Raw genomic sequence first — 492,524 nt, forward strand, 5'->3', positions numbered from 1 at the left:
GACTGATGATATCACATGTGAGAATTCAGCATTCAAGTATTTAAATTTTTCTATTGTTACAACTTCTACATTACTGATTCCGACGAGTCTTTGATAGAAAATGTGAGTTGCATTCAAGGTTCTTTTTACAATTTTTATGGTGAAAAGAGTCGTGATTTTTAATAAAATAAATAAAAAGTTTAGCAATGGACATACTTCGTGCCTTTGCTAGACTATGTGAATCTAAATTAAGCTGTTGAATGATTAGCAATATTTAAAGAGCTTGAGAGTTTTTAGATCAATAAATCATATCTACTTTACACTCTAAAAGCATATTTAGCTAAACCGAACCTAAATCTACATAGTTTGACCATTGCAGACCCAATATCACCCAAACAGATCAAATGTATTCAAATCATATTGTTTATCATCCATTCAACCAGTCTGGACTATCATCAAGTTTCTTTAACCTTTTATTAAATGTCACTTGAAATGTCATGAACTTATCAAAACAATTTTGACAATCAATTAGTACCGGCATGTCATCGACTCAAACAAGCTAGTTAACTTGATAAACAATAATCTCCAAAAACAACAAAACATTCAAATCAGGTTTTTAGCTTCTTTAATCCACAAACATCTGTAAATTAAGTTTCTTCACTACACTAACACAATCAAACCTCGATCGTCTTTCTGTTATTATGAAAAAAAAATAACTTGATAACAATTTACGTTGAGACATTTTTCTCTCAATTTGTCATGTTTTCCATTCATTTAACATTTGTGACCCCGTGCAACTATGTTCATGCATGTTAAATCATCGTGTAATTGTATCTGTTTATTGTAAAGGTTTTCATTTATTCAATTAAGTTTTACTCACAAATATTTATTGTTATTACTTTACATTTTGTTTGTTGAGTGAATGAGGAATGTTAGATGATGAGTAAATGGGTGTGTTTAGAGTTATGTCGGAATGTCCAGATAGGTTGTGATTTGGAGTTAGGTTGATTGGAATTCAAATTGGGCTTGTTTAGGTCATGTTATGTCTGTTAGCGTCAAATTAAATCTTTTAGCGTCAAATTGAGTCAGTTAAGATCTAATTGAGTCCGCTTAGATGAATTTGGGTCTCTTAGGGTCAAATTGGGTCTGCTGGTGTCAAGTTGGCTCTGTTAAGATGAAACTGCATCTGTTAGAACATAGGTATTCATCTGGGTATCAAAATCATTCTCATCAGGTACAAATCAATTACAAATATTACATGATAAGCGCTCAAGTTTCCAAAAACTCGGCAAACTTTTCCATACTCACAGTCATATTAGTATGAGTGTTTTAAGTTTTAGTTGTGATGATGATGAGAGAAAAACAAAAAATATCATATTTAGTTCTCATTTGATTGCCAAAGTTATTAAACGTGATTGGAATTTTTGTTTTGAATTTTTTGTTATTAAGGAATAGAAAAGAAAAAAATCTTGGGTGTGGAATTAAAAAAAAAAAAAAGATTTTTCGATGAAAGTCAACAGAAATTTGTTGATAGTTGCAGCTATCAAGGTCAAAAATATGCGTCTGCACAAATGGATGTGGAGTGTGATGGGAGTCGCGTATGAAACACATGTAAAATTCAAAGATTTAGCATTGAAAACAGATGAGAATGGCCGGACGATGCTACAATTGGCTGTAATGTATAATAAACTTGAAATTATTCAGTGGATATGGAAGAAACTTGACAAGGAAGTTTTTAATGCAACGGAACTAAAAAATTTCTTTACAAAAATTGATTTGAGCGGCAAAAATATTTTACATCTGGCGGCTGAACACTGCAAAGATCCAAAAATTCACGATTGGCTTTGGCAAATAGCAAGTCAGAAATTTGGAAAGGAGACACTAAAGGAACTAACTGATCGTGTTGATAAGGATGAACGAAATTTCTTTCATCTTGCGGCTATTTTCAATTCCAATGCAGTATTTACAGGGAATTATAATTTAGCAAAGCAGCATCTTGGTGCTGTTGAGATGAGAAAACTATTAAGGAAGAAGGAACTTGTGTATGATGAGAATGTCTTTGATGTTGCTAAGCAACATGCAAAGGATCCAAATATTCATCAGTGGTTGAAGACGAAAAGACATAAATACTTTTAATGGATGTTATTTTATGTTTTTTTTTTGTGCTGTTGATGGTGAAATATGAACGATTGTGAAGGTACTCTTGGTTAACCAGGCCCTTACTCCTCAGGTATGTCACTCATTCTACCATAGGTTATATCAAACAACCGGCTTTAATGATCATCAACAGCATAGATTTTAAATTATCAATTATTGTTAAACTCTTGTGTCATAAAGGAATTTTATATTAATCTTAAGGTGCTAATAAGCAATGCTATGTAATATTTATAATCAAATAAAACGATCTAAAATTAACTGAATTTTAAAATTTAAATCTGAGCTTTAATGCTTTTTCAGCTTGATGTGTGAACTTTTGTATAGCTTATGTGATGAGGAGCTTTCTGCCTTATACTCTGTTGAGTTATAGTCATAGAGAATTAAGTTTGTTATAAATTTCTCATCCACTTAACATGTTCGATATATTTACTAAATATAGATAAAAAATTGTCACATGAATATGATAATTGACTATAGAAATAAATTGTCAAGGTAAGTAGACGAGATGACTGATACAATGTCTTGTGACAGTCGGAATTATAGTGCAAATGATCATAGATTCTAACGAGAATCAACTATGAAATGAGGAAGTGGGACGTGAAAGTAATCTGAGAATATGTTACACCAGGGCGGGTCAGGATTTTTGTTGTTACATTTACAATTTACAAGTTGATTTTTGGAGTGATTCGGTGTATATATTAAATGAACTCGTCTGTGTGACCTAGTATGGTCAGTAAATATGATTTTTTGGGATATCTTGAGAATTTTGCTTCTTAGTCATATGATCCAGCTAGTGAACAGCTTTTCTTACATAACAAGGAATATTAAATCACAAATCTTACTATTCTTTCATGGAATTTTCCACAATATTTTATTTTACACTTAAAAATAATTAATAAACATTGGAATATTTTTAACTAAATAATTTACACCAAAATCCACATTCTTCAGTTTTTGTTCCATTCTTTGATGCTTCTACAGTACCATTGGTGATTTTAATGGTAACTAATGAGGACTGTGTAGTTGTAGACTTTCCACTACCTGTAGATGTTGATGCGGAAGATGAAGCTGAAGCTGTTGTTGATTCAGCTACTTTTGATGTTGGTTCAGGTGTTGGTTCTGCTTTTGGTTCTGATGTTGGTTCAGCTTTTGGTTCTGACGATGGTTCTGCTTTTGGTTCTGATGTTGGCTCGGCTTTTGGTTCAATTGATGATGATGAGGGGCTTGATGTTGGAATTGATGGTGTGGTGTTAGCTGATGCTAGTGCTATATTGATGAAATTATAAGACAAATTTAATTTTTTTGGATAACTTCTTTCAATTTTTTCAAACTTTTAATTTTTTCTTTTCAACTTTTCACAATTCGTAAAATTTCCAAATTATCTAAAAATCACAAAAACTTACAGCAACAGCACAACAAAGCCAAAAATCCGACTACACAAATTGAGATTGTTCTTGTCATCTTGATAATTTTTTATCGACTGATTCTCCTTTACTGAATATCGAATTTATTTATAAAATGTAAACGACAGACACAAAAGGAGACGAAATACGTTACGAAGGTGATAAAACTGTATTTCGCGGCATCAAAGCACAGTTCATATGCTGCTCATGTGCTCGTCTAGAGCGGGATTTTCTGTTTTGTGTGAATTTTCATTAACATTTGTTATTGGTATATTGATTTTTTAACAGGTAAATAGCTAATGAGAGTTATGAGGTGTTGTTTGCTTTTGAGGAAATTAAATTATAACTTTTAGTGATGTTGATGATGATCAAGTGTGAAGATTCTTAACTGAAAATTAGAGTTGGGTGAATCATGAGTAAGTTGAACATATGAATCAATATTTCATTTAATCAGAATCAAATTACGCTAGAATACTTTCAAATTTAATCAAATTAAGTCCAGTCTCCTCTGTAATTGCATGAATCATGGGAATTTAAAGATATATAATACATTAAACAATAATATTTGTTTTTTCAATTATCAGTTGTGAAATATTGAGTCATTACGAGATTCTTCTTTTGCGCAATAGTTGCCAATACTGTAGCTTTATGCAACATTTTGGTACCACGACACAATTAGATCCTCACATAGAATTGTGTGGTTCATTGTTTTGCATCCAACCAGAGGTGTATCAGGGGAGGTGAGTCACATCTTGTTTTGGACAAAATTTACTAAAAAAAATGAATATTGACACTGACACTTTAAACTAATTCATATTATTTGCAATAATTTATACTCAAAAGCATCAATTTAAAATGCCCAATACAATTTTTTATCAAAATTTTACTTTATAAATTGAATTGATTAGTTCCAAACTAACTTAGTCTATGTAAACATTTCAACTTAGTATTTTAAATTAAACCAATCAAAAGTATGGAACTGTAAAAAAGGAAAAAAGTTTCGATTCTTAATTGAACGAATCCAGTGTCAAGCAAAACGTACTCTTCATGCTGCATATTCCTACTTGCATATGCAAATCAGAACAAGTCATTAAGAACAATTATAAAGTAATAAAAAATTCATGTTTTATTGTCACGCAACTTACATGAACATCTGTCTGGAATGAAAGTGACTTTTGTGTCTACTATCAAAGCGTGCTCATTTGACTGAAAGCTCAGCCACAACAATCAGTTGTCATAGAGTTTTTTGTGTTGAAAAAAGTGCAATAAATTCAGTTTTAAGTGAAAAATTGTGAAAAAATTCTAAAAATTCTAAAAAAAAGTTTCTAAAAATCCACAAAATATGAAAATTTCATCAACTATACGTCAATTTTCAATGTTGATGACTTGCTTCATTGTAAATTTCGATGAATCCATAGGACAGTCCAATGTTTGCTTCTGCACTACATCTGGATACTGCACATCAAACCCAACGGTTTCTCCAAACGATGGATCAAATCAAATTGACATTCGGATTGTAAATGTAAGCATTTTTTGTTGATTTATGTGTTAATTATTGTTTTTGTAAAATGTGAAATAGTTTGATTGAACGATTCAGTAAATTATGGATCTAAGATCTGTAATCATAATGCTTATGACCTTCATTAAGTTGTGAAATGTGTCACACAATTGATTTTATTTAATTTATTAACAGTCATGGAGTTCAACATTACCACCAACATCTAGTCCTTCATTCATAGTACCTGTATCTTCTGGAATCAGTCCATGTAAGTAGAATGAATGGATATAAGCCTGATTGTGTCCTTCATGTTTCTATTCATTTCCTAGCAATATCACAATACAGTTCGTGTCAAGCTGGCTTATCTGTTTGCTGTCTACCTTCATATCAATGTGGAATCAGATATCCACCTGTTGCCAATGCGCCATCACCAGCACAAGGGACCAATCAGGCTGCATTTGGTGCTTATCCATGGCAAGGTATGTGAAGTCTAAAAGATCTTTGAACAAATGTTTAATTCAGAGATTGAAATATTGCAGCTGTAATTTTGTTGGCGGCTGACAGCAGCTTCGTTGGATCTGGAGTTCTAATTGACAATTTTCACATCCTTACTGTAGCTCATAAAGTCAGTAATTACGCGTAAGTGCATCTTTATTTCCGCCAAAGCTTAAATTTCAAGAATTTTTTTATTTAAGCAACAATCCACAAATCCTGAAAGTCCGTCTTGGTGAATGGGATGCATCGTCGGTCATTGAACCAATTCAAGCTCAAGAATATCAAGTTCAACGAGTTTTTATCAATCCAGCATATAATTCAGCTAACTTGAGAAATAGTATTGCAATATTGCGACTTACAAATGCAGTTACACTTGGACAGACACCGACAATTACTTATGCTTGTTTACCGTCTGCACAGATTAGCGGACAGAGATGCTATGTGGCCGGGTAAGATGAATTTTTGAGGAAAATTTGGGGAAAACGTGAGGATTTCATTTTGATTGCACTTCTAGATGGGGAGTATCGAGCTTCAACACAGGAAGTTATCAGACAATTCAACGTGAAGTTGATCTTCCGTTGGTGGACCAGACTACATGTCAAAACCAATTGAGAGCTACACGACTCGGCTCGAGTTTTCAACTCGACTTTAATTCCTTCATTTGTGCTGGTGGGGAAGCTGGAAAAGGTTTGATTTTTGAGTGTGATTCTATAGTGGTTATTAAAAATTCAATTCATGAATTGTAGATGCATGCACTGGTGACGGAGGAAGTCCATTAGTCTGCAAAATCAATAACAACTGGTATGTCGCAGGACTAGTTGCATGGGTAAGTTATCTTGATTTATTTGTGACTGTTTCGAGTAATTTATTAAAATTATTTTAGGGTATTGGATGTGCCACACAGAATGTTCCTGGTGTGTACATTAACGTCGTTAATTACATCAACTGGATACAGCAGACAACTCGAACGCCTTAAATTTTTTGTTAATTTAGGCTTGCATCAAAATAAATATGTTTTAACCAAAGATCCATGCCAAAATATGTCCATTAACTTTGTTTCTTTCACGTCTACATTGTATGAATTTCAAATATTGAATAACATGCAAATATCAATTAAATGACTTCAATATTACGCAATTATAAGCTCGTTAAGTCTGTTTGGTTTTATGGCCTATGATGTTAATTTAATGCGGCATCTGGAGCTTGTTTTAAGTTTGAATGAAGATTTTTTTGCTCTGATATTTTATAATGCTCATAACTTTTTATGTCTTATTCCATGTTCTCTCATTCGAATGCATTCATGCTGCTTGTGAATTGGTTCATGTGTTGCGGTAATTTTGAGAGAATTTCTTGATTTTTTGCGAATTGAACTTGTTTCAAGAATTGCCTTAAATCATTCTAAATTGATCGGATCCTAAAATTCTGAACAAAATATCCACAAGGAACCTAGCCAGAAGCATCACTAGACAAGAAACAGCATCACAAGAAATAACTTCTATAATTTTTTATCTTCTTTCACTTTTCTTTCGAAATCGAAAGTTGTCACATTTGTCAGTTACATTTCTGTCATTTTCAAATAAGAAATTATCCATACTTGTTGCTTTATTGCTGACTATCTTTTTTTTTTTGCATTTCCGTCTCTGTCTTGCCAATTTGTTTTTGTGTCTTTTTTGCGATATTGCTTTTGTTTTTATCTTCATTTTCATGTTTTTTTTGCATCGCACCGGCATGGTTTTCTAAGAGAAAGAGAAAGATGTGTGAATGTTGGTTTGCTTAATTGTAGTCTAAGGTAGTCGAGAAAGAGATTTCAACGAGATCTGTTGTGCCTTATATTGCTGAAAAAATCAAAGTTTTGAATTTTTTAAGCTGTTTTTAAAATGACTGAGTGAGTAAGAAACTAGATTTATTCTAAATGTATTCAAAATTCTGACTATTCCACAGACTATCCACAACTTTACTTCTCAAAATAATCATCTTCAGTAACTTTATCATATCATCACACACAATAACCCTAAATTGCCTGTTTATAGACCTAGAATTCTGTTCATCATCAACATGTCTCCAACAATGCAAAGCAGTGAACTTAATAATCACAAAACCAAATCAAACAGTCACAAAAATATTCACAAATATCCCAAAAGTTGAGGAAATCAAAGTTCTAAAGATGCATGACCAAATTGTTCATCATTTACCGACGAGTTTGAATGAGTTCTTTCAAGACTTGAATGTTTTGCAAATTTGGTCGTGTGGCTTAAGATCACTGTCTCAAAATGATTTAAAAGTGTTTGAAAATTTGCATGAATTGAGTGTTTCTGGAAATGAAATTGAAATTCTTCCATCAAATCTGTTTTCTGCAAATTTAAAACTCACAAAAATCGACTTCAGCAGAAATAATTTAAAACATATTGGATTCAACCTGTTGATTCCACTTGACAACCTAATATTTGCTGATTTTTACCAAAATTTCTGTATCAGCGATGGAAGTCGAAGCCGTAAAGTTGATTTAATCAAAAATTTAAGGGTGAGTTGTAAACCAACACAAGAAATGCTGATCGATGACCTGACTACCCTCAATGAAGAAGTCAAAATGATGAAAAATGAACTCAAAGCATGCGAAAAAGTACACAGAAGTCGACGATGCGGTGATGATGATAGAGGCAGAATTGTTGGATTGGATTCACTTTTTCCATCGATTTTTGTTAGTGAGGAGAATAGGATTGATAGAAGCTTATAATTATAGCTGTGGTTACTTGTTAGATCATTATAAATAGTAATAAATCCGTTATTTTACTCATGGCTATTGCGTAATTTAGATAAACATGTCCAATAAAGTATTGATAAATTCAATTTGATACATTGTTCTTTTTTCAGATCAAATCCATGAATTTTTAATGATCTGATTGTAGAGATGTCTTACTATCTGCGCTTCTGAATCTCTATACAGTCATTAATTTTCAAATAAAATCTGTAATGTTGTTCGTAAACGACATCAGTTGGATTTTAATTGTTCATCCTAAAAAGTCCAAGCAATGAGATCAATTTTTCCATTTTTAGTCATTATTGGATCACTTTTAAGAGTGACTGCATTTAGTCCTGTAAGAAATTTAATTTTGATCAGTTTTATATATCAGTACTTCATCTTTTGATTAACATTTAGGCAGTTGTAACGTCATACTATGAAATCAACTTAGACAGATTCGAGCAAATCAGCGCCAATGAAAAATTCGAAGACTGGTCAACCGTAAAGATCAAAAAAGTTAACAAAACGCGTTCTTTAAATGGTGCAATTATATATATGCGAGATTTTGACGATTCAATACTTGTAAAAATGGAAATGTCACTCAAACGAGGTGGAGATTATCAAATTCTACCATACAGAATACCAGAAAAGCCATTTTGTAAATTCTTTCAGGAAGATGAATACTTTTACGATGATTTGGTCAAAAATTCTGATTTTCCAGCTGATGTCGAAAATAATTGTCCCTTTAAAGCTGTAAGTATTATTTAGAGGCATGAAATAGTCACATAAGACTTGCTAAAAGTCTCGATTTTAGGGATTATTGGTGATTTTTATATCTTTTATAGGGCAAATACGCTTTACGGGGAGTGACTTTTCCGCTTGATAAATTTCCCAGGTCTTTAATGATCTCTGGCGATTATTCTGTTGATTTGATTCATTTATATGAAGGAGAAGAAATTCTTCGTGTGCGAGTTTTTGGAAGCATTGTTGCAGGATGAAGATTGTGATTCTAAAATAGTTTTATTCTTCAATAAAGATTGATTTAAATTATGAGAAATCATTTTTATTTCATCGAATGTCTCTTTTTTCATCATTATGTCTCTTATACAGTCGTGCTAGTGGTGGAACAAAAAGATTCACATTAATCTCATTTACTGAACCTTTAACATAGATTTTGTGCATATTTTGCAACTTTGTCCAATATAAAATGTAACTAGTAACATATCCAACAATAAGAGTCAACAAAAAACCTAAAACTACAGCATACATGTATGAAAGTCTGTATAAATAAAAGTATGTCGGTTCCTCATCATCACTGGTTCCTATTGGAACAGTTGAGTTGTATTGAAATCCTTCAAATGCTGAACAATCTTCTATTGAAAAATCCAAAACTGGAGCTGGTGGTCGTGGCTTTCCGAATTGAGACCACATAGCTACTGCCATTCCGATGATATGTCCAGTAATGACTCCCCATTGATTAGCCACTTTTGTAAACATTCCGAGTGTGAAGACACCCAAAAGTGGACCACCAACAACACCAAAGATTGTTAAACTAGCTTGCAGCACTCCGCCTAGGTTTTGTGTTAAAAATGCGACTAAGATACAGATGACTCCGTAGCAAGTCGCTAACACTTTAGAGATCAATGCTGAGTCACGAACCGATGGTTCATATGGCTTCTTTTTAATAAACAAGTAAATATTTTTGAAATAATCCTCAAGAGTGATTGCTGATAATGAGTTTAAAGCTGTTGACACAGTCGATAGACAAGCTGAGAAGATTCCAGCCACAAAAAGTCCAGCAATACCTGGATAATCCTTTAATGCGTCCATAATATATCTTGGCATGTTTTGATCTCTTGAATTGATTCTTCCTGCTAATAATGGATCACATGTGCTATAATACCAATAAATAACGAGTCCTGAGAATGAGGTAGTCAAACTTAGCGATGATAGAATTGGCCACTGCCACCAAAGACTAAGTTGAGCATTTTTTAAGGTCTTGACTGAGACTAGACGCTGAATTTGAGCTTGACTGACACCATATAGTGAGAGGTATGTGCCCATACCTCCAATGACTAAAGTGAACCATGTATGCCGAACTGTGGGGTCAGGATCGAAGCTGAAATTAGGAAAATGTATAAATAGTGGGGTTTAAGGATGGTTTGAGAGATACTTAGATACTCACTTCCACAATTGAAGTCTTCCACCTTCATTAGCAACTCTGAAAATCTCTGACATACTTCCAGCATAAGCTATTCCACTAATTCCAACAATTAGCACAGCAGCAAACATCAAAATTGATTGAAACACATCAGTCAACAGAACAGCTTTGAGTCCACCAATGATGGAATAAAAGGAACAAACTCCACCGATCAATATGATTGCATAATTCATCTTAATTCCAGTAACAGTTTCCATCGCCAATGCTGGAGCAAAGAGTGCAATTCCCATGTATAAAACCATCTGAATTGTGTATGAAAGTGAAGCTACCAGTCTAGTCAGTAAACCAAATCTCTTCTCTAGATACTAAAAAAAGGCAATAAAAGTTTCAGACTTTACAACAATAAGCAATTAAAATTAAATTAATCAAACCTCATAAGCACTAGTTACTCCCATGTTATAAAATACAGGCAGAAACAGATAAGCACAGATTGGAGTTGCAAGGCCATATGAGATATTAATGACAACAAATTGAGTACCAAATTGATAATTTTCATTTGAAACTCCGAGTAGTGTAACGGCTGACATAAAGGATGCCATTAAGGAGAATGACACGGGCCTGAAAGTAAAATGAGGATTTTTGGTGGATATTTTGTATTTTCTTGTGAATCTCAACTCTGTTCAGTTGTGTACAAATACACTTAAAAGCGTTCCAGCTGATATAAAGCTATCACAGCTGATCCCTACCTCAACTAAAAATACGTTAAACATTATAAAGTCGTCACAGAAACACGTGCTTATGTTCAAAGCATGTTGAGTCATGTCATTCTCTTTTCTTATCGCAAAAGATAAGAGGAAGTACATTGTAAGGTAATCAGAATTATAAGTACTCTGTGGCTATAACAACAAAATTGCTCATTCAATATTTATTTTACAGTGTGAATTATTGTCATCTGTTGTAAATTTCACAAGCACAAGTAGAACGTAATTTGAATGACGTTTCATCAACTTACCATATTGGCATTGATCTATTAGCTAGCAAGTATTCCTGATTGGTCTTTTGTCTCCCGCCAGAAAATCTTGCATACCTGAAATTTCACAAATTATGATCAATTTTCACAGTATAGATCATTACACTACTATACACACACTCCAATTGCAGCAGATATGATCAGTGTTATACCAAACACAACATAATCCCAGACACCAAATGCCATTAACTAAATTTTAATTCAAATATTCAATTATCGAAAAAATTAAGCCACAACAATTCACATTTAATTCACGGATGCGACTGAAGTATCTCAAGTATCTCACTATATTACAGCCGTTATTAATGCCAACAATATAGATAAGGGAAATATTGTCTGATAAGAGATTAAAAACGAACTTTTGGTACTCTATAGAATGATTCAATTTTGTGGTTGTAGACATACTCGAGTGGTTGAGGATGATTATAGATAAAATTTTTAAAAGGTGCGTAAGTGTTGTACTGAGAAAGTAAATGATATCGAGCAGAACTCGAAGTCGATTCGAATTTCGTATGGTCGACTTCATTCTCCGATACTCGATATGACTTGTCATTGGTTTTCCATCAACTCAGTTGGACGCAACTCATTTTGTGGAAAACAATAACTGCACATTGATAAAAGTTTTTCGAACTTAAGTTCAAGAATTTGTCATAATGAACTAGTTCAGCAACTTTCTATGTTAATTACTTGATTACTTATTCTGCATATGACTTATTGCAATTTCTCGAAAGCTTGAACATTTTGGGTTTAAATTGAATTTTGTGGTCGATAAGTGTAGTCGTGTTTAAAGTTCTTCGTGAATATTTATAATAAAATTTTGGAAAATTTCGCAATGTTTTGTTCAAATTTTAAATTGTTGTTCTTATTTTGTAAGTCATATTTAGCATCAGATCAGGCACTACACTATAGTAGCATGCTTGATCTCTAACGATAAAACTGAAGTACTAGCTAATTTCATTTTCCTCAGCACTATTCCTTATAATTCATAAATCAGAATCAGTTCCTGTACCACAAGATAACATGGTTCATTATTATAATCCCTACTATCCGTATTATCAATGGTCATATCAATACTATCAGAATGACAGAAGATTTCCACAAAATATTGTGTTTTATCCAATTCCATTGAATATTGACAATAATAACAATAATAACAATATAGTCACTGATGATGATAGTAACAAAATCTTTGGGAACATATTTGAATCTTTTTTTAAACAAACAACTACTTCGCCTCCAACAACAACAACTACTACTCCAACAACAATAACTACTACTCCAACAACAATAACTACCACTCTAACGACAACTACAACTACCACTCCAACGACAACAACAACTGCTCCAACAACAACAAGGGCTCCAACAACAATGAGCTTTGCAGAGAGTATTATTCAGCAAGATTGCGTCGATAAATGTATTGAAAGACCACCATCTCAATACAATCCTGTCTGTGGCTCAAATGGTGAGACTTACTACAATGATGGCAGACTATTCTGTGCTAATGACTGTGGAGTTGGTAAGCTTATCGAATTTCTTTTTATAAATTCAATTTTGAATATAAATTGATGATTTTGTATAGATGTTACAATAGCACGTCGTGGTACCTGCACACCTATGACAACTATGATTGCTAGTGGCATGGCTCCACCATCATGATTATCATTGTATTTTTAATTGAAATTTTTAATAAATTATGCTTATAAGTTTAAGTATTTATTTAATTGTTCATGTTTCCATTGCATTTTAAATTCTTTACCATAACCAACATATTGAGTGTTGCTGAAGTTTTTTTGATGAGCATAGATGGTAGCTGGTGTATTCATTTATGTGATGTATATCCACCTTTTTCCCATGCTAAAAATTAATGAAATTTATGTCAATTTATCATCAATGTCCATAAATACCATAAATACCAATTCTGGTCCATAACATGAACCTACCTTTGAGTTTATCGCCTAAATTAACCATAAGATCATTCAAGACACTTCCATCAACATCATCACATGGAAGATCTCCGCCCAATGATTTTTTAAGATATTCTTTACCGATAAAATTACCTAATGCCTCCCAGTCTTTGCCAATAAAATGGATCTATGGATTTAAAATTGATTTATTAGTATAATCTTACAGCTGATTCAATTGGATACTATAGTTTGACTAAGATAACCTCAAGAAACTACACCATAAGATCAAAAATTCTAAGAAAACTCACTCGTTGCCTCAATTTAGCATTTATAAATGGTTTGAAGATCTTAAATGCAATATTGAAAATGTACGAATTATTAGTGATGTAGACACCCTTAATTCTCAAAGGAACGCAATCTTGTAGCCATTCCAGCAACATCGCAGCAAACATGGGTGTAAAATGAACTATCTGACCCAGAGAGAGATTTTCTACATCCAGAATTACGCTATTTATTTTTAAAAGTATTTTAAAATTTTGATCATTTGATTAATTAATGACTTTTGAGCTTACCTGACTCCATTTATCTGAAATGAGATGGAATTTTTGATATTAATACAAATTTTTGTAAATTACGCAGCTTGATTTGGGAAACTATTGAGAAATACTTGCGAAATATCAGCCGTATTCGCATATTTTTGTATGTCAAGTTGAGCAATAAAACCTATTGAACATTAAATGAATGAAACATTGTCAAAACAACCAAAACATCTACACAGTTAACTAGTGCTGATCATAATAAAGCATTCAGCAATGAATTTTTAAATTTTCAATGTTTTTCAAATATTTTTGTGGATATTATTCATCATTAATCTTTAAGAAAGTTAAGGACTTGAGTTGATTATTTCATGTAAGACCCGTAAGGATTTCAGGGTCAAATCTTCCATTTTCTGACAATATTGTTTAATTTGCAAGGGTTTTTGACAGAAGGATCCCAAAATTTAACACATGATATGTCTCACTGATAGTAAACCTCTTTGACTTTCCCCTAGCTACACCCCTGACCCATGACTTATCCAAAAACGTGACTTTTAAAGTGCTTATCCCATTTATAATTACTAAAATGACAAACATTGAATTAAAGTCGATTTATTGCTGTATAATTGCACGCACAATTGTTAACCGCAATGACCAGACAACAGTGCCTTATAATAACTCATGTAGTGATTTGACATTGGGAGAAAATATGCACAGCTACAGTAGGAACAGTAATTTAATATTAGCATAGATTTACCTGTGACATTGGTTCTAACATTGCTGCCTGTAGACTTAATTGTATCGTACGGAACAGATCATTAAGTGGTATTTTTGAGGCTTTCCAGAGTTCTATAAATTAAACATTGTATGCTTAGCTATAAACATCAATTAACAACTTTACTTACTTCCAGTATGAATAAAAATAGTCCGACATCCATTTTTATCTCTGAGTGGGAAATACTTGACTAAGTCGTCCTCATACACTGCTCTCAATGCCATCGGTGTCAAGTTTTCATGAATATTTTTGTGCTTAACTCTGAATTTATAGAATTTTTGCATTTTCTCAAATGCACTTTTTGGATAATATTTACATGGACGGAGGAAGCAAATGTGGTAGAAGTCGCCCTCGTGTGGGAATGTAAAGTCTTTTTCAGCTGTAAATTTAATTAGAATTTCGAATATAATTGAGTGTTTTTGTGATGTAATTTACTCATGATATTGACTGCCTTAAGTCAAAATAGGCAAGATAGTAATTATTGGGAATTACACAGTCTTATGTTCTTGACTGACTGAATTGTCTAATTAGGATTTATTTTGCAAATGTTAGATTAATCATGTGAAATAATCAAGAAACCCGATTGTTCTTGATTACGTATTCTGACTCTAAAATTGAGTTTTTGAGGAATATCCACGAATGAACCTTGAATCCTCATTAGGTCCATGTTGTACACTGCATAAAATTCAGCTCAGCCATTACTTAACAAACAGCAATTTAGTAAATGTTCGTAAATGTAAACTTTTTAATTGAGTTTTAATTACAGATAACTTAAGCTTGTGAGATAAGTGCGATTATGTTTGTAAGTCTGGCCTCAGAATGATTCGAGTACGTGAAATGAATCTGTTGCATATTTTACGGGAATTGCATACATTTTTGGAATTAATTGACTTAAGTTTATATAGCTTCAATTTTAAAATCCATTAATTATTGAAATTCTGTCAATTCTACAATGCTAAGGCATAACTGTCATGCCTAACTCTCTAATGTCATAACAAATGACCATTAGTAATACATGTGATTATGATAAACACATGCTATAGATCAAAGTATAAGCATATTCTAATGTCTACCAAACCAGAATTTCAAGTTTTTAAACTACACTTAATTAAATTCAATAAAAATATTCAAACAACTCCAAAATTCACCGAAGTACATATCTAAGTCAATGAACTGACATAATCCGTTATTTATCCATAAAACTATCATTTATGACTCACATTATGTATTCACAGTCATGCACTAAAGGTTTTATACGAGAAATGGGTCTATATCAGTGATTAGCAAACTGTGGGGGAGGGGAGGGGCAATCCCAGATCAACCCTGCTCCCCAAATTCTAAATTTATCACAGACTACTAAAATCAGTTCATTGCCAAGGTCGCTTCATAATATTTAATTAAATACGAGAAATACAGTAAAGAAAAAAATTGTAAGCATTTTCAACACTCAATGACCATGACACAGATTGAGTTTGCATACATCTCGCGGGTCTTTATGATATGCTTGTACGCTGCATGTCTACACTTTCGATTTCATTTCAATATTTATGTTGGATTTATGAAATGTTTAGGCGATTTTGTAATGGTTTGGAGCTGAATTTTGTGGATCTTTTAATCATTTTAAGTATCTTTTATACTTGATATCAATACACTGCAGCACCTGACTCACCTTTAATGAGCTCCCTCAACTCAAATAAGCTTTCATTTACAATTTCTGGATCTTCTCTAAGCTCAATTTTAGCCTTTTCCAAATATTTTGGATCTACAACTGGTTCCTCCTCCAATCGAATTTTATATCCATTACCCAAATCAGCGTACGGCTGATTGTTACTGTCAAATTTCAAAAGTGACATATTTTTCTTAGATGCGGACTTGAATAGACGAGATTTATATCAATTTATTCAAATTTAATATTCAACCGGGTCAGTGGACTACTTTGGATTATATAAAGTACCGAGTTAACCGAGTCAGCAGCTAAACTTCAACTGAATGTGATGTTGAGTCTGTAGAGTTTGAGATTGATTTTGTGAGCAGCATTTGCATTCAATGTTGATGAATGTTGCATGTCGACTTGATGTTTTTCAGATAATGCTTTATAGATTTTGATGGATTTTGCAAAATTGAAGGTCTAAAAAATACAAAAAAGTTCTGAAAGTCACTTAAAAAAAATTAAAAAAAAGTTTAAAATTTCTTTCAAATTTTTCATTTTTATTTTTAATTCAATAAATCATAACTATGATAAATAACAACATTTTTTCTCATTTTAAATTTTATTAACGATTTTATCAATTTTCGCTATGTTTTTAATTTTTTTCATCTTCACCTCTTTTTTTATCATTATTTTAGTTTTTTTTGGTAAAATCTATGTTTTTGTTTCATTTTTCCTTAATAGAGAATTTTTCATGTTTTTATGTTTTTTTTATTAAATAAAGATGAGATTTTTTTGTTAATTTTTTATTATTATTTTTATGTTTTTAAATTTCATGTTTTTTGGTTTTTTTTTTATTTAATTTTAATTTATTTTTACTTTTTTTTTCTTTACAAATTGTGAAATGTTTCTTTTGGTTTGTTTAATTTTTATTGATTTTTTGGTTTGAAAACTTTTAAAAATTTAACGGATTGTTAAAATTTGAATTATTTTCATGAGAAGTTAAGTACAATTTTGGTACCCAAAGTAGGTTTGTAGGTGGGAATGAAGTTTGTGGACAATGAGAAGATTTCCTAATTTCTAATTATATTTCCAGATTTTGTTAACTTTTGAATTTGAAATTTCCTAAATAAATTTCAAAAAGTTGAACACTTTTAATGGCGAGTTTTGGGCCAGAAATTAGAATTTATTAGGGTTCATAAAATGAGATTAGAATGCAAAGGGTAGAACTCAAAGTTCAAAAGTTGATCTTCAAGTTCAAAATTTCAAATTCTAAAAAACCGTCAAATTTTCAAAATTTACCAAACTCGTAAAAATCGTCCCTATAAATAATTTCATATTTTGTTCATTCACCTTATGTTCATGAAAATTTTTACCTTTAATGTTTTGTGTTCTTTTCTTCATTCTCAATAGTTTCAATTCAAAAAAGCTATAATAAATTAAATAATACGATAGAAAAAGTAGAATTTTTTTTAGATATTTTTGGTTTCTTATTTTAAATATTTTTAGAAGAGATTTTTTATTTTTTTTTAACTTAACACGTTTCATTCTCATTTTTGCTTTATTTTGTCCTTAACTAAGTTAAATTTCTTTTTAAGTATATGCATGGGATAGATTGCCAAAAAGATTTTTTTCATTAAAATTTTGAAAAATTAATTTTAAGAGGATTTTTTTCCGATCGATTTAAAGAAATAATTGTGAAATTTTTTTAAGATAGGTTTTTTAAGGGTTTTAGTTTCAATATAAAACTGTCCAATTAACGAGGTAAATATATCGTTTTAGAAATTTTTTTACATAATTTTTCAATATTTTTTTATTATTTTGAACAAGTTGTTCAATTTAAAGTTCAAATTTTGAACTTGAAGATCAAATTTTGAACTTGAGGATCAAATTTTGAACTTGATGATCAATTTTTGAACTTAAAGACCAACTTTAAACTTTATAATCAATATTTCTCAATATAAATTGGGAGATTTTGAAACAAAAAAATAAGAAAAAATTTCAATAACCTAAAAAACGTCAAAAATTTTGTCCATTTTGTTCAAAAAATTTAATTTTTTTTTCTCATTTTTTATCGGTTTTTGTTCATTTTTGTGTAATAAGCAGGGGAATCGATAAGGCAACACAGAGAAGCTTCCATTTTTATTAAAAATTTATTTTCTCTCTTTTTATACATAATAACTTTTTTTACTTCTTTTTTTTTATTTATTTGTTTAACAGAAACAAGATTCACTCCCTTATTAATCTCGCATAAATAGTCTTAAATTCTTAAACGCAACAAAATGAACTTTAGTTAATTTTTTGTGAATTTTTGGATTTTTCTTATTTTTTTCGACACTTTTTAAGGTTAATTGTAGGTTAAAGTTTCCACTTTTTTTTGTAAAAAAAATTTTGAATATCTTTTTTTGGAGGATTTTGTGAGACTTTTTGAAGATTTTTGAGGTTAAGTTCTAGTTTAAATTTTTGAACTTGATTATCCTAACCTCAAAATTCTAAAAGCAACTCAACACCCCAACAATAAATGAACTTAGTCATAACTTTACACAGAGAAGAAACTTCATAATATTTTTTTTGTTAAATTTAGTTTATTTTTATAAAAATTTTCATCTTTTTGGTTTTTTTTTTGTTCCTTAATAAAATCGCAAAACGAAGCACAGAAATGTTATCGAGTTGTTTATTATTTTTTCATTATCATTACTCTTACTTTGTTTTATGTTCATTGAAATCTAAGTCGAGGCGAAATAAATGAAATTTTTTCCTCTATTTAAACTTTTTCTTATAATTTTTAACAGTATTTAATGTTTTTTTTATCATTATAGCAGTTGAAAATGGCGGTTTTTGATGTCTCGATTTTCAGATAACTTGATGCGTAGATTTTGGAAATTATCGAGAAAAATTTGACATTTTAAGATAACATAGTGACTCATGACAATTTGAATCTATGAAAATTTGAATTTTAAGCGTATTTTTTTACTATATTATTCCTATAAAATGAATTTTTTTCAACATAAAACATCGCATTTTTATTGATCTTGAACACAAATCATTTTAAATCGATAATTTCCAATAAAATGCGCTTTCGTCATCCACCTAAGGTGACTTTCCTACTTGATTTTTTTTTTCTCTTATAATAAAATTTTTTATTTTTAAATTTCTCAATTTTTTCACTTTTCATATATTTTTTATATAATTTTCTACCTATTAGGATGTGAATACACATGTCATTTTCTGTACTATTTGTGTGTCCTCATCATTTGAAAGTGGAACAGGAAGTGGATGTAGGGTGAACTTTTTTTTTTAATTATTTAAATGGAAATTATTTAGTTGTTTTCTTCTTTTGATTCTGCGTTGAGTTTATAGATTTTTTTTAGAAAAATTTATAGTTTAATACACAAAAATTGTTGAATTTTTCGGGAATTTTGAGGTTAGGTTTGGTGGTTTAAGTGGCTTTAATCCCGTCTTTTTAGACTAGTATTGATGAATTTTTTGAGGTTATGTTAGAATTTTCAGTCAGAGTCAGATGCCTAATAGACACTTATAGGGATCTTAATCTCTTTTGATTGGAATCTTAGTCAAAATTTGTGGAAAATGATGTTGTACATGACCCTGCAGGTATGTGTATCATGTGTCATAACCTCAAAGTCAGCAAAGGAAGGTAGCATATCTACCCTGAAATGGTCAGAACAGATTTCTGTAGATTGGAATTGTTAGAAGAGTTAGGACTACCCCAAGGCGATCTAAGCTAATCACCAGAGCCCAGACTATGCTTTCTTGACTCATAACCTCAAAACCCATCCAATCTACACCTCAAAACTCCTTCAATTCAAATCAAATAATACCAACATTCAAACGAAAATCAAATGAAATTTTCCATCTTTCTTATTTATTCATTTTAGTTAATATTATTAAACTTTTATTATCTGTTTAGTTTTTTTTTTTTGGTTTGTTTTCTCATAAATCTAGTAAAAGGTGGGATAGACAACAATTTTTTTTTTCATTCTTTAACTTCCACGCGAGTGTATGTGGGGGGAGATGGTTGACCTATTTTTTAAACTTCCACACGTGAATATGGGTCTTGATGTATTTTTTTTTGGTTTTTGGGGAGAAATGAATTGAATCTTTAATAACTAACTTAACTTAAATGTAAATTGCTAGAAAAATGTTTGTTGTTTTTTTAAGGACTCTTAAGTTATAGAAAGCTTTTAAGATGACAAAATTTCGTTTGATGTATTTTACAGACATAAAATGTTGATGACTTGAATCTGAATCAGATTTTATGTTTTATGTTTGTAAAATTAATGAATTATGGATTTTTAGGGGTTGAATTTTGAGGTTATGTGAGTATTTTGACTGCTCTTTTGGTTCAATGTGTAGTCTTTAAGTGGTGGATGTTATTTTTGGTTTTAAAAGCCTCTGATTGAGTTTTCTGTCCAATTCTCTTTTCAATTTGATTAATTTGTCACCCAAAAGTCCATAATAGTGTCACAAAACCCACATAACCTCAAAATTCCACACCAAACCCACTCCACCCTCAATTTTCATTATTTAAAAATTTTAAATACGTTAATAAATTAATGAACACAAACTTAAATTTTAAAAAAGATGCAAAAACAACATAATTCCAACTTTTGACTTTCTCAGCTATTTTAAATTATTTTTCATTAACCCCCGCATCAGCGCGGAAGTTTCCACTTTTTTTAAAATGTTTAATTATAGCTGTGTGTCATCTCATTTTCTTTATTTTAGCGCGTTTTTCACAATTTTTTATTTATTTTTTATTTATGTTTAATCTCATCTGTTCAACTTGTGTTTTTTTCTTTTTGAACTTCCACGCGGAAGAAGCATGGAATTATCATTATTTATTTAAATTTCACTTAATTTAATTAAATTTTTTGTTTCTATCAATAAATTTCCTTATTTTCATCATCATCATGTTTTTTTAAAAATCTAACTGTATAAGTGTGTGTTGTTGTTGTGTGTGTTGTGAGACTTTAAACTTCCACGCGCGTATGGCGCCAAATTTGGAAGCTAAATTTTTTTTTTATTAATTTCATTATATTCAATATTAAATATTTATAATGTCATCATCTTATTAAATGTTAATAGTAACTCCGGCTAGTCAGCAGCAGCAGCAGTATTAGCAGCATGCCATCACTTATTATAATGATTCGGTAATAAATATTAAACAGCAGTTTCTGTGTGACTATGCGATGATAAGCGTTCGATATCGACTTCAGGTATTGTTAGCTCATCCTGTATGTTGTCAGCATACTCGATTGATGATGCCTGCGATAGGCGCTTGCTTAGTGACGTCTGCTTTCGTAATACTTCAGCTAATGTTGTCGTACTATGCTCACCGTAGCGTGAGTCGAGTCCTTGACGGAAGGCATTCACCACACGAATCTGCTTCGAGTTCCATTTTCAGTTCCCGATTTTGTCAGTTAAAAATTATTTCACAAGTTTTAATTTTTTTTTTTTTTGTGAAATTGAAACAAAAAATGAGAAAAAAAATAAAAAAACGAGAATAAGAAAAAAGAAATTTAATTTTTTTTCACTTTTTCTAATGAATTTGTTATTGGTTAAAAAATTTTCAGCGTATTTTTGCAATATTTTTTTGACATCGAGTTGCATAACACATCCAGAGAGCACAAAACACAACATCACGTTGATCATTTGCTTGTTTGCTGTTTAACATTTGATTTTTTTACAGATAGACCTTGCCAATACAGAAATGAAGTTGGTTACTTTTTATCCTTCATTTTTGTAATGGCTGGATCTGAAGCCTGGCTATTTTGACTAATTTCAACGGATTGCAATTCTTTTGATGAGAGGAAAATCGGGTTTTTTGGTTTACTTGTTCCAAAATGTATTCTTGAGCAAGTACACGAAAGGTATACACAAAGTAGTATACTCAAAGTTGAATACTCAATTTAGTATACTCAATGTGGTATACTCAATGTGGTATACTCAATTTAGTACACCCCTATATTTCAAGTAAACCAACCCTATTGATGGACCTCATAGTACCTAAATTGAAGATTTCTTAACCTGGAGTATTTGTAGAAAGTTTAAAGGTTGAAAATAATTTAACCATAGTAAAATTTTGAAGACAATTCTACTTAAATATTTCAAAATTTAGAATAAAGTCTGAAGTTGTCTATATTTTAATTAAAATATACGATAAAGGACTAATAGATCTACAAAGATAGAAGATAGATTTTAGAAACTGTTTACTATTGATTGTCTATTAAGTACAGCAACAATGAATATGAGAATAGATTAATAATCATTATAACCAGGTTCTAATAGGGACATAAAGGGTCTATAACAATATGCAATACATAGTTAGGCAGTCAATGGCTCTACAAGAACCCACCCGCCCGAAGGGCGTCAGTATGGGACCCACTATAAATATCAAATTTTCCTCTCATAAAAACATTGCAAATTTTTGTAGAGAATATTCAGGATGACTAAGTTAAGCTAAGAAAAACTGGACATAAATTACACAACATCTACTAAAATTGAATTGTTCTACATAAAACACGGAAGGAATTGACAGCAAACATTTCAAAATTGTTTTACTCATTTGATGCACATTCTGTGAGGAATTATTCAATATCGTGTGGAAATCCACAAAAAAACATTGTGAAAAAGTTGTTAGAGTTAGACAAAAATCGGCACTTCCATGCGCGGAAGGACAAATTTCAATTATTTTTGAAGGTCTTTTTGGATATTTTTGGAGAGACTTGATGAAGTTGTTGGTTAGGACGTTTGACATGGATCGGAATGAACGTGAATGAATGGTGAGGTATGAAAAACCAATAATGTTTGTTTTTTAGATTAGGCAACTGATCAATGAAGATTTTGGAGGTTATGATAGCAAATTTTGTGGTTAGGAATGGAAATTATGATGTTAAAATTGACAATTTTGAGGTTAAGATCCAAAATCTTCATTGCAATTGCTCATTGTTTTTAATTATTTAATTTATCATTGAACTTTCATTCTCGGTCTCGTTCAATTTATTATTTTTAAAAACCATGTGCATAAATTGTGTGCTAAAAGTGGGAAACTGTAACGAAAGCAGTTGGATTTGTGTGCACAAATGCGCCTTCAATATGTTCGTCATTTGAAAGGTTTGTAACTTAGTAGCTGATTGTTTCGCATTTTCGAGCATGTTTGTGTTGAAGCTTATTTACTACCATTTACCAGCTAAGTGCAACTTTTAACATTCAGTGCGTGATTTTCAGGCAATTAATTTAAATGTGTGATCTACCTACTTGTTACTAATTGGACTATGTCATGCAAATATTAGGAATAAGTATTATTAAAAATATAAATCATTTTGAGCTTGTTTAAAATTAATTTTTGTTATATTTTTAATTCAAAATTTTTCAAAATTCAAACAAGCACAAAAAATTAAAAAATAAATCTTATAATCATCATCATAAATGTGAAGTTTGTCAGGAGTGACGAACGAGTGGACACCAAAAAGTAACAGCAACACAAAGGGAAGTAGAAACAGAATTTCAGGAAGTAGAGAGAGAGAAAGAGATAACAGCGATAGCGACAGAAAGTAGAAGACTTGCACTCTTACTTTTGTTAAATGATTTAAATTTTGGTTTTTGAATTTATTTAAAATTTTCTGATTATTTGAAATTGAAGAAACGAGTTTAAGTCAAAAAGAATTTAACTTTTTTCGATGCACTAAAAAGTTTATTTTAACAATTTAAAAGGAAAATTTTTAAGAGTCAAAAATTGCAAAAAGAGAGAAAAAAGAAGAAAAGTTGAGTCAAAAATACTTTTTGCATGCAAGACAAATTTAAATATTTTCAGAAATTCATTAAAAATTAATCAAAATTGAGGGAATAAATCAAATAAAAATAAATAAAAATTTTTAGCAAAAATTTAAAAGTCATTTTTAAAAGCGATGAATTTTCAACTTTTTTTTTATTGCATCTGGTCACGTGGAAAAGCAGTTAAAAATTTTTTTTTCATGTATCACAACGAAATTTTCTGATTATCTTTGTTATTGTTATTATGACATCGAAAAACGAACAACAACAAGAAGCAATTGAAGAAAGTGAAGAATAAAGTCAAACAAAAATTAAGAGAAAAGGGATCAAAAGTAGCAAAAACTCATAAAATTTTGTTGTTGTAGTATTTTTTGTGTATATTTAGGAGGAAGAAAAGGAGAAAAATTTTCAGTGTCAAACTTTGCTTTCTTAATTTTAGACATAAAATCTTGTTTTTAAGACTTTGAATCCCTTTAAGACTGCAATCATAAAAAGGGGATCCTAATCTTATAACTACTCTTAATTACTACTGATTTTGCCTGTTTTTTGTATGTAAAATCACCTGAATTGTTATCATGACTTCAAACTTGACAAAAGAGGGCATTTGACCCCTTACCAACCCACCGAATCTTAATAAAACCAAGTAAGCTAAACTAAGTCATTATAGTTGAATAAAATTTAAATATTTCCTAATATATCAGCCTAAACACACTACCAAGTATATATCCATATGCTTTCCAGAGAATTCCCTTCTATATCCTAACTTTCATCTCTTATCTAACCCCTACGACCCGTTAACCATTCCCAATTTACTTTTGTATCATGTTTTGTATAGATGACTTAAAAAATATACACATCAGGATATAAAGATAGATTTCAAACAATAAAAGATGTTACACAGGAAAATAGAGAAAATATTTTGTATCTGTAATTTTGATCACAATGTGACACGACTCACACAATGAGATGATTAAAGTCCAACATTTTTTTTTTTTTTTTGAGGTTATGATAGTGAGTTAAAGTAAAACATGAAGATGAGGATGAATTTTGAAATAAAGACAACACAAAAAGTCACACTGATTGGTTAAAATATAAAATACTTTTGATAATAATACATTTTGATATGATATCTATGATATATAATAGTTCTTATCAATATTGATTATATTGCAGCATTAGTAAATTAGCACAACATAACATTGAGGTTGTTTTGGATAAATTCTGTGAAAATCTGAATCTGATACAAAATCCTATATTGGAATTGTAATATGAAAATGTTATTCTGAGTATGCTAATTGAAGTATACTATTCTAAGTATACTTGTATGAGTATAGCTTAGTACTCCATGCTATATTTAGAAACCTTAACTAGACATTAAATCTCTTATTCACAGAATTTAAATCAACTTAATCCTCAATTACTCAACAAAATGTTTTAAAATTGAAGGAAATTTGAAAACTTCCACGCGGCAGAAAGCATGAAAGCAAACTCAAAGCAGCATATTGTTCTTAATTCCTTCTATACTTATCAATATATAATATTATATATACAAATATCAAAAATAATTTCATAGACAGCAAGTAGTCATATCCATATCTTATGCTTATTTTTAGCACACCACAAAAACAAAAAACAACTAAAAAAAAAGAGATGCCGAAAGCCATAAAAACAGAAAATGTTTTTTTTTTTTTTTTTGATTCTTTTCAAACTTGTCTAATTCTTCTGGTACAAAAACAATAATTAGCGATATTAGGTGTTTTAGGGGTTAGGGTTGGGGTGTTGTTTTGTCAGATTTGATTGAATTTTGTAGCTATTTATGTTAGTTATTGGCAGGATGTGATCATATGTTATTGAATTAGATTCTAAAAAGATTCAATAGAATAAGTTGATACCAAACTAGGGTAAATGAGACCTCATGGAATAAAATAGAACTATGTTTGATAGATCTAAGACCCCTGACTGTTGTTGACCAAATAAAATCTCAGATAGGACCTCTAGTAACATCCCTAAGATCTGGAAGGACGATATTGAGCCCCAATTGAATAGAAATACTCTAAGAGGTTCAAAGCAGATCCTGTATGACTAGATAAGACTTCATTGTTCTAAATAAACCCCAGCTTGACCAGATGACACTTGATGTGACCATCCGGTGCCATTAACATAAGCAAAAATGATTATATAGTATAAAAAAGGAACCTTAGTCCTTATATTCTAAATGTTAAAAATCATCTAGCATAACAACACGAACTATTGAATAAAAAATCTACCATAACCTAGAAAAAAGTCTCTAATCAAGTCTAATTATCTATAAACTAACAAAATCTGACAAAAGCATTTCCCACCCACACCCCATACTGGACATAAAAAGGCATAGTAAGGAATAAATAGTGTTAAAAAGTCAAACACAAAAAACGGTTAGAAAAAAAATATAAAAAATACAGAAAAAGGACACAAGGAAAAGCAGCTTACAGCCTGGTCTGTGGAACTCTTGCTGTACGGAACTGGAATCAAGCGCTCTTGCAATTCACCGCCTATCACCTATATATATATTTTTTCATATAATTTATCATTTCAATATTCATTTTGTACACATCGCCCCGCATCAGCATCGTTTTTTTTTTGGTAAAAAATTGGGAATTTTTTGAGGGATTTTAAAAAATTTGATGTGAAAAATAATGAGAGAGAGAGAAAATGATGTTTAATGTGTGTTGGTGGAGAGAGAGAGAGAAAGAGAGAAGGGAAGAAAAAAGAGAGAGAAATATTAAAAATTTGTCTTTTTTAAAATTTAAAAAAAATTTTTGTTCTTTTTTTACTTAAACATTTATTTAAAAAAATTAGTCAAAAAAATAAAGGTCAAAATAAAAAAAAATTTAAGGATTTTATTGGATTTAAAAAAAATTAAATTCCATTTAAAAGGAAAAATACAAAGAGGAAGAGAGATAGAGAGAGACAAGGGTACAGTAAAGTGAAAAAATAGTTGGCAATTATTGCTTTTTGTTGTTTTTCATTTATTTATTAGGTTTTCAATATATTTGTAAGTTGTTTCGCCAGGGTAGAGGGTATAGGGTTAGCCATTGAAGGGTTCAGAACCCCATCGAGAGATTTTTACATTTTTGGCTATTCCCCTCGATATACATTAGGGTATGCACTACGACATGCTGTACTTTAGTACATATCTAATGATATACCAAGTGACCTGGTCCATGCTGGATTATAGGAAGTGCAGTGTTTGGATTTTTATGGTAAAATTTCTTTCAAAACAAATTCAACGATTTCATATTAAGAAACTAAAAGTGACCAAATTTTATTATTTAAATATTTGTAAATTGAACTAAATTAAAAAATAATCAATTAAAATTAAATTTTCAAAGTTCAGAGAGTAGAAATTCAGGATTTGTGTCATCCTGGGAAATTTAAGTAAATTTAGAGAATAGGAGAAAAATTTTAAAAAATTTAAATTAGAGGAAATTTTGAAAATATTTTACAGATTTTACAATAAATTGAAATTTTAGTAAGAAAAATTCAAAAAAATTGAAAAAAATGGAAATTTTATAAAAAATTTAAAAAAATATTAAATTTTGAAATTTAAATCAGAAAGTCAGGAAATTTGAAAAATATCGAATAAAGTAGAAAGAAAATAAATTTTGAAATTTGACCAAATTTGTTTGGATGCCAGAAGTGTTGGTGTCGTTTGTGGGAAGTAAAAATTGAAATAAAAAAAATATAAAAAAATAATATTATTAAATTTTCTTTATTTTATTGTTCAGAAGGGTATAAATGTAAATAATCTGAAATTTCGTGGAGTACAGGGACCATGGATCACAGGTGATCAGCATGCTTAGCGATGTAGGAAATTAAGTTGGGTACAGGGACTACAAAGTGTCAGATCAAGGTCAATATGACCCTAAATCTAGCACTAAGTTGATTCCATTCCAGATTATTCACATCTACACCATTCTGAGTTATGTTAGTACTGAGAAGATGGATCAATAAGTAATATATTCGATGGAAGTTAGTTAATCTTCGATATAGAACTGAATAGATGCATTTATCTTATAAAGTAAATATTCTTTTCGTGCATTGTCCATTATTTGTTATTATTATCTTAATATTGAATCTATCTGATGATATTGTCATTCATTTTTAATGCATTATGACTTATAGTCGATGATATTTTGTTCCCAAATTGTTAAAATTATTTACAAAATAGGAATGTTCAAGATTATAATACCATGACCTCAAAATTCTGCCAATTATTTATCTATAAATACACATATCCATCAATATGCCCCTTATAAACTATTCAGTCACATTCACATGCATTATTTACATATACAAAATTCAAAAAAAAATTCATTTTCGATTATTTAAATTTTTTGAAACGCATTTTTATTTTTTCAATTTTTAATTATTTTAGTTAATTTAGCAACATTTATTTATAATTAATATATGAATTATTAACTTTTTAGCAAGGAAATTTACAAACTTAAATTTAAGCAATTTTTATACTTTTTTGCATTTTAGAAAAATATTAAATTTTTTATTTCAAAGATATCTGAACTATATTTTTTAAATATATTTGGGTTTATACAACAACAATTGATATAATGGGGGTTTGCATGTACATTTGGGGTTGGATTGGATGCTTGGGGTAAATGCCTCTTGATTCTAAAATTCTTAATAGCATGCCCCTTGAATCTAGGACTCTTAGTTGCATGCTTCTGGAATATTAAATTCTTAGTTGTATACCCCTTGAATCTATGATTTTGTATATGGATTGGTCTCGTTACTTGAAGCTCGTTTGGGTTATGAGGACAATTTTTAATTAGAATTTGATTAGAATAAAATAAATAATTTGATCTACGTGGGCCTAAGGCGCTGTGAATTCAACCAAATGTTTCAAAATTTCAAAGCTTTTCGTGCATTTTTATCCAATTTTCAATTGGAAATTTTACAACCCAAATGGAAATAAATTTTGGAATGAATGAAAAAATTCAAGAATGGATGAATTTCAGTCATTAAATTTCATTTTATGGTCAAGAATGTTGGTGATTAATGTAAGAATGTAGAAAATTATGGAATATGGGGTTCTTAAATGCAGTTTTGACCATCATTAAATGGAATGGATTTATCAATTTTTCGAATGTTCAGATTTCATTTTAGTCGAAAAAATTTGAAATTTATATTTTAAAATCCAAAATTTTTCGACTTAATTAACATCAATTTTTTAACATTTTATAAGCAGTTTATAGTTACAAATTTTTATATCACTAATACATGAAATTTTTAAACAATAATTTAAGAAGAAGTAAAGGCATAGATTTTTAGAATTTTGGACATTTTGCTTTATAAAAATTACTAGTTTTTTTAAATTTTTTAATAATTTTGTATCCTGCCCTAGTTCAAAATAGTTGCAAAGTTATTGAATTTTTTGAGGTTAGGAAGTTGAAAATGCACAAAATTGAGAATGTTTAGTTTTTTTTTTATGCGATTTTAAATAATATTATTAAAATTCAGACAGGATACCTTAATATGAGTTGTTTGTTCTGTTTTTATTTATTTCACAGTTGAAATATATCGAACATGACTAAGATGGCAGGCATATACATAGCTTTATGATGGAGGATGGGGTCCAAGATTACCTTGAGGATCTAGATACTTAAAAAAGTTGGAGTAGGTCAAGGTACACGACCAAGACCTTCAAACTAACCCTATCCATGCCTATTCATGTCCATACTATTCAACTGATTTTTTTATTAGCTAATCATCTTTCAATGTTGATTTTTAGTTTTTTTTTTAATTTTTTATTTTATTTTCTACTATTATATCCGTTAATTTAATTGTGAATAATATTTTTTAACTTTTTTTTTTCAATTTATATGTGTATGTGCGAAAATGTTTAGTTTTTATTAACATATCAAAAATAGTAAAGAAATAAAATTTAAAAACTTATTTCTAAACAGTTAATAAAATTAATTATTTAATTAATTCTGATGTATTTGGAAAACTTCCACGCTGGAAGCAATTTTTCAACTTCTTAGCGATTTATTTTTCATAAATTATTAATTAAAAAATGTGATTGAGATAGTTGAAATCTTCAAAATTCACTTTTGTGCAAAGTAAGTACATTTATTGGTTTATTGATTGTTCATTCACTTTGGACTTCCACGTGAGGGCGAGCATGGAAGTTTTGATACGTAAGTAAAGATGTGACGCGATGAAATTGAATTTAAAAGTGATGAAATTTTTTCTTTAAGTTTTTAAAAGTTTTCAATTTTTTGTGACCTTTTGGCATGGACTGTAAACTTCCATGGTGTTTGGAGTTTGGAATATTAAATTTGAGATTTTTTGGAGAAAAAACTGTGAAAACTTTAAATTTTTAGAATATACTATACTTGCAGGTGAAATGGTATTAATGGAACTTCCAGGTGGATGACCTAAAAGCTTTTATGTGAAGGATCACAAAAAATTGAAAACTTTTAATATTAATTATTTAATAGTATTATTCGTATGGTTTACATATTACTACTCTCCATTAAGTTAAAGTTGCATGTTACAATATTTATAAATATTTTTTTCGTATTTCTATAATAAAATTTCATAAATTTTACCTTCAACTTCCTCTCTAAATTTTCATCATAATTCGTCTTATGCTCACTCATGGACAATTTAATTTAGAACTAGATTCGTAGCTTTTGTATCTAAATTTTGAGAATTTTAACAAATATTGGTCAATTGGTCGTAGATTTCGGGAACTGATGTCTTTCGATTCTGAATTTTTGAGCATTTAGAGCTAGAGTAAAACTCAAATCAGGTCCGAAAGACCAAAAAGCTAATGAAAGTTAGTCAAAAATTTCTCAAAATTTAAACACATAAGCATTTCTCCACATGGAATTTCAAACTTCCACGTGGAATCTGGCAGCTTTAGTCTAGAATACTTTTAATCTAGTAACAAAAATGAGCATGTATTGTTGAGGATTCATGAAATGAACAATTTTAATGATTTTTTTGAGTTTATTATTTCTTTTTATAATTTTGTGGTAACTTAAAACCCTCAAAAGTTGAATTATTTATTTATTTAAATTCGTGTCTCTCGTGACTTATCGTTTCCGTTTCGGTCATCGACTGCGTCATCATCAATATAATTAAATGTCTCATGATGACCCATGACTGGTACAGGAATAACAATATCGCCTGGTGGAGATGTCTCGCGACTTGAATGCTTGAAGAATGGCTGCTTATTGAACAAGTATGCGCCGGGTGTGTTTGGCGTGATTGGAATTCCTCGATAGCTTCTCAAACTGTGAATTGAACGGCGATCCTCCAAATCTTCCAGGTTCGACTTGAATGCACGAACGACGCGCAACTGCAATCAAAACAGTTTTTTTGTGTTTTTTTTTCGAAGTTTTTTTTTTGCAAATTTTTATGTTTTTTTCTTAAATTTCAGTTTGAAAGTTTTTGTAAGTCTTAACTTCGCGGTTTGGTTCATTTTATGAGCGGACAAGAAATTATAAAAATGAGGGCAAAAATGTTGGATTTTGTGAATTTGTTTTTTAAATGAAAATTATGAAAATTGTGACAAAATTTGAGAAATTTTGGCTGTTTTGTGCAGTTTTAGTCACATTTTGGACAAACACAAGGACAAATTTTTCAAATTGAGGTCATAAATTTTCAATTTTCACAAAAAATTTCATCAAAATTCAACAATTTTTAGTCAAATGATCCAAAAAAATAGTTTAATTATTCAAAGCGGGGGTTCAACATGCAAATTATAAAAATAATTAATCAAAAAATTTTAACAATGAGCCAAAAAACATAAAAAGAAGCAAAAAATTATGATTTGGATGACGAATTGCACATCTGGAATTGTTTTTTAAATTGATGTTCCGGATGTGCAATTCGAGGTTCAGGTTTGGTTTTTGTATTATCAAAAATATATTTTAATTGGGGTGATGATTTGTTGAAGTTGGGTTGGGCTGCAATTTTGAACAAAAACCAGCAAAATTTCGTTTCAAAATCCACAAGTTTTGACCACAATCTTCAACAAATCATCCAAAAAATACTTCATATTTAAAAAATTTCAAAAATCAAATTAAAATTTTCATAAAATGTGAGTAAAAAAATAAAATAAAATAAAAAATAACAAAAAATTTAAAACAAAACAAAAAATGGTTGTGAAAAAAGAAGGGTGAAAAAAATTAGAAATTTTGAGATAGAGTTGCATAAGTGTAGGCAACAGGAGGGAGTATGAAACTCCCAAACCCAATCTGACTACACCAATGCAGAAATAAAATAGAGATGAGGTTTTGGATGGGCGGTAAAGGTGTGATTCAAAGCGATAGTTATTTAAAAGTGGATTTTTTGGGTGATTTAAAAAGAATTTTTGTGAGTAAATTCACTAAAGCTTGAAAATAAATCAAAAAGAAGCAAATTTTTGAGTCAAATTTATTGTAAAAATTTTTTGCAATGCATTAAGGCTCTTAAGGCTGATTGTATTAATACAGCATACCCTAAAGCAATGCATGACTCAAAAACTACTTTGATTGTTTAAGCACATCTATGGACCAGAAATTGGCCATTAAAAATCAAAAATCTGCAAATTGAATTTCAAAAATCAACAAAAAAGTGCAAAATTCATAAAAAAATAAGAAGCTGTAGGGTTCAAATAAATCGGAAGCTATGGCGATAAAATCAAAATTTTAAAATTCAGAGTAGCATTAGGAACTTAAAATTCAGGCATAAATCAATTTTGAAACTCAAGCAAAAATTTTTATGATGAAATTTTGAATTTAGTTCATAAAAAATGAAATTAACTTTAGTTGCTTATATGTTGCCAGGAGGGTCCTTTGGATTCAGGATTTCCTCAGTCGTTTGGTTTCTGGCATTGTTCATTACTAGCAAGCTAAAAATTACTTTTCAATCTAAATTATTTTTTTAATGAATAAAAAACACAAAATTTTAAACTCTTTTTCATTAAAATGAACCAACTAAATTGACTGAAGACTAAAATATTTGCAAATTCGTAGCTTTAAAGCTTCAAAATTCTAAAAAAACTGTTTTGTACAAGAGCGTAGCCAGAGGGAATTTAAAGAAGTCTGTTGGTACCCTGTATAAAGGGATTCATCCCCTTTTCTGGTTACGTCTCTATTTTCACATCTAGATATCAAATTGCAATTACAGCTTGTATTGTGTATGTAAAGCAAGTGTATTGTAACAATATAAAATATTTTATCATCTTTTCAAAGTTTTTTGTATGGGGCATGTTGAGATAGAGTTCAATTTCGATAGATTTCGATTGATAATATCACTAGAATCATATCGGACCCTGTGATGCCTTGATTAATTTGGGATATAGTTGATTTTGATTTATATAACAAGACTTTCTATGATTAATGCATCTTAACATAATTGTTTGTATTGACATTAGGACAATTTTCGTGAAGAAACTAATCAGACAACTAGATTCACTATAGAGATGTTTAAGGTTTTTAATGGAGCAGTTTTACTGGGCTACTTTAGGACAGAGTTGGTCCGAACTCAACAATTCCAAAAGAAGCACTTCGATTATGGAATCCTGACCACTCTGTCCTTGGATATATTCTAAAATACACCTTAAAAGTGCACCTTAGAGTATATTTTAGTTTATACCAAGAAAACAAATTCCACATATTTTCAATGATGCCTCAAAATTCAAAGTATCCAATTCTGAACACATTTTAAGAACAAACACTTTTTTTAAGAAATTGTGAAAAAGTAAATTTATCTTTAACATAAACATAGGAAACATAAAAAGTATGCTAAAAAAGTTCATTTCCGTTTAACAAAACTTACAGAAAAAGTTCACAGAGAGATTTAGGGATGGAGAATCGTAGATTTTTGGGGATGTCTTCTACAATCTCAAATAAGTTTTGGTAGAGTTTAGGTTACGGGATGAGCTTGGATTGAGTTATTATCAGGATAAGAACAAAAGTTGGCAATATATCGCAAAATATCAAAAAAATAAAATTTACCTTAAAATTCATTCAAATCGGGATAGGAATCAGGGGTACAAAAGAATTGACAATCATACACACAATAATATAGCGAAGGAGGACGTCAATAGGGTAGACAGACACAAAAGAGACAGAGAAAATAGCGAAAAATAAGTTTTTTTGTGAATTTACATCTACACATACTGAAAGGATTTCATCTTCATTTCTTCTTGCCACACATCTAAAATATATAAAAATATTAAAATTTTTTCTCATCTAAATTCAGCCGGACGAACACAAAATTTAAAAAAAAGAGTTAAATTTATCACAGTTAAATTAAAGGGATCTGAAAAGACAACAAGAAGTGTCAAAAAAAAGTTTGTTGCATGACAAAAAGAACTAAAAAGTTTTGGTTGTGAATTTAAAAAAAATTGTGAAATTAAAAAATTAATTTTTGAGGATTATTGGATCTACAGCTTGTCAAGATGCTTGCATGTTCCAAGAAAATTTCTTGCAATAAAGTTGCAGACTATCTAAGGTCAATTGCATTCCGAATCTAAATTTGTTCATTATTATGTGGATATTTAGAGCTTCATTCCTCACAGGAACTAAGTATGCAATTGTATGTGTTGGAATGAAGGGTGTCTTCGATTTTATGAGTCGAAGTGATTTTATGAGTCAATGAAGGAGATCTAAGCTTATAATTAAGGCTTAAAATCCAATAAGGTCCAATGATTTTAAAGCTTTAAAGTTCAAACTACCTTATCCAAGGTTTACAAGAGCATCTTAGGACTAAGTGGTAGAGTACCTTGGGGCATGCTTTAATTACTTTACGGCATATTTATCCAAGAGCATCTTAAATGTGAAATTAGGCTAATGTAAATACTGGTTATGGAACTTGTTATAGAAATTCAGGAACTTTAGTCCAAGACACCCAAACATAATTACAGACCTCAATAACACGTAATATTATTGATCATTGCCTTCAATCTTATTAGTTTTTCAATAAATTTGCATCAAATCGCTACTTTTTTATTTCATCACATTCGCTACTAAAACTTGCATCAAGTTACAAACGTACAAATATTAAAACTGGACAGAAGAAAGTTGTAGGATAATTTTTAATGGGGTTCAAGCAAGGAAGATGCAGTCAAATTTTTATATACAAGTACACATGTCCGATACATGACAGAAAGAGTTAAAAATTAGAATTTCTAAACTAGTTAATTTATAAAATAAAATTGTCTCATGAATGTGTGGGGTACAGTGGTTGGTTTCTTGGATGTAACATGAAGTATCTAAAGAGTGAGAAACTTTAAGGCATTTAGAACCTGAGGAAGGAGCCTAGAATACTATATGGCTATAACGTTAAGTTTCTTGCAGTGTATCATTGCATGCCTGAAAGGTCAATCCTAGTCTACATATGAATTAGTCCTATTGAGGAAAATTAGAGTATCTAGGAAGTACATACTTGTAGTTTGAGGAATCTTAGAATAACTTTAGGGTGTATTAAAGTGTCAAGATGTATTGCACACTAGGGTGCATCCAAATGCATCTAGTATATAGATATATAGAGATTAATACCACATGTTACATAGAAGAAACCATCCCAAGGGGTTAAGGGTAAAAAGGGACAAGTGAATTATAGTAAAAAAAAAACTTTCAACTATCAGCAATCCGGAAATATCAAAATTTGCAAAATTTTATTTTAAAAAAATTACTTTAAGATTTTTTACGTACTTGTAAATATTTTCGGAATTTTTCTTACAAAATGGCGGAAAAATTGAGATTTTTATTCAGATCCTAGTTAGTGATTTGCAGAGATTTATGGTCGACGTACTGCCGGTAATGATTTTTTGAGCGACGAATTTGATGAATTTTTTCTGACGAATTTCAATTATTTTTGACGCAGATTCGAGCAATTTTTGTACTAATTTTATGGATTTGTTTACTAATCGTTACTCAATTTTTAAACTAAACTAAATTTTAAGTAATTTTAATTATCTAAATTTGAAGACTTTATGCTAATTTCTAGTGAAGTCACAGTCATGGATCAGATTTTATATTTAAAATTAGTATTTTACATCCAATTAACTAGAATTTTTTTGAAAATATTTTTATACAATTTATTAGAAATATTTTTGATTGATTCGTAAATTTTTCTATATACGATATATTATAACTGAACTAGATTCTATCAATTAGATGAATCTTAATTAAATATACAGCTTTTGGTATTAAATTAGTCTTTAGAGTAGGATTTATAGTTTCTAGTTGGATTTTACGATGACTACATATGAAGAATTTACAATTCGATATTCGGAATCCCTTATAAGAGCCTATTTTATAGGTCATGAAAAATTCTTGAACCTCTAATAATGACCAAAAGTTAATTAAGATAATTAAAATTGACTAAATGTCATCAAAAAGACATTAAGAAAGCCAAACCAACCAAAACTAACCCAAACGCAACCCGAATCAACTTTAAAAGACCTGAGCTATACCGAAGATGTCCGAACTATTTCGAAACAACCCGAATATACCAAAAGTGATCCAAATAATCTATAAAACTAAAATGAAATGGGTCTAAAGCTGTGCATATAGGGGATCCATGTATATCTAAGGAGATCTCAGCATCCTTTCAGGATATCCATTATCATAAACTGAAAAACTAGTTGCTAGTCATTCAGACATCCATAAACTAAGTCAAGTAGTCTCACATAAGTTTATTATTAGCCTCATCTACAACTTTATATTGCTCATATAATTTTCAAATTTTAACGAACTTTCTCATAAGTCTTTTATTAATAACTAACACTTTTTTATTTACGATTCTATATTCATCTATGATTAATTTTCATCATTTATTTTTTTTTGATGCGTGTGATTGAATTAATTAGTGTTGAGCGATGTTGATTGAAAAATTATCTAAAATTTTTCGCATTTTTTTTATACATTTAATCGTCAGGCACGGGTTGAGATCCAACAATTAATTTTAATGACATTTTTTTGTCTTTTCATTTATTCTTTTATTTTTTTGTTAAAGTCAACAGATTTTTCTAAATTTCTTAAATTTATTCTTATACTTCAGTTTCTCTCATTGGCGCTTCCGGCTGTTGATGGATAAGAACATACAAAAGTAAAAAAATAACGCAATTTTTATGGTTATTTTTTGTGTGTGTGTGTCGGAATGCAGAAAAGAGAGAGAGAGAAAGAGAGAGAGAGAGAGAAAGAAAGAAATTTTGTTACGAAATTATAAAAAAATTTAACATTAATTTTTGAGATTTTAATTAATTTTTAAATATAGATGTCATTAGGGGGTCATGTGAGGGGGGTCTAGTGTTTAAATTTTCACATTTTCTCAAAGTGAGGTTAAGATTTTACTTTTTTCAATTTTACAAAGTATTATAATTTTAAAAATCCAAATCAACCTTAACCTCAATTTAATATTTTTGAAAATATAAGAAATAATTTTAAAAACTTGATTATTTTGCTTGTGAAATAAATTTTTAAAAATTGTTATAAATATTGCAATTTGTGAAAATTATCATAATAAATATTTATTTATTGTTGACATAAAAAAATTTAATTTGCATAATTTTATTCTTATTGCTCGGTATTTTATCCATTATTAAAGCGATGATTATAAAAAAATAAATTATTTTTAGGTTATGTTTTCATTAAATTGTTCAATGAATTTTTAAACAGTTTTATATATTTTTGCATATATGTCACATATTATGTGCGAGTGAAGGAAGATAAATGAACAAAAGAATTAAAAAATGAAAAATATTTTGTAGGATGGTGGCGTAGAAGTGAAAAGAAATTGAAAGACAGCAGACAGAACAGCAGATATGGTAGAGTGGACAACATGGTTGAGTATAGACAGCGAAACTTAAAAGCTAAGGATGAAATTATTCAAATTATAAGCTTCACTAAGGTGGAAAAAATGGAGGAAGTTTTATAATTTAATGGTTTTTTTTTTTTTTGAAATATTTGAATTTTTTTTCAACTTTTTTTCAAATATTTCAAAATTTTAAAAATTAAAAATTTGTTTATTTTAAGCTAAAAATTTATTTTTTCACAGTTTCTTAAAAAATTAGTTTTTCTATTTATGTTCAAATTGAAATAATAAATAATAAATTTGAGAACTATTAAAATATTTAAATATTTTAGGCTCTAAAGGTAGAATTAAAGTTTCACTTGGGTAATGAAAAGTTTGAAGTGTTTTTAGATTATTTGTATTAGTTTTATATGAAGATCATTAATTGAATATATTTGGCAACTTGTTTGATTATTTTAGAATATTTTAAAAATAAAAAATTTAAATAAAATAATATTTGCCAATTTGAATTCATTTCGAATTTCATTAAAAATATCTAATTGTATAAAATTAAAATTTCAAGAAAATTGGAAGGTTTTAAATTTATTTGTTAAGTTTTAGGAATTTTAGTTTATTTTATTAAAAATAATAATTCAACTAAAGCTAATGACTTGAAAATGAGATCAGTAAGTGAATAACTTGGATGGGAGCTAGTCAAGGATATGGAACAATTGATCAGTTCCACATCCTTAATATAAGTGTAGACATTTCATCTAAATTCGTGAAATCTAAAGGGTGTGAAACTATGAAGATTAAATTTAATGGAAATCGTTTAGAAAATGTTTTTTAATGATGTAAAATTGTCAACTTTTGTGAATCATGTCCAAAAAAATTGAGATTTAATAAATTCTAACCTCAAAATTTTCATTTTCAATCCACATCAGTTCATCAATTTAATGATTTTTTAATCTATATTCATAAGTGTTTTAGTCTCATTTTCATGAGTCAACTAAAGTGGGGAGGTGGGAGTACAAAATAATAAAAGTTATATTTTGGAAGTTACAGACATCCAGAGGAAAATAAAAACAAAAACAGTAAAAAAAATCTTGTTTTTGTTGATTTAACATCTGTAACAAAAAATCATTTTGTCTTTTTTTGAACGAAGAAAAAAAAGCTCAACATAGACGTGAGTATAAAAATAATGACGAATAAAGGTTGTTGAGGAGGTGGGAGAGGGGATTAGAGTTGGATGTTGTAAATCTGATAAAGTTTTAGGATAGAGGAAGAACTGATTTCACTTGAAAAAGTAACTAGAAATTGAAAGTTAACTCTTTGAATAAGGAGCCTTAGTAATCAACTAAAGCAGAGAGCTCGAAGTCGATTCCTGAGAATTCAGTGAAATCAATTCAAGGACCAAAGAATAAATTGTTTGGAAAATAATAAAAACAGATCCTTTTTTCAGGATTTGAGGAATATGAGTTTTTGGTCAAAACATTTAACTCAAATGGAAACAATGATAGAGCTAGATAGACACAGCTATAGTGCCAAGGAATAGATAGTAGAATAGATATAGGATAGAATTTAGGATTTAAAAAGATTTAAGTGAAATTAAAGTAAAAAAAATTATTTAAAAAAATGAAATAAAATGAATTTCATTTATTCATCGTCATCGGAATGAGATTTGGAGTTTTGGGGGGACTTGGAAGTAAGAAATTGGGAGTTAAAGTAATGCACTTTTTTGTTTAATTTATCATTATTTTGTGCAATAAATTTTCAGAAATTTGTTAAATTTATCGCATTTTTTTTTTTTTTGGTTTTTGAAGTAAATTTTTTGTCATAGTAAATTTATATATTTTTAAAATAGAGAAAAAAGGAATTTTAAATTTATTTATACGTATTTTTTTCGTTCCAACAAGAGAAAGTAAAATTTCTCGTTGAGGATAGAAAAAAGTAGAAAATTTTTAAGAATAGAAAAAAAAAGATTTTTTTGGAAGGGATTTTAAGGATTTAAATAAAAAAGTAATAAAATTTAAAAATCAAACTAAAAAAAGGAATTAAAAGTAAGTAGTGATTAGGCACAGGTCACAAGTCTGTTTGTGCCATCGACACTCACCTGAGTTTGGAGCCGTGTAAGTCCGCGAATCCAAAGAATTTGACCGGCACGTGGTTTCTTGTCATCCAATGGATCGTAGCGGGAGTCGTCGCCGCCAATATTGATTGCCTCCGTGTATTCTTCTGGGTGTCCGCGACCCCACCTACGAGTGTAATAAAACCATTTTTAGTTTTGAACCCCAACTTAAGCTCAAAATTAATACTCACGATAAAATTTTCGGTAATTTTCTTGTTGGAACTGTTGTTACAAGTTGACCCCAAACTAGTGTGCCACAACCGAAGAATAAGCACCAGAGCCATTGTTCGAAAGTTAAAGCTTTTGTTGAGAATGCCATCTTGCCATATTGAATGATGACAATCTGAAAATTATCAAGAATATTCCATTAAATATTCAATAAAAATCCGAATTTTTACAGCCAATCCTTACCTGCGACACCCACGTGATGACCCAAATGGAATAGAAAATTGGATTTGTGAAAATTCCTTGGAAAATATTTCTCTGTCCATGAATTTTTCGTGCATTGAGTTCATTAAATAACGTCATTAACACAAATGTATTGAATATAATGGTAAAATGTTGCGATGGTGCATCGCCATGTTTTGCACCCCATCCGGGTTCAATGTCGAGTATTTTATCACCGATAAACAATAAGCCAAATATAATTATGAGCTGATACACTGCCTGTCCCAAAATGTTCTTCATCATCGTTCTTGATATAAGTGGCTTTGTACGACCGTATGGTTTGCGTAAAAGTAAATCTGGTGTTGGCATTTCCGTGGCTAAGGCTAATGACGCAAGCGTATCCATAATAAGATTCACCCATAACATTTGTACGGCTTTAAGTGGTGAATCCTGAACGGCACATGCACCGATGAATGCAACAATGACAGCGACAACATTAACAGTCAATTGGAACTGTAAGAACTTGGCTATGGAATCGTATACGTTACGACCCCACATAACGGCTTTTACAATTGATGAGAAATTATCATCGGTGAGAATGATATCGGAGGCCTCTTTGGCAACATCTGTACCGGCTATACCCATTGCGAAACCAACGTCGGCTTTCTTCAATGCTGGACCGTCATTTGTACCGTCACCGGTTACCGCCACTACCTCACGACTTTCATTTACTTTACTGTCAATTATACCTAAAATGAAATATTGGATTTAGCAGACATTTATATTGATTTTTGGTGATAATATAGCTACCTTTGACTAAATTATATTTATCTGTTGGCGACGAACGAGCCAACACACGCAATTTAGGCCAAACTTTATCCAATAAGTGTTGTTGGATCTGAAAGGAAATAAGAGATTAGAAACCATTCCAAATTCAAATGAGCATATACTTACATCTCCATTGCTATCGCGAATTCTACGATTAAATTCCTTTCCTTCAAGAATTAAAAAGTCATCTTGTGGCCTAAGAATGCCACATTTTGTTGCAATTGAACGTGCTGTATTGATATTATCACCAGTAACCATACGAACAGTAATACCGGCTTTCTGACACTTGCGAATAGCGTCAGGCACTTCAGGTCGTACTGGATCCTCAATGCCCACTACACACAAACATGTTAAATTGTTAACAGTATTGGCTTCATCTTCCCAATTTGGCTCGTCATTGGGACCGAGATGAACCTCATTAATGTTTGCTTTACCGCGAACAAAGTCACGATAAGCGATGGAAATGGTACGAAGACCATCGCATGCCATTGGCTCAATTACTTGGTGCAATAAGCGTTCTTGCATGTCACGTGTGAATTTTTCTAGACGACCTTCGTGGCCGTAGATGAATGCGCATCTAAAATAATACAAGAATGTTGATTAATTTTGGATTATGAGCTATAAGAATTGAGTTACTTTTTCAAGATGATTTCTGATGCACCCTTGGTGTATAACCGATATCCACGATCGGGTAGATTGATAACTGTACTCATCGATTTACGATCAGAATTGAATGTATAAACACGAACAAATGCTTTTTCGGGAATTTCTTCGCGGATTCTTTGATAGCTTTTGCCGAGTCCCTCAACAAATCCGAGGAGGGCGCATTCTGTCTTATTACCGACTTGTTGTGCAAGATCACCTGGATTATGGCCAGGCTGAAATTGAACAAAAAAATTAACGTTTAAAAATTATCCAAAAGAAATCAAAGTCAATTCAAACTCACCAGTAACTGTGACGTATAGGCCGAATTGACACTAATGCCTTCGACAACTTTCGTTCCAACCTCACTTGGGATGTCCGAAAATCTCGGTGTGACCTTCATCAATTTCTCGCAGATATATGATTGTACGACCGTCATGCGGTTTGTAGTTAATGTACCAGTCTTATCGCTACAAATGGCAGTGGCGTTACCCATTGTTTCACATGCGTCCAAATGACGCACTAAATTGTTGTCCTTCATCATTTTCTGGTGAATAGAAAGAGTAATTTTGAGGTTAAGTTGGGAATTTTGAGGTTATGTTGGGATTTTGTTAAACTTACCTTTACTGAATAAGCGAGAGAAAGTGTAACAGCTAATGGTAAGCCTTCGGGCACTGCGACAACAAGTACAGTGACACCAATAATAAAATGTTTGACTAAATTATTGAAGTAAGAACTCTTCCATGAATGTCCTTCTATGACGAATGTTTTAACGCAAAACTGTATAACTAAAATAGCAACCGTTAACACAGCAATTGTGGAGCCAGCATATCCAATCTGAATGGCGAGTTTTGTTAGCTTTGCTTGCAATACACTCTTTTCCTTTTTGTGTCCACCGCCACCGCCACCACCTCCTTCTTCTCGTGTCGGGGTTCCAGCACGTTCGGCTTGTGGTTCTGATGCTTTTGCATTATATTGAAAGGCTTCATGATCATGACCAGTTCCGTTGCCATCATGACTAATGTGGCTATTTGATGTGACTGCTGCTGGATCTAAATTAAGAATTTAATAAAAAAATGATTTATTTTAGAGGTTAGGTTGAGTTTTAAATTAGAAGTTATGAGACTTTTTTTATTGTTGTATGAAAATTTCTGAATGAATTAAAAATTAACTAAAATTTTATAGCAAAACATGCTTAAAATTTATGAAAAATGCAAAATTTTTTGGAATTAATTTTAGTTTTTGTATAAAATATATTTTTAAGATGACCTGTTGAAGATTATTTAGAATATTAAGACTCTTTTGTCACAGGAGTTGGTATGTCGGGTATATACTTGCATCATACACATGTATAGGGAGCCAACAGACCCTGATGTGAGCCAATAGGCTTTCTTAAGAGCCAACAGACTCTGTCGTGAGCCAAAAGATCCTCGTGTGACCTAATAGGCCTTCATGTGAGCCAAGAGACACACTGTAAATCAAGCAGACTCTATGCATTAGTAGTTGCAAGTGTAATTGCAAGTATAAAGCGTTCTCTAATTCCAAATATCCTTCAACAGATCATTATAATTTAAAAAATTAAATCAAAATTCATTCCAAATGTTTTACTTTATATAAAATTTTTAAAAATATTATAATTGAATTTTCAAATTCGTAAAAGCAAAATAAAAATAAAATTCTATGATCAGAAATGAAGCCTAAAAAAGTTTTCATTTTTCGTTCATTTAATATTCATTTCATTATTTTTAAACAAGTTCGTATTTATGTACATTTTTAAGTAGGGAAGTCGCAACATAACAATAAAAATCTTTTTCTTCGTATCCTTTTTATGTAAATTTAAAGTGTGAAGATATTTAATTGGTTTAGAATTTAGAATGCAAATTCAAAGAATGCAACTAAATAATTCAGTTCAGAATTCGCATTTAATATCATGTGGATATGTTTTGGGGATGAAATTTAAGAACATTTTTTGGATTAAGCCAGTTGAAATGTTTTGTTCTGAATTTTTGGTTCATTTATGAAGAAAATTTCAACATTTTTGTGCGATTGTTGGCCATAAACATTGTAAAGGTTCAGTGACGGAGCATAAACCCTATGATTCATGGTCTACCTGATTAATAGATCCTGAAATACCTAGTGTCAGGTTACACTATCCAAAATAGGACAATTTAAGTTAAACAATAACCAAAATTTGCTTAAATTACTCAAGCTATTGCCATAAAAAGCTAGATCAAAGCCCTTTTGGCAACCTTCACATCCTGTATCTACCCTAAAATTCAGTCTTCAATATAATAAAATTCAATAATTTTTAAATATTAAATATCAAAATAGATTTTTAATTTCGTGCAATATATTTTAAATGTTGAATAAAAAGGGAGAATCGAGCAAAACATTTACTGGCAAAATACCAAAATAAGGACTAGATAAGATATATAAAAAAAAGTTGGAATGAGAGGCGTGTTGAGAAAAAAAAGTTCATTTCACATTTCAATGAAGTAGAAAAGAGAGACAGAGAAAAAAATTATAAAATTTTTATGATACATTTTTAATATTTTCTTTAATATCATCTGCGAAATGCGGAAAAAACCGGAAAATGCAAGAATGAAAATCTCGCATGAGAGAAAAAAATGAGGAAAAATCATAAAGAGATGTCGATAAAAATGTAAAAATGTAGGTCATGTATTTCACTTTGTATATTTGTTATGGAACAAAATGGAAAGAAAGAAATTAAGGAAAAGTCTTCTAAATGTTATTTGCATTGAGCTTGTCATAGGGCGCATTAAATGGGTCATTGTAGGATCTATGGCTCAACCCTACGATTTTTCTGGACGCAATTAGACTTCATTAAACTCAATCCGATTCCATTTGACCATTTTGAACCGTATCCGATACTATTTGAACTTCTTCAAATCCTAATGAGCGTTCCTATCTACTATGAAGGACATTCTCCGCATCATATGAATCAAATTTCAATTGCTTTAAATTAATGATGCGATTTTTATGTAAAAAATGAGATAAAAATTCCTTTTTAGGTTAGGGACGACTAGAATTTATGTGAATGACCTTACAAAGGCAGCCTAAATACCTCCCGTAACCTAAAATTTCTCATCACCAAAAGAAAAAAAATCTATTTTTTTTCCTCAACAATTCACAATGGAAGCTTCCAAAACGAGCCCAACCCCTTAGACAATAATGCATTTTGTATGTACAGTATCGAAAAATGGGAATCTTTCTATGTCAAGTATAGAACTTTTAATATTCATGTGTATGTCTGTATGCTTCTGTGTACATAAGTATGATATGGAGGATTTATGGAAGCCACAAAGTGAGACAGAATGATTAATGAGCAATTTTAGTTCCACTTCGTATTTTTTGCCTTTTTATTCGAATTTAGCTTCATGAATGAAGGCTGTAGGAGGAATAAGAATAAGAATGGATGATCCTTGTGAGGATATTGCGGGAAAAATTGAAGCCATAGGTTCAGGTTTACTATAAGCTCAGGATTCTCAAGTCCAGGTGTCTGTACATTAGGATTCTAAAGGACAGAAGCATTACCATATGGATTCTATAGTTTAGTCATCCTCACAATTCTACACCTTACCTCCAATTCTAACAAACTTGCAATCTAACATCTAAAGTAGCGCAAGGATCTATGCACGAGCAGTCTTATCTTGATTGCCGTGTTAATTAATGGGACCCGCTAACTTTTCTTCCAGAAAGCGGAATTAAATGAATTTTTTACCTTCGTAATTTTCACTTTTACGTGCGATTTTTCTCGCTTGAATTTGAAAATGTAATTTTTAGACAGAAAATTGGAATAATGGAATTAAAACATTTATGAAAATGAATAAAGAATGGGTCAGAATTGGGCGGGATTTCGTGTAATTTAATGAGTTTTGAAGAAGTAAATGCAATTGGGTGTGGATTGGTAGGAGCTGTTGCTGGATAAATTGTGATGTTTGGATACACTAAGGACGATTGTGTCAAAAGTCTTTTGCCTGCACGTAAGACACATGTTCAGGCACGTCTACAACCCAAACTAATCCTAATGAATCGACGAAGGTTAATAAATAATCATTGTCCATAGTCACACATAGGCAATTATACCAAATTAATAACCAGCAATGCTCGAAATAGCAAATGACAATTAGAAATGTCACTGTCGAGTAAAAAAGTCATTAATTAGTTTTTTTCGTTCCTTTAAGCGGACACACAGAAGGTAGAAAATTGTTCATATTTAAGTAACACATGACATAGTCCATAAATCCACCCACATATGCTTTACCGTATGAAAATCTTCAATGAAAATAACAATGGCAATTTAAAAATGAAAAATAATTTTACGAGTGTCTGGGGGATTTTCTTTGGCTGTTTTGTGCTATTGATTAATCGACAAGTGGGATATGGCTGGGTATGTTATGTACAATTTGAATGGATTGGGTGTCTTCACACTAGGAATTTAGAGTAAAGGTGCCTTCACACTAGGATTCTAGAATAAAGGTGCCTTCACACTAGGTTTCTAGGGTTCAGCAGTCTTCACACTAGGATTCTAGAATTCTAGTGCCATTAGACTAAGTTCCCAAATAGTATATTTGTGTAAGTGTCTTAAAATATTTGATTTGTTAGTAAACTGTGTGTAAAAATACACCGAAAAAAAAACTTCCAAATAAATTTTGCAGAATTGAAAAATTACAATTTTCTGATCATTTTCATCACAATAAAAATTAAAAATTTTGTTATATATTTTTTTTTTTAAAAAATTTGTTTTGTGTGTAATTTTTTGTATTTTTTTTTTTTTTTCAATAATCACCTGTTAAACTCTTTTTCTTCTTCAGCTTTTTAGCTTCTGCCAAATTTAAATTGCAATTTGTCCCAGTCCGGGTTGGGTTAGAAAATTTTTTTGTTCAATTTTTTTTTATTTTTTGAATAATTTTTTTGTGATATATTTTGTGTGTTGGATTATGAGTAAATAGACGGACACAGTAATTGACGTGTGGATGGTGGTTTAATTGATGATTGGCACGTGTGATTTATTTTTTATTTTCATTTTAGGTAATTTTTATAGTTAATGGATTTTTTTATATATATATTTTTTATATATGGTGAAATTAAATACAACATGCAAAAAAAGAAAAAAAAAATTAATGATTAGATTTTTCAGTCATAATTTTTTTTTTTGATATTCAAATATTAATTTTGGGGGTGGATCTGAAATAATTTATTGGGGAATTTTTCTACAGACATTCAAAAAATTTCGTGGCGAGGGTGGAATGGGGGGGAGGCATGGGTCATGGACAACTGAAAATTACCAAATTTAATACAATCAATATCAAATAAAAAGACAAATTTTTTAAAAATAATATTGAAAATCGATTTGATGTTGAATAATTTTGGGTTTCAATCGTTCTGAAAAATTCTCGCATGAATAATTTATTTGAATTTTTGATCGAGCTTGCAATGGAAATGGTTGGAATGAGTTCTCACAAACATAACCTCAATATTTGGATACTTTACTTAACCTTTCGGTACCTAAACATACTTATTTGGTAGCATAACCTTAAAATTCTGTGACTAGACCTACTTTTTGGTAACATAACCTCAAAATATTGTCTCTAACCTCACTTTTTGATAAAAACTTCTCAAAACTCTTTAGTCTGGCCTCATTTTTTATTTAAATACCCTCAAAACTTTTCACTTTTATTCTACTTAACCCCATAAATGTGCAAAAAATCAATAAAATTCCCATCCGACTTGAATAAAACTTCAATTTAGTTTCCATCTTAATTCAGAAAAAAAGCTCTTAAAACACCAAGTTTTCCATTTTATTATGAAAATAGTTTTTCATCTCATAATGCAATTGTTATTCAAGCTGAAATCACAACAGCAGAAATAATCTCCAATTTAAATTCATTATTTCTATTTTTAACTAGATCCAAAGATCAAAATCTCGGTCAAATGAAGAGAAAAACTCGAGCCATAAAAGAAAGAAAAAAATGATGAAAAATTCATTTCCATTTCCATTGCAAGTTCTTTACTCCGTTTCAATTTCGTTTAATTCTTTAACATAAAAAAAAGAAAATTTATGAAAATAAAGACGACAAGATAAGGAAATTATGGATGGGATAGATGAATGGGTGTGGAAGAGAAGTCACATGTAACACAAATAAAAAGACGGAGGATGAAAATGTTGACAATTAAGGAGAGAAATTTTGTCAAAAATTTAAGAGTTCATGACGACTGAGCAATGGTGGAGGTAATTTTGGGGTTATATGCAGTTTAGTCTCAAACCTATCCTAACTTTTGTTAACTAAACCTCAAAATTTTGCAATCTAACCAAACTTTTGGTAACCTAATTTCAAATTCTAATGACCTAACCTCAAAACCTTTTCTAACCTTAACTTTTTTGTAATTTAACCTAAAAATTAACAATCTAACCTCACTTTCGATGACTTAGCATCAAAAATGCAGGCATATACCCTGATTATTCCCAAATGCTTCACAACATAACCTCCAAAATCACCCCACCTTGCACCATTATCAAAACATAATGAGGACATTGAAGAGATAAACAAGAAGATGTACGGAAAGATGTTGAGAAAAAAAGAAAATGTTTAAAAATTTAAAACAGAAAAGAAGAAAGAAAAGTAAAAAATTTAAGGAAGAATTGATGACAAACATGTTGACACAAAATTATCAAAATAAAATAAGATGGAAAATAAACAAAAAAAAAAGGCACAAGAATGTAAAAATTTATGGAAATGAGGTGGAAGAAAATGAAAATTTTTTAATGGAACATAAAAAAAAATTTAAAATACACGCGACGTTGACGTTGAATATTCAGAATTATGCATGACTTGCGTTATTATCATCATCATCATCATTCATCATTATTCAAAATACAAAAATTATCACTAAGATGTAACAATAAATAATGAGAAGGAAATAAAGAGACAAGAAATGATAATGGGGGATGGAGAAATAAGAAGCTTTACTGAGGGGGGGTTGAATGACTCAATTGAGATGGTTATTTACAAAAGTTTTGGAAATTGTGAAGGATTTTGGGTAGTAAAAATGATATGGATGGTTATTGTTCAGGTTTGTGTCATATTTCGTCCCTAACTGCCCTTAATCTGGTCTATATAGTCTCAAAAGTCCACTATCTGAGCTACATAACCTCAAAAGTCCTTAATCTAGTCTACATAACCTCAAAAGTCTCAAATCTAGTCTACATAAACTTAAAAGTCTTAAATATAATCAACACAATAACCATCCAATAACCATGTGCTACCAAATCCACCACTAAGTTCAGGATCTAAATATTGGAGGATGGGGGTATATTTGTATATATGCAATTATATTCATCTATCGCCCATGCACATTTCCAAAAAAAAACTAAAAATATTCTCAATTTTTAAAGAATTTGTTCGTATTCAAAACAAGAAGAAGAAGAAGAAGAACTTAAGGAAAAGAGCATAGATAGTCATAGATATAGAGAGAGATAGAGAGATAGAGAGAGAGACAGTGGACATTCTCTGAGACAAAACAAAAAGATTGATCATCATCGTATGATAGAATTGAGATATAAATTGGTACAAAAGGAATCTCTTACCCTTTTTCATTTTCTTTATTGCCTGTTCCTGCTCATCAACGGCAGCACCAAGAAGTGTAAAGATGATACCAGCTTGTGAATTGACACCGACAGCTGTGACAATCATCTTGCCACTGCCTTCCATCACATGTGTACCCGACAAGACCATCGGATCGTAGTTTTCACCTTTCTTTACATGATCTGACTCGCCCGTAAGTGACGACTCGTCAATCTAAAAGGATTTTTGTACATTTAGTACACTTAGTATGAGTACTAAACAGCTTTAGTACAAAAGGTTGACACCCACCTTCAAGTCATTGCTTTGAATTATAATACCATCCGCAGGCAGCAGATCACCGTATTTGATTTGACAAATATCACCAACAACAATATCACCAACCAGGATCTGCATCGCTTCGCCATTTCGTATGACGGCAAATTTATGTTCACCTTCAATTCGCGACTGCAGACCACGAAACTGACGCTCCTTTGAGTAGTCATTAAATGCTGTAACAATAACAACAACGATAACTGATACTAAAATTGCGAGACCTTCAATCCAGCTGTAATGCTCGTCCTCTTCTACGATGACTGTAAATTAAGGATTATTTTTAATTAGATTTTGTGAATTAAATTTGGTAAAAACGTAACAAATTTTTTTCTAAAAATGTAATAGAATTTTCCGAAATGTACTAGATTTTTTGAATATTTCGCAGAATCTTTAGAATTGAGGTAGATTTTTTTATAGAAAAATGTACTAGATTTAGGTAAAATATTGTACCAGATTTTCATAAATGTACTAGATTTATGAAAATTCTACTAGAATTAGCTAAATATTGTACTAGATTTTCTATAAAAGTCACCAGATTCTCAAAGACTGTACTAGATTAATTCAAAAAAGTACCAGATTATTGGGAATTATATATCAAATTTTTTCTTAAAAAATGTACTAAATTTTCCCAAATGTCGTCAAACTTTCGATAATTTTTACCATCCTCACCTGCGTCCTCGTCTTCAGGTTTATAAAATGACAGGCCGAGTGAAATTAATGCAGAAACAATAAGAATGATGAGCGTAATATCTTGCACAGCTTCACAAACAAGTTGAAAAAATGTCTTTGGTGGTTTCGGTGGAATTACATTCGATCCAAATGTCTCCCGACGATGCTCAATATCCTGTCGATTGCCACTAAGACCTTTATCCTCAGACGTATACAGCCTCTCCATAACACCCGTCACACCACCATATTCTTGTATTTTCTGTATGCCTTCACGTCCACGATTTTCCATCAATTCACGCAGCTCCTTTAACGTGATGCGATATTTCGCAGGTCGTCCATTTATCGTTGCCATTTCTGCTTGATTTCTTGACTTATTTACTTCCGAAAATGAATAATTTTGTTAATGTACTAAATGTGCGCCGCGTTTATTTTTTTTTACTACAATTGTAATTTTAATTATTTTTTATGTATAATTTACTTCACGAGAGCACCCGCCGAATATAATATTATTATTGATTATTTTATGAATATTTCCAACTTTTGTGTGTGAGTGGAATTTATTTTGAGGTTATTAAATCTCAAAATGTCTTCAAATTATGCAAATTCCGGATTAATTTGTTGGATAATTTAACTAATTTCTTTTGTTCCTTAATATATGCTAGGTTATTTTATGATTGGGTTTATGACTTGTTTACCTAAATTCCGCAGCAACTTGGAAACTTTTTTTTGCTCAAATTTGAGGTTATCTGCTCAAAAATTCAGTTCTTGATGAGAATTTTGAGGTTATATCGATGACTTTTGAGGTTAAACTCCAAAATCTTTCTTATTTCAAGCTTGAATCTTTAAAATTCACTTGTTTACAAATAAAAACTTTGAGGTTAGGTTGCTACGATCAAAATGAAATTTGGTGGGATTTTTATGTAGAAATTTCAACTTTTTAACAGATTTTTGTAGAAAAATTCAAATTTTACCACGTGGATTTAATTTTTAACGACTTTTACTTTTTTAAAAAATTTCACTTTTTGTTCACAATCTGTGCTGCATTTCACGTTGCTGTTGCGAATTTTTAACTTTTTTTTTCTTATCAAAAATTTACAAACTTAAAAAACTTTTGCAAATTTGCAGTTTTAGGGTCTCTACTGTTTGTTCCTTTATTGCTTTTCACTTTTATTTTTTATTTTTTTGTAAGGGTTTTCGGGTGCTTTTTAACCACTTTTTTACATTCACACACTCTCACTTTATTTATTTGTCAACAAAAATTTATAAAACTTTTTTTTTAAAATCGACGAAGTTCTTCCTGGTTCCGTCGACTTTTCTGCTTCCTTTTTTGATGAATTTATTATTAATTTAATTACTATATATTAAATAATTATTATATTATTTAGTAGATTACTATAAACATCAAGTTTCTTTTAGCAGTTCCATGATTTCTTTCTCTGCCTTCTGAACTTTTCCTCCTTCCTTTTCGCTCGTTTTGCCTTTTTATCCGTTTTTGTAGAATTTTTAATTTTGACAATTTTTTGAAGCTCCTCGCTTATTCTCGATGCCGCTTTAATGTTGACTGACACACTAAAATTATAAAAAGAGAAAAAAAAAGAGATAATTGAGTATGAGTTTGCATAATTTAATGACATATTGAGAATTGATTTTGAGTCAACAGATTTTTCTCGGAAGTAATATAATTCATAGATGTTTAAAATGTAAACATGGCCAGATAAAAATGTAAAAATCATATAATGCGCGCGTTATACCATAAACATTATAAAGAGTACTGCGTATTATTCATTGTTTCATGCAAACTACGCGATAGTACGCGCATTATATGGACGAATTTGAGCGCACTATGTACATACATAAAATCAATTTCTTAAAAGTTTTAATAAAATTCTTCAAAATGTTAAATGACGAAACTTCTAAAAATGAAATCATCTAATAAAAATTCAAAAAATTTACTCATAACTCCGCATCCTAAATCTTCTTAATACCAGACTATTTCCACATGTACTACGATTAGTCCACTTATAATGTCTAAAAATTTATGTCCACTCATATTTTCATAGCAGACATATAAATTAGAGCACCATTCATCAGCTCTCATTCATCTAATTTCTCACAAAATTTATTAATTCATTTTGAGAGAAAAAAATACAGTTTTCAGTCGCAAAATGACAAATTTTCAGCGACAAAAACGATTTCACGTGTCAGCATCAAAAATTTACGATTATTCATGTTATTAGTAATTTTTTAATGAATATTCGAATGAGTTTTTGAGGTTGATTTGTGTGCGTGATAATCTTATTCTCATGCATGAGTCACGAGTTTATTTTGTTTATTTTTTGATAATTTTTTGTTTCTTTCTAGTCGATGATTTGTTTCGTTTTTTGCAAGACTTTCTTTTTTTTCCTTTTGCTTTTGTCGGTGGCAATTCTTCTTGATAAACTGCACGTTTACATTTTTTTTGTCAGAAGGTTAAAGAGTAAAACGGACTTTAATTTATTTTTATCGCAACAAAATGAAGAACTTTTTGTTTTTTGTTTGGGAGCAGTTCAAGGTTTTTCAATGTTAACTTGAGTATTTTTTTAGTATAGCGCGCAATGCGCATATATTATTATCATTTCATAATGCGCGCACATACTCAAAAGTAAATATTGTAACGTTAGTCTACTGATGTATTAATCACACTTAACCTTTAAACTTTCAAATTCCAAAAGTCCATTACCATGTCCACCTATCAAAAACAACTTCATTACTAACCCATACATCATCTCTAAATATGACTAATCTCCCCCAACGTCAACATCAATTAAAAACCTCACAATATACATTATTTTTAATTGACAAGCAACTCCACAATTCAGTCACAATATCATCTCATTTCCATTTAAATTCCATTCACCGAAAACAAGCGAGTTTTTGCTCTTTTTTTTCTCCATTTTAATTAATCGCACAAAAGAGATGACAAGAGAATATCGTCATAGCATTGACGTCATTAAATTCATTGAGTCATTCGAATGTGAAGCATGCGATAATTTTATTTGCGACTATATGGGCATGATGGAGGGGGATGTGTTGGATATGGATTTTTGCACGATTTTGTATTAGAATATGACTTTGTAAGGCTACACTAGAGCTTTAATCCGTACTTAACATTCATATATACAAATATCTATCAAGTCTACCGGATCTATCAAATTTTCACCTTCATTACCCAGCCTAACCCAAGTCATCTCATCACATTACAAGCATGATCATTCATTAAATAAGAATGATTAATTGTCGTGCATTAAAGATTATAAATAAGGCATGAAAATACAAAAATTGAAATAAAATGTGAATATTTTTATTAGATCATTAAGGAATATTTTAAATATGAAGCAGTAAGAATCACTTAATGTACAGGAAGTTAATGTGATAATAAATTCATCCAAATATTCACTTCAAGGCGATAAAGAGCTTGATTTATGAGGTGGGGGGAGAGTTGATGATAATTTGATGAAAAAGCTTAGAGTAGGGTGGATGTGGTTGTGTATGGGAGAAGGGGATTGTTGCTAGGAGTGTTCAGCATTGCTGTCTATATTTGAAAACACTTTGGAATACTTAAAGTATCAATTTTAATACAGATACACAGCAGTGAACAACGATGGACTTCAATAGTGTAGAATGGGCTGCCCCAGAGTAGATTAAACTGCCCCAGGGTAGATTGAACTGCATTAAGGTAAGCTAAACTGTCCTTTGCTAAATTGTATTCCAGAGATATATCCACAATCAACGCTACATCATCGAACCTTGACCTATCCAATCTATCTAATCAAACATCACAACCCATATAGCTAATCTCACAAAATAATTTAATACAATCGTCATGTCTTGCATAAACAAAACATCCAAAATGACAATAAAACAAATTGTACAAATATTGCATTGCATGCATCTCAATTCCATCAAACCGTGACATACATCATCATCATCATCATCATAGTCAGCTTTTATTCAATTTCAATTCTACAAAATTCATTTGATAAGATCAGATGTCAATTGAAATTAATTGTCTAGAAAAGTAAATTGCTTAATTGTAATGTAATTTTATAGATTGTGTTTTTGTTTTGGAAGTGCCTTTTTGGGATATCTGATATTGAGACTTTGATGATATGTTTGATTGTTCTGAGAAAATTATGATATTTTTAATGAATTTATGATGATTGATTGAGGATATAGACTAAAATATCATAGAATGTGAATGGGTTGGGTAGTTTATGGCATTCTAGGTTGCCTAACGGGGTACATAGATTCCAATTGAGGATACACAGCATCACATTAAGGAGTAAACAGCTTCAAACTGAGTAATACACAGCCTCGATAAAAAAGGATAAACATCTTTAAAATAATCATTAAAAAATCACTCGACTGATTCAATTACACAAGAAGAATCAAGTCAGTAAGTCAGGAGCCACGAACAGCACACCCCATACTCTTGACATCAATTCCTCATCTTAATCTTCATGTTCATTTTCATTTCACAGCAACCGTAAGTCAATTTCTTTCCGGATTTTTTACATTTAATTTAACGTATCGTCAGCAGCTGTGCGCTCAAGTGCTTTTAATGTGCCGAACACACAGTTCTGTAGTGCTGCAAAAGTGTATATATATACATCGAAAAATAATAAACATGCACATCTACAGCAGTCGAGTCGGGCTTTGAGACTATAAAGATTTTTTGGCACGATGGATTCTAAAAATAGATACATAGCCGGTCCCGTAAATGAGATGTGAATATGAAAAATTTTCCTCGCATGATTGAAAAATTGGCTTCGACTTGAGCACAGCCAATACATACAAATGATAATTCTTGTGGTTGTATGAGGGTGTCTGTGGATTTGTGGCTGTATATTTAGTTTAGTTAATGAAAATATTTGGCGGCTGACTTGTTATTTAATAATGATGAAATTATTGTTCAATAAATAGATGAGGGGAAAGTAAGGAAGACATGGGGTGGTAGGGAAAGAGGCGCATTTAGGGATTATTGAGTCTGTATTTCTTATGAAGACTTTGAGAATCAAAAAAGGTCTCTGTAGACCTGGGAATAACCCTCTGAACCTGAATATGAGTCTATGATCCTGAATATGAGTCTGTGATTCTGAGTATGAGCCTATGATCCTGAATATGATCTTGTAAACCTCAACATAACTCTATGCACATCATACGACCCTTCAACACCTCAAACCAATCATCAGAATCTCTCATCTCGTCAAATTAGTCTTGCTGTCATCATCAAGCCATTCTGCCAACAATTCCCGCCCATCATCATTGCAAGATTTCAGTTTAGATAGGTATTTGTGAATCGATGCATTGCAGACACGCTCATACAAAAGTTTTCTTCTTATTATTAGTTTTATTGTGAGACTAGTCAAGGTTGAAGGAAGTAACGAAAATTTTTTAGGGAATTTTCTAGATAACTTTGAGTATGCGGAACTGATTTTAGAATCCCCGGATGGCTATTTTGAATATTTAACGGAACATTGATAATAAATTTAATAATTCCCTGCCTATTGATCCCTAAATCATCAAAATATTCTGCATACTCATCACCAATTAATGTAAATTGATATGCTAATGACTTAAACTTTACTACATTCATCCCACAACATACAAATCCTATTCCCTGAGCCATAATAAATTGAATATTACTAGTTGTACATAAAATTTAATATCGATCAATGCATTTTCATTATTTTGAATGCTGTCTATCTCTGAATTGCAATAAATTATTCACATTTTTTTATGAATGAATGTTTCAGACATTATGGAATATGAACATTTTAATGCGGAACTGTCGATCGTAAAGCTGGAGACATTGAGACTGACTAATTTAATTATTGAAATGCTTTTGGTGTTGTATTCGGATGGATAGAGTATGATTCTCATAGAATTCTTAAGGTTCAGGTGCCTTCACACTATATTCTCGATATTCAGGCGCCTTCACATTAGATGTTTACTTTAAAGAAAATTATTAACTTTAAATCTCACTTAACCTCAATGAATAATTAAAAATATGTACATAAAACTTCAAAAAAAGTATAAATCATACTTGAAATTGAAGGATTATAATTAAAACAGAAAATAACAATTTTCATTCCCCTTCCGTATCTCATTTTACAAACATAAAATATTCACATTTTCTTTTATATTATATCTTTCCATGTAATCTGAATATCAAATTCAAGTAATTCTTTTTAATTTTTCAAGAGGTTAAAATTACACACGATTTTGATTTTCGCCTTCTTTTTCATTAGCGAGTGACGATCGTGATTTTAAGCCGATGACGCAACTGGCATTTGTGATGAGGGAATCGAAACATGTGTCAGACACTCGGCGAACAAGCTGACTATCCGATTTTTTATTTTTTTCAACTCGAGACTTTTCTTTTCTTTTATTTTCATTTTCTTCTTTCATTTTTGTTTATTTTGTGATTATTTGAAGAATGTGAAGATTTCAGGCACCTTCACATTAGAGTTATGAGGTTCAGGTGCCTTCACACTAGATTTTTCAGGTTCAGATGCCTTCACTGAGCTACAAAACCATTCAAAATTACTACATAGCCATCAATAATGCAGAAAACTATTCTATATAGTCACTGAACCCAAAAAAAAAAACACGGCAATAATTACAAATGTTGGCGACATGCACGCAATTATGACGTTGCTTATTCACTTTTTACATTATTTATGCATAATCTTGAGGGAAAAAAGCGACAACTGTCTATACTTTGTTTGTCCTTTCGTCTATGAAGGCTGTGTAGCATTGAATTTCATGCTAAATTGGCCGACTATTCATGAAAGTTTCTTATTTTGTCGCATGTTTTGGCGATTAGTAAGTCCATTGACGCCATTTACGTGTAAAATTTATGATATTTTTCATCAAAAATATTTCTAATCTCAGCCATTTTCCGGAACAATTGGGGTTGTTGTTTCAATGTGGCACGCCAGGGACTTATATTTTTGTATTTTTTAATGACTTTATAATCTTTCATGTTTATTTACCATAAAAATGGTGGTCTCATAAGGAAGAAATGAGCATTGACCTTGTAGAAATTACAAAATATTTACCATAATGTAGAAAGTTCAAGAGCCTTTTCTGATTTTTCCGCTTAATAATGAAGTAAAATGAGGTAATGGGTGGTTTGGGTGATATAATAACACGCTATTAATCACGTACACTGAAATTCACGCTTTTTGATTACAACCGACAATTTTACATCGATTGGTGTGAGGTTACAAGGAGGTTAAAGAGGGTGAAAATGTTCTTCAAGTGCCATCATTGTCGATGTGTGCCTTGACATTTAGAGTTTGAGAGGATTCACTCTGATTGTTCAGGTGTCTTCACACATTGTGTTCAGGTTCCTTTACAATAATTGTGCAGGTGCCTTCACGTAAATCGAAAGCTAGTCCTTTCAAGCTCAAATATATCACAATATTCCACTCCCTATTTTGTAGATACGATATAAGCTATGTATTCCTACAAATTTGACATTAAGGAGTGGAAACAACATATTTTTAGAAGGATAGAAGGTTTGGTATAAATCTGGTGATAGTTAGCTTCCAAATTGGAAATTATACACGTATAATGTACAGGTAATAAACCTAATTTTGAATGTTGATGTAATTCTATCCCCGCTAAGTCAACAACATCACAAGAACTTTTCATTAAATTTAAAACCCCATTTTTATTTTAATTAAAAAATTCTTCAAATTGCTGCTTTTATTACAATTTTCCCCCCTTTTTTCAAGTTGAATATTGCTGAAAATCCACTGTTGAATTTCCATTTCGACCTTGCATCCTTTCATGTCATTCATGTCAACATATCACTTCAATTCCATCCATCCGTCTATTTTCACAATCCCTCCATCGTGTTTTTTAAATAATTTTTCATGATTTTTTATACACAGCTTTACCGTAGACTATGGAAGATGCTATAAATACATTCAGCACGTACGTATACGTATGGGGAAAATCCCTGTGATTCAAGATGAAAAGTCGGGAAAAGTGAATGTTGAATGATGGAAACGATGAGCAATATTCGTACGAGATTGTTGAGGTTCTGGTTAAAGCTTTGAGCTTTAGGTGTCTTCACACTGAAATCTTGAATTTTTGGTGCCTTCACAATAAATTTCTGGTGCCTGCACTAATGCTTTAGAATTCAGCCTCGTTCCGCAAACCACAATGATCCAATCTAACCAAATCCAGTCACACATACCCGAATTCCTCGACAATATCTCCTCACCCCACTTCACTTTCAACTTTTTTTCCCCTCTGGATATAAGAATAAATTTAAAATCCGCACAGAATGAGGATATATACAAAATAGGAATATAGAGCACAGAGCGAGCATAGAGAATGAATGGATGAATAGCCTAAACCTTACGGATATAAAACATTTGGAATATTCAATTAAAGAAGGAATTAATTTTTATTTTTTGTGAAACTCAGCTGCTTCAAAATAAAATTTTCCTTTTTTTCGTCCGAAACTTTTTCATGAGCTTTAATCGCTTTGTTAGGAATGGCAGGGATTGCGTCAGTTTTGGACTGAGTGTTTGGGAATTTTATATAACATTGTAGCAATCTACGAATGTTTACGGGTACCTTTAGGTATCTACAAGTAAGAAAACCACCAAAAATGCGCTTTATCCATCTAAACTTGCTGTTAATCCCCTCAAACCATAGAAAAAATACTACACGGAAATTAAACCTTCCACGAATCTCAACAAGAATTGAAATAAAAATCCATTAAAATGTAGTATGAGATCTTTTGGCTGTGTTAAAATTCAATAACAGATGTCAGATTTTCCATATTTAAAAAAGGATTGTAAGTGAGAATGAGAGGAAATTAAATGGTGAATGTAATGTCAAGGACGAAAGCTCCAAAAAAAGTTCATTTTACTCTCATCTTATGCACAAGCTTTTGAAGCTCTTTACGCTCAACTTCATTCCGATCATTGAATTGGGATCATTGAATCGAGAAAATTTTGAGCGAGTGAGGCATGATAATTGACCTTTGACATTTTCTGGAGTACCCCCTACCTCCAATACTGACAACAAAATCCATTAAAATTAATTTTTTCTTGAACTTTTCACAATCAATTTATAATAATGGCAGTGATTTGAATGAAAAATTGAATACACTTACTCAAAACCCACACAAGAAATAATAAAAAAAAGTTGACGACACAATTTTATGACGCCCGGTACAACCCACGTTTGTGCTTCTTTAATCCTCTCAACACAAATTCAAGTTGACAAAATTCAATTTTGTCTAAATTTAAATTAAAAGGTTAATGATGGTTTGATTGCTGTGGATTTAATCAGATTCTGGTGTCTTCACTCTAGAGTATTGAGGTTCAGGTGCCTTCACACTAGCTCCCCAAACATCAAAAAATCCATAATTTCCTCAAAAACAGCAAATCAAAATGAAAGCGATTCAAAATCAATTATTTTCCATGATTAGCATGATGCGAAAAGGTGTGCGACTAATGGACGTCACAAAAAAATTTTTTCGAACTCTCTTTTGTGTGCCGAAATGACCTTGAACGCAAAAGTCTACAGCGATGCTAGAACAAATGTTTGTGTTCATCCATAAACTTTACATACACATATAAAGTCCGAATATACAAATGTAAACGCTTTGATGGCTTAATGGATGGACTTGGATTGTTTTGATGTTAATTTGGTGTGAATTTTGTTTACTTGCGTGAGGTAAAGGCACCAAAAAAATATAATTTTGTTTTAGAGTCTTGAAATGTCTTATGACAGAATGAATGTCCTTATTTTTCTTGGTTAAATAGTTTTGATCGTTTATGGGTGGAAGTTTTCTTTTATGTTGATGGGGTATTTATGGATGTTTTAGATGCTTTTTGGATATAAATAGTTGGAAAAAATAGAAGAAATGGACGACAATTTAAGGTATTTAGTTGGAATTTTTATGTCTGATGTTTAGACTTGGTGACTGTTGGTGGATGTTGAAGTGCTTTTGGATGTTTTTCGGAAATTTAAAGGAGTTCTGTCTTGTGCTTGCTGTGTCTATACCCAGTACGATATCTATGTATAATCGGTAGATCCGTATAGAGCTTGTAAGCCCCCAAATTGACACAACTTCTATCAAAAATCTGTTGAACTCAAATTCCTCGTGAGTATTTTCACAATTCTTTAGCGAATAAGACCTAAAATATGACAGAAGTTTCTGATTCTTACCGATTTGACTTTGTATGATGAAAAATTCGATAATATTTTTATTGACTTATTAGATAATCAACCTCGATATTTCTGCAAATATATAGAAAAGAAATTGGTGTGATTAGTTAAAAGCTTATCAAATTTGTATTTAGGATTCATATTTAGTATATAGAACAGTAGCATAATATTTCAATATCTCCAATAACCATCCCCCCAACTCAATATCAATACCCGCTTTAATCAGCATCAAACAGTCTTCAAACCCACCACAAATTCAGCCTCATTCTCTTCATATCTACTATACCGCAATTGATTACTCAAATTTTCCTCATTTTCAATCTTCTTCTTGCTTCGTCAAAGTCAGAAGAGAAAACAAACAATGAGAATCGTCAGAAAACTGATGAAACAGTCAAAGACAAACAACAGCAAATGGTTAATGTCGATCAAAGAGAATAAAACTCTTAGGAAATAAGTTGGGAAATTTTAAGGCCCAGTGAGAAGGCATCATAACTTCAAATTTTGAGTGTAAGGGAAGTAAAATCTCAAAATTCTAATGGAAAGGCTCCTGAACTTCAGAAATTGAGTTTAAAGGCACCTGAATCTCAAAACAAACCAGAACAGAAGTTCTCCAACTCTCCACGCATTCATGTTTGTTGTGTACATGTCCAAGTGGAGCAAACACAGCACACACAAGGAAAAAAAAACGAGAGAATTATATTTTTTGGCACGCGTCCAAAGTGAAATTGAACGAGAGCATTTTTCGATAGCAAATGGGGCGACTGAATTGAACTAAAAAGCAGCAATAGCATGAAATGTATTCACATAATAATAGGCGAGGAAAGATGAAAATTCACTTTTTTTTCTGCTGCTATGTACTAATGTTGCTTGTTGTTTCTGCTCCGAGCAAAAAGAAGAAAATTTTTCATCGATATTTTTTTTTTCTCTCAAGTTTCGGAGAAGAAAACGAAGGAAAAATTTTACGAGCATCGTTCACTATTAACTTATTGATTAAGTTTCAGAGGAAGCAAATAATTTCTTTTAAATCTATAATCGAGTGAATGAGAGATTTTAGACAAGTAAGAAAGGCATTTTTTGGGTTGTACATATAAAGCGTATTTTGAAAGGATTGATACTTTTTGTAATTAAATTTCAAGTTTGATCAGTCATATTCTACAAAACAATGAATACTGCCTAATATACCACCCAAAACACCCCAAACCGACTAGTCACTAATCAATCAATATTCAAGTCAGTCATGACAAATTAATAATTTCCGCTGAATATCCTCATCATACAACATGCTTATGTACACAATTTCGCCATATTCTATGTATTCATCCACAAAAAAACTAACTAAATCAGATCATATAATCAGTCAAATGATGAATCGCATAACAATAAACATTCATGTGATGAAAGTCAGTCGTCTATAAAGTAACAATATTTTTTTTTTCATCTTTGGAAAATCTCTTGGATATTTATTTTTAATACTTTTTATGTTCATTTTTTAATGTCTTTCATTAACTAATTGATGACGAATGAGAAATTTTTCAATTTTTTTATTGACTTTTTATGATGAACAATTTTTAAAGGCTTTCATCAAAAGGATTATTGCTCTGTTTGTGTTATGATGAGTGTTTAGAAGAGTTATGGATAAAGTCAGTTAGTCTAGGGCACAAAAGCTCAATATTTGGCCTAAAATCTCAAAATTGAACAACTAAAACAAATTCCCATCCCAAAACTATTTTAAAAACATTAACAAGCACTTCCAAACGGCCATAAAACTGACACACTTGTGACAACCTCACGTCATTTTGTGATGCAAAAAGCCACACAACATGTTTGACTATTAAAATTGCGGTCAGAGAACAAATTAAATTCTAATTGTTTCGGATTGTTATCTAATAAGTGCCATTAGGAAATGAGCAAATGGAAAATTTTCCAGGTCGATTTTATGGGAAATATTTATAATTGAATATTGTGGAGATGAGTACGTGCTGAAATTGCATCAACAGGATGACATCAGTTTGTAATATAAATGTCATTGTAGAGGCTTAAGACAGAATAAGCAAATCAAGTTGAGTTAAGGCAGAGATGTGTAGAATTTAAATTATTTTGAGGGAGCAATGAGGGTTGGGTAGGAGAAGAAGTACTTTAAAGCTTACATAGCAGTCCTGAATGGTTGAATCTACCTTATATTCTATCTAACATCAGGTTCAAATTGGGTGATTCAAATGAGTCGAATATAGGACGGACTTGCCCCGTTGGGTCACCTTCAATATCCTCCTAACTACACCACTGCATGCCATATTGAAAAAATATTCACAGATTTATAATTTAAATGATTAGCGAGGCGGTCAAAGTATTGAAAATATATAAATAAAATTTGCAAAAATCAAGATGGTAATGAAGGTCATTAGTAAATGTGACTTAACAATTTTTAATACTAACTATCATGTCTTTTTGATTGTATTGGTAAATTTTCATGTACATGTATGTGTGAGTGTTCTTACTCATTTCCCATAATTCTCAAATATTTTTTCATTCTCATATTCTCTCATTACTCATTGATTAATTTTGCTTACTGAAAAAAGAATTGTGACATAAATTTATGAATCACAGTAAATACGAAAGTGCTGTAATATTGAATTTGAAAGGCTACAACTAGGCGATTCTCGTGATTCAGAAATTAAATATTATATTATGAATTGTTGGAAGCCTTATTAGGAATTTTTTAATAATGAATCGATTGGAGTTGTTATGTAATAATAGTGAAGTCATTTGATGATCAAACAGACTTGACCTAAGTCAATAAATATTTTGGAGTCTAAGAGAAATTGGAGGAATTTTTGGGGAGTCGATGACTTCAAATTTAGTGGATTTTTGACAAATTTAGAATTTTTTCTCAAAATTGCAAAGCAAAACATCAAAACTTTGCAGTCTTACCTCAAATTCGGCTATATAACCTCAAAATCTTGCATTCAAACATGACATTTGACTACATAACCTCAAAAGTCAATCTCTTAATGGAGAAACTTAAATGCCAGCTTTAAGTTCCTTCCAACTCAATAACATCTTCAATTAAAATAATTAAGAAACAGACTTTTAATTGCAAAAATAAATTAACTTGAAACAAAAATTATCGAATTTATTATGAACAAAAACAAGAACATTTTAAGAAATAATTAAGCTGTTGATGCATTTCAATTTAATTCTCATTGAGGTTGTTGACCATGTTTCGATAATGAACGTAAAAGGTTTTAGCTCATGTTTTATGCATTGTGAATTTTTTATGATTAAATAGATTGTTTACTTAGTAGTGTCTGGTTATAGATTTGAAGGTTATGTTTTGGGGGTTGAAGTATGGATGGCCCGTGGATGAGTAACTCCACCTGAAGCCATCAAGAATCAAATTTAATTTGAATTTTCATCAACAAAATAATCTCAAATGTAAATAAAAACAAACAAATTTGAATTTCTGAATTAATTTTTTGCAGGATTTCCTTTTGAGGAAAATTTCCGAGAATTTTTTGATGTCTTAAATGAAATTCACTGGTTTCTATGGGCTTGTTTGTCCAAAAAAGAAATTTTCTTAAAGTCTAAGAAAAATCAACAAATTTCATTTGAATTTTTTATGAAGGAAGAAGACTAAAATATGCACTTGTTTACTATTTACACGTAAAATTCAGAGAAACAATTAACATCAATATTTATATTTGTGCATTCAGACTTGTTGCCAAGATATAAATTGTCTTCGAGGAACTCATTTAGTCGTGAAATTATTGTGAAAATTGGTGACGTAAATTTGCAGAGGATGGGGTTAAGGTCAATTGAAAGTTTGACAAGTATACGGATTCTAACCTCAAAATTTGTCAAATTTCAAAGTCTAACATGCAAATTTGACAAATTTTTAAGTAATTGCCAACAATCCACACACTACAGTCCTTTTTACGGTAACATCAAGGTCTAATTACAGTTTTAAATCATTTTCTCACAAGATTTATTGCCATTTTGATCCCTTTTTATCGCACATCAGACAAGGACATTCGGTAAAGTGTAATGAGGTTAATTTCATGGGCATTTAGTCATTCATTGTGATTAATAATTTATTGTTTTGTGCAACTTTTACTTGTTGTCGAGGCTTGATATGAATGCAAAGTACTGCACTGGTAGGTTTCGTGGGCTCTGTTGACGTTAGAGAATTACAGTGTCTGACAAAGTAACTGATCAGAATATGATTCTGATTTAATGAATTTGTCATAATTATGTGAATGGCTTCAAATCAAATTATTCATCTGCATGTGATTATTGCTCATTATAGTAAGGATGAGATAATTAAAGAGTATTTGAAGGTGATGAAACGGGAATCTCATGGGATATGATACATATGCTTATTAGAGTCAGATATGAATAGTCTGGTTAGTAATTCGGGAATTTTAGTATCAACATAGACAATTCCTTACAATTTTAACTTCAAATATACCTAATTTAGTATTATAACCTTGAAATCTTGTCACATTTGAATTCTAACCTAACCAATTCCAAACTTATAGATTTTAAATTCCAAGCACACTTCCCAATAATAATAAACAATTAGTAGCCTTTAAATTAAACTAACATTGAACTCTACGTCAACATGACGGCATTTGATTATTCTTGTAGAATCATCAAGTCTTTGTTTTCTTTATCAATGATTGTGTGACGATCTATATATAGGTCTATGCATACAGATATGAATATTTATGGTTTGTGCATTTCCGTCACAAATTTGATAAGTAAGTCAATTGTATATTTTCAGGGTTATGAGTAATTTGAGTTAGATAATCTGGGTGAATCGAGCTAGTTTGATGATTTTTCTGGAATTTTTAGAATTTGTGGATTTTTCTAGAATTTTTGGATAGAACTTTGAAGTTAGAATAGTGAAAATAATTATATTTTGAGGTTTAAATGCCAGAAAGGACAAAAGTTTGAGGTTAGAATTAATCATAGAGTCACTAGACTTTATACTGAATAAGGCAATAGCATTAGTCACATCGTTTCTGTTATCTCAAGTGCTTACATACACGTATTTCACATAAAGTCTGTAATTAAATACATCATAGTCTTCAAGCCTTTCAATTCCTATAGTGTAAAAAATTATCAATATTGGGCGTTAATTCATGAGTCAGCTTGTTATGTAGCTTGATACTAAAACTTTGAGGTAAGAAATTTCATTGAAAAATGTACTGTTCATGTTAGGAATTGTGAGGAGATAAAGGGAAACTTCATCTTCAAAGGGTCCCGAACCCCATCACCCCCTAACTACATTCCTGCCAAACTAAACGTCTCAAGTGTAGAAGAAAATCATATCAAATAAGTAAACACTCATTAACCGCTAAAAATACCCCGAAAAACCATATCAAAATTGCCCATATCAAAACAATTTTTCACATAATATTATCGTCGAGTCAGCATTTGCGTCAATTCAGATTTTAAAGCACACAATTAATTTCACTTGAAAAATCCACACATTTGGTATCAAAAACAAAAAAAAAAACTTTGTGAAGTAATAAGAAGACGTTAAAATGAGCTTAAGAACGTCAATCAATATGATAATGATAAATTTTAAGCTTCTCGTTCACATGAAGATGAAAGGATTAAAGAACTCGGAGATGGGTATCACTAGACAATTCAATGCAGGGGTGTGACTAGGAGGAGTTATGAAGAAATTGATGAAAATTGTATGAGGAGCTTTGGAATTGCTTTGGGGTCCTAAAAGACTCTATGAGTATTTTGAGGAATATTGATCCAATGTTCCTGGGGATGAATATGCGCTAAAAGGGCTCAAAGGGTCAAAACCCTCTTCTAAGGATTAGATCACACACAGTTCACTATGTCCTTCTTCACAAATATTATTCTTTAATTCAAATTCCAATTTCGAGTACAGCAGGTCATCCCCTGAATACACCCGTGTCACTACACATCACATTCTCGTACGCACATGTTCATTGAAATAAAATATTGAGAAAGTTTTTCACATTTTCAAAGTTTTTTTCTTTACATTTTTTTTTTTATCAAGGCACAAACACAAACGTGAGCAGTAGCAGTAAAAAAATTCCATAAATAACTCAAAGTCAAAAAAAAAAAAATTTCTTTCGATTTTGTTTCTGCTCTTTCGGTTTCACATAACTGGGCTTAATGTACAGCTCAATGTGCAATAGCAATTGCACCGATTGTAAATTTGTAATTACCCTCATTAGACACCACGTGACTAATGTTTTGCATACTTTCACTTAATTCCATTTATTTTCATGAGGAACTGACATTATTTTGTTGTTGCTCTATATTGAGTCGGGAAGATTCGTAGACACACACTTATTGAATGTGTGTAAGTTTACACTGTGTAGTCGAGAATTTTCATGCTTTATATTAATAGTGAAAATTGTAAATAAAGGAACAAGTTGGAATCATTTTCGTGTCTGATGACTTGAATTAAGACTAGCTAGTTGAGACTTGAAGTGTATTTTGAGTGTCTATCCCTGATCAAGATTTAAATTCTTAAGTGTCATATTCGACACTACCGGCATTTCCAAAAGAATTATGGATTTAATAACAAGAATGTAAAGTAGTAAACATTCTAGAAAGGAACTCGATATTCAACCCTTTTTTAATGTCTATCACTCATAAGTCATGTGTTCCTAAAGACATCAAGAAGAACAAGAAATTCCTATAAACTGGTATTGACAAACCATTTGGATAACAGATGTTATTCTGTATGAGAAAGATCTCTATGAGGTGTGTTATTTTTAACACATGAGACATTTGTTTTGATGATTCTTTGGGTATTTTTTATGTATAAATGTATAGGAACTAGCATAGTAATTATCGTAAGCAGTGATGTAGTAAGGGGGTTAGAAGTGAATGACACAAAGTCCTGTCATAATTGTGACATGATCCAAGATTTGACTACAGAAGTTGATTGATCTAAAGGTCAATCTTGGGTTTGGATTATGAGGTTCACCCTGAAGATTAGATTAGGATTCCGATTTAGATAAAGACATGGTATCTTAAATTAGAAGAACTGTCTAGTTCGAACTAGATAAAGAAGAACTGATACTAGATAAGAACTGAAATACTAATATCCTTCATCACATCACTGACTTGAACATCGAGTTTTAATTTAAATACGAGGAAATCCATCAACATTCCATGATCAATTCTCACAAAAAATTAACACATCGTTGTCTTTTTGTTCCTCCCGGCGACCGCAAAAACACATTCCAAGTCTCAATCACTAAGATGCCGACAAAATGTCTAAATTATCGCGTCTTTCATCTCGGAAAAATACGCTAATTCTTTTTAATATTTTTCCTAAGTCTCGACACGAAAATGATTTTTTTTTTATTTTCCTTATGTCTGTTACTAACCACAATTATTTTCCTTAAATATCTCTCACTTTTTTTGACAATTTTTCCTGCTTCACAAAACACAAAAAAAGAACCGACCAAAAGTTCAGCGAACTTTTTTCGCGAAATTTTGTTTCTTTCTTATCGATTTCGAAAGCCAAAAAAAAAGAAAGAATTTCCGAGAAATTAAAGAAAAAAAAGGTGAAAAAAATTAAAAGAAAATTTCTAAAAATTTTCGGTCCGTCGCGTTAGAAAGAAAAACAGATCCACATTGCGCTAAATCACGACGAGTACTGATCGAGTACAGCGACTATTGTGAGTGTTAGTACTCTCGACTTCCATCATCATCATCTATTTACATTTCAGACTGTTTGTGTATTGACACAAATACATTAAACATGTCTCTATGTGTGCATATTTGTCTCTCATTTCTTGTGTTCTCTGCGGTGCTCATTCGATGCGAGAAAACCGAGAAGATAAAAAAAAAAGAATTTATTTGCAGTATTTCGTTCTCTCTTATGAGTTATGTCATTGCAGGTAATCAGGTTGTGTATTTTTGTATTTCTGATATGATTTGTTATCTCTTATTACTGCAACTTTATCAAATGTTGACAAAGTATTGTGATAGCAACAAAAGTGACGGATGATAATGAAGTAGATTGTAAATTCTCTTGATTTTTTTTTCTTTTTGTCGGATAACATAGCCTTAAAACTTTAAAATGTAAGTTAGAAAATTCGAGAACTAATCCTTCAAACTTCTGGCTCATTTTCTCCAGATTCCGACTGATAATCGCTAGATTCTGGCTAATATTCATCCAAATTATGGCTGAAAATCTCAAAATTCTCTTCAAAATCATCTCATACATCTTCATCAAAGTGACCTATAACTTGCCACAACATCAATAATATAAAATTGTTTATTTTTATTTTCAACATTCCTTCTCACTTCTTAAGCAACATTCAAAACATTCGCGTCATCTATACCGATCAGTTCCTTTAGTTTCGTATGATTTTCGGTTCCTATTTTATTACCGCCATGAATTAGCATCACAAGACCATCGGCATTATTTATACCGTAGTAAAACACGAAAAAATTTGAATCTACGTCATGAATATTAAAAAAAATTCTACAGAAAAGGTCATAAAAGTATTTGAATGTTGGGGAAATCTTGATTGCTAATTTAGTTCTTGATAGTTGGTGTGGATTACTATGTTTTATAGCCATTTGAGATGGTTTTTGTAGCCTTTTATGTCTTATTATATCCCATGTTTTTGGATAAATTAGAATGCCAGTATTAACTGGTTCTAATGTCTTCTTTTCGGCATTCATAGATCTCTATTTTCCCAAATTTGAGCATTCATAAGAAACAAAACTGGTTTTAAAGATGCAGCATGCTAAATTTAGAAGACACCGGCTTATTCGACTAAGAAAAGCTAACACAAGTCACTGATGACCAAAATAAACAATTTTTTTTACAGAAGATGCCAACAAACTATTTGTATTGTTATAACTTCTGACGTCATGTAAGTGGGATGAAGATTGTTTCCAGATTTTGAACATCAATGGCCATCTATATTAAGATTGTTCATTAATAGTCATTTACAATGTGATTGGCTCTTGCTGTCATCGGTTCAATTAACAGTAAATTAGTTGCCACATCGTAAGCGTCGACTTAAACTGCACACCAGCACATTAGTGTGCCGCGATACGCAGGTTACCCACATCTATCATAAACTACCAAAATTTCCTCTATACAAAGGCTCGCTTAACATCAATTTACAATATTTGTAAATAAAATTAACATTTAAATATTTTCATTTCTAAATAAGAAGTCTTCAAGGTCTGCCTATGTTATTATTTATGTGCACGAAAGACTTTTTTTGATGGGAAATGACGATAAGCATTTTAAATTGGTAAGTGACATGCTCGATGACGAAGATTGCTGATGACTGATAGTGGAATTAAGGTTTGCATCTACAGGTTGAGTGCTGTTGAATGAATGGTTTTGAGGAGGTTTATTGGATATATTGCCAAAGTTGAAGAGTATTAGTGGGTGACTAAGGGATCTGGTGATGCTATCGACTGGGTTTTGAGTACTTGATTCTAAATTCTAAGGTCACAAGTTCAAAACTTGACAAAACTTGGAAATTTTCATAATTGCATCTCCAAAACTGCACCAAAAGTCACAAATTCTCATTAAATTGCAACTGTCACTTCCAATAAAACTGTTTATCTACAAAATCACATTCCATCCGCTCATCAAATCACGTTTTCATAATTTTTTTTGCAACTTAAATCATTCGAAAATAAATTCAAATAAAAAAATAAAAAAGTTGAAATGAAATTCAAATAAACGTGAATGTGAACACATTGTTTATGAATGAATCAAGTGTCAAGTTTTCTTATTTTCATAAATTTTATACACAAAGAAGAGCGAAAGAGAGAGAAAATAAAAGTATTTTTTCCATACAATTTATTTTACAAATGTCAGATAAGATAACATAATAATACAGAAGAAAGAAAACTGTGCTGGAATTTTGCCGCAATGTTGATTTTAGTGTGCAAAAGAGAAGAAATGTTAGCGGGGAGTGAATGGGGTTTATGCGAGTCAGAATTGCTGAATGGGATGGAGCGCTTGTGGCAGAGTTTAGCCACTTAACCTCAATATTGAGCAACATAACCTTAAAAATGAGCAAAATAGTCTCAAAAGTCAGCAACTTAGTCTCAAAAGTGAGCAACCTAACTTGAAAAGTGAGCAACTTTACTTAAAAGTGAACAACTTAACATAAAAAATGAGCAACATAACCTAAAAAGTGAGCAACATAACCTCAAAATCTATCACTATGTCACAAATCCGACTCTACAACTCAAAATTTCCACCAAAACAGTTTCATTATTCTCAACCATTCAAGTGTCATAATTTCGATTAGCGAAATCGTTTTGTATCTTATCTCCATGTACGTGCAAGTGTTCTTTCATGCGGTGTACTACGAATAATATTGAGTAATCAATGAGGTATCTGACCTTTATAGGGGCGGCTTTATGTGAGTTTCTCAATTCTTTTTCTCGCTGTTTAATAAAAAAAAAAAAAAGTTTTTTTGGGGAGCAAAGAGAGAAAAAATGATTTTGAGAGGAAAAAAAAGAAGAGAAAATCGATCGATTTTCAAATAAGTTTTTATTTGGGGAGAATATTTTTCAACATTTTTGTGTCTACAGAAGGAAGAAAAAATTCTTTTAAGCTTTGGCTCGCCTGACTCAGCAATTGGATTAGAAAAATTAAGTTATGTTGCTCAATTTTGAAGTTAGAGTGCCTAATTTAGAGGTTATGTTATAAATATTTCAAAAAATCAATGCCAAACTTCATCAATCTGTGCTTCAACCAACCCCTAAATCCAACTTCAGCTCCAAATTCACCCCAAATCATCAATTTTCATACGACATCCATGAATATATTTTTATAATATATTTCAATATGAAAATTTCTGTCGACTATTATGCATATCTGTGTCCAAATATCCTAAATTATCTAAATTATTCGATCTATAAAAATATCCAAATTATTTCACGTGAATGAACTGGAAATGAGACATCCAATACGAGTATATGAATAAAATTGAGAATAAGCATGGAATATATTCAGCATAAATATATGCAAATTTTGGAGAATTTCTGTATGAATAAATATGTTTGTGATTTTTTTTTCGTGCCTTGTGACTGGATATATTATAATTATGTCATTATATATTCAGTCTATGTGGTGAAAATTGATGGAAAATTTTTGACAATTTTTGAATTTTTAAAAATCGTTAAAATTTTTGAATTTTTGAAAACCGTTAAAAATTCATCAAAATTAAATTTCAATAAATTTTTTCAAACATCTTCGATCCAATATATATTTATATCAGCAATCTTACATACTTCACAGTATAAATTTAAATATTTATAGAGTCAGATGTCGATGAGATTTTCATTTTTTTTTATAAAATAATATTAAAATAATCCGCCTTCAATTTTAATTTCACCATCCATGCACTATGAATTTTTCATTTCTGGTTTTGTAAAACAAGTCGGCTCGTTTTTATATTTTGCTTGAATCGGCAGCGTGTTGGACGTTTATTAATGTTTTAATAAAAAATTTATATTAAATTGTAATTGGCACTTGGTTTTTTGGGTTTTGAGATTGAAATTTTAATTTTTGATTCGATGGTTTTTGTGGATTGATGGCGCAAGGGTTGTAAAGTTGTGGATTTTTGAAAGTTGATTGGAATATTTTGAGGTTAGGTTTTGATAATTGGAGGCTATATCTCCAACTTTAAGTTAAGAATCAAATTTTTTGAGGTTAATCCTGGATTTTAGAGGTTAGAATCTTATTTTTTAAGGTTAGACCCAAAATAATGAAGTTATATCCAAAACTTTACAAGACAATCCTCTCCAAAACCACTCAACATAAATACCAAGCCACAAGACAATCATAAAATTTTCATCATTCCATTAAGGCTCCATCTACAAATTCACTATTTATTCAAAACCCAATTAACAAAATTAGTGAACATAAAATTAATTTTTCCATATTATTCTCTCACTCAGTGTGCTGTAATTTCATTAAATATGCGAAACATTTTGCTACTTTAGCTTGTAGCTGGATACATTTAAACAGATACTGAAAGTTTATTTTTCTCGTAATGGATGGATAAAATATTTCATTAGATAAATAAATTAATTTACTCAGTACTACTGTGTCATTGCTTAGTCACGGTGCATATTGTGTACATGCTGTCATGAATTGAATAGTTTTTGATGGGATTTGAAGAGTTGTTTGAGGTTATGATCCTATATTTTGAGGTTATGTCTCAAAAATTACAAGAATAAGCCTTATTGCTCTCAAAATTCACCAAACAAAGCACGAATATTAGCAACAATTCCTCGACAACTGACAGAATCCATAAAAATAATGAAAATGAGTATCAAAATTGGGAGGAGATCACAAGTTCTAAACTGAAATGAGTCACATAAGAGCAATAAATTTAATGCGACATGACCGAAAAAAGAGAAAATTCTCAAGACTTTAATTCTGTTTGTGGATGGGAAAAAATCTTTACAAAAATTTAATCTCAATGAAAATTCTTGAAAGTTTTCTTTGAAAACAAAAGGAACAAAGTTTCGTTTTTTTTTCGTGCAGATTTACTCAGTGCCATAAAAACAAGTCAGAAATGTCAAGAATAATTTTTTTCTACTTATGAAAAAAAAATTCCCATAAGAAGATTTGCTTCATGTTGAGCCGCCCTTTTTCCCTTTTTTTTTGCTGCCTTCAATGGGGGATGATTTTCATTCATTTTCCCCATAAATCTCTCCCTTTTATTCCCATGGATTAGAATATTTAATGAAATTCTGCTCTTCACTCTTTCAAAAAAATAAGCACAAGAAGCCTTAAATGTGCCATTTCTGATTGCTCTATTCCCAACATCTCAATTCATTGCTTTCATTTCCATCTCAATTCTCACAACAATGACATGTAATTAACAAGCATAAGAATGGATGGAATTGAAATGTTTCTCGATTGTTTGATTTCCTTGTGGGAATTTTTAGGGGGATTTGCATGATTTTACTTGGTATTTGGTAAAAATAAGCCTACAATTCAAAGCAATCACTCAAAATTAAGTCGTAGCTTCAAAGTGACGACTCAAAATTAAGTCAATGCTTCAAAGCAATGATTCAAATTTAAGTCAAAGCTTCAAATCAATGACTCAACTTTAAGTCGCAGCTTCAAGGCAACGACTCGAAATTAAGTCATCACTTTAAATCTAATATATAATTTCGAAATAATCTAATTTAAACAAAATCACATCCTAAATCCACATAAGGACTATCAAGATCCAATTCTAAACTCAAAACGATTCAAAACAGCCACAAAGTTCATCTCAAAATGTGATGAACAATAAATTTCTTTGGCTGTGTGAAATAGAAAGACAGAGGATGGAAATGAAAATGAAAGAAAATTCTTCAGAGTGTAATTAAAACTTTATGGATCTTGTTAACAAATACACACACACACACACATACACACTTATACACAGGGAACAATTTTTCATGTGCGCTCTCTCAAATGTTGCTAAAAATAGCAAACAAAAAAAAAAATATTGAGAAGAAAAGAAGCTCCATTGCGGCTGCCTGACGATGTTTACTACTCGACATACACACATAGTCAGATATTACATTGAATGAGGACTTTTTTTCCTTCCTTTCATTCTATTTAGTCACGTTTCTTGATTCCAATGAAGGTTATGTCCTTTTAATTTCACGATGCTTTTGACATACCAAATGGCACTGCTGCTTGTCTATGAAAATTATGGCAATTATTTTGAATTGAGATGGAATTTAGATGAGAATAATGGGCATGTTTTTGAAGATTTTTTGGCTCTAGACAGTCTTTTAGGCTGTAATGTTTGATAAATACTGTCTGAGAGAGGCGGAGTGTACCACAGATTGATCTGAGTTTGTGTATTGGAGTGGGTAAGGGTAGGGTCTGGTATTCAGTTAGTTCAGATATTAGATAGAAGTTTAAGCTATTGCATGGGATATGGGTTGGGTGTGTAAGGCTCAAACCTAAAAGTATCAAAAATCAGTCAAAATTGACGCTTACCTTCGCTAGTATTTGCTCTAAAATGACTCGAATGACTACTTTGCTGCATTAAAAATCATATTTTGGATGCTAGAAATAAACAAAAAATAGAAATTGCCATTAGTAACAAGCCATATGACAACACAATTTCATAAGTTCCCAAAAATTAATAAAAAATCCATTCACATCATTCCAAGAAAATGAAGAACATTCACAATCAGCAACAAATTTTATTCATTTGTTATCTCGAGGCCATCAAAAAAATAAGAACAAAAATCATTTTAAAGACGAAAAACTTTTTTTATGCTGAATGTCTAATAGAGTCATTTGGGAGAACTTAATTTAATAGGATTGGAAAATTTTTGAGCAGCAGCTTCAACCCTTGAACATTCTACTTAACCTCTTTATAGTCCCTATTATCAAAGTTTTCTTGTTAAATATATTTTTTTTTGAAATATAACCTCAAAATTTTCATTATCTTATGTAAGAAATTCTTTAACTAGGATTAGCCATATACTTTACTGAGGACATTTTCATTCGGATTGAGTTACGATGAGAAAGCATGAGAAGAACTAACGAGAAAAAATCTCAATTTGTGGATGTATGAAGATAAGCTTGATGAAGTTGTATGAGAAATTATTATTATAGTGAGCGCGATTTTCGCTTGATGGGAATTGGTGGATTTACTTGAGGATTCATTTCAGTAGTTTAACACCCTTTCTGGTTGTTGAGTACCCTTTTGGATAGTTTAATACCCTTTCTAGTAGTGTAGTATCCTTTTGGTACTCTTTTGGGTAGTTTGGTACCCCCTTAAATAGTTGGTTATCACTCTAAGCAGCTAATTCCTCATTTAAATTCAGTTAGATGCCTAAGAATTAGTCATTTCCTCTCAGGACCCTTTCTAATACCTCAGTACCTCTTTATTGTATCATCTCTCCTAAATTTTTATGAACCATTTCACAAAACATTCATTTTTCATCACAAAACTCAAAGCTTTTTTTCCAATCACACAAAAAAAACTTTTTCCAATTCTTTAAGCATAAAAAGAAAGCTTCAGCAAATATTAAAAAGCTTTTCTGAGAAAACCACAAAAACAAATATGAACATTTGAGAAATAAATCAATAAATATTATTTTCATCCGAATGAAGCATTTCATCCGTGCAGTTAGATGGCAAAGAACGCTTGAAAGATCACCAGTCGTTGCTGTGGCATCTAATGTCGTATTTCAAATGTCTAAAACCACATCCATAAATTCATTGATATAAATTATCATTCTTAGCTTGCATATTATCCCACAATAAATATATATTTTTTTTGCTGCTATGCTACTCCATACTCTATTCTCTTCTTCATTGTCGAAAAATGAACGGTTTATTCGAAGAAACAAAGTGTGCTGGTTATTTCATATTTTATCTTATTTCATGAGGGATCCTTGTGGTTAATTTTGATCAGATTTTGGAGATGTTGTATGTCCCTTGCCATAATAGTTGTGTACCCCTTCTAGGGGAGGGTTTGTACTATTTCCTATAGAAGTTATGAAAGGTGTGGACCCTTTCTGTTGTTAGCTAAATACTCTCAATACCAAAAACTACAAAACTATCCGAGAATTCTGACAAAAATCTCATAACACAAACAAGAAAAGCTCCATGAAACCATAAACATGTAGAAATGATGTCCTTATTTAACCCCTCATACAGCATCAGCAGGGCATTATTACTGTGCATTGCTCTCAATTTATGTCAATTTACTGAATATGTCTTTATACATTTCACAAAGCGACGAGTTTATAAGAAGAAGGAGATGAAGGAAAAATAAGAGCATAGTTCATGGATCTAAAAATGAAGCAATTCTTTTTGAAGCGAATTTTTCTTTCTTTTTTGAATAGAAAATGAAGTTAAGTGGTCATTTTGAATGGTTGTACGATGAATATAAAGATAAAAATTGTAATGGAAAATTTTATTTTATTTTTGGTAATTTAAAGAGTTTGTTGAGTTTAATGAGATTTCTGTAAGGATGAACTGTTATTTAAGTAATCATGGATCGTTTTTGAGGAATGTCAAGGATTTAGAAGGGTTCTTGCAGATTACATGGGCTATAGAAGGGGTAAACAGCTTCTCGAAGGGGAGTACTTGCTCCAAAACAGACTCACAGCAACAAAATCATCCGAAAATCCTCAAAACAGCTCCCATTCCAACACAATCATCATCCACTCCACCGTAAATCCCCAATCCACCCCGATATCTTCTTCGTTTTACTTTACTTTATCTACCATGAAAAATTTACACTACACATAACACAGAAGGACATCTGGTTACATCATCGTATTCCAAAATTCATTTCATAATACCACGTTTACGTTAAACTCATAGTATGACAGAGAATAAGGAAGACAAAGTCATTGGAGCAGAAGAGAAACTCACTAAACCTTAACCGAAAAAAGGGCAAATTACACAAGTGACAAAATTATTTATGAGAATGACGTAAATTGGAGTTTTTTACTCTAAAGTTGTAGTTTGTAGCTTTTTCTTCATCCATTTGCGTCATTAATTAGAGTTTGTCGTAGAGTTATGCAGTGTATATAATTATTGTGATAAGACTCAAATGTCAAAAAGTAATTATAAAGTTTTGAATCGAACGAGTCAGCTAGACTAAAATTAGAATTTCAAATAATTTTAATTTCATTAACAAATGGTTAGATGCTTTGTTGATCTAGAGGGTTACCCTAAAGTACCAACTAGTATCAGCAATAAAGGGCACATCAAAAATCTAATCTTAAACTTGAAGTAAAATCTGATGTATCAACAAACAAATCTCATCAAAATGAGAATTTATATCATCTGCATGGACCTTTACATCTAAAATTCATATGAGTATGAGAATTTATGGCACATAGACGAGCAAATAAAGATACACAGACGAGGAAGTTTGACGATGTTCTTTATCATTGTGCCAACAATCTTGAAGAATTTTCTGATTTTATTGCCACTGCATTACAGCACAATTGCTACTGTAAACTATATTACTCAATGTATTAGGTACAGTTATCATTATGACTATTATCGAATGACGAAGACGTCCGTATGATGGAAATCTTATGTTTACTCAGCACAAAATGTTTAATACGAGTGAGACATAGCATTTAATGGATAAATAAATAAGAAGTGACCGGTTCTGTGTATAGTGATGAGTTGCCTGCGAGATATATACAACTTTGTAATGTAATACGTGATTTAATCGACTGTGACTAGCGATTTCATGAATATTTGTTAGCTTTTTATCGTCTTGGTGGCAAATTTAGTCATTTTGGTAGAACGTTTGGTGTTCATGTTGTTCATCTTGAGTCATTTTGGCAAAAATTTAGTCCTTTAAGCAAAAAATTCTATCTTCTCAGTAGAAATTCGATCATCTCGGTAAACAAGATACAATTTTCACTCAAACATGTCTCACAACATTCCTCAAATAAATTGAATTGAACGTAAATACTAAGTAAAATCCTTCAACGACTTTCAATCATCTCCTTCTCACCATTCCACTATACACAATCACGAGAGCTTTCTTATTGTCCCATTCAAGGTCAGCAATTCCTTACGCTACACAATCGCACTTATTTCTCGTCCTTGAATTTGAATAAGTGACTAGATAAACGACACTTAAGCATTTTCACGCCATCTTTTCTCCATACTCATCCCCTTTGATGAGCTTGCTTTTATCTACTTTGTTGTGATTATGTCTTTTCTATTTGGGTCAGAGAAATTTGAAGCTTTTACTGGATTTTAATGGACATATTCTAATCCAAAATGCTAATGTTTAGTCATACATGCCCAGTACTCAAATAATGTTTCCCATAATCATCAACATCCCTCTTTATAAATACTCGCCACCCTCTTAAAACACCCACAAGAAGAATTCATCATCCATCAATCACATCCTATACCTTGATTTATTTTTGATAGTAAATAACATTCTCCATTTCTCAATTCATCATTTTGATTGATATTTTACATTCCATTCTTATTTCAGTTCTTTCAATTCTTTTACATCCTACACTCGGACAAATTAGCATGCATAGCAACATTAAAGCCACAATTCAGTTGTTCTATGCTATTTTATGTAGAATAGATTTATTGTACAAATATGTATTTATACCAGGAAAAACATTCTTTTTTTTGTGGATGTTTAACTCAATTGTCTGCAATTTGTGGGTGCTATATGTATATAGAATGTGGTTAGTGGCTAATAGGGATGTGGGTATGCAGTGATTATTCCATATTTTAGGTGTCATACATAGTGTTCAATTCTATTAGGATTTCTCAGTAATAAAACTAGCATATTCATCATACAGCTTTAACATACCCCAAAATCTAGTAAAGACCAACCCCAGCTACCTTAAAAAACATAAAACGATAACATATTGTCATAAATTGGGAGCATCTGTGTCACAAAAAATAAAATAAACAATATAAAACGATAACCAGAAATAACTTTTTTTGTTCTGGATTTCTCTTGTGCTTAAATGGTAAAAATGAAATTTATTGGGACTGAGGATGTTACCGAGGAGAGAAAAAAATATGTATGATTGGCAAAAAAAAGGAATAGAATTTTGCTGTATTTTAGTAAAGTTGATGATAAATCGAGTTGAGTGGTTTGGGGGAGATTTGGAAATTCTGGCTCATATATGCAAGATTCTGGCTCATATCTGCCATATTCTGGTTGATATCCGTATAATTATACCACACAAATGCAAAATGAGCAACTACAGTCTCATCAGTCCAACTTTTCCACATAAACTTAACCAAATTATTATCCATCTTGACATTACATCTTCAATCTACATCCATTCAGCCAACATCATGACAAACTTTTAAACGAAAACTCTCAAAAATCGGATTTACTTTTACCAACTCAATCAACAACTTTCAACTTGAAAAACCTTCAAACTTTACCCAACCACAAACTCAAAAAACTAATATTTTTTCACGGAAATTTTAATTTTATTTGGAAAAAATAAACTTCAGCATGATAATAAAAATATTAAATTACAGCTCTCATAAATTTAATTAGAATGTATGGTGGGGTATTGTTATCAAATTAGTTGAGTTGATGTTGCATAAATTACTACGGTGCTATAAATGTGAGCAATAAATTGTAGCGAAATATTACATCGTGAAAGTTTTCAGCGTATTTTTATATTAAATAATTTTGTTTTATTGTTCTATAAAAAAAATTGCTACTATTTTAGAGTAATTGATTGATGGGTTTGAATGTCGATAGGGAGTTCTTGATGTTAATATGCTGAGTGATGTCAATTGAGCAGTAGAATTGGATAATGTATGAACTTTTCTATTAGAATATGGTAAATAACTCATTTTTTTCATAGAATATTCTCAATAAGAGGCTGCTAGTTTGACAGTTTGGCTAGTCATATGTTCAGGAGTCTATCAAGTGAGGATCTGCCTATTCAGAGTCTATCAAATTGGGACCAGCCTGGTAATAACTACTAAACCAAAATCAATGCTCTACATAACCAGCTTAAGTCTATTTCAATTCGGTTGACTCAAAATATTCATGGTCAAGGCTTGTCCAGTACCAATTTAGATATTTCTATTAAATTTTCATAAATTTTTCATAATAAAAAGGCATTGACATTTATGAACATAAACTATTATTCATTTTTAACCACAATTCTCACAACAGACCCTCCTTCCTCGTCCATATAATTCATAAATAAATGTTTAATGATTTCTGAGCTTTCCATTATGTGGAAACGAAGCAGCCTCACCCCCATTTGATGCTAGTTTCGCTCCCATTTCATGATGAAAAAAAAAAAACTGAATATTAATTTTCCAATTTTGTATATTCTTTGTCTGTCCTAGAATAAAAAAGAGCTAAAGTACTAAATTTTTAATTCCAATCTGTCCAATATCTCACACTAATTGATAAAACATGACATGCCAAATGTCTTGAGTCATACGAAAGTGTCTACAAATTATGATGATTATTATCATTCAAAATGTCGTCATAGTCGTAACTTTATGTTCACGTAAAGTTTTTTTTTTGTGTGTCTCATAATTATGAAGGAGATAAAAAAGGCGACGAAGAAGAAAACGAAGACGTAAAAAAAACTCTGCATTATGACAAATGTCTCTGTTTTATCAGACTCGTGCATTATCTTTTATCGGAAAACTGTTTTGTTGACGCATTTTCATCTTGGTCTGAGAATTTTTTTGGGGCTGGAATTTTATGAGTTAGATGTTAAAAGTGACTCTGGAAGGAGATTTGTTTGGATTGAGGGTGAACAGTTTTGTGAAAATGGAATTGTAATTAGACTTAATTTCTTTATTAGTGAAAGTTACTGGATATTTTAATGCATTTTGAATGAAAAATGTGATAATTGTGTAATTATGGGTGAGTATCAAGTTGTTAAGATCATAATTTAGTGAATTTGGGTCATATTTTTTTGAATTACTTGGTAATGCCAGCTAAAGACTCCAGAGTGTATATTACAATTAATCTACATCCCCAGAAAAGAACATAGCAAATCATAAGTAAATCTAATTAGCTTAGCATAGACTTCAACTAAAATTCCATGAAAATAGACAAAAACCACCCAAAATGCGCACTTTTCTTATCATCCACATCATTCTTACTCAGCAAACTAAAATAAGCCAGAAAAAAGTTCATCCGAATCGTCTAATTATCTTTTCTTATCTATTCTCGTTTCTAAGCTCTCTTTTTTGGATTTGTTATGCTGTCGGCGTCTTCATTTTGTTATCTTGCATTCATAGACATATCTCCTCTAGCTTTAATTTATATCTATCATGTCTGTCTATAAAGAGACCTTCAGGGGTTGTAACTTGTGAAATTGAGATTTAGTATCAGTTATTTGGAATAATTAGCCCTAAACTCGAATTTTTACCTTAACTGATGGGACATATAATCAAAGTTATGGATTCTAACCTCAAAATTGAGAATAATGACCTCAAAATCCATATACATCACCCTCTACAAAACAACCTTAAACACAAACATTGTCTGTAAAAATTCAAGGAATGTTTGTCTACGCATTAAAAATTTATCACCAACCCCTAAATCACTCGAAATTAAGCAATTATGTGTAGATATTTAGTACACAAAAAGTTTCAATACAGGAACGTAACAAACACGTCCAATGTCACTACAAAATACTTCTAATTACCTTCAACAATTCTCAAATAGTTTGGCCATTGCTTCAAAAGTGCCATGAATATTCCAAACATATACAAAAAAATTACTCTAATTTTGCCAAATTGCTACATGCTGAACGCAGAAAGGACGTGAATGAAAGAGAGAGAAAAGTCGCACAGCTCTTTCAGGTCATTAATCAAATTAGCGCCTTAATTATCACAGAAAAAAATGAGAAAATTCGAGGCTGCATTTTTAAGCTCATGGCCGAACCGCACACTATGGTGAGGCATATTAATGAAGTCTAGTGGATGAAAATAAAAAGAAGAAAATAAAACACAAATTTGGGTCAGCATACAGCAACAACAAAAAAGTGCCTGACCAGGATAAAGAAATGAAAAATTGCGGGAATTTTTAAAGCTATGCGATGTCAATCAATTTGGAGCAGCATGCATACGTGAGGTGCATAATTTTCATTTGTTAATTTCTTTTGTGCACCGTTGGAGATTGTCCCTGTTGTATTCTGTTCGTGAAGAGTAAGAAAGTGCCAGTTTGACGATGTCCTGAATTTATAGCCTCAAACTAAGCAACATTACCTAAAAATACAGCACCACAACTTCAAAAAGTTGCAAAAATTCAATTAAATTGAATCAAATATTCCCAACTCAAACCACCCGGAAGTTGATATCCATTTCCTCGTCCCCCCATCCGCCAGCATTTAAATTGATATTTAAACCCTTTTATTATATTTATTACAATATCGATTTTCTATAAGTACAAATACACACAAAGCTACTCAATTTTTCATTCAATCATAAAGTACATAAAAGTCTCCATCCTATTTTATATATGATATATACGACACCATTCAATCAAATGGACACCCTGTTGTGAAAGAGCTCGATCACTCACACCATCTATGCTCGTCTCTTCCATACAACACATTTATGCAATCATCGAAAGTAGGATGGAGACATGTTCACATTGCGAGCCTTTGTTGGTTGCTATGATGATTGCATTTAAATGCAATTTAATAGCTGATTATGGAGTTCTTTTTTTTATAAGTGGGGGGTTCAATTGCATTAAAATTGAGATGAGTTAATTGATTTTCTGCTTTACAGCAATTATTAGGTGTTTAATATCAAGTTTTTATGAAGAAATAAGGAAGTTCTTGCAGAATTTTGAGGTAATGTTGTCAAATTTGAGGGTTGTTGGCAAAATATTCAGCTAAAGTTGTGAAACTTCAACCCCACACTTAATTAATTTCCTGCATATTAAATCCAAACTGCAAATAATCACTAGAAACTCCCCTAAAAGCCTTAAAAATATTCACCCCATAAAACTCATGAAAATTAAAACTTTGACTGCGTGTCGTTAATCACTAGTATTACCAACCAATTTACCACCGATAACTGTGTTCATGATTCTTATCAGTCAGAGTAAATTATTTTTAGTTACCCTACCGAAAAAAAAAGCAAGTTCGGGAAGTCTCTTTATTTTCTAACAAAGTTTTTCTTTTCACTTGACGTGTTATTTTAGTTTCGTTGTCTTGAGTTAAGTTGTGTTGGATATAATGGCAAAATAATTGACTACGTAGGAGTTTTCCTGAAAAGTTTAACGACTTTTAGGTGAAGTAGAAAATTGTGAGAAGAATTTGAAATGGAATTCTGGCAAGTTGAGCAAGTGTGGGGCAGAATTGGGGATAATGGAGTAATGTGAAGACACCTGAGCCTGGAAACTCTATTGTGAAGGCACCTGAACCTGAAAACTCACATGTGAAGGCACTAGAGCCTAGAAACTCAAATGTGAAGGCACTTGAACCCAGAAACTGATATGTGAAGACACCTGAATCTCAATAGTCAAATGTGAAGGCACCTGAAACTTAAAATTCACCAGGAGTCCAAGCCCTTCATGTCTAAACTCAACATACAGCAATTTCTGCAACAAAATAATATTTAAAAACTTATAATTTTCTATAATCATCCAATCATAATCAACAAAAGCAGCAGCAACTACATTCAGCTTTCAAAAATAGTTTTTAAAATTGTTTATAGGAATAAAAAAAGAAATTGTTGAGTCTTTCTCTTGCACTCCCCTCAATTATTTTATCATCCACAGTTTCTCTCCTCATTTTTCCTCTACCTTTATTTTTTTTCGTTGTGTATATTTATTTTTATATTATTTGCGAAAATATTTTCTTTCTCATTCTTAAAATAAATATAAATAAATTTTATAACAAGGCAAGTGGGGGAGACTCAGTGGGTGTGGGTGTAAAGCGCATTTTTGGGTGGAATGTGTAAGCAATAATTTTTTGTGTTTTGAGGTTAGAATCTGAATTTTAAAGTTATAATTCAAATTTTGAGGTTAGAATCCAAATTTTAAAGTCAAATATCCAAGTTTTAAGGTTAAACTAATGCACAGACAGTCAAAACAAACCCAACTCCAACACAATTTACTTTTTGCATCCCACGGACATACCAGAAGCATCACAAAAACTCGTGTCTGCTCTTCAATTATCGAATTCAATTATCATTCCATTCTGTGCAATTTTTTTTCCCTCTGAATATTCTCTTTTTTTTTCTTCACTATCTCCACTCCTCGTAAGTCACAAAACTCGCTCGAGAATGAATGTGCCCGCCAAACTATCGATTGAATTGCATGGCCCCGGATTGCCGGACTAATTAATGTTATCGATTTTCTCATCCAATAAACTTTTTTTTTTCCTCTTCCTCTTTCCTCTTCTTTATTTCGATTTATTTTTCTGTGCCTTTTTTTGTATGATGGAGGAAGGAGGAGCTGCTAGAGCTTTTATAGACGTGTAGGTAGGTAGACAAGAACATTGATTGAATTCACAATTTTTTTGTGTTGCTTTTTGTTGTTGTTGTTGCTTTGAGTGAGTAAGAATGAGGAATGAGTCCATTTGGACATGACATGATGTATATAAATAACGTGAATAGAGTTGAAGAAAATTTTCTTTTATTTTTTTCAATATGGATTAGATTTTGGAATTTGCAATGCTAGCGTGAAGGCATATGAATATCAATACTCAGTTGTGAAGGCACCTGAACCTCAAAACTATTGTGTAAATGCACCTGAACCTTGAATACTCTTGTATGAAGGTACCTGAACCTTAAAATCTAGTGTGAAGACACCTGAACATCAAAACCTCTCATGTGAAGACACCTGAACCTCAGTTAATCTCTATAAAGCTTAAAAAACACCAAAATCTAACCACAAAAATTGAATTCAAGGATTTTTTTACTGTCAACTTTAATATCGCATCTTAGAAAATCAAAAGAAAATTAAATGAAAACACACATTAAGCGCTGCGAGAGGAGAAGAAAAAAAAATTGTTCACGGAAAAAGGAAAAGCAGAAAAAATTAAAAGCTTTTATTTCCCACACAAACACTTTTATGGAAGTAAAAAAATGGAAAAAAGGAAATTTAAGACGAGAGTAAAAAAGTTTATTGTTTGAATGTGTTGAAGCTTACTAATACTAATGTATATCTGAACATTATTCTTGTTCCTTCTTTTTGTTTATTTCAAAAAAAGGCATTTTATAAAGCAAGATTTCGTGGAAAAAGTAATAATTTTGAGAATTTTTTATCACTTTAGTTGTTTATGGTACATGAAATTATGATTATGGCTCGATTACTTTATTAAGGTTAGGTTTATTTTGACTGGATTTCTTGAAAAATCATGTTGAATGGATGGACTTTGTATGGATGGAAATTTTTTACTGTTTTACTTATAAAATGGGGGGAATACTGTGTGAATTTGAAGGTTTTATTTGGGGTGTGTTGAGAAGGTCTGGAGTTTATAGATTGTTGAACATTTGAGGTAAATTATCCCTACACATAGGTAAGGATATTAGATAGGGCATCTACTCCTAAGATAGAAGAACCTATTTTGCCTCGGTTTCTATATGGAATAGAAGATAGGGTTTCTATATTTGGGAAGGATCCATAGGGCTGAGGACATGTTGAAGAACAGCTCTTACAATATGAAAAATCAATTTTTCACCTACATTTCCCAACTATGAAAATCAGTTTATGTTAATTTGAAAATTGTACACTTTTGTCAGTTTTGTATGAAAAAATGGAAATTTCCCAATTTTCACAATTTCGCAATTTTTGTATGAAAAAATTATAAAAATTGTAAAAAATTACAATTTTGATTGAGTGTCTGAGCCTTGACTTTAGTTGTTTATGGTACATGAAATTATGATTATGGCTCGATTACTTTATTAAGGTTAGGGAATATGGATGGAAGTGGGGGGAATACTGTGTGAATTTGAAGGTTTTATTTGGGGTGTGTTGAGAAGGTCTGGAGTTTATAGATTGTTGAACAGCTATATCTACACATAGGTAAGGATATTAGATAGGGCATCTACCCTAAGATAGAAGAACCTATTATGGAATAGAAGATAGGGTTGGGAAGGATTCATAGGGCTTAGGACATGTTATAACAACTCTTACAATATTTAAAATGGAAATTTCCCAACTTTAATTCCTACAACAGCACTTAGTTCAATTTCTTCAAAGCAGGTCCCCAACATTCACCACCATACCTACTCCGACCCCCTCCAACTTCATGAATCACTACAAAAAAATCACAATTGATTCAACTGGCATCTGTTGTGGTTTACTTGAGGAATTTTTCACTCTGTGTCTGTTCTTATCTGTTTATAATTAAATGAAAAAATTTTAATAGTTTTTTTTTTTTTTTTTTTTGTGAAGAAATTATAGCCACGAATATATATATTTTAAGGTTAAAGTTTCTTCTTTTTTTCAGCCAGGTAAAATTAGATTTTTTCTTGCTTTTGTTTAAATTTAGAACAATTTTTTTCTTTCTTTCTCTCGGTTTCATTGATGGAAATGGAGCTGGATTTTTTTGTTTAGATGAGAATTTATTGTTATGTAAGGTATTTTTTTTTAGGATGAAAGATTTTGTACTGATGAGAATGAGGTGGAAGGAAATGACTTTTCTGGTTGTTAGGCGGTAAATTTTTATGAATGTTTAGACGATTTTAATATTTCTTGACCTCATTTGGGGGTATTTTTGGATTTTTTGGGTCTGGTCGATGGATGAGGAAATTTATGGACAATTCTTAGCTTAACAGTGCCTTTTAAGATACCTAGGAGTTCTTATGGACTGATTCAAAACCCATTTGGCTTCCTCAGACCTTCTAAAAGCTCATGAGCATAACTACATAATTATTTAATCCTTTATAGACTCCCTAAACCTTCTAAATACACTTCACATCCTCAAACTCATCTCAAGAACCATCAAAACCAGTAAAATGGCCTTGAATCAAGCATTTCGAATATTTTACTTCATCTCATACCCAAAAAAGAAATGAAAAGTTCTCAGCGAGTAAATTTTGTTTTCTGTTGCTTGATTTCTTTTATAGATTTCGTGTCTCATTGATGAATAATTCATGATCCGTTTACAATTCACAGTTTCATTCGACTCACAATCTGTATGTGACGTTTGGATTTTGAATATTTTAAGGATGAAAGTTTGCTATTTTTATGACTTTTTTCTTTCTTTTGAGAAGCATATGTGGCTGAAGATTTAATGGCTTTTTTGGGGGGATTGGACTAGAATCAACACTAGCTTTGAAGTTCAAAAGCATCTCAAATTAGACTCGTTAAAGTAATAATCTTGAAAAATATCGCAATTCAAGCAAACCTTCATTGAGTAAAGCACTTCCATTCACAAAAGAAATTCAGCCTCGAGGCTCAGAATTTTCTCATTAACCTCAACCATTCAAGTGACTCCAAATAAATTAAATTAGAAATTCTCAGAAGTTCATTCAAACTTACACACAATTAGGTTTAAATGAACTGTATTTATAGAGTCGAAGTAGCCAAAATGTCGAATTTGAAGGATATAGCTAGTAATCGATGCCAATTAGCAGAGTTATTGGATTATGTCAGAAATATTGAAGCAAATATAAGAATTAAATCTAAATTGACCATTGTGAGGTATGAATGCCAAGTATAGGGTGCGAGCGGCTATGTATAGGTAGACATGGGTAGATATAGAGTTGGACTATAACATCCTTAGTCGAAATTCGATAAATTTTCCCTAATTTTCCTCAATATTCAGAGGTATCCTTGAAGATTTTCCTCAAATCAATCCCAAATTTTCACAAATTTTACTCACATTTTCTCAATAATCCTACAATATGAACAAAGTTTTTCCTAAAAAGTAATAATTTTCACAGAATTTTCATCACGTTAATTTCACATTTTGAAAGAAAATTTTCCTCAAAATTTCCATTAGTCTTCAAATTTTTCCTCAACTGTCTTGCTAAATTTTCCTCATTTTTCATTGACTTTTAATCGGATTTTTCCTAACATTCATCGAATTTTCCCATTTATACCCTAAATTTTATCACTTTTTCCTTTTCACAAAAACTCAAATTTTTTCCTCCAACAAAGAATTTTCTTTTTTCCTTTTTTTCTGAAAATGGAGAAAATTTTTTCCTCGTCCGTCACATTTTTAAAAATTTTCCCATCCTCAACTTGAACTTAATTCTCACACAGGCATTTTCCACAAATTTTTCACACACTTTTAATCCTTAAATTGGCAGTGAAAAAAAAAATTGTCAAATTTTCCTTCACTTTTGGACTTTTTTTTTGTTCTTTCTTTTTATTTTCTACGACACAGAGCAGCGCGGAGCAATAAGCGAGAAGGCATAAAGTGGAAAACTCGGAATGAGCGCGAGTTTTCCTCTGATTTTTCCCTTTTGGGTTGGATTTTTTGGGAAAGCTGAGGACTTTATGGAACTGGAAGTTGAGAGCTTTTTGTATGAATTCGCTCAAATTCTCTCCGAGATGTGCCGTACGGAGAGGAAAAATTGGAAATGGATGAAAATCATTATGGGGTCTTGTATGGCTTCGAAAAATCCTTCAATAATTTGAATTTTCAACTTTTTTTCAATATAACCTCAAAATTTTCACAATTTTTTAACTTAATAATTCACAAAAATTTCAAAAAAATTCACAAAATTTATGAAAATTCCACACAAAAAAGAAACTTTTTACATTAACAATTGAAAATTTTTTGCAAACGCTTGCGCATGAAATTTGATTCTTGCGCAACTATAAATACATCCACACACATCACCTGCTTCTGTTCAGTGCTTTTTTCATTGGAAAACTTGGAAAAGTTTCCAAGAAAATTTTACATTTTATTTTTATGTGTGTTATGGAACTATCTATATGCATGAAGATGGAAAATATGTGTATAAAGTAGATTGTGGATTATGGCAACGTGCATAAATTTTTAGTACATCGTTTTATTGATATTGAAATGATTTTTTTTTCTTTCTTTTCTTATTATTTTTATTATTGCATCATTTTTTTCTTGCTGAATGCTGAAGAGCTTTGGATTCTTTGTGCTTATCGGAAACGGCTACTTTTATGGATTCTGAAAAAGGGTTGTGAGATGTTTGTGCGAGGAATATTTAAATGCTTATTTTAACACTTTTTGAGATGGAATATACAGAATTTGAGGTTGTTACTGTTGGAGAATATACAATCAATCATTAGAAAAACAATTCAAACCTAGAATTGATTCAGAAGTGACTCAGAGCCAACCCAGAATGATTCTAGCTTCAGAAGATCAAACCTAACTTAGATAAGCTATCAGAAGACCTAAGCTAACCTATTTAAGCTATCAGCAACCAACCCTAACCTTGATCAGCTATTTCAAGACTAAATTGAATATAATATCATCAAAAATTAAGCAATAGATATTAAATTATCTTAGAAAATGCTCCAAATCAACCACTAATTCAATCAATTTTGTCCCATTACTCCCGAACCAAATCATTGCAATCCAAACATTGATCAAATAATCACGAACAAATGATATCTCAATAATAAGTTGAAATGTTGATTGATATTAAATTATCATTTTTTTTTCTCTTGTTTCTTCGTCTAAGAATATCCATAAATACACACACATAAGGCATTGGAAATGGCCTTGGCATTTTTACTATCATCGTGTGAATCATGCAAAATTCAATAGGAAGGAAAAATGAAATGAAAATGTAAGAAGCTTGGAAGGAGAGGAAAAAAAATTCTTGTTTTGGGAAATTTTCTTGACTAAGGATGGAGGATTTGAGCGCATTATTGCCATCTAGATGTCTTCGGGGGATCGTTAGATTCGGGAAAATCTGATTTTAATATTATTTGGGGCTGATAGTCTTTGGTTTGTCTCGGATTTTGTGTACTTTAGGTAAATTTAATGCTGATCGGTTTATTTATTGGTAAAATATTTTGTGAGGGCACCTGAACATTCATATTCTTGTGTAAAGGCTCCTGAACTTTGAAATTCTAGTGTGAATGCGCTTCAATTGTTCAAATCTAGTACAAAGCTTAATGAATCAGATAGATAATACTTTAAAGCAAGAATGTATCAACCGATATCCCACATAAAGTCATCATCACAACATGCAACAAAGAAGCTTGTCTCCTCCCACTTGATCCTTTCATAAAATCTCCCAGCTTTTGTTCGAAAATAAGAAAAAAAGTTTATCAATCAATTTCTATAAACAAGAAAGGGCGTCCTTCAAACTTTTCAAGTTGTCTCAATTTTATTCCACAATGTGACAATTTATGGCAGTTTATGTTATACCTTCAACAACCCACAGTTACTTTTCATTTTATCAGATATTAACTTGAACCCAAAAAATGCGGAATCTAAAAATATTTTTTGAAAATGTTGAAATAATTGCATGGTTTGTAGATATTTTGTCTGTTTGTCATCTTAAGGAACTTGTAATTTAGCAGGGACTTGTGACTTAGCAGAGTATTTTGACTTCGAGGGGACTGTGACTACTTAAACTTAAATATAAAATATGCGCTAAAGTATCTGTGAACATTTTAACCATATTATATTTAACTTTTCACTGCTGCCTACTCACATTTTAGTTACTGTTTGGTTTTAATGTTGACCGAAAGTTTTGTGAATGAAAAAAGGACAAAAGTCATAAATTTTAAATTTTAAGCACTTTAATTCTCGTGTCAGTTTTGTATTTTTAAGTCACAATTTAAAGACGATTCAAGGTGAAGCGTTTGAATTTTTAGGTTCGACTAATTAGCTTCATTCCTTAATCACTTGACCTTCTTGATGATTACAAATTTCCATCACAATCAACCCCTTTGAATATCGCAGATCATTATCATGATATATACTCAATATCAGGCAATAAAATCGCCATAATTCTTCCTTATTTCAAATAAAATCTCAATAGATTTTACATTTTAAGCTATTTATATTCAATACATACTATTTATATTAACATGAAGTCACGTAGTTGTAGAAGAAATTTAAAAGAAAAAAAGAATATTTCCAATATTAAAGGGCAGAGATTGAAGAAAGCCAATAAAATTGCAAATAATGAATGAATTCTCGAAAATTAGGAGCACAAATACAATCGAGTCGAGTAATCGCATTAAATCGAGTAATATATCACAAATGTGGAGAAGCATTTAATTGCATTTCCCATTTTGCCCCATAAATTCATCGTCCTTCACTTTTGATATGTTCACATTACTGTATATATGGATGTCCATGAGGCGATTTCGCGAGGATTTCTTTTGACTGTCTCGATAAATTCAAATTTTGTTACGGCTTTCAAAAATTCAAAATACTAAAGAATTTTCAAAAATTCACAAAAATCTCATGGAATGATCAAAGAATTCCTTACGAAATCCCTACAAGGAACCTTGACCACATCAGCTACACATGCTTACAGACACATATAGACAGTATATTTTAGTCTCAATATCTCACAATCACGTTTTATTTGCCATTGAAGATTTCCTTCTAATTTTTCCATTTCCATTCTTTTAGCTTTTTTATGCTTTTCGACGGTTATTTGTCTTCTTTAAGACACAAATTGGCACGTCACGAAAAAAATTTTAATGGATATAGTAGCAATAATGATGAAGAGTTTAATGATGACTTTTAATGGGCTACTTTGACGATAATGTTTGTAGTTTATGGATTACTTGATGGAGATTTTAATGGTAAGTTGATCTATTTTGAGGGAAATGAGTGAGATTTGAGATGATGTTTATAATTTTAGTATAGAGTAGCTTTAAAGAAAGCTTTTATTTCAAAAATTTTGAAAATTTTCTCCACATCAAAAAGTTTTTGACTCCGTAAATCCTCAAGTTTTGATATAATTAGAATGTTAAGGCTACTTATATGAGAAAAAAGTGGCAAACGTTAGGTAAAACTAAAATAAAATAGTTTAACTCAACCTGGTTTGAGATCTGAAATTCAAATTTTAAAAAAACCGTTAAAAATTAAATTTTAATATTAAAAGCCATAATGACTAGTTTATTTTGATCCCATCTAAAAATAATTTCATTTTCTTGCCGCATTTAAAAAATTTCTCATAAAAAAAATTCAATTTCATTCCCTTTTGTTAATAGAATTACCCCACCTTATATGACTCAACGTTATTTCATAAAATAATTTTCCTGTCTATTCATAAGAACAGCAAGCACAAAGTTTGAAAAGAAACGAAAATAATGAAAAATTCTTATCCAAAAACCGAGCAGTTTAGACCCTCTTACTGATCCAATTATCCAACATAATAAATCTTTAATTTCACACTTAGTTGTAAATATTTATAGTAAAAGTCGAACAAAACTTTCAAATTCAACATTTTCATGTTTATTGAGTACAAAAAAATATATATTCAAAGTGAAAAAAACTCGTAATTGAAGTAAAAAATCCTTGAAAAGATCAAAGGGAAGCTTTTAATGCACTTACGGATTTTTTTTCCATATTGTGTGAAGGTAAAGTTATGTTCGTTATGTAAATTGAAAATGTGGAATGAAAGAAACAAGAAAATAAATGAAAAAAAAAATTGTAAAGAAAATTACACTGAATTTTTTCGCCATATTTTTTATTCACAGTTGTGGATTTTTTACAGTTTTGCAATTCAAATTTTATGTTAAAGATTTTTATTAAGATTGTAGATTATTTTTGAATTTACTAGAATGAAATGAGTAAATTATTATATTGTTGGTACGAAGGATTCATTTTGAGGGGTATGAAGGCCTTACACAAAGACATCCAAGCCTAACATTAGCTTCAATAAATTATTCAAAACACAAAAAACAAGTTTTTTCAACTATAAAATCTCAGTAAAACTTTTCATCAGCATCTAAAGCTCAGCATCCCGCAAATCCCAAAAGTCATCTCTAAACTCTAAAATTCAACATCCGTACACATATATCACAACATAATACACCTACCATGCATGACATTCTGATTACAGGAAAGCTAGATTCATACATCTTATCATCCGTGCATGAAAAAAAGAGTAAGTTATGCTCTACGTGACAAAAGAAGCACCAAAAATATTTTATTTTATTTTAATGCACACAATTTACAATACAACTCACGCTCAATTGCTCATTTTTTTCATTTTTTACGTTTTACAATTTTTATTCTATTTTTTTGTTCCAGTTGAAACAATTCGAGGAAAAGTTTACACTTTTTAGAACAAAACAGAACGTGGAGAAAAGAATGTGTAATTTAATAAAGAAATTTTTAAATAGTTTCCTTCCCTTTTTGCATCATAGACCATTTGTATCGTCTAGTAGATGCTATAAAGTTATGTAATTTATAGTTTTTGTTTGCGAGACTAAAAAAAATCTTTAGAAATAAATCAATAAGTTTTTGAACTAGATCTATATTGAGATTGTGTTGTGGAATGGGAACATGTGGGAATATGTTGGGTATCTAATGGAAGTTTCAAAGATTGTAGATTAAGTGATTCTGATTTGAGTAGGATGTGGTCCGAGTAGCATTCCTATCTTCATCTTCATTAATCTAAAATCAATGAAAATTAATGGAAATTTTCATTAAAAATAACGGTTTTTTTTAATTTGAATTTCAAATTTCATACCCTGATAAGATTCATAATTCAAATTTAATTTTGTCAAACTTCTGCCACTTTTTTCAATCACATAACAGTTAAAGCTTTACATTTTACTTCAATTTGAGCTTTTCCGAAGCAAAAAGCTTTTCGAGGTGAAGAAAATATAAAGAAAATTCTAAAATTCAACTCAAATATAACCAATACTACCCAATTTGTCCTAAATTCACAATCGTACACAGGCCATACTGCATTTATCCACTCTCAACAGCACACATTTAACCCGTGCCAAGAAATACTACCAACATAATTAATTTCACAGTCAATTTGTACAAATGTGTCAAATTCATTCCAGCTTTTCACTCTATTTGTTCTCAATAACAAAAAAAAAAAGTCACAAAAGAAATTTTCCATGTCCTTTTTTCTTATTTTCTTTATTGTTACTGCCTCACCCACACCCAACCACACCACAATCTTACTTAATTTAATATCAAAAGCAAGAAAAAAAAGCAGCAATTGCTATGAGGTCAATTAAATTGTTCTTCTTATTCTTATTCTCTTCCACTTATTTGAAGAAGGTCAGGAAGAGGAAGGAGAAACTCGAATACAAAAGATGTTTACGCGATGACTTGATAAGCGCATTGTCGGTGTCGTTTGATTGTGGAATTGAATTGTGCGAAATGTGGGAAGCGATTGAGGGGATTAGTGATGCTGGGCGTATTTTATGAGAAATTATGGGCATTTTGTAAGAATTTTGGGGAATAAAGGAAGTCTTTTGGAGGATGTGGGAGTTAAATGGCAATGGCTGAGGTTGAATATGGGTTGAATAATGAAACCAAGTATGTCCTCTAATATTCAATTAGATAGCCAACCTGTATCTTCAGATACTCCATGTACACCCTTCTAATCAATTACCAAAAAGCCAGCACTCCTCCCAAAATTAACAGAAAAACCTCCGCTTTTGTTTCAAATAAAAATTTCAATTAGATTCAGCTACATTCTCAAATATCGTTCACAGCATTCATTTAGCTTTCATTCTAAACATTCTCTGCATGCATTGGCAGTTCTATTCGTTTATTTAGTCTACCTTAAAATGAACAGAGATGAAAGAATGAGCACGAAATTAAAAAGAAGCAAATAAAAAAGTTCTTGGAAAATGAAAAAAAAGGCATTGCATAATGGAGGTAAATTTTCATTACATTTTGAGTGAATAAATTGTGTTTAATTACAACTCACAGTATGTGGATATGGAAATGAGCATTATTCAATTGTAATGACCTGGGATTCAGTGCTATTATTAGGGAAAGTGCCTGTTTTATGTGCAACAAAGGAATAAGCAAGTTAGCTTATCCAGCTATCCAGTCACCATTCCAATTTTAATCAACACCGCCATCCCTCAAACTTTCAATTCCATCCTAGCTCACTGTCACCAGCATTTGTCAACATTTCGTTCATCCACACCTTAATTTGCATTCAGAAACGTGTTCACATAGTTTTCGTATCAAATACAGCTCAATTCAGCACCGAGCGAATAAAAGGGAGAAAAAAAAAGTTCACAGAACGACAAAATGCAAATAAAAGGAAGGAAAACAAAAATTCAATAGACGCTCAAGTTGACATGAAATTCAGTGAAGCATTGTTATAAAGTGGATGTAATTTTGTTCTAAAGATAGTAAGAGATAAGGAGAAATGTTGAAGGAGATGCTGTATAGGTTTGAAGAATACTAGAGTTTGATGAACTATAAGGAATTAGGTGAAAATTTCTTCCACTTCGAAAAGTTTTTTTTGTATAAAATGGAAAATTTTAAGGTTTTGATAATTATTTTGATACAGTTTAGTAGAAAAAAGTGGCAAGCATTGATTGTCTTTATAAATCTATCATCGATTGCTTTTGAGGTTAAGTTACAAAATTTAAATTTCAAAAAACCGTTAGATCTAATAAATTTTAGAAGCGCACACAGCACCCAAACCATAAACAATACATTTCCTACTTCTCCCTTTATCACAAAATGCATACATAAATGAAACTATTTATGCAATTGCTTATCAAAAACACACCAGAAAGAAAGAAAAAAAAGCTGTTCTCATTTCTTTAACTGTATTTGAAAGTGCAATGCACATTTTATTTCTGTTTATCCCAAAAAACAAGAAGAAGAGAATAATAGAATCAGCTAATCTGTATTTGTATAGCTTACAGAACTGCACACCATTCTCGTCTACAGTTGTGTATGAAAATTTTATATATCTCGTCTCTCACTTTGACGTCATCAAGAATATACTTGAGAATATCTATACCGAAAAAAAAAATATTTGAGAGAGTGAGAGAGAAAGAGAGGAAAGAGAAGCACTAAGGAACGGAAATGGAATGTATGTCAACTGAACTTGATGATGATTACAAAACATATTTCTGTTTCGGAGATAAAAGAAACATTTTTTCGATTTTTTTTTTTTATGATTTTAAAACATAAGTCCACGCTATAAATATCAATGACGTCATTCATGTGCTAATTTCGACAGGATCATGGCTATATGGATGTATTTTGCTGTTGATATAGACGCATTTCAGACATAATGGACTAGAATGGACTAAGTTGGATTAAAGAGGACTAGATTGAATAAGAATAGACTAGATTGGACTAGATTATACTAAATTGGACTAGAATAGACTTAATTATACATTACTAGACTAAACTAGATAAGACAAAATGAAGCAAATTGTATCCAAAAACCATTCCTATTCAGGAAAATTTGCTATCAAAATCTGAGCATGAGAGTGAGAGAAAAATTGAGAAGCAGAAAAAAAATTCCAATAAGAACGAAAATCGATTTGCATTTTTTTTCCTCCTCCGTTCCGAAGGTTGTGCAACTAATTATTAATCATCGATTTGTGTCTCTCGGAATGAAAAATTTATAAATAAAGAAGTGAAGGAGAAAGAAATTGAGGAAGGAAGGAGGTCAAAATGTGCAAAAAAACCGCGTGGAATGAGTGACATAAAAAAATTCCAATTTACATTCTTTTTCTTGCAGTGATGGTGTGTGTCTGTGGCATGATTATGGACTTCTGATTGTATGGATGGGTCTGGACTGTCTGTGGTGCTTAGAATTGTGGAATTGATGTGGATCTAATATTAGGCATGTCATAAATTATTAAAGCTAGAAGTCTAGCTTAATGTACTATGCATTTAAGTTTGAGGGTTGCTTAATCAATCGGATTTTTATTTAAGATAGGACTTTATTAGAATTATCATATTCGATTATCATAGGGGGCTCACCGACTTATAATATATTGATATGAGTCCAATTTGGAGACCATAAAGCATTTTTTGATAGGCTGTGTCTTTGAAATGCCTCAGATTAGATTAAATGTCAGTGTAAATTTTGAAGTAGGCTGGCCAGAATTTTTTGTGTAATTTGAGTAAAACTGTATTTGAAAGGAATACAGACTGTCACAGTAAAAATGGGCAGCCTTAAAAATTTCTACAATTTAATCAAATCCCTTCCAAGAAAATTCAATAAAATTAAACAGATAACTTCAAGTGCCTGACACTTCTATTGCAAAAAATGCCCAAATTATCCCGTCATACTAATTCAATCACTCAATAAATCAACATGTGTTTAAGCTGTTCAATTTGTATTTCAAAAATTTGTGAACATCAAAATACAATTTCACTTCCTTGTGGTCATTTGTTCCATAAAAAGTGTGCAATGGACTGGTACCGAAGTGGATTGCACAACAATTGTGCATACTGTCGTCAAAGCTTTGATATTAGAGATGTTAGGGAACATACTCTAACGTTTGTTGAATGCTCAAAGACGAGGAATCTTCAGGAAAAGATTAATAAGCTAAAGATGGAGAAGCGGTCAAAGACAAGCCAGACTCAACAGAACCAATTGAATGAACAGTTAACGCAAGACAATTTCAGGATTCGCACGGCATTAAATGATTCTCAGGATGTAAGTAGATTGTGGAATTGCAAAAGTGAGTCCGATATTGACCAAAACTTTTGCCAAAAATGGGGATATGATGTCCCAGACCTGCACTGCAAATTACTTTCTTAACAATTTTCTTCTAGTTAAATTTTGGACTTCTAGTTCTTGCAAGTGAGATGCTAGACTTTACAGTTGATGAGCTCAAAAGCTTACAAGGATATACTGACAGTCATGCGGAAGTCTACAAGTCATTTTTGACCCAAATAACTCAATATATCGACACTTATAATCAAATGTAATTAAACTTCTTATTATTTTTAATATTCATATTAAATTTAACTTAATTACAGTCAATAAGGTTTGATCGTATGGAGTCAGGGGCTAGATATGTTCCTTTCTCTAATATACCATACAGAGTGGCTACAACATGCCCCCAAGAACTGTTTATTTGCAGAAAATCTTTGATCTACCTCAAAATGTATTAAAATTCTCTACACATTGACACAATCACTCACACCATTAACAACTCATGTCCATCATATCTTTCACCAACACAATCAAACACGTAAAAAATTTTTCACACAACCACAACTTTAATTTGAAAATTTTTTTTATCTCATTGTGTAAAAAAATATTTCAATTTTAATTTTCATGAATAAAAAGGATTTTCAACTCACAATTTTGATCGTTCGGCGTAGATTGATAATCCAACAAGATGAATCGGTGGGGCAGGATAGCTGTTGTTGTTGATTTTCAATATAATTTTACACAAAAAAAATTATTAAAATTTACTTCAAGTTTTCTTATTGTTTCGGGGCGATAAAAATCCACTGTCTTGCCACTTTTGCCTTTATATCAACAAAATATTGAAGCGATGAAGAGTCTGAAGACACAAAAGATAAAGAAATTGTTCAGCACGATTGGGTATGAGAGCCTGTCAACTCTTAAAATCGACAATTTAATATTTTTTGGATAATTTTTCAGAGCTTATCAACTTAGCACTTGATGATCAGGACTGTTCAGCTTGATTCAATGCAAGAACCTGTCAACTATTACACTTTCAAAAATATTCTAATGGGTCTCTTAGGTCTCTTATATCCCAAACATAAAATCACAATGTTCAGCCCGATCGGGTGCAATAACCTCTCAGCCCGTTTCACAAGGGTCTGTCCATACACAAATGAACTTCACTATCGATCGCACTTTTTTCTCTCCATCCACAGAGAGGAATTTTTTCTTTTCACAATTTTTGAGTTTCTATGAAAAAATAACAAAAAAAAATTTTTTTTTCACTTTGCACAGCAAAAAAAAAAGTCCAAAAAATCCACAAAATTTAAAAGAAATTTTTTAATTGTGAGGAGAACTAGATATATAGATATACATATATAATTTGTATGTGTGTTATTATTATGTGACCTTTTTCCGGCTTACAAACTACTCGCATACGCACACGATGCGTTCACATCATTCATTGATGACGGATAGATCACTAAGATGGTGAAATTGTTCACTTTAAATCGCTTTTAATGCATTAAATTTGACTAATTTTTTGCACTTTTTTATTTCTTTTCGTGTGGCAGCGACAGGGAAAAAATTTTCAGTAGAAAACGTTCAGTCCTCCTGACGTTTTTTTCATGATTTTATGTGGGGCGATGGACATTTGGACTGATGGAATTTGAATTTTTGCGTACTTGTTGAGGATGGATTCGCTGTGTGATGGAATGTTTTGGGATGATTTGGAATTTTTCGGAAGAATTTTAATAAGTCTATGGGGTATTTTAGGAGTTTATGGGGATTGTAATCTCAAAATTACATTCTTTTTAGTTGACATAGAGAATTTTGATGGTAAATCTTAAAATAAAATTGCACAAAAGAAATGTCATATTTGGCAATCCATAAAGATGCCACTAGTATGAACTAAATTTGAATTTTCAAAACTCGTTAATTTTTGTATGAACATTTAAGACATAACAATGAAATTTTGAGGATACGGGAACTTCCTACCCATCTTCCCCATATGTATCTACAACAATCTACAACCATCAATACTCACAAGAACATTTAAATTGCCATTATGCTCCAAATAGCTAAACTTCTCCTTCAATTTACAGAAAACCTCTCTAAAATCAAATAACGGTCAAAAAATAAATTCAAATTTTTTTTTACCAGGTTGCTACTTTGTTTTTGTTTACAAAAATATTATTGTAAAATCTCTGAGAGAAGTTTATTACAAAATTTTAGTAAATAGACGGTTTAGTGGCGTTTAAGTGTTATAAACAAACAGCTGTGATAGTAAATTAGTAAGTTGAAGTGAAAATCAACGAGAATTCATCAAAATAGATGAAAATTTTTGTGAAAAATCAAAATATTAAAAAAAATTGTGCAAATAATAATTTGTGGTCGATTTATCTCAATTATAGAGCAATATTGTTGTGGATTGAACATTAAGGACGCAAAATGGGTGAACGAAAAGGTAAGAAAGTGATTAAAATGTGTTAAAATTAATTTTCTAAACTTGATGATCCAGGAGTAATTATTTATGGATTATGTGGCAGATTTGTTAGTTTCTGTTGTGTTATGTAGCTTAATATGCTTTCATTTGAGCATTATTAAAACATATTTGATGATCCAGTCATGAAAACTCAAGAAAATATTACTTACACTCTTCTCATTTCGATTCATTCTAGGTCAGAACAAGTACTATCCGCCAGACTACTTCAACAATCCAAAAGTCATGGCAAAAGGTCTAGATGCATATCATGGACATCATCGACTTCGTGAGCGAGGCAAGAAAGCTCATATTGGAATTTTGGTCATTCGTTTTGAGATGCCATACAACATTTGGTGTGAAGGATGCAAGAATCATATTGGAATGGGTGTCCGTTACAATGCTGAGAAGCAAAAGGTCGGAAATTATTATTCTACGCCGATTTATGAGTTCAAGATGAAGTGTCATTTGTGAGTATTTGAATTTCTTAACTGAATATTCATTTAAATATCAAATTTAATGCACAATCCTTAATAACTTACTCATTTATGCTCCACAGATGTGAAAACTACTTCGTCATCAAGACAGACCCCGCTAATCTCGACTACACAATCATTTCCGGTGCTCGACGGCAAGAGAATCGATGGGATCCAACACAGAATGAGCAAATTGTACCAGAAACGAAGGAAACACAGCGCAGACTCTTCGATGATGCCATGTATAAGCTTGAACATGGCCTTAAAGACCAAAAGGCTTCAGCAGATGCCAAACCAGCCATTTGCCGGTTATACCAAAGGAATGATGACGTCTGGAAAGACAATTTTGAGGCTAATTTAAAGTTACGAGCGCAATTTAGGAAGTCAAAGAAGGAGGCTAAGGCTGCTGAGGATGCAGACAATAAAATTTTGTCACGTACTAGTCTGGTTGGATTAAGTTTACTGCCTGAGAACGAAGAAGATCGGCAATTGGCAAGTTTGTTGAAACTGCACAGCACAAAAAGCATTCAGGACAAGTCACGAGAGAAATTTAAGGAAATTATGGAAAAGCCAGCCCTGCCTAGTGCCACGATTGTGAGTAGCTTTTATGGAATGAAGAAGGAGAAGCTTTTGAGTCAAAAACCTGCAATATTGGGGATAGTGAAAAAGAAGGAAGTGGATCAAGAGCCAGTTGAGAAGAAGCAGAAGATTGAGCCTGTGACGTCATTAGTTGCTGCTTATAGTTCAAGCTCTGAGGAAGAAAACTGAATAAAATTTGAATTTTTTGTACATTTTAATTTATTTTTATGGATTTAAAAGTTTTCAGAACTGCTTACTAATTAAATATAGGCTGAGTAAAATATGTCGAACGTATTTTAACGATTAGTAAACAACAACAAGCACTTATTATGGAATTAATTTAAATTTGTTATTATTTAATGTCATAATTGAAGTTCTTACCCCTCCTTAATATGTTTTATCTGTTCATTACGTCCATATAGTCTTTCCGTCTTGCAATGGCTAAATTTATGTAAAATTCCGATAAATGGAAATCCATTGTTACCATGAAATGTCACAGCTAATTCATAAAGCCTTCGTCGATGCCATCGGAACTTGATCACATAAAATATTAAAATTATGCATAGATCAAGCAACATTGACTGAAAATCAAACATTTTTATTTTTCACTTCCACTTGCTTACTGTTCTCAGTCTGAAAATTGACTAAGTTGGCAGCATGTGATTCCCACAGATATTTATAAGTGTTAAGTAAGTTACAGATCCCTTCATTATGTGATCAGTAAAAGTTCAGAGATCTTTTGAGTTTACTCATTAGCATTACTTCCAGTTACTGGTTTTAAAGTCCTAATTTGATGTCACTTGTAGCTAGATATTAAGTTATAATTAAATAAACGCGTGTAAAAACCAGTTATTGATGTCGATTAAGATAAGTTAGAAGTATGAATATAATTGGACGCTGGGATTTTGTGAAGCTATTGGAGTTAGCTAAAGATTAAGAGACCTATGTAGGTAGAAATTGAGACGAGAACACTAAACAAATGAGCAATTAGTCAACACGCATAGCTGTCAACACTAAATTTTATAATATTCGTCAGTATATATAACTGACAGTGAGCATACCCAAATGATCATAAGTATCAATCAATATAATTGAGTAAGATCAATAGTTAATCAATACATCGAATTATATTGAAATAACATTTAGTGAATAAAGTTAAGCTTGTAATTATTAACTCATTTCTTAATTAAAATTTGCACAATTAAGATTTCGTGTTAATAAGGGTGGAATAATTATTTTAAATTTTGCAAGATTTATCCGGATTTATCTATAACAGAATACAACTTACTGTCCAGAACATAATAACAAAATAATTCAAATTCAAATTATTTTCCCATACAAAACACTAAAATTAATATCAAAAGGTAATAAAAAAGTTCATTCAGAAATCGTAAACTTACATTAAGTCATGTAAATTGGCAATAAACGCAATCAAATGATCGGTCTGTTAATTATTGCACAAATAATTGCATGTTATTGCTATCTTGTGCTAATATAATTTATAGGAAATGCTTTTAAATTTTTGTGAGTGCAAACTTGTGCGAGGTTGGAAGTGTGATGATGTTCAGGGATGTAGTTAGATGCTCAGAGGCGCCAAGAATTCAGGAAATATTAAAAGGTTTGGAACAGCCTCTACGGGTACTTTATCTAAACCAAATCTGATTTACTAGTGATTGGTGCTCTGAGGGTACTTTACGCCACCTTGTATTCGATCCCTTTCCAGCCTTCAAGATTGACTCCCCTTGCAACACCCTTGCCATGTCGAAAACTCAATAAAGCTGAGCATTAAAGCTCACCGCTGGAAATGAGTCAAATTAAATCTCTCAAAACAGTGACGACAGCTGGAAAATAATCATGATTCAATTACTCATAACCAGTTACACAGATTTGCACCTATAAATATCAGTGAAAATTGTTAGAATTCTGTTTAGTCAATTTTCAGAGCGAGAACAAAAAGCAAGTGGAAGTGAAATAAAAATGTTTGTGTTTCAATCACTGTTGCTGTTTCTATTTACAAGTATAGTATTCTATGTGATCAAATTTCGATGGAGTCGACGAAGGCTTTATGAATTAGCAGCAAAACTTCCTGGTGACAATGGAGTTCCATTTCTCGGAATTTTACCTAGATTAGCTGTAGCAAAAAGAGAGGACTATTTGGATATAGTATTGGGGATTATTAGGGAAGATACAGTACTTACGAAAGCATGGTTAGGTCCATTTTTGGTAGCTGTATCTAAAAACCCTGAAGTCTTGCACGCCGTTTTTAATGCCCCGCAGTGCTATAACAAACCAGATATATTTTATAAATCATTATTTTTCGAAGAAGGATTGTTGTCGTTAAGTGGAAAAATGCATGAAAGGCATAGAAAAATCTTCAATAAAGCTTTTGCACCAAAGAGACTCCAGCAATTGCATGGAGTTATTAAAGAGCATTCGGAAATTTGTGTGAAAAAATTGGAACCAAAAGTTGATCAAAAGGAGTTTGATGTTTATTTTTACATCGGTGCTTGCTCACTTGGGTCATTTGGATCTGCAAATTTAGACTATTATGAAGATTTGTATGGGCATGAATTGCTTCCATATGCTGATGCGTGAGTCAATTTACTTAAATTTAAAATTTTGAAACTAATTATCGTTTATTAATAGCGCATTTACCATTGCAATGGAGAGGATTCAACAGCCATGGCTTAGTAATGACTTCATGTTCAAACATTCAAAACTTTCCAAGGATTTTGACCGACTGATGGTGTTAGTTACAGAATATATCGAAAAAGTGATCAACCATAATAAAAAATTGACAATTGAAACAAATGGAGCTAATAAGAATGACAAAGTCGTTGACTTGTTATTGGATCCTAAATATGAATTAACAGATAAAGAAATTTTGCATGAGATGGTCATTTTTTCAGTGACTGTAAGAATTCAAAACTCAAAATATGGCAATATTCAAACTTTAAAATCAAATACTTAATTTCAGTCTTTCGACTCAACAGCCAAGACCCTCTCATCAGGCCTCCTTATGCTTGCAATGCATCAAGATGTTCAACAAAAACTCATCAATGAAATCGATTCCATTTGTGGATCTGAAAAAGATCTGACATTTGACAATGAATTTCTTCAAAAATTCACATACTTGGACCTAATTGTGAAGGAAACAATTCGTCTATTTCCAGCTGGTCCAATAGTTGCGCGTGAAACGAGTGACGAAATTAACATTTGTGGCTATACAATTCCAAAGAAGACCATTATGGTGTTGTCGATATTCGCGATGCAAAGGGATCCGAAATATTGGGGAGATGATGCTCATTTGTACAAACCCGAGAGGTTTGAGCATTTGGAGAATCCAAAGGCTTATTTACCGTTTACAGGAGGGAAACGAATGTGCATTGGTGAGTTGAATTTCAATATTATGGAAAGATTCATTGATATAACTGAAAATTGTGAAAGTTCCGAGAATAATTGCACAATACTTCAATAATTGTTCTGTAACTGTGCATTTATGAATTGATAATCAATGATAATTAATGTTTATCATTTGTGAGAATTTTTAGAACAATAATTTGAGGTTTCCGAGGAAATTTGCATAATATTTCAACTGCGTGTGCTAATGACTTGCTAGGAAGTTACAAATAGACAGTTTTGATTTAATTTTAATTTTTTTTTATTTGATTAATTATTTGTAGGCTATAGATATGCGATGATTGTGATGAAAACCTTCTTGATCACTTTCTTCCGAAATTATACTATCGATACATCGCTTAAGTATGAAGACTTAAAGCTAGAAATGTCAATAGTGCTAACAATATTGAACAGATACATGATTAGTATTAAAAAACGATAGAAAGGTGAGTCATATCCAATTTTCATTCCTCAATCTCCATTTTACTTCCTCTTTAGGTCTCATATGGCATTTCTACCTCAACGGTTGACAAGCTCCAACTCTTCGGAATTGAACATCTAATTAGAAAAACGAGAAAATAATTTAACATTTGTATAGTTCATAGAATTTATTTAATAATATGCTGTATGTAAAATGGTGCCTGTTTAACTGTTAAAAATCGTGAATTTCATCGAATCAAGTTTCTTAGTATTAATAAAGTTTTATTGACGTATAATCTGATCAAAAAATTTCAATGAGGAAGTTATGGAATAATTAATGTGCTATGATGTAGGTGCAAGTAGATTAATTAGAAATTTACATTACAATTAGTTTTAATGATAAAAATCTAGTTATAATTAAATTTTGAGCTTATGCAAATACTCAGCTGGTAGCAGAGACATATTTGGATTTATTTGGAGTTAGTATGCATCCTTTCGAACTCTTCTGAGCTCATTTAAACATTCCTAGACTACCTTCAACTCTTTTGGCCCCATTCTGAATTTTCTCTGCCCTTCTAGGACCAATTGACCACTGCATTCTCTAAAAACATCTCTCAAATTCCATCCCAATCTAATATACGTCACAAAAGTTCTCGCACGACTCGAGAAATACTTTCAATTTCAATGAAAATCTATCAAAATTCTCACATGTACAATCATGCGATTAACTCAAAAAACGTCATCAATTATAGCGTAAAAAATCGCACATCTCCTTATAGTCTCGACAACAATAACAATTTGAAGCGAGAAAATGAGCAAGATTGAGAATAATCAGCAGGCAATTAGAACAGTCACATTGAAATAAATGATAATTGATACTTACTTAGACCGCAATCTGATGCACAGTTGAGTTTATTTTGATTGTCATAAGTTTGCTGATTTGTTCCACAGACTGGATTGTATTCTGAGGTTGTTCGTCTTGGACATTCGTCAATACATTCTGGATAGCAATGAATTATGTGTCACTTTATAGTATTTCTAATGTTATTTGCATACCTTGAATATGTTGCGGAATTTCATTTAGATTCGTAGCTGGAGTCGTTGTACTTGTTGAAGGTCGTGTTGGCCTAGCTGGTCTAGGTCTTCTTGTTCGACCCCAACTCGGCCCCCAAAATCTTTCGTCGACATTTTCATCAGATCCTGAATTATTATTATCATTTGGAAATACTACTTGTCTTTTAATTCCATGGCAATCGACAGCAATCACCAAAATGACAGCAGCTAAAATTACTGTTAACATTTGCATCTTACTATATTCAAAGATAATTCAATACTGAATCGCAGTTGAGATTTTGATCAACTTTTTATTGCGACTATCATTTGATTGTGTGAATTACTTTCAACTGATATTTTGTAGTTAATGTATTGTTTTGTATTAGATTTATACAGATGGATTTTCTTGGGAATAAGGGAAGTTCATGGAAGCCATGAGCTAGATTTGATGCCTAATAGATTAGTACGAAGCTATAGTAACTCAAAACGCTAGTGTAGAGACACCTGAGCCTCAAACTTCAAGTGCAAAGCCATATGAACCTTAAACACTACTAGTATGTAAAGTAATGCTGAACATTTCCGATGTGAGTTACGGGGAACTCCCAATAATAAATGATGCAGGAGAAATTGTCAATATAATACAAGTTTTTAGAATTCCTTGGAAAATACGGTCATTGATTAATACAAAATAATGAAATTTAAAATCATGTTTGCATTGTGATACATTGTAATGTAGCCTACAAAAATAATCCATAAAAGTTGTATGACTTCACAAATATATTAATACATTTAATATAATTTGCATCCAAGAAATGATTGAAAACCTCATCAATCAAGATTCTATTGATCAATAAAAATTTATCGCTGTAAAATTGCATCTTAATCTCAGCAATAATTGGAATCGCAGTTTAATTACGTCGTGCTGTGAATTAATTATAATCAATTTTATATTACATCCAATTTTAATTTTTATCTAAAATCAAAAGCTTTATTAATCACACTCGAATGATGCTAATCAACACAAATATTAATGATATGTATATATTGCCAGGATAGTAAGTTCAATATGACACAGACGATCCTATATGTAAGGAGTTGTAGACTTTCTTGAGTTCAAAAAGAACCGATCTATCTACCTAAATAATTTCTTAAACCTAATGCAGTGTTGTAGCTTTCGTAAATGCTCAAATTATCAATATCAATTATGTTGGTCGGACTGTAGTTGCATTACGTGATGGACATGCTCCGTTTTGTGTTTTTCTCAAGTCTGAAATTTATAAGATTATTTTTTAATACTGAAACTAGATCAATATTGAATAGTTAACTTACTAGCTCCACATTCATTAGCGCAGTCAAATCTCTCTTGATTATGATAAGTTTGATTGTCACTTCCGCAGACTGGATTGTAATTTGACAAAGTTGTATCAATGCATCGCTCAATGCAGCCTGAAATTGGAAATAAATAAATTTTTGAAATGGTTTGTTTAGTATAGGAATTTCCTTTGAATATACAGGAACATCAGCAAGCAAATACACTCATACTGATAAGCATATCTTAGTAAAAACCCGATTTGAGTCATTTTTACTGCCACTGACCTCTCATTCTTACTTATGCAGTTCTTTCTCATACTACTTAACTAACTAAGCAAGTTTTATCATTTTAAGTTTCACTTACTCAGTACTTGTGGTGCTAATGTTGTTGATTGTTGTTGGACTTGACCCTGCTGTCCTTGTTGATTTTGGAATTGTCCTTGTTGGCCTTGTTGTGGGAATTGTCCTTGTTGACCTTGTTGTGGGAACTGTACTTGCTGACCTTGTTGTGGGAATTGTCCTTGTTGACCTTGTTGTGGGAATTGTCCTTGTTGACCTTGTTGTGGACGTCCTTGCCATTGTTGATTCGGGAATTGCCCTTGTCCTTGAAATTGTCCTGGAAATTGCCCCGGGAAGAATACATTTTGACCTTGAGGTTGTCCGAATCCAAATCCAGGCTGTCCAAATCCGAAATTTGGCTGTCCTATTTGCCTTTTAGAAATAACGCGAGCATCACTTGATGCAGCAAAAATTGTAAGAATTATCGCAAAAATAAACTGTTTCATCTTTTTATTAATAAATAAAATTTCCGTAGATTATTGAGAGTCTAAAAAACAATCTTTAACAGCCGACGATCGAGTGAGAACTGATCAGCGACAAATAGTAAAATAAAAGTTTAGCACAGAATTTATATACCTGTTTATGTCTTCTTTATTTTGTTTTTGTTTTGTGCCACTTTTTGGGTTTTTTTGTGTTTTTGTTTATAGTAATGAGGATTTGAGAGAGTAACCGAGAGAATTATAATATTGATAAGCAGCATGTCTAGAAAATTTAAGTATGTAATTTACAGAGTTGTTGCTAGAAATGCCCCTGATAAGGTTGGTTTCGAATTTAAGACTGAAAATTGAGATTTTTTCCATAATCAAGGCACAATTAGCAATAATATTCCTTTATATTTATATAAGAGATTAAATTTAATACATTAAGGTACAACAAAAAATCGATCGCAGTCTGTAGTTTTATAATAAATTATAAGTATATGTGGTTGAAATGTCTCATCATTGCTGCCTTTGCCATGGTGGTAATGTTGGTCGAGCACATGCACCAAGATATGAAACTTGAAGACCTGAAAGACAAAAAAATTAAATTTAAGTCATTAATGAGTTTAAGTTGCAAATGGTAAGTGCTGAGTCACTTCAAAACAAAGCCAGAAGTTCCCATGATTTACATTTGATTTGGCATGAACTTTGTACGTATTTAATTAAATGTTAATGATCTGTCGAATTTTAAACTCTTTTATGGATTTTGAAGATCTAATTAATAAGACTAATGGCATTCATAGCCAGGTAGATGGGCACAGACAGGTAGAGACGTACATTGACGTACATAGACAAAACCTAAATTATTGATCAGACCAGAAAGGTTAACATAATAATTGACGGACACTTTGCTAGTAAGAATCAACATTACACCACACTTAAGGTCTCTTCCACGTTTTTTCCTACAACCTTAAACACATTGCAGTAAAATTCTACACATTACTCACGCTGTCCACATTCGAGAGCACAGTTAAATCTCTCTTGGTTGTGATATGTTTGATTATCGCTTCCGCATACTGGGTTATATTGACCGGCTGTACTTTCGATACACGAGTCGATGCATGCTGTATAATTATTGGAGAGAAAATGAGCAAAAAATGGGATTTTTTGAGATTTTTAAGCTCTTTACCTTGAACTTGCGGAGAGACTGTTGTTGACACTATCTGTTGTTGCTGTTGATTCTGTTGGGGTCGGTTTTGTTGAGTCTGGGGTTGGATTTGTTGATTTTGAGGTCTATTCTGCTGAATTTGGGGTCTGTTTTGTTGATTTTGTGGTCGGTTTGTTTGAAGTTGCTGTTTTGGCTGATTTTGAGGCTGAAATTGTTGGATTTGAGGCTGAAATTGCTGATTTTGAAGGGGGGCCTGACTGATGAAGTTGTTACTTGGTGACGAAAATGGATTTGTAGGATAAAACTGATTAAAAAATGGAATTGAGCCAAAAATATTGTTACCAAAGCCGTTTGGATTAAATGGTTGATTAAATAACCCCGGAGAGGAGCCACCCAGGAAGCCATATCTGTCACTGACTGTTGGTCGAGTGTCTGGATTGTCATCTACTTGTCTTTTGACTGGCAATGATTGCATTGTAGTGAGAGTCGTCGTAAAAATCAATAAATAATTTACAATATTCATTTTTCACCAAATAAAAAAGTAAGTTTTTGCCGTAAACAATTTCAAAGTCCGGAATGAAAAATCTTAAAGCACAACACTACACTTGTCAGCATCCAAATGAGAACTAAGCAGATTTTATTTTACCAAAATTTATTTTAGTTCTTTAAATTTGTCACGTCGTCTCGCATGTGATTTTTTTGTTGATTCAACAGTCTTTTTTTTTTGTGGATGAATATAGCCTTAGAGCATAGAGTGCAGAAATGAGAGAAATGCGACTAATATGCGTCAATATTATTCACAGAATGAAATAAGATTGGATCAATTCGATGACTCAGTAATGTGTGATTTTGAGTTAGAGTCTGGGGCGGAGTTTGGATTTTAAGGGAGTCAAAGTATCCGAGGGTGGGTCCGAGTTTTCAAGGGTGGGTCCAAAATATCCAAGGGTATGACTTCTCGAAGGTAATTTAAAAATTAGGATCCGTAAGGTTCATTATTTCCCAAGACCGATCATAATCTCATGACCACGTTTTGTACCCAATAGAACCTCTTAATACACTCTAGTTCCATGCAAAGAATCAAAACAAAAAATCACCGAATGACAACAAAAACTTCACATGAGAAAAAATTCACACATTTATTCATTAAAAAAATTCCGTCATGTCTCGCTTTGGATTTTTCCGGTTTTATATCTAATGACGTTACAGGTGATTTTTGCCTTTCGTTTCTGGTAAGATTAATATGCTGAAAATCGCGCCGAATAGACAAACTCCTGCGTAAATGAACATGCAATTTGAAAGGTCAATAGTCTCTACAAGGATGGGGAAAACTTTTAAGTTTACAAATGTTAGAGTTATAACGACTGCTAAGTAAACGTTGATTGTTGTCTTACGAATCTAAAAATATTAAAAAGGAGCTTATTAAATGATCTGCAGCAATTTAAAATTAAATTCTTACCTTTTGAGGAACCACCTCAGTAACAATCACATTAGATATGGTCGAAATTCCAATCGCATATGATAATAAAGCACATGACAAGCTGGCAACTGGTATCCACTTATAGAATATTGATAGTTGATTAACTGAGTCAAAATATGAATAAGATGCGAGAATCAGAAGTGAAAATCCGGAACCAACACAGGAAATGCTCATTAAAACCTGAAGGATTTAGAAAGGAAATGTCAGAACTGCTCAATCTTGACTATTTGAAGTCACAAATTACCTTCCTTCCTAATTTATTAATGCTATAACTTGATATGTAAACTCCAATAATATGACTAAAAGCTACAATAATTGAAGACTCATTTGCACTAAGCGACGAACCCGATGACTTAAAGATGTCTCCTGTATAGGTCAAAATTGTCATATATCCAGAGCATGAGACAATTATTGCAAGAATTAAAGTCATCGTGAGTCCATAAATTGATGATTTTGTAACTAAAAATGAAAATTTATAATAAAATTTCCTAAATTTTGATACCAAAACTCACAATAATCCTTCATTGTCACCTCATCTTTATGGATATTAAGCCTCATGACTTCTAGTTCATTTTTAACTGCTTCGACTTTCTGAAAGTTTTTCTCATTGCAGTTCCTGTAAAACTTTAACGATTTTAAAGCATCCTCATCTTTTGATTTTTTTAGTAAGTATTGTGGAGTTTCAGGCATGAACAACATCAATATAAAGTGTAGGATCAAAATTGGTCCAATAATAAGTGGAATAATGAAGTAATTGATGTAGGTTCCAATGACAAAAATTATTAAAATTCCAAAGCTCAGTGAAAATTGAGAGTAAGCTTCAAGTTGTCGTCGAATTTGACTGTCTGCAATTTCCTCAATAAATATTGGAACTGCTCTTAGAAGGGCACCTCCAGTCAGACCTGCAACAGTCCTTGCTACATAAAAGTCATAGACACTTGTTGACACAGCAGTTCTTATCCAAAATATTAAACTAGGAAAAGTCAGTACAACTAAACATTTCTTAACTCCAATTGTGTCGACAGTAATTCCAACCGAAAAAATTCCTATTAGGTATCCAAAGAACATTAAAGATCCTAAAAGGATAAGAATAACATCCACATTATTGATGAATGGCTGGCAATGAAAATTCCAAAACTCACCAATCCACGATGCATCTTCAGTCGACAATGTGCCCGTCTCCAAATGTGTTTCATTTGACTTAAGATAAGGAATCATTGGTGATGTCCATCCTAAAGCACATCCATGAATCAAGGTCAATATATTGGCTTAAAAAGAAGAAAAAAGCTATTTTAAATTTGAAAACAAAAATGTTTCAAAGTCTAATTTGACAATATTTCTTTTGTTCCATAAAGATGATTTACCAATAAAAATGGCCATGTGTTGGTTTCTCATGGTGAAATTAGTCCACGGAAGTTTAAATTTGATGAACATTTTTAATTGTTTGATAATTTTTTGAGTTTTCCTATCTAAATTTTTGATATTTTTTTCTAAATTTGTTGAATTTTTCACAAATTCTTTTGTTTGATGGTTTTGATATGAATATTAAGCTTTAAACATCTGCGTTGTCGAGCAGACCTATCAAAACTGGCATAAAGAAACATTTGTATTCAAACAAAAATGATAATCCTCAAAATTTTTCGAGAGATCTGCGAGAGCGACAATAGATTTCTGGTTGTGCATTCTTCACAGAAGCTGAAATTTTATCAATCATAAAGTTACAAACCTGTATTTTTTCTCAAGAATTTGTCATAAGCTGAAATGACCTACACAATATTTATTCAATAGCTAATGGTCAATTTACTAATGATCCTGATATGCTAAACAAAGCCTCACTTTTATTTGGATCTATATACATTAAATTTCAAATTTACAATCTATTGAGTTTGAAATAAATTCTTCCCCTTAGTTTCTGGCATAATGAAGACTGTCACAAAAGTTCCCATGATACAGAATCCAGCATAGATGAACATACAGCCATAGAGGTTAATGATCTCAACGAGTGGAGGATAAACCTGTAAAAATCATTAATCAATACATAAGAACCAGTTTATTTAAATATGTAATGCCAACCTTAAGATTGACGAATGCGAATGTTGTGATTAGTGCCATACAAATCATCACAGTAGCTTCTCGTATCTGAAACATAGTTGAATCAAAGTTACATTTACGTATTACACCATAGTTCTGTTTATATACCAAAAAACAATAAAGTATTTCACCATACATACCTTTTGTGGAACCAATTCAGTCACAATCATAAACGGCAGTGATGAAATTCCAATAGAGTTTAGAAAGATCGTAAATGACAGGCTGACTATCGGTATCCAGTTCAAGCTACTAGAAACATCATAGTTAGTATCAACATAAGAATAAGATGCAAGAACCAGCAATGACAATCCTGATCCAAGACATGAAATACTCATGAGAATCTTCCTTCCAAATTTATCAACAAATAGACTCGCGATGTATATTCCAATAAACTGAATTGATGCAACAATCATTGAGGATTCATTAGCACTGAGTGACGATCCAGATGATTTAAAGATGTCTGCTGTGTATGACAGGATTATCATGTTTCCAGAAAATGAGTTGATGAAGATCAGAAAGAAGCTCATGATGAGACCTCGACGTGATGATCGTTCGACTAGAAATTGGTAAAGTTAAGGATTTGATCCTAGAGACACAGACACACAATGACTCACCAAAGTCTTTCAACTTCACATCCTGCTTATGAACATTCAAAATATTCGTTCTCAAAGCTTCGAATTCAGCTGTAATACTTTCAACATTTCGAGTATCTTTCTCATCACAATTCCTGTAAAATTTCAGTGACTTCAATGCCTTTTCATCCTTTTTATTTCTCAGTAAGTGCTGAGGTGTGACAGGCAGTAGAAACATTAAGAAGAAGTACAGAACCAAAATTGAAATCATCACAAGTGGAATCGTAAAATAGTTCAGATAAGTTCCAAGGACAAACATGAAGAAGATTCCAATGTACATTGCGAGTGGAAAATAAGCACCAAGTTTGCCTCGAATGTGACTTTCTGCGATTTCACCGATGTAAAGTGGAATGATTCTGAGGAGACCGCCATTTGTGATGCCTGGAAAATATTAATCAATTGAATGATGACATCTTGGATAAACGATATGTATTAAGTCACATACCAGCGATTCCTCGTGCTATATAAAGATGAACAACATCAGTTGACAGATAAGTTATGACCCAAAATGTCAAATTTGGCAGACATAAGAATATCAAACACTTTTTCTTTCCAAAATATTCAGCAAGTTGTCCGAAAATCAAGATGCTGACTAATGCACCAGCGGACATCAAAGAACCTGCAATGTCATAAGTTTAGGCACATAGATATGATAATATCAATAATTCATACCAATCCATGAAGCTTCCGTGGCACTGATCGGTCCTGACTTCAAATGTGTTTCATCAGATTTGAGGTATGGAATCATAGGGGATGTCCATCCGACAGTAGATCCATGAATAATTGCAAGTATATTAACTGTAAAATTGAGGAAAATGTGATCAAACTTTTTAGAGAATATTTTGCGAGCTCTTACCTATAAATGTAGCCACATACTGATTAGTAGCACTTTGTGCAATCAGTGGACATTTAATTATCATATTCAGCCTTGAACTCTTTGATTCTCACTTAAATAATTTATATAATCAAAATATAGATCTCTAATTTCACTAGCATTAATCTTTATCAAGCAAATATCAAGCTGTATATTCCATAAATATCACCGACAGCTCTATACCTCAATTTCAAGCTTCTTCTAAGTTATTAGCAATAATTTCCTCAAATTTATATTCCTAAAATTTCACAGCATTAAGTTTTTGAACACATTGCACATCAGATTCTCTATTGAAACTGAGGCTAGATTAGAGTTTATTGGGTACTTAGAAAGATAAGACTATAAATTATATTTTTGAGCAAATACTATAAAATTTTGAGATAGCAAATTGATAATAAAGTTAGAGTTTAAGCTTTTCTCTCTCATTTGCTAGGAACTGTATGATTAAGTTTAGTGAGACAAAAGCTTGTTGCTCTGTGTATAGTCATGAATGTCCTTAAGGTAGCTCCGGTAATGCTATTTAAAATTAAATACAACTTTTCATATTAAAATCAAGCTTTATATTTTTTTTATTCATCTTCATGACTCTTGGGTTTGGAACAAGTTCTTTCCTTTAGTCTCTGGCATCACAAAAACAGTCACAAATGTTGCAAGTAGACAGAATCCACCATAAATGTACATACAACTGTAAAAGCTTATGACTTCAACTAGCGGTGGATATACTTTAAGATTTATGAACGCAAATATAGTAATCAGCATCATGCAAAGCATGACAGTAACTTCTCTGATTTTCTGTGGTACTAGTTCAGTCACAATCATGAAAGGAAGTGAGCAGATTCCAAAAGCATTCATCAGGATTGTCATTGATAAACTGAAGATTGGAATCCAGCCTAGGTAGGATTTTAATTCATAATATGTATCGAAAAAGGAGTATGTGGCTAAAAGCATCAGGAACAGTCCTGATCCAACACAGGATATACTCATAAGAACCTAAAATTAAAGGTAAGATGATTTGAATTTACTGTATCCTGGAGATGAAAGGGTGCCCTGCTTACCTTTCTGCCAAATTTATCAACAAATAAACTAGTTATGTAGATTCCAATGAATTGTACCCCTGCAATTATCATAGCTGCTTCATTTGGCTTGAATGTTGAGCCTGATGACTTGACCATGTCTGCTGTGTACGTTAAAATTGTGAAATTTCCAGAAAATGCGCCCATAAATACTAGAAATATGCTGATGAACAGACCTCGTCGTGACTTCTTTTCGACTAAAATTTGAGAATCCAAAATTATTCAAGTATTTCCAATAAATACCGAAAACTCACCAAAGTCCTTCATATTAAATTGAATTTTCTTTTGACCTTGAACGTTTTTCTTAAGATCTTCAAGTTCATTCTGAACAGTCTCAATATTCTTTGAATCTTTTTCATTACAACTTCTGTAAAACTTTAATGACTTCAAAGCATCCGCATCATTTTGCTTCCTCAAATAATACTGCGGTGTTTCAGGTAAAAACAGCATAAGTATAAAGTACAAAACAATGAATGGAAATATCACAAATGGAATCACAAAGAAGTCAATGTAAGTTCCCATGACAAATATAATGAAAATTCCAAAATTTAGTCCGAGTGGGAAAAAGGCACCGAGCTTGCCACGGATGTTACTTTCAGCTAATTCTCCGATGAATAATGGGACGATTCTTAGCTGACCACCGCCGCAGAAGCCTTTGAATTGAGGATTGTAGGAAGGAAGATTTTAAGGATTGTTAAATTAGGAAATGAGGCATTCTACATACCTGCCACAGTTCTAGCTGCATACAAATGAAAGACATTAGTAGATAGATAAGTTAATGTCCAAAACAGCGCAGCTGGAATGCTTAAAGCAATCAAACATTTCTTTTTTCCAAAATAATCGGCAGCTATTCCTGTTATCACAATACTAAACACAGCGCCAAGTGATAAACACGCGCCTAATAGTTATAATTAAATAGTTTTGTTATCTCACGTGTGTTCCTTATCAGTTTAGTTTATGTTATAAATAAATTACCGATCCATGACGCCTGTTCAGGTGTTATTGGACCCGCATTTAAGTGCGTATCGTCTGATTTAAGATATGGAATGATAGGTGACGTCCATCCAATAGCACATCCATGTATTACAGCTAATGAGCTAACTAATGTTGATTATTAGTCAATTATAGATAAATTTAGAAGTATTTATATCGCATGCGTACCTAATATAGATGCTAAATACTGATTTTGAGTACTTGGAGCAATCCATGGAATTTTAGCAATCATTTTTTAATCAATATTGAATTTTCTCCAAGCTTTTTTCACTAGTCAAATGCCAAAACAAGATCAATGCCGTGATAACTTTTTGACAGTCCACTCAATCATAAATCCACTTGAACTTGAGCTGTTATGACTCGTTTTGGATAGAAAACAATCACAGTTGAGTCACTAAATTGCAAATATTGCAATACCAGTCTAGATTGGTAGATTTTTAGATTATATTCTAGATTAGTTCTGTAGATGTTAATCTAGTTCTGTAAACTTTAGTCTAGTTTTGTTGATTTTAGTCTAATTAGGTCTATTGAATCTAGATTCTAGAAACTATATATTAGATATTTCAATGCACATTTTCAAATTTTCAACACTTTTCCACCAAAAATTCAGGCACCTCAAAATCAGTTTTTACCACTCGAATCCTCAATTGAAACTGAAAATTAACTTTATTTTCTTTGCTTTGCACCTTAATGTTTTGAAGTCAAGTACCTGAAACAATAATGCTACAAATTCTCTCTCACATGTAGATTAAAGTCATGATTTATAAAAATAAAATTAATCTTTATTTACATTAAGTATTTTGAAATAAATTTTTTCCCTTCGTTTCTGGCATGATGAAGATTGTGACGATCGATACAACTATGCAAAATCCAGCATAAAAGAACATACATCCATAGAGGTCAATGATCTCAACGAGAGGCGGGTACACCTGTTAAATTTATTATCAAGAGAGAAAATAAACGTGAAAATGAAAGTTGGTGTAAAGTGGATTTATGGGCTATACGGAGAATGTATGGGTAATCTGTTCCATCTGATACTGAGGGAGCATATTATAACATATTATAACTATCCCCATGTAGCCCCCTACTCACCTTAAGGTTGGTAAAAACAAAACAAGTCATACAAGCCATCAAAATTGTGACGGAAGTTTCTCTAATCTGTAATGACATCAATTAAGTCATTATTCAGCAACAAAGTATCAAGACTTACCTTCTGTGGCACCAACTCAGTCACAATCATAAACGGAAGCGATGAAATTCCAATGGAATTCAAAAGAATTGTCAACGATAAACTGACAATTGGAATCCAACCTAAGCTTGTTGAAAATTCATGAACTGATGTGACGTATGAATATGAAGCAATAAGTAGAAGTGATAAACCTGAGCCAAGGCATGATATGCTCATTAGAATCTTTCGACCGAATTTATCAACAAATAGACTTGCTATGTAGATTCCAATAAATTGGATACAACCAATGACTATTGAAGATTCATTGGCACCTAGCGATGAACCAGATGACTTGAAGATGTCGGCTGTGTATGACAAAATTGTCATGTTGCCCGAAAATGGAGCTATAGCCATTAGGAACACGCCGATGAGAAGTCCACGAATTGAAGCTTTCTCAGCTGGAATTGCAATTGAAAATTCAGAAAAACTCCGAAAACCTTCCACAAAACTTACTAAAATCCTTTAACTTGATCTCTGCTTTATGATGATTAAGCACATTTTTCTGCAGACTTTCCAATTCTTTCTTAATCATATCCACATTTTGAGTATTTCCTTTATTACAGTTTCTATAAAACTTAAGTGACTCAAATGCATCCTCATCTCGATGCTTTCTTATCAAAAATTGTGGAGTATCAGGAAGAAACATCATTAAAGCTGCATACAAAATCACAAATGGAACCATTACAAATGAAATTGTGTGGTAGTCCAAATAAGTTCCAAGAACGTACATCAAAAAGATACCAAAATTCATTCCAAGTGGAAAATAAGCACCAAGCTTGCCTCGAACATGACTTTCAGCTATTTCGCCGATAAAAAGTGGAACGATCCGAAGTAGGCCACCTCCAGTGAAACCAGCAACAGCTCGTGCAACATAAAGATGATTGACATTTGAGGCAATGTATGTTATGATGTAGAATGCAAGATTTGGTAGACAAAGGAGGATTAAGCACTTCTTTTTTCCAATAAAGTCTGCTACTTTTCCAATTATGAAGATGTTGACTAAGGCACCGAGTGTGATTGCTGATCCTGGAAGGCATTTAAAGTCATTAAACAAAGGAACTGCACTTCAGTAATAAAATGACTTGACAGACAAATTAATAATCAAGTTTATGGCCAATCTAGTGATAAGCTTCAAAGGGTCGGTAAAAATTTTCCATTGTGCATTCGATATCTTATAAGATAACAGAATCATGGTAGACACAGTGACATGACAAATTTTCATCAAAACAAAGTAAAATCACGTGTATTTCTAAATTAATTAGCAATTAATGATGTCGAGATTAAGCTTGCCCTACTCAAGGCTCGCCTTACACTCAAAAATCACTTGAGACTACTTACCTATCCAAGACGCTTCTGTTGCATTAATTGGTCCACTTTTCAGATGTGTGTCTTCAGATTTGAGGTATGGAATCATGGGTGATGACCATCCTATTGCACAGCCATGAGTTATTGAGAGAATGTTGACTATAATTGGAATTAAGATAACAATATAGATAGTGTTCTATATCAACGAAAGCTGTATCTTTGTTAATAAGCGAATCTGACCTTGTGAGGACACTAAACTGATTATTTAGGGTTTTGCCCAAAGAAATACTTAAAAACAGTGCTGACCAACTTTTTGCTAGTCATTGACATATTTTGAATCTAGATTGAACTTCTTAGTGCATTTGCAACATCCTATAGGAAACACTAGAGTACCACAGCACACAAGTTGGACACCACTGCCAACAGAATGTTTATACAAACCAGCAAAAGTAGTCAGATATTGATTTGTTGTGCTTGAATGGATCCACGGAAGTTTTATTAATAATTTCATCTTTAACTTTGTTGATTTTGATACACAAATGACAATTTTATTAGCACTTGCTTAATTACTAATGCAGTTTCCAATATTTGATACTGCATAATAATCAACTATTGCTTAATCTTCAATGTGGTTTAGTGCAAATATTAATTTCATAATTCACAATTTAAGATCTTTTTTGAGAATATTTCAATCACTTTAGTGCTAATAGCTGCACAAGCTCGAATGTTTATGAATCGACTGCGATACTATCAACAACTGCACTGCTCGATATATTAAATTTCTTTTAAAAACCACTTTAAACTGCTTTCTTCTCTCCTAGCTTAAATGTTCAGCTCAGATTCTCACCTCAAACTAACGAAAAATAAAAGTGAAGTTTAAAAGGCACTCGAAAATAAAGAAAAAAAGATAAGATTGACTCTCATTTGAGTAAATAAAGATATGAAGCACTAAAGCATGATAATTAAAGAATTAATAGCTTCATTCTCTGTTTATTGATGAATTTTATGATGAAAATATTTGGTGGGAATAAATAAGCGTGTAGAAAAAGTGATATGAATATCTAGACTTAATCGGATACTGGTTTTGATGAACTTGAAGGTTGAGATTAAATTATTGGATTCTGATGATTCTTCGATTTTTGAAGAATTTTAAATTTTTCAAATTTTTCAACTTTTTCCAATTTTCAAATTTTTTCAAATTTAAATCATCATAGTAGACCATGCATATACTTTCAAAACATCTCATTTCAGAACACTTAACGGCATCTGTTGCTGAAACTTTTAACTACAATTTTGGCGATTCAGAAACTTTTGGGCATTTATATCAGGTACCACAAGTGACATTATCATCAATTTATTCCTATCTTCAAATCATCTGAGAACTTCATCAACAAAACATCAAAATAATTTCTCGAAAATACTAAAATAAAAGCTAAGAAAACAAAGAATTAATCATGATGAGCTTAAGGATTGTAGCCAGAAATGCTGTCAAATTTAGAAACGGAATCACGACAGTCGGTAAAAAGTGGAATTATCGAGGTAAATATGAACAAAATTTGATGAGTGGTTGACATAACCAAAATAAGGAGAAAATTTCTTAAAAATCCCCACCGGCATTAAATTTTAATTCACATCCCTAACAATTCCAATTATTTACAGCACCATCATCAGTAACTCCAGTCCTCACATCCCGCCTTTACCATTCAATCATCCGCGAATCAGAAAAGGTCAAGGGAACTCCAGAAAATCATGAATTCAAGGCTGAAACTCGAATGCTCTTGGACATTGTCGCCAAGTCATTGTACTCAGAAAATGAAGTCTTTGTCCGTGAATTGATCTCAAATGCTAGTGATGCTATCGAAAAGTTCCGCTACATTTCCAGCACAAATCCAGATGGTGTTACTGGATTAGACCGAAAATTGGAGATTCATATTGAAACCAATAAGCAAAATAGGACATTAATCATTCAGGACACTGGAGTTGGTATGACTAAGGATGAAATGATTGATGCTCTTGGTACTATTGCTAGATCTGGATCGAAGAACTTTTTGAAACAACTTGAAGATTCACAACAAGGTGCTGCTGCCAATATTATTGGACAGTTTGGTGTTGGTTTCTACTCTGCATTTATGTGTGCTACTAAGGTCGATGTCTATTCCAGAGGATCACATCCTGATGACATTGGCTACATGTGGACCAGCGACGGTACTGGATCATTCGAAATTCAAGAATGTGAAGACGTCGCAGTCGGAACAAAAATTGTCATTCATCTTAAAGCTGAATGTCGTGAATATGCTGAAGAGGACAGAATTCGTGACGTCATCAAAAAGTACAGCAACTTTGTTGGTTCTCCAATATACCTCAATGGTAATCAAATGAACTTAGTTCAGCCATTGTGGCTTATGGATCCCAAAGAAGTCACTGATGAGCAACACACTGAATTCTTCAGATATATTGGAAATTCATTTGACATGCCAAGATACAAGTTGCATTTTAAGACTGACGTTCCATTGTCATTGAGAACAGTCCTGTATTTCCCAGAAGGCAAACCAGGACTCTTTGAAATGTCACGTGATTCCGATACTGGAATTGCACTTTATACAAGAAAAATTCTAATTCAATCCAAGACTGACTTGATGCTTCCAAAATGGCTTAGATTCATTAAAGGTGTCGTTGACAGTGAAGACATTCCATTGAATTTGAGTCGTGAGCTTCTCCAAAACAGCAACTTGATCAGAAGACTCAGAAATGTCCTTACATCAAGAGTCCTTAAGTTCCTGTATGACAAGTCAGTCAAGGACCCAGAAAGTTACGAAAAATTCTACAAAGATTATGGCTTGTTCCTTAAAGAAGGTATTGTGACAACACAAGAACAGCCACAAAAGGAAGAAATTGCCAAACTTTTGAGATTCGAGACAAACAAAACTGAAGATGGAAATAGAATTGGTCTTGAGGAATATATTAAGCAACTTAAAGAGGATCAAAAGGAAATTTATTACTTGGCAGCTCCATCAAGAGCTTTGGCACTCAATTCACCATACTTTGAGAGCTTGCAGAAGAGAGACTATCCAGTTCTATTCTGCTATGAGCCATATGATGAGCTTGTGTTGATGCAATTGATAAGCTATAAGGGTAAAAGCCTCGTCAGTGTAGAAAAAGAGATGCGCCGAGAAACAGCTAACGAAGAAGTCGACAAGTTCTTCGAGCAACATGCCACAGATTCCCTTTCACAACGTGATACAGATGACCTTGTAAGATTCTTAAAGACAGAACTCGGAAATAAGGTTGCAAATGTCAAATACACAAGCAAGCTTGATCATCATCCATGTATTGTGACTGTTGAGGATATGGCAGCAGCTAGACATTTTATTAAAACACAGAGTCATCAATTGACAGAAGATAATCGATATGCCTTGTTGCAATCACACTTGGAGATTAATCCAAGGTAAGAAGATTACTTTGATTTTTAATTCTGAGATAATTCAAATTTTTTTATTAATTTTTAGACATCCAATCATCAAGAAGCTTCACAAATTGACCACAACAGATGAGAAACTTGCATCACTTTTAGCACAACAACTGTTCTCTAATGCCATGACTGTTGCTGGACTTGGTAAGTTGATTAGTAATTTAAAGGATGTCCTTTGTTGAGGATATGATCCTTGAATGATAAATTTTATGAATGAACGAGCTTTTGACCAAAGTACTGGAAAAATTCTAAAAAAAATAATATTTTAATCAATTTAGAATTTTCGCTAATTTTGACATTAATTTTTAATTCACAGTTGATGATCCACGCCTGCTACTTACCCAAATGAACGAGCTTTTGACCAAAGTACTGGAAAAATTCTAAAAAAAATCATATTTTAATCAATTTAGATTTCAAATCAATAAACTGTTATGTGCTTTAAGGTCTGTAAATAAGATATAGTCAGAATAAAACAATTATAAATTACACATTTAAATGATAAGCTTTACTTACTTGTGTTATAAATTAATAACTCGATGTATGAACGATGAAAATGATTTAGTAATCTTGATTTTCATAAAATGTTCGGTACTATTTCGAGTGCAATCTAAGACATATGATTCACCTCAGCTGGTGACCTCCAGACTACCCGAGAACTGAGTTGCCAATCCTCTCAGAATAATTCAAAACTTCAAAAATTAAAAATAACAGAAAATCAAAATATAAATTTAAAGCTTCAATTTCACTTGTTATCCATCGACATGAGTCAAAAATCAAAGCCGATAAAATGATAAAATAGATAACAATCTTAAGACAAGACAACTGCAGTACAGTATAGTTGGGAAAGTTTTTATCAAAAATAAAGTTCATGGCTGATAAAGCTGAAGAAATTGAAAATTTTGCCGAAGTTGTTGCTGAAGCCTATAGAGATGTAGATGAGGAAGACGATCTTCTTGTGCTGGTTATTGTGTTCTCGATTATTATTGTTATACTGTTTATTTACTACTTGTATGTCCTGAAGTGCCAAAAACCAAGGGAGCAGCAACAAAATGATGAAACTTTGAGATTGAACCAAATTTAGTGATATATAAATCCTTAAAATTAAGTCTGAAACTAGTCACATAAGGCACCGGAATGAATTATTATTGTCCATAACCAGTGTTGAACTTCAAATAAATTTTTAACTTTTCACAAAAAAAAATGTCAATATTTTATTCAAAATTTTCACAGCAATAAGCTTCCATCCGATGTCCCCAAATATCCAATCGAGATCAATATTGAGTCCACGATGACCCAAACCCCTAAACCCCCAAAACTAAATAACTTTCCGATTCCTTCCTGCCAGTGTCCAAGATAGAATCGATCAACACCAAATCCACCCAATGTTATGCTGAGCACCAAGGCTGTAAAGTATTTTGATCCTCTCGTCCAATTGCATTTTGCATTTTTCGGGAACTGACGTGATCCGAGACACAAAACAGTCGATTTTACAGTACAATTTGTCTTGTATGTTCCATATGCTGAATTACAGTTTGTGTTTTGTTTACAGTCATGCTCCCAAAGTTCTGTTAAGAAGCAGTAACGGCAGATAAAGTCTCTATTAAATGTTCGCTTCTCTTTGCCATTTTCTACTTCTCCGATGCATTGAACTTGAGATCGTGGCTCACATGTAGCTGTTGATGTTTCACCATAGATGCAACTGAGATTGTAGGAACATCGAATACATGGAAATTGAAGATCGGAACATCTTGTTGTGTTTCGTCCGCATTGGGATGGATTGAAGTTACGTTCCTGGAAATATTGAGAGAATTGGAAGTTCCGGTTAGTGGATTGTTTAATATTTGGTGCTGTATTAGGAGGATGATTGAGATGGGAACCCAAATGAGATAATTGATGTACTGACAAATATACTTACGTCATCCTGACTCAACGAATATTGACTATCAGAATGAGATGAATTTTGCCTCAGTGCCTTCATGCTTTGGTCATTTCTATCGTCGATTGCTAAAATTTGGACACGATTAAAACTATATTCATTCTCGAAGCAATTAGACTTCTTACCAGTTTCAGTATATTTGATGTAATTTGCCGCTAATGATATGAACATGAATGCGACAAATTTAAGGTCGACCACAACTCTTCTAGGCATCTTTTGTTGAATTATATGTGCTACTTTACTACTTATAATATGTTGAACTACTAGCTAGACTTAATAGAATTGAACAATTTTCAATTGTAATTTGAAGGAATATCAGATTCAATTTTTGGTTCTTTAATGCATTTTATGGATGAACTTAAAGCACCTAATAAGCTTTGGATGTATTTTAATGCATACTTAAATTAATTGAACTATAATTTTAATTGTATTTTTGTATTTTTGCTGTTTTTTATCCCCAAATATTCTATTTACCAAAACAATAACAAACAAGCAGTTCGGAACTAATATGAGACAATTTGATGCCAGATTTAAAAGATTTTTGTCCGTTATGATGAATTTTGTACCGAAATAGCACTGAAATTATTGAGAGAAGTGATAGCAACAGGACATATTTATCTACTTCTTATTTAATAGATTCAAAACTTTCAAACTCAAAATGACCGTTATTTTTCTGAAAATTTTTGAATTTTTAAAAACGATGAGAAATTAATAATTTTCAATTTTGTCAATTTATTTTTATTCAATATTTAAATTTTTAATTTTTTTAGTTATTTTAATTAAAAAATTTTTTTCAGACTTTTTTCTAAAATGAAATTTTAAATTTGAAAAAAAAATTAAATTTAAAATTTAAATTTTCTATTTTTAAAAATAATTTTAAATATAAATATAAACTTAGTTTATATATAAACTAAAAAAACTTCTCATTTTTGTCTTCTTACTCTCAAATCCTCTCCGAAAATATACTAATTAAATGCCAATGTTATTTTGATACAAGTGTATATGGAACAATAATAACCAAAATATATTTCAAATACATATAACAAATACTAATATAAAATGTAAAAAGAGATTTCTGTGTTTATATTTCATTTTGAGAAAATTTTTAAAATTTACTTTCGTTTCTCCGGCGGAGTTTTACGGAAGTTTTTCGAGTTTATCTGCATTTTTAGAGACTTTTTGTGATAAATAAAGTGAAGATAAGTTTGAATTTATAAAAGTATACTTGAATTTGACATTTTGACCGACTCATAGAAGAATTTTAAGGTGAGAATTGGAAAATTTATTTTTAGTTTAATTTTTATGTTGAAAATGTTTATAGTTTCACACTTTAATGCTATGTACAGTTAGGTAATGTAAAGCTATTGTTGAAAATTAAAGTAAAATAACCTTAAAATGAATTAACAAGAAATAAAAGTGGATTCAAATATAATTGCGAATCTTTTATATAGTTATACATGTTTGTATGTATATATAAATATATATCTATTAATATAATAATAAGAACGAAATGAGTTTATTGATCCAAGTTCGCAGTTGTTCGAATGTTATTTATAATATATGTAAATTTAAAAAATGTCAGCAAAATACGAGTTCTAATGTAAATTAGATCAAAATTGTCTATTTTATAATTTATATAAATCACTTTTTAAAATATTGGTTTAGAATTTTATTTGAATTTTTAATTTTTTTGACATTTTTTAATTCTTTTTTCAAAAAGTTTATTTTTTAAATTTTCTAAATTTTTTGAATTTTTCAAAAAAAAATTTTTACTTTGAATTTTAAAATATTTAAGAATTTAGCAATCTTTAAAATTTAATGTTTATTTTATCCCTTTAAAAATTTAATAATTTTTGGTATTTTTAACAGTTTTTTCATATTTTGCGTAGCATTATCAGCAATATCAGATTTTTATACCTGCTTGAAGCGAATACCTTCTAGTTTGAAAACTATTAAAATACAAAAATTAAACATTATTCATAGTTTCTTGTATGTGTACCAACAAGTATATAGCTACAATTTATACATTTAAAATAAACAAACATAAATAGATTGTAAAGTAAACTTTGAAGTTTCAGTTCACATTATTTGTGAAAGAATAAAAAAAAGTAATTTAGTGATTCATTTTGTGACTGTCTGTGGACTAGCTTAACGATTTTTTGGTAAAAGTTAACAACATTTTCGTATCGATTTTTTGAACCTTTTTTTTTGCGAACTTTTTCATGTTTTAAATTTATGTAAATTTTTAATGAGATTTAAAAGTTTGTTTTTGTTTGAAACTTATTTGAATGGAGTATTTTTATGCAACCGTACTGATACTAGAGCTGTGATTCGTTAAGATAGTCAAAGAAATCTCAAAGTTTGCACAATTTAACCTCAAAATTTTGATACCTAACCTCAAATTGCCAAACATAACCTAAACTGTTGTCTACCAGAAACTCTTTAATTATAACCTTAAAATTTCTTTCAATTTTTCCATTACAGACCCAACACTAAACCACAATGGAACGCAAACCCCTCGATCTCATCAGAGAACTTCAACGAAAAAACACAGAACTAGAAAAGACCAAAAATCGTCTCGAATATCAAATTCAAGAGATGATTATTAAGTCATCCCAAAGAAGTGCAGAAACGGACCAAAAAATCACGGAACTGGAAATAAAAATCAGAGATTTAGAATATGAGAATCGTGAGCTTAAAAAGGAAAAACGAGATATGAAGCAAAAAATAATCGAATTGGCACCGACCACAACACATAGTGGCGATGTCATAGACCTAGACAGTAATGATGAGCAGGAGATGGACGAGGATGATCATGAAGATGCAGCATCAAATCTCCTTGAGCCACTTCCAAGTCAAACAAACACAAGCTATGGTGAACAACGATCACTCCCGTTTTCATGCAATTTGTGCAGCAAGTCGTATCTTTATCAAAAGCGACTCGAGACACACATGAAAATTCATCAGAATGTCACTAAAACAGCTGCAACAAAGTTTCCGACGCCAAAATCAGAACCACCGAAACAAAAAGCTGATAAAAAGAAAACCTTTGTCTGTAATGTTAAGGATTGTGGATATTCCACAACATTCTATCCAGTCATGGTTAGGCACAAGAAGGCACACACATCTGAGCTACTTAGTTGTGACTTTTATATGTGCGACTACAAGACTCCATATCGCAAGCGTTACTACAATCACATGGCCAACAAGCATGGAGCAAATTTGCCTAATGCTGACATGGGAAATGAAAATTCACAGGATGAGGATGATGATGTTGAGCAGTTCAGTAGTGTTTTTACGGATTTGAATAGTCATTTGATATCATCGTCAATGCAGGATATGGATATGGGTGGAAATGGAAATGTAAAGTCTAGAATGAGTTATTAAGGATTTAATTCTTGAGGGATGAAGCTAAGTGGGTTGATAAAGTTCAGGTGTGTCTAATGAGTTGCAGCTAGGTCTTATGTGATCCATAACAGGAAATCGGGGTCCAGTAGAGTCAGTGAACCTTTAAGTACTTAAATATTTCGTATCTATTAAATTGTCACGTATAACAGAAGCAAGGTGTGTAGTCAGAGATCGATCTCCCTCTTAAACCATCAATGGCTACATCCATATGAAGAACAAACTATATGTGTAACAAAGTTTTGTTAATTTTTAGTATTATGACTAGTTAAATAATTTAAATTTTTATATGACATACGATTATAAACCAAAAATACATTTGAACTTGAAATTTTTCTATTTAAATTGAGTTATTTTTAAAAAATTTACTTAATAATTATGAAAACTTTAAGATGAATAAAATAAAATTCTTAAATCTTAAAAAGATGATTTTTTTTCTTGAATTAATATTTCAGTTTGGAACATTAAGGCGAGGAAGTGATAAATAAGTGAAATATATAATAGTACAAATAAAAATTTGATAACACAACCGGAAAATCAATATAATGAAGAATCAGCTGCAATGTGTTTCTGCCAAGTCATCCAAATGCACATCAGTTTGCCTGCAATCTATGCAACAGGTTTTACATACACAATATAGTCTTGAAACACACACAAAAGAGTTATGTACATTGCAAATTCAGGTATGGTCAAGGACAATAACTCTTTTGTCTCACAATGTTGATCTGTTGGCTCACAATAAGGTTCTATTGGCTCACACCTCAATTCTGCAACTAAGTATATCCATCAACTTGTCTTAATTTTATGACCAAATTCCATTAGCCGCTGCACTTCCGAATTGCACAAATATCCAGTTTTCCTTCAAAGTCACCGGCCAACTACATCTGTCAAGCATGCCATTATCTATTTATTGCTATATTGATCTAATTCAATCACATTGCTATTATTTTAAGCCGCAATGCACAGCTTGTTCACCATCAAAAAATAAAAAATACAACAACAACTTCTATATGCGTGTGTAAGTTATGCCTGTGGTGGGTGAAAATTTATTCCATTCCAACTGACTTCCAGTTCCAACTTCATCAACTATATTTCAACTTGAACCATCAGTCGATCAGTGCAGTTCGTTCCGTTCAGTAATGAAATTAAATCTTTTAATAATTTTAACAGTTTTCGCGTTCTCGCGGGCACATTCGCCGTTTAATAAGCATTATGTGGGTCAGCAACAAAATAGAAACACAAATCTACCATGGACATTACAGTCTCAGCAAACGATACCACAGAGCTTTCCGCCCGAACGTCGCAATGGCACATTGCAAGGTGGATTTGGTACGAATGTCTTTGATGTTATGTTTCAATGGAATATAATGGATTTTGAGTATCCGTCACCACAAGCGCGTGCTAATGCAATTGCAACAAGACAGTTTATACCACAGAATGTTATTCCATTAGGCATTGCTGTTAATGTAGATCGAGTTTTTGTATCGACACCAAGGTGGAATGAGGGTGAGTTAGAATTGCTATGGAATTCAGCCACATAACCTCAAAATTTGATCCAAAATTTATTTTCTTTAACAGGCATTCCAGCATCACTCTCAGCTATCGACATACCAGCTTTCTCCCAGTCACCAGCCCTTCCTCCATATCCTAACTGGCAGTCACACACATCAACCACAAATCCCGATTGTAATCGTCTCCTTTCTGTCTACCGAATGGTCATAGATGAGTGTAATCGATTATGGGTAATAGATTCAGGCATTGTTAATGCTCTAACAAATCTTCAACAGCTTTGTCCACCAAAACTCGTTGCATTTGACCTTACAACAGATCAACAGATTCTTACATATCCATTCCCGCCTGAACAAGTTCTTCAAGGTTCTCTTCACACGAATCTTGTCGTGGATATTCGTAATAACGAATGTAATCGAGCTTTTGTTTACGTCATGGATGTATGGAGGAATGGATTGTTGGTATTTGATATGGCTCGCGGAATTTCTTGGAGAACTACAAACTACTTGTACAATCCGGATCCATTTGCTAGTGATTATAGTTACAAGGGACTTAATTTCCAATGGACTGATGGTATTTTTGGAAGTACTTTGAGTCCGTTGAATAAGCCAGCTGGAGACAGAGTGTTGTTCTATCATCCAATGAGCAGTTTTAATGTGAGTAACATAACCTCAAAATTCAGGAACATAATCCTAACCTTATAATATTTTCCAGGAATTCATGGTCAGAACATCAATTCTTCGCAATCAAACTGCCTGGACTACAAACTCAGCCCCAGCAACAGCATTTCAATCTATCGGATCTCGTGGTCGTCGTGGCCAATCATCAACAGCTGATATGACCCCATCCGGCATCTATTTTGCTGCCCAAGTACAACTCGAAGGTGTCAGCTGTTGGGATACTCGAAAACCATTCAATCAGAACAATGTAGGAATGGTTCAGCGTGATCCCATCCTCCTAGGTTTTCCTAATGACCTCAAACTCGATGCCGATCGTGATAACGTGTGGGTCGTAAGCAATAATCTTCCAATTTACCTTTACGGTCAGTTGGATTTCAATCAAATTAATTTCCGTCTATTGCGTGCAAATGTAGCTCGAGCAGTTCGTGGAACAATTTGCGATCCACAAGTGCCTGCCAATCAGGAACTTGTCGACGTTTGTCCAATTAACTAAACTTTTCTTTAATAATTAATGAATTGTGTAATGAATGGACGCGATAATGATACTTAGTGAGTAGTAGAGATTTGTAGAAGTCGATGTTATGATATAGAGTAGTTTAATAATGATTACATGTGGTTTATGTGGTTGCTGGTTAAGACATCTTTGAGAATTAGTTGTGTTACTCATTTGATTGTAGTGATTGAAGGGTATGTAGTATCCAAATATTGTTTAGATGTTATATATATGGAATATATTGCTTACAAAGATAGATAGTTTAAAATTCAGCTTACTAAAGTTCTTATACTTTGCAATACTCACCAAATACAGCTTCATATCACTCAAAGATCAAGCCACAACTACTATACCATGTCTGCATGACATACCATTAGAATTAACAGAATTATCGCATCAAAGTTCATTAATCATACCTTCATATACAAAAATTAAACAATTTATTGTGACTTTTTTTAATCTAGACTGTAAAATCGATTAATAAAATTAAATTAATTATACTCAGAATTTTTTATACAAAAATAAATTGAATTTGTTCTTATTTCCGTATGTAAAGCTGAATGTTTCAGGTTTTATGGTTATTGATGGATGATCAAGTGTTGAAATTTGAATGAATTGACTAGATTGCAACCATGGAACAGGTTTATGGGTGTGCCCTGGATATGAGGATGGTGTGAAGGCGCCTGAACTTGTACTAAATGTGCAGACACCTACATTGTACATAAGAATCGTTCCCAATCCTACCTAAATTGCTCACTTAAGCACAGACCACAAAACTACATCTTAAAATTCATTTATTCATTCAATAAACATTTACTCTACTCAAAATCAACTAAATTTCACACAATTTCAATTAACCTGAACTTCACGGTTGGGAATTAATTGATTGTTTGGCTAATAAATTCATTAGCGAAGTTTAAGGTTAGATATGCTGAGAATTTTTCATCAAAGCATTACAAAAAGTGAATTGAAAAACAATAAAAAATGTATTTTTATTACAAGATGATGCAAAGAATCCATAAATTTGTGGTGTACATGATGTTTTGAATATTTTCAATGTCCATAGTTGTCTAGATTTTGGATGTACGTGAGAAGATGAGTGTAGGAGTTGAAATTGAAACTTAGAATTGATGTGGAGATGATATGAGTTTAGGTCACTCTCAAATTGATCCTAACAAAGCCATACTTTTCGATATTATGCTGCGGATCCACTTCCTCACCCTCCTAGTCTCACTTAATCACTCATACAAACACTCAAAAATTTTCATTTTTTATATCCTTTCATTTTTAGCTTTTGCATCACGAAATGCACACAATGACAAAAAATTAGACCATAAACAATTAAAATACCTAAAATTTTTTGTTATTATCCGGTTTTTAACAATAAATGTGTTGATAATTTCATTTTCATTACTTTCATTTTTAGCTTTTGCATCACGAAATGCACACAATACAAGCTATTAAATCCACAAAATAACATACAAAAACAATGTTAAAGAAGAAATGCATTCAAAATGCTATAGACCATAAACAGTAAGAAAATTGAGAGTGAATTGTAAAAGATTTTTTAATGATATCAATGCATTTATGGTCGCGTGCTAAAATTATTTATGTTATTATCCGGTTTTTAACAATAAATGTGTTGATAATTTCATTGCAATTGATATTGATGCATAATGAATGTCATTTAATGTTGAGTAATACATTAAGTGAAATAATTATGATGTTAGTTATGTTGATGATAATTGGAGTTTTTATTGATTTTATGTTGTAATTAGTTGGTTTTTAGCTATAGTATGAGGAATGTGTATCTCAAACTCTAGTGTGAAGGCGCCTGAACCTCATAACATGCCAATATTCACAACATTCCAGCATATCAATAACTTAATGACTTAATAATATACTTTCTACTGCATTCACTCACAAATATCCACAAACTCATCCATCACAACCTCATTAATGTCCAATTTTGCCTCCCTGAAAACTAATAGATCACTAATTCCACAACAGCATCATTTATCATCAAAGAATCTACGCAAATAGGCAATTCAATAATCAAAGAGTGAAATTATGTGTAATTTACATGTCTACAGTTTCAATTCCTGCATTTCTTAAATTACACGCCGTAAAGTACAACAAAATTGCATAATTTTTTTGTTAGTCGATCTCATTTTGTGACAATTAATTGTGCTGTATGTTATTTCACATAAATTAGACTTTAACATGATAGAAATTATGAGTTAAATGCATACTTTGTTGTTAATTAATAGGAACAAGAATGCTATTTGATGCAATTAAGATTGTTCCTCGTTGTGAGGGTAGGAATCTTGATGAATTAGATTTATATGTTTTAGGATCAGATCTCAAGGATAATTAAGCTGGAATGAGATCAATTTCTAACAGATAAATGTGCTGCAAAGTGTTTTTCAACAGCATGCCACAATACTTCGCATGCATACGAATTCCAGTTAATAAATTAAAACTAAACGCCTTAAATTTATACAATATTACAAATATTTATTTTTTCATCTCAAAATTCAACTTAATTATTATATTCACTGAATCTTTGTTGTCATCTCTATGTAGCTCAAGTTTACAGCAATATTTTAACTACACACATTTAAGTACAATTTAAATTTAATATTTTTTTAATTTGACAATTTCAAACTTTATTACAAATTTTATAGAGTTAAGCTACGATAAATTGACTTATACACCTCCGTATTGATATTGTGGATTCATTGTTGATGCTGATGCAAATGATGCGTAGATTCCTCTCGAAAAGTTCTCATCACTAAGCTGCATATAATCACTAAAATTGAAAGAAAATCAAATTAAAATTTTGGATTTTGACTTATGAGTTCCAAAAACAAAACTAATCATCCATAAAATTCAAATTTAATTTAAATGCCACCAAAGTTTCCATCCAGAACAAAAGACAAACCCCAATAAACATATTTCATTATTGGGATCATCCGGTTTATGGCCAACAATTTCAGGCACTTGAGAAATTCACAAAATTCACCCAAAAAAAGATAGAAATGTTATAAAATGTGTAGCACTTAAGGGATAAGACAGGCTTACACAACAAAAAACTATTACATCAAATTAGACTAAAAATATTGTGCATTGACATGCTGCATTTACAATAAATATCCCAAAACAAAGACGACTGCAAAACATGTGAGTGACAAAAGGCAGGCAGCAAAAGGAGCACCAACAATGGATTATTGTGAATGGAAAAACATAGAGAGAGAAAAAGGATGACAGAACAAAATGGGAACAAAAGGCTCATCTTTCCATGTAATTTCTTATGGATTATCGCCCAACAATTATTCAGGATGAACGAGAATTGCATAAAAAAATTTGATACTTTTTTGCTTGATGGGAGATTTATTGGGAAATTTAAATGTCAAATGGCATTGTTGGTGACAAATTTATTGTTGGGATCTGGTAAGAAGGATGCAATTACTTAACGACTTTTTGTAAGCTTGACTAATGCTCAGCTTGAGTAACGCTCAGTTTAACTGACGCTTAATTTGACTGAATCACATCATTGAATAGTGAAACTCACCTTCTAGCTTGCGGTGTCCTATCTCTCTGACGTCTATTTTTAAACCAATTACTGACTTGAGTCAACGTCAATCCAGTCTTTTTTGCCAATATTTTCTTCTCATCTGGTGTTGGATATCGGTTCCTCTCATAACAATCTTTCAATGCATTTCGACTCTTTTCTTTGAAACAATAGACAGTCTCCTCACCGTCCCAGATTGTTTTTGGCAGTGGATATTTCTTCCTCAGTCTATATTTATCGACAGCACCAAGTGCTCGTCCGCGGACTTTTTCAGCTTCTCTATAGTGTGCCTTGAACCAAAGTGCTTGTAAATCTGTATGGAACTTGATTGAAAAGCAATGACTTTCGAGAATTCCATAAAGTTCATGAAAGGAACCGCGATGATAAGCTACGATGGCTCTTGCACGAAGGATGCTTTCACTATTGCTAAGCAGCTCGTCAGCAGGTAAACTGAATAAAAATGTTGTCAACTTTTCGATGTCATTTTTCTGCTGTAAAGCCTCACACATGCACTGAACCTGCTCTGATGTGAATGAGAAATATTTTTTGTTAATTTCGAGGCTGATTTCCATAGACGGTGGCATGTAATTTTCATTATTTTCATGATGTGACTTGTAGGATTGTCCATATGCTTCATTCTTCATCTTTGACATGCCGTTGTTGTTGTTGTTATTATGGGTATGATTATTGTTGTTGTTATTTAATTGAATATTTAATTTATTTAATTTTAGTGGATAATTGTCAGTCACATCTGAAGTGTCGGGGATCGAGTACATGTTAAGGTTTTGTAGATTAGATGAGGTTGGGACTTGTTGTAAGTTCATGTAGTTTTGCATAACTGACTTTGTAGATTCTGTCATTTGTGAGTCGATTGAGTGGAGTGGAAGGTTCATTGGTGAAATAGCAAGTGCGGCTGCTGAGATTAGGGATGATGGAACTGATGATGTATCCATTATTTGAATTTTTTTGGGGTATTTAAACTGATTTTTTGTAGATTTTAACTTATTTTTTTAAGTTTTTTTGTCAATTTTTCACTTTTTTTTATTTTAATATTTTATATAATTTTTCTCAAATTTTAACTTTTACTAATTTTCCATTTTTCACTTCAATTTTAAAACTTTTTAAATTTTCTTCAAAATTTCTCTCACTTAAATCACAATTTAGTGTATCCAGTTTATTCCATATTAATCCAATTTTTCACATTATTTAAATTTTCTGAATTTTCCACTTTTTCCAACTTATACATCCGTTTACCCCAAAGTTTCACAACCGTTTGACTCGCATCGCCTGCTCATCTAATTAAACAAATATTTTCATTCTTGACGCACACCATTAAGCCACAAGCAGCACATCCTCAAATCTGATTATGTATTTGTGTATTATTTATGTTTTTATTATGCTGTGCAGTGATTTTACTCAACTGAGGATCAAATTTCAAGAATTTCTTTATGTTGTGACTGTATTGGTGAGTGTAAGCAGTTTTCGATGGGTTTGAGCGAAGAACTGAGCATTAAATGTGGCGTGTTAGAGTCCAATTGATTGGAAAATTTATGGAAATTTTTGGAAAATTCAAATTTTGAGTGGATTTAGATGCATGATTAGCTTTTGATGATTCTGAGGTTGTTTTTGGGTAATTTGATTGTCCATTTTATAGTAGCTTAGGATGCGAGTTGGGTATCTATGATATAGGGCTAGGTAACTTCTTATTGCTTCAATTAAGCTTATGTCAGACTATACACCAGAATACATTTATTAATTGTGCAATATAGGCTCCTAAAATACAAACTAGTCACTCATAACACATCCATTCAATACATCGACTCATCATTTCAATGAATCATCTCCAAAAAATTGCTGTTCAGCATAAAACAATGCTCATTTATTGTAATTCGAGTTTCGTGACATAACTCAACATTTTTTGTACTTTTATTGATTTTTAAACACATTTTAGCGAAACCAAAAGTTATTAATAAGTCTACATCTTCAAAAGAGCAATTAAATGAGTGCTGAAATATTTTTGTTTTTGAAACTCAATCAAGTAAATCGACTGATTTTTTGGGGGTTCATCGAGTCATTCAACAAATTTTCATATTCCACATAAACATCCGGTCAGTCCAACACCGCGTGATTCTCGACTTTCACAAAGTACACAAACAATAAGAACTGCTAAAAAATGCAGCATAGTCAAAACAAGCTAAAGAAATTCTCAATTCTGCAGAAGTCAGCGTTTTACTGTAAAGATATCAAATTATTAAAAACAAAAAGGCAAACAAAGTAGCGAGGTAGCAGTGCTGATCATATGAATGCATTTTAATGCTTATAATGATGACTGCTGTGATGATTGAAATAAAAGATGGAAAATGAAGCGGGGAGGTTAGAATTTCTGAGTTTAGATGATGAATTGCTATAGTGTTATTGAACTTGATGAAAATTTTTCTAGTCTGATTAAGTTTTGAAGTTCAAAGGAGTCAATTTGAGGTCTGAATATTATTTTCGATTTTTTGAGGAGCTGGGACCTCTGTAGGACTCATTTTTTGAGTTTCTGACGTCTCTTCATGACCTTTAATCAGTTGAACCACCTTAACTTCCAAAACCCTCTTTGAATCCATTACACTAGAAAACTCCATTTCATCTTATCTCCGTACACAAAAAATTCAGTTTGAATTCAATTTTAAATTTCATTTTAAATCCCTTTGACTCATATTTCAAGACTTGTATTGTTATTCAGCATAATTTAGATTGAAATTCTTCTTCTTTTTTGTCATTTATTTATTTCAATTTTCAGCAGTAACGAGTAATAGAATTAAATAGTTTTTACGTGTCATATTTGTCATTTGACACCTTATTGAGTTACATAGTTCGTACGTTTAAATGATTAAAGTAGCTTTAAAGATAGTTAAACAATTTTGAGGGGATTTTTGAGTAAATTTGAGGAAAATTGTATAGTTTTTCACAACTAAAGCTCATTACGTTCCATCTTTCACAACTTAATGACAGTCATGAGGCTCGAAATAAAAAATTGAGGATCAAATGACAGAATTATTACTTTTACCCTGTACATTCCATTCTTTCTTCTTTCCGCTCTTTCCAATGAAATTTTTGCTTCTTTTTTATTCATTTTAAATGCAATTTGACACTCTGCGCCATTGTTAGCTTGCATAGTTGCTGTTAGATTGGATTATTGTAGATTTTTTGATAGAATGATGAATTTTTTTGAATTCAACAACCAGTTTTAGGTCTTATAAATGGATGTTGGTCTTGAAAATATGGTCAACCTCAGATGAGAACCCAAAAAATTTGACCAAGAAAAATTTGAGATTTGGAGATTTGACCAATTTTTGGGTATATAAACCCCATCACACCCCACCCTCTATGCTTCATCTCAATTACAACCCCAAAATAAAAATTTACATACTCAACACATCATGTTAAAATCATTATTTTCCACAATTTTTGATGATTCTCTTCACATTTAATTAAAAAAGACAGCAAACAGCTCTGATTGGCTAAAAATGTCAAATGTTTGTATTTGTGAGACCAACTGCGCATGTCTTTGTGTTGAATCAGTGACAAAGACACAAAAGAATGAACGTGTTTAGTTTTATGAGCAAAATTTGATGATGTATCAGATGGAATGGGTCAGATGGGATCTAGGAGTAGAAAGAGGAGATTTTGGGTCCAATGTGATGAAGTAGGAAGCCGATCAAAACCAAAACCAAAGGAAAGTTCATCAAATTTGAGATTAACTTCTCAACAGTTCAGATTTCCTGCCATTCAAAGGTCATTTTTGCAGTAATTACTCCGAATTTCATTTCACTTTGTCCCTAAATACTCAAAATCTACAATCTCATTATTAGCAATCTCATGTTTATTTACAAAAAGACACACAAATCCCTTTCACTTAAACATTGCAAATTCAATCTTGATAAGAATTTTTAATCTTATTCTTGTCCTTTTTCTCTCTTCTATTTTTGACAATATTGAATGCATTTGGGAACTTTGAATGCTCAATTGATCTAAATACTTGAGAAGTAAGTACAAAATGAGATAATAAACTAGATTTGTATATAAATCTTTTGATTCTTGAGGAGTGATTTCATTTAGGGCAATTGAAAAAAATATTGAATTTTTGATATTTTGGATGAGATTTCGAGGAAATTTTTGAACATTTTTTTGGATGGAATTGAAATTGTTTGGGTCTTGAGATTTTTAAGATTTGATAAAAGTGAATATAGGTGTTGACTAGTAGGAAGTAGTAGGGTATAGTTGATGTATGAAGAATCAGTCAATATGGGGCAAATCCGTTATGCTGAGATCAATTTTCATAAAATCCTGAATTTGTCATCCTGACGTAAATTCCGTACTTAACTCCCTCGTGAGATTTTCAACATTAATTTAAAATCCCGTTTAAGAATTCTTCAATCCACTCAACATTTGTACAATAAATCCCTAAAATCACCTTAACATCAAATCCTTCACACCTTTTCATCCCTTCAAGTCCCCTAAACAACACACAAAAAAATCTCAAAAATTTTTCAATAAAATGTGCAACATTAAAGAGAACAAACAGCGAAGCAGCAGCAACTTGACACCCTTAAATCCTCTCGACTCTCTCATTTCATTTTCTGAGATTAACAAAAAAAAGCAGAGAAAATTAAAACAAATTTTGAAAGTGAGCAGCTCAAGTTTCATGCATGATTGTGATTTATTGCCTGTTATGTTGCTAAAGTCACTTAATGAGACGTGTTTACACTAATTGGCTACATGCTTTGATGATTGTTGTTTTAAGGGGTTGTTGAGGATAGAAAGGGTTGAATGGGGGTGTATGGAGGGTTTGATAGCTCGTGCGGGTGAGCGAGTTTGGCTTGGATCATCTTATGAGTTCATATTTTGTATTAAATCTCACCAAAAATTCACAAACCTATTCTAATGCCTACACAGACTTCAACCAGCTCAAATCCTTCCAAGAAATCCACCCAATTAGTAAATTGAGTCACAAAATTTTCTCTCAAAAGGTGACAAAACTAAACATATGGCTCGATTTAAATGAGCCATGAGCCATTCATCTATGCGACTACAAAAAGGGGTTGAAATGTATGTTTTTCTTTCTGTTATGCTTCATACAGCCAAGGACCCTTCCCACAATGTTTTCTCTTATTTTGCGGCTAATTTGAAAGCAGATCGTAAATCAAATATTTTTTTGATCATTAAAACTTAATTAGTGTATCAATTTACACATCGCAAAATTAGTTGTAATTGGATTGAATGCAGTATAAAGTGAATCTGATGAATTTATGGATTAGATTGTAGTAGACTTTACTGTATTGGACTATATTCTATTATATGGATTAGATTCAACTTTATTGTACTAGATTGAATTAAATTAGACTAGATTAGACTAGAATGAAGCAAAGTATCTACATAATTACCAAAATTATGTAGCAACAAATATTGAAAATAAATTACCGGCCATGGAATTTTCAAACCATAAAATCTAAAAATCCATTCCAATTGGAACATTCAGAACTCCTCAATTCCTCACATATACATGCATAACTTCATCCAACAGCTGAACATCTCATTTTTCCCTGGCGCAGTAGACGAAAAGAGAAGAAAAAAAATTTTCGAAGGCAGTAAAGAACTTATTTTTATTTCATTTCGTCGCGGATAAAAAATTTTGCTAATTAAGGTAAATAATCGGTAAAATTTAATTAAACTTAGTGAATCATCAACCAAAAATCTTTGTGTGGAATGAATTAATGGTCATAATAGTGTGAAAAACAATAAAAAAATGAGAAAATTTTGAAATTTATGAAAAAGTTGAAAAAATTGTGATTTTTTGTGTAAATTTGTGAAACTTTCATTGGACAAGTTTTGTGGTCGAGTGGACTAGTTGGTGCCTAGTTGAAATTACCAAAATATCGTCAGAAAATCCCAAAAATATCTTCAAATTTGTCGAGACAATTTTTTTTTCTCATCTCACACCACTTTTGCTCCCATTTCAATTTTTTTTTTATTTTTTTTCTCATCTCAATTTTTTTTTTCATTCATTCAAGTCGCAACATTTTTTTGCCGGTGTCAACTGATTCCGCTGACTAATTTAGTTTATATTGTGACTAATCTTGTTGATGCTTGTTTTATATAATGCACGTATGCTAAATTTCGGAACAATTTGTATAATTTTTTAAGTTGTTTTGTCACAAGACAGTTTTTATCTTGAAGACTTTGCTGAATTCTGCTGTCTAGTCTTACTGGACAGTAGGTTCTTGAATCAGATTCTCAATCCTAACTCCCACTCCCATTTTGTTTACTTTTGGGTTTTTACCAAATTATCTCCTGATAAAATCAATTTAAATCCGTACTCAAGGGCGTGATGCGATCGCTTCCCATTGCAACTTGATAAGAAGTAATACAAAAACAAAAATTTTTTATTAGCAACAGATAAGATTAAAAAGTGTGAAAACAACAAGAGCCAAATTTGGAGACTACTGATTAGTGGATAAATGTGATTAGAGTCAATGTGCTGATAAAAAGTAATTCGATTGAAAAAATATATATATTTTGACTGGTGACATGTGGAAGATTATGTTGTGCTGAGGTTTTAAGTTGATTGATTTTTTTCGTGGTTTTCGGACGAGATGGGTCAATTTGATGGGTTTGTAGATTGTGAATAAGACTGTACTGAGGGCACATTTTGTATTATACTATGCAATCACATTTTTGTCATTTTTTGGTCATTTTTTTAAATTTTTGCTAAATTCTGGACTCAGTCATCTTATTCTCCGAGCGCTGCTACAAATATGACAAGAAACAAGATTCCTGAACGTTTAATTGAGAACATATTCTGTATTCCAACTAGAAATCGATGAAGAAATTCATTTTAAGCTCAAAGTTTACTCACCAAATGTTCATGATGTATCCGCGATGCTCTGTATTAAGTTATAATTGGATCAAAATATTATTTCGCCATAGAATGTGATAAAAACCATTGTTTTTGGAATATTTCATACTCAGTGTGATTTTAGCCAGTGCAAGTGATAGAATTCATTAAAATTTGCTAATTTGAAATATTTTTGAACAACATTGAGTTAATTAGTGAGTCATAGTCAACTTAATTTGCTAGTCATTCATTCAGCAGTGTAAATATTCCCTAAAAGTACACAAAACATCCTCAGTGCCCTTCCGAAAATACCCCAAATTTCTTAATTACAAATCAATCACCCATCCACCTCATTTTCAGCACTTAAATCTCAATTTTCCTACCAATCAACAAGACATAATCATCATAACATGATATCTTAATTATGTCGCTTATGTTGTCTGTCACAATCAGCCTCCAAACGGCGTTTAAATGTTCATTAATAATAATTATGCTGTAAGAAAAATTATTAATCATATCCATTCATCTGTGAGTGGAGGTTGAAGTGTTTTGAATATAGTGCGAACATTTTCGCGACCTTTTGCGTCCTCAATATAATGAATGGCTTCTTTTTTTTGTCAATTTTCATTGAATTTATTGGGTTGGAATGATGGAAAATTAAGGAAAATTGAAAGTTTGACGGTTATCAGCTGACATTTGGATGATTATGAGTCAGAACTTGGATAGTTGTGAGCTAAAATTAAAGACGATTTTGTTCCAGAACTTGGATGACTTTGAACAAGAATTTGGTCATTTGTGAGTCGGAATATACGATTATTTGCCAAAATTTCTCAATTACAACCCACAATTTTGAGGTTTAAATTGACATTTTGAGGTTATATTGCCAAACTAGCTCAGAACAGCTCTTGCAAGAATTCTCAAATCATCAACAAAATAATAAATTTTATTTTAAAATCATAATAAAAATGTGAATACAATTTATCAAATGTGGTCGCGCAGAAAACTGAGCTAATGGCTATTTTTATCAAATATTTATGTCGTTGGATGTATTGGATATTAAGTGACAGTTGGCAAAACTTTTATTCAAATATTAATATTATAATTTAGAAATTATTCAATTTAGTCTAGAAAAATCACGTTCTGTAGTATCTGACATAAATTTCAATATTGCTATCCATCCCAACAATCTTAGACAATTTGACACCCTCAACCCTTCTTATTCTTTAATAATCAACAAGAAAAATCCATTCAGAGACAAATTGTCAACAAAACTAACAAAGTAAGAACTCCCATTGATTCAATTCGCATTCTTTCACTAACCACACACAAAAAAAGTCATTTAAAAGTGCTATTGACATAACATTGTCGCATATAGTAACACATAGTGATATCCAATTTGTTGATTGTAGCTTTAATTTACTATGGTAGCAAATGTGGCGAAAAACAAATTGAATTTAGCAATATTGTAAGACGTTTCAACAGATTATGAGGGGGATGTATGGGTCATATCAAGGGGAAGTGAATTTTAGGGTCACTCATCACATCACCAAATGATGTCATAAGCATACTCAATTCGAAACAAGTTCAAAGTTCCAAAATATATTCAATAACATTTCCATTATTTCCACTCAATTTGATTTAATTAAATTTATTTTTATTCACAATCAGCTGTGCTTTCGTTTCGATGCTTTGACCTTTACGATGCGGTCTGTTGTATTGTAAATAAGATGAAACTAAGCATGTGAAACTAAAATTGATGAGAAATGTCGATGATTATACCAGTTATTTGGGTATCAACTTATCAATTGTGACATATGGCTTCCCTTAGAAGTTGAATCAGCTGTGATTGTAGTCAGCTCACTATTTCCCAGTCCACAAATCAAAAAGCTCAATTTTTATTGAACCAGTCAATAATTCCAATATTATTGAATCATCCTCAAAGCTGTTCAGTGACTCACTCTAAATCCGAATCAATTTCTATGACAAATCATCAAGACACTGACTTCATTCTTCCTGCATTTCTTTTTATTAATCACAAAATGCGATAAGAAGTGAATAAAAATAGCTAATAAAAGTTCCTTTTTGCTACTTTTTGAAGCAACAATGGAAATAACTAGAAGGTTAAAACTGTGCCAGTGCACGCTTATCATATTACTTTAGCACACCCAAAATGTGTGTTCTTAAGTCTTTTATGACTATTTGCTTTTTATAAATTTATTGCTTTAGTGGCCTGGAATTAATTTCTTTGTTTTTGTGGTTTTTGAGGTGAACTAATTTTAGAAATTTAGTTGAACACCCTTTGAATCTCAGCTCCTTAGTTTCACACCCTTCAAAAGTCACCAAAATCCTCACACTATCCAAGCACTTTTCATTGCTGTCATGTCAGGTGTTCAAATGTTAATGCGAATAAGCAATATTATAAGGATGTCTGAGCATCAAGTCACGCTTGACTGGATGAAGTGTTCAAAGAACAATGTCGGAAAAGAATGAAAATTGAGAAGGAAAAGTGAACGCGTGATGTTAACGTGATAAAAATATTTAATCAATTTTCGTTTTGAAAAGCTTAGAATTGGAATGGGATGGGCAAAATTGTGAAGTTTTGAATGTTTTCCATGATTTTCCCCGACCTTACACAAAGACTTACTCAACATGAAAACTAATATCAAATATTCATCAACCCACCCCGACCAGATCTAACATCGTTTATATTTATTCAGCCCTATACACACTCTATTGTGCATCAAATATTTGTAGAATGATATTAACACTTACTCGATGTGTTTTCCATAATGAAAGCACAAACATGACATTGTAGTGCGCCTTTTGAGTACTTTTTTTTCTGTAATAATAGTCCGTAAAAGTTGATGGGAAGCAGTACGAGCTTGAATTACATATAAATATTGGATATGAAAAAAGGTGAAGTTTTGTAAATGTGAGGATTATGAAATGGGATTAGAGTTGGGATATCGATTTACTTGTGGAGATTCGGGAGTGGTTTAAGGGGTGAAGTACTAGACATTGTCGCAATTGGGCCAGATCATGCAGAAAATTATAGAACGAAATCTAATAAAGATTATCAGAACTTATAAAACGCAATAAAGTCCACTTTAACCTCAATCAAGCGTAAAATTACTGACAGCATGCCACAATAACTAATGACATTTCACTACAAATTAATGATTGTGATGAATTATTAATTTCTCTTGGGTAATTTCAATTGAATTTTTCATTCCTTTGCGAAGGTGGCACTTAAGTTGCCATGTGTATATTCTATTAAGATTGGGACAACAACAACAATATCTTTCAAGTTCAAAAGCATGAACAGTCAAGCAATTCAATAAAAATCCACACAATTCACTATTATCACAAAAAAGACTCAAACAAACGGCGACCACAAGTCTACAATAGATGCTCAACATCAACAAATAAGTCACAAAGACGCTGAATAAGAAATTTTATACGTCTTTTATGAAAATTACACTTAATTCTCATAAAAAAAGTCCCATAAAAATTCTCCTCCGTTTATCGAAACATGACACAAAAGGGAACACAAAATTCTATGCTCTGTGACAAAGGAATGAAAAAGGCCGCACAATTGTCGCATTGAGAAACACGCAATGTCAATGTCACGTTCTGTAAAAAAATATTTTTTGATTCAAATGGAAGTGAAAGAATTTTTGACTTTTATGTGAATTGCTTTGTGCTTCTTATTGTTGTAAATAGTATTGGAATATTGTGGATTGATCTTGAACTGAATTGATCGAAATTTAATCCAATTCTGATAAAATCAAGTCCAACTCTGATAAATAAAGAGGATACTCAATTACATTAATTATATTTGCACATCACGTGGGCGTGGGGCAAGAACCAATCCATAATCCATTAACTGAAGTCTCTCTCTTTTTAATTTCCATTAATAGGAAGTTCATAAAATTTGATTAAATAATAAAAAAAGAATTAATCGCTATTATTTTTGCGTAGCAAGTGTGTTGGCTGTGAATAAATTAATTAAGAAGACTGTAAAGTGATTATAAGCTCGGATTTATTATTGAAATAAAGATCAAAGTTATGGAATAAACTTAAATTCAGATAATGTAAACGAATTTTGGATGATGCTGGTTTATTGGATATATTTTGAGTGAATTAAAGTCTCAATTACTCGTCAGCAACATAAAACTTTCAAGACTCATCAATATTTAAGCCCCAAAAATGTAAACAACTAGACAGCACCGCAGGCAGCTCATAATTACGTCATAATCACTGCCATAAACCGTATTAAAACTATTACTTTCATGCTGTCTGTTCGTCTTTCATTCATCAAGTCAACGTCGACCGTTGAATAAAAAAAAAACATATTCTGTTCACACAAAACTTTTTCATTGATCAAAACAGCTCGTGTGTATGTTTTCGTCTTTTCTGTTTACTCCGTCAGTTCCGCACATTCTCAAAATTGTAATTTATGTAAATTAACGATAATTTGACCTAAAATTGCTTGCGTAATGTCACTTGAATCTCAATAAACTTGAACCTGGTATTCCTAGTGTGAAGGCACCTGAACCTGCAAAATTCCCACAAAGATTTCAAATGTCTACTCGAAAATCATTCCTTAACCATAAATTGAACTTAAATTCCAGGTCAGAAGTCGAAGGAGACAGACCGACAAACGAGAATCAAATCGGTTGTAAAATCGATTAAGATTTCTACTCGTGTAGACTCTTTCGTCTATCCGCATCGAGTGAGAAGCAAAAGAAGAAACCAGAAATAATTTTCACACAATCCACAGGCAAAAGTCGATAAGGAGCGGAAATTCTTTCGTCTCCATTCTCATCGCCTACTTTATCCTCACTCATATTGTGTTATAAGAAGCAGCCGTGAGCTGTACGTGAAGATTATTCACACATCTATCTAAAATAGTCGATAATGACAACGCCAGCAGCAAGAATTCTCAAGAAGAAGCACTTTCGTGTGAAACATCAGAAAGTGAAGCTATTTAGGGCAAATGAACCACTACTCAGTGTATTTATGTGGGGAGTCAATCACACAATTAATGAATTGTCACATGTCAACATTCCGGGACTACTTTTGCCCGATCATTTCCGAGCACATTCAAAAATAAAAGTCGATTATCATCTGTTTAATAAGTAAGTATCTAGTGTGTTGGCACCTGAACCTGAAATTAAACCAGTTCTTCCCATATTTTCCAGAGAAAACATGCCATCACACTTTAAATTCAAAGAATATTGTCCACTTGTGTTCAAATATCTTCGTGAACGCTTCGGTGTTGACGACATCGAGTACCGTGAGTCACTCACAAGGTCACAGCCAATAGCAACAGATGCACGCGGTAAATCTGGTGCACGATTTTATTTGAGCTATGACAAAATGTTTATCATTAAAACATTGACGAGTGAGGAGGTTGAGAAGATGCACTCGTTCCTTAAACATTATCATCCATATGTTGTTGAGAAGCATGGAAATACGTTATTACCACAGTATTTGGGAATGTATAGGTTAACATTGGATGGTGTGCAGTATTACTTTAAAGTTATGAGAAATGTCTTTAGTCCACATTTGAGAATTCATCAGTAAGTAGTTTAAATTTCAAAAATCCGTTAAAAATTCTAATCTTCAATTTATTTTTTAGAAAATTCGACCTCAAGGGTTCAACCGTTGATCGCGATGCATCCGACAAGGAACTTGACAAATCGTTACCGACATTGAAAGACAATGACTTCCTTAAACAAGGAATCAAAATTCGTATTGGCCAGGAGGCAAAAGAGAAACTAATTCAGACGCTTAATAGTGATGTAGATGTAAGTTGTGTCCATACCTGATCCATAACATATTCTCATATTTATTTGACTCTTGCAGTTCCTTACAAAACTCCATTTAATGGATTATTCAATGCTAATTGGAATTCATGACTGTAGACAGGCTGCAGAGGATGCAGAAGCGCGTGATGCTAATCCAGAAGCACATCATGACAGTGACAGTGAGAATGACTACGACAGTGGTGAACGGTAAGCTTACCAGTAATTTTACGATAGATTTGATGGATAATTAAGTCTTAATGACATTCTAGATGGGAAAACACACCGCCAGACTCACCCAGGCAACTCGACGCACACATAATAAATCCAGATGTAGATGTATATGCTATTCCAAGTCAAGAAGGTGAGAATTAATTAAATAGTAAGGTTGTGTGAAATTATTGAAATATTTTATTTAATTTTACAGAGAATCAGTTCATCTACTTCATGGCATTAATTGATCCGCTTACAAATTATGGTTTAAAGAAACAAGTAAGTAAATTTATCATATGTGATATAGATTCTTGTTAATAGCTGGATAATAATAGTGCTAAACTAGTGTTATTAGCATATGAATCCAACTATGAAGTATTCTTTTCAGACAAGTTTGGAACTGAAGTTCTTTGTAGAATTTTAGCTAGAATGGTCGCTATGTCCATGCCAAGATTATGCTTTGATGCTCTCACAAGAGTTCGAATGCTTTCTAAATAGGCTGAAATTAGAGGAGTTAGGTTCAGTTTCTTGGATAAGTTCAGTTTTTTGGGATAATGTTCAGTCTAGATTTTTTTAAGCTACTCACATTCCGACTTGAATCTCCTAAACGAGTCTACCTCAAAATCATCCACAAATTTCCTACTTTTGTTGTCATCCGTCAAGTTAGTTCCTTGAGTCTTCCAATCGCTCACAATCTTCCGCTGAACATGAATCTTGTTTGGTTGGTCCTTACTTTCCCATTTCCTAAATGCTTGCACGACACCTTTGTGGTGACACATGCGATTATTTGATAAAACTCTAATAGACAATGAAGTATTCTTGAACACATTAGATTCTGGAATGACTAGACAGTATTTTCGTCTACAATTCTTAATTATGCAGCTCAGAGTGATGGTCAAACTTCCACAAATTGTAGATTCACTCTCAAATGTGACTAGTAAATCGTAATTTTTACTGAATTTTTCACATAAAATATTTTTAAATGGTCCCAATTTAAAGGAATTGTCGTCATCAGTTATGAAGATGTCTGTGACTTCCTTTGAGGATAGATGGAGATTTATGAATTGTAATTTGAATTCTGACATTGCTAAAATGTCTGAATTTAGTGAAACCAGTGCTAAAAAATTTCGATTATTGCAATTATCACGTCTGAATTTATGTCTTTGTAGACTATTGTATGGTATTTGACAAAATTAAGGAAGTAGTCAGCGACTGACGTCTAATATTTGTCATATGTTCCTATGCTAGACATTCCAATCTAAATTCAAATTTATTCTTCAAAATCAAATTTTAAATCCAAAATTTATTAGAAAAATATTTAAATTTTCAATGTTTCACTCTCGATTTTCTCGCGACAACTGCTGCGATTTACAAAATGTTCAGCTATGATTCTCAATGAGTAGCTTTAACATTAGTGCGTAACATTAATTAGCGAATTTCTGTTAATTTAATTTTTTTATGGGTTTTTGTCACGTTTTTTGTGGATTTAAAAATACTTTGGGTTCTTACGCACAATTGTTGTTGTAGGGGATTGAGTATGTGAAGTTTAGGTAGGGTCATGTGGAAGTTCATTGGAATCAAATTTAAAATAAATAAAAAAAAATTTCAATCAGTTTTTAATGAAATTTTCCAACTTTTCCTCCATTTTAGGCCGCCAAAGCAGCCAAGACAGTGAAATATGGAAGCAATGTTGACGGTATAAGCACCTGTGATCCAGAACAGTACGCCAAGCGATTCCTCGAGTTCATTAACGATAAAGTCATTGAATAAATATAAATTATTTAAAGAAAATAAAAATTAATAATCAATGAAGGTTGAAAGGAAGATGAAAGGTGGATGAAGGATGGAAAAATGTTAAATATTAAGGAACTAAGCATAATAAAACAAAATATTAGAAATTGTTTTGTGTGTCATGTGTAAATTATGGAATATGCTTAAACATACAAAAACATAAAAAATATGAAAAATTGATCTTAATAAACTTTTTGTGGTATTATTGGTGGGAAATTGAGGGGACTAGGGTCGGTTACGTGTGGGTATACCCTAGAGCATAGCTGGGGTTGAACCCCATTTCTTGAAATTTTTCAATTTCAATTTTCCACTTAATTATACAAAAACCAAAAAAAATGTTTTTTTAAAAATATTTGAGTCAATTTATTGTTCTGATAAATTCATTAAAAAATATATTCAAAATGTTTTGAAAAAGTTGGAATTTAAAATTTTATATTTAAAATTAATTCTAATATTTATTAATTTATACTATTTTTTGTTTGTTTTTTACTCTACTGAATTATTTTAAATTTTCTAATTTTAATGCGTTCTCTTTTGATTTTTGAATTTCATGAATTTTGAGTTTTTTGAATATTTTGTTAATTTTGATTTATCTTTCATTTTTTATTTTTATTTTTGTGAATTTTTAAAAATTATATTTTAAAATTTTAAAATCCAACTTTTTCAAAATTATTCAAAAATATCTCAAAAACCAAAATTTTGTTCAATATTTCTAATATAAAATCTTTGTTAAAATCTATTAAAAATTCAATTTAAATCCGCTTTTTGTAGATAAAAAAAAAACATAAAAAATTACTCGTTCATCAGTTTAAAAATTACATAATTTTTACTATAATTGCTATTATTATTACATCTACTATTGTCAGTGATATCAATTATGAATGAAAAAGAAAAAAGTAAAATAAATTGAAAATTATGGATCATTGTACTAAGCTTACACGAATAATATAAAGAAATCTATAAATTATTAATTATACTATCATTGTAAAATAAAATCAAACAGAAAATGGAAATTATTATTATAAATTTAAAATTAGAATCAAAATTTTTTTCCATTTTTTTTTTCATTTCAGCCGATTTGTGAATTTTTTTTAAAAAAAATATTTAACTAAAATAACAGTTGTGTCTACCTCTAGCTCACAATAAAGTAAATTATAGAAAATAATATGGAAATGGCGGGGCTTGATGTCGTTCCTTTGGAACCTGACCTTCAATTTTTAGGTTATGTTGTCAAATAATCCTAAAATTTGAAGTTAAGTTGCCAAATTATCCTAAATTTTGAGGGTAAATTGTCATTTTTGACAAAATTTTGAGGTTAGTATTGCACCCACCATGCCCAGCGACCCCAAACTCCATTATTTCTATATTAAAATTTAAAATCTTTCTTATAATAAATACAACAAAATCTTACAAATGTATTGTCATATTATACCAATTAATTAAAGGAATAAGAATGAATTTTCTATATGCAAACTATGATAATAAGTAGCATAGCTATCTATGTAGCTTTCTTATCAGTCAAATTTCTCAAACAAAACTTTTTAAATTTTTCATTCTGAACTTTTTTGTAAAGACTAATTTGACACAAAAAAAAGCTACAATCGTGCTAGACATGTAAGAATATATGGAAAAAAAATACAATAAAATTGAAGATTGAAGTAAAAAAAATGCTAAAATTTTATTAAAAATGTACAATTAGAATAGAATATAGACCCAGAATCCTAGTTTATCATAGCAGTAAACCGTGTAACAGCTGATGGAACATCAAAAATCTTCCAAATAACCCACAAAAAGAAGAACATTGTCAACAGCTTCATAGTTTCATGCAAGATCTTTAGCTTAAACATTCTCTTTTTGCAGCTTTCAATCGTCTTTGGATCTTCTTTAAAAATAAACTTCCTGACTCCCAACACATAGGTCCGAATATATTCAGGCCAGTCAATATCATTTGCATCAAATGGAAAGACCTTCTTGTCCTCATCATTCATTGTTGATATGAGCTTCTCAACATTATTGCCATGGAACACAAATTGAGTGAATTTGAAAAATTCGACGACTTCCATCGATTTGTAGAACTTTTCTTGGATTTTGACCAGGCTGAAAAGGAAACAAACCAAAGGATTAAGCTTCTGATCCATCAAAACTCATATCAATATCAACTCACAATGGCTTCCGTCCACTAAGTTTAAAGAGAAAATCAACAATATGTGCCGGAATGTTATGAGCTAATGTGACATAGATGTTGTAGATAAACTTGTTTTCTCCAAAATGCTTAGTCGGGTACCACAGCATGTTTTCTAAAATTAGAATCAGTTTTGTTATGTAAATCATATTTTAATTTAAATTTCTTACCGAATGGATATCGCTTAATCATCTCATTGCCTAACATAACTACCGACCTCCATGAAAGTGGATTCTTGTTGCTGGTCGTTACATTATAGATCAAATGTTCCTTAGGTTTTGAGATTGCTGATCGCCAACCAGCTGCTATGACTGCATTTACGACCTAAATAAATCAGTTTTGTATGCTAAAAAGTCTGAAAAAATAAGCTTAAGCAAGTACATACCAAGTCAGCAGGCATGGTGTCAATTGGAATATCTAATCTGCATAAAAATGTGTGAACAATTCCTTTACCATGCGTAGCTATTAAAGCAGTTGGTCCAAGAAGATTATCGACCCATCCTGCAAATGGTTCTTTGTAGCATGCCGGAACTGGAAGGGATTTATAATTAGTAAGGGAGATTTTGGCATTTCTACTGATTGATTTTAGCATCTGCTGACTCTACAGAGTCAATACCAGACTAATCTAGAACTCACCAACTGAAGGACGCAGCACAACAACTGGAAATTCTTGAATATTCTTAAGACTAACTTCAGCCATTGCTTTTGAAAATGTGTACGTGTTTGGATGCTTCCCAATCAAAAATTTTGAGCACTAAAATGAAACTTGATTTGATAAATTTGAATTATTTAGAATAAGTATAAAGTCCACCTTGCTAATCACATCATCCGGAAACTTTTCAATAAAGTCTTTCAAAACTTGAATATCAAATGGAAATTCATAGAATTTTTCGTGAATGTCCTGGTGCGTGCAGTTTGAGAATGCTGTCGAGATGTACACAAATACCTCAATTTTAGACATTTTTTGACTAAGGTTGACTAATTTTTGAGTTCCTTTAACATTTATCTCAAAAGCTTCCTTTAATTCTTCATCAAATCTAACTGTTGCTGCAGAATGAATGACCACATTAACTTCCTGACACAAAACTTGTTGATCCTCGGACGAAATTCCAAGTTCGTCAGCCTTTATGTCACCAAATATTGGAACTACTTTTGAAAATGCATCGGGATTGTGTTCACGAACTAGATCAAAAAGTGGAACATTAAAGAGCTGGGAGAGTCGATTTTGGATGCTGACGCCTTTCTTGGGACGTATAAGGATGTAAATTGTCTTGATGTCGGGGCATGATCGGAGAAATTTTTCTATAAGGATTTTTCCGATGGATCCGGTTGCTAGAATTATTTGAAAAATGTCAAATAATTGACAGTTGATTCCAAAGAGTCATATACAAACCTCCAGTAACAAGAAGAGTCTTCCCACTATAAAACTCCGGGATTGACATATACGCTCCTTCAGAATACACACGATTAAACGGCTCCGCAAGTTTAAACATCTCCAATAATTTATTCTCGTCTAGAAAACGTCTGAAAAGTTAAAACCATGTAAAATACATTAGTATATCATTGAAAGTTATCAGCAAAGATGCACGTCCACATTGCTCGCAAAATGCCGCATAATTAAATTTGCAAAACAAAAACATTTTTCAGGTTTTTTTAAATTTATTCCACATTTTCGCAGCATTTAGGAAATGATGTGAAGATCAAATTACCAAATCCACTAACTGGTTTGTTTGTCTTACTTTCTTATGCTTTACAACTTTTTTGGCATCTGTTAGACAATAATTTGGTGTCTTTGAACCAGAAATGCCATTTTCCTTGAGATAGGTTATTTGCGGAATGTAAAAAGCTTTGGATTGTGTAATATGGATGTAAAATCATAACAAGAAGAAAGTGTTTGATTTTAGGCGGAACTGAAGCGCGATATCAATCAGATAACGAACGGAACTGAAGATGTAGTTCATAATGTTGATAAAATCTGGGGTGTTGTCAGATGGCCACCTCCTCTACTCCTTTGGGTTGATTTTAATTTTCGTAGAATTTTTTTTTGAAATTTATTCACAAATAGCCTTAGAAAATTGAAGATTTGGTTGGGAGGACTGAGTACGTCCTTGCTTAGAATGCTCAGAAGTCATCACTTAACAAAAAATAAATTTCCTCATTTTCTAAGTATTATTGTTTAACACTTTTAATTATTTAACAGTCAATTTACGAAACCAAGAAACTAAATCAGCCGAAGGAAAATTTAACGACGTCGCAAAAAATGCAAAACATTTTTAAAATCATCTGTTGCTGTTATTGTGGCCAAGGCTGTGCTTTACAATCTTTTTTTATTCATGAAAAACCGGAATATACAATATTTTATTATATCTCATAAGCTTGCGATTTGTTGCGATATTAAATTATTCAAATTAAATTAGTTGAAATTAGTTGATGTCTGATGAGTCCAAGGAGATGCTGTTAGGTAAGCGAAAAAGTCATCAAATCGAAAAATATCAATCAATGGCATTGGGCAGAAAATGAAGGGTGAGAGTAAAAGGACTGATTTTTTTTTCTTTCAAGGTTCGATTGGTGTAAAATAGTAAAAGTTCTGGATGATGATATACAGTGTATGTTAAGGTTGAACTGATATTTTTGACTTTTTATGTGTTTTTGAGGCAATTTTACAGTGTCATCGCCCGTAAATATGCCCTCGTTGTTCACTAAGAAGTCCTTAGGATAATCAAAGATGCAAAGAATTGCTTAACAAGCAAAAATGTCCCTGATGATCCTCAAGGAAAATATCAAACTATTTCGCAAATTTTAGCACGTGCTTGTCTATTTTTTAATTAGTTTCACACTTCTAAGTTAAATTAATCTGTGCAGAAATTCAGCAAAATTTTTAAACGTACCACAAATTTTTATTTATAATTTTTTATTATTTTGACTTAATGAACACACTTTGTAATTTTAATTTTGTCCACACGAAGACTTAAAGAGAAATTAACTTGATCCTTCAGATGTCCGATATCAACTGAGATGTTGAGAAGTTTGCAATTTTTTTGTTTGTGATAATAAAAGCAAATCGAATCGGAACGAGTTGAAAACTGAATCAACAAGTCCATCGTACATCTTCGTGTATTTTTTTTCCTTGAAATGTGGTTTCATTGTTGAGGTTGTGCGAAAATTTATGCAGCATATTGTTATGCTTAACGATCGTATTTTGAAAATTTTTATTGTCTGAAAATATCCACAACAACACGAATCACAAAAAAGTAGATAATTTCAACGACCGAAAGCATGGAAATGCCAGCAAAAAGTCCCAAAAGTCCACCGACATAAGAAACGACATCAGATGCTGTAAATTGTTGATATCTGCGATATAAAATGATGTCGTCGGTGTTGATTTGAATTGTAATTGATGTTTCAAGACTATCATTGTGATATTCTGGATAATATTGGATCCGATAAGTCAATGAGTCACATGTTGGCAGGCAGACGCAATTTTGTTCCCTAGAAAAATTCTCCAGACCAAAAAGTGCTCTTAATTTTTGATAACAAATGACTTGCATGTGTGAACTACAAAATTCACGGTTTGGTATGTCATCGTATGGTTGGATGTAGTGTGAACAGTTGCAGTTATGGTTCATGTATCTAGTTAGGCATTCAAGTTCACAATTTTCTTTCGAATACTTTTTGAAAAATTTCAATTTTTGTTCTCCATCAAAAAAGCATTCTCGAATTTCAGGATTGACTTTTTTCAGTTCTATGTCCGTTTCTATAATTTCTGGTACAATTACTACATTAACATGTGTACCGTGCTTAATATCCATAAAATCTGGATTGTCATAAAATGTTGGAATGAAATGTGAATGATGAATTTTGAATGCTGGTGGGTAGCATTCTATCTGATCTATTCCATCGGGTGGTTCCGTGATGAACTTTAATGTGAATTTGTTTCTGTCATCTTTGGACATTAAGATAGGGTTTTCTTGGAATGGATATGGTCGAAGATGTTCTGAGTTATTCGTTGACATGTTTGACAAATAGTTGAGGTCATTGCTGACACTGGAAGGAAATCAAAAGGTTAAAAAATTGTAGGGAAACTCCAGGATATCAAGAATCAATCACCTTTCAAAATGAAAAACGTCATCGCCATCCATCAAATTAAATGAAAATCCCATTCCACGTGCTGTTCGAACCTCAGCGAATTTAGCTTCAAAATTGTTATTCCATGTTGCAAACTGTTGCTTAAACCATTCAACTTGTGATGCATTCTTTGCAGCTCTTACTATATATGGACCAAGGTCAAATTTTTGTAAAAAATAATTGTAGTAATACACATTTGAGCAGAATTCAAATTTGGTGATTGTTCTAAGGAAATAATATGCAAGATTACGTATGAAAAAATAGACAGATAAGCTTTACATGTGAATTTCATCCTTAAAATTATCATCTTCCATTGCCTTAGCGTACTTGTCAAATTTTGCAAAATATTCACTCTCCAAAGAGTTTTTGTACTTTAAATCCAACTTTAAAGCTGGTAAAAATGTGATTGCTGGAAATTCAAACTGAAAATGTCATTTATTATCAATCGGGTACGACCTTCCAAATATTAAGATTCTCTTACCTTTCCAGTGTAGGCAAACTCATCATTCACTGCAATTACACGACTGTCTGGCAATTTTTCATTTACTTTTGCAACGTTGAATATGCAAATTGTTATGGATATGAAAAATGCAATAATCCAGAAGAATCTGAACAAGATTACCATGTATTAGAATGAATTTTACTCTAAGTATCCCTCCCTAGCAATGTCTACTTCCATCTCCAAAAATAAATTTTCACTTACCTTTCAATTACTTGCTTATTCAAAAAGTACTGCAGACCATGAACAGATGAGCTTTCGAAAAACACTTGCAAGACCCTTGGCATTCGTGCCACATTTTCAGGCTCGGAATTAAAAGTATGAACTCTATTTTGAGCATCACACAAATTAATGCAAATCTTCACACAAAACCAATGAAAAAGTTCGACAAAAGACAAAACAGAAAATCCAGCAAAAAGTCCCAAAATTCCACCAACAAAGGATAGAAAGTCCACTTCATTGAACTGCTTCTTGCGTACGTATCGACTGAATGTGCTGGACTTGAAGTGAACTGTTATTTTTGAGATAAAATCTAAAATACTTTCATCGGGAGACAGGTCAGCAATTGGTTTGGATACTCTTCGGCTGAAAAGCATTTTGGAAATTAGTAATGTCAATATGAAGAAGTTAATCACCTCATACCCCATCAACATTGTCTCCTCAACCTCCAGATTGTACTTCACATATTCACATGGCTGTAGACATCCACAAGCACTACGGTTTTCTTCAAATTCAGCTCTTATCATGTCAATACATTTCTTTTCACTTGACGGACAAACTGGAGTTGTTGAGTTCCGGATCATGAAATATTCTACGCAGTTACACTTGCTGAACATCAAATTGGACAGGCACTCCTGTTCGCAGTTGACTTTGGTGTAGACTTTGAAGAACTTTAGTTCGTGTTCATTTTCAAGGTAGCAATTACGACTGAAAAGGATGAAAATGAGCTGGCTGTCGATTGGGATCAAATTGAGGCAGTGGTTGATCCCACAAATCAACCTTACAACTTACTCAATCGGATCAAAATCATCCAAAGACTCATCAATTGTGTTATATTGAGGTTCAATTTTCATATTCAATGTCTGATAACAATTTAAAGGAACTTGAGTAGCATATTTTGTTGGCAACTCATATGGATCATGCATAAATAAAATAGCACCATCAATATTTAGATTTAAAACATTTTTGATAGCTCTATAGCTATTCATTGATTTGATAATAAGACCCTCAGTCGGTGCCGCCGTTCTTCTTGGTATCATAGCTGCTACAAATGTCCTTTGTGATCTATAAAAAGGAAGAAATTGCTCATAATGAAAATCATTTGATGTGTTATTTAAATATAGGACATCCTGGCTGTTTGCAACATTAAAGGAATAACAAATTCCATATTCTGTTAGAATCTCTGATCGATGTTCTCTTGGTGACATGATCCATGTATATATTGGATTTATTTCATATTCTGAACGTTTTTCAAATTGATTGAGAATGTCCAGGATGTCATTTGTTGGCATTGGATGGTTCAGTTTGTGAAATACTCCAGATCCTCGTATGAGGTCGATAGCATGAAGACGTTTGAGGCTGTAATGGAAATATCAATATGCAGCACTGAATGAAGAACATAAAAAATGACTTACAGCTTATTTCCAATCTCATGAACACTCAAGCTTCCATTTTCCAACCTTTCCAATAGTTCAACATAAAGATTCCTAACTCCTCTATCGATATATTCCCTAAATGTATCTCGAGCAGTTGCACGAAACATAAATTCTGAATAATTTCGTTCATTTTCTTCAAATTCTTGGATAAACTCTTCAGGTTCATAGTAAATTTCATCGGCTGAATGTCTCATATAGTAGCCATAGTTCCTGCCATCATCATATATGTAGTTCTTGTGAATATGACCCAAAAATCCAGGACAGACCGTAATTGCTGGAAAGTCGATCTATAAATAATTTACTGTACAGCAAGGTTCAATATACATTTTATCGTAACTTACAGTAGAAATCGAGTCTGACTGATCAGATAGATAGAAAACGATAGGAAAATTTCTAATTTTAATCACTAATTGAGTTATCAAGATGACTGTACAAATAATTGAAGCCAGAAGTGACAGTATCCATAGGAACCTAAAATGTCGAATTGTCTAGAAAGCTATGATATCCAAAAATCATCACCAAACCTCTCAGATAAATGAAATTTCGTCGACAAATATTTAACTCCGTGGATTGTTGATGCTTCAAAAAATTGCTCAAATTTAATTTTCATTTTTACTTATATGATTAAAAGCTGCTTTTAAACTGAACGATTTGGTGATGAAACATTGACTGATGATCTAGTTGGATAGCAAGTAACATGCAATACCAATGTCGATTGTCATAGATGCACGCAAGTGCTTTCAATATTTTATTCATAACCATAATTTATAGAGAATCATGGTACAAATGGGTGACATAGCGAGAAAAAGAGTCAAGTCCGACCATCCATCACCACAAGTCCTAAATAAGCTGACATTGAACTTATATAGTTCCAAAAATTGATCTTCACCAAAAAATTCCCAGAAAATCTATAATACACACACTCAAATATGTAAATGCATACAAGTGTCACTAATTATCAATTATTCCGCGTACTGATCTTCTTCATGCCTAAACAGAATCTCAACAATTCGAGAATGTCAACAAAAAAATCATCTTTAAAGTCTCACATTACTCAAAAATCTTTTCAGTCTTTTCTCATCTTTTAGTGCGGAATGAACAAAATTATTTTGATCCTTCTGATAACCGTGTGCCTTGTGGCCACGGCTCAGTGCAAAAAGAACAAAAAGCATCATCGTCATAATCATTCAGAAAGTGCTGAAAGTGACGAAGACACTTGCGATGAGTTTTGTGAAAGACGCGAACGACAAAAAGAAAGAGAAAGTGAACGTAGACAAGAGTGCTCGGGTCGTCGAAAAAAGAAGGGTTGCAGACATGACAGGAGTAGAGAGCGTAAAGGCAGTAAGGAGAGAGATCGCGAGAGGAATGAACAGCGACGAGAACGTGATTGTGAATGTGAAAGGCGTAGAATGGTGAGTGTTTTTAATGGTCCTTCCTTTACGAAGAATTAATTACGATATATTATTTTTAAAGAGTACAACAGCAGCTACAACAACGACCATGTCAACTACAACCTCTAGTTCAAGTGTGCCAACGACAACCACAACTTCTGCTACCTCTACGACTCCCCCAACGACGACTACCACTTCATCAGTATTAGGTACAACTACAACTTCTACGACCCCTACTACAACGACTTCGACTGTCTCAACGACTCCAACTACAACTATTACTCAGTCAACAACAACTAGTCCAACAACAACACAAAGAACAACAACAACTACACCTACCCAAACAACGACAACTAGTCGTAGGAGAAGAACTAGATCAACTACGGCTGCTGCCGATGATGATTATGATGAATAATTGTACGTCTTACGGCCTAAGTTTGGTGGTGGATCTGCTCTTCCTTATTCAAATTTTAAAGATTCTTCACAGCATAAGATGGATACTGAATTGTCTTCGATAAAAAAATGAACAAATTCCTTGTGTGCCTAATTAAGTGAAGATGTGAATAAATATTAAAAAATCTTGAATTTGTTCGACAATATTGTCATTAGTAAATATTTATTATAGTCATAAGATCGAGTATAATGAGTATTTTTTAACATTCTCAAGATTTCTTCTGATTTAACCATATTGACCAATTAATTCAGTGCTTCTCAAACAGTTTAGTGTCATGACTATACTGAAGGTCTGTTTTTCCTTAGGATTTAACCTTAGAATACAATTACAAAAGGTGTGTCATGGACTAAAATTTGAAAAGCACTGATTAAATCTCTCTAGGGATTGATATGAGGTTCATTAGGCTTGTGGATAATAAAATCAAAAAGGTTACAAAGTTTCTTTAGGAAAAACGGCAGTGTGTTCGACTAAAACATCAAAATCACGATAACTAATTTCCTTGTCATGCCATCCGAAATAGAAAATTGGCCCGTCATAGTAATTATAAGCATATCCGATGACTACATTGTTGCCGTGTCTGAAACAATCAAAATTAAAATTTATTCATGATTCAGGCTAGATTGATTACCTTCTTCGTGCAATATACTGAGTAAAACAGTTGCCAAATTCACGATAAATACCAGCAGCAACAGCATTAGTTGGCCATGGACGTCCTTTACCAACTGAGACCCATTCAACTGTCAAAAATTCAAAATTATCAAACAGTCACTTTTTTACATCCTAGATACTTACCACTAGATCTATAATTAGACACTGGCTGTGGCTGCAAGATCTGCACCAAAACATCATATTCCTTGTAGCTTATCTCATTACCAAATGGGATATAAATACACTTCGATCTTCTGCAAATCTTTCCAGGAGTATTTTGACCATTGTGCATAGTTCTTCCAATATACACAGTCTCACCGCTCATTGATTGTCCACCGACTACAGCATTTTCAGGAACATATCCATTAGATTCTGATATCCATTTAAATCCGGTGTTGATTAGAACTTCAAATTGATCTTTAATGATCTCTTGACCACCGTAGGCAATGTGACAGAAGTTACCGGCTGGGTTGTTGGAGACATACTTTCCAGGGATTAGGTCACCGGCGTGATGTGCTCTGTAAATTACACAGTTCTGAATAAAGCTATGTTTTGATAAGCCAATCCTACCTTGCAATAAACAAACTTCCAGTTGGATGATCACCAGCATGTACTAAGTCAGACTCATCAATCTCCGGTGAGAACCAAACCCATTTTAGAGCTGTAATGTAAAATCTTGTGAATTTAAATCAAATTTTTCCATTGCTTTAACTTACAATCACCAATCGGAGCAACCATAGTCTCAGTTTTCTTGACCAAAACTTCGTAAGATGTATATGAAAATTCCTTCCATCCAAATGGCAAAAACATGCATTTTGAGAGTTTATGAACTCTACCAGGTGTCAAAATACCACAATGTGATGCACCTAGAAGACGAATTTAATGGAATTATTCTAACTAAAGTGAGTTGAGGTAACATCCTTACGTCCAATATACAATGACTCGCCACTTGATGTTCTACCTCCAACGACGGCATGATGGGGAACATTTCCGTCACTTGCTGGAATCTGGGTAAGAAAATTTATGAAGCAGAGTCATCAGTTAAGCTATCAGTCTAACTGGCAGCTTTCTAGTGAATTTACAGAAAGCATGCAAACATACCCAACTAAAGCCAGTGTTGATGAGAACTTCAAATGAATTTTTGGAAAATTCTTGTCCGTTATATGAAATATGACAGTGATTAGAGTATTGGGATCCAGTAAGCAGCTTTCCTGGTATCAAATCATCACAATGGTGAGCTCTGTTAATAAAAATTGTTAAAATTTACTGGAACTATAGACTTCGCTAAGATATGAGTCGTTAAGTCCTCGAATCTACTCTAAACTCAAGAAATCCCTTCAAACCTTCTATGCTTAGCTTACTTCTCTACAACAACAATCTTGTTTATCTCACAGACAATAACAATCCGAAAATCCCAATAATATCATCTGATGAATAAGTGTAAAGGAACAGAAAAAAAATTATTTTTATGCCAACGCACATGACATCAATTGAATATAATTGAAAATAATGCGACAGACTTCATCATCTTATCACATCACTCTGCATTCAGAACATTATAAGAGAAAGGGGCACGATTTGCGGTGAATTAAGTGATTTAGATTAGTTATGATGTCATAAAGTGATCTCTAATCTGCTTATGCAGATGACGAGGATTACGTAAGAGATTAAAATGATTTCTAAGATTTTGAAATTGAAAGTAAAATTGCTTTTTGTTTGTCATTGGTAATTGAGTAAGCATGTGAAGTTCTAGGGCAATTTTGATTTTTAATGGGATATGAATTGATTAAAATGTTTTTGTTTTTTGTGGATTAGTGAACTTTGGATTGATGGGATTAGAGAGAGGATGGGTGTTAGGTCGATCACCCTCTCTCCACCTAGATACGCTTTCCATAGCTCTAACAGGATATCGTTCAGTTCCAATACTCACCTTGCAATATACATTGGAGCTCCATCACCGTCATTCCCTACCTCAACTAGAATTGACTTGTCGATTTCACTTGAAAATGGTACCCAATAAATGCCTGAAAAATATGTCACAATAATCGTGAGTTAGCTCATGTTATTCACTTATTTTCTCCTTAAATTGGATGAAATTGATATATTTCACTTGTGTGGTGATTATGTGTTGTGAAATGATCTCGAAGATGATCGAAATTGTATAAAACTTCACATTTTTATGAGTTTTTGGATAATATTTTAAAGGATTTTAGCTTGACATTGAAATAGATTGTGCTTTTGGAACATGAATTAGTCATACTGTGTCATTGAGGTCTATTAATGACAAAAAGTGTTCAATTTCGGACTCTAGTCCATCAAAAGTATTCCCAAAATCACTAATTATGCCTTTATATAGCATCAAAAGAACCTTAAATCCTCAAAAACATCCTAAAACTTTCCACAATCTACCTTCCATTTTGAATTATTTGTTTCTTCTTCCTCAGCTACTTAATACAAAAATATCACGACTGATTTTCTATACGTGTTTCAACAGCTTAACGACTTCCAAGCAAGTGATGAGATGCTGCCAAAAAACTTTTTATTGAATTAAATTATCCAGAGTGAAAAGTACGCGTGAGATAAAATGAGATTTAAGAATGAAATGAGATTAAGATGATAAAAGTAGGGAATGACTGGAAGGAAGGCTGAGATTGTATTTTGAGAGCTTTATTCGATGAAGTCTAGACCCCAAAGAATTACAATTTTAATTTTTAACACTTTTTATTCAAATTATCATTAAAAAATTATTTAAAATCCATCATGTGGGAACACATTTCCATTCTGTACGAGAACCTCAAAGTCCCCAGAGCTGATTTCCTTTCCATGGAATCCTCCATAAAATGGACCATTCTGATAAGCATATCCAACAATAACACTTGACATATGAGTCTTTCTGGCAACATATTGATGCTTACGTTGACCACCTTCTCTATAAACTCCGCCGATAACTGCATTGCCTGGCCATGGTGCTCCTGGGTAGTAATGAACCCATTGTGCTAAAAATAATAAAAACTTTGAGATTGACTGACTTTATTAGATCACAAACTTTCTCTTACCACTTGAAGGTCCACCAATTGGTGGGTGAATTGGAGGATGAATTGGTGGATGAATTGGTGGATGAATTGGTGGATGTACTGGTGGTCCAGTTGGTGGAACCCATCCAGATGATCCTTGCCTCACAAGTACTTCATAAGTTGGCTTGGAATGTTCTCTGTTATCACATCCAATATATGCGCATTTATGTGATGGATGAATCTTTCCGGGAATCGTTAAATGTAAGTGCTTAGCACGTCCAACATAGAGAGTTTCGCCATTTGCTGCACGACCACCAACTACGGCTTGTGGTGGGACACTTCCATTGGATGATGTGACCCATGTGAAACCACCAGTATTGAGAAGAACTTCAAAATTTGATGTGCGATGTTCTTGTCCATTGTGGGTAAAATGAAGGGTCGAATGACGAATGAGAGCTTTACCAGGGATTAGCTCGCCTGAGAAGTTGGCTCTGTAAGTAGATTATGAGGTTAGTAATGAAAAAACTTATCTAAGCATAATAATATATTTACCTTCCAATACACACAGCACCGCCATCACTATCAGTTCCAGACACAACTAATTGAGCTTGAGAGAGACCTGAGTTGAATGGGATCCACGTACAACCTGTAATGAATAAATAAATTTTGAAATTTTATCTTGAAAAACATTTATGATGGTTATAAATTATTTTGGAGTTGAGGTATGTGGATATGTCTTAGCGGTGAAATGTGAGAATTTTAGGAATTTTTATGATCAACACAATGTTCGACATGTCGACTCAGCTAAAGGCTTATTAAACACATCAATTGAACCTGATGAGACCACACGCTAAGTAAATGATTTTTTTTTTCTATTTAAACTTATCATCTCATTAAGTCCACACTTGTTTCTTATCAATTTGTATTAAGCGACACAAAACAAATAACAGGAATTATATCATCATCCAATTACTAATAATTCTTATCTTATCGATATTCAGTGTTGAAAGTTGCACTTGATTATGAGTATGAAATTCACTGTTGCAATATTAGATGGCAGATATAGTAATAAATGCAATGATTGAAGCTGAAATTTGCTTTGAAGACTCATAGGGAAACTCAAAAGGTTCAATCATACCCTTCACTAAACCCTAGTCCCCCAAGATTCCTTAGATCCATCAAAAATTAAAGTTGAATGTAAATTTAGTTTAAATTGTACCTGAGTCATCATATACTTTATGAGCCTGATTGAACATCTTTTCTTTATTTAAGAAATCTAAAAGAAGAAGTAGCAATGAGCCCCTAAATGCATGTGTATTGTATCCAAACGTTAATCATGATTCACTAAGTCTTAAACTTACCGTCCATAATTTTTGTATTATTTTAATTTTCAACAATAAAATTTAATAAATTTTTTTTTTTCTGTACCGCTTAGCGATCAGCTTTGAACTGAATGTGAATTTTTTACAAACATTTTTTATATCAATTGTTTTCTGCGTGTGCAATCGTATGATACTCTTATTGATAAGACAAGGAATAAGAATTGATAAGTAAATCCAGTTGTGTATCCAGAGCTGGGAAGGGGGTCATTGGAGGTGAAGAACCTGAATCAAAAATTAATATTACTGAAAAAGTAAACAATTCATTTTCAGATCTTCATCAATCAGCAACCCCTAACCGGTACACCCCTCTCCCCCATGTTACACCTGTGTGCAATACCGATAAGCTTAATGACTTCATAATAATGTTGAAGTATGAAATAAAACAAAGGTAAATTGCCATTTATGAGGTCATTGAAGTATTGTTGGTGGATGTAATGGATGAATCAGCCCAATGTTTGGGTTTGTTTTTGTAGTGTTATCAAATGTTTTTGAGGAAATAATTTTTTATATCATTATGAAGTGGATTGTGGGTGAAAAATCGAATGGAATTTTGTTGCCGGTTATCAATAGGAATTTGATCGAAATAGGAAATGACTTGCAAGAGCTGGTTTGTTATTAACAATATTTTCACAAACTATTCAGGTATGGAAAATGAGAAAAATCTTAAAATTTTCTAAACAAACACAAACTCTTTATCTTAAATCTCAATTTCGCAACCAAATTGTGCAATATAAGCCACCGCAATTTATAAGTTTTAATCATAAAGTATCTCAACTTTGAATTAAACTGTTTAAACAATCACAAAAATTTACTAAACATTTCTACAATTATGGACAGCTTCAAGACAGCAAACAACATGTCATTAGCATCAAAAGACTTCAACGACACAATTTTAACTGAATTTTCGGATGAATCCTTCATCAAAATGGAACAAGATTGCAGAGATGAAACAGAATTTGAAGATCTGCTTGGATCACAAGAAGTTCCAGACTTCAACGACACCCTTGATGAGATAAATTTCATCCTTGAGTTTGGTAATAAATTGAACATCGAAGGCAGACTAAGAACACCAAACAATAAGCAAGAAAACAAGTCATATGACAGTACAAACAGATCTGACAGTTCCGTCCAGAATGTTGATAATTTATCTGACACCATTGAAGACATGTCAATTCACATTGATGAATCTGAAATTTTAGAACTGCAAAGATTCAAAAGATCACCAATAAACTTCAACAGTACAACAATATTGGAAGACATCTCAGGATTTAAATTATTTGAGGATGTGTCTACAATTCCCAACGATACAGTCTTAATGGATGAAAGTTGGACCCTTGATGACACTGAACAAACTGAAAATGAAAGTTACTTCAACTCCTTTATGTCTGAGCATGGATCAGAGGATGAACTGAGTGCTGACACTACAATTGAGGATGACGACTGTTGTGAGGTGACCTTGGAAAATCCAGCTGAGATTTCTGAAATTGACTTGATTGATGACTCAGTTATTGAGATTTTGGATGATTAGTTTGAGGTTAAGGTACTCAGCTTAGAAGACGAAGGAGCTCTACTTCTAGGCTACAATATTATTTATTTTTAAGTAACAATAAAGTAATTATTTAACAAAAATGTTTATTTTTCTTGCACATTTCGTGGAACCACTCGATATAGAATTTATTTACAGGTGTTATATCTTCCCACAAACTCTCGTCAATGTGTTCCTTATCAACTGGAAAGACCCTTGTAAAATGTCCTCGATTCATTTGTTCGTGAAGTGCTTGAATCATTTCATACTTTTTACTCGTATGCAGACAGTCCCAACAAAATTTGCAGGCATCATCTATGCAATTTTCATCACAAAGTGAAGTCAAACATATTTCAGGTTTCACAGTCATCGCATCATGATAAGCGACCATTGATTCTACATCATATTCAGGAAAGGCAAAAATGTTCTTTTTGTAAACAGTTCCAACACCGATCATGTTGAATAGATTGTATAAAACATTCTCGAACATGAATTTGTTGTGGATCTTATCACGGACAGCGAGAAGGTTCGGACTCATGTTGACTTCTATGAGATAGAGCTTTAGATTCTTGTCGAAGATCATGTCGAAGCGATAAAGTTCAAAGAATGAATACTTTGAAGCTTTTACGCGATTTATCTAAAAGGAAAATTGAGGTTAAGTTCTAAATTTTGAGGTTAAGTCACCAACTGAACTCACCCCTTTAATCATATACTCCTCTTTAGTCAGCACAGTACTCCTTATCACATTCTCAACCTGCTGCCAAACATGATCAAGATCACCACCAATTTCCCTTATGTAATTCTCAAATGCGTCTTTGTTAGTGTATCCAGCATCAATATACTTCTTTACGTATGGAAATACTTGACTAGATGTGTGATTAGTTCCTATTACATAAGCATCGACATCACTGATGTTTTCTGTGCTGTATGGTTTCAAGCAGAACCTAAGATTAACATTTTTGTTGTAGTAATAGAACCTTAGTGGATTTACTGATGTAATGACCACAAATATTGAGAAGTCGAACTTATATCCGTTCCACAAAAGTGGATCTTCAAGATATTCTTGTGCAAAATAATCTTCAAGTGATGATGTGTCAGTAAAATTCATTTCCGATGGACTGACAAGCTTGACACCTCTATTGGATTTCAATTTAAGTACAAATCTCTTTTCTGGGTGTTGTGCTGCATATTCTCGGACATCTTCGGATGTGAGGAAGCCTCTTGGTATGAAATCAAAGTCATCTTGTGTCGTGAGGTAACTTTTGGATACCAGCATGTAATTTCCTGGAAAATGATTGATTTTTTGGTGATACTTAATTTCTGACCAGTTGATGTAGTCTTTCAGTGTCTCTTGGTGCTTAAAAGACCACAGAAGGTTCCAATTTTTAGGGAAATTTGACGGATCCTTGACTTGAATCTTCTCAAGTCCCATCCGTCTTAAAACTCTATCTACAGCTCCCAATATATCAGTTCTGTTGATGCCATCGTAGACAATGTACTTTGGACTTGTAGATTCTGATTCCTCAGCATCAAATTCAGGGCATTCATTACAATTTCTATTAAAAATGTTGGAATAAAATGGAATCAAAGCTACACTAATGACAGCAATTAACACCGGCACTGAACAAATAGTCCATCGACGATTACTTGACTGAATCACAACTTCAGGTCTATCCTCTGACATTTTACTGAAAATACTGAAAATTCGTGATTTCATTTTTATACTCTAAATTATGAAATTTTTCAACATGAAAAAAAAAGTTGTAAATTTACTTTTATAGTTTTGTTAATTTTTCAATGAATATTTAGGTGTAGAACTGTGGTTTTTGTGGCAAACATTTTCTATCGCCTGACTTTTTCGGGAAATGTCGAACAAGATTTGTAATAATGCAATTTAAGTGTGTAGGACAATAACAGTCATTTGGCATATTATGAATCAACTTATTTTGATTTAATTGAGTATTTTTGAATTTGTAGACTAAGTTACAGGGGCTGAATGAAGCCGGTCTGACCAAACCATCACCTCGTACGGGATTCTAAATTCACTAGTGTCCAATTGAGGATTTGTTCAATGTTTGTAAACGACTTCTAATTTAAATTGAACAAGCGTGACTTTATATATTTAATGAGCTCACGAATTCTTCAATTTTAGTCGTATTGAAAAAAAATTTCAATTATTATCAAAAACAAAACCTTAGTTCCATCCAATATTTTAACAGACAGCTCATATATCACTAGATACTTACTATAGTATTTAAAATCGACTTAATTAGAATCTGGTCAGATTCAACGTTTAATTTCCAATTAGTTCTGCAATTCTCTTATCAAGAAATACTAAAATTAAGTGGAAAATCTACAAGTTCATGCTATACTTAGACGTGGACTGATAAAATTGCACTTAAGTATACTATTACAAGTTTACCTTCATATACCGGCTTATTGCACATAACTAGTCTATATTCACCTGATTATACAGTAGTAGAAATGACACAATGGCAAAAAATATTTATAATTTCAATGACAATAGCCATTATATCACTAGTCTTTGCTTACATCAACAGAAACGACTGTTATTGTCCGACAAATGAGAAAATTACGCAATTTGACAGTCCTAACAATCAACCTCAAGCCGATGAAGACGTCTCAGAATGGACGATTGAATCGGAAATGGAAAAACATCCACAAATCTTTAAGGATTACTTAAAGACTAAGCCAAAGTATTGGTTCCATCATGCAAAAGGTCCGGAATATCACTACATCTTTGAAATTGTCGAGACAATCCTCAATCGACTTTCATTTCAAAAAATAGAAATGGAAATGACAACATTTCATTATAATTGGGACATTCTGTGGTCATACCAAACTCATGATGTCCTGCAACTTCCAGTAGACTGGAGTAAGCTTCAGGTTCATCAAAAAATCAATCACATACCTGGAAATCATGTGTTGGTCTCAAAAAGCATCTTTGGAACGACAACAGACTCAAAATATGTCCCAAAAGCATTTATAGATGTTGAAAAATTGAAAGAGTATGCAGCAGCACATCCTGAAAAGAAGTTTGTCCTTAAAAGTAAATCAAATCGAGGAGTTAGGCTAGAAAAAGTTTCGGAAATGAATTTTAAAGAGCATTACTTAGATGACTTTGCACAGGAATTTATTGACAATCCACTTTTGTTTGATGGACATAAATTTGATTTTGCAGTATATGCTGTCATTACATCTTTTCAGCCACTCAGAACTTATTACTATACCAATAACATGTTATTGAGGTTCTGTCCAAAGCCATACAACATCTCAGATCCAACTGATACAGACAGTTACGTCGTTAGTGACACAAAGACACCAGTTTGGGAGTTTAATGGAACTAAAAAATATTTTGATCATGGATATAGCACCAAGGATGCTTTTGAAGGATTTCTGAAGGGAATTGGTGTTGATGTTGGTAAAATTTGGAAGAATATTGAGGACTGCATCAGGTCTGTAATAATGATGAAGGAAAAAGATTTTATACATTGGGTAAGTTGAGGCTATATAAGCAGATAGATGCAGATGGACATAAACGACAGAACATTTCTCTTTGCAGACCAAAGTAACTGGCACTACAAAACATAATCACTTTGAACTCGTCAGATTCGACATGATCCTAGATGCCAACATGGACCTTCATCTCATCGAAGTCAATCAACATCCGAATTTATATCCATCAGCCAACTTTATCAAGAACAGATTTCTCTACGAGAATCTGATCTTCAATTTATTTAATCTAATTGGAGTAGGAACAACTTATAATAAGGAAAATCTAAAAATTCCCTCGATGGATGTCGAGCAAATGATTGCTGATGGACATTCACTTAATGTCAGTCCAGAAACATGCTTGAGTAGCTTATGTGAAAATAGTTGTGATGGAGACTGCATGTTTTGTAGGAAATGCCTCTCGGATGATGATATTTATGATCAGTTACAAGCATATCGTGAGCAGATGAATTTAGGGCATTTTAAGAGAGTCTTTCCGGCTGAACAGGAAGATGCTGAGACTATTGGACTGGATTTGTGGGGTAAAGTGTCCAAAGAAAGTGTCAGACATGCTCAATGGTTTGATGAAATGTGTGAAAAGAATAGAAATTTTTGTTAATTTTTTGGGGATGATCCCCGAGGAACCGAAGGGAAATTGAAAACTGAAAAATAAAATCAAATAATCTGAATTTTATTCACTTTTTGAATTTTTTACAATTTCAAACAATTTAACTCAGAAATTACTATTAACTTCAGAAATTTGTTGAGAAATCGCATTCTTGTTAACACCATCCTTATTGCACATCTGTTGATTTTCTGCCTCAATTTTACTAACTCTTAACTCCAAACTTTTGATTTTTTCCAAAGCTTCGCTCAAGTTTTTCTCCAATTTCTGATTCCTTTCAGTAAGATCTTCAGTGGTTTTAGTCATAGCCGCAAATCCACTGTCATGAGCATTCTTCAGATCATTAAAAAGATATTTCAGTTCCTGAACTTCATTTTTTGATCCACTGTCACATTCAGAATTTGAACAGTTCAAAGCATTGCAATTTTCTGAGATTTTCTCAATCATGTTCAGTACACCATTTCTATTGTTCTCTACTCTCATGTCAAGGCATGGATTATCATCAAAATACAGCCAAGTCAACTTTGTCAATGGATTAAATACAGTTGGACCGACTTGAATGATTCGATTATTCCAAAATGAGACCAATTCAAGATTCAAATTGTAGTCAAAAAGTCCATTTTCAAGTACTTGAATTTCATTGTCCTTAAATCCACAATAGACCAACTTTGGGAATGGCTTGAGATCATTTTGATGAATTTTTTTGACTCTACTGTTGACAATGTCTATCAACTTGATATTTGGAAAGGTATTCTCAACATTTTTTGGGATAAATTTCATATTTTTTCCATATGCACAGAATCCGGTCACGTTATTGTTACCAACATAGGCCCAATGCTGTCCTCTTATTGTACGAACGATTGCATCGTCTGGTGTAGCCATTTGCAAGTCATTTTCGACCTCACAGCGATAAACTTTACCCACAATTGAATAATCAAAGTTCGTGTTGTATGCGCATTCCAAATCAATTGATGATGAGGATTTTAGAAGGGTAATAAGGCACAGAATCAGACTGTGAATAAAGAAAATTGGGAATTTTGGTTTACTGCTCCTTAAAAGTATGCAACATGATATTATGAATGATTTACTGATTGTGGAACAATCGGCATAGTTCAAAAGTGTAGAATTAATAAAAGATTACCAAAAAATTATCAACAGGTCAGTTTCGGACTTTTAGCAATGTGAAAACAATCGTAATACAAGTCAAGTGCTCAAGCAAGTCATGTTAAGTAGGATTCACCAAATTAATTTTGTGTTCAAAACCAATCACTGATTAAATTGGGTCTTTCCTTTATGTAATCTGGAATTTCCATTATAATGAGATAGAGTCTTACAAGACTTTCATTTATTCTGATCACATATTGTTTTGTGATTATCAAGTCTTGCAACTAAGTATTAAAAAAAACTTCCTGGATCAGTTAAGATTAATCAATAATTTGCTGTTGATCAGCATAAAAACTGCAATTTATGTCATGTGTTATAAAACGTACATTTCAACCTTGTGCCCATTTGATGAAAAAGACCAACTAAAGTATAGCCTTTCCGAAGTAAACTAATAGGATGATTACTTAATACATTTATTTTGGGATTCACCGGAGAAGAGAGTTGGCTTAGGAGCCGTAGTAAGCGAATGACACCCGATTTACCTTTAAGTTGCATGCCAAGTATAGGACAAAGCTACTTACCAATATTTAGACATTTTATTTCTTGAATTAACTTTAAATTCAATTTTAAAATGCTTTAATTAATTTAAAAAAAATCTATAATTTATAAATCTCTAATTTATTCTAGTAAACGAACTGTTTGGTTCTTTCAACAACAACTGAATGATTGTACATTTCAGTAAAGCTCAGTTTTGAAATTAAATCTCTTACATTTTATATTTTTCTCTCATGACTTTGAGACGATCTTAAAAAGAAATTGTGATCATAAATTTTGCAAGTGATGCGAAAAATCTGTTCAAAAACAATTGCAATCACAACCGTCGCAATTGCCGCAATCGCCGCAATCACCACAATCACCACAATCACCACAATCACCGCAATCGTCGCAATCGCCACAATCTCCACTATCCCCACAATCACAACATGGGAAGCACCCAGTTGATTCAACACCAACAGGTGCTACTATGATCGGTGGAGAAGGTATGTCCGAGTCAACGTAAGCTCTGTTGTCTTTAGTTCCAATTAAGGCATTACATTCCGAGCAATAATGATTTACTGTCTGTTCCTAAAATTTAATAAGGTCAATTAAGATAAGATATAAAACTATTAATTGACTAATTGACGATTACTCACATTTAAACAGTATGGAAGCCAAGCTAATGGGAAGAAGATTATGCACATCGCACATGCAGAAAAGTGAACCGAAGACCCAAATTCTTTTTCAATTTTTGTCATCATTTCTGCACTACAATGTGGACATGTCATGGTTTGAGGGCTTGTATCGAACATGATAACTTAATTTAAATTTTTATAAATGTAAATTGGATTTAAGGTACTTTATTGTGAATTATTTTATAGTATTTTAGCTCAGTTCGATAGTTTGATGCTTAATATTAAGACTAGATTGCAAATAACACTCAAGTATGTGCACTAAATCATAATTTGATCGTGAAATATCACAAAGAAAATAATAAAACGTCCAAAATGTTGAGTACAAAAAGTTAGACTGTATAAGAATGTAAATAAATCTAATTGAGAAGTTTAAAGAGATACAAGAGAGTAAGCGATTAAGTTAAGAGCATAAAAAAATGAGAGAACTTATTGATTGCTTCAAGCGATTTTATAAATTTATTTTATTGGCAGTTAGATGTTGAGGTAGTGACTTGGATTTAATAATTTATTTGAGGTAAATTTGTCATTTATCTATTAACGTAAAATCTGATTGCTTAGTCGTCTTCACCCCCGAAGTCTCCAATACTAAAAGCCTCGAAAGCTCCACCATCATATCCGTCGTCTCCACCATCATCCCCACCGTATCCACCATCATCCCCGTCATTTCCACCATCATCCCCGTCATCTCCACCAACATCCCCGTCATCTTTATCATCATCGCCACTATCCAATTTGTCATTGTCATTATCGTCATCTGATTCATCATCTTCCGAGCTACTGTCGTCGTCATCACTTACTGATTTTAAGCATTCAGCATGGGTTTGCAGTGTTTTCTGGGTTATGACATTGGCAGCTCCATTAGTGATGAAACCCATAGGAGATCCACCGGCCAGATCTAGGGATCTGTGAAGAAATTGAAAAATTATAAAAATTTGTCACAATGTACAGGTTCTGGGCTAATATCTCATAAAATATAGAAAATTGCAAAAAAAGGCCAATCAAGTTTCAAAATCCTAAAACTATCTGATACTTACAGATCATATAACCCAACAATCGCATCACATAATGGACATTGATGCGTTATTATATCCTATGTAGAAAATAAGGAACAAAAAAATATTATACTGAATCAACAATTCAACAATCATGTATAAAGCCTGACTTACATTTCTTTCATAACATAAATTGAGGCAAGCATTGAAGAATGAATCGAAAGGAGGTCCAAATGTGTCAAATTCATTAGTTTCTGTGTAAGTTCTTGTCGTCATTGTCATACAACATTCAGAACACATCATGTCAATCGGATCTGGTCCGAATTTAACGACAGTTGTTGCTGGTAATTCGACAGTTTCTAGATCGCAAGTATCTATAGCTTCTACACGGTTTGAGTTGCAAACTTTTGGTGGCTCATTTGTCTCAGATATAAGTGAATCTGGCAGATCATCTGGAGATTCGATTGTTTTTGACATTATACAGTTTTGTGTCGTTTAACCTACAATGGAATAAAACAATAAGTATGGTGAAATTCTTTGGAGAAAGATTGTCTAGACTTTATGGCGCCAAAATTGAAAGTTTGATGATTTTTGTAGTTTTATGAGTTGGGTGGGGATGTGTTGTTACTGCTGTGGGGTAGACTCATATAGAGGTCCTGATAAATAATTGACAACAATAATTTATTTCATAATATTTCCTATAAAACTTAACTTACAATATTTAAAACTAATTTTAGATCTTGTAAAACAATTTCCGGCTTTTCCTGAAACAACCACTCAACTGAGAATCATGATGGGAAATGAAAATATCAAGAATATTGCGAATCGCAATACTTAAGGAAAAGAGAGCTAGATTGTGCATTTATAGCGAATATTGAAGAGAGTGAAGTTTAATATTGAGAGAGCTGAAAATGTGTCTGAAATAAATGAAAATTCTCTTAATTCAATCATTGTTTTTACATGATATTTAGTTATACATTTTATTCGTAAAAAAATAAACAAATTTATTTCGATATTTGGGTAATCACTTTCTATGAAAACCTAGCTATGTCGCCATTAGCCTGGTATCAAGATGAGCTTCCAAAATCTCCACCTCCACAATCACCACCAAAATCACCGGAATGATTAAGAAATGCACAAAATATAGTCGAACAACATGCGAAAATACCAGTGTCATAGCTGAAATGAGTAATGTCATTAGTAGATTGAGAGATTCCAGAAATTTTGCTTGATTGATTTGTAAATGAAATTATAAGACAAGTGTTAATTAAAGTTCACGTGTTTAGTCAGGTGTTAAGCATTACTTTAGATTCGGAGCAGCAGGATGAGTATGTCAAGGAATAAACATAATTCTCGAAAGGAGCAAAGGCATTTTCTGCCTTGCTAGTGTAACTAATTATAAATCTTACGGTGTATGACAAACTCCGATGATGTTTTTGCATGCTGAACATCTGTGTTTTATAATAGAATCCTATATATGATAAAGATAATTAAAATACTTTACTTTGAAAGTTGAATCTTGCTAGAAGGGTAGTTATAAATGCAATATAAACTTACACTAAAACAGTAAGGAACCCAAGCTAATGGAAAGAAAATGAAACACATTTTACGGGCACAACGATGAGTTGAATTTGCAATTTTCGTAGATATTTTCGTAACTATTGTTGCACGACAATTCGGACACTTTATCTTTATTGGGCTTGATCCAAAAACTGTTGTCATTTTGATTAATTTTTTTTAATATTCAAAATGTTATAAAATAGAAAACTTTAAAAAAAATATGAATTCGCAATATTTGTGTTAAGGAATTATTCTAAGAAGAACTGTGTTGATGTTCTGCACACAATGTTTACAACTGAGATCAAAATCTTCATCGTGTGACTTTTTAAACCGTGCAAATTTGAGAATATTGGGAGAATGTGTAAAATAGAAAAAAAAGTAAGCAAATAAAAATGACAAAAATACTTTTATTAATTATTAAGTCCATCTAATTGCAGGGGTGTAGCCAGTCTGGAACAGTTATAATTAATTTAAAGCCCTCTTTAGAAATAGAAATAAATTTTGTTCAAATAAGATTTTTTGACCTACTCTAACTTGAGGGGTCCAGCGTCTCTTCAAGATATGATGTCTCGCCCAAAATAATCATAATTTGATTTTTTTTTATAAAAGGTCAAAATTCTACGATGTACATCTCTCGCACTACCCGATTCATTAATACACCCCTTTTGTCAAATGTGCTAATTAATATTTTGAACCGAGCCCCCACTTGGAATTGATTAAACAATCGCTAATGAATCTAATTATTTCAATATGATCAATTTCATTTGCGTTTGTTATTTTCGGCATTAATAATAGTTTGATGATTCATGTGCGCTTCTTGGTACGCAAGATATGTGTTGTGAATATGAGAGTAATCTGAGGCTTGACGTGATCTGTGAATTAATAAATAATCTTTCCATACACAGGTCCCGCTCAGGTCTTCATGTCCATACTCACAATCGATTAGAAACATATTTCCCTAAATTAGCATCACATTCTGAATATTTACGGCGTATTTCTATAAAGTTGGTAAAAGCTATCAAACCTTATCAGTAAGACTCAACATCAATTACTTCTAAAAATATCACATAAGATTGTTATCATGTAAGTGAGAAAAAAAGTATGTTAGTGGATCTCAGTCTATTATCTAACTGCGATGTAAAATATTTGCATGGATGCTGATAAGATCAAATTTATCCGGAAAGTGTGCTTACAATCTTGTCAAGATTGTCAAGATATACAAGTTCCTGGTAATGGTATGGACGTATTTTTGTGGGAACTTCCCATTCCCCCTCCCCCAAATTCTTTAAACCAAGCAGAAAAGGCAGATAATATTGACTAGATTATCAGCATATCTAGACCTGGTCCTGATTTTCATTTTAGCATATAGACTACCTAGCCTGAACCAATTATACAAATTCACCTCTTTTGTCGCTCGTCATTACTTAATGATAAGCAAGATTTACATTATTTACATTATGTACTTGAACTTGGTACAGCTGTAATTGTGCGTAAGCTGTTACACAATTGAAGAAAAATTTGATATAAAAGATTCAGATCAGCTGGGTCGCATCATTAGTTTGTTGGACATTTGGAAGCTAAAAGGACCAGAAAAGTGTGATACTTTTAAATTAGTGATATTAAAAAGTTGGTGAAAATGATGTTAAAATTGTGAGTTTTGAATATTTTAAAGTTCTAGCTTATTGCTGAGCATCTAAAACTTTTCCATTGTTCCCATAATCCACAGAAATTTAGCAGCAATACTGCTCATCTCCATCATCGCAACCATCAATGCTGCCAGTCCTACAGATAATGTGAACATTTCAATGGAATGTACCATTGGAAACGTCAATTACATCTACTTTGGCATCCAACAATCATGTACAGCCAAAGGAAAGCTAAATATTGTCAACATTAATACCACAGTTACATCAATTGACGGTGGATGCAGTCGTTCCAATCCAAACCCAAGTGTAAAGGTATTCTACGTCTTCGCAAAAGTCGCAAAGTATGTTCCAAGTGGATTGGATGTCTTATTCCCAAATTTAATGGGATTCCGATTCGAAAGTACCCAGTTGAAGCTTGTAACCAAGGAAAATTTGAAGCCATTCCCAAATCTCTTGATGTTTGCTAGTGTCGGCAATCAAATTGAGTTCCTTGAACAAGATTTGTTCATGTATAATACCAAAATTGAGTACATCAGCTTCCGTGCCAATAGAATTTCATATATCGATCCAAGTGTCTTTGCTGTTATAGGCAGTAGCTTGCAACAATTGTATATGGATGGTCAGGCAATCGCTTGTGGACTTGGCAATACAATCACACCAAATACAGTCAAGAACGCTTTAGCTAAATTGGGCAAATCCATCTGCGCTGACATCACAAATGCTCCACCATTATACCTACTTTTATTGCAGCTTAAGGAGCAACTTGCAAGCGGTGGAAATGATACATCATCATGCGAAGAGGAATTAACAGCTTGCAATGGAAACTTGACTGAAATTCAGACCAACTTGACTGCCTTAAATGATGAGTTGACTCAAGTTACTGGTGATTTAGAGACATTGAATGCGACATTGTTAGCTGTAAATGAGGAACTGACATCATGCAATGCTACAGCTGAAACATGCGCTACTGATCTTGCATCATGCCAAGGCGGAACCTGTGCAACTGATTTGACAGACTGTCAAAATTCATTACAAACAGAAACAGATGCAAAAACTGCATGCGAAACTGATAAAGCTACGTGCGATAGTGACCTGCTTACATGTCAAGGAACAAGTGGTACCTGTGCAACTGATTTGGGAGCTTGCAATGATGCTAAAACCTTCTGTGAAGGTTGCAGAGCTGATATAAATTATGACCCTACATGCTAAGCCTGAAATTCAGCAATTTCGAATTAAATATGTAAAGGAACTGATTTATTTTTTTGTAGAGAATCAGTTAATTTTAGATGGCAATAAAGAGCATACTAACTAAAATCTAGATCTTGAAAAATTCATATAAACATCTTTTATTGAAGATAACCTTTAAATTTTAGGAAGTTATAAACAGTGTATGTCAGTTTATCATATCAAACTTAAATCACGTTGTGCTTACTATCTTCATGATTTATGACTTTTTCTTCAGATGATAGCTCCAAGAATAGCGTTGATAAGATTGTGTTAATTTGCTACAGATCAACAAGGTCATCTACGTAATTTTGGCAAGCTTATCAAAATCAAATGCGAAATAATAAAAGCAGAAATCACAGCAATTTTAGGTTCCATTAAGAGTTCTCTCGGGGTGCTGAACATATTGGAAGCTATAATTGGTTAATATTCAAAATGTCCACAGAAATGTAAGAAATTATTCCGTGCTTCATATTTTGGAATAACTATAGTTCTTTTACAGTCTAACAGCTCTATTCTTCATCATCTGCATCATATCGACCATCCATGCTGCCGATGAGGAGATCACAATTGATTGCAAAATCGGCAAAGTCAACTACATTTTCTTCAATCAACTACTGTCATGCACAGTGTACTCAAAACCGAATATTGTAAAAAGAGAGACAAAAGTGACTTCAATATGCAGTGGTTCCACTACCGGAATTAGAGTATTCTATGCCTTGTCCAAAATCATTCGATATATTCCTAAAAATTTGGATCAAGTCTTTCCGGATCTTACTGGATTTAGGTTGGAGAATACGCAGCTGAAAATGGTGACCAAAGAAGACCTTCAGCCATTCCCAGAGCTAACCATGTTCGCTAGTGTAAGCAATCACATTGAATTTTTGGACGAAGATCTCTTCATGTACAATGAGAAACTTCAATATGTCAGCTTCCGTGCCAATAAAATTAGTTTTATTCATCCAGATGTCTTTAATGTCGTTAGAGGATCTTTAAAGCAGCTGTATATGGACGCACAGGCAATCAACTGTGGAATCGGAAATCCAACGACTGTAACTGCAATTGGCAATGCTTTGGATAAGCTAGCATCTTCTGAATGTACTGACATTATCAATGCACCTGCTTTATATACGTTGTGGCTTGAATTAAAAGGTCAAGTGTCTGGAGGAGGTGAAGATCTCCAGCAATGTCAAACTCAATTGGCGGAAGCAACCGCAGCATTAACATCAGCTAGTGACAATTTATTGGCAGTTCAAACTGATTTAGATAGCTGTACTTCTAATTTAGAGGCAATAACAGCTCAATATGATGAATGCATGACAAATACAACAACTGTAGAAGATGAATTAGCTGCATTGGAAACAACTCTCGGAGAAGTTAGTCTAACAGCAGCAAATTGTTGTTCTGCACATCCAGAAAGCTGTGCTTAGTAATTAAATTAAAATTTAATTGTTTTCCTTAAAATTTTATTTCAATCTTTTGTAATTCAGTGCAAATAAAAGATTTAGGCTTGAATAGTTTAGAGCATAATCAATAAGAAGCTGTGATTTTTAGATAAAAAGCAGTGAAAAATTTTGTTTACAGAATGAAGTTGATTCCACTCCCCAACCACACCTCTAATCCATATCATTGTTATTCTTCCATTTTGCGGCAGTGATGACAGATTTTACTCTTTGTAAGTCCCCAAAAGAGCTTTACATGATGGGCAGTAGTGATTTGATGCTTTGAAGCACTAAAAAAGGACAATAAACCGTATTTAATGTATGTAAATCTGATACATAATAAATAAAGTCAATAATTAGCATTTAAATGATGGAAATTAGAATATTAATTATATATAGCAAGCCTTAGCAAGGTGTGACAGTTGTTGACAATTAATCATTCTTAAATTGAGCTTGGCATGTCACATGGTGACCCAAATTATATTCTGTACCAAAAAAGCTCAACATATATGTATGTAGATGTAACCAAGCATCCAACCGGAGAGATTTACAAACTGTAATCCCCAGCACATCCAACATTACACTCTAAATACTCACATTCATAAGATATGGACAGCAAACAAGTGGACAAAAGCAGATGCACAGTAAAAGGGCAACAAGATGAGTTGTGTTTGTTGATTCCTGTTCAACTGCTGTATTGACTGATGAATTGCAATTTGGACATGTTGTCGCAATGCTTGCTTTTCCAAAATTTGACATTTCTTCTTATTGTAATCAAGTTTTCAGTTAATTAAGTTGATTTATCCTTTAAAATTAAATTTGAGTCCACAAAGCTATCCAACTGACCTATTCAAACACCAATACTCGACTAATTATTTTTTGCGTGTCTAAAAAGTTCCTTTTTTATTTCCACTGTTGTATGTCGAGCTAGCATAAAAGCACTGAACACATCATGAATATTTGAAAAGATTCTCAACTAGGTAAAATGACAATTTTGATGAAGCAAACATTGAGTTTGAGGAGCGGTCATGGTAGGTGTGAGATAGGAGCAAACTATGCGTGCTTGATGGTTATAGATGTGGATGAAGACTCAGGGTTGGTTCAAGTGGTTCATTGAAGAACATTCCGCTTTAAGGCGACAGACCGACTATGATTCTCACTTTAACCCTGTATACGACAATGTAAATTGACATGTCAGAGGAAAAATCGATACGATTTGCTGTAAAAAACACGGAAAAGTCAGAAAATTGTTGCATGTCGTGTAAATTCGCATTAAATTTTTTTTCCGATTTTAATCTCAAATTGAAATTTTTTAAAGTTTAATTACAATTTTCTTGCATATTCTGTCAATTTGTATTGATATTTTATAAATGTATGTCACCCTTTATGCTCATGTCCTTGAATGAGACTGAAAAAAGTATCAAATTTCTAATATCCAAACATCAATTCCTCATAAGCTGGCTTTTCATAAAGTCTTGATGGACAGGCGGAATTTGGAATGCACTTAGTTGTCCCATTAATTCGAATTGTTCCTTCAGGACATCCACAATAGTAGCCGTATTTACAGCTGAAGAAGTTAAGCTCACAAAGTGGATCGGGTGCCATGTCACATGTCTTTTCACATAATTGCATTCCACAAACGATGACTTCAGTTCTGTTGCATTTTACTGGATATAGGTAAGAGCATTAATAAGTTGTTGAATGTTAAAAGGAAACTAAGACTTACATCCATGATCTTCAATGAGAATGCATCCCTTTCTGTTGGTTCTGATATATCCTGGCTTGCAGACACATTCTAAAATTGTGATATATAAGATTAAATAGTAAATTGTGTTCAATCATAATGATTCTTACCAGTATCACATCCTTGATGACAGTAGTTAGTGACACCTGGAATATGAAGGGTCTCGTTGACGCCGCAATCTGATTCTGAAAATGAAAAATTTTTGCAATTTAGTCTTTTTGTGATTAGATTGAACTTAATGATGTCTATGCTGGGATTAAGATAGAGTGGGTCATCAACATACCTTCAGGAGGTGAATCCTCTCTTCTTTTGTAAATCTGAGATGCTAAGAACTGAGAAGTTTCTTGATCACAAGTAAAAAGATCATTTCCACTGAATGCTGTAGCACTTAAAATGTACCTAAAAGTAAGGATTGTAAGTATAAAGTGTCATGAGGGTTAACTATATAGCAAGGGGTAAAATAATGAATTAAATTGAAATCATTTAACTTTCCACGTGTTGGATCTAAATTATTAGTTGATCATCCATCTAATCTTTACAACAGGAGTGTTTTTTGGACAAAAATGGAAAGTAGTAGGAGGGTGCTCCTCCCTTTTGTAGGGTGTATGATTAAGGAAAGTCAATGATTGAAGAATTCGGTCCAAAAAAGACTGGATTCCCATGGATGCACCCTCAAATTGCTACACTAATTTTACTAGTAAATACCCAAACTCATACTTACCATGCAGCAAATAGAACAAACATTGACACTAAAAAGACTAAATTTTGTGCTCTCATCTTGATGCTTAAATTAAGACTACAGCACCTTATGTCTATTTTCTCTGAGATGACTTAAATTTTATCAATTTTATTACGAAATTCAGGTTTTTACAGTCATTTTGTCTCAATTTTTTGTACTATTTCCCAACTTGATTAGGTTCAGCTGATTAAATAATGAAAATTATCGATGTGTTGTTGGTATTGGTTAGGGGACCAGCATATCATGAGGTTTGGTTCCAACTACTACTCTGCTTCACATAATCAGACTGCAAATCACATTTGTGAGATTAACATGATACTATAATGAACCAATAAAAAGGTGAACAAATATGAGATAAGATCCCAATTAAGTCTAAATTGGAAGCTATAAATATTGTTAATTTGAAAAATTCCCATGAATTGGTATTGTGATTTTTAAGAGAATTAAAGTTAAAATTCAAAACAGATTTTTTTAAACATGTTTAAAATTTTGTTAATTTTTGTTGCTATTCTGAATGTTCAAGTATTTGTTGTACGTAATTATGACAGTGACCTTCCTAGGTGCAATTTTTAAATTGTTTTTGACTAATTCCAACAGAAATCATCGAAGCCATACTTTGATGTTCTTATTGACAGATTCGAAGATCTTACTGAAGGAATAATAGATTTTTCCGATTTAAAAATTCGTAAAATTAATAGAACACGTGCATTTGTTGGCAACCTAAACCTCAAAAGTCCGTTGGGTGATGACTCAATTATTGAAATCACATCATACATTAAACATGGCGGTGATTATAAATTGATGCCATATCGAATTAGTCCAATTCCATTTTGTACATTTTGTGCTAATGACACCTATGTGTATCGAGATCTGGTAAAGAATTCAGACTTTCCTGAGGATATAGCAGCAGAATGTCCACTACAGCCGGTAAAAGTCATCCAAATAATGAGAAAAAAATTTAATTTTATCTTAATTTTTCTTCAGAAATCTTACAACTTTAAAGGAGTTGCTTATAAACTTGAAAATCTTCCCAAAGCTATAGCTCACTCGGGTGACTATGCTGCAGAAGTAGTGATAAAAAAGGACAGAAACACTGTCAGCAAATTTCGAATTTACGCGACTATTATTCAAATTTAAAGTACATTTGTATTGAAATATTTTACAATAATAAAGTATACAATTTTATTTGGACAGCTGTGTTGTGCCTTTATGCCTTTTTATTGAATGTTTTTACGCACGGGTATCAGTCTTAAATTTATTGAATGGAAGAAAGGAAAATGAAGCAATATTTGGTATTTTTGTGTATTTTTCATGTAAGTTATCGAACTTTACTGCCTTTACGTAACTGAAATGTCTTGATAATCCTTAAAATTCCAGGTAGCTTACTGCATAACAACCTCAGATATCAACGAGCTTAATGCTGCTTTTTCAGGCACCAGACTTGATAGCTCAATGCTACAAAACTATGCAAAATACATAATACAGCACAACTCATCCACAAGCACTAACGTTGACTCAATGACTTTTAACACCTTCTCAGAAATTTCTGATCTTTTGAAGAAATACAGCACAGGAGATGGAGTAATTCAAGTACAAAACTTATTGCAGGATGTCATGATTCAGATTAAAGCTATGATTGATATTTTAAAGGCACAAGGTGAATTGATTAAATTATTTTAAGACAAATTTGTTACAAATTTTTCATTATTTCAGGAATTAGTGAGGAAAAAATGATGGCAGTGGCATTTCCAGTTGCTTACAATGACTTGATTCACATGTTGTCACTAAATGCTCACAAGTTGAGTTTGAATATTCACGTAATTAACTTGAAAAAGGTAAGGATCTGAATGATATGTTAAGCCAGATGTAAATTAGAAGTTCTAAGTCAAAAGTGAATATATAACAATTTCAGCCAGAAAATCCAAAGTTCAAAGTTGCAAAGCCACACAAGACAATCAGGAAAACTTACAGAAAAGCCTTTAAAAAAGCTTTTAAGGAAGCAAAGAGGCTAAAAGGTAAATTTTTAAATTAATCAATTCAAAAGCTAGTAAAATAATAAAAAAAACCCATATTTCAGTTTTAACACCAAGAATAATGAGAAGCATGCCACTTCAAACCTCAATTGTAAGTGATTTCCAATCAATTGTGACAAATTTGGCATATACCGTAGAAAAAGCTTTTTCATCATCGCCAGCTCATGCAGCTGGTGCTAAGGATATTATTTTGAATCTTGTAAACCAAAGTGATAAAGTGTTGAAGATACTTGATGGAAATAGTAAGTTTGTATCTGATCATGACTCATCATGACTAAGCAACATTGAAATTTTATTTCAGACATCAAAAGTGGCCCTGTTGTATTCGAAATAGCAACAACAATTTTTGTAGACATGGTTGCGGAATTGAAGCACTTTATCTTTGCAATTTGATTGAAATTTAATAAGGCATTCCATGTAATATTTGAGATAATTCATGTAAAATGTGTAATAAAGCTTAATTCAAAACCACCGTAATCAACTAGTTGATCATTTTTCTTAAATATTTCATAATCCACGCCAACTTCATAGCAGTTTAAAGCTCTCAAATCACACAACTCTTCTCTTTTAACTTTAAACTCACCTGTTGATCACCTCATATTCTCAATTGAGAGCATACCTGTCAGTGAGACTTAAAAAATTTAATTTTGAGTATTTCAGTTAGCCGCGAACTGTTGCTGCATGAAGTTGTAATTTAACTATTCAAAAATATTACAAAATTGTGTAAATATTACAAAAGTTCAATTTACGTTTGGTTCATTGTTGAGGATTAAAGAAAAAAATATAAAATTTAAGTAAGTAGTTGCAAATTGGTTGAATAAGTTTAAGTACAAAAGAGTGGATTTATACTTTGTTGCGTATTCAAACATCAAATGGTCATATTGTGCAAATTATGCAGCTTTAAAGACAATTTAAGTTCATATGACTCAGACTTAATGACTATTAAACGAGATATACCGTTTAAAGTTCATTAGAAAGGTCTTGCAAATTCTTTGGTTTTCTAAAAATGTTAAATCCGGTTTTTAACATTTAAGACATTTTTGAATACTGATTCTGTATGTCACAGTGACTAAATTGATGATAACACTTTGTTATTTTAAAGAATCCAGTGATAAACGAGTTAGAACTGTCCTTAATTTTGACATTTTAGTTTCCATAATTCATAAATATATATCTTAAATGTATTCAAATTAAATTATTAATACAGGTCTAGATTAGAGTTTGAGCCCTTATTCGGGTAACTGGTATTAACCTTGTAATGAGCGGCAATGGTCTGAGAAGCTTTTTGTTTATTTATCTGAATAGTTTAACATTTATTTAACAGCTTCTTAGTTGTTAATTAGTAAAATAATTGTTTAAAGAATAATTAAGCTTAATATTAAAAAGACACACTTATTTTTGACAAATACAAATTGTTGCTTAATGATGTCCAATGGTTACAGACGGTTGTTCAGTGTCTTGTAGGATATTGATTACTTTAAGCACTTTCTAAAGTTACATTGATGACTTCATGACCCCTGATTTTCTGTACTCTTCCAAAATCAACGACTTTAACCAAAAAAAAGTTATAAAACCTAACAATAATTACACATCACATGCCAACATTACTTAATAAATTTCTTAATTTTTCATTTCAATTCCAGCACCACCAAAAAATCATCAAACGTAATCACAGAAAGCGGCAACAAGAAATAATATATTGCATAATTAAATTGACTTTCAAATTCGGCAAAATAAATCGAGAGAAAGAGAAATTTACCCAAAAAAAAATTGAGAGTTTTGGACACAAAAGGCGAAGATATACGAAGGAATTTAACATCTGATATGCAATTAGTGTAGCTGTATTGGTTGATATAAATTAAATATTTTAGTTGCATTCGGAATTAGTGTCAAGGTGCTTATTGTTGACAAGTTGTGGTCAGTTGATGAAACATTTTATTAATCAAGCATATGAAGAAGTTAAAGAAAATTCAAAAATTCAAAACAAAACAAGTCTTGCCGGAATGCTGCATTGTTATTATACTTGAATTTGTCTTTAATAAAATGCTGACGTTAGTTATAGTCTCACCATTGAGTCGTAAAGAATCGACTCAAGGTCAATTGATGTTAACGTAAAAAATAATTGAATGGGGTAAAGACGTCTTTAATTCTAAAATTATGTGCCGTTAGTTTTATGTTTTTTGTCAGCTGTTAAGACTTAGATTTGAATTTTCTTGATTTTTTTAAACATTTTGACCATCAACTTCTAATTTTTAACATTTTTTAAACAGCAAAATCTTAATCACAAATCCCCTTCAAAAATGGTCAATCAACGAGAACCAGTTCTAGTCGAGGAACTTCTCCACGAAGTCGAAGATGAACTTTGTGACGATGACGTTGCAGAACAGTCACGTGGGTCAAAAGTCGCCGCAATCTTTCAAAAACCATTCGACTTTATCCAAATGATGGTTGAATTTATAATTTATTTTATGGTTCGAATGGCTACCGAGGGATGTATGCTGCCTATACCAGAGCTTGAGGATGACGAAAATGAGAATGAGGAGAACGAAGAAGAGAATGAAGATGGTATTGGTGATTTTGGACTTAATGATGATAAGAAGAAAAAATGAGGATGTAAAATTAGTTTTTAATGGTATTTATAAGGTGACTGGGCAATATTATAGTGTGAATGGGTGAACATGGGTTCCTTGGGGAGTACTAGGGTTTTCAACTGAAGGACCTGAAGTGTTCATGGAGGTCCCTAAAGTACATTGTTCGATATATAGTTTAACGGATGTACCATGGAGCAAATGTAGGTTTCTGGGGCCTCTTAAGTCCACGAGCAGATACCTAAAGTACCCAAATAGCTCCCTAAAGTACCCAAGACCGCTACTATAATTTAGTTATTAATTTCCAACTCCATTTGCTCATTTGTGATCCAATTAAGTGAAAAAAGCTTGTTAATTATTGTTATATAAATCACAAAAAATCATGCAGCATTCAGCTGCTAATCATGCAACCATTTTAGAGGAAAATATCGCAATTGACCTCTAAATTTGATGCAATTGCTAGTTATCACTGAATATTTTTTTTACATTTAAATTTGAAATAATAAAAAAGACTTAAAAATATTTAATTATTTAAGCACTAATTGCAATAAGGAAGAATTGAATAAAATTGTTATGCATAAATTCTGGCATTTTTATTAATTCCTAAAGAAAATCCATCAATTTCAGCGGCAGTCATCAAATCCGTTAACTTATTCTGTCTTATTAGGCTGTAGTAATCCAACTGCTGAAACCACCAAGTTGGGTAATGACCGTATTATGACCATCAAGACATGGAGCATTGGGTCGTGCATTTGGGAAATTGGAAACGACACCAACTAATGACCAGGTTGTGCCCATTTGTACAAACACCGGTGAACCTTCATCTCCATGGCAGGCATTTGCGTCATCTAGGTTTTGTGTGCAAATTATTGGACCTAGAATGAATATAGTTTGAAATAGATTAACGTGTTTGGAGAGAAGTGGAGGGTCCAACCCCCCAGGGCGGAAGTTGGATATAAATGGTATAATTAAACCTACCAGCTGGCACAGGTGTTGTTGTAGTTGTAGCTGCTGCTGTTGCTAAAAATATGAATCAGTTTGATTAAAAATATAAAAAATTTGACCACAAAGGATACTTACTTGTTGGAGCTGCAGTAGCTGTGTTAAATAAAATTAATATAGTAAAAAAATTTGAAATTTGAAAATTTGAAAAAACGTAAAATTTACTAACCGGCTCCTGCGGCTGTAGTTGCTGCAGTTGTTGTTGTTGTTGTTGTAGTTGTTGTTGTGGCTGCTGCTGTTGCTATAATACACAAATATCATGAAAAAATTTAATAATTAAAAACAAAACAATCTTACTGGTTGGTCCAACAGTTGTGAATGCTGGATTACAGTTACTTCCAGCTACACCAGTCAAGTAAGCACATTGAAGTAAATTTGGACGTTTTTGGTCATTGTCGACGTATCCGTATCCACAAGTGAGTAGTGTCTGATCAACAAATGCATCTTGAGTACTGTTATAGTAAGGAGTAGCTGCATGAATCAATGTATTGAGTGTGACAGTCCTGTTGAGTGTCAAAACAGCCAAGTCATTTGTTGAGTTCCTTACTAAGTAGTTGTAGCCAGGTGCAAGTGAAATTTTAGTAACTCCGAACCCAGGCTGACCGTTTGGAAGGTTTGCACCACCAATAGTAAGCCTGATATTTGTTGCCTTTCCATCTTGAGGTGTTGTAACACAATTTCCAGATGTTACGACCTTATTGCCTGAAATCAGACATCCACCACACCTTCTACTCACATCAGATCCTAAGAATGTGATGAAAAGTGTTGTGTAGCACTTTGGAGTCATTTGTAAGGCATTGAAGCCACCGCCAATGCGTCCAAATTTGTCTGACAGAGTGCTCGCCTGAGTTAAGGCACAGATAGTCACTGACAAAATTATAAACTTGAACATTTTCGAACTTTGAATTTCACTTGTTCCCTGAGGTAATTGATACTGACTTGAGTAGAAAATTTTGCGACTTTTATATGAATAAAATTGCTGGAAAATTATTTACGACTCTTTGTTCCATAAAAGAATTAGAACAGACATTTGATAAGCTTGATATACAACTCTGGATTTCTAATTTTTTTATGATTTAAGTGCTTATTTTTTGGGCTGATTTGAATACAATTTCTTAGGTTGATAGCTCATTTTTGAGGTTAATGAACCACATATGAAAGATTTGACTAGAATATTGCCAATTATACTGAAAGTTAGACAAGTAATGACTGAAAATTAAGCAACAACTTAACTGACTTAGTAAATTGAACAACAACCTGACTGAAAACTGAGAAACAACTTGACTAGAAATTGAGCAACAACTTGATTAGAGATTAAGCAATTACTCGACTAAAAGTATCACTTGACTAGAAATGAGCAACAACTTGACATAAAAGTGAGCAACACTTGACTTTAAAAAGCCCTAATTATCTCCGTTATTTAGAAAATTTCAATTAATCAAAGCTCACAATGCCTTATAATAAATCAAAAAGAGCTTGAATAATAACCCATTATAAATTAATGTTATCAACTCAATTTTATTGCCAAAAAATATCAAAACAAGCTTAGAAATATTCTAAGTTCAATTAATTTCCTATAAAATGCGAAGTTCCTGATTCAGAAGTTCCACAGTTATTTTCTAACTGTTCAGACATGCTTAAATATGTAATTTTGTTCTTTGTTGTTGCTAATGTCAAACCATTTACAATCAACAATGAGATTGGCAGAATTGGTGGTGGATTCAATGCTGGCCGATTGGCACCAAAATGTTACGTGTCACTTTACATCACGTTTCCAAATAGTGACGTTTATAGGCAGTGTGGTGGATGCTTGATCGCTAAAAATAAAGTTTTGACTGCTGCCAGCTGTGTTACAAATCCTGAAGATGGAAAGGCTACACACATCAAGTTCTCATTTGGAACTGTCACGAATAAAAATGGAGTTCGAGGAATTGGAATCAGAAAGGTGGCAGTGGCACCTGGATACAATTATTTGGCAAGAAAGTCAACAAATGACTTGGCTGTTGTGACACTCAACAAGACAGTAACACTTAATGGATTGATTCAAACCTCACAACCTTATTCCGATGCAACATTAAACTCCTTGGTTGGACAGAATCTACTCGTATGTGGTTTTGGTCAAGTTGATAATACTGGAAAGAAGTCAAATACTATGAAATGCACTTATTTGAACTCCGTTCCTGCTTCGAACTGTAATTCTGCTTTTGCTAGGTACAAACGACAAGTAACAGACTCGTCAACTGTTTCTGATACAACAACCAGCGATACAACTACTGGAACGACTGCCAGCGATACATCAACTGCAACGACTGCCAGCGATACAACTACTGGAACGACTGCCAGCGATACATCAACTGCAACGACTGCCAGTGATACAACTACTGGAACGACTGCCAGCGATACATCAACTGCAACGACTGCCAGCGATACAACTACTGGAACGACTGCCAGCGATACAACTACTGGAACGACTGCCAGCGATACATCAACTGCAACGGCTGCAAGTGATACAACTACTGGAACGACTGCCAGCGATACATCAACTGCCACGACTGCCAGCGATACAGCTACTGGAACGACTGCCAGCGATACATCAACTGCAACGACTACCAGTGATACAACTACTGGAACGACGGCCAGCGATACATCAACTGCAACGACTACCAGTGATACAACTACTGGAACGACGGCCAGCGATACATCAACTGCAACGACAGTAAGTGACACATCAACTGCAACGACTGCCAGCGATACATCCACTGCAACGACTGCCAGCGATACAACTACTGGAACGACTGCCAGCGATACATCAACTGCAACGACTGCCAGTGATACAACTACTGGAACGACTGCCAGCGATACATCAACTGCAACGACAGTAAGTGATACAACTACTGGAACGACTGCCAGCGATACATCAACTGCAACGACAGTAAGTGATACAACTACTGGAACGACTGCCAGCGATACATCAACTGCAACGACTGCCAGCGATACAACTACTGGAACGACTGCCAGCGATACATCAACTGCAACGACTGCCAGTGATACAACTACTGGAACGACTGCCAGCGATACATCAACTGCAACGACTGCCAGCGATACATCAACTGCAACGACTGCCAGCGATACAACTACTGGAACGACTGCCAGCGATACATCAACTACAACGACTGCCAGCGATACAACTACTGGAACGACTGCCAGCGATACATCAACTGCAACGACTGCCAGCGATACAACGACTGGAACGACTGCCAGCGATACATCAACTGCAACGACTGCCAGCGATACAACTACTGGAACGACTGCCAGCGATACATCAACTGCAACGACTGCCAGCGATACAACTACTGGAACGACTGCCAGCGATACATCAACTGCAACGACTGCCAGTGATACAACTACTGGAACGACTGCCAGCGATACATCAACTGCAACGACAGTAAGTGATACAACTACTGGAACGATATCAACTGCAACGACTGGCAACGACTGCCAGCGATACATCAACTGCAACGACTGCCAGCGATACAACTACTGGAACGACTGCCAGCGATACATCAACTGCAACGACTGCCAGCGATACAACAACTGCAGCGATACAACTACTGATACATCAACTGCAACGACTGCAACTAGCGATACATCAACTGCAACGACTGCCAGCGATACACAACTGCAACGACTGGATACAACAAACGACTGCCAGCGATACATCAACTGCAACGACTGCCAGTGATACAACTACTGGAACGACTGCCAGCGATACATCAACTGCAACGACTGCCAGCGATACATCAACTGCAACGACTGCCAGTGATACAACTACTGGAACGACTGCCAGCGATACTTCAACTGCAACGACAGTAAGTGATACATCAACTGCAACGACTGCCAGCGATACATCAACTGCAACGACTGCCAGCGATACATCAACTGCAACGACTGCCAGCGATACAACTACTGGAACGACTGCCAGTGATACTTCAATTGCAACGACAGTAAGTGATACATCAACTGCAACGACTGCCAGCGATGCATCAACTGCAACGACAGTAAGTGACACATCAACTGTAACGACTGTCAGCGATACATCAACTGCAACAACTGCCAGCGATACAACGACTGTGAGTGACACAACAACTTCAACAACGACGACACCAACAACAGTCACAACTACACCAACAACAGTTATAACGACATCAACAACAGGCACAATGACATCAACAACAATCACAACAACTACACCTACAACAACTACAACAGGTCCAACGACAGTAAAACCTGGTAAGTCATGAAATAAATATTCACAACTTTTTGACTAAATTTTGAAAATTTTCTATTTAGGTCCAATCATGTGCACCCAAAATATTGGTGTCAACAATGTCTGTCACGGAGATGAAGGATCTCCAGTATTTGCTCAAATTGGCGGTTCATGGCAACTTGTTGGAATCGTTTCAAATTTCCCAGATGCCCAAACGAAAAACGGATGTTTGGATAGTCATTCAGTTCAGATCACGCAAGTCGGTGGCTTCATTAATTTCATAGCCGCATCTTAAGGATATGTTAAGGCATTGTTAAGATCACAAAATCACAATTTGGACCCAAAAATTGAATTAAAATAAAAAATAAATTTTTTTGAAATTTTTACAAGGGTTTTATGTCTAATTCTCTCATTTTGTGACTCTCATCTCTCGTATGCAGTTCCATACTCTCACTCTCATACACAGCGGGGCTGCTACACTGTTACAAAAACATAAACAAACCATTTCGCGTCAATTGACGCAAATAATTTTGTTATTGTTCTTGAAACCAATTGATGAACAGGAAGTGAGGAAGTTTTAATGAAATGAACGGCAGTGCCTTAAATTCTAGTGAATTTGATGAGGATTGTGAGGATAATGACGTCCTTGTCTTTCATATTATGATCACAGATCCATTAAAAAAGTTGAAGTAAGCTTTAAAAATTGAGAATTATTTATTGGAACTAATAAAGTGAAATTTTTTACACTTTTTAAGGCACTTAGTTGAGCAACACATCGGAAGTAAATTGAAGGATTTCCAATTTTACTTGCAGGACTCACAAATGGTAAGAAATTAGTCCAGTAGTGGTCAAGCTTTCTAGTAGCCACGACACCCAAGACCATCCTGTGACTTACTGCATTATGTGTCGTGGCTCAAACGGTTGACCACAACTTTATATGACCCAAATACTATTTTCAGCTTCAAGAAGAACAAAACCTCACCGAGCAGTGCCTCAGCTCAGACACAGGCCTCGTTCAAATCAATCTACAAATTCAGTATGACAAGCAGCGACTGAATATCATCGACGTACTAAAGCCAACTGACGAGGAAGTGACTAAATATTACCGAAAAGTTGACATGGAATCGACACAAAATTCAGAACATTCATGGAATGAAAATGAGTCATCGAGTGACAACAAGTCACCTAATAAAGTGGGGATGAACAGTAAATGGACTGTGGATTATGCATTTAAGGCAGAGCTTGTGAAGATGGGTGCAACTGAAGATCCACAGGACTGGGGTGTGCAGCATGTGCAATTTTGGGTGAGGTTTGTGTTCAATTTATGAGCTATATCTTTCTAAATTTCATATTTTTAGATCTCTTGGGCAATAATCAAGTTCAATCTACAAAATGTGAAGTTAGAGGATTGGAACATTAACGGAAGTGAGCTATGTCAGCTAACCCATAAGCAAGTTCGAGAGAAAATCAGTTCAGAAAATTTTGAGACATTTTATACACATTTAGAGATGTTAAGGAAGCACAGATATATTGCCGTACTAGATGAGAATGAGAGGGAGGAAGCTAATGGGTCATTGAAGAGGAACCAGAAACCTAGTGAGTGTCAAGTTTAGAATTGAAACAATATTTTGAAATTTATTAACTTCTTTAATCTATTTCTAGTCATGCACATCGGCTCAGACAACAGAAATGGCAACAACGGACAAATTCAGCTCTGGCAGTTCCTTCTTGAGATCCTCACCGACAAGGACTATGTCTCAGTCATCGAATGGGTCGGTATATCGGGTGAATTCAAGCTCAACGATCCTGAATATGTTGCTCAATTGTGGGGCGAAAGGAAGAACAAGCCTGCAATGAATTATGAGAAGCTGTCGAGAGCTTTGCGGTATTATTATGATGGTGATATGATTTCGAAGGTGCAAGGGAAAAGGTGAGTGATGATGAGGGTCAGAGGATAGCTTGCAGTAGTCACAAATGTTGATGCCTTAGCCTACATTGTGTCACTAAAGTGTGTACCCAAAATTTTGAACATTTTCTTTAATTAACTTTCAGATTCGTCTACAAATTCGTTTGCAACCTGAAGGAACTGATCGGGTACGATGCAGAAGAGCTGTCCAGGCTTGTCCGAGAAGCATCGCTCGTAAAAGACACAAATCATATCCTGAAATCCATGTGAAATAAAATTTATTTTTTGACAATTTTTAAAATATTTTTAAATAAAATTTCAATTATTTTTGTAATTAACTTTTTTTTATTATTTTTTTGTTCATCAAGTTTCAACTTTTTCAGTCAATTGGAATCAAAGTTTATATCATGAGAAGCCTTACTGTGGCTGTTAAGTCTTGTGGAGGACAACTAATTAATTTTGAAATGCTCAGGATTAAGAAGCTAAAATTTGAGGGATTAAAAATGAATCTTTGGCTTATTTAGTGACGGCAAATCCAACACGATCGTTGCCAAAGTCAAATTCTGTGTAGTATCGACCGATAAAAACATCACCAAGAATCCATAATGGACCATTTGGTGGTGGAATGTCAATTCCCATAAATCCACTCAAACAAATTGTTTTGCCCATTTGAGCAATTCTCAAGATGTAGTCAGCACCGCTCAAACTAAAGTCCTTTCCACCCAAAGTGAATGTAATTGTTGGCAATTTTGGAATTAAGCTACAATCAACCATATATTGTCCATTCAAAATTGGAGTTCCACCAATAGCCTTGTTAATCTCAGTAACTTCCTTGGTTGGTCCAGCAATAAGTGAGGTTCCTGTATCAGCAATAGCTTGACATCCACCGCTACAGAATGGCTTGTCACCGACTTTACCGCCGTCCATTTTGAATTGCCAGTAGGCTTTACGGTTTACTGGAAGGTATGTGAATTCACCTTCATAATGGTCTGGGTCACTTCCGCCGAAGATGATTTCTAGAAAAAATAGTCAGATAAGGTTCATGAAAATTGATAGAAATGCCGGACTTACCTCCACCCTCCTTGCCATTTGGATCACGATTCAAGTAGAATGAGAATACTGGCTGTGGGATGAGACCCTGATTGAACATATTGTAGAAAGGAGGCTCAACTCCATCAACTGAGATTGACTTGTATCCGAGTCCCAAAATTCCATCAAACTTTGCTGCCACAAATACCAAACCAGGTTCAGAAATTGCTTCAGCAAATGTCTGCTTTTGAATGTTCAATCCACCAATCTACATGAATTTTAATTAAATTATACAAAAAAAAAAATTGTCTATAAATCAATAAATTGTTATGAAGTCAGCAGAATTAAGTTTTTGCATTTTCAGAACTTTATCAGTCATTGAGTCATTACTCACTTGACCCAATAGACGATGAAATTTATTTTAAGTGATAACGACTTACATTTACTGTATCTGTTGACAAATAACCACTTAATGAGCCACTGCCATATTCGATGTGGAATGCGGTACCATTTTTCTGGAATGTTGAACTCTTCTTGGCATCATACTTGTTGTGCATTAAGCAGGCAATGTTCATGAGTGAGCATTGCTTGGATGGGATCCATAAGTTGGAACTGCCAGTGTCGAAAACGACTGTTTAAGGGAGAAATTTTTATTAATTTTTTGGGAAAGGTTGCAAGACCACCCATTTGAGACCCACCAAAAGTACACAACCAGTAAAATTATCGAAGATTGTGAAATATTATCAAAATTCCCAAAAGTCCATAATTTTCAAACCATAGACCCCCAATGTATTATCAACAAAGAAACCAAAAATCAACAAAAAATCCAATCGGTCACTCACCCTTGAATGATTGAGGCGGAGTTCCAATAGAAATTGGTCCATAATATTGAGCATCAAGATAGTTGGACAATGGTTCGGGCGTTGGTCCTTCAACATTATTATAATTTGACAATCGTACCTGCGACAATTCAGTTCCAACGCTCATAAAATGGCGACGAGCTGAGTCAAACTTATACAAAGGAATTCTAGATTTTCAGAATAGATTAAAAGAATTTTTTTGAGTCGTAAATAAAAATTTTCCATTGAAAAACACAAAAAATAACAATTTTTTTACCTGAACAGTTCCCCATTGGCAATAACTAGGCACTGAGCCACAAACAGCAACGAAATAATTTCCTTGAACATCCTTAATCGATGAACTTCAATCACAGAATGTCTTAGTCACTGCCTATACAAATGATCGGCAAAACAAAAGCAAAAACAATCCGAATCGGTTCTGTTTTGGATGTAAATGGAATTAGAGGATGTCCCCCTGGATTGTTGGATGTTCAGAAAAATTTAGTCAACAAAAATTTCTTTATTTTTATAATTTTTAATAAAATTTTTATAATAAACACAATAATTGCGGAGTTATGGATGGATTCGATGAAACAGATGTGATGCTCGAAGATCACATCAACAAGTGCCGGTGCTGCTTTCGGATGTTAATTGATGATCAAAAATCCATTCGTATATCAAAATCAATTGAGCAGAAGTTTTTTGAATTGACACAAATTGAGGTAGGATATTGAATGAAATTATAAAGAACATCCTGGTGGAAAAAGGAGGAACTTAAGGAACTAGTTGTGTATCATATCTAGAGGATCAACCTTCTCATCTTTGATTGACAATTTTCTTCTTATTCATCTCTAAATTAACACTTTTTCCTTAACTTCCAAAGCATTTCCACCCACCGGTACAGAGCTCATGTCACTAACTCATTTCCCTTTACCATTCCAGCTCATCGATGCCGAAATCTTTTCCTCAAAAATCTGCCAACTCTGCCACAATGATCTCGAAGTGTTTCACAACTTCCGCAAGGATCTCGTTCAAAAACAAAGGAAATTATACAGTGCGATAGTACAATCAACAGACCAGATTCTCAAATCAGAAGATACTAATGAATTTATAGAGTGTAGTGGAGGAACTGAGGATGAAGAATATTTAGGAACTGAATTTCAAATCAAAACAGAAGCTAGTGATAATTTAGGGATGTGTGTTGAGAACTACATCGAAGATGATGAGAAAATGTAAGTGAATTTTGAGGCTTTATGGTTAATGACTGCCATTAATTTGATTCCAGGCTCTCTAATTATACAAAGAAGTCACTCAAATCTAACATGGATCGAGTTCATATTGGTGAGGAAATTTATACTTGTGATAGGTCAGTGTCACATCTTCATACTATTGTTGTGCTGTTCCCTTTGAGAATTTTTGTCAGAATTTTTATTTATTTTTTGATCAAATTTCAGATGCAACAACAAGTCACAGTCTAAAGTGGATCTGGAGGATCACATGAAGTCACACATATCGAAGCAGACTAGGACATACTTTTGTGAAATTTGTGGATTAGATTTCGATAAGAGACATTTACTGAATCGTCATGTAAAGATTAAGCATACTGTTAAGGAGAGGAGACATAAGTGCTCGCATCAGAATTGTGATAAAGGTAAACATCAGGGACTTGGTAAAAATACTAATTTATCAAATTTAATAATCCTTTCAGCCTTTTTTACCGTGTCAGCATTGAAGAAGCACGTTGAATCTCATTCAGAAAAAGGTACACAATCCCATGTCCAATATAGATACCATAATATATCTCTGTCTTAATATCCCCTCAGAAATGCCATGCGAATACTGCGGAAAGCTCTTCTCCTGCCTCAATAATCTTAGAACTCATCTATATTACCATTCGGAACCAAAATTTGTCTGTGAATTTGAAGGATGTGGAAAGAAGTTCTTCATGAGGAAACTACTTAAGGCACACATCAATGTTCATCGAGGACAAAAAGACTACGAATGTGAATACTGTGAAAAGTCGTACTTTTTTCAAGCTCATCTAAAAAGGCATGTTCTATCGATGCATATGGTGAATGAATTATTATCTCAAGTGAATATCTAAAGGAACTAACTAAACATTTAATTTACAGAGACTAAAAATCGACTGTGAATTGTGTTCAAGTACGTTCGCAAGGAAAGAAACCTACAGAAATCATGTCATCAACCAACATCAAAACCTCAGCTCAGAAGCCTTAGAAAAATTATTGACAAAAATACGTAATATGAAAGTTGAGGATTATCGGTCGACGTCGACTACGTAACAAAGAGTTACTTTAGTATCTGTTAAATGAGAGAGTCAGGGGCTTAAAGTGTTTGAGTTACTGAATTATAACAAAAACGAATCAAAATGTTTAAAACATAACAAAATAAAATATTTTTTTATCTAACGGTCAAAAAGTTTTTGAATTTCCAACTTAACTTAGTTGATTGTTGACAAGTCAAATCAAAACATTAAACAAAAATATTCACAAAAATTAAATAAAAGTCACAAAAAATGGAAATTTACGATGCATCGGAGATCCTAAAATTGGAAGCTAGCAAGCACAAAACAGTTATTCACATAGAAAATCCAGACAAATGTCGGTTGTGCCTTAAAGCCATTAAAAATCGAATAATCATAACAAATGCAATCAGAAGAAATTTTTTGGATGTAACACAAACGGAACTGCTGACATCTGATAAACTTTCCAAATTTATATGCTCGAAATGTGATAAGGACCTAAAGGATGCACATCTGTACCGAGAAAAATTGATTGAAACTCAGCGGAAGCTATGTGAGGAAGTTGGAGAAACTCCAATGTTTTTTATGCCAGAAGTTGTGCATTTAAAGCAAGAAAAAGTTGATATACTGAATGAAGAAGACTATGACAATGATGATTTTGGAGGTGGAGATGACTACTCAGACTGTGGTGACAGTTTTGAGGCACAAAGTTACAACTTCAATGATGTTACAGACGACAAGTCAGAAAACGAAAAAGAGGTGAAAGAATTAAAAGACAACAAAAAAGAAAATAACAAAAAAATTCAGCATAAGCCAAGAACTAGGTCAAAAAAATCAGAGGAAGATATCAAACAAGAAAGTGACGAAGAATTCAAACCAGATAGTGGAGATAAGAGGAAGTCAAAGAAAGGGAATGGTCGCAGGAAAAGGCTGTATGATTACTATGATCCCGAATTGGATAAGGAAGTTCAAGAGAGAAAAGTAACTGAAGAAAATGGACGGACTTATTACCTTTGTAGCTATTGTGGTAAGTAATGGCTTGATTTTGGGATACTGGATCAGGTTTGGGTGTCTCAGTCTAGGATTAAAATTCTTAACAACTATTCCATATTGTCGTCCCTACCAGGCAAGAACATGAAATCAGCATTCTCACTTAAAGAGCACATCCTAACCCAGCACAGAGATCTTGAGAAGAAGTTCCATTGTAATTATGAAGGTTGCGGTCGTTCATATGTGACAGAAAACAGACTGATGATTCATAAGCAGTTCCATAAGTACACCAAGCAAGTTATTTGTCCTACATGTGGTAAAGTGCAATCATCAAAGAATCGCCTTAGGGAGCATATACAAAGTGTTCATGAAAAAGTCCAAAAATATTTCTGTGATATGTGCAGCTTTTCCGGGCTGTTGAAGAGTCGGCTCAGAGCTCACGTTAGGACTCACATCCAAAAAGAAAACAGACGAAATCATCCTTGTCACATTTGTGACTTTGTATCAGTTTGTCCCAAGTATCTCAAGTAAGTAATCAATGTCCACTTGATGTCTGGGTGCTTACTAAACATTTCGTTCCAGACGTCACATATTAGATCATGAGTTAGCAGAACAAGGTATCAAGAAAGAATCACATATAAAGCTGGAACCGTTCATTTGTCATTGTGGAAAGGTTTTCAGTTATAAGGTAGAATACAGAATATCAAATTGTGTAACAAAATAATAACATTCGATTTCTCCAAATAGGCTGCCCTACAAATGCACGTCAGATGTGTCCACGATAAAGTTAAGAAAAATATTTGCAGCATTTGCAATCACGCGTTCTTCCACAAAGTTGATCTTCAGAATCATATGTAAGTTGACCTGAAAATTATTTAAGCTTTATGCATAATTTTTAACATTTTATTCCGTTAAATTCACAGACTAGTAAAGCACAATCGAGAGAAGCTAGTTAAAAACATGCCATGCGACATATGCGGTAAGCTCTTTGGCATAGAGAAACAACTTGCCAGACACAGATTATATCATTTTATTAGACATGAGTGCAAAGTTCCAGGATGCGATGAATATTTTAACACGGCAAAGAGACTCGAAAGACACATTAAGAAGGTGCATTAACCGTGCAAATGCAAATGACCTACTAATTATTTAAAGCTTACGAGTGCTTTACCTTGCTAAATGTTTAGCAACAGATTAACGTGTGAATTAATTATAAAAGCTGAAAAAACTGTTTAAATAATTTAATTAATGGCTTGAATGCTGTATGATGCAAGAAGGTGATTCTTGGTATAATAAGGTGCAGTTACACCTATGCTAGACTCAAAATGTATTTCCATGCCGAGACAACAACTTTCTCTATGTCCAGAAGGGATGGATTTGAAGTCCCCACTCCCCTACATGATGAATTTCAACCAACACCGCTTTGATGACCTTGAATCATTAAGATATTCTATTAGAAGAAGCAAGAAATAAAAATCAAAATTCAAATTTAATTGTTTTTGATTCATTCCAAAATTAACGGTCAAATTAATTTCAAATTGACAAACTCACCCAAAATATACTTTAAAAACAAACCAAAACAAGTCAAATCAAAACATTAAACAAAAAAATTCACAAAAATTAAATAAAAGTCACAAAAAATGGAGATTTACGATGCATCGGAGATCTTAAAATTGGAAGCTGACAAACTAAAACCAGTCATTCACATAGAAAATCCAGACAAATGTCGGTTGTGTCTGAAAGTCATTAAAAATCGAATAATAATAACAAATGCGATCAGAAGAAAGTTTTTGGAAGTAACACAAACAGAACTGCCGACATCCGATAAATTTTCTAAATTTGTGTGCTCGAAATGTGACAAAGACTTGAGGGATGCACACCTGTACCGAGAGAAATTGATAGAAACTCAAAGGAAGCTATGTGAGGAAGTCGGAGAAACTCCAATGATATTTCTACCTGAAGTTGTGCATTTAAAGCAGGAAAAAGAGTACACAGTAATTGAGGAAGAGTACTTGGAAGATGATTTCGTTGCTCAAGATGATTTTTCAGATGGCGGGAATGCTGATGATGACTATTTTGGTGATCAAATTGACAGTAAGAGTAACATTGTTGAAAACAAAACAAAGACAGTAACAAGAAGAAGAAGACGAAGGAACAATGATGATGAAGACGGTCCTCAATTGGAAATTGAAATTCATGAAAAGAAAATTGAGGATGAAAATGGACGGACATACTTTGTGTGTGATTATTGCGGTAAGTTAACTAGCAACTTATAAAGAAATTACAAGATTTGACCAAATTTCCACCAATTACAGGCAAGCACATCACCACAGCATTCTCACTTAAGGAACATATCCTAACTCAGCATACAGAACTCGAACGTAAATTCGCATGTGATCATGAAGGATGTGGTCGTTCATATGTTACACAAAGTAGGCTGCGGATACATCAATTGACTCATAAGGATGACAAGAAAGCTGTATGTCCTGTTTGTGGAGCATTGCTTTACTCAAAGAAAGGATTAAGGGAGCATATAGCAAGGTAAGCAATGAACAAAAGTGTAATAAGTCAGTCTGCATCAATTATTCCTTTCAGTGTCCATACAAAAATCAAGAAATATTTCTGTGACAAATGTGAATACAGTGGAACATTGAAGAGTCGAATCAGAAGTCATGTGAAGGTTCATATCGAGAAAGAAAACAGACGGAATCATGCATGCCATCTTTGTGGATTTGTGTCAATTTGTCCGAAATCTCTAAAGTATGTTACAATTTTGACCTTTTTATCATTCAATTGACTTATTCATGATTACCTTTCCAGACGACATCTCTTTGAACATCAAGGTGTAGAGTTTACCTGTCACTGTGGGAAGACATTCAACTACAAGGTAAGGAATTCACACAGGTTGACCATTACTGGAATAATTGAAGTTTTTCTTTAAACTAACCAGGGTGCCCTACAAATGCACATCAGATGCGTCCACAAGAAAGTCAAAAAGCATGTCTGCACCATTTGTAATAAGCCATTCTTCAACAAAATCGATCTAGTTAATCATAAGTAAGTTGTTACTACTATTTTATTTTGAATATATTCCTCATTGTCCATCAAATTCACAGCCTAGTTAAACACAACCCAGAGAAATTAGTCAAAAACATGCCATGTGAAATCTGCGGTAAACTCTATGGCATAGAGAAGCAGTTAGCCAGACACAGACTTTACCACCATATTAGATACGAGTGCAACTATGAAGGATGTGATGAATACTTCAATACGGAGAAGAGACTCGAAAGACACATGAAAAAACATCAGATGGAATATGGGAATTGAAAACCTTGATACTAATGAACTACTTGTTACTGCACTAATTTATATTTGTTAACTTCGAATGCAACTAATAATTAAGTTTAACTAAGTTTAACACGGAAAAAATAAAAATTTAAATTATTTCTTTAAAAATTGTCAACTTTTTTTGTATCCAAGAGGGGTATCCAGGGGCGGAAGGGTTGCTAAACAGTTGACTCCCCCCCATTTTGGACAGAATTCCTCAATTTTCTAATGTTGTTAATTTATCATTCAGATAACTCATCTAGTCAACTTCAACAAACTCATGAATGACCCTTAGTACACCTTACAAGCCTATCCATGTGAACCTAATCCAATCCAATGAACTGAAACATAAAAATTTTCAACAAATAATAACAAAAACATTTCTTTTTTCTAAACGATATTCGTATATTTTTTATAATCTTATAGCCTAGTCACCATTAAAATCTATTCTAATTTATTAAGATCCATCATAATCATCAGAATAAATAGTTATTAAATATGATACTTTAACGTATTTCCAGATACTGATATTAAATATTCCATTGATTCTCCCTCAAGTTAAGCTATTTACCTTGATATCTTACAATGATTATTTTTTCATAATATTAAGTTAAGTTTTCTGCGATTATTTTTGATTTTTTTCTTTTTTAATTTACAAATTTGCACAAATTGCTTCTGTTTATAGACTAGACTCTGTATTGTTGATAATTTTGACAACTTGTTTTTCCTCGTCACACACTGTCTCATCCTGCCAACCCCATATGTGCTCATTTGTCTGATATGTCCTACTATCTTCATAATTATTGTTGAGGTAGATTCTACTGCTTATATGACTTCCATCACCTGTGCGAAGTGCACGTTTACTGACTAAATTTGGATCAATCATTTTAAGATCTGTGGCCCAACCTGTGTATAGAAAATTAAGATGTTATTTATTAAAATGCATAATTTAAATTAATTGATTTCGTAAGAATTTTGAATAATTTGTTGATAATTTAGAAGCTACTGCAAGATGTTAATCGACAAATATAGTCAAATTATCATTTATTCACCAAAACTTCAAGAGATTAATGGGTATGTCATTTCGGAGACTGTGCTCATATTTTAATTTATAGACTGTCTCGTCTGAAAACGTGTTTTATAAATTATTCTCTTTGTTTTTCGTTATTTACTGGTCTATGGTTTTGAGTCAATGACTTCATTCATCGATCTATTTACTGTCATTGGTCATTTTGAACGAGTTTTGGTCAAAGGGTCTTTCAAGATGAGCTCCAGTCAGTCCATGTATTATTTAAGCTAAATGTCAGTAAAGACATGAGTCATTAGAGCTGAGCCTGGCTCAGTCCATCCGTCACTAAAGCTGAGCGTCACTCAGTCCCTATGTCACTCGTATTGAACATCAGTCAAGGTTAACATCAACTCCCTTTTCAATGTTTACTCTATGCTATTTTCAAATGCGTCATCAAAACTTACCAATAACTTGGTCAATGTCAACAATTTTAAATGTCAATAAGCCACTTAACACAAATTAGATCAACAAAATTCCCAATAGCATTTATACCCAGAATCAAAATCAACAACATACCTATCCAGGCCATGAAATCGAGAATTCCAGTGGTAAAGTTGCACCAATATTTATTATGATCAGATGTTTTGTAGTCATATGGAAACACGTGATGATAGTTATGCCATCCTATACCAAAAAAAAAATCAACAGCATTAATAACACAAAATTCAGTATGTAAATTTTATTCCGTGCGTTTACCTTCGCCAAAAGCAAGCAATGCCACAGTATAAGAATCAGTCGGCTTAATATTTTTATCAAACGGCTTTGTTCCATAGAAATGAGCATATGAGTTCACCAACCATGTAGAATGAAGCCTGTTAAGGTAGATTGAATCATTAAATATAAAAAAAATTTATTTCATTAATGATCCTCTCCAACTTACGATGTTCCATATCGCCATGCATTAAGGTAGAATGCGGTCGAAAAACTAACACCAAAGAAGTACATCGAGATGGAAATTGGAATGACTAAATTACAAATTGGCATCAAATACCAATAGTACTTCCTTTGGAATGCACAAACTGGATCACGTTCCAAGTCACTCATGTCAATCTTCTTGCCAAACTTCTTAACATCGGGATGCTTCTTGCACATCAGCCATCCCATATGAGCAAAGAAGAATCCTCTTGATGCACTGTGTGGATCTGCATTTGTGTCTGTAAATTTGTGATGTGATCGATGATCTCTTGACCATTCGTAGATGCTGTTTTGGAATGCAATTGTTTGGAAGAACGCAAGGAGGATTTTAAGTGCTAAATTAGCTTTGAAAGCACCATGTGCCCAAAGTCGATGTGCACCGGCTGTGATTCCGAAGCCACTCAACATTCCATATAAGTAATCTGTTGAAAATAAGAGAGAGAGAGAGTTAGAAAATTGTTGAATGTATACGGAAGTATAAGATATGAGGTATAGGTAGGGATAAAGTGGACATAGGTTATAGGGTAAGTATAGTGTAGGCATAAGAAAGGCAAATGTAGACTCAACTTACTAAATAATGATACTTTATTAAATCCCAATTCCAAAGTTCCTTTGAAAAACCAATAATGAAGCACGATGAATCCAAAAATATTGATCCAAACCAACTCGACCTTAAATTCCTCCTCAACCTCCTCGACCTTCTTCTCTTCTACTGCTGCAACAGGTTGAACTTTCTCAATGATCTCCATTCGCTTCATCTTCTCATTCGCATTCAATACATTTTTGCTTTTTCTCTGTTTAAAAAATGCAGTAAACAAATTTATTGTGATTAGTATTTTTGTGATACAAACGCACGTAAACATTTAGGATATTATTAAGTTCCATTTTCAGGTTTGATTTCTCAAGAAAATGTTGAATATCTGGTTCTTGAATGTGAAAGGAAATTCGTTTGAAATCTCTAGATTGTTGTCATTTATTCTAGTTTTTGGACTGCTGTGTCATGTTAGAAATCAATTGGGTGACTTACTGAACTGTATATACGTATCTAATAATTGAATGCACATTGGTATGCGAATTTTGCGATATTGAATGTAAGTTTATGATTATGAATCATATTCAAATCCAAAAATCAAAGCATCATCAATTAACCCACATTAGCACCTTATCTACGCATAATTTGATCATTCTGAACGGATTTCAGCATCTAATCAGCATAAACAAACGTGAGATTAAATAAGAAACCTTAACCAGGCGTAAAAAAATCACGTTCGCATTTATGACAGAACAATGAAGAAAGCGAAAGAGAAGAAAATGTCCAAAAAATTTGCAAATTCTCACAGAATTCTCAAAAAAGTCTACACGTGTTGTCTATTAATCGGACGACATGGAATACTTCTGTCCATATGAATTATTAATGACAATAAAAATTCAAAGTAAATGATTTCCTTGAAAGATGAGTATAGACGAAGCATGGTATGGGAAGAATGGACTGATAATGAGCGAGATTGATTGGATGGATAGTTTTCCAAAGAATTCGGATCTTGAGAGTAGTTAGGGTATTTTTGGACTCTAAGGGATGGTCTTTAGCTGTTTTAGATTCTCTTGGAACCTTTTAGAACCTTATCATCCCTTTCAGAACCGCTTTGATCCTACCCAGTTCTTTCGGATCCCCTTCTGCTTTCTTGGAATCCTCTCACCATTTCGACCCCCTCAAATCCTTAAAAATCCTTTCAAACCAAGTCAATTCCATTCAAATCCTTCCTCATTGCTAATCAAACCAGTGATTGACATCCGAAATACGAAGAAAAACAAAAGTTTATTGACTCACATTTAGTAAGCGTGTGTTGACTTCATGCGTTTGTTCATCATTCGAACTTCCACCATCGTCCGTTGTCTTTGCCGTTGACGCAGGTACCAAAAAGTTGTTTGGCGGCATTGCTAATTTTCTGGAATGAATAAAATGAGAAGAAAAAGATTAAATATAAGAAAAAATTTATTGATTAGTTACGATCGACATAAAAATGGCATAAATTGGAATGCAAATGAAAGAATGGAACTGTTGGAATAAAATAAATTTAACAAACGGATTCAAAATTAAGATCAGGTTCTGAAATGTTGAGCAAGGTGCTAGATGAAATTTAGAATGAACTCGGATTTCGCACGTAGCCCAATAAGCTATAACTTATCATGTTCTTAGATTGGAAAACTAGTATGTAAATTTGTAACATGTGTGTTCTTAATGGAAACTGCTATTGGATAGGCTATGTAAATTTTTTTAGAGGTTTTTGATTTTTTAATTGGAAAATTATTCAATTTATTAGGAAATCGTTGTAAGTCTGTAGCGCGTGATGTTGTCATAGTCGTTTTAAGCTGTTTAACCAGCAACAAGGCAGGTTCTTACTAAAAATTCTTAATAGATTTTCTTGATTTAAGATTAAGTCGATGACATTTGATGTTTTTAATGCCTCACCACTCCCTGAAGATATTGCATCCTCAGGATCCAGCATCCTATACTCTTAGCGATCTGCATCTGACTTTTCAATATTCAATTGATGACCTTTACTGTTCTTGGTATCCCAGCACACCTCAAATTGTCAAACACCCATACCATACCTCTATCTAGTCATATGTCATTACAGTACGTGTGAAAAATAACTTTCATAACCAAATACTCCGAATTCAAAACCCCAAAGCGCCAATATCAATTACCACCTCGAGATCATCATGCATTCTTAATTTAATAACCTTTTCAAAATTTAATCATCTAAATTGACTACACGAGGATGACTCCGAGATCAAATCAACACTAAAATTCATAACATTTCACTAAGAAGAAACTACTCAGAACGCAAAAATATCTAATCCCGATATATTAGCACCTTCTGGTTATCAGCTATTAATTCTCTTATTAGCGGAGGATTCATAATGACAGAAAAATGTTAAAAAGAAAAAAAGAATTCGTGTGTTTGAATTTTTAAGTAGTTTTGAGAGATGATCGCATGCATTTCGATCAATGAACAGTTTTGCAGTTTTATGATTGTTTTATTGACTAGCTGAAGCCGGATTTATTGGTCGTGCTGAGAGTGAATGTAGAGGAACTGGTTAATTTTTTGACTATTCAATATGGACAAGGCTTAATATAAGGTTTAGAACTCATCTAAGGGATATCGGATACCCTGCCAAAGACATCAATTGATGTGGATGACCATAATAGTCATCAGTAGACCAAATAAGCAACAAAAAAACTAAACTCAAATAGCAACTCACTATTCACGACCTTTACACCTTAAATCATTCACATCAAGTTATTTCCACCGAAACTCATGATCAAACAACATGCATAACTCACTCAACACAACATTGAGTAAGGGAATAGTCAAAACTAGATCTGATACCGCAACACATAACAAGTTTCATTCACAATCTATTGACAATGCCCATAAAATAACGAAACCGTCTAATCTTCAGCTCGTAAAACGAAACTTCTGACCACTGTTAACGAAAATTTATTAAACACCTGTGTTGCTGCGTCTGGTCCGTAACATGTGAAAAAAGAAAAAAAATATCTTGTTTTAAGCCAAACCCACAATTTTCTCATAAGCCCTTTTTGAATCATGTTTGATTGAAATTTGCATATTCGTTTTGTGAAAAATCCGAGTTGTCTAATGGAACTGATCCATCAATTAACATAAATATCGCATTCTATGTCTTAACCAAATCTCTGATTCATTATTATCTATCGACACGAGAAAGAACAACGAAGAAGGTCGTGAACATCATAATTGGATGCATAGATTGATAAAAAAGATTCTCATACGTGACAAGTTCCACTCACATTAATTTATGCAAACAAAAAAAAGTCTTTTATTATGGATTAAAATTCTGGTTTTCTTAATTTATACCACGTGCTTTGTAGCTCATCCAGCTACGAGTTGAGGAAATTAACAGGTCTCATTTTGATTCTGACTTTTTTTTTTTGCTTTATTGCGGATTTTCATATCAAGGATGTGATGAATCTATCTGAATAATTTAGTTGTGGATTCAATTTCATAGATAAATTATGGAAAAATCTTTATTGCACAGTTGACTTGTCGTGAGTTAATTAATGCAAGTTTTTTTATATGTTATAGACCGTTTGGCACGTTTTGAGACATTTTATGGATGGATATTGATCGGAAAATTGGACTGTGGACTAAAATGTTGGACTTTAGAGTGGAATATTGGACAATTGACTGAAATATTGAAATTTTAGGCTACAATATGGAACTTTGGACAAGAATACTAGACATTAAGATGCAATATTGAACTTAAGACAATAATATAGGATTTAAAACTGGAATACTTGAACTAAAGATCAAATAATCGAGCTATAAACTTAAATTTTGAAACTAGAAATCAAAATATCACCACAATCACAAGAACAAACCACAAATCATATATCCACTGGAGAATAAGGCGGAGTATTGCAATATAGACAAGTTTATTATACTTAAGACTGAAATATTGCAACTATAGATTAAAAAGTTAAACAATAAATGAAAATATCTCCAATTTTGAATCAAATTCTCAAGAATAAACAACAAAACAACTATCCAGAACTATCCCCTTCTGACATTTCTACACATTAGTCAAATTAATTTAATATAAATAAATTATTATTCCTACAAACTACTTAATATTAAAATGTCAACTCTTAAGTTGTTCCCCCAAAACAATTTATTACCCATTTAAAAAGCTCAATTTATAAGCAAATAAAATGAACCACAAAAAAGTCAATGATGAGTCTGCCAAGAGGACAGACTTGCAGAATTGTTGTGCTTTGCGAGGCTAATGCAAGGTATACAACAAAAAAGTAGCTCAAACTTTTTTTTCGGTTTGTTATGTTTATTGTTTGAACCGGAATATACAAAGTTATGTTATGATTCGATTTAAGATTAAAACTTTAATTATTCAAAAAAAAAGCTACTAATTTATGGGTGATGATCTCATGATTCCAAGGGAATCTGTGCAAATATTGGCAAATGTTTTGGAAAAAATTGAAAGTTAAATCAACAAAAATCAACATGTTGATCAAAACAGATCTGATGAGACACTTCATGAGTAATCTGGTATATCCAATTGCGTCGCAGTCACGATGGTTCTTTGAATTGTATGAAAATAATGAAAATCACGAGGACCTTTCATTATTGTTATGATTATTATGAATCCGAATAGCAGAACTGACTGCGACTTGGTGTAAATCTAGCACCATGACAAAATAACGTGTGACTGCGACTTGGTGCTGAATTCCGATTAAATCAGAAACCATGTTAGAGTCAGTCAGCAGGCCGGATTTTCGATCAGGAATTTGATTTATTTTTGACCACTTTAACCAGTTTTATCAACTGCTTTTACTCAATTTATCTTTTGAAAAATTTATTTTAATGCTCGGATTTGAGTTCAGTGAACGATTTGTGAGGTTTATAGAAATTAATGAATTTCAAAAAGACAGTCTAATATGCCTTACACAATTAGCAGATTATTTTTACTTAATCTTATTAATGTAATCTACTTAATAATAAGATACATTAACTGGCAAAGAGTATGGTACAGAAAGACCATGCTTCTTTGTCTGTTAGAGATATCTTGCATAAAACCACAAATAGCATCAATTTTTCAATTAACTAGGATAATTCATGACTACAACTTGAATTCTTAACTAAAATCAGGAATATATCACCAATAGCTTCAATTTTCTAAGTCTTTTTTGCAGTTTTATCAACTTTAGAACGGAAAATATGAAGCTATACTCAATAAATCATCAATATTCCTTTACATTACCACTTAAACTTCAAAACTTATCACTAAATTCACAACTTATGACAGTAAATAATTCACAAAATAAAAATCAAAGCCTACTCACCAAAAAAAAGTTCCACTTTAAATTTGAGAAATTAATTTCCAAGTTTTTTAATTTGTATATATCAGTCCCTAGACTCCTTTAACACTAAACTTAATCCTTCAGATGTCTGATATCAACTGAAATGTTAAAGACTTTTCGTCGCGATAATAAAAGAAGATCGAATGGAACGTGCTTGAAAGAGAATATCAGGTTTTCCGTCGTGAATCTTCGTCGGAAAAGTTGATGCCGAAACGAGAAATATTCTTTAACGTCACCGACACTTGTTGCTGTATAAAAATTTTCGTTTTAATGCAAATTTTTTTCTGGTCTACGTTTGATCCTTCAAATATTTTTCAAGGCATGGGCATTGATATTCATATATTTTTTTTTGTGTGACTGTATTTTATTGAAACACTATGAATTAATGCGAAATTTATTTTATGAGTTATTTATTGGATGCTTAGCATAACCGGGATGTTTCTGCAAGGTTGTGTGTAGGATGTGATACGTGTGGATTGTTACGTTTTTGTGTTTCTTTGTGGTATGTGCATTGTTTTGTGTGGAGATGATGGACTTTTACTCTGATGAATATGATGAATTGTGATAAATGGAAATGTGCATCGGTTGATTACTATTAATTGACGCTCGTCATGCATGACAAAAACATATAATTCGATCGATTAAAACAGATGCCTAAGAAATGATAGCTAAGTGACATATGACACAAAATTTGTGGTGTGTGTCATGTGGTATGTGACAAGAAGACGGAAATTGAAAATTATATTTTTTTGCATCATACAGAAGTGCCAATTTTATTGCGTATTTAAGAATCATAAAAATGCAATAAAAAATCAAGAAGTCAATATATTTTATTACTTAATTCCAAGTCTGCTATTCATCACCTTCTCTAGCTTCTCTTCCAGAATTTTCCCCAAATTTTCCTGAAGCAATTCCTCAAATTTTTTCATCATTTTCTTTTCAATTCCCTTGACTTTCTCATCAAAATTTGTTGACATTTTATGTCCAACATTAAACATGATATTTTCAATTTTATCAAACCTTTCTACAGCTACAGCCTCAAAATTTGCCAACTTTTCCTCAAAATTTTCCGAATTTTCTCTGCAATTTTCATTCGTCATCACCAAAGCTTTCAAGTCATTCATCGAAACTTTCATATCATTTTGTATTGTCTTTAATTTGCTTAATGTGGCCTGAATATCAATTTGATTGGTCTTGACATCACTAATTGCTGCAACTGTGTCACTAACGGTTGATGTGACTTCATTTTTTAATAGTTTTATAGATTCTTGAGTTGTTTTGAGTTCAAGGCTTATTGTGCCGATGAAAGCTGTTGTTAAGTCTTGGACTATTTTATTTTGGACTATTTCAAGATTATTTACAGTATTTTTGATTCCAGTGAGTTTATCGTCCACAGTTTTAATAGATTTGGTCTTTTCTGAGCTAAAATTATCGCTAAAGTTACTAAATTTTGCATCTAGAACTGCAAATTGATCTGTTTGGAAGCAATTTTCACTACTTTTTGTAGTCATTGGATCAGATTTGATTGTTGAATGCTCTGGTTCCGCAGATGTCTTGTTACTAAGGCTCCTTAGTTTTTCAAGTTTATAGCTGATTGGACGAAAATTGGCGAATGTTTTTAACTCTTTTTCTAACTTTTGAATCTTAATTTTAAGCTCTTCAGTACTCAGTGTTAAGGCTTGGTCTTCCAGCTTCCTGACTCCAGCAACAAGATCTAAAAATTCCAAACTTACACAATTGTCTTTAACAACTTTAATAGCTTTTTTGACTTTATCTACGGAGCCATAGATAGTCCATGCAACACATGGAACTCCATTGAACAAAAAGTCACTAAATTGAGTCAAATGATCAAAGACATTTGGATCTATATGAACAAGATTATTCTGAGCGAATCCAATGAGTTTAAGATTCGGATTATAAGCAAACAGATCCTCTTCTAAGACCTGAATCAAGTTGCCTTCCATGTAAATTAAAGTCAAATCAGCAAATGGCTTTAAATCTGTCTGATGAATCTCCTTCAACTGACAATTCAAGATCTGAATTGACTTTAGGTCTGAGAACTTTTGCAGCCCATTTGGAAAGTATTGGATTGTCTTACGTGAAGCATAAAATCCAACAACATCATTGTCTTCCTTGTTTCTTTGATGAAGTCCATTAAATGTATCAATTTGAGCTGACTGTTGAGTTGTAATGTTGGGATCGTTGTCTACTGCACATTGATAGATTCTACCAAGAACTATTAAGGTAGCATCACGATATTTGCAGTCAATTGTAGATGATAATGATAAGGAACAGTGCAATATAAGACACAGTACAGTTCTGGAATATAAGAACATTATTAATTGGATATTGATTCAGTCTTAATGCTTACAATCTTATTGATTTCATTTTAATTGCTCAAATTTGTCGGAGCAATCTTGAAATTTATTGAATTTGAATAAATTAAACGTGATAATTAATCACAAAAATTCCCCGATTTTTTCAAGAGAGTAAGACTCAATTATTGAATAATTTTGAGTATCTGTGTCTTGTGCGAGAGGATTGAGTATAGATTTATGAATTCCTTATCATCTTACGTGGGTAAAAAATCTCATTCGAGCTTAAGCTACGCATCGCGACATCGATGAATAAGTTAGAAAATTTGAAGAGTCAAGTGCGAAAAACTGATAAAAATTTTAGTTTTCCAATCAAAATTTTATTTCTATCCAGCCAGTAAATAACGGTAAAAAATTCAAATTTTCAAATTTTTCCAATTTCTAAGCACACTCCGATCATCAAAAGAAAAGTTTTTCAATCAAAAGTAAACAAAAACAAACCAAAAATACAATTTTTACAGTTATGAGCAAAAATTATTAAATTTTAAAGGAAATTCTGAGAAAAAATCAGTTCCATAAAATGGAATTGCCAAAAAATGACACACAAACCAGACCAAATCGTGAAAATGAGTGCAGATTCTGCCTCAAGTCCACAAAAACTCGAATAAATCTCACAAAAATATGGAAGAAAAAATTTCTGGAACTGACACAAGTGGAACTGCAAATATGTGACAAGCTCTCAAACTTTATCTGCCCGAAATGTTCAAAGCAGCTCAAAAGTGCTCATTCGTACCGCGATAAGTTGATCCAAACACAAAATAATTTATTAAAGGAAGTTGCACAAAATTTCATGCCAGAGCTGATAAATGTAAAGCAGGAAAAAATTGAATATGATGACTTTGAGGAAGTTGATGGACTTGACAGCAAATCTAAAATCAAAGAGGAACTTGAAGACACAAAAGACTTTGAATTGGATGATCATTTATTTGAGGATTACGAAGCATTGAGTTTTGATGACTCGATGACTGTTGAGGATGAAGTGAAGATAGAAATTCAGGAGATGAATATTAGTGACTTTAAGTGTGAACATGAAGGATGTGATGAAGTATTTCCAAATAAAACAAAGCTGAAGAATCATTCAAGACAGCACAAGTCACCAAGAAAGAAGGACAAGTCGGCTATGTGCTCGTATTGTGGAGTCAAACTATGTTCCAAGTGGAGTCTGCAGAAGCATGTAGACAGGTGAGGAATCCAAATGCTTCCATTTTTTACAAATTTTCAATTTTCCATCAACTTCCAGTGTGCACCTTAAAGCTCAAAAATACTTCTGTGACATTTGTGGATATGCAGCAGCTCACCGTTGCCTTATCCGAAGTCATATTAGGACACATTTGGATATCAGTGAGAGAAAGTAAGTCACATGACTTTATGGCACCAGTCTTGATCATAAATCACTTAACTCTTGGATATTTCAGACTTTATTCATGTGATACCTGCGAGTTCCAGTCAATGTCATTAGCATCTTTAAAGTGAGTAGTCGTTAGAGGTTTTTGAGCATAACTTTACTCTAATCATTCAATTTCAGACGGCATGAACTCAATGAACATAAAGGCTTGACATTTGCATGTCATTGTGGCAAAATATTTCGGTATCAGGCTGCATTGCAAGCTCACGTTAAGGTTGTTCATTTGAAGCTCAAAAATCATGCCTGTGATTGTGGGAAGAAGTTTTACAGTCGAGTAGACTTGAATGATCATCAGTAAGTATCTCTAACTTCTTTCCTTAATTCTTTCACTTCCAATGAACTTTTATATCCACAGAATCGTGTCCCATGGCAAAAGTACTACCCTAGAATATGCCTGTGATCAATGCGGCAAGCAATTCCCAACAAGAAAGCAACTAATGAGGCACAAACCCTACCACACGGACATAAAGTTCATCTGTACCTACCATGGATGTGATAAATCGTACATAACAGAACAAAAGTTAGCAAGACATGTGAAGACACATGTTGGTCAGAGGGATCTGCAGTGTCATTTGTGCGACAAGGCTTACTTCTTTACTAAGGATCTGCAAAGGCATCTGGATGTGGCTCATAAACAGGTTTGTGGATCATTAAGGCTAACTTTTTGGAATCTTTATTTTAAAATATTGAAATTTTGTACAGACGACATTCTTTTGTGAGCTGTGTGCCTTCACCAATAACCGCAAAGACTACCTCAGCAATCACATCAAGTCATCCCACGGTCATATTAGTCAACAAGAACGCAACAAAATGGTTGCACGAGCCAAATTTGTTAGAAATTCTGTATAAAATTTTTTGGAGGTCTAGATGTAGATCCATACCATCCTGACTACATTTATGTCTACAAAGCCATCAAACTTTCATCTCAAAACATTATTATTGCTATGAGTCAACAGGTGCTTCTTTAAATGAGATCGATGGAAGTACTTCTTTTCACACAGCTGACAGGCATAGTCACGTTGATTATTGTGGACCTTATAATGTGAATTGAGTTGTGTTAAAGTAAAGAACGCATTGCTGCAGTTCTCGTATTGACAGATGAAGGATGCTGGCTTGTGGTACTTAAGGTGAGCTGTTAAGTGCTTCTGAGTTGAAAATTGCTTTCCTGAAATTTATGAAAGAAATTGTAAATAAAATTTTAAGATGTAAATTTGAGCTTTTTGAGGAACTTACCGCATTGACTGCAGGGTATATCGCGTTTTTTCAGCTAGAGATTAAGTTAAAAATTATTAAATTGGAAGTGGTATGAGTGCAATAAACTTACATGTTGAGATTTAATATGGTTCTTAAGTTGAGATTTCTCTGAGAAGGTCTTTGTACATTCGGTGTATGGACAGGCATGATTTTTAATTTTCTGATGAACAACTTTGACATGAGTGTAATATGAGCTGAATAAAAAGAACTAAGTTAGTGATTCGTATGAAAAATGAAACGTTAAGTAATGTCTAACCTGCTCTGAGTGAACTTCTTCCCACAATGACACAAGTAGGACTTCTTTTGACCCATGTGTTCCATTCTCTTATGCGTTCGAAGTGACATTTTGGATATTGACTCAAATTGGCACTCATCACAGTAGAATCTCTCTCGCTCGCTCTTGTCAAGGTGCTTTTTCATCTAAATACAGGAATATCAACAAAAATTCAATTTCAATCCTCCAATACTCACATGCTGATCAATATTAAATTTAAAGAATCCTTTATAGTCACACAAATCACAATAAAAATTGTAAATCTTAAGATGCAATCTCTTAATATGTTTCGTCAAGTTATGCTTATTGCCAACAACAAGTCCACATTCCGGACAAATCTGCTTATCCTCATTATGAGTCTTTAAGTGCTGCGTCAATTGCTTCTTTGTCCTACATTTCTTTTCACAATTTACAACTGGACATGGAAGTTCAATGCTGGATGTTGAGTGATAAATTGCGATGTGATTTGTGAGGCTTGAACCACTTGAGAATGATTTGTTGCATTCATGGCAGGTCCATTTTGAGAAATTTGGTGATTTTTGAATGTGCTGTTGATAATTTGAGATATTTTTTAGTTCTTCAGATTTTTGGAAAGTTTCTTGGATTTGTAAGCTTGGTGGGACATGGGTTGTCATGTGAACATCAAAGTCTGATGTATTGTCAAAGATTATGCTGCATATATCACATTTAAGTGTCGAATTTGAAGAATTTTGTACTATTTGGTATGAAACTTCATGAAAATGCTCATCATCTATCAAGTGCTCCTCAATTATCTCCTCTTCCTTGACTTCCTCATCAACATCAAGCACCTGATTTACTTCTATATTCCTAGGTGATTCAACGTTTTGAAATTTTATTATGATCGTGTCATTTGTCGGTGGATTTTTCACATTTTCTGAATTTTTGGATTTTTGTGATGAATTTAGGAATTTAATTAGGGCTTTCTGAGCCTTAATCATGTTGACTTTGGCATGACAGAATGTTGTCAGCTGGAAATTGCAGACGACACATATTTTTTTCGAGTACTGATTTGTCATTTTGAGCTGTGAATTAAGATTGAATTAGAGACAATAAGAATTAGATTCATATCTAGTCAGGAAGGGAAGAAGGGTATTCGAACATCCCACCCTTAGCTTTAATCACACAATAAACAACTCACACTAGTTTGTGTAACTTGAAGAAATTTCCTCTCAATACTTTTGTTGATGTCAATCCATTGCTCATCCGGTGCGAATGATTTGAAGCATATCCGACATTTACTGATGTGATTCTCGTAACTGACTTCGTCGATTCTGAATCCTTCCATTTTTACCTGACTTTATGTTTCTTTAAAAATGGTAAATTTCACAAATTCTTGAACATTTTGTTGCTTAAAGTTTGAATTTTATAAAGATTTTGCGACTTTGGACATTGCTGATTGACTCGTCAACAGATTAACATAATTTTTTCTAGAATGTTCTCAAAATTCACTTTAAAATTGCTTAAAAATTAAAAAATAAATTACAACATTTATTGTTTTGATAAAAATTTATTCACATTTGATGCGTACGTTCAGTAAACTCATTTTGTTATTGCTTCCAGTCACCTATTTGCTGAAGTTTACCAAAACATGTAAATAAAAGTCATCTGATTGTTGCTATTAGTCGGCACGAATCAGAAAATTGCGTGAATTGATTTAAATTAAAGATTTTTTTGCATAATTTAACTAAAGTTAGGTTGTCTAGTCAAGGACGAGTATTAAGTTTTGATTCTTGGGATTCAAAAATCCAGTGAATTTATTTTCAAGAATATTGTGCAATAAATCGATAAATATTGATTTGAATCTACCAATAATTTGAAGAAATTCAATCAATTCCGATCAAATACCTCAAAGAAGCATCATAACATTGTTATAGGCAAGTTACCGACTACAACAACAACGCAACATCAATTTCTTGTACTTAAACAAAAGTAAAACTTGTTTTGTGCGATCTTTAACTTAAACATTGAGTACAGACAGACAAGAAAACATTCAAAAAAGGTAAATGACTTCTTATAAAACATTAGCATGTAAATGTTATGAACATTAAGATCGGTGGTCATCTGTATGATGAATTTTGGGGGTAAATCTGAGTTCAAGGTTATCGAGAAAGTTGTGCGATTTTCTAAGTATGCGAATCTGATAAAATGGGTATTTTTCTTCATATTGGGGTGCTAAGCATCACTTGGAAGTGTTTTAAAATATTATGTGTGATCACTTAACTTGGAATGTCCAATTCGTCTCTATAAATCCTGATAAAAATTGGATCTGGTTTATATGATCTTTTTTGTGTATTTTTCAAATTTCTCTTCTAAATTTTCCAAATTCTGTTTACATCTGTTTACCACATATTCTAGAATAATATTCAAATGAACAAGATAATATGAGAAGTGATATTCTAGCAATAACAATGGAAAATGTTTTATCATTGTAAAATGATTATAAGTAGCTAAAAATACGAATTTTTAAATTAGAATCAAAAAGGAAAGAAGTTCAAATATTTACATCATGAATAATAAATTCTTTATATATAGTTTACAATTACAGATAATAACGTATTCATGATAATTCATTTCTATTGTTATCTTAGTTCGTGACAGGTCATTGTCATTATATTTATAGAGATATTCTTGTTAGAAGCAAAAGGGTCCGAATGGGGGTTGAATTAACATACAAAATTTGAGTCGACGTCGTGCTCTGTTCAGGAGACTAACCCTTATGAATGTATAAAGATGAAGCTCTAAAATGTGCACAAGTATTCAAGAGAGCGTGTATGATGGTCAAAGGTTGCTAAGATACTTCTCAACCTAGATTAGATTTAAGTATCAAAATCACCTTCAAAAGTATCAAAATTACCCTAAAACCCAGTCACAAGCAGCAATTCCAGTTCATATGCGTTAAAATTGATAAAAAAAAAATCAATTTTGCCGCTCTCTGTTTATTTACATTTCAATTAAACAAAATTCATTTCCTCTCATAAGTCAACCAACACATGCTGCCCTCACACTCACTGAAAATGAGAGTAAAGAACAACAATATAAAAAAAGTCGAGTAAAATATGAGTTTTATTTTCAGTTAATTGAAAATTTTTCGAGTGGCAGTTTTCGTTTGGTGCTCACAGAAGTTAGTAAAATTATTTTTATTTTTGGGTTCATTTCTATTTCATTTTGTTGTTGTTTTATTGCGTTTGACTTTTTGGAGTGTCTGATTAGGAGAAAATTTTTGTATAAATTTTTTTTTTTTGGATTTGGTAGGGATTAGAGGATTTCTGGCGGATTTAGGGTAGCCATCAATGTGACTTGTCATTTGATGTGGAGTATAATAGCTATACATACCAATTGTGGTTCATTATAGCCTTTGGACAATGCTTAAATCTGAATATATGACAAACTATCGTTCGATAAATTAAAATTCTAAATTTTCATGATTAATTCTTAAAATTTGTACATTTTTGGAGTGAAAAAACTTATAAACAATTCCAAAATATGATCATCTGTGTTTTTTATAGCTCGTGTCAATATCCGCATTATTAGAAACAATTCTAATTAAATTAAAACAAATTAAAGTGCATTAATCGAATAATTCAACTAGCACATAATAATGTGAAATGGTCAATGATCGTCATTTCACGAAAAATCGTCATGACTTCATGACAAATGTACATCAATGTGATGATATGTCTTTCGATTTAGATGGAAGGGCATTTACTGCTAAAATGTCTTAATTTTATAGAATTTTAATCAATTCATAGAAAATATTAGAAAAAATTTAATAATAACAGAACCGGCATGACTAGCAACAATCTCATCAAAATGAGCAATTTATATAGTAATAATTCGTCTGTAATAACATGTAACCGCATACGGCTGTAATTTGTAATAAATTTGTAATAATTAAATGGTTAACTTGACCTTGTGGTTTGTTTGGAGTTTAGAATAAGGAAGTGTGGACTTAAAAGAAGCATTGCTGGGTGTGACAGGGAATTTCTAGTTAATTTTACTAATAACTGTGTAATAAATCAGCATTTGAGACCCAATTGCACCCTTCGACGCTTCACCCTACCTCTATATTCAAAATTACTCACAGATAATCTCAACTCAATCAACATTTATAACTGAAGTGAAATTTGCATATAATTACGTGCTATAACTTGCACTTTTTACCGTAATAATATTCATATGTGATCTTGATGCACTGTAAATGCCTAGAATTAAATGATTTTAATTTTGATAAATTTTGAATTTAGACTTTGAGCACGTTGAGTTAATTATAGCAACTGAATTAAGTGTTATCAGTAGATGAATGGAATGAACAGTTGGAAAAATAAAGAAAAAGTTTAAAATTTGTTGGGATTTGAGGTGGTTGGAGCGCAGTAAGGATTTTTGTGATACTAAAGGTTCCCAAGAGGGATGGAAGGCATACGATTGTCCAATAAGGTTTATATGCCTTCAAAATTGCCAAAAATTGATTTATGAGTTTATTAGCCTTAGATAAGTCATATCATAAGAAATATTGCCAAGCAACAACTTTCTAGTTACATCCATGTCTTTCGAATCCCACTCAAAATGATACAATAAAAAAATAATCTCAATTTTTCCTTATCAGAGATTATTCTGCCTTTTGAAGTTCACAAACACATTCACATGCAGTCCTAAGCTCACTCAATTCAAGAAAGAGTAAAAAATAACAAATTCTGGCATTTATAATGTATAAAGTTCAAATTAAAGTCCACCTGAATAAATACATTGGAATGAAAAATTATCCAGAAATATTGCATTTTTGAATCGTTTATCTCTAGACTTATTTTGTCTTATCTGAACATGTAGATATGACGTCAATTGGCAATTTTTCTTTTGTTTACTTCTTTGTCGTGTAAAATGCGTGATTATTTAGAATAAACAATGCATTTTAAATAGAATATTTAAAAATAGAGCACAGATTTGATTTTTGGATTTAGACCCGTTCACATCCGTTTGGACTCGTTGAGATCTGTATAGAACCGTTCCCATTTAAGAAAATTATTTATTACTAATTGAAATCTAAATTATTTATGAAATGAATCGGTCCGTAAATAACGAACTTTTGATATTTGAAATTCAACCGTCATTGAAAATTTAAATTTTAAAACCGTACAAATGTTTTTGTAGAACCGTATAAAAGTAAATTGTAAGGTTCTCATTTGTAAAAAATATACGTAAGATCGCGACCGTGAAATATTAAGAAATTAATTAAATAGCCGGAAATAAAGGTTAAGCTTAGATGAAATTATAACAGGGAAACATAAATAATTTAATTAACAGGATTAAAAGAACAAAATAAATATAAATTCACTAAACTTTACAAGTGACAACCAAAAAACTAAAATTAATCAAAGTTTAGTGAATTTGTGTATATTGCATAGTTCTTTATTTATTTAACGACGCCACAATTATCAATTAAACAGCTGATCACATTCTCCTTACACAATTCAATGTCAATATTAACACTTCTCATTTTCCCATTCATTCACAGACTCTTTTGTTCACCAAGAAACAAATACAAAGCTTTTTTGGCGGTAAAAAAATCAGTAAATCATGTACGAAGACTTGATGAACCGTGCCACAGCGGCATTTCAAAGTGGCAAGACAAAAGATGTTGCTTTTAGGAAGCGACAATTGCAGGCACTGTTGAAAATGTACGAGGAAAATAAGGAACCAATGGCAAGAGCACTCGCTGCTGATTTGAGGTAATTGACATGCAAAATGCGACCGGAATTGAAAATTTTGAATTTTTAATGACCATTTTTTTTTTTGTTGGACATAGAAAACCAAAGCAAGAGTCATACGTGTGTGAAATTGAATTTCTCATAAATGACCTTAAAAATATGTTAAATGTTGTGGATGACTGGGTCAAGCCTGAATTGGTGAGTTTTCGGTAAACTATTGAAGACTTTTTTTGACTAAATTTGAATATTTTTGCAGCCCAAAAAAGGTCTTGTCAACATTATGGATCAAGTTCTAGTCTATCCAGATCCATTGGGTGTTGTACTCATCATGGGTGCCTGGAACTATCCAATTCAATTGCCATTGCTACCACTTGCTGCTGCCATTGCTGCTGGTAATGTTGCCATTGTTAAACCAAGTGAAATTGCTGTGAATTGTGCAAAAATTATTATGGAAATGTTGCCTAAGTATTTGGATAATGTGAGTCTTTAGGAGGGGATTGCCTTCTATTGGGATTGGATCCTAATTTTGCGTATTTGTTATATTTAGGATTGTTATCACGTTGTCTGTGGTGGAATTCCAGAAACCACAGAGCTTCTTAAACACAAATTCGACTACATCTTCTACACGGGATCTGGTCGTGTTGGAAAAATTATTTATGAGGCAGCTGCAAAGCATTTAACTCCAGTCACATTGGAATTGGGTGGAAAGTCACCATGCTATGTTGGTATGTTGGAAATATGAATCTGAAGACATCAACCTAACATTTTCAATCCTTTTTTTAGACAACAGCGTCGACATTTCAATTGCAGCAAGAAGAATCATGTGGGGAAAATTCATGAATGCCGGTCAGACATGTGTTGCACCTGATTATATTTTATGTACCAAAGAAGTTCAAGAAAAGTTTGTAAATGAAGCGAAAATTATTGTTAAAGAATGGTATGGAGATGATATCCAGAGGAGTCCTGACTTTTGTAGAATCATCAATCAGGCTAACTTCCAGTAAGTATTAAATTGTATCCAAAATTAGACACAAGGCAGTCAATAATCTTTCTTTCATTACTATCTAGACGCATCGCAAAGCTCATCGATGGCGGTAAAGTAGCTCTAGGAGGTAATACTGATCCCGAAGATAGATTCATCGAGCCAACAATCCTTGTAGATGTAAAAGGCGACGACTTAGTCATGCAAGATGAAATCTTTGGACCAATCTTGCCAATCATTAATGTCAGCAATGCATTTGAGGCTATTAAGTTCATCAATTCCAAGTAAGTTATTGGATATGCTTGAATTATTTGAAAATCATGCTCTATTATGATTACAGAGACAAGCCACTCGCCTTATACATATTTTCAAATCGTACAGCAGATCGAGATGCTATCATCAGCAACACATCGTCCGGTGGTGTTTGTGTGAATGATACAATCATGCATATGGCTATAGATACGTATGTGATGGACATTTTTATGGTATTTTCGGATAATTTAGAATTTTTGAAATTTTAGGGTACCATTTGGAGGTGTTGGACCTAGTGGTATGGGCGGATATCATGGAAAGTTCTCTTTTGATACATTTGCACACAAGAAGCCTTGCCTGGTCAAGAAGATTGACAAGCTTGGAGAGAAATTGGCTGAGTACGTTAAGAAAATTTACTCAAAAATTCATAAAAATAACAAAAATTTCTCATTTTAGTGCCCGATACCCACCATACACAGATGGAAAGATCAAGTACCTTAGCTTCCTTACAAAGAACCGCAAAATACCATCAATTCCATACTTTTCCCACGTGCTCCTCTTCGGTCTTGGAATCGCATCCGCAATTCTTGTCCAACAAGCAATGCCTGAAGTATTTAAATTCAAAAAAATTAAACTTTTCAGTTTTAAATAACATTTTTTCATTTTTTTTTTTCTTGGATATTTTGCTGTTCCGTGTGTGACCAATAGATGTAGATGTGAATTAGTCATTTGTTGTACGAAAAAAATGTTATTTTATATTGAAAGTTGGATGCAAATTGAATTTAATTTTATGAGGTAAAGTTTAATACATTTTAATGTTTTTTTTTTTTTTTTCTTTTTGATCAGTTCAATAGCTTTGATTGTAAAAGAATACAGAATAAATCATGAAACTTGTTCCGTACTTGAAGATAAAAGTTGTGTTTTGATTTGCCAATTTGGCTACAACCTCCCACCCCTGATACATTCCTTCTTACTGGTTCCAGACATCAAAAACCCATTAAAAAAATGTAAACTGCTTAAAATTTCTTCCTCAAAAATGATTATTTAAGAATAAAATTTCTGTCTCAAAAATTAACGGTCATAAAAAATTCAAATTTCCAAGTTTACTTGACAGTTTCCCGCAAACTTCTTATTCAGTCGTCTTCACATTGTTGTGATTCTAAATAATTTTAAAGCAAACAATTGCTACAAATATCGTTCATTATTTAAATTTTAAGGCTTAAAACAGCACAAATTATTCATGAAAATGACGGCAAAGTCAGCGACCAACAACAGCGTCATGGACTGTCGTAAGGAACTGTCTGAATTGATAAAGAGAAAGGCAGAAATTTCGGTAAATTTAGAAACTTTTTATTGGGAATTTATGTTTGTATTGTTTTGGGAATTTTGAGGATGTTTTTGTGGATTTTTAGGAACTATTGGAAATATTGACAAAATTTTACAGTAAGCAAAACATCTATTAATTTTTTGCAATTTCAGGCAGACCTAGAGTCACTGGAGCGGCAGATTTTCGCATTTGAGGGTTCATACCTGGAAGATACACAGTTGTACGGTAACATAATCCGTGGATGGGATCGATACTTGACTACAAATAAAGGAACAAACTCAAAAGCTGACAAAAGAAACAGAAAATTTAAGGACAATGAGAGACTGTTCAGTAAATCTTCAGTTACATCCTCGGTAAGATCTGAAAAACTTTTGCATTTGTGTTGGATTTTTTGAAGTTTCACAAAAATTTTCAATAAATTTCCATCAATGTCCCATTTTTCCTGAATTTCTTACAATTCTAATCCACCATTCCCCAATTTCCAGGCCGCCGTCAGTGGAACCCTCACGAACGACACCAAAACTAACGACTCAAGTGAGGAAGAAGACAACATAATGCCAGGAATTGGCAACAGTAGTGTCCATGAGACAACAATTAAGATGGACAATAAGTACATGTTATCACATGATAGCGGTGACTCACTTTACCTTCAAAATTTCAAGCAAAAAGATTCTAAAAGATCTTTTTCAGATTCCGCAAGTCGTCAATCGTCGGCTAATCTGAAATCGAACAAAATGAATCCGAATAAGAAGGCGAGACATAAGTAGAAGATGGGGAAGTGAATGGACTCATTTCTGAATTTTATATTTGATTTGTAAATTTTCATTAATCATCGTTTTAATAAATAATCAACTCAACTACTATTAAGGACATAAAACTGCCTAATTTTAAATTTTCTTAATTTTTTATTCTTAAAATCCAAGTTATTTAATAAAATCTTCATCAAATCTATCATTTCTTTTCAAAATTCTTTTACTTCCACAAGGTGTATTGTCGTCCTCAAAACTCATCTCATTTGACGATCCAACCTGATTCTTTGGCTTATCATCGTCCTGCGATCGCTTCTTATTCTTAAACCGTTTCTTATTCTTTTCCTCTTTTTTGACATTAAATTTCTCAATATATTCAATATAATTTGTATAGTTGTCAGGTTTGAAGCTGTTGTAGTCTTTATGGACTCTAAACATAGTCAGAACTTCATCAACCATGAATGGAAACAGCCACAATACCAAAGGTGATTCACCAGGTGTATATGAACAATCTTTATGATAAAACAAGTATCCATCTAGTTCCGCAAAATCCTCAAAGTAAGGCATACGTTGGAAACAGTGATGAACTCGATGTGGCTGTTTGAAATCATATCCTTCAAGAAAGTCAAGTTTCAGTTCATTTTTTGGTACCCGAATGTCAGTAATACCAAGTCTACATTCATAGAATTTACTTCCAATCCAATATCGTCTGAATGCTGTGTCACAATTTGTCATGTCCCGTCCATCATATTTCATGCAGTCAAGGATATAAATTGTTTTAATTTTCTTGACATAGATGCAGTCAATGATCGTATCGGGTGGAATGTTGGTTCTCACTTCCAATAATTTATGACCCGTCTTGGCATAAAGTTTCGCCAAATGTGGCTTCTTTTCCATGAATTTTGGACGTCGCAGAAATCCCACAGGTTCCTCCGGTGGCAAATCAAAGATTAAAGTTGATCGTGTTCCTTTAGGACATGGAACAAGTAAAAAATCCTCAAGATCCTCTGGTTCCTCCATCATCCACTCAGACATCATTAGATTCTTTGAAAATTCCCATCGGAACTGATCGTCAACAGAATCTTGAGTAATGTCGATATGTGGAACGATTCTCTTTAGATCTTTAAGGTATGACCATTCTTCCTCACGTTTCTGACGCTGATCTTCAAGCACTTGAAGTCGACGACATACTTGAAGTTCATTTAGCTGAGCAATTGCATGCTGACTCTTGTGGAAGGTATTCTGGTCATTTGGGTCGATTACATCGTCCATTCTTGTGAATTTTGAGATGATTGATGTCTTATCAATTGATATTCAAATCAATATTGCTGTTGCTGCTTACTATATCCACTAATCTTTCCGACTCAACCTCAATCTTCAATTTAAAGTCAAATTTTCATCAACTTTTCTTCATTAATTCAAAATAAATACAAATATTTAAGAGAAAATTTTTTTATCACATTGTAAATACGTCTGACTAAATCTTCATATATTGTGACACCACCTCAATGCACCCGAATCGGTTATAAACAACTTCTTGTTTTTATTTTGATTTGCAAAATTGAAGAATTTTTTTTTCAAATTTTTCTCGCAAAAAATGAGTAAATTTGAGATTAATGACATCGACAACTGCTTTGTGTGTGGGGAATACATGGGACCGTTTAAGAATGAGCTGACTGTGGCGACTGGATACTCGGAGAAGACAGTGTTGCAGATAATTGGTGAGAAATATTCTAGAATATTAATTTGCGTATTCGGAGCTAGTTCCTTGATATGTGTTAGATAGGCGTGTTGTTAGGAACCAAACTAGAGTTCATGACTATACTTAAGACTTGTATTGCACAAGTACATGATAATAATTTCACTACACTCTTCAACATCATCTTTCACATATTTTCCAAATTATTATCCAATTTTTTGAATTTCAGAGAACTTCCTAGAGTCCAAAATATCCGACATGATTATCGAAAAAGGAGGAATCTGTCAGAACTGCTTTATAAAATTCAATGAATACGACGAGCACCAAACCATTGCCAATCAAATCCTTTCCGAACTAAACTCAATGCTTACAATCAGAGAATCATATGTAGCACCAAAACAGGAAAAAGACAAAGAATTTGAGATAATTTATAATGCACCTGAAGAGGCGATGATTCAACTTCCAGGAGAATATGAACTAAATCCAGTGCTCGAGGATGACATGCTGACTGAGGAAATAAAACCAATTTTGTATGATGAAATTTCAGACACAAAACCAGTGATTGAGAGGAAACGATCAAGTTATGTGAAAAAGGATAAGGATGTAGGCTTAATAGTGACAATGATCAACAATCAGAAATTCTATAGCTGTGAATTTTGCCAAAAGAACTTCCAAAGTCGATCGCGTCTTCGAACACACCGACAAACTCACTCAACGGAGCGTAACTTTATGTGCCAAGAGTGCGGATCTAAATTTAAGACCTTAAATTGCCTTAAAAATCACTCCAGACTTCATTCGAATGTTTACTTCCATTGTGACTTGTGCAATAACAGATTTAAGGGGAAGCATGAGCTACGATGTCATATGGAAGCTATACATTTAGGCAAAAAGGAACACATATGTCAAATATGTGGGAAGGCATTCTCAAGGGACAAAACATTGAGGCAGCATCTATTGTATCATTATAATGTTAGAAATATCGTTTGTGAAATTTGTGGATTTAAGACTATCAATAGGCCAAAGATGACGAGGCACTTAAAATCGCATAGCGGAGTGAGGAACTATGCATGCAAGTGAGTATGAAAGGGAAATTTGTTGGGGATGTTATCTTTATCAAACCTAATAATTATTCCTAATTTGTAGCATCTGTGGGAAGAGATTCTTGTACTCATACAACGTGACTGCTCATATCAAACACGTTCATTATCATGAAAAAAGGCCGACGACTTCGGAGGATAAGGTAAGAAATAGACCACGATGGTGACGTCTGGACCTTGATATCACTAATTATTAATCTCCTTGCAGCTTCTTTGTACTATCTGTGGCAAAAAGTTCCAGAAAATATGGAAAGTGAAAGAGCATATGAAGGAATTCCACAAAATTATAGAAGAATCAATTGAAATAGTCGATGACAAAAGTATCGAAATTATCGCTGAAAATCAGGAATAGATAGTCAAACTCTTAAATTTCATAGTACTAAGTTAATTAGAAAATAAAGGAAAATGTACAGGAAATTAGAAGTAGAGTATACTTACTTGCCTACTAGAACTATGCTCCGATGTGGACTACATAAGATATCCATATTATATAGCATAACTAAGTATGTGATTCAAAACATAACAGACACAAAAATTCAAATTTCTGAACAAACAAATTCAGTTAAATAATCAGAAATTCTCTCACGTTCTCACTGAGCTGCTAATTTCTATGAATATATTTAGTTCATTATCTCATCCCACAAGTTCAAGTTCGTAAATCATCTCGAAGATGATTTTTAAGTAAACAAAATTTATTTATTTTTTCCATATTTCAGTCAATTAATATTAATTAATTTTCTAGAATATTTCTAATCATCAATGCCCTTGCTGTGGGCACCTTTGCTGGCACATCATATGGAATCACAGCAAGTTGTGACTATGGAACACATGTTGGCACAATGGGACCTCTAACTCGTCCTTATCGCTGCACAATTGCTGATCAACCGGTCAGAGGTGATGTGGTCATCGATAATGTAATCGGAAAGCACGAAGCTGGAAAATCGGACGCTAGTGTTGTTGTTGCAAATGTCAAGAACATCAAATGTGATCGAATTCCTTCAGGACTTGCTAATTTCTTCCCGAATTTGGAGGGAATTTTCGCATTTGCAAGTTTAAAGACAATTTTATTGAATGAAGATTTAAGGCCATTCCCAAAATTAAAGTATATTGACATCAGTCAGAACAGAATCACAAGCTTGCCATCTGATGTATTTGAGGATAATCCTCAAATGGAATGGATTGATATTTCAGATAATCGAATTAAACTTGTCGGATTGGATATCCTTAAGAATCTCAAGAAGCTTCATTATGCCAATTTTGGAACTAACTACTGTATTGATGAGCTTGCTAGAGATAAGACAGACATTGAGAGAACCTTGAAGCCACGATTAGTATCTATGTGTCAATCTCATGATGCACCATATTTTGGAACTACCATTCCTCCAGGTGGTAAGATCAGAACTACAAGTTCTTATGTTATTGATTCATCAGCTGATACAACAACTGTCAAGCCTGGATTTTGGAAGAAGATCTTTGGATAAAGTTTGGATTTAGTAGGGTGTACTGTGTATACTGTATTGGGTATACTAGATGTACTATATTGGGTATACTAAGTTGAGTATACTTGATATAGTAAATTGGATCTGATGTATTCACTGAGGATCCATAAAAAATATTTAATCAAATCCCATAAATCAGCCCTAAAATCTTTTAATACCCCAAATTCTGTAATAACTAACTCAAATTATCTAAAATTAAATAAACAACTTTGAAAAACCAAAAATTTTTTTCTATCCAAATCAATTTTTTGGTCCTGAAAAGGACCGTTTTAAATTTCCACCAACTCCTAATGTCTCAACATATCCATCTTAAGCACGTTCACCACGGATTCTTCTTGCAAGTTGGATATCCTTTGGCATGATTGTGACACGCTTGGCATGAATAGCGCACAAGTTTGTGTCTTCAAACAATCCAACGAGATAAGCCTCAGATGCTTCTTGCAATGCCATAACAGCCGATGACTGGAATCTCAAGTCGGTCTTGAAATCTTGAGCAATTTCACGAACAAGACGTTGGAATGGCAATTTACGGATCAACAATTCAGTTGACTTTTGGTAACGACGAATTTCACGAAGTGCAACTGTACCTGGACGGTAACGATGTGGCTTCTTAACTCCACCGGTTGCTGGTGCTGATTTACGTGCTGCTTTGGTTGCGAGTTGTTTTCTTGGTGCCTTTCCACCAGTTGATTTACGAGCGGTTTGCTTGGTACGAGCCATTATTTGTATAGTTTGATGTGTCTTGAATGAAGTACAAAAGTATACTAATGATATCTGAAGAAAAACGGACGACTTTTATACAGAATTTTTGGCGGGAAAAATTTTTTTGGCACCTGAAGGGGAAGGTGAAGATTTAAAAAGGAGGAGAAGTGGGAATTTTTAGGTAGAATTTAGTAAAATTGACACTTTTTCATCAATTTCATCATAAAAGTTCATAAATTCTTAATTATATTTACAATAAACTCAAGAAATTCACAAATTTCCCCTCGTATGCATGCAACTATAAATACAATCCACTCATCCCCACCCCTTCCATAATTCCTATATAAAGACATCGAATTTCTTCACTCGACATCATTCAAGTTTCTTCGTTCATCAACAAAACAAGTACATAACTGAATAAAAATGACTGGCCGTGGCAAAGGAGGCAAAGGTTTAGGAAAAGGAGGCGCAAAGCGTCATCGTAAAGTTCTTCGTGATAACATCCAAGGAATCACAAAGCCAGCAATTCGTCGTTTAGCTCGTCGTGGTGGTGTCAAGCGTATTTCTGGACTTATTTATGAGGAAACTCGTGGAGTCTTGAAAGTTTTCTTGGAAAATGTCATTCGTGATGCAGTCACATATACTGAACATGCTAAGAGAAAGACTGTAACAGCTATGGATGTTGTATATGCATTGAAGAGACAAGGAAGAACACTTTATGGATTTGGCGGTTAAAATGTTTGCATTTTGGATGTGAATATTGATGTAAAAAGGTCTTTTTAAAGGCCAACAAAAAAATTTGAAAGGAAAAAATTATTTTTATGACTTTTTCAGGATGTGTAATTTTGAGTTGATATGAAGAAGACAGTTGGTATTCGATTTTAAATAGGTGTAGATTGTAGAATGATTCACAATATTTAAGATCTCATAGGATATGAATGGTGCATCGTTGATATTGCTGACCAAATATAGATAATGTTCTACCGAAGGCTATGACTTGATGATGATGATAATGATCAGTACTTCTTGAATCCATTTGTCTGTATATTTGAATTAACTATATTTGAATACAAACTCAACTTAATAAAGAATCAGAATTGTGATTTTAACTAGATTGAAGCTTCTAACTGCTAAAGATTCAATGACTAAAGCGAAAATTGACCCAAATTTGACAAAAATTAATCCAAATTCGACAAAATCACCAGAATTGATTGAAGTTTGTTCTTAGAATTGAATAAAAATTGACCAAAGAGAACGAAGCTTAATCGATATTGATCAGTATAGGCCTAAATTGACCAATTAGCAATTAATACACTCAATAATTTCAGCTTCCTAGATTCTAAGAGCACCATGTGACACAGTCAATGTATAAAGCAAAAGATTCATAATCATATCAATAAATCATTTCATATTATATCAAATAAACCTAAAATTCTTATCTATTCCTACAAAAATAAATCTTTTTCTTTACAGAAGCCTTAATTTTCATTTTCAGCATAACTTAACTAAATTTTCCAAAAATATTTCGTACAAAATTCCTAACTAATGCATCTTAGGTTCCATAATTTCACACTTTCGAGTCGCTTACATTCCATCATTGCAACGGTAAATCTTCAAATTCCTTCGCCTTTTTTGTTTGCTCTCTTGCAATTCTCTGCGTTTATTTGATTCTGACTTTGAAGTGAATTTTAGTATAATTAATCGAATTTTTGGACGAACTTTGTTCATGAATCTTATAGATTGATGAATTTTCTTTAAAATTTGATACCAAAATTTCCATGATAATCATCTGTTCTTGAATTAATCAATTTTTCATGAAAAATTCCAGCCGAAAATCATAAAAAATCCATTTTAAATTAAAAATTTTCAATTAAATCCAAAATTTTCCACAACCAGCCCCAAACATTCTAATTCTACCTTGAATTTCCTATCCAAATTGATAAAAGTTTCAAAAATCCACCCACAAATTATCAAAATAATTAAACTTTTTCATCATTTACTACCTAAAATTTTTGGCGCCAAAAAAATTCTCATGAGGCTTCGTTTCCATCAACATATAACGTTCAAGTAACCCCGACAAATTTCATCAAATATCAACAAAACAATTCTTAATTTCATTTATCCAGTGAATATTAAATCAAAAAAACCCAAAAAACTTAATCATGTCTGACCCAGCACCAGAAGTCGAAGCACCAGTTGAAGCTGCACCAGTTGCATCACCACCAAAAGGCAAGAAGGAAAAGGCACCAAAATCACCAAAGGCACCAAAAGCCGAAAAGCCGAAGTCTGATAAGCCAAAGAAACCAAAAGTAGCACCAACTCATCCACCAGTCAGTGAAATGGTTGTCAATGCCATCACAACATTGAAGGAACGAGGTGGATCATCACTTATTGCCATCAAGAAGTTCGTTGCTGCTCAATACAAGGTTGATGTTGAGAAATTGGTTCCATTCATCAAGAAATTCTTAAAGGCATCCGTTGCTAAAGGAACATTGTTGCAAGCCAAGGGTAAGGGAGCATCAGGATCCTTCAAACTTCCACCAGTCGCCAAGAAAGTGGACAAGAAGCCAAAGAAGGTCCCAGCAACACCAAAACCAAAAACAACAAAACCAAAACGTGTAACTGGTGAGAAAAAGGTTGCCAAGAAGCCAGCAGCCAAGAAACCAGAAGCAAAGAAAGCCACAAAGGCAGCCAAGCCAGCTGCAAAGAAACCAGCAGCTAAGCCAGCCGCCAAAAAGGCAGCAGCACCAAAACCAAAAGCAGCAAAGCCAGCAGCAAAGAAACCAGCTGCCAAGAAGGATGCTAAACCAAAAAAGGCAGCAGCAGCCAAGCCAGCAAAGAAACCAGCAGCTAAGCCAGCCAAGAAGCCAGCAGCAAAGAAAGCAAAGTAAATTCTTAACGAAAGCATCTTAAAACCCCAAAAAAATCAGTCCTTTTCAGGGCTACCAAATTAATTTTGAAGAAGAAAAATTTAAAAAAAATGATGAATTTTAGGGGTTGAGGTATTTTTAGGGTTGATTATGAAGCATATGGGTTGTAAGGAACAAAAATTCAGGTAAGACTGCATCTAAGAATCAAGATTATTTAGGGTTCAAATCAAGATGCAGACATTTAGTTGTGTTAGTAGAGTGACGCTTCATTTTTAACGACTTTTTGGATTGCAGTAATAATTTAGTCATGCATCATGCTGAATGTCTTGCACTTCCTGTTTTCATAGCCAAAGAGATCAATGGCTTGTCTTCTGGGGATTTAAAATGCTGTTCATAATTGTAGCAACAATGATTTTCAAATGACTTCCTAGAATATTTTTAGCTTCTATTCCTGATTCAGAGACTTGTCAATAAATTAATGTCTAGACAGACTACAGAATCAATTTCAGTTAACCATGTCTAGACAAAAGTGGTTTTTAAGCTAGACTAGGTTTTGATGAAGACTAGACAAATGCAAATGCTATCATGTTAGCTTTGATGGAGTTGTATATCCTAGTAAGCCTTGGGTACATCAACCAAAAGGCTAATGTGAAGCTGAATATAGATTAATGGCGTTTCCAAGCATTGACATTGTCACGATTTATCTACAGCCATTAGCATAACGTCATAATCCTTTTTAGTCAGTAAAGCCAGAAGATCTTTACTCATTTGTAAAAAAAACAGGTGGGATCATGGATTCTTAGTAATTAAATTAATTTATTATTTTATGGAGTATTATTTAGGACATATGTAAATAAATCATAGGAATCACTACCAGGTACCATTATTATGGTTGATCACATTAATTCCAATTCTAGGCTCAGGTAGTACATTTTAAATTACTATTAATTGATTAATAGCATTTTAAGTGTGGGAAATTTTCATAGCAGGTACAAAAAGTACTTCCAGAATGATCTAGATTAATGATTAGAAATTTGGACTAACTATGGTATGACACTTAATCTTGTCATTCAAAAAATCAGTAAATACATCAAAAGTTAAATTTTGTGGCCAATAATTTTCTAAGTTCCTCAAAAAAACTCATTATAACAGCTTTAATCTACCTAAAAAGGCACAAGTTTCTCATCCAATATCCAAAACAAAAATAACAAACTCTTCATAAACTTCTCCTCCTTTTATAACTTCTCATACAGCCGTTTAGCATTAAGCCACGCCTCCCAACTTCTCCGTACTCAATTTTTAGTATAAATACTCAAATATTCCACATTCATCAACACATATCAAGTTTTGGTTTTCAAGCATCAACAACACAAAAAAAAATAATAAAAAATGTCTGGATGAGGAAAAGGCGGCAAAGTTAAGGCAAAGGCAAAGTCACGTTCAAGTCGTGCTGGTCTTCAGTTCCCAGTTGGACGTATCCATCGATTACTCCGTAAAGGACACTATGCAGAACGTATCGGTGCTGGAGCTCCAGTATATCTTGCAGCTGTTATGGAATATTTGGGCGCTGAAATTCTCGAATTGGCTGGAAATGCAGCTCGTGACAACAAAAAGACAAGAATCATTCCAAGACATTTACAATTGGCAATCAGGAACGACGAGGAATTGAACAAATTATTGTCGGGTGTGACTATCGCTCAAGGTGGTGTCTTGCCAAACATTCAAGCTGTATTGCTGCCAAAGAAGACTGAATCCAAGAAAGCATAAGCATTTTCGAGGCTAAGTGAAAATTCTGATGACGACTGATTTTTTGATGAATTTTATGGACAATGGGAAAGACTTTTTTTTGTATTGACTGTGATGTTTTGAAGGAATAAGAATAAATAAAGAATTTTAAAAATGAATTTCTCGAATTTTTTCTTGTTTTACTTTCTAGATAGGTCATTTATAAGACAGTTTCGTGGATTCATGAATTAAGTCTGTTGGCTCACAAGTAGAGTCTGTTGGCTCCCAAGTAGAGTCTGTTGGCTCGCAAGTTGAGTCTGTTGTATCACAATTGAGTCCCAAATTTAGTCTGTTTCTCACAAATTTGAGTCTATTGGCTCACAAAATGGTACATTGTTGCACAAAAGGATCTATTAGTTCACAAATGAGTCAGTTGACTCAAAAACCTTTTTACTGGTACACAAATCAGATCTTAAGATCCCAAATGGCAATATTAGCTCAGAAAAGGATAGAACAGAATAGTCCATGATACTAAAACTTCTGATTCTGTGATACTTCTGATCACTAATGCAACGTAATATTCACAAAATCATATCAAATCACAAACAAAGCTTCCGTATATTTCCACGTTTTCGGTTCTACGCAAAACAATCAACAACATCGTTCATTCACATTTTCTTAATTTGCATGTCACACTTTAAACTTTGCAATATTCCTGTTTTGCTTATCGTCACGCACATTTTTTCACAGTTATTGCTTCTAGTTCTCTTTGTTGCAACACATGATCATGATTGAGTATAAAAGCTTATTGCATATTGTCAAATTATCATCAGTTCAAAATCTAATCTACAATGGCATCAATCAAGTTTATTGCATTTGCTTTCTTCATCGTTTTGATTGCAGTATTGTGCAATTTTGGAGTTACAGCAGCACCAGTTAGTATCGCAGATCTTTTCCCAAATTTCGTTAAGGGAATTCGTGATGCATTGATTGGAATCATCAGAATTATTCAAAGACGATTGGGATTGATTCAGAACTAAAAGGAGAAGGAGTGGGAGATGAGGACTTGGTTGACAGGTTGAGGTTCGCTGAAGGATGTGAGGATTCAACTGAAGTGCCAAGAAAGACAATTGAACAAGTTGTAAAGTTAATAAATTTAATAAAATATTGAGCATTGAAAATTAAAAAAAAAAATCATAAATTATTTTAATGGTCTATTAAGTCATAGTCTTTTGAGCTACACATCAGAGTCCGTTACAGTTCATACTGACTTTTCAAACTTTATCAATGTTTACATCAAAAAAAAAGTTTCTCAAATTTTTGGTAGTTTTAAATCCTAAGTTTCAAAAGTTTTTGAGACATTCATTAATCTTTGCTCTATTTGTAAGGAGTTCCATACAAAATTATTAAATTTGTTCTTAGTATTAAATTATTAAGGATATCAAATCATCTCCAACTTGTATAATTAATCCTAATTACAAGAACTCATAAAAACTACTGAGATTCAGAACTAATAACCCAAAGATCTCCCCTTACCATCAACAATCTCAGTAACTCAAACTAAAATGAGTCGACTACGCAAAAAACGGGACCTTCGTGTGTCCCTACTCAAGAGAAAGTACCTCAAACTCAAATCAGAAGCTGAAAAGAGAGAAAGACATCAACAAGCCCAAAACACTGAAGAAGAGACAATCAGAGAAGAACCACGAACTAGGCGAACGAAACCAAGAGACTATCCAGCAGTCACGAGAACAATCGCAAAAAAAAGTGTCTCAACTTACACAAAAATTGCAATCAGATTTGTGAGGAGACTGCAGAGACTTTGTCATGGAATCAAAAGTTTTGTTGGATTGACACCAAAACCACTAGTATGGCGAAATGATGACGAAGAGGATGAAGCTCAACAAACTCAAATTAATTAACAAACTTAAATTTTTTTATTCAAATAAAATCAAATTTTTCATAAATTTTGTTCAGCTTTAATATCACTAACTATTCGATGTCTCGCCCTTTTCCTTGTACTCGATGATTCCTTTCTCAATCAAATCTGGAATCTCAACAGCCAACCATGGAGCTAGACCGAGAGCCATGGCATGAGCGATTCCAAATTTTGGTACATTTCTTGACCAAAGTGGTTTGAAATGCTCTGTCAGACAGATTTTACCTCCTCTATACATTTTTGCTGTCTTTCCGTCGAGTTCTGGGAGAGCGATTTCAGGTGCTGTTGTTGGGTATGTCACGGGGATCTGGAAAGAGATTTCAGATGCATTTAAAAACCATTCCTACACATCAAGCACACAAAAAACTCAATACTTACATCAAATTCCACATCAAACTCGTACTTTAGAAGATTATGGACGTACCAGCACTTGCCAAACCATCTTGTTCCTTCCTTGTTGCTCTCTAATCTGAACCAGTCTGAGTCAGATGTTTTATTGTTTTGGACATACTGCAAAATGAGATCAATTATTAAATTCTTGTGGATTTATTAAGAAACTTTTATAGCAAATTGAAGAACTTCAATGAAATTTGTGGATTTTCAAGCTTGAAAACCATGAATCTTAACAAAATTGATCAACAAACCAAAAACTTTTCACAAATTCATACCTTAATCAATGCCTGATATTCCTCCTTTAATCTCTGAACCCACAAGTCCTTATCACGGGGTGATGCTCGCGTCTGCAATAACGGAATGTTCTGGAGAGTCTTCTTGGTACTTGCATCAACCATAATTAGCTAAAATATTGAAATTTTTTAAAATTGAACTAAGTGAGAGCTGCTGTGAAAGTATTGTTTTTATGAAAAAGTTGTCGACGTGAAACGACTGACGAGGGGAAGGAAAGTAGCCAAATATGTAAAATTGCTTCCCCTTGTTGGCCAAATAATGTTTTGGAAATTCTGTGTCAACATTAACAGCTGACTGTGTATGTATTAGTCAATTTATCGTAGTAAATTCCGTAAATCCCTCAAAAATACACACAAAGTTGTAGCTTTTCACTGAAATTGTGAATTTTTTCTGAACATTCTTGAATTTTTCAATAATTTTTTATCAAAATTTAATTCAGTAAGCAATAAAAAAATTAAATTTTAATAAATTTTAACACAAACACAACTGAGTTGGGCACATTTTGCATCTTATGTAACTCAACATTTACCAAACATCAAATTTAATTTCAAGAAAATAAGAATATTGAAAAAGTAATTAAGAATCACGCCCAAAAATGTTCCTGGTGGCAGTAACAGGTGGAATAGCATGTGGAAAGACAAAAGTTTGTGAAGTTTTTCAAAAATATTACGATGTTCCAGTCGTAAATGCTGATGCCATCTCAAGAGAAAGTAAATTGCTCAACATTTGAATTTTTCTGGAAATTTACAATTTTTTTTAAAATTTTAGTCGTCGAGCCTGGAAAACCAGCATGGAAGAAAATCAAGGATAGCTTCGGCGATGAAGTCTTTAACGAGGACCAAACTTTAAATCGTGAAAAATTAGGCCAAATAATCTTTGATGATGTCGAAAAGCGAAGAATTCTCAATCGTATCACACATCCAGTCATTCATTTTGAGATTTATAGGCAAATTTTCAAGTATTTTATTCGCGGAAAGAACTTTGTTGTGCTGGAACTGCCACTACTCTTTGAAGTCAATAGCAATTTAATTAATTACATTTATAAAATCATTTGTGTCGTGACTGAGGAGGACATCCAGATCTCGCGACTAATTGATCGCAATAGTTTATCACTAACGGAAGCTAAAAAGAGAATTAAGGCTCAAATGTCGCTCGATGAGAAGGCAAAGATGTCACATTATGTCATTGAGAATTCTGGATCTCAACAAGACATGGAGGATCAAGCTTTAAGTATTATTAAGATTCTTATGGAAAGCAATCATCATTGGAAGTTGAGAGGAATTTTACTGGCTTCTGCCTTTTCAATCATTGCGGGTGTTGCGTGGCTGCTTAATAAGAAATACAAGTTCCTCACATAACTTATGAGCTGGAAATTTCATGTTCAAATATGTTAGTTCTGTTGTGGTTCATTAGTGATGTAAAAATGTTGTTTGGTTTTGATGAATTGAGGTGATTTAAGTAATAAAGCATTAAGCAACGACTCGACTATGAATCTATGGATTATAGTCTGAATTTTCTTTGAATCTTTACTATTCTGTCAGTTGGAATTGTGATTCTTTAGACTTCTTAAAGGTAATCAACAAGAATTTCAGTCGAAATTTGACTAGTCTTAGATGTCTATGCTTGTGATTACTCCATGCCTTAGGATCTTTCTTTTTATTCTTGTCTCAACTTTCTGCAATACATGGTTCAGTATTCTCAAGTTAAGAACAATCAATTATCGTTTCTTTGGTAGTTTTATCATTAAACTGATCGACAGTTCATCAGCTGAACAGTTTTACATCACTTACGGTTTTAGGCATTAATAGTTTAATTGTTATAAATTTAGTAATTTTTAATATTCTCTCTGGGATTCTTTGAGGCTTGAATTGCTTTTTGTTGCATACATTTTGGGATTCGTAGAGTAATAATTTGCAGTCTTGGTTACATCAACCAGAATTGCCAAGATTAGACATGTCAAAATAGTCTATTTAATAATGGAATCTACCCAACTCTGGTGTCAACTTCAAGTCAACCTAAAACACAATTCCAAAGTAAGCAACAAAAGGAAATGACAAGTCTTTATAAGAATAGCTTTGTGTTACATGCAAATCGTCTTTTTGTGGTTCAATATATTATTGTGGTAATGGCTGAGAAATGAAAAATAAAAAGTAAATTCTTTAGATTATCAAAATGATTATTTTTTTATTATTAAAGGGAATTCAACGCTACTTACAATAATTATCATCTTCAAAAACCCAGTTTTTAATTATTAGCAAATAAATATGAACAAACAAAGTACACCTGCCGCACTGTTTTGAAAAACAAAATGTTCACGTTTATTGTTCTAACACGTTTACTGCGTAGCTCCTTGCTTATTATCTATCTCAAAATTTTCCTATGTAGATATTCGACATGATACAATCGAATCTGCAAAGGACCATCCTTTAAGAATTTCTTTCGGCATTATATCAGTAACAATCAGTATGTTCGATATGCAGCAATGAAATTTTCAATGTTTTAAAGACGAGAACTTATTTAACACTTGAAGCTTATTCCACACATTGTGAACATAAAAATTGTTCCTTTATATGTATTTAAATCAGTGATGGACAACCCAATATTTTTCACGACACAACTTGGTGGTAATGCCAATACCGAAACTGCACACAACATTCGATTCATGGCATTTCACTGCATTTCCAAAAAACTTTAAAGACACCATTATGTGCTGTGAAAAACAGGTTGCCCATCACTGGTTTAAATTATAAAAAATGATATGTATCGATAAGTATGATAATTTTTGTATAAAAAGAATCAATTGTGGCCACAAGGAATTAAATTGTAACAAGAGTTTCATCATTACATACTCAAACCGATTAAATCGATCCTTGAGAAGAAAACATGATTAAATTCACATCGTGTTGCTTTTTAAGCCTCATCATTATTAACTGTAAGTAATTGATTTTAGTACTATTTTTAAACTATGCTGAATTAAGTCAGGAGAGCTGTTTTGTTCTCCATCGTGATCGGAATTTCAAAAAACCATGGTTGTGCGGTAGGGTATAGGTACACCACTGGTACAGTAGAATTATACACTAGTTATGGTAAAGTGGTATGTCTATCCCTTACCAATGGTACCAAATATTCCATGTCGTTCCACCGGAGAAATTGTACTCAGTCAGAATCCATGTCGGATTATTTAGCTTGATTGGATTTTAATATTAAGACTAGATTTGGATTTGGGTACGTTAAAACATGATAAAGGGAACTGAAATTTTTTGAAGGTTTCGCCCTTTACACTGTAAGCACACGTGTTAAAAGCAAACCACCTGTACCGTGCTATCGTGTGCTATCGTGTTGTAATATTGACTTAATACCTCATCTCCTGTACACTTCTAAATACTTATATTTTTTCACAGTAATGGTACGTAATCGCGTAAATGGTGACCCAAATCTAAGTGTTTGCAGCAATACCGTAGATATTAAAAATGCCACAACATCTGAGTATATAGAACTTGCATGCTTCATAAATCAAACAATGACTACACCAAATGCCATCAATTTTTGCAAACAAAATGGAATGTCATTTTTTGAATATAAATTCACTGATAATGATGGAACCTATGATGCACCATTCTATTTATTTGCTTCTATTAAAACAAACGTCTATTTGAATTTTAATTCAGTTTTCAATAGTAGCATTTGGATGATATATACAAATCCTACTGAAAAATCTTCATTAATTTCTGGAACTATCGAAACAAATGGAATGTGTGCCTTTGTAGCGTCAACTACTAATATGATCGTGAGAGACTGTTTAACATATGCAGATAGTTACTTTTTCTGTCAATATAAAAATCAGACTGCTCCTGAGACAACTACAGTGACAACTACAGAGACAACTACAGTGACAACTACAGAGACAACTGTTAAGACAACACCAGTGACAATTGCTGAGACAACAGCTGCTCCTCCTCAAGGGACTAAAATTCCTAAAAAGAAAAAATGCTTTAAAATTTAATAAGCACTAAGCTCTTCAAAATAGCTCTGATTCTACTGAAAATCAAAGTATGACATTTGAGTCTATAAAAAATAAGATTCGTCCAAATTTGCAGACCTGCAACCTTGGATGAACTATAAAAATAATAAATATATTCAGCAATTTCATTTTTATTTTATGCAACATGAATCTTTACAGCATGCTTCCAATTTCCAGTTCTTGTAATTTTAACAACTTTTTCATTAATCACATAGACACTGCCTTTCTGTCCACATAGAATCTGACTGAGATCATCAGTTGTTTGATAAATAACTTCATGCCATTCAGCGGTAAGTGGAGTTCTTGGATCCCACATGACAACTGTTGAGAATTTAGGGATGATGTACAGCACAACTCCATCTGAATTTGATGTTAATGACTTTGCTGGTCCTAACAGAGCTCCAATATAGGTTAATGGACTTCTGATTGACATTTTTTTAGATTCAACGATTGAAAAATTAAGATATCTGATTGGTGTAAGGTTCATGGAATACAGGTTGCCTGTAGATGAGTCTGTTATATACATTTGGTCTTTTTGTTGTGTTATAAGCATTTCGGTGAATGAGAGAGACTTTGATGGCTGAATATACTCATTGCTGAAAGTATTTTATTAAATATTTAAATTTATTTATGTAAATTTTGTTATATTTGTGGGATTTGAGTGGAGTACTAGGTTGATGGGGGTCTCGAAGGGTCCAAAAGAGCCATAGAGAGTCAAAGAGTATCTTAAAGAATAAAAGAGAGCCAAAAAGAGCCCAAGATACTTACGTAAACTTTAGTTTTCCAATTTTTCTCTCATTCATCGAGTAAACTAGCAAATAATCCTGTCCATAGAGGCTAATATAAGCTCTTGTGTCACCGTTTTCACACTGAACAGGGTCAACTACTATTTTGGAGAATTTCTTGCCTAGTAAGAGATCAAATGCCATAAAATGGACCTAAAAGTATTTCATATATAGCAAATTACATCATATGTCACTAAACTGTGTCCCTAACTGCACATCATTAACAAATGACCAACTTACTTCTTCATTAAAATACAGTAAATCATAGACAAAAATTTTCGGTGCACATTTGTCAGTTCCTTCATCAATCAGCCACAATCTACCTTTTTCATCAATATCTGTGGCTTTACCCTGCTGTATACCTCGACACTTTCCACTTCTCTTTTTAAACTGCGACTCACTTGGAAAAATTTTCGGTTTTACACCAATCAAATTTTCAGGCCATGTAGCTTCAATAAATGTTGGCTTTTGTGTGTCATTTTGATGTTGTAGACATAAAAATGCTCGATTGTAGTAAACAGACACGTGAAGGATTGATGTGTCATTTGTGGTCATGTCTAGGGATGACAATGTCCATGACATTGAGCTGCAGATGAAGTTGAGGCACAAACAGAAAATGAAGAGAAATTTTGACATTTTTTTGAACTGAATATGTGGAATGGCACTTGATGACTGAATTGAACGAGGAAGCTTGAATGAAAAGAATGTGATGGAACTGCTGAGGTAAGGCTAAATTGTTGCTTGATATACAAAATTATTGTTGGTAAACAGAGCGAAATGTACAGACATTTCACTGGTTTTGATGCATTTTTGGTATTTTATGTATGTGAAGTGTCTAAAGTCGTGTTCTACACACGATTCCTGGTTGAAAATTTGAAATTTGATTAAACTAAATTTTTATTTAAATTTTCTGAAACTTTTTTTATTGCTTCAATTTTTGATGAATAATTTTTCATAAATTTTCAATGTGCTTTGCTCATTTCAGTGAGACTAATGCTCGACTGTCTTATACTTATTCCTAAACCATCCATAAATGTATTTTTGATTTCATTGTCGTACACATACATATTGTTCCTTTTAAAGGAAGTACCATTAAGGGTCTGAGAGGATCTGGAACTGGTTGGATGGGTGCACCTTAGGGTAAATTTAGGGTACATCCAAGCAACCAGCTTTGGTGCTGTTTTTTGAGTACCTGAACTATTATTTTGGTGTTATTCTAGAAATTATTCTTGGTGACTTATAAGAGGAATCAAACGCTGTTGAACCTCCTTGGTTGACCCCTACCCTCTCCATAATATTTCTTTTGATTAATTAACAGACCCTATATCATCATCAAATATCCATTATCATTAAAATTATTGATTTCATCTCAAATATAATTAAGAAAATATATTTTTTTTTTACTTTAAGTAACAAAAAAATATCAACAAAATTTTCACATTTTATACAAATTTTATAATTTTAATTTTCTACATTATTCAAGTTTATAATATTTTCTAGAGTTTTGGAAGAAAGGAAAATATTTTTTTTTTTGTTTTTCAATATGTTAACGCAATTAATCAGTCAATTAAATGGGAACTTTTGAAAAAAAGTTGATGCGATTTAAGTTCCCATTGAACGGGGGGAGTTATTGGGGTGGTCTGTTGGAATTGGGGTATTTTTAAGTCTTAAAAATGAAATTTTAGTAAAATAAAAATTCTGAAAAATCTAAAAATTAAAAATTAGAAGAAAATTTGAAAATTTTAAAAAATTGAAAAAGAAAAAATTGAAAATTTAAAAGAAAAAATTGAAAATTTTAAAAAAAATAGAAACTTTAATAAAAAAATCCCCATCGACACATCCCCCAAGACCCCCCTCCTTTTAGTAATATTTAAATATTTTCAGCATCGCTAGTTTAAAGTTTTAAGCATGACATTTTAAATGTTTTTGTTTTTCTATCAATTCCTACACATCAATTATCATATTTCTAAATTTTATAGTTTTTAACATTTTTAAGCGATATTTTTTTTACTTTTATTTTTTTATGATTAAAATTTTCATCAAAATCCTCAAAAAAATTCCTTAAAAAATAAACTAAATTCTTAAACAAGCTCCAAAATTTTAATGATGCCCTTAGAATTACCCGCAATTATAACATTTGATTGTTGGGCTGGTGAGTGTGACTTTTTCCAGCATACGGCAGAGACGAACTCGTTGTCTGATGAACCGACTTTTGTGTCAATGTCGTAGCCGCTGTAACGTTGCTGTTGCTGTAGATCAAATCGGAGGTTGAAGAGCTGCTTGCTGAGACCCTATAATTGAGAATTTAGTTTATTATCTAGGATTTAAGAAGCTAGTGATCATCCATACCTTATAGTAAATACATAACGAATTGTCTTCACTTCCACATGCTATATAGTCACCATTTGTAGCTAATCCAACAAAATTCTTCTCATTAATGTGACCTCCAACGAATGATCTTACACAGTATGGTTGTTTATTGATGTCCCATAACTTTAACTGTCCATCAGTTCCAGCAGAAATTATTTCATTTGTATTCAAGAACTTCACGTATGAGACGGCTTTTTTGTGACCCTAAAATTAGAAACTTGATGTAACATTATTAATTTTTTGATAAGGTTTGAGTTACTTACCTTCAAAATCAACAGTGGCTCCTTCAGATTTCTTAGATCATAATAATGAACACAGTGATCAGCCTGAAAAACATGATTTATTAAATTTTGAGCTCACATCCACATATGTCCATTTCCCATCCTACATAAAATAATTCCCAATACTCACCGATCCAAAAGCCAAATGACAGGAACTCTTTGGATTAAACTTGACACAACAGACATTTGCTGTCTTTACTTCCAATGTTGCAACTGAATTCTCACAATCAATTGACCATAACTTTACTCTCGCGTCATCACTTCCAGATGCTAACAATTTTGTATCAATTTCATTAAAGTCGACCGACCAGCACCTCTTATCATGTTCCTGGAAGATCCTCTTCCTCACTCTCGTCTCAACATCATAGACAGTCACAAGTCCTTCATAGTCGGACGCTGCTAAGATCTCCTTAAAGTACGAATTCCAACATATGGATGAGATCTTACTGGTACAAATCATCTCATTGATTGGATGCTTTATGTCCACAACAGCATCACGAATACTTGCATAGTAGTCAAAAATTTTAATCCGCTTAGTCACGCCAGCAATGGCGAAAAACTCCGAATCCTTGTCAAACTCAATGGAACTGACAATTGTGGATGGAAGCATTGTATTCTCATTCGAGTAATTGAGTGTTGACAATGTCCGTAGCTGATTGTATTTGCTAAATTTTACCAGATTATCTCTAAACACATCTAATGTTTTACTGGTTTTTGGAACATCCGGTACTGTTGTTGGCTGTGCTGGAACTGCCTGCTCATTTGTCTCCATAATCATCAGCTCCTCCTCACTCTGAAAATGCAAATCTTCGGCACGATTTGTAAAGTAGCACTTGACAAAGTCATCAAAATGCTGAAACATTCGCTGCTTCCGGATCTTATAAGTTGCTGACTGTGATAACGGAAGTGCTGTTTGTTGATCATTATTTGGCATCGATGAGTCAATGTCTGTAATTAATTGCTTCATTTCATTCTTAATTGCATCAAGTTCTTGACCGGCGGAGCTAGATCCACTAGGATCTGATGCGGAACTTGCTGTACTTTTCTCGAACTGCTTCTCGACATCCTCAATTTTTGGACATGAATTTTGGACATTTTTGAGGATATTTTCGACCACTTTAATGTCATTCTTAATTAAACGAATTTTCTTCTCAAGCTCACGCTGTTGCTGCTCAGTCTGCTTCATCAAATGCTGCAGGAACTCATGAAGTAACTTGTTCTGTGCTGTAATTGATTCCGCTTCCAACAGGATCTTTCGTTGGGTAAAAATATCCAAAACTATATTAATATCCGGTAGTGACAATTTCTCAATTGATTCTGTTGTCAGGAATGACTTGAGATTATCCAGTGCACCATCCTCATCCTCAATACCTTGTGTGCCTGGAAACATTCGTTCCATTTCCTGCTGCTCCATTAAATGTTTTGATATCAATTCATTGAGGAGAAAATTTGGAAATATTTGATCAGTCGTAAGTGTGCTGTTACATTTTGGACATGACTTGTTGATGTCTATAGACTTTTGGATGCACTTGTTACAGAACGTATGTCCACATCTCGTGATTGTTGCCTCACAAATTGTACTGAAACATATTGGACACAAAAATTGTGATAAATTTGTTGTTGTTGTTGACTTTTTTATGTCTTTTTCCTTATTCATCTTCTTTCGTGGATTTAAGTCACTCGAATTGCTTGGATTCCGTTCTAAACTTTGCCTTCTTGGCATCTTTAATGCTATTCGATCATTCAGAATCTTTTAAGTCAAGTTAATTTAAATGCGAAAATTTTTATTTTTAGCTACCTACTTATTCGATTTTTACTAAGAGAAATTGAAGCTTTGAGAGTGTAGAATACATCAAAATAATGATAATGATTGATATGAGTCGTGAACTTCCGTGCTGAGAAGTTTTTTCATTATTTTTAAGATGTATTCGAGTTAAAACTTCAGATCCTTCCTGAAAAATTGTCTGATTATGTCCTATTTTGGGAAACATGACGTAGAAGAAACATAACCTGCAAAAGAATTTATTCATTTAAATTAAATATGAATACATCAATCCTATATACACGTGGAAGTTCAGATTCATTCTAGCTCGATTCCTATTGGTGGAGCTTACTTAATGTTTTTACACGCTTTTGATTTATTTTGCATTTTCAAATTTTTTTCCTATCTCACGTGTTTCAAAATTCGTTGATGTGCAATATGAATTAGATGACTTGTTGGCGTAGATGACATGATTACCAATAGATGCCGGTTGTAGCACTACTTAGTTCTTTAACTTATTTATACATTAATAAATAAAAATTAAAATATTTTTAAAAAAATTTTATTCAGTCATAATGATTGGATTGACTTAAACTTAATCAACCTTAGACTCAACATGAATAGCAATCATCGGCACTTCCTTTTCCCATGAAATAAAAATTTCAACTTTTCCATCTTCATCAACGACAATTTCATCTCCAACACATGTGCTGTTTACTTTACCGCCAGTCATGATGTCACAATACTTCCCAGGTGGTACACAGGCCTTGACTGTTGTCTTCAAATTCAGTGACAATTCATTGTTAAATGCTATAAATCCAAGCTTTCCTCTGCAGAATGCAACCTGATTCTGTCCATTGTCTGCCCAATTTGTGAGCGATGAGTTTCCGACGACATTTCTGAACTTTACCATTTCGACAATTTGTGGCCACCGGTGCTCGCAGATCCACGGCTGCTCACACTGTCCGTCCTCAGTAATTGTCTGTGATGTGATTTGGTTCTCTTGATCCATCGGTGGTCCGTCGAAGGCATTCTCAAAATAAAATGAACTCATAATCTTAGGAACTCCATATTGAGTAGCAAGCATGAAGGCATTTGCTAAAATGTAACGTCTTTTGTCCTTGAAATTGAGAATTTCTGTGAATCCTTTGACAAACAGCCTCTGATTGTCGTGGTTGTCAATGAAGACTATGGCGTCATTGGATGGAACAAAGCCACGTTCTGGTCCCCATTTCAGTAAGCCATGCATTGGCTTCTTGCCTTGAAAGACGAGACCAAGTACATTTGAGCAAAGGTATTCGGTGACGAGACCCAGACCAATGTACTCGGTTTTTGAGATTGCTTCACCTCCTAGATCTGAAATGATTATGATTTAGGCTAATAAGGATTTTAAGTCAATATGAACCTCATACCTATGACTTCCTGATAAATGAATGGCTTTGAATCTGCTGGAAAGTCAAATTCTGTCTTTAAATTATTTATTCGTTTGTAAATGACTGCCAAGTCAGTTGGCCACATGTTTTTAACCTAAAGCAAAATTTGAATTTTTAAAAACCGTTAATTATTTAAAATACTCTAATTGTTATTTACCGAGTCCATTCTGAACCCTGCAGCTCCATTGTCAATCAGTAAGTTCATCAATTCAATAATTTTTTCACGAACATTTTCATTCGCTTGATTCAAGTCAGGCAATCCATCAACACGACAATTCCTTATCTGAAATGCGTTACTGAAATCTTTCAATTCACAATTTTCATTAAAATCAGCATGAGTGTATGGAACTTCTGGATATTTAAGTTCTTTCGGATATCCCATACTTTTATTGTATCCATAAACATCTCCGTCGCCATTTGCCATGTGATTAGCTACAACATCGACATAAATTCTTATTTTATGTTTTTGACACTCTTTTACCATCTCGCGGAAGCTATCGATATTGCCTGATGGACTAATGACTTTATATGACACTGGAGAGTATCTATAGTACCAACTATATGAATCAGTAACTTTTGGTTCTGTCACGGGTGACACTTGAACAGCTCCATAACCTACTTGACCTAAAAATTCACATTCTCTTGCAATGTCACTGAATTTCCATTCGAAAAGTTGTACGATTCCAGTCCGACCTTCATGAATGTAGGAATTTTTGTTACATGTGATGGAAGTGATGAATATTGTGAAGATTATGGCTTTTGTTGGCATTTTGAGGAGAATTTTGGAGTTTCGATGTTGGGAATAATTGATATTGAGGTGAAAATGCAGAATTGATTGGAATTCACCACACTTATGCTCGACTAAATTCACCACTTAATATACAAATTCATATATTTTTTCAAACTTTTGCCTTAACTTTATCCAAATTCACTAATTCAACTAAACTTCATATGCACTTTTCAGGCCTAATTTATAGCATATGCACTAACAAGATCATGCTGTGATTAAAAGTCATTAAAAGTATATCAGATCATATAGCATTGATAATGAAATTATGACATTCAAATGAGTCACGGTCAATGGCAATGAAATCGGATTAGACGATTTTCTGGAAATTGTAAATAAAAAACAAGAGTGATGCGTCAAAAGTGTTGGCGATGATAATTATTGATAAGGTTAGATGAATTACGTATGCAACATTGACAATATTCAAATGAATTTGACCTAGAAATTGTAAGGCTTAAAACTGATCACATAACCTCAAAAGTTACCAACATAACCTCAAAATTATTCTTTTAAACCTGAAAAATAAACATAATAACTTCAAATATTTCAAAATATCTCAAACTTTATTCCTCAAATCATCAATCATGTCAGCTCACTTGATCTGTGAGACTTCATACAAGTAAGCACCGAGTAATTTTGATCCCTCAATATAATTACGAATATCAATCTTCTCATTTTGTGAGTGAGCACCATCATCACCACATCCAACTGGTAACAACAAGACATTCTTACCAGTTACTTCCTGGAAAGTTAAAGTGACAGGAATTGAACCACCCTCACGTGTCATGTCTGGTTCGACCTTATAGACATGCTTTGTGGCACGTGAAGCAGCTTGATAATGTTCATGATTTGGATTTTCAGTCCATGGACGTCCACCATGTGCCATATAGCACTTCATATTGTTTGGTGACTCAAGTTCTGCGAATTTTTTGGTCAAATAGTCAACGACGAGTTTCTCGACCTTGGCTGGATCTTGATTTGGTACAGCACGAATACTAAACTTTCCAATGACTTTTCTTGGAATTACAGTCTTTTGTCCAGGTTCACTGAAGGCACCTTCGATACCATGAAGTGACAATGATGGGAATCTCCAACGATGTTGAAGCAATTTTGCCTTTGATGGATGTAAGAGCTTGCCTGGTGCACCAAGATCCTTACGGAATTGCTCAACATCAAATGTAATTTTCTCATACATCTCATTCTCATTTGGCAACATTGGTGCTACATCCTTGTAGATACCAGGAATTAAAATTCTTCCTGTATTATCAACAAGTTGTCCCATCAAGTAAATCAAATCAGTCATAGCCTCATGTACAGCACCACCAAAGACACCCGAATGTAAATCCTTTGATGCACACTCAACTTCAAGTCCAAAGTAGCAAATTCCACGAAGACCATAAGTAATACATGGATGTTGGCTTCCGAGCCAGTAGTTGTCACTAATACAGACATAGTCGACATCTTTGAACCAGTCTTTACGAGCGTAGAGGAGATCATCGAGTCCCTCACTACCACTTTCTTCCATTCCTTCAAAGACGAATTTAATGTTGACTGGAACTTCCATGTTTTGCTTTTGGTAGGCTTCGATGGCATTGAACCAGCCGAGAATTGGTCCTGAAAATTGAAGAAAATTAATGATTAGTGAGTATTTGAGGCTATTTTAGGGTTAGCTAAAGACATAAGGAGTGATTGGGACTCAAGGCCCGATAAAGACTGATTCCTCACCTTTGTCATCAGATGCACCTCGTCCAAACAACTTTCCATTACGTTCAGTCAAAACAAATGGTTCAGTATCCCATCCATCTTCTTTCAGTGCTGGTTGAACATCAAGATGTCCATAAATTACAACAGTCTTTTTAGCAGGATCCTAAAATGAGAACATGTAATAAAATTGTTAATAAGTTATTGATAAAACTGAGCAGCATGCAGTCTTATCAGAAAATAAATCATTAAGACCTAATTTTTTGAATCAAATATTAATATTCCATAAATCCAATATTATTGATTGTTTGGATAAATTGTTGCTGATAAGATGATAGCCTATTACTTAATTGTTGTTAATGCCCCCATAAAGCAACAGTTATTCTGCTGAGCATTATCAAAGTGCAACTGATATTCTTCATCCCACATACACAATATCAACATTATTATCGTTGTTTACATGCCAGACATTCCTTATCGAAATCTCATATTGTTGCTCATGTCCAGCATAAAAGAGAATTTGATCCTTCATCAAGCTCAAATTAAAAGCAAATTATTGCCGACTAAACGCTAGAGTATCAAAAAGTGATTTTTCACAATTTTCACATTGATTGATGAACATTTAATCTTGAATTATTGAGATTATTTTGGCACTTATCGCATGATCCAGGGATTTGGTCTGGACATTTGATACTCAATTAGCTACATTGTAACATGCATCATGCTTTCCTATGGATATTAGGAACATCCTTAGTTATGCTTCATGAGGACAATCGTTATCTTAGTGCCAATCATTAACAAATGACCCTGATTTAGGTTCCAACCAGATATTTTTCGAGTGTTTTGCCTAGAAAAACTCTTGAAAATTGAAGAATTTCGTCCGAAAAGGACACCAAACCCCCTAGATTCACCCTCAATCGGTTCCCAATCATCAAGATCTTCTAAAATATCCATCAAATCCCATAATAACTACAAAGCAATCAACCATTATTCTCACCCAACAATTGTGTATTATTGTCATCAAAAAAACATGTAATCACACCCGATAAGATAAAAAAGGCAAGCAACTTGGTCTCATAAATCTCAAATTATCAATAAATACTAGGCAACAAGGTTCATTACATCAATGAGTGAGTGAGTAAGAGAGAAAATTATTAAATAACAAGCAATACATCAAAATGTAATAAAATAATATTAAATTCCAAGTGCAAAATTTAATTGAAAGACGTACTAGGAAATATGAGAACTAAATGGAATGATTTAGTGAGTCATTTGTGGGAATGATTTTATTTATCGCGTGATATATTGAACATAGTAGGAAAAATTCGATTTTTGAGATGATTTTTGGATATTCAGAGGTTAGGATACAAAGACAAGTTTAAATCTCTTCCAGAGACACTAGCTTCAGTGCATATAACCCGATATTATCAGCTTTATATTAATTTTTATCTCAATTATTATTTACATGCCATAAAAATTTCTTCTTGACTGATAAGAGTCGCTTTTTGCAGCATGAATTGTGGATTGTATTTACAGGAACTACTAAAACCACAGGAAAATTCTACTTCAGACTCTCAGCATTAATCCCGAGAAGCAAAACTGGTTTATTTATGTTATAGTGAAGTTCTGATAAAATTGAGGCTTTGTGATGACTTGGGGACTAAATAAGTTGTGCTGATCGGGACAGATATTTTAATTTCTAGGAAAGATCATTGAACTTTGGAGTCGGTTTGGTCAGTTTTGTGGGTAATGTAGATTTTTTTGGGAAAAATTTACTTGAAAGGTTCGCTGAATTTTTTAGAGTTTTATGAACTTATTGTCCACCTTCTTGGATGATCCTTTAGATCCATATCCTAACCTATTCCTGGACATTATTCATACACCTCTTAATAATCATAAATTCTACTCACATTTCCATATGTTCCCATCACAACATTCGGTAATTTCAATTGACTACCATCCGGCAATGTCTGCATGCCAATATCAACCTGTTCACAGGTGACTCCAAGTGCTTCCATTTTCTTCTGAGCCCAATCAATCATCTGTTGACATTCGGGACGTGCGTGTGGCCATGCTGATACAGATTTTATGGCAACAGCTTCTGTCAATGTCTCAATGTACTTTGACTTATTCTGATCGATGTAACTGCATAAAGAGAAAATGTTTATTTTTTTTGCATTGTCATCAACTTTTCTAAATTTTATAAGTTATGGACTTACGTGAATAATTTAACTAATGTATCCGGCAAGCTCATGATTTTATTTGATGATTTGATGCTTCTACTTCGACTAATCAACAACAACTGATAAAATTTTACTAAAAATATTTGAGTTTATTTTTATGTTTAACTTGCTCGGTGTCGATAACAAAAATAAATGCTTTGTAAGCTTTTTGGAGTGTAGAAGTTTTTCGAATTTTTTGTGAACGTTGAGAAATTTTTGCGCACTATGATCGTGAAAATTACATTTGGTTGTTGATCGTAATTTATGATCGATGGAACTCTTTAGTTTACGACTGAGTTGGGTCTTAGGCTTAATACTGCTTTTGATTAGTTAAAATTAAAAGCAATCAGTAGACCTTCCAAGTAATATTTAATAATGTATTACTAAAAGCAGTGCTTCTCAAACTTGATTTTTAATCCTAGAAAGTGTTCCAAACCTAGGAACCTTGGTGTAGCTGAACAAAGACTGTTCACTCTGGTTGAAGATTTTGATAGTAAATTAATAACAAAAACAATTACATAAAGAGCAAAACTTTATTAAATCTTCAATTTTTAACACTCAATATATCATATTTCAATGAAGTTGATCATCGGGCATATCCATCATGACCAAACCGGTCTGAAAGTAAAAATATTATTAACACTCATACTTATTTGATCAGCAAATTTGTATTGAAAGCTTAATCTCAGACCAACCTTACTTAAAGTCAATAGAATACTTACAAGTCTCCATATAAAGAATGAATTGGTTTTTTTGGTGACCATGGTTTGATGAAATATCCTCTGGTTGATATTGGATTGGGTTCAATGCTTTCAATCCATTGTATAAACATTGTGACATTTGTGTACAGAGAATAAGCATTTACATTACATCCTAAAACTGTATGAGTTAATGATGACGAGACTAGACCGAGAAGATAGTAGACATTGTTATAAGCCACAAATAGTCCATTTCCACTGTCTCCGGTGCATGCTCCAGTGCCATTTCCATGTCCACCACAAAATGTGGTCGTGGATGCAATCGGACGAATGGCTTTATACTTATTGAAACAGTAATGGGATTTATGAATTGGGGCTTCAGCTTGTTTTGGCATTTCTGAATATTTCGATAATTTACCAGTCTTTCCATAACCAATGACAGTTCCTATTTGCACCATTAATGCCGGTGAATAAGGATATGTTAAACATATTGGAGCAATTTTGAGTTCCGGATAAATCTCATCCATAAGCACAACAACAGCAATATCGGAATCAAATTTTGTTCTTGTAGGGTTCCAATTTTTATGAACTTCAATAGTTTCAATCTCAACAGAAATCCTATTTATTTCATGTAATGCTGTCAAATTGTGACCTCCCAGGACGACTATTAGATCATCTTTAGTGTATACCTTCTTTGATTTGTCAATAATACAGTGACCAGCTATAATATGTGAATATAATAAAATACAGTGGTGGACAACCTTTGTGTCGTGATACAAAACAGTTTGCCAAATCATGAGTTGATTTAATTTAAAATTAAATTACCTGTCAGAACCTTTCTATCTGATATAAGAACTCCACCACAATGAACTTCGTCGTTTTGATTTATCAGAACTGCCATCCTTAAAGATTAATGAAATTATTAAATTTGACATACTTCTAAAAGCTAAAATTAATACCATGGATACGATCCAGGAGCAAAGTTTTCGCCTCGAACTATCAATGCTTGCCCATTGTTAGGAATTCCACATGCCGTCTGTAAATGAATTAATATTTCTTGGATTATATAGATTTGTGAGCAACAGACTCACTTTGTGAGCTAACAGACTAGCTTTTAAGATAGTAAACCATTTGATGAGCCAATAGACTCATTTTGAATTTAAATTACCTTAGAACTTGATGATTCTGTAGTAGTGGTTGTGGTTGCTTGTGTTGTAGATGTCCTTGTTGTAGTCGTAGATTCTGTTGTGCTTTGAGTTGTCGTCGTAGAGGTAGTTGTTGTTCTTGGTGTTCTAGGTGGTCTAGTTGTTTTAGGTGTCGTTGTCTCTATCTCAATGTCATGTTCTAAAAAGTATTACTTTTTAAATGAATTTGAATGAATATTATCAATTTAAGTTAATAGCTTACTTTGTAATAAATAATTCTCAAAACAACTTTGCAGTTTGACACTCATCTCATGTCTTGCTATAGATTCATCATTACTGCATGTGTTCTTTTTCATAGTTAGCTTTTTGATCGGAATTTTATTAATAAATTGTTCGTCGATTCCAAAAATTTGATTTTTATGCAATGTTATTTCACGTAATCTTGGATGACGATCAAATGAATTAGATCTGATAAATGCTAAATTATTGGAATGTAACTTTAAGATTTCGAGTCTTTCTAAAGGATTAAAAACATTTTCTTCCAAATCTTCAATTTTATTTTCAGATAAATCAAGTTCCCTTAAATTGTGCATTCTTTTAAACCAATTTGGATTCAATACTTTAAAATTATTAACGTCGAGCATTAGAACTTGTAGCAATTGTTGTGATTCGAATATTCCATCAGGAAGTGATTTTATGGAGTTTCCAGATAATTTTAAAATTTTGAGTTTCTTTTGCTTCACAAACAGCTTTTCAGGCAACGATTTGATTTTATTATAGATTAAATTCACTTCCGTCAGGTTTGGATTGTTGGTTAGCAAATCTTCATTAATGATTTCAATTTCGTTCCTGTAAAACGTTAATAATAACAGTTCCTCACAATTATTTAGAGAATCGGAATTCACAGTCATAATTTCAATTTCATTCACGTATATAAATCTCAATCTTTTTAATTTGTCACAGTAAATTGATGTAAAAATATCAATCCATAGTTTTGCTTTATTTGCAAATGATAAGACAGCCACATCCTTATTACTATGAGGCGAATCTTGTTCATGTGTTGTATATAATTCATTAAAGACTGTAATTTTACCATCAATTACAACATTGCATGTATAAAGTGGGAATGTCTCGCGTTCGTCACTTATTTCAGTATAATCAAATTCACAGTAAGGTGTATAGGACACAACTTGATCCAGAAAGGTCATCAAAAATATTACAATTATCAATTTCATCTCAAATTTTTAATTTTGTTATTTTATTTATTTTGCGATAGATGTGCAGTTGATGCGTAGCTTTAAAAATGTATTATAAAAAATATCGACGACAATCAATCAGTGTGCACAATGGCGGTGGGGTTAAATTGGCTTCGACAGAAATATTTCTCCTACTTTCTAGGAAATAATTTAAAATTTGTTCCAAAAAGTTAAAATATATCGGCCTTGGCACTGCAAAAATTAATTTTCATTTATTCACAGTTTTATGTCCACTCACTTCAAATTCTACCATCGACTGAAATGAAATTTAAAAGTCTCAGACATTGATGCTTATCATATGCTGCAAAAATTGAGATTTATGAAATTGAGTAGAGAAATTGAAGAGAAATAAATTGAAATTTAAAAATAGAGCATGTTGGTCACTAGATTTCTGTCATATACTAAATACCGGTTTTTTTGCCTTTTAGGGATGAAATTTGAATATTTTTAAGTTTATTTCTTGAATTAAATTTTGATTTTTTGAATCAATTCCACACAGGTCTGAAATCGAAAAAAATATTGTTGCTTTATTAGCCATCAGACCCGCAGTCTTGGACATTATTAGTCATTCTATCAAAAACTTCATCCCAATAAGTCCTTTCAAATTTCACATACCTATTATCATGAATTCGATGAATTTCACCAGTTCTTTGTGTAGTCGTTAACCACGGTGGTACAAATTCTACTGGACTTCCTCCATCAGACCTTATAGATACATCATTAACTCCAATGTTATATATCCAAGGAATAAATTGACTAATGTCCGTAAACAATGAATAGGAATCAACATCACATCCATATTCACCACCACGTAATGATGAAGACACGATTCCTCGAAGATAAAATATCTTACCGATCCTAACGAACAATCCACCACCACTGTCTCCTGTGCACGCACCCGTGCCATTTGCAAGTCCACCACAAAATGTCGTGCTATGTGAAATTTGTTGAATTCTTGGAAATTTACGAATGCATGATAATGTGTCATGTATTGGTGCCTGTGCTTGCCTTGGAACATTTGAATATTCTCGAGATTTGTCTTCTGTCTTTCCATATCCAACAATTGTCCCATCCGATACTCTAGTTGCTTCTGTATTTGGATGTGCTACACAAATCGGATGAATATGGTCATTGTACGTCACATCCTCTCTCAAAATTAGCACAGCAATGTCAGAATCATATCTATTTTCGAATTGATTCCAATTGGAATGGACATGAACTTCCCTCACGCCAAATGCAAATCTACCGATTTCATGGAGTAAGTTGAGGTTATGACCACCAAGGACGACTGTTATTTCCTTTGCATCAACAGTTCTTAAAGTTTTCGTTTTGATACAATGTCCGGCTGAAATTGTTTAAGCACATAATGAATGTATTATTCCTGAGCAGTACAATGTAGTCGCTATGACTTTATACCGGTAATGATTTTAGCTTTAGATATGAGAACACCTCCGCAATGGACATTAGTGTCAACAATTAGTACAGCCATCCTATACAAAATAATAAATTTAATGAAATTTGTAAAGAATTTAAAATATTAAAATATTTACCATGGATACGATCCTGGCTCGGGCTCAATCCCTTTGATAATCAAAGGTAAACCTGTTGGACGCAATCCACATTCATCCTTAAAATAGTTAGTTAATTGAATTTCAATTGATAGAAATAATTTTATTAAAATCAAACCTCATCAATCTCAAATGTTCTTGAATGACTTGTTGCAATCATTTGAGCTTGAAATAAATTATTAAGACAGTAATAAGTTTAATTTGTTTAAATTAGAGATTAATCATCTAAGGATAAATTCTGTTTCTAAGGATAAGTTTACTTTCTAAGGATAAGCTCAGAATTTAAGGATAAGCTCAGTTCCTGAGAATATGTTCAATTTCAAAGGATAAGTTTAGTTTTTCAGAATAAGGTCACTTTTGTAAGGATGAATTTACCTATAGACATAGTAACTAACTTGTTGTTTGAGAACTCCTTGGCGTCGTTGTTTGTATGGTTGTACTTTTAGTTGTTGTTGTAGTTCTTCTTGTTGGTTTTGTCGTAGGCGCAGTTGTAGTAGTTGTGGTTGTTGTCGTAGCAGTTGTCGTCGGTTTAGTCCGCCTTCTTCTTGTTGTGGTTGTTGTTGTCGTTGTTGTGGTTGTTTCTTCATTGAATAACTTGTAGTTTGTAAAGCATTGACTTAATTTTCTTTTAATGTCTCTTCCAGTTATTTTTGAATCATCAATGCATATGTTGCCTTTCATATTTAATGTCTTTATTTTAGTATTGTCAATGAATCTTTGATCAATTGCATTTATACTATTTTTATAAAACCCGACAGCTTCTAGTTGTGGATGTGGATCAAATGAACGTGAAGAAATAGTTTGAAGATTGTTGTGATCTAAGTTTAATGACTTTAAACTGTACAAAGAGCTGAATACGTTATCTGGAAGTTCATCAATTTCATTGCTAGATAGATCTAAAGTCTCAAGGCTTTCGAGTTTTTTGAACCAGTCTGGATTAAGAATTGCCAATTTATTGATGTCAAGTTTCAGTGTCTTGAGATTCTTTAAGGATTCAAAAATGTTGTAAGGAAGATCATCGAGAAGATTTGCCGATAAGTCTAAAATTTGCAGATCTTCTTGATTTCTGAATAAATTTTCAGGAATTGTTGTAAATTTATTATAATTTAGATAAATTTCTTTCAATCTTCGATTAGTCGACAGGAAATTTTCATCTAGTTCCGATATTTTATTATTGTAAAACTGAGCAACTTCAAGATTCCGACAATTTTTTAAAGAATTTATCTTCACTTCCTCAATTTCAGCCTCACTCATGTCAATAACTTCAATATTTGGATAATGATCACAGAAAATTGATGGAAAAACAGTCATTAAGATTCTCGATTTTATCATGACTGTCAAAATTTTCACATCAGCATCATTTTTTTGATCATAAGGATCGTGATATCCCCAAATTGTATTCAATACATCAAGCTGACCATCGATTTCAATTTGACATGTATAGTCTTCATAAACATTTAGAAATGTGGCTTTTGTGGTGCCATAGATACAGTAAGGTGCACTGGCTGTGGATGTAGCAACGACTGTCAGAAGAATTGTAATGAATTTCAGGTTCATCTTTGTTTTAATAAATTTTCTTAATCATGAATCACAGCGATATGTTATTGATTAATTGCTGACCTTTCGCACTATAATTTTATTGTTACACAGATTAGATTTAACTAGAATTTTAGTTAAGTGTCATTAAATGATAACATAATCACTGATCCATACCGGTTTTTATTACTGGTTTTTTACTACGATTAATAAAATTTATAATTTAAATGACACAAAATCGATCTTAAATTAAAATTTAAAACATTTATCGCGGAGAACTAGCAAGCAACTGAGAAGATGAAACATTGAGAGAAATATCAAATTAGTTGTATGAATAAAATATCAATAAGAGTAAGGAAATTGAGCATGTCGATTAAGCCTTGTGAGAGAAGACATCAACAATTCTGTTTTGAATTTTTCTCTTTGATTTATTTACGATTTTACTCAGTTTACTATCTCGTTTGTTTGGATAAATCCCATGCTTTATCTCACAATGTAGGAATCACAATAATTTAATCATGTTTTTATTTCATGTATTTTTAGTTAATGGAATCGTGTATTTATAATTTTTGGTACTTAATATAAAACAGTGCTGCTCAAACTTTTCTGTGCCATGACACATCTTGGTGGTAAGCCACGACCGAGATCACACACGATATGCCTGATTGACACACTAGTACAATGATGGGCAGCCTATGTCCCACCAAAATGTAGTAAGAAGAGAAAGACGACGTCGATCTCTGAAAAAATGCGATGAGATTGAGATGAATACTCTCCTCAGACTGATTTCGCTCAAAAGCTTATCAATATTGTATTTAAATACAAAAAAGTAAATCAGATGTGAAACCGGCTTTTGTGAGCTATGATCATAATAGCTTAGATTAAAGTGATTTAATGACTTATTAAAATAAAATTAAGTCAATATATTATTCTATTGAAATAAGAAATTCACGTGCAGCTGCATGTCTACAAAAATTGATCCAAAAATGAAGCTACAAGTGTCAAGGATTATTCAAGCCTTAATTATTATTAACTTAGCCTCAAAGATATCTACAACAACAATAAATTGTTCATTCGACAACATCAGCATCTCAATTGGTCACTATAATACCATTCAAGGCTATGGATGTGAAATTCAAAATTTGACATCAGAGGGTCAAGTAAAAATCATCGGAACTCATGATAATGGAAAAACAAACGATGACGTCACACTCATAAAGTATCAAATCAATGATGAATATCAGCTTCCACAGCTTCCACAATTTGATTCATCGTTTTGTGAGAAATTCACAAATATTGAGACAGTATTCGTAAGTCAACTTAGGATTCTCTCATTTCGTGAAAATTCTCTATGGAACTGCCAAAATTTAAGTAAATTGTATTTTTATGAAAACAAAATTCGAGAACTTCCTGAAAACTTTCTAGCCAAAAGTACAAAATTGACGGTTTTAAATCTCGACTTCAACTATCTGACTGAATTACCGGATAATTTTCTCAAGAATCAGACAGCTTTGGAGGAACTAAGCTTAACAAATAATCAATTTATCACCTTTTCCAGCAACTTTTTTGACTCATTGTCGAATCTTTACATTTTGGGACTTGGATCAAACAAAATTACAGCAATTGACTCAAAATGGTTTGAAAAATTGGAAAATTTAGTGTGTTTGGGTTTGGAGCGGAATGAAATCATTGAAGTGCCTAGCAATAGCTTTGCATCCATTCGATATCTTGTCGAACTTAATCTCAGCAACAACAGGATTAAAATGTTAAATTCAAACTCTTTTGATGGCCTAAGAAGTTTAAAAACTTTGAAATTAGATCACAATAAAATTATGGAATTGCCAGACAATATTTTTTTGGATACCGAGAACCTCCAGGAGCTGAACATAGGACACAATAAATTGACAGTAATCAACTCGATTTCATTTGGCAAATTAATTAATTTTACAACTTTATATTGTCATTTTAATGAAATTGAAGGATTTGATGAAAAATTGATTGATAAAACAGCCATATCTGATTTGGATATGACTGGAAATTTATGTGCTGATGGATGGAACTTGAATTGGAATCAAATAAGAAGAAATTTAACTAAATGTTTCAGGAAGTATTCGTTGGAATATGAATCAAATGAGGGTAAATTTTCTTATTATTTGTCAACGTGGGCGTATCCAATTTCAAGACAAAACTTAGGTTTTGGGCATATTTATTTATTTATATAGAGTCATTCCTCAAGAATAAATCTTATTAGCTATACCTGATGATCAATCAGAAAATACCAATCGAAATTCCTTCGATAAACCAAATTCTTTTATATTCTTCTAACAGATACAGCAAAAACAATTGATACTGAAGTTGTAACACCTTCAACTCACTCTATAATAACTACAACCACTACACACAGAACTACGGAAAATTTAGATTCAATTATAATAACAACGGAATCAGCTCATATACCAAAAATTCACGATTTTGAAAAAAGGGTAAATATGATATTCTATGCAGGAATCTAAAAGGAATCATTCATTCAATACCTCTTAATATTACTCCTTGATTAACTTGATTATTGACTTTTTCATTTCATTAAAACAGGCCCGTCCATCTTGTGGTAGACCTCGATCTGGACTTCAGACGATAATGAGGGGAACTGCAGTTCCAAGAGGAAAATATCCTTGGTAATATTAATTGAAGTAAAAATTATCTAACAGCCAACGAGAATTATCAATTAAAAAATTTCAGGAATGTTGCTTTATATTCGATAGACAATGTATCCAATAAAAAGGAATATATCTGTGGTGGAAGTATTGTATCCAATAAAACAATTGTTACAGGTATAAAATTTAGATGTTAATTTTGATCATAAATAATATAATTTTTCATCTGTAGCTGCTCACTGTTTCAGAGGAAAAAGTAGCTCTCATTTATACAATGCCGGTAACATAATTGTCTTAGTTGGAGCACATAACTTGTCAGAAACAATTGAAATTGGAAGGCTAACGGTTGCTGTTAGGAAAATTATAATTCATCCTGATTGGAATATAAATATTAAATCATTTGATGCTGATATTGCATTAGTGGAACTAGATGAGTACCTTAACTTTTCTAATTATATTCAACCAATCTGTCTGATGAATCCTGGATCAGATATGGAATCAATAAAAAAAGGAATCGTTGCTGGATATGGAAAAAGTGAATTCAAAGATGTAGAAGATGTTGCAAGGATCATTAACATGCCAATAATTAACTATACTGAATGTGTCAAAAGCTCAGATCATGAATCACTTTTGAGTAACCGAATGTTTTGCGCTGGATATGCCAATGGTACTGGAGTATGCATTGGTGATAGCGGAAGTGGATTGCATGTCGTGTACAAAAATACGTATTACCTTCGTGGAATTGTCTCAGCATCACTTCATGGTGAAATTAATGGATGTGATGTTAATGCGTATGCGGTATTTACTGATGTGATGAAGCATAAAGACTTTGTTGAGTCTAAGTAATAAATAACTAATGATTTTTTTGAAGAATAATAACTGAAAATGATTTCTTGTGAGTAATTCAACAATAAAGTTTATTCAAAAATTACACGCGTGCTTTTTATTAATAGACAATTTTAGGAATTTCAATCCCTGGATCAAGTTTAATTTGAATTCAGGAATTAAAAACCTTTGTATGCAAAATAATTGAATTTTATTAATTTCCAGTGATAGGGTCGGTTCCATTAAGTATCCAACTATAAAACCAGACCGCATCGGTAAACAAAGAGTAGCTATTGACATTACATTCATTGAGAATTGAATGTCGATTATGACCAGTTATTTCTGCTTTTTAATTGATAACCATAAACAAAATAAGCTTTATGCTTCATCTTAGTGTTTAAATTTCAATTTTTTATTACAATTTTCTCATAATTTATGGGTTGATCACTATTGAAGTCCATTAATGTACATCCCTATCAATCAACTTTCTTTACAATTTTTGATGTATATTTTATAACCTAGCATCAGCATGAATAGCAATAAATCCATCAGTTGCACCAGCTGCAATGGAAAATGATGCAACACCACTTGAATTGACTGTGATTGTAGCTCCAGTACAACTTGATCCTGATTTACTTCCAGCTGCAATATTGCAGTAAGTTCCAGCTGGCATTCCAGTTTGAAGTGATTGATTAAGGTCAAAGTTCTCATTGTTGAAGACGATGAATGCACGATTTCCACGTGAGAATGCAATTTGCTTGCCTCCGCTATTTTCCCACCAATTTGCAACTGCTGCAGATCCAGCGGCATTTCTGAATTTGATCATATTGTAGATTTGACGCCATCTGTGTTCACAGACCCATCCACCACTGCATGATCCATCGGCATTAATTGTTGGTGATCTCAAGCTACCATCGGCATTAGCTGGTGGACCTTGATCACCATTACTGAACTCAAATGAACTCATCACACGTGGAATACCGTATGGCCATGCCAAATGGAAAGCTGTTGCCATTTTGTATTGTTTTGAGACTTTGTAGGTAAGGACATTGGCACCTCCTGCACCATGGCCTCTTTGACTGAATAAAAATAATAATTAGATACGTTTATATTTAGTTTGGGGATTAGCACTTACTTATCGTGATTATCAACGAATGTCAATGCACTGGCTGATGCCATAAAGCCCCAACCTTCACCAAAGTTTCTGAAAAAAACCGAAAATTCAAAATTGTTGGCATTAATTAAGTTAAGTTAATATTCAAACCTTAAATATTTCAACAAATCATGTCCACGGAAGACACGACCGATTTCAGCACTATATCTGAATTCAGTGACTGTACCAAGATGCAAATATTCATCCTTTGTGATTCCTTCACCACCCAAGTCAATAACCTCTTGTGTGATAAATGGACGTGCACCAGAAGCAAAACCATGAGCTGTATTCAAGTTGTTGAGACGTCCGAAGATGTTTTGGAGATCACCAGGCCTGAAATTGGGTATTAATATAATTTTATGATATGAAATCAAGTTCACAACCGTCAAACTTACCACATGTGTTTGACTGCATCAACTCTGAAGCCAGCTACACCAAGGCTGATCAAGTCATTCATATAAGCCACAACTTTACCTCTTACATATTCAGTACCCAATCTCAAATCGGACAAGCCAACCAACCAACAATTTCTGACTTGATTTGGATCATTATAGTTGTCGATTGAGCCTGAATGAGCATGAAATTCTCAAATAGTAAATCATATTAGAATCAATATAAAGCATACTTACATCGTGGATTAAAGTCGCCAGATCCGTATGGAACAGCTGGGAAACTAAGAGATGAAACACTTACACTTGATCCACCAGTTCCAACACCTAGAATTTCAAGTAATAAAGAGTGGTCCACACATGAAGGATCGTGAAGCTTTGACAAAAATTTATTACATACCATCTCCAGCAGCCATGTGATTGATGACAGCATCAACATAGATTCTTATACCAACAGCGTTACATCTGCGGACCATGTCAGAGAATGCAGCTCGGTTACCTAAAATTTAATGGAATTTCAATCAGAAATGGTCATTGTACTAGATGTAATTGATCAATGGACACTGTCGATCTCTGATCTACAGTGAGTTTTGGACCTAAAATTACCTGATCTTGTTGTTAATATGTAACTTGCTATAAATAGAATTAAATATAGTTACTAAAACAAATTTAGAACCAAAATGCAGCTTTCTTTACCAGGTTGATATCTGAAAGAGATTAAAACAAATTGAAATATTGTTAATTTTAATCATGGGCTAATGATGTGGAACTGACTAGTCAGGTAATGGCAATTTTCACTTATTCGATTCTATCAGTTTCACAGCCGCTGACTGCCAACAAAACTAAATTTACTAACCTTTCCCACCATGGACGGGCACCAATGACTAAATTCTCATTTGGAGGAGAAACTTGAACACCAGCATATCCATTTGGTGCTAAAAATGTCTCACATTCATTTGCAATATCAGTCCACTTCCATTCAAAAAGATGTACAATGCCTGATCGACCTGCCCACCTGAATAAATTAATTGATTCAGTTATTAAATTAGCAAGGTTCGGTGCCCTAATAGGTAAGTAATCTGGCAAGTCTCATGAGTGCTAATCAATTCATTGAATTAATACTTCAGTACAAGTGCTTGGTTCTCAGCTGCACACATGGTATGTATATTCTTATCAGCACCGAACAAATCATCGATTAGATTAAAAGCAATCAATTAAGTTTTTTTCTATAAACAGAAGTTAAATCAAGTTGCTCTTATCGTTAAGATTACATGCGCTGCTGGGAATTTTATTTTTGGGAAAAAATGGCAAGGAATATTTTGAAAACAAGCACTCGAAGCTGAAGGAAAGCCTGATAAGGTTATCAATTGCAGACAGATTAACTTGATACGACTAAAATTGGAGAACTATGCGTCATTCTGTTCAGATGTAGGATCAAAGAATTGTCGGTACTAAGCAGGATCTTTTGTGAGGTATTTTAAAAAACCAGAACAAAATGAATAATTTTGTTCTAAAAGGATCCTCAGGGTTTACCTTCTGGTACACCCCCTGCTAATAAGTAGCTATGCTCCAACTATGCTCTACACATGAATGTTCCAAAAATGTAATATCTGCACTTAAATTCAGTATTTTCGAGACAACTCTTAAACTTTCATAAGAAACTTCACAAATTCATCACTTATAATTAGGGTTGGGCAAATATTCGAATATATTCGAATATATTCGCATATGAACAAAAAAATATTCGAATATATTCGAATACATATTCGAATATGCATTATTCAAAAAAATTCCGTTGCAATTGGTTTTTTCAAAGAGTAATTTCTAATCGCATTTGTGAAGTATGTAATTTCATACAAAAGTTGATCAAAATTCCTTTTTTTGCTCATTTTTGGAAAAAAATGATAAAATCTTAGTTAATTTGTGTTAAAACATGTATCTTTGACTCGGAATAATGTTCTTACGAAAAAATGATGATGCATTAATGCAATTTTATTGAGAATTTCTAATTTTTTGCCTTAAATAAGCAAAAAAAGGATTTTTGATCAACTTTTGTATGAAATTACATACTTCACAAATGTGATTAGAAATTACTCTTTGAAAAAACCAATTGCAACGGAATTTTTTTGAATAATGCATATTCGAATATGTATTCGAATATATTCGCATAAAATATTCGAATATTTGTATTCGAATATATTCGAATACGATTTTGCCCAACCCTACTTATAATTAATTACCAATGAGTGTTCCATTGTCCATTAACAGCAACAAATGCACAAGCCAACAGTAAAATAACCTTCATCGTGAGTTCCTAGTATTCCTGGTGAAAACTCAAACTCAACTGAGTTCTACAATAAATAAAATTCTCTTTTAAAGAAGAAAATTTGAGCTTTTTTTGAGAGGGAAAAATGATAAAACAATTTTTAATCATTGCCTGAACTTTACGATAACAGCGGGAATTAAAAGCTTTAAAAAAATTCTAAGTTCAAGATTAAAAGCTCGTTTTAGGCTTTTGTTTAAGTTGAGTTTTTGAGTAGAATCACGTGAAGGTAGACAGAAGAAGCTTTAATCTAGTATACAAGCCCTAAAGGTCGCTTTTTTCATATTAGCCGTGTCCTATACTCAAATATGGATAATATTAAACTCAAAAACTAGACTCAGATCTTAGAATTGGATCACAGTACTTCTGGCTAACCAAAAATTATCATCGATCGCTTCAATTAGAATCCTTACGATCCACAAAGCTTCAATAGAGATATTGCTTAATATCAATTAATTTAAAAGTCTTTTTTTATCAATTATTAAATTTTATTTAATCTTTTTTTTTATCAAATCAATTTTGAATATCAGTCCATAGTCAACTACCCCCGAAAAAATTATTTACAATTTAGCATCAGCATGGATGGCAATAAATCCATCACTTGCACCAGCAGCAATAGAAAAGTGAGCATTTCCACTTCCATCGACATTAATTGTTAATCCTGTACAGCTGTTGCCTGATTTGTTTCCTGATGCAATGTCGCAGTAGCTACCGGATGGAAGTCCAGTGTAAATTGACTGATTAAGATCATATCCTTCATTGTTGAAGACAATGAATGCACGATTTCCACGTGAGAATGCAATTTGCTTGCCTCCGCTATTTTCCCACCAATTTGCAACTGCTGCAGATCCAGCGGCATTTCTGAATTTAACCATATTGTAGATTTGACGCCATCTGTGTTCACAGACCCATCCACCACTGCATGATCCATCAGCATTGAATGTTGGTGATCTCAAGCTGCCATCACCGTTAGCTGGTGGACCTTGATCTCCATTACTGAACTCAAATGAACTCATGATACGTGGAATACCGTATGGCCATGCCAAATGGAAAGCTGTTGCCATTTTGTATTGTTTTGAGACTTTGTAGGTAAGGACATTGGCACCTCCTGCACCATGGCCTCTTTGGCTGTTAAGCGAATCAAATATTAGTAATCTTTCGGTATAAAAGATTAAGAATACTTACTTATCGTGATTGTCAACGAATGTCAATGCACTGGCTGATGCCATGAATCCCCAACCTTCACCGAAGTTCCTGCGAAACAAATTTAGTCAAAAATAGTCAAAGCTATAAATTCAAATGTCTTACTTTAAGTATTTCAACAAGTCATATCCACGGAATACACGACCGATTTCAGCACTATATCTGAATTCAGTGACTGTACCAAGATGAAGATATTGATCTCTACTGATAGCCTCACCACCCAAGTCAATAACCTCTTGTGTAATGAATGGACGTGCGCCATTAGGAAATCCATGAGCTGTATTCAAGTTGTTGAGACGTCCGAAAATGTATTCCAAGTCACCGGGCCTGATTTTGGATTAAAGATTATTGAATCAGATCTTAAATTCAAGTTGAAAGCTTTAATACTTACCACATGTGTTTGACTGCGTCAACTCTGAAACCAGCAACACCAAGACTGATGAGATCATTCATATAAGCAATGACTTTGCCTCTAACATAGTCAGATCCAAGTTTCAAGTCTGGTAATCCGACAAGCCAGCAGTTTCTGACTTGGTTTGCATCATTGTAGTTGTTAATGTCACCTAGAATTTTTCAATAGTATTTTACGTCAAGTAAGACAAAATTAGGAAAACAATTGCGATTTTACGTACATCTTGGATTAAAGTCATTTGATCCAAATGGAACAGCTGGGAAGCTCAATGATCCAGCATCTGTCCATGATCCACCAGTTCCTGAGCCTGTTCCAGCAGCCATATGATTGATAACTGCATCTGGATAAATTCTAATACCAACAGCATTACATCTACGGATCATATCAGCTAAAGCATTACGGTCTCCTGAACGTGTTGTTAATATGTAGCTAGCTGTAAGGATATGACTTGTGATAATGGTATATACACCATTGAGCTAATTTAACTTACATGGTTGATATCTTTCCCACCATGGTCGAGCACCAATGACTAAATTCTCTGATGGTGGTGAAATTTGTACTCCTGCAAATCCATTTGGTGCCAAGAATGTCTCACATTCATTTGCAATATCATTCCATTTCCATTCGAAGAGATGGACCATGCCAGATCGGCCACTCCACCTGTTAATTTTAATATAGTATCACTGTTAAAATTCTACTCTGGTATTTTGTAGTAAAGTCGGATCTAAATGGAATTCTAGCTCTGATTTAAAATTTTAAAGGAAGTAAAAATTGTAAAAAAAAAGATTGAACAGGGCTCAACCGGGATTTGAACCCGGGGCCTCTCACACCCAAAGCGAGAATCATACCACTAGACCATTGAGCCGTTCCAACTAACTTTTGTATGTTTTGTAGGTTGTTTTCAATATAATTTATGTGTTTGAATGATATGCAAAGCCAGGTGCCGTATATGAAAACAGGTGAATGAGCAACATCCCTGCTGCTATTTTCACTAATAACTATTATTAAACACTTCTCATATTTCAGAACGGAAATCAGATGTTAATCATATCTATAGTAAATTCTCAATTTTCTAGCTCATTCTAACAAGTAACGAATAAAAACACGTAGTATAAATCTTATCATATTATCAAGTAACAATAGGTGGCTGCGATAAGATAAATTGGACAATTCAATCAGTCAATTTAAGAGGGATTTTAAAAAAAAATCTGCTGATTATGGGTTTGGACCCCTCCTCACTCTCGCCTGAGTATGTTCTGGTATATCAAGGTCACTTTTAAATGTATAAAGTGCAACCTAGTCTAAATAAGTATAAAACAAGTTCTCAAGTTTATTTGTTCCTAAAACTAGCTTTAAGTTTCACAATTTTCAAGTCTATTGAACAATCATTCTCATTATTGATCCATCATTTTCATCAGATTTTCCACAAAATTCTCAAAAATTCTCACCAGTGAGGATTCCATTGAGCATTGACAGCAACAAGTGCTGACAATAAAATCACAAACAATTTCATCGTAATTTTTGCCTTTCTACTTTGCAACAGAAAATAAAAACTAGACTGAATTTTTCAAGCCTTTGATGTCGCCTTTTATAGGAGAATATCTCCAACTGTGTACATAAACAGTTATTAATTAGACACAGCTTATCATCTTGTTCTCACACTTCCAAATGTTTTGTGTATATGTTGATCAAAATCCAATCCAAAGGTACACAATCATTCATCATATTGATGTTTTATTGATGGTCTATTGACGTAAAAGACGCCGATTCACTAGTTAATCATAGCATAAATCACAGCTACATATCAAGTATGATAGAATAACGAAAAACTACTAAAATACACTAAAACTAGTCCAAAATGATCATAAATTGTCCAAAAGTTGACAAAAAAGTCCAAAAATTGCTCAAAAGTTGACCTAAGTTAGCCAAAAGGCGACTAACACTCAAAAATTGTGACCACAAAATTCCAAATATGATTACAAATTGCTCAATGATTGCCAAAAATTCACAAAATCATTTCCACACCCTCGACATCATATCAAGTTCAAACCACAAGTAGAATTCACGGTGGTCGTTGTATTAATTTCAAGTACTGCGCGGAATTCATTGTTTATCAAAAAATGAACCCAAGAGCAATAATAACAATTAATTACGATAAGAAGCTGCTACCTACTTTAGTTCGGTTGCTCTGTGACTAATTACTAATGCATGTGATTAAGACATGATTGATGTTATTGTATCTTGAGTGTGCCACAAGTGAGATAAATGAATGTTCTAGAGTAGAATTGTAAGATTATGGTTTATGATTGGTAAATCCGGACTTTTCACGCTTTATTGCCGAATATTTTCGTGATATGCCATTATCAATCCCACAAGTCGTGGGAAATAACTGCTTTTTTTTTGGATTAGATTGACTTAATAATAAATATAGATTTGCAGTAAAATTGTTGATGACATTCAGGAATGAGTGCTTGCAATCTGGACATGTGAATCAAGAGAAATTGGTCATGGCTACATGTTGACAGTACTGACTGTCCAGTTGCCTCATCTCATCAATCTTTGCTTACTAATTCATTTCAAATCCTTGACTAGTACGTCCATAGTAATGTAAGTAGGGAAATGGAGTACACTCATTATACAATCAAACGCCACAATACGTAAAGGAGTAATACATAAAATTAAATAACAACATTTTGTTATTACAAACTGAGTTCATGACTTTAAGTAGCAATAAAATTTAGTAGTTCCACAACCACAAACTTAGAGTCGTGATTCAAAATTTAAAGAAAATTCTACAAAACTTATTTTAGTTTCTTTTCTGATTTTTAAGTCAAAGTAGCAACACGTATTGGATATTTTGCTGGAACTTTCAATGTCACCAAGTTTTTGAATATCAAAAATTTAAGAATCTGATCATTAGAATCTCCAAAAATGTCTGTGAGACGTCTTTTTGTGAAAATTAATTTTGTTTTTCGACAGGTAAGTTGAGGTTTAACTTGGATTTTTTTAAGGTGCATTGCATGTGTCGGTGTTCTTGGTGAATTCGATTAGTTTTTGAGATTTCCGATCATTTTTGGAGAATTTCCATGTGAACGAAGAGAGGATGGAGGATAAAACACAATAATAACGGCCTTTAACTACCAATTTAACCACAAATCGAAACATTTTATTCCTCCTTACTTCCAGGCACTCAAGCACAAACGCCCAGCATTCCAATTCCTCTTCTGCCTACTCGTTCTGACCATAGTCTCAACCACCATCCTAATCAAGCTCAACAATGATCCACTAGCAATCCAAAAACCTTACATATACATCGAACCATTGACCTCATATTATCGCTTTAAACATGCACCAATGACCAAAGACTGGCACGACTATAATTTCATAGAATATGAAGGCACACGAATTGGACCAGGTGAAAATGGAACTCCTGTCTTTTTGCCACCTGATGAACAAGAGTTGGCAACAAAAATATTTTTAGAAAATAAGCATAATGGACTTGTTAGTGATAAAATTGCTAGGGATAGGTCACTGCCTGACACAAGACCACCGGAATGTAAAACCAAGCAATACTTAACGGATCTTCCTCAAGTTTCTGTAATCATTCCATTTCATAATGAAATTTTGAGTACTTTAACTAGGACAATTCACAGTGTCTTTAATCGATCACCTCCAGAACTGCTGAAGGAAGTGATCCTCGTCAATGATCACAGCGACAAAGACTACTGCTATGAACCACTTGAGACTTATATTGCTGAACATTTTGATGTCAATAAAATTAGAATTTTAGTTCTTGGAACTCGATCTGGTCTCATGTGGGCACGTCTTGCTGGCGCACGTGCTGCATCTGGAGATGTCTTAATATTCATGGATTGTCATACAGAAGCAAACATCAACTGGCTGCCGCCATTAATTGAACCAATTGCTAAAGATTATAGGACATGTGTGTGTCCATATATCGATGTGATTAATGCTAAGGATTATCATTATTCTGCTATTTTTGAAGGAACTAGAGGTGTCTTTAACTGGCATTTCTTTTATCAATTTTTGCCATTAAGACCTCAGGATAAGTTGGATCCAGCTGAGCCTTTTGAGACGCCGGTAATGATGGGATGTGTTTTTGCTATTTCTGCTAAGTTTTTTTGGGAACTTGGTGGATATGATTCGGGTAAGTCCGCATGCTCATTAGTGACTATGACTTTTTTATGCTTATTTCATTGCAGCACTCGAAATTTGGGGCGGTGAGCAGTATGAACTGAGCTTTAAGGTACAATTTGCTCTTATATCTGTATTGTCATAGTCAAATTGACATAAATAAATCCGTTTTAGGTCTGGCTGTGTCACGGAAAACAACTTGATGCACCATGTTCCAGAGTTGGGCATCTTTATCGACCCAGGCCATTCACAAATGCTGGAAATCATTCAAATTATGTCCATTAGTAAGTCCTATGCATAGCATACCTCCGCAAATTAATCATAATCCTTTACTTTCAGCAATTACAAACGCGTAGCTGAAATCTGGATGGATGAATATGCCAATTATCTTTACAAAAGAGATCCAGAACTGTGGAATAGCATTGATGTTGGTGATACATCCTACATGAAAGGAATTAAAAAGAAATTGAAGTGCAAGAATTTTAGTTACTTTTTACATCATGTCGCACCTGATATGCTGCATAGATTTCCATACATTGAACCACCTGAATTTGCTAGTGGAGCTGTAAGTGCTGTTTATTGTCTAACCTCAAAATTTTCTAAATTTTAAAAATCTCTTTAGATTATCAGCGTTGCCAATCCGAAGTACTGTGTAGATGCACTTAGTGATGAACGTGAAATGCAAGTCGGCATCTATCCATGCAAAGAGAATCTCCAAAAACCTGGATATAGACAGAATTTCAAGCTTAGAAACCATCGAGACATATCAATTGAAGGATCAAACAGCAACTGCCTGGATTTTAATCTCAACAAGATTCTCATTTATTCTTGTAAATTCAAACAAGACAATCAATATTTTAGGTACGATATGAAGACACAACAAATTTATTGTGGATCAAAATGGAAAAATTGGTGCATGGAAGTTGACATGAGGACTAAGATGTTGATTTATGCAACATGTAATAGTGAAAAAGCTACACAAAAGTGGAATTGGGGATTTGTTAATGAGACGATGTTGAATGACTGGATTAACAATGGAGAACCGATTATGGATGAGCAGGAGATACTGGATCTGAAGAAGGAATATGAAAAGTTGTAAAGAAAAAGTTTTTAATGTTTTGAGGATTGTAAGTCATTTATTGAAAAAATAAAATAAAATTTATAGTAAATACGTTGAGTATTAATTCTTAATATTACTGCAAGATGTCATCAATCAGCATGAATGTGTTTTGCTTAAACTTCCTTCTCTGCCGTTCATCCATCTTAGTTAAGTCATGCATGAGTGACCTAAAGAACAAGTTCCATTCATTTGGATGCTCATTTTCACTGCTAAACAGTGAGTCATGATTCGATGAAGTTTCTACATTTTGATCATTGCTTGGGATTTCAATCGGTTCCACTTTGATGTCTTTCATCACATTATTTTGTTTGACTTCTGATACCGTTGAATTTGACCAATTCGACTCACTTGTCGCTGGATTTGATGTCATATTAGATTTTGCAATTGTTGTCGATGAGCTTGAGCTAGATATAGCCACAGAAATGTGTGGATTTGAGAAAATTGCTGAGATACGTGGATCAGAAAGTGCTGGAATGTCTGCAACTTGTGATATGGGACTTGAAGTCACTTGATTAATGAACTTTGTGGGTGGAATAATGTTGAATTGCACTGAGGATTCAGTTCCATTTGTTGAGTGTTTGCCAGAAATTGAGTTTCTTGTATTTCTGAGTTTGCTGCCTTGTACACCTAGAATTGGTCGGATTTGTAAGGACGGGGGTAATTCGATGTTGCCGAGTGAAAATTTTGTAGTTCCAGTATTGGAGTTGTGGGTATTATTGGGGATGACTGAGATTTGAGGAAACAGATCTGAGAAGTTAGATGGTGAAGTGTTGAACATTTGGTCTGGATTGGGCGATGTTGAGTTGGATTCTGATGAATTATTTTGCGAATCCTGTTGATTCTTCTGGATCAAACTAAAATTATGCTTCACTTTTGTCAATTTTTGCTGAATATTATTGTCATATCCCAAAGATTCACGTCTGATGCTCGATGAATTTGGATTTGTCTTGATCAAACTACGCTTAGCTCCTAATGAGATTCTGTTCTGAATTCTTACTGAGTTCCTTACTGCTTGTGGTGAATTTTGAAGTGAGGGTGATAGACCTGATGGAGTTGGTGCTGAATGTTGTAGTATTTCCGGTAATTTGTCTGAAGTTTGTTGTAAATTGGTGTCGATTTGAGGGATATTGAACTGATTCTGAGGTTTAGAATTCTGAACAACCAATGACTTTCTGGGACGTCCTCTGGATTTTTTCACAATTTCTGTTGGGTTGTTAGAACTTTCCTGACTTTTTGTTGAATTTTCCAGCTTTTGCTGCTTCTTCTTTGACAATTTTTTGAGTTTTGCTGATTTATTTTGTTTTCGCTTAGAGGTTATGCTGAATGTTGCTGCTATTTTTGAGGTTATGTTAGACGCTGCTGCCATTATTGAGTTTATATTGGATGATCCAGAAGAATTTGAGGTTGAATTAGAAGAATCTGTTGATTTCGAGCTGATGGATTCAATGTCCACTTGATTTGATGTAACTTCTGCTGAATTAGGGATAATGTCGGGCATGACTGACAATTCTGATTTTGTCTCCACTTTACTTTCAATATTCGATGTATTTTCTACCATTTTCTGATCATGAACCTTAATATCTTTTATTTCAATCCCCAAATCACCAGAACTAGCCTCAAAGTTCTCAACATCACCATTTAACTCGATTCCTTCCTTATTCTTCCTATTGATATGCATCATCAAATGAGCCTTCAAGCTTGGTTTAGTGACGAATATCTTCTCACAGAAATCGCAGTTGTACTTCTTCCTCTTACTATGGATGATCTGATGCATTTTCATTAATCTACGATACTTAAAGTCCTTACCACAGATTTCACACTTAAATGGTTTTTCAACGTTGTGGGTCATCAAATGCAATGACAAGTTCTTCTTGGATTTGAATTTTTTCTCACACGTTTGACATGGAAAGTCAGCATTGTCACTATGAACAGACATGTGACGTTGTAGATCGGATTTTTGGACAAATCCAAAGCTACAGATTGCGCATTTATGTGGACGTTCACCAGAGTGAATTAATTTGTGACGATTAAGACTGAACATCTGTGCAAATGTTCTATTACAAATCTGACATGTTATTTTTGCAGCTTTTTCCTTATTTTTTTGCTTGCCTGTCAGACGATTTGATTTTCTTTTGATTCTCAACATTTCTTCAGTCTTAAGCTTCATAATTTGTGCTTTATTGATAACTCCTGTCTTGTCTAATTCTTCTGCTTTAGTGAAATTTTCGTAGCTTTTCTCCAAATTTGATTCTTTTAGGAATGCCATACCTTTGCCATAGTATGCTAAGCCATTTTCAGGATCATGTTCGAGAATTTTGTCCAAAATTTGATGAGCTTCACCGGATCGTCCATCAATGTTGACAAAACATGATGCTTGAAGGATTTTCATGTCTGTTTGTGATGATATTTCTGTTGGAGATGTTTCGAGTAGTGTCAGGCACTTGGTGTATTCGTGGGTTGAGTAGGCGTCGAGTATTGTCTCACGAGGATCCATTTTGATGGATAATTGAGGTTATGTTGATTTGTCTTTTGGTTTTTGAGGTAATATTGCTGATTATCGATGAGTTTTATCACAGAATATGATAATTCTTAAAAATTACAACAAAAATATTTATTGATATCAATTGCTGTATATTATTATATATTTTATAATATTTTAGAAACTTTCTTAACTGTTTTGTTTAAAGAAGAATCACTGAATGATGCTGAGGTAGAGAAAAATTCTGGTTTATATTTGGAAATTTTTGAGAATTGGGAGAGAATTGGTATGAAAGTTTAAGGAATATTGAGATAATTTTAGATAACATGAGAGTAAATAAGACTTTTAATGAAAGAAACTTAAAAATTTTACCTGAACATGTTTATTTGTTGACATAGCTGTTTATGTTTATTATGAAAATAAAACATATTTTGAATGTATGGAATAATTTTGTGTGCAGTATATGAATTAATTCCTAAACAGCGTAAAACCACCTGAAAAATGCAGGATTGAACAGGTTTCAGCATTGGTCACTTTTCAGCACTGCATTCTCAATTTTCTATGATTTTTGAGTTAAAAAGCTCAAAAAATTATTAAATTCAAATAAAACGAATTTCAAGCTACAAAACATATAAAAATTCATTGGAATGGCTCAATGGTCTAGTGGTATGATTCTCGCTTTGGGTGTGAGAGGCCCCTGGTTCAAATCCCGGTTGAGCCCTGTTCAGTGAATTTGTGGATTATTTTTTTAAATTATTAAAATATTTTTTTAAATTCTTTCAGAATTTTCTGATTTTTAGCTTTAAAACAGTCACAAAAGGTAGTTCTAACTGTCAAACTGAATTTGAATTGAAGTTATGCTGAAAAAGCTTCAAATTTTATAATTTTTTGTGGTTCCAAGTTGTGAGCTTTAAGCTTGATCGAACTTGATATGCTGAATTTTTAACAATTTACTAAAAACTTTCAGGAAAAAAAATCCAATATTGAGCAGACTAGCTACTCAGATGACTCTAAACTTTTAGCGATAACTAAGTCAGTCCATTGATCACAAATGAGCTGTACGGAAAGTAATAATAATTTAATATGACTGCATAGCATCACCTAGTATCAAAATTGCATCATTTATTTTATCTTTATTTACATTATAAACCAGACTGTAATTAAAACTAGAGCTGATATGAATCATAATATTACAGGTTTTTTCCACAACTTCCTGCCTTAATTCATTAAAATGTCATCAATTTTGTTTACATAAATTTTACGATGACTTTGTAAATAAATATTCAAAAATTAAAATTATGCCATAAATCCACTGCTTGATGTCTCATAAAACCAAAGTCACGAAGTGCAACTCATCATCCATTCTCATTTAAATTGACGCAAGAGAAATACCTGATTGTCTTATCATTATGGATTTCCCACTTGTCAAAACAGAAGATCCACTTCAGGTGAATCAATTCCAAGTACTGTAAAATGATAATAGATATTCTAATGCAAATAACTGACTCAAGTGGAGATTTTTAGTATAAATTGACAGATATTTTCATTGCATTTCCATCATTCAACTGACTTTCGAGTTATACAGTTCAGTAATTAAAAAAAAATATGTCAAAACTTTCAATAATTTTCCTAGCCTTGGCATTTGCCTGCATCGTTGTGGCCTACCCACAACCCCCACCGGACTCAAATGTTGCAGATCATGAACCTCATGGTTTGAAGCATCACAGACCAGGTCATAAAGGTAGTTCAAGTGAGGAATCTGATGAATCTGATGAGAATAGGCCACATCGTCCACCTCATCATCCACATAAGCCACCACATAGACCATCCAGACCACCACATCCACCAACTGATGAACCGGAAAATGAAAAACCTGATACTGATGCTCCAGAAACTGACGATTCGGAAACTGATGCTCCAGAAACTGACGATTCGGAAACTGATGCTCCTGATACTGATGCACCTGATGCAGAGGAACCTGGTACAGAGGCACCAGATACAGAAGCACCTGATGCAGAAGAACCTGATACAGAGGCACCTGATGCAGAGGAACCTGATACAGAGGCACCATGAATAGGAACAGATTATCCGTATTGATAAAACAAAACAGCCAATAAGTTGACTATTTTAATGACAAAAAAATGTTTCTGTAATTTGAATTTTGAATAAATTTTGATTTTGCATGGAAATTTTGGATTTATTTTTGTTCATTTCCTAAACTTTGTGTTCACTTAACCTCAAAATTAGAGATTTTTACTTTGAATGTCATTGATTAATTAATTTGAGTTGCTTAAATTGATCTACTGTGAATTATATGGCCTTAATAATGCTAACCATGGTCACTCGTGTTCTTGTCCAGAGGATGTAAGTCGTCACCGTTAAATCCCATCCATTATTATTCATTAATGTATCCGTTGTTAGTATATCACATACTCTTAGACTCCCTCATATCTTTGTGGTCTTCAAAAATAAATGAATCGATTAGTCATCTCATAAAAAATGAACTGAAATTTCAGACGCGTTTACTTAAAAACCTGATTACCATGTAGGAATACAGCAACCCTGTCCAACCAGGAACTCATGAAATTGTCTGCTTTATTGAACCTATTTCGACTCTTTTCATCAATATTTTATATTGTTTACACAGATGCTGGAGAATTATAATTTAGTTCCAACACAATATTTTATACGTATGTGCCACGATCATTTGAATAATTCGAATTTCAAGCTACAAAACATATGAAAATTCATTCGAATGGCTCAATGGTCTAGTGGTATGATTCTCGCTTTGGGTGTGAGAGGCCCCGGGTTCAAATCCCGGTTGAGCCCCGTTCAATGGATTTGTGGATTAATTCTTTTTTGCTGGATTTTGTTAAATATTTCCTGATGACATTGATTTGACACTTGTTTAAACACAGTTGAGTCAATAATACGTTGTAAGACAAACTTATGTAAACTTGAGTCGAAAGTATAAATTCCAAGATTTTCATCAGATGTCCATCAGTTGACCAAGTTTCAAGTTTCAATTAAAATCAAAAGTAAATCCAGGAAAATCTAAAAAATAAGGATGTCAAAACTTTCAATAATTTTCATCGCATTGGTTTTTGCCTGTGTTGTTATGGCACAGCTTCCACCATCAAGACCCTTGCCTCCATCCGGTTTTCAAGATGGACAGCCTCCAAGTGGATTTCCTGGTAGACCTCATGGTCGTCCACATCATCATCCACATCCTCCATCAAATAGCACGAGACCAACTAGAACACCACGTCAATCAACAACTACTGCTGCTCCTTAAACTGAGAATATTTTGAAAATCTAATATTGAAAAATGTTTTATGAAATTTTACCGAAAATATACCTAATAAAATTAATTAATCAATATACTGCATACGACATCTTTTTTGAGTTTTTATTGAAAGTTTAGTTCCGAGGAGTTGACCCAAAAACCTCCTCCCTGGATGCATATCTGGTATGGTTCACTAACAACAAGATTATTAACTCAATCTTCGCAAAAAATGCAGCTTGAGTCATATCTTTTTTTAAACTAATAACAAAGTCAATGAAATTGACGTCAGAACTTCCTATACTGGTTTTGTTATCATTGCGGATTATTTTTTTTATCAAACATCATCAATCATTTCACTTTTGGCATGTTCTATGAGTAAAATAATTAGCAAAATATTGATATATTTGCTAACATTGACTCCAAACCTCATTTGACTTATGGAATCACCCGATTCTTAAAATAATAAGATTGATATTCGCTTAAAAGAAACTAATCGAAAACAAATCAATTTTGCGATTTTTGTGATATAAAATCTTGAAAACATTTCTAACAAATTTCACTTTTATACCGAATTTCAAAGTGTTAACTACAGTAATAATCACTAAAAATGTCAAAAATTTCAATAATTTTCGTCGCATTGGCTTTTGTGTGCATTGCAGCAGCGTATCCACAAGGACCTCCAAGTCTTGATATTGCAGATAATAACCAGCCAGAGGCAATTCAACCTGTTATTCTTCGTCGACCAGGCCACGACAGCAGTTCAAGTGAATCAAGTGAATCCAGTGAGTCAAGTGAATCTGTTGAACATAGACGACCAAGATCAGTCAATTTTCCTAATGATCTACCAATTAATGGGGTATTAGACGGAATTTTTTAAATTTTTTCTAAAATGTTCGAGTCATATGAACCTGCAATTGATGCACTAATGGACATGAAAATTAATTTAATAATTTTTTTAATAAAAAGTTTTAAATGTAATTTTTAAAATTGCTAATAAAAATGAACAATTTATCCAGCATAAATATGAACCTGTTCTTTTGACGTACAGATCAATTGTGATCTATAAAAATCCACAGATTTGCTTACCATGGATCTCAACAATTCAAATTTGAATAATACCAAAGTTGTCAAAATGATGCATTTTTTACAGATTTTTTGATAGATTTTTAGGGCTCAAGAGCATCCAGGAACAACAAAATCTAGAAAATTATCAATTATTCCAGCAAATCATCGTCTTTTCTCATTTAAATTAACGTCTTATCATTGTGGATTTCCCACTTGTCAAAACAGAAGATCCACTTCAGGTAAATCAATTCCAAGTATTGTTTAATGACAATATAAATTTTAATGCAAATAACCGACTCAAGTGTAGATTTTCAGTATAAATTGTCGAACATTTTCATTGCATTTCCATCATTCAACTGACTTTCGAGTTATACAGTTAACGAATAAAAACAATTAATATAAAAAAATGACAAAACTTTCAATCATCTTCGTTGCATTGGCATTTGCCTGTATTGTCCAAGCTCAACAAGAGCATCCACCACCGCCACCCGATGGATATCCAACAGTACATCGTCATCCAGGACATCCCCACAATTCGACTGATGCATCTGATGAACGTCATGCACACAGACCACATCATCCAAAGCATAAGCCACCACATCTACCACCATGGTGGCCAACTAGACCATCTCGTCCATCACGTCCTCCAACAACTGAATCTCCAGAAACTGAAGCACCAGATACTGAAGCACCAGACACTGAAGCACCAGACACTGAAGCACCAGATACGGAAGCACCAGATACTGAAACCCCATAGACAGAATCTCCAGGCAACTAAATTCAGATGAATTTGCAACTTCGATAAATACTTAATTTTATTTTTTTAAATAAAAATTATTTTTTGCATCCAAAACTATATCTTATAAACTTTACATAGATATTTTACATGTGCTTAACAAGCTTAACAAGCTTTTTCGGAAACTTTTGATTCATCTTACATATTCTTGGACGTTATAAGACGCTGGCATATTTCTTATCATATGTCCGAATAAACATAGTACCTCATTTAATCTATGGAATCGCCCAATTCTTCAAATAATTAGATTGATAAACATTCAAAAAAGTTAATTAAAAACTAATCAATTTTACAATTTTGTGGTATAAAATATAAAAATTTTCAAATAATTTTCATTTGTCAAGCAATTTTTGAAGCGTACAGTTCAATTCAGAAACACCAAAAATGTCAAGATTTTTAATAATTTTCATCGCATTGGCATTTGTGTGCATTGCAGCGGCTCATCCAAAGCCACATTCTAGTCTTGGTGTTGCAACTAAACCAGAAGATGTTCAATCAGCGGTGCTCAGTCAAATAGCTAGTGACTTTGGTTCAAGTGCAGAATCCAGTGAACCTTATAAAGCTAGACGACCACGACCGATCGGTTTTCCAATTAATGCGGTTTTGGATAGAATTTTTTAATTTTTTCCTTAAAAAATTTTAGCCATATGAACCTGGATTGAATGCGATAATAGACATGATTATCATCAATTTAAAAATTATCCAATTTTTGTAAAATAGCTAATAAAATCAGCAAATAATTCTACATATCATAATGAGTTCTCAATTCCAATCTGATTGGTATTAAAGATGCTAAATTGATACTTTACTTGTGAGGTTTCTTACAGCTTTTCAGAAACTGAAGCACCAGACACAATTCTTAATTCTATTTTATTAAATAAAAATTATTTTTCTGCATCCAAAACTATATCTTATAAACTTTACATAGATATCTTACATGTGCTTAACAACTGACCTTAACTTAATAATCTACCATGCACTAATGTATACTTAAATGTAAATTGTGCTCCTGTTCAATCTTCTTTAGACAAATGTTTGAATCTGAACTTTTACATTTAGCTGTAAATTCTCCAATAAGCTTCTTAGCTCGTGTTATAAGTGGGAAGTATACTTTACAGTCTTCATTAAAATTGTCGCCATTTAAAGTATAGAACATAACACCTCCGAGGTTCTTTTTGAGTGCATAAAGAGTCTGAAATATTCAAATTGGTCAATATGTCTTAAGATAAGCAAGTGGGTCTTCTAGCGTACCCTCAGTGTCTGAGGCATGTAGACCTACTACTCATACTTAACAGACAATTTACCTTAATCTCAACAGCTTCATGGTCATCGTATGACACCCATGTCCTGTCATGAAATGCATATTTGGAGTGACTTTTTGGCAGTAGTTTTGTGGTCCATTTTACAGTTTTGTCATTGTGATTGCCTGATATCGATAAATTCTTTCTTAAGGCTGTGCAAATCTATAAAGAGATGAATTTGAGTTGAATCAGAGTATTATGCAAAATATTAGTTTAACACTAGGGACATACAAGGGTAAAGTTAGGCAAGTTATCATTCTAGCCATTAAACAGGATATTAAGGAAAGCACTTCCTTTTTGCATCCAAAAATTACCTTATTGTACTCAACAAATTGTCCATTCACATCAACATCCTCATCACTCAAATCAGCACCAATTCCCGTTCTGGACGACCTTTTCAGCTCATATACTTTTCCATAAGTTGAAATTCCAAAAATTAATTTTTCAGCTTTGCAATTTTCCAATAATATTCTTTGAATATTTTCAGCCACAGTTTCCTTGTAGATGTGATGATCATCATTAACTAATGGAGCACCAATTGATGTTTTTGTTCGATCATAGTAATCATATGTCATGAGAATTGCATAGTCTAGGGAGCTGGTAATTGAAATAGTCAATAAATATGTTAAATTGAGCTTTGAGTGTCAATACTTACTCGCAAAGCTCCTTCATCGGAGAGTAAGATTCAGTTATGTGAGAAATTTTCGTTCCAATTGCCGCAACAACAAGTTTGTTTCGTTTTGAGAGCTTTGACTTGAGAGCTTTTATGAGATTTACGAAGTTTTTGCGATCGTCTTTGATTCCACCACGCTAGAATTTAGGATGTTGAATTTTAGAGACTTAGTTAGTATTTTTTAAGAGACTTACTTACCATTGTGGGATACATCCAATGGATATCAATCTGCAAAACAGTTAAATATGCTTAGTTGAAGATTGTCCAAAATATCTGAGCCTGAGCTTCAAACTTACCCCATCAAAGCCATAGAATATCAAAAATTTCAATGCCTTCTCTGCAAAATTTTCAATTGAATTCTCGGTTTCGACCAAACTTGAGAATTTTTCACTTCCTTCGTTCCAACCTGTATGATAAATGAGCATTAAACCCTTGCCTGACCACAAATCTGTAACTCAAACTGACCTCCAACTGAAATAAGAATCTTCAAGCATGGATCCTTCTCTTTTAGTCTCATTAAGTCATGAAGATCATGGCTGACTCTTTTATGTGGCAACACAATATTCCCATCCATGTCTAGTCCAGCAAATGCATATATTATATGACTACAAGGTGGCTTGTTGTGATGGAAAATTGAAGATGGATTTACTTCATTTGATTCTTGGCCAGTAACTTTGTAGTAACAAAATATTTTCTTGTCACTTCCTGGAATTTTATATTTATGAGTAAACTGTGGATTGACTTAGATGTATAAGGTTTACCTTCAGGACATTTAAACTCATTACATTTCACACTTAGTGATAAAATTACTAAAATTTCAAGACAAATTGTCAAAATTTCAAGCTTTTTTGTGCCCATTTTATTGACTTCCTTTAAAGGATCACTTTGAACTCAATTAAATTTAATAGAATTTGACTTAAAGTCTATCAAGATTCACAAAAAGAAACAATCACCAAAATGTGTCCCACAGACCCACTTTTAATATTGCTTCACGCACTTTTTCTATTCGGCTACTCAAAGGCGACTAAATCAACGGCATTGAATCTATTCGCATAGGAAAACTTTTTATGCCTTTTCGCAATAAATAAATTGTTTTAACACACACTGACCTTAAATCAATTAGGAGCCATTCCATTGATCTATTATTCATGATATGAGAACTATATGTTGTGGTCTGTGATATCATAAGTTGATTGGAAGTTCAGTTCTGTCCAGTTTGATATTAGGTCATCGTAGAGATGGATTTTCCGATGTTATAGGCTTCGGTGTTGTATGTTAGGGGTTGAGAAGTTTGAGGATCATTTTCCAAGGCTCCATCAAGCATGCCTCTACCCTCCTGAAATCAGGACTCAATGTCCGAGTCTTTAATGCAAACCGTAAAAATCAACAATTCCAAAAAATGCGCCTTAAGCATCTAAAATAATTCCCTTACTTACTTATAACATCTCTATTCCCCTCCACATGTCACAATTATTATTTCATTTTCGGGAATCTGTACGAACATTTTTTTTATTGTGTTTTTCTATCAATTTAAAATTTCGCATTCTATTCCAAACTAAAATGTATTGAAGTCAATGACTTACATATTAGATATTCAATGTCAATGGCAAATTGATGATTGCTGTTCTGATTTCTTATTTATTTTGTGTTTTATATTTGCATTTCTTGATCGAAATTTGATTCACATAATCTTACTAGAAGCATGATTGGAGTATATACAGGCCTGAAATTTCAATTTGAAGCACTTTTAGCTCTCAAATTATGAATAAAAGTCAAATTTTTAAACAATTAATTGCATTTATTTTGAAATAAAATTAAATAATCATTTTTATATTAAGTATCTAGATTATTTAGGTCAGTAACTCAAACCTTTACATTAAAATTCACCCGAAATCCATAACCTAACCCAACACCTTAAATAAACCCAAATTTTAATTTCCAATTCTCAATGCCCTCAAGATGCTATCCAACTTTTTATCCAAGGAATCAAATTTTTCTTTAACTTGATTTTCAATTGCCTTAATCTTGTCATCAATTGACTCTACATGTGACTTTGTATCAAGTTGTGCTGCTTTTAGTTCCTTAATTGATTCATCCGTGGCATCTTGAATCATTTTCAGGTTGTTTACATTATCCAAAGTGTCAGTCAGTAAATCACTAATTTCTTGGGGCAATTTAATGTCTGCTGGAGGTTCCTGATCATTTTTTGGGTCGTCTGTAGGTTCTGTTGTAGTGGACGTTGTAGCTTCAGTTGTTGACGTTGTAGCTTCTGTTGTCGTTGATGTTGTAGCTTCAGTAGACGTTGGAGCTTCTGTTGTGGACGTTGTATCTTCTTTAGACGTTGTTGCTTCCGTTGTAGATGTTGTAGCTTCAGTCGTCGACGTTGTAGCTTCAGTAGACGTTGGAGCTTCTGTCGTGGACGATGTATCTTCTTTAGACGTTGTTGCTTCCGTCGTAGACGTTGTTGCTTCCGTCGTTGATGTTGTAGCTTCAGTCGTTGAAGTTGCAGATTCAGTCGTTGACGTAGGAGCTTCAGTCGTTGAAGTTGTAGCTTCAGTAGACGTTGTTGCTTCTGTAGTTTCAGTCGTTGACGTTATAGCTTCAGTTGTGGACGTTGTTGTATCTGCTGTTGATGTTGTAGCTTCAGTCGTTGACGTTGTTGCTTCTGTTGTTGATGTTGCTGCTTCAGTCGTTGACGTTGTTGTTTCTGTTGTCGATGTTGCTGCTTCAGTTGTTGATGTTGCTGCCTGAGTCGTTGATGTTGTATCTTCTAGATTGGATATTGGATCTTCATAGATATTTTCACTTGTTTCTGTATCTGGAATATCCATTTTTAGACTTCTAAGGTCCTTAATACTATCACATAGTGGACGGAAATTTGAAAATTCATAGTCTGACACATATTTGTCCATTTTCTCCACTTTATCATTAAGTTCCTCAGGACTCAAAATTTCAGCTTCACTTATAAGATTTTTGACTTGTTTATCTTTATCCAAAAATTCAGCATCAATGCATTGTGTCCTCATAATATTTATAGTATTTAAAGTTTCTTCTCTAGTTTCAGTATTTTTGTCAATACATGGAACTCCTTCAAAGTACATATCAGTCATTTTATTTAAATTATCGAAAATATTAGGATGAATGTGGACGAGTCGATTGCCATGAAATCCAACAACCTCTAAATTTGGATTGTAATCCATTAGACCTTCCTCAAGGATTTGTAGTCGATTATCATACATGTTGAGGCTACGCAAACCTGGAAACGGCCTCAAGTCTGATTGATGAATCTCCTTCATTCCACATCTCCAAATAGCAATAGACTGAAGATTTGGAAAGAAGTCATTTAGTCCCTGTGGGAAGTAATTAATGACCTGTCGATTTGCATGAAATCCGTCAACAACATCATTCGACTTGAGACCTTCGTGTGTTCCTATCATTCTATTAATTCTAGCTGACTCTGGGTTAAACAAATTGATACCGGAACTTACACAGATGTAGACTCGCCCTATGACTGCATATCCGTTTGTAGATTCAAATCTACAATTCAAATCGAAGGATGACGAGATTGTGGATAGAACAAGTAAGATGAATGTGATGATGCTGGCGTATTTAAAAGGGAATTAAGTATTATTAGTTGGTTATCAACTTTAAAAGTGCCCGAAGTTAGAATTAAGACAGTCTGAAGCCAAATTTACAGCAATTCATATGAGCTATGTCTTCCGGGTAGAATATACCCTAGAATCCAATCACTTAAGTATCATAAAGCACAAAATTGATCAAAAATTCTCAATTCAACCTCTTCAATGACAATCAAAGTCATCCAAATTCAGTCTTACAATGTTCATAAATACTTACAAGTTAGTTCTTGCCATTTTTTGATTGATGGATGACAAAGTTCAATGTTGAGGTCTCGCAATAAATATTAATACACTCAAAATTACACAGTCTAATTCCAATGCTAGCTATTAGACGAATGAAAAGAATTCTGTAAATCTCAAAGAAGATTCTTTTAGATTTTATCTGAGAGGATTTGATGAGAATAGAACGAGAATTCTCTTTTATTCGGGGATTTTTTAAAAAATACTAATGAAAAAGTCTGTTTGAATGTAAAGCTTTATTTAGACATTTCTAGGATATTTCTAGGATCTGCTCATCAACAAACATTCAGAATATCAACTCCTGTTTTTATTTTAAACTAAAGTTACCATTGGTAACTTACCAATCTAAATTTAATGTCAACTTACCTTGTACCAATTATTCATAACTAATCTTTTACTTAAAGCTTGAAAATCCTCATTATCGTCTCAAGTACCGTAATCATTAAACATCAAGTACCGTAAACATTTTCAATCATTTCTTTTTTATCACTTAATTGATAAAAATGAAATTTTTGATTTTTGCTACTTTAATTTTCTACACAACAGCCTCAATCGAGCAAACCATTGACAGAAATCCGAGAATTTTTGGCGGTGAAGATGGACAAATTGAGGAATTTCCAGCACTTGTGGCTATAATTAATATTCCACGTCAGAGGAGATCATGTGCTGGAACTTTGATCAGTGATGAATGGATTCTTACTGCGGCTCATTGTTATACACATCCTGTAAATTTTACAATTGAGTATGCAACATCATATCTGCAACCAACTAGTCCTGATGCTAAACTTGCAGCACCAGAACTATTTTTGAGACATGAAAAATATAATGGAAGTTCAATTACTTTTGATATTGGTTTAATCAAGTTATTGGAGCCTTTATTGACTGGACTTCATTCACCATTCTCAAGACTTGCAATGCCAGGCAGTTATTATCCAACTGGAACACCAGCAACTGTTGCTGGATGGGGAATTTGGAGTTATCAGAACGATACATTAGCACATCTGCAAAAGGCTGAACTTCAAGTTTGGCACTATCGTGATTGTCAAGAAGCTCATGTTGGTAATAATAGTACTTTGAGAATTCATTCACATCAAATTTGTGCTGGTCTTCCTGACTTTTCAAAAGCTGAATGCAATGGGTGAGTTTTAAAAAATTTTTGTGAATTTGAATTCAGAATTTTATATGATTTTTTCAATCTAGTGATTCTGGGGGACCACTCTATGTCCATGGAGTCCAAGTTGGTATTGTGTCATGGTCAATCAAGCCTTGTACAGAAGCTCAATTTCCAGGAGTCTATACAGATGTGGCTTTCTTCATTCCATGGATCCAAGAAAAAACCGGACTTAAATTTGAAAGGCAGAGCTTCTTAATTTGGAAAAAGTAATCAATGCGTCATTACGAATATGACATTTTGATGTATTGTTTATTTTTTCAGAAAAACTGAAATAAATAAAAAATGTACATGATTAATTTTAGCTTTTTATTGTGATTTATTAGGTAAGCCTAACATATCTGCAATCAGTATCACAATCACTATTCTCAAATTAGTTACACAGTTCAGTTGAGTAATAATGTGATACATTATATGAGACTATGAGCAGTGAATTAAAACTGGCATCCGAGCGACTAGGGATTCTAAGGTTTCCAGCCGACCATTTCCGAAATAAACTTGTACTAAGACAGTGCAAATAATAGTGAGGTTGTGAAGTCGTTTATAATATGTTATTCACCCCCTATAAACCCCTTCCTGAATTCACTTATTACTTTATAATCAATTGTATTAGACATAATATCAAATGAATTTGTACATAATCTCTGAAAAAGAATTCATACTAGATTAGTTCAATGACTGATATGACTCAGAATAGCCTAATATCATTCCATGTCATTTCAAATCACCAACACAACCACTAATAAAACCCCAAAAATACAGTTCAATGCACACCATCCGCAAATTCATCGCTAAAATACATCGACATAAAGCCACTCAAGGTCAGTGCAGAGCGAATCCAACAAAAAAAAATATGAGAGAACGAAAAAAACGAGCAAAAAATGACCTTAGCAGCAGAATGCCTTTGTGTACGGCACGAATGTATAAAAAAACATTAAAGTCATAAAGACACACATGTGCTGCACATACACAGAACTTGCACAAAAAAAACCGATCGCAAATTTTTTTTTTGTCTTCTTTTTAGCTCCAAAATATTGTTTTTTTGGTCTACAGTCTGACGATGACGACGAATGTATTTGAGTGTGGCTGTATGTACAAAATAAAAAAAAAATACATCGGAAGACCTTGCAGTTGTACAAAAAAATTAACGCGAGTCGCACTCATTTAGTTGGTCGATGCGATAACGTTGGAATAAAGTGACAATATTTTTGGAATTATTGGAAATATTTAAAATTTTGAAAATTAAATTCACTCAATTCCATCCAAAATAGAAACAAAAGTCACGAAAAAAATTCAATTCATTTCCTCTTAATCTGCACAAAGAACAGGAACAGCAACAACAATAGAACCTCATTCAAAATCACCTCTATGTGTGCTTTTGTGACTGTATTGTAAGTGATAAGACGCATTAGACACAGACATTGCACACATCACACATTAAAGACTGTCTAATAAGTTGCACAACTGAAAAAAAATATTAAAAATTTTGTGGAATGAAAATAAAATAAAAAAACGAGTAAATTGGATAAGAGGTGAATGAAATTTGTTTATAATGTGCTGCGGATGATACGTTGAAGGTTTAGTTGTGGATATTGTAACTGAAAGAAATTGAAAGTTGATAGAAATTTGGAAATATTTTTGAATTAAGAATTGATAAAATTATAAAAATAAATTAAGAAAATTGTGAGCATAAAATCCTAGACAACTGAGCTGAATTTGAATTTTAATGAACTAATTGGTAAGTATATGATGTAAACTATTCGATCCAAAATCCAAGTCGACTTCAAGTTCTGTAATTGGCTCTAGAATCTTGCTAGTAAGAATCTGACCTTATCTAGGCCAACAATAGAACCACCTCAAATTTACATCCATTAAAAATTCAAAAATTCAGCAACAATCCCAAATTATCTAATTATTCTACCTCTAATCCACACATTATTATCCAAAACAGCTTCACAGAAGGTCGAATAAGTAACAACAAAAACATTATTAAGTTCCGTATGCATTAATATTAGTCATGTTTTATTATTCAGTAATAAAACAACACAAGTTTTATTTGTATTCCAAATTTTATTCATTTTTGACTCGAAACTTTATTGCATAAGACATTTCATTTCATACCCAAATGATCGCATCGTGTCTCAATAAAAAAAACTGACATTCCATTTTAATATTCGGGTAGAATGGATGAATTCAATGCAAACTAGATAATATAGAATGAGTTTTTTTTAAATGTATAAAAAGAGATTCTACAGAATTTTTTAAAATTTATTAAATTGCCAGTTTGGAATGTCAGAATGCAAATAAAGTGACTGGATTGAAGATTCTAGTTTGATATTCTGATGAGATTAGTTATTGATTAGTAAATTGAGAAGATAAGAAAATGTATGGATTAATGTGAATGCATGACTGTTGATATGCGGAGATTGTTGAAGATTTTCTTGATTTTTGGGTTAATGACTTGTCAGATGACTCACACTCGTCGGTCATTGGAAGAGAACTTTCGCGGATTAGTGTGGAGTTTAGGAGGGTCATACTATTCTATTTGACGGGTGGATGGGTTATCTGTGGTGGTCTAGGAGGAACTTAAGGAGTCCTAAACCCGAAATGGGTGACAGGCGTTGTAGGGTTTGGCCACCTTAATCTAAGAAATTCGTCTAATCTCTTCGACCTCAATACCATACCCACGCATCACCTCATCCCCCCAAAATTTAAACTTCCTCATCATTCAAAACAGGCACACAAAAAAAAGTATCAAAAAAATATTCACAATCTTTCATAAACTCAACGAAAAAAAAAAAAATTTCTTCAATATTCAATGCGATATTCTAATTATAGAGATCGTCAAGGCAAAACGAATATATAAAAAAAAAATATTTTTTTCTGCAAAGTACGACTACACAAAATAAAATACACATTGTTGCACACACCAATCCCCACCCGGACTTGAATGTATTCATCCCGATGCCATCAGTTGCACGTTTTCTTCTTGTTGTCGTAAACACATTTGCACATTTTTTATTTCTCATTTCCTTCGTGCTTCTCTCATGCACGCATCTCATCTCATGATGACGAATATTTTGGTGCGAACATGTGCGAATTGGGAACAATGAACGCGCTTTTTTTTTTGTTGTTATTGGGATGTCGCATAATGTGTAGACACAACAAATATTGCCTTTTTTGTGTTGTTTATCTTTTTTGACGCGTTTTATGCCGGCATGTGATCATCGTTGTGTGTTATGATGTTTGATTGTAGATGGGAAATTGAGAGAAGTGCTGAGAGAATTTTTGAGTGATTCTCAATGAGAATTTTTCAAAGCATAGACTCCCCTTTTTTAATTCCCAATACTCTCTTTAGGATTTTTATTCCAAAATATAAATTTATATAAATATGCCGAAAAAAATCCCGAACTTAATGGTGCAATCCAGTAAATCCAATGTCCATTCCACTGTCCATTCCAAATGGCAGGTCCAAATGTTCTTGCTGGATTCATTGAAGCACCTGTTAGGTGACCACCTGTAATGCCAAGTCCAGCAACTGTGAGACCCATTCTAAGTGGTATTGAGTCACTATTGTGATGATTTAGAGGATCCCAGTGGCTGCAACTTATGAGAATCAGTGCTGATGTGAGGAAAAATTCGATTAGAAAGGCTTGAACTGATGAGATTGTGTCTAAGGGTTGAGTGATGCAATGATCGGAAGGGATGTATTTCAGTGGGATTATGAGCTTTAGGAGTCCATATCCAATAGTTGCACCTGCTAGTTGAGTTAAGATGTAAATGATTCCTAGCTGAAATTTGGATTGTTTAGTGATTTTTTATATGCTTGTTGGATAAGAGCCTAAAGTTACCTTCAGATCAATAATTCTACAAATTGTAGCTGCAATTGTCACTGATGGATTGAATACAGCATATGTAAAGTGTCCGAAAATTTGTGTGAGGAACATGACTACTAGTCCAAAGTTTAAGGGTGCTGTGATGCCTGTAAAATGTGACTTATTATTGATTTCATAAGCATAGATTGAGTAATACTCACTAGACAGATTTTCCCAATCAATACATCCAATGCAACCAAAGAACACAAGCATTGCTGTTCCTATAAATTCCCCAATTACCATAATCAACTTATTATGAAACACTGATTTTGGATTCTTTTGTAATCCATTGATGTTGAACTCTATTTCGTTCATTTCAAAGGATTCTGGATTTTTTGAATTTTTCATTTTAAGAATATGGTTCAGTTCAGATCTAGTTTGTCAAATTTTTTGGATATAAACGAACTATAGTTTTATACAGTTTAAGATTCCGACCTTAAAAGATCGAAAGGAATACGTTAACTAATTGGAAACAGAGCATTGTGTTTTTAATATGATAAGAAATATTTATTTGCAAATCTGTCACGATAAAAGAATCTGGAATTTACATTTTCAAGAGCTTCATATATTTTTCAAAATAAAAATTATGACGCAAAGTAGTGAAGAGCTTCCAATTTAAATTAAAGCGTATTTTTTTTGAAGTATTTAATTATTCACCGGAACTATTATTAGAATAGTGTCACTTGACCTTCAAGCGAAGACTGATTATGATCCTTAATTTGAGGTTTAAACAACAAATTTGCATTTATTTGACCATCGAGTCCTCCTTTATTAAGAAAAGTTAACATGTCTTTCTGTTCTATTTATTTTCAGATTTATACGCAAATAATTCATCTGTCACACTTACTTGAGTTTACATAACTGCAATAATTCATCAACATAATACAACTAGTGACTTGACTGGCTAACCAATCTATACCTAGAAGTCCTTCATATTAAGTTCTATACAATTAAGCTACATCACCCAAAGAACATGTAAATCACCTCAAAAATCACCTCAATAAACCAATAATGACATCATTAAAGTCAATAAACCGAAACTTCATCTACACCATCACTTACTCTCAATCGGAATCAGTATCATGTCTCATCGGATCAACCTACAAAGCAGTTACAATCTCAGGGCCTGACAACCTCAGTCATCCATCAATACGCGAAGCCATCGATCTCATTTCAAGTGAAAAATTCTCACAAAATTTCCTCAAAGCAGGTCGAGCATTTGTGATAAATGTGCAATGTCGTGGATCAATGCTTCCATTGGATCCACAGCAATTGGCAGTGCTGGTTAATAGCTATAAGGACAGACCAATGATATTTTACTTTGAGAGTCAGGAGAGTGGGTTTTGCGTCTACTACAAGGACAATTCAGCCATCAAATGTGCCACAAATATTTCAACAATTTCAATTGATGAATTTTACAATTCCGAATTTTCTTTTGAGCTGCTTTTGAGGGCAATGAGGTCAAAATTTGGTGGAAATTTTAGCGAAACATTTGCAGATCTTCAATTGAATGTGATGCCACTTGTGGATGAATGGAGACTCATTGACTTGGCTGTACTAGGCAATAATCAGCTATGCATTCGTTTCCTTCAATTATTTGAAAATTCACTCGAAAGTGTTGACAACTTCAGCATCAGACTCTTGCAAAATGCAGCCAGAATGTGCAATTTTGAATCAATGTTGGCCATTTTTGATGTCAATTTTGAGCAGAAAGATTTTGGACTGAAAATAAATCGTGACTTGTTGAATGTCAAAGATTCCAGTGCATTTAATCTCTTAATGATCTCCGTCGAGTGTGGAAATGTCAGTGCGACGATCTTCTGGTTAAATTTAAACTTTTTTGACGTCAATTATGAAACAAATGGAATTAAAGCTGCAGATTTAGCATGCAAACTCAAAAATTCAGAGATTCTTCTCATGCTGCTCCAAAATGACTCAAAATATCCAAAAAATTATCACAAAATTGACAAGTCTGTGGAGCTTCAAATGTTCAGCAACAAAATTAATGAAATCCATGAAGCTATCAAGCTCAGTGACATCAAAAATGCCAAGGAAGTCCTTTATAATCTCAAACTTCGATATTATTTCAATGAATCCAATAAGTCAGCCGCATATGCAGCATTAGAGAATCGAGAATTTGAGATTTACAAGCTACTGATGATGAATAATTCGACAATAGGCAGTCATGAGGATCTAGTGACTCTTAATCTAGACGAAGAAGCCAAAGTGATCATCAAATTCATTCACGACAGATACAAAAGTGCTTTATACGAAAAATGCGTTCTGGATGTTGAAAAACGAATCAAATGTCTGAACATCCTTGAAATCCACAGACAAAAATATCAGTTTGAGGTTCGAAACTCCTTGAATCTTTTATTTGACGTCGAATCATTCCGACCAATTTTGAGGATTATTGCAGTTTCCGATGTAGATTTTATTCTTGATTTTGAAAGGGATTCTGTGAATTATTTGGATCCATCGGAAGGTCCCGGAACACGTGGATATTTCTCAAACTCCTCAATCTTTATTGCCTGCAAAAATTTACTGACTGATGATCAGAAAAATTTATTTTTAGCGACTTTAATCCACGAAATGACGCACTTTGTAGTGAATTTTTTGTATGGAAATTGCTGCCGGCCGTTCCACAGCAGTGATGCAAAAAGAGCTAAGGACTTCCATGAAGTCTATGAAGCATGTAAGAGGAATTCAAAAAATGAGAAAATCATCGACGCTGTTTATGGATATGAAGAGAAATTGAGATATTCAGAGTTGATTGTTAGGCCGAATCACTTGATTGCTCATTATTTGGACAATGAAGAGATGAGGAAGGAATGCGAGACAAACTTCCCTGAATTATTTAAATTTTATAGAGAACGAATCCATCCGGACATGCTGAGTGCACTTGGGTGGCTTGACGGACATGAAGAAATCGACAATTCACCAAAAAGGAAGAGAAAAGTGTCAAAAATTCATAAAGACTGCAATTTTGATGTTGAAGCTCAAAATTTGCTGGAAAGACCAAAAAAGTTGGAAAAATTTTCAAAATGTCAATTTTTGAGGAAAAATTTAAAATTTTTTGGAACATCTTTTGCAGCATTTGTTGTGATTATTTTGATTTTATGCACTTTGATCTGGAAATTTTCACATTCTGAAGGCAATAACCTGCCAAAGGCACTAAAGCTCATCACTCCACAGTGTAGCAACATCACAAATCCTTTAACTGACTTAATTACTTCCAAAAATCTCACAGAAATTGAAAATTACATAGAAAATATTAAAAATTCAGCACAAAGTCCAAGTGATGAATTTAATAAAATATTCAGCGTCAACAGCACGTGCAATCCAATCACAATATCCATCGAAACTCACCCAGATGATCTTAATTTTGCTAAAGACATGATTGATGTAGTTGAAGATGCATTTGAGGACTGTAAGAGTAGCTTTAAGCAGGTTTTAGTCCAAAGTTATAAATATTTGAAGGAAAATTGTGATGAAATTAAAGAAATTTTCAATTTTGTGAATTCTAAATTGAATAAATTGTTGGACTTTAAGGAACATAGGAGCTTCATTGCTGGAAGATTTGAAGAAATTGGCGGAAAATGTTAGATTTTTAGTGTTAAGCAAAATTAATGTGATCATAAAACGGGTAATCTACTAATAAAATTAAGTTAAAGTAATAAAAAATCAAAATTGTAATTTAAATGAACATAAAAGTTCCTATTATGTTGTGCTTGATTTGATATAAGAAGACTAATAAGACAAAGGTATAGCTGCGCAATGTAGAGATTCAAATAGATGAAGTGTTACTTATGGTAGCCATGTGCTTGTCTATATTGTAAGATCAAACAACATCACATCAATTTGAATGAAAATGACTAAAAAAATTCAGGAATTAAAATTTATGAGCATCCAAAATTTATTGTTAAATTGTAATTTGTAATCAATAAGTTAATAAATATGATCAATAATAAAATGAACTTTAAATTTGAATTTTGTGGTTTGTTGACTTTTTGAGTTACAGAGAATTGTAGCAATTGTATTTATTCATGAAAGTTGTCTACCCTACAGCTTACTCTAACAGACAAAGAGTCCGCTTTTAGATACTGTAGCGTCATTTCTGTACCATACTGTCTGTTAGGATTTGTTAGGGGACTATTGAACTCCCTCAAACCCCAAATACACCTATCGACCAAATTCAGCATCAAGCGCCATCTAAGTTCCTCAATCACAATTGATCTTTACAACCATTCATGTAAGTAATTAATGTGCATCATAATTAAGATTTCAGATTATGAAGTTGACAAATAAGTTTTCCAGTAATTACCAAAACTAGATCAAAATTCATTCACAAATCTAAATCTAGCAATATAATAAAATAATTGCAGAATCATGTGGCATCGCGTCAACTTGCTGATCAAATTGATAACAATTTTAAATTGACAAATTGCATGATCAGCTCAGAATTTGCTAGTTATGATCTAAAACTAAAGATATTGTGAGTTTTTCAGTATAAAAGCACCGAAAATTTCAACAGAAATCATCATTCAGCTTCAAGCAGTTTAACTAAAAGTATCAAAACAAAATCTAAACGAAATTTAAAAATGTTGACTAAAATTTTCCTTTTGTGCTTCATTGCATTGGCAATCATCAACTTTGCTGTCGCTCAAGGTGAGAAAGTTAATCAAATTTTAATAATACCTGGTATATCATAGTCATATACTCAATTATGACTGGGATATCCACCACAACACACTCAAGAGACCAGTTCCTGATGACAGAAGTTGTATGCGATATTATATCCAATTTTATACACATATTAGACTTTCCAGGTGCAGGAGGTAACGGAGGAGGAAATGCAGGTGCTGGAGGTGGATTCGGAGGTGGATTCTCATTTGGAGGTGGAGGTAATGCATGGCTTTATGCAATTAGTTAATAATAATTGATTCCTGTTTATTTACAGCTGGTGGCAAAGCTGGTGGTGGTGGTAATGCTGGTGGACAATAAACATCTAAATATCTGACAATTGTTATCAAATCTTTCAAGGTTTCACCTGGAAAATGTACTATGATGATTCAAATCAGCCACAATTTAATTTTGAACAATTTTCAAATTGAAGAACTTTTTTTCCAAAATTTAATTAGAATTTTCAACTAATTGGCGATTTAACTTGTTTTTAAAGCACTTTCTGAATTATTTTGACAATTAATAAAAGCACTCAGCATCCAAAAATAATTGATTTTTACTCCTAATTCAAGCTTAAAATTTTCAGAATATTTTCCCAAAAATTCTAAATTTTGAACCAAGTAAGCATTGAAAATAAAAAGTTTTCAAACTCACATGTTTATCAAGTTTCCGCCAATTTTCAGTTCCAAACTTTTCTCTCTTGAATCTCAAATTCTCAGCAAATGTTGCTGTTTCTCTCACATTTCTCCTTATTTCATTCATCAGTCTACGATCAGAGTTCATTCACGAAACAGTCGAAAAAAAATTGTCAATTATGTCGAGAGGAAAAGGAATGGAATTGCTGAAAAATGTTGGAATGTTCTTGAGGAATTCTGACGGCTTTGATCAAATATTAAAGAGGGTAAGTCATGATTTATTAGAATATTTATCGAGGTTTACGTAAATCTGGAGTTGAATTGTGAACTTCATTCGATGTAAATATTGTGGAACTGTTGCTATCTCTTTCTTGGACAATATTTGAATAATTTTGGACCGTTATGGAACTTTACGATGATAAAGAATGGAATTTTATATTTCTAGGTAACATTTGTTGATGGAGGTGATGGCAAAGCAACAGCTGAACTTAAGCTCGGTAAGGAGCATCTCAACAAAATGGGTGGAATGCATGGCGGATTCAGCTCAACATTAGGTATGTCTAGATCAGGAGTTCTCAATCCAGCTTTAACAATTGAATATTTCATATCCTTTTTTCAGTCGATTCCATCACAACATTCGCTCTTATGACCCACGACATGGAGGATATCAAAACTGGAGTTTCTGTTGATCTTCACATCACTTTCCTTAAAGGAGCCAAAGAGAATGATGAGATTGTTGTTCAAGCTAATACTCTCAGATGTGGACGAACCCTTGCATTCCTCGAATGTGAAATTAGGAACAAAAAGGACAACAGTTTGCTTGTTAAAGGTGCTCATACTAAGTTTATTGGACAGGGTTAGGCCAACATTAATGTATTAGTGAAAATTGATTAAATAAATTTATTGAAATTTTAATAGAGTTTTTTATGTATCGGAACTAAATAGCTCCAAATCCGACAATCACAAAAATATTTGACAAAATGATTGAAACGATCTGTAAATGTCAAAATAGGAAGCTTAATATCCCACATGGATTTAAATTATCAGAATTATATTACAATGTCCAACTTACACTAGCAAACGCAAACAGGTTCAATGCAAATGATCCAAAGACAAGAAATTCAATAGGCTGGATGTAAATCTGATCACTAAATGACCTCATCAAGGATACAATCTGTGGATTACTAATTCTGCACGATATTTTTGATAATTTTTGAGTTATTGATTTAATCTGTAAGTTAAAAAGTGTCAGGCTTAGTCTTGGCAGGCTTATGTTCATACTTACCAGAAGTTTTGTCTCCTCGCAGCAAGTGCAGTGGAAGTAAATACTGAAAATCTCCAAAAACAGTCCAACAATCGTGACTGGAATTGTATGAAAGACTCAATATTGTATATGCAAGATGATATTAAGGGTTGACAGGATCTAGGAAGAGACTTCCTAGTATTGACTCAAAGACATACTTACAAACTAGCACATTAGAGTCTAATGCACCTTGAATAATCGAGTACCATCTATACAGTCTTCTTACACACGTGACAATCTCCAATAAGATGCATAAAGTCGTCGTTATCCACGCTGCAGACATAAAATTCTTCATCATATTCAACAGTAAGGCATAGCAAGTTCTAATTGCATTGATTCTTTTTGAACATTCAAAATTAGTTTTGGAAAATTCTAGGAAATTTTCATTTAGAATTTTCAAAATGGCTTCCAAATGGACATTGATGAAGTTGATGTAGAATCGGAACCGAATAGTCTCAAAAGTAAGAATAAATGTTCTTAGAATACGAATTAATGTCAGCAATGTTATGTATGGTTTTGAGTAGTTCCGATAAAAATATGTTCCTTCTAAAACTGTCGAAATTATTGCGCCAAAAATTGCATCGCGAATAAAATTTTGCTTTAAAATTTGAAAATTGATTTTGTGAAGAAAATTTTTAGATAAAATTTGTTGGATTTTGATTGAATTTTTGAATATTTTTTTCAATTTTTTAGTTCTTAAAAATCCTTCAAATAAATAAATAACAGATAAAGTTACACGTCCACCAGCAATCAGAAATTTCATAACATAATGAAGAATATTTTGAGCACTTGAGATATCCGGAGATAAGCTAAGAACAGCTAAGTTGCAGTAATAAGACAATGCGGTTATTGTAATGAGTTTGACTAAAAATTCAAAATTCTTCAAAATTGAAATTCTCGAAAATTTTAAAATTTTGACATTTCTGTAAATTTCTTCAATTAAAAAATTTTGATAAGCAAATAAATTAAAGAATTTTAGAGGAAAATTTAAAATTTTGAGGTTTTCCATGACTGAGTTGATTGATTACTGGATCCTTAGTAATGATTTGTGACAGCAATAAAGTAATTGAAAGAAATTATAGCTCACAAATTTAATGAAATGAAATTGTTTTTAATTTAAAAGTTCTCGTAAATTGCAATTTAATCAATTAAAACAAATCAGGCAATTTGACTAATACTGGAAAAAATAAGGTGACGCTTCAAATATCAAGTAGTGCTTTAAAGTAACGCTTTACAATTGAGACAACGCTTTACATATTTGAGGCGACGTCTAATACGAATTTATAATTGCATCAATGCTCCAAAAATTAGGCAACGCTTTAAATCCATGCTTCAAGAATGAGGTGGTGCTTCGAAGCAACGCTTCAATGCGAGGTAACGCTTCAAAGCAATGCTTCAATTTTGGTGTAATGCTTTAAAGCATCTAAATCATTTTCAATTTATTTCTACACATGCACTTACTATTGCATGACGACTTATCTGTGATTTGAAAAATATGATTTGTACATTAAATATTCAGCACACTTATTCCGGAAGTGCTTGCTTCTCATTTCCATTTAGTAATAGTTTTATAATTCAAAGTGTAAATCTAATCAATATTTTAATGAAGCTTAACAAAAAGATTTTAAAAATTCTCAAAAACTTTTGTGAAAATACAAATCTTCATGGCTTTGCTTACATTTCACAGTCATCTAGGTCGAAATATGAGCAGTAAGTTTCTATAAATTGTCCATAATAATATGAATTAAAATCAATTTTTCAGAATATTTTGGATCATGTCCATCACAACATCTCTCATACTAACAGGCACATTCATCCAAAAGTTGATTATCGAGAACCAAAAGACACCAATTGTAATTTATACAGATGAGAGTATCATTCCTGTAACTGACATCAACTTCCCATCGGTGACATTCTGTCCTAATATTGTGTTAAGGAAGACTGAATTTGGAAAAGTACGCAGAGCATTAGTGCTGAATTATTTGGAATACAAGGATAAAATTGACAGGGGAGCCCTTAAGTTCAAGAATTTGAAGAAAAGTTTGTAAGTTGAAAAATTAAGGCTGATTAAGCTCTAGAAATAATATATTCATGATTTTTTCCAGACAAAAACACTTCCAGATTCTGAATCTGCTCATCCATGAACCATTCAAAGTTGATCTTAACCTATCAATTCCGCTGACTAATTTTATGTCTCAATTAGAAGAGACTCTGCTTGAATACACTGGAGAGAGATTCCCAAAATATGGATGTGGCATATTAGGACATTGGCTGGAAAATACTTTTATTTCTTTTTGGAAAGTTCTTGGTCCAAATGGATATTGCTTTACTTTTAACTATCCAAACTCATCGGAGATTTATCAAATGGATAGGTGAGCAAGTTTAAGACTTATAAACTAAATGTCTCGACTATTTGAATTTCAGAATCTCAAGTGACTTTAACTACACAACTTACTTGATTGCTGCGAATGGTGGCAATCCTAAAGGCAATAAAATTTCATATATTGCACCCTTAAAAGGTCATGAAAGTGGACAAGGTCTTAATATGGACATATCAGATTATTGCAACAATGGAGCATATGAAAAGTATACAATTCCTTGGTCACCATTCGGAGGTCACAAGTTGATAGTACATGATCCATATGAAGTCATTTCGAGTAATTCTTATCAACTTCGGACGAAGCAAAATCATCGAATGGAAGTGCTTATTACACCTGTTATTTATGGATATGATGATTCATTTAAGGATTATGGAATTGAGACGTGAGCTTACTTTTGTAACTCTTAAATCACATAACTTCCAAAAGTCTTTTTTAGTCGACAATGTTACTTACCAGATGAGAATCCATTAGAATTCTTCAAAGTCTACAACAAAGTCAACTGCGAACATGAATGTCTGGCAAGAATGACACGTGATGTCTGCAATTGTACTCAATTCTTCATGGTTAGAAGTCAAGATACTCGAGTTTGTGGTCTAGAAGACGAAAAATGTTTTTATGCTGTTGAAAAAGGATTTGATGATGCAAAAGACAATTGCAGGTGCTTTGATTCATGTGAAAGAATGAAGTATGATGTGCAGGTTTTGACTAAAGTTGATGATACTATGTGAGTTGATGCTTATTTAGATTTATTGTGATTAATTTCTATTTTTTTAGCACATCATCTCCTGTGGAAGTGAGATTCAAAGTCGAGTACACAAACATTCTTAGGAAACGTCAGCAATATACAATATTTGAGCTCATGTCACTAATTGGTGGATTTTTGGGACTTTTTGCTGGTCTTTCAGTCTTGTCGACTGTTGAGCTTTTGTACTTTTTCATAATTCATCCAATAGCTGTTTATAGACATGGAAGAAATACGAAAGTCTATCCATATGATGGGAAACCCTCATTTAGGAGTCAAGTGAATGAAAGACTGAGGAAATGTGGGATGATGTTCAGGATGCTAAGGAAAATTTGGGTATTTCTAACGGAATATTCAGAAAATACAACAATTCATGGATTCAGTCACATTATGGACTGTAAAAAGTCAATTTTTAATAGGTAACCTTTTCACCACTGATGAAGTTGCTTGCAATTGCTATGTCATGTCTCAAATTATTGTTTTTAGATTCTTATGGCTAATATCCGTTACATCAAGCTTAATCCTGTCATATTACATAACCAATGAAGTTTATCAAAAACTCAAATCAAATGAGATTCTCGTCACAATGGAAGGATCTAGCACTAGTGTAGACCAAATTCCATTCCCAGCTGTAACATTGACCCGGAATTTGTTTAAGGAATACGAATATAGCAACTTTATGACTGCAAACGGAATGCCATCTGATGAACAAATTGAGAAACTTAATAATGTCAAGTAATACTGAATTAATTTTGTAGCTTTTCAGGAATTTAGTAAATTTTTCTCTCAGGAACCAAATCTTCTTCACACTCTGCAATAAAGACTATTTAGAGACACACGACAACATCCTTTCATTTGTAGATTTTCAATACGAAAAGCCAACAGATTTTGTGGACTATTTAAGGCACTATACTAATAAGTACTCATTCGTATTTGGGGATTATACAGCAAAATGGAATGAACAATTCGACCCAACTTTTGTTGAGACATTGACTTCAAAGGGAATGGGATTCAGCTTCAACATAGCTGATAAAGAGACAATTTTAAATGTTGATGAGTAAGTTATGGACTCCTTAGTAATATGTCTATAAATACCTTTGACCACATTTTACAGGGTCATCAGGGGCTTCTACAACTCACCATACACCAATTCCTCTACACAGCTCCTAAATTCTCCAAAAAATCATAATAATGGACTTAAATTTGAATTCTACATCCCAGACATCTATCGAGTATGCACTCGAAGCTCATTTGCTGTACATTCACCATATGAGCTGCCAATTCAGCTTGACATGACAGAATTTCGGAAAAATATCGACTATGAAATTTTAATTACACCAGATATTTACAAATCTGAGGATGACTTGAGGGATGTGGATTTGAAAATTCGAAAATGTTACTTTGATGGTGAAATGAAGTTGAAATATTTCAAAATGTATACACAAAGGAACTGCGAGTTGGAGTGTTTGACTTTTAGTAGTAAGTATTTTTGGATGTATACAGTAGCATAGCTGTAGTAACAACTCTACCTTCTAAGCTGGGATCATTGCAAATGTGTACCATTTGATCACATTAGGAACTCAACTATGACTGTTTGTGATTATGCTCAAACATATCACATGAATTGTAAATTGTCAGCTATGCGATACTTATTGGGATTGAATAGTAAATGCAAGTGCCTGCCAGCGTGTGATTTTGTAACATATTCATATGAAATAAGGCAGACAAAACGGAAGGAAAGGTAATCAACGTTTTTTATGCTTGGAATGTCATCAAATGACTTTTCTTTTCAGAACACAAAACGCAACTTTGCTATTTCATTTTAAGGATAATGAATACTTTGCTCAGTTCCGGTACAGACCATTCAAAATCATCGATTTTTTGTCCTATGTTGGTGGAATTTTTGGACTTTTTGCTGGCATTTCTGTCTTGTCGATTGTTGAAGTTTTCTATTATTTTACACTAAGACTAGCTTTTGACTGTGTTAGATATTTTAGACGTTAAGCTATAAACTCAATGCTTACTCTACTATTAAGAGCATGCTCTCTGCCTGCTATGATAGATTGAGAATAACTATGATTATTAAGGCAAAAACAAAAAAGTCTCAAAAATAAAAATGTTAAAATTATTTATTAAATATTAAAATTATTAACAATAACATCATGAAAATCGTTAGGTTCCTCAGCACGATTTCTTAATTCTAAGACCTGTTTCTCTTCATATTTCAATCTCATTTTCCATTTTTTAAACTGTACTGCATGATTATGCATCATATGATTTTTAACATTTTCCCAACTTTTTTTCGTAAAGTTTAAATTACAAAATTTACAAGATTCAAGCACATTTAGATGTCGTTCCTTCATATGCTGATAATGTCCTTTTTCCAGTGGCTCATGACATATCGGACATAATTTCTGTCTACAATTTCCAAATTGATTTATTCTTTTTTGATGAAGTTTCAGGACTGGATAAGTCACAGTTGTTTTACAGCACGGACATGTATGGACGGACTTTTTTGCATTTTTAATTTGAGTAAAATATGTTATCTTTTTTCTATGTGACATATTTTTATGCTGCTTAATTGATGAGTATGATGAAAATGTTCGGTGGCATATATTGCATTCGAAGACTGTCGATTCCTCATACTTTATTGGGTCAATTTTTATTGTGACTTTTTCTGGTGATGTAAAGGATTTTTGTGGCGAAATTGGTTCTAATTTGATTGAGGAATGTTGGATGTTAGAGGTCACTTTGTGTAGTTTTGAGGATGGACTTTGCAAATGTTGTGAATTTTCATTCCAATTTTCCATTTGTTTACCAAAATATTGACCGTTAGTTGCTGAATTTTGAACATTTTCATTCGAATTGGAAGCCAAATTTGCAGAAGTTTGAGCAAAAGAATCCAAAAATGGTGAAAATTCACTAAAATTATTCAGAATTCCTGACCGTCTCGAAGCTTTATCGTAATTTTCATAATTTCTCATGTTTACATCTCTCGATCTTCTCACTGACTGTTCACTGATTCCATTGAATTCTTCATTCTGATTGAAAATATTAGTCATTAATTTAGATGTTGTCATTGCCTTCCTCCTTGTCTCTCTTTCTTTAGGTAGCTGATCGATATCGGTGAAATAATTTGATGTGCGCCCATGGATCTGGAGTTCGTTTAGTAAACTTCGTTTTCTTCTTTGCTTTTTGGCAGGAGCAATGCTGTCTTGTGTGGATGAATGGTTGTTGGGGTTATTGGATACTGGAGTAGCTTCAATGTTGTTGCTATAGACTTGTGACACTTGTTGGCCTTCTAACATTGTTTTGAAATTTTTATCAGCAATGCAGTCTTTTGGTCCTATTTCAGGTACAGAATTTGGATAATTTTCAGGATCTGTTGAAGATTTGTCGCAATTTTCTAATTTTGTGGTCTTTGATATTTTTCGTCTCTTCCTTCCAGCTTGTTGAGCACTTTTGGTATTATGAAGACCTGCATGAGGACCAACTTCTATTCCATTTTCATTGATGTCATTTGTCGATGCTTGTTCTAAGTTCTCAGATTCAATAACTTCAAATTGAGGTGTATAGTCGTCATCCTGTGGTTCAATCAATGTGATGTCAAAATTATCAGGTATTTCAATTTTCACGCTCAGGAACTCGTCCATTGTGGATCACTTTGTAGGTATTTATTAATTAATTTTCTAAATTTCTCGAATTTTCAGCTGTTTAATCGTGATTTTGATGACTTTTCTTGATGGAACTCAAATTTATCGATAAAATTTAATTGATTCCGACCTTCTTGCTGTATTTCCTTTTACTTTTTAACTAACAATCTTAATGACATAGCAAAATATTGATGAAAGTTTCCTAAAAAATAAATGAGAATGTTTAAGAGCCTCAATTCGTCGAATTATAAGTTTCGCAATATGAATTGAATCAACTCTACCTGAATTGCATGCCTATATTATTCAACAATCCTTATTTGTGTGAAAAAACTTAAAAATAAGAAATTTAAAAAACTAACTGTTTATACATTGTATTTATTTGTTTAGAATTGAACTTTTGTGGTTCAAATTTAAATTATTTTTGACCGTTAATTTTTGGTCATAAATTTTTGAAATATTTTTTTTATTTCTGGGAATTATTTAAGGATTTGAGGACGAGAGGGGTAAGTTTGGGGTAACACCCTGCTGAGTCTCAAGTTCATTTTTGAGTCTAAGTTCCGGAAAACTTCGAAAGCTCCCAAAAGCTCAATTCTCTCTCTTTTTACTTAAATTTACAATCTCTCATGCTTTTCTCAGTTCTCTTCCTTCATATGCTCAGCAATCAAAATCTGATCATGCTTTTTTGCCTTCTTACTGTTACTTTCTTTCGATTCTTCACTTTACTTTTTCTTGAGTGCAATTTAGTTTATGTTTAGCATCGGTTTTGTGATGATGATTTTTTGTTTGAAGTCGGTTGACTTTTGTTTTGTTCATCTGGTTTGGATTTAACAGATTAAGTTGGATTACATCGTATTGAAAACTGAACGATTTAAAGTGAATTTAAAGGTTTAAATGTGATTTGGTTGATTTTGAAAAAAAAAAACAATTTTTGAAAAATTTAAAAGAATTTTAAATAATTTTTAAATTTTTCTAGAATTTTGAAATTTTAAAAAATCAAATAAAGTGAAAAACAATTTAAAAAAATTAAATTTTCAACTTTTTTAAATTTCAAACAAGAAAAAAACTGTAAATTGATATAAAAAAATTCCAATAACATTTGAATATCATCATCGGAATCAGCATCAACAACATCATAGTGCGACAGTGTCTACAAAGTTTTATCATCGTCAAGAAATCTGTTAACAGCACTGCACTAAGTAAGCATGAAAAAAGAAGAAAATTACATATTTCAACGTGCTAGAAAAATTTATAAACTGTGAATTATAATAAAAAAATAAATTAATATTAAAAACTATCAAAATTTAAATTCAATTTAAAATAAAAATATTGAAATGAATGTAAAATATTTTTAAATTTTAATAAATTGAATTGAAAAAGTCTCAAAACAATTAATTTAAAAAAACACTCAAATTTTTCAAAATAAAACTAAATTAAACTCCAAGTTTTAATCCAAGCAACCACGAAAAAATCCAATCAAAAATAATAATTTAAAAAAAAATAAATAAAAAGCTCGCTGAAGTGAAAAATTCAGAACAGCGACAAGAAAAAAGAAACAAAATTAAAATAATTTATTTGACAAAAAAATTCAGTGAAATGAAAAACACAAAAAACCAAAAATTAGAAAGTGCGAAAAAATTGTAAATTTTTAAAACAATTTATAAAAATTTAGAAAATTGTTCAAAAGAATCTTCAATTTTGGAATTCAGGAATAAAATCAAATTGAGTAAGTTGAATTTAAATTCTTATTTTTAATGTAAATCAGTCGTCAGCATACTTCAACCCTTAAAATATTTGACGGTTCAATTTTCAGCATCTTTCACCTGCCAGGGCACACTGGCTGGAGGGTTAGGGGTATAAATAGCAAAAATTTTGGGGGATTTTTGGATTTTTCTCACGGAAAATCCTAGAAAATTTAAGGATTTTTAAAATTTTTAGAATTTAAGAAAGGGGCGTTGTGGGGTCCTAACCCCTTCCCTTTTTGAACACGCCTCTGACCTGTTCACAAAAGTTCCAAACCTCTGAGCATTTAACAGACTAAACTATACAGTAATAGACTACATGCTATTTCCATTGACATTCTTTATTGTCATCTAAAGTCTTAATTTAAACAACTTGTTCCAACCAATAGGATCATCAGATGCTGGTGGATCTACAGGTTCAGGTGGTTCTTCAGGATAAGTTGAACTTGGTGGATCTACAGGTTCAGGTGGTTCTTCAGGATAAGTCGAACTTGGTGGATCTACAGGATCTGGTGGTTCTGTAGGATCTTCGCAATATGTATTCGAACACACATATGATTTAACCGAGCACATTGATGTGCATGGATCAAAATACATCGCACTTGGTGGACATTTTGCAATTGTTATGTGTCCAGCGACACAGACAATAAATTGATTGCAATCGTAGGCTACTGGGAATGTTGTGCCTGATGGGTAGAGCTGGAATTTTTAATAATCAATTCTGGGTTCTTTTTACGGTAAGGAATAGCTTACCGCACAAATGTTCCTTGGAATTCGCCCTGGAACTTCAAATATTTCAATTTTTAAGCAGTTCACTGAACAAACTAGCAAGGAAGCTAAAATTAGTAGCTTCATCCTTAAGTTGACTGTTTATTGTGGATGGTCTGACTATAATGCATTAATTTCGAAAGCTAAATTGACTTTTTGTTGTCTGTCGTCCAAATTATTATCAAAATCCGATAAGATTTATCTCAAAAATCCTTAAATTACTTGTGCTCGTTATCTTCCCCGACTGTCTACCTTAATCCACCACATGCAAAAAAAAATATCCATCAAAACACAATCAATCCCTAACCATACTCAACATACATTTTAAATCCATCACAAACAATTACGTGCAGCATACGCTCGCATAGCCACAATCAAGCATTATGTTTTTCTAGTCAGAACGAGAACCTAAATCGACTTGGAATGGAGAAAAAAAAAATGAGGCAATCAAGTCATCATGTGGCAATAACTGTAACCTCATTTTCGAGTCACAATTTCTTTCGAGTTCTTTTTTATTATTATGCATTAAAAAGAATCTTGGCGTACTTGATATGAATAGAATTGTTTGGTATGTTGATGTTGTTGATGTTTTAGTCATTAGGCAGATGCCGTGATGCATGGAATTTCGCTGAGATTCATTTGGTTTTGAATATGAGCATCAATATAGTTTTGAAGCTGTGCGTCATGTATATTTGAAGCTGACCGTAATATAGCTTTGAAGCTGAGCGTCATATACTTTGAAGCTGAGCGTCAATATTGCTTTGAAGCGGAGACTCAATAAACCTTGAAGCTGAGCGTCAATATTGCTTTGAAGCGGAGACTCAATAAACCTTGAAGCTGAGCGTCATATAGCCTTGAAGCTGAGCGTCAATTTGGTCATATAAGCCTTGAAGAAGCTGAACGTCAATATGACACTGAAGCTGAGCGTCAATATTGCTTTGAAGCTGAGCGTCAATAAGGCAATGAAGCTGAGCAATATAGCTTGAAGCTGAGCGTCAAGATTCAAACTTTAGAGCTGAGCGTCAATAAAAATCAAAATTACAGCATAATTTTAAAAATCAACATTCCACAGCACCAAATCACATCAAATCCAGTTCACAATATTATCATCATTCAATCAATCTTACCCAGACCTTCTATCCTCTCAACTTCTTTCTCTTCATCCACATATTATTTAATTCTCATTCTCTCCAATCATCTCCATCGTCTCGAGTTCCAGATTTTGTTCTAAAATCTCGCGCGAGAGAAAAAAAATTTATTTACAGTAACACGAAAAAAAAAAAAAAACTGTTTATGTAGAAAAAGAAAAGTAAGAATTGGAGCTAAGACGCGAGATACTTACGCCAAAAAGCGGTAACGCAAGTCTTGTGCATTTTTATTTATTTTAAATTTGCATTTTTTGGTGTCAATTTGGGATTATTTGCTGTGGTTGCTGTGATTGAGGTTATTGAGGATGCTTTAGGGAGGATGGATTGGAATAATGGGTAAATGTCTGATTTATTGGTTTAGGGTTCGAATCCCAGTTAGGTCAATTTACTCTTTTTTGATGAATTCCACAGCTTTAAGCAGCCAAAATGTTCAAAATTTGACTCTAAAATTCCCAAAAATTCCCAAAAATTCTAAAAAAGTCTCAAAAAATCTACAAATTTGAAAAAGTCACAAAAAATTCAAATCCAGTTCCAAATCTTCAACTCTAATTCCTTTTTATTCCCGAAACTTCTTCTTTGCATTCTCATCCATATTCATTGACCTCCACGCACGTAAAAAAAGACTTAAAATTTGCTCTTATTGCCACATTAAATGAATTTTTTGGTGCTCGGTCTCGTACAAACAAGTGCCAATAATTCCATTTTGTGCTGTCTTTTCCATCCTTTCTCTTTGCCTTATTTTTATATTTTTTTGCATTAAATTCTTGTTCTTGTTGTTGCTGTTTGCCTCAAAACTCTTTCGATGTCGAACATTGTTGCGGTTTTCATTTTTTATCGAAGTCCAAAAAGCATTTTTTTTTTTGGAATTAAATTCTAAATGGATATATCTTGCAGCATGGCTGGTTCCTGTACGTGTCGATTCAAAGACCACCAAAAAAGATAATTTTTAATAATGCATAAAGAAATGAACGGAAATGTTTGCGATGCTGTGAGCATATAGACAGTGGATTTAAATGAGTGGAGAGGAAAGGAACTTGAAGATTCTTTTGGAATTTGAAGACTTTTGGGGATTTTATGGAATATTTTTCAATTTTTAATTTTTTAAATTTTTATTTTTTTTAATTTTAAATTTTTTTTTTAAATTTTTAATCTTTTTAAATATTTTTTTTTACCTTTTTGAATTTTGTTTAAAATTTTTAAATTTTTTTAAATTCTTTTAAAATTTTTTAAAATTTTCTTAAATTTTTTTAAGATTTTTTTAACTTTTTTTTATATATTTTTTTAAAAAATTTAAATTTGTTTTAAGTTTTTTCTTTTTTTTACAATTTTTTACCATAAATTTCAAGATTTTATAATTTTTATTGAATTTTCAATAATTTTAACGTCAACTTTTACCAATTTTCGATCAACATTTTCACTTGAGTTTCACTTATTTCCAATAAATTAGCATTACATTCCCTTTATCGACTAATTATCTTGTCAAACTTAACAAAATCTCTCCAAAAGACAACTTTTTAATCCAGCTATAAAAATCATCTTTAAGTCTTTAAAATTACAAAAAAATTAAAAAATTTACTTAAATTATGTGACAGAAAAAGTTATAAAAGCAATTTCAAGATCAGTGATTTCTTTTAATTCAATTATAAAGCACTTTTGTGTGTGAAATATGAAATAATTAATTAATTTTAAATATTGAAAAACCTTTAATTAATCAGAATTTTGTAATAATTTTTTATTGAATTTTTGATGAAATATTTTGGAATTTTTATTGATTTTTTTTTGTTATTTGATGTGTGAAAATGTTATGAAATTTTGTGAATTTTTAAATGAATTTTAAGGTTTGCTGATTTTGATTTTTAATTAAATTGAATTAAATTTGGATCGAAAATGAGCAGAAATGTTTAAAAGTTGATCAAAAAGCAATCATTCACATTATTTTGATTCAATTTTCAAATTTTGACAATTTTTTAACAAAATTGAGAAAATTTGATTAATTTTGAGCAAAACTGAGCAAAACTTGAGTAAAACTGAGCAAAACTGGGAAAAATTTGAGCAAATTTTTTGATTAATTTTGACAAACTGAGCAAAAACTGAGACAAACTGAGCAAAAATTGAGACAAATTGAGCAACACAAGAGGCTAATTGAGCAACATTGAGCAAAACTGAGCAACCAATTTGAAACATTTATCAAAACTTCAACATAAATTGATGAAAATTCTTAGAAAAATCCAAAAAAATTCAATTTTCGAAAAAAAAAAGAAAATGCCCAGCACGAACTACGCAGCCAGAAAAGCATAAATTTTCTCTTAATCAAGCATGCAAATCTAACTTTAATAAATAAATAAAGAGTAAAAAAAATAGATAAATTCCAAATAAACAGCGCAAATCAATTCGCCAAACATTGACTGAGTTGAGTTGAAAGAAAATAAAGAAAAAAAAAAAAAAATTTCTCTCGATTTTAGTTTTGCGAGCCACATGCAAAGCAGCATGAAGCTTTAAAGTGAAAATCTGTTGTGATAATTCGCAGAATTTGAGTCAAGATTTAATGAAGATGTAATTTGAGGTTAGTTGACAGGTCAATTTGTTTGTGGATTTTAAGTTGTTTTGTGAGCAGGGATGAAGTCAGAAGGGGTTGTTTGGGGTTAAACATGAACCCATTCACAAAAATTGCTCACTTTTGTCAAGTGTTGCTCAGTTTTGCTCAGTGTTGCTCAATTTTGCTCAGTTTTATACGATATCGCTCATTTTTTTGCTCAGTTTTGTTAACTTTTTGTCAAGTGTTGCTCACTTTTGCTCAGTTATTTAATCCAAATTTTTGTCAATTTTTGCTCAATTTTCTCCAAACTTCAATACAAAAAATCATCCATAACTGACTAAAATACCTTCAATTCCAAGTTCCATCCAACAGAAAATAGCAATAAAAAAGTGAAAAAAAAAAGATAAGAAAATAATTTTCAAATCAAAAGCTTATCAGAGCTTAAAATGAGATGAATCGCAAAGTTGCATGTCTGCAAGTGAATCAAGGCATGCATGAATGTTTTTCATTCAAGTAAGCAACAGTTTTCACAAACTTTATTTTATTTTATATTTTTTTTTGATGCCGTTTACGCCTTCATTTGGAGAAATTCTTAAGATGCTCATTTCTAGGTATTTTTATGGCTGGTTGTGGGCTAATTACTGTTATGAGATGAAAATTAACTGATCATTATGGGATGCTAGGTGGTAATTATTGGAAGTGCTTTGTTTTGGCTTAGAAATTGTATGTTTAAGAAGCAAGTAAGAAAGTCATGAATACTCAATTTTAGGTTGGTGCATAGTGCGCATTTCGGGGCGAATTTGGCGAATTGGAGGGCAAATTGAACCTTTCAAAAATTACTTTAATTTGAAAATTGCCATTTTGCTCAATTTTGAGTCTCAATTCTCGTTGCTGCCTGAATAGCACTTAAGCTTGCTATGAGAACAAGCAGGTGTATAAAGCATTTTATTTGGAACTTTACAGTTGCTTTCGACAGAATAAGATGTTGTCTATAGTCAGATAATTATAAGTCTAACAGAAACAAATAAGCAATAAAAAGTGGAAGTTCTTGCCTATGTAATTATGTGGAATATAGACTGCAATTAGCTTAAAGTAATCAAAATTTATTGGCGTTGTTGCTGAATAAATCTTAGAATGTTGGCTTAATTGAGATTTATTAACATGTTTATGACTTTATGGACGGCTTGAAGGGTTCTTGTGCAGTTTAAAACAATTTGAAAAAAAAAAATTGAACTTTTAAATGAATTCGTCTTGGTTTCGATTAAATTCGCTTTATTTAAAAGTAATTCGCTCATCGCTTCCGATGAATTTGCTCATTCCAACGAATTTGCTCTGTACTTTCCAACGAATTTGCCGAATTTCCAATAAATTCGCCTTGGTTTAAAATTAATTTGCCTTAGTTTAAATGAATTTGCCTTGGTTTAAAATGAATTTGCCTTGGTTTAAAATTAATTTGCCTTAGTTTAAATGAATTTGCCTTGGTTTAAAATGAATTTGCCTTAAATTTTTCCCATGAATTTGTTTTGAACTTGCTTTACCTTCCAATGAATTTGCTTTATTCAAAAAATTTGCTCATCAGTTTCCAATGAATTTGCCGCCTTAGTTTATTTGAAGATTGCAGGAAAGAATTCCAAAATCAGTTCCAAATGAATTTGCTTTATTAAAAAGGAATTTGCTCATCAGTTTCCAATGAATTTGCCAGACAAATTTTGAGATTATTTTAATATTCAAGAAAGAATTCCGAAATCAGTTCCACATATGCAGACATAAACATCAATATGATTGATTATGCAGTCAATTTGCTCAAAATAAGACTTTCCATAAAATTATAACATATCATTAACTTCATATAGTTCAAAAACATAACAAATTAGTCAATCAGTCTGACTTTACCCCAACATACTTACAACAAAAAATCAAAATATTATGAAACTTGTGAAATTCGGAAGTTGTCAATTTTGGAGACACGATTGGATTGAAAAAGACAAAACAGTCTTGATAAAATTAGATGTGTTTAGACATATAACATGTCAAAGACGAAATATTTTAAATTGAGGCCCGTCTACAACACTTTAATGGACATAAGCAATTTATGGACGGTGTCTAAAAACTTTTAGTTGATTTGAAATCCTGATGAAATTTAGATAGTGATTTGATGGGTGGATGAGCTGCTAATTGTGATATTGTGTGATGTTTAATGCCAACAAGTGTCGTGGGTAATTTAAATAATTTGATTGTTTTTGAGCTTATGTGGTGAATATCTGAATTCGCTTCCAACATTCACCACATAAGTAATTCATTCCTAGAACAGTCATTAAATTTACGTCAGCTGCAGAATCCATTAAGATAAATATAAATTAAAAGTGATGCAATTTGCAATCCAATTATTAGAGCAGGCTTCGTTTATTGTCTTCATAGAACATGTTAAGTGCCTCAGTAATTGATCCATATGTCATTAATTCAATTGGATTATTAAATGGTTAATTTCTTAGTGATTACATTGTTATGTGCTGTATGTGACTTAAGGGTGTTGAAGGATTGTATTCATATTGGGATTAATATGGTTAATTGGGTGTTATTGAGAAAGTTGGTGAAAATGGGCATTAATGGGCTTTATGGTGAATATGGGTATTGATAGGCATTATGGTGAACATGGGTATTATTGGGTGTTGTGGTGAACATGGGAATTATTGGGTTTTGTGGTGAACTTGGGTGTTATTTGGTCAATGTGTTGAAATTGGATATTACTTGGGTGTTGTGGTGAAGTTGGGCATTATTTGGGTGTTTCAGTGAAAATGGGCTTTTGTGGTTAGTAAGGGCATTAATCTTGGCTTCAAGGCTCGACATAAAATACATTTCAAAAGTCTTTCTGTGTATCATATCGACTTCATATAGAGCAACTGCATCTCATCAATTTAAAGTTCCAAAAAAACTTCCTCAATTTAAAATAATTCACCAAAAATGCCCTCAAAACTTGATCGCAATTCAACCTGTCAAAAATATAATATTGGCATCACTTAACGATTATTACTCAATATTATCGAAATTATTACCATACTTCAGCCACATGGCATAATGATCTTCTTTTTATTACCCACAATTTATGAGAAATATTTTGAAAATTGCACCTTAAGTTGTGAAAATTTTTTGGGCATTAATTGACTCATAAATTTGGTTTATGATGATGATAATTGCTGGGTGATTTTGATGCTGTTGTGGTGAAATTTGAGGGAATTTTGAGGTTATGATCACTAACTTTTGGCGGGAAAAATTCAAATTTTGACAAAAAAGGAGGGAAAAATCCATTTTTCGCAGGAAAAGTAACTCGTGCAAATTGCATCCTCAGGCGATCCATAAGCAGCCATGAAAAATTATAATTTTTTGTAAAAAATGAACTTAAATCTCAAACTCAACGCCAATTTGTTCTTGTTTGCTCTGCTTTGTTCCACTAATATCCATAATTTTCTCATTCTTTCCATTCTGCTTCAAAAAATTATAACACTAATGTATAATGATGCTGCTTACATGCATTCTTAAGACTCAATTTTTTTAAGTTGCTCGTTTGTGTGCCTCGAAGGTATGAAAAAATATTTTTTTTTTGTTCAACAAATTGCATAATTCGCATTAATTTTCACTTCAGAAAGTGCAGGGAGTGATGGATGGGGAGGAGGGGACTTGAATGGGGTTGTTGGTGATATTTTGAGGTTATGTGGGGATTATTTTCCCGCCAAATTTTGAATTTTTCCATCCAAAAAACCCAAAAAAGAATTTTTCAATTTTTGAGATTTTCCCGCAAAATTTGAGATTTTCCCGCCAAAAACGTGTCCATCCAAACGAGTTTGTGAAACACTATATATTTGTGCCACAACTTTTAAAAATTTTGTGAAGGTTCCTGCTCCGAGATATGAGCATTTAAAATGCACTTTTTGTTCTGGAAGTCAAAATTTCCCGCCAAAAAATTTGAAACTTTGCTGTTATTTTGTGCAACCCATACCCAGTAAAATAAGCCAAAAAAATTTTTTCTTGAATTTTTTGAAAAACCTCCTTTTTAATCTGAAAAAAACCCCCAAAATGATGCAATTGTGTGGTAAATGCAACCTAAACTCAAAAAATTCAACATTTTGCATGCCAAAAAACTACAAGAAAATTGCCAGAAAATCATCAATCTTAATTTAATCTCACGTTGCTTCTTATCCAATTCTTCTTTGTGGCTTAAAAATGCTCATTTTTTAATATTAAATTTGTTTTAATTTACAAAGAAATTTTTGGCTTGATTTATTGGTTGTGGTTACTGTTACTGATGTTGTTTGCATTTTGGCAGGTGCTTTGACTGCTGTGAGTCATTTTGTGATGGTAATTAGACGTGCTGTGTGATTTAATTGTTGAGTGTTGGGTGCTGGGATGTGTTTTGTAAGATTTTAATTAAATGTTATTTAATTTTGAGGTGAATTTGAATTCAACATCCAAAAATACAAGTAAAATGGGGATTTGTGGCTTAAAAATGCTCATTTTTTAATATTAAATTTGTTTTAATTTACAAAGAAATTTTTGGCTTGATTTTTGGTTGTGGTTAATTTGATTCGAAAATTTTGGAGGTGCTTTGACTGATTCATTTTGTGAAATTAGACGTGCTGTGAGGTTTAATTGGAGCGTTGGGTGCTGAAGTATTTTGTAAGATTTTAATTAAATGTTGTTAATTTTGAGGTGAATTTGAATTACAAGTGGGTATTTGTGGGTGATTATGGGGATTTTTGGTGAATTTTTCAAAAATTTGATAATTTTACAAAATTTCATTATTTTTAATAAATCTAAAGTAAACAGCAATTTTCCCACAAAATCATAACCTCAAAATTTTCCTTCTAACCACATAAATCTCATTGTGCACCAAAGCGCATCATGCATTCGCAGATAGAAATTTGATCAAAAACAAGTAAATTTCTCTTCTAATGAAAAACACAAAAAAAAATGAAAAGAAATTTCTCAAAAAAAAAAAAAAAACAAACATGAAAATTAGAAAGAAAAAGTCTTAATGCTGTACAATAATTGTTATCAGCTCCAATTGTTAACAACAAAAAAAGTAGTTGTCGATTGCCGACAGTAAAAGATGAGAATTGTGAGTAGAAATGCGTGTGGGAAAATGTAAGCCCGAGATGGATATGACGGGTTTTATGTATGCTGAAAATTGAACAAAAATTATTCGAATTTGAATTTGAAAATTTATTAGGATGCTGTCAGAATTTGACAGCATTTTAGTACAATCGACAGCATTTAGAACACTTTACAGCATTTTATAACTTGACAAAATTTTAACATTTGACAGCATTTTAGTACATCTTTGACAGCATTTAGCATAACTGACAGCATTTTAGCATCTTTGACAGCATTTTAGCACATTTGACAGCATTTCAGACTCTTCAATAACTTCAATCTATTTTCCAATGCATTCCAATTCAGTCTAATTAATAATCCACCCAATGGCCACCTAACAAATGTCCATACATCCCCCGGGGCGGATAACACAATGCATCGCATCACTAGCAAAGATTTATTTGAGAGAATTTCTATCGACAAAATAAAAGAAATTTAATTAATCAAGTTGCATGTAATGTGCACGAGCATACACGAGAGCAGAACATGAGAAGTGCGTGCTTAGCTGAAATTTATTATTCAACAAGAAATTAATTTTTTCTTACCTTGCGGCTCACATATTTTGTATTTAGAACAGTTATGGACAACCTGTGTGCTGCGGCACTCTAGTGTGTCATGAATCGTATGTTGTATGCGGTTTGGGGTGAGGCTTGCTGCTAAAGTATATCTAGGCATGAAAAAAGGTTGTCCAGCACTGCATTAAAGCCACACATAAATATGAGAAATTATTATGAAATTGGAAATGCAATTAGAGCTGATCGGAAGTTTAATTTAGTTTTTGTTCATTTCTTCTCAAATTTACTTTATGTAAGGCACAATATTTTGTTATTTTTTATTGTTAGAGGAACAATTGATCAGTGGTGGATATAGGAAAGAAATTAATGATCTCTTAATTATTGATTTAATTAAAGAACGTCTGAGCAGGCCATGAGTCAGATTTTGAATAAAGTGACATTTTTGAAAAATTGACAGCATTTTCAAAAATTGACAGTATTTTTAGAAAAATTGACAGCATTTTCAAAAATTGACAGCTTTTTCAAAAATTGACAGCATTTTAAAATTCACAGCATATTCAAAATTCACAACATTTTCAAAAACTGACAGCATTTCTCAAAACTGATCATAACCCCAAATTTACACTGCATACCACACCATACCCCATGTCAATAAAATTCAACCAGCAACTTCAACTCTTCACTTTTCCTATATTATGTCTAAAGGAAGTGTATGCGGTCTCTGTTATGTGTGAAAATTTGTGGATTATATTTAGTTTGGCTTGTTGTAAAATTTAATTAACTATTATTTGTTATGTGAATATGATATGCTGTAAATTCATTCAATCGGAAACGGACTGTTTGATGTTAAAATTAGCCGATGGTGTGAATGGTAATGAGTAGGTGGAAGTTGTAATGGATGTTACTTTGTTGTGCATTAATTGCTGTTGTTGTTGGGAAGTAATAAATATTAAAATAGACAGATTGAGCATATTTGTAAAACTTAATAATTATGAAGTACTAGATTATTCCACTAAATGTTCAATTTTGCACTAGATTTAAATAAAAAAAAAATATTAGATTATTTAGAAAAAAGTACTAGATTTGACAGAATGAGGTATTAGATTTTCCGAAAATACAATAGATTTACTATAAAAGAAGTACTAGATTTTCTAGAAAAGCACTAAAATCATCTAAAATATATCAAAATTTAAATTTCATCTTCATCACAAAGATCCCCTCAAAGAGACCGCCAAAACCCAGCATTCCACTCAACCGCTCATCCATAAAATTCATGTCCACAAAAAACAATTCAATCTCTGCAAAAATTGCCACAAAAAGCCATAAAAAAGTGAAATAAATTAGCAAAAAGAGATAAAAATCGTGTGGACATTGTAGACATAAATATGAAGCTAATGTGACAACATTTACTTGATGTGAATTACTTGAGACAGCACAAAAGACGATTTAATGCACTGAAGCGGCAATTTTTATTATTTATTGGATATCCAAGACGATTGCGACACAAAAGAAGACTGTAGACGAAGACGAAATTGAAGATAATGAAGATTGAGGAAAGAAAAAAGAATTGAAAAATTTAATGAAAAGTGAAAAAAAGTTTGGTGCAATAATCATAATAAATGGTTGTTGGCTGTGCGTCTGTGCATCTAAATTTCTTCATTAAAATTGTGAATGCTTCGTGGGATTTGAATTTGAGAACTTGAAATATTAGAAATATTCTAGTACATTTGGATAAAATCTAGTACTAAATGTGAATTCTAGGTTATTTTTCTACTAAATCTAGTACAACTTTGAATAGTTTATGATCATATTAGTAAAAATCTAGGACTTATTTCGGAAAATCTAGTCCAATTTCCATAAATCAACTTTCAAATCTCATTTAATCAATTCATTCCATTTCCCAGCAGTAAGTCCCCCCAATCCACATACTCATTAATTTATCATCATAATCACATGCCATAAGACATTTTCCCACATTCAGTAATTACAAAATGAACCAAAAAATGAGAAAAATTTGACATTAAATGAGCAAAAAAAATTCACTTGTGACAAATTTTGCATGCAAAAAAAAAAAGACTTTCCTTCACATTTGACTGAGTTTAATTTGACACTCATTGTTGTGCGCTGTGAATGCTTGCGGGTCTTTGATCATTGTTGTCATAAACTTCTTTTTTTCGTGAGTCTATGCCACACGCGGTATGTAATGAAAATATCATTAAAAGTTACTGTAAACTTCTAAAAAAATTTCTGAGTCTTTTTCGGCATAGACACGTGAATTGGATGGTGTGAGGTATTACGGGGTCTTGTTAATGGATGTTGATGTTGATGAGGATGACTATGAAGATTTATGGATGATAAATTGTTGAATGAGTTGATAAAATTGATGTAAGGTGCTTGAATGATGCTTGATTATGATATTTTAGGCTAGAATAATTTGAGAGGTACTAGATTATTTGCTAAATGGAGTAGATTGTTTGAATTTTGTACTAGAATATTTCATTGAATTGCTTGATTTTTTATATATTTTTGCTAGATTGTTCAAAAACAGTACTAGATTTTGACAGTTAAGTATTAGATTCTGATAATATAGTACCAAATTCTAACAGGGAAGTACTAGATTTTCATAAAATTCTTGATTTATTCAAAAAATATAATTAATTATCTTCAGCATCCAACAACCTAACCTCAAAAATCTCACAAATTCTCAAACAAACGACAAACTTTCATACCCAACAGCGAATCGACCTTAAAAAGCATCTAAAAATGCTTTTCTAATCGACGTTAAGTAAATCTTAATAAAATTGTGATGATTTCTAATTAACGCAGCAATCATTGATTATGAAAAATATTTTTTTAATTAAATTGCGCTAATTTTTCACAGCTTTTACAAATTGCTTTATTTTGTTCTAATTTTCTCGACGATTATTCACAGTTTCATGTGTTTTTAGAGATTGATTGAGTTGTATTTACGGTGTTTTTGCATCTGATTTGTGGTCTTGATTTACTGTTGGATGAAGATGAGGCTACGGAATTTAATTGCGTGGTCTGTTATGTGTTGAACTGCAGGACGGACACTACATTGGGGTATGAAGCCCCAAAAATTCACAAAAAAATCCAATCAACCACAACAAATCACCAGAAAATCATCTCGATTCACTCAGCTCTCGATTTCATTCACCTTCAATTTAAAGTGTAAATAAAAAGCTATAAAAATCACTTTCATCTTTCCATCTCATTGTTTAATAAGAAGTTTCAATTTACTCATGATATTTTTGATCATAATTATTAGCACGTGAATATTTTTATGGTAAATTGAGGGCAGTTTTGAGCTCATTTTGGCTGAATGTCTAAGAACATCATAAAGGGGTATGTTGCTTACATTAGAGGGGGTATATGGCTTCATCAAGGAGAAGTAAACAGCTTACTTAAGTAGGGTGATACAGCTTACCTGAATGGCGATTACAGCATGGGTGCACACGTTTCTAAAAGGGGGTTCACAGCTTACTTAAGTAGAAGGGTACACAGCTTCAAGTCAATAAACGCAGCTTCTAGAGAATGCAGCTTGTTCAAGCTGGGGTACGCAGCTCATATTACTCATGGGTACACAGCTTACTCAAGTGGAGGTACAAAGCTTCCTCAAATAGGGGTAATTAGCTCATTCTAGCAAGGAACGAAACCTTACTTAAACGAAAATGGGTAGCTGCTGCAAGAAGGTTAAAGATTAAAGATAGTCTTTTGAAGTTCCAAAGAATGCGCCTTATTCTCCAAAATCCCAAAATAAATTTCCAACTTGCAAAGATTTTTCCACAATTTCTTTTTGTCTTAAAAAAAAACATTAAAAACACAGAAAAATTAATAATTTTTTATTGTCTTCTTTTTCATTCGCAGATTAACGAGTCGCAAGCACAGCCAAAACATTCATAATTATCTCAAGAGACGCGAGAAAATAAAAGTTTCATTTTGGACAATGAAGCAGAAATTAGATGTGAGATAATAGTAAATGAATGTAGCTACTGTGTTGTATTGTTGGACAATCAAGACGAGCTGAATTTGAAAGTGAAAATAGAAGACGAGACACAAAAGAATTCTTTTTTTTTTGCTTGTAAATTAATTAACATATTTTTTTTCATGAATGAAGATCGACGAATAATATTAAGAAGAGGTAGAGGTAGACATAGAGTGGAGAAAAATCAACAGAAATAAGTGAAAATAACAAGAAAAGAAGGTGAGGAATAAAGAATTGAATTGTAGATTAATATTCCCTTTATTTACTAAATGAGATAATTTGTTGTGGAATTTGTTAAGTCGATGAGAATTTTTTATTAAGTTTGTATTTGTTGGAATGGTCGACTCAAGGCTGATGTACTTCCGGTTACTCATTTCGATGGAATTTCATGTGAATTACTTACAATTTCTTCACTTAAGTAACTATTCTCAATGTGTGCTTCTCAATTTAATAGATGTGTACCCCTTAATACAGTCGTTGTGTACCCCTCAGTTTGTTGGCTGTGTACCCATCAATTTGGTAGCAAAATACTCCTCAATTTGGTGGATATTGACCCCCTTAATTCGGTAGTTGTATACCCCTCAATATTATAGATGTGTATCCCTTAATTTGGTAGCTGAATACTCCTAAATTTGATATCTGTGAACCCCTAAATTTGAAAGCTATGTACCCCTTAATTTTAGTAGCTGTGCACCTCTCAATTTGATAGAAGTGTACCCCTAATTTTGATAGCTGTGTACCCCTCATATTAGCTCTTTACGACTTACATGTCCCAACTTGATTACTTAATTTTCGACCTGCAATGTCAATCCACGATTCACTCAACCAAGTTAATACCTTTTTAACAAAAAAATGAGGTAAAGATCCCATAAAATCACATCCAAAAAATTACATCAAAATCATAATCCCAAAATAGCATCAAATGTAATCCATCTTAATCCACAATACACACGAAAATTGTATCAGAAAAATGAAAGAAAATTAAAAGCACATAAAATGAAGCGAAAAATGATTAATAACAGCGATTGAATAATCTCTTTTGAATTTGAAAATAATTGTCGAGCATCGAGCACGGAGAGTGGATTGAAATAGATTGATTAACAAGATTAACAACCACAAAATCTAATCAATTTAAATGTTGAGTAAGAAAAGCTTAAAGCAGCAAAAAAAATGAAAAAGTTTTTCTGTAATTCATAACGGAAGAGCTGATTAAGTGAAAGAAAAATGAATAGAAATTCTATTTTAAGTTCTGGAATGGATTTTTGATTGGCTTTAAATTTGATTAATTTGTTCTTGAATTATTGGAGTAATATTTCATGGGATTTTGAATTTGGATTGAATTGGAATTGGAATTTATTGAAATTAAGACCTCAATTTTGTGAAATGTTGCTAAATCTTGACCTGTAATCTATCAAATTTCAAATTTAAAGAGCAATAACATAACTCAACTTTGCAGGCGTGCTCTCAAGAGCTGAGTAAACCGAAATCGGCGCTCCCGAGCATGTTCATCTAGTATGCTTAAGATGAGCAAGCTTTCTAGATGCATGCTCTTTGTATGTTAGGGTCATACTTCTCCAACGTAAGGTTCGATACCTAAAACTCAGGTTAAATATGAACAGATGGAATTCTAAAGTTCCAAAATGCTGCATGCTTCAAAATATCATATCCTCATAACAAGCTGCGTACCCCTGGTCTTCAAACATCTAACAATTTCATCTTAAAATCTGACATAAACTCAATTCCACAAAACTAAATGTTCATTCCACAAAATATGTTTATTATCTCACATCTTGCATAAATTTCCAAATAAAATACATAAAAAGTCACTGACTAACTCACTAAAATTCTCAATTTTCTTCAACCAATTCCACAGAAATTTCATATCGACACACAAAAATCGCCTTCAAAAAAAAAAAAAAAAAAAGCCAGCAACAACAAAAATTCTGAGAAGAATCATAAAGAAGCATCACGAGAAAGAGAATATAAAAAAAAGAACCGACAAAACAGCACATAAACAAGAGTCGGGCGGTGTATTTAGAAATAAGAAGAAGATCAAGACGAAGACATTCCAGACAGTAAGGTATTATTACTACAAAAAAAAAAGAGTAAAGAAATTGCGCAACAAAAGAACAACAAAATCGCACCTCATTCACATCGCTGTCGTTGATCTGTCAAGAGACTCTCTCTCTCTCTCACTCACTGACTGTGTTGTTGTAGAAGAAGAAGTAACGGTAAACCGACAAGTGAAACAAATGACGATCACATCCGGCAAATGGAGATTGCAGCATCGATGCAATGTTAGCTGATAAAATTGCATAATTGAGAGTAAAAAAAAATATCAACGGATATCCTTCAAATTAAGAATTAAAAATAGAATATTAGAACAAAATTTAAATTTTAAAAAACCGTTAGAAAATAAAATATGAAATTGTTAATAATCTTTATCCTTACGACGACGTCGGTGGCATCTCAAAGTGCAGCACCAAAATTTGGTGATCGAATTGGAAAGCTGAAAAGGAATTTTCAGAGTACATCGACATCGTCCACAACGCCACTGCCAGTATCGACAATCGATGATCTCATAAGTGACGAACTTGATGATGATTTTCATGAGAATGACATAAATAGGTCAGATGAATATTATTCGATGGATGAGCATGAAAATAATAAGAAATTTATGGTCATTAAGGAACTGCCTAAAAATATTACACAAAATGACAATCGAACGTATCAAGTCAATTCGCCATCGTCGTCGCTTGTTCAAGCGCGACTTGAAATGTTGACAGACTTTTTTGACATACCGCCATCGCCATTGTCGTCTGTATACTCAACATTGCCTGCTAAGACTCCAAATTTTACCAAAACTGGAGTTATTTTAGCTGCTAGAACGCCAATCCATCCAACAAATACAACAAAACTTCGAGGGGAACATAAGACACTTGAAATTCAGTATGGATTAAGAAGGGAGCCATGGGTCATACCTATGTTAATCCTTGCTATAATATCCATGGTCATGATGGCTGCATTTGAAATTTTCGTCCTTTGTAAGACCAGGAAAACATCACCAAATCGACGACATCTGTTCCTAGGTCAAATGCTGTTACTTGGTCTTTTTACATGTGTTGGACTTGCGGCACTTCTCACTACTCGTCCATCATCATTATCATGTGCAACAATAAGATTTGGTGCTGGTGTAGGCTTCGCAATCATCTTTGCATCCTTACTTGTCAAATGTATATTCTTAATAAGTCTAAATAGTGGAGTGTACTTGCCAGCTCCATATCAAGCCTTACTTCTGTTCTTTGCTGTCCTCATACAAATCACAATTGATGTTCAATGGCTGATCACATCACCACCAGCGGTCCATTTTCTATCAATTACTGAAACTACACAATCAAATCGATTAATTTTTACAGCTGATTCCATGAGATTCTCAATTCAAGTCTGTAAAACATCATTTTCGGAATTACGAATGTCAATGATCTATGTGGACCTGCTGATCATTATTGTCTCAATTTTGGCAATCAAGTCACGTGGAATTCGTGATAATTACAGAGAAGCAACATACATTGGACTTGCTATAGCCTTAATAATTCCAATATGGATTGGATGGTCATTAATTGGTATGGCGGTGCATGAAAGACATAAGGATGCATGTCTGGCATTTGCATTACTCGCAACATCCACAATCATTTTTCTTGTCATGTTTATGCCAAAGGGAAGACAATTGGCTGCCATGGGACGGGAAGATATGTTTGTTGAGGATCGTGACGAAAGATTTAGTGCATCATCGAGAGCTGGTTCAGGTTATTCACCGTCATTCTTTCATTTTAAGCCTATTAAGTATGGAGTTATGAATGGAAAAGGAAATATTGGAAATGAGATAAGTAGTAAGCATCAGCAAGCTGTAACGACACTTGGAGGTGGTAAGTTCAAGATTTTTTATAATTATTTTGGATGGGTATGGGGTGGATGGTAATTTTTGAGGTTATGGACACTTACATCTCAACTAATTGTGTACAATGTCCACAAACTTCCTCACACTCTTCATAAAATTCATAAATTTTTGTATAAAAAAATCACAATCATTCATCAAACTCTTCCAGATTATGCACTAGTTGTACCAATGTCATATTATACGCCACCATTGCACCATTATTCGCACCATCATCACATGTCACCATTATATTATTATACACATAAGCAGCCGCCACCTAATTATACAGGTTTCAGTTGCTGTCATTCGAGATTCTTGGAATTTTTGAGGTTATATTTTCTTATTTTCAGGTTTGTTCATGCAAGATGATCCAAATGTATACACGACACTGGAACAGACAATGAGCAGTAATCCGAATGTCTATTTTCAACGGCAAGTTCATCCTGGAATGATTTATTGATGACAATATTTTTGTTCTTATTTGTAAATAAAATAAATTAATTAAAAAATTTGATGTAAAATTGTGGAAAATAAAAATTAAATTTCAGAAAACAATTTTTGTTAATTTTAATTAATTAAGTGCTATGAAACCTTACATTTTGAAAGCTACTTGTGCTTTTGTAACGGAATTTTTAGTAAATAGCTTGGAGAGCTTTTGATTCGTAGATTTTGAAGCTTACCCCTTAAAATATGCAACATGCTACACAAAGTGACAGGAATCTGCTCATTTCATTACTTCTGCTATCATTTAATGCCATAAAATTGATCTGAAAATCCTAGAATTTGAACTCAATTCAATAATTCAACAGTTTAACATTAAAAATCACCAGATATATTTATTTCATAATTTATAGTATGAATAATAATTACAATAAAATAATTTTGAGTCGGACTCACTTAAAAACTATTAAATAAATTTAATTCTACATCACTTTTTGCAACTTTAAAGCTATTCAAAAATTACTTGTAAAATCTTTTCCTCAAGCTCAAATAAAACAGCGCTCTAAACAGCAACATGAGACCAATAAGAACTGAAACTTCTGTAAAAAGTGAAACATTTTCAATTCTTAAATATCTAAGCAGCACTTTTGGGTCATCAAAGTGACAATAAAGGTCCTTGCAATCCAATCTAGGTCTGTTGAATCCGAAAACTGTAAGAACTAGTGACACAACTCCACCACGAATGAATGAGAACTTCATTGCTGCATACATAAGCATTGGAACGTCGGCTGCAAAGTCAAAACCATAGATTGCGAGACCAAGGAAGGGAGCCATGAGTGCTGGTCCAATTGCACAGCCGTTCTGTAAATTTTTAAATTAAATATTGATTTTTTTGAATATTTTTAAGTTTTCCTACCGTAACATTAAAAGTAGCTCCAATAGCCAATCCAAGTCCTTCAGCCACAATTGACACAATGACACTAATCAGTGCAAACATTAGGAATCTCCATGGTTCCAGTGGCAATCCAGACAAGAAGTAAACACAGCAAGTAAATATCAAATTGAAAATTATTTGTAGCGGCAATCTTGAGAATGTTAAGGCAAGGTAGTAAGGCGTTAGTCCATACCAACGATTGAAGCATTCCTTTTTGACAATTCGAAGCTCTTGTGGATCTAAATCAGGAGATTTTTGAGGTTAGACATTAAAATTTAAGTCCAAAGGAGCTACTTACAGCTCAAAATTGGCACCATAATCTGCGTATATACCGAAAAGAACACACATCCCATACAAAACTTTAAATGATCAAACATCCTCGCTCCATCATTCGCAACATTAAAAAAGATCAGTCCAATGCACAGTCCACATCCCAAATGATGTAAAAACTGAATCCAAAGTACAATTTTATTTCTAAAAATTTTCGTCATCATCATTTGGAACAAAACACTGAATTGCTGTAGACTTGATAATGCATATTCACTCTTGAAGAACTTGGTCAATTGTTTCATTTTCTGTATTAATGTGCTCTCTTTAGGTCTTAGTATTTCCATTTGTAGACTGTTAATTGATTGTTTCATTTGAAATTCACTAATTGTTGAGTCATTTGTAAGGTTGTTGATGGGAAGGCATTGTTGTTTACCGTTGCTAAAGTATTCTGAGAATTGTGGTATAACTGTGTCGGGTTCAAGGTCGCATAGCTCAATGACTGTTGGAAAATAAAAGAAAAATTGTTAGTACTTTGAGGTTAGGTTCCAAAATGTTGAGGTTACAGATACTCACTATAGTCGGCAGGATTATTATACTTTGGACATGTGTAATTTCTGCTTAATAAAAATGGAATGAGAACCTTTGGTGATCCAGAATAGACACATTGTCCTTGTGCTAATAAATAAATATTGTCAAACAGATCAAACATAGCAGCTGATGGCTGATGAATCGTACAAATGATTGTTCTGTCTTTATGTGCTAAATCTCTTAATAATCTGATACATGCTGATGCTGTGACTTCATCTAATCCACTTGTTGGCTCGTCAAGACAGATAATTTCTGGATTTGTTACAAGTTCCAGTGCGATTGAAAGTCGCTTCTTTTCACCGCCACTGAGTGTCTTTGATGTTGAATCTTTTCTATGTGCGAGATTCAGACTTGCCAGAATTTCATCGATTCTTGCCCTATAGTCATCACGAACATGTTCAATTGATGAATGTTTAAGTTTAAGTCGACAAGCCATCATCATCATTTCATAGACTGTGATGAGTGTGTGATGATGATCTTCTTGCTGGATATAACATGATGTCTTGCGATTAATGAGGATGGTGCCATTGACACCTTCCGTTCTGAAAATTGTTAGAAAATTTGTTAATAAAATTTGAATTTCAAAAAGCCGTTAATAAATTGAATAATTTAAATTAGTTCCCCGATCAATCACTCAAATGGCAGTATGTACATCAGAATAATTATCGGAAATATCTCATCTTAAAAAACGAAAACAAATCGATTAAGTAGCAAAATTAAAATAGATAATGAATTAATAAAGGATAAAATTAAATGAAATGTGCGTTTTGCATGCAATTGAGCTATTAATTAGATATTCTATAGCCATTAATTAAGTCAATTAATTCTCTAAATTCACAGATTTGTATGATTTATATTTTAATAGATCTGACATTTTTGAGGAAGTAGGGAATTATTGTGATGAAGGTGGGTGACTTAATGGATGATTTTTTAGATCGACCTAGGATCAAACCTTAGTCTCTAACCTTTAAAAAGCAATCGCTCAATTAAGCTCATAAATACTACAATGTAGTTACATAACAGATCTCGTGACGTCAGCTATCGATGTAAATGCTCGCTTCAAAGATTTATTAATTCACGACAGATTGTAATAAATTCAGCTATTCTTGCGACTTGATTTACTATGAACTTCATACTTGTTAATATACACAAATCGAGATTAATTCTCCTGATTGTTGTTACTATTTTGATAAAATTGTTTGCTTAACGTGAAACCGTTAAGGTTGACTCATTATGGGAATGAAACAGGAAATGAGCAAGATTCAGGATGGATGAGAATGAATCATGGAAAGTCCACAATTCGCCCAAAACTAATGTTGAATTAAGCACTTATAATTCAGGTTAATTTAAACCATCGCGTACATTCGCGATGACGTCAAATGAAAAAGCTATGAGGGAAGCAACAGAAGTGTTCAAAATAACAACAAGTACAGTCGCCGAAAATGAAGTAAATGGCTAAACACAATTCAGGTTTTTAAGAATTTAAAGATTGAATTCCTTAATTGAGACAGTCGAATTGGGATGTCTGAAAATGACGTCCATAGAATAATTGGTTAATTCTATTACTAAGTCTGTTGTGGTTAATGAACTAATGATAAAGACAATGGAGAGATAACGTTACTGGAAGATTTAAATCTGCTCCAGCATTCAATTTCAAGTGACAACTTTAAGATGTCCTTCATAACAAGTGAATGACACTTTAGGTAGAATTCATATTAAGCAGAGTTAAAATTGACTTTTTGGTATATTTTTACCAAATAATACACATTGTTCAGTCATGACTGTGCAATTTAACATTAATAGCTTCTGAATATTGATGGATAGAAAAGTAAGAAGAAGCAAATGAGGAACAGAAATTACTCGTTCAAGTTGACTAAAATGAGACTACAGAAGCTGTAATATCTGTCGAATACGCAGCAGTATAAAGTTTGACACTTAAAAATGCCATTTAGCTTTACTTCTTGTTTCACAAGTCTTCCCATTATACCAAGGTCATATCAAAGATTTTAATTCATTCTTTTGCTCAAATTCGCAATTTTGCACAGAATAAAAAAATTCTTCACGCTTCAAATTCGCCAAAAATGATTTTTTTAATGAATTAACACATTTTATAGTGCTTTTGGTAAATTAATTAAGTCTGATTCTTACCTGTATCCAGACAGAGCATTAAGTAAACTACTTTTTCCGGCTCCTGATGGACCCATAATGACTGATAGTTGTCCATGTCTAAACACTCCGGATACACCTCTGAGGAGTTTGATTTTTGTGGATTTTGTGTTGCTGGCTGGAAGTGAAAATAGTAAAATTTAGTTAAAATTGTTTTCAAGAACTCAATTCCGAAGGAATCAAATCGCGTGTAGCAATTGAAAAACTTTACAAATTGCATTTAAATTTGCATATGAACATTAAACTTGTAATTAATAAATTGTTTCACACTGCAATTGAAAATCATATCAAGATTAACATAACGAATGTCTATAATTATATCAATCAAGACTTTGTTCGAGCATGTGAAGTTGAGCATGTGAAGCTGTTTTGATGAGAATTTTCTGAGCATTTTTCAATTATTTTTCCAAGTTTTCATATCTTCTAAATTTTCCCAAAAATCCCCAATAATCTCCCGTATTCCCAACTACAGTCACGAAATCTCGCAAATCTAAACAACATCAAATGACCTTGCACCTGTCGCAACAGATTCTGCTTCCTGAATTGCATAAACATGTATTCAACTGCAATTTATCATCACTGGAGTGAATTAATTCAATTTTATTTCATTAAATTTCAATATTTTGTATAAATTAAATTTGAGCTAAAAAAATGTAAAATTAATGCACGAGGGAAAGTGGGTAGGCTGAAATGTAGACAAGGTGGCGTTTCCTGTATTTTTGATGACTCAGGACTTAACTATTTTGTTCATTGTTCGAGGCATTATTAGATAAGCAATTTACTGTTGATGCTGATTAGAAGCTTAATAGTTAATCTGTCGTGCAAAAATTCCCGGAAAGTTAATTTTCATTTACAATCTCGTGACTGTATAAACAGCCAACAATCACAAACACCTCAGTCTCTATAATCAGAAGCACATGATCCGCAAATTAATTTCAAGAATCGTTTTAATTATTGACGTCGAAATTAAATTATTTTTCGAATTCATTCACACTAAACTATCAATTTTGAACTAATTTGTAGGTTGCAGCTGTTATTAAAAATTAATCGTAATATTTTCCAGACAATTGCATCTAGTTGGCAATGATTTATTGCATTTGATCAATACAATTGGAAGATTCAGACTAATCGGCGAAATGTCGATTTTAAGTGCCAAAGATCATCTGCATCGATTCATCAGATCCGCCTAGTCATTTACTGAAATTTAGTTAGGCTATAGCTATGGAACGCTTTTAATTACTACAATAATAAGTGTAAGCAATTCAGTAAACAGGAACTCAAATGAACCCATGAAAAAGAAAGTCAAATTTTGCCAAAATTAAATTCAATTGTTCTAAAAAACGTGATCAAAGCAAGCATGTTGCCCTCAATTCAATCAAACATAAGTATTGACACTTCCATTGTGTTTTCGGTTTGAATGACCATAAGTATTTACGCGAAAAATGTATGCATTTATTTCATGTAAGTCTACTTCCATTTTGGAATGAATTATTAGGTTATTAGTTGATTTGGGGTAATTATGTAGGTAATTAATGTTGCTGTATTTAGTGCAGGATGTCCATTTTTACATCAATTTTGGGATTTTTTAGGATTTTTCATTTTTATTTCTATGACAATTTTACAAGATTTTTGGTTTTTAGAACAGGAAATTGACAAATTTATGAAGAGCTTTTGACTAAGTCGCTTCCTCAGGAATTGACTTGCAAGATTGATTTTCAATCTAAATAAATAAATAAATAAATAAATAATTTAACAATTAATGGTGGCGGTGCATCCAGGAACTTCAGAACTTCATCTCTACATGCTGTTTTGGTCCATCTGATTACCAGATTGGAACTGGACTAGAGTAAGCGATTGGTGATGCAGCAGGCAAACTTCTTGCTATCAATTGACCAATGGTCAGGACTAGAAGAACGACCTGGAAGGAAATTTTTGGGTATTTTTTTCATGTTTTGCTGATTTTTGACCTTTTTCGGTCGGAATTTTCACAAAATCAACTTACACCAACTCCCAAACTCTTCATGGACACAACAGTCAATGCACCCAAAAGAGTTGTAATGACACCAACAACAAATGCAGCAGGAATGATTGCGAAGCTAATTCTCTTCAGGAAATGATGTCCAAATGTTCTGGCTTCTGTGATTTTTGATCAAATTTAATTAAAATTGAGTGAAAATTTTGATAATTTTGATGAAATTTTTCAGGGATTATCCTTCAAATTGACCATACTTAATGGCTCTAGCCTCAAAATTATCAAAACCCAAATTTTCATCACTACCTTCAACATTTGTTTCATCATCACACATCACGGCACTAACAAAGCACAAAACGATGATTCCAGCACACAAAATTTGATTAACTTTTGCCATTTTATTTTCAATATTGATTTTCAGCACAATTAGCAACAAAGCTTGTTGATCAATCACGGTCAATTACTCAAATTAAACTAAGTAAAAATTCGTCAATTGATTTTGTTTTTAAAACAGTCAACAAAATTGAGTTGTGTATGGACGGGAAAGAGATGGTATATAGAAGGTGGAGGAAGAAGAAAGGCCAACGTGACGGACGTGTCTAGCATAATTAGGCAGCAAAAGTATTTCAATAAAATAATTCGCAACACAAAGAATTTCTTTCACTTTCTTTTGAGCATTTTTGTGAACATTGCATGACTTAATTATGGTCATATGCACTCAAAAAATGAAGACATTTGCAGCACACTTGCACATAAGTAGCAGAATTTGATTGTTGGTGAAACTTCCAATCGAGGTTTGATATGCAGACAAGGGTTAATGGTGTAGGTAGGGAATTTGATGATTTAGATGCTGTCGAGCCAAGAAGGCTAGTATTTAGGATGTGTCCTTACAGAATGCTCAAATGTGGGTAGAATTTGCCTACTAAAGCCTCCCAAAACTGCCAGTGTACTGTCAGTTCCGGGTTTCAGTTCTCTGCTTGTCCAGAAGAATCCTACAGAATCGCTTAAATCACTATAAATCATTCAACGTCATCAAACTCAACTTCCTACCTCAATCAACGACAATCCCAGCTGTCATGACTTCGTATATTACAGCATGATAACAACTTATTAACTATTATTTAATACCTCAAAGTGAATACAACATTCATTCATATTTATCAGCATAATTTACTATATAGCTTTAGAAGCGCTCGTGTAGTTCTCACGACAATCCAACCTGTTCTATTAAGGCTTATTTATTGCATTCCAAATGACATTTTCTACTGTCAATCTGTTAGGGCTTTAATTGAAAAATTGCATTAAAGTTAATAAGGAATTGAATTTAGAAATGGAATAAATTGTTGTGAGCCAACGGACTTCATTTGCGAGCTTTTGTTTGCAATGATAGGCCAATTTGTTGAGCCAACAGACCACAATGTGTACCAAAAATTGTTTTTTGGGTCAATAAACCACATTTTGAGCCAAAAGAACAATTATTTTAGCTTGATGAAGAACCAATAGACCTTGAAGTCGAACTAGAGTCTTCAATCAAGCCCCAGACAAACAAAATGACTTAAATAACCCCCAAAACATTATCCCAACCCAAAAATAGCAGTCAATACTCATCATTCTTCCGTAACAACAGACTTATTATCATCATTATTATTTCATGTTCAAATTTGCTCATCAAACACCAGAAAAGATGCCAAGTGCAAAGAGTTGACCACGAAAAAAATACTGTTGGAACGTTCCAAACAATCTGAATAAATATTGACAATTTAAGAATTTGAAGAATAAAGCTTCTTTGTTGACTAAATTGTTTGGATATTAAGTCATGTGATCAATGTTTTATCCAATGTTTGATGTTTGGATTGATTAGGTGAGTCATCATTTTTCTGAGTGGTTGATGGACATTGAGGAAATGTTTGAGGTGAGCTTAATGGTAGTAAGGAACTGTTTTTGAGATTTTGCTTTAATTTGCTTTAGATTTAATTGAATTTTTCAAAATAATTCTTTGAATTTTCACAATTTTTTGCTAAATTTTCCCCAAAAAGCCTCCCTCATATGCACCCCTAACCCATTATATAAAGTAATGTAAAACTTACCGAAATTCCTCTTTGGTTGAACTTCATACACAACATCTTCAAAGCTGACTGTCTTGGTCGTCATTTTTGTAGCCTTATTTTGATATCATTCAGGTACTTTTATCACTAAATTATCAAAAATTTCCGATTTTTGTGCTGAGATTTCAATTGCTCACTTGTCTACAATTCCAGACGTTTTTAGGATATCAGGTAAATTCTGCAAATAAATGAAGAAAAAATTGATTATTTATTAGTTTAATTAAGAAATAAAATCAGAAAAATTATGTATTTTTTTGTTTAGAAACTTGAATTTCGGTGTTCTTGAGACACCTGCATTTGAAACTGTAAGAATCACTTTATATGCCATAAATAATGAAAAAATGTTTGAATCTTTCAATGCCAACATAAGTTAATTTTTGTGGATTTTCTTGAAGAATTTAGTAATTCTGCAGTTAAGCATCATCCTTCAAATTCAATTAATCTGCAATAATTGTTTGTTAAATTCATTCTTTTTGTAGGTCAATCTCATACTTATAGACTAAACCATATTACTCATAGACCTAATACGTAATATATTGTAAGAATTTGCCACATGAATTAATTATTTTTAATTTATTTATGAGATTTTAATTTGATTTTAATTTACATAAATAATTTAAACAATGCGGAACGATGAGGAGGAAATGAAAAGTTACAATGTTGATTAGTGTATGGTTTGAGATATTTTGAGTAGATTAAGTACTTTTTTGATGATTTGCTGAGATTTTTTGCCAAGAAAATTTTAATTTTGGCAAATTATATTCACATTTTCTTCAAAAATTCTGGCCTTTAACATTAAAACTTTAAATATTGCATCAGAATGTGTTAACCCAAACTCGAATTCTGCAAATAAATTACCAAGAAACAAAACAAAAATCCACTTGTTATCACAAAAAGTCCCATAAAATCCGCTTTAATTAAAAGAAATCTTAATTTTGCAGTAAACACCATAAAAAGGAACAGACATAAAATCTGAGATAAAGACTGTGAAATCGAAAAAAAATCAGAGAGTTCTAGATAACACAAAATATAAAGAAAGGTCAGGAATTAATGAACAACCTGCGAAAAAAAATATTTCCAAAAATATCCCAATTAAAATAAAATTCAGATAAAAAACATAAAGAAATCTAGTTTCAGGCGCCGGTGTTGAGTTTGATGACGGCAAAAAAAATTCTTTTCAAATTTGTTGTTTTTTTGTTGTTGATAAATAAATTATGGTGACTGGATGTAAAGATTAGATTTATTTTTAGAATATTCTATTGGAATGTCTAGTATGAACCGGCACACAGACTCCGGCTGTTTAGTCGTAAACATTAATTATCATTTTGTTTATTTGTCAATTTTTAAGGAGCTCATAGACAAGAAACTATAATTCTATTGGTCCTGGAGACTAAATCGTCGCGACATGATAATAAATTGATGTTAAGTGATGAAAACGATGACTAAGGATTGAATTTTTGATCGTAGATTATCTAAATTGATGGTTTTTGTATTATTTTATCAAAAAATAGCTAGATTTGTGCTAGAAGTTTCAATATTAGAACTAAATCTTTATGGATTAGTTGAAATAAACTTGAAAATATTCCTCAAGTACTCCTTCAAGTCTATTCAACCTCAATTTGACTTTCCAATAATCCCGAGTCCCATGTCGTCTACCAAAAATCATACAGAACCAGAAAATCAAGATTGCAAATTTCAAATTCAACTTCATACTGTTTATTTTATTTGCAATAAAAAAGAATCTTCATTTTATGAAGCGTAAAAATGCAAAGTGTTGATTTTAAATATTCATTTACGATGATTAATGTGTATCGATTTTAACTCAAATCGGATTGTTTATGACAAAAAAATGAGGATGAGCTTTGAGTGATGCAGAGGCGAACTATGAGATGATGATGCTCAGTTTTTCCAAATTTGACTAAATTTCAACAAAAAATTTCTAAATTTTGACACAATTTTTAACCCAAATGAAAGTGAAATTTCACTTCAACAACCTCCAGATCATCATCATATCCTCTACCATTCATCAAACATCCGCAAAAAATTTCCACACCAAATTCCCTCAATATAACATCCACTTCCATTGCAATTAAAATTAAACAAATCATTATTAAACAAATAGAAATAGTCGCGATTCGCCGATGATAACAGCAAACAGTAACAGATTTAAAGGCAAATTGAGGTTAGTCGTGCAATCGATCATTTTGTGTGTGAAGGTCAATGGCAATTTGTGTTTATTTTCTTCTCTGTGGCTGCTCGCTCATCTTTTTTTTCTCTGATGTGATCGTATTTTTTTGTGAGTTTGGTGATGAATATATGCTTTTTGAGAGGAGATTGGGGTCATTGACCTGACGAAGAAATTGTCTTTTTTTTTGGTACTTGATATAATTTTTATTTACAGTTATGTTGTTGAGGATCGGGTCAATTGTTGGCATATGTATTGTTGGCTCTGCACACTTATTCTTCATTAACTTCGAAACATCATAAAGTAATTCTTCCTTCTTATGGTTCGTAATTGTGTTTAATAGCTTAAGACCAGGGATTGACAAATTATCAATTTTTCAGTACATTTTGAAAGTGTTGTTTGAGGAAAATATCAAACCCTGCTTAAGACGACCATTAAAAGATTATAATTCTCGATAATTTTCTTATTTTCGAGTATTTCTAAATTATTGCCTCAGGCTAATGGACGTTAATGTGTCTAGAGTCTTAACTAATTAGCACTGGCAAATTCTTTGGATGCTGAAGGGCTTTTCAATGATTTTTTAGCAATTAAATAGTGGTTTGCGAATTAAAAGGTTGTCGATGATGTAATTAGGATGAAATTACACAGTTCAAGATAAAGTCATGTGGTTTTATCATTCTGAGCTACAGTTATGGATATTCTACCTTGCTAAGTAAACATTGTTGCTCAGATACCTAACCCACATGATCTTTAATTACAGATTTGTGGCTAACAAAACATTAAAGGAGGAAATAAACCGAAATCAACCTTAACCGACTTCCTTTCTAGTCCTCAATTCCATAATTACACACCTAATGCTCACTAGCCGCTTAACAGTAATAAAGAAATTAATTAGACATTCGAGATTTTTCTTGGACTTGAATCAAGTCGATAATAGCAGCCTCAACATTATTGGATATTGCATAATATTTGCATCGGCAAAATTCAGTTAAATGAATGCAGTTTTGCAAATGATACAAAGTAGATTGCTTAGTTTGACGACCGACCTTGTACTTCTAAGCAAAGATTCTGTAATAATTTTTTATTTAATTTGCCATGTCTATTTCGTTCATACATATTAAGCTGGTTGGTATTTCTTGAAGGTCATTTCTTGTAAGTGGAAATAACACCGAACGAGTTGTGTGCCTTAGAATGTAAACTAAAATTAATTTATGATTGTTTTGGTTGGATTTGAAATGTGCTAAGTCGCAGGCATGTGATAAGATGTTAATGATGGGAATTATTGGATAAGTGTGAAGATGAGGTTGGCATTTTTTTTGGGATATTTTGGGAATTTTTTTGTACATAAAAGGAGATTAATTGTTTAGATTATAGACATGGGGATTCCCTCAATGTTATTTTAAGAATAGAATAAAAGCATGAATAAACCAGCATTCTACACTACGAAAAGCCTCAGATACTCAAAATTGCAGCATCGACCGATCTTTACCATACTCAATTCACACTCAATATGCATAAAATTTCCAGAAAATTCTCAAATCAAGCAAAAGTAATCACAATTTAACTCAAAATTCCAATAATTTGCAGTCAATCTGAAAACTTTAAATTATTTCTAATTATATATTTTATCTCGCGCCCCTATTATTGCCTATAAGTCTCTAAGCATTACAAAAATGATTTAATTTTATCAGAAATATAAAAAGGTCAACTGGCTTACAATGTTGCAAATCATTACAAAATTCATCTCATTGAACTGCAGCCATCACATATTTGCATCAACGTTATGCCAATGTCAAGCCTTAACATTCAAAAAAAAGTTTCTAGTAGTTTCTGTATCTAATGACAGATGTCCTACTTATGATAAATAACTTTTAATTTCCTTAAGTGCAACTTGTGTGGAACGTCTAGCGAGACTTGATGTTACGCTAGAAATTACACTTTGTTGCATTTCATGCATAAGTGCGCAAGTTTGCTCGACTTAATTTGTTGTGAATTACAAATTGGATGTGTTGTGGTGTGTGGCACGAGGTTTTGTGGACTGTGATGTGTAAATTGTAAAGAATTTTGCGGAATTGTATGTCAATTTATGGACGTGAATCTAAATTTATCTCAAAATATGAAATTCAATTCAAATTTCAATGAGTCACTACATTAAATAACCACACTCATTACAGCTAGAATCACATAATGTGATAAATACAGAAATAACAATAGTCATGTAAAATGAGAAGCTGATAAGCATAAAAAAATATATTCATTTAGAATCAAGAGAAAAATAAACAAAAGAAAAAATCTTTGTGACTGTCTGGGACTTTGTTCGGAGTGATCATTTGGCGGGAATGTGACAGTCATTCCGAATGGTGATTTTAAATTTATTTGGATGTTTTAGGACCTAAGAATGTAGAAAACGAGCCTCTTTTTCTCATTTTCTCAGTTTTTGTCACTGATATCCAATTTGTACCAAAGTTACGAGCTTATCATCGACTTCTGACACCTAAAAATCCAAATTATAAAGGAAAAAACCAAGCTAAGATAAGCTTTGAAACACAATTGATCCTTACTTCCTAAACTGACCGACTAATTTAATAATACGGATCGATGAACCTTCAAATGTCATGATCATCACCACATAGAAACTATATCAATTTACATTCCATTTTGTATGAGACTCAATTATATGTTGATTAATCATATTATTAATAGAAAAATCACATTTTTTGGATTAGCTAGTTCAAGGTTGGTAATCAATGGACATAAAATCTATGTAACTCATTACATGTGATCAATTATTGAGTTAAATTTACATTTTTACGATTAAGTTGTCTTCAGATTCCATCAGAAACTTCCCGAACATGCACTCAACTCAACACGTTTATGCAACAACAGTTGTGCCACTCATTGCAATTTCCATGTTGCACATTATCACACATAAATGCAAAAGAAAAAAAAAACGATTTGTAATGAACAGTTTAGTTATAGGCATGAGATGCTCGTGCCCGCGTCAACTGATTTAGTTGACTGGTTTTTTAAGAGAGGCTGTTATTAAAATTGAAAAGGGGTTTGGAAAGGAATGGATATTGAACTTAAGTGAGTTTTCAGGAAATTATTAATGAAATCTGACCCACTTAAGTAAATTCTGTCTTTGAAGATGTTAGGGCGCCTTTACGTTGCAATATCAATGGCAAATCACGAAATTGCATTTATATCCGATAATTCTGTTATCAAGCTACAATCTTTTAAAATTAAAGCATCAAATAATTTAGAATTTTCTTCAGAAATCCACGATCGATTTTGGTCAAAACAAAAATTTACTTATCTAAAGTAGCATCAAGCAGCGAGAGTCACAACCGTTCAAATAAACAAAGGAATAAATTCACCAAAAGTATAGCAACAAGCAGAATATTGCGAAATAATTTGCATTTTGTTTGTCTTTATCGGAAACTGGTTCATTAACACAATAAGCCATCTGCGAATTTACATGATTTGATTTCGTATTTTTAGAATTTTTATTTGCAAATTCGCAAAATCAATAAGACATATGTTGTGTCTTGTTGAAATTTTCCGGTTGTTTCGGTATATTTTGTAAAGGAATAAATTTAAATAAAATAATTTTTTGATTATTTAGCAAATATTGAAGGTTTTAAAAATTCAAGGACGTGATTATTAAGTATTGTAAGTTTAATGAAATTGAGTTACTAAGGAAGCTCGAAGATATATTCTTTGAAACTTCCTAGTTTAGCGTATTTAACCCAAATCGACCAAGAGACCACTTTCAGGTAGCTTAGTGGTATTAAAGCATGCTTTTTGAATGCTAGGCCAATGAACTTCCCAAGATTCCATGACATGCGTCCATGTATTGTACGAATTATTAAACAGCACTTCAGCAGCCCTTTACTATGCTTAATAGCATTAAAACATCACTTTTAATCCAGACAATTGAATTTAGGCATTCAAAGAGTCTAAAGACCCCCAAGCCTCCTTCTAATTCTAATTTATTCACTCAAAATGAAATTCCATCAACACGGTCAAAAACCTCTAAGCTGTGCATACCGCAATGTCGTAAAAATTAATTAAAAATTGCCAATAAATTAAATTTAATTTTTTATTGAAAAATAACTTTGAAAATCGCTTCAAAAAATTTTGCAAATTATTTCCTCACCGGCCAAAATTAAAAAAAAAAATTTCAAAACTTCTTTTCAGAAGGAAATTGCGAATATACAAAAAAATTATTTTGTCTTTAGACACGCAACGTAATTATTAGCTTTTATTTCCACATTCGATTGGCATTAATGTTTTGAATTTCTAGCTTTTGGCAACATTTAGGATATTTTTATGTTTTTGTTTATTGTTTTGCAAGATTCGGAGAATTGCTGTTGGCGATTTGTGAGATAAGTCGATAGAATTTTTATGTATTGTTGACTTGAAGAGTTGTTTTTGTTTTTGTTGCGGCTTATTTATGAGAATTTGAGATTATTAGCACATGAGTTGGAAATTAGAGGCAATCATTAAGCTCTGGAGAAGAAGGTGTTGAGAATCTTGACTATTTTGGTTAAGATTTAACTATTTCCAGGGATATTCAACTAGATTCAAGTGGACTAGACAAGATATTGAGCCAAATTCAACTCTTATGACTAAGGTCCTTCTAATTCCTCCCAAATCCGACTATCCCATGAATGAACCAATTTCAACTTCTATCAACAATCACAAAACTAATTCATTTCCTTATCATTCACAATCACAACATTGCGTCACTTATATTCTAAAGTTCAAATAAATTGATTCCATTTTCACTTTTTCTCCTCGATTTTAATTCGTAATTTGCATTTCATACTGAATAAATCCAAAAACACAGCGTAAAGTAAAAAATATTGACATTTAATTTATTCCAATTTACGTGTTTATTGCCACAAAGTGTCAAGTGATTTAGGTTATATGGTAGTATGACAAGTGGATTGACGGTTGATTTGTTAGAACTTGTGGGTTTGGGGATATACCCCAGTAAAATGACCCCGGAATACCAAAATACTTCTTCTTAACCACACAGCACAAGTAATAATTACATTAGCACGAAGATTCCGCAGTCAAAAGTCCACTAATCATACCAAATCTTGAAGAATGAAACAAAACCAGCGTAATTACTGACATTTGGCCATGATTTGAGACTAATGAGAAGCCACAAAAATAATGAAATAAAGTGTATATTTATGGTTTTAATTCTAATAAAATTGAATTATTGTTTTTTTAAATTAGTCGGAACTTAAACACAGTTCAGGATTTAATTTTTTTAGAGCCGGCAATAATGATTACTTGAATGACTATGCTGGATTTTTATGATAATAATTGAGCAAGTGTTTTGATATTTTATCCTGTTTAATGGATTTTCGAAGGCTAAACCTGATTAATTAAAGGTTTTGGTTAATTCTATTCCTATTTGCTATTCCTTCCTATTCCCCATTCATACCAAAAACCGAAACATTTCCTGACATTTCGCAAGGATTTCGTCATCCAAAAACCACATTTTTAGCATACTTTGTAGACAATTTTGAGTCATTTCCTGTAAATTATTCTAAATTCTGTCACATGAATTACGCTTATTGTTACACACAGAATGGATCTCATCTCTATGTCTAACGTGCGATGCGATTGAATAACAAAAAATGTTTACATCTATTATGACACAGAGAAAAGTCTATCTTTGTACGAAAGTGAAAATGAATGCGATTCCGTGTGCGGAAAATGTGTCACTGTGCGATCTGTGTCGAGATGTCGACAAATGTGCGATTTGCGTGATGAATTTAGTTGTTGAAGTGGAAAATTTGGTGGAAAATGTTAATTACTTACACTTTTTTGGTGGATATGATGGCCAATTTCAAATTCACAATTTTTATAAGTTTTTAACCTAATTTTCCAGTATTCACTTTCGATGCATCCGAAAAATTTGCATTATTCTTTGTTTTCTGGTCAGACCGGGTCTGTTATTGTTGTTGTACTGTATACGACAAAAATCCACGAGAATCGGCAACTTTTACTGCCGTTTTTTTTTTGTTTTTATGTTTTTTACAAAATGTGCTGATTATTTTTAGAATCTCGATTTATTCTTGCGATATAAAAATAAACAATTTCTAAATTTCACTTTATATTTTGCAATGGTTGTTGTGGTAATTTGGGATGAATTTTGTCAAAATTTTAAATTTAATTTTTTTGCAACTTTTAAATTTTTCCAAATTTTCAAAAAAATTTCAGTTTTTTTTTTATCAAAATTTTCTGCAATTTAAAATTGTCAACTGTTTAAATTGATTTTTAATTTTTTTTCCAAAAATTCAAAAATTTCATCACTTTAAGACACTGTTAACTCACGAAAATTTCACGTGCTTGTAGCAAAGCCGACTTAAATAAAAATTGTAAATTTGATTGCCCAAAAAACGCGTCTGACCGTAATGACGTTCGTCCGTCAACTGAGTAAGCTGAATTACAATTAAATAATATTTTTTATTTTTCATTCTTGCAGAACTCGATGAGTAATTGTAAATGAAATTGGATTTTGTGTGAGAGAATTAAGTCGAAATGCGCACTATGTGAGCGAAATGTGAGGAATTAGAAGGAAGTTAGAAGTTGCGATGTTAAAGAAAATGTATTGTGGTTTTTGAGGACTGAGAGTTTATGATTTTTTTGGTATGAGAGTTGAACGATCAGCGGTGCGCATTATGTACGAGAATTTTTTTTAGAAACATTTGAAAGGTTTTTGAGGTTGAAATGATCGATTGAGCTTTTCAAGCATGTGCTGTGAATTTTGCAACGGTTTTTACAGCTTATGCTGCTGGAAAATTAAGACACAGCTAGAAGAAAATCAATTCGATTCTGAAAATTAAGTAAAATTTCAAAAATATTCAATTTTTCTTTGAGAATTTTTTATTGCATGCTTAAACTTCTTCTAACATAAAATTTGCTTCCTATAAACAATGACTTAGAATTTCAGTTTAAATTCTTTGAGAAAACACATCATCATAGCCTTATATCATTCGCGTTGATCACATTCCTCCATTATTCCATCAAATAATTCCTTAGTATCCAGAACCAAGAATCTTTTCATGATGAGCATGTCCAACACGTTCAACCTTAGCATTAAATCCATTCTTATCATCAGCTTGATACTTGACAATACGTTTGGTTCCATCAGCTTCATCCAATGTGTATTCACCCTTTACAACATCACCATCACGGGTTTCCCATTGGCTCTTATGGTCATGTGTATGTGGATCATGAACTCCATATTCAAATTTGTATTTTGGGTAGGCATAATAGTCACCCTTGATGTCACCATTCCATGCGCCGGAATCAACAGATTGGTGTTGTCCTGATAATACATAAGACTCAGCTTCATGTTTGATTGGGATGTGATGGTAGTCGTGCTTGACTTCGAATTTATAGTCATTGCCGAGTTTACTGGCTGCGGCAAAGGCAACGATTGATGCAAAAACCTTTAAAATTTGAAAATTTAAACAAAAAATTCAGGAAAATTTAAAATTTCACTCACAACGAAGAATTTCATTTTAAATTATTTTTTGACTGTTAACTTTTCAAATTCTAAATTGAAACTTAACTGATGATATTCAGCACATTTAATGCCTCTTTTATACCTCAAAATTTATCATCAGTTCTCACTCTCTGAGCATAACTACACATGATTAGTTCATTAATTAATTGAATTATTAATTAATTAATTCTTTCAAAAGTAAAAACTTCAATTTCACATTCCATTCAATTTGATTGAATTATAAAAACATTCTTGTAACACTTTAGGTGCTGAAAGCAGCAATAAGCCACGAAATGTTGAATTCCGACGATGTTGTGTGTGAACAATTTTAAAATGTTTCTTGTTAGCTTTTGTATTGAAGTTTTTAGTTGGATTTCTCTTCTAAAGTTCTTAATTTTATTTCTCAACTGTACAATTTTATTCAAAAATTATTCAAATCTTACTTATAATTACTTTAAATTGAATTTACAAGATTCATTTAATATCTATGTCCATTTATGTCTGTTTCCATGAATAATTCGCTTATTTCTATCATATTGTATATCCTTAAGTACTTGAAGATTTTGAAACCATCGACTTTGCGCCCCAGCTATTTCTCGAAAATTTTCAAAAAATTCAAAAACTGACAATCTTGTATTTTGAACTTTTTTGTTTAAAAAGTTACCAAACAAATTGCTATTGGATTCAAATAATTTCTCAATATTTATAATAATCTTTTTAAAGTCCTCATGCAAAACAGTTCCAACAAAATAACAAAGTAAGTCATTCGTGTCAAGAATGATGTTCTGTATTACTGATGAATTATGGAAAGTTTCATTATAAATATTAATTGTATAATCAAATGTTTGTGCATTAAGGACAGTCAGTGTACGATGTAATATTGTGAACTTAGTAAAGTCATAATAATATGGACTATAAAATGAGCTTGACATGTTCTTATGCTGATTATCAATGTTCGGATAAAGATAATAACTGAACATATTACAATCATTTTTGAGGAGAATTTCCTTTCGTTCCAATTCAGTTATGTGATTTTTTAGCAAATTCCAAAACATTTTGAAGCTAAATGCATCATGTTGGATGTTGTGAAGATAACACATGGAATTGAACATGTCATAAATTTCGGAACTATTGAAAAATACTTCAGATTTATTGAACAATTGTGTCAAAAAGAAGAAATTTGTTGTATTTGACTTGTTGTTTGAATAAATCTGTATGTACTGCATTAAGGCATTCGATATTGCATCCTTCTTTTCATTCAATGTCAGAAAGTCTTCATGATCTTTCCATAATTTTACATATTTTTCAAAATAATTGAAATTTGAATTATTAAAGAATTTATCATAATGCATGTAAATCTTAGGACTTATAGTGGACATGACTAGCTGTACTGTCTCATCAGTTGTTAAGTTCCGTTTTATTATGTCAATATAATCCCAAAAGTTGGCATTAACCTCAAGTGACTCATAAATAGCATTTTTCATGTCCACACCAATCAGCTTATAGAAATGCATGCCCAACAATACCTTCCCCTTCTGATTCCGACCGATAATAAATCTTTCAAATTCATCCTTAGTCAAGACCTTTTTAGACCAAATTTCAATTTCTTTTGGATTGATGTAATTTGCAAAATTATTTGGATTAAAAATTCCTGTGTAAAGTGTCTCAGTTTCGTTAACATGCAGCAGTCTAATAAGCAAGTCGTGATCCTTTTCAAAGAAATTAATTAAAAATTGAAATATTTTCGGTCTATTTGTGTCTAATAAACTTTTGAAAAAGTCAATAAATTTAGTTTCTAAAACATGAACAATTTCATTTTGAAATGGCTTTTTAACAGCATGACTATTAATGTATGAGTCAATAAATTCGGATATAATTTCTTGGTAATATCCATAACGTCTAGTTATAATGTAAAATAATTCCAACCTCAATTCTGCCTCTTTAGAGTTCATCGAACCTTTTGCATTGTAAATGTGATTAATGAAATATTGAGCAACAAAGAATTCTGCGTATGTCCGATGTGCAAATTCGAAGCTAAATTCACCATTAAGGTATAGAATTCCCATATCCGATATTTGACTTGATAAGGCATCGTCAAAAATTTTATTTCCCATTATTTCAAGATTATTAATTTTAAATGCAAGATTTGTTGCTAAAATCATTGACAAGCTACTTAGCAGTGCATATTTTTGAAAAATATCGGATATGCCAAAATCCGTATGTAAAAATATTTTTGGAACTTTACGTTGATTTGATTCTTGCTTTTTCTGCCAAATGTCAATTTTATTTTGAATAAATCGATCATAAATTTCATACAAATTTCCCGAATCTAGCAAGTTTTGATCATCAATAATCTCCGCAATCATTTTCAGCATTAATGGCGTGTTGAAGCTTCGAATTGGCTTCTTATCATAATTTAATTTTTCAATTATTTTTAAAGCTTTTTTCACATCTGTCACGATTTTTGAACTGTCTATTTGTTGAAATACAAAATAATCTTTAAGAAATTTCTTTTGTTCAAGCTCATTAAACGGAACCAACTCCCAAAGTGTTATGTTAAGTCGATCACTTAATCGCTCAGCTTGAGTCGTTCTTGTGCATATATATTGAACATTTTTAGTCGATTCTTGAATACTTTTGATCAATTCTAGTACAAAATTACTATGATCATGTGAAACTTCATCAAAACCATTCCAAAGTATCACAACATTATTCAGACTATAAAGCTCATCGAATGTAGATTCTTCAAATTTATTATGTGATCCTAACCTCAAAATTCTCTTCACTAACTGCTTAGGATCTTCTGTAATGTTACATAGAAATGACGGATCTTTAATGTCGATGTATGATACCCATTTGTATGGATATAGTTTTTTAATTTCTACAGCTAATTTTTGAAATGTGACCGTTTTACCCGCCCCAGGTCCAGCTGATAATGCAAAAATTTGATCTTCTTCAGCATGCTTAATTATCTGATTTGAGTTTGTGTAACTAAATTTATACTGATCTTCAGATAACTGATAATATTGTGAAAAAAGTTTATAATCTGCTCGTTTTTCGATATCCCTTAATATTTCTGACCGTTCCTTAACATCCTTATACATGAAATTATCATAATATTCCTCAAATATTAAGTCATCAAAATCATTTCGTTCATAATGATAATAAATTTGTTTGATATTTTCAGGTATAAAGTCTCTTTTGACATAAAATTCGGAATTAACTTTTGTAACATTTCCAACTGTTAAAAGTTGTCCTTCAATTATTAATATTATTTGGTCAAACGTGAGATATTTTACAGCGCTTGTGCTTAATGTTCGAAAATTAACAGTTTGATTTTGAAAATCTAAATTCGAATTCAAAACCACATCTTTAAGGACATCCGACAGAGTTTCCCATGTGAATCTTATCAATTGTTCTAAATAATATAATTTTGGATCACTTAAATTCAACAACTGCCCACTTAACATCTGTTTTATGTGATCTGATTCTAAGCTATCATACGCAGTAGAGTTATTAGTCAATAAATCGCATAGCTTAAGATTATGTCCCTTAAAGTTTACCATAGAATTCTTAATTGTATTCTTATCTAATGAATTTAATTTACTGTACTTTAAAGGAGGATCAAACAGGAAGAAACTAATTCCAACAGCAATTAAAAGTGTCAAGAAAAATGAAAAACACAATTTTTTCCTTAAATTCCAAATTTTCTTATTTTTTCGAGTCACTTCCGTTTCTGCTTTACCTTTAATTCTTGGAATAGCTTCGGTCATGTCTGGTATGACTTTGTCAATGAAAAATTTAAAGAGACAACTAAAGACATCCTTTAGTTCCTTTAACTTCTCTGGATTTTTACGATATAGAACTAACATATGAGGGATTCGGACAATCAGCTCTGCTGCATGCATATTTAATGAATAAGAATTAAATACCAAACCTACAATCGGTTCCTTATGGCAGTTATCCTTACAATATTGAATAATTTGCCTGAATTCCTCCTTTGTGTCCACATCACAATCTAAGTAAGGCTTAGCAAAGTTGTTGTATGTCAAATATACAGCATAATGACACAACTCATGTGACAAGGTACCAAGAGTTTCATCTTCAGTTCGTGGATTCAACAGCTGCTTAGCACCGATGCAAATTCGGCCAGATGTGTAAAATGATCCTTTGCTGTTGGAATTGACTGATGCTTCCATGAACTGTACGGAATCACGGTTGAAATCGAAGATTATTTCAAATCGTTTAGATGCTGCGACTGTCTTAAGAATGATGCTTAAAATTGGATCTTGATCGAGGATCTTATATGCTCGTCTTATGTGCTCTTCCTTATCTTCCTTGTTAGTCTCATCAGGTCCTACTGAAGTATTCATCATGAGGATATTCATGTGGTTCTCAGGCAGATCTTTAGAATATTTAATATGAATTTTATGAACAACTTCACGCTCAGATTCATCAAGTTGACCAAAAATCTCATTGAAATTCTCATGGAATCCAAAAGTGACGTCATGTGCGAGAAGAACTTCATAAATTTGAAATGATTTCCTGGCTAATGCACAATTTGTTGCTGACTCATTTGATAAATTGTAGTAATGATTTTGTCTTGGATTATTTTTGAGAATATCCACAACTTTATCACCTTTTTTGGACTTTATAGCTTCATGAAGTTCGTAACTAGTGTTATAAAATACTTGAATATAGTCAGGACACTTAGTAATGTCGACTTTTCTTGGGTATGAAAAATTAGCTTGAAGCATGACAAACAGCACATCGTAATGTTCTTGATAAAAAGCTATGGACTGTGCATTAATGTTATTATTTGAGTCATCTTTAAAGATTCCCAATTCTATCAAATTTTGGACCACTTCCTTCTCTCCACATTCAGCGGCTAACGTGAGTAAATTTGCATCCCTTGAGTCCACAATATTTCGAATATTAATTTTGAATGATTCCTTCCCACGATTATGATTATAAGTAATACCTGAAATAATTCAAGCAAAATTGCGTAAGTCTTTTAATTAGCAGTTTATGTATGCTATGTAGCCAGATGGGCTGCACATTTGAAAAATTCTGATAGCCCTTGCGGTTTTAAATGTAATACAAAAAGTACAAACCTAAATGATGATTATTTAATGAGTCAATCAGCACATCGACTATGAATTTGTATAAATTTTTGAACTTTCTAGTCGGTTTCATGGCAAATGGCACTAACGTTAGGAAGTGATTTATTGCACTTGTTTTCCAATAAATTAGAAAATTATCATGATACTTGGACATGAAAAGAGCAACAACTGATATTGAACTGAAGACTTTACAAAAGTCTTCAATCTGCTGTGTATTAAGATTGTCAAAATCATTGATTATTTCATACAGGATGAATAATGTTTTGTCAACATCCACAATATGGTTCGTGATTGAATCACTTTTAGTGAAATTTATTGCATGTGATAGATTTAGACAGTTAGTTATTGTCCATTTTGTAAAAACTTCGTTGTCTGTTCGGTCAAATGTTGGAGTTGAATATCTGTGTGGTGCACTGTCTTGATGAACAAGTGGCAACTCAGCATCTATAGAAATTTATTGTTAAAAAATATAAATTAGTTAATTTTAAAGAAAATATTCGATTTTTGCTGTTCATATTAAGGTTTAGTCCAGTTTTGTTTAAACTCATAAAATGTCATGAACTGCATGCCGTATGATGTTACTGTCGTGGCTAACCACCAAGGTGTGCCGTAACTCGAAAAGTATGGACAGTGCTGCTTTTGTCTATTTAAATTCATACCTCTTTCATTTTTCAGCACAGCAGTTTTGTATTTTCGAAAAAAAGTGAAATTTATCAAACTCATCTTAAGTTATTCTACTTTCTTTGAGCACTTATTTGACACTGAATAATTTAAATGATTCGTCAGCTATTTTTGTTTTTAATAACAACATTCAAAATTATGTTCACATTCATTATCAAACACACTTAATATTTATAAATATATGCAAGTAAAAAGGGGAAAAATACTTGATGATAAAAATGCTTTTTATCTGTAAAAGCTGATACATTTAGGTACTAGCACTAAAATAACTTAAGAAATTTTCCGTCAAATAGTCTTTCCCCTTTTCCAATTCGAACTAATATAGATTTAGTCATCACATATTGACCATACGTCATTACAAGAGATGAATTCAAAGGGTGAGGAAGTCCAATACCCCCAACAACATCTGCAACTAAGATGTGAAGCCTAGATTAATTTTTAAATTTTCAAGCTTTATTTAAGGAATATAAACGAGAGTTGGAACTAGACACATAACGTATAATCATTCTGTTACAATATATTCGTACTTAACATTATTTAAAATTTTATTTACAGCTGATTTATGCATTTCATTATTTCCTGATTCAATTTCCTTTATTAATTCGACAAAGACATTTTCAGGATTCATTTTGGTGTGATCTAAGGCAACATCTAATGCAGATGTGCTTTTGCAGTTGTCTGGTGTTAATTTGTAGTCTCGCACTTTATAATCATTAATTTTAATTTCAATATTATGAACATTAAGATTTCCATTTGGCAGTTTTTCAAGCTCATAAAAGCTTTCAGTATTTACATTTTCTAATGTAACAAATGCTTCGCCAGCACAATCAATATCGACTACAGGATTGGTCATTTTAAATTTTGATTTAATATTTAATGGACCATAAGTCTGATGAGTCAAAATTGTAAATGGATCTGACGTAGCTCTAAAAATTATGATTTAATTATTTTAAATAATTATTAAAGAATATTAAAATATTTTACCTTATAACTTTAAAGTTCACATCATTTAAGTTATTGACAACAATTTTCGATAAATGTAATGTGAACATATTGTACCTGTATGTTGTCCGACTGAAAAAATTCAAGATAAAAGTCAAGATTAATCATTATCTTAGAAATTGTGCAAATAAATTCTAAAAAACTCCAAAAATTCATTATGATAATGCTTTACAAGTGATAAAAATGTTATCAATATTTTCATACCTTTTCAAATTTTCACTCGCCGATAAACGTGACTTAAGATACGTTAATGACTTCTCGATGCATTCTCGGAAATTTGGATCGAATTTTGAGCATGGTGTTGGATAAAACACTGTGAAAAATTTTAAAATATTTTGTAATAATTGTCAAAAGCCTTAACAGGCAAAGAGCATGCTTTCGTGGTACAGAAAGACCACTACGGTACCTAAAAGCGGTCACTATGCATGTTAGGGTAGTTCACTTTGGGCCGTTGCCAGACCATCTGTCGCTCTAAAATCAGTTCAAACTTACATGCCAAATTAATAACAATTTGATTAAAAATCACAAGACTGACGAAGAGTTTTGAGAATCTATTCATAATTGAGACTGAAAAATTCACCACTTTTGTTCTATTTTCAATATCTTTCTTGAAACAAAGTTGATTTATAAATGAAAAAAAATTCCAAAATTGCTCATTCTTATCGAGTCATTTTAGCGAATTTTTGTCCCAGTGATCAGTAGTTGATTGATTAGTAGACTTAAAAATAAGATCTAGAAGTCACCTCTGAACATTGGCATAGCCAGAAATTCGAGCCTTCCCGGAAATTGTTCAGTTCACTTTAATTCAATAGAACTGAGCTATTGAAACAATTCTGGTAAGGCTTGATCAAATTCATGTCTTTTCCCAAAATTTTTGGGGGCACACTAGTGTGTCGCGGCATACACAGGTTGCCCACCGTTGATTTAGATCATATCTTAATAAGTAATTCCCAACGACACATCATGCCGATGATGACATATTATCGGTCATTTGATCATAATTGCAATACAATTGTGATTATTTCTGTGAAGAAATTCCATGACGTCATTACGTTATTCATGATGATAACAGCAATCATATGACGGTCATTTAATCATCACATGCGTGTGTATACACAGACATTTATTTCCAATCATCGATGCTAGAGAAACATTGAAAATTTTCTAAAAAATCATTGTAACGACGTCAAGTTCACGATAAACTTGAAAGACTTCTCAAATCTTGCCATTATCGCCATCTCATTGTGTCTTGTTTCACAAAAAAAATTCAACGTTGTTGTTTTTTTCACAACCAGCACCGCAAGAGTCATGTGAAGAAATTTCCAATCATTTATAAATGCTCGATTAACTTTACGAGCTAATCCAAATGCTTTTCAATGTCAACGCAATTAAAAATTGTGTAAAATTTTCAATACAAAAAAAAATTCATGTGTAAAAAAATGAAACAAAAAGCTCAAGAAAAACAAAGCTTAACGAAATCATGCAATTGAGTCTGTGGCACATACTTTGTGGTATAAATAAGACATGCAAATGCAGAATGGTATGTCAGTTGTTCAGTTCAGTTCAAGCTTAATACAAACATTAAAAAATGAAGTCAGTTTTTGTTGTTCTTGCCCTTTTTGGAGCTGCTTTGGCTTATCATGATGATTCACACGCTTATGAAGTCAAAGTTCAACATCATCATGTTCCAGTCGTTCATCATGCAGCACCAATTGTTCATCATGCAGCACCAGTCGTTCATCATGCAGTTCCAGTAGTTGCAGTCCATCATGATGATCATCATGACAGCAAGGATTATTATCATCATCCATCATACAAATTTGAATATGGAGTTCATGATCCACATACCCATGACCATAAGAGCCAATGGGAAACCCGTGATGGTGATGTTGTAAAGGGTGAATACACTTTGGATGAAGCTGATGGAACCAAACGTATTGTCAAGTATCATGCTGATGATAAAAATGGATTCAATGCTAAGGTTGAACGTGTTGGACATGCTCATCATGGATATCATCATTAAAATGCTCAATTTGTGATTAAAATGTGATAAAGGCAGAAAACATTCAGTCTCTGCTATTTTAAGGCTTTATAAGATTCAAATAAACTGAAGATCAAGTGAATTACTTGTTGTTTTAATATTCTAATAGCGTAAAGGAACCTGAACCTGAATGACTGAAAATCGTCAGTTATTGACTAAAAATTCACCAAAATAGATCGAGAATTTTATTGACTTTTTATTTGATTTACAATCAAATTTTAGGCAGATGTTTTACAGGTCACAGATGCTTCAGGGACTTTATTCAGGCAAAATGTCATCAAAATCCAAATTCGAAAATAATTCAATAATAAATTTTTTTTAAATAAGAAGATTAAGCCAACAGATTTGACTACATTTGAGTATATTGGAGAGTTGAGAGACGTTCCGGGATCGCAAGCCGGTGGTATGAAAATCTTCAGATACTACAAGATTTGAGAAGGATATATGAACCATAGACAGTATGAAACGACTTGATTTGTGTCATATTTCATGAAGTTTAGCTGCAATTGAGCCTATTCTTGGGTTTGGTCGGTCAGAAGTCTGTCTTGTGGCTGACAAACTAGATTTTTGGTTCACAAGCTAATCTGTTGTTTAAGTGTAAGCATCGGTGCAGAGGTGCGTGTCATTTAGCATAATGTTGCTCTATAAAACTTAAATTCAAATGTATTTCAAGTTGATAAGAAAAATAAATTTGTATTTTTAGTTAAATGCTATAAATTGTTTTATAAAGTCTTATCCTGTCCTGTCTAAACACATCTTCTCACTTTTTGTAGATTATGGATCTTGATATCATGAAAGCAATGAACATTTCAACTAATTAAACACAAATTCTAATTTATTTTGTTATTAAAGCAATTTATTTTTTGTGACTTTTTTTATTTAGAAAAAGGTATTGGAAATGGATACTGCATATAGTTGCTTAATAACTATCAAAATTTATGTCTGCAAGTAGCCAGGAAGCTTCATTCTCATGAAAATCCATGTTGTAAAGAACGACACAAGCACAAAGATGAAGCCTAATGAGGTAAGAAGGAGTTTGTTGAGTTTTGGACTGCCTTCACCGGCAAGATCCAAGATGATGAAGCCGAGACCTGAAATAAATGGTAATTGATGATGATTTGATTGTTAAGGATATACATTGAGTAGTTAAAACAAAGGAGGAAAACAGTCTGAAATAAAATGAAAATTGCCGGATTTTGGATAAGTTGCCGGAAGATTTTGGGTAAAAATCTTCAAAATCAGGCCAATACCCAGAAGTTAGAGCAATTTCCGGGCTGTTTTAGTTACAAAATTCAATCCAAAATGGAACACTTGTAATTACCTCCAATAGTGAACAAGAACGACGACGCAAGTCCCTCCATAATGTACTGTCCATTTACTCGGTAAGGTAAGAACGCCACTGGCTTAGAATATCCATTCTCCATTGTACTTCCGATGGATGGCGGCTCCACAATAATATCATAAATAATTCCTGCAAAAAATTCTCATCAATTTTTTTTTTTTCATATTTACCAAAAAGTAAACAACTCACCAGCACAAACTAAGAAATATGAAGTCAGTATGATGAAAAAGATTGTTTTGGCTGATGGAACTGGAACTGAGATCCTCTTTAGCTTCAAATTTGGTGGTTCAAGGAACACAAATGGGATATTGTACAGAAATTCCAACATTTTTCAATTTTTGTGTTTAATGCCGATAAAAAATACACGACACTCTACGTATAGTTGATGAGTTTACGTTAATACGTAGACATAGAAATTGATTTGAATATATTTTGACCGTTAGGTATTTTATGACTGATTTGGAAACCATTTTCTATTTACGAAGCGAAGGATATAGATGTGAAGTGAGATTTCGAAGCATTATAAATAAAAGTTAGAAGAAATTTAGTTTAATTGAGATTTAAATATTCAAGCAAGACATTAAGAGTTTAACAAATCATTAAAATGTCTATACATTTAGTTCCGGAATTTATTATGCATCAAATTTTTGAATATTTAGATGAAAAGTCTTTGAGTTCTGCTTTTAATGTATGCAAAAGGTAAGTTCGACCAATATTCCATCCGATATGAAGAAAATCACTAACCATGATCACCAGATCTTAAAAATGAAATAAAAACATTAATTTAAATTTATTACAGTTGGTCTCAAATGATGGAATCATCACCATTTCTGGTCAAAAGCTTAGCAATCAAAATTGAAAGATGCAAAAAGTATGGTCAAATTATTCACATTCCTATCGAAGGTTTTAGGTATAAAAAAATGCATTATAAAGGTCGCATTTATACTGATTCGCAACAAATGAAGGTGCACCAAAAGTATCGTGAGGGTATTCAACATTTGGTTCTTGAAAACTTCACTTGCGATAGACAATTGTTTGAAGATTTTGAAAATATAACAAAATTGGAAATTTATGGAGACTGTGATGCGAAGCTGATATCACAGATATTAAAATTTGAAAAATTGACTGATTTAGAATTGAGAATCAATTCCGTGGATGCGATCAAGATTCTTAGGAATGAAAAGGTACAGACAACTTCACTTAGTTTTGATAATTTACTAATGATTTCATTAGTTCCAGCTTTCAACTATCAAGGTTAAGATAACAGAATCACCAGATCGACCTCAATCATATCTATACAGTTGTATTCTGGATCGAAAGAAAATTTTGAAGGAATTATCGTTTACAAATTTCCCAATTCCTTCTAAATGCGTTAGACTGATATTCAAAATGAAAAAATTGACTAAAGTTAAGCTTGAAATTGATACAGTTGAAGACAATCAGACAATAATTATGAGTCACTATTGGCGAATTTTGAAGTTTGTGAATCCAGGACGAAGTTACAGAAATTTTATTTTGAATACTCTAAAAACTGGCACAAGTGAGTGATCTTAAAGACAATATATAGCTTAATAATTAATCAAATTCCAATCATTTTCAGATTTTAAAACTCTATCAGTTACTTACAATGACTCAGGGACATCTCTGTCATCATCACAAACAATTTTTGAAGATATACCAAATTTTAAAACAGGATTATTCTCATTTATACCATTTGAAAGGACTGAAGAGTATTTAAATCATTTAGAGCAATTATCAATCAAAAGAATCGACAACGAATCGCAGATTAAACAGTTGATCAAAATCCTGGAAAAATGTCCAAATTTAAAGTCGTTAGATCTCAATCTGATCTCAAATCGAGCAAAATTCGATCAAAATTTGATTCCAATTTTAGTTGCTTGTAAAAGTTTAGAGCAGCTTACACTTGACGCATATTCAGAGAGACTTAACATCTCATTCAACACCTTTAATGCCTTAACATCCTTAAATACGAGCTTAAAGAAATTAACAATGAAAATTTCCCATAAACAAATTCAAGAAATGAATGTTAAAGCTTTAATCATTAGCGCAAAAATTCAGACAGTCGTGATGGAAAAACAAATTAAGCAGACATGCTTGGAGAATTATGAAAGTTATAGTGATGAAAATGACTCATTTTGTATTATGATAAAGTAATTTTTTGAATAAAGATAGCAAAATTGATATTTTTTATTTTTAAATAATAATTTAATTAGATTGAGTTTATGGATATGATTTTTGGTTAATTTAGGAAGAATTCATGATGAAAAGGTATAAAATATTAAGTTTTTGGATATAACGGTTGACTTGGAATCTAAAAGCTAATTTTTTAAAGATATATATTAGTACCTGACTCTAGAGACCTACCTGCTCAACATATTCTTGAATATGTACTTGAATTACACGTCTGCATCTCATGGTAAGCAACCTACTTCCTTCTATCTCATTTTGAGCTGCTTAAATTATGAACCAGAGTGTTATACTACCCAAATGACCATATTGAAGACAATCTGCTTCAAGATCGTACAAATCAAGTCTATAGACTCAATAAAAATGGTCCAAATCCTGAAATATTAATTATTTTACTAAAAAAAAATCAACTTTTTATTAATAATAATTTAATCTTAATTATTTATTTCATTTATTCTTTTCATTTACTATTTATGAACAAGTGATGATGATTGTACATCTTTGGCTAAAATCAAATTCAAGAACATAAATTCTCAAATTTAATTCCATTTTTTTTTTTGTTTTTTCATAATTTCGAGACAATTTTGCTTAAAATTTTTCTTTACAATGCAATAATTTTAAATTCACACGATGTCTACGCATGTGAAATTAGTCATTATTTTAGATTAAAATTGTGTAAGTCTATAGGCACATTTTTTATTTTCATAATTTTCAATTTTTTACTTCGGTTTTTTGTGTGTGTCTTTTTGTATTACGATTTGGGTTTGGAGAGACCCAAAAGAAAATTTACATATTTTTTGCAGTTTATTCGGATTTTTTTAAAGATTTTTTTTGAATTTTGATCAACATTATTTTGGTAATTTTTGTTGTAGCTAAGTGTCTACTAGACATCCATACATGAACCATCCTGTGGTGTAGCTTTACAAATTAACTCCATTTTTCACATTTTATTTGAAGCTGCATTGAATTTAATACGACTGTTGATCTAAAACTTTGTTCCTAACTTACTCGAAATTTTCGAATTAACTGCAAATTTTAAGTCAAATTTAATGAAAATCCAATCACAATTTTTTAGTATTTCTTATTTTGTTAGTCAAAATTCAGAGCCAAATTAGATAAATATATAAGCATAAAATTTATAAAAACTAGAAATATTAGCCATACAGACAAAGATTGAGGACATTTTATGGGTCACGTACTCTTCGTCTGAGAGGTTTTTGGGTATAAGGTACAAATTGAATAGCCTGAATAGGTAGCAAGTAATAAATGTATTAGGTCAAGGGCAGAAGACGAAGTTGACTTGGATTTTGTTGTCGGACCCTTGACAACTCACGACGTTCGTATTATATAAATTAATAAAATATGAAAATAAGTCACAACCAGAACTTGAAGTCGAATAAGATTTTGTAGGGAATTAAACCACCAAGAAGCTCGATCTGTGCAAGAAATCAGAAAGATCATCAATATCTTCTTCTCACTACAACATTTGGTGATCATCAAAAATATACAAAATCACAGTCGGCTTCAAGCTCTGACCATATTTAATTTGATATGAACTATAAGATGTGATAATCAACTAAGTGAACTCTACTATATAGGAAGACTATTTCAAAGAAAATATATTATTTTTTTTTCATACAAATTTCATGATATTTTGAAAAGATTTACAAATTATTCAAATTATTATCGTTGTATAAGTTCAGTGACATAGCAAGAGAGGCTTATCTTGGGGATCAATTTGGGACTCCATCCAGATCATAAACTGATCTTGTGTATCTTGGTGACTATCTCCACGGTTTTAAGAATTGCTGACCGTATACCGGGGTCATGTCTTTGCCCAAATTTCCATTTCAACCCCCAACCCTTAGGTACCAAAAACCCTTGCTAAGTCACTATTTTGATTTGATTTACTTTAAAAACTATTACTGTAAATTATTAAAAGAATATTACTGTTAAAGTCTTGAATAATATTTTCAAAAAAAAAAGGTCAATTTCAGCTCTGAATCTACAAAATTCACTCCCCTAACAAAACTATTTACAAAGTTGCCCACTGCAGCAACTTGACTAACTTATAAACATTCTCAATATGATACAACCAGCTCCTCTCATGTGGCATATGTTCCTTAATCTTCATTAACCATTCCTTTTTAGAAAGCCACGAATATGATGGATACAAAATTTCAACATCTCTCTTACAATTTGTGATAATTTCATCTTTAGAATGTCCCAAGACTACTTGATCAACAACAATTCCATCACAACTGTGAAGCTTAAATTCCTTATCAAAGCATATTCGAATTTCAAATAAAAGTTGTTGCTTCGTTTGATGATCTTTTTCACAAATAATTGCAAAATTATTTCCTATAGTACGATTAATGGCTGTATGAATTTCATCTAATTTATAGGTCGCGTCGCTTCCAGGCTTAATGTAAGTTTCTTGAAGTAATTTTGTTATTGAATAATTATTGAACATTTCAAGGCCTTCTGAGAAATATTTCTTCTCAGTGTTCATATCAGGAATTTGCTGCGCCGCACAAGTTCCATGCTTTTCCCATTCATGCTTCCATAATCCATCCAATGGTGTACCTTTCTCAATGTTTGTCCATTTCTCGATCATATCATCCTCAATGTCTTCAATTTGTTTCATATCAAATGTCCATGTGTCATTACAATACAATGGACCAATTTCATGATATTTTGTCGGCCACACGCCATGAATTGACCAAGCATTTTTGGTCTTTGGAAGCGTACATTCGTTGCCTTTATGATGTTCCATCCACTGTGCACATACTGTATATGGCCAGTGTTGTGTGAAAATTAAAATGTCAAATGAAAAGTCTTTTTTAAGTGCACGTAAAGCTAGTTGACGTTCTGCTAACAGCTTTCGTTCAAGGTTTCGTCTGCTGAAAAAGTGAAAATTTTTATTGAAAAAGATAAGAAAATGTCATAGTTTATTTGGTTAATGCTAATGAACCGAATTTAATTTTTTAGGTTTTTGTAACTTTTCCTGAACTGATAAGGAAGATGTAGGTTGACTTTATAGATTGTATAATATCAATTAAGCGGCCAAAGAACTCTTGGAAAGAAGCTGTTTACAAAGTCTTACTTAGTTACTTCACTAACCATACAGACGGCGTCTTCTGGGGAAGGTTGTGCATCTCAATTCAGCTATAAGGCCAGCGAAGGCATTAGCAAGTAATTGTCAGTAGTAGAGACAGCTTCAGGTGCCATCAAAAAGAGGTCATAAGTTACAATTGATAGAAATTATTAGGAAAGTCAATTGGATGTCTAGTATTGAAAGAAAGCAGCTCTGTATGCGACAGTCCCAAGTGGGCAACTTGACATAATGTCAAGTTAATAACTAGACCAACGGACGCCAATTGACATTTTCTGTGGGACGTTCCAATTCGACCATAGACCTAGTTATTAACTAGAGATTACGCCAATTTGTTCACTAGGTAATGTGTATACGTGTGTTCTATCCAATGAAATTAGCAGTAATTAAAGACTTTCATCATTGCAAGTCTTGCAATTTTCACAAGCTATACATGTCTTTTGATAAATAGGAAGCAATTTTCTTCATGTAATGTCTCTATTTTTACCATCCATCATTAACTAGATCATTAGTAAATATTTGACTCTAATCTACATGACAAACATGGCCCAGAAAATGAAAATAATTCAGGTAAGTTAAATAAATCTTTTCATCAACTTTACAATTGCCTGCACAAATCTAGCACTAAATTTACAATTTCTTCTTCTTTTTGCAGATATTTAAAAATATTTTTTGTGCCTTTAAAATTTTCAGGTAGCAAAAAATTTGCGACTCACCTGCACTCGGACACCTTTAAAATACATATTGTGAGGATTAACAGCACTAATAACGACAAGGCATACCAAAATCGCTTTGAATTTTCCATTTTTTTATTATTGCTAAATATTTTTTACACTACGACAGAATCTTGTGACTTAAAAACTATGAAAACTTTATTGTTGTACTTTATCTAGTCTATCGAATTAACAAGTTTTAATGCTGTAAATTTAATTTAATTAAGTGAAAGTTGGAAAAAAATTATTTTTATATCTCGGAAGTTTGTTGCAATCTCTTTTTCGACACAAAGAGTATTTGTAAATAAAGCACGATCTGAGGTCAGTGATGAGGATTTTGGAATATTGCGGATTATTTGCAAAAGTTTGTCGACTGTTTGAATTTTTAGTGACGGTTATGGAATTTTGCCTTGTTGAATGTCGTTACGGTAGGAAATGTTTGAGATAATTGATGATTTATAAGGGTAAATCCCGATTCTGATCTTGATCTCGATATCGGTCCTGAATCCGGTCTTGGTCCCAAAAATTAGTCGATACCGAGACTTCGGGAATCTCTAATTTTGTCAGAGTACCCATACCATCCTGAGTTCATCTAGGATGCCAATTAGACTATTTTACCGTACCTCATTCACACGTTTTTCGTGACTAAATTCCACATTAATGTACTTAAATTTCATAAATTCAAAACAAGTTTGCAAACATTAAGTCAAAAAATTCCAGTTTATTGCCCAATTTAATGCACTTTTATGGTCACTTGTGAGTGATTAATAGCACAATGGGAAAATGAGCTTGATTTTTCTAGTCGGTATCCTTTGTGTTGTGCCCTATTTTATCAAGTCAATCTAAAAGAGTCACGAATGCTTTCATAAGAAGAGATTTGAATAATTTCTGAAATTTTCACTTTTTGCTATATAAAGATTTGTTGAGGATTGTAGGGCTATGCAGGTTTACTTCAGTATTCTTCAAGTTGATATCGTTGAATTTAATTAAAATGTTCAAAGTTTTTCTCGTTATTTTTTTGACATTTAGTGGTAGGTAGTGCAAAAATGATCAAGATCATATTATAATGACTCTATAATCTTCAGACCCAGCATTCAATGACTCAAGTGTTATTTGACCCAATAGAAGCCTTGACACCCCAAAAGTCCATGGACCCCAAAAATTTCAACTTAATACAATTTAAGCTCATCAAAACTCTTCTTCCTTTGCAGCTTTATTGATCACCCCATCTGAAGCTGGAGGATCCTTCTATCCAATTTGCAGATGGATTTCCGGAACTTATCTTTCAAGCGTATCAGCACCATGTCATTCATTAGTCTGTGATCATGAGTTTTACAATCAAATTATGTTAATTGGTGGATTTTCTAGTTCTCAATGTTGCTGTGACTTGTCAAGTGGATAACAATGTGATGTTGCTGATGTTTTGATTTATTGAATTGTGATGTTGTTGCTTAAAGAATTAAGAATTAAGAGCTATTGAGTGTGAATGAATCTAAATATGAATAAAAATATTGTTAAAAACTCAGACTAGGATTTTCAGATTTTGTGCATGCATGTGTCAATTGTCTAATACACCCAACCATCCCCAAATACATTCATACGTCCACGCGCAATCACACTAAATTGATAATTTACACACATAATGTTGTGACTGACAACAAATCTTCGTTTTATTCCTCTTGTCTCTGTTGTTTTCTTCTTCCAATTCTAGAAACATAGAGAACCGGCAATTTACAACAAGATAATGAGTAGCAAAGTATTTTTGTGACAAATGGAAGAATCAATTAGCATACACATGACGTAAAGCTATAGACATGACACAAGTCAGATATTTTTGTTAACTATACAAATTTCTATAATTCGAATTTATTCAAAAAAATATTTTAATTCACAATTTTTGGAAGAGATTTTGTTCATTTTTTGGCTTCTTCGGGTTTCTTATCTTCAATTGCTGGTGGATTCATTTTGTAGACTGAGTAGTTCAAGTATGTAGCGAATGACAACCATGCGAGGTATGGAATAAACAACAAACCGGCAGTTTGGTCAACGTTGTAGAAGGAATAACCGGTGGCAGCTGCTGTGGCTGTTAAGGCAACGATTTCAACGCAACTCTGTAAATAGACAACTCCGCTATAGCAAAATCCACTAAAATTTTGTCAATTCCTCCCCAAACTTACCCATTTAAGCTCATGCATACCAAAGAAGATCGGTGTCCATGCATAATTCAAAGCCAATTGAGCTCCATAAAGAATCAAAGGCAACTTTGCATCTCCATCAAATCCATTGCCTTCCTTAAACACTCTATATGAAGCATATCCCATAGCTGAATACAGTGTAGTCCATGCAATCGGGAACATGTAGTTTGGTGGACGAACTTTTGGTAGATTTAATGTCTCATACCAGTTTTTAATGTGTTTTCTTGTTTGAATACCGGATATCCATCCACCAATATTTGGCATCAAAATTGCACCGGCAGCTTGAACTGCGGGCTTGCTGAAGAAACTTTCGTGGACTGGCATTATTTTGTGGATATTATAGGATCAATGAGATATAACAAACTTTGAGATTTGAAATATTTAGTTCCGATTATGAAAAAGAACGATGTGAATTGTTCGAAGGAACTCACAGACTGTAAACAGAATGATTTTGGGTGTGTAGGTGTTCTATGAAATTGGAGTTTGGATGGGATTAGTTTGTCGTTGTGTCCGTTAGTGGTGGAAAGATTGTGTGAAGGCTGTTTATGTTGTTGTGCAATATCTTATGATATAGAACCATAAGTCTACATCACATCACTCAAAATCTCCAAAACTGCGCCTTAACTTACAATTTTACTGAGATCCACTCCAAACTTCGTCACTAATACACTCAAATGAAGCTACAGGTGATCGTATCTGTTTGTATTTGTAGACTATGAAATCATTTGGTTGTAGACATTTGGATTCAAAATTCTGATTGTACGCGATTTTCCCTTGAACTTGAAAGTTTTCGAAGAAAAAGAAGAAATTATTCAGTGAATACTAGATTGATAATGATGATTGTTATGACATACATTTTGAGTATTAGACAGTAACTATGCTGCATACAATGCGGTTGGTTTCTGATACTAAAAAGCCAGTTATCAGCTCAGAATTTATGTCAATTTATTTTATCACAGAAAATTGTACAATTACAAATAAACTTCAAGTCTATTTTCCCATTGAAATTTGAATTGGTTTGATATCCGTCAGTCCATGACTTGACCGAATGTGCTTCTTACAGTTAGGCCAGTCAATGAATTTTTGGTCACATTTTGGACACACGTATGGCTTCTCACCTTGAATGTGAATTTTATTGATTAGTATTGATAGATTTTAGATGATTATAGTCATCATACCTGTGTGAATCCTCAAATGATACTTAAATCCAGATGAATGTTTGAAGGTTCTTGGGCAGTAAGTGCATTGGAAGCAGTCTTTGTCGCTGTGAACCTTAAATGAGAAGATTTTGACTTTAAACATCACTAAAATATATTAAGTACGACACTCACCTTCATATGAGTCTTGTGTGCCTTCATGTTCTTCGACTCCTTCCCACACTGCTCACATTTGAATAAAATTCCAGTTTCTTCATGCATGTTCCTCACATGACGTCTCAACTTCCGTTTATTCTTGAATCTTTTGCTACAAAATTTACATTCCTCATTGCACTCATCACTGTGCTGCGACTGTTGATGCTGAACAAGCTCAGCTCGATATTTGAATGAGAAGGCACAGCACTCGCATGTAAATCTCCTCTCTAAATGGAATCGACTCATGTGGCTTAGTAAAATCTGCTTTTTATGGGTCTTAATTCCACAAATGTCACAATAATATTGAGGAAGTTCCAGTTCTGGTCTGTGGATTATCAAGTGATCACGCAAAAGTGCGCCGGTAAAGAAAAATTTCCCACAATAAAGGCAAAAGAAGATTGAATATTCAGCATGACAGTTCGTGATGTGCTGGAAAAGGTCAACAAAGTTCCAATGAAATTCAGAGCAAATTATGCAGGAGAATTTCAGCAAGCTTTGATGCCGGTCGACGATATGGTTGAGAAATGTTGAGTACGATGGGAATTCCTTCAAGCAGGACGTGCAGGAGTTAATACAACGCTTCTTAATACACTTCATTGAGTGCTTCTCGAGATCCATAACATTTGAGAAAATTCCACAACATCCATTGCACTTCCATTCGTAGTTGAACCAGCCAATTCCTTTAGGAACATTGGTTGAGTACTGTGCAGGCATTTGATCGATAACTGATGTGAATTTGCCTTGAACAAGCTCATCTTTGAACAGGTCATACATTGTGTACTTAAGGACCTCCCTACGCATTTTAATGCCTCGATTCCTCTCTGATGTTGTGGATTTTTTAGGGAACTCTTCTACATCAACATCAAGTCGCTCAATTTTCAACTCGAAATGTTCAAAGTCATCGTAGGTGACTGCATTGAGTTGGTCCAATAAGTCATTCTTTAGTCGTTCCTGAACTTCAGCAACTTTCTGTGTAAATTTTGAACAAATTTCCAAAGAATTAACACAACTAAAACACACTGAATTTGGCAGAAACTTGTCATCATCAAGATTGATCCTTAAACAGTCTAATTGTGATTTTATTGATGTGTCTGTGATGCTGTTTGGCAAGCTATGAGCATCTCGTGTATCACCGCACAATCGACATATTGAATCGCTCATCTTTTAATTGAAATATTTTAAATTTTAGTTTTTATTGACAAACTTAAATGTTTTTGTTGAAAAACGGAAGCGCTGTCTGGCGGGAAAATTGAGAACTGATTTGAATGTTTTGATCTTTAGCTTAAACATTGAATTTTGGTAAGCTTTGCTATAAAACACTCAATGGAAGTTAAAGCTTGTGTAAAGCTTTTTGATTTGAAGTATATCCGTCTTCAAGGATACGAATCTAATCAGTTAAGCCAGAAAAATCACAATCTGTGAATTCATTACTAATCGTTCATACCTTTGAATTTGACATGACTAGAATTTACCAGATTTTGTTGTTGCAAACCATTTCTAATCTTTTTGAAACCTTGTGATAACCAAAGCTTGTCGACTTAGTGACAATAATGTATATTTGATGATATCCAAAGAGACATTTCGGCACGTGTTTTGAGAAATTACTGATTAGAGCTAGACGTAATCATGAATAAGCCAACTGACATAAAAAAAAACCAAATTTTTATCTTACAAATAAATAATTTTATTTTATTGTCTAACTTAAGTCTATCTTATTAATATTAATATGAATCCCGTTTTCAGGTGTGAGGAATAATCTTTTGACACAATGCTTGATAGGAACCGATGTCTTGTTTCTATCAATTTCAAAATCGTAGCTCATCAAAAATTTGGCAAGCATTGCTTTTAAGATCAATATTCCCAGTCTTCTTCCAATGCACATTCGAGGACCTTCTCCGAATGCCAAGAATGCAAATTTGTGTCTGCTTTCTACATTTTCAGTTGAAAATCTATCTGGATCCCATCTGTCTGGTTCGGGATAAATATCTGGATCGTGATGAATTGCAAAGACTGGAAACTGAATCAATGTGCCTTTTTCTAAGATATTGTCAGTATTTGGAATTTTGTAGTCTTGTGAAGCTTCTCGACGACAACTGAAGGAAATGAAATATTTTCTGACAGTTTCTGTTGAAGAATAAACATTTATTTAGTATTTAGCCACAAAATATTCACTGATCAACTCACCCAAAATGCACTGCTCAACATATTTCATCTTATACACTGATTCGTAGCTAAATTCACCATCAAATTCATTAAGCACTTCCTTAACTGAATTTCTTGCATTTTCCTGCAAATCCTTTCTCATTGACAGTTCATAAAGGCAATGGGATAACATTGATACAATGACTTCATGACCAGCAACGAGAAAAACTGCAGTTTGTGCTGCCATTTCCATTCTTGTCAACTTTCTTGATGAATCCTTTTCATGGATCATAAAATTCAACAGATCTGTTCGATTTACAGAATTTTCCTCTCGATATTCCAACATTTTGTCAACAATTGTTGTGTAGAATGTCCTAGTCACGTCATCAATGCTTGAAAATCTCAAAAATTTGAAGATTTTTCGATTACATTCCAGGAATGTTTTGCTCAAAAAGTGTAAATTATCCATAAAGTTTGTTGCTATCTGGTGATATTGTGAGTCATTTGTTGTCATAGCATTACACTCGATTCCAAATCCGACAGATCCGAGGACATCGCTTGCGAATCTTGCCCCTAGATCACGAACATCCAATGAGTTGTTGGCTCTAGCAACTTCAATGAATTTGTCTGCTGTTTTCAAGATTGTTGGGAACATTGACTTGAGTTTTCCACTGCTGAATGCCGGAGAAAGCTTGTTCCTCAAAAATCTCCATTGATCATCTTCCACATTGACAAAATGAGCACTAATTGGGTCACGTTCAGCGTCCAAATAATGTCCACGATTAGGAAATATGTTAAAGTCTTTAATAAGGATCTGTTTGATTACATCCAAGTCTGTGACGATGGCAACTGGGAAGAAGTACACATACAGCCCTGCTACTGGTCCTTTTGACTTCAACTTTTGGTATGTGTCTATCCAAAATTGTGTATGATGAATTTTTGACTCGACTCCTTTGGCATTTCCATAAATTAAATGTGGTTCAATATATGGAATATTTCGTCGCTTCCAGTATGAATATTGATGCAATAGATATCCATAAATTGTCACAGCAAGTACAATCAGTAAAGTAATTGTTGACACTAGTTCCATCTTTGCTTGCTTAATTTCAACTTGATACTAATATGACTTGTGCATGTTTCCAGTTCTTTTATTTACAAAATCAATATTTTGGCAATTAGATTAACTGATAAGAGAATTTTGATAAAAAATGAAAAGCATGAACACATTTTGAAAATTTTTAAGACATTAATCTCCTCGCGATTATACCGGGAAGCACAAGATAGTAAACATATCATCATCAACAGCGTTGAAGTATCCAAAACATCATCTTATCATCTTTGTCACTGGGGTTCATGTAATTTAGACATTGGACAGTGATTTTTGCGATATTATGAAACTAATTGAACATGTGGTAACCATGCGATCGTCTAGTCGAAAATTTGTACTGACAATAATTATGCTATCTATTTAGTATTTCAAGCTTGTCACGTATTTCGATTATTTGAGCATTATTATCAGTTACTAAGTACTTCATTCATCTTATGAGTCTTATGTGCCTTCATGTTCTTCGAAGGAGTTCAAATTTTGATCTGTGGATGACCAATTGATTAGGAAAAACCGCTCTGCGTGATGTGCCGGATCAGTAAGTTCCATGCCGCTTTCGGTGGACGATATGGTTGAGTAAGATAGGAATTACTTCAGACAGGACTTACAAAAGTTGATCAGGAAAGACGCTTCTTCATCGAGTACTTTTCGAGATCCATAACAATCCCCAGTATCCATTATACTCCCATTCGGAGTTGAACCAGAGGATTCCGTCCACCGTGGAGTACTTTGTGTTACCATATGAATGTAATGCTTGTAGGACCAGCCATCTGAGCTGGAGGCATTGCGATTTACAATCTGGTGTACCGAATCCTTTAGACTTACAGTTTAAAGTGGAATCCGAATCACGTACAAGATCTGCACATTGTAAAGACACGAGTATGTCATAAGACTTGATGTACCCACCCAGTCGACGGTTACAACTGTAATATTTTAGATTTTATGTTTTATTGGCATAGTTTCATGTTTTGTTGACAAAGATCGAGCATTCTGGTGGGAAAAATGAGAAATAAATTGAATGTTTTGATTGTTAGCCTAAACATTGAATTTTGAAAAGCTTTGCTGTAAAGCACTATTGAATAACTCTATGTAAGTCAAAGCTTGTGTGTAGCTTTTTGATTTTGGGTGCTTGAGAACTAGATAACTTGAGATGTTAGACAAAATTTTAAAGTTAAATATTAATTTAAATTTTTATTTCCTTAATTTTATTTTTGAATAATATTTTATCTATTTTACATCACAAAATTCAGCTTCTATAGCTTAATAATTTCAGTTACACTTGTTGATATTGATATAAATCCCGTCTTCAGGTGTGAGGAACAATCTTTTGACACAATGCCTGATAGGAACTGAAGTCTTATTTTTATTAATTTCAAAGTCATAGCTTATCAGAAATTTAGCAAGTATTGCCTTTAGAATCGTCATGCCCAGTCTTTTTCCAATGCACATTCGAGGACCTTCTCCGAATCCCAAGAATGCAAATTTGTGTCGATTTTCTACATTTTCAGGTAAAAATCTATCTGGATCCCATCTGTCTGGTTCAGGATAAATGTCTGGGTCATTATGAATTGCAAAAACTGGAACCTGAACGACTGTGCCTGATGAATGTTAAAAATAAATTATCAATGTGATTATTTTTATAGATTTTGATCTCAAAAGTCAGTTATGTGATTACAGTTAAGACCAAATATAGTCCAAATAATCACTTACCCTTCTCCAAGATAATGTCAGTATTTGGAATTTTGTAGTCTCTTGCGGCCACTCGACGAACACTAACGGCAACAAAATACTTCCTGGTCGTTTCTGTTTGAAATTATTAATATTAAATCAGGCACTTATGGGGTTTATCACATACAAATTAACTTACCCAATATGCATTGCTCAATATAGTTCATCTTATACACTGATTCATAGCTAAATTCACCATTAAACTCATTAAGCACTTCCTTAACTGAATTTCTAGCATTTTCCTGTAAATCCTTCCTCAATGACAATTCGTAAATGCAATGAGACAGCAGCGACACAATGACTTCATGACCAGCAATAAGAAAGACTGCAGTTTGTGATGCCATTTCATTTCTAGTAAGCTGCCTCGATGAATCCTTTTCATGGATCATGAAATTTAAAAAATCTGTTCGTTCTACACTATTTTCCTGTCGATGCTGTAGCATTTTATCAACAATTGCTGTGTAGAATGTCCTGGTCAAGTCATCAATGTTGGTAAACCTCAAAAGATTGAATATTTTTCGATTACTTTCCAGGAATGTTTTGCTCATAAATCGTAAATTATTCATGAAGTTTATAGCTATATTGTGATATTCTGAGTCATCTGAGGTCATTGAATTGCACTCGAGTCCAAAACCGACAAATCCGAGGACATCACTAGCGAATCTAGCCCCTAAATCGCGAACATCTAATGAGTTGTGAGTTCCAGCAATTGTGACGAATTTTTCAGCTAATTTTAAGATTGTCGGGAACATTGACTTGAGTTTACCGCTGCTGAATGCCGGAGATAGCTTGGTTCTCATAAATCTCCATGATTCATCCTCAATGTTGAACAAATGAGCACTAATTGGGTCATGTTTGAGGTTCAGATAATGTCCACGATTAACAAATAAATTGAAGTCTTTGACAAGGATCTGCTTAGCTAGATCTAAGTCTGTAATAATTGCAATTGGATAAAAATATACAAAAATCCCTGCGACTGGTCCCTTTGACTTTAATTTTTGGTATGTGTCAATCCAAAATTTTGTATGGTGAATTTTTGACTCGACTCCTTTGGCATTTCCATAAATCAAATGTGGTTCAATGTAAGGAATATTTCGTCGCTTAAAGTATGAATATTGATGCAGTAGAAATCCATAAATTGTCACAGCAAGTACAATCAGTAAACTAATTGTCGACACAATTTCCATCTTTGCTTGCTAAATTTCAACTTGATACTAATATGATTCATGCTTATTCTCAGTCCTTTTATTACCAAATATTCTATATTCTGGTATTAGTGGCTGATAAGAGACTTGTGATAAAAATTTAAATTCAAAGACGCCAACACATGAGGCATAATGAGGAAAAACCCGATGAATTTTCTGGTTGAATTGCGTGCTTTATTTTGATGCACCTTCAAATCAGCCCTGAATAACAGGTGCTTGATATCAATTGGGGTAGCTTGAAAACAATTGATTCGCAATCTAAACAGCAGGCGATCAATGACGAATTTAAAAATTAAGCCCGTAAAGCACCAAAATTTTGCATATTCAACCATTTACAGCACACCTGATATGATGTATGCATGGTGTAAAAGCACGTTTCAGGAATTGCAGCAAACCTTCATAAAATAATCTATAATTAGAGATATCATTATCATTTATTACGAGATATAATTCATGCATAAGACTATATACTCAATATAAGTTGATAAAAATCACGGAATTTCCATTTACGTTAGCAACACAAATATTCAAATTTCGTGCAAAATTTATCAAAATTCAATTTTTTAACGGTCAAAATTTAAAAATAAGTTTCGAAACAATACAAAACATTTGAATAGTTTTAGCACAACAATGTTCACAGATGGGAAAAATGTAAACTTGAGAGATGGGCAATGTTGTGATGATGAAATTGTTTACTAGTTTTGATGCCCGACGGAAGACTTTGTTGAATTTTGAAACTTTTTTCCAGGTATATGACTAGTTTTAGTTGGAATTTCAGTAGATAAAGTGGGTTTGAGGTTAATTGTGTCTAAAATTACAGAAGAAATTGCCAAAAAATTTATAAAAAATTCACCAAAACTTTACAAATGCGTTTCACACAAACCAATAATTTCATAACTTCCCATTCATAGTTTTCTGAATTTATCAACTTCTTTTTGCTAGTGCTCCAATTTATTATTTTATTTTTATCAAATTTTTCATAATTTAATTGCATTTCTCATAAAAAATCCGCATTATGTGTGATATATACAATCTCGCGAATCATGTCAATGTGCTATGTGCCTTTTAAAATCGCACCAAAACCACCAAAAACGTTCAGAAAATTAAAACTATCGTAAAAAAAAAGATTTTTTTTTGCTGGAAAAAAGGAGAGAAACAACAACAACAAAAAAAAAGTGAAAAAAACTCTGTCAAAAAATTCTTCAAGTTGGGCATCGCCCGTAAATTTTTTTATAAAGTTTTGCAATTTAAATTTTTAGTTTTTTTTGAAAAATTCTTTTTGGTGTCGAAAATAAGAAAAAGAGGAAAAAAAAAATTCCAAGGAAGAAAAAAAAATATTTTTTTTCTCATCGCTTCCTCGACGTCAAAAAAAAAAAAATGCAAAAGTGAAACAAAAAACAAACATTTTTTTACATCCAAAAAAAAATAATAATCATAAAGTTTTGTGCCAAATGAAAAAACAGCAGAGTGCACATGAGGATAGTGCCGAGAAGGCGAACGATAGGTAAGAATTTTGGAGGGTTTTTTGGGGAGGGGTAGACTATAGGGTAGCTAGTGATGTTATAAAAGTGAAGAAATTGCCCAAAAGTTGCTCAAAATGATCAAAAAGTCCACAATGTACACATCAGATTGACATTTAAATAACTGACCTACATACGATCACTCTAGTCATCCTAGAGGCTTGTAGCTATTTCCATGACTATATAATTCTCACTTTTATCATAATCAATACATTATGAACCATAAAAATGTGGCAAAATAATTCAGATTATACAGATAATTGGATCTTATTATATGCACAGATGTGTATCTAAAATGATCAAAATTGGGTTGATAGTTATGTCCAATTCTTGATTGCGTATCTTGCAGATCCTCTTGTGCATTGTAGATTCATATACTGTAATATCATTTATAGTTTGTGATAAGAGTCATAAGAGTCACTAACAGTCACTGTAAAGCCTTGATAAATCTACTGAAATTCAGATTAGATTGACATTTAAATGACGAGACTATTTGTGGATCCAGCAACTCTCTTGTAGACTTCTAGCTCTTTTTCCAGTTCCTCCTACCTTCCCGTAGTCTTAAATCAATTCAAATTCCCCAAAAGACATTAAAAATACCACAAAATCTCACATAACTCTACATTCTTGATATCTGAATCGTCTATTGACCTTCTCTGCTCATCCTCCAGTCCTGTACATCCACTCATGACTATAAGTACTTCACATTAATTCAATTAATCAGCAATCAACCCCATATCCTCCTCATAGCATCTCAAAAAGACACCAAAACTACCTCTCACCATGACGTCATGTTGTTATTTTCAACTAACGTGACGTAATTGACGTAAATCGCGCAAAAAAAAATGTTAAAAAGATTAAAGAAAATTTCTCATTTTTTATATGAATCTACACTATATAATATATCTTATTTTTTTCCATTCATACTTGTGTGTGTGTGTGTTAGTGACTTAATTGTGTAGCGGGCGAGAATCGAGAAATTCTTAAAAGATAAACAGAACTAAACGGCGGAGAGTGAGTGAGTGAGAAAGAGTTAGAGTGAGAGAGCGAGAATGTGAGGCAATGAAAATAAAAGAATAATAAAAGTGGGCAATATGTAAACAAAAATGTTGTACTGTATATATACAGTCGGTGTAAAAGTGGGGATGACATGACGCATTTTTATATTATTTTGCCAGATGGATTGAGCTGGCTTTTTTTTACAAAGCATTATAAGATAGATAGATTGGGGGAGACGGAGAGCGGTGGAGGAAGAAAATAACAGAAAAACTGTGAAAAGAAACCTTTGCAAAATTATATATATATTGACGACTTTTTATCGAGTTTTGTAGGAAAATTTTCATTGTTTTTATTACGAAAAAGAAACTTTTTTTTTTTCTTTCTGGCTTGTGAGATGATTGAGGTTGATTGAAGTGTAATGGCTGGGGATTTGGAGGATGAATAGGGATGATTCGAATTATTTGTGAATTTTGCTACAGTGTCTTACACTTTGTATTATGCAAAACTTTAGTCTATGAGGCTATAATTGGGTATTTTTGTCCTATTCTGCCTCTTCGTCTAGTCTCAGTTCCATTCGGCTATGCCAAGTTATCCTTAGGTTCTTTCGGCTATCATCAATCCTGTTAAATTACCTTCGGGTCTTTTCGACTGTCTTCGGATCTGACAAATTACTCTCGGGTTTCTTCGGCTCTATCGAGTTGCCTTCGGTTTTTATCGACTATCATCACCTCTGATGAGTTACTCTCGTATTCTTTCGACTATTTTCGACTATGTCAAGTTATGTTCGGATACCTTCGACTATCTTAGACTCTGTCAAGGAACCATCGGGCTCCTTCGTCCATCTTCAGATCTGTCAAGTTACTTTCGTGTTCTTTTGACTATTTTCGGGTTTCTTCGGGTTTCTTCGACTATCTTCGACTTTGTTTAGTTATCTTCGATCCATTCAAGTTTTCCTCAAGTCCTTTTGACACCCTTCATCTCTATCAAGCTATCATGGACTTTCCTTGACTGCCATAAACTTCCCTTGATCACCCTATACATCCACTTCATCAGCATCATCATGTCGTTGCATAAAGTAATAATGAAAGGAAAAAAAAAAATCTATTTAAAAAGCGAGCAAATTGGCTGAGTGAAAAGATTTGTCCAGATTCATACTTAATAGCCATTTCTTTTCATAAAACTTTTTTTTTTCTTTTCATAATAGCTCAAATCATTTTTAATAAAAGTTGACAGGAACAGATGACAAAAATAGATCACAGGGGTATACATTTTTCATGAATAAATTTCTCATTTTTTTTGTGTAAATATTTATTAAGTTTTCGGAAAAAAAGGAATTCTTTTTTTGTATTAATTAATTTGCATCGTAAATATATTTAATTATTATTTTAGATTGGCTATTAAATGTTATAACTAAATGATAATAATCAATTTTGCATAATTTCTGGGTCAGTCATGTGCACAGAACAAAAAAATACTTTTTTTTTGATAAATAAACATTTTTGTTTAGATTTGAGTGTACATGTGCTGAATACATCTGGATCAAATGAATAGCTTTAAATAAAAGTATAAACAGTGATTTTCCTAGAATCACAGAATAATGTTTTGAATGAGATTTAATTTGGTGGTGATTGTGAGAATGATGGATGTCTATGTGGTCAGATTTTGGTGAAAATGTGAAGTTTTTCGTATGTGCCAAAACCTTTGAGGACTAATTAACACATTTTAGTGACCTTTCAATGCCTATCAAAGCTTTTGAGTCCCCTAAAGTACCTCTTAGTATCTTCTGTTATCCTTAACATTTCAAACAAAGTATCAGTACCCTTACGAAACTTCCAACACTTCTCAATACCCTTCAGCAACTCCCAGCACCTCTCAGTGCCCTTCAAAAACTCCCAGTACCTCTCAATACCCGCTTGTCCTCTTTACCAAATTCATACACCTCCCAAGTCCACTTCATCCCTTTACAATTCCCCATGGTTATCCTTAATACCCACACGACACCCCACAAACATCATCTTACATCCATTAATCATCTGAATCATTCTGACAATGCCCACTTTAGTAATCAAACAATAATATAATAAATCTTATGTCACTATTGACACTGACGACTAATTTTAAAATACTAAGAAAAATTTATTGCAAAATTAATTTCTAATGGGAAATAATTAAGTAACTGATAAGGCATTAAGAGTACACTGTACACGCTTTTTTGATATGATAAGATTGAGGAATTCAGTTGAAAAATAAAATTAAATTTTGTGGCAAACATTTGACCAAATATTGAATTTGATAATTTGCTGTTTGGGAATCTTGATTATAGCAAAATAGGGTGCTAAAATTGGCTATAATGATGTGTGGCTGTTCACGTATTACATGACGATGTCACCTAGGTGGAGATGGGACAGTTTAGGGCTAGCAATAGAGGATAAGCATAACTATTCTAGATTTGTGTCTAAAGTTTTATCTGATATACAGGGGCATATCCAGGAGAAGGAGATTAGTATCAACCCCTCTCCTCATCTAGTCCCAAACAATCAAAATTCCAATATAATCCAATAAAACTAAACAACTTCGGAACTCAAAATTCAATAGTTGTTAACAAGTTTTTGCACGTCTTTGACTTTGATTTGATCGGAAATCATTAATATTTATGCTTAGGAAAGTAAAATACATGAACCTTGTACAGCTTTTAATACTGAAAACACTAAAAAAGTTTAAAAAAAATTTCAAAAATAGAATTATTGAATAATGTCTAGCAATTATGGAATTATTTACTAATAAATTACTACGTTTTGTAGTAAATAAATCTAAAATAAGTAAACTTTGAGAGGTCATTGGTTGGATGATTAAACAGGAATTGAATGTTATGACAAGTGCGGGGAGGACTGAGAGATGTGGTGAGAGATAAAGGTTGTCTAGTAAGATTTATGAAGAATTATGTATGGTGATGTAGACATTGGGGGCTTTGAAGGGGGCTGAAGGGTGGTAAGGCATACTTAGAGGAACTATGAAGTATTGTACAATTAGGATGGAAGATTATGTGTATTTAGAGACATTCTACACTAATTTGAATGCTTTATAGGTTGTCAATGCTCTTAAGGGCTCATTATGATGATATCCCTAAATTACTAGGATTGCCTGTGCTTACTTGGAGGTCATCAGCTTCTTAAATTCTAAAAAATTGTCTCAAAAATCCCTAAAAATCCCCTTAATCTTCATTATCACATCCAAAACCACACAAAGCAAAATCATCACATCCACAAAACAATTGAAATTTCTATGACTTTTTTTTTAAAGCACTTCTGCTCATTCACTTCAACTCATTCATTTGTTTTTCATGAGAAAAAGAAGAAGTCGAAACACAGAGAGTGAAAAAAAAGAGTTTCTTCACATGTGAGTGATTGACCTACATTTCATAGATCAACATGAAATGATAAAAAAATAAACAATAAATTTGTGTATTGATTATGTGCGTGCGTAACGTATGAGCATTAAATTACTTTGTTCATTATGCTGTAGAGTATTTAATATTTTTTTTTTTCAAAACTTGGTGTCTGAGGTGATTATGTGGAGCTTTAAGTAGTTTACCGACAATTTATGGGCTTTGGGATCAAAAAATTTCTCAATTTTATCAATTAAATTCTAACAAATTTCCTTTAATTTTAGACCAATATCAAGTAACGGCACATCAACACCAGTCCCATCAAAGAAAACAGAAAACGGCGGTCATCAACGCAATCGATCTGGCAAAATGATCCTCGAGAATATGAATCTCCCGTCATTGACTGGAAATGGTCAAAACACAGACAAGCCAAAGCCACAGATCCTCGAATTGGTGATAAACAAGGACAAGTATGGCTATGGCATGAAAGTGTCTGGCGAAAATCCAGTATTTGTAGATAGTGTAAAGGAAGGTGGTGCAGCTAATCGTGCTGGTTTGCATGCAGCTGATATGATTTTACGTGTCAATGGACACAATGTGAGATACTCAACGCATGCTGAGGTTGTTCAGCTTATGAAGGCAACACAGAATGTTGAATTGACTGTACAACGTAATGCGAGAAATTTTGCACTTCCAATTGGTGGTGGTGGTAGTGGACCAGTCACTCCATCAACACCAACATCAGCTAGTCAAAGAAATAGTATTACGGCACCACTGCCTGTTGATGTAAGTTAAGACTCTTTTATATTGGGTGTATGTAGGGGTTTTAGGCTATGGATCTAGATACTTAGAGCTCCTCTGCTGAATTCAGCTAGTTCAGCTGATTCAGCTGATTCTGCTGATTTAGCTCAATTCAGCTATTTCAGCTTGTTCAGCTCAATTAAGCTTGTTCAACTAGTTCTACTCAATTCAGCCAATTCAGCTGAAGACATCAAATCATCTCACTTAGATAATAATCATTGCTTAGAAGAACATAACCTCAAAAAAATATTTTTCACACTTTATTTTAGCACCAGAAACGAATGGAAGTAGAATTCACAAAAATGCACACACTATATCTAATGCTAGAACAAGAAAAGAAGAATTTAGAAAAGTTGAAAGAGAATGAGTCACAAAATGCAAATGAGATTGGACGGGCAGAGGCCAATATACGTACATTGCAGGATCAACTTAAACAATCAACGGGTGATGTAAGTACAAATCTTAAAAAAATCATATTTTCTTGTCTCACTCAAAAATCGATAACCTTTGGTGGAATGATGGATGTGGATATAATGGATAATTACTGAAATATTGTTACTAATAACTAAGCCAATTCGACTGACTTTTTTTTTTGGGTCCGACTACAACAGTGACCCTGAAAAAATATAAAAATTTTTATGTTCTTTTTTTTGCTTCTTGTGTTTTTTCTTGTCTGACATTTTCTTATTGTCAAAATTTGTTCATTCATTCATTAATTCTTTTTTGTTTCTGTTTGACGTGAATTTAGAGTAGACTAATGGTTGAAAATTTGTTGACTTTTTTTTATTATTGACTTAGTTTATGATTTTTTGACTTTTTTAAATATGAATTTATATTGGGGATTTTAACATTGAAGATGAGATTATTGGGGATATGAATTGTGGGGATTAGAAGGGGTCCAGATGCAAAATATGAGGAAATTTAACGGAAAATTCAAATTTCAATTTTTTAAATTCAAAAATTTAAAATTTTAACAAAAAAATTCCAAAATTATTTTAAAAATCTCCCAAAAAATAGTTCAAAATTATCAAATTTTTATCAAAATAAACTAATAAATTAACACCTTGCTCGAAGCTTCCTCTTCAATATTATCCCGTTGTCATCCACAAAAGCCACACCTACAACCTCCAAAAAAAAAAAAACAAAAAAAAAATCTTTAATTTATGCAAATTTTTACTGCAAAAAAAATCTCAATCAAATCTCAATTATTCCCCATAATATACCCAAATAAACTCACATCATCGTGCAACAAAACAAAAAAAAAACATTTCAGGTGTCATCATCGCCATTAATGAACATTATGTCATCATCAACGAAGGTCACCGCATCACCACCAACACCAACAAGTACGCCAACATTTCTTGCACGTTTTCCGCGCAGCTTAAGTCAACTTAATTTAGGCAATAAACGTAAATCAACGACAGTTGCATCGCCACAGGAACCGACACGTCCACTTCCATCATCACCACAAACTCCATCGTCATCATCCTCATCAAACACTCCAATATCAAGTCCAAGTCATCAACAGAAGGTTAAAGTACGTCATCAACATCCAGTCGTGACTGCAGATGTTCCACCGCCATTACCACAACGTAATATTCAACGGAAGCCAACGACACCGACAACAGCTCAGGTCAGTGACCTTGACTCAAGTCTTATGGCTGCAAAGGCACAAGTTCCAGTTGCTAATAAGAAGAAAAATAAACAAAAAGCATATTCAGATCCAAAAATGTCAAGTGAAATGATGATGCAGATGGAAGCATCAAATTATCCGCCACCATTGCCACCACGACAAATTGGATGTAATAATTTTGGCGTCGATGATGGATCAGCCTTCGGTCAAGTCATAACGAATAAAGACTCGACCGATAATTCACCGACAGCACTTGATGGACGTCCATTTCCAAATAGTTGTGCAACACAGATGCATTATCCATTAATATCCACAAGTGTTGCTGTCCGTGATGGAATTCCACCGCATGGACATTTTCCGGCATTTGAATCGAGTTTAATGAATATTAGTAGTAGCAGTTTACCGCCTGAATTGCCAGCTGTTGTGGTAAGTTCTTCATCACTGACTTCCTTTTTTTTTGTTACTTCTTCTGCCTGTTGAATTATTTTTAAATCTTCCTTTTTATGGACACAGATTTATCTTCTTATTTTTGAGTTTACTAACTTCTTTATTATTGAGAATTTTTATATCCTTTTTTTTGAATGTTACTGTAAGTGTTGTAGTAGACTTTTATGGATTTTAAACCCCTTGTGACATATACGATTGAAGTGGTATTTTGGGACATTGAGCTTGTTTGCATGATTTTAGAAAATGTATAAGAATGGAAGTATTAAATTGAGTATTGTAGTGTTAGATTGTTGAATTTTGATTTAACAAGGTAGTATATTGGCTCATAAAGTAGTCTGTTGGTACCCAAGACAGTCTGTTGACTCACAAGACAGTCTGTTGACTCACAAGACAGTCTGTTGACTCACAAAGTAATCAGTTGGCTCACTAAGTACCAAAACACCTAGAATATGACTTCAGTACTTGGATTTTTGGGTTAAACCCTATTTTCCAGGTGTTATGACTTGAATATAGACAATACTAATATAGATCCTCGAGTAATCAGTCCTTAAATTATCTAATGATGATCTCCAATGACACAAACTACCTAAACAATATTTCTTTATAGTCTAACAACTAATTTTATTCAAATAAACTCTTCAATTCTTAGAAAATAATCTTTATAGTAGATTTGGTACTACATGTTAATCCACACATGATAATTGATCACCTAGTTGCAGCAAGATATGTCTAAATTTACCAAATAATATCAGCCACATGGGTTTGAAGTCACAAAATCTAAAATATCTTTTAAATTCTTAAGTAAACTATAATTATTGAATATTATCTGTTAAAATTTACACCTGTCGATTTGTTGTATTGATTGTTAAATGTCTATGTGAACTTATTGTGAGCTAATTTTCCTAAAAAATGTGATAAATTGTTGAATTTTCTGAGATCTTTGAAGATGATCGATGCTAGTTGATTTATGAACAAAGGTCAAGAAATGACAATTTCACTATTTTAAAGGAATATTAAGCTTATTGTCTAAGACTTTGACTTTGCACCTTGTTCATCATCTTATCCCTAAAGTTGCCAGTGCTTTTGTCGATGCTAGTGGATCAATAACTCTAACTCTATTTTATAACACTAGTTTTCTTAGAATTTTAATGCACTTTTATCTTTTTAATACAATTAATCCAATTTTTTCGGCTTTTAAATGCTCACATGATTTGATCTATGCTTAGCCAATCACTACAGATTCTCACTCATATCTCAGACATTCATTTGATAAATGTCAGAGCCTTACTTCCGAAACACAAACTCAGCACTATCAAAAAATTCATAAAATTTAATGAACTTCCCCCATTTCAGCGTGGAAGTTCAAAAATCTTAAATTCAATAATAAAACCCAATTTTTTGTACCATTTTAGAAGCCCAAAAAGCATCATCGAAATGCATCTAATCCTGACCTATCACCACCAATTTGTGGAACTCCACCACCAGCTTATGATGGTCCAACGACTCAAATTACAGCTGCACAAACAAATATCGAACAACGTGGAATTTTAGCATTTGAATGTGATGATGAGACAGATGAGGAACCAATGGATGAAGACGATGGAATATTTCGATCAATATCAATGCTTACAGCACCTGAAAATTCAGCATATCTTATTGTCTTCCTTAATTTTGTATTAAGCAATTCGAAACCGTCAGCAATTTTATTCTACTTAATAACGGATCTGTACAAGAAGGGAAATGTTAAGGATATGCGAAAATGGGCATATGAAATTCATTCAACCTTTTTAGTTCCAACAGCACCATTGTCATTCCTACCAGATACTGATAATATGTGTGAGACAATTGCACGTGATGTTGATGATAAATTAGCACATGCTAAGAATTATCAACCGACTGAGAGGAACAGCGGTGCACAAGACTTTGAGATGGTTGGATTACTACGTACTGTCTTCCAAAAGGCTCGATCGAGAGCCAGAGATATGGTTAATCGACAGATGGAAGAGTTTCAAGAGAAAAGGACAGCTGGACTTGGTACAATGTTTGGTCCATCAGCACAGGATCTGGCTGCAGCACGAAAATCTAAAATTATTGAGCAGAAAATTGTCGAAGACTTTTTGATGCCCAAACTTCAAGTTATGCTCGATGAAACTGAAAATGCACCGGAAAATGACGAGAAAATGGCACTGGCATCAGCATTATCAACAGTCGTTTATAAAATCTTTCTTCCACGCGGACCAGCAGCACCAAATTCTGAACGTGTAAATCACTATGTCACACGTGAAAAATCCTTCAAGTCACGACTAATGAGCAAGAATAGAAAGTCAGTGATACGTGGACATCACTTAATTTTACGACAGTATTATGAGACAACGCATTGCAATCATTGTGGTAATTTAATATGGGGCGTTGCACCACAAGGATATGCATGTGGTGATTGTGGACTTAATGTGCATAGATGCTGTTCTAAATTGCTGGAAGAGACGTGTCCGGGGCCTGTACATGTCTCTGTCGATCGTTTTACCAAACTCATGGATCGAATTCGTGAGAAGGGACATGGAATGCAGAGTGAGTATCTTGTGGACATATATCCTCAAAAAATCCCTGAACATCCTCAATGAATGATAAATGAACTAGTTCACACATCATCCTCATGATATGCTTCATAACTCAATCACTCACTCACAAAAGTAAATTTTTAATTTCCGCAGATGCATCAAAAAAGCAGGAAGAAGACACACTGGGATGGGATGACGCTCTACCATCCGGTAAGTTTATTGCCATTATTGTTATTATTTATGTTTTCTACACATCATGCATCACTTCCGTACAATAGTTTGTTTCTTTCTAATAAGCGATATTAGCGAGTTTGTTTGTAAAACATCCAATTGTGGATGGATGTGGGTTGATAGAATAATATTATTGTGATGAGGTATTGTGGAAAATTGTGGCTGAATGATGAACAGATGGATGTTCAGAGTATTTTAACTTATGCCAGTTTTTCAGCGGATTTTGTCAGATTTTTGGCAGATTCGATCGATTTTCTTTACAAATCATGCTGGATTTGTCGAAATAATTCAAGATTTTTGGCGGATTCGGTCAGATTTCTGGCAGATTTTGTGGAAAAAAATTATTTTTGGTTTGTCAATAATTTCGTGATTTCTGGCAGAATAAGTCAGATTTCTGACAGATTTGGTCAAATTTCTGGTGGATTTTGTCAAATTTTCATCTTACTTGAATGCGTTCTATCCTTCAGCACCCTACAAAAACACCTCACAAGCCCCTCTGTTTTCCTTAAAGCATTTTTTCTTAGAAAAATAAATGATTTTAATTAACTTAAATTGCAACATTTGCTAGCTTTAAATTCTAATTTTATCTATCTCAGATGTGCAATAATAGCAATAATTATACAACATTATACAAAAAAAAATTGAATTAATTGAACATCTGCTATTTTTGTGTGTGCCTTGTTATACGAGGCGAATGAAAAAAAAAGGCTTGAAACAAGAATGCAAATTGAGAAAAAATCGATTTTTGGATTTTATGAGGGAAAAAAATTTTCTTAATTGGAAAGCTTGATTGAAAATAAAAAGGTTTAAAGCGATTGAGAAAAAAGGGAAGGAATTATTGAATATTAATCGATAAGTTGATGATTTAGTAGCCGATGGGAATTTGATAATGAAAATGGAATAAACTATTGACTGTAAATGGATGTGTAGGGGGAAGTTGAAGGTATACAGGGGGTTATGAGATGCTCTAGAAGATACTTAGAAGATCATATGAAGCTAAGTGGAACTGTAGTGTTTCCATAGAAGCACAATTTAGTATGAAGAAGTCAAAACTAGCCTTATGCAGCAGATATCAGTCAAATGAGGTCTAAGCGGGTCTTAGTAAATCATTAGGGACCCTTAAGAGTCAAGGATTAGTGATTAAAGTCAAAATGTACTCAAAAGCTCTAACAAACAATCTTCAAATTCACTTAAATGAGCATACTAATGACTTGTCTGTTTAGGAACAGTTGTTAGGAACCAGAGAAAGCCATATAAGTCTATATTATTAATCTATATTAGACAAAAGTAGGATTATCCTACTAGGATAGACCAAGATTGTCAATAAAGTCTCCCAAAAAGCAAAAATCAGCACAAAACTCATCGAATTGCTAAACAAATTCATGCTAAACTCATTCATTCTGAGAATAAAAATTAATTGTGTTAATTAGTGATCATAAACTCAATAAAATAGTAAATTATTGCTATAATAGTTTCAACCGAAGAGCGAGTAAAGGAGCGCATTCACAAAACAATGAATTTTCCGCTACAAAACCTTCACTTGGTTCCCCATATACATCATATCCCTCATAATAAGCCATATATTCCATTTAGTGGATCATAAAAATCATTCATCATATACAAATGACCTTTAGTAGAAGAAAAGGAAAACTACGGAGAGTTTCTCTATATCTACACTCATAATTCCCGCTCTGTTTACATTCTCTCGATTTTCCAACTTTTTTTTATAGCTTCAATACTAGTGTGGACTATTTACATAAAATAATGACTTGATATATAGAGTTATTGTGGGGATGTATATAAAGGTACGGATATATAAACAGTTTGAGAATATGTAAAATTGGCGTGAATGTCGCAGTTTAATGTGCGATGGAAGTGAAGACTACTACGAAAGAGAGAAAACTTTGACAAGTTAGAAAGTCCTGGAGATGGTGGGATTAGAGCGCATTTTACGGAAATTATTTCAAAAATTTAAAATTTAAAAAACTTGGTAAAAAATGAAAAAGCTCCAAAAAATTGGAAATTTAAAAAAAAAATAGAAAAATTTGATAAACTTTGAAAAAATTGAAAAATTTTAAAAAATCTAAAAAGTTAAAAAGAAACAATAAATCGAAATTCTGCACAGCACAGTACTGACAAGTCCTATTCCTTCCTCTCTCATCACACAAAAAAAGAAGATTTTCCCAACTCAACAAATTCTCACCAAAGAATGAAACAAAAAAAAAAGAAGAAAAATCTCACGTTGAGTTGAAAAAACCAAAATAATTTCCACTCATTCACTTTTCTGCTTTTCATTCGCGTAGTGTTTCCATTTATATTTTCATGTGATGATCGTTAAAGAAATGAAAATAGTTTTTTATTTCTGCTGTGGGGATAGACAATTAAAAAATGAAAATTTAAAAGGAATTTTTAGTGAAAAATAATTTTTAAAATAGTGAAATTTTCAATTTTGCTGGTCAAAATTTTTAAAATTTAAATTTGAAGAAAAATAACTAAAATTAGAAAAATTAAATTGAAATTTTTGTCAAGTGATTCAAGTGAAACAATTAAGAAAATGAAGAAATAAGCTGAAAATAAATTGTAAAATAAATAAGTTTATTGTGAAAATTGATCGTAAATGTGGCAAGTTAATGGTTGGAATTTGGTCAATATTGTGAATATATTTTGGTGAATTTGACTTTTTTCTTGATTTTTAGATTTAAAAATTTGATTTTTTTTTTTATTTTTTTAATTAACTTTTGAGTAAATTTGAATTTTTTTACCAAATTTTTTGAACAAATTTTGATGCTTTTACGTAAAATGTCATTAAAATATTAAAATCCTAGTTTTTAACCCTTGAAAAACCCCAAAATATTATCGACCAAAGTCACTCCATCAATGCCACATTCGTAATTAATTTTCATCGACTAAACGACAAATTACACAAAAATAGATAAAATAATCACATCAAATTGAATCATAGCTTTATCAGCACGTCACAGTGATAAACTTTTTTATCTCCAAACACCCCGCAAAAAAATAGAAAAATTAATTAAAGACTCATCCCTAATCCGCGTGGAAGTTGAAACAATTCACAATAAAATAAAAGAAAAAATCATTTCTATATGCGTGAATATTCACGTACAGAGCAATAACGACCATCATCATCGTCATAATTATTATTGTAACCAATACGTGAAAAAACCTATAAGAAAAAAAATTGAAAATAATGAAAAAAATCCAAACAGTGAGGAAAATTTAATGAAAAATAAACACGATGAAAATTTAAATTTGCGTGAAAAAATGTAAAGAAAAAAGATTGAGGAGGAAGGAAAAATATCAAATGGAGAAAAACTTGGTGTGAAAATTGTGAAAATTTTATTGAAAGAAAAATGTCGTACGTGTCGCCAATAAGAAAGTCAAATTCCAAGCCACACAAGGAGATATTGAAGATGAAAGGTAGACTCAATTTATTGCCAATTTCGAATGTTTTGTTTATTTGAAACTCTCGCATTTATGAGAGTTTAAAGCATTATTATGGCTTTTTTGCAAATTTGTTTTGGATATTTTAAGGGGTATTGATCTGTCTGGTATTGGAAAAAATGAATGAATTTTGGGAAAATATTTACTATAGATTGGTTAGGGGTAATTGGGTGTGTTGAAAGAGTCTTAAATGACTATTTTGGATATTTTGATTATTTTAAGACTTCAGACGCACTGTGCTGTACTTTTCTAATTCTAAAGTTACTCATTTTGACCCATTTGCACATCAGCCTACATATATTCTCATATTCTCAGTATTTCTTGATCTATTTCTAATACTATTCTCTTCTGGTATCCCAAGCTACCCATATATTACCACTTATCCTCAATTTGACCTACTCTACTCTTTAGTATTGTTCTTGGTATCTCTTGTCATCACATTTGATTCTTACTGTCCCACTGACTCCAACTACATAATTCTTCACAATACCTCCACTACCGAGTTCAATCCTACCTCTACCAACACCTTCTTCCCCAAATATCCCACCGCATACTTTCCCAAATTTAAAATTGTAAACTCTTTCTCAATCCAAATTAAATATCACCAAATATTCTCTCGAAAATATACAACAAATCATGCCATGACGACAACCAGATAACAGGTGGACGAACACATAAAGCGTAGTAGACAAAAACGATTCTATTTCCATCACATTTGACAAAACATTTGCTTAAATTAATGTCAACCGCATCAACAACAAAGCAGATTTTGTGTGTGTGTTTGTGCTTGTGTCTTCGTTTTGTTCCTGTGAATCAATTATCGGTTCTCATTTGAGCATGAAGTCAATGCTGACTGAGTAAAATGAATTGTTTAGATTTTGTATCGATCATAAAATTGTTGCTAATTCGAACTAATCTGGCGGATTGATTATTATGATTTTTTTGGGAGGAATTAAAATTTTTATTGGATTAAGTCTGCAGAAGTCGTTAATTGGGGGCAATAAATTGAATTTTTACAATAGTGTCTGACTATTTTTGGTTCTAAATAGTTGAAAATTTAGCTAAATAATTGGACATCATTTATGAACATTTTCCAGAGTCTGCCTAGAAAAATATGAAAATGAATGTTGAATCTAGTAATAAATGAGAGCAGTCGATCATCCTATAGGGGGTACACGTAAACAAACAGTCATATCGGACATAAAATTGAGAGTTTATTAGACAATCTTCAATATTTTTATATTGATAGCTGCAGACTCACATAGTCGAGCATGTCGCACACAAATCTAGTCACTGACAAGGCTTATTGACCTTAAAAATATTCCCTGGTCCATAAAAAGGTTGCCAAAAAATTGTCCATATTCTTAAACATTTTATATAAATTAACACTAAATCAACATCCACGTACAATCAACGTCATCATCATCACCAAAAAATTATTCAATTTTATTTTCAAACAAAACACATTTTATGGTCCAATGAGACATTAATCTCCAATATACAAAAGAATTAAGTCATTCCAACACAAAAACACAACGAAAAGTCTTGAATAACAGAAAAAAAAATTCTTTTTATTGTTTTCTCCGAAAAATATTGGTGAATATTGGGTATTATTTATAGACATTCAAGTGTAAATTTGTTGCTTTTTGAGTTAGATGAATTGTTGGGAATGTTTACGGGATTAGGTATTTAAATTTGGGAATTTTAGAATTGTTAGATGGGATTTAAGTCTGATACTGAATATAAAGTTGCAATTCAAGCTAAAGAGACTCATTAGAATGTTGGAGGACAATTTTGAAGCTTTGTAGACTTAAATTGATGTTTAAAAACTTAATTTGAGCTTCTTTTGCTCAATTGAAGCTCTAAGGTCACAACTTAAGCTTCATGGAGCAGATTGAAGTTTTAGTTGGTCTTATTGGAATTTAGCAGATACAACAGGAGCTCTCGGGATTCAATATAAGCTCTAGTGAGCTAGTAGAGGCACATTAGAGTGTATTAAAGCTTGTACAGTGTCTTGAAGTCTTACCTAGTGTTCTTAAGACCTAAATAGAGTGAAGAAAAGGTCAACAAGGTTGATATTAAATCTCTAGAGATCATCTTGGCTCCTTAGGACCCTCCAAAGCAGTTGATACAGTCAAAGTAAAGCAAAAATTCCAACAATAATATTTTTCCCTATTTTTTCACTTTCGATTACAATTGAAAAAGAAGAAACAACAGAAAAAAAAATATTATTTTTTTTGAGACAACAGAAAATTTTACTTTTCACATTTTTCATTTTCATTAGGCGCAAAAATGAGGAGGCCAAAAAGCAAAAAAAAGATTTTCAAAGATCGAACATACAAAAAAGAAATAATTTTCATTTCGATTTTCCATCTTTTTTCCTCACTATTTATCTTTTTTTTTGCAGCCGTCACTAACAAAACGTAAAACAAAAAAAAAAAAATTGAATGTTTCTGAATGGGGAGCATTATCATCACCTTTTTTATATTTTTACATTCGGAAAATTCAATGAAAAACTATAACATTGTCTACATAAAGACAGTTTTACTACTTACATATGTAGTCGTTCATGTTTTCTATTTTGTTACTTTTTTTTCATTATTACATGGATTTATGTGCTGTTGCGCTGAGAGATGATGAGGGATGTGAGAGGAAATTGATGGGATTTTTTTTTTGTGTTTGGTGTGTTTGCTGTGGGTGTGAGGGACATGTGATGTGGATTTGTGGGATGATTTGTGGGATTTTGAAATTATTTGGGGCAATATTTTAAAATTTATTGGGAATTTTGGTGGGGTTTTAGGTAATCTTGAGGAAAATTGTGAGAACTTTGGAAATTTTGGTAAAAATTAAACAAAAATCTGACAAAATGTTGCAAAATTTGACCAAAATCATCAGTAATCTGCTAAAATTTCCTAAAATATGATGAACTACTCAATAAGTATTGCAAAATTCAATCAAATTTCACCATCCTTCCTTCATCTCTCAATCCATCAATCAATCAACTCTCTCATAACTCTCACTTTTTTTCCAATCAATTTAAGCTCACTAAACATTCACCAGAATATGAAATCCACTCAATTTATGATGCCTCAATTAATTAAATTTTTTTCCAATTTTTCAAAAAGCCAAAAGAATCAATTTTTCTGCTCGGTATGAAATAGTTTCCGGTATGGAAAATTTTTTTTTATCCTGCCCCAACTGCTGTATGTTTTCCCTTGTGTCGTACATTACTCATCATCATTATTATTATTATTGATACTATTATTATTATTTTTTGATGAGTTTACGTTAGCACTTGTGAGGAAAAAGAAATACATTGATGTGGAAAAATTGATGGCGATTTGGCACAAAAATACCAGATGGCTAATTGTAAATTGCTTATAATGCATAGATGTGAATTAATTAGTGAAAAAAAAGAGAATTTTTTTGGACTATAAAATTGTGAAAAATGTTAATAATTTCGATAATTTAAACAATGGATTTAATGGGAATTTTTTTGATTGATTCCTTTGGGTGGTCATGTTGGGTTGTCTTGACAGATTCTTGAATTATGTCCAACCGTCCTTAAGATGCATAATTTATGGAGAAAACAATTTTTAACCTCATAATAATCCAACCCTTTAATTAACTTTGTTCCTTAATTTTTCAGATCGTTCAGCATCATTCAGTGCACGTCCCCGTGGTGATACACAATTTCAAAGACTTACACACACATCCAACAGTACTTCACAGCTTCCATCACAAGATATCTCACAGCCAGACTTTGCTGCTGGCTCGAGTAGCACGATAACAAGTTCAGCTGGTGGATCATCGACTGGCATAGCCACAACTGTGACTGGATCACCGCAAACTCACATGAGTATGGAGGGTATTGGTGATCATACGAGTACGCCTACTGAGGGTAAGAGAGGTAAACAAAAGTCATCGCAGCCTAATGCGAGGAGTGAATCGTACAAGGAATGTTCACCGAAGAGAAGTCGAACAAATCGACCGAAATCGGATCCGAGTCTCTATGAGTAAGTCTTACATGCTTTATTTTAAGTAATTTGATTCTATTTAACACATATTTTTGCAGAGATGACGTCGCATCTCCACTAGATCATCCAGAAGACTCAATGAACTCATCATCAGTCACAATAACGCCAAATAAACCAATGCCAGGAACAAGTCTTGACACATCATCTTCGTCGTCAGAAGATGAATCGTTTTCGAGAGACCTTGAGACCACGTGGAGCACTAATGTGACACAAGAGATAATACAGCAGCTAACGGACGCTGAGAAAAAGAGACAGGAGATCATCAATGGTAAGTCGGACTTAATGGATTTAATCAGAACTCTAAAATTCATTCCTTAATTTCCAGAACTTTTTGAAACGGAAAAGAGTCATGTGAAGATTCTAAAAGTACTTCAAAATGTATTTAAAGAACCTTTAGAACAAAGCAAGGCAATGACAAGTGAGCTGATACAACTTGTATTTCCGCCATCACTGTCCATACTCAAAGATTGGCATCTTGCATTTGAAGCAGCGTTAAAGCAGACATGGAAGGAGCATAATTGCTTAGTTAAAGAGATTGGTGATTGTCTTAATGTGGTGAGTAGTTTAAAATTCTAAAACTATCCTCTAGGTTCCAATTTAATTCATAAATTAATTCCAGTTCGATGGTACATCAGGTGAAATTCTCAAGGAACATGCAGCACGATTTTGTGCACGCCAGCAAATAGCTTTAGAAGTTCTTAAAGAACGCCGAAAAAAGGATGAAAATCTTCAACGAGGTCTTATAAAGGCTGAATCCCACAAAGCATGTCGGCGATTACAGTTGAAAGATTTACTACCTGCTGTTTTACAACGACTCACAAAATATCCATTACTCTTCGAGAGACTACAGAAGTGTACTGATGGTGCTGATGCAGAGGCAATAAAACGAGCATTGGATGCTTCAAAAGCAATTTTGGATTATGTTAATCAAGCAGTACGGATAGCTGAAGAGTAAGTTGATAATTTTAGATTTAGTGGATCATAGCTGAGTTATGTAGAGTCTAGCTAGGTTAAGTTCATTAAATAGATCCTATTTAAGCCTAAGACAAGCCATATCCTTTAACTAATCACCAATCTCTTCTCATTTTAGACTCCGATCAATCCAGAAGAAGCTTGACAAATCATCATACGAAAAGGAAGCACCAAATGAATTTAAAAATCTCGACCTAACCAACTACAAACTCATCCACGATGGATTCTTAACAATTAAGAAAGGAACCATTCAGCTACGCGTTCTTCTCTTTGAGAATATGATTGTTCTACTTCAAAAGCAGGACGATAAATATTTGATGAAATCATTCGCAAATCCAACTGGCATTGGTGATAATGTCATGGTCAGTCCAATTACGAAAATCTGCAATACAATTGTTAGACTTAATGCCGTCGATAATCGAGCATTCTTTCTCATCAATCAAAGTGATCAAAATTCACAAATGTTGGAATTAACAGCACCGACACAACATGAGAGTGAAATTTGGATACGTAAAATCACCGAAGCAGCTGAGAAAGCAAATCACTTGAAAAAAGTTCAGTCAAAACCGTTGCCAGCAATTCCAGTTCCACCGCCACCACCTGCACTTGAAGAAACACCCGAAAATCTTCTTAATTCACCTCCGGATGAGACAGAAAAGCAACCGGAGACGACTGAGCAAGAGCCGAAGGTGGAAAATGAAGAGAATAAGGAACCGGAGGAAGAACCGGAGCCTGAAGATGATCCAAATGCCATACAAACAACCCAACCTTGCCAATTAATACAACCAACAGAAATCAATATTGCAGCACAGAACGTACAAGAAGCATCGCGTATAGTCACACCAGAAGAGTCACTAAGACGACATGGTGACGTCATTCAAAAGTCTGTCGTTGAAATGGAGAAAATAATATGTGACATAAATCGAGTGCCTCAAGAGCATTTTGCTGAAATTGCTGATATTGCAGCACAACCCGAGGCACAATCGGATCTTGCCGAACTCGCATTGGCCGCATTTGCACAGACAAAATTCCTCGTTGAATGTGTTAATTCATCATTAATTAATGGAACTGTTGGTGCACCGATTGCAAGTCTTGGCGGTGCCGCACTTTGTGACAATTGTGTGAGAAAAGACTTGTTTGCCATCCGTAATGGATCAACTGAGAATCTTAATGCAATTGAACCTGCCACAATGGATACAGACATTGTTAAGGACAGTGAAAATGAAACTGACGGTGATAATTTATATTGTGAAATTGAGCCACTTAAAAATGAGACAGCTATTGCAACTAAAGTTAGTCACATGGAGATTAATGATACTTATAGTAGTGCAGTTGATAGCGAAATTAGAAAGAGTGCAATTATTAAGATTGATAAGATTGCAGCATCTGTTACGACATTGAATTCACTCGTGTCGCAGTTGTCGGTAAGTAATCAAGACATAGAACTGAGGTTCAGTCACTAACACCATCAATAGGCTAATCTAAAGCTAACATTGACACACCTAATAACATTTTTTCATGCAATTTTCAGATAAAAATCGCTGAACGAGACCACGAACGTGAAATGTACAGACGTGAAAATCAAAGGCTTAGACAACAGCTTCAAATTGAACAGGAGAATGAGATTGTTGAAAATGCTGTAAATGTAAGTATTATTGAGTGGGACCCAATAGTCAATCATGAGCAGGGGCTGAGGTACCTAAGTACCTTGAATCTAAGTCGAGTTGATTTTGAGCTCCTGCCTGATTTTCAGGACCCCAATTCCTTTCTATAACTTAAAACTAATTCCTACTTTTTCCTTAATCTCATTTTAGGACCTAGAAATAAATGTGATCGATTTATGTGACAAACCCCCAATAGAACCCGAGCAATAAGGTGGAACCACTACATCATACATCATGCAACATCATCAAAGCTTTATTAAGCATCAGCACTAAATTTTATTTAGCTGATTAAAATCTTAGTTATTTTTCTTGACGCACAAACCATAAAAAAAAAACTGTGAAGATTTTTTCATTTTAAAAAATTAAACAAATTGGCGATCGCAGCAAGCGACACACTCAGCAAAAAAAAAATCCATAAAAAATGGAACTAGACTTACTGTGAAAATAAAATGCGTAACAACAAGTAAATTGTGTAATACTTAGAGCATTAAAAACTTTAATTTCTCGAAAACTTATTTATATTTAGGCTATAATAAATTGCGAATCTTCCTGATCTGCTTCTTACTTAGAGACATGAGCCGTGCAGAGCGCGGTCAAAAACTTTTTTAAAATAAATATTTGGAAAAAAAAGTAAATTTTATATGGAAAATTTGAATATTTTTGAGGGATAATTGGGGGAATAGTCAGATATGGACATGATTAGGGAGGGTACTGGTGGATATTGAACACTTGTTCTAGTACCGGTTACCTCATGAACACCGAAGAGCCTGAAACCTAATGCTTTAGAGCTGCTAAAACTCATATTTGGGTTAGTATCATCTTAGTGCTCAATACTCCTTGAGTACAGGGTTGCCTTATACCATAAACTCCCCACCATACCCCTCCCGACCAATGTCCATGTCTAGATTACCCCCACAATACCTAAAATGCCTCTTCAACGACTTGGAACTTTTATTAAAAAAACTATCAAAATTTTTCTATAAACAAATTTGAAATTTGGAGTATTTTGAACCTTGTTAAGGTACATGACTTGTTGGAAGTTAGCACTGATGGATGCAATATATACAAAAGGTCCAAAATTATAACACACGATAGTGTAACATTAGACTTATATAGTTCAGTATTACAGTTTACAAATCGGCCTAAAAATTAGAATTTTAAATTTTTAAAAATTGAATTTTTTCTCCATAAAATTTTTGATAAAAAATATTAAATCTAGTAATATAAAATTCAGTGCTAACTTCCAACAAGTCAATCAGAACATTTTTAAAACAAAATTTAACTGAAAAATCTAAGTGAGAAAATCTAGAAGTTAAAAAATTTAGATAAAAAAAAAGAAGAATGAGAAAAATAACTTAAATGTGCCTTAGTGCGTAAAATATCAAATAAAATGAGAAAAATCAATAAGTAATGTCACATTTGTCATTTTGCCAAGAACATATTAATTGTAGTAACGAAAATATATCCAATGCCTATTAAAAAAATTTTAATAAAATTTGTGAATAGAAAATTTTATTGGTTTTCACTTTTTTGAAGATTTTATAACAAGTTTTTAATTTTTGAATTTAAAAAAAATTGAGTTTTTAAATTTTTAAAAAATTTGAATTTTTGAATTTTAAAAAACTTGAATTTTTTAATTTTTAAAAATTTCAATTTTTGAAATGCAAAAATTTCCAAAAAAGTGAAAACTATGAAAAAATCAAATAAAAGCAAGAATTAGTGCGCTTATCGCTGAAGACTTCCCCTTTATAAGAATATTCGTATTTTGATAAAATAAAATAAAATTGTGAAAACTTTTAAAAACACTCACAAAAATGAAGAAAAAATTTTAAATTAGTAAAATTTTTGAGAAAATAAATTAAAAAATTTAAATTTTCCACTTTTTTGGAAAATTTGAAAATTTTTAATTTAAACTCTTTAAATTTCGAGAATTTGAAAAATTTGAATTTTTGAAATAAAAAAAAAAATTAATAAAAAAACCCTTGTGAGACAAAAACTGAAACAACTAAAAAAATGTGCTAAATTTAACGGAAAAATATTTAAAAAATTTCCTTTCGAACGGAATAGTATTATTCCCAAAAACAATAATATTGCTTTTTTCCCTTCCAATTTAACTTTTATTAATAATATATACAAGAAAAAAATTATATATAAATGAAATAAATGTATATCGATATAAAAAATAAATTAATAAGATACAGAAAAAAAGTGAAAAAAATTATTAAGAAAAATGTGTCTTAAATATTTTTGAATTAGAAAAATAAAACAATTTTTTTGTGGAAAAGCAAAAAAAAAAAACATAAAAAATGGATGAAAAAAATTTAAAATTTATCTGAAATAAATGAAAAATCACAAGCTTTGACAGAAAATATTGAAAATTTTGTTTTTATTAATATTCTTTTAAAGATTTTGACATTTTTTTGGGGTTATAAATTTTATTTGAGAATGTGAATTATTTTAGGTAATTTTATTTGCTTTTTTTAAACAAATTTTCATCAAAAATCTTAATATAGACTCAATATAGTCGTAATACTTTTTAAATAAAGTATAATCAACATTAATATGAATATAAGGCATCGTTATGTGCCCCAAATTAGGGTCAAAGACAGTAAAAATATTTTATTCTCGTAAAACTCTCCATCTCCTCTGCCTAAGTCCTTACAGTCCTAACTGAACATCATCTTTCTTTAGTAGTAAGTCCCTCCATCCACGTTTATGCTGCTACAATGTCACTAATCAAGATTTCTGGTGGATTATAGAATGTTCTTGCTGATCGAGCTGCAAATTAAATTAACAATTTAGCCAATAACTTAATTTCAAATATGTAGTTCAACTTACTGTTGTCATAATAGTCATAAATGATGATTGGTGCTGGCTTTTGCTTGGCAACTGCATGACTTCGGTAAGCTTTAAATTCAGGAATGATTTCCGTTGCTCCGATGTCATCAAAATAGACCATAATGACTGTGTCACCGTCTTTAGTTTCCACTTTCTGTAATTTTTAGAATTTTTGATTAAAAATTGTTGTTATTGAAAGATTTAATATACTCAAAGGTGCCCTTTTAATCCACAACTGTGTTGTAAGCCAAAGGACCACCTTTAATGTCCACTAAACTCACCTTAACCTTCTCAGTTGCCAACAATTCACTCATATGATCATTATCAAAGGTAAATCCACTCGGCAATGTGACTTCCATGACAGCCATATTAGATGTGATGGTCGTTGCATCAGGAACAAATTTGGCACCAACACTAAGATGCAAGAATCCTTTATTTGACGTTGACTTAACAACAGGATTTAAAATAAATCTTGGCGATTGTCCAGAGATGTCTAAATTGTATCTGTAAGATATTTGAAGGATGCTGAATCCTTTGCCGGTTGCTGAGACTTCAAAATGACGAGCATCAGATGACAATTCATGCTTTTGAAGGACGAGAGAATTGGCTTCATTAACATTAATTATTGCTGGTTCTGAATCCTTTGGTTTGACTGTAATTTGAAGATTAGAATCAGCTGTATGGACCTTCATTGCTAATTTTGACAAAGCTTGAAGACCAACGACTGTATCCTGAGTTGACTGGAATCCTCCGTTTTCATTTCTTTGTGTCACAAGCCATTTCATGATTAAAACTGCATCATTGGTCTTGTCAGCTTCCAAAAATGCTTGTAAGGCATATGCAGACATCTCCACATTGACTGAACTTGGCTTATGGTACCAGCTGTTCTCATCACTTTTAGGTTTCTCAATGTCCTTTGTCCAGTGCTTCATTCCATCTTTATTGACAGACTTTGTATTCAATTTATCCAAAAGTGCGTCTTTCTTAACATTTTTAGATAGTTGTAAGGCATAATTGACAATGGCCAAGGTATAATTGTCATCCAAGGTATCCAAATTGTCAAAAATAAAGTTTTGTGCATTTTCAATGACATTTTCGAACTTTTTGGCCAATGACTTATTTTCCAAGAATGTAATCAGCGTATATGCTGTCAATCCGATTCCTTTTGATGATCCACCCTGCATGTCTCTATGGAAAATAGTTCCAACTTCTGGGAAACTTCCATCCTTAGCTTGAACATTTTTCAAGAAATTCAAAGCTTCCAAGATGACATTATGATCAATTTTGATGTACTTTGATGCTTGATTAAATGACTTAGCAACAAAAGCTGTCAACCAGGTTGATCCAGATCTATCATGCTTACCAAATGCACTGTAGGAACCGTCATCATGCTTGTATGACAATTCTTTTTGGTATCCAACTTCCATGTACTTTTTGGCTTTTGACTCAATTTGTGGATTGAGCTTGTTGAGGTTTGTGAGATAGTCGAGGACGACGATGTTGGGGACAAAGTTCAACATGTTCTGTTCTCCGCAGCCATATGGGAGTTGACTAAAAGGAATTAATGATTAAAATTTAGCTAAACTGACTAAGATCCTGCACATTTGACTCAATACTTACATCAACTTGTCTAAATTATCAATCGATGGACCCAAAATATCACCGATAGCTGAAACTTCAACTCTTGTTGAATCAGGAACTGCTTCTTTTGGAACTAAAATGTCAATAGTCTTTTTGAATTCCTTCTCACTTCTCAAATCAATCAAAACAGCTTCATTCATGTATTGAGTCACTCCTTCAGGTTCAACCTTTAATTTCTTCTCAACACCATCACCAGCCATCTGTGACTCAGCGACTACCTTGATTGTTATATGTCCAACCTTTAGTGGACGAATCATAAATGAAACTGTTGCTCCTTCGTCAGATTTGAGGACAATTTCTTGTGTTCTTTGAGTTTCTGATTCAAGTTTTTGTTTCTTTATTGAAATGTCATCGTCATCAGGATTTATAAACTCAAATTCAGCATCAGCATTGTAAATAGTCACTGTTGTAGTTTCGTCGCTGTCCAAATAGTTGAAGATAATAATTGGAATTGAAACAACTTCGCCACGTTTGATTGAATATGGAAGGTTAGTATCGACAATGAATGGCTGAAATACTCGCAACTTTGAAGCTGTATCTGTGATTGCTAAACCACGAATTGGATCAAGTGAGAATCCAGTAATGATCCATGATGTAATTGTGTCTGGGACCTTTTTAGTTAAAGACTTCGTTTCACTGTAAGGGAAATAAGGATACTTTATTGACTTACAGAACTAACAAACAACTATTTTACCTTGAGTCAAACTCCAAATTGTCAAACAACCAAGTTTCGGGAAACTTTTTGCGAATCTCAACAGGCTTACGTACAGGTGCAGCACCAAATGCCATTTCAACCATTGGTTCTGAATCCATCATCATGTCATTCCTCATCATCATCATCTTTGGAGCAGCACGAGTGGACATTGCCATCATTCTTACACCGTCATCATCGTGGCATCTCGAAGCCATACTGAATCGTGCTTCACATTCGTATGCATGAACTCGACGTTCTAATTATTAAAATTAGTCAATAAGTAAAACTAATGTCTAGTTACTGAGTCTCTATTCTATTTACTTTTCTTACCCTGCGGGACTCGACAATTTGTCATCAAAATCATCTCATGGAAGTCACTGATGGTTACGTTGCTGTGATAATATGAGTAATTGTACTTCTGAACTTCACCAAAACCTCTCAATTCATCAAAAACTGTCTGTTGTTCAATATCGTTGCCTTTTTTGAGCAATAAGACACTTTGATCGACACCCAAGAGTCCAACATACGAGTTAGGTTGACTATTGACATTGATGACAAGATCCTCGCCTGGTTTGGCTTGTTCTGTTGATAACTTGAGGTTTATCTAAGGTAAAAAGTTGGAATTTTAGTGAAATATTTTAAATTTGAGGTTTTGGATCTGATTTGCCATATTTTAATCAGTTCCAAAAACACACAACATACATGATTCAGCAGCTGATTCCCAAATTCGACATCAATCTTATCCGAGACAATTTCACCATTTTCAGCAATATAGTAAATCACGACAGTCGCCTTTGGCAACATAAACACTGTTGGTATGATTGTCAGCATATGTTCGCTTGTTGCTGCACTGAACTTTTCATGTTTTGATTCCAAAATTTTTCCACCAGACAGGACCTGATGAATTAGTTCCTTGATTTTAGTCGTAGTTTGGACTTTAATTTTGATTTTTTCTGACAAAAGAGGCCTAAAAATGATGAAAATTTAGAATTTTATTGAATTTAAATGCATTAATTCTTACTTTTCAGTCACCAAGCGAGCCTGCAAGTACTGATGACACATGGAATCAACCTTCTGGATACGATGAATCTCTTGTTCGACACTTAGATATTTTGCCTGGAATGTTTTTTGATTTATTAATGAATAGGATAGATTAGCATAGTAAGAGGACTAAGGACATAGGTCCAGCCATAGGCTGGCTCTTCCCTCTCAGATTGCGGACATTATCCTCACCTTAATAGTAAAACATGTCGTATCTTTTGGTACATCAATGTCAATTTTGGCAATTCCATTTTCAATATTTTTCTTATATTCCTGTTCTCTAGAGTTCTCCTCCCAGCATTCATAATTATCGCCAGGATTAACATAACGTCCACAAATGTATTCACGAATACCTGACTTTACTTTTCTTAAGATGTCATAATAAGATGTGACGGTGAACTTAACAGGATTACTTGCATCCACAACTGGTGTACTTTTATCATGCGTACTTAAAATTGCAGTGACTTCAAATGGAAGTCCTAGTTTGAATTTTTCTGCACTTTTTTTCAATTCCATTTTAATTGAATTGCTGTGAATTTTGACTTTTGCAGTTGCTGTTGCTTCCTTGCCACTTAAATCATCCTTAAATGTTGCATGAAGGTTGACTGTATGTTCACTTTTATTATCACGGATCTTCAAATCCTCTTTAAAGTCAAATTCAACAAACTTTTTACCATCAACGTCAACAGATTTTGAAATTTTTTGGCCTGATTCTGAAATTTTATTTCGGTATCCTCTGTAAGGATATTCAACATCTGCAGTTACGGTTGCTTTTCCCTTTGCAATCTTACCAAAAGTGTATTTGGCATTGACTGTGGCTTTAATGGATCCATCAGTAAATGGAATATTTGGGATGGTGTCGATTGAGAGCTCAAATTTAGGCAAGACATACTCTTCGACATCAAAACTCTTCACAATGTCTTGATCGCCATTGACTTTGACGTGAATCTTCCAGACTCCCATCACTGGCATGTCCGACAATTGCAATTCATTCTGATAAACTCCTTTGTTGAAATTTTTCTCAACTTCATCATACTGCTTGATCCTGTTGTCACCTCCGTCAGTGATATAAATGTCAATAGATTCAAAATTATATGGTCTAGTCTCAGCATCAAGGACCATAACTCTGAATTTGATGTTATCAGATGGCTTGTAGACACGTTTATCAGTTTGGACAAATACTGCATATTTTTTGTGGTTCATGTGGAGACTGCGAGTCTCGTCGAAATGCTCACCAGATAGACTTGTTACGTTGAGGTTGTAATCACCTTCTGGTGCATTTTTGATCTGGAATTGGATAGGTTTTTGGTATGAAAATGTGAAAATTTGCCTAAAATGTACAAAAATATTAAAATGCTAACCTCAAAATCCACATTCTGAACTCTAGTCCCGAACAACATAACGCGCTCTTTCTTCTCATAGTCTGTGTCCTTTGATGAAATACTGATCTCAATCTCTTCCTTCTTTTCATATCCAAAAGAGTAGACACCAACTCGAAACTTTCCATTTGATGGAAAAATATTGCCAGCAACTATGGTAAAGAAACCATTTGAAGAGTCGTATGTGCTGCTAGATGGAACGTCGTCATCATCTAAAAAAAGGGAATTAACGTCATGAAAAGTACTCATCGTCTTATCGGAATTATTATAAAAATGAGTAAGCAAGATATGAGTAAATAAACAATATTTTTAATTGTATGTGTCATATGTGCATGTTAAGGTTGCATCTTGGAATAATGTATTTTATCGATTGTAATAAATGCCTTTTAGAGTCCCACACCATTTTGTTCTAAATATCATTATAATGCAGAAGTGTTTTCAGGCGAGTCAAAGTTGGTATATATAACATACAATTTTGGTATATATAACATTAGTTATTAGGAAATTGTTATAAAAATTATGTTATATACTTAGTGACGATTTTTTGCCGTCAATACCACTAAAAGCCAATTTTGCGATAACACTCCCTTGTTCCCTAATATATCAACAATTTTGGTCACGTAATGATGTAATAAATTCCTATATACCCAAAATAAAAACAACAAAATATTCAAAATTCAAGCAATATGTGAAAATCAATCAAAACGCAGGCGAAGTCCAAAACCAATGATTTTTCATTGCGTATTTATAGAGAATTTTACAGATTTTTCTTATTTTCTTTCTCAATAATATGTTATTTTATACTCAGCGGAATTTGATGCTGTGAGTAAAAGCAGAGATGGTGCTAATTTGTGTAAATATGTTGAATTTTAGTGGAAGTAGAGTTTAAATTGTTATATATTTGAATTTCATAATTTAAGGAAAATGAAATTTTAGCATGAATTTCTTATCATCATTTTCCCGGGAAGCACAGGCCATAGAAATGCTTAATATCCGTCTCCAGACCGGTTTAAGTCTGGTCTGAAGTCGGATTTCATACAACTCGATTTGACACCAGTGTCACGCTGATCTAGAGCTGGTTTTTCAGCCTTTTCTACATCGTGTGCCTCTCGGCACACGGAGGCATATCCAGAAGGAATGAAACAATTTAAGTCTGTCTTCTCAGATCATGTCAACAATTCATGAAATAATGACTACTGGCAACTTCAAATTAGTAAAATTATACATCTCTGACTAAACAATACAAAAACTGTTCATTCTTCAAAGTCAACATTCCAAATTAGAACCGTTTTCTTCTTTACGACTTAAATGTGCTAAAAATTAGCTTTGCATGTTCTAAGAATTTGACTTTATCAACTAAACGCTCTCCAAGGTCAATTCCCATTTCGCCATTTCACTTAATTCATTTATTTTATCATTTTTTATATCCAAAAGCTGCTTGACATTCTGAAATAAATGAACAACTAACACTTACCACTGTCATATCTTCCTTCTCTGTCCATTTTGAGATGATTTTTTTATTCCAAAATTTGAAATTTGAAATTACTTAAATAGTTATGAATCACCGACCAAAAAAATATTCCTTAGATCGCAGTTATTGCGTGTTTATAAACACAGATTCAAGAGAGAACTGAAAATATTAAACCGGTGCTGTATGATATACAACAACAACGTAGAAAAAAAATGAGAGAAAATTCTGTTGATGTTAGTGTATTGAGTATAAGTGTTATAAAGTGTTATCTATGTTATATCTTTCTGTTATATTCGAATAGCTGAATATTTTATTCTGTTTATTAACATGACAATATTTCTGGATGATTGACATTAGTATGTCCATTTCCTAATGAATAAGACATAACATTATTTCCATAAACTTTCGACACAACAGTATAGGTCGATCCATAAGGATTTGTAAGATTATAACGTCCAATATGAAAGAGATATTTCTGTGTGCTGCTTACTTTAACCAAATTTTTATAAACCATCAAATTATCTGTATCAGGTCTAATCCATTTTAAATCAGGATGATTCAGCAAGAATCTCATTCCGACCATGTCATGATGCTGATTTTGGCATGCCATAAAAGCACCTTGTTTTGATCCAGTTACACTCAATCGAGCTGGACAGTTGTATTCACCAGCACAAGCAGCATTAATTGCATGTCCTACATAAGCTTGGGATCCATCAGAAAATGTACCGGCACTAAATCCATACTTTATAACAAGATCTTGCTGATTGGAATTATAAGCGACGAAGGTTCCTGTATGAAAATTGAAAGGTATTAGCACATGATTTATTTAAGGTTATTTATATGTTGCTGAGTATTATGGAACTTACCACATGGTAGATCAATACATGATGAAGAACATGAATCTTCAGAATTGACTGCAATAACTGCAAATGGAATTATTTTAGTATTTTTTAAAACTGCACTTCTAATTTAAATTAATCCTCACCAAAAAATAATAGAATTAGGAATTTCATCGTAGATATTTTACTATGGTACCAGCTCATCCGAAGTACCAAAATTAAACTGATTAAAAAACGACAAATCTTTCAAATTTATAGTCCTAAAATTCGTACTCATTATAACGTATTATAATTTGTAATATAATTTTTGACCTATTACTCTTGACTTAATTCCTCTTCTTAATTTGAAGCTTTTACTTCCCTATTTGATAACAACATCTATTGCTGAAATTTTCGTAATTATTCATTTTGAATCATATTTTTTCCTACGTATATCATATTATTTTATGTATTATTTTTAAATTCCTTCAACGAGAGTTGGGAGGACTAAAAAGGAGTTGCGAGGACTCAGAAGGGGAACTCCAGTCTAGATTTATTACTTAATCCTTAGCTGTTATCATCTTTTGATTACTTACTCTAATGAATAAGTACTTTACACGTCATGGAAAAACCCAAATGTGTTATAATTTTGAAAATTATACTCTCCTTATTCCCGAGCAGCATATTGTCTTTTGAGGTTAATTTCTAACTTCAATTTTGTCAGCTTTGTCTTAGTGATCAAGATGTAGTGGCTATAAAACTGACTAAGGATTGGAATACTCTATTCTAAATAAATATAATGAAATAAGCATAAACAAAAAGCATATAGATGATGTGCAATGTCATGATACTGAACTATTTACGAGAAAGCCTGCTAATGTTTAACTACTCGGGACTCTTTCATCTCACCTCTCAATTGATAATTATATTTGTTTTCTCTTGAAAGAGAATTTGAAATTGTATATAATCAGCATGTTTTTCTAGCGAAATTGACAGTAGCATTTTGGAACTTTATAACTGTAAGTATATTAATTCTCGATGATAATATTACTTTATGGTGATAAGGATTAGTGGACATTTTGTATTATTCGCTGTAAGTTGATTCGTTCTGTAGTAAAAATGTATTATAATACAATGTGTTTTGGAAGCGTGTAAATTTCATGTATCCCAATGAAGGGCCCCTTCTGCTGTATCTCTTCCTTAAAAACCAACGTTCTAAGTGTGACTCTTTAGCAAATTAAAATTCTAGTATCCAATGGGGTGCCAATAGGTGTGGATATCAGAAACCCCTTTCCCAATAGGAATCAGTCTACTCTCTGTTGAATACGACCTGGATATACCAGTGTCTCCTTCCCACTTATTTTTTTGGTCACGCTTGTTTAATTGCTTGAAGCTTCATATTCTTAGGTTATAATGACTATTTTTAAATTGCTGAAACATATGGGGACTTGAAACAACGCCCCTCTGCTCCTACCTTAGTCATAAATTGTGATTTTCCCAAAAACAAATCGCTATATTAAGTTTGACCCTTGACTTGAATGAATCACCGGCTAAATTCCACACAATCTATCATTTGTCCTCAAAAAATTGCATTATCAGTGCTTAATATTTTATATTTATATTTTAAGGTAAACATCATCAAGCTCATCAAGTCAAGTGAGATTATGTCAAAAAAATTAAAAACGTAAGTCCATAATTCAATTCTATTAATAATTTTTGATATTTTTAACCTTGAACAATTTTATTTATTATTAGTTTAGGGACGTTCGTGTTCCTCCTCATCTTCTTAGAATGCATCACATATAGTAGTTCCGAGATCATTCGTTGTGCATTTAAAGTAAAACAATGGGATGATTATGTCGGAAAACCATACACATGCGTAGCAATGAACGTCAATTTTCCAACTAAAACAATCGTTGACCGGGCCAACGGTCGACACACAAAAAAACTCGGTGACAATGATGTCAAGGCTTTGGACATAAGCAATCAAAATGTTGCTTATTTTCCAACTGATATTGAGAAAACTTTTTCAAACCTTGAGGCATTGGCGATTGTTAATTCGAAGCTTCAAAGCATCTCAAAGAAGGACCTGGAAAGCTTTCCAAAACTTATTACCATCAATTTTGCAGGCAATCTGATCAAGCAATTAGGATTCGCTCTTTTATCAAGCAATCCACTACTCAAGAAGATCTCATTTGCTGAAAATCCACTCATTGGCATTGGCAGTGACCTGATTGACACCCTTGAAGGCATCGAACAAGTCGATTTTTCAAATGCAAACTGTATTGACTCTAAAGCTGAATCTGTTGATGAACTTGATACAGTAAAAAGTGCAATTAATGAGATGTGTCCACCAACAGCAGATATGGTGAATCTTCAAGAAAGTGACATGAAATTTTACTTTTGTAAAGATCAATTGGACAATGCCACGTCATCGTTGGACGTTTGTAATGTAAGCTGGGAAATGTGCAGTGCTGAATATGAAAAATTGGATGATCAACATAAGGAATGTCAACAATCACTTGAAAAGTGTGATGCTGATGAAGCAAAGGAATGTAAAGACAAAATGAAGGAATTGGAAGCTAAAATAGAAGCCGATGCTGAAACAATAAGGAAATTAGAGGCAGATGCTGATAAATTACAGAAGTTAGAGGCACAAGTCATTAAACTTAAGGATGACTATAAGAAGCTACAAAATAATTTCGACAGTGAGCTTCTTAAGCAGCAAACATGCAAATCTGAACTTAAACAATGTAAGGATTCCACAGTAGTAGTAGCAGGACCTGAATCATCATCCTCGTCAGGATGTGTAGACCAACTGCAGTTAGTCATCGAATGTGATCAATTCTATGGTACAACATGTGTCTCTGAGTCAACATTGATTCCATTCCAAGGAATGAAAGTAAATGGAGTTAAGCTGCCAAATGGAACTGTAATCGATGGAAAACATATAACAGAATTGCAGATTAGTGGCGGTGCTGTTCGTGCCATACCAGAAAATTTCGGTCAATATTTCACAAATCTTGTCACACTCGTCATGGATTCAGTTAGAGTAGAGGAGATCAACAAGAATTCATTCAACGGAAGTCATAAATTGACCAACTTAACAATGACTAATGGCAAGCTTGCACATATTCATCCCGATGCATTCGCATCAGCTCCAAATATCGCCGTCGTTGACTTTACCAAAAATGAACTGACAGATATTAGTAAGGCAATTCAAGAACTAGGCAAAATTAATGTATTGGTCCTTGAATCCAACCAGATCAATACTGTTGAATGGAATAAATTTGACAAAATGACAGACATTGAGGTTATCTCGATCAATAATAATCCATTGGAACATGTAGACTCTGGATTCTTGGACACAAGTGTCTTCACAAACTTGGTCAGTGTTGATATGGTCGGAAGTAAATGTGTCAATCTCAAGTATCCAACAGCAAGTGCTGAGAAGATCAAGCAGTCATTATACAAAGATTGTCCATTTAAGGTATCACTCGAGTGTGAATTTAAAATGGTTAAGAGCGGTAAGTAAATATACTATCTAAGGGGTTGATCCTTAGATTCATTTGAGTATTAAGGAAATTGGTTTGATATTAAATATAAAATGTTCCCATAGATTACGTATGCGATGCCAAAAACACATTCATTTACTACGAAAATACATTAATTAGTGGAATCGTTGGTGAACATTTGTCTGAATCGAATACACTATCCGATGTCACAAAGCTCACAATAGGTCCAGATCAAGTTCTCCATTACGTTCCACCAAATCTCTTCAAACAATTCGGAAAGGTTGAAAAAGTTGAAATTGATAAGACAGGTCTTAAAGAAGTTGCCCACATGAATGGATTAACAGAAATTGTCATTACTAACAATAACCTTACAACTATTACCGATACCAGTTTTAATGGATCACCAGATGTTGAAATTATAACTCTAACTGGAAATCAAATTGAAAAACTTACTGATGGCGCATTTAATAACAATAAAAAGGTCAAGACATTCGATGTTTCTAACAACTTGCTTGCTAACTTTACCTCAACATCCATTGAAACCTTATTGGGAACCGATGCAAGTATCGATTTATCCTCAAATAAATTGTCAAATGTTGTTTGGTCATTCACGAAACCTACGACATCTAAAATCATAGCTACAAATAATCAATGCATTAGTGGAAAGTCTGGCAAAAATATGGAAGCATTTGTGAAAGAAATTCAAGATGGATGCTCACAAAAGGATGAATTGGAGTGCGAATTCAAGTATTTGGATGGAGGTAAGATTAGCTCTGCTCGACATTAAATTGCCTAACTTGATTTCACCACAGTTAATTGACCTTCTCCTTTTCTATTCCAGAGTACACCTGCTTTGCTAAGAACTTTAACGTCATTGCCGAAAATACCAAAATCACTCGTATCCATGGTACTCACACAGAACCTGGCAAATCAAGCAAATCAGTCACCAAGTTTGTCGTTGCCAATCAAAATATGGAATATTTCCCCATCAACATCATGGAAGTATTCCCAGCTCTTACAAAAGTCGAAGTTACTTCATCAAATTTAAAGAAAATCTCAAGCTTTGTTGGTCAAAACTTGGAATGGATTAAAATTACAGGCAACAAAATTGATAAGATTGAAGATAATTCATTCGTTGGTTCACCATTGCTTAGCTACATTGACATCTCAAACAACGGAATTCTTAAGATTTCGAAGGATATATTTGAAAGTAATTTGGAATTGTCGGAAGTAAACTTAAGTAAAAATCGTCTTGAAACCATCAATTGGGCTATGTTTACTGCTATGTCAATGCTCGAATCTGTTGATATCAGCTACAATAAACTTAAGCAAATTGACTGGACTCAAGTGTCAGCAGATCTACAAAGTATTGACCTGACTGGAAATGAATGCATTAATATGAAGTACACTGCCAATGTTAAGAATAAGTTTATGGATGCTATCAATACTAACTGTGGTCGGGAAACAATCGTTAATTGTAGATTTAAGGTTCAAGGTTCTGGTAAGTTCTTTTGGATATGATTAATTTATTCCAATATATCCTAACAATTATTTATTACACAGAGTACACCTGCCATACAGTCAACCTTGAGATCCTCAATGAAAACACAAGAATCACACGTATTTTAGGAGATCATGTTTCAGGAAAAACAAACAAGGACGTTACAAGATTCATGGCAGTTAATCAAAAAGTTGTTTACTTCCCAATCAATATTCGCAAATTCTTCACCCATTTGAGACTTGTTGACATAATAAATAAGAACTTTAGACTTAAGGTCATTTTCCTTAGTGATACTGAATTTACAAAGGAAGCTACATCAAGTCATTAAAAAATTTGAAAGAGAAATGAAATTTATTGAATAAATTTGACTTAAAGGCCAATAAAAGTACAAAAATTAAAGGTTTTAAGTGTTATCGATGCTTAATTTGCAGGCTAGTCATTCTTATGTCTTAAGAAGTTTAATATTGAGTGGTTAGAGTCTCATTGGAAATTGAGGTATGTATCGCAATAGATATTGAGGTCTGAAACTCATCAGAACTGCATCTATACATCAAATAAGCTATACTTCCTAACTATTAGGATTTCCCGAACTCTCTGTCTACCCAAACTCTAAGAACCGAGACCGAAAACACTCGGGATCAATTTTTAGGTAGCCTGATGAATTCTCGAGAAAGAAGCAACCAAGTACCAGTCCCGACACTGCCAACCCTTACTTACTACATATAAAATACCAAATTTTTTCAAAATATATTCCTAAATTTATTATTACTCAAAAAATCAAAATCAAATATTTTTGTACAGATAATTTCAAAATGCACTTTAAACAATCTCAACTGTTGGAACTTCACAAGCCTTCATGCACTCATCGGCGCCTTCACAAATGTCACATAATGAGATCTCTGGTGGATTGTAGAATGAGCGAGCGTGACGTGCTGTAATGGAAATTAGAATTAATAAATAAATTAAAATATTTAAAATTATATAAAAATACTCACAATTATCATAGTAGTCATAGATAATGATTGGTGCTGGTTTTTGCTTGGCAACTGCATGTGTTCGGTATGCCTTAAATTCTGGACATATTTGACTAGCACCAATGTCATCAAAGTACACCATCACGACTGTATCACCGTCCTTAGTTTCTACTTTCTGTAGATAGAAAAATTCAAATTTTTAAATTCCGTTAAATTTTCAACTCAGCACAACTCACCTTAACATTCTCAGTAGCCATCAGTTCACTCAAATGATCATTGTCAAATGTAAATCCACTTGGCAGTGACACTTCCATGACAGCCATATTGGATCTTGCGGTCTGTGAGTCAGGCACAAAGTTTGTACAGACATGCAAGTCTAAATATTCCTTATTGGAACTCTCATCAACTTTAGGATTAAGTACGAATCGTGGATACTTTCCAGAATTATCGAGATTATATTTGTAGGAAATTTGAAGGATGCTGAAACCTTTACCGGTCGCTGAGACTTCAAAATGTCGAGCTTTTGATGGAAGTTCGTATTTTTGGAGGATCAAAGAGTTATCGGAATTGACATTGATAGTAGCACCGCTTGCATGTTCAGGCTTAACGACAATCTGTAGATCAGAGTCAGCAACATGAATTTTAGTGGCCAATTTTGACAAAGCTTGAAGACCAACGACTGTGTCTTGTGTTGACTGGAATCCTCCATTCTCATTTCTTTGTGTCACAAGCCATTTCATGATTGGAACTGCTTCATTGTCCTGGTCAGCAAGGATGAATGCTTGGAGTGCATATGCAGACATCTCGACATTGACTGTGTTTGGTCGGTAATACCATGGATTAGTGTCTTCTTCCTTAACTTCATCCTTCTTCCAGTACTTCATGCCATCCTTATTCTCAGCCTTAGCATTCAATTTAGCCAACAGCATATCCTTCTGTTCATGTTTATTAAGCTGCAATGCATAATTAGCTATCGCAAGTGAGTAGGTGTCATTAAGTTGGTCGAGATTCTCAATAACGTAGTTTAATGCCTTGTTGATCACATCCTTGTACTTCTCATTATGATCTTTAGCTTCTAAGAATGTAATCAAGGTGTAGGCAGTCAATGCGATTCCTTTTGATGCTCCACCCTGCATAGCTTGATGTGAAACGTGTCCAACTTCCGGAAAACTTCCATTTTCAGTTTGAATAGAGCTAAGGAAATGCAAAGCTTGATCTACAACAGCTTGATCAATGTTGATGTATTTTGCAGCTTGATTGAAGGACTTAGCAACAAAGGCTGTCAACCAGGTGGATCCAGATGTGTCACTCTTTCCAAATGCGCTGTAAGAACCGTTATCATGTTTGTAGGTCAGTTCCTTTTGGTATCCAACTTCCATGTACTTTTTGGCTTTTTCTTCAATTTGTGGATTGAGCTTGTTCAGGTTTGTGAGGTAGTCCAGGACGACGATGTTGGGAACGAAGTTCAACATGTTCTGCTCTCCGCAGCCGTATGGGAGTTTACTGAAAGGAATTAATGACCACATGTTAGATTAGCTGACCAGGATTCAAGACATTTTACTCAATACTTACATCAACTTATCCAAATTCTCAATTGATGGCCCCAAAATGTCACCAATAGCTGAAGCTTCAATTCTAGTTGAGTCTGGAACTGCCTCTGGCGGAACAACAATGTCAATTGTCTTCTTGAATTCCTTCTCACTTCTCAAATCAATCAAAACAGCCTCATTGAGATATTGTGGAACTCCCTCAGGCTCAACCTTCAACTGCTTCTCAAGTCCATCACCAGCCATTTTAGATTCAGCGACTACCTTAATTGTAATATGACCAGCCTTAAGTGGACGAATCATGAATGGAACTGAAACTCCTTCATTTGACTTGACGATGATTTCCTTTTTTCTTTCCATTTCTAGACCACGCTTTGATCTTTTGACTGCATTTTCGTCGTCATTTACTTCCACAAATTCAAAGTCACGATCATTATTGAACAAAGTTACAACTGTGTCTTGATCGGACTCTAAATAGTTGAAGACGATGATGGGAATCGAAACAACTTCACCGCGTTTGATGGAATATGGAAGATTTGTGGATACAAAGAATGGCTGGAAGACATTAAGCTTTGATGATTGTTTGGTCAGTCCTAAGCCAGTGAGTGGATTGAGTGAGAAACCTGTGATGATCCATGATGTGATTGTGTCTGGGACTTTTTTGGTTAAAGTTTGTTTGTCACTAAAATGGGAATTTTAAGAGTTTTAGATGCTCTATTGGATTCTCGGCATTGTAGCCTTAAACAGGACTTTGCCTTAAAATTAATTAAATCTCACCTAGAGTCAAAATCAAGACTGTCAAAGAGCCAAGTTTCTGGAAACTCCTTACGAATTTCAATTGGTTTTGGTTCCGGTGATGAGCCACCTCTGTTGAATGCTGCTTGTGGTGCTGGAGGTCCTGCAATGCCAAGTCCTCCAAATGGTCTTGTTGTAGTTAGCACTTCCTTATGGGCTATTGGTGCTGAATCAAAGGTGTCTGATTCTAATGATGCTGCCATTGGCATTGCATAGTACACTGGTCCACCATCTCTGATGCTGAGGAAGTCTTCGTCGTAGTAGTATGGAAGGTATGGTGCTTCTATAATGGAAATAGTCGAGGTAAAATTAGAAAATCTAGTCGATTTGATCTAAGAGAATGTATTTTGAGCCAATAGTCTGTATTTTGGGTCAACAGACTGTCTTGTGAGCCAACAGACTGCCATGTGAGCCAACAGACCCTTAAATTCATATTAAATCTTTATTCTTACCATATGGCTTCTTAGCATTAGTAATAATGAATGCATCCGATGAGTCAAAGTCTCCATATCGTTGATTATAGTCATAGTTATCGTACCATTCGTAGTTCCACTTGTCAACATCTCCATAGCTTTTCAATTCACTGAAAACAGTTTCTTGCTCAATGTCATTTCCTTTTTTAAGCAACAAAACACTCTGATCGACACCCAAAAGTCCAACAAATGAGTTTGGATTACTTCTGACTGAGATTGTCAGATTGTCACCAGGCTTAGCTTGTTCTGCTGATAATTTAAGATTAATCTAAAAAGTCAAAGAAATTTTGAAATTTAATATTTTGGGGATGAATATTTTACAGAATTTCTTCAACTTACATAATTAGTCAATTCATTGCCAAACTCAACTTCAACCTTATCAGACACAAGTTCACCAACTTTTGTGATGTAATAAATCACAATCTTAGCCTTGGGAAGCATTGCCATTTGTGGCTTGATATTCAGACTGTATTCCTTAGTCGGATCGAATTTGACGACTTTTGTGTCAACTAGAGCTCCTCTTGCAACGACTTCGTAAGTGAGCTGAGAGATTTCAGATGTTGATAGGACTTGGATGGTGATTGTGTCACTTAGGGATGGTCTGGAATGGACAGAATAATTGTTTTGTAATATTTGGATGCAATGAGAATGCACAAAAGGCTGATATGAAGCCAGGTTAAGCATAAAAGCTACTTTTATATATGTTTATTACTCACCTATCAGTCGTAAGTTTTGCTTGGATGAACTCATTGCTTTCCGAATCAACTTTTGAGATGTAATACAATGATTCCTCATTTGACAAATATTGTGCCTGAAATAGAGTAAATAACATTATTTTTCCATAAATTATTACATTCAATTTGGGAAAATTATCGGATTAGTCATGCAAATATGATGTAGAACCTTTACCGCATGTGATTATCACATAAAATAATCAAAATCAATTAAATTCTCACAATTGATAAATTGCGCGTGATAAAATCTAGTATTTACATTTAATAATTGCGGTTTACTATTATTGCAAATCTACATCGATCATTCGAAGAAATCCCAAAGTCAAAAGCTCAAATGAGTCAACCTCATCTCAATCACGTACATCTTCTTTTCATAATATCACATCCATCACGTTATAAACACAAATGTGTATACAAAGTCCATGTAATTCTAGACTTTTTTTGCAGGAGTTCTCAACTTTTATGGCACGATTCACAAGAATATGGAGGTAAATATTGAGACAAGATGAATCTTGGAGGGACTTGGGTGGGTAAGATGGGAATAAAAAGCGAATATACGTAAGGATATGCTAATCTTTGTCAAAAGTTGACCATTCATGTTCCTTATTCTACAAAACAATTCCAACCTACCTTAACACGAATATGTGTTGTATTAGATGGAATCTCAATGTCAATCTCGGCGTTTCCATTCTTGATGAAAACTTCAATTTGCTTGTCGTATGACTTCTCCTCACGGCATTCATATTCCTCATATTTGACCTCTGGTGTTGTTGTTTCTGGGGTAGTTGTAGTTGTTGGTGGTTCAGTTGTTGGAAGTTCTGTTGTTGTTTGTGATTCTGAAGTTGTTGGTGATTCTACATCTGATGATTTTGCATCTGCTGATTCTAAGTCTGATGACACTGCTTTATCCAAAGTGATTGCAATTGGTGTAATTACGTCATAAGTTGTATGGTATGGACGCCAAGAGTTATACAATCTTCTCTTACACATCCTTGGGACATCATAAAAGTAACTGACTGTGAAGTTTACTGGATTAAATTTGTCATTGACTGGTGTATTCTTGTCATGGAATCTGATGTCTGCTGTGACTTTGAATGGTAAACCAGGTTTAATTCTATCGGCACTTGTTGTCAGTGACATTTTATGTGGTGTTTTGTGTACTTCAACAGTTTTTGATGCATTTGCTTCCTTTCCACTAAGCTGTTCTGTAAATGTCGCAAAGAGGTTGACACGACGATAATAGCTGCTCTCTTTCATTTCCAATTCCTTAATGACATCAAATTCGACAAAATTTTTACCATCAACTTCAACTGTTTTTGATACTTTTTTGCTGTGACTGTTACTGCCCCAAGGTCTATATCCCCAACGTGGTACACTTGCCTCAGCTATGATTGTTGCATTTCCTTTAGCAATCTTCCCGAATGTATATTTAGCCTTAACTGTAGCACGAATAACTCCATCCTTGAAATTAGCATCAGGATTGGCATCAATGGTGACCTCAAATGTTGGCAGGACATACTCATCGACATCAAAGCTCTTGACTGTATCTTCGCTGTTTACTTTAACGTGAATCTTCCATGATCCCATAACTGGCTGATCTGACAACTGCAATTCATTTTGATAAACTCCTTTTATGAAATTTTTCTTGACATTTTCATACTGCTTGACTCGATTGTCTCCACCATCTGTGACAAAGACATCAATACTCTCAAACTCAAATGGTCTCGTCTCAGAATCCAATACCATAATTCTAAATTTGACATTATCTTTCGGCTTATAAACACTTTTGTCGGTTTGTATAAAGACAGAGAATCTCTTCGTATTCATATGAAGCTTCTTGAATGACGAAAACTTATCGCCTGTCACACTTTTGACCTCAATTATGTAATCGCCTTCTGTTTGACTTTTTAACTGTGTAAAATAAGAAAAAAAAAGTTGTTTATTTATAATTATGTGCATACCGGGAGGTTCATTAGTATGTGTGTAAATATTGTGATGTTGTTGATTTATTGCTTACTAGGAATTGAAAGATTTAATGGTGAAATAATTCATAGAGTTCAAATGAGAAGGGTCAAGTTTACATGACCCTAGATGAAAATGGCTTTGAAATAGATTAAATTGAATAATGGGGAAATTGGGATTAGAAAGCTTGAATTAGTTAAGGCTAATTACAACAGTGAATTCGATATCAGTGGATAAGTTCAGTTGAAGAAGACAAGGCCAATTCAAAAGGATATGTTCAGTTAGGAAGAATAAGATCAGTTCAAGAGGATTAGTTCAGTTAAGAAGGATACATTCAGTTAGAATACCAAAGGATTCAAGTTCAGTTTGAATTAATAAATTCAGTTAAGAAGGATAAGATCATTTAGAATGGATAAGTTCAGTTAGGAAGGATAAATTAAGTGGAGAGGATAAGTACAGTTAACAAGAATGAGTTCAGTTAGAATGTATAAGTTCATTTAGAAAGAACAACTTCATTTTACCATTTAATATCAAATAACAAGTTCAACAAGACAACAAGTTACAGTTAGCCAACAACTAAGTGCTATTACAAAAGTGAAAGCACTCTCAATGCACTCAAATCACTTCATAATATCACAAAAAAATGCATTAACCATAAACAGAATAAAACTCACATCAAAATCAACATTTTGAACGCCATCGCCCGATAAGGTGACATTTTGTAAATTTTCATATTTTTTTGTATCTTTGTCAGTATTTCTAACACCAATTTGAAGTATTTTATCGCTATTGTATCCTTGATGTGCAACCGATACACGATATGACTTTTGATACTTTAATAAGTTACTACCGACAACGGTAAAGAATCCTTCCTCATCACATGACACATTCTGATTAAATATTATCACTAAAATTCCTATTAAAATTGAACTTTTAAGTCTAATCATTTTAAATGTTAAAAATTGTACTTTTTTTGTATGTTTTGTTAAACTTGATCTGTTCGCTGATCGCGAGAGAATGAATAATTTCAATGAGATTAACAAGTTTTTATATATTTAAATTTCCTCTCTACCTGCAAATGCCACATACTCTCCGTCCATCTCTTCGAAAGGGGATTTTTTATTTTTCCCATTTCGTCATCGCAAAATTGAGAATCTCGGAGATGTTCTGTGGAATGAAGACATAAAAACAAGTTTTTAATTTCTGTTTTGTTTTCATTTTGTTTTGTTGATCTCGTGCGAATATTCTTGTCGTGTATGACCGGCTTTTGGATGTCGTGAGTGGAATGAATGAATGAGTAATGTTGTTGTTGTTGACTATGTATGGGGGAAATTATTCTTATGATTCTTTTGTTGTTGCGTTGAGTCTATTGTTGGACTTAAAATAAAGATTCTAGAGAATTTATTCAATTTGGATTGTCCATGTTTGTTCGATTCTATTCGTGATTTTTCGTCCTAGTTCGGGCCTGATCGTCTTAGTTCGGGTCTGATCGTCTCAGTTCGGGTCTGTTCGTCTCGACTCAAGTCTGTCCATTTCTTTTCGAGTATGATCATCTCTGTTTGAGTTTGTTGATCCCTCTTCTAGTCTATTAGCTTTGAACGGGTCTGTTCATCTCTGTTTGAGTCTCTTCGTCTCCATTCGGATCTGTTCATGTATATCCATATTTGTTCTAGTCTTTTCATGTCTATCCGTCTCTGTTCTTGTCTGTTCCTCTCTTTTACATCTCCCTTTGTCATTGTCATGCAAAATATAATTACCATGATTGAATTTTCATGACTTAGTTGTCTATTGTTGATTGAAAGGTATAAAATTAAATTATCATAAATTATAAGATACATTTCTACATTTGTGTAGCACTGCTGACGTCTTAAAGCTTAGATGACCATGCTATTCTCTTTATATAAGTTTGAAAATGTATTCCATAAATTTGCATTTGTGGAAATTTTATGCACTTAACAACTTTTAGACTTCAAACTCAACATTTAATGCAGTGGTGGGCAGACAGTGTACCGTGGTTCATCTAATGCATCTTAGATCTATTTACGAGATGCTCTACGCAGATCACACAATCTCATTAAGTAAACAATTCTCAAGAATAATCAAAAAAATCATAAATTTCATTAAAAATTGTCATCAAAACATTTCCGGCATTAGTCATTGGAATTTCAGGCATGTAGACTGAGCGACTTGATCATTATCATTATCACCACATTTTTTTTGCCCCCGATAATTCATTCATCAACCGTGAATAATCGCGGCTTTGTGACAGCAAAAAAATGTGTATATTTACTTTAATCAGTTTACGCTTAGTTTTTTATAATGAAATTATAATATTTGACTAAGCTTGAATGTGATGAAGTTGAAAAAAGAGTTTATGTCAGAAATTTTCCGATTCCCCTTTTCCATAGCGAGGAAATGGAGCTTGTTGTTTTGATAATTATGACACGAGAAAGATTTGTTGACAGTTGCAGTTGTGATGTTGACATAGGATCGAATTTTGAGTCTATTTTGCATTTTGTTGTGTTTTAGAGGTTTTCGCTTTTGGGGATGTTGACATTTTTAAATTTGAATGAATTTGCCTGGAATTGTGCTTCTGTAAAAATAAAACAACTTCTTGGATTAAATCTTAGATTAACTTGTTAAATGTTTTTAGGGTTCATTCATTTATTATATTACGTTTTATGGGTTAAAGGGGAGGGGGCTGAGGATGAAGAAGGAGCAAACATCCCTACTTCCTTGGGGATTCCATACTTCGTTAATATCGTATAAAATTTGTCAGACTCGAAAAAAAAACCAAACCTCCCTCCGCCTAAAATGATTCATTTAGCACAATAGTCATCCCTCTTTCATCTTTAGTCTTCATGCTTCAATCCCATAGTCCACAGTAACGGCATATCATTCGAAATTTCAACAGCCTCAGATCTATCATCATACGTATTACTTGTGCTTACAATTCCACCAAAAGCCATTTTATGATCAATCAAGTTCCATTTGAGTCCATTTGTTGTGACAATTGTTGGATGTCCAATAGGAATTAGTGAGCACCACATGTTCCTTATTTCTTCAGGAATGTAAATTTTATGTTGTCCATTTGGTAGCAGCCACGTGACACTTGTGGAACTGAGAATATAGACAGGTCTTGATACATCACTTGGCTTTTGTAGATTTTTATGTAAAGTATTGATATTGGCTAGGATCTGATCTATTCTACCGGATGTCTCACAAAGTGCTACAACGTGGGAAATACTGAGCTCATTGATGAACGGTTCAAGAACTCGAAGACATTTTGTAAAGTCTGTGGCATCTTGGTCAGGTGTTTGAATTATTTTTGACCGACTGAAATAGTCAAGACTTTCATCTGTACAGGAATCGAGATCACCGGTGATTAGTGTTGGATGCTTGAGTTTGTCTTGAAGTTTATGTTTACGGGCCCATGACAGCCATCGGTTCGTGCCACCATCGACTGTAATGTTGATTGCAGCTAAAATAAATAAAATTGTAAATAAAAATTGTGTCAAGTCTAGTTTTTGAATTTCTCGATATACTCACAATGATTCCACAGTTCCTCAACTAATTTTGTATCAGCCTCAATTGGCCTGTTCAGTACCACAAATGCATACTTTGATTTACTATCTTTAATGTCATTTAAATTGATAATTTTACTTGGATAATGTTTGATCATTTTTGACTTTATTCATAACAAATGACCTGTTTGACCCGAGAAGTTGCAGACCCACTGATGATGTGTACCCCGTTGAATGAAAAGTGGCGGGTAAATTTGAATCTTTTGGAGTCCGTCATGAGGAAATTTGTGGAGATGATTGATGGAAAATTCATAAAATTTGAATAGTTTTTAACTTGAAAAATTGTAAATTTTGACAATAAATTGCGATAGAAGTACACAAAAATGGAAGTAAATTCTCATTTCTGATCATCATCCATTCGCAAACTTTCATCCCCAATACGCTGCATATATAAAAAGTTGTAAACAAAAACAAACACACAAGTATTATTTTCATGGAACTTTTCCTCAGTTCTCCCCCAAAAAATGACAATATTGTTATAAAAAAAAGTTTCACACGACTTTTTTTGGTAGTTGATCTCAAATTTTTTGTGATATTTTAGCTATTTTAGGATCAGTTTAAGTCATAAAAGCTGCAATCTTTGAAGAATAACTGTCATAGTTCAAGAATTTCTATCTAAAAATTGACACAAAATTAAATTTTTATTTAAAAAATCTCAAAAAAATCAAGAAAATTTTTTCATTCAATTTAATTTTCTACAAAAAATTATCAAAATAAATATTTCCCCCCAAAATACATCACATCAATGAATCCACTGCCAACTGGGGAAAACAACTCAATCCACACATGACATACAAATTCGAGGAACAACTTCAGTAAGTACAGCACTTATCAAATCAAAACTATTTTGTCATCTAGGCTTCACCAGTTAAAACCATAAAATAAAAAAAAAATCTTTTTCTAGTGAATTAATTTCATCATAAAGGAAGTAAACCGAGTGAATTGTTCCATGAGCGTCTAAGAAGCGAATCAACGACCTTTCACAATCTCCATTTTATAATCCTTTTTAAAAATAGTGAGTAAAAAATGTCTTTTTTTATTGTATTTTAAGGCCATCATTTTTTATGTCTATTTTACAAATCAAATCACGAGGCCTTTTCATGTAGTTCTTTATGATGCGTCAGTAGTTCCGTCTGGAATATCAAAAATCAAAAAAATTATCAGTCAAACTTGCTCATTATTTGACCTTTAATTTGAGACTCTTTTTTCATTTTTTTTTTTCATACGGAGACAGCAAATATGTAACAAGTGATTATTTTTTTTAATTGATGCATGGAAAATTTTTTGTCACTGTTGCTATGCAGGGGTGAAGTTAAAGAATATTGGTTTTATGGGGGTTTTGAGGGAAATTTTGTATTGATTTTTAGGGGGATTGGGTGAATTTTTGGGGATTTTTTTGTGACTTAAATTGTCAATGTATGGTATATAGGGCAAACCTTGGGATTGTAGGCTGTATATTTTGGAATGTTCGAGAAAAAAACCTCAAGTTTTTAGAAAACCAAGATGAATTTTGCATTAAATTAGTGAATTTTGACCATTTTAAGTGTCAATTTTGGATGTAAAATGAGAACTTGATATCAAGTTTTGAAAAATTTTGATTGATTTTCTGAGTGTCATATTTTATATCCCTCAAAATGGTGAATTTTGTGCATTGAAACTATCAAAAAATGCTTAAAAATTTATGACCAATATTCGAAGCTTATCGAATCCCTAAAATCAATAAGCTGAATTTTCTTCTCTCAAAACACTCAATTGACTATCAAAATGCCATCTTTGGAATCCTATGTATGATTAATTGGATTGCCTGAGGGGATCTGAACTTCACACGAAAAAAATGCATTAAGCATAGATTTCATTACCAAGGAAAATTATTGAGAGTATAAAAATAGAGGACTAAGCATTCGAATTAGTCAATTAGTTTTGAGATTTTATATAGCGTTGGCACAAGCTCAGGCAATAAGCTGTGCAAGTGAGAAAGATTTTCTCAAAGTGGTTCATTTGACTGTTTTAAAGACTGGTGTGAGTTCATAATTTTGTGAAATTTCGTGAAATTAGTAATAAATTTTGATATGATGCCGAAAATTTTGTGGAATTTTAGATTGATATTGTAGAATTTTTGGGTCTAGTTTGTGAAATTTTGAATCATTTTTGTTGAATTTTGAGTCTAATTTGAAGATTCTACTGATTGAATCCGGTTTCAAGTGCATTATCTTATTATTATCATACAAAGTTGCACTTATTGATGTTATAGACCTTATTTCTGTTCACATCCGGATGTCAGTATCTGTACTTATTCGTAGACATCAATTAGATTAGAACTAAATAAATTATCTCAAAAATTGATCTTTTGAGACTTATCAACTCTTTTATAAGTTCTCAAGCCACTTTCCCGATTGATTAGAAACGTCAAGTTTAAATCTAGACATACTGTTGATTATGACCCTAATAAGAGTCAGACATTCATCTAAAAATTAAAAATTTAGGTCAGACACATCAAAATCCAATAAATTCATTCAAAATTTTCAATATCAAAGTTGAAAGTCCCACAAAACATTCAACCATATTCAGAATTTGATCATCGCTACAATAAACAAAAAATTTAAAGTAAATAATGACAGAATAAGATGAAATAGTACGACACAAGATCATTGCTCTATATTTTTTAAACTATTATATTACGACAGACTATATAGATATACATTGTATTCCTGGCAACAAGTCATTGTTTATACAGATAGAATTTCATATAAGTTCATCGTAATCTTCGTTCTTGATCCTTGAAATTGACCCCTTTTTTGCTACGGAAATGTGATTCTGTCTGGAGTTAGAGTTGATGTTGGCAATAAGCGGCGGTTTTTGTTGCGATTAATGAGATAATGCTCATGAGCAGCAGATCTTGAAGCTGATAACTTCTGATAATGGTCAAGATAATGCAAACTATAGTCAATATGCAGTTCATAATAGTGCAAGTCACTCTAATTCTGAGCTATGTCCAAAAATCTGAACAATTTAAAATCCCAAATCAGCTCAAACTTGTTGTTTATTTACTAAGAACTTCTTATTATTCCATAGGGAACCTCAATTTATTTCATATTGACCCACTTGTGTCTTCTTTGTATTTTTTGAAAATAACTCAAATTTAGCTCATTTTTGTCAAAATGTATATGAATTATTTGAAGGTAATATACGTGCGGCTTATCACTAAGGTTTGCCTTGCCTTAAAAATGTTGAGGACAATCAATACATTCAGTTGTAGTAGAGCTCTCGATTGAATGCTCTTTGGCTTTTTAGATGACCCATAAAGATCATAATGGCTTAACTGTCTAGAACTAAACTATCACTTTCTTGACTACAACATGATGTACATGTTTTCGTTATCTACACTGACAACTGACTCTACACGACACTCTTTAATTCCTACTAATTCTTATAGACATATCAACAAATCCATTATCTCCAAATATTCAATTTCCAGTTTACATCTGTTTTTATTTATATTTTGACTAAGACAAGAAATCTTTATATGATTCACATTGGACTTTGATCACGTTGTGTATAGGAGGAAGAAAAATAAGATACGATAATTATATTGAAAGAGAATGTTCGGTGCCAAAACAAGAAGAAACGACAAAATAACATGAGTGACTAAAATATTTACAAGGAAATTTGTCAGCGTAAATTTTTTTGTCAATTCTTGTGAATGGAATGTCGTTTGATTGATTTTGAGTAGTCAATTTCAATTAATTTCTATTAATTCTCAATTAAGCTTCAATAATTTCAAGTTGTCCCAACCTTCAACTCTCTCTCAAGCTCACATCATCCCCGTTCACACTCCAAACGTCAATAATCTTTCTAAATTATCGCATCGCATTTCACAATCAAGCAAAATATCAAGTTTAATTACTTCAAATTCGTTTGCTTAAGCATAATTCTGTCGGCTCGTGGAGAATTGAGCAATCACATGATTTATGAAACTAGTGAAAATTAGGGTCATGTTAGTAAAATATAAGTAATTAAGAAATTTATATTCAAGTCGTGAAGCATTTGTAGTGAGTCATGGAATGATTTATGAGGATTGATAAGGTTTTTTTGGACTTTTTGATTGAACTAATAATGGGTTGATGAAATGGAGTGTAATTTGAGGGAGATGATGAACATGTTGTGGAGATTGAGAGATTTCTGCCGAAATTCAGCGAAATTTGGACTTAAGCATCATTTTAAGGCGGATTCAAAGAAGTTTGACAGATTTATGAGCAAAACTGACAGAATTTGAGCTGATCCTCGCCTCAACCATCGGAATCTTGACGGAACTGACTGAATTTTGTCCTACTTTCCCTCTCATTGGATATGATCCTTAAATGATTTTTAAAATCACATATTGAACATTCTAACGTGAGCTTTTTCTTTATTTTCAGGTATTTCTCGAGGGTCAGTTAGCCCCGCAGTGGGCACTGACCGCAAGGCACTTTTGCTGAGGGAAAATAAACACAATCTGGAATAAAGTCTTTTTATATCTAGATACGCTTTCAATATTTTTATAAGAAATTTACACAGTAAGTTTTGGAATTTTTGATCAGATTTAGAGTTCAGGTTGGTCTAACATCAAACTTTTCATCCAATTTCAGTTCGCTTAGCTCCATAACTATTACGATAAATAATCATATTACGGCAATAAGTTTAATTCGCTGATAATTATCAAGAAGACAATAATTCACTCGTCTGATTTACTTCAAATCAAATCGGGAAATTTTTTCACAGAAAAGATGAAGCTTACAACTGAAAATGAGGATGATCGTATCCATATTATGGACGATGATGTCAATTCAACTGAACTTATCAATCAATTGACTCTTAACGGTACAATCAATCAAGAAGATCCATTTTACATCTTTAACATCGGTGATATCATCAAGAAGCATCAAAATTGGATCGAAAAGATGCCACGAGTTGCACCTTACTATGCTGTAAAGTGTAATGACAATGATGTTGTGTTGGCTACACTTGCACTGCTAGGAACGTCATTTGATTGTGCATCGAAGGGAGAAATGAGCAAAGTTTTGAGTCTTGGTGTCAAGCCTGATCGCATTATCTTTGCAAATCCAGCAAAGTCCAAGAGCGCACTTATGTTTGCTAAGATGATGGGAATTAAGATGATGACCTTTGACTGCGAGATTGAATTGCAGAAAATCAAGACATTGTATCCTGATGCGAGGTAAGTTTCCATGGAAATTTCCTGATTTTTACGGAACTGTCCTTTGAAATTTTGCAATACTAACTTCAATTTCTCTCATTCCAGCCTCGTTCTTCGCATCGTTTGTGAAGCTGAAATTGCTCAATGCGCCCTCGGCAAGAAGTTCGGCTGCGATCCATTGACCGAAGCTCCAAAGCTCCTTAAAGCTGCCAAGCAAATGGGATTGAATGTCGTCGGAATTAGCTTCCATGTTGGTTCTGGCTGCAAGGACTATCCTGTCTACAACAAAGCTATTCGTTTCTGCCGTGACTTGTTTGATGAAGCTAAAGGTCTTGGATTTGAGTTGTCAGTTGTTGACATTGGTGGTGGATTCCCTGGTGACAATGATAAGGACATCGATGAAGTTTCGATGATTGTTAATGACAGTCTGGAAAGATACTTTCCGGATGAGAGGGTTCAAGTCATTGCTGAGCCAGGTCGTTACTATGTCGCATCAGCCTTCACATTAGTGACTAACATCTTTTCCAAGAAGAACATCATGAATCAAGCAACAAACGAACCTGATCGCATGATGTTGTACTTGAATGACGGTGTCTATGCCTCATTCAATTGTCTACTCTATGATCATCAAGTTGTTAAGCCTATCCTACTAAAGAAGTCCAATCATCATGAGAAGAAGATAAAGTCAACAATTTTCGGACCAACCTGTGATGCCCTAGATGAAATAATATCCGATATTGAGTTGCCATTAGCAACTGATGTTGGTGACTTTATGTTCTTCGAGAATATGGGAGCTTATACATTGCCAGTTGCGTCGCCATTTAACGGATTTCCACTTCCTAAAATTTTCTATTTCATTGAACGTGCCTTACTTGAAGAATGGTTTGTATTGCCAATCGAAGGTGAGGATTATGTCCAAGACTTTATTGGAAAGACTATCGATTGCAATTCCGTATGAGATTTGCATGACGTTCTGTGGAAGATGCTGAAAATTATTTCCAAAAATTTACTAACTTTTTGTTTAAAATTATTGAAAAATGATGCGAATGGTTTTAAAATTTTTGAGGTTTTTTAAAAATTTTGATAAATTTAGAATTTTTGAAAATTTTTAAAATTTTGAAAATTTGAAAATTTTCACTTTTTTATTTATTAAATTTTTTCTAAAAATTTTCAAATTAATTTTAAAACTTTAAATTCATTTTTCATTTCAAAACTCAACTTTTTATTCCAATTTTTAAAATTTTATTTCTAATTTCAATTATATATATGCACATGTATGGAAATTGCAGCACCTGTTGAATTTATTATTTAGCTTAAATGTTAATGAATTTCCAGACATGATGCTTATTATTATAAAAAATTTAATTAACTTTTTTTTTGAAAATTACATTATATAAATATAAAAATTGTGAAACATGACTGAAAGGATTGCACTGACAAAAATTAAATCCGAGTAGGAAATGTGTCACAAGTCACTAAAAATCCATGCTTAATATTAAATAAATGGTAATTCGTTCTATAATTTTTGTCCATTTCAAATAATAAATTGTTCAACTGTAAATTAAGTGTAGCTTAATTTAATGTAAACGGAATTTAAATAAAGAATTTTTTTAAGTTTAGCCAAATTTAAAAATTTGTATTTTTAATTTTAATTTTTTTAAATTTTCAGATTTTTAAAAATTTAAACTTTTTTTTACATTTTTAAAATTTTTCTTCTTGAATTTTTATTCACAATATTTTGAAAAATAGAAATTATAAAATCAAAATCAAGTCCATAAATCTTGAATTTTGCTTAATTTAATTACGTCTGCGATGTCCACGATTGGTGTTCTCCTCTTCCTTATTTCCAAAGCCATGACGACGACTTCCTTCGTGCTCATTGTGATTGTCATGTTCATGTTCGTGATTTTCATGATCATTTTGATTTTCGTGATCATCGTCTGAATGGCTTGTTGAGACTTGGGCAAAGAATGCAACTGGAAGTGAAAATTATGGATTTATATGGGGCAAAACCGTTTTGCTGAGAATCCACAATTTCTATTCGATACACTAGTTTTTAAACCTTTTGTGGAATTCTAGATGAACTTTTAAATTTCAAATGCTTGGTCTACTAGCATTGAGCATTGAGGATAAACATTCATTAATATCACTAAAAAAACTCACCCAAAAAGGCAACAAACAAGAAAATGTTGAATAATTTCATCCTTTTTTATTTAACTTTTATCACTTCTGTAACTCAAAATTGACTACAAAATTCTCAAAAAATGTTTCAATTTATATTCAATATTGAATGTTTTAGAAATTGAAATTAGCTCAACAATCGTGATAGTAATAAGCAGTAAATAAGTAATAAGAAGGCCACAAATCCTGCAATAGTAATGAAATGTTGTTCTTAATTGAAAAACAAACTTTAAAGACTCGTGGAGCACGTAAGGCATTGCAAAGACATCATTAAAATTTATTACTTGTTTTGTTTGTTTTTTTAGGTTTTTTTTGTAAGGCTTAGATTAGTAATGATACTCAGGGGTGATACCAAGGGTGACTCAGACCTACTCAACTTAGAGGGCAGACATGCTAACTAGCTTCAATGCTTATCCAACTGCACAACAATATCAAATTTCTTAATTTTACCAATAAAACTTTTAAATTCAAAAAATTCAAAATCTTCAAAATTTTCATTCAAAACTTTCAAAATTTCCTGATTTTTTTCAACACTTGATCTTAAAGTCTTGACTGTTCTCTCCTTAGTGTCGATGGTTATCTCATAGTCATCGTAATAAGAAGCTTGTTTTAGTTTAAAGGTTTTAAGGTTTTTGAACTCTTTAAGGCATTTTAAGATACTGGGTATGTTATGGTGGTCCTCGATGTGCTTGATTGTCAAATTTTCGATATTTTTTATATTTTTTGTAAATTTTTCAAACAATTTTGGATCAGAGAATTTTGAAATTTTGACGATTGTCAAGTTTTTGAGGCTATTAAGCTGCAAATTGAGCAGTTTCTGGCAATCAAGCACAAATACTTCCAATGACTCAAGGACATCAAAGATCCCATCAACTGGTGTCAATTGCAGGCACTTAAGGCTGAGTAGATTAGGAAATTTGGCATAAATCTTGTCCAATTCAACTCCTTTGCTGTTTCTGTCTTCATAAAATTTTAGAGTTTGCAGTTTAAGATCCATAAAATCTGGTAAAAGAAGCCAAGAACAAGCAACAGACCCAAGTGACAATTTCCTTAATTTCCTTGATTTTTTTAATATAATTTCAAGTGTGTTGATGCTGTCGACTTCTGTAAGTTCCAGTTCCTCTAAGTTTTCCAGCTGTGACTCTAAAAACTTCACATCACATTTAATTCTAATTATTTTGAGAATTTTGAGCTTAAACGCTGCTTTGGAGCAGATCAACTGATATGGAAAGTCAAAGACATGAAGTTGTGAAATATTAGTGAGGTTCAGGTCTGTTAAACTACTTTGATGGGCTACAAACTCTGCTATGCTGTCACTATGATTCAATTCTGTCATATAAATTGTGAATTTCTCCAATTTTGTCACATTTTGAGTGCATTTTGTGAACATTTCAAAATTTGATGACCTTAGTTCCAAAATCTTCAAATTCGGCAGTTCTGCTCGACTGCTTTCATCAAGAATGTCTTTGGGATTGTTATTTTTATCAAAATCGTGGATTAATATCGAATTCTGTCTTGAAAATCTGTCATTTAACTGTCCATTCTTGAACGTTAGCTCCTCTAAATTTGGAACTTTGCTGAAAATTGTCTGTAATGTGCCATCTTGGAAGCTTTGAATCCTCAAACATCGAATGCTGTGTCCTCTAAAATCAAGGAATTTTGATGATTCAGAACAACTTAAATTCACTATAATTTTTCTCATTATTTCTGGTGTTTTAAAAATTGAATTTCGAATGGTTTTGGACAACAGCATGCAGTTTTTTAGATCCTCAAAGTCATCCAAGTTTGAAATGATTTTTATGATGATTTCTGCAGGTAGGTTTGGATTATTGGCAAATTTGTCTTTGTGATCTAGATGGTGAACCTAGTTTAGAGGTAAATAAGATATCAATTGAAGCTAGGCAGGTGAAGAAGACAATAACTAAGTTATCAGCGAAAAACTGTCAAGATAAGGAAATTACTTCTTTATTTAGGGTTTAGATATCAAAGGACACCGAAAAGATTGTATCAAGTAACAACAGACCACTATGACATCCAACACATAAATGGTATATATGCGGCCTATGCTTAACAATCTATTAATAGCTACTCCTATGATATATTTACCATTTCGTCGTTCCTGAAACTACTCCAAAGTCTATTTGCATGCCTTAATGGAATTTCGTGCTCATCTTTAGGTATTGAAGCCTTCTTACAGCATAAAATTCTCTCAATTTCACTGTAAATCTCACTGATCATCTTTAATTTTTATTTTTTAAAATTCTGAAAAATATTTTTATTGTACATCCAATAATAATTGCTTAACAAAGAATGTAGATTACAAGAACATAATCCGAACCACTTAAGTGATACCAATTGATAAGTAATTTAAAAAACAGTAGGTTGTTATTCGATTATTAACTCAGTATTTATTTATTAATTTCTTTATACATTTTAAAATAATTCAGCTACACTTTTTAACATCATGCAGTCAATTTCGATTCCTCTAAAATTCAATGTCTTCAAATTCTTAAATTGCTGTAATTGTTCCAATCCCAATTCATTATCTTGAAAGAATATCTTTTGGATTGACAAATGTTCAATATTTTGATGTTTATTTGTAAATTCCATCCAGTCCTGTATTTTCATTCCCATAAGACTCTTGATATGAAGAGTCTTCAAATTTGGAATATTGATACCATATTCATTACTCATGAATATGTCAGTCTCAATTTCTGTTACTTTATCGTAAGTTCCACTAAATACTCCAAACCGTGTACATTTTAGTTTGTTGACACTTGGAAGTCTTGTAATGATTGTGTTGAAGCTTGGATTTTCCATGATATCGCACTTCAAGGTTTCCACAGCTGGCAGCTTCCATATTTCATGACAATTTGAGAATAGTTCATTAGCACAGTTAGAGTCAGCACTAAGTTGCAATTTTTTTATATTTCTGCATTTTTTGATGATAATTTCGGAGAGCTTCTCATCAGGTGTCATGTCAAACTTCAATTTTTCTAAATGTTTAGCCTGTGACTCGATGAACTTTAAGAAGTGTTTACTTTGGTTTGGCTTTTTGTTTGTGTAGAATTTGAACTTTTTGAGTTGGAACTTGGCCTTTGAAATTATGTCTGATGATGGAAAGTTGATTGCGTTTATTGATTTATTAAATATGAGATTCAATTCTGTCAAGTTCTGCTGTTCAGCAATAAATTTTGTTAGGATTTCTAGATCATCTTTTGAATCTACAAAAACTGTTAATTTTTCAATTTTTGTCACATTTTTGGTGCTGGCTAGTAAAGTAACTAGTAAATTAGAATTGATGGTGAGAATCTTCAGTTTATGGCCATTCTTTCCAGGTGATGACATTGTCTGAACATTCAATACTTTGATTTGATGAATGAGATTCATTGTCAGTTCCTCTAAATTTGGCAGTTTGTCCAAGAAATTCCATGAAAATACTTCGTTTCTGTTCAAGATCAAATCTATACGTCTGATTGATCGTCCTTTATCTTCCACAAAGTTCCACAAATCGAGTAAACTTTCAGAATCCTCAATGTATTCTGAGATGCCTAGATATTGTGAATTTGATTCTTCTAATTCATACATGTATATTTCTGAGTCTGATTCTATTGATGAATTTAATTCAAGAGATTCAGTTTCATCGAAATCTATAGATATGTCAGACATGTCCATGTGTTCTGGCAAGAGGCTGAATTGAATTTTTAATTTGAATTTTCTCATGATTTCTTGCGATTTAAGAATGATATTGTTGAATTGATGTGAGACTAATCGGCAGCTCTTTAAGTCATTGAGATTGAGATACGCCAAGCAGTCGCTGATGATCTCACTTGGAAGGTATTCGATGGCAAATGCTGATGATTCCATTTTTTGATGCTTTGTTGATGGCTTTTGGCGTTTTTAAATTAATTTAGTTTTATTAAATTTTGAATAATTTTTATAATTTGGTGATTTTGAAAGATTTTTGTCAATTTGCAAATATTGAATGTTTGATACAAGCTTTCAGAAAGAACTGATTGATGATGAAAAATCACAAAGCCATTATATACTCAAAATTACCTGAGTTCTAATTCTTATATTTGAATCTTTGTTTACATTTCTTAATTTAGTTTATAAAATCTAATCTCAATAAACAGTTAATAGCAGGTAAATTTTTATAATTTGGAACAATTTAATTGCAAAATTAGCTTCATGTAATTTAAAAAATTGACAAATTAATATATTTTTTAAATACTGTCAATCCAAAAGATATTCTTTCAAGATAATGAATTGGGATTGGAACAATTACAGCAATTTAAGAATTTAAAGACATTGAATTTTAGAGGAATTGAAATTGACTGCATGATGTTAAAAAGTGATCTGTACGACCAGCGAAGGAAGTAAGTAAGTAGTGTTCGTTGTCACCCTGTATTTGAGTGTCCGATCAATAATGTTTATATTTCACTTTCCATAACTTGGATATACATGGGATTTTGGATAATGTTGCTGATGTCCAAATACATCATATCCATTTAGACATGCTGTAATTTTCAAATATAACTGTTTGATCGCAATAAAAAATTGAATTGAGTTTTGTTTTAAATTTATTGTTTTTGAATGCTTTATTGAATTTTTTGATAAATTTTACAATTTTTCTTGATATTTTACTGAATTAAATTTGAAGAAAAGAAACTTAAAATTTTCGTAAAATTAATATTATTTATTTTCTTACCATCGATGATCACCAGTGCATGCGAACAACCTTAAAATTCTTAATATTTTTAACATGGCTCATGAACTTCTTTAAGTTGTCGTCTCGGACTTTGTAAGCATTTTTAATGTAAATATCAGTCAAATTTGGAAATGCACAGTTTACCATAGTGTCGCACGTGAACGAATCAACCTTAATTTTTGTTATTTTATCAAATGATGCTTTCATGTCTTGCATTTCTTTACAGTGTATCTCGTTGATATTGGGAAACCTTGCGATGAGTAAACGCATTTTTTGATAATCTAAACATTTAGTATTGATGGATGTTAAGGATCGTAGTTGCAAATATGGATCAAGATTTTTGAACAAGTTGATGCTCGAGGATGTGTTGAGTCCAAGATGCTTTAAGTTTTTGCAAGTTTTGAGGAGAATTTCAAGGAACTCACGCGATACTTTGAAAATTATATTCATTCTTTCCAGATGTTCAGCTTGACACTCGATAAAATTGTTTAAGTGCTGACTTTTATTCTCAATACCTTTCGCGTTTATGTTGAATTTATTCAATTGAAATTTGACTTTTGAGGATATGTCTGATGTTGGAAAGTTGAAATTATCTAGAAAATCGACGTCGATGATTAAAGAATTCAAGCTTCTCTGTTGAGCCACAAAATCTGTCATTTGTTCTTGATCCCTTTCATGTGTGACTCTGACTGTCAACATTTGAAGATTATCGGCATTTATGGTGCTGGATGAGAAGCTGTTCAGTAATCTATGGCTGATTTTTAGCATCTTTAGCTTCGATAAGTCTTTTGGACTCTCTTGAGCTGGTATGTAGTCATACCTATAATTTTTATTCTCAAAAATCGCCAATTCCTCTAAATTTGGTACTTCATCCAAAAAGTTCCATGAAAATTCGTCAGTCATATTCAATTTCAACACAAGGCACCTGATGTATGGTCCACAAATTTCATGAAACCTCGGTGGCTCAGGTGTTTCAAATGGATCTTCAACAGTATCACAAGCACGAAATTGAAGTCCTTTTAACAACGTTGCCATGCGTTTAATCTTGAGTGCTTTGTATCTAACATATTCAATGTCATTTTCTTCACTATCGAATTGCGTTATGAACCTTAATCTCCTCATCATTTGTGATGATGAGAGTACTAAATCGTTGAACTGTTTGCACACAAGTCTGCAACTTTTTATGTTTTTACTGTTTAGGTGAGTTAGGATCATGGTGATTAGTTCTGCTGGAAGTGCTGTTGTGATGCTAGGAATTTGTGGTTTTTGGGCCATTTTGATGAATTTTTTTTAACTTTTTTAGATTATGAATTTTTTAAAATTGTTGAATTTTTTGCTGAATTTTTTGTTACTTTTTTGTTTAATTTAAACAAACTTTATTGTATCTTCTGCTGTGTTGCTGCTGGCTTAGTAAAAAAACTAATAGTTGTTCTTTTATTGTCGGGTTTCTATCTTTAAATAAATTTATTTCTCAAACTTATTATTTTCAAAAGATTTAGTTCAACTTTACAAATTTTCAGGTAATTTTAGCTTGATTGTTAGTATTCAAAACTCTAACGGTCGAAAAAAATTCAAAAAAATATCAGAAACTTCACACAAAAGCGTAAAAACCCCAATTATCCCCACACTTGTCTTCCCCTCGTTATTTTGGTGATCACAAAAATTTACAGTACACAAATTTTATTGTGTTTTTTTAATTTATATAGACATATTTAGAATTTAAACAGAAAAATCTATAAACATGATCAATACTGGGTAAGTAAAAGCCAAAAAATATCCAAAAATCATCAATTAGTCATTCAATTTCCATAAAATATTCATGATAATAAAATTCAAGCCATCTTAATCAAAATGGACTTTGATTTACAAATCTTTTTATCACCTGTTTATTTACAGAATAGGGTTTTTTTCAAAAATTATCAATAAACATTGAATGCTATCGTCATTAGCCGCATATGTTGTGATTATATCATTTATTAAATTTGAATTTTGTATTTTTTAGAAAATTAGCAGGTAGAACTTTGCTTATTACTGGAGCATCGAGAGGAATTGGTAAGGCAATAGCATTAAAGGCAGCCGCTGATGGAGCTAATATAGTCATTGCTGCCAAGACTGCAGAACCACATGTGAGTAGTTGTGGATTATTGGGTTTGGGGCTGGAGAGAGTTGGTTTGGGTGTCATGTAGGTCAAGTATGTACTTTAGACTATTTGGAATCTGTAGGACATCTTGTCCCTTTAACTCTTGGTGATCTGTTGGACATCTTGCACCCTTGATCCTTTGGGATCAGCTGACGTCTTGTACTTAGTGATCTATATTCCATCTAGACCCCTAACTCTTTGAATTCCCATAGACATCACCTCAACCCAACTCCCTAAACCACCAAGGCAACCCATACTCAATAATAATCTCTAATCATCCATTCACAGCCCAAACTACCAGGAACAATTTACACAGCTGCCAAAGAAATTGAGGATGCTGGTGGTAAAGCATTACCATGTATCGTAGATGTCCGCGATGAAGCTCAAATCAAAAGTGCCGTTAAGAGTGCAGTTGATAAATTTGGAGGCATTGATATTCTCGTCAATAATGCATCGGCTATTAGTTTAACACCAACAGCATTGACTGAAATGAAACGTTATGACTTAATGCATGGAGTCAACACAAGAGGAACCTTTTTAGTATCTAAGGAGTGTTTACCGTATCTTGAGCAATCAAATCATGCACACATTTTGAATATTTCACCTCCATTAAGTATGAAACCACATTGGTTCTCAAATCATGTTGCTTACACTATGGCTAAGTATGGAATGTCTATGTGCGTTTTGGGTATGGCTGAGGAGTTTAAGAGTAAGAATATTGGAGTTAATGCTTTATGGCCACAGACTGCTATTTATACAGCTGCTATGGATATGTTGTCGGGTGGTGACAGCTCAGATTTCTCAAGAAAGGCTGACATTATGAGTGATGCTGCTTATGGTAAGTTAATGCTGTCAAATTTAGATCCATAAGTCTTATTTAATTTTCTTTAATTCCAGCAATCCTCGTCAAAGATCCAAAATCATGCACAGGTAACTTCTTCATCGACGAGAAGGTCTTGAAATCTGAAGGAATCACAGACATGATTCAATATGCTTGCAATCCAGCCAATGCAGATAAACTCATGCCTGACTTCTTCCTTGATGATGTTTACGTTGAGGCATCCAAAGGATCAACAGAAAATGTTGAGGAAGGAACCATTGCCACCTTATTCAAGAAGATCGAGAGTCACATTACCCCAGAAGTCATCGAAAAGACTGGTGCAATTTATCAATTTGAGGTACGCGGTGAAGAGGCTGGCACATGGCATATAGACTTGAAGAATGCACCAGGAAAGGCTGGCAAAGGAGCACCAGACTCACAACCAGATGCTACATTGACAATGGATTCAAAAGACTTTTTCAACATGTTGAGTGGACAGTTGAAGCCAGCAAATGCATTTTTGAGTGGGAAATTGAAGATCAGCGGTGACATGAGAAAGGCAATGAAGATGGAAAAGTTGATGAGTGCTTTAAAGAATAAAGCAAAATTATAAAAATACTCAAACTTTCAGTTCAAGACTTAATACAAATTCTAAAATCAAAAAAGCAATTGAAATTTTCTTTTAGTAAAAGGTTTGGGTGCTTTGTCAATTCTTCTGTTTACTTTAGGGACTGGTCTACAAAAAAAATCATTTCTATTATCTAACATTGACTCGTACCTGTTTGATACATTTTATTATAGTTAATAAAACTATTGTTTTATATTGAATATTATTTGTTGATTTTTATTTCATATTTTAGTATTTTTTCAAGCTGATCCCCCTTCCCCCAAAGTGGTCTTTTATCCTATAAGGTGGATCCTCTTCTCCAAGGTGGCTCCCCTTCCCCAAGGTGGTATCCATTCGCGGAGGTTGTTCCTTTTTCTCTAGGTGGTCGCCCTTCTCCGAGATGGCTCTCCTTCTCCGATCTGTTCCACCAAACTCACATGTTTCCGTCCCCCACCCAACTTAGTTCCAAAACATATCACCATCTTTACCCAGTCCTAAATAATATAATTGATTCTACGAACTCTGAGTTCGGGAAAGCAAAATTCAAAAAATTCAAAGCCTTTGAACGTTAAGAGTAAATGTTTTTGAATAATTCTCTGATTCTGTACGATGTGACTTGATGACTTGACTGTCCTACTGGTCGTGTCTATCAAAATTTTATAGAAATTATTCTCAACTTCAACTTGCTCATTTTCGTCTAATTTGTAGTCGAGGTTGATTGAATTTCCGTGCCTTAGTTTGAATGTTTTCAGTTTTTTAAATGTTTTAAGTCTCTTGACAAATCTGAGGACATCCTTTCCTTCATTTCCGACCTTTTCGACTGTAATGTTTTCAACATTTAGGAACTTAGTAGAAAAATGCATCCAATAGTATTCATCATCACATCTGTAAATCTTTTTGATGAATAAATTCTTTAAATTCGGCATCATTAAGTTCCTGATCCTCGGCCAATAAACCTCACTGACATCTAAAGTTGTAAGTGTCGGGTAGGTTCCTGTAGCTTTCATCATATCACAGCACTTGAGTGTCTCAATGTTGGGAAATCTTTCAAATAATTTCGTCACAATTGTTCCATTTTGATTCTTGTCGTGAAAATATTTCAAATTTTCCAGTTTTAAGTCTGGAAATGATTCACTAAATATGACGTCACTGCCATCTTCATCAATTGTGAATTTCTTAAGATTTTTAAAAAATTTGAAAATAAATAGAATTATTTTTGGGTCTGTTATGAAGTTGAGTTCCAGTTCTTCCAAGTTTGATGCTTGGGTGTTAAAGAACTTGATGAAATTTGCTTGGTTTATGGCAGGAATTGATAATTTGAGGGTTTTTAACTTGAAGTTGACTTCTTGGCTGAAGTCTCTGCAAGGAAAATTTGGTTCCTTCATAGATCCAATCGCCAATGTCAAATGCTCTAGTCTTTTTTGATGGACGATCAAATTTGTCAAAATTTCTTCATCGTCAACTTCAAGAACATTAATGGACATGATTTTCAACCTTTTTAGACTCAAACTGTCATGCATGGAGTCTTGTTGATCATCTGTGTCTAAGGTATTAAGTTTCAATGCCACAGATTTGACTTTTTCATCATCAGTCTCTGAAGTATTTATGTATAGTTCTTCTAAGTTAGGAACTAAAGTTAAGAGATGACTCAGGGATTTCAATGATCCCCAAGCAGGTTCAAAGCTCAAATTTTTAATGAAAGCTCCTCTAACTTTTAAAAAGCTCAAAGCTTCTTCGTAGCTGATGTCATTTGATAATTTGATCGACATCGCTTTCATTACATCCGGAATTCCAAAGATCAAGTTTCTAATGTCCTTAGAAACTAACATCAACTGCTTAATATCGTTCAGATCATTTAGGTAAAATGTTATGCATCTTATTAATTCAATCGGTAGATTTGGTAGTCTTGGATCCATAAATTTTGATTTTATCCTTGAATGTTGAATCTGTGTAAGAAAAAATGTAGAATTATTAGAAATTGTCTTACAAAGTCTGTTAACCAATAATTCAAAAGCTACAACTACTTACTCTAAGTGATTCTTTATATAATTTATTTTGTATTTTTCTAGATTTTTCTCTTCTATTTGACATTTTGTTGTCTTCTTTGCTTAACACGTATTAAATTAAATCTTATGTCAGTCGTGACATTTAAGGAAAAACTTGACGTTCAATCTCAAGCTTTACAGGTAGATCAAAAGAGTTTCAAAATGTACCAATTTTCCATAATTTAAAAACAATCTATTTTTTTCCTGATTTTCTAAAAAATTTTAGCTTAAAATTATGCAAGATCAATCTAATCATTAAAACAAATGGACCTTGTAAAGACACGAAATGGATAACTTATTGTTATTTTTTTTATTTCAAATCATCCAAGTCCGTTTGATATAACATGAATGTTATACATGCAAATTTATACAACTTAAATGCTTGTGCTTGATTTGATGGCTTTAGAGATTGCTATTCGAAGTTGGCTAGCGGTGGCTATCGAGTCTGCTAATTCCATTTGACGTCATAGAGGTCATGGAATACAAATAATATGTATGGCAAGAGAGATAAGTAAATTGATTAAAATAGCTGAGAATTACCATGAAGTCAACCTTGACATAATATCTGTAATATAGTGAGCTGCAATTGGATGCGGAGGGCAATAAAATCCACATAAGTTGCCCATTGATAGTTCTATAATTCCGCTGTAAACTCCAAAATCCTTTCAATCCTCAATTCTTCAAAACAGAACTCAAAAGCCTCAAACCCTCCAAAAGTCTGCCTTAACAGTTTCATCTCATCCTCACATTTACGAACAATATAGCTTGATATTTTGATAGTTCGGCTGGTTGTGTCTATCAAAATTTTGTAGAATTGTTCATTCTCGTTGACTTGCTCATTTTCGTCTAATTTATAGTCGTGGTTGATTGCATTTCCATGCCTTAGCTTGAATGTCTTTAATTTTTTAAATTTACTTAGTTCCTTAATGAGCTTAAGGACATTTTTTTCGACTTTTTCGACTGTGATATTTTCGACATTTGGGAAGTTATCAGGAAATTTATTCCAATAGGTGTCATCGTCACATCTTATAATTTTTTTAATGAATAAATTTATTAAAAATGGCAGATAAAGCCCCTCAATTCTCGGAAAGTAGACTTCACTGACTTCCAAAGTTGTTAGTGTATCTGATGTTCCTTCAGCACCCATCATGTCGCAGCATTTGAGTTCCTTAATGTTTGGAAAAAATTTAAAGATTTTTTTAACAACTGTTCCGTTTTGATTTTTGTCATGCAGAGACTGTAAACTATCTAGAGTCAGAGTTTGTGGAAAGGGAATACCAAAAATGACGTCACTTCCATCTGGATCAATTGAAAGCTTTTTAAGGACTTTAAAGTCGGTGAAAATCATTTCATATACTTCGTTGTTTTTGATGAATTTTAGTTCCAGTTCCTGTAGACATGAAGCTTGAGTTCTGAGAAAATTGAGGAAATTCTGCTTGTGGATGTTTGGATGTGAAAATTTTAGAACTTTTAGTTTCAATTTTATGTCTTGGCTGATGTCTTTTGATGGAAAATTTAAGTCATCAGCTTCTGTGAGTTCTAGGTCCAATACTTGAAGGCTTAATACTTGTGTGGACAGAAAGGATGTAAAAAAATCGAGATTGACTTTTGGAACCATCAATCGCATCTTTTTAAGCTTGAATTTTATGGATGTGCTGATATCTCGATTTGGAAATACTAAGTCGTATTTTGAGTCTTCATAATTCAGTTCCAATAAACTGTTTTGCTGGCATAATAGATCTGTAAAGATGTTATGATGAAAGTCATCAGTGAAATTTGCAGTCAAATGAGTTAAATTTGTTAAATTCGTTGAGTTGTCCATAATGTCTTTCAGGTCATGAATGTGGTTGATGCTTAAGACATTCAAGTTCGATAAATTTGCAATTTCTACATTTTTTATGTCCAAATTCAGCTCATCTTCATTTAAATCTTCATCATCTTTACAGTAATAATCTCTTTGAAGACTTAGTTCCACTAATTTCTCTAACTTGTACAGAAAATGTTTCATAAACTTTCCAAATTTCCAATTAACTTTTATGTCTAAATATCTGATGGCATATCCTCTTTCAATTAAGAACCTAATGGAATGTTTTTTCTCAGCATCGACTAATGTGAACTTAATCCTTTTCATGATATTTGGTTGTGCAAAAATTCCCTTTTGAACTGCCTTTGATACCAAGAAGTTATTTCTTATATCCTCAATAGAGTCAAGGTAGTTTACGGCTAAAGGCAAAGCAACGTCTTGAATAATTGTGTTAAACTTATAAGGCTATAGAAATAGAAAGAAAATAATTATTTTTTGGTAGATTTTACACTAGAAAATTCGAGGCTGAGAAAGAAGGTCTTTGTGTCCCTCAACATTGAATCTTGAGGAATTGAAATTGATTTACTTACAATTTTTACAGTTTGATCAACATCGATTGAACACATATGTATGTCCTCTGGAGATTCTAGTGATATTTCAGATTCATTAACTCTTTTTGTCATTTTTAATATTAATTTGTAAAAATTTTGAACATTTTGTTATGTGTAAATTGTGAATTAAATTAAATTGTACTTTGTCGGCTGCATTGGATAAAATTTATGAATTGTCGATAGTCTTGAGTTTAAACTATGTTGAGATTTCAGCTTTCTTATAAAATCTTTCAATTTTCCTTAAAAACTAAGATAAACAAAATATATGCAATTTTAGATAACATGATATTTGGAGCATAGGAGAAGCATTGGCTGTTTTATCTAAATAGATTTAAATTCTAACAATTCGTTATGCAAAACAATATAAAAAGAAGAAGTCTAGTTCCATTTCAGAATTAACTGTAATTGATAAGATCTTTAAAAAGTAATATTTTGAATTTTTACAATTCTTTGGTAATTTATTCAAATTTGTTACATCACATCCTTGCTTTGTTCCTAATTTATCATGTTTAACTTCCTCAAATCCCAAGGATTGAATCTTAAAACCTTCAATTCCTCAAAGCAAATTTCAAAATAATCAAATCCTCTAAAAATCTTTCTTAAAATTTGCATGACTTTCTTACATTTTCTTGCAATAAATGTGGACACTTTGACTGTTTTTTGGCTGACGTCTATGATAATTTTGAAGAATTCCTCGTGGCTTGATACTCTTTCATTGCCAGTCAACTTGTATTCGTAGTCTAATGACTGGCCATCTCTGAGTACAAAAGTTTTGAGCTTTTTAAAGTTTCGCAATTTTTTGACAAATCGAATGACGTCCTGGACGCCTTGTGCGACTCTTTCAACTGTGATATTTTCAACATTTACAAATGATTTATAATAGTATATCCAGTAATAGTCATCGTCACATTTGTCGATCTTTTTGATGAATAAATTCTTTAAATTTAATAGAATTAAGTCCTTGATCCTCGGCCAATAGACTTCACTGATATACAAAGTGATGAGTGACAAGTAGGTTCCTGTAGCTTGCATCAAATCACAGCACTTAAGTGTCTCAATATTCGGAAATCTTTCAAATAATTTCAACACAATTGTTCCATTTTGGTTCTTATCGTGAAAATATTTCAGGTTTTCTAGTTTTAAGTCTGGAAAGTGATCACTAAATATGACATCACTGCCATCTTCATCAATTGTTAAATGTGTTAGACTCTGCAGCTTACTTAATATTGTTTCAAATATCAACCGACTGTTGATGTCACTCAACTCTAATTCCTTTAAATTTTCAGCTTGAATTTTCAAAAATTTTGAAAAATTTTCCTCATTGACGTTCTTAAGACATGCTTTAAGCTTCTTAAGATTCCACTTTTCGGCACTGATGTCTTCAGACGGGAAGCTGATGGGATCATTGTCTGTTATCTCTAACTCAAATTCCTCTAAACTAGAACATTGTGTCTTTAAAAGTGACATAAAATATTCATGCAGGATGCAAGCTACGCTAATTTTGAGCCTCTTAAGATGGAATTTTACTGACTTGCTGATGTCTCGATATGGAAATCTTGATGAATCTGTGGAATCATCTAAGCTAAATTCTTGTAGAAAATGTTGATTGATGATGAAATTTCTGAGAATTGAGTGATCGAGGTAGTCATCGAATTTAAGGCACAGTGAAGTTAGGTTTATTAAATTTATGGTTTGTGATGCAATATCCTTGAAATCTTTGAAATTAAATAAGCTTAATGATCGCAAATTTGAGCAATTTGAGATTTCTTGGATCTTATTTCTGCATTTATTGATATGATCATCTGGCCATTCAACAGAAAGTTCCCTCAGCCTTGGCAGTTTATTCAGCATAAACACAATCGATTTGGTCCTCCAATCAACTTTAAGCTTCAAACGTCTAATGCAGTATCCTCTCCTTTCGATAAACTCTAGCGATTCAGCCTCCTCAGTGTCGATTAAGGAATATTTGACTTTGTCCATTGTGTCATGATCAGCATAGATCCATCGGCGAATTTCTGATGATAACATTAAGCCATTCTGTATATCTTTGATGTCGTTGAATTTTGAAATGATATTAGCAATGACAATGTCGGGTAAAATCTGCAGGGCAACGTCCGGTGGAGCTTGCATAAAGTTATCGTCATAATTGCACTTCCTTTTTGCCATCTTTTTGTTCTTTTTTGATGTAAATTTTTGTGGAGAATATTTCTGAATATTTATGGCTGTACTTGATGTGTTGATCGATGTTATCACTTGAATTTGATGACATTTGATTATATGAGTAAAGGTTGCACAAGCTTAATGATGTAAAGTTGTCATTTTAGTTGAAATTTTAATATATTTTGATTAATAAAACTAAGGCGGTAAATAAAAAAATAAATTTGAATTTTTATTGACAGTTATTTTTTGGTTGGATTACTCTTTGGTTTGAGGAATGTACTATAGAGTCAATTTTAGGTAGGCAAGTACGTATACGAGAATTAATTATGAATATTCAACATTAATCTGACATTATAAATTCTCCATCATATTCTACTATTTCAGAGACCGGTGAATCTAACATCTGATCAATAGGTTCTTCCTTTGCTTGTATAAAATCACAAAATGTTGACGGACCTCCTAAATCTAGCGTCTGATCAATCGGTTCTTCCTTTATATCTATAATATCATGTAATGTTGACAACTCTGCTAAACTGTAACATTTTTGACATACTTTAAAATCTCTATCGTATGCCCTTTGATTCAAAAAAGTTCTTAATGACGTTGTTCTTAACATCAGCTCTATAGCTGGATCAATAAGGGCTGTTCTTGATTTATCATCCTCAAAACAAATTTCAATAAATTCAAAATTTGAAAAATTCTTATAAATTTTGGTAAAAATTTGAAAATCATTTTCAACAATATAGTTGCAGACTTTAGCTGACTGTTTGGATGTGTCGATTAAGACTTTATAATATTCATTTTCTTTGTTTTCAGAATTCCTTGATCTTTCCATTTTGTGTTCATATTCGAATATTTTGAGATTCTTAAAAATTGACAGACAGTCAAAGACACAGCAGTTACAAATGCTATTGTTATGGCATTTCAGCTTCACAAACTCAACATTTGATATATTCTCACAAAATGAAATCCAATCTTCATTGTTGCATGCTTCAATATTAGAATTGACTTTAAGGCTCTTAAGATTCGGAAATTTTCCACCCTTGACTGAGGTCAGATTGAGAATTCCAATGTCTAAATTTGTAATTTTGGTGAATTCATTATCCGTAGTTATTAGATCAATGCACTTAAATGTAGTAAGATTTGGAAATCTATCGACATTTCTCTTCAAATTTAAGAATCTTGTCGTCTCAAATGACGTGACTGTGTCTATATGAACTTCGTGGAAGTGCTCAATTAAACTGATAGTGTTCCTGACGTAGGACATCTTTAATCGTCTTAATTTTGTAAATTTCGACCAAATTGGACCGAATATTTTCTCATCCAACTCATAATGCAGTTCCAGTTCCTCTAAATTGTCAACTTGTGTTTTGATGAATTTTGTGACGAAATTTTCGTTGTCGCTTTTAGCATTCAATTCGAATCTTTTGAGTTTAAACTTAATTTTGTCTTTGATCATCCTTGGATCCTCATATAAATATATCTCATTCTGTTTCTCATCATTTACATTTTCAGTGATGCTCAAGTCTTGCAAATTGCCAATTAGACTAAAAAAATCGATTAAAAATGTTTCATTTCTAAATTCATGGATTGTTAATGTCAATTTTTGTAAATTTTCCATACTGTAGGTGTTGTTTAGAAGTAGTTTGAGGTCCTGGTATCGGATGTCTAAGACTTTTAGGTTTGGCAGGTCGAACATACAGCCGACTTGGTTTGATGAATTCGGTAAGTCATTTGATGATTCGAATTGTGGGAATGTTGAAGTCTAGAATTGATTAAAAATTGGATAATTTTAGATTTGACTATGATTTAAGGTACAACCTTGTGTACCCCAAAAGGAGGGTAGTGGGCAGCCTATATAACATCCAGCCCAAACTTACAAATTTAAACTCATAGCTTTTGTTAACTTCAAATACAAGACTCTCTAAATTTGGCAATTGACTCAGAAATTTTGATAATTCTTCCATATAATCTGACGACTTCTTCTCAAGTTGAACCTTAACATTCCGAATGTATAATCCTAAATGTTGTGCCATAAGTCTTGATTTGACAACCTTCAATGAGTCCGAAATTGACTCAAAAACGAAAATGAATTTTCGCATAATCGTTGGTGACTGTAGCATTAATATTCGGATGTCTTTTGATAGTAGGAAGCAGTTTTTGATGTCATTGATGTCGTCCAAGTATGAAATGATGTTTATTATTGCGAATAGTTTGAAAAGATATCCTTCATCCTGATGAATAGTTGAGATTTAGGAAAATTTTGAGAAAAATAAATCTAAGAGCATAACAATGGGGATTATTTATCAAACTGACACTTCCCTTGCTTTATCACTAGATTTTACATTTACTTACGTTATCAAGTTTTTGAATTTTTGTCCTAGGCTCTTCATAACCTATAATCGAAATTAGCTTTGGAAATTGGGTCAAAGCTTTTCAAATTTTATTTGAAGATTGAGGTTTAGAAATAGAGTTTGAGCTCTTCAAAATAGTGTATGATCCAAAGTTGATAGGACTCCGGGAATCGGACTTAACTGAACTCTAACAGAGTTGGACTCCAAAATGAAGTCCGACCAACTCTGGAATGATCTTTCAAAACGGATGAAAATCAGTTCAATTTCAATAAGATGGTCAAAATTTTACCCCTTTCTAAGAACAAATCTTCATCAGTTTCAGCCATTATGTGTGTTGGAATTAAATTATGTTTCTGTGCGGAACTAACTCAAACTTATAATGATTTCACAAAACTTGTAATTCTTTAAAAACATTTTTCTATTAAGCTTAAATTATAAATTTTTGGCACTTAATCGGAATGTCAGTCAATGACGTGTAGCCTGAAATACAAAACTACATGTAAAGTAAATATATTGTCTCTTATAATTCAAGAAAAATTAATAAAATTTTAAAAATTAATTAAATTTTGAATGATTCTATTTGAAATGCTCGATAACAAATTGATATAGAGATTCAAATATTTATAATACGTTATGCAATTTCCCCAATAATTCAATAATTTTAATAATTCAATATAAAATTTGTAATTTTATTAGCAAAAATTTGGATTTAATCTAATTCTATAATGTACATATATCTTAAGCTAAGTGTGACAAGTCGTCAAGCTCGTGTTCTTGTTGAGATTGGTTTGATGTATTCACATATGAGACGGTTTTAGGTGTTGATTGAATATAGATTTTTGGATTATTGCTCTGCTGTATTTTTACGATATTTCCTGATGTTGTAGATGGCGAACTTGCTTTTGTGACATAAAACTTTTGTTGTCCCTGCTGTGTCTGCGACATTTGACGTTGAATTGGTGTCGTTGTACTATAAAAGGAATGGCTTGTTAGTAATTGTCTTAATATAAATTAAAGCATGTATACTTACATTCTAGGTGTTACTGATGGTACTGCAATCGATGCTGATGATGTGGGTTGTGCTGTATTCGGCGTTTGTCTTGCCTTCATTACACTTTGATGTAATGCAGGACCCAAAAATCCAAAGTCTCTCTTATAGTCTTCTAATACATCCGGAGCAGTTCTCATTGTTTTCAAAACAGGCGCACATACTTTTGCTAGAAGTGCTCGAATATGTCCAGCTGCATTTCTCTCTGTATTACTTATGTCAGCAGCTTGCATGTTGCAAACTCTTTCAGAGATGAATTTTAAGCGTGGAATTATAAATACTTTAATGACTTCATGTCCCAGCTCTGATAAGCCTTCAATTGCACCATACAAAGACGAAAGTGGAACTTTATCATTTTGTAAAGCTGTGCTGAATAATCGAGTAACACGAGTTTGAAGATTATTCGTTGATGTATTGAAATTTTTACAAATTTGAGCCATTAACTTTGCAGCAAAGTCTCTTAATGCCCAATGATTATCAACTTCAGGTCGTTGACATAATTGTTTTGATACAATGCAGGTTGAGACAGATGGAATTAACTCGTGAAGCTAAAAAAGTAAATTATTAGATATTAATATGCATTTTTAATTATCCAAGGAAGCATACGGCACAGAAATAGTCGGAAATGGGTCTATAGGTCAGAGTTAAGTCAGCCTAACCATATCCATGCCATATGCCTTCCGGGTGTATTATCAAACATCTTACATATTTTTCTAGGTACAGTGCTGGATTATCTAGCAGTGCTCGAACCATTCTCATCAGATAAATAAGAATCGCCAAATTATTTTGAACTACATTAACTTTGACACCTTCTGCAATAAATGTACACATTCTCGGCAACATTTCATGAATTCCAGGATCACACGAAAGTGATTGAAGAGCTTCAGCTCTTCTTCCTTCATCAGCACCGACACATGCTTCGGTGATTTCCTTATAATAAAATTGTTGTTCAACAGACAGTTCATGCTGTGCGAGCTGTTTAATATGAACAGTTTCGAATGTTTTCAGCTTATGTGCCTTAATTGCTGGTTTTCCAGTTGTGTCCTTTAGGTCTGTTTTCTCTAATTTCTTAACTGGATTCACAGAATCCTGTATTTGAGCATCTTTTGCTAATGGAGGTGGATTTTCAGGTATTGTTGGCTGAATACCATCAACACAGAGCCAATGAGCCCGAAGTGAAACCTCCAGTGGCGCTTTTGGTGCTGTTGTTGTCAACAAATCATTTAGGTCAATTTCCTTTTCTTCTGTAAAATACAGTTCACGTCCACCGCCACTTGCAAAACGAAATGGAATAAATTCCTTGCTTATGAATCCATATTGTGGCTCTAAATTTCTTATTTTTAATGCTGAATCAATATCTGATGCTGATAGACGGGATCTTTTTGAATGATGCATGAACTTTTGTCCATCCTGAACGATTTGTTTGAGTTTAAAACTAATGTCATCCGTTAGCTCTTTTGCAGCAGAATCTGACAAATTTCCTGAAAAATCATTTTGTTAGTTATCAAGTTATTGATGAATTAAGCAAATATTTACCGATTCCAATGGATTCGGCAATGATTTTGATGCTTTCTAGTGATAAGTTTGTTCCAAAATGTTGTGAATTCTGGATTTCCGGATTTTTAATTTTATCTTCCATTTTAATTGACACTTTTCAACTTAATGATATTAAATAAACATGATTTACTGGCTTAAATTGTAAAATAATTACAAAAACTACGGTTTTCTTAGAAAAGTTTTTTAAATTGTAAACATCAAGCTATTTACTGATAATTCAACTTGCGTAGCTTATGCAGGGAAAAATTTCAAATATTTTTTGACCGTTAAATTATTTTTTTCTGTTTTTCTTAAAAATTGAAAAGCTTTGTTTGATATACAACTAAAGGATCAAACACGGCAGGTAGGCGAAACCTCGCTTGGCATAGAATTTAGGGATTATGCACGGCAGGTAGGCGAAGCTTCGCTTGACACATATTTGAGGGATCAGGAACGACAGGTAGGGCAATAAACAAGACGATCAATACAAAGCTGTAAAAAATATCCTTATAGTGTAAAACACTACCTGTGTGAGGATCAAGTTCATTTAAAATTCATAAAACCGTTGAGATGTGTTTTGTGTTTATTTAAATTTATTCATGCTATTTAATTAATTACTTTAAGCTAATGATTTACTGCAGTTTGTCTTACTTTCGATGCCATTTAATCTGCTTGATCTTCTGAGACCTTTTGCTTCTTTTCAGGAGGTTCCTCAACATTCAAGTACAATTCCGGATTGATCTTAACTCTTTTAGCACCAACTTTGCAATCATAAAATTTGAATCCTTCGAAGTCATTCAATAATTTTACCAAAGTGTCTTTATGATTTTCAGCCAAAAAATGTGAAACCTTTACAACTTTTTTGTCAACATTAATGTCAACCTTGACAAAATTGTCTTTATCATCCTCATCTTGAAACTCACTAATTCTTGCTGGCATTGCACTAGTCTGGTATTTGACATTTTTTAAATTTGGAAGTAGTCGTAGATTTTCTAAAATACACAAACTTTTAGGTTCAGCATTTCCATCAATCAACTTTTTATCATAAGTCTTGATCGACAGATTCTCAATATTTTGATTATTTACAGCAAATTGCATCCAATGCTCTTCAGTAATGTTTAGCATGTTCATTCCGATTGTAAATGTCTTCAAATTTGGTAATTTAAACAAGTGTCCATTACTCAAGTCAAAGATTTTAAGCTCAAGAGTTTTTAGTGTTGGATATTCATTGCCAATGCTGGTTGTTGACATGCCTTTGAGGGTCTCAAGGTTTGGAAAGATAGTCATGAGAGTTTCAAGGTCCTTTGTTTGATTTTTTTGGTCAAAGTATGTTAAGGTTGGCACCTTAACAGCGTCATAGTCAACAATAAATTTATCTAAGGCATGATGTAACGTCAATGTCTTCAATTCAGGCGCTTCAAGGAATAAATTTCTGAAATGTTCAATATTTCTGTAAAATCCGAGACTGAGTTCCAGATCCTCTAACGAACTCATTTGACTGAATACAAAAGCTGCTAAATCTGCATAATTTGAGGAGTCCAGTTTGATTTTTAACTTTTTTAATTCAATGTACCATGTTGGTTCCGGCGTCCTTGCCAATAATATCTCACTATATAGTGTGTACTTGGTTATTTCCAATTCCTGTAAATTTTCTTGTTCGTTCAGAAAAAATATCAATAGTCTTTGATTATTAAACTCATTCATAGTGAGAACAAGCTTCTCCAATTTCCTGATATCCCTTGTACATTCATTAAAGTCAAACAGATCAATTAGATTAATACTCAAATATTTCAATTTTTTAAGCTGCGCTTTATCACTGGTTCTTACAAAATCTTCATCATGTGACGATTCTTCCTCAGACAGTTCAGAAACCATCTCAACTTCACTATTTTCGAAAGACACATCATCATCACTGGATTGATTGCTTTCCTCATACTCGGAATCATCATCATCCTCATCATCATCATCTTCAGTTTCTTGATCAGAATTGAAATCGTTTTCTGGGCCATTGTCAAGGTTTGTATCTATTTTGTGGATGTTTGAAGATTCACCATTTTCATGACTTCCGTTCCCATTCAAACAGCCATTTGTCTCGCTGTTCTTTCTTTTCAGATCATCTTGGTCACTTTTTTCAACATTATCATCATCACAGCTGTTTGAAGATTCACCATTTTCATGACTTCCGTTCCCATTCAAACAGCCATTTGTCTCGCTGTTCTTTCTTTTCAGATCATCTTGGTCACTTTTTTCAACATTATCATCATCACAGCTGTCGTCGTCTGTGTCACTATTATAGACACTCACTTCAACCTTCTTATTCTCAATCAATGGAAGCCTCTTCTTCTGGAACCGTAACTCTTCTAAATGAGGCATCTGATACAGTACAAGTCTCAATAATGGCTTAGTTCCTTGAAATAAATCATATTTAAACTTCCTGATCTTTCGTCCTTTCTTCCGTAAGAACCTCATTCCATGTCTCCAATCATCGAGCATTACATCCATATGATATTCAAATTTTCTCATTAATTTTGGAGTGTTCATGATATAATTTCGTGTGTCCCTGTTGATTTGCATGCAGTTTTTGATATCTTTAGGGTTTTCTAAGTTGGAGAAGATTTTCAGCATCATTTCATATGGTACGGTGGGTTTGTGTGCTTGAGCATTCTGTTGGGATTGAAAAAAAGATGAATTAAGAATGGAATTGGGTTTGGGTTGAGGTTAGAGTGAGCAGAGGGAGGAAGGGTGGCGGGGTGTGTCATACCCCACTCCCTTTTTTTGGATGGAATTCTTCAATTAGCTAGGATCTTTTGGATATTTCTTACCAGTCTCTCCGCCACTTCATCTTTGTTTTGTAAGCGTCTCCTACATCTGGAACTTCTTGAAGCTATTGGCATCTGATTTGTCATCTTCAGATTGAATTATTGTCAAACTTGATCAAAGAAGTCACTAAAAATTATAAATTCGGTTTTGTATATACTGTATATGTTAAACCAATGAATACTTTTGTTGGAATGAGTAAAGTTTAACTTCTTTATTTTATGGCCTTAGAAAAATTTAATAACAGTGATATTTTGGAAAGAAACTTTTAAATTTAACAAGGCAGTTATGATAAATTTAACGGATTTAGTCTCAAATTTCTCATATATTATTAAATCTTTTAAACATTTTTCTAATTTTTGAATCCTTTCAAAAGTTTAATATGAATATTTGTAAGTCTAGCAGCAATTATAGTCCATCCAATCTCATCAACTGGACTATTGATGATCAATGTCTTCCAATTTGGCATATGAACATAATACAATAGACTAGAATCAAAAGCGTCAACAGAAATAGTCTCAATTGTCTCAAATACACCAGTATCATTAAGAAGTTGCCTACATTGGAAGTGCTTAACTTTTGGAAATCTGCTGAAAATTTTACTGAGTTTTGCCTCAAAACATACTTCCAGTTCTTCCACATTCGGCAGTTCCCAGCCTGTATAATCCGATAAAAAAAAGTCCTCAGAGTGTTTTAATGGAAGTCGAAGTTTTTTAAGGTTTTTAAATTTTTGAAGTGAGTCATAAAATGGCATATTTGGTTGCATGTATATCTGCATATCCTCTACGTCATCAGCTATCTTTGCGCAAAATTCTCGAAAATTTTCACATTCTCGATCGGCACGAAACTTCTTTATTTTGAAATTGTATGCTGAACTTACGTCCATTGTATAATCTTTGAGCTCATAGTCGGCATTAACAAGCCCGAATTTCTCGAGATTTTCCTGCTGATTCATGAATTGAATGATATTCGTGGTTTGGTCAGTTCCACCTTGTGACTCACCGATGGCAAAATAATTCAAAGTTGTGACTTTTCCCATGAAAAAGTTCAGGAACTTGTGAGTGACTCTAAGGTGCTTTAATTTTAATAGATTCGGGATGTTGTCTGGCTGCTCATAATCTCCACATTTTAGTTTTTTGGCATTTCGACTCCAGCTCTTTGGTTCCATTACAAAATACTCCAAACGCTCGACATTTGGTAAAAAGGATAGAATTTGAATCAAGCACTTCCTGCCGACTGTGTAATCAACGATACTAACTTCAAGATTCAGGATGTAATTACCACGTGATTTCAGGAAGTAAAGGAATCTATCTAAAGGCGTTGGGCTGCTATCATCATCGATTTCCTTCCAGTCAGTATAGCAAAACTTATATTTCTGCATAATTTTTGGTGTCTTAAACATATAGTCACGGATGTTCCTGCTAAGTCCCCAGCAATTTTTGAAGTCATTGATGTCGTCTAAATGTGTAAATATTTTGACGATAATACCGATTGGAATTGAGGGATTCTTAGGTGCTGGGACAGCTTTGAGTTTCCTGAGATCTGGATAGTCTGTGTCATCTATTGGTAAAAATGGATGTAAATCGAGAGATGCCATGGCTGCCATGATATACTTTTGCCTGGAAAATATTTGTTTTTAGATGTTTTTATCTACTTTTGTACTGATTTTTTAACGGAAACTGTTGAATATTGATGTAGATTTAAATTGCTGTATAATTCCTATTAATTATGTCTACTTTGATAAGGTCAATAAATAGAAATTTAAAATCTACAATCACAGCACTTATAAATCTTAAAAGAATAACAAATATTGGTTTCCTTAATCCTTATTTTTTTTTTTAAAACATTTTTTCAAATATATTACAACCGTTTCAATAAGTTAACAGACTCCAAAAACTACCCCCTCATCTTAAATATGCTCCTGATTCATACAAAACTGACCCAATTATATCCATTTAACATGATTTTAATTGTTTAATCTCTGAAGTTGACAAAATTTCACAATTTTCGAAAAATATTTAATGATTTACTAAGCTTACCAAGTTGATGTCACTCAGTTTCACTCAATTGACCTTCCGTCTTGATTCCTAGTTACTTTGTTCCTTTCAAATCAATCTGATTCCTCAAATTTAACAAATTTTCACTTTATTTACACTTTTCACGTGATTTTTTTTACTGAATGATCTTTGAGAACCGTACAATAGAATTTGTAGGGTTCTGTAAATTTTTTGAATTTCAAATGACCGTTATTATTTAATTCGATGTCTTTCATGCTATGAATCAAAAAATAATGATCAAAAATTGTTGAAGTTGCTGGAATATGATTAAAAATCAGTCAAATATTTGATCAAACCATTGATATAACATAGAAAACATCGAAATCCATGTTTCAAACACTTCTGAAAAATGGATATAAAAGTAAAAAATGATTTTTTTGAATAAACTTTATTTTTTATTGAATTTCAAAACATTATTTAACTTAATTCATGCACCCATCACCGGGAAACACCATTTTGTCATTTCCATCATCACGTCACACCAACATAATTCTTCAATTATTCCCTATAATCTACAGTCGGCCTAATTCTCGATGATCGTGTCCTAGTTATTCTTCTGTCAAAACATTCTTTAATATCAATCGGATAGTTATTTAAATTAATCCTCTTAATTACAATTTCATTAAAGCAAAACTCGAAAAATTCAAATCCTTTAAAATAACGAATTAAAATTCCAAAAATTTCTCTGCTTATGTTGACAATGTATGAGCTGACTTTGACATTCTTATGTTTCAAGTCGATTAAAATTTTATAAAATCTTTGTTCTTTTGGAACAGCTTCGTTATCATTCATAACATATGGTTCGTTATATCCTGGACTGTATCTGAAGTTGATTCTTTGAATTCTTGTAAAAATAATAAAGCTTTTGATGATATACGGTAAGTCGTCGTGATTTTCAACGTCATTAATCGTCAAATATTTGATATTTCTGAATCGTGTGACGAAATCAATCCACGATCGTTCATTTCTAGCATCATTAACCTTCCCAATTGTCAAGCCTTGTATGTTCAAAAATCTTGTAGTGTTCAGGTTTTCAATGTTAAGTTCTTGGACATCCAAGTGAGTCAGCATGTAAAAGTCTCCAACGGATGCTTTCAAAGAATTACATTTTAATGATCTCAAATTTGGAAATAAATTCCAGACACGATTAATCTTAACTCCATTTTCATTCATGTCCTCATAGTGAGTCACACGATTCGGTATTGGCCGAATGGCAACAGTTTCTCTGCTCACAAGATTTTCATTGTTTGATATCTGTATGAATTGCCATAATTTTTTGAATTTACTGGTTATTGTGGCTAAAATTGTGTCGTCGACTGAGAAGTCAAATTCAAGTTCTTCCAAGCTGTCAGCTTGAGTAGTTAGGAAGCCATTAAGCATTGTACTGTAGAGTTTTTCATCTCCTGTGAACATTTTAAACTTTCTGAGTCTGAATTTGACATCTGCCGTGACGTCCCTGGATGGGAAGCTGACTACTGTTTTTCCAGAAGAAATTATGTTCAGTTCTTTTAAATTTTCTTGTTGCATGATAAACTCATTCATTATCTCTTGAGGATTTGGTGCTGTGACATGTACAGTCAACTTTACTAGACTTTTAGTCTGATTTGTGGCTCTTATAAAGTCATCCAAGTCCCTGCATTCAATTTCCAGTACTTTAATATCTGATAGCTTCATTGAATCATTTCTTGGAATCCAACATTCTGAGAATTTCGTCCAACCTCCCTCAAAAGTTGGAAATGTATGAAAGCTTCCTCCGCAACATAAGCAACAAGGACGGCTTCGTGGACTTGGTAAAGGTCCACAATTGATCAGTTTAAACTCTTCTAAATTTGGTGATTCTTTAAATATATTTTTCATCAGTGTTAAGCCATTATAAATGAACTCAACATTTAAGCATTTGATATGTCTGCCTTTATTTTGAAGGAAGTTGTATGTCATGGCCTCGTCAGTTACATTACAAAACTTAAAGTTGAACTTATATTTGTTGATGATTTTTGGGGTTCTGTAGATGAAATGATTGACATCTTTTGATAATTCCATGCAGTTTTTGACGTCATTGATGTCGTCAAGGGATGTGACGATTTTGGTGATTATTTCGACTGGCATGCTTTGAGTGTTGACAATTTGGTTCCTTTCGTGTTCGGATGTTGAAATCTTTCGAATTTTACTTCTAATTGTGGAAGTTTTTCTTGAACTTTTGCGTTTTGGCATTTTTATTGATTTAATTTTCGGTATTTATTGATGATTTATATTGGAAGTATTACTTTATAGTCTTTATTGATTCTCAAATTGAATACTAAACTTTTCTTCAAAATATTTAATAATTTTATATTGTTTTGATTTCTTTCTTTGGCTATTAGCACTTGAATGATACTTGTTATACAATTAGGATGAGATTAAATATCATTTGAAATTTAAGTTTATATGAAAATCGTGAAACTTTTTAAAAAGTTTCTAATGTTTTTGTTTTTAAAATTTTTCAGGTAAAAATACAATTTGAGGCTCTAACTTTTACCTGGAACTATAAATATTTACTAAATCTAAGTCAGGGGCGGTGCAAGATCTTGTTTAATGAGCTATTCAGTCAGTGAGAAGGTTTAATTGTCTGTAGGGGTCTAATGTCACCCCATACACGTCCCAATCATAAGTCAAAGTTCAGTCAATTCAACCTCATCCCGCGTATCCTTAGGAATATCGCTAGCTTTAATCAATTCAAACCTATATCTATATAAATCTGATTCTATCAAATCAGTCATAAATCCAAAAATTTTCTGAAATTTCTGAATTGTAATGAATCTAACCTTAAAGATCTTCTCATTGGAGTCATAATTAATATCAAAGAACCATTCATTAATAAGAATTGAAATGTTTATTACGAGAAGTTTGTACGGATCTGACTTAATGTTTAAGGTTATCAATTTTTCAATCAAGTTCATGTTTTTGAGAATTGCTGCAAGTATATCGTCACTTCTACAGTTCTTGATTGTCAGATGGTACTTCTTACTGATTGCTGTGCATAAGTAATCGATTGAATTTGCTTGCAGCATTGAAAAATCATTAACAATCAAAACTTCCAAATTTGGAAGTTGAAAATCTTTCAGTAAATCCAAATCCAATGTTTCAACGTCTAGGATCCTAAGATTTTCGCCAATTCTAGACGACATGCTAATCGACTTGCATTTTAAGTGATCAAGTCCTAGAAATTTTTTAGTTATTGTTGAAAAGATTAATTCTGTTGGATTTCTATCATGCAGGTACTTGATGGACTTATTTTGTGGATAAGGTAAGCTGTAAATTGGTGAAAAAATGCTACTTCTGTGCGTCAATCTGGTTAATTTTGGCATTTGTTCGATGACAATTTTGCACGCTTGTTGATGAATACAAAAGTCAAGGTCAAGTTCCTCTAAGGTTTCAGCATGGACAGCCAAAAACTTTGTTAAATTTATATTTTCTTGCGAAAATCGGGTGATAAACAAAGTAAAGCTTTTGAGTTTGAATTTGATTCTCTGGCTAATGTCACGGCTTGGAAAGTTCAAGTAGCAATTTTTAGAGTTAAGGATGTTCAGTACTTTCAAGTTATCTTGTTTACAGATGAGGTCATACAAGGCAAACTCGTGTTTAGGAGTAATTAAAGTTACTGTCAATTTTTCAAGATCATTGACATGTTTTGAGATTTTGTAGACATCCTGAGAGTTGATCTTTAGTGCCTTCAACTTTTTCAATTCTACATCATATTCAGGAACGAGCACTTTAGTTCTAGATCTGAAAATTAGTTCTCGTAAAATCGTACTAGGTTCACAAAACTCTTTATCACGTCCTAATTCCAGATCCACAACATTTGGTAACTTCTTCAAAACATCCTCCATAATACCTTCACAATCCAAGTCCTGTTCTACGATTACATTCCGCATATACAATCCTCTTTTAATCAGAAAATCCTTCCACTCATCATATTCTAAAGCCTTGAATCGGAAGTTGATGCTTTTCATCAATTTTGGTGACTTGAAAATCAAATCTTGCATTTCTTTTGACAGCAGCATGCAGGTCATCTTGTCCTCGAAATACATTTTGGAAATTATTTCGAGAATCATTTCGATTGGTAGGACAGGAATCGGTGGCTGATGGAAAAATGTTAGTAAGAATTTCATCATCAAGACTTTATATATCTATATAATTACCATTGTAGGAACTGCAGGAGATGTAATCTTTTTTGGTATTCTCATCTTGCGTCGATGTCTTATTGGAGGCATTGAATTATCTTTGTTATGGCTGTTGCACGATTTAATTTTAATCATTTTTATCAAATTTTTCTTTCAGATTTTCAGAAATGTTGAATTGTTAACTGTTGCAGCCAAATTAAGCCTTTCAGTTAGAGCTTCTTTTATTTACTTTTGAAAATGCAAATTTAGAACATTACAAATGTTTCTGATGTAAAATTGTTCATGTGGCAAGGGATGGACACTTTACTTAGGAAACTTTTAAGATTGATCAAGAGCCACGCCTACCTAAATTATATCTATGTATGATATTATGCCTGAACTGGCAGAAGTATAGAGCTGTCTTTAGACATTCCCTACGCGCACCAATGGGCCCTCATGGGTCCCAGCCAAGGAAGTAAGTAAATATGATATTATGCATGCCTTAATCAAGACTATATTATTTCCTGCAACTTACTCTCAGACCTATCTGCTGGACATACAAAAGAAATGAAAAAAATCCTCAAAAATTTAAATTTTTTAAACAAACTTTATTAACATTTTCAGTATCACATTTCCATCAATTCAGCTTGTCTTGCCTCAATATCAATCCTTTCCATTTTCGTAACATCAAAACAGAATTCATAGAATTCAAATCCTTTAAATGTCTCAACGACAATATCAAACAGCTCCTTATTTCGATGAACAATATATGTGCTGACCTTCACCACCTTTTTCTCCATATCAGCCATGATCTTATAGAACATGTAATTTTTTGGAACTGTCTCATTGTCACCCATGGCATAGACTCTCCTTGTGTATGGATTGACTCTAAAGCTGAATGTTTTCATTTTCTCCATCACATCCAAATGCTGGAAGATCGCCAACAAGACTTCTGAATTACTTGCATCCCGAATCACCAGATGCTCAACATTTTTGATATTAGACAGCATATTTCTCATTATTTCGTCTCTAAAAAAGCAAATCTGATTGATTGTGATGAGTTTGAGTTCGGGAAATCGAAATGTATCTTGGCTTACTGAATTCATTGTGTTGACTTCCAGTGCTTTAATTTTGTTGGGTTTCTTGCTGGAATCATCGATGTATTGACATCTTAGTGACTCAATGTTTGGAAATTTCTTAAGTACTGTATCGAGATTAAGTCCCATTGAATTTTGATCATCAAAGTGTTTGACATTTGGCAGTATCCAGTCACGATGTGACCTTGAATAAATTTCTGAATTTTTTAGACTTTTGAGGGTAAATTTTTGCAATTTATGGCATTTTTCAAAGACTACGTGAAGAGAGGGGGAACTCAATGAATGATCAACATGCAGTTCCTCTAAGGAATCAGCATGAATGTTTAAGAACTTAGTTAAATTTTCATTTCTTTCATGAGGGTTGATAGTTAAAAGTTTGAATTTTTTCAATCTAAATGTTACTCTTGGTGTTGGATCTTCTCTTGGAAATTCAAGGTGGTGATTCTTTTGATTGATGACATTCAGTTCCTTTAGGTTATGCTGTCTACAAATGAAATCAAACATAAATTCCTCATAAATTGATCCATATGAGAAAATAGTAAGTTTTTCTAGATTTTTGACATTTTTGGATGCTTGTAAGAAGTATACAAGGTCCCTGACGTCAATCTTGAGTGCCCTTAATTTAGTCATATCCAGTGAATCTTGATCATTATTCCAATAGTCCATTAACTTTTTGCTTGGAGGTGGAATATATATGAAATCATCATCATCATCAATAAAATCACCAATTTCTGACTCTGTCTCTTCTTCAGATTCCGATGAGTCTTTATCAGATTCATAAATGAGAGTACTTAGCCAACTTGAATAGACAACAGACCATGGATATTTAGGCTGTGACAAAACAATCCTTCTCTCCAGTAGAAATTCCTCTAAATTTGGCACTAAACATAGCAAATCTTTGAATAATTGTGGTGACTTAACTTTAGCTATTATACTCAGGCATCTAATATATCTTCCATGTGCTGTGAGGACCTTCATAGCTGTCTCAGTTTCATACAAGCATTTAAGCTGAATTTTGATGTTTCTCATGACTTCTGATGACTTGAGCATTAAATTTCTTATCTCTTTTGATAACAGCATGCAGTTCCTGATGTCGTTGATTGATTTGAGGTGTGAGAAGACCATGATGATCATTTCCATTGGGAGGGTCATTTGTTGGCTCTGTATATGGGAGAAGATTAGTTAATGGAATTGATTGGGATTTTGTATTCAAATACTTACACAATATTCAGGTTGTATGTTTATTTTTGCTTCAGATATCATCTGTCTCTTGTTGATTTTCTTGTCTTTACTGCGTTTATTTAATCTTTTAGGCATGGCACTGGATTGAATTCCTTAATTCCTCGAGATTTTTGTTTTTTAAATTAATTAGAATTATCTTGCAATATTTTGCAATGTTTATTTAACTAATTTACGTTAATTTGATGTAGAATTCCTAGCTTGTCCTTATCCGGAGATCACTAAACTTGATTTGATTCACAATCATTGAATTTGTGCATTATTTATACCGAAATAATTGTTTTGTGATTAATATTTTATTAAATTACACAGATTCCCAAACTTTTTTGGACGTAAACAAATGATTGTTTTAAATTCCCCTGAAATTTGTGGATTGTTTGATTTTTAAGAATCCGTTATGTCCAATTGAATTTACTGAAAGTTTCTTTAGTGTTCAGCAACTTGAGAATGTTTTTCTAATGGATATGGATGGCATTAAGCATTATTTCATACCTCGAAAATTATGTCGGGAAGAATTTATTTCTTAAATTTATTTTTATTGCAGTTCCAAATAAATTATTCAGGATTATACAGGTATAAACGATTGGAACAGGTATGGAGTTCCATTTTGAAACTTTCCATGCTCCTTGCCATTTTGAAAGATCAAAAATCTCATATTGACAAAATGGCAAGGAATATGGAGAGAAAAAACAAAATTTTATGTGAAGGGGGCTCATCTCTGGCCGGAATGACAGAAAGAAAAACAATGAATTTCACAGAATTTTATATTCCAGAAAGCTTTGATCCAAGAGTCGATTGCATAATTTAAAGTTTTCAAATTTTCAAAATGTTTTGATAAACTTTATAATTCAAGAATTTTCCTCAAAGCACTATTTAAGTTCAACTAAGCCCTTAGGAAAAACATCATTCCTCTACCGATTATCGACCACTCCTGTTATCTTTTCATCTAAAATTCTTCGAAGAGTAAATAATTTTGAAATAATACAAAAGATGCAAAAAAGAAAGAATTTAAATGAAAATTCTGCAGTCGAGAGTAAAATTCGCAAAACTTTAAAACCGGAGCAGGAAATGAATCACGATGTAAGTGTTGAAATATTAATCTACCGTTTCAGACAAGATGCGCACCAAATCAACAATTCTTCATTTATTTGATTAAAGTGAGTATGCAGATTGTCTGTTAGGGTAATTGATTAGAATTAAACTAGTTTGAACTCAATAATAACTAATTTAATTCTTTTCTTCTCCCAAAAATCCAGATCGAATGTAACTTACCATTTCTTCCACCCGAAATAACCACGAAAATCATCACTAACTTAACCGACGTCAGTGACATTAAAAACTGCATAGAATTATCAAGTGATGTCAACAGCTTCATCTTCAGAACACCAGCAATAGTTAGAAAATTTAAGTTCAATCTTGACTTAATTGCCGAACCTAATGCGTCAATCCAGTTCATCAAGAATAAAGGAAAGCATGTCACGTCAATGAAAATAGCTTTTAATTCAAATAGTTGTGAATATTTGAGGATTTTTCTCAGTCAGACATCCAAATTAGAAGTATTTGAATTCGAGAATAGAAAGCCACTGCGGATGCATTTAGGTGATCCAAACGATTGTGAATGTTGTCGTCCAGAATCGACGCTGAAACCAGATTGGGCTGAATATTGGACACCAACATCAGATGCAATTGAATTGCCGGAATTAAAAGTGTTGAAAATTGATTTGAGGGACCTGGAGAACTTCATAAGAACAACAAAGCAAGTCAATACTTTGGAAAAATTGACAATTTACATCTCAACATCCAACGACCAAAGCATCATGACTGAATTCATCCTACAGCAAGATAATCTAAAGGAGCTGAACTTAACAGTGACAAAATTTGGACTCAATGTCAAATTTCCAACCAGGAACATCACAAATGACATCAAATTTAAACTCAAAACGTTAAAACTTCTTTCAAATCGTCAACGAATCAGCAACATGTTCATGGATCAGTTCCTGTTGAATCAGTCTGACAATTTAGAGGAAATTATCTTTGACTCGTCGCCAATCGATCGAACCTTAATGATAATATTTTATAGATTTAAACAATTAAGGAGGTTAACACAAACGACAGATTCAACGTCAATGATGAATAGAAGTATCGGATCCCTGAGTAGGAAGTTAAAGCATGTGACTTATTATGAGGACATGAACATATCAGGTATCACATTACATAGTGTCTTTCATCTTCTTCCGGATGTAGTTTCACTTAAGTGCATTTATATAAATAATTCAATCGGAAATTTTCCATCAATTAATGAGTTGGATGTAAATAACCTCAAAATTTATAACTTTAAAAATGTAAGGATGCCTAATTTAAAAAAATTGACAGTTAAGAAGCTAATGGATGTCAAGGATGAAAATTGGTTTATGAGATTTGTCGAGTCCATTGGATCTGTCGAAAATTTAACGATTTCAGGAGTTGAACTCATTGGAAATCTGGAAATAGTCCTAAAAAATTTGAAATCATTCAAAAGTCTACAAAAATTCAGTTTTTTACACAATCCAGGAATTACTCGAGAAAATTACACGAACCTCAACGAGACAGTTCCAACTGAATATAGTTTCTATAAAATTGTAATTGACATGATTGATAAAACTATTAGACTTAGTTCGTATATTATCCGTAAATGTAAACCTATTCTTAATATTTTAATTAAAAATTTTAAAGGATTTGAATTTTTTGAGATTTGTGTGAGCACTGATGCAGGTTATTGATGCTGGAAATCTTTAAATAAATGAATAAAATTCATTATTGAAAATTTATTAAAATATAAAACTTAAAATTATTTTTTTTTATCAACTTTTTGGTTTTTTGACTTAGATAGTATTTCAGTTTGTGAGCCAATAGACTCTTTGGTGAGTCAACAGACTGTCTGGTGAGCCAACAAACTGTCTGATAAGCCAATTGACGGTATTATGAGCCACTTAAAAACTAGAACATACATTTTCCAGCTGGTTGACTTCCTTATTTGATGATTCGCTGGTAATATTAAGATTCTCGAGTGCTTCCATCATTTTTTTACACGTTTAAAATATTTAATTTTAATTTAAGTTCACAAAAAATTTTTATTAATTTTTAACGTATTCACAGAATATTCTATAAAATTTATATATGACTTTCAGGAAAGACTTCAAGTGAATGAGAGTTAGCTGAAAATCAAAAAGAATTATTAACATTATTGTTGATAACGATGAAAAAGTTTTTAATGGAAATTAATTTGAAACTTTTTTGACCGTTACACAATCTTTATATATTTAGAAACAACTTTTCAGAATCATGGAGTTATTGTAAGACATTTAACAATGTCTTTTGGTTGTATGTATGACTAAGGATATGTGTATTGAACAACATTGAAATTGAATAAACTCCGGCAGGTAAAGTTTATGCTCTTAAGAACAAAAACCCACAAAACTAATACATTTAAAGAACTCAGCGTGTCGAGATCTTTACCTGTTAGGTTTAGACTGTAGAATAGTCCGCAAGTATGTGTGCATATCGAAATTGGATCCTAAAGAGCCTTACAAAAATAAACATGAAAATCACAAATTTTCAAACGACTACAAAATTTTTAAATTTTGTAATATAACATGTTATAATTACTTTGGATATAACTTTAGGATTCTTCATAAGGAACGTCTCAAAGAAAGTTGTTTAGTATATTCCAAAGGTTCTCAAACTATTCTGTATGTGGCTACCTATATTCAATATACTTACATGTCTAACGTATTAGTAAATGTGTGGATTTTGGCAATGCATGATAAGTTCATTAAGTACCTAAAATCAATCCCAATAAATCTAAAATAAAGTCAATTTTTTCAGAAAAAAATACTCATTTTTTATTATTGTTCTTCAGATCATATTTTATGAGATGGACAATTTTTTAAGTACACATATTAGCACTCATTATTTATTAGAAACATCAAAGTGCTGAATGATTTTACAAAATTTATATTCATACTGAGCATAATCCTTTTTTGATAAAAATTATATAAACCTTTGTAAGTGTTGAGCATGACTTATGATGTGTGTGAATTAAGTGTGTTGCGTTTTTTGATATGCTTAACTGATATATTTTATATTTTAAAAATTCAATACTAAAATTAATGATAAGGGGACTACTTCTCGGGTGCTGGTATTGTCTGGTACAGGTTAACCATCTCACTGTTATATGACATGCACTTCTGCAGTATAAACAGCATTTTTGACATTTTTGGAATGTAGGCTATTCTGTACCTTACCATATCAATATTGGAGAAATCGGCCCCGAAATGCTAGTTCGACTCTTATTTTGTATCCAAAAGTTGACTTGACTCTAGCAGAAATAGCATAAGTCGGTAAATCGATCCAAAATCCAACACAAGCCCAACGTGACTCTGACATGGTTCCGGATTTAAACAATCACTTAACCTGTATCCAGATTGTAGATAGATTAAATGAAAACCTCACACTTTCCATACAAAATTCAAGTCAACTCTAAATTATGTTTAAAAAAAAAAAATTCGATGATCGAAAAATAACTATCAAAAAAATTTATTGTGAGAATGTTAAAGTTTTGATTTAAGAATTTTGTTTGAACATTTAACCAAGTCCGTGATCTTCAAAGAATCCTTGGGGTGTTTCATCCTAGAAAAGAAGAATTTAATAATTAGTTGATGGTTTAATGGATTGAAAGGACAAATGTTGGGTCAAAATATATTTTGGAATAATGAATATGATTTGGGGGATCGTTCTTATGTTACGTTTGGTTTATATTGGGGTCAATGATTTTTTTAACAGCTTTGATCGGGAAGCGAGAAGATTAGAGGAGTATCAAGATGGTCAATCAACATCTTCAGGCGAAATTCTTTAATTTTCAATATTTTTTGAACCAAATATATCAAAATGTATAGTGATGAGCAACCTTTGAGCCGCAGCAACACAAATGTGTCACCAAAAATGATTGGAAAAGAAATAAACTACAGGACGTGTGTGGCTTAGGTCGAGGCTCATCACTAAAGTATGTATCGAAAATTTAAAAATTGCCTACAACTGACGTAACATATGAACGACCCCCTCAACAATTTTAAGGAATTAAAAACAAGGATGAGAATATTATTAAATAAAAAAATACTATTAAATATATAAATTTATTTATTAATACTACATACCTTGCCTTTAATTCCAATCAATTAACAAAATAAACTTAGTTTAAAAGCACTACCACTACACATATTTTGTACTGATTGCATCTTAGTTCTTTCAATTCAATTTATTATTAACAAAAATTCATTGGTACACTTTTGACTAAAACTAAAGTTTATTTCATTTTTTTTATGTCAAACTAATCAACATCACCAATAAGACTTCACCAAATTAGATGAAATAGACTCTAAGTTATATAATTTTTTTTTAAGATAATTAAACCATATACCATAAATTTAGATTACTAAACATTAAATTGTGAGAAATAATAATAATTAAATTATAAATAAACATGAATTTAACACATCAGAGTAGTTGGACTTAGTAATCGTGTTTGGTGCTATTATGGGAGTTGTTCATTATTGATGTCCATTTTATAGAGAGTAAAGGATTGTATCATGTGGACGAGGTTCAAATAAAATTGCAAAAATAAATCAAAATTTGTTCAAAAACTGACAAAACTATTCAAAATTAGGTCAAATTAAATTCACAATTAGAGCACAAAATAATAAAATTTTCCCAAAAAATAATAAAATTAATCTCAAAATTCTTTCAAATTGGTCTTTTTTTTGTTTAATTTCTTTCAAAATTACAACACATTAAATAATTTTAATTTTAACTTTATTTCTAATATCATCAAATTTTTTTTTATATTTTGTCCCAATTATCCTATGCACAAAGTAAGTATTTCATGTATTTAAAATTGGTCCGAAATGTTTAAGTGATTGTAAGCAAGTAACGTTTAGTATATTTTGTATAAATCCAATAGATTCTTAAATATGCTTGAAATGATACGTATTGTTCAGTATATTTATATTTGTTCTGTATTTAAATACATTAAATTTTTTTGTCTAATTTGGAAAACAATTTTGAGTTTTTATGATTTCTTATTCTACTAAAGTGACTATTTTATAATCAAAATCAAGGCTTTTTTATGTCATTCTTTTTACATTTAGACAATTGTGAGTTTTTTTTAAATATTTCTCAATGTCATTGTGATATGGTTTAAATAGGTACTAGTGATATCTTGAGTGGAATAGGCTGTGATTAGTCATTTGATCTTATGACTATTTTTGGTTAAATTGATCATTTGATCGATGATATTATCAATGGATTTGGTAAAACTGGAGCGTATCCAGAAAGGCGGGGTTGAGGGTGAGGTGTAGGATGTTGGGGTATTGGGTCCAAAAAGAGAGGAATACCATTGACACTTTTCATAATAATATTGATCCACGACTGAAAATCTGAACAATTAAGTGCCATGCTAGTCAAATAGGTAAGGTGCTTGGCTCAAAATTGGTTTGGTAACCCAAAAAGTTGTGCGATTATCAAATGAAAAATTGATCAATTTTTTTACAATTCTTGGTAACTAGTATTGACTAATCTCAACCTTTCTCACTCGGGTATGTCATTATAATATTTTTAAGTTAAAGTTTATTTTAAATACATTAGTTTAAAGATATTCCTTTTGTTCAAATATTTTCTTTAAAAATTGGCAACGATTTTGAATATTCTAATATGTAGTACTAAGAACTTTATCGTATTTTATTGAAATATATTCTAAATATTTTTTTGAAATAAATTTTAATTAAATTAATTATATTTGTCGATCCAAAATTTAGCAGATCTTTAAATCGATCCAAAAGCTACACGTTGACGTCGTTAAATCAAATCCGTAATTTAACCCGAAAGGAACAGACTGCGGCTAAACGACTCTATGTCTAGTGACATACTTGACATATCATAGCAAGTTCTAAAATCTCAAGTTTAGTCCTTGACATAAAGACGACTAATCGCAGTGGTTCTCGAGGATATTTAATTATTACTATAAAATTCTTATATTTACTACATATCTATCAATATTTTTGTAATTTAAATTAAAGTCAAGTATCAAGTTAGATTATGCTAACGTGTACTTATAACAATTAAATTAAAAATATAGTTTTTATAGCCACTGATATTAATTAAAATCGTTAATTATTCTAATTTTCAAATTCTCTTAAAGCTCAGACCTTAGAGCCTCATTCAAGCTTGTATGAGCTTGATTTGTTAGAGTATCAATAAATATCCTTTAGATCAATATCAGTGGCATCAAAAATTTTACAAAATTGTGATTTAAAAATTAAATGGTGTTGTAAATGGTGTTTTTATAGTAATCCAATTTCGCGCAAACTTGATTCTACTGCTTCTTCCTAATCATTTCAATAACATTAAATTTGCATAAATTTCGAATAATGTGTAAAGATTGAATTGATTGTGTTTTTAATATTTTATGTATTTGTTAATGGATCCCCCAAAAAAGAAAAAAAGAGAAAAAAACAACAAAGGGAAGATATAAAAAAATTTCCAGTTGAATGAAAAACGTTCCAATTAATTAGTTAAAAATTTAATTTTTAGTAATGTTTGTGATATTAGTAGACGATTAATTTGGTGTTAATATGTAAAATAGTTTTAATATTTTGAATTTTAATATTTTGTAGTTTTTATATGAGATGTTGGATTTTTGGAGAAGATTTGAGGGTGTGGAACTGATCACAGTGATCAAAATTATCAAATTTGATCCGAAATTGACCAAAAATGAGCAAATTTGATCAAAATTTGATTACTCAGTTCCACAAACCCCATAAAAAACATAAAACACAATAATATGAATATAAATTATTTAGTCCTTAATTATCTAATGATAAAGTTCGTCCAAAGACTGCATTCCCTGCATTTTAGAAGCGCAGGCCTTCAATTCCTTCGCTCATCTTGCAACAAATCATGTAAATTGCGACAATAAGTGCCGACACATAAACTAAAGTTTACTAAAGTAAGTAGGGATTAAACGCTAATGTGAAATGTCTTAAAAATAATCAATCAAAACAGTTTTTGAACTGAAATCCAAGAAATGATCAAGTTTGACTGACAACTTTTAATCAATTCAAATTGGGGGGAAGGAGACACAAACACACACACAAAATATCTGTTTATCTAATAGTGATGAATGGATGAGTCATGAAAAAATTGAAATCCGAGCTACACAAATTAATGGCAGTCAAATGAGGCCTTGTGTCGCTCAGAGAAATGAAACAAAAACACGTGAAAATGACAAGTGTTAAATAAGAATTATATGAAAAATAAAAAGGCATTCAGTTTTAAGTTTTTAGTTAATAAATTTTACCATTTTAATTTCTACTTAGTTTTTGGCATTTTAACATTTCTTTTTGTCTTTTTTTAGAAACAAATGATTGAATTAATTGATCAAAATTGATTTATACAGTTGGATTGTAATTCTTATCATTTAATACATTTTTTCTTTTATAATTATTTAAAATGGGCAATTTATAGCAATGCAATGAATGAATGTGGCGCTTAAAAGAATCTTAATTTGGTTTTCCTCATTTTTTTGTTTCAATTTCAAGAAAATTGATGACATTAATAATTTTTTTGATCATATTTTTAAAATTATATAGTGACAATCAGCGTGTTTTACGAAAATTTAAATTAAAATTTAATAAATTATTTTAAAAAAAAAAATAGTAAAATTTGAAAATGATTCAAAATCATATAAATGTACAAAAATTGTCATAAAGTCCGTAATGGAACGCTAATGCTATTTGTTTTGATGACCCTGATGTCTAGATAACTAGGATTTTTAGAGTTGGGAGGACTCCGGGAGTCAGACTCTATAATGAAGTCCTCCCAACAATGACATAGACACTAATAGAAGTTGTATTAATCTGGTTATTAGGTAACCCAAGTTTGACTCAGTAAACCCAAATTTGAGTCAAATTTTGTCTAGACCAGTTAAACAGTCAGCTATTAATAATAATTGTTCAAAGACCAGACCATGATTAATAAACTATTAGATTCTTGAAGCCATATGACTAAATAAAACGTAATAATACTATTAAAATATTAATTTAAAAAAATACTGTATTTTTTTAGCAAGAATCAAGAAATTGTTAGCTTAATAAAAGAAAAAATAATCTTCTTCATCTAAAACCTGAAAAGTTTAAAAAAAAAATCAAAAAAAAGAGAAAAGATTTTTGAAATTATAGAAAAAAATTTTGAAAATAACTTAATTAATTTTAAATGAAAAGGCCAAATCCGTGTGTGGACATGAAAAAAAAACAGTAAATAAAGCATTATGCGTCAACTAAAGCATTTTTATTATGGATAATTCTGGAGATTTATAAATAATTATTTTTTTTGTGTGTGGCTATTCAGCTAAACAATGAAAGCTGCATTATTAAATAATTAGGAAAAAAAAACATTTTAATGTCAGCAACTTAATTGTTGTTGTTATTTTTTTAAGGTGAGACACAAAAAATTATTTAATTCGTCATTTATGAGCAAGCAGTTTGGAAAAAACCTAATAAGCGCCCTATCTATTATGTTATTAAATGTTTCTAAAAAGTGTTTTTTTTATAGGTTGCACAAAATATATTTATATATGCGAAATGGACAGGTTTCTAATTGACTGGTTGCATGTCAATTGTCCAAGTTTTGGATATCAAAGTTGTCAAATCGACGTTTCATTGGATTACGATTCTGATTGAAATCCAGTCTTGTCCGATTAGGATCTAGTCGAGATCAATAGGAGTCCATGAGAATCCATGAGACTCTCGGAGTCCTGGCAACTTTATGTCATTTAAAAAATGAATGAAGCAAATCGAAATGGCATACAGAAGAGCAGAACTCGATGTCGACTCGGATTTTGTATGGAATCGAGTCAACTTTTTCATACAAAATTCGAGTCGGCTTCGAGCTCTGCAAAAGACTAATTCTAAAGATGACCAATTCAACCTAAGTGTTTAATTAGTCATCCAAAGAATCAAGTATTACAACCAGTCAACTAGAAACCCTCCCATTCGCGTATATAATTGACATCGATGTGTGTAACTTTCAATTTAAATTTTCATTCAGATCCTTATTTATTGTATTTAGTTTTTTGTGAAAAAAACAAGTAGAAAAAGAGAAAAAAAATTGGAAGAAACAGGAAGAAAAAGAAGATGTAAAAAATATAAAAAAAAATTTGGGAGTAAAATATTTCAAAAAACAAAAAAAAGGCTATGGTTCTGTTTTTCTTTTTCAAACATTTAAAGAAATTTAGCTAATTTTTTTTTTGATTGATGAGTTGGATTTAATGCAATAAAAGCGATGAGCTAAGGTGTGGAACTGATGAAAATTAGGCAAGTTCAATATGAGCGTGTAAAAGTGATCAAAAGCTGACAAAAATCATCAAAATTGATTAAAATTTGCTAAAAATTGACAAATTTTAATTTCAAAATAATTCAAAAAAGTTTGAAAAATTGACCAAAATCTATGATAAGTTAGTCAGTTCCACACCATTAACGAACCAACGAGACAAAAAATTATGAAAACTTTTTGAATTTTTTCAATCACTGACTTCTGTTCTTGATTGACATGATTGACTAAAGGCTAATTTAATATCATCAATCAAAGTATAATAAAAAACAAAGTTGACGTTTTCTATGCCAAAAATTAAACAATCTTTTCAATTTTAGTGCATGATTTTAGAAAATTTATACAGAAAAATTGTCTATTCTATGTCTAGGTGCGGAACTGGTCAAAGAAATTTGACAATTTTTTAAAGATTTTAGCTGAATTTTTGTCAATTTCTTCTAAATTATTTAGGTTGATTTTTAGACAATTTTTGATAAATTTTGGATAGATTTTGTTCAATTTTGAACAATTTCATCGAATTCTAGTCAAACTTTGATCATTCTTAGTAAAATTTCAAACCATTTGATCAGTTCCACACACTCAATTCTATCAGTAAAGAAATATTAATCTTAAAATCTACTGGAAGTTTTTTATTAAAAACATGCTATTAACTTGATTAATTCAAATTTATTTTGTTACATTTTGCATAGCATGCAAATATCTAATGATAGTTTATGTTAAGATCTAATAAGATTGATTCATAGCATACAAAATAAGAACATACTTTTTGGATATTATTTTATAAAAATTAAAAATTAAAATGGATGAAATGTAATGAGGGACTTTTTTTTAGCGATGCTTAATATCTCTGGACGAAATGTCATTTGGATTTAAAAAAGAAAAGAATTTAAAATTTTTGAAAATTCGCGGATGTAAATGATTGATATTCTGTTAAGATTTTTGGCAACTTGATTAAGATTACTTTTAAGGCATTAAGTTTTGATAAAAAAATGTTTTTCTTTTTTTGGTTTTTTAATGAATTTTTATAAAATATTTTCCTGTTTTTCAGAGCTTCTACAAGCTGACTAAAACTATAAATAGCCCAAATAATACTTTTTTTTTAAATTGTTGGAATTTTTAAAGTTAATTTTTGCATTAAACTCGACTAAATTGTTTTGTTTGTCTTGTTTGACCAACTGGAGATTTAGTCATTAAGGGACAATGAGTTGGAAAGCTTTGTGATGTATCAAAGGTGTAGAGCTGACCATAATTGATGCAAATTAGACGAAATTTCATTAAAATTGATTGAAATTTGACAAAAAATCATCAAAATTGACAAAACTTTTGATCAGTTCAACACCAATGTGACTCATACTAACCATGAATCACTCTTAAAGCAACCTATATTCATAATTGTTTAAACTTCCACCACAATATTAGACAACACAAATGTTCCCAGAACTTGCTCAATATCCCCAAAAAAATTACAATTTTCTCAATTATTTATATAAACTAGTTTGCAGTTCATTCAAATATATTTCATATAAAACTAAAATTAGCAAAATCCCCAATTGCCATATGCTTGAAAAACAAATAGCAATGGATACAGACTTAGATAAAAGCGCAAATTAAAAATAAAACAAGCAAAATTATTCATTTTTTTAAAAAATAATCTTAACCAAAATCAAACGATAATAATAAAAAAATTCTTAATAATATTAAAAAAAAAATTCATAAAATAAGGCAATAATTAAAGCATTAAAATTTTGCGGCATGGTTTATAACGTATAGGAAATAAGGGCAAGAGATTTTTAGCATCTTTTATGTAAATTATTATTTTTTTTAAACAATTTTACGCAGAATGATTAATGTTATTACTGATAAGTTTTAAATATCGTAAGTTTCATCGTTGCCTACCTCTTGTAAGACATCTTGTGCTGCAATTGCTTTCAAGACATTCTTCTTTGATGTCTCCTGTATTTCACCGCCAACAAGTAACTCATCCAATATGAAGTAAGCCTTTTCGAAATTAAATATGATGTCGAGTTCACAAACCTAATAAGTTAAAATAATCAAATTAATTTAAGTTATTTAATTGAACGCTCGGAAGGCACAAGAGATGCAGGAATAGCTCAAATTGATCATTCTGATTTTGTATTGGAATCGACACCATACCACAGTCACACAAGTCTGTTCTAGGAATTCGGATCGATTAGCCCACTTGTGCTATTCAGAATGGTGCACAGATTGAAACGTCAAAACCTAGACTTCGAGACAGAAACCGAAACCTAGACTGAGACTGAGAGCAAGACTGAGACTAAGACCTAGACTTAACTCAAGTAAATTCTTCAAAGTCTCGGTTTTGAGAACTCTTAATTGTTGCCCATTTTTTTCCATCAAAAAGGTCAATAACAGCTATCACTTTACCATATAGACACCCTCTTATCTGGCCATCAATACAGCAACGTACCAAACAACTAAATTGTGCTACATAATTTGTACCTTCCGATTAAGTCAAATCCAAATAATACTCACACTTCCAAAGTATTTATCAAGCAATTCGACATAACGATGAATAATTTCTAAAGTCAATAACTCATTATCATCTTGTTCAACAGCACAACAGAAGTATAAACTTGCATATCTATAAAATGATCCAGTTAGATAAGAAAATTTTGAACCTTTTTTTGATGATTTTTTTCTTACCTTTTATAAACAATTTTTGAATCCTTGTACTCTAAAAATGAGCACATTTTAGGCTTACGTGCCAATATTGTGGATATGAGTTCCCGTGTTATCTTCTTCTTTACCTTGTCAGCGTGAGCCACGTACCACTTTTGTAGTCGAAGCTTTCCTTGTCGACTGAATAATAACATAAATTGCATCTAAAATTGATAGGAATTTTATCATTTAATTGTATGCTGATTTAATCATGCCGGTTTGTTCATTTAGAGCTGACAGAACTCCAATGTCGAGGTGCCTCCACCTATTTTTGGGAGGTGACTCCATTGTAGAGGTAGACACCGGCTGATTCTCAAAGTTCTGCCAACTCTGGACTCATTATTGTCATGAGAAAATTAAGATTAAGCCATTAAAATGAACAAAAATTGTGAAAATTTCAATAAAATTCAATATCTTTGAATCATTTTTCCAGAATAAAAATTATGTCAATTTTTTCAAGATGTTCGAATGGAGAAATAATATTGATTTTAAATTATTCATTAATTTATCCATTATATTCATGTCAAATATCCTTGACTTGATGTTTAATTGATTAACTTTGTAATGATTGTCAATATATTTACCATTTTTAATGACTTTAAGCAATGAATATTATGAAAATAAAGAAAAACAATTTAAAAAGTAGTGATTTTTATCACAGTAAAAAAATATTATAAAATCAAGTTGCAATGCAGGACATAAGCGCATTTTTCAATATATGACTAGCTTTAGGTATCAAAAAATATTGTAAATTGATAGAATTTGTACGGATTTGCAGATGTGATACATATTACAAGGATCATGTTCACGAGTATGATCTATTACTCTATTTGAGTTCATTTGGAATGTCTATCATGTGAGATCCAAAGGAATGGCGGACAAAATAGCAGTCATTGATTTTTTTTCGAAAAATTTTGCAAGTTGTGCTAACAAAAATTTGAATTTATTTTCACCGTTATGATTATAACTTTATGAGTGCTTCATATTTACTTATAAGTATGAATTCACCTGTCCTGCCATTGAATATCAGCATAGTCAATTTTACCTAAGTTTAACCTAGATGGCATTACTGTAGTTATGAAGATTTTACACATTCAAATTTTGAAAATCCGTTATATTGAATCAGAAGGTTTTGAATTACAGCATCAATAAATTAATATGAAATCGTTCAAAAATTACTTAATGCTTAAGTGGGGGGAAGTGAGGAGAGGGGAATAAGGTACTTAATCTAAATCATGTTACTGTTACAAAGCATTACGATAGGATTGATAGGTCCAAAATTCTCAACATACAATAAAGAACGTAGACGACCCATGGATGCAACCCCAACACAATTACTTCAGAATTTTAAAAAATTCACATTTAATTTTAAGAAATGAAAAGCAGACACTTAATCATCTCCAAAAAAATCAATGTTGTTTACATGTTAGGGGGTGAAAAGAAAACATTGCGTACGAGAATGTGGGACAACAAAAGGATATAAATAAGACATCAATAGATTTATCGATAAAATTCGAAAACCCATAAATTTTAAATATTTTATAGATCTAATTTGACAAAATATGGAAATGACGAAGGGAGAAATGTTACTCATTGAGGATTGAGAGAAGTGAGAGGTTGTGGAATCACGTACAACATGTTCATTCATATCGACTGTATATGCTGTATATGGTGTGTGCTACTGTGTATAATTTTTATTCGATGTTTGTTGAATTTTTGAATCAATGCTTCAAATTTGAGTCAGTGCTTGAAAGTTGAACCATCGCTTCAAAGCGGAGTCTGCGCTTTAAATTTAAGTCAATGCTTCTATAGTGAGTCAATGCTTCAAATTAAATCATTGCTGCAAAATTAGTCATTGCTAAAAAATCTGAGTCAATGCTTCAAATTCAATCGCTGCCATAAATTTGAGTCAATGCTTCAAATTAATGCTTTAAATTTAAGTCAATGCTTCAGATTCAACTCAATGTCTCTGAGTCTATTCTTAAAGTGTAAATCAACTAAGTTAATGATACAAGTCACTGTCATACTTATCATGTCACAACTCCTAGTCCAAACACACATAAATCCTCAACAGAGTTCCCCGAGCAAAACAGAGAATTATCTTCTTATCACATTGACTAAAAAAGATGTAAATCATGTTCATATGCACGTAAAGCAAAATTTAAATAAGGGGGTGATTGCGTTGAATCCATAAAAAAATATAAAATTCTCTTTAGGCTTGAGACTCTCATGAGCAACAACATAACATTAAATAAGAATAAATAAGAAGAAATTGATTAGCATTCGATATGTGCGAATGTGAGTTGTGAGATATGCGAGAATAGATGTGAAGTGTATTAAATCTAAGTCTAAGGCAATATCTTATGAGAAACATATGCAAATGAGCTTCGTCGAGAGAGTGGATGAACATGCAGTCGTGGCAGGAATGGATTGAAATTGTCATGTATGAATATCGAATTGTAATTACATTTTCTGATGATTTCTTTTGGGAAATTCGATGAGAGTTAAAGGATGTGGAGATATGCTGATGGAATTTAGATATTTTGAATGAATTTTTCAGGTAGACGTTAACGAAGTCTATCGATAGGATTTAATTGTAGAAGTTTTGAGGCATAGATAACGTTCCTCATAGCATCCTTGGTTTCATGACCTCAAACTGCCATTTTCCATATCCTAAAGACTCCATTCAATTGCTAAATCCATGCATAATGCTGCCCGGTATTATTATACATGTTGTATGCTGCATGATGCATTAAATAACTCAAAGAATAGTGAATGCATATAAAAAGTTCAACAATATTTTGCTTCATTCCTCAATTGATTTACAATCAATGATAAGCATCACAATTGTATTCAACTGAACATTCAAATTAAGATCACATTTGTTGAAATATGAATTCAAATAGAGTGAGGATTGGGAGGAGGATTAAGTTGGGGATGGTTGGGGGATTAAGCGCATTTTATGGTCGGAATTAGAGGCTGAAAATGATGTTAAGTTGACTTTTTCTTGTAAAATTTGAGTTGAATTGGAGTTTTGTGTGGAATTATGGGGATTGAGGTACTCTGGGTGGGGATTGAGGTGCTTGTTGCAAGGATTGAGTCGTGAATTGAAAAAATCAAGTAAATTAAGCATCAAATTGATCAAATCGAGTCACAATTTGACATATTCAGCTAAAAAATGAACAAGATTCAGACAATTTTGGCAAAAAAAAATACATTCAAGACCAAACTTACTCAACATCCAGCACATATCCAAAAATCCTTGCTAAAAACACAAAACTCTTAAAAGAAAGCAAAAAAATAAAGTTGGGCTTGGCTTTTTCAGTTCAATTTCTATTGTGCAATTTCATTATCATCACATGTGAATCTCATTTTGCAGGCATCATAATGAATCAATGTGTGGTTGGATGTTGTTTTTTTTATGGCATTTTATTGTTAGGAAAGTGCACATTTTTTTTAGGATTGGGTTTCGCTTCTGGCCATTTTATGCTTTCAATTTTTGCATTGAATTGTTGGTGGATAATGAAGAGATTTATGGTGAATGTTGGATGTGGATTTATGCAATATTATGGTAAACGTTGGAGATTTTTTGATGAAAATTGTAATAAAAATTCAAAAAATTCCCCAAACCCCCTCGAAAATCCATCAATAACGCCACCCTAGTTGTCATTGATCATTTTCTTCAAGTGTCATTTGTTTGTTTATTTTTCATGCTTTTTACACCGCAAAATCTCCAAAAAATATGAATTTTTATCTCACATTTCTTCTTGTCTCAATTCGCATTCAAATTGGCTTCATAAATAATTTTTCATTTTCCCATTCATCAGGGGCGTATTGCATAGATCGTGAAATTTTGGGGGGTTTCGGTATTTTTATCACATAAAACCTTGAAGAAAAAGGAGGTTGGGGTCTGCCAAACTCCCTAAATACACCCCAGCCATCCACGACCGAGACGAAATCTCCCCGCGACTTTTAAGACATTTAAAAACAAATTTCAATTCCATTTATCATAAAACATTGAATATGAAATGTGAGCATCGTTTGGTTTCTGTTTGTAGATTGGAAATTGGATGACAAACAAGTAAGTTGAGAACTGTTTTGAATATTTTATGAGTTTTGTGGTGGAGTTGGGGTACTCGACTAATAGCCAAGTAAAAAAAACTTTCATTTTAACCTCTTGAACCTTCACCATTTTGCCAAAAAAAAATCCCTTCCCACATACTCGCAATTTTCATCGACTTGCACTCAAAAGAAAGGGAAACGACAAACCACAGCATGGCATTTTATGCAATTTTTCATTTCACCCTTCACACTTTCACCGCAACAGAAGCTTGCAAAAAAAATCCGAGAGTCAATTTCACCCACACACATGTCTATCGAGCATTAAATAAATTGTGGGAAGGGATTTTCGCCCTTTTTATGACTTTCACTTATGTCAATACGGGATGATATTGATATGATTCCGTTGAGCATGCAATTTAGGAGAAATTACAAGCAGATTTTATGGAAATGAGGAAGAAGAAAAAAAGATGAAATCTGATGAGTCATTTAAGAAATTGCGAATATTTATTGCACGGATATTTTGAAGGTTTTTTGAGAAGTTTTGGGACACTTTGGGAATGAATCTGATTTGAGATAGTTGATAATGTTTTCAGTCAACACTTTGGGAATGAATCTGATTTAAGAGTTGGTTGAATCTAGTTTAAGTCAAGTATGAATCTGTTTGAGTCAAGTAGGTTGCCAAACTAAATGACTTTTAATTTGAGTCAAGTTGGTAAAATCTAGTTTGAGTCAAGTAGGTTGAATCTACTTTAAGTAAAGTAAGTGGAATATAGTTTGAGTCAAGTAGGTTGAATCTAGTTTAAATCAAGTAGAGTCAAGATTGATTCAAGTAAGGTTGAAACTAGTTTGAGTCAAGTAAAGTAAATGCAGTCAAGTAGATTAAAAAGCCAACAAAAATGCGCTCAAAAATTCACAAATTAACTTGTCAACTCCCAACCATCCAAACTATGCAAATTTCGCCTATTCTTGTTCTCTCTATGACATAAACAACAATCGATGTGAAGAGTAGGAGGAGAAATTTCATTTCATTTCACTTCAATTTAAAATTTGCGAAGGGTTCCCATTCTTGTTTATTTATTTGTTGTTGCTGTAATTTTCTAATTTCTTTATTGTTGCCTTTTTTATTGTCAACTGGTTGGCATTGAACGTTCACTCCATGAGCAAAACAAAATTAACATTTTATTCGCAACAAATGGAATCGATTTGAATCAATGAAGCGGAGAAATTGTTGCATTGTGAGTGTAAATTGATCAATAAAAAAAATCAGAAGTAAATTAATGAATTTGAATGGAAATTTATTTAGAGACGAGAAGTGTGTCGTGAATTTGGTGAGTTAATGAGGTTATAATGATGTATGGACTTTTTTTAGAATAATTCTGTAAATTTAACATTCAACTGTTACGTAATTATCCATCATTCCCGCTCCAAATGACTCAATTCCATCCAATTCAACAACAATTCATTCCACATAAATACACAAAACAAAAGGCACAAAGCAAATTGCCATCATTGACCGTCTGAATATTTCTTTTTTCCTTCTTTTTTTTACGTCTTCTGCCTCGAGGAGCGCACAGCTAACCGACAACAATATAATGCCGCTTAATAGACCTTTTGTCTTTAGCTCTTATTGCAATTTACTTCTTGTTTCTCGCTTGCTTTTGTTCTTTGTTAAAAGGAACGAAATTGTGCAAAAAAAGTGAAATGAGAGGTTTTTTTTTGTTGGGAATGGTCATGGTTCTGGATATTGTTTGGGGATTGTTGGCTGTTGAGTAATCGGATGTATTAATTTGGGGCAAATTATGCAATTTAGTGAATGATTTTATTAAAATTTAATATTCAAGTTTGTGAAATTTGACATTTTTTAAACTTTTTTAAATTTTTTAAATTCAAATGTTGAAAAAATTTCAAATTTTTAAAAAAAAATTTCAAAAATTTCCAAACTAATAAATTAAAAAATTATTCAAATTTTAAATTCCCATCACCCCATTCCGAATGCCAAAAAATAAAGTATCAAAGCCGTTACAACAAAACCCATAAAATCCTCAAATAAAAAAATAAAAAATAAATTTACATAACAGTTGCATAAAAATCTTTTAAAATTAATCGAAAGTGAATCAATTTATCTCATTATGAATATGAATACATTAAAAGAAATACGAGGAAATAAAATAATATAAAAAAGAGAGGAAGATTGAATTTCAAGCAACACCTGGTGCAGCAACAATCAGTGTGAGAAGATGTTGATGATGATGATTGTGACCTTTTTTGAATGTTAAAGGTATAAAATGTTAAGTTTGTCTTTAACCCTTGAGACGTTCACATGTGAAATATTTAATTTGTTATGCATTAAGGAATTTTAAAATTTGTGAATTTTGAATACAGTTTTTGCAAATTTATTGCTATAGTGAGACGGATTTTAAGATGACAATTTTAATGAAATGAAATGTGAAAAAAGTGTTTTTAAAAATATTCAATATTTAACAATATTTGTTTAAAATTATTAAATAATTGAAAATGAATTAAAAGTTTTTTTCTAAGATTTAAATTAAATTTAAAAAAAAATAATTTAATTCAAAAATAAAGTGAAATTGTGGATTGAAATTTGGTTAAATTTTGTGAAATTCAAATATAGTTTAATTTTGTGTAATTTAACTTAAAAGTTTAAATCCCTAGAAATCAAAGTTAATTAATATTTGTCATTTAAAATGTTTTAAATTATAAAAATTGAAAATAAAATTCAAAACTTTAAAAATCTTTAAAAAGAAAATAAATTTTTAAAATTATTTAAATTCAAATTTGCCTTTTTATTAATTTTTATTCAACTACATTTTAAAAATTTCAGAATCTCATCATAAAAATCCATAATATTTCCCAAAAAACACCAATTTTAAATACCACAAATGTCCAACAAAACTGCTATAACTTGCATCAAATGACCAAAGTATTCCGAACAAATAAAAAGTCACATCACGTCCTCCTAAACAGTCTTTTTTTTTCAGTTCCTACCCATTCCCTTTCTCGACTGCCTCATTCTAATACATGCAGTATTACGCGATGACAAGACAATTTGCCGACTTCTCATATGTTGGCCACGCCTTTTACGAATATTATAAGTGAAAATAAAAATAATTTTGTAACATATCGTCATGTATGTTGTTGTTGGTGATGTTGCTGAATAAGTTTCGTTTTGGAGGAGGTTGACGGCGTTTTTGGAGATTATTAAATTTCAACTTTCATTATTTAAATTTTAAAAAAACATCAAAATTTTTTGAATTTTTTAAAATATTTTTTCAAATTTCTTCAATTTTAAATCTGCATTTTTAAATTCAAATTGAGAATTTTTGAACAATTTTGCAAAATTCAACTTAAATTTCACTTTAAAATTCACCAAACAACGACAATTTTCATCCATTTTCCCATTTTCCTTACTAATGTTCAATTAAAAAGGGTTGATAAGGAAGCACATCAAGTGAAATTTATTTCTCTCTGTCTTATTGCTTCATGTCTCGAGGGATAAAGACAGCATAAAACACAAAAAAATAGTCTTCGTTTGCTGAATCATGCTGAGCTGCTTTGTTCCTTTGAGGATAAATTGTCAGACAATTTTGAGCAATTCTTGTTGATGTTGTGAGGCATTGTTGGAGGAATCGAGGTCCTTAGCATTAAATTGTGTATTTTTTATTATTATTTGAGATGGAAAAATTGGAAAAAATTGAAAAATGTAAAAAATTCAAAAAAATTGAAAATTTTGTTCTTAAAATTCTCAACAAAATTCACCACAAGGATCACATCCATTCCAAAAATTACTCAATCTTTTTAAAATTTCCAACTATTTATTCATCTCCCTATGAAGATGAGTCTTATTTTCTCTAGAAACAATGAAAAATTATTTCTTATTTTTCCCTTTTTTTTTATTCCATTCTGAACATTATTAAAGACAATGAAACGGTTGTTGTTGTTGTTATGACAACAGCGAGGAAAATCAAGCAGGCTTAAATAAATTTTTCTCATTTTCTTTTATTTTATTTTTGCATCTCATTTAATTAAATTGAGAAGAGAAATTTTATTATTAAAAAAAAGAAATGAAATTTATTCGTTGATTTTTGGATGGGTCTTGTAATCAGCTTAGTGTTGTGATGGAGGATTTTGAGGTTATGTAGATGATTTTGAATTTATTTTTTTTTTTTTGTAGAAAAAATTGAAAATTTTTTAAAATTTTATTAAAAAAAGTAGCAAAAATTCAAAAACTGAACAATTTTGACTTAAAATAGGTAGCATAAAACCTGATTCAATTTGTAAGTTCATAACAATTCAATTCAAAACCAAAAAAATCAATTCCACTACCCATATATCAACATATCCATATGCCAACCGTGCATACCGTCTTCTTATTACCCAAAAACCTTTCAATTCAACATTCAACTTCTTCTTGTTCCTTTTCTTTCATTCTCTTCATCATCATCATCCATCCAGATCGCCGACAAAAGCGATTCTATTCACTTGGTGATGATTATAATAAATTTTTTTTCATCTTCTTTTACTTTTTACTTATTTTTTATATATCCCACATGGATGACTTGTATATGTGATGATTATTCATTTCGCGGTCACGATTTATATTAAAATGATCAAACAACAAACAGCCACGGCGCAAATGAATAATTGTTATGTGTTTTCAATATAAATATATGGATATACTTTTTTTATGATCAAATTTCTTATTATATGCTTTCAGAATGTTATTATACGGGCAGAAAAATTTTGAGTTTTTGTGGACTTTTGGGGTCAAGGCGCATTTTTTTGGTGCATTTGTTGAGGAAATTTTGTCAATTTTCGAAGAATTTTTATCAATTTTTTAATAAAACTGCTCAAAAATTAAGACATAAAATTGATCTTAAATCTCAATCCATAAATTTTTATCTAAAATTACCCAAAATTCCATCAAAAAGTTCAAAACTCCACAACACCAGCACCCAAACTGCCTCCAAAATTCCATCAATCTACCAAAATCAACCACAAAAACATGACCGAAGAAATCAGATCTCTCGCGATTCAAAGATTAAACGGCAGATAAGCAGCCAGTAATAAAGCATAAAAGCAAAAAAGCATAAAAGCAATGAGAGACTGACAGTCGGCTCGGAACATCCAAACAATGCATTGTCGATAACTTTTTTTTTTTGTCTTGTTAATTATCATTTTTTTTTTGTTGTCAAAATTAAAAATTGAGTCAGTGAGGTAGCGAGCAACATCTGAAAGGTACACAATGAACAGCTGTTTTGGTTATTAAGATTCATTCACCTTTGTTGAACCCTTTCGATTTCAATTGAGGAATGCTTTTTTTTTGGACAATGTTGATGAATAATTTGTTGTGAGGTTAACTGTGTTAATTAGGGGATCGGTCACTTATCATGGAACATTGAATCAACTAGACTCGAGCTAGACTCAACTAGACTCGATTAGACTCGAGCTATACTCGACTAGATTCGAGCTATACTCGACTAGACTCGAGCTTTACTCAACTAGACTCGAGCTAGACTCGACTGACTTGACTAGACTCAACTAGACTCAAGCTAGACTTAACTAGACTCGAGCTAGACTCAGCTAGACTCAACTAGACTCGACTAGACTCAAAAATTCCGAAAAATCATCTTCAAAGTACTAACAATCCTCACCAAAAACACAACAATCATCAATAAATGCCAAAATATAAAATCACAATTAAATCCGGAAATAAAAAATAATAATTTGCATAATAAATCTGCAAACATTTCAGTCCATCACAATGCAAATCCTTTTGTTATTCAAATGAGAATCAGAAATAAATATAAAAAAATTATCAACAGTTCATTGCAATTATGCATCACAAAAGATATATTTTTGCATATCCGATCATCATCGCTGCATTATTTAGATTTTATAAAAAATTATTTAAATAATAAAAAAGTGAAAATTTGCATTAAAAAAGAATTTTTTTACCTTAATATAATTGATGAATAATGAGGAGTAAGGGATGAGATGAGGATATAAAAGACTTGAAATTGCAAATTTGATGAACTTTATTTGTATTCTTTTTATTTTTTTTAACCTTTCGACACTTTATTGTTTGCTGATGCATTGTGCAAATATATTCAATAGGGTTTGGTAAATGTTCAGGTAGATTGCATTGGATTGTCGTGAAACTTTGTGGGAATTTATGATATTTTGTAGAAATTTGTGGAACTTCGTTAGCATTCGTAAGTATTTCGTAACTTCGTGCATATTCGTGGATCTTCGTTAGCATTCGTTGATATTCGTTGGTCTTCGTGAGTCTCCGTTGATCTTCGTGTGCCTTAGTGGATCTTCGTGAGTGTTCGTGAGTCTTCGTGGCTCTTCAAGTATTCACACTTCTTCAAATCACTCAACCTTCATGCATTGTCTTATCTTTTATAGGTATTGTTAACAATGAGCATCCTATCCATAATACTCATCTTCCATTTTATCATCCTAAAAACCATCAACTTTTATCTCTAAAATTCTTCATTTTTAGAATCATTTTCCAAAATCCCACATCCATATCAACCCTCGCACAGCAATAAATAAAATTCAATAAAAATTCATGCGTGGCACATCAACGACATTTGTGATTCATACGCGCGAGTCACATGTGAGTCCCTCGAATATTCATTCTTATTATTCTTGTTGTTCCTCATTTGTGACACTCACTGAACCCCTTTATTTTGTTGTTGCTGTACTGCTGACTCAAAAAGAAATTTTCATTTTTATGTTTCTCATTTTGAATCACAAAATCCGCTACGCTCGAGCTGCAAATCCCACACAAGATCCTTTTTATGATTCCTATTTTTTTTCTTCATTCGATTCTTGAATTTTGGATGTAGATGTGAGGATATGTCTTATAAAAACCCTCGTGATAATAAAGGATGAAGACTCTTATCTTTGAGTTTATGATTGTTATTATTATTGGGGTATAGGGTGAGTTTATGGGGGGACTTATAAGGATTCTTTATAGATTCTTTTTTATGATTTTTTGAGGATTTTTTTCTTTTGTTGAATATAAATTTGAAACGGGAATGCTCAGTAATTTAATATGTGATAAACGAAAATGACAATGTAGGATTTCGAGTCATTTTTGGAAGAATATAAGCATTTGAGATAACAAGCTGATTATGTAGTGATATTATTCATAAATGCCCAAATGGAAATAAAGATTTTAATTTTATAGAATATTGAACAACAGTTCACAAAATCATCAAAATTTGAGTAAAAAATGACAATCTCAATTTGTGGCTCTGCAATAATCAGCTATCCCAACAGTATCTGTATCACACACTAACCTCAACTGATTCTCCTTAATCTCACAAAACCTTAAAACCCTAATAATTCAGTGCAAAATTAGAAATATCAGTTTAATATTCTCCAATAATCAGCTAACCCCAGCTCCAATCCAGCACTCCTAAACTCACTCCAAAACCTCACCATCATCAGCCATTATGAATTTCTTAACATCCCTCAGGTTCCTCATTCTACTTATCTCATTTTACACATTAAAATGTTCCATTTTTCCACATCTTGGTAGTTTTTTTTCACCCTCGCAAAAAAAAAAAAAATACATAAAAAATTTTTCAACCCTTTTTCGTCTTTGACGTTCCTTCAACCCTTTCACTTTCACTTTTTCTTCATTTCTTTTATTGTTTGTGCGCACATGAAAAACTTTTTTTTATCTTTTTTTTGTGAAATAAGAAAATTGTGAAGATGTATGGATGCCTGAATAAGCACTCGAGGGGGTCTGTTTTATTCCTTAGAAATTGTATGGTAGATAATAAGTTGGTTTTGCGTGTGTGTGGGATGAGGGATGTTTGAAAAAGGGGTAAAAAGAGATAATTTTACAATTTTAATGAGGAAAATGAGGAAAATTTTGAAAATGGCGAGGATTTTTGAGATAAAAATCAAGAAAAATAGTTGCAATCTAGTAAGAGAGCACCTGAATTAGCTGATATTCAGTCGAATCAGCTCAGAATCAGCAAAATAGTCGTAAATCAGCTTAATTTTAGTATAATAAGTTTGAAACTTGTCCAAAGAACCTCAAGACTAGCTCAGCGGACCAGAATCAGCTACGATAGAGTAGAACAAGCTCAGGACTAGCAAAGTAATCATAAATAGGCTAAAACTTAACTTCAATTTAATAAACTTAGTTCAAACTAAGACTAGTAAGCCATCAAATCTTACCAAATAAATTTAAATCCTCCATTAACTAGACACATATCTCACAAATAAAAAAGTATTCCACATGACAGTTGAAACATAAAAACAACACAAAAAAAATCTCCCAGCATCACTCAAATCTCATCTTTCACGTCCCCGTACAAGAAATAAACTGCTTAGGGTGAATTTTTAATTAACAAAAAAAAAATATGCAAATGAATTTTTTTCTAGCTTCTTTTTATTATTATATTTCATATGTTGTTTGAGAATTTAACGATATTTTCATGTAAATAATCTCCTGACATGTGTACATTTGTGTGAGTGTGCGTGCTTTGTTTGCATGGATGAACACTATACACATTCCTCATATGGCAATTCAACTACCCCTATTGTTTCAGCATCCCGTGTATGCTAATGCATCACAATACAAAGTTTTGATTACTCTCAGCTGCTTTCATTTGTGATTCTTTGACATTTTTTTTTTGATTTTGGATTCATATTTCGGGATATTAAAAGACTTTTGTGCGATTTACTTTTAAAGAATAGCTCAGTGGTCAAGAATATGTCAAAAAATCGCATCTAAAATGTCCCATAGCTTTTGGAATCTACAATAATCAGCTAACCCTATTTTTCATCAATCTTACCATATTTTTTGAAATTTCAGCTCATATCTCCACTGAACAACAGTTTGAACTTTAAGAATCTTAACAAACATTCCACAATAATCAGCTAACCCACTCCCCATCCCAAAACCCCCCTAAAAATTCATTTTTTTATCATCATCATAAGTTTTAAAGACTCATTCAGAAGGACTTCATTCCTTCGTTCGGCATAATTTAAGCATTTTAGTACCCCTACCTCATCCTCACACTCAGTTGCTGTGTTTATGGTTTGTTTGTGCCTCATATATTTATATTAATATCATCAAGAACAGCACAGTGGAGTGTACGGATGCTGAATGGATCGAAAGACGTGTGTAATATCTGGCAAATGAATTCGACGTCAATAAATTTTCAAATTTAAAAAAAAAATCATGCGATGGAAAGAAAGAAGGCGAGGAAGTAAGTGAGTGGAAAAGAAATGGAATCGAGAGGGTGAAAATGAGTTGTGTGGGGTGGGATGGGAGATGAGTGAAAGTTCTTTGATGAATTTTATTTCGTTTAATTTGCATATGAAGAGGTTGTATTGAGGATGAGTGAGGATATTGCTTGGATATGGAGTCAAGGATTATGGATCTTTAGGTTAAGTCACTGAATAATCATGCCTTAGAGGTCAAAAGTGGTGAAGATTGTGCGACTTTACTGTTTTTTATGATTAGCACTACTTTATTGACTACATACCCTAGCACCACCTCAAAACTTTCTCTACATCCTTCTAATATCCCGTATCTCATATAAATATTAATGTATATTCTCAATCAACCCAACCAACCCTCGAGTTTTCAACATGTACAGCATAAAAATCATTTTTTTTTGTTTATCTTCCATTTACTTCCACTATATCATGTTATCTGACATCAATTTGAACATAGAAAGCATTGAAAAAATGAGAATCAAGTTGGGGAAGCAGCAAAAAAACAAAACAAAAAAATTCCGCCGTCGATGAGAGTTTTAAATTTGAATTTATGACTGAAATGATTTTTCATCTTTTTAACAAATAATGAGTAGAAGAATAGCAACAAAAGGCAAGTAAGGCAACAGAAGTGGAGTTGAATTTGAGAATAATAAATCGCATCAATAACATACAGCAATAACTGGAATTAATGAATGAGAGATACTTTACATTAGTGTAAATGCAGCCATAGACGGGGCAACAGTGGAAGTAGTCTCATGTGATTGATAAATCAGTCATTACAGATGAATATACTGTGAGTATTTTTGGAGAGCATTAAGATTAGTTTTGGGTTTGATTTGCAATCTTCCCGAATAACAAAAGTCGGTTAATCGATTCCAAATACGGAATCAAACCCGTGTGACTCCCCAGTGGTGTCGTATTTTGGATCAATTACTCGATTTGTGCTTTTCAGGCTTGTGTTAAAAGTCACAAACCCTCCATATTTAAAGTTAATAAAAAGTCAATTGAGGGTCATTTACATGCACAACTATCAGATTATTAGACACAAGTCATCTCACCATAAATAGCCAAGGGTCAATTACCATTCATCCAAAACTTGCTTGACCAGCTTACATCCCTTTTTGTATATCATACCAGAGCATGCAGAACCATAAATTGAATGTTCACAAATTGATTCAAAGCAGAATCGTCAGGATGTCAAGAGTCTTACTTTGTCGGACTCCACAGATCGACTCCAATAATATCAGAATCCAATAAACTCTTGTCAACTATGATTTAAAGTTAATTATGAATTAAAAATAAAAATAATTTTATTGAAATTTTAAAACTTTTTTATTTGACAAATTACTAAATTTAGAGATTTTTAACATTCATTAAGTATTAATCTTCAAGCTCAATTTTATATTCTTCCATGACTTTTTTAACCCAAGGATAAACTTTAACTTTGTTATGGAAAGAATATTTAAGTAAATTTTGACCATCTTTTCCTTTCTTTTTTAAATATTCAATTTGATCGGCGTGAGTCAAAAAATTTATCATTTTATTCCACGTCAGTTCTACAATTTCTTTGCTTTTCCTTTTAACCGCATTAAAAAGAAGATTATCTCCACCATTATCAACATGTTTTATGAACTGCACAATTTTTGGTTTTTTAAAATATTTTGGTAAAGTATTCCATAAATATTGCAAAAGTTCAAAAGATTTATTTGACTCTGCTTCATTCTGTAATTTATACAAATAGCTATATTGAAAATAATTCACGTTCATCAACATTTCCTTGATATTATTTTGTGATGTCAGTTTTTCTAATTCTTGAATCATAAACCCAAAAACTTCACATGGTGAATCTTCTGCCGCAATTTGAAAAATATTTCGTCCATCTCCATCAACTTCCTTGAGCATTTCCAAAAACTTTTCATCACTTCCACAAAACTTATGGAAAAATTCCCACAAATATTGATGAACTTCGACAGGATTTGAATTATAGATTTGAGCAGCAGATTGAAGTAAACCTTTTGATTTTAAAATTTCTTGTGATTGAACAACAGTGAAGTTTTCTTTTAGAATTTCGAATGTCCACCCTATTATTTCTGGATTTTCATTTTTATGCACAAGTTGATGAACAAAATTGTTTCCATCTTCATCTTTTTGCAGAATAAGATCCTTCAATTCCTCTCGATCTTCAAATGTTTTGAGCAAAAGTTCCCATAATGTCTGATGCATATCAATGGCACGACACCAAGGAGCAGTATAACGAATATTTTGTTTAACAAGTTCCTTAAATTTTTGTGGAACTTTTTTATTTGTAAAATATTTTTCAATTCCTGTCCACAAAATTTCGAAATTTTCTTCATTTTGTGAATCAAAACAGACTTCTAAAATATTTTTTCCTTCGAAGTCGCAATTGCTCATTAAATCAAATATTTCAGTGACTGTAAAGTATTTATCCATTATTTCAAGGTATTTTTGAACTTTCTGAGCAGATAAATATGAGGATTCAGCGAGGGAGAAAAAAATGTTTCCTTCTCGCCCTTCACACTCCAACGCCAGTGCTTGCCTGACAAATTCTTCATCAGTTTTTTCTTTAATTATTAGTACGGAATTCTCAAAAATTTCTATGTCAAAATTTGATGTAATGATTTTTAAAAAGACTTCGCATTCAATTATGAATTCCTTTAAATCCTTGACTTGTTTCGAGCAGAAATGCAGCAAAAAATCTTGGAATTTTAAAAATATTTTTACGTTTTTTGTGCCACGAAAAATAGCACAGGCATTTTCATATAAGACATCTCTACCTTTTTCATAATTTTCGTTTATCAGTACTTCTATTCCAAACTCAACAAGATTTTCTAGATTTTCAGTGAAAAATAGTCCGAAGCTTTCTGGAGAATAAACAATACTTTTCAGTTGTGTTCCTACTTTTTCCAGCACTTCCTTTTCATTAAAGGCATGGAAAATGAATGTTTTAATAATTTTAAATTTTTCCTTATTCATAACTTCATTTAAAGCACTTAAAAGTTCATTTTCATTTAAAGCACCATATACTTGTGGATTTTTCAATGCCTTTACAATTGCGTCAGCAACAAAATATTCACGGATAGTCTCGTGGATGAAAAAAACTGTTCCATTTATTATGGTCAACATGCCACCAGCGACGATTTCTTCAGATTTCCATTCACTGTCGTCATATCCAGGAAATAGTACTTCAGCTAATTTTGGAAATAAACTTGAAATTGCTTGATATTCATGAAATTTGAAAAAGTTTAGCCTTAAATTTTGTTGAGCATTATTATTGGCTCGCTTCCTAATCTGACCTTTATCATGAGACCATCTCCAGTATAGACTTTCTATGAATTTGAAGTAAATTTTAAGTACTTTCAAGTTGTCAACATTTTCTTCATCTTTGAATCCAGAAGCAATCATTTTGAACAATTGAGGCCGACCGACTGAATTATTCCGTGAAATTAAAGCCTTTTTAATTATTTGCTCAGCTTTTTGTTCATATATTTTATATTTTGGTGATGCCTTGACACGACTTTCAAAGTCTTTCTTCGATTTCGGCACAGTTTTTGAATCAGTAAGAATCCAGCTTTTGACTATCAAATCTGTTCCTTCATCCTCTGTCATCTCATTAATACCATAAGCTCCATCAGGCTTTAGTTTGTCCTTCAAATCAACCTCAAAATAATCTCGAGTTGCAATCCACAGCTGATTACCGCCATTTTTTTGGAAATTCTGTGCCAATTTTGAGACCAATTTAGCATAGTTTGGAGCAATTTCATCAAATCCATCAAAAAGAATGAAAACTTTGCCGTCCTTGTACATTTTTTTGAAGATTTTGGCCTCAAATTGATGTTCTGGCTTCAAAATGTGATCGACCATAAAACTTGAAAATTCAGGTTCACCTTTTTGTTTCTCAAACTCCTCAATGAACTGTTTCAAGTCCACATAAGTCACCCAACTTTTTGGATATCTTTTTCGGATGACATTTGTGAAGTTTTTCATTGCCCAACTTTTGCCATTTCCAGCCTGATCTGAGATTAAGATGTATTGCTGTTTCTTAACTCCTGATAGTAGTTCATGATGATTTATAGTCTTTTTATTTGTCTTTGTCTGATTTGATTTTCTACCTTTCTTATCCTCCATTTCCGTCTTTTTAATGAAGCCCCTTTGCTGGAATAGAAACTGAAAATGCTCGTCTTTGTCCTTTCGAAAATCTTCCTTTGCGTTGATTGGAACTTGATTTTTCAGCAATAAATTCAACAGCTGAACATCAACCAGACCATCTATGACTTCCTTGTCATTATTAACTGCTGTACTTGTTGATGGTTCCTCAGTTTTATGAGCAGATATGATCAGTTCCGATAATGTTGGTTGTGAATTGTTTTGAAAATTTATTTTGGTTTTCACCAACAATTTTTGACTTTCTTCTGTCAAGTCACTCCAGTTGTAATTTAGTTCCAATTTCTGTACATCCTGCATTTTCTGTTTCTTAATGATATTTTTAATTTTATCATGTTGAATCTTTTCGGACACAATAAATATGAAATGCAATTCCTTGTTGACGAAAATATTTTCCAATTCATCCGGAACTTCACAAGTACAGTCTACAAAAATGTTGAGTTTCTGATTTTCAGCACAAATATCTTTAAAATCATCCCAAAGTTGTGGATTATTGAGTTTTTCAGGCTCAACCAAAATATTTTGTGAATCAAATAACATTTTGTCTTTTAATTTTAGATAGTTATGGATATTAATGAACAAAAGCTTCGGAACATTCGTCTGCACTACGACGATCTTGTTCCTGGTTATTTTTTCTATTTTATCCTCATTAATCAGTTCATATTTGAGCTCTTGAATAGACGGAAGTAAACCAATTGTTCTATTTAATCTTATAACATTTATATCCCGTTTGAGATAATTCAGCAAGTCAGGAACAACATGATTAAACCAGAAATCAAAAAGATCTTTATAAGTTTCCTGAAGACTACCTAGCAATCCCTCATTATCATCAAATTCTGCCAACATTTGCATAGGCCGAACAATTAATTCTTGATGGAATTCCTTTGAATGGTATTGCTTATAAACAGATGAAATAATTCCATTGCATTCATCATCCGAATTTTTTGAATCTTCCTTTGACCACTTGTCGATTTTCTGAACGATTACCTCAAACTTTTTCCTTAAATCCTCTCTGTGCTCGTGGTAAGGATTCTCATTGTTATCATAAACTAACTTCATGACATAATGACACAATTCGTGTGCCAAAACTCCTTTAATTTGCTGTTCGCGCTGTTTAGCAGAATTCTTGTCTTTAACAGATAGTTTAGCACCAATGAAAATCCATTTAGATGCTGAATGCATGGAACCCAGAGCAGTAGGTCCTGATAAGCTTACATTTTCGACCTTAAAAGAAAGTTAAAGTTAAGTACACAAATTCTATGATATATTCAGCACTAGACTTACTGTGTCATTCTCGAAATCGAAGATTATCTTCAGTCTTGTACATGAAGCTGCAACATCAAGGAACTGTTTATCATTTCTAATCTTGTTGATGTCTTCATACCAGTTTCTAATTTTCTTTCGATACTCTTTCTCTTGTACTTTACTGATCCTCTTGTTGTGGATTAATGATCTATTGCACAGTAAATTTACAGACCATTGTTCATCTGGAAGAGCTTCCTTGACATTTTGCTTCCTTTGCTGTGCTACATTGCGACTTCTTTTAAATTTAACAAATTTTTCATTTGGATTTGTTGTACAGAATCCACGCAGGTGTAGATAATTATAAGCTGCAAAGTTATTTGATTCCATAGCTAATTTTAATGCTGACTTGTTATTGATGCTGTAGACTACTTTCAAGTCTAAATTTGCATTGTAGAACTTTGTAATTTGGTCCATATTTGTAGATTTAATTGCAACTTCGAGCTCTGCACGTTCATTAATAATTGTCTGAAGGCTCTCATGGTTGGTTGATTCTGATTCAAAATTATTAGGAAATGGATAATCAGCAATGTTCACCAAGTTACAGAGAACATCAAGTTGACCTGTTTCATATGCGGCTGTTGAAATCTTAACTTGATGATCGAATGAAAGCTGTTGGATCAAATGACTAAGGTTGAATATCAAATAGTCAATCAATTTTACATTCTGGTTTTGAACGGCTGTCAGCAGGACTGAGGAGTCCAATTTATTAATTTGTGCTTTCTTTTCTGATCGTTTCTTTACTGATCGTTTCTTTACTGATCGTTTCTTTACTGATTGTCTGATGCATACAATGTCAGTTATATACTTTTGAGCATGGCTGCTAAGCCATCCATTACAATCACTGAATGGAGCATCCAAAATAGCCAAAAATTCAGCTTCACTTCTCTTTTTTGCTACTTCCAAAGTTATGTCTTCAAAGAAATTATCTCCGAGATTTAAGGTTCTTATGAATCTCAGAAGTAGTATTGAATTTGCATGTTCATTAATGAACTTGATCATCTGTTCCTTCAAATTATTGATTTTGTTATTTAAAAACAGGCACAAAAATGAGGAAAAACTTTCAATTTCTTTAATGTCATCATGTTGCTGATCAAAGACATTAAATTGACTTGATGGATCATCTTTGTAGCATATTTGTGAAGTCTTTTCATTTTCTGATGTCAATTGTAAGATCACTGGACGTTCACTAAATTTTTGAAGATGTTCTTTCAAATGATCAATATCATGTCCTAATCTAACTTTTTTATTTGGTGGCTCATCTTTTGCTCCTTGGACATAATTATCTGATTTATAAATCACAAAAATGAAGAGTTTTGGATAATCTCTTGGATCAAGTCGTTTAATTGTTGTCAACACTTCCTCAAAATCCAAATCAGATGAGAAATGAAGAACTTTGCAGGAATCTTTTACTTCCTTGGTGACATTTTTGCTTCCTTTTTGAATTTTAAGGATGAATTTTTTATCAATTTTAAAGCCATGATAATCAGCCAAGATGTCAAATGATGGTGACTGTATCTCAGCAGACGCACTAACAATTTCACTAGAAGCCATGACAGTTCCTCGATGTTAATTCTATAAAGACAAACTTAAATTACTCAGCAGCCAATGTTTAAATAATTTGTTGGTTAATGGAAAAATTTCTTGTAAAGCCTTAAGTTTTAACTACTTCTAACCCTAAAAGCTACTGATCGACACGTTTGTGATATATGAATTTATTTTGAGACATTATAACCAGTCGATAACAGATGATGTGTTATCAAATAACATATGATCAGTTATCGGTTGGTTATATCATGAAACTGTCGATTTATATTTTCAATTATTGACAATTTTGAATATTCAAAGCATTTCACGTCCACACCCAAAAATTATGAGTCATATTTCAAAAGAAGAAGAAGAAAATTTAATGTTATCAACTTTTTAAACTACAAATTAGTGACGAATTTCATAAAATTTTCAATTTACTTGATATTCACAAGAGTTTTCACGACTTTATCTTTATTTTTTTATACTTTTAGAATTAATTTACGCAATTTTACAGGCACAAATATTTTTCACTTTGAAATATGCACGATCGTGATTTCCAATGTCTAACTTAAACATGTATAACTTATCATGTACGTACTACGTGTTACGTATTTTATTATAACATGTTATGTGCGGCAAATTTATTTAAATTAAGTTATAACATTTTTTTGTGTAATTAGTTTTCATTATTAGAATCGATGGTTGTTTGAGTGCCTAATCAAGCACTTCTTAAATAAATCCATGAATCCCAAAAACAAGCATTTAACAAAAGTTTAAATTTTCATGACCGTTAAATAATGTTAGTAAGAAGATTAGATTAAAGCAAGATATTTAATATGAATTTTGCTGATTTATATTATTAGTCATAATATAACCTTAATAAATGTACAATACAATTGACTTTACACAGCACTGACCTACTCAATTTAAAAATCACATAATTATAATTTCACACATCCATTGTACTCAACATAAATAGCCAAGGGTCAATTCCCATTCATCCAAAACTTGCTTGACCAGTTCGCATCCCTTTTTTTTGTGTCCCGTGCCACAGCATGCTGCACAAATTGACCATTCATAACTCATTTTAGAGGGTTTAAACTATTTTGTCATGGATATTTGAGATTATTAAACAATTAAGGAACAATAAAGCTGTTGGTCATGCGATCAGCACAAAATGAGGGGAACAGAAGTGCATTGTTGATGACCAAACCTGATTATTTATTTATATTCATGTTATTGTTGTGGATTTAAATGCACGGAGGGTCGGACAGCTAATTCAATGTCCACAACAAAGTTATTTTTTATGTCTGATTATTGAATGAGTAAATATGAAGGGTAAGGGATTGAATTTAATTGAATTATGGGAATTAATGTGACAAATTTTATGTAAAATTGTTGTAAATTGGAAGATTTTTATCAAATTTGATGGACGGCGCTATTATCTTGTCATTGATACTCACTTTTTTGTGACAAAATATTTGTTAAGGGTCATTTTGATGTTTTGATAGACTAAGGTGATTAATGGACAGTACTTGTTTGAATGATTGTGAACTTTGCTGTCGTTTACTCAATGTAGAGATCCTCTGACTATTCCACTATACAACACAAATCAAAAAACCAAGATAAGACCTAATTCAGTAGAATTCAAGCCACATTATGAGCTATTAACGCAGTCACTGCGACCCTTATTGAGAACGTAAATATTTTCTGCATTTTTTCTCGTCTCTTTTCACTTTAAAAGACGAAAGTCTTTGAATAAGAAGTCTTAATAGCTCTACAAACATGGACTAGAATATAAAGCCATTATTCAAACATTTAAAGACTTAAAAAATGTTCTTTGAGTTCCTTGAGCAAGAACTGACATCAAATAAGCAGCATAAGCAACTTTCATTCATTCTTGTTGTTGCTTCTCATTGTAGACAAGTTGTGGATCAAAAAAGACAAGAATAAGAAGGAATTGAGGATATTTAAGAGTCATGAATGTAAGGATGTGTTCCTTAAATTTCTCAGAACTGCTTGCATCACCACAAATTATTAAAATCAATAAATCTCAAAATTATCTTCATTACTTAATGTTCAATAAAGCAATTTGAAGCACTAAGCATCTAAAATCGACATCATCAAGTAAATCTGAAGCACAAATCACTTGACATGAACATTATTTCATATACTTAACATCCACAAGATATAATCTATGCCTTATTGTCATATCACTTACTCTTCCTCATTCCACACATCTTCATACTCAAAAAATCTAAGCAGTTCCTTAACAAAATGTGTCTAAATGACTTCATATATTAGAAAAGTCTTCATCCCTTCCAAACTTCCTCATTTTCAGCAGATTTAAGTACTTGAGTCATACATTCTATCACTTACATGTGTTCCTTATTTCTGACCCCTAATTCTATCACTTACATGTGTTCCTTATTTCTGTTTTTTACCTCCATCCACATCTACATCCTCATTACATTCATTCTCATGTTCCTTATCTGCTTATTTACTTCTATGTATGTGTACAGCACACATTGCCAAATTTAATCAGAAGCGCGAAAAGAAAGAAAAAAAAACTGTGCAAATTGACATATGGAAATGAGTAGATTAGCAATAAATGATGTTTTCATGCCGTCTTGTGCCTGTCGAATACATTTTGTGGCATGTGCGAAATAAGAAAGAAAAGAAAAAGTGTGAAAATTATCGGATATGGATGTGTAATGCATGATGTGATGAGGAATGTTCTTGGTATAATTTAATAGAGATGTGAGGGGAGTGATAGGTGGGGGATGGGGTAATGAGATTGAGGTAAGGAACACATTTGCGTGTGTTATAAATCTTAACTTGAGATTTTGACATGGAAATTTTGAGTATGAATGTATTTTGGTGCTGATTATCGGAAAAAAAGAGTGTAAAGTGATGTGGATGTGGATGTATGTTGAGAGGCAATAGTATAGAATACGACTGGTGCTTATTGTGATATAATGTTCAGATAATTGAGGTATTTATCATCCACGATAGAATTAGGTACTGATTAAATGACATATGAGTGCTTAAACTTGCTAATTTAGTTTCTCTACCGGAGAGCCTTAGCCGAAGTATTTCATGCCCTGGTAAGTGGAGCATACATCCCCTCCTACTCTACCTCATCAACCATTTCGACTTAATTCCGTTTTTTCTCATGAATTTTTATTTTAATTTATTAAAAAAATTGCAGATTTCGCTCTGCTGCATCTTATGTTCTGAATGCCTTAATTTTCTACATTAAATCATCAAATAAGCACCAAAAGAGCCGTGGAAAATTGGCATGAAAAAGTCCTTTTTTTGTGTGTGCGGTTTTTTGATGAGAAAAAAGAATTTCCGTCTGATGAATTTTTACTTCCACTTTTGTGCATTTTTATTAATAAATTAATTTCTTTCCTTCATCCAAAAACAAAGTCAGCTCCCGTGGATCTAGTCGGCAACATCAACAACATCTGCTTTAAGACAATTCGATGATTTATCGGCAAATTCACTTACTTTACATATGTAACAGAAAAGAACGCGGAAAAAATCACAAATGGAAAATTTAAATAAATTTTCCTACCCCACGTGCGTGAGATTCAAGCATATATGCTGTATATTGAGTAGGGGTGTGGGAGGGGAAAAATTATTGAATTACTTTTTTCACTTTTCTTTGAGAATTTTTTTCAATATTTTTTCCGACTTATTCTCATCATCATCAGCAGCTTCATGTATATGTGAATATATCCACAGCTACTTCTATTTTCATGAAATTTAATATTTTTTATTTCATTTCTTTTTTTTGTTGCTGCCTTCGTCGCTGTCGCTGCCGCAAAATAATTCAATGTGCAAACATACATGAGTCTGATTTCCTTGATATAATGAGCAAATATGAGTTGAAAATATGGAGAAAAAAAAATCTGCTTTTTTTTTTATCATATCTGAGTATGGTAAGGCATATATAGGATGTTGTAGGGTGACTATTGAGGATTTTGAAGGAAATTTAAGTTATTTGTTGTTGTTGCTGTTGTTCGTGGTTAAGGATTGTGGCTTGGTTAGAGATCGCACCTTGTAATATCCATAGCCTCGATAGACCATGTGGTTTGGACTGACGGTCCCTATCGTGAGAACGTGAGGTGGAGTACCTTAAGATATTTTATTGAATGGCATGAATATTTGGATGTTATCATTGATCCAAGAATCTCCAAAAATTCAGCATCAAACTACACCAAAATCTAAATTTCTCAAGTATAGCTACCCTCCATACTCCTTATACCTTCACGGATAGATGAGCAAAAAAATATACATATTTTATATGAAGATAGAGGCACATTCACACGGAATATAAATACGAAACAGAAGAGGATGAAATATGAGCAAATATGAAGGAAGTCACACATAGCAAATGTGCAAAAAAAATTTATATATATATAAATTGTATGGAAACAGGAAAATCCTTTTCAGAATTTTCATATTTTGTTATGAAAATAAAAGTTTTTGTGCCACTTTGTTGCTTAAATGGAAAAAATTTCTGATCAATTTGATTCAATTTTAAATTGTCAATAAGGTAGAATCTACATTATTGATCCTAAAATCAATGCTTACCACATCACTTAATCCACCCGGCTATAATACATGCACACCAAGTCCACATTAGAATAAATTTAATGTTCATTCATTAATGCCGAAAATTAAAGAAAATGACAAGTTTTTTTTGTTAGTTTCTGAATATTTTACGACCATTTCCGGATATACGGCGAGTTTTAACATATTTAATGTACATATGTACATGAGCACACGCACGAACATACACTAAAGAAAGTGAGAAGGTTGATTTGAGGATTTTTATTGCCATACGCATAAAATAAATTTGTGTTGATTATTAAGTCAGGTGTCCTTGTGGCGATTTTGGGTATGATTTGACGAACTTTGACTTCAAAATAGAAACTTAACCTCAAAATTTGGAACCTAACCTCAAAAATTCCAATAATTTGTATCCTCAAAAATTCTTAAAATTTTACAACATAACCTCAAAATTTCCACCAAAAAACCCCGCCAGGGAAGGCCACATACACACGAAAACCTCCAAAAATAAATGCGTCCTTTCCGTTCCTCATTCTCATTCATATATTTCCATTTAAGTCCGATAGCCCATACAGCACCTTATCAACATATGTAAATCGCAAGCAATTCCGGAATCATGTTATGTGAAATGTTCTTTGATGCCTTCTAAGTAACCTTTTGAGTTCCACACCGTTCATCGTTCAAAGAAACTTAATCGAAATTTTGTGTGTTGCACGCACATGCGAGAGGAAATTTTGAATAAATCAATTTGATTGTTGTTTGGGTCAAGTGGACTTTTTTTAGTTGTGAAAATGGAAATATTCTATGTGTGATATTCAGACCTAAATCTTACGACTTACTGTACATACTCACACTATATGTATGCAAATGATTCAGTGCGGAATTTTTACTTTTACTTTTCTTTTGTGTTTTTGGTCACATTTGCATAAACTGCGTGCGGTATGAATGGAAAGAGAAAATAAATATAATTGAGTGGTTGGAAGTGACGTTAATTGTATGAACCTTAATTGCTGACCATTCAGAAACTTTCAGTGAGACACATTTTGTCGTGTATGTGAGGAAAAAGTGGACGACGACGGATTATTGATTGTGTAGTATAAGCTAATGGGTATAGTGACATAAAAATTTATGGAAATTAATTAATGAGGTAGATGAATAAGTTTGGAAATTATGTAGTGCATGGAAACAGCGAAAAGCTGTCGAAAATATGAATATAGAATCGTTGAAGTTAAATGCTCTTGAGTCGAGCTGAGTTAGATTCTCTTGAGTCGAGCTGAGTTAGATATTCTTAAGTCGAGCTGAGATACATCCTCTTGAGTCGAGCTGAGTTAGATCCTCATGAGTCGAGCTGAGTTAGATCC

General features: G+C 32.6%; 100 protein-coding genes, 6 long non-coding RNA genes and 3 other non-coding genes across 143 annotated transcripts; 41 read left to right on the top strand and 68 right to left on the bottom strand.

The window, feature by feature from the left end:
• Nucleotides 1-2,974: 2,974 nt before the first annotated feature.
• On the bottom strand, nt 2,975-3,700 carry LOC139096384 (uncharacterized). Its single transcript, XM_070648091.1, has 2 exons — nt 3,540-3,700; nt 2,975-3,402 (listed from the first exon to the last, which is right to left on the bottom strand). Exons 1-2 carry the CDS (start codon nt 3,595-3,597, stop codon nt 3,050-3,052), a joined length of 411 nt encoding a protein of 136 aa, XP_070504192.1. The 5' UTR covers nt 3,598-3,700; the 3' UTR covers nt 2,975-3,049.
• A 20-nt stretch (nt 3,701-3,720) lies between these two features.
• Nucleotides 3,721-6,557, top strand: LOC139096367 (inactive CLIP domain-containing serine protease A3-like). 2 transcript variants are annotated; one of them, XM_070648079.1, is made up of 11 exons: nt 3,811-3,827; nt 3,893-3,955; nt 4,124-4,279; nt 4,487-5,061; nt 5,233-5,305; nt 5,367-5,516; nt 5,577-5,676; nt 5,733-5,981; nt 6,047-6,219; nt 6,279-6,358; nt 6,416-6,557. In XM_070648079.1, exons 4-11 carry the CDS (start codon nt 4,882-4,884, stop codon nt 6,506-6,508), a joined length of 1,098 nt encoding a protein of 365 aa, XP_070504180.1. In that variant the 5' UTR covers nt 3,811-3,827; nt 3,893-3,955; nt 4,124-4,279; nt 4,487-4,881; the 3' UTR covers nt 6,509-6,557. The 2 variants fall into 2 exon arrangements, with proteins under 2 accessions (XP_070504172.1, XP_070504180.1); XM_070648071.1 differs by having other exon boundaries at nt 3,721-3,955.
• Nucleotides 6,558-7,212: 655 nt separating this feature from the next.
• LOC139096394 (uncharacterized) lies at nt 7,213-8,328 on the top strand. The gene is made up of 2 exons (XR_011544967.1): nt 7,213-7,417; nt 7,474-8,328. It is a non-coding gene; the product is annotated as an uncharacterized lncRNA (long non-coding RNA).
• Nucleotides 8,329-9,313: 985 nt separating this feature from the next.
• On the bottom strand, nt 9,314-13,050 carry LOC139096452 (putative sodium-dependent multivitamin transporter). Its single transcript, XM_070648164.1, has 5 exons — nt 11,582-13,050; nt 11,446-11,520; nt 10,865-11,051; nt 10,458-10,798; nt 9,314-10,391 (listed from the first exon to the last, which is right to left on the bottom strand). The coding sequence occupies exons 1-5, from the start codon at nt 11,647-11,649 to the stop codon at nt 9,341-9,343; spliced, it is 1,722 nt and encodes a 573-aa protein (XP_070504265.1). The 5' UTR covers nt 11,650-13,050; the 3' UTR covers nt 9,314-9,340.
• Nucleotides 13,051-13,157: 107 nt separating this feature from the next.
• LOC139096460 (clavesin-2-like) lies at nt 13,158-16,657 on the bottom strand. The gene is made up of 7 exons (XM_070648175.1): nt 16,351-16,657; nt 14,812-15,060; nt 14,664-14,755; nt 13,943-13,956; nt 13,679-13,877; nt 13,407-13,557; nt 13,158-13,320 (listed from the first exon to the last, which is right to left on the bottom strand). Exons 1-7 carry the CDS (start codon nt 16,532-16,534, stop codon nt 13,286-13,288), a joined length of 924 nt encoding a protein of 307 aa, XP_070504276.1. The 5' UTR covers nt 16,535-16,657; the 3' UTR covers nt 13,158-13,285.
• Nucleotides 16,658-16,868: 211 nt separating this feature from the next.
• Nucleotides 16,869-99,343, bottom strand: PMCA (plasma membrane calcium-transporting ATPase 3). Of its 7 annotated transcripts, none has more exons than XM_070647280.1 (17): nt 98,407-99,342; nt 74,741-74,809; nt 60,733-60,804; nt 50,491-52,059; nt 49,798-50,081; nt 49,512-49,722; nt 46,713-46,748; nt 42,524-42,954; nt 42,207-42,449; nt 41,897-42,138; nt 41,387-41,837; nt 41,243-41,330; nt 40,457-41,181; nt 40,237-40,388; nt 40,031-40,172; nt 26,593-26,661; nt 16,869-21,735 (listed from the first exon to the last, which is right to left on the bottom strand). In XM_070647280.1, exons 4-17 carry the CDS (start codon nt 50,840-50,842, stop codon nt 21,511-21,513), a joined length of 3,651 nt encoding a protein of 1,216 aa, XP_070503381.1. In that variant the 5' UTR covers nt 50,843-52,059; nt 60,733-60,804; nt 74,741-74,809; nt 98,407-99,342; the 3' UTR covers nt 16,869-21,510. The 7 variants fall into 7 exon arrangements, with proteins under 7 accessions (XP_070503381.1, XP_070503409.1, XP_070503400.1 ...); XM_070647308.1 differs by having other exon boundaries at nt 16,869-21,732; nt 98,407-99,341; XM_070647299.1 differs by lacking the exon at nt 98,407-99,342 and adding an exon at nt 88,054-88,530.
• Rnf11 (Ring finger protein 11) lies at nt 97,399-98,457 on the top strand. Its single transcript, XM_070647348.1, has 3 exons — nt 97,399-97,753; nt 97,873-98,024; nt 98,080-98,457. The coding sequence occupies exons 1-3, from the start codon at nt 97,409-97,411 to the stop codon at nt 98,084-98,086; spliced, it is 504 nt and encodes a 167-aa protein (XP_070503449.1). The 5' UTR covers nt 97,399-97,408; the 3' UTR covers nt 98,087-98,457.
• A 562-nt stretch (nt 99,344-99,905) lies between the features above and the next one.
• LOC139095847 (coiled-coil domain-containing protein 130 homolog) lies at nt 99,906-101,490 on the top strand. Of its 2 annotated transcripts, XM_070647372.1 has the most exons (4): nt 99,906-100,029; nt 100,150-100,202; nt 100,417-100,687; nt 100,777-101,490. In XM_070647372.1, exons 2-4 carry the CDS (start codon nt 100,187-100,189, stop codon nt 101,459-101,461), a joined length of 972 nt encoding a protein of 323 aa, XP_070503473.1. In that variant the 5' UTR covers nt 99,906-100,029; nt 100,150-100,186; the 3' UTR covers nt 101,462-101,490. The 2 variants fall into 2 exon arrangements, with proteins under 2 accessions (XP_070503473.1, XP_070503483.1); XM_070647382.1 differs by lacking the exon at nt 99,906-100,029 and having other exon boundaries at nt 100,036-100,202.
• A 1,759-nt stretch (nt 101,491-103,249) lies between these two features.
• Nucleotides 103,250-104,750, top strand: LOC139097660 (probable cytochrome P450 313a4). The gene is made up of 3 exons (XM_070649567.1): nt 103,250-103,863; nt 103,919-104,186; nt 104,250-104,750. Exons 1-3 carry the CDS (start codon nt 103,250-103,252, stop codon nt 104,748-104,750), a joined length of 1,383 nt encoding a protein of 460 aa, XP_070505668.1.
• A 207-nt stretch (nt 104,751-104,957) lies between these two features.
• Nucleotides 104,958-106,429, bottom strand: LOC139095861 (uncharacterized). Its single transcript, XM_070647394.1, has 3 exons — nt 106,148-106,429; nt 105,975-106,091; nt 104,958-105,229 (listed from the first exon to the last, which is right to left on the bottom strand). Exons 1-3 carry the CDS (start codon nt 106,395-106,397, stop codon nt 105,186-105,188), a joined length of 411 nt encoding a protein of 136 aa, XP_070503495.1. The 5' UTR covers nt 106,398-106,429; the 3' UTR covers nt 104,958-105,185.
• A 675-nt stretch (nt 106,430-107,104) lies between these two features.
• LOC139097117 (uncharacterized) lies at nt 107,105-108,339 on the bottom strand. The gene is made up of 3 exons (XM_070648889.1): nt 107,820-108,339; nt 107,474-107,590; nt 107,105-107,411 (listed from the first exon to the last, which is right to left on the bottom strand). Exons 1-3 carry the CDS (start codon nt 108,238-108,240, stop codon nt 107,347-107,349), a joined length of 603 nt encoding a protein of 200 aa, XP_070504990.1. The 5' UTR covers nt 108,241-108,339; the 3' UTR covers nt 107,105-107,346.
• A 268-nt stretch (nt 108,340-108,607) lies between these two features.
• LOC139097105 (uncharacterized) lies at nt 108,608-110,158 on the bottom strand. Its single transcript, XM_070648878.1, has 3 exons — nt 109,403-110,158; nt 109,221-109,337; nt 108,608-108,800 (listed from the first exon to the last, which is right to left on the bottom strand). Exons 1-3 carry the CDS (start codon nt 109,902-109,904, stop codon nt 108,733-108,735), a joined length of 687 nt encoding a protein of 228 aa, XP_070504979.1. The 5' UTR covers nt 109,905-110,158; the 3' UTR covers nt 108,608-108,732.
• A 334-nt stretch (nt 110,159-110,492) lies between these two features.
• Nucleotides 110,493-117,158, bottom strand: LOC139097670 (uncharacterized). The gene is made up of 20 exons (XM_070649579.1): nt 116,690-117,158; nt 116,504-116,629; nt 116,253-116,426; nt 115,783-116,181; nt 115,511-115,725; nt 115,042-115,445; nt 114,781-114,794; nt 114,438-114,524; nt 114,254-114,379; nt 114,027-114,200; nt 113,564-113,962; nt 113,090-113,505; nt 112,932-112,997; nt 112,742-112,873; nt 112,223-112,391; nt 112,001-112,126; nt 111,371-111,934; nt 111,103-111,317; nt 110,838-111,038; nt 110,493-110,776 (listed from the first exon to the last, which is right to left on the bottom strand). The coding sequence occupies exons 1-20, from the start codon at nt 116,751-116,753 to the stop codon at nt 110,582-110,584; spliced, it is 4,266 nt and encodes a 1,421-aa protein (XP_070505680.1). The 5' UTR covers nt 116,754-117,158; the 3' UTR covers nt 110,493-110,581.
• Nucleotides 117,159-117,281: 123 nt separating this feature from the next.
• On the bottom strand, nt 117,282-119,895 carry LOC139097096 (facilitated trehalose transporter Tret1-like). The gene is made up of 6 exons (XM_070648866.1): nt 119,496-119,895; nt 119,088-119,213; nt 118,203-118,775; nt 117,732-118,147; nt 117,614-117,679; nt 117,282-117,450 (listed from the first exon to the last, which is right to left on the bottom strand). The coding sequence occupies exons 1-6, from the start codon at nt 119,563-119,565 to the stop codon at nt 117,313-117,315; spliced, it is 1,389 nt and encodes a 462-aa protein (XP_070504967.1). The 5' UTR covers nt 119,566-119,895; the 3' UTR covers nt 117,282-117,312.
• Nucleotides 119,896-120,430: 535 nt separating this feature from the next.
• Nucleotides 120,431-123,031, top strand: Trap1 (TNF receptor associated protein 1). Its single transcript, XM_070647195.1, has 4 exons — nt 120,431-120,593; nt 120,714-122,499; nt 122,561-122,667; nt 122,840-123,031. The coding sequence occupies exons 1-4, from the start codon at nt 120,509-120,511 to the stop codon at nt 122,905-122,907; spliced, it is 2,046 nt and encodes a 681-aa protein (XP_070503296.1). The 5' UTR covers nt 120,431-120,508; the 3' UTR covers nt 122,908-123,031.
• A 677-nt stretch (nt 123,032-123,708) lies between these two features.
• amx (TM2 domain-containing protein 3 almondex) lies at nt 123,709-124,959 on the bottom strand. The gene is made up of 3 exons (XM_070647552.1): nt 124,585-124,959; nt 124,439-124,527; nt 123,709-124,314 (listed from the first exon to the last, which is right to left on the bottom strand). The coding sequence occupies exons 1-3, from the start codon at nt 124,670-124,672 to the stop codon at nt 123,748-123,750; spliced, it is 744 nt and encodes a 247-aa protein (XP_070503653.1). The 5' UTR covers nt 124,673-124,959; the 3' UTR covers nt 123,709-123,747.
• A 587-nt stretch (nt 124,960-125,546) lies between these two features.
• On the top strand, nt 125,547-128,200 carry LOC139096084 (uncharacterized). Its single transcript, XM_070647717.1, has 2 exons — nt 125,547-125,725; nt 126,944-128,200. Exon 2 carries the CDS (start codon nt 126,962-126,964, stop codon nt 127,844-127,846), a length of 885 nt encoding a protein of 294 aa, XP_070503818.1. The 5' UTR covers nt 125,547-125,725; nt 126,944-126,961; the 3' UTR covers nt 127,847-128,200.
• Nucleotides 128,201-128,987: 787 nt separating this feature from the next.
• On the top strand, nt 128,988-131,039 carry LOC139096067 (dopaminechrome tautomerase-like). The gene is made up of 3 exons (XM_070647693.1): nt 128,988-129,370; nt 129,443-130,029; nt 130,088-131,039. Exons 1-3 carry the CDS (start codon nt 129,004-129,006, stop codon nt 130,544-130,546), a joined length of 1,413 nt encoding a protein of 470 aa, XP_070503794.1. The 5' UTR covers nt 128,988-129,003; the 3' UTR covers nt 130,547-131,039.
• A 2,047-nt stretch (nt 131,040-133,086) lies between these two features.
• Nucleotides 133,087-135,353, bottom strand: Six4 (homeobox protein six4). Its single transcript, XM_070647706.1, has 2 exons — nt 134,121-135,353; nt 133,087-133,358 (listed from the first exon to the last, which is right to left on the bottom strand). The coding sequence occupies exons 1-2, from the start codon at nt 135,071-135,073 to the stop codon at nt 133,256-133,258; spliced, it is 1,056 nt and encodes a 351-aa protein (XP_070503807.1). The 5' UTR covers nt 135,074-135,353; the 3' UTR covers nt 133,087-133,255.
• A 4,323-nt stretch (nt 135,354-139,676) lies between these two features.
• On the top strand, nt 139,677-150,482 carry PIP4K (phosphatidylinositol 5-phosphate 4-kinase). Its single transcript, XM_070648472.1, has 8 exons — nt 139,677-139,809; nt 145,635-146,141; nt 146,205-146,585; nt 146,645-146,813; nt 146,872-147,020; nt 147,083-147,174; nt 147,238-147,302; nt 148,674-150,482. Exons 2-8 carry the CDS (start codon nt 145,921-145,923, stop codon nt 148,791-148,793), a joined length of 1,197 nt encoding a protein of 398 aa, XP_070504573.1. The 5' UTR covers nt 139,677-139,809; nt 145,635-145,920; the 3' UTR covers nt 148,794-150,482.
• Nucleotides 147,199-148,352, bottom strand: LOC139096744 (uncharacterized). Its single transcript, XR_011545000.1, has 2 exons — nt 147,610-148,352; nt 147,199-147,522 (listed from the first exon to the last, which is right to left on the bottom strand). It is a non-coding gene; the product is annotated as an uncharacterized lncRNA (long non-coding RNA).
• Nucleotides 150,483-150,974: 492 nt separating the features above from the next.
• Nucleotides 150,975-151,696, bottom strand: LOC139097677 (putative fatty acyl-CoA reductase CG5065). The gene is made up of 4 exons (XM_070649590.1): nt 151,633-151,696; nt 151,382-151,527; nt 151,167-151,320; nt 150,975-151,111 (listed from the first exon to the last, which is right to left on the bottom strand). Exons 1-4 carry the CDS (start codon nt 151,694-151,696, stop codon nt 150,975-150,977), a joined length of 501 nt encoding a protein of 166 aa, XP_070505691.1.
• A 492-nt stretch (nt 151,697-152,188) lies between these two features.
• On the bottom strand, nt 152,189-159,248 carry LOC139096714 (uncharacterized). 2 transcript variants are annotated; one of them, XM_070648453.1, is made up of 12 exons: nt 157,800-159,248; nt 157,617-157,746; nt 157,255-157,562; nt 156,632-157,198; nt 156,263-156,547; nt 155,825-156,205; nt 155,603-155,729; nt 155,401-155,543; nt 155,104-155,346; nt 153,885-155,040; nt 152,390-152,520; nt 152,189-152,328 (listed from the first exon to the last, which is right to left on the bottom strand). In XM_070648453.1, the coding sequence occupies exons 1-10, from the start codon at nt 157,883-157,885 to the stop codon at nt 154,206-154,208; spliced, it is 3,105 nt and encodes a 1,034-aa protein (XP_070504554.1). In that variant the 5' UTR covers nt 157,886-159,248; the 3' UTR covers nt 152,189-152,328; nt 152,390-152,520; nt 153,885-154,205. The 2 variants fall into 2 exon arrangements, with proteins under 2 accessions (XP_070504554.1, XP_070504562.1); XM_070648461.1 differs by lacking the exon at nt 157,800-159,248 and having other exon boundaries at nt 157,255-157,549; nt 157,617-157,745.
• Nucleotides 159,249-159,251: 3 nt separating this feature from the next.
• LOC139096736 (uncharacterized) lies at nt 159,252-162,278 on the bottom strand. Its single transcript, XM_070648484.1, has 9 exons — nt 162,178-162,278; nt 161,699-161,792; nt 160,870-161,008; nt 160,694-160,775; nt 160,485-160,634; nt 160,339-160,429; nt 159,913-160,286; nt 159,749-159,857; nt 159,252-159,697 (listed from the first exon to the last, which is right to left on the bottom strand). The coding sequence occupies exons 1-9, from the start codon at nt 162,182-162,184 to the stop codon at nt 159,550-159,552; spliced, it is 1,194 nt and encodes a 397-aa protein (XP_070504585.1). The 5' UTR covers nt 162,185-162,278; the 3' UTR covers nt 159,252-159,549.
• A 192-nt stretch (nt 162,279-162,470) lies between these two features.
• On the bottom strand, nt 162,471-164,242 carry LOC139095768 (uncharacterized). 2 transcript variants are annotated; one of them, XM_070647239.1, is made up of 5 exons: nt 164,144-164,228; nt 164,002-164,058; nt 163,335-163,428; nt 162,825-163,273; nt 162,471-162,764 (listed from the first exon to the last, which is right to left on the bottom strand). In XM_070647239.1, exons 1-5 carry the CDS (start codon nt 164,148-164,150, stop codon nt 162,517-162,519), a joined length of 855 nt encoding a protein of 284 aa, XP_070503340.1. In that variant the 5' UTR covers nt 164,151-164,228; the 3' UTR covers nt 162,471-162,516. The 2 variants fall into 2 exon arrangements, with proteins under 2 accessions (XP_070503340.1, XP_070503346.1); XM_070647245.1 differs by lacking the exon at nt 164,002-164,058 and having other exon boundaries at nt 164,144-164,242.
• A 1,488-nt stretch (nt 164,243-165,730) lies between these two features.
• Nucleotides 165,731-168,024, bottom strand: LOC139096247 (probable tubulin polyglutamylase ttll-15). The gene is made up of 3 exons (XM_070647960.1): nt 167,936-168,024; nt 166,387-167,386; nt 165,731-166,326 (listed from the first exon to the last, which is right to left on the bottom strand). Exons 2-3 carry the CDS (start codon nt 167,371-167,373, stop codon nt 165,784-165,786), a joined length of 1,530 nt encoding a protein of 509 aa, XP_070504061.1. The 5' UTR covers nt 167,374-167,386; nt 167,936-168,024; the 3' UTR covers nt 165,731-165,783.
• A 149-nt stretch (nt 168,025-168,173) lies between these two features.
• On the top strand, nt 168,174-169,821 carry LOC139097686 (probable tubulin polyglutamylase ttll-15). The gene is made up of 2 exons (XM_070649603.1): nt 168,174-169,205; nt 169,273-169,821. The coding sequence occupies exons 1-2, from the start codon at nt 168,174-168,176 to the stop codon at nt 169,819-169,821; spliced, it is 1,581 nt and encodes a 526-aa protein (XP_070505704.1).
• Nucleotides 169,822-169,872: 51 nt separating this feature from the next.
• LOC139096044 (chondroadherin-like) lies at nt 169,873-172,477 on the bottom strand. The gene is made up of 3 exons (XM_070647668.1): nt 172,125-172,477; nt 171,513-172,056; nt 169,873-170,839 (listed from the first exon to the last, which is right to left on the bottom strand). Exons 2-3 carry the CDS (start codon nt 171,524-171,526, stop codon nt 169,936-169,938), a joined length of 918 nt encoding a protein of 305 aa, XP_070503769.1. The 5' UTR covers nt 171,527-172,056; nt 172,125-172,477; the 3' UTR covers nt 169,873-169,935.
• A 157-nt stretch (nt 172,478-172,634) lies between these two features.
• LOC139096490 (uncharacterized) lies at nt 172,635-173,948 on the bottom strand. Of its 2 annotated transcripts, XM_070648209.1 has the most exons (5): nt 173,872-173,942; nt 173,714-173,811; nt 173,330-173,655; nt 173,198-173,253; nt 172,635-173,066 (listed from the first exon to the last, which is right to left on the bottom strand). In XM_070648209.1, exons 3-5 carry the CDS (start codon nt 173,630-173,632, stop codon nt 172,718-172,720), a joined length of 708 nt encoding a protein of 235 aa, XP_070504310.1. In that variant the 5' UTR covers nt 173,633-173,655; nt 173,714-173,811; nt 173,872-173,942; the 3' UTR covers nt 172,635-172,717. The 2 variants fall into 2 exon arrangements, with proteins under 2 accessions (XP_070504310.1, XP_070504317.1); XM_070648216.1 differs by lacking the exon at nt 173,714-173,811 and having other exon boundaries at nt 173,872-173,948.
• Nucleotides 173,949-174,102: 154 nt separating this feature from the next.
• LOC139096315 (uncharacterized) lies at nt 174,103-175,025 on the bottom strand. Its single transcript, XR_011544965.1, has 3 exons — nt 174,713-175,025; nt 174,565-174,626; nt 174,103-174,334 (listed from the first exon to the last, which is right to left on the bottom strand). It is a non-coding gene; the product is annotated as an uncharacterized lncRNA (long non-coding RNA).
• Nucleotides 175,026-176,263: 1,238 nt separating this feature from the next.
• Nucleotides 176,264-177,669, top strand: LOC139096532 (uncharacterized). Its single transcript, XM_070648272.1, has 2 exons — nt 176,264-176,365; nt 176,442-177,669. The coding sequence occupies exons 1-2, from the start codon at nt 176,352-176,354 to the stop codon at nt 177,568-177,570; spliced, it is 1,143 nt and encodes a 380-aa protein (XP_070504373.1). The 5' UTR covers nt 176,264-176,351; the 3' UTR covers nt 177,571-177,669.
• A 217-nt stretch (nt 177,670-177,886) lies between these two features.
• LOC139095560 (uncharacterized) lies at nt 177,887-179,125 on the top strand. The gene is made up of 2 exons (XM_070646954.1): nt 177,887-178,034; nt 178,088-179,125. The coding sequence occupies exons 1-2, from the start codon at nt 178,021-178,023 to the stop codon at nt 179,013-179,015; spliced, it is 942 nt and encodes a 313-aa protein (XP_070503055.1). The 5' UTR covers nt 177,887-178,020; the 3' UTR covers nt 179,016-179,125.
• Nucleotides 179,126-180,284: 1,159 nt separating this feature from the next.
• Nucleotides 180,285-181,627, bottom strand: LOC139096132 (zonadhesin-like). The gene is made up of 5 exons (XM_070647785.1): nt 181,493-181,627; nt 181,055-181,170; nt 180,882-180,956; nt 180,754-180,822; nt 180,285-180,694 (listed from the first exon to the last, which is right to left on the bottom strand). The coding sequence occupies exons 1-5, from the start codon at nt 181,546-181,548 to the stop codon at nt 180,456-180,458; spliced, it is 555 nt and encodes a 184-aa protein (XP_070503886.1). The 5' UTR covers nt 181,549-181,627; the 3' UTR covers nt 180,285-180,455.
• Nucleotides 181,628-182,709: 1,082 nt separating this feature from the next.
• LOC139096119 (uncharacterized) lies at nt 182,710-184,020 on the top strand. The gene is made up of 6 exons (XM_070647758.1): nt 182,710-182,823; nt 182,888-183,167; nt 183,224-183,345; nt 183,423-183,525; nt 183,588-183,785; nt 183,845-184,020. Exons 1-6 carry the CDS (start codon nt 182,773-182,775, stop codon nt 183,934-183,936), a joined length of 846 nt encoding a protein of 281 aa, XP_070503859.1. The 5' UTR covers nt 182,710-182,772; the 3' UTR covers nt 183,937-184,020.
• Nucleotides 184,021-184,190: 170 nt separating this feature from the next.
• On the top strand, nt 184,191-186,653 carry LOC139095660 (uncharacterized). Its single transcript, XR_011544889.1, has 3 exons — nt 184,191-184,337; nt 185,187-185,460; nt 185,814-186,653. It is a non-coding gene; the product is annotated as an uncharacterized lncRNA (long non-coding RNA).
• Nucleotides 186,654-186,694: 41 nt separating this feature from the next.
• On the bottom strand, nt 186,695-188,051 carry LOC139095650 (trypsin 5G1-like). Its single transcript, XM_070647043.1, has 5 exons — nt 187,431-188,051; nt 187,303-187,374; nt 187,212-187,229; nt 187,110-187,151; nt 186,695-187,006 (listed from the first exon to the last, which is right to left on the bottom strand). The coding sequence occupies exons 1-5, from the start codon at nt 188,023-188,025 to the stop codon at nt 186,795-186,797; spliced, it is 939 nt and encodes a 312-aa protein (XP_070503144.1). The 5' UTR covers nt 188,026-188,051; the 3' UTR covers nt 186,695-186,794.
• A 715-nt stretch (nt 188,052-188,766) lies between these two features.
• Nucleotides 188,767-191,734, top strand: LOC139097687 (serine-rich adhesin for platelets-like). The gene is made up of 3 exons (XM_070649619.1): nt 188,767-190,621; nt 190,776-191,423; nt 191,484-191,734. The coding sequence occupies exons 1-3, from the start codon at nt 188,767-188,769 to the stop codon at nt 191,693-191,695; spliced, it is 2,715 nt and encodes a 904-aa protein (XP_070505720.1). The 3' UTR covers nt 191,696-191,734.
• Nucleotides 191,735-191,929: 195 nt separating this feature from the next.
• Ets97D (DNA-binding protein Ets97D) lies at nt 191,930-193,640 on the top strand. The gene is made up of 6 exons (XM_070646584.1): nt 191,930-192,089; nt 192,156-192,225; nt 192,360-192,704; nt 192,759-192,996; nt 193,063-193,330; nt 193,453-193,640. Exons 1-6 carry the CDS (start codon nt 191,986-191,988, stop codon nt 193,574-193,576), a joined length of 1,149 nt encoding a protein of 382 aa, XP_070502685.1. The 5' UTR covers nt 191,930-191,985; the 3' UTR covers nt 193,577-193,640.
• Nucleotides 193,629-195,630, bottom strand: cathD (cathepsin D). Its single transcript, XM_070646570.1, has 5 exons — nt 195,452-195,630; nt 195,178-195,362; nt 194,776-194,966; nt 194,378-194,603; nt 193,629-194,322 (listed from the first exon to the last, which is right to left on the bottom strand). The coding sequence occupies exons 1-5, from the start codon at nt 195,520-195,522 to the stop codon at nt 193,823-193,825; spliced, it is 1,173 nt and encodes a 390-aa protein (XP_070502671.1). The 5' UTR covers nt 195,523-195,630; the 3' UTR covers nt 193,629-193,822.
• On the top strand, nt 195,481-197,600 carry LOC139095260 (zinc finger protein Paris-like). Its single transcript, XM_070646559.1, has 7 exons — nt 195,481-195,896; nt 196,117-196,406; nt 196,460-196,540; nt 196,629-196,825; nt 196,883-196,936; nt 196,998-197,245; nt 197,307-197,600. The coding sequence occupies exons 1-7, from the start codon at nt 195,750-195,752 to the stop codon at nt 197,475-197,477; spliced, it is 1,188 nt and encodes a 395-aa protein (XP_070502660.1). The 5' UTR covers nt 195,481-195,749; the 3' UTR covers nt 197,478-197,600.
• Nucleotides 197,601-197,658: 58 nt separating this feature from the next.
• Nucleotides 197,659-199,899, top strand: LOC139095208 (zinc finger protein 888-like). The gene is made up of 5 exons (XM_070646491.1): nt 197,659-198,464; nt 198,564-198,954; nt 199,010-199,115; nt 199,175-199,281; nt 199,351-199,899. Exons 1-5 carry the CDS (start codon nt 197,711-197,713, stop codon nt 199,544-199,546), a joined length of 1,554 nt encoding a protein of 517 aa, XP_070502592.1. The 5' UTR covers nt 197,659-197,710; the 3' UTR covers nt 199,547-199,899.
• Nucleotides 199,900-199,935: 36 nt separating this feature from the next.
• LOC139095240 (gastrula zinc finger protein XlCGF57.1-like) lies at nt 199,936-201,845 on the top strand. Its single transcript, XM_070646538.1, has 6 exons — nt 199,936-200,680; nt 200,743-200,968; nt 201,023-201,187; nt 201,248-201,314; nt 201,378-201,484; nt 201,544-201,845. The coding sequence occupies exons 1-6, from the start codon at nt 200,068-200,070 to the stop codon at nt 201,752-201,754; spliced, it is 1,389 nt and encodes a 462-aa protein (XP_070502639.1). The 5' UTR covers nt 199,936-200,067; the 3' UTR covers nt 201,755-201,845.
• Nucleotides 201,846-202,134: 289 nt separating this feature from the next.
• LOC139095251 (acyl-CoA Delta12-desaturase-like) lies at nt 202,135-209,794 on the bottom strand. Its single transcript, XM_070646547.1, has 7 exons — nt 209,641-209,794; nt 205,567-205,684; nt 204,310-204,532; nt 203,704-204,160; nt 203,520-203,635; nt 203,340-203,447; nt 202,135-202,660 (listed from the first exon to the last, which is right to left on the bottom strand). Exons 2-7 carry the CDS (start codon nt 205,672-205,674, stop codon nt 202,434-202,436), a joined length of 1,239 nt encoding a protein of 412 aa, XP_070502648.1. The 5' UTR covers nt 205,675-205,684; nt 209,641-209,794; the 3' UTR covers nt 202,135-202,433.
• Nucleotides 209,795-210,019: 225 nt separating this feature from the next.
• Nucleotides 210,020-212,358, bottom strand: LOC139095217 (uncharacterized). Of its 2 annotated transcripts, XM_070646508.1 has the most exons (3): nt 212,030-212,355; nt 211,757-211,977; nt 210,020-211,372 (listed from the first exon to the last, which is right to left on the bottom strand). In XM_070646508.1, exons 1-3 carry the CDS (start codon nt 212,044-212,046, stop codon nt 210,492-210,494), a joined length of 1,119 nt encoding a protein of 372 aa, XP_070502609.1. In that variant the 5' UTR covers nt 212,047-212,355; the 3' UTR covers nt 210,020-210,491. The 2 variants fall into 2 exon arrangements, with proteins under 2 accessions (XP_070502609.1, XP_070502604.1); XM_070646503.1 differs by having other exon boundaries at nt 210,020-211,977; nt 212,030-212,358.
• Nucleotides 212,249-228,518, top strand: LOC139097689 (zinc finger protein 11-like). The gene is made up of 11 exons (XM_070649634.1): nt 212,249-213,215; nt 213,274-213,384; nt 213,449-213,502; nt 213,559-213,732; nt 213,794-214,076; nt 214,141-214,281; nt 225,552-225,720; nt 225,928-226,771; nt 226,842-226,938; nt 227,004-227,476; nt 227,538-228,518. The coding sequence occupies exons 1-10, from the start codon at nt 212,554-212,556 to the stop codon at nt 227,145-227,147; spliced, it is 2,679 nt and encodes an 892-aa protein (XP_070505735.1). The 5' UTR covers nt 212,249-212,553; the 3' UTR covers nt 227,148-227,476; nt 227,538-228,518.
• LOC139095174 (gastrula zinc finger protein XlCGF26.1-like) lies at nt 214,078-219,253 on the bottom strand. 5 transcript variants are annotated; one of them, XM_070646465.1, is made up of 8 exons: nt 219,070-219,247; nt 217,842-217,995; nt 216,126-217,725; nt 215,164-216,009; nt 214,949-215,112; nt 214,763-214,886; nt 214,672-214,705; nt 214,078-214,603 (listed from the first exon to the last, which is right to left on the bottom strand). In XM_070646465.1, the coding sequence occupies exons 3-8, from the start codon at nt 216,270-216,272 to the stop codon at nt 214,359-214,361; spliced, it is 1,560 nt and encodes a 519-aa protein (XP_070502566.1). In that variant the 5' UTR covers nt 216,273-217,725; nt 217,842-217,995; nt 219,070-219,247; the 3' UTR covers nt 214,078-214,358. The 5 variants fall into 5 exon arrangements, with proteins under 5 accessions (XP_070502566.1, XP_070502557.1, XP_070502549.1 ...); XM_070646456.1 differs by having other exon boundaries at nt 216,126-217,792; XM_070646448.1 differs by having other exon boundaries at nt 216,126-217,995; nt 219,149-219,253.
• Nucleotides 216,796-222,837, top strand: LOC139095231 (aldehyde dehydrogenase, dimeric NADP-preferring-like). Of its 2 annotated transcripts, none has more exons than XM_070646525.1 (11): nt 216,796-216,986; nt 220,497-220,710; nt 220,788-220,887; nt 220,946-221,167; nt 221,237-221,414; nt 221,473-221,689; nt 221,758-221,955; nt 222,012-222,134; nt 222,193-222,321; nt 222,380-222,533; nt 222,632-222,837. In XM_070646525.1, exons 2-11 carry the CDS (start codon nt 220,559-220,561, stop codon nt 222,635-222,637), a joined length of 1,479 nt encoding a protein of 492 aa, XP_070502626.1. In that variant the 5' UTR covers nt 216,796-216,986; nt 220,497-220,558; the 3' UTR covers nt 222,638-222,837. The 2 variants fall into 2 exon arrangements, with proteins under 2 accessions (XP_070502626.1, XP_070502617.1); XM_070646516.1 differs by lacking the exon at nt 216,796-216,986 and adding an exon at nt 218,003-218,108.
• Eaf6 (chromatin modification-related protein EAF6/MEAF6) lies at nt 223,080-224,201 on the top strand. Of its 2 annotated transcripts, XM_070646630.1 has the most exons (4): nt 223,080-223,256; nt 223,403-223,603; nt 223,736-223,883; nt 223,941-224,201. In XM_070646630.1, exons 1-4 carry the CDS (start codon nt 223,164-223,166, stop codon nt 224,015-224,017), a joined length of 519 nt encoding a protein of 172 aa, XP_070502731.1. In that variant the 5' UTR covers nt 223,080-223,163; the 3' UTR covers nt 224,018-224,201. The 2 variants fall into 2 exon arrangements, with proteins under 2 accessions (XP_070502731.1, XP_070502723.1); XM_070646622.1 differs by having other exon boundaries at nt 223,736-224,201.
• LOC139095287 (snurportin-1-like) lies at nt 224,120-225,510 on the bottom strand. The gene has a single exon (XM_070646594.1). The coding sequence runs from the start codon at nt 225,269-225,271 to the stop codon at nt 224,174-224,176; it is 1,098 nt and encodes a 365-aa protein (XP_070502695.1). The 5' UTR covers nt 225,272-225,510; the 3' UTR covers nt 224,120-224,173.
• An 85-nt stretch (nt 228,519-228,603) lies between the features above and the next one.
• On the bottom strand, nt 228,604-229,014 carry LOC139097698 (histone H3). Its single transcript, XM_070649646.1, has one exon. The coding sequence runs from the start codon at nt 229,012-229,014 to the stop codon at nt 228,604-228,606; it is 411 nt and encodes a 136-aa protein (XP_070505747.1).
• A 374-nt stretch (nt 229,015-229,388) lies between these two features.
• Nucleotides 229,389-229,761, top strand: LOC139095315 (histone H4). The gene has a single exon (XM_070646641.1). The coding sequence runs from the start codon at nt 229,420-229,422 to the stop codon at nt 229,729-229,731; it is 312 nt and encodes a 103-aa protein (XP_070502742.1). The 5' UTR covers nt 229,389-229,419; the 3' UTR covers nt 229,732-229,761.
• A 1,374-nt stretch (nt 229,762-231,135) lies between these two features.
• Nucleotides 231,136-231,887, top strand: LOC139095297 (histone H1, orphon). The gene has a single exon (XM_070646608.1). It carries the CDS (start codon nt 231,159-231,161, stop codon nt 231,885-231,887), a length of 729 nt encoding a protein of 242 aa, XP_070502709.1. The 5' UTR covers nt 231,136-231,158.
• A 1,368-nt stretch (nt 231,888-233,255) lies between these two features.
• Nucleotides 233,256-233,770, top strand: LOC139096470 (histone H2A, orphon-like). Its single transcript, XM_070648186.1, is given in 1 exon segment — nt 233,256-233,770. A coding segment is annotated over 1 exon segment (378 nt). The 3' UTR covers nt 233,634-233,770.
• Nucleotides 233,771-235,505: 1,735 nt separating this feature from the next.
• Ufc1 (Ubiquitin-fold modifier conjugating enzyme 1) lies at nt 235,506-236,440 on the bottom strand. Its single transcript, XM_070648304.1, has 3 exons — nt 236,199-236,440; nt 235,909-236,040; nt 235,506-235,837 (listed from the first exon to the last, which is right to left on the bottom strand). The coding sequence occupies exons 1-3, from the start codon at nt 236,319-236,321 to the stop codon at nt 235,580-235,582; spliced, it is 513 nt and encodes a 170-aa protein (XP_070504405.1). The 5' UTR covers nt 236,322-236,440; the 3' UTR covers nt 235,506-235,579.
• Nucleotides 236,441-236,508: 68 nt separating this feature from the next.
• Dpck (Dephospho-CoA kinase) lies at nt 236,509-237,740 on the top strand. Its single transcript, XM_070648293.1, has 2 exons — nt 236,509-236,927; nt 236,986-237,740. The coding sequence occupies exons 1-2, from the start codon at nt 236,813-236,815 to the stop codon at nt 237,573-237,575; spliced, it is 705 nt and encodes a 234-aa protein (XP_070504394.1). The 5' UTR covers nt 236,509-236,812; the 3' UTR covers nt 237,576-237,740.
• A 2,634-nt stretch (nt 237,741-240,374) lies between these two features.
• Nucleotides 240,375-241,605, bottom strand: yellow-k (L-dopachrome tautomerase yellow-k). Its single transcript, XM_070649658.1, has 3 exons — nt 241,264-241,605; nt 241,007-241,176; nt 240,375-240,834 (listed from the first exon to the last, which is right to left on the bottom strand). Exons 1-3 carry the CDS (start codon nt 241,603-241,605, stop codon nt 240,375-240,377), a joined length of 972 nt encoding a protein of 323 aa, XP_070505759.1.
• A 312-nt stretch (nt 241,606-241,917) lies between these two features.
• LOC139096243 (E3 ubiquitin-protein ligase COP1-like) lies at nt 241,918-245,491 on the bottom strand. Its single transcript, XM_070647951.1, has 4 exons — nt 243,805-245,491; nt 243,657-243,719; nt 243,373-243,597; nt 241,918-243,314 (listed from the first exon to the last, which is right to left on the bottom strand). Exons 1-4 carry the CDS (start codon nt 245,395-245,397, stop codon nt 243,105-243,107), a joined length of 2,091 nt encoding a protein of 696 aa, XP_070504052.1. The 5' UTR covers nt 245,398-245,491; the 3' UTR covers nt 241,918-243,104.
• A 916-nt stretch (nt 245,492-246,407) lies between these two features.
• LOC139097717 (alpha-amylase 2-like) lies at nt 246,408-247,638 on the bottom strand. Its single transcript, XM_070649669.1, has 4 exons — nt 247,027-247,638; nt 246,849-246,963; nt 246,487-246,792; nt 246,408-246,418 (listed from the first exon to the last, which is right to left on the bottom strand). The coding sequence occupies exons 1-4, from the start codon at nt 247,636-247,638 to the stop codon at nt 246,408-246,410; spliced, it is 1,044 nt and encodes a 347-aa protein (XP_070505770.1).
• Nucleotides 247,639-248,200: 562 nt separating this feature from the next.
• Nucleotides 248,201-251,738, bottom strand: Cndp2 (Cytosolic non-specific dipeptidase 2). The gene is made up of 4 exons (XM_070647772.1): nt 251,577-251,738; nt 251,268-251,502; nt 249,382-249,523; nt 248,201-249,270 (listed from the first exon to the last, which is right to left on the bottom strand). The coding sequence occupies exons 1-4, from the start codon at nt 251,609-251,611 to the stop codon at nt 248,249-248,251; spliced, it is 1,434 nt and encodes a 477-aa protein (XP_070503873.1). The 5' UTR covers nt 251,612-251,738; the 3' UTR covers nt 248,201-248,248.
• A 355-nt stretch (nt 251,739-252,093) lies between these two features.
• LOC139096522 (uncharacterized) lies at nt 252,094-254,657 on the bottom strand. Its single transcript, XM_070648262.1, has 6 exons — nt 253,685-254,657; nt 253,446-253,621; nt 253,237-253,313; nt 253,103-253,179; nt 252,302-252,998; nt 252,094-252,197 (listed from the first exon to the last, which is right to left on the bottom strand). The coding sequence occupies exons 1-6, from the start codon at nt 254,655-254,657 to the stop codon at nt 252,182-252,184; spliced, it is 2,016 nt and encodes a 671-aa protein (XP_070504363.1). The 3' UTR covers nt 252,094-252,181.
• Nucleotides 254,658-255,046: 389 nt separating this feature from the next.
• On the bottom strand, nt 255,047-258,056 carry LOC139096509 (coagulation factor IX-like). 2 transcript variants are annotated; one of them, XM_070648248.1, is made up of 7 exons: nt 257,960-258,056; nt 256,642-257,874; nt 256,365-256,411; nt 256,229-256,305; nt 256,095-256,168; nt 255,294-256,023; nt 255,047-255,179 (listed from the first exon to the last, which is right to left on the bottom strand). In XM_070648248.1, exons 2-7 carry the CDS (start codon nt 257,801-257,803, stop codon nt 255,164-255,166), a joined length of 2,106 nt encoding a protein of 701 aa, XP_070504349.1. In that variant the 5' UTR covers nt 257,804-257,874; nt 257,960-258,056; the 3' UTR covers nt 255,047-255,163. The 2 variants fall into 2 exon arrangements, with proteins under 2 accessions (XP_070504349.1, XP_070504342.1); XM_070648241.1 differs by having other exon boundaries at nt 256,642-258,050.
• Nucleotides 258,057-258,636: 580 nt separating this feature from the next.
• On the top strand, nt 258,637-261,367 carry LOC139097227 (uncharacterized). The gene is made up of 5 exons (XM_070649015.1): nt 258,637-259,918; nt 260,111-260,265; nt 260,375-260,457; nt 260,522-260,613; nt 260,669-261,367. The coding sequence occupies exons 1-5, from the start codon at nt 258,745-258,747 to the stop codon at nt 261,280-261,282; spliced, it is 2,118 nt and encodes a 705-aa protein (XP_070505116.1). The 5' UTR covers nt 258,637-258,744; the 3' UTR covers nt 261,283-261,367.
• A 284-nt stretch (nt 261,368-261,651) lies between these two features.
• Nucleotides 261,652-265,164, bottom strand: LOC139097394 (alpha-amylase A-like). Its single transcript, XM_070649219.1, has 10 exons — nt 265,044-265,164; nt 263,660-263,818; nt 263,500-263,510; nt 263,410-263,436; nt 263,204-263,302; nt 263,044-263,130; nt 262,810-262,981; nt 262,526-262,747; nt 262,397-262,465; nt 261,652-262,340 (listed from the first exon to the last, which is right to left on the bottom strand). Exons 1-10 carry the CDS (start codon nt 265,106-265,108, stop codon nt 261,773-261,775), a joined length of 1,479 nt encoding a protein of 492 aa, XP_070505320.1. The 5' UTR covers nt 265,109-265,164; the 3' UTR covers nt 261,652-261,772.
• A 428-nt stretch (nt 265,165-265,592) lies between these two features.
• On the bottom strand, nt 265,593-268,346 carry LOC139097388 (alpha-amylase A-like). Its single transcript, XM_070649206.1, has 7 exons — nt 268,190-268,346; nt 267,232-267,401; nt 266,962-267,174; nt 266,721-266,892; nt 266,435-266,656; nt 266,312-266,380; nt 265,593-266,254 (listed from the first exon to the last, which is right to left on the bottom strand). Exons 1-7 carry the CDS (start codon nt 268,252-268,254, stop codon nt 265,687-265,689), a joined length of 1,479 nt encoding a protein of 492 aa, XP_070505307.1. The 5' UTR covers nt 268,255-268,346; the 3' UTR covers nt 265,593-265,686.
• TRNAP-UGG (transfer RNA proline (anticodon UGG)) lies at nt 267,535-267,606 on the bottom strand. The gene has a single exon. It is a non-coding gene; the product is annotated as a tRNA-Pro (tRNA).
• A 729-nt stretch (nt 268,347-269,075) lies between the features above and the next one.
• LOC139097238 (N-acetylgalactosaminyltransferase 6-like) lies at nt 269,076-272,067 on the top strand. 3 transcript variants are annotated; one of them, XM_070649041.1, is made up of 7 exons: nt 269,076-269,348; nt 269,552-269,720; nt 269,928-270,909; nt 270,965-271,008; nt 271,071-271,180; nt 271,236-271,461; nt 271,519-272,067. In XM_070649041.1, the coding sequence occupies exons 2-7, from the start codon at nt 269,673-269,675 to the stop codon at nt 271,993-271,995; spliced, it is 1,887 nt and encodes a 628-aa protein (XP_070505142.1). In that variant the 5' UTR covers nt 269,076-269,348; nt 269,552-269,672; the 3' UTR covers nt 271,996-272,067. The 3 variants fall into 3 exon arrangements, with proteins under 3 accessions (XP_070505142.1, XP_070505135.1, XP_070505127.1); XM_070649034.1 differs by having other exon boundaries at nt 269,572-269,720; XM_070649026.1 differs by having other exon boundaries at nt 269,076-269,720.
• A 3,077-nt stretch (nt 272,068-275,144) lies between these two features.
• TRNAP-UGG (transfer RNA proline (anticodon UGG)) lies at nt 275,145-275,216 on the top strand. The gene has a single exon. It is a non-coding gene; the product is annotated as a tRNA-Pro (tRNA).
• Nucleotides 275,217-276,100: 884 nt separating this feature from the next.
• Nucleotides 276,101-276,568, top strand: LOC139097727 (germ cell nuclear acidic protein-like). Its single transcript, XM_070649680.1, has one exon. It carries the CDS (start codon nt 276,101-276,103, stop codon nt 276,566-276,568), a length of 468 nt encoding a protein of 155 aa, XP_070505781.1.
• A 158-nt stretch (nt 276,569-276,726) lies between these two features.
• LOC139097619 (uncharacterized) lies at nt 276,727-277,964 on the bottom strand. The gene is made up of 3 exons (XR_011545082.1): nt 277,854-277,964; nt 277,604-277,791; nt 276,727-277,549 (listed from the first exon to the last, which is right to left on the bottom strand). It is a non-coding gene; the product is annotated as an uncharacterized lncRNA (long non-coding RNA).
• TRNAP-UGG (transfer RNA proline (anticodon UGG)) lies at nt 277,253-277,324 on the top strand. The gene has a single exon. It is a non-coding gene; the product is annotated as a tRNA-Pro (tRNA).
• A 1,667-nt stretch (nt 277,965-279,631) lies between the features above and the next one.
• LOC139097438 (chitinase-3-like protein 1) lies at nt 279,632-282,643 on the bottom strand. The gene is made up of 8 exons (XM_070649269.1): nt 282,378-282,643; nt 282,082-282,321; nt 281,913-282,022; nt 281,815-281,844; nt 281,599-281,753; nt 281,258-281,540; nt 280,947-281,105; nt 279,632-280,834 (listed from the first exon to the last, which is right to left on the bottom strand). The coding sequence occupies exons 1-8, from the start codon at nt 282,472-282,474 to the stop codon at nt 280,622-280,624; spliced, it is 1,287 nt and encodes a 428-aa protein (XP_070505370.1). The 5' UTR covers nt 282,475-282,643; the 3' UTR covers nt 279,632-280,621.
• A 750-nt stretch (nt 282,644-283,393) lies between these two features.
• LOC139097337 (uncharacterized) lies at nt 283,394-285,599 on the bottom strand. The gene is made up of 2 exons (XM_070649149.1): nt 285,472-285,599; nt 283,394-285,216 (listed from the first exon to the last, which is right to left on the bottom strand). Exons 1-2 carry the CDS (start codon nt 285,486-285,488, stop codon nt 283,548-283,550), a joined length of 1,686 nt encoding a protein of 561 aa, XP_070505250.1. The 5' UTR covers nt 285,489-285,599; the 3' UTR covers nt 283,394-283,547.
• Nucleotides 285,600-285,983: 384 nt separating this feature from the next.
• Nucleotides 285,984-286,944, top strand: LOC139097473 (trypsin-2-like). Its single transcript, XM_070649344.1, has 2 exons — nt 285,984-286,632; nt 286,695-286,944. Exons 1-2 carry the CDS (start codon nt 285,998-286,000, stop codon nt 286,876-286,878), a joined length of 819 nt encoding a protein of 272 aa, XP_070505445.1. The 5' UTR covers nt 285,984-285,997; the 3' UTR covers nt 286,879-286,944.
• An 864-nt stretch (nt 286,945-287,808) lies between these two features.
• LOC139097197 (uncharacterized) lies at nt 287,809-294,495 on the top strand. Its single transcript, XM_070648990.1, has 2 exons — nt 287,809-288,403; nt 291,354-294,495. The coding sequence occupies exon 2, from the start codon at nt 291,552-291,554 to the stop codon at nt 294,144-294,146; it is 2,595 nt and encodes an 864-aa protein (XP_070505091.1). The 5' UTR covers nt 287,809-288,403; nt 291,354-291,551; the 3' UTR covers nt 294,147-294,495.
• On the bottom strand, nt 288,734-291,002 carry LOC139097481 (aquaporin-like). Its single transcript, XM_070649355.1, has 3 exons — nt 290,702-291,002; nt 290,517-290,647; nt 288,734-290,456 (listed from the first exon to the last, which is right to left on the bottom strand). Exons 1-3 carry the CDS (start codon nt 290,886-290,888, stop codon nt 290,001-290,003), a joined length of 774 nt encoding a protein of 257 aa, XP_070505456.1. The 5' UTR covers nt 290,889-291,002; the 3' UTR covers nt 288,734-290,000.
• A 1,491-nt stretch (nt 294,496-295,986) lies between the features above and the next one.
• Nucleotides 295,987-296,773, top strand: LOC139097581 (acyl-coenzyme A thioesterase 13-like). Its single transcript, XM_070649470.1, has 3 exons — nt 295,987-296,124; nt 296,304-296,412; nt 296,478-296,773. The coding sequence occupies exons 1-3, from the start codon at nt 296,038-296,040 to the stop codon at nt 296,717-296,719; spliced, it is 438 nt and encodes a 145-aa protein (XP_070505571.1). The 5' UTR covers nt 295,987-296,037; the 3' UTR covers nt 296,720-296,773.
• A 5,643-nt stretch (nt 296,774-302,416) lies between these two features.
• Nucleotides 302,417-304,309, bottom strand: LOC139097739 (uncharacterized). Its single transcript, XM_070649691.1, has 2 exons — nt 304,219-304,309; nt 302,417-304,139 (listed from the first exon to the last, which is right to left on the bottom strand). The coding sequence occupies exon 2, from the start codon at nt 303,935-303,937 to the stop codon at nt 302,417-302,419; it is 1,521 nt and encodes a 506-aa protein (XP_070505792.1). The 5' UTR covers nt 303,938-304,139; nt 304,219-304,309.
• A 672-nt stretch (nt 304,310-304,981) lies between these two features.
• Nucleotides 304,982-324,286, top strand: LOC139097294 (metabotropic glutamate receptor 3). Of its 2 annotated transcripts, XM_070649111.1 has the most exons (6): nt 304,982-305,660; nt 319,680-320,016; nt 321,671-321,877; nt 322,278-323,723; nt 323,904-324,023; nt 324,085-324,286. In XM_070649111.1, the coding sequence occupies exons 4-6, from the start codon at nt 322,445-322,447 to the stop codon at nt 324,192-324,194; spliced, it is 1,509 nt and encodes a 502-aa protein (XP_070505212.1). In that variant the 5' UTR covers nt 304,982-305,660; nt 319,680-320,016; nt 321,671-321,877; nt 322,278-322,444; the 3' UTR covers nt 324,195-324,286. The 2 variants fall into 2 exon arrangements, with proteins under 2 accessions (XP_070505212.1, XP_070505204.1); XM_070649103.1 differs by having other exon boundaries at nt 321,671-323,723.
• LOC139097613 (uncharacterized) lies at nt 306,002-306,566 on the bottom strand. The gene is made up of 2 exons (XR_011545081.1): nt 306,430-306,566; nt 306,002-306,375 (listed from the first exon to the last, which is right to left on the bottom strand). It is a non-coding gene; the product is annotated as an uncharacterized lncRNA (long non-coding RNA).
• Nucleotides 324,287-324,543: 257 nt separating the features above from the next.
• On the bottom strand, nt 324,544-340,854 carry LOC139097287 (ATP-binding cassette subfamily G member 4). The gene is made up of 7 exons (XM_070649087.1): nt 340,237-340,854; nt 332,193-332,388; nt 328,116-328,251; nt 325,953-326,509; nt 325,408-325,878; nt 325,092-325,348; nt 324,544-325,036 (listed from the first exon to the last, which is right to left on the bottom strand). Exons 2-7 carry the CDS (start codon nt 332,254-332,256, stop codon nt 324,695-324,697), a joined length of 1,827 nt encoding a protein of 608 aa, XP_070505188.1. The 5' UTR covers nt 332,257-332,388; nt 340,237-340,854; the 3' UTR covers nt 324,544-324,694.
• apn (apnoia) lies at nt 328,278-332,141 on the bottom strand. Its single transcript, XM_070649493.1, has 3 exons — nt 330,412-332,141; nt 330,136-330,269; nt 328,278-330,051 (listed from the first exon to the last, which is right to left on the bottom strand). Exons 1-3 carry the CDS (start codon nt 330,500-330,502, stop codon nt 329,956-329,958), a joined length of 321 nt encoding a protein of 106 aa, XP_070505594.1. The 5' UTR covers nt 330,503-332,141; the 3' UTR covers nt 328,278-329,955.
• Nucleotides 340,855-341,456: 602 nt separating the features above from the next.
• LOC139097746 (cuticle protein 19-like) lies at nt 341,457-341,944 on the bottom strand. Its single transcript, XM_070649703.1, has 2 exons — nt 341,930-341,944; nt 341,457-341,873 (listed from the first exon to the last, which is right to left on the bottom strand). The coding sequence occupies exons 1-2, from the start codon at nt 341,942-341,944 to the stop codon at nt 341,457-341,459; spliced, it is 432 nt and encodes a 143-aa protein (XP_070505804.1).
• LOC139097152 (uncharacterized) lies at nt 341,757-347,878 on the bottom strand. Its single transcript, XM_070648939.1, has 3 exons — nt 347,712-347,878; nt 347,044-347,496; nt 341,757-346,910 (listed from the first exon to the last, which is right to left on the bottom strand). Exons 1-3 carry the CDS (start codon nt 347,773-347,775, stop codon nt 342,415-342,417), a joined length of 5,013 nt encoding a protein of 1,670 aa, XP_070505040.1. The 5' UTR covers nt 347,776-347,878; the 3' UTR covers nt 341,757-342,414.
• A 344-nt stretch (nt 347,879-348,222) lies between these two features.
• Nucleotides 348,223-349,294, bottom strand: LOC139097756 (uncharacterized). Its single transcript, XM_070649716.1, has 4 exons — nt 349,228-349,294; nt 348,940-349,048; nt 348,718-348,807; nt 348,223-348,659 (listed from the first exon to the last, which is right to left on the bottom strand). Exons 1-4 carry the CDS (start codon nt 349,292-349,294, stop codon nt 348,236-348,238), a joined length of 690 nt encoding a protein of 229 aa, XP_070505817.1. The 3' UTR covers nt 348,223-348,235.
• Nucleotides 349,295-350,297: 1,003 nt separating this feature from the next.
• Nucleotides 350,298-350,858, top strand: LOC139097590 (cuticle protein 19-like). Its single transcript, XM_070649482.1, has one exon. The coding sequence runs from the start codon at nt 350,324-350,326 to the stop codon at nt 350,756-350,758; it is 435 nt and encodes a 144-aa protein (XP_070505583.1). The 5' UTR covers nt 350,298-350,323; the 3' UTR covers nt 350,759-350,858.
• Nucleotides 350,859-351,610: 752 nt separating this feature from the next.
• LOC139097571 (putative oligosaccharyltransferase complex subunit CG9662) lies at nt 351,611-352,493 on the bottom strand. Its single transcript, XM_070649458.1, has 3 exons — nt 352,308-352,493; nt 352,098-352,247; nt 351,611-351,867 (listed from the first exon to the last, which is right to left on the bottom strand). The coding sequence occupies exons 1-3, from the start codon at nt 352,444-352,446 to the stop codon at nt 351,713-351,715; spliced, it is 444 nt and encodes a 147-aa protein (XP_070505559.1). The 5' UTR covers nt 352,447-352,493; the 3' UTR covers nt 351,611-351,712.
• A 191-nt stretch (nt 352,494-352,684) lies between these two features.
• LOC139097764 (uncharacterized) lies at nt 352,685-354,293 on the top strand. The gene is made up of 4 exons (XM_070649727.1): nt 352,685-352,817; nt 352,918-353,302; nt 353,352-353,658; nt 353,719-354,293. Exons 1-4 carry the CDS (start codon nt 352,723-352,725, stop codon nt 354,291-354,293), a joined length of 1,362 nt encoding a protein of 453 aa, XP_070505828.1. The 5' UTR covers nt 352,685-352,722.
• Nucleotides 354,294-354,822: 529 nt separating this feature from the next.
• RNaseX25 (Ribonuclease X25) lies at nt 354,823-358,446 on the bottom strand. 2 transcript variants are annotated; one of them, XM_070649321.1, is made up of 2 exons: nt 358,158-358,446; nt 354,823-357,226 (listed from the first exon to the last, which is right to left on the bottom strand). In XM_070649321.1, the coding sequence occupies exons 1-2, from the start codon at nt 358,244-358,246 to the stop codon at nt 356,362-356,364; spliced, it is 954 nt and encodes a 317-aa protein (XP_070505422.1). In that variant the 5' UTR covers nt 358,247-358,446; the 3' UTR covers nt 354,823-356,361. The 2 variants fall into 2 exon arrangements, with proteins under 2 accessions (XP_070505422.1, XP_070505411.1); XM_070649310.1 differs by having other exon boundaries at nt 354,825-357,229; nt 358,158-358,445.
• Nucleotides 358,447-359,983: 1,537 nt separating this feature from the next.
• On the bottom strand, nt 359,984-360,798 carry LOC139097531 (translocator protein-like). Its single transcript, XM_070649410.1, has 2 exons — nt 360,332-360,798; nt 359,984-360,265 (listed from the first exon to the last, which is right to left on the bottom strand). The coding sequence occupies exons 1-2, from the start codon at nt 360,671-360,673 to the stop codon at nt 360,068-360,070; spliced, it is 540 nt and encodes a 179-aa protein (XP_070505511.1). The 5' UTR covers nt 360,674-360,798; the 3' UTR covers nt 359,984-360,067.
• A 472-nt stretch (nt 360,799-361,270) lies between these two features.
• On the bottom strand, nt 361,271-362,915 carry LOC139097414 (zinc finger protein ZFMSA12A-like). Its single transcript, XM_070649239.1, has 3 exons — nt 361,681-362,915; nt 361,528-361,621; nt 361,271-361,467 (listed from the first exon to the last, which is right to left on the bottom strand). The coding sequence occupies exons 1-3, from the start codon at nt 362,860-362,862 to the stop codon at nt 361,340-361,342; spliced, it is 1,404 nt and encodes a 467-aa protein (XP_070505340.1). The 5' UTR covers nt 362,863-362,915; the 3' UTR covers nt 361,271-361,339.
• Nucleotides 362,916-363,397: 482 nt separating this feature from the next.
• LOC139097774 (probable cytochrome P450 6a14) lies at nt 363,398-364,933 on the bottom strand. The gene is made up of 2 exons (XM_070649737.1): nt 363,886-364,933; nt 363,398-363,825 (listed from the first exon to the last, which is right to left on the bottom strand). Exons 1-2 carry the CDS (start codon nt 364,931-364,933, stop codon nt 363,398-363,400), a joined length of 1,476 nt encoding a protein of 491 aa, XP_070505838.1.
• Nucleotides 364,934-366,152: 1,219 nt separating this feature from the next.
• On the bottom strand, nt 366,153-367,878 carry LOC139097405 (probable cytochrome P450 6a14). The gene is made up of 3 exons (XM_070649228.1): nt 366,816-367,878; nt 366,659-366,751; nt 366,153-366,546 (listed from the first exon to the last, which is right to left on the bottom strand). Exons 1-3 carry the CDS (start codon nt 367,861-367,863, stop codon nt 366,218-366,220), a joined length of 1,470 nt encoding a protein of 489 aa, XP_070505329.1. The 5' UTR covers nt 367,864-367,878; the 3' UTR covers nt 366,153-366,217.
• Nucleotides 367,879-368,797: 919 nt separating this feature from the next.
• LOC139097134 (rho guanine nucleotide exchange factor 12-like) lies at nt 368,798-391,100 on the top strand. Of its 2 annotated transcripts, XM_070648907.1 has the most exons (13): nt 368,798-369,385; nt 374,070-374,571; nt 374,856-375,035; nt 375,860-376,645; nt 378,079-379,234; nt 379,378-379,434; nt 386,567-386,933; nt 386,993-387,222; nt 387,280-387,509; nt 387,574-387,905; nt 388,045-389,350; nt 389,458-389,571; nt 389,741-391,100. In XM_070648907.1, the coding sequence occupies exons 1-13, from the start codon at nt 369,333-369,335 to the stop codon at nt 389,798-389,800; spliced, it is 5,373 nt and encodes a 1,790-aa protein (XP_070505008.1). In that variant the 5' UTR covers nt 368,798-369,332; the 3' UTR covers nt 389,801-391,100. The 2 variants fall into 2 exon arrangements, with proteins under 2 accessions (XP_070505008.1, XP_070505016.1); XM_070648915.1 differs by lacking the exon at nt 375,860-376,645.
• Nucleotides 391,101-391,947: 847 nt separating this feature from the next.
• LOC139097170 (CD109 antigen-like) lies at nt 391,948-398,801 on the bottom strand. 2 transcript variants are annotated; one of them, XM_070648971.1, is made up of 11 exons: nt 398,658-398,801; nt 397,166-397,395; nt 395,997-397,091; nt 395,785-395,879; nt 395,466-395,730; nt 395,094-395,367; nt 394,764-395,019; nt 394,049-394,705; nt 392,710-393,979; nt 392,429-392,582; nt 391,948-392,368 (listed from the first exon to the last, which is right to left on the bottom strand). In XM_070648971.1, exons 1-11 carry the CDS (start codon nt 398,683-398,685, stop codon nt 392,304-392,306), a joined length of 4,389 nt encoding a protein of 1,462 aa, XP_070505072.1. In that variant the 5' UTR covers nt 398,686-398,801; the 3' UTR covers nt 391,948-392,303. The 2 variants fall into 2 exon arrangements, with proteins under 2 accessions (XP_070505072.1, XP_070505064.1); XM_070648963.1 differs by having other exon boundaries at nt 395,085-395,367.
• A 127-nt stretch (nt 398,802-398,928) lies between these two features.
• LOC139097521 (uncharacterized) lies at nt 398,929-399,697 on the bottom strand. Its single transcript, XM_070649397.1, has 3 exons — nt 399,640-399,697; nt 399,521-399,577; nt 398,929-399,443 (listed from the first exon to the last, which is right to left on the bottom strand). The coding sequence occupies exons 1-3, from the start codon at nt 399,695-399,697 to the stop codon at nt 398,977-398,979; spliced, it is 582 nt and encodes a 193-aa protein (XP_070505498.1). The 3' UTR covers nt 398,929-398,976.
• Nucleotides 399,698-400,416: 719 nt separating this feature from the next.
• Nucleotides 400,417-404,887, top strand: LOC139097185 (slit homolog 1 protein-like). The gene is made up of 6 exons (XM_070648981.1): nt 400,417-400,491; nt 401,101-401,156; nt 401,228-402,999; nt 403,092-403,748; nt 403,829-404,488; nt 404,551-404,887. Exons 2-6 carry the CDS (start codon nt 401,137-401,139, stop codon nt 404,814-404,816), a joined length of 3,375 nt encoding a protein of 1,124 aa, XP_070505082.1. The 5' UTR covers nt 400,417-400,491; nt 401,101-401,136; the 3' UTR covers nt 404,817-404,887.
• A 336-nt stretch (nt 404,888-405,223) lies between these two features.
• LOC139097160 (CD109 antigen-like) lies at nt 405,224-411,993 on the bottom strand. The gene is made up of 10 exons (XM_070648951.1): nt 411,648-411,993; nt 409,642-410,922; nt 408,994-409,088; nt 408,617-408,878; nt 408,257-408,545; nt 407,787-408,087; nt 407,035-407,691; nt 405,699-406,965; nt 405,484-405,637; nt 405,224-405,420 (listed from the first exon to the last, which is right to left on the bottom strand). Exons 1-10 carry the CDS (start codon nt 411,918-411,920, stop codon nt 405,308-405,310), a joined length of 4,692 nt encoding a protein of 1,563 aa, XP_070505052.1. The 5' UTR covers nt 411,921-411,993; the 3' UTR covers nt 405,224-405,307.
• A 1,774-nt stretch (nt 411,994-413,767) lies between these two features.
• Nucleotides 413,768-414,914, bottom strand: LOC139097502 (thiamine pyrophosphokinase 1-like). The gene is made up of 2 exons (XM_070649374.1): nt 414,523-414,914; nt 413,768-414,454 (listed from the first exon to the last, which is right to left on the bottom strand). The coding sequence occupies exons 1-2, from the start codon at nt 414,653-414,655 to the stop codon at nt 413,826-413,828; spliced, it is 762 nt and encodes a 253-aa protein (XP_070505475.1). The 5' UTR covers nt 414,656-414,914; the 3' UTR covers nt 413,768-413,825.
• A 439-nt stretch (nt 414,915-415,353) lies between these two features.
• Nucleotides 415,354-421,381, top strand: LOC139097422 (ornithine decarboxylase-like). 2 transcript variants are annotated; one of them, XM_070649251.1, is made up of 5 exons: nt 415,354-415,372; nt 415,462-415,572; nt 418,973-419,110; nt 419,183-419,769; nt 419,854-421,381. In XM_070649251.1, the coding sequence occupies exons 4-5, from the start codon at nt 419,321-419,323 to the stop codon at nt 420,704-420,706; spliced, it is 1,302 nt and encodes a 433-aa protein (XP_070505352.1). In that variant the 5' UTR covers nt 415,354-415,372; nt 415,462-415,572; nt 418,973-419,110; nt 419,183-419,320; the 3' UTR covers nt 420,707-421,381. The 2 variants fall into 2 exon arrangements, with proteins under 2 accessions (XP_070505352.1, XP_070505359.1); XM_070649258.1 differs by lacking the exons at nt 415,354-415,372; nt 415,462-415,572 and adding an exon at nt 416,252-416,574.
• Nucleotides 421,382-422,310: 929 nt separating this feature from the next.
• On the bottom strand, nt 422,311-424,222 carry LOC139097358 (telomerase component p95-like). The gene is made up of 2 exons (XM_070649170.1): nt 424,036-424,222; nt 422,311-423,793 (listed from the first exon to the last, which is right to left on the bottom strand). The coding sequence occupies exons 1-2, from the start codon at nt 424,165-424,167 to the stop codon at nt 422,333-422,335; spliced, it is 1,593 nt and encodes a 530-aa protein (XP_070505271.1). The 5' UTR covers nt 424,168-424,222; the 3' UTR covers nt 422,311-422,332.
• A 4,041-nt stretch (nt 424,223-428,263) lies between these two features.
• On the top strand, nt 428,264-430,433 carry LOC139097449 (hydroxysteroid dehydrogenase-like protein 2). The gene is made up of 4 exons (XM_070649280.1): nt 428,264-428,395; nt 428,643-428,766; nt 429,069-429,618; nt 429,678-430,433. The coding sequence occupies exons 1-4, from the start codon at nt 428,382-428,384 to the stop codon at nt 430,211-430,213; spliced, it is 1,224 nt and encodes a 407-aa protein (XP_070505381.1). The 5' UTR covers nt 428,264-428,381; the 3' UTR covers nt 430,214-430,433.
• On the bottom strand, nt 430,380-432,499 carry LOC139097377 (uncharacterized). Its single transcript, XM_070649193.1, has 2 exons — nt 432,236-432,499; nt 430,380-432,153 (listed from the first exon to the last, which is right to left on the bottom strand). The coding sequence occupies exons 1-2, from the start codon at nt 432,296-432,298 to the stop codon at nt 430,702-430,704; spliced, it is 1,515 nt and encodes a 504-aa protein (XP_070505294.1). The 5' UTR covers nt 432,299-432,499; the 3' UTR covers nt 430,380-430,701.
• An 87-nt stretch (nt 432,500-432,586) lies between these two features.
• Nucleotides 432,587-434,838, bottom strand: LOC139097326 (uncharacterized). Its single transcript, XM_070649138.1, has 2 exons — nt 434,647-434,838; nt 432,587-434,521 (listed from the first exon to the last, which is right to left on the bottom strand). The coding sequence occupies exons 1-2, from the start codon at nt 434,737-434,739 to the stop codon at nt 432,887-432,889; spliced, it is 1,728 nt and encodes a 575-aa protein (XP_070505239.1). The 5' UTR covers nt 434,740-434,838; the 3' UTR covers nt 432,587-432,886.
• Nucleotides 434,839-437,035: 2,197 nt separating this feature from the next.
• On the bottom strand, nt 437,036-439,766 carry LOC139097259 (uncharacterized). 4 transcript variants are annotated; one of them, XM_070649074.1, is made up of 5 exons: nt 439,471-439,766; nt 439,183-439,223; nt 438,708-439,061; nt 438,451-438,592; nt 438,251-438,374 (listed from the first exon to the last, which is right to left on the bottom strand). In XM_070649074.1, exons 1-5 carry the CDS (start codon nt 439,505-439,507, stop codon nt 438,370-438,372), a joined length of 579 nt encoding a protein of 192 aa, XP_070505175.1. In that variant the 5' UTR covers nt 439,508-439,766; the 3' UTR covers nt 438,251-438,369. The 4 variants fall into 4 exon arrangements, with proteins under 4 accessions (XP_070505153.1, XP_070505167.1, XP_070505159.1 ...); XM_070649052.1 differs by having other exon boundaries at nt 437,036-438,592; XM_070649066.1 differs by lacking the exon at nt 439,183-439,223 and having other exon boundaries at nt 437,036-438,592.
• A 74-nt stretch (nt 439,767-439,840) lies between these two features.
• Nucleotides 439,841-442,007, bottom strand: LOC139097349 (transcription initiation factor TFIID subunit 6-like). The gene is made up of 4 exons (XM_070649158.1): nt 441,766-442,007; nt 440,935-441,710; nt 440,212-440,777; nt 439,841-440,151 (listed from the first exon to the last, which is right to left on the bottom strand). The coding sequence occupies exons 1-4, from the start codon at nt 441,866-441,868 to the stop codon at nt 439,920-439,922; spliced, it is 1,677 nt and encodes a 558-aa protein (XP_070505259.1). The 5' UTR covers nt 441,869-442,007; the 3' UTR covers nt 439,841-439,919.
• Nucleotides 442,008-444,863: 2,856 nt separating this feature from the next.
• LOC139097451 (uncharacterized) lies at nt 444,864-446,625 on the bottom strand. Its single transcript, XM_070649296.1, has 2 exons — nt 446,622-446,625; nt 444,864-446,142 (listed from the first exon to the last, which is right to left on the bottom strand). Exon 2 carries the CDS (start codon nt 445,982-445,984, stop codon nt 444,935-444,937), a length of 1,050 nt encoding a protein of 349 aa, XP_070505397.1. The 5' UTR covers nt 445,985-446,142; nt 446,622-446,625; the 3' UTR covers nt 444,864-444,934.
• Nucleotides 446,626-451,365: 4,740 nt separating this feature from the next.
• LOC139097308 (uncharacterized) lies at nt 451,366-453,452 on the bottom strand. 2 transcript variants are annotated; one of them, XM_070649127.1, is made up of 3 exons: nt 453,097-453,451; nt 451,876-453,036; nt 451,366-451,821 (listed from the first exon to the last, which is right to left on the bottom strand). In XM_070649127.1, the coding sequence occupies exons 1-3, from the start codon at nt 453,190-453,192 to the stop codon at nt 451,405-451,407; spliced, it is 1,674 nt and encodes a 557-aa protein (XP_070505228.1). In that variant the 5' UTR covers nt 453,193-453,451; the 3' UTR covers nt 451,366-451,404. The 2 variants fall into 2 exon arrangements, with proteins under 2 accessions (XP_070505228.1, XP_070505221.1); XM_070649120.1 differs by having other exon boundaries at nt 451,366-453,036; nt 453,097-453,452.
• A 3,541-nt stretch (nt 453,453-456,993) lies between these two features.
• LOC139097541 (AP-1 complex subunit sigma-2-like) lies at nt 456,994-466,903 on the bottom strand. 5 transcript variants are annotated; one of them, XR_011545080.1, is made up of 6 exons: nt 466,818-466,903; nt 466,219-466,397; nt 466,048-466,156; nt 465,430-465,567; nt 457,398-457,782; nt 456,994-457,340 (listed from the first exon to the last, which is right to left on the bottom strand). XR_011545080.1 is itself a non-coding variant. In XM_070649421.1 (5 exons), the coding sequence occupies exons 1-5, from the start codon at nt 466,818-466,820 to the stop codon at nt 457,738-457,740; spliced, it is 474 nt and encodes a 157-aa protein (XP_070505522.1). In that variant the 5' UTR covers nt 466,821-466,903; the 3' UTR covers nt 456,994-457,737. The 5 variants fall into 5 exon arrangements, 4 of the variants coding, with proteins under 4 accessions (XP_070505522.1, XP_070505532.1, XP_070505539.1 ...); XM_070649421.1 differs by having other exon boundaries at nt 456,994-457,782; XM_070649431.1 differs by lacking the exons at nt 456,994-457,340; nt 457,398-457,782 and adding an exon at nt 457,789-460,532.
• A 14,045-nt stretch (nt 466,904-480,948) lies between these two features.
• On the bottom strand, nt 480,949-487,147 carry LOC139097782 (uncharacterized). The gene is made up of 3 exons (XM_070649747.1): nt 487,021-487,147; nt 485,035-486,627; nt 480,949-484,974 (listed from the first exon to the last, which is right to left on the bottom strand). Exons 2-3 carry the CDS (start codon nt 486,604-486,606, stop codon nt 480,949-480,951), a joined length of 5,598 nt encoding a protein of 1,865 aa, XP_070505848.1. The 5' UTR covers nt 486,607-486,627; nt 487,021-487,147.
• Between the last annotated feature and the right edge of the window lie 5,377 nt (nt 487,148-492,524).

This window comes from Chironomus tepperi, unplaced genomic scaffold (genome assembly GCF_022539635.2).
Source record: "Chironomus tepperi strain 1889 unplaced genomic scaffold, CSIRO-AGI_Ctep_v1 contig_34, whole genome shotgun sequence".
Lineage (NCBI taxonomy): Eukaryota > Metazoa > Arthropoda > Insecta > Diptera > Chironomidae > Chironomus > Chironomus tepperi.

Bases quoted from the DNA above. Each gene is read 5' to 3' on its own strand.
- LOC139096384 (XM_070648091.1), bottom strand. From the start codon at position 3,597: ATGACAAGAACAATCTCAATTTGTGTAGTCGGATTTTTGGCTTTGTTG. The intron at 3,403-3,539 runs GTAAGTTTTTGT...TCATCAATATAG, and splicing joins GGCTTTGTTGTGCTGTTGCT to CACTAGCATCAGCTAACACC.
- LOC139096367 (XM_070648071.1), top strand. From the start codon at position 4,882: ATGAAAATTTCATCAACTATACGTCAATTTTCAATGTTGATGACTTGC. The intron at 5,982-6,046 runs GTAAGATGAATT...TTGCACTTCTAG, and splicing joins CAGAGATGCTATGTGGCCGG to ATGGGGAGTATCGAGCTTCA. The intron at 6,220-6,278 runs GTTTGATTTTTG...CATGAATTGTAG, and splicing joins TGGTGGGGAAGCTGGAAAAG to ATGCATGCACTGGTGACGGA.
- LOC139096452 (XM_070648164.1), bottom strand. From the start codon at position 11,649: ATGGCATTTGGTGTCTGGGATTATGTTGTGTTTGGTATAACACTGATC. The intron at 11,521-11,581 runs GTGTGTATAGTA...GTGAAATTTCAG, and splicing joins ATATCTGCTGCAATTGGAGT to GTATGCAAGATTTTCTGGCG. The intron at 11,052-11,445 runs GTAAGTTGATGA...TTTTACTTTCAG, and splicing joins AATAGATCAATGCCAATATG to GCCCGTGTCATTCTCCTTAA.
- LOC139096460 (XM_070648175.1), bottom strand. From the start codon at position 16,534: ATGTCACTTTTGAAATTTGACAGTAACAATCAGCCGTACGCTGATTTG. The intron at 15,061-16,350 runs GTGAGTCAGGTG...TTAAATTTACAG, and splicing joins GTTGAGGGAGCTCATTAAAG to CTGAAAAAGACTTTACATTC. The intron at 13,321-13,406 runs GTAGGTTCATGT...ATTAATTTTTAG, and splicing joins TTTAGGCGATAAACTCAAAG to CATGGGAAAAAGGTGGATAT.
- PMCA (XM_070647280.1), bottom strand. From the start codon at position 50,842: ATGGCAACGATAAATGGACGACCTGCGAAATATCGCATCACGTTAAAG. The intron at 46,749-49,511 runs GTAAGAGATTCC...TAAATTTGGCAG, and splicing joins AATAAAGAAAATGAAAAAGG to AAGCTAAAAAGCTGAAGAAG. The intron at 40,173-40,236 runs GTGAGTATTAAT...TTACACTCGTAG, and splicing joins AAATTACCGAAAATTTTATC to GTGGGGTCGCGGACACCCAG.
- Rnf11 (XM_070647348.1), top strand. From the start codon at position 97,409: ATGTGTTTAAGCTGTTCAATTTGTATTTCAAAAATTTGTGAACATCAA. The intron at 97,754-97,872 runs GTAAGTAGATTG...ATTTTCTTCTAG, and splicing joins CATTAAATGATTCTCAGGAT to TTAAATTTTGGACTTCTAGT.
- LOC139095847 (XM_070647372.1), top strand. The intron at 100,688-100,776 runs GTGAGTATTTGA...TATGCTCCACAG, and splicing joins TTCAAGATGAAGTGTCATTT to ATGTGAAAACTACTTCGTCA.
- LOC139097660 (XM_070649567.1), top strand. From the start codon at position 103,250: ATGTTTGTGTTTCAATCACTGTTGCTGTTTCTATTTACAAGTATAGTA. The intron at 103,864-103,918 runs GTGAGTCAATTT...GTTTATTAATAG, and splicing joins TTGCTTCCATATGCTGATGC to CGCATTTACCATTGCAATGG. The intron at 104,187-104,249 runs GTAAGAATTCAA...ACTTAATTTCAG, and splicing joins TGGTCATTTTTTCAGTGACT to TCTTTCGACTCAACAGCCAA.
- LOC139095861 (XM_070647394.1), bottom strand. From the start codon at position 106,397: ATGCAAATGTTAACAGTAATTTTAGCTGCTGTCATTTTGGTGATTGCT. The intron at 106,092-106,147 runs GTATGCAAATAA...ATTGCTATCCAG, and splicing joins AATTCCGCAACATATTCAAG to AATGTATTGACGAATGTCCA. The intron at 105,230-105,974 runs GTAAGTATCAAT...TTTTCTAATTAG, and splicing joins TGCATCAGATTGCGGTCTAA to ATGTTCAATTCCGAAGAGTT.
- LOC139097117 (XM_070648889.1), bottom strand. From the start codon at position 108,240: ATGAAACAGTTTATTTTTGCGATAATTCTTACAATTTTTGCTGCATCA. The intron at 107,591-107,819 runs GTAAGTGAAACT...TTCCAATTTCAG, and splicing joins ATTAGCACCACAAGTACTGA to GCTGCATTGAGCGATGCATT. The intron at 107,412-107,473 runs GTAAGTTAACTA...TATAAATTTCAG, and splicing joins CGCTAATGAATGTGGAGCTA to ACTTGAGAAAAACACAAAAC.
- LOC139097105 (XM_070648878.1), bottom strand. From the start codon at position 109,904: ATGAATATTGTAAATTATTTATTGATTTTTACGACGACTCTCACTACA. The intron at 109,338-109,402 runs GTAAAGAGCTTA...ATAATTATACAG, and splicing joins AGTCTCTCCGCAAGTTCAAG to CATGCATCGACTCGTGTATC. The intron at 108,801-109,220 runs GTGAGTAATGTG...TTTGTCTTTCAG, and splicing joins TGCTCTCGAATGTGGACAGC to GTCTTCAAGTTTCATATCTT.
- LOC139097670 (XM_070649579.1), bottom strand. From the start codon at position 116,753: ATGATTGCTAAAATTCCATGGATTGCTCCAAGTACTCAAAATCAGTAT. The intron at 111,935-112,000 runs GTGAGTTTTGGA...TTATCCTTTTAG, and splicing joins TGAAGATGCATCGTGGATTG to GATCTTTAATGTTCTTTGGA. The intron at 110,777-110,837 runs GTAAGAATTTAA...TAATATTTTTAG, and splicing joins CTGAGGTGGTTCCTCAAAAG to ATTCGTAAGACAACAATCAA.
- LOC139097096 (XM_070648866.1), bottom strand. From the start codon at position 119,565: ATGAAATTATTAATAAAACTTCCGTGGATCCATTCAAGCACAACAAAT. The intron at 118,776-119,087 runs GTAAGTAGTCTC...AATGCCTTCCAG, and splicing joins AACAGAAGCGTCTTGGATAG to GATCAGCAATCACACTCGGT. The intron at 118,148-118,202 runs GTAAGTTTTGTG...TTGCAATTCCAG, and splicing joins GATCAAGTTAAAGGATTTTA to CTGAGAAAGCTTCAATTCGT.
- Trap1 (XM_070647195.1), top strand. From the start codon at position 120,509: ATGATGAGCTTAAGGATTGTAGCCAGAAATGCTGTCAAATTTAGAAAC. The intron at 120,594-120,713 runs GTAAATATGAAC...AATTATTTACAG, and splicing joins TAAAAAGTGGAATTATCGAG to CACCATCATCAGTAACTCCA. The intron at 122,500-122,560 runs GTAAGAAGATTA...ATTAATTTTTAG, and splicing joins CACTTGGAGATTAATCCAAG to ACATCCAATCATCAAGAAGC.
- amx (XM_070647552.1), bottom strand. From the start codon at position 124,672: ATGCCTAGAAGAGTTGTGGTCGACCTTAAATTTGTCGCATTCATGTTC. The intron at 124,528-124,584 runs GTAAGAAGTCTA...TCCAAATTTTAG, and splicing joins CATCAAATATACTGAAACTG to CAATCGACGATAGAAATGAC. The intron at 124,315-124,438 runs GTAAGTATATTT...CAATATTTCCAG, and splicing joins ATTCGTTGAGTCAGGATGAC to GAACGTAACTTCAATCCATC.
- LOC139096084 (XM_070647717.1), top strand. From the start codon at position 126,962: ATGGAACGCAAACCCCTCGATCTCATCAGAGAACTTCAACGAAAAAAC.
- LOC139096067 (XM_070647693.1), top strand. From the start codon at position 129,004: ATGAAATTAAATCTTTTAATAATTTTAACAGTTTTCGCGTTCTCGCGG. The intron at 129,371-129,442 runs GTGAGTTAGAAT...TTTCTTTAACAG, and splicing joins GACACCAAGGTGGAATGAGG to GCATTCCAGCATCACTCTCA. The intron at 130,030-130,087 runs GTGAGTAACATA...AATATTTTCCAG, and splicing joins ATCCAATGAGCAGTTTTAAT to GAATTCATGGTCAGAACATC.
- Six4 (XM_070647706.1), bottom strand. From the start codon at position 135,073: ATGGATACATCATCAGTTCCATCATCCCTAATCTCAGCAGCCGCACTT. The intron at 133,359-134,120 runs GTGAGTTTCACT...TTTCAATTTTAG, and splicing joins AGGACACCGCAAGCTAGAAG to TGATTATATGCAGCTTAGTG.
- PIP4K (XM_070648472.1), top strand. From the start codon at position 145,921: ATGACAACGCCAGCAGCAAGAATTCTCAAGAAGAAGCACTTTCGTGTG. The intron at 146,142-146,204 runs GTAAGTATCTAG...CATATTTTCCAG, and splicing joins GATTATCATCTGTTTAATAA to AGAAAACATGCCATCACACT. The intron at 146,586-146,644 runs GTAAGTAGTTTA...TTTATTTTTTAG, and splicing joins CCACATTTGAGAATTCATCA to AAAATTCGACCTCAAGGGTT.
- LOC139097677 (XM_070649590.1), bottom strand. From the start codon at position 151,696: ATGGCTGAAGTTAGTCTTAAGAATATTCAAGAATTTCCAGTTGTTGTG. The intron at 151,528-151,632 runs GTGAGTTCTAGA...AATCCCTTCCAG, and splicing joins TGTGCTGCGTCCTTCAGTTG to TTCCGGCATGCTACAAAGAA. The intron at 151,321-151,381 runs GTATGTACTTGC...TGATTTATTTAG, and splicing joins ACACCATGCCTGCTGACTTG to GTCGTAAATGCAGTCATAGC.
- LOC139096714 (XM_070648453.1), bottom strand. From the start codon at position 157,885: ATGAAAATTAAATTTGAGCAATTTTTTGAAGCATCAACAATCCACGGA. The intron at 156,206-156,262 runs GTATGAGGTGAT...AATGCTTTTCAG, and splicing joins GAGGAGACAATGTTGATGGG to CCGAAGAGTATCCAAACCAA. The intron at 155,041-155,103 runs GTGATTGATTCT...ATTTCCTTCCAG, and splicing joins GACGTTTTTCATTTTGAAAG to TGTCAGCAATGACCTCAACT.
- LOC139096736 (XM_070648484.1), bottom strand. The intron at 160,776-160,869 runs GTATGTTTGCAT...TTTCTTACCCAG, and splicing joins TCAACACTGGCTTTAGTTGG to ATTCCAGCAAGTGACGGAAA. The intron at 159,858-159,912 runs GTAAGTATCTAG...AATTTTTGACAG, and splicing joins GTCTAATTATAGATCTAGTG to TTGAATGGGTCTCAGTTGGT.
- LOC139095768 (XM_070647239.1), bottom strand. The intron at 163,429-164,001 runs GTACAATTTAAA...TATTCATTACAG, and splicing joins TAAAGTATATGATGACTCAG to GTTGTACGTGGATCCCATTC. The intron at 163,274-163,334 runs GTAAATATATTA...ATCTACTTACAG, and splicing joins GGTGCTGTGTGTATTGGAAG to AGCCAACTTCTCAGGCGAGC.
- LOC139096247 (XM_070647960.1), bottom strand. From the start codon at position 167,373: ATGTCAGAGGATAGACCTGAAGTTGTGATTCAGTCAAGTAATCGTCGA. The intron at 166,327-166,386 runs GTGAGTTCAGTT...TTTTCCTTTTAG, and splicing joins AGGAGTATATGATTAAAGGG to ATAAATCGCGTAAAAGCTTC.
- LOC139097686 (XM_070649603.1), top strand. From the start codon at position 168,174: ATGACACAATGGCAAAAAATATTTATAATTTCAATGACAATAGCCATT. The intron at 169,206-169,272 runs GTAAGTTGAGGC...TTCTCTTTGCAG, and splicing joins AAAAAGATTTTATACATTGG to ACCAAAGTAACTGGCACTAC.
- LOC139096490 (XM_070648216.1), bottom strand. From the start codon at position 173,632: ATGTCAAAAACAATCGAATCTCCAGATGATCTGCCAGATTCACTTATA. The intron at 173,254-173,329 runs GTAAGTCAGGCT...TTTTCTACATAG, and splicing joins ATTTATGTTATGAAAGAAAT to GATATAATAACGCATCAATG. The intron at 173,067-173,197 runs GTAAGTATCAGA...ATTTCTTCACAG, and splicing joins ATTGTTGGGTTATATGATCT to ATCCCTAGATCTGGCCGGTG.
- LOC139096132 (XM_070647785.1), bottom strand. From the start codon at position 181,548: ATGAGAGCACAAAATTTAGTCTTTTTAGTGTCAATGTTTGTTCTATTT. The intron at 180,823-180,881 runs GTAAGAATCATT...TCACAATTTTAG, and splicing joins TCATCAAGGATGTGATACTG to AATGTGTCTGCAAGCCAGGA. The intron at 180,695-180,753 runs GTAAGTCTTAGT...ACCTATATCCAG, and splicing joins TCTCATTGAAGATCATGGAT to TAAAATGCAACAGAACTGAA.
- LOC139096119 (XM_070647758.1), top strand. From the start codon at position 182,773: ATGGAAGAAAGGAAAATGAAGCAATATTTGGTATTTTTGTGTATTTTT. The intron at 182,824-182,887 runs GTAAGTTATCGA...TTAAAATTCCAG, and splicing joins TATTTTTGTGTATTTTTCAT to GTAGCTTACTGCATAACAAC. The intron at 183,346-183,422 runs GTAAGGATCTGA...TAACAATTTCAG, and splicing joins ACGTAATTAACTTGAAAAAG to CCAGAAAATCCAAAGTTCAA.
- LOC139095650 (XM_070647043.1), bottom strand. From the start codon at position 188,025: ATGTTCAAGTTTATAATTTTGTCAGTGACTATCTGTGCCTTAACTCAG. The intron at 187,375-187,430 runs GTAAGATTGTTT...TGTGTATTATAG, and splicing joins CACAACTGTTGGACCAACCA to CAACAGCAGCAGCCACAACA. The intron at 187,007-187,109 runs GTAGGTTTAATT...TATTCATTCTAG, and splicing joins AACAACACCTGTGCCAGCTG to GTCCAATAATTTGCACACAA.
- LOC139097687 (XM_070649619.1), top strand. From the start codon at position 188,767: ATGCTTAAATATGTAATTTTGTTCTTTGTTGTTGCTAATGTCAAACCA. The intron at 190,622-190,775 runs GCAACGACTGCC...GACTGCAACTAG, and splicing joins GATATCAACTGCAACGACTG to CGATACATCAACTGCAACGA. The intron at 191,424-191,483 runs GTAAGTCATGAA...TTTTCTATTTAG, and splicing joins TCCAACGACAGTAAAACCTG to GTCCAATCATGTGCACCCAA.
- Ets97D (XM_070646584.1), top strand. From the start codon at position 191,986: ATGAACGGCAGTGCCTTAAATTCTAGTGAATTTGATGAGGATTGTGAG. The intron at 192,090-192,155 runs GTAAGCTTTAAA...ACACTTTTTAAG, and splicing joins GATCCATTAAAAAAGTTGAA to GCACTTAGTTGAGCAACACA. The intron at 192,997-193,062 runs GTGAGTGTCAAG...ATCTATTTCTAG, and splicing joins GAAGAGGAACCAGAAACCTA to TCATGCACATCGGCTCAGAC.
- cathD (XM_070646570.1), bottom strand. From the start codon at position 195,522: ATGTTCAAGGAAATTATTTCGTTGCTGTTTGTGGCTCAGTGCCTAGTT. The intron at 194,604-194,775 runs GTAAGTCGTTAT...AAATTCATGTAG, and splicing joins TGTCAACAGATACAGTAAAT to ATTGGTGGATTGAACATTCA. The intron at 194,323-194,377 runs GTAAGTCCGGCA...TATTTTTTCTAG, and splicing joins AAATGGCAAGGAGGGTGGAG to AAATCATCTTCGGCGGAAGT.
- LOC139095260 (XM_070646559.1), top strand. From the start codon at position 195,750: ATGGATGGATTCGATGAAACAGATGTGATGCTCGAAGATCACATCAAC. The intron at 196,541-196,628 runs GTCAGTGTCACA...ATCAAATTTCAG, and splicing joins GAAATTTATACTTGTGATAG to ATGCAACAACAAGTCACAGT. The intron at 196,937-196,997 runs GTACACAATCCC...ATATCCCCTCAG, and splicing joins TGAATCTCATTCAGAAAAAG to AAATGCCATGCGAATACTGC.
- LOC139095208 (XM_070646491.1), top strand. From the start codon at position 197,711: ATGGAAATTTACGATGCATCGGAGATCCTAAAATTGGAAGCTAGCAAG. The intron at 198,465-198,563 runs GTAAGTAATGGC...CGTCCCTACCAG, and splicing joins TTACCTTTGTAGCTATTGTG to GCAAGAACATGAAATCAGCA. The intron at 199,282-199,350 runs GTAAGTTGACCT...TTAAATTCACAG, and splicing joins GTTGATCTTCAGAATCATAT to ACTAGTAAAGCACAATCGAG.
- LOC139095240 (XM_070646538.1), top strand. From the start codon at position 200,068: ATGGAGATTTACGATGCATCGGAGATCTTAAAATTGGAAGCTGACAAA. The intron at 200,681-200,742 runs GTAAGTTAACTA...CACCAATTACAG, and splicing joins CTTTGTGTGTGATTATTGCG to GCAAGCACATCACCACAGCA. The intron at 200,969-201,022 runs GTAAGCAATGAA...TATTCCTTTCAG, and splicing joins TTAAGGGAGCATATAGCAAG to TGTCCATACAAAAATCAAGA.
- LOC139095251 (XM_070646547.1), bottom strand. From the start codon at position 205,674: ATGCCGCCAAACAACTTTTTGGTACCTGCGTCAACGGCAAAGACAACG. The intron at 204,161-204,309 runs GTAAGTTGAGTC...TATTTTCAACAG, and splicing joins TAATAAAGTATCATTATTTA to ATTACTTATATGGAATGTTG. The intron at 202,661-203,339 runs GTATGTTGTTGA...TTCTATACACAG, and splicing joins CGATTTCATGGCCTGGATAG to GTTGGGCCACAGATCTTAAA.
- LOC139097689 (XM_070649634.1), top strand. From the start codon at position 212,554: ATGGAATTGCCAAAAAATGACACACAAACCAGACCAAATCGTGAAAAT. The intron at 213,385-213,448 runs GTAAGTCACATG...TGGATATTTCAG, and splicing joins TTGGATATCAGTGAGAGAAA to ACTTTATTCATGTGATACCT. The intron at 213,503-213,558 runs GTGAGTAGTCGT...ATTCAATTTCAG, and splicing joins ATGTCATTAGCATCTTTAAA to ACGGCATGAACTCAATGAAC.
- LOC139095174 (XM_070646448.1), bottom strand. From the start codon at position 216,272: ATGGAAGGATTCAGAATCGACGAAGTCAGTTACGAGAATCACATCAGT. The intron at 216,010-216,125 runs GTGAGTTGTTTA...CTTAATTCACAG, and splicing joins TTCAAGTTACACAAACTAGT to CTCAAAATGACAAATCAGTA. The intron at 214,706-214,762 runs GTAAGTTTATTG...CTTAATCTCTAG, and splicing joins ACCATATTAAATCTCAACAT to CTGAAAAAACGCGATATACC.
- LOC139095231 (XM_070646525.1), top strand. From the start codon at position 220,559: ATGTACGAAGACTTGATGAACCGTGCCACAGCGGCATTTCAAAGTGGC. The intron at 221,415-221,472 runs GTATGTTGGAAA...TCCTTTTTTTAG, and splicing joins AAAGTCACCATGCTATGTTG to ACAACAGCGTCGACATTTCA. The intron at 221,956-222,011 runs GTAAGTTATTGG...TTATGATTACAG, and splicing joins ATTAAGTTCATCAATTCCAA to AGACAAGCCACTCGCCTTAT.
- Eaf6 (XM_070646622.1), top strand. From the start codon at position 223,164: ATGAAAATGACGGCAAAGTCAGCGACCAACAACAGCGTCATGGACTGT. The intron at 223,257-223,402 runs GTAAATTTAGAA...TTGCAATTTCAG, and splicing joins AGAGAAAGGCAGAAATTTCG to GCAGACCTAGAGTCACTGGA. The intron at 223,604-223,735 runs GTAAGATCTGAA...CCCAATTTCCAG, and splicing joins AATCTTCAGTTACATCCTCG to GCCGCCGTCAGTGGAACCCT.
- LOC139095287 (XM_070646594.1), bottom strand. From the start codon at position 225,271: ATGGACGATGTAATCGACCCAAATGACCAGAATACCTTCCACAAGAGT.
- LOC139097698 (XM_070649646.1), bottom strand. From the start codon at position 229,014: ATGGCTCGTACCAAGCAAACCGCTCGTAAATCAACTGGTGGAAAGGCA.
- LOC139095315 (XM_070646641.1), top strand. From the start codon at position 229,420: ATGACTGGCCGTGGCAAAGGAGGCAAAGGTTTAGGAAAAGGAGGCGCA.
- LOC139095297 (XM_070646608.1), top strand. From the start codon at position 231,159: ATGTCTGACCCAGCACCAGAAGTCGAAGCACCAGTTGAAGCTGCACCA.
- Ufc1 (XM_070648304.1), bottom strand. From the start codon at position 236,321: ATGGTTGATGCAAGTACCAAGAAGACTCTCCAGAACATTCCGTTATTG. The intron at 236,041-236,198 runs GTATGAATTTGT...CTCATTTTGCAG, and splicing joins AATATCAGGCATTGATTAAG to TATGTCCAAAACAATAAAAC. The intron at 235,838-235,908 runs GTAAGTATTGAG...ATCTCTTTCCAG, and splicing joins AGTTTGATGTGGAATTTGAT to ATCCCCGTGACATACCCAAC.
- Dpck (XM_070648293.1), top strand. From the start codon at position 236,813: ATGTTCCTGGTGGCAGTAACAGGTGGAATAGCATGTGGAAAGACAAAA. The intron at 236,928-236,985 runs GTAAATTGCTCA...TTAAAATTTTAG, and splicing joins TGATGCCATCTCAAGAGAAA to TCGTCGAGCCTGGAAAACCA.
- yellow-k (XM_070649658.1), bottom strand. From the start codon at position 241,605: ATGTCATGGACATTGTCATCCCTAGACATGACCACAAATGACACATCA. The intron at 241,177-241,263 runs GTAAGTTGGTCA...AAATACTTTTAG, and splicing joins TACTGTATTTTAATGAAGAA to GTCCATTTTATGGCATTTGA. The intron at 240,835-241,006 runs GTAAGTATCTTG...AAATACTTTCAG, and splicing joins ATTGGAAAACTAAAGTTTAC to CAATGAGTATATTCAGCCAT.
- LOC139096243 (XM_070647951.1), bottom strand. From the start codon at position 245,397: ATGCCAAGAAGGCAAAGTTTAGAACGGAATCCAAGCAATTCGAGTGAC. The intron at 243,720-243,804 runs GTGAGTATTGGG...CATGTTTTTCAG, and splicing joins GTCATTTGGCTTTTGGATCG to GCTGATCACTGTGTTCATTA. The intron at 243,598-243,656 runs GTAAGTAACTCA...TTCTAATTTTAG, and splicing joins AGCCACTGTTGATTTTGAAG to GGTCACAAAAAAGCCGTCTC.
- LOC139097717 (XM_070649669.1), bottom strand. From the start codon at position 247,638: ATGCCAACAAAAGCCATAATCTTCACAATATTCATCACTTCCATCACA. The intron at 246,964-247,026 runs GTAAATAACAAT...ATTTTGCTTTAG, and splicing joins CAGGGTTCAGAATGGACTCG to GTTAAAAACATGTGGCCAAC. The intron at 246,793-246,848 runs GTATGAGGTTCA...TAATCATTTCAG, and splicing joins CATTTATCAGGAAGTCATAG to ATCTAGGAGGTGAAGCAATC.
- Cndp2 (XM_070647772.1), bottom strand. From the start codon at position 251,611: ATGAGCTTGCCGGATACATTAGTTAAATTATTCAC. The intron at 249,524-251,267 runs GTGAGTAGAATT...TTCTCATTTTAG, and splicing joins TGATGGGAACATATGGAAAT to GATCCTGCTAAAAAGACTGT. The intron at 249,271-249,381 runs GTGAGGAATCAG...TTCAATTTTCAG, and splicing joins AGGTGCATCTGATGACAAAG to GACCAATTCTCGGCTGGTTC.
- LOC139096522 (XM_070648262.1), bottom strand. From the start codon at position 254,657: ATGAAATTGATAATTGTAATATTTTTGATGACCTTTCTGGATCAAGTT. The intron at 253,622-253,684 runs GTAAGCTATTAA...AATACTTTTTAG, and splicing joins TGAGAATTATTTATTACAAA to AACATGACATTGAGATAGAG. The intron at 253,314-253,445 runs GTAATTTAAATT...ATTCATTTACAG, and splicing joins CAGAATCATCAAGTTCTAAG to ACGGCATGTGGAATTCCTAA.
- LOC139096509 (XM_070648248.1), bottom strand. From the start codon at position 257,803: ATGAACCTGAAATTCATTACAATTCTTCTGACAGTCGTTGCTACATCC. The intron at 256,412-256,641 runs GTTAGTTACTAT...ATTTATTTCAAG, and splicing joins AAGGAGTTCTCAAACAACAA to CTCAAATGATTGCAACAAGT. The intron at 256,306-256,364 runs GTTTGATTTTAA...AACTATTTTAAG, and splicing joins GAACATTTGAGATTGATGAG to GATGAATGTGGATTGCGTCC.
- LOC139097227 (XM_070649015.1), top strand. From the start codon at position 258,745: ATGTCTACAAAAATTGATCCAAAAATGAAGCTACAAGTGTCAAGGATT. The intron at 260,266-260,374 runs GTAAATATGATA...TCATTAAAACAG, and splicing joins TTCACGATTTTGAAAAAAGG to GCCCGTCCATCTTGTGGTAG. The intron at 260,458-260,521 runs GTAATATTAATT...AAAAAATTTCAG, and splicing joins CCAAGAGGAAAATATCCTTG to GAATGTTGCTTTATATTCGA.
- LOC139097394 (XM_070649219.1), bottom strand. From the start codon at position 265,108: ATGAAGGTTATTTTACTGTTGGCTTGTGCATTTGTTGCTGTTAATGGA. The intron at 263,131-263,203 runs GTATGTAATAAA...TTGAAATTCTAG, and splicing joins TCACATGGCTGCTGGAGATG to GTGTTGGAACTGGTGGATCA. The intron at 262,748-262,809 runs GTAAGTTTGACG...ACCCAATTTCAG, and splicing joins GATGCAGTCAAACACATGTG to GCCTGGTGATCTCCAAAACA.
- LOC139097388 (XM_070649206.1), bottom strand. From the start codon at position 268,254: ATGAAATTGTTTGTGATTTTATTGTCAGCACTTGTTGCTGTCAATGCT. The intron at 267,402-268,189 runs GTGAGAATTTTT...TAAAATTAACAG, and splicing joins GCTCAATGGAATCCTCACTG to GTGGAGTGGCCGATCTGGCA. The intron at 266,657-266,720 runs GTAAGTATTAAA...ATCCAAAATCAG, and splicing joins GACGCAGTCAAACACATGTG to GCCCGGTGACTTGGAATACA.
- LOC139097238 (XM_070649026.1), top strand. From the start codon at position 269,673: ATGTCTGTGAGACGTCTTTTTGTGAAAATTAATTTTGTTTTTCGACAG. The intron at 269,721-269,927 runs GTAAGTTGAGGT...CCTTACTTCCAG, and splicing joins TTAATTTTGTTTTTCGACAG to GCACTCAAGCACAAACGCCC. The intron at 271,009-271,070 runs GTACAATTTGCT...AATCCGTTTTAG, and splicing joins AGTATGAACTGAGCTTTAAG to GTCTGGCTGTGTCACGGAAA.
- LOC139097727 (XM_070649680.1), top strand. From the start codon at position 276,101: ATGTCAAAACTTTCAATAATTTTCCTAGCCTTGGCATTTGCCTGCATC.
- LOC139097438 (XM_070649269.1), bottom strand. From the start codon at position 282,474: ATGGGCACAAAAAAGCTTGAAATTTTGACAATTTGTCTTGAAATTTTA. The intron at 282,023-282,081 runs GTCAGTTTGAGT...TTTATCATACAG, and splicing joins GATTCTTATTTCAGTTGGAG to GTTGGAACGAAGGAAGTGAA. The intron at 281,106-281,257 runs GTAATTTTTGGA...ATCTCTTTATAG, and splicing joins AATTTGTTGAGTACAATAAG to ATTTGCACAGCCTTAAGAAA.
- LOC139097473 (XM_070649344.1), top strand. From the start codon at position 285,998: ATGAAATTTTTGATTTTTGCTACTTTAATTTTCTACACAACAGCCTCA. The intron at 286,633-286,694 runs GTGAGTTTTAAA...TTTTCAATCTAG, and splicing joins TCAAAAGCTGAATGCAATGG to TGATTCTGGGGGACCACTCT.
- LOC139097481 (XM_070649355.1), bottom strand. From the start codon at position 290,888: ATGAAAAATTCAAAAAATCCAGAATCCTTTGAAATGAACGAAATAGAG. The intron at 290,648-290,701 runs GTGAGTATTACT...CACATTTTACAG, and splicing joins TGATTGGGAAAATCTGTCTA to GCATCACAGCACCCTTAAAC. The intron at 290,457-290,516 runs GTAACTTTAGGC...TCCAAATTTCAG, and splicing joins GTAGAATTATTGATCTGAAG to CTAGGAATCATTTACATCTT.
- LOC139097197 (XM_070648990.1), top strand. From the start codon at position 291,552: ATGACATCATTAAAGTCAATAAACCGAAACTTCATCTACACCATCACT.
- LOC139097581 (XM_070649470.1), top strand. From the start codon at position 296,038: ATGTCGAGAGGAAAAGGAATGGAATTGCTGAAAAATGTTGGAATGTTC. The intron at 296,125-296,303 runs GTAAGTCATGAT...TTATATTTCTAG, and splicing joins TTGATCAAATATTAAAGAGG to GTAACATTTGTTGATGGAGG. The intron at 296,413-296,477 runs GTATGTCTAGAT...TCCTTTTTTCAG, and splicing joins CGGATTCAGCTCAACATTAG to TCGATTCCATCACAACATTC.
- LOC139097739 (XM_070649691.1), bottom strand. From the start codon at position 303,937: ATGGACGAGTTCCTGAGCGTGAAAATTGAAATACCTGATAATTTTGAC.
- LOC139097294 (XM_070649103.1), top strand. From the start codon at position 322,220: ATGAAATTGTTAATAATCTTTATCCTTACGACGACGTCGGTGGCATCT. The intron at 323,724-323,903 runs GTAAGTTCAAGA...AAACTCTTCCAG, and splicing joins TGTAACGACACTTGGAGGTG to ATTATGCACTAGTTGTACCA. The intron at 324,024-324,084 runs GTTTCAGTTGCT...TCTTATTTTCAG, and splicing joins GCCGCCACCTAATTATACAG to GTTTGTTCATGCAAGATGAT.
- apn (XM_070649493.1), bottom strand. From the start codon at position 330,502: ATGGCAAAAGTTAATCAAATTTTGTGTGCTGGAATCATCGTTTTGTGC. The intron at 330,270-330,411 runs GTAGTGATGAAA...CAAAAATCACAG, and splicing joins TGATGAAACAAATGTTGAAG to AAGCCAGAACATTTGGACAT. The intron at 330,052-330,135 runs GTAAGTTGATTT...ATTTCCTTCCAG, and splicing joins TGAAGAGTTTGGGAGTTGGT to GTCGTTCTTCTAGTCCTGAC.
- LOC139097287 (XM_070649087.1), bottom strand. From the start codon at position 332,256: ATGACGACCAAGACAGTCAGCTTTGAAGATGTTGTGTATGAAGTTCAA. The intron at 328,252-332,192 runs GTAAGTTTTACA...TTTCACTTCCAG, and splicing joins TCAACCAAAGAGGAATTTCG to CCAGCAACACAAAATCCACA. The intron at 326,510-328,115 runs GTAAGAATCAGA...AACAATTTTCAG, and splicing joins AATGCTCTGTCTGGATACAG to AACGGAAGGTGTCAATGGCA.
- LOC139097152 (XM_070648939.1), bottom strand. From the start codon at position 347,775: ATGAGTTTGATAAATTTCACTTTTTTTCGAAAATACAAAACTGCTGTG. The intron at 347,497-347,711 runs GTATGAATTTAA...AAATTTCTATAG, and splicing joins TGTGCTGAAAAATGAAAGAG to ATGCTGAGTTGCCACTTGTT. The intron at 346,911-347,043 runs GTTTGTACTTTT...GAATTATTTCAG, and splicing joins ATTAAATAATCATCATTTAG to GTATTACTTATAATCATAAT.
- LOC139097756 (XM_070649716.1), bottom strand. From the start codon at position 349,294: ATGAATAGATTCTCAAAACTCTTCGTCAGTCTTGTGATTTTTAATCAA. The intron at 349,049-349,227 runs GTAAGTTTGAAC...AATTTTTCACAG, and splicing joins AATTGTTATTAATTTGGCAT to TGTTTTATCCAACACCATGC. The intron at 348,660-348,717 runs GTAAAATATTTT...CATAATTTTTAG, and splicing joins GTGAACTTTAAAGTTATAAG to AGCTACGTCAGATCCATTTA.
- LOC139097590 (XM_070649482.1), top strand. From the start codon at position 350,324: ATGAAGTCAGTTTTTGTTGTTCTTGCCCTTTTTGGAGCTGCTTTGGCT.
- LOC139097571 (XM_070649458.1), bottom strand. From the start codon at position 352,446: ATGTTGGAATTTCTGTACAATATCCCATTTGTGTTCCTTGAACCACCA. The intron at 352,248-352,307 runs GTGAGTTGTTTA...AATTTTTTGCAG, and splicing joins ATATTTCTTAGTTTGTGCTG to GAATTATTTATGATATTATT. The intron at 351,868-352,097 runs GTAATTACAAGT...CATTTATTTCAG, and splicing joins GTTCTTGTTCACTATTGGAG to GTCTCGGCTTCATCATCTTG.
- LOC139097764 (XM_070649727.1), top strand. From the start codon at position 352,723: ATGTCTATACATTTAGTTCCGGAATTTATTATGCATCAAATTTTTGAA. The intron at 353,303-353,351 runs GTACAGACAACT...TGATTTCATTAG, and splicing joins AGATTCTTAGGAATGAAAAG to TTCCAGCTTTCAACTATCAA. The intron at 353,659-353,718 runs GTGAGTGATCTT...AATCATTTTCAG, and splicing joins TACTCTAAAAACTGGCACAA to ATTTTAAAACTCTATCAGTT.
- RNaseX25 (XM_070649310.1), bottom strand. From the start codon at position 358,246: ATGGAAAATTCAAAGCGATTTTGGTATGCCTTGTCGTTATTAGTGCTG. The intron at 357,230-358,157 runs GTGAGTCGCAAA...TCACTTTTTCAG, and splicing joins TTAAAGGTGTCCGAGTGCAG to CAGACGAAACCTTGAACGAA.
- LOC139097531 (XM_070649410.1), bottom strand. From the start codon at position 360,673: ATGCCAGTCCACGAAAGTTTCTTCAGCAAGCCCGCAGTTCAAGCTGCC. The intron at 360,266-360,331 runs GTAAGTTTGGGG...GTCTATTTACAG, and splicing joins GTATGCATGAGCTTAAATGG to AGTTGCGTTGAAATCGTTGC.
- LOC139097414 (XM_070649239.1), bottom strand. From the start codon at position 362,862: ATGAGCGATTCAATATGTCGATTGTGCGGTGATACACGAGATGCTCAT. The intron at 361,622-361,680 runs GTGAGTGTCGTA...TTCTCATTTAAG, and splicing joins CACACAAGACTCATATGAAG to GTTCACAGCGACAAAGACTG. The intron at 361,468-361,527 runs GTATGATGACTA...TTCACATTCAAG, and splicing joins TCATTTGAGGATTCACACAG to GTGAGAAGCCATACGTGTGT.
- LOC139097774 (XM_070649737.1), bottom strand. From the start codon at position 364,933: ATGGAACTAGTGTCAACAATTACTTTACTGATTGTACTTGCTGTGACA. The intron at 363,826-363,885 runs GTGAGTTGATCA...ATTCTTCAACAG, and splicing joins TGTTGAGCAGTGCATTTTGG to AAACTGTCAGAAAATATTTC.
- LOC139097405 (XM_070649228.1), bottom strand. From the start codon at position 367,863: ATGGAAATTGTGTCGACAATTAGTTTACTGATTGTACTTGCTGTGACA. The intron at 366,752-366,815 runs GTAAGTTAATTT...AATTTCAAACAG, and splicing joins TATTGAGCAATGCATATTGG to AAACGACCAGGAAGTATTTT. The intron at 366,547-366,658 runs GTAAGTGATTAT...AACATTCATCAG, and splicing joins TGACATTATCTTGGAGAAGG to GCACAGTCGTTCAGGTTCCA.
- LOC139097134 (XM_070648907.1), top strand. From the start codon at position 369,333: ATGAAAAAACAGCAGAGTGCACATGAGGATAGTGCCGAGAAGGCGAAC. The intron at 375,036-375,859 runs GTAAGTACAAAT...AAAACATTTCAG, and splicing joins TTAAACAATCAACGGGTGAT to GTGTCATCATCGCCATTAAT. The intron at 387,223-387,279 runs GTAAGTCGGACT...CTTAATTTCCAG, and splicing joins GAGACAGGAGATCATCAATG to AACTTTTTGAAACGGAAAAG.
- LOC139097170 (XM_070648963.1), bottom strand. From the start codon at position 398,685: ATGGACAGAGAAGGAAGATATGACAGTG. The intron at 397,092-397,165 runs GTTAGCATTTTA...ATCCAATTCCAG, and splicing joins TTCAGAATGTGGATTTTGAG to ATCAAAAATGCACCAGAAGG. The intron at 392,369-392,428 runs GTAAGTTGAACT...TTTAATTTGCAG, and splicing joins TTATGACTATTATGACAACA to CTCGATCAGCAAGAACATTC.
- LOC139097521 (XM_070649397.1), bottom strand. From the start codon at position 399,697: ATGAGCTGGTACCATAGTAAAATATCTACGATGAAATTCCTAATTCTA. The intron at 399,578-399,639 runs GTGAGGATTAAT...TTCCATTTGCAG, and splicing joins CCTAATTCTATTATTTTTTG to TTATTGCAGTCAATTCTGAA. The intron at 399,444-399,520 runs GTAAGTTCCATA...ATTTTCATACAG, and splicing joins ATGTATTGATCTACCATGTG to GAACCTTCGTCGCTTATAAT.
- LOC139097185 (XM_070648981.1), top strand. From the start codon at position 401,137: ATGTCAAAAAAATTAAAAAC. The intron at 401,157-401,227 runs GTAAGTCCATAA...ATTTATTATTAG, and splicing joins ATGTCAAAAAAATTAAAAAC to TTTAGGGACGTTCGTGTTCC. The intron at 403,749-403,828 runs GTAAGATTAGCT...TTTCTATTCCAG, and splicing joins ATTCAAGTATTTGGATGGAG to AGTACACCTGCTTTGCTAAG.
- LOC139097160 (XM_070648951.1), bottom strand. From the start codon at position 411,920: ATGATTAGACTTAAAAGTTCAATTTTAATAGGAATTTTAGTGATAATA. The intron at 408,879-408,993 runs GTGAGTAATAAA...TGTCCATTCCAG, and splicing joins GCAAAACTTACGACTGATAG to ACCATCCCTAAGTGACACAA. The intron at 405,421-405,483 runs GTGAGTATTTTT...TTTCCATTACAG, and splicing joins CTATGACTACTATGATAATT to CACGTCACGCTCGCTCATTC.
- LOC139097502 (XM_070649374.1), bottom strand. From the start codon at position 414,655: ATGATCAAACATTATCCAAGTAAAATTATCAATTTAAATGACATTAAA. The intron at 414,455-414,522 runs GTGAGTATATCG...TATTTATTTTAG, and splicing joins TGAGGAACTGTGGAATCATT to CTGCAATCAACATTACAGTC.
- LOC139097422 (XM_070649251.1), top strand. From the start codon at position 419,321: ATGAAGCTTACAACTGAAAATGAGGATGATCGTATCCATATTATGGAC. The intron at 419,770-419,853 runs GTAAGTTTCCAT...CTCTCATTCCAG, and splicing joins ACATTGTATCCTGATGCGAG to CCTCGTTCTTCGCATCGTTT.
- LOC139097358 (XM_070649170.1), bottom strand. From the start codon at position 424,167: ATGATCAGTGAGATTTACAGTGAAATTGAGAGAATTTTATGCTGTAAG. The intron at 423,794-424,035 runs GTAAATATATCA...CCTCTAAACTAG, and splicing joins GTTTCAGGAACGACGAAATG to GTTCACCATCTAGATCACAA.
- LOC139097449 (XM_070649280.1), top strand. The intron at 428,767-429,068 runs GTGAGTAGTTGT...ATCCATTCACAG, and splicing joins CCAAGACTGCAGAACCACAT to CCCAAACTACCAGGAACAAT. The intron at 429,619-429,677 runs GTAAGTTAATGC...CTTTAATTCCAG, and splicing joins TATGAGTGATGCTGCTTATG to CAATCCTCGTCAAAGATCCA.
- LOC139097377 (XM_070649193.1), bottom strand. From the start codon at position 432,298: ATGTCAAATAGAAGAGAAAAATCTAGAAAAATACAAAATAAATTATAT. The intron at 432,154-432,235 runs GTAAGTAGTTGT...TTTCTTACACAG, and splicing joins TATATAAAGAATCACTTAGA to ATTCAACATTCAAGGATAAA.
- LOC139097326 (XM_070649138.1), bottom strand. From the start codon at position 434,739: ATGACAAAAAGAGTTAATGAATCTGAAATATCACTAGAATCTCCAGAG. The intron at 434,522-434,646 runs GTAAGTAAATCA...CTATTTCTATAG, and splicing joins TTGATCAAACTGTAAAAATT to CCTTATAAGTTTAACACAAT.
- LOC139097259 (XM_070649052.1), bottom strand. From the start codon at position 439,507: ATGGCTGAAACTGATGAAGATTTGTTCTTAGAAAGGG. The intron at 439,062-439,182 runs GTAAGTAAATGT...ACTATTCATCAG, and splicing joins AAATTCAAAAACTTGATAAC to GATGAAGGATATCTTTTCAA. The intron at 438,593-438,707 runs GTAAGTTTGGGC...AATCAATTCTAG, and splicing joins AAAGCTATGAGTTTAAATTT to ACTTCAACATTCCCACAATT.
- LOC139097349 (XM_070649158.1), bottom strand. From the start codon at position 441,868: ATGGAAGATAAAATTAAAAATCCGGAAATCCAGAATTCACAACATTTT. The intron at 440,778-440,934 runs GTAAGATGTTTG...TTACTTTTTTAG, and splicing joins CACTGTACCTAGAAAAATAT to CTTCACGAGTTAATTCCATC. The intron at 440,152-440,211 runs GTAAGTATACAT...TTCCTTTTATAG, and splicing joins CCATCAGTAACACCTAGAAT to TACAACGACACCAATTCAAC.
- LOC139097451 (XM_070649296.1), bottom strand. From the start codon at position 445,984: ATGTTTAAGACACCAAAAATTATGCAGAAATATAAGTTTTGCTATACT.
- LOC139097308 (XM_070649120.1), bottom strand. From the start codon at position 453,192: ATGCCTAAAAGATTAAATAAACGCAGTAAAGACAAGAAAATCAACAAG. The intron at 453,037-453,096 runs GTAAGTATTTGA...TCCCATATACAG, and splicing joins ACATACAACCTGAATATTGT to AGCCAACAAATGACCCTCCC.
- LOC139097541 (XM_070649421.1), bottom strand. The intron at 466,157-466,218 runs GTAAGAAAAAAA...ATCATTTTATAG, and splicing joins TCAAAAATTGTTTATAAAAG to ATATGCAAGTTTATACTTCT. The intron at 457,783-465,429 runs GTAGGCAACGAT...CTTCTTTTCTAG, and splicing joins CACAAGATGTCTTACAAGAG to GATGAAACACCCCAAGGATT.
- LOC139097782 (XM_070649747.1), bottom strand. From the start codon at position 486,606: ATGGCTTCTAGTGAAATTGTTAGTGCGTCTGCTGAGATACAGTCACCA. The intron at 484,975-485,034 runs GTAAGTCTAGTG...CTTTCTTTTAAG, and splicing joins TCGATTTCGAGAATGACACA to GTCGAAAATGTAAGCTTATC.